The sequence below is a fragment of the Pan paniscus genome, chromosome 7, assembly GCF_029289425.2.
Source record: "Pan paniscus chromosome 7, NHGRI_mPanPan1-v2.0_pri, whole genome shotgun sequence".
NCBI lineage: Eukaryota > Metazoa > Chordata > Mammalia > Primates > Hominidae > Pan > Pan paniscus.
Window position 1 is genome coordinate 141888447 of NC_073256.2, and position 421629 is coordinate 142310075.

General features: G+C 43.6%; 4 protein-coding genes and 1 long non-coding RNA gene across 15 annotated transcripts; 2 read left to right on the forward strand and 3 right to left on the reverse strand.

Moving 5' to 3' along the window:
• The first annotated feature begins 7245 nt into the window (after positions 1–7245).
• Positions 7246–20407, forward strand: RNF139 (ring finger protein 139). Its single transcript, XM_003820471.7, has 2 exons — positions 7246–7926; positions 18417–20407. Exons 1-2 carry the CDS (start codon positions 7746–7748, stop codon positions 20228–20230), a joined length of 1995 nt encoding a protein of 664 aa, XP_003820519.5. The 5' UTR covers positions 7246–7745; the 3' UTR covers positions 20231–20407.
• A 683-nt stretch (positions 20408–21090) lies between these two features.
• On the reverse strand, positions 21091–72326 carry TATDN1 (TatD DNase domain containing 1). Of its 5 annotated transcripts, none has more exons than XM_003820466.5 (13): positions 72211–72326; positions 55420–55485; positions 54620–54669; positions 51281–51344; positions 48662–48805; positions 48521–48563; positions 41385–41470; positions 41256–41296; positions 36929–37001; positions 36493–36604; positions 28083–28153; positions 26437–26563; positions 21091–21279 (listed from the first exon to the last, which is right to left on the reverse strand). In XM_003820466.5, exons 1-13 carry the CDS (start codon positions 72230–72232, stop codon positions 21177–21179), a joined length of 1002 nt encoding a protein of 333 aa, XP_003820514.2. In that variant the 5' UTR covers positions 72233–72326; the 3' UTR covers positions 21091–21176. The 5 variants fall into 5 exon arrangements, with proteins under 5 accessions (XP_003820514.2, XP_034822466.2, XP_003820513.2 ...); XM_034966575.4 differs by lacking the exon at positions 72211–72326 and adding an exon at positions 71520–71646; XM_003820465.6 differs by lacking the exon at positions 36493–36604 and having other exon boundaries at positions 36925–37001; positions 72211–72324.
• On the forward strand, positions 72241–83169 carry NDUFB9 (NADH:ubiquinone oxidoreductase subunit B9). Its single transcript, XM_003820467.5, has 4 exons — positions 72241–72473; positions 76274–76466; positions 80191–80304; positions 82951–83169. Exons 1-4 carry the CDS (start codon positions 72241–72243, stop codon positions 83080–83082), a joined length of 672 nt encoding a protein of 223 aa, XP_003820515.2. The 3' UTR covers positions 83083–83169.
• Positions 83170–83978: 809 nt separating this feature from the next.
• MTSS1 (MTSS I-BAR domain containing 1) lies at positions 83979–264064 on the reverse strand. Of its 7 annotated transcripts, none has more exons than XM_063606890.1 (15): positions 260873–264064; positions 237168–237229; positions 232559–232632; positions 124325–124409; positions 122792–122883; positions 118264–118338; positions 101544–101701; positions 100236–100343; positions 98828–98925; positions 95964–96174; positions 91896–92015; positions 90863–91057; positions 89417–89539; positions 88929–89091; positions 83979–86881 (listed from the first exon to the last, which is right to left on the reverse strand). In XM_063606890.1, the coding sequence occupies exons 1-15, from the start codon at positions 260942–260944 to the stop codon at positions 86181–86183; spliced, it is 2337 nt and encodes a 778-aa protein (XP_063462960.1). In that variant the 5' UTR covers positions 260945–264064; the 3' UTR covers positions 83979–86180. The 7 variants fall into 7 exon arrangements, with proteins under 7 accessions (XP_063462960.1, XP_054972917.1, XP_034822460.1 ...); XM_055116942.2 differs by having other exon boundaries at positions 89417–89590; XM_034966569.3 differs by lacking the exon at positions 91896–92015.
• Positions 264065–366906: 102842 nt separating this feature from the next.
• LOC134731003 (uncharacterized) lies at positions 366907–391974 on the reverse strand. Its single transcript, XR_010113019.1, has 3 exons — positions 391811–391974; positions 374574–374712; positions 366907–369806 (listed from the first exon to the last, which is right to left on the reverse strand). It is a non-coding gene; the product is annotated as an uncharacterized LOC134731003 (long non-coding RNA).
• Between the last annotated feature and the right edge of the window lie 29655 nt (positions 391975–421629).

The window sequence follows — 421629 nt, forward strand, 5'->3', positions numbered from 1 at the left end:
AGAGACACAATAATAGATCCTTTAAACTTTAACTTGCTGAGGTTTCCCAGTTCAGGGTCCTTGTGCTAGGAGACCAGCAGGCAAGGAAGAGTCACCATGTTAGTTGGGGTAAATGAATCCAATCATCAGGAGGAAGTAGCGTTATTGCTACACGATGATGGCAGGAAGGAATATACCTGTATTTTACACTCAAGGTATAGTGGTCTCTTGATATATCCCAATATCAAGTAAAGTGGACAACGGACCAAAACAGCAGGGTAAACATCTCCAAATACTGGCTTCTCTATAAAAGCAATGAGAACACAGGCAAAAATGGTCAGTCAACTTTTTCAGAACTCTAGAAAGTAACTAAAAGCTTGAAATAATCTGAGGTGCCTTTATTTGAGAAAAACAGCTAAATCTTGGTAAACAGGGAAGCATTTTAACTTGCCTTATTCCCAGCCCCCACCTCTTAATACAATGATAAATAGTAATGGTGACAGTGAGCAACCTTCTTACTCTTAACTTTAGGGAGAATGCTTCCAGCATGTTTCACCATTAAGTGATATGCTGTCCTTTGTTAAGCAGTATCCAGAGTCCTATTATATTGTTGGCTTATCATGTTTCCCACTGCACTCTAGTGTCACTTTTCTAATGAATCAAGTGACCCTATATGTGTGGAGTTTTTCTAGACTTTCTGTTCTGTTCTGTTCTGTTCCATGGGTCAGTTTTTCTATCCATGCACCAATACTATCTCGTCTTCATTACTATACCTTAGAATAGGTCCTGATGTCTCACAGTATAAATCCTTCAACTTTGTTTTTTAAGACTGCCTTAGGTATTCTTGACCTTTTCCAGTTTCTTAGGAATTTTAAAATCGGCTTTTTGATTTTTGGAAAAAAGAACCTGCTGAGATTTTTTTTTAATTGAGATTACATAGAATCTATAGGTCAACATCTTTACAATACTGAATCTTCCATCTTGAAGCTTTTATTATATCCAGTTGGGTGTAACTGTGAAATGAGAAGCAATTATCAGAAACCCGGATTACAGGATCCCACCTAAGGTGAAAGGTCCTATACTTCCCATCAGTGGGATACTATAGCCATCTTCTCTGGGCTCTCTGCTTTGACAGATGTTTTCAACTTAAGTATTACCTGTATTCTTCCTCTCAGCAGTATCTCAGTCCTCAGATTATGCTTGACCGTCACCGAAGATGAACATATTTTATCATTCATTCATATTCTAATGTAAATTAAGTCCTACTTATTTCATACAATAATTTGAACTAATATCTTCACAGCACTCCTGAGTCATAAATGGAGTCACTGCAAAGTGCTGTGCACTGCAAAGTGCTGTGTGTAGTAACAGGGGTTCCAATGAGTGTATCTCCTACAATTGGTTTACTACATGCTATACTAGGTATTTAAGATGTATTGCTTTAATTCTTGTAAAAAGCAAGAGAACATACTTGCAGAGGATCAGATCTTAGGCTCTGTAATCAGAAAAATATGAATCAGAAACCTGGCTCTGCCACTACTATTGACTGATTAGTTCTGTGTCCTTGGACAAGTTTGGTGAGGGCTAAATTGGATAGTGCATGTCATGTATTTCATATCTTATCTGGCAATATTCTTTTTCCCAAATGATACTAAAGATTAGACAGCTTAAATACTTTGCCTCGAGACACAGAACTAGAAAGAGGCAGAAGAGGGCTAGCATACTGCCAAGCACATATTCAGTAAATGTCTGCTGAATGAACAAACCACAGTCAGTCAGTATATACTCAACATTTACTTCAAATACCACTATATTCTCTGTTGTTTCCTTTAACTTATGCAACAAACTTAAAATATTTTTTATTTCCATAGGTTTTTGGGGAACAGGTAGTATTTGGTTTCACAGGTAAGTTCTTTAGTGGTGATTTGTGAGATTTTGGTCTACCCATCACCCAAGCAGTATACACTGAACCCAATTTGTAGTCTTTTATCCCTTACCCTCTTCCCACCCTTTCCCCGAGTCCCCAAATTCTATCATGTCATTCTTATGCCTTTGCATTTTCATAGCTTAGCTCCCACTTATGAGTGAGAACATATGATATTTGGTTTTCCATTCCTGAGTTACTTCACCTAGAATAATAGTCTCCTATCTCATTCAGGTCGCTGCAAATGCCATTAATTCATTCCTTTTTATGGCTGAGTAGTATTCTGTCATATATTTATACCACAGTTTCTTTATCCACTCATTGATTGATAGGCATTTGGGTTGGTTCCACATTTTTGCAATTATGAAGTGTGCTGCTATAAACATGCATGTCCAAGTATCTTTTTCATGTAATGACTTCTTTTCCTCTGGGTAGATAACCCAGTAGTGGGAATCCTGGATCAAATGGTAATTCTAGTTTTAGTTCTTTAAGGAGTCTCCACACTGTTTTCCATAGTGGTTGTACTAGTTTACATTCCCACTTCTACATACACAGCAGTGTAGAAGTAGCAAAAACAAACTCTTACTATTTATTTGGCATCTACAGAACCAGAAAATTCAAACAGAATTTTGATGGGCACATCTGAATTTACTTTAATGAGAAGAGAAAAACCATAAAGTAATTTAGGATAAGAGATCAATTACAGTAATTCCCAGGGTCTGAGAAAAAGTTATGGCATATATTTTCACTATCAATCCTACTTGCTTTGGTTGGAATGTGTCCCCCAAATTACATGCATTGGAAACTTAATCCCCAATATGGCAGTACTGAAAGGTGGGGCCTTTAAGAAGTGATTGGGTCATGAGGGCTGGTGATCCATTCATGGACTAATGGGTTAATAGATTAATGGGTTACTATAAGAGTGGGATTGGTGGCTTTTTTTTTTTTTTTTTTTGAGACAGACTCTTGCTCTGTTGCCCAGGCTGGAGTGCAGTGGTGTGATCTCGGCTTACTGCAACCTCTGCCTCCCTGGTTCAAGCGATTCTCCTGCCTCAGCCTCCCACCACGCCAGGCTAATTTTTTGTATTTTTAGTAGAGATGGGGTTTCACCACGTTGGCCAGGCTTGTCTCAAACTCCTGACCTTAGGTGATCCACCCGCCTCGGCCTCCCAAAGTGCTGGGATTACAGGCGTGAGCCACCGTGCCTGGCCTGGGACTGGTGGCTTCATAAAAAGAGGAAGAAAGGCCTGAGTGGGCATGCTCAGCCCCCTTGATTCCCTGCAGTCCCCACCAGCAACAAGATTCTCCCCAGATGTGGTCCCTCCACCTTGAAATTCTCAGCCTCCTCCCTAACTGCCAGAAATGAATTCCTTTTCTTTATAAATTACCCAGTTTCAGGCATTCTGTTATAAACCACAGAATACAGACTAGGACACTACCCTTCCTACCAGTATCCCTATCTTCCACTTGAAGAAAATACATATTAGTAGAAGTGGGGAGTGAAGGGGTTAAATCCAAGTGCATGTTTCCTACTGCCTCCTCCCACTACAGAAGCTAGGGTGCAGATACATGATCCAATAAGCTTGACCAATTGGATGGTGATGTAGTTTGGATCTCCCCTGCAAATCTCATGTTGAGATGTAATTCCCAGTTAGAGGTAGGGCCTGGTGGTGTCTGGGTCATGGGGACTGATCCCTGATGGCTTGGTGTTGTCCTCACCATAGTGAGTTCTCATGAGATCTGATTGTTTAAAAGCGTGTGACACCTACCCCCACCCCCTCGCTCCTGTTTTTGCCATGTGAAGTGTCTGATCCTACTTCACCTTCCACCATGAGCAAAAGCTTCCTGAGGCCTCCCCAGAAGCAGATGCAGGCACTAGGCTTCCTGTACAGCCTGTAGAACCGTGAGCCAATTAAACTTCTTTTCTTATAAATTACTCAGCCTCAGGTACTTATAGCAATGCAAGAGTGGCCTAATATAGGTGGTCTCTCCTGGGACTTGAAATCTTGAGTAATAATGAAAATAACCCCTTAATAAATTCCCTTTTTGCTTAAGATAACCCAGAAGAATCAGTTTCTGTTGTAGGAAACAAAGACTTCATTAATGCAAATGTCAAGAGAAAATTCAAACTAGTTTTTACACATCCTACCTCTAAAAGTTTTGAAAGCTACTAAAAGGCTTTCTGAGCTGTTAAATCTGAAGGATTTATAACAGATTGTTATTTTCAAACACGAGTATTCTATGTATACAGTGTGTGTGTGTGTGTGTATTCACACACACACACACACACACTCATGAACCACACTGTGCAGACTCAATATAAATGTACACCTGAGTTGTGCAACATTCAAATCAATGCAGAAATCAAGCAAAGATTAGATTCAGTGAATTGTAGCTATTTCTTGGAAACATTACCTTTTTTTTGAGACAGGGTCTCACTCTGTCACCCAGGCTACAGTACAGTGGCGTGATCTTGGCTCACTGCAACCTCTGCTACCCAGGCTCAAGGCAGGCTCAAGTGATCCTCCCACCTCAGCCTCCTGAGCAGCTGGTACCACAGGCCTATGCCACCATGCCCAGCTATTTTTTTTTCCCCCAAGACAGAGTCTCACTCTGTCACCCAGGCTGCAGTGCAGTGGCGCCATCTTGGCTCACTGCAACCTCCGCCTCTCGGGTTTAAGCAATTCTCCTGCCTCAGCCTCCCAAGTAGTTGGGATTACAGGTGCCCACCATCACACCCGGCTAATTTTTGTATATTTAATAGACATGGGGGTTTTACCATGTCGGCCAGGCTGATCTTGAACTCCTGACCTTGTGATCCGCCCGCCTCGGCCTCTCAAAGTGCTGGAATTACAGGTGTGAGCCACCGCGCCCAGCCCACATCCAGCTATTTTTACAATTTTTTTGTAAAGATATAGTTTTGCCTTGTTGGCCAGGCTCGTCTTGAACTTCTGGCTCAAGCAATCCACCCTCCTTGGCCTCCCAAAGTGCCGGGATTTCAGGCATAAGCCACCACACCCAGCTGGAAACATCTTTTATCTTAAAAATTCCTAAGCATCCTATAAATTACCTCATTACTATAAATTTAATTTTAACGTAGTATTTTAACACAGTTGCCAGGACCTCATTCAAACCTTCATTTTATAGATGGAGAAAGAGAGCTCACACAGGGGTGTCCAAGGGAGATAATACAGTCATGGGTTCTTAGTTTCCGCTTCTGGTTGGGTCAGTAAATACCTCCTCATCTCTCTTTTCTGCTTATCACTAGAAACAGAAACTAAAAACCATGGCTTCAGGCTGTTAACAGCCTAAAACAAAACAGAACAACAACAGTAACAAAATAAGGTGGGTTGGACAAGTTTGGCAGAGAGCCTGCTTGGAGAAGCTGTGTGAAAAAAAAAAAAGACTGCCACCGCTCCTGAAAGTTCTTGGCCCAAGATGGAATTTAGTCAAAGAAACTCTTACACTAATAAAATTTGTACATCAAATTAAGATCAGGGACAGTTAAAACATTAATAAAGACTGAAGCATTTGTTCATTTAAAAAATTTTATTTAATATTTACATTTATTTTTAAAATAAAAATTAGAGGAAAGCCCATGAACTCATTTTCCATGAACATAATATAATAGTACTCACCTATCTCCTCTACCCAACTTGTGTTTTAGATGAGTCCTTTTGGATCTTTTTCCCCATAATGGCCTCTCTCCTTTTGCTTTACAGTGCAATCAGGGCAGAATAACAGATATGTTGAGTAGCTAATTTATATCTCTGAAGATCTCCATAGAACTCTTAAGTTCTAAGTCTTCATAGTCTTTGCACCTTGCCAAGTTTGCTTTCCTTTGGGAATTTTGTCATAACCACAAGGTTATTCCCCAGACATGCAGTTTGGGGAAATTAACCCGGCAGTAGTAAACAGACTGGATTAGAAAAGGTGGCAATCGTAATAAGGATATTCCAATAACCGGGGAAAGCTACAGAAGGATCTTGAGTTAGGATGGTGACAGTTACAATAGAAAGGAGACCAGTACAAGAGACGGTGAAAACAGAATGGATACAATTTAGTTGAAGAATTGGCTGTGGGTGAAAAGAAGAAATCAAACATGCCTGAAGTTGTGAGTTTCAGGTAGCCCTGAGTTTATAATCCTAGTTCTGACTCGTACTATCTTTGGATATACTAGCTGCTGACTACTAACTGAACAAGGTAGTAACCTTGTCATCTTGTAACTTACCTAAGTCTGTTTCCTCCTCTATAAAACAAACTATCAAAATAAAGCCGATGAAAAGATTGAAGTAAAACATAAAACCCTTAGCACAGTGCCTAGTATCCATTAAGCAGTAGATAAATGATGGCGGTCATTATTAGGGAGTAGGGTAGAGGAAAAGAACAGAAGGTTAAAAACATGAGTAGCAGTAACGACTTTTGGGTGGGGATTCGGTCTTTCTACTACACATTACACATACCTCTAAGCAGAGAAAGGGGTTGGAGGGGAGTTTGATAATGTGACTAATAATCCTCCTCCCCCTGGGGGGGATCTTGATAAAGGATAGCCACCCACATGGAGGCCTAATATAAACTGGATTGCAGAATGCACTTGAGCTGGGAGCCCAAGTGGGCCAGGCTTCTTGATTCCTATTTTATCCCCCTTAACCTAGGATAGCTAGGTCAATAGTGCAGACTCAGACCTAACTTACACTTTCATTTGCAGCTGAAGTTTCGGAACAAAGACAAAGATAGCCAGATCATATTAATTACATGGATAGGCAAGAAAGCATGAGCCCTGAGGAGGAAGGAGGGGACTGTCCAGGTGTACTTACCTCAAAGATGAGAAATATCAAAGACAGGAAACCCTAGGTTCTTGCCCTTCAGTCGCTATCTCCTTGCCATTAGTAAAATGCGGCCGATGAATGTCCTCACTTCTGTCCATCTGGGCAGGAGGTGGGAAGGGTGACGTGCAAATGGATGGGAGGAACCTTTTTTTCGGCAGCACCCACCACACCCAGCCTAGTGCCACGCACCGCAAGCGCTCCATAAACGCACACAGCGTCGCCTCTACCAGGATCCCGGGCGGCCTTCGCGGGATTTCTCCTAGCGTCGGCTTTCAGACTCCCGCGGGTGGGATAAATCGAGAGGGTGGCATCCTTTGGCTTTTCTTCTCCCAGGCAGCTCTGAACCATGTTTATGCAACGTTTAATGGGCTCTAATAAAACGGCTAATAATTTTGATCCGCGGAAGCACCGACTCGCTCGCTAAGCCGAGTCTGCGAGGGTGAAGCTGCAACCCCAACGCCGGAAAGCGCGGCTACCGAAAAGCGCATGCGCCACGGGGTGGCACGAAGCTAGAGTAAGCTGAGGAGGTGGGCGGAAACCATGGCAACCATGGGTGATGACGACGTGGGGAGCGTCCCTAGCGCTGGATTATGACGCTGGATTATGACGCAGGCAGTGGGCGCGGACTCTGCGGTTCGCTTGACTGACGGCGCAGCCTCCGGGCCTAGCCACAGCAGCAACGGCAGAGGCCAGCGGGCGAGGTCAAGATGGTGGCTCCGCGGGCGGGGGAGGCGGTGGAGGGAGGAGGAGTCAGACCTTAGCCAGCCGGAAACACCGAAACCCAGAGACCTCCTGGGGAGCCGCCGCCGCCGCCCTCTCGGCCATCGCTGCCTCCGCCGCCTGCTCCACCTCGAGGGACGCGAGCGGGCGGCGGGGCGGGCCGTGAGAGAGACAGCAGAGGAAGGAGGGCAGGGGCGGAGTTGCCCGCCTTAGCCCCCGCCCCCGGCCGCGGCCCCGGGCCCTGCCCCGCGCGGCCCTGCCCGGCCCACCGAGCCCTGGTGTGGCAGCGGCTCATGGCGGCCGTGGGGCCCCCGCAGCAGCAGGTGCGGATGGCCCATCAGCAGGTCTGGGCGGCGCTCGAAGTGGCGCTCCGGGTGCCCTGCCTTTACATCATCGACGCCATCTTCAACTCCTACCCCGATTCCAGCCAAAGCCGGTTCTGCATCGTGCTCCAGATCTTCCTCCGGCTCCTTGGTAAGGGAACAGGGTACCGTACGTCCCGGGACGGCTATGCGGGCCGAGACGTTCCCCGGGGAGCGGGCAGGCGCGCAGAGGCCATGGGTCGAGTATGTGTCTTTGGGAACTACAGTTTCATCCCTCAAAGGGTCGTCTTTACGGGTTGGGAGGGGGAAGGAGATGATACTTGTCTGAGTTGACAGCGGAGCAGTCCCCCTAGCGAGGATTCAGTGTTGTACCTGAGTGAGGTGGGGAGAAAGTAAGGATGTGTGAGCATGCAGCTCTTTGCCCGTTTGTCTTGGGAAATGAGTACTGGCTTACCGCGTCCTATGCGACAGCCTTCGAAAAACAACTCTGCTATCCCAGTCTCGTCGTGTGTGACCTTGGACTTCTGCCAAGGCGTGGGCCTCAGTTTCCCTTTATTACCAAATGCCGAGTACTTGTATGTTGTCACTTCTGCTGCACCCGAGGGTCCACAGGATCGTGAAGTGTCTGCAGTAAATGACATCCAAGCGAAGGAGACAGGGTTTTGAATGTCAGACCTTGAAACCATTACCAAAAATTCTCATGAAAGCGGCGATGCTTAAATCGAGTCCTAAAATTTTCCATGAATAAACGAGAAGGTATTGAAGGTGACTGTAAAAAGTGATGAGACATTTGCCAAAGAGACTTCTGAAAATCATTGTCTTTGTTTCGTATGGATGGAGTGTTAAAAGTATCTTATATTTCATTTCTTCCTTTCCATCTTCACTTACATCATCAGAGGGAGATGCATTTATGCGTAAAATAATTTTTTAAGTAATTGCAACTTGGCAAATTTTGTTGATGAGGTAATTCTGGTGATCGGTCTTAAGTAGGCTAGTGCTTTTGAAGTGTTGCTGAGGGCAGACTGATGGTGAGGTCTTTACCAGGCCTTTCTGAATTACAAGCCATCTGTTGCTTTATTCCTTCAAAAGAGGAGTGGCAATAAAGGCCGAATTTTGTTCTTAGCAATAAATAGCCATATTTTACATTTATCTGGTATTTTCCTTTTGCAAAGCATTTTCACTGGTAGGTATTATCTAACCTAACCTTCAAACATCCCCCAGAGGTGGGTGGTGGTATTCTCATTTTACAAACCAGGAAACAGGGTCATAGAGGTTAAGTGTTTTGCTCTTGGTAGGCTGCCGCTAAGAGCCTGAGCTTAAAAATCTTTTGACATTAAATATGGTTTACTTTCCTCCCTAACAGCTGCAATCCAGATACAGAATGCAGTAGTAATGATCATATGCTAGATCTTAAAACTAAAGATGTAAACGTGATGTTCAGCCCAAGCTGCTTCAGTAACCCACCTGCTACCTAATTCCAGCCTTTCCTACTTGCCACTGCTAACGTATGCCACCACCATAATTTGTGTTAAAAACTGGGCTCTGTTTGAGAGGATTCTGCATGTTCATCCCAGAAACAGTGTAGTGACTGCTTTGAATATTCTTACAGCACGATAACTGCAGATTCTGTGAGAATCCCTTTGGGACCTGGTGCTTTAATGCAGTACTCTGTTGAGCTTCAGGTTAGGCAGCTTCAAGGAAAAGAAGTATTTTCTTTAATTAAATAATTTGTAGTGTAAGAACATTGAACAAAGCAATCTGATATTTTCCTTGTACTAGGCATGTTTCTTTTGTAATAAATCTTGGAAGTTTGTGTTTGACAAAGAACAACATGACTTAAGGCAACTGCTCAGTGCTTTGGTTTCTTATTTTTACCTTTTAAAAGATGGAGAGTGAGGTTATCTGTTTCATAGGGTGTTAAAGACAATAAATCTATTTTAATGCTTCATTTAATACCATATTTTGTTAGATATTTTGGTCTTTTGAAATCATCGGCAAAATATTGGTGTTGTTTATTTGAAAATTTTGATCCCTGGAATCTCTGGATCAGACTTTGAGAAATACGAAATACTCTTCAAATCTATCATCCGACTCTTCTTACTGTGTCATGTAATTATGCTAATTTTTCACATTTGTAAGGATGATAAGAATGAAAAAAACTGATTTCGGTGCTAAAAAATTATATGTTACTAAGACACAGGTTTGTGTGTAAATATGCCAATGGATAGTTGAAATTAATCGTTCTGCCTTGTTAGTTTTTTTGTAGTTGTAGACTTCTCAGTACTACTGTGTATAAGTCTTACCACTTGTCAACCTCACTTTTTTCTTTAAAATTAATGTGTAAAAATGGAAATCTCTAAGTAAAAAGCATTACCAGTTTTATGTGTGGTGGTAGAAGTATTTACTCCCCTCTACCTACAAAATGGTGCTACAACTGTACCTTCATTTGATATCAAACTAATTTGAGATTTCAACCGGTTAGAAAATAAAGCAACTCATTTTGGAGATCCAAATAAAATTCTATGACAATATATGGAATATTGAAGAACATAAAGCTGTGTTTTAAGGGATGTTAAATACTAAATGAAACTCAACCCAGAGCAGCATAATGCTGAGTTAGCAAATTTAAATCCAAGGCAGAAAATGCAAGCCTAGGAGTTTGTTTTAATAGTATTACTAATATGGTGATAATTCATTGAGGTGGGAAAAGGCTTTAAACATAACAGAAGACCCAGAAGTTCCAAGGAAAAATCTGACAAATTTCAGTACATAAAAATAAAAAGCTTTTTTATGGCAAAGCTTAAAAAAGAATCCTTAAATGACTAACTGAGATTAAATACTTCTATCATAAGTGATTCACGTTCCAGTAAGAGTTTTACCCTGCCAGGGAAGCTGAGGCAGGAGAATCGCTTGAACCAGGGAGTTGCAGGTTGCAGTGAGCCGAGATCGCTCCACTGCACTCCAGCCTGGGGATAGAGTGAGACTCTGTCTAAAAAAAAACAAAACAAAACAAGAAAAAACTTATACTCCCTTAGGAAAATGCCTAAGACAAGCAATTCACAATAAACAAAATGCAGATGTTCAATAAGCAAGAGAAAAAGTATTTAGCCCTTCCTGCAGTAGCTTGATTTTATGGGGGGAAAAAAAAGTACCTAGCCTTGTTTATAATTAAATACTGTCAAGACCGCTTACGGTGGCTCACGCCTATAATCCCAGCACTTTGGGAGGCTGAGGCAGGCAGATTGCTTGAGGCCAGGAGTTTGACACCAGCTTGGCCAAATGGCACAACCCGTGTCTACCAAAAAATTAGCCGGGTGCAGTGACTCCTGCCCATAGTCCCAGCTACTGCGGAGGCTGAGGCACGAGAATCTCTTGAACCGGGGAGGTGGAGGTTTCAGTGAGCCAAGATCGCGCCACTGCACTCCAGCCTGGGCGATAGAGCGAGACTGTCTCAAAAAAAAAAAAAAAAAAAAGTCAAAAAAAATTTATCAGATTGGTGAAGAGTTCAAAGTTTTATTAGTTTTGCAAAGGTATTTACCTTTTTGAAATAGGTAAATTTATACAATTTTGGAAGACTTTTTTTTTTTTTTTTGAGACGGAGTTTGCTCTTGTTGCCCAGGCCGGAGTGCAATGGCGTGATCTCGGCTCACCACAACTTCCACCTCCCAGGTTCGGGCGATTCTCCGGCCTCAGCCTCCCGAGTAGCTAGGATGATTACAGGCAAGCGCCACCACCCCCGGCAAATTTTTTTCTATTTTTAGTAGAGACAGGTTTTCTCCATGTTGGTCAGGCTGGTCTCCAACTCCCGACCTCAGGTGATCTGCCCACCTCGTCCTCCCAGAGTGCTGGGATTACAGGCGTGAGCCACCGTGCCTGGCCCGGAAGACTCTTAATTTCAGTGTAAAACCATTTGGCAGTATCAACTGTCATTTACAACTGACTTCTCAGTGTTTTGTTTTGTTTTTGAGACAGTCTCACTCTGTCACCAAGGCTGGAGTGCAGTGGCGTGATCTCAGCACACTGCAACCTCCACCTCCCAGGTTCAAGCGATTCTCCTGCCTCAGCCTCCCAAGTAGCTGGGATGCCTGGCTCGTACAACTTTTGACTCACAATTTCAATTCTAGGGAATTGGCCTAGAGAGATAGTTTGCTTAAGGACTATGGGCAAGCATTACTGGAAATAACAAAGCAACAAACTTAATCTAAATATGTATTGATACAAATCTGTTCATTGTATTAGGTCTAGCCATGCAATAAAGTTCTTGAAAGAAATGAGATAGCTATTTTTGGTGCCGAAAAAGACTTCAGAAAACCTCTGAAGTGAAAAAACAAAGCCGAAGTAATTATCACTGGCAGAGGAATAGACACAGATTTCTCAACAGTGGCAGTATTGACATTTTGGACAGGATAATTCTTTGTTTGCGGATGGGAGCTCTCCTGTGCACTGTAAGATTTTTAGCAGCATCACTATCCCCTGCCCATTAGATGCCAGTAGCACCTTGCACCTCCACACCCCAGTGTGACAGCCAGAACTGTCCCTGGATATTGCCAAATCATGGTTGAGAACCATTGGGATAGACAAATAGATTAGTACTTAGCCTTATTTATAATTACATAGCCCAGAAACAGACACCAATGTATATATAGAAATAATGTGTTTCAGAGATAGAATTGAAGTACATTGAGGTAAATATGGACTGTTGAATTAATGATCATTTTGTTACACCTTTGGAAATAAATTATACTAGATGTCTACCTTATGTCAATATATAGACAGTCATTTCTAGGCTGAGCAGTGTAGTGAGACCCTGTCTCTGCAAAAATAAATATTTAAAATAATAGCCATACTTGGTGGTGGGTGCCTGTAGTCCTATCTTACTCAGGAGGCTGGGGTGAGAAGATCGCTTGGGCCTAGGAGTTCAAGGCTGCAGTGAGCTATGATTGCATAACTGCACTCCAGCCTGGCTGGGTGACAGAGCAAGACCCTGTCTCTTAAAAAAAAAAAAAAAAACAGTCATTTCTAAGTGTATTCTTACCTAGATGTATATGTAAATATGAAATGCAGAACTTTAAATTTTTAGAAAAAAAATGGAATATTTTATTTTTCCAATCTTAGATTAAGGAAGAAATCCTTAAAAATATATAAAAGCAAATACATAATGAAGATTGATAAACCGAATGATATTGAGGTTAAAAACCTATGTTAATCAAAAGATCGCGCCACTGCACTCCAGCCTGGGCAACAGAGTGAGACTCCATCACTAAAAAAAAAAAAAAGAAAGGAAGTCAAATCTTGGGTAAGGGGGAACTACTGTACTTACATTTACCCATTTATTATAAAGGCAATTACAAAGGACACAGATGAATTAACCCGATGGAAGGAGATGTACAAGGTGAGACAAAGAAGGAGAGAAGAGGAGAAGGGGCGTGGAGCTTCAGTGTTCAGCTATCTGAGAGCTCACAGAACTCAGTCCTTTTGGGCTTCTATGGAAGTTCATTAAATCGGCAAGATTGATTAGATCACTAGTCATTGGTTTATGGACTCAAGCTTCAGCTTCTTTCTTCTCCCCAGAAGTGGGGGCTGGGGGTAGGAATCAAAGTTATAACCCTTAATCACTGGGCTGATTCCCCTGGCTACCTAGCCCCCATCCTGAAGCTATCTAGGGGCCCCCAGGCACCAGTCATCTGATTATTGTACAAAACAGTCATCACTCCAGAGATTCCAAGGATTTTAGAAGCTATGTCAGAAAATGGGACAAAGACCAAATATTAATATTTTTTTTATGATATCACAGATGGGAAAGACAAACTAGAAAAACTTGCTTTAACTCTTCATTTAACACCTCTCTGTAGGGTTTGGCTTTTTAAAATCCATGTTCATATATTTTTGATAAAAGCATACTTGTTATAAGTTTAGTTTAAAAGCAAAAGTTTAATTTTGTGTTAATACTTAGAATACCAGGTTTTTTTTCAACCTAAAATGAGAATCCAATAGAAATGTTTTCTTTATAATTTATCAAGTATACCAACAGATTAACAACATTTCAAGACACTTTGTTGTAAACTTCATTGTGGAAGGCTCCCTTGGGAGTAAGGTAGTAGTAACATTTATTTCTGTGCTTTTCCATATTTATTCTGTCAGGTATTGAAATGTTTTTCCACAGGTTGCTTTTTGTTTTAGAGGTATTTCGGGTACTTGGAGAATTGTAAATATTATGTTTTGTACCCTGATTTTTAGTCATAAGTTTCCAAAAGAGGGTAAGGGTATGAATAGACTTTACACATAAAAGAGTGAAACACTTTGTTATATAACATGTATAGTAAGTTTTTATTTTTTCTTTTGTTTTTATTTGCCTGTTTTTGGTAATCCAAATTGAAAAGGCCTGAACTCTTTCATGAGTTGAGTTCATATATAGTTTCAAAGTTCCTGAATTGATTTGGATACCTGCCTCTTTTTGGCTACCTTGAAAACTCTAGTGAACTCTCTTAATCACTGGAGAATTGGACTGAGATCTCTGAGTTGTGATTTCAGTAAATTATGTTCTCAAAATTTTTTATAAAGCAGCATTTATATACAGTCTTGATTACTTGTGCAAGTCACTTCCAAATCCTAATGAGAAACTGTCTCTGGACTTTTATATTTTCTTAGACCTACAGTTTAAATACTAAGAAAGGGTTTCATGTCTAATGTAAAAATGCAGTGAAACTTTGATATTATTCTGCAAAGGCCATGAGAAAGATGATTACTTTGGAGACTTGTTACTTGGGATATTGGTTTTTAAAATGAGAGAAGATTCTTCCCAAATTCCATAGGTAGGAACGTGAATATAAAAGGAAAATCTATGAACCCCATATACCTACAAACTTTGGGTAGGAGTTAAAACAAACATATACTATTCTTGAAATTGTTAACTCACTATTACATCTTGGGGGGTGTGATTTTAATCAGGATAGAGTATTGTCAGATTGTTACTTGCTGGGATACATCCAAATTTTGAGGTTGTAGTCTTACTACATTATTTGTCTATCTGATGCCTTTCCCTTTTTTTCTTTGATACATTTGCATAAAGCAAAATGGCACTTTTTCACTAGAAATGTTTCTAAAACCCAAATAATTTCTTCATTTGTGTGTAGTAAAAACAAGCTTCAGGAAAAAAGTTATTAGAATTTTAAAAATTAGTTATAAAATTATGGCAGAGCTCATGAATAGTTACTGAAGATTAATTTACTACTTTGTGAATAGCAAGTTGACAAAAATAATTTACAGTTCCTGCTTGACTTTCTCCCCTCTAAGTGGCATAAAGTAGAACTAGAGTTATTTTGTTTTGGTTTTGACCCAACTTAGAAGATTTGTTTTAAAGTTTCTAAAGTTTTGTCTCAGGAAAATAAGGTTGTTTTCCATGTAGAGAATGTAAGATTACATATGGCATCTGGTAGGCTGAATTAATTCCATTTTCTTGTTACCTTCCATGGAAGAAGTTTCTAATAAAAAAATCTTTTTAGGGCCGAGTGCAGTGGCTCACGCCTATAATCACAGTACTTTGGGAGGCCGAAGCGGGCGGATCACCTGAGGTCAGGAGTTTGAGACCAGCCTGACCAACGTGGAAAAACCCTGTCTCTACTGAAAATGCAAAATTAGCTGGGAGTGGTGGTACATACCTGTAATCCCAGCTTCTTGGGAGGCTGAAGCAGAAGAATCGCTTGAACCTGGGAGGCAGAGGTTGCAGTGAGCCAAGATCACGCCATTGCACTCCAGCCTGGGCAACAAGAGCGAAACTCCATTAAAAAAAATATATAAATATATATATATATATATTTTAAATATATATATTTTTAAATATATATATTTTAAATATATATATTAAATATATATATTTAATATATATATTTAAAATATATATTTAATATATATATTAAATGTATATATATTTAAAAGAGCCTGTTCTGAGCTCACAACTCTTTGGGAGATTATTAGTGGCCCATTTTCTTGGGGAATCAGGTGGTTTGTATTTAGAGGTTTATATGTCTTCTACTTTATTGTGTCCTTTTGTTTTCCTTTTCACAGATGACTTGACATTTTGGCACAGAATACACTTTAAATCCCTGGACAGAGTCATCACTTAAATGAACTAGCCCTTGCTTATATGTGCAATGGATTGTGAAATGCGTCTACTGTAATAATATGCAATGTCTTGATTACCTGCTGAAATAAGGTGGATAGATGGATTTTTATTTTATTTAATATTTATTTATTTATTTATTTTGAGACAGGGTCTCAACTGTCACCCAGGCTGGCATGCAGTGGTGCGATCTCAGCTAACTGCAATGCCTCCCGGGTTCAAGCGATTCTCCCACCTCAACCCCCTGAGTAGCTGGGAGTACAGGCACGTGCTACCACGCCTGGCATATTTTTATATTTTTGGTAGAGACAGGGTTTCACCATGTTGACATGGTCTTGAACTCCTGGCCTCAAGTGATCCACCCGCCTCAGCCTCCCAAAGTGCTGGGATTACCATTGTGAGCCACTGCACCCAGCCAAGATGGATTTTTAATTTGGAGTTTGTCACTTTTTCTGTACTCCAGGGTATGGTTTCTCATTGTCTGAAACATAGATTTTATTTTTCAAGCAGGCTATATTTTGTGGTTGCCTTTAAAAACATCCAGATGTGACAGACATTTCCTAATGAATACTAATTGTACTTATTTTATACAAAATATTGTAGAATCCATAGATGGACAGGGTAGGATCCTTGCTTTCTGTTATAGATACATGTGTAATAGGGTAGATTATACTTAGATAACTGCAGACTACAATATCAGGTGATATATGAGTGTTAAATGTTTCACTAAGTTCTGCAGGTATGCTGAAAGAACAGTTTCTATCAAAGAAAGTAGGTTTCTAGGATAGGTAGGATTTGAATAGTCAGGGATTGGGAGGTTGATGGGGACATCATTCCAAGCAAAAAGAATGTAAACACTGCTGTAGCTATAGTGGAGAAAGGAATGTGTTTGGGGAATCCAAGTCTGGAGCACTGATGTGTGTGTGTTAGGAGGAATATTACTGTAAAGCAAATTGGATTCTTGAATGCCAGGAGCAAGAATGTAGATTTTAGTTGATAGTAATTTCAGAGCCGCTGAAGTATTTTGAGCAGGGAATGAAGAAAGGCAATTTGATGATGGCTTGTAAATGCATTTGGACAAGATGAGGGTTTTTTGAGACAGACTGATTGATTGGTGTCACAGAAAAGGGAGATAGAGGTGTTAGAAGAATTTGGCAACTAATTGGCAAAGTTTGAGCATGTGGGGCTGGGTTGGGAGTATCTCTAAAAGAACAATAATGGTACCTTCAACTGAAATAGCAAATCACAAGGAAAAGCTGATTCTAGTTTAAGGCAAGTCGAGTTTCAGAACTTTGGAGATTTGCAGTTGTAGGCGTGAAAGTAGGTGAGTATTCAGATGTCATTCCCATTGTTGAAACCTTGGATAATAATGTGTTTATTGTAATCCTACTTAAAATACGCATTTCTGTCAGAGTACAAAGAAAGATGGTGTCTATGGAGTGGGGGAAGGAGAATTACCATTTTCTAAAAACATGTCTTGGTTTTCTGAGTGTTACTTTTGTAATGTGAAGAACAATAAAAAGAGTTGACTATTTTAAGAAACAGATTCAGCATTATACAGGAAAAAGGGAACTTGGAAGATGTTTCTAAGTCCGAAGGAAACTAGGAGGAAAAAAAATGGAATTTTGGACCCTTTGGAGAATGCTCAGAGTTAAGGAGTAGGAAATAAGAGCTGGCATGAGTTCACAGTTTGAAGAAAAGGAGGAATTAAGTGGAAGTATAAAACTTGAACTTGATTTCCTAAAGAATCCTTAAAAAAAAAAATCTAAAACTTGGCTGGGTGCGGTGGCTCACGCCTGTAATCCCAGCACCTTGGGAGGCAAGGCGGGCAGATCACTTGACGTCAGGAGTTAGAGACCAGTCTGGCCAACATGGTGAAACCCCGTCTCTACTAAAAATACAAAAATTAGCTGGGCATGGTGGCAGGTGCCTGTAATCCCAGTTACTTGGGAGGCTGAGGCAGGAGATTTGCTTGAGCCTGGGAGGCAGAATTTGCAGTGAGCTGAGATTGCACCAGTGCACTCCATCCTGGGCAACAGAGTGAGACTCTTGTCTCAGTCAGTCAATAATAAATGAATCTAAAACTTAATAGGAATAAATGTTTTCCATTTGGGTTATTTTTAACCCAATTTTTAAAATTAATTTTAATGATTATGAAATGATAAAAGACATATTCTTTTGAGTTTTAAAACTTGTTAAAATGTATGTACCACTACAAATTCATCTTGAAAATAATTTAGTAATTTGGTGCCTTGGACAGATACAGTGTTACTTGAAATACTCTGGAAATTAGAAAGTAAGGAATGAAATTTTAAAGAATAATTTAGTATGTTTGGTCTGTTCTCCTGAACTCTGACTTTACAAAACCTTTATTACCCTTTAAGCCTTAATTGCCTTGAGGCTTAATGTTCATAACTGAAAATATTCATATTTCCTAATTAAAGGAAGAATATCATAACTCTTAGTGGGGAAACATTCTTACAAATACTTCATTCAAATGACTTTTTCTTTCTTTCTTTTAGGTGTATTTGCATCCAGTATTGTTCTGATCTTGTCACAACGATCACTTTTCAAGTTTTACATGTACAGCTCAGCCTTTCTGTTAGCTGCAACTTCAGTGTTGGTGAATTATTATGCTTCTTTGCACATTGACTTCTATGGTGCCTACAACACGTCAGCTTTTGGAATTGAGCTGCTTCCTCGAAAAGGTCCCTCGCTGTGGATGGCACTTATCGTTCTACAGCTAACATTTGGAATTGGATACGTTACACTACTCCAGATTCATTCCATCTATTCACAATTAATTATTTTGGATCTCTTGGTTCCTGTAATAGGCTTAATCACAGAGCTACCATTACACATCAGAGAGACTTTAGTGTTTACTTCTTCCTTGATTCTCACATTAAATACAGTGCTTGTCCTGGCAGTGAAACTGAAGTGGTTTTATTATTCCACACGATATGTTTATCTTTTGGTGAGGCACATGTATCGAATTTATGGATTACAGTTATTGATGGAGGACACATGGAAGAGGATTCGTTTCCCAGACATACTACGAGTCTTTTGGCTAACAAGAGTTACAGCTCAGGCTACAGTGTTAATGTACATCTTAAGGATGGCAAATGAAACTGATTCCTTCTTTATTTCTTGGGATGATTTTTGGGACCTCATTTGCAATCTTATAATTAGCGGGTGTGATTCTACACTAACTGTACTGGGCATGAGTGCTGTAATTTCCTCAGTAGCCCATTATTTGGGGCTTGGAATATTGGCCTTTATTGGATCAACTGAGGAAGATGACAGGCGTCTTGGCTTTGTTGCACCTGTTTTATTTTTTATTTTGGCTCTTCAGACTGGGTTAAGTGGGCTAAGACCAGAAGAGAGACTTATTCGCTTAAGTAGAAACATGTGCCTTTTATTAACTGCAGTCCTGCATTTTATCCATGGAATGACAGACCCTGTATTAATGTCTCTCAGTGCCTCTCATGTGTCATCTTTTCGTAGACATTTTCCTGTGCTGTTTGTCTCTGCTTGCCTGTTTATTCTTCCTGTCTTACTCAGTTATGTTCTTTGGCATCACTATGCACTAAATACATGGTTGTTTGCAGTTACAGCATTTTGTGTGGAACTGTGCTTAAAAGTAATTGTTTCTCTCACTGTTTATACGTTATTCATGATTGATGGCTACTATAATGTCCTCTGGGAAAAGCTTGACGATTATGTCTACTACGTTCGTTCAACAGGCAGTATTATTGAATTTATATTTGGAGTTGTAATGTTTGGAAATGGGGCTTACACTATGATGTTTGAGTCGGGAAGTAAAATTCGGGCTTTTATGATGTGCCTACATGCATATTTTAACATCTACTTACAAGCCAAAAATGGCTGGAAGACATTTATGAATCGTAGGACTGCTGTGAAGAAAATTAATTCACTTCCTGAAATAAAAGGGAGCCGCTTACAAGAAATAAATGATGTATGTGCAATCTGCTATCATGAGTTTACAACATCTGCTCGTATTACACCGTGTAATCATTATTTCCATGCACTTTGCCTTCGGAAATGGCTGTACATTCAAGATACTTGTCCAATGTGCCATCAGAAAGTATACATCGAAGATGATATCAAGGATAATTCAAATGTATCTAACAACAATGGATTTATTCCACCCAATGAAACTCCAGAGGAAGCTGTAAGAGAAGCTGCTGCTGAATCTGACAGGGAATTGAATGAAGATGACAGTACAGATTGTGATGATGATGTTCAAAGAGAAAGAAATGGAGTGATTCAGCACACAGGCGCAGCAGCCGAAGAATTTAATGATGATACTGACTGATGAAAATAGCATTTATTAATGATTGAGGTATTTGTTTAAAATTCAGTTCATCCAAAATGGAGTAATATCCTTCACCTTCAGTGTGTAACCAAGCACAAAAACAGTATCAATGTTGAATCTGTGAATGGTTTTCCGTTTACTGTGATGTGCTACTGTAAATATACCTCTTTAATTACTTCTGGTCTCTTTGGTGACCTGTTTAAATTTGTGTACATTATTGTACATAGAATAAAATGTTTTCACATTTTTATGACAAAATTTGAACAAATAGCTTTTTAATAGATGTAATGATCATATGGTGCGTCACCTGTGCCAAATATTCTTCAATGAAATGATATAATGTAACTTTGGACCTCAGTTTTTCTTTAGAAATGGGTGGGAGAATGAAAATGCAAATCAGGAAACCACATTAAAGTCAAGGAAATAAAATAATTTGACCAGAGGATAAAGGACATGAGAGAGTATTTTTAAAACTAAAGAAAAAATTAGCTGCCAGAAGCAACTGAGGACCTTTTTTGAAACTTGAGTAGCAGTGTAATTGAGCTGAGTTTGAAAGTCCTGATTCAGAGAGAGACTGAGGGTTGACAAACTGTATCAACTAAACTTTGATATAAACCAGAATGTGCTAAATGTTTTTTATGTAAAATTGTATATTTGTTAGCCATTCTGTGTCTGCAGTATTGTCATAAAATTGTCCTTTCATTCTTTTGAAGATATTACAAAACAAAAATAGTTTTTTTTAAATTGTTTTAAACTAAGATACTCAATGATATAAAAACATCCTGATCTGATTTTACGAGAAAAAGAAGGGGAATGGTGGGGAATGGTGTGTACCGATATATAGTATTTCTTTAGACAACTTGCAGATAATTTCTTTATTGAAACTATCAGGAAGTTTTACTATGAAATTTTACATACATGATGGAAAGTGGAAGACATATACCAATTATATTCCAGGAAAAAATACTTTAATAGTATTGTTATATAGTGTATTGGCTAATTCCAGTGGATCCTCATCTCTCACTGCTGACATTATCTCCAATATTTGACTAAAACAAAACAAAAACAAAAATGGTTAAATCTCCAAGTATACATTTAGTTCTAAAGCTATATAATATTTTTCCACACAAAGGAAAATATTGGAGCACCTTTAATATAATAAAGCTTAACAGTTATTAAGTTTTTCAGCAATATCAATAGAAAAACTTACTGCCAGTAACTGGAAACAGATTTATGGACTGTCTTGCATATAACTAGAGCTAAGAACCAGGTTCAAGTAAATTATTAAAGCAGCCATCTGTATTATGTTCACCAATTATAGCATTAACCGAGTGGAAATGAAGAGTCCTTTTCAATTGTGAGTCATAGCATGTTCATTAGTGGGTCACGATGAGCATTTTAAACATTGACAAGTACATTGTACTCAGTAAGGGTAAGTACTGTTCCATTTTTTGTTAGGTTTTATTATGTATGTGTGTCCTAAGTCACAACGTAATTTGTACTGTGGGACAGCGGCCACAGTTGGAAATCTACTGCTAGAGAACTAGTCCTTGAGAGACAGCAAATGAAGGTATTAGGTTGCTGCAAAAGTACTATTTACTTGGAAAAATGTGTGGTTATTGAGGGCGAGGGCTTTCTGTACCTCTACCTTTGCGAGAGAAATAAGCCCAGGTGTCCATCCTTCAGTTTCTTTCTCTCTCTCTCTCTCTCTCTCTTCCTTCCCTTCCCTCCCTTCCTTTCCTTTCTTTTTCTTTCCTTTCTTTTTTTTTTTCTTTTTTCTTTCTTTTTTGAGACGGCGTCTTACTCTGTTGCTCAGGCTGGAGTGCAGTGGCACGATCTCGGCTCACTGCAACCTCTGCCGCCCGGGTTCAAGTGATTCTCCTGCCTCAGCCTCCTGAGTAGCTGGGATTACAGGCACCTGCCATCACACCCAGCTAATTTTTGTATTTTTAGTAGAGACGGGGTTTCACTATGTTGGCTGGCGTGGTCTTGAACTCCTGACCTCGTGATCCACCCGCCTGGGCCTCCCAAAGTGCTGGGATTACAGGTGTGAGCCACCGCGCCTGGCCACATCTTTCAGTTTCTGTGCTTACAGTAATGATGATCTGTAGTGTCTCCATACTTATTATATATAAGTGGAAGATTTTTAATACATGAATTAGAAAGTTCCAAAGTCCAAATTGAACATTTAAATATTCTTTGCCTAAGCTTTTTGTTCCCTTAGTGAGTATCTTAAATGTTAACACCTAAAGGAATTAAGGATGGAGATCTAAGATTAATGGGAATTTAAAAAATTGTTTTGTAATGTGACACAAAAGCCTTGCTTGATGTTTATACTAAGCAAACACTACACTAAAATTTTATCTGACAGTCAAGATACGCTAAAAGCAAATCTATTAACATTTAAATTAAGACAGTGAAAATCCATTTTTCTTAGGAAACTACTGAATGTCCCTCTGTATGCACTTCTCAGAATTGGAACTCTTGATTAATGCTGCTGATGACACAGTTTTGAAGGTCACAGCAGCTTTGCTAAGATTATATTGCATAGCAAGTTCATTTTATTGAAATCGCTTATAAGAAATCTATTGGGCTGGGCCCAGTGGCTCATGCCTGTAATCACAGCACTTTGGGAGGCTGAGGCAGGCAGATTGAACTCAAGAGTTCGAGACCAGTGTGGGCAATATGGTGAAACCCTATTTCTAGTAAAACAAAAAAAATTAGCCGGGCATGGTGGTGGACGCCTGTAGTCCCAGCTACTCGGGAGGCTGAGGCAGGAGAATTGCTTGAACCTGGGAGGTGGAGGTTGCAGTGAGCTGAGATTGTGCCACTGCGCTCCAGCCTGGGCAACAGAGCGAGACTCTCTCTCCAAAAAAAAAGAAAAAAGAAAAAAAAAATCTGTTGGAGCTTAGGACATCCTATTTTACTGTTTGATAATGCAGTTTATGGAAATCTTTCTTTGAATAACCCTTCTGTAGCCAAGCCATGCTATTTCCATACATCTTCAGTGGTCAAAGCTGCAGTTATTCCAAAATGAATATAAAGTTGTTTAATGTCCCTGAGAATTTAGTGGCTTTTGTTTAATGTGGCACTTTTACAGTAAGCACAGGTTTTTTTTTTTTTTTTTTTGAGAGAGTCTTACACTGTGGCCCAAGCTGGAGTGCAGTGGTGTGATCTTGGCTCACTGTGTGTGATCACACAGTGGTGTGATCTTGGCTCACTACAACCTCTGCCTCTCAGATTCAAGTGATTCTCCTGCCTCAGCCTCCCAAGTAGCTGGGATTACAGGCGCCCACCACCATGCCCGGCTATTTTTTTGTATTTTTAGTAGAGACAGGGTTTCTCCACGTTGGCCAGGCTGGTTTTGAACTCCTGACCTCAACTGATCTGCCTGCCTCGGCCTCCCAAAATGTAGGATTACAGGTGTGAGCCACTGTGCCCAGCCAGGCAAAGGTTTTTAAAGTCTTGCAAGATCTGCATGATTCCTGCCCTATCTCCTTTCCAGCCCTTCCCCATACTGATACAAGTTATAGCTTTAAAAAAAATAATTGCCACTCTCCTGCTTAAAATCCTTTGGGTAGTGATAAAATCTAAGCAAAATGCTGGCATATAAGAGCCCTCACAATCTGGGCTCACTCTACCTTCCCAGACTTGACTTCTGCTTACACTGTGCATCCTACTTTCTGCCACACTTGTTCCGCTGGATTAGCCAGGCCCTTCTGCAGTCTGCCTTTGCTTAAGGTGTTTGTTTGTCTTTCTCTGGCCTAACTCCCAGTCATGGGTAAACAACTGAAATGTCACCTTGGTATAACTCTCTCCTGTTTCCCCTCAAAGCAGACAGTTGATGTGCCCCATGGTCCTGGTCATAGAGTCCTACTTGTATAACAGCACTACTATCTTGGACTCTGTCTGCTTATGTGCTCCAGGAGGGCAGGGGTCCTCACCTGACTCACTGAATGCCTTATCTAAAGTGCCAGGCACAGTGTACCTATTCATCTGGTGGATGGATAAAGACAGGGACTGTCTTGGTTCTTCTGTGTAGCCTTAGTAACTTGTACCTTTCCTGACATGGCAGGGGCTCCAAAACATCTGTTGCAAACAATGTATATCTAAAAGACCTCTATAAAAATAATTAGAATGTAAAACTGTTAACAGAATGGAGGTTGAGAAAATGACTTTGCAAGTAGCAATTAACTTGCCAACTCATAATTAGCAGTAGATTAGAGGATTGTGTATTTTTTAAATGTGGTTTAAATCTTTTCAGCTTGCAGATGCTAGATTTTCCTAAGCTCTGCAACTAACTGAAGAACAAGTATTGATGAAGCCTTCGCAGTTCTTTTTTTTTTTTTTGAGATGTATTTTCACTTTTGTCGCCCAGGCTAGAGTGCAATGGTGTGGTCTCTGCTCACTGCAACCTCCGCCTCCCAGGTTCAAGCGATTCTCCTGCCTCAGCCTCCTGAGTAGCTGGCATTACGGGCATCCGCCATGACGCCTGGCTAATTTTTGTATTTTTAGTAGAGACAGGATTTCACCATGTTGGCCAGGCTGGTCTCGAGCTCCTGACCTCAGGTGATCCGCCTGCCTTGGCCTCCCAAAGTGCTGGGATTACAGATGTGAGCCACCATGCCTGGCCAGCCTTCATAGTTCTTAAACAGTCTACATTTAAAAACACCTTGAAATTTTGTCTTGCAAATATATAGCTAAAGTCAACAGCTAAAGTCAACAGCTATAATCTTACATAAGATTAAGGAAATATAAAAAACTTACTTGGATACACTGTTGGCAACTACTTCCTTAAGCTGGCTGCTGTCAAAATACCAGTTTCTTTTCTCTAGTGTCCTTTTAGTTCCCCCAAAAATTGGCTGGGTGTGGTAGCTCACGCCTGTAATCCTATCACTTTGGGAGGCTGAGGTCAGGAGTTTGAGACCAGCCTGGCCAACATGGCAAAACCCCATCTCTACTAAAAATACAAAAATTAACTGAGTGTGGTGGCATGTGCCTATAGTTCCAGCTACTTGGGAGGCTGAGGCAGAAGAATTGCTTGAACCCAGGAGGCGGAGATTGCAGTGAGCCAAGATCACTCCACTGCACTCCAGCCTGGGCAACAGAGCAAGATGGTCTCAAAAAAAAAAAAAAAAAAAAAAAAAAGATTTAGAAATACTGTCTCATCACTGAATTTGCAAGTACTTACATTTCTTTATTTTTTAAAATTTTCTTTATTTCTTTAGAGACAGGGGTCTCCCTATGTTGCCTGAGCTGATCTTGAACTCCTGAGCTCAAGCAGTCTTCCCAAGTAGCTGGGATACAGGCGCAGGCCACCATGCCTGGCTGCTTCAGTTTTAAAGACTTTGTCAGCTCAAGCATGTTAATAAAGGAAAAGAACCTTTCAAACATATTTTTATAGAATAATTCTTCACTGTTCTTATCTGGCTTATCTTCTAATACTCTTTTCCTGTTAAAAACTACTGAAAAAAAAGATGGTGCATATGCAATGAATAGTCTTAAAAGCAACAACCTATTTTGTTTTCTTTTTTACCCCTCATGAAGACACAGTACCAATTAGTTTTTGTGAATGTGTTATAAGTATGCCCAATTGTCTGAATTGGTAAATCATATAAGACTGATATAATCTAGATTAATTTAAATTATCTGTTTGTGCAAACAAAAGAAATTGGATTATGTACCCATTAAAATGATATAACCACCTTCTCCTGTTTGTTACCTTTACAGCTCTTTGACAGATGGGTAATAGCCCCTCTTTTCACTTGTGCTATATATATCACCATTTAAAAGATGATTCTGATCTGCTGCTTTTTTAGGAAATAAAACGCGTTAAAGTCCCACCCCCTTTGATTGGAAAAAGGGGGTAGGAAAAAAGGGGTTTGTCCTTAAGATCACTTATCCTTTTGTTCTGAGGCTTAAAGAAATGTGTTATTTCTTAGATTTATAGAGGCTGTCAAATCATTTAAATCCAAAATATTCTGCTAAGGCTTTCTTGTTACCAAAGAGTAGCAGGAAGCTGCAGTGAGAATGGAACTTAAACCAGGTATGCAAATTCCTCCAAATCACTGCATTAATATGGTGGTCTTGAACCTGAACTTCACTTGGATTTTGCAAAATTTTAATTCTGTCCCTTGCGTTAATTTTATAAGTGGCATCTGGTGGTTAACTAATGATTTTGAAGACCATGAAAGCAAAATACTCACATTATATGGCAGGGTTCATTTCTGTCTTTTAAGCAGTGCCCACTTTCCCACTTCTTTTTGGTAGGAAATGCAGTTCTTATATATTTTGATCCAGCATGTGTACTTTTGACTCCACACCAAGGTGCATCTAGTTAAGCAAAGAAAGTGTCTCGTAAGGGGTTTACATTTTTAAAAATTTTTTATGACCATTATCTAATATATAACCTCTAAATGATAAACCATGATTCAGCTTCCAAAATGGCACAGTTATTGCAACAGAAAACAGTTCTAAGAAAAGCACAAGATAAAATCTTGAATTGCATCTTAAATACCTTCTAAGACTCACTTCTATTCCTTTTTTCTGCTAACATTGTTGGTGTGCAGCATGCTTTAAAAAAAAGACCTAAACCTTAAATACAATTGTATAACAACATGAAAACATTTAAGTTAAACAGTTTTTTTTTCAGTTTTCAAAATCTTTTTCGCTATGCATGTAGTGAGGTTTGCATAAGTTAAACAAATTTCTATCTCTACTGAATGTGAAACTGGTTTTGAATATTTTTTAATAAAGAATTACACATTTTGCAAGCATTGTACTTTTAATCAAATATTTTGTTTTCCTGACTGCCCAAGGAAATGAATGTGATTTCTCCAGAATGGCTCAGTCTTGACTTTCCTAAAGTCCATGGTATAAGGAGAGCCTTGACAGGGTTTAGATAAAAGTTTTAGCTTTTCACCTTATTATTTTTTTGAGACGGAGTCTCACTCTGTCTCCAAGGCTGGAGTACAGTAGCACAATCTCGGCTCACTGCAACCTCTGCCTCCCGGGTTCAAACAATTCTCGTGCCTCAGGCTCCTGAGTAGCTGGGACTACAGGCAAGTGCCACCACACCCAGCTAATTTTTTGTATTTTTTGTTTGTTTGTTTGTTTTTTTGAGACTGAGTTTCGCCCTTGTTGCCCAGGCTGGAGTGCAATGGCGTGATCTTGGCTCACCGCAACCTCTGCCTCCTGGGTTCAAGCAATTCTCCTGCCACAGCCTCCTAAGTAGCTAGGATTACAGGCATGTGCCACCATGCCTAGATAACTTTGTATTTTTAGTAGAGATGTGGTTTCTCCATGTTGGTCAGGTTGGTCTTGAACTTCTGACCTCAGGTGATCCGCCCACCTCGGCCTCCCAAAGTGCTGGGAATACAGGCGTGAGCCACCGCGCCCGGCCTCACCTTGTTTTAAGAGGCAACGGATTCTAAAATTCTTATACTAAACCAATATAAATTGTTGCACTGTACAAAGTGCTGTAGAATTAAGCCATTATAAAGACACTGTGTAAACAAAATTCTGAACAGATTTTGAAACTTGGAAGTGTGATGTGCTTAGTCAAGACCCCTTGTTTAGCTAAGTACTCGTAACTACAACCTCCTGAGTTATATTCTGGCATCTCATTTTCTAAGTGCTTAGACATAGTAAACTTCTAAATTGAAAAAAGTCATTTGCATATGTTTTTCCATTAATAACCCCCAAAGATCTTCTGGAAAACATAATTGTTGAGGTTGAGCATGCTGTTTTAAAATACTTGTTCACTTAAAGTTTGAAGTCAAATTTCTTTCTCCAGCTTTCCTTTTTGTTTGGTATGGTTTAATATGAAACAAAGTTCTGAAAACAAACTTACCTGTCTCAATCATTAATTTTTCACTAGGAATTGACTTCAAAACTTCCAAATTAGCTTCAGTTTTCAGTGAGCTTAAAAAAAGTGTATACATATATTTATTTTAAAAGGCAGCAATTAACGAATACCTTTTTTCATATCACAACTTGTCCAAAATGCTACAAAACCAACCCAAAACCCCATAACATTTTGTTTTCAGTATACTTTGGAAAGTATTTGCACACCTCCATGCTTCAACAATCCAGATTAACATCTATTTTAACCCAATCTGCCTTCCGGGAATGCAATTTTCCATGCTTATTAGTTGGTTTCCAATAGCGTTCTGTATCAGTCTAAGTAAAATTTAACTTTTTAAAAGAATTCATCTGCTTCTGAGTAATTTGCGTAACTTAGAGGTGCTTCTAAGGCTGTAAACGTTCATTTCCTCAATTTTCCATTTTTAGCCCAAGACAGATTCTTCACTCTACTTTAGCAGAATTATGTATCTGCACCCTTGCCATGGTTTCTTTGTAGGATGAACTCTATTCCTTGAATCTGGCGTTGGCCTCAAGACTTGCTATGGCTGCCTGTGGCAGCCTCTATCAGCCAAAACCCAGCTGACTCAAAGATCCATGAATGCAAACATAAATGCTTCCTGTAATGTGGCAGTGAGGTTTGGGATGGTGTAGCATATAATGTGATGACAACTAATACTGTTCTTATATTACTTTAAAAACACAATTTCTCTAATCACAAATTTATTTTAAATTAATTTTTAGAGCAGTTTTAGGTTTACAGCAATAAAAAGTACAGAGATTCCCCAACCATATGCTCCCACTCTCAAAATTCTACACCATAGTGGTAGGTACGTTTGTCATTGATGAACCTACCTTGACACAAAACTGTCACCCAAAACCCACAGTTTACATCAGGGTTCACTTGGTGTCATGTGTTCTGTGGGTCTGGACAAATATGCAATGACACGTATCTACCATTGTGGTATCATACTGAATAGTTTCACGGTCTTAAAAATCTGTGGTCTGCCTATTCATCCCTCCTTCCCTCTAACCCCTTATCTTTCGACAGTCTCCATAGTTTTGCCTTTTCCAGACTGTCACATAGTTTGAATTACACAGTATGTAGTCTTTTTCAGGCTGCCTTCTTTCACTTGTAAATACACATTAAAATCCCATGTTTTTCATGCTTGATAGTTCATTTATTTTGGCACTGAATAATATTCCACTGGACATACCACAGTTTATCCATTCACCTACTGAGGAACATCTTGGTTGCTTCCTTATGTAGCATTTTTAATTTCAGCATTACAAAGAATTTAAGATACACATTAAATTAGGTAATATGGACCTCTCATATAGTTATCACCCAGCCCCATCAATCAATACATGGCCAATCCAGTTCCATCCACTTACCCCTATCCTCTCCTGTATTATCTTAAAAGGAAATTCCAGATGGACAGTTTTAATATTTATTTCAGCATTTAATTCAGGATGTTTCAGCATGTATCTCTGAGCATAAGGATTCTCTTTAAAAAATGCAACCACAATACTACTATCTTGTTTAAGAAAAACCCAAATCTTCTAGTATTCAAATTTCCAGTTGTCTCAGTGGCATACATTCTAAGTTTGATTAAATTAGGACACAAATGAGAGGCCCACACATTGCAATTGGTCATTGTCTTCTGAAGTCTCAACTTATTAAAATCTCCTGCATCTTTTCCCCCTTCAGATTTATCTGTTGAAGAAACCAAGCTGTTCACACTGTGGAGTGCCCTAGTCTTGATTTTGCTGATTTCATCTGCGTTGCAGTTTCACAGGTTCCTCTGCCCTCTGTATTTCCTTCTTCTTCTTCTTTTTTTTTTTTTTGAGATGGAGTCTCACTCTGTTGCCCAGGCTGGAGTGCGTTGGCAAAATCCCAGCTCGCTGCAACATCCACCTCCCAGGTTCAAGCAATTCTCCTGCCTCAGCCTCCCAAGTAGCTGGGACTACAGGTGCCTGCCACCACGCCCGGCTCATTTTTGTATTTTTAGTAGAGAGGGGGGTTTCACCATGTTGGCCAGGCTGGTCTCGAACTCCTTACCTCAGGTGATCCACCTGCCTTGGCCTCCCAAAGTGCTGGGATTACAGGCACAAGCCACCGTGACCAGCCTGCTCTCTGTATTTCTTATAGAAGATCTAGAGTACCATCTACAGGCTGGATAGGATTTGGGTTGGATTTTTTGTGGGGAAGACTATTTCACAGGTGGTGGTGTGATCTTTCATCCACAGGCGTATATCTGGTGGTATTTTTGTGATCTAAGGCAGCCATGGATGCCCAATGCATAATTCACCAGGAGCTAGAAAATGCTGATATAATTCTATCAGCCCTTTACTTATTAGAGTACTTCCATAAAAAGAAAATTCTCTATGTCTACTACTTGATTGCTCAAATATATGTAGTTTGTATAAAAAAAATATGTATCTTTCTGTCAAGTGTTGATTCCCTAGCTTCGTCCAATGGTGCTATTACTTTAACATCACCATTTATTTATAATCTTTAAGGAGCTCTTATTCTTTTGTGTTCTTTTAGCATTCTGTTCATATTTCATGTCTGTAACATCTCAAATCCCACTATGTTGGGTCTCACTGGGGTTAGTTTTTCTATTTATCTTGGCCTTTTTTCTTTCATGCTTCTGGTTCACCTCATTTGTCTGGTGGTCCTTGGATATCCATTTATATTTTGGGAGGTTGCTAGTGTTGCATTTCCTTTGCTTTTGTGAAAGCAGGCCTGTTTTACTGCCAGTTCTCTTCTCCTAGTGGGGATTCTTAGTGGGACCTTCTTGTGGGAGTGGGTATATTATGAAACTTCATTTAAAGCTAACAGTATAGGGAGCTAATTGTTAGGCTCATGGTTCTCTAAATGCTTTTCTTTGGGGACTGATGTAAGCACTCCAAGCACTAGTCCTCACCATACAGTTTTTTCAATTTTCTTAAGAAAACCCCCACCCCCGGCCCCTGTGTAAATGTTTACTGCTTTTGTCCTCTATGCGCAGGAGTGGATATGGGAGTGAGATCTTTTCTCTATATAGGCCCTCAATTAATCATCATTTCTAGTCCGATTTCACACTAATTCTAGGCCCAAAGCCCCCCTATTGGATTTTGCTAGACTTGCTCCCATCTCTTCTGAGGCCCCTTAGTGGTATAATCTAAGCTTTCTCTTTCAGTTTCACCTGTCTTCAGAAATCTACAGAACAGACGGAGTCTCTCACTATCACCTGGGCTGGAGTGCAATGGTGCAATCTCGGCTCACTGCATCCTCTGCCTCCCGGGTTCACACAATTCTCCTGCCTCAGCCTCCCAAGTAGCTGAGATTACAGGCGCACACCACCACACCCAGCTAATTTTTTTTATTTTTAGTAGAGACAGGGCTTCACTATGTTGGCCAGACTGGTCTCGAACTCCTGACCTCGTCATCTGCTGCCTCAGCCTCCTGAAGTGCTGGGATTACAGGCATGAGCCACTGTGCCTGGCCTCTTTTTTTTTTTTAAATTTAAGAGATGGGGGTCTCATTATGTTGCCCAGACTGGTTACGCCTACAGCTCTAGCTACTGAGGATGCTGTGGCAGGACCATCACTTGAACTCCTGAGCTCACCCAACTACAGAACATTTCTTAGCAAAACTCTGGCCCTTTTTCTTTGCTATTATAGATTCTTTCCTTTTTCAATATCTATAATTTTATTTTAGTAGGATTTTAGGAGGGGTGGGTGAGATGTCATTAGTTTGACATTAAGTAGCAATTAGTGCTCTCTAGAAAAACAAAATTCTTATTTTCAGCCAGCTTGGTCAATACAGATATTTTCTAAAATATATTGATGTGCTTGGTATGGATAGTATATTTAGAACTTTTCACTAAATTTTCAGATTATTTGTATTTTTGATCTCACTAAATCATGTCTGATTAACTTAATATTCTTCTGTGTCTATTCTATGACTGTAAAATTTGCCCAAATATATATACTAATAAACATTTTAAATACAAGCCAGTATTTCTATTTAATAAGGCTTCCCATTTAGTGATGAGCAACTACACGATTCTGAAGTCAAGTTTGAAATACATCTTCCCATTTTCTTTTTTTTTGAGATGGAGTCTCACTCTGTTGCCCAGGCTGGAGTTCAGTGGGTGATCTCAGCTCACTGCAAGCTCCGCCTCCCGGGTTCACGCCATTCTCCTGCTTCAGCCTCCCGAGTAGCTGGGACTACAGGCGCCCGCCACCACACCCGGCTAATTTTTTTGTATTTTTAGTAGAGACAGGGTTTCACTTTGTCAGCCAGGATGGTCTCGATCTCTTGACATTGTGATCCGCCCGCCTCAGCCTCCCAAAGTGCTGGGATTACAGGTGTGAGTCACTGCGCCCGGCCCCCATGTTCTTTTTTTTTTTTGAGACACAGTCTGCTCTGTCGCCCAGGCTGGAGTGCAGTGCCATGATTTCGGCTCACTGAAACCTCCGCCTCCCGGGTTCAAGTGATTCTCCTGCCTCAGCCTCCCGAGTAGCTGGGACTACAGGTGCCCGCCACCATGCCCAGCTAATTTTTGTATTTTTAGTAGAGATGGGGTTTCACCATATTGGCCAGGCTGGTCTTGAACTCCTGACCTTGTGAACCACCCACCTTAGCCTCCCAAAGTGCTGGGATTACAGGCGTGAGCCACAATGCCTGGCCATCTTCCCATTTTCTTGGGGGAAAAATTCTAATTTAACTTTTAGGAACCAAAGACTTTATGTAATATGCTACTATAAGTGGATTAAGTTATCATACCTCAGAGACTCAGATTAAGATGATAATGAATTAGATTTGAAAATAAGAATATAAACATCCACTTTAATGACTAACCTATTAATTCTGAAGCTAATATTAATGTAGGAGAAAAGAATCTTTTGTGATTAGCTTAAAGTAACATCATAATGAACTCAAGATCATTTAGAAATATCTAAGACAGGAGCCAGGTACAGTGGCTCATGCCTGTAATCCAAGCACTCTGGGAGGCAGAGGCAGGTGGATAGCTTGAGCTCAGAAGTTTGAGACCAGCCTGGGCAACATGGTGAAACCCCATCTCTACAAAAAGTACAGACATTAGCCAAGCATGGTGATAGGAGCTTGTGGTCTCAGCTATTATACTTGGGAGGATCGCTTGAGCCCAGGAGGTCAGGGCTACAGTAAGTCGTCCAGCCTGAGAGGCAGACTGAGCCCTGTCTCAAAAAAAAAAAAAAAACAAAAAAAAAAAACTAAGAATTATGGTTTTAAGTTGGTAAAATAAAGATCTTCTACCTCCTTCTCTTAAAAAAAAAAAAAAAAAAACCAAACTTACAAGGAGAAAACCAGGATTTTTTAAAATGAAACTAGGAGACATATGTTACCCCAAATCACAACATATAAAGCTGAAAGTGGACAGAGAAATGATAAAAGACCAGTGTTTAAGTGCCAAGTAACTTAAATGCTATGTGCCTGGAAAGAAAGACAAACAAACCTAGAAGTAGATACGGTCCCTAGAAAGTGGAGTAAGGCAGGGACTGAAATGGAGATTGTTTGAGAAAACTCCAAGAGAAGATGGTGTTCCTAGGTTATGTATCTGTGACTTGGTGCAGAGAAAGAGGTGCTGGGTCTCAAGAGAACCCACATCAGAAACAGCTGGAGAACAACAAGCACAGAGGAGTACAGGCGTCAGGCACAGGCCTGAGCATGGAGACTGGGGCAGCCCACTAAACAGTGAGATCCTCTAACCCATCCTGCTCCAAAACACTGTCAGGGACATTTACAAACCCCTTCCCTCCACTGTTCCCCACTTTTCCAGCAGAGAACACAGGATCCCTTTCTGGAGAAACTGAACCAACCCAGAAAAAGATCTCTACAAACTGACATTTGGGAATCCCTAGCAAAAAGTCAGTTGGCCATCTGAGCCTGCCAGTTGCTGGAATGCCTTCTAGAGAGCTTCCAAATGGCTTTTTTTTTTTTTCTTTTTTTAAATAGACAGTGAAGGACTGCCTGACATTTGAAGAAAGTTTCCATCATCACAGAGACCAAAGGAAAGAAGAAAAGGTGACTGTGAGGAAACAAATGCAGGAAGACAAGCAGAAAGTAACTTTAAACTATAATTCATGTCTTTAGAGAGATGAGAAGACACTGCAGTATAAAAATAGAGTATTCAGAAATTGAAAACAAAAGTTGAAGTAAATTTCATAAAAAGGGTTACAAAATATAGCACTTTTTTTGGAAGGAGGGAAACAATGGAAATAGAATAAAAAGAATACGAGTTATCAGTCTAGTATGCCCAAGAAAAGAACAGAAGAGAAAAATCAAATTCCAAGGACGGGTAAAGATGTGCCCCCCACTGGAAGGGCTAATGAAAAAGCAACACCAGGAGTGATGAAAACCATCAACACACATCTTTGTGAAATTTCACATCAGAGATGAAAAACTAAAACCTTTCACAAGAGAAGAAAACTAGGTCACAGGTAAAGGATTAGGAATCAGAGTAGCAACTTTTCATCAACACTGGAACCTACTGATGGGACGGTATAAATTCTCAATGAAAATGATTTCTGATCTTGAATTTTATTCAAGAGAACTATCCATTGAAAGTGGGGGGCTGGGTGTGGTGGCTCACACCTGTAATCCCAGCACTTTGGGAGGCCGAGACAGGCAGATCACGAGGTCAGGAGGTCGAGACCATCCCGGCTAACACAGTGAATCCCTGTCTCTACTAAAAATACAAAAACAAAAAAACTAGCCAGGCGTAGTGGCGGGCACCTGTAATCCCAGCTACTCGGGAAGCTGAGGCAGGAGAATGGCGTGAACCCGGGAGGCGGAGCCTGCAGTGAGCCAAGATCGTGCCACTGCACTCCAGCCTGGGCGACTGAGTGAGAGTCCCTCTCAAAAAAAAAAAAAAAAAAAAAAAAAAAGTGGGGTTCTCTCCCCTTTCATTAACTATCCAGGCTAACTTGTAAGAGGAAGAGCAGAAAAAAAATTCATTTTCAAAATGGGAAGATGTATTTCAAACTTGACTTCAGAATCGTGTAGTTGCTCATCACTAAATGGGAAACCTTATTAAATAGAAATACTGGCTTGTATTTAAAAGAAACTTAATTCCCATGAAAACATCCTCAGAGGATGTTATAGAATGTGTTCCACTAAAACAAACACGCAAGGAATACATGGGATCTAAAAATAGGAACTAATCCAAATTGAAACACATGGAAGAGTCTGCAACTGACGGAACTATTAGATTATCTACATAGGTTTGCTCATGTGGTATACTGTGCTTAACATTTCTTTTCTTGTACTACTTTTTGTTTTCCTGGATTAACCTCCCTCATATTTTTATTTACTTGGCTTTCTTAAACTTGAAGCCCAGCCTAGGCACATAGCAAGACCCTGTCTCAACTAAAAATTTAAAAAATAGCCAGGTGTGGTGGCATGCACCAGTAATACCAGCTACTCAGGAGGCTGAGGTGGGAGGGTTGCTTGAGCCTGGGAGGTCAAGGCTGCAGAGTTGTGATCACGCCACTGCATTCCAGCTTGGGCTACAGAGCAAGCAAGTCCCTATCTTTAAAAAGAAACCAAAAAACAAAAAACTTGAAACCCTCTCATACTTGGCATAGCACTGTGAAATTATATACTTATATAGGCATAATAAGGAAACAACATTTATATAGACATAATAATGAAAACATTGAGTATGCATATAACCAAAAATTCTGAAATAACGACATTGAGAGTGATATGCAGAGAATGGAGGTAGGGGATTAGTACGGGATGTAAGAACTAATGTGCTCATATACCCCAATGAGAATAGACAAAGGGGATGAATCAAGAGACAATAGTATATGGATATTATTTAGAAATATGGTGACAAATAGCAAAATTGTTGCTGCTACAAAAGCTGACTTGGGGTAAGGTCATGCTGGGGGGACTCTGATATTTGTTCATATCTGTTAGTACTACTTGACTTTTTAATCTCTATGCATATATTCCCTTGCATATTAATTAATTTTAAAGTTAATTAAACCATTAATTTAAATATGAAAGCATCTTAGACATTTAAACTCTGAACTCTAGAGCAAATACATAATTCCATGATTCTATTTCCCTAGATTTTAGTCAAAAATAATGCAATTGGAAACATAATAATTTTAAGGGTATGAGACAATGAAGAAGGACAGAAACTCCTATACTATTTTGCAACTGATTTAATGGGCTACACTGACATCCTGTGAAAAGTCACTGGTAGAAGCTCTTACATATGTGACAAAACCAACCCAGAGACCTAGCTGTGCTAGCTGACTGTACTGAGTGTGTGAAGTTTAGTGTGGTATAACAGCAGAAAGATCACAGAGTGAGAAGCCAGAGGACATGGGTTCTCATACTTGGAGAAACTCTATACCTGTTTCCTAATTTCTTTGAGCCTCGGTTTCTTTGCCTGCAGAGATGTATGACTGTCACAGAATAAACCGTTCGTCCATAGTCAGATATGACGTGTATATGTATACATAATGCTGTGAACACATGTTTTCAAGGGATCAAATGACCTGAGAATAAATTGGATTACCAGAGAAAGCCAGCTGCAGATCTCAACACAAAATTGTTTTCCATTATTAGAACATAATGTAGTAGTCTATAACTTTCGAGCTTTAACTTTTAATAGTAATGTACTGTTTAATTTCTTACATAAATAATTACTGAAATTCCCAGCAAAGATCAATGCAAACACACACAAACTTTAATGAAAATAAATCTTCATCAGCAATTCACTGTAAGACAATTTAAGAAATCTGCTTAAATAAAAGTTAAAAACCAAAGCAACCTAAGAACGTACCAACCATTAAATCCTATATAAAGATCCAAGTCAATCAAAGCAGCTGCTGCTTCCTTGGTACCATCAAATGAATGCACCTGGGGACATACAGTTATAAGTTTATTATAATAATTACTCTTTAAAATTCTAAGTAACATTAATAAGACTTTGTAGGCAAAAACATAGATCCCTGTAAGTTTTTGGACCTCAGGGTTTCAAAGGTGGTAGTCGCTATAATTTTTATTTTCATATTATTTTTCACAATTATAACCTGTCATCATCTCCAGTGACATGATGCAAAATGTTAGCTGCCGAGAATTTCTCTCTTTAGAGTGGCAGTGTTGCTGTCTCTGCACTAGCATTAGTGCAGAAGCTCCAGGAAGGGGTTTAGGAATAGACATATTCTTAGGCAAAAACATGAGGAAAGCTTAGTAATTTTATGGCACTATTTAAAAGAATTTTTAAAATACTGATGAATTTTCTGTTAGAGGATACTTTTTTTTTTTTTTTTGAGATGGAGTTTTGCTCTTGTTGCCCAGGCTGGGGTGCAATGGCGCGATCTTGGCTCACTGCAACCTCCAACTCCCTGCTTCAAGAGATTCTCCTGCCTCAGCCTCCTGAGTAGCTGGGATTACAAGCATGCGCCACCACGCCCGGCTAATTTTGTATTTTTTTTTTTTAGTAGAGATGGGGTTTCTCCATGTTGGTCAGGCTGGTCTTGAACTCCCGACCTCAGGTGATTCGCCCGCCTCGGCCTCCCAAAATGCTGGGATTACAGAGGTGAGCCACCGCGCCTGGCCGAGGATAATTTTTGTGGAAGAGAAATTACTTTTAAGAGGCAAGGCTGGGCCAGGCGCAATGGCTCACGCCTGTAACCCCAGCACTTTGGGAGGCTGAGGCTGGTGGATCACCTGAGGTTGGGAGTTCGAGACCAGCCTGACCAACGTGGAGAAAACCCATCTCTACTAAAAACACAAAATTAGCTGGGCATGGTGGCGCATGCTTGTAATCCCAACTACTCGGGAGGCTGAGGCAGGAGAATTGCTTGAACCTGGAAGGCGGAGGTTGCGTTGAGCTGAGATCACATCATTACCCTCCAGCCTGGGCAACAAGAGTAAAACTCTGTCTCAAAAACAAAAACAAAACAAAAAAAGAGACAAGGCTGAAGAAATTCTTATAAATGGGTGAGACTGTTGCTTAAAAAGCATAAACCGTAATCTCAGCAATTTGGGAGGCCGAGGTAGGCAGATCACAAGGTCAGATCAGCGAAACTGTCTCAAAAAAAAAAAAAAAGCATAAACCATTATATAATCAATAATATCAGCTTAGCAAGCAGAAGGGATTGAGATGCTATTTCTCTCCTTCAAAGATATAGGGGTCAAGACATAGTTTTCATAGTTTGGATGTATTTATATAATCAAAAACAACATATAACAACAGCCCTCCTTTAAAAAGTAGGGTCACCTAAACAAGTGACATCACATTACTACTGAGTCCAGAGAGCCTGAATACACTATGGATAACATATTTCTCAACAATAAAGAAGCCTGCATTACACAGCTGCCTGCATTATTCTTTCCTTCACCATTTCCAGCTGACTAGAAAAGATGCCCTCCATTAATATCGAAATCATTTTAAAAGTGACTCCTCATAAACCATTTCAGAAAACTAGTTATTAATTATTTGGCAATTTCTTTTTTGGTAAAAGTCAAACATTTAGGTTGGATTTGTTGTTGCTTTTGTTAATTTTAAAAACTATTAATAGAACCCAAGTAAATTCTTATTTAGAAATAGGCTGGGCATAGTGGCTCACATCTGTAATCCCAGCACTTTGGGAGGCCGAGGCAGGTGGATCACTTGAGGTCAGGAGTTCAAGACCCACCTGGCCAACATGATGAAACCCTGTCTCTACTGAAAATACAAAAATTAGCCAGGTGTGGTGGTGCGTGCCTGTAGCCCCAGCTACTCGGGAGGCTGAGGCAAAAGAATTGCTTGAACTTGGAAGACAGAAGTTGTGGTGAGCCAAGATTGTGCTATTGCACTCCAGCCTGGGTGACAGAGCAAGGCTCTGTCTCAAAAAAAAAAAAAAGAAAGAAAAGAAATAAAGCAAATGGGCTGAGAGGTAGAGTCTGAAGGTTAGGATAAATACTACTAATAATCCCAACAGCATTAGTTAAAACTAAAACCCCTCTCAATTCTTAAGTACAGTTCCTACAGGATAAATTACAGAGTAAGTAAAAACAGGAAAAAATTACAGAGTTAGTACAAACAGGAAAAAAGTGCACAGTAATATTAACATTACAGCAATGCAGGATGCATACATATTACTAGTAGTATAAATGAGGCAGAGGTTGAACTTAGAGAATATGCATAAAACTGTCAACGTCAGGCCGCATGGGAATGCAAGTGCTTGGTGCTATTTCCTCTTTCCTTAGCAGGCATAGTGTAACTGTGATTTAATCTACCTGGATTACAGTTCTTTTGCTAGACACAGTCACTCACTGAGTCACTCTCCTGAAATTGCATATGAATATATGTATATCTGAGCATTTTTCTAAGGCAGGTTTCCAAAGGAGTCCATGATCAAAGAGACTAAAAATCATGGCTGGGCAAGGTGGCTCATGCCTGTAATCCTAGCACTTTGGGAGGCTGAGGGGGGAGGATCATGAGGTCAAGAGATCGAGACCATCCTGGCCAACATGGTGAAACCCCGTCTCTACTAAAAATACAAAAATTAGCTGGACGTGGTGGTGTGCACCTGTAGTCCCAGGTACTTGGGAGGCTGAGGCAGGAGAATCGCTTGAACCCAGGTGACGGAGGTTGCAGTGAGCTGAGATTGTGCCACTCCACTCCAGCCTGGTGACAGAGCGAGACTCCATCTCAAAAAAAAAAAAAAATCACTGCCATAGATATCGGAGGTATGTGGTTAGCAGATAGTATTTATGGGAAATGTCTCCAGAATAATGACTAAAATGGCTATATCAGAGAAGTGTTTAGTGCAGAATGCAAATTACAGAAAGGAGAATGACTCTCTAGATCAGAATAGTAGGTGAATACAGCGGACAAGAAATGAGAAAGGCAAACCTAAAACAAATGGTAAAATATTTCAAAACATAAAAATTAGTTTATATTTGCTCAAAATTTGGATGGAAGAACATTAAAGAATAGCTGACAGAAGAGACGAAGAATATCATGCACAGCATTAGGATGTGTAGAAGTGAATTCAAGGGCCAGGCACAGTGGCTCACACCTGTAATCCCAACACTTTGGGAAGCCAGGGTGGGCAGATTGCTTGAGTTTAGGAGTTCGAGATCAGCCTAGGCAACATAGTAAAACTTCATCTCTACAAAATATACAAAAAAATTAGCTGGCCATGGTGGCACATGCCTGTAGTCCCAGCTACTTGGGAGGCTGAGGATGGCTTGATCCCGGGGAAGCAGAGGTTGCAGTGAGCTGAGATTGTGCCACTGCACTTCAGCCTGGATGACAGAGCCAGACCCTTTCTTAATAACCAAAAAAAAAAAAAAAACACACACACACACACACAAAACAAAAAACAAATTTCACAGGGTTTTCTTGTGAATGGAATTCTGTACGCATTCTTGTACTTTGAACAAAGGAACTGTAATTAAAACTGATTTGTGTTTATGCCACACCTGGTCCATAAATTCAACAGTAAATTTACATGTCTTTCAAAGGATGGGAAAAGAAGCTCCTAATTCTATTGAATGGAATTCTGTACGCATTCTTGTACTTTGAACAAAGGAACTGTAATTAAAACTGATTTGTGTTTATGCCACACCTGGTCCATAAATTCAACAGTAAATTTACATGTCTTTCAAAGGATGGGAAAAGAAGCTCCTAATTCTATTGAATTCTATCTAATTCCTATGTTTTTCTTTGTTATTCCTTTTTAAAAAAAATTTAAATGTTGACATCTGAATTAGGGGCCATCCTTAATAACCAAGATGCTTTGTGTGTCACATAAATGTTAAGTATCCCTTATCCCAAGTGTGTGGGACCAAAAGTGTTTCATATTTCAGATTTTTTCAGATTTTGGAATATCTGCATATACATAAAAAGAAATCTTTGGGAAGGGACTCAAGTCTAAACATGAAATTCATTTATGTTTCACATACACCTTATACCACACCCTGAAGGTAAATATTTTAAATAATTTTGTGCGTGAAACAAAATTTGTGTACAATGAATAATCAGAAAGCAAAGGTGCCATTATCTCATGCCAGTGCTTAAAAAGGTTCAGATTTTGGAGCATTTTGTACTTGGGAGTATTTTGGATTTTTGGATTAGAGATGTTCAACCTGTATTAAAAATGACTATTTTATACTTACCACTCCCCCTACACACCGATCTCTATTTCTTTTCATTATGTCTGTGAATTAAAAACAAAGAACTTTTAGCAAATAGCTTGATTTCTACAAAATTCTTAAGTTCTGAATGAGACTTTGGTTTTAACTCACCCAAAAATTCAGCATGTGAGTTTCGACAATGAAGAAACATTGGTAATTTTGTTTGTTCTGACAGTTCAAACTGTTTTTCAAAATATCTGCATAATGCAAAAAAAAATTCTCATTACAAATTGTATTTTAGCATGAGGAAGGTAATGATGTCAAAAGAGCTTTTAAATTAAAGGTATTTAATTCTCTAGAAATTACAGGACAAAAATCATGAATATTTAAAGCACATCAGGCTTATCAAAGGGCTTTTATAACTTACAACTTCTGGAAAGAAATACTTCATTTTCTGGGCTTACAAAATTATCTGGGCCCTTTAATTTTCAGAAAGTAACACCACTGGCCCCTTGCCACTGGGAGCACCATCAGTGGGAGTCAACTCACCAAGCGAGAAGCCCAGGAGAGCTTCATACTGCATGCTAATCTATTCCATTTTGCAACCAGTTTTTTATGTGCTGTTGTAAAAGAAGTTATTGCCACTGGGCAAAATGAACAAGGTTTCCCTCAAAAATGAAATCTAAGTATTTGCTAAACAGCAAATAACTCAATTATGCTGTTAAAAAAAGAAAATTACATGATAAAGTGGTAGCCCTGAATATCTTAAAGAGTACTTGATAAGAAGGTTTTTCCAAGTACCAGATACCATTGTCTCATTTGATCCTCAAAATAACCTGAGTATAAAAGCTGGTGTCAGAGAGGTGTAGTACTTTGTCCAAGATAACAATACCTGGCATGGCCAACTTGGAACCAGAACTTCACTGCTCTAATTCCAAGTCCCAGCCTAAACGACAAAAACCTGTTACGTTTTCGAGAAGCTTCCTTCTGGTCCCGGAGTATAATGACAATATTCAGAGGATACAATGAATGTTCATTCTGTTTGTCTTTTCACTTCAACACAGTGCTCCCCCTTGTTCTCACAAATGTTAGGTTCAACTGAATCAGGATAACAGGTGGCTTATTATTTTCTTAAATGGGCTTACCTCTTCTAAGCACTTTAATTTGGGGAAACAATTTCTCTGTTTAACTTAAGCCTCTCTTGCTATATTTTTCTATATCATATTTCCTGATGTGCAGGACTATTTTACCCCCTTTGCTCTCTTGAAAATGCTAAATTTTAAAATTAGAAATAGAAATGTACTTCTTAAGAAGCAGTCTTCAGGCCGGGCGTGGTGGCTCACACCTGTAATGCCAGCACTTTGGGAGGCCAAGGCGGGTGGATCACTCAAGGGCAGGAGTTCAAGACCAGCCTGGCCAGCATGGTGAAACCTCGTCTCTACTAAATATACAAAAATTAGCCGGCGTGTTGGCACATGCCTGTAATCCCAGCTATTTGGCAGGCATGAGAATCTCTTGAACCCAGGGTCAGAGGTTGCAGTGAGCTGAGATTGTACCACTGCACTCCAGCCTGGGTGAGAGAGCAACACTCTGTCTCAAAAAAAAAAAAAAATTAAAAATTAAAGAAATAGAAATAGTCTTCCTAAAATAGGTGGTCTATGTCTGTATTACCAAATGTTTGGGTTTTAAAATCTCCTTTTCAGATTCTGCTGGGTTAGAATAAGCAAAAATATTTTCCTTTCATTAACAAAGTGCTGAAATTTTGCAGTGTAGGAAATATTAACGACAACTTGGACAAAAAGAGATTTTAATAATATAACCAGTCACTATTTCCATAACCTCTAAAGTAAACCAAATGTCAGCAGTTAAGTGTGCGCTAGTCATTATGTCAACTTTACTAATATATTTGGCTCTGACTACACACAGCAGGCGGTACTCTTCATTGTGTGCACTGCTCCACGCTGTACTGGTTATTTTTTCCACACACAATTCCATGGACCAAACCACATGACCAAGCTACAAATTCACAATATCTAACGGCCGGATGGAAAATTAGCTTCCTATAGGAATGTAGGCAAAAGTACAGTTTATGAAAATAACAGAGGCCAGCTGGGTGTGTGGTTCAAGCCTGTAATCCCAGCACTTTGGGAGGCTGAGGTGGGCGGATTGCTTGAGCTCAGGAGTTCGAGACCAACCTGGGCAACATGGTGAAACCCCATCTCTACAAAAAATACAAGAATTAGCCAGGTGTGGTAGCATATGCCTATAGTCTCAGTTCTTGGGAGGCTGAGGTGGGAGGATTGCTTGAGCCTGGCGAGGTCAAGGCTGCGGTGAGCCATGATCACACCACTGCACTCCAGCTTGGATGACAGAGTGAGACCCTGTCTCAAAGAAAAAAGAAAAAGAAAATAACAGAAGCCCAAGCAATGGGCCCACAGAATTTTACATAATTCAAGAAAAGAAAGGTCCCTGAAGCCATGCTAGCTACGTATCATAAAGAAGCCATGTGGTAAAAAAAATTATTCCTAATGATACAAATTGAGGATAACTACTACTGAACATCAAACGACTATTATCTTTAGAGAAGAAAAACCCGCCATGGTAACTAGAAATAACTGTATAAGTTACAGGGTAGGAATTGGCATCTATTAAGAGACTTCTCTGCCTGTTTTACTCATTTATTATTTTTTTAAAGTTCATAAATGAAAATAATTTTCCACTTGAGTTATTTGCTCATCTTAGTGAAGCTTCTGATTTTATTACTGCTTCTTACAGTTGAGGTTTAACTATCTAACGACAAGAGCTGGAAAAGTTCAGCTTCAGGAGCAGTTGTTATTAATTAGGATCAAGGCAAATCCAAAAAGCCCAGTGAGTTTCATGGGTATACCTCAACACAAGTAGTAATCCCTCCTCTGTAAGCTGCTTGATGGCAACATGGCCTCAATTGCTCATCTCTAGGGTCCCCTAAATCCCCAAAGGATTGTTTTAAAATCTTCTTGTTGTAGTTTTTAAGACCTGCACAGTGTTAACATTTTAAAGCCCCAAGAAAAATGCCCAAAGCAAATTCCTCCTACCCAAGAGAACAGAGCTCTAAATTGCAACAAGGAAAGGAGTGTAGCATAAGGCCAGGAAATTGAAAATACAGGGTATGGCTTAAAGGATAAATTTTCCATAAGTAGATCAGGCCTTTCCTTGTTTTCACTCTTTGTTTCTCTTTCTTAGTCTTTAAAAAATACTTTTTCCAGAAAAGGTCTAGGTACTAAAACAAGAAAAAAGTATTAAAAAAAAAAAACTTTTAAAAGTTCCAAACAAAAACAATAGCTAGCATCTTCCTTTAGGGTGGTAATTATTTCTAGTATGAGGAATGTAACAACAGCCATGATTGTGCACATACTCTGCATGATTCATGTCACTATGGGCTTTATGCGCCTTATGTTAAGAAAGGTAGGCAGCAATCTCCCCATTTTAAAGGGGATGCACAAAGGGATGAAGTGACACCAAAGGCAGTTGTAAATCTCACCCAAAGATCTGCTGATTCCAAAGCTCATCCTTTTAACATAGTCATACACCGTCTTCACTTACCATTATTTTTCAGACACTACATCTATTGTATATTAATTTTTCTGTCTTGCCCCCTAATTTTCTATTATTCTTTTCTCATACCTCTCCTTTTTCCTGACTACATATTTACTTAAAAACAAATCATGGCCGGGTGCAGTGGCTCATGCCTGTAACCCTAGCACTTTGGGAGGCCGTGGTGGGCGGATCACTTGAGGTCTGGAGTTCGAAACCAGCCTGGCCAACATGGTGAAACTCTGTCTCTACTAAAAATACAAAAAAATTAGCCAGGCATGCTGATGGGCACCTGTAATCCCAGCTACTTGGGAGGCTGAGGCAGGAGAATTGCTTGAACCTGGGAGGTGGAGGTTGCAGTGATCTGAGATTGCACCACTGCACTCCAGCCTGGGGGACAGAGTGAGACTCCATCTCAAAAAACAAACAAACAAACACAATCATACACTGGTTGTTCCAGATGGTAGAAAAGTGCAGACCAAAATCTGAAGTCTTCCAAAAATAAACCCAATAGTGAAAGCTGAATTATAGGCTTTTTATCCATGCTGCTCAAAGGGAATAAAAAAGAAAAGAACCTTCCCTCTGTATTAAATATTCAACAGACATTTACTAAGTGCCTACCATGTGCTGAGAGTACTGTGCTAAGTGCTATGGAACTGTCACATGGGTAAGACTTGGTGTGTGCCTTTGAGGAACTCAAAGACACCTGTCTGTTGTGGGGAGGAAGGGATAATGAAAACCCATTTCTGTACAACATGGTAAGTGCTGAAACAAGTAGAGTGCTGTGTATACAAAACAGATTGCATGCTGTGAGTATATGATAGGGGAAAAGGAGTGAGGGGCAGAGAATGTGGGTATTTGTTTCCTTAACAACAATCAAAATGTGATTGTTACTAGTGTGTCTTTTTTTTTTTTTTTGAGACGGAATCTTTCTCTGTTGCCCAGGCTGGAGTCCAATGTCACGATCTCGGCTCACTGCAACCTCCTCCTCCCCAGTTCAAGCAATTCTCCTGCCTCAGCCTCCCAAGTAGCTGGGATTACAGGTGCTCGCCACCACGCCTGGCTAGTTTTTGTTTTTAGTAGAGACGGGGTTTCACCATGTTGGCAAGGCTGGTCTTGAACTCCTGATCTCAGGTGATCGGCCTGCCTTGGCCTCCCAAAGTGCTGGAATTATAGGCATGAACCACCGCACCCGGCTGTTTTTTTAACCAAGTCATTTGATGTTTTATTATTAAAATTTTAAAAATCTCAAGTAGAACTGCCTATCTTATCAAAATTTCCTCCTACTTTAGTTTGTCATTAGCTTATCCACTCTGGAAGAAGCCAGTGTCATATGCTGTCACCTTAGAGCATCCCCCAGAAAGTCAGTCCTTCCCTCTGCTGTTCACACACTTTAGTGACAGCACTTCCAACCTATTTTAATTATTTATGTCCTCTCTTGGAAAAAGTCTTATTCTTCTTTGTATCATGCTGAGGAGGCACTTGGTAATCATTTACTGAATGTAGTTTGAACCTCTCTGTTAGCAATTAACGCTTGGCATGTGAGTTCAAGCACAAGCTGTGATATGCATATTCTAAGATCAGACGCTATTCTGATGATGGTGAAGAATCTTCAGAACAGTTAAATTAAACTGATACTGTCAATGTTTTCGATTAACCCCAAAAGTGAGTTTAAAGTATTGAGGTTGCATTTTAGAATCAGTTCTAACTCATTTTGGATGAAAAGTCATATGGGCAAAAAAACACGGGGGCTCTGCCATTGCCCTTGCTTGTCATAACACAGTCTATTAGACTTACAAGGCTTATCCTGACCAAAACCAGACATGAAAGTTGAGGAATATGATATCTGGGCTTAACCTAAAGAACTATTAAAGAGAACTGTTTTTCTATTTCAATGTGAACATGAGAACTTTTAAGGTTAAGTGAGCTGGCCTACATAATATTCGACAGAGGTATAGGGCTTTAGTAACCCTGCTAGTAACCACATGAATGTCCCTGAAAGGCACAGCAAATAATATACCACAAACTAAACAGTTCTACAAGGGATGTACAAATGAGCGACCTAAAAGAGAGAGTAGGTATCCACAGAGCATTACGTTAACCCATCCTATTCTACTTGGTTATAGATCTTCACACTTCAGAACTTTGGAGCTTGAGGTCTAGGGTATGACAGACTCCACTAGTAGATCTGCTCCTCCCCAAAGTGATTTTCAACCAGGGGGTACATATCAGAATCCCATTTGTGGGGAGCAGGGAGGGAAGGGGGAGGAAGTACACTTTCCTCATGTGTAATTTAAAAAAATCCCTTCAGGCCATCAAGTCACTGGCTTAATCATATGATCATATCACCATATGACAAAATTATTAATTGTTAAATATTATGATATAGCTGGATGGTATCTTAAGAGAGAATCTGATCCTAATTCTTCTTTGTGTATAAGAAACTAAGGAGGACAGAGGATTGTTTATTCTTAAAGGTCTCTAGGGACAGATACTCTACCTTATTCATATTTCTGCATAATATGAGTTCTCGGCAGTGGCTGGCACACAGTGCTCCATAAATATTTGTTGAATGGATGAATAAATTAACCCCCTTTAGAAGCTCAGTCTAATGTTTTATCATTTTCATAATTAAGATGTTTTTGAAATTCAACAAAATGCTTACGTTTTAAATTCAGACTGTGACCTAAATTTTCTTTTCAATCTATAACACTCACCCACCAGTATGATGACAGGAGCTCCAAATTTAGCTCCAGGCAATGGGTTACAGGAAGTCCTGCAGGGTCGTGAGCTTTGGAGTTTTCTCAGCAGCCACCATTCAACATGGCTCCTATTAAAGGAATCTCACAGTTCCAAACTAGCAATATCCAATGCCCAGCAAGAGTAAAATAAGCTTTTCTAGCTTTGGTGATTGATCCTATAATACTTTTGTGGGTTTTTTGTTGCTGGTTTTTTTTTCAGAGACGGAGTCTCCTTATGTTGCTCAGGCTGGTCTGGAACTCCTGAGCTCAAGCAATTCTCCTGCCTCCGCCTCTCAAACAGCTGCGACTACAGACGCACGCTGCTGTGCCTGGCTTGTAATACACTTTTAATATCCTTTGCTCTTAAATTATATCTCCCAATTTGGGAGGCCGAGGCGGGTGGATCATTTGAGGTCAGGAGTTTGAGACCAGCTTGACCAATATGGTGAAACCCAATTTTTACTAAAAACATAAAAATTAGCCAGGCATGATGGCATATGCCTGTAATCCCAGCTACTCGGGAGGCTGAGGCAGGAGACTCATTTGAACCCAGGAGGTGAAGGTTGCGGTGAGCTGAGATCACACCACTACACTCCAGCCTGGGCGACAGAGAGAGACTCTGTCTCAAAAAACAAAACAAAACAATCACATTCCCCAAAATAATTTAATTCATTCCATTGGAACTGTTCACGTATGAATGCGTCTGTTAAACAAGCAAACAGAAAATGTAAAATCTCTATCATGCAAAACTCATCCCTAATTTCTACCATTACAATAAAATTAAATGGTTAATCAACCAGGGAACTATGTGCTTCCATTCCTTATGAATTACATGCAAGTATGCATGGAATTTGTTTCACTTACTTTTGATATACAAAGGGAAAAACAAAAATATCCTCATGCTTAATCCAACTATACTCTCACCTGATACAAGATATTTTAAAAATCACTCATGATTTTACAATAATTTGTAAAGTCAACAAATTTCCTTACTTGAGTTGAGTATCTTTGGGACAAAACTGCAGTCGGTCAAAATCTTTAAAAAGATAAAGAAGAATAATTACTCCTAACTTATACAGAACAAATTACTTATTTTCAAACAATGTCATTCTAAGAGGCGAGGCTGGCACTCACCAAGTCCACATTCTCCTATTGCCACAACTTTCCCTTTATTGTTTTCAGCAAGATTTAGCAACTCCTTTAAGTAAAGATCAGGGTTATTCTTTTCAAATTCACCACATCTTGTAGGATGACATCCAACTGTAGTGAAAAACATATCTAACAGAAAATAATGTCTTAGGATTATTTTCAAAGTATTTTCTCATATTTATATTAATTATGATATTTAGAGGATATCAAGTAATTTCAACTGGTTTTCAACAATGGCAATAAATTACTCAAATTATAAGAACTGCATTATGTTAATCATATGACAATTTTTAGAATACCTAAACAAAGTAGGATATGAATATGAAAATTGCTTTAATGTATTAATAAAATAATTCAACTTTTTCTAAAGCTTGGCATTTAGGGCTGTAGAATGCAAAGTGAAATTTTTTTTTTTTTTTGAGACAGGGTGCCACTGTGTCACCCAGGCTGGAGTGCAGTGGTGCTATCACAGCTTACTGCAGACTTGACCTCCTGGGCTCAAGTGATCCTCCCACCTCAGCCTCCCACGTAGCTGGGGCTACATACGCATGCCACCACACCTGGCTAATTTTTAATTTTTTTTTTTTGGTAGAGACAGGGTTTCGCTATGTTGCCCAGGCTGGTCTCGAACTCCTGAGCTCAAGCGATCCACCTGCCTAGGCCTCCCAAAGTGCTGGGATTACAGGCCTGAGCCACCATGACCAGCACTGATTTTATCTTTTATATTCACCATTCATGTGACTAACTTGATTGGTATATTTTTGTTTGTTTAACACCTATTCCTCCATTATTGATTCATGTATTTAATATAGCAATAAAAATGTATTCCCTTAAACAGGTTAATAGTGGGGGCGATTTAAAGTGGTGGAAAGGGATTTGTTTTTCTAGCAAGTAAATGAGGTTCACTTATTTGGAGGAGACTCTGACAGCTTGACTTGCATAGAATACAAATGAGAAGTCAAAAACACTTTTTGAATGGCTTAGCTGGGCCTGAACCATGGGAAAGGTATCAAGCTTTCCTCAGGCTCTCATGCAGATGTTTAGAAACAAAGGAAGCAGCACTTTTAAAGCTGTAAGAACAGAAGTTACATGGAGAGGAGTGGAAGAGGGCTGGTAATGGATGTGGGAGAACTTTAAAAAGCATAGCTGTTTGGGGATGAAAAGTAAGGATAAAATGTTCTCATATATCTCAAAAACTCCCTGGAAGATAGTCTATCTTTAATCACCAACAAAAAGTGTCAATGGGGTGGGTGAGGTGGCTTACGCCTGTAATCCCAGCACTTTGGGAGGGCAAGCCGGGCAGATCATGAGGTCAGGAGTTCAAGACCAGCCTGACCAACATGGTGAAACCCCGTCTCTACTAAAGATACAAAAATTAGCTGGGTGTGGTGGCACACGCCTGTAATCCCAGCTACTCAGGAGGCTGAGGCAGGAGAATCACTTGTACCCAGGAGGCAGAGGTTGCCGTGAGCCGAGATCGTGCCATTGCACTCCAGCCTGGGTGATAGAACAAGACTGTCTCAAAAAAAAAAAAAAAAAAAAAAAAAGAAAAAGTGTGAATGGATCCTAAAAGACAAGTGTGGATTTTAGAGAGATTTCCATAAAAATATAGCTTTTAGTAAGTTTTCATACATAAAGGAAACACATCAGTATTTTAAAATACAAAATTTAAAAATTATGTGGAATGTTTAATTCCTCAGTGTCTAGCACATAAGATATGCAAAAAAAAGTTAAATTCGTGAATGCCAGATAAATGAGGTTTTATCTAACTAGGATTCCTTTAATAATCAGTCCTAAAACTTTTAAGATTTTAAACAAATGCAAAATGTATGAACATAAAGCAAGCATATGAGAGATTATATAGTGTTATTATTTGCATTCCTGGTACCTTGCACAGTATCTGGTCCATCTAGTAAAAATTTAATAAAATGGCCCTGCACAGCTTAAGTTAAAAAAGAGTAAATAAAAAGCAACTTGTATCTTAAACAGGTTAAAACACACACATGAATTCCACATCAAAAACACCTGAGGTTGGCTGGGCACGGTGGCTCACGCCTGTAATCCCAGCACTTTGGGAGGCTGAGGCGGGTGGTTCACGAGGTCAGGAGATCGAGACCATCCTGGCTAACATGGTGAAACCCCATCTCTACTAAAAATACAAAAAATTAGCCGGACATGGTGGCGGGCGCCTGTAGTCCCAGCTACCCAGGAGGCTGAGGCAGGAGAATGGTGTGAACCTGGGAGGCGGAGTTTGCAGTGAGCAGAGATCGCACCACTGCACTTCAGCCTGGATGACAGAGTGAGACTCCGTCTCAAAAAAAAAAACATACCTGAGGTTAAACTGTGTACCTGGAGAACTTTATTCTCATTAGCTGAAATCTTAAAATAATCTTCATTGAGCAGTATGAAACAGTTTTATAAACATCTGATATACCAATGAGTACTTTGAATTTTGTCATCTTAATCATGTCCCATTTAAATGAGTCCATTTTCCTATTGTTTCCAGTCATGATCCATTGTATTGTACCTGAAGCAGTTTTCAGAAAGACTTCTTCAAAATTACTTAATTCATTTTTTTTTTTGGTAAAAGAAATATGAGGATACCATTTGTTTGTGCCAAATGCAGTGCATCTTTACTGTCTTGTAGATTTCCACCTGTAATCATAAACTGAAATAGAAAGAAAATAAAATAAGCTGACTTTAATAGGGCAGCAATAACAGTTTCCTAAACATGCCTTCCTACCACTTCCTTATTCCAGAATGCTCTCTGCTCTGTGACTGCCACACACCTACCCTTTAAAATTCAGCTGGGAGATTACCTCCCATGCAGAGTAGTACCTGACTACACCTCAGGGATGTATGTATGTATGTGTGTGTGCATGTAGAGGTGCAGAATTCATCACTAGACTCTGTTAAAATGTATTTATATACCCACCTTTCCTATTAGACAATGCGTTCCTTGAGGACAGAGATCAGGTGTTATGAAAGCGTGAATAACAAAATCAATGATTCAATAGTGTTGATTGATTCAACAGTTCTCCAAGTGTAGTCCAGTAACTCCCAGTAGGTATGTGAAGTCAAAACTATTTTCCTAACAATAATAAGACACTTTCCGTCTTTTTCACTCTCACTCTACTGCAAGTGTCCACAAGGTATTCAAGAAGCTACATGATGTTTGATACCACCAGAGACTGACTACAGAAAAAGATATGAAAATTCAGCAGGCTTCTAGTAATACAGTCATTAGAGATTTGAAAAAACATACAACTGTACTCATGTTGCTAATTTTTTTGTTCTGGAATATACTTATTTTTCATAAAAATATGCTATTTATGTTATCCAGTAGTTTCTTATTTTAAAAGGAATATTTAAAATTTTTTGTTTTAATTTTTAATATAGTATATATCAGTAGGTAAGACTCACACAAACAAAAGCTCTTTGGGGGTCCTCAATAATAAAGAATGTGAAGGGGTTGTGAGAGCCAAAGGTTTGAGAATCAGTGAGTTAATGCATGCTAATGAATTCTCTGTAGGAAAACGTATGGCTTTTGGCAAATAAGCATACTTCTACATAGACCCATTAGAGTCCGCTCAGTAATTAGAATGCCATCTTTCCTAATCTGTTAAAATGAAAATGTCACTAAAGAGTTATGTGTTGATAGTGAGAGCACTGAAGCAGTGCTGCGTAAGGGGCGCCTTCTTCTGAAGACGTGATTCAAGTGCAATGATGTATATTTTTGTAAAGCATACTTCAAAAGTCTCACTAAAATGAATTCATTCTAGGTACAACTTAGGGAGAAAACACAAAACGAAGGTAGAATTGCAAATGATAAATAGATATTTTCATATAGCTATTTAAATCTTTAATATGATTAGATATTGCGTATCCATTCAGGAAACATAGCCATAATTAAATCCTTGACTATCTGTAAAGCAGAAGATGTAAGGCAGGGCGCAGTGGCTCACGCCTATAATCCCAGCACTTTGGGAGGCTGAGGCAGACGGATCACCCGTGGTCAGGAGTTTGAGACCATCCTGGCCAACATGGCGAAATCCCGTCTCTACTGAAAATACAAAAATTAGCCAGGCGTGGTGGCAGGCCCCTGTAGTCCCAGCTACTTGGGAGGCTGAGGCAGGAGAATCACTTGAACCCGGGAGGCAGAGGTTGCAGTGAGCCGAGATCGTGCCACTGCACTCCAGCCTGGGGGACAGAGCGAGACTCTGCCTCCAGAAAAAAAAAAAAAAGACATTAATAAAAATATTGGGAAAACTTTCTTGTTACTAACATACCTAAAACTTTAATACTAGAACAGATGCCTACATCCAGTATTTAAATTACGTAAAATACTAACCAAGTATACTTTTTATTTTACCTACAACTTTACTAAATAGTTGAAAAAAACGGCAAGACAAGAGGGCATCGTCTCCTCTCCCAGTGTATAAAATAACGATGATGGGCCTGGCGCGGTGGCTCAAGCCTGTAATCCCAGCACTTTGGGAAGCCGAGGCTGGTGGATCACGAGGTCAGGAGTTCGAGACCATCCTGGCCAACATGGTGAAACCCCGTCTCTACTAAAAATACAAAAAAATTAGCCGGGCTTGGTGGCGGGCACCTGTAGTCCCAGCTACTCGGGAGGCTGAGGCAGGAGAATGGCGTGAACCCAGGAGGTGGAGCTTGCAGTGAGCCGAGATCATGCCACTGCACTCCAGTCTGGGTGACAGAGCGAGACGCCGTCTCAAAAAAAAAAAAAAAAATAACGATGATGATGATCTCATGGTGGTGGCTTCCATCATACACATAACGAAGGTTGTTTATGCCAGGTATAATACCAAATGCTTTACACTCAATATTTTATTTAGCCTTCATAACAACTCTATTAATTAAGTACTATTATCATTCTCATTTTACAGATGAGAAAACTGAAGTCTAGTGAGATAAAAGACTCTAGGTTATAAAGCTATGAAAAATGAAGTAGGGGCTGGATACCACTTTTGTTATGCCCTAACTATGCTTTTAACTACTACAATATAAATGCAAGGTATTGAATTAAATTTCAGTTTGGAACCATGTCCAAGTAAAAATCACTTCAGTTCTGTCATTCCTAAGTGTGTGTGTGTGAATAAACATTAAGATTAAATTACTCATGGCTAACACATGAAAATTTAGGAGCTTAGTATTTCAGAGTCTGCAGAAAAGCATTGTTTAAAGTGATTTACCAAGCAGAGTGACTATAATGAGAAATTAATGTAACTTTTATCTTTTCATATTATTTGTGAATAATAACAAATAAAAGTTTAGAGTTGGAGACTGCAAAACTCATTTAGTCAGCAGTGTCACTTTCCAAAACAAGTTATTCATCTTGGAGGTAGCAGCTACCAAGTGTCCTGGTAGCATACTACGGAATTTAACCTTATTTCTTAGTGTATGTGTGGGCTAGCTCTCTGTTTTAAAGCTAATTTAAAGAAATATCTATTCATTTGCTTAGTAGAACTCTCTAAAAAGCCATAGACATTTTATCACTGTAAAAATGAAAGTATTACTCCGTTATTTAAATGGTATGCCCAAACTATAAATAGCTACACTTGGTGTCAGGTACATGTATTTTTGATATTGCTTAATTCTGACAAATGCTAAATTATATTATAAAATTGATTAAAAGTTGCCTCTTAAGCCTGGTAATTCACATAGGTTTAAAAAATTTTTTTTCAAAGAGGTTTTGCCATTTATCATATATAAAAACTATACATGAGATTTGTGTAACTTAAATTGCTATGAACAGAGTATTTTGATATTTTGTTTCAATTAACTTTCTAATATCACAAGTAGACAATATGTACCCCAACTGTGGCATTGGTTTGTTCCTTTCTATTCTGCAAAATTTTAACTAAAATTTAGTTAAAAAATGAATTTTAAAAATCTCAAGAATAACAAAACGGATGTTACCTTTTTAACACCAATCTCGACAGCTCTCCCTATTACATCCTGTAAGTCATCTGTAAAAGATAAACTCTGCATTATGAAAACCTGGCAGACAAAAATTTGACTTTTTTTTTTAGCTTCTGTGCAAATGGCTATTTGAAGTTTTATATTTGAAATTATAGACTTCTACAGGTAAGAAGACCTTAATTAAACTTTATTATAAATGTTCATGATCATGGTTTATCAATAAATGTTTCACTTTGTTTACAGTTTTATCCAAAATGCATAATGAGTTCTTTTTTTTTGAGACGGAGTTTTGTTCTTGTTGCCCAGGCTGGAGTGCAATGGTGTGGTCTCGGCTCACTGCAACTTCCACCTCCTGGGTTCAAGCGATTCTCGTGCCTCAGCCTCCCAAGTAGCTGGGATTACAGGTGCTTGCCTGTAATCAGGGCAAGCACCATGCCCGGCTAATTTTATTGTATTTTTAGTAGAGATGGGGTTTCACCATGTTGGCCAGGCTGGTCTCGAACTCCTGACCTCAGGTGATCCGCTTGCCTCAGCCTCCCAAAGTGCTGGGATTACAGGCGTGAGCCACTGCGCCCAGCCAGGAGTTCTTTATTATTTGAATTTTAAGAGCGGATTATGTTGCCCGGGCTGGTCTTGAACTCCTGAGCTCAGGCAATCCTCCTGCCTCAGACTCCCAAAGTGCTGAGATTACAGGTGTGAGCCACAAGACTCAGCATGAATTATGCTTTTCAAGATCTCCTGAGGCAGAAAATTTGTCTTCATAGGAAAGTATTCGCCTTAATAAAGGAAATATTTACCTTGATGCTTTTGAACCCCCCTATAAATTCCTCTGAACATAGGGTCAGTCAAGTTGATACCAATATCTGTAGAAAGCAAAAGTCACTGATTAATTATTGAGTCTCTACATGAAACTTGTACTTAAATAAAAAGCTTTGGTTACTAAACTTTTTGTTCACACACTCATCTACTCAAACAATATCCAAGTGCCTACCACTTGTCAACTACTGTGCTGGAAACACGGGATACAAAGATGAATAGGATATAATTCCTGCTTTCAAGAAACTCACCGCAGAACTGGTAAGGCAGATCCATTATCAGACAATTCTGAAATATTAGAAGTAAACACTGGTACTATGGGACACAGAAGAGGAACACCCAACCTAGTCTGGTGGCTGGCTCAGAAGAGGCTTCCAGAAAGAAGTCATCATTGAACTGAATCTTAAAGAATGAGTGACTGTTATCCAGTGGAAGAGAGGTAACTGCACAAAGAGGAAGCAGTGGGAGCAAAGCCTTCAAGATGGGAAAGAGCACAGTGCTTGTAAAGAGCTACAGGCTGTTCCGGCTGCTGGAGAGAAGAACAATTGGCCCTCTGTATCTCTGGGATCTGGATCTGCAGATTCAGCCAACCACAGGTCGATTGAAAATATTAGAAAATAAAAATAACAACACAACAATAAAAAATAATATAAATAAAAGCACAGTAAGGTATAAAAACCATTTACATAGCATTTACATCAAATTAGGTATTTTAAGTAATCTAGACATGATTTAAAGCATACATGAGGATATGCACAGGTTATAGGCAAACACCATGCCATTTTTATTATTATTATTTTTTTTTTATTGATGATTCTTGGGTGTTTCTCGCAGAGGGGGATTTGGCAGGGTCATAGGACAATAGTGGAGGGAAGGTCAGCAGATAAACAAGTGAACAAAGGTCTCTGGTTTTCCTAGGCAGAGGACCCTGCGGCCTTCCGCAGTGTTTGTGGCCCTGGGTACTTGAGATTAGGGAGTGGTGATGACTCTTAACGACCATGCTGCCTTCAAGCATCTGTTTAACAAAGCACATCTTGCACCGCCCTTAATCCATTTAACCCTGAGTGGACACAGCACATGTTTCAGAGAGCACAGGGTTGGGGGTAAGGTCACAGATCAACAGGATCCCAAGGCAGAAGAATTTTTCTTAGTACAGAACAAAATGAAAAGTCTCCCATGTCTACTTCTTTCTACACAGACATGGCAACCATCCGATTTCTCAATCTTTTCCCCACCTTTCCCCCCTTTCTATTCCACAAAACCGCCATTGTCATCATGGCCCGTTCTCAATGAGCTGTTGGGTACACCTCCCAGACGGGGTGGTGGCCGGGCAGAGGGGCTCCTCACTTCCCAGTAGGGGCGGCCGGGCAGAGGCGCCCCTCACCTCCCGGACGGGGCGGCTGGCCGGGCGGGGGGCTGACCCCCCCACCTCCCTCCCAGACAGGGCGGCTGGCCGGGTGGGGGGCTGACCCCCCCCACCTCCCTCCCGGACGGGGCGCACCATGCCATTTTATGTAAGGGTTTTGGTATCTGCAGGAGGTTCTGGAACCAGTCTCCTGCCGATACTGAGGGAAAACAGTGTAAGGAAGGGAGGGGTCAGAAGACACCAGACTCAGCTATGGTACAGACACTTGTTTTTAAAATACTGGATGCAACAGAAAGCTCTGTTCTGCTGTAGAATATAAGGGAACATGGGGAACAACAAGATATGAAGTCAGACTGTGACTGGTCACAGGCAAGAAGAAAAATGCCTCCCTTATTGAAAATACACATCTTTTAGCAGGAGGAGAATCTCAAAATTTGCAGTGGTGGTAGGCAGCTGACTACCAACAGACTCCCTACATTATTTCTGCCAAGTTTCAGCTTCTTGGTATGTTCTCATTCTAATTTCTGCCAAGTTGGTCCCCAGGAGTGTCTGCTCCACCAATAAGACACACCTTGAAATTGAATGGGAGTTTAGAAAATTTAAGAGGCAGTGAAGAGAGTATTCCAGGCATTTGAAACAATAGGGGAAAAAGTAAAATGCAGAAAACTACAAAGATATTTGGGCACTAACATGTCAACAAAGATGGGTGGGATGTGGTACCCTTTAAAAGGGCTATTAACATATAAACATCATCTAATACTATACATACAATATAGAAGTTTGGTGGAATGGCCCAATCCAAAGAATTACTATCTAGTTTCTTTATAAGTAAGTAAAGGAAATTAGATAAATGGGGCAGACTGAGAAAGGAAACCCAGGGAAGAGAGGAGAGGCCTTTCTGCCTAAAATAATCCTTCAGAGAGGTTTAGTCTAGGGTCACCGATCATCACTGATAATTAGGAAAACAGAAATGGTCTGTATCTCTTTAGACCATTTCCCCTTTGTGCAGTGTTAAGCAAACAATTATTCATAATACTTGTCAAAGACTCTGAGGAAGCCTTTATTCAAGAGAGACTACTGACAGAAGGGAAGGTTTTGCAGAAGGGGGAGGGACTGGGCTCAATTTTGAATACAAGGACAAGTGAGGATTTATTGCCACCAAGTAGAATGGGGATCAACAGATGAAAAATTACTAAGAGGAAACATCAAAGGTGAGGGAAGATTCTGGGTTTACTCAACTTGATGGATTTTTGCTGAAGGCAGGCCAGAGTGTCAGGATATTCTGCTTGAGGATTTGAGATTTGGGATGGGGGAAATGAGGGATGAGAAAGGTCTATAGGTCCTGGCTGATGAGGAAAGCAGGTCCTACGTCCCAGTATAGTCTCTGGGTTTATCTGGGCAGACAGAAATGCAGGAAGACTCCTTCAAAAGTCCCTTGACCCAAGTGCAGTGAGAAGCACTTAAAGGCCATGCAGATGTAGACAGTGGTAATAGCAGCTGACCACCCACCATCCTTCCACACTTTAGCATCATCCTAATCTTTTTTTTATTTTTCTTTTTAAGACAGAGTCTCACCCTATCGCCCAGGCTACAGTGCAGTGGCACAATCTCGGCTCACTGCAACCTCCACCTCCCGGGTTCAAGCAATTCTCCTGTCTCAGCCTCCCAAGTAGCTGGGATTATAGGCGCCCACCACCACACCCAGCTAATTTTTTGTATTTTTAGTAGAGACAGGGTTTCGCCATGTTGGACAGGCTGGTCTCGAACTCCTGACCTCAGGAGCTCCACCCACCTTGGCCTCCCAAAATGCTGGGACTACAGGCATGAGGCACCACGCCCAGCCAGTCTTAGTAAATTCTTGTACCCTCGCACTGCTGGCCCAGATAGTCACAGCTCACCCGCAACAAATAAGTGAGTCTTTCTGAGCCTCAGTTTTCTCACTAGTAGGGTGGACATAAACTTTCTCCTTCTAGCAACAAAATGTGGCTCAAAACCAAAAACAAATATGAAAGCATTTTGCAAATTAAAAGTCTTATTAACATGTAATTATTGGGAACACTGTTATTACAAACACTGTAACATGCCAACAACAAATGGAATTTGAATCAGCTTTAGCCATACTGTTATACCACCTTAAGGGGTTAAGGCTCCCGATCCAAGAATGCATTATCAAATAGCCAAATGTGAGTCAATATGTTTTGAACATTAAGACTCATGATGTAATCATGAAAACAAAGCCACTCAAAATCCTATTTATTTAATTTGTTCAAAATGTTCTTATCTATGTTAAGGGATAGTGAGAAACAAAAACCTTGTATCTGAGAAATGCAAGCACCTTTAAATGATCAGGCCCAGAAAGGCATTTAAAATGTTCACAGCAGTCCAAGCTCACTCCCCTTTGAGCTACATAATTACTTCTTGAAGCCGCTTGCTATGTGGGCTCTAGACTGACGCCAAGTGGCCCTAAAATGCCATACACCCTATAGTTCAACAATACATAGCCAATCACTAACCAATGTTATTTCTGTAAACCAATGAGAATCCCTGATTAACAATTTTTGTAACCGCGCCCCACCTTTTGATTTGTCCTTTAAAAATTTGAGCCTCTCTTTTGTTCTCTGGAGCACTCCCCAACGCAACTTGGAAGTGTGTCCTGGGCTGCAGTCCTCAACTGTTGTGCTTGAATAAACTCTGTAAACTAGATTCTGACCTTTTTGGTTATTTGAGGTTGACAATAGTATCTTTTAAATTAAAAGTCTCTATTAGACGTATGCCTACTGGCATGTAAACTCAAACAAACTAGACAAATACTGTATGAAAACCAATGTCTAGCCAGATCCAGCTAAAGATAGTAAGTAGCTTGAAAAGCTAAGAAAGTAAGAGATACGGGTGGGAGGGAATGATAGGAAGAAAAACAAGGCAAAGTGGAAAATTGCTACTTCCCATTAGGGGAGAAAACTGAAGGATTCATACATTCAGTAGCATGTCACCCTATATAGATCAGTAATGTTTCTTTTTCATTAATTTTCTTCAAATAGCTGGCTTGAAAAGCAGCACCTACTTTATTGTTTAAGAGTTCTTCAAATATTGACTTTTCGTTTTCAAAACAAGGTAAGAGTAGAAAACGGCACTGTTTGTAACCAGGAGAAAACCACAACTCTTAAGTTGAAGCCTCAGTTATTGGGCTCACTGAATCGTGTCACATCACTGTCACCTATGATCTAGGGATACAAAGGGACAGCAAATAAGGCACAATTTGTTTTTTCGATATTGCTCGTCTTTAGATATAACCCCGAGTTTATAGTAAATACAGGGGATTAGAGAACAAGCTCAATGACACTACTATTTAGCAAACAGACAAAGCCAGGAGATAGACTTTCTGTAGGGTGTTGACTTAAAATCACGAGATCTATACATTAAGGAAGAACTTTATTTCTTATATTGACGTGCAACCTGCAGGCTGGGAAGCAGAGCCTTTGGCTGAGAAAAAAAGCAACCATTTCAAAGGAAGAAGTGGGGAACAGGAGTTTTACACTAAATGGGCTGGCTAACGTACATATTTAACAGGTTATAGGAGGAGCTATGGATATTCATGAAAGGTGGACTCATGCATGTATGATAAGCAAACATACATGTTACACAAACCCCATGTTCACTTTGGGGTGGAGACTTAACATTAAAATGCAGTAAAATTAAGCTTTATATGTCAAAAGGTGCACAGCCTGAGTAAACCAGCCAGAACTAGTCTGTGACTGGTGGTCACTTGTCAGGAAGGAATGCGCGGTGAAACTGGTCAGCTGTCATGTCAAAACCACAAAAAAGGAGGGGAGTCTGGCTGTGGTGTCAGGTGGTTGGCTGAAGTCAGCAGAGGAGTGAGTCTTGTTTCTGTTCCAGGGCTGGTTTCTATTTAACGCTTACAAAAAAAGTCTGGTATCGGTTAGTGAGGAAGGGGGTGTACTGAGGTGTGACCAAACTCTCATCTAATCATGGCTGGAAAACTTAGCTTTCAAAGTTTTTCTGGGGTCTCCTTGGCCAAGGTAGTGTCCATTCAGTCAGTCGGGTGGGGCGGGGGGGTGCTTAGAAATTTACTTTTATTTTATGTTTCCCCATTTTAGCCACGATCTGCTGCCAGCAGCACCAATAGCCAAATCTTTATTTTGTCCCATGTCATTGCCAGGGTGGTGTGGCTATCTGTCCCAGATCCATCCCTACGATAGCCAATTGGACATCCTAGAACAACCAGGAATAGAGAGATGGCAGGCCCTCATTAACCCGTAAGGTATAAGAGATATAAGAGCCAAAAGGAATGGCTACAAAATTAACTTGCCTGTAAGTTCTACGCACTGAGCCATCATAATTCTGGTTTTAACAGGGGACTTCTTGCAGTCCTATTATAAGTAATTTAAATGTTAAGAAAGAAAGTATGATGGAGACTATGAATATGACAAACACTTAGCAGTTTGAAAGGGATTTCCCAGGCCAGTTGGAAGCCAACTAAATAGATCATTGAGAGGATTAGTAGTTCATAGCTCTTGTAACCATTTAAGGTTGTTTGGATAGTCTTTCTCTAACAGTGTCTTTTTTTTTTGAGATGGAGTCTCGCTCTGTCACCCAGGCTGGAGTACAGTGGTGCCATCTCGGCTCACTGCAAGCTCCGCCTCCCAGGTTCACGCCATTCCCCTGCCTCGGCCTCCCAAGTAGCTGAGACTACAGGCGCCTGCCGCCACACCTGGCTAATTTTTTGTATTTTAAGTAGAGACGGGGTTTCACCATGTTAGCCAGGATGGTCTCGATCTCCTGACCTTGTGATCCTCCCGCCTCGGCCTCCCAGAGTGCTGGGATCACAGGCGTGAGCCACTGCGCCCGGCCTCTAACAGTTTCTATTTCACCTGAAGTACTTATGTAACAGGAGGTATGGGCCAAACAACTCCTTGTTTGGCTAGGAGAAAATCTACGGCAACTTTATTATCTAGTACTACTTAAGCAAGGAGTTTAGAGACTTTTGTTGAGCTACAAGGCTTTTTGCAGTGTCTGCAGCTATCTTGAGGTGGGAAATTAAAGAAAAATAAAATTAAAAAGATAGAGAAATAAGTTTTCCTGTATTAGACTGACTTGTCCCAGAGGCGGCAACAGGCATACCCCAGACCCAGGAAAAGTCTTGATAATGGTATCTAATGTGCTGTGGAGACTCTCCCAGCACTCCCTCAACATAAGGAGAAGAAAAACAAATTTTCCTTTGCTTTATGGTATGAGTTTATAGATTCTTGTTCTCTGTAACTAGTAACTTCAAGTATTCTGTTTTATCTAAGAAGTACAATAAAGGTCACGAGAAGCCTGTGTAGGCCTGAACTACAGCTGCCTGGGTCCCACAGTGAAGGTTATGGGATAAGCCCATGCCTAGGCAAACCTAGATAACGGACACCTGGGTTGCTTGGCAATGGTCATGAGCAATCCTGAGTTTGTCCTGCCTCTGTATCCCTGCTTTCACACCACTGTAAGCTTGCTTCAAGCTAGCCCACACCCTTTTGTGAAGTGTGTATAAAAGTCAAGTGCTGTCTTTGTTTCGGGCTCAGTCTTTGGACCTGAGTCTGCTGGGCCTGAGTGCACTCAATAAAAGATTCTCCTGTTTCAACCCGAGGTCTCTCTCATACTCCTAAATCCCGCAACAATCTGACTAATAGTGGCAGAGACTTTTCAAATCATATCCTTATTGACATAAATCCCAACACTCGGAATTAATATTCCCAGGATGCTTTGATCTGTATCACCTTCACACCCTGCCAACATAGACCTTTTAGTTTAATAATGGAGAGAAAGGGGGTCCTTCTGTAAGTTTGTGTAAGGATACAGGGGGTTACAAAATATCTCAGCAAGCATGAACCTTCTAACTGTAGGCTGCCGAGCCAACAGTGTGCCCAAAGCTGTGCAGGTGGATCAGACCTTATGCCACATACAAACACACAGCCTGAATGGGGGGCACAAGTGATACTCCTGAGGATGTCTTAATTAGCAGATGCATTCATGAGGAGTGCTGACATCACCAAACTAAACCATGGGCCATTTCTCTTGCAAGCTTTCCAGAATCCACTCACTTATTTTAAATGTAAATATTGTGGGCACTGTAGGGATATATTTTTAACTTTATTTATCTGATGTAGATGACACTTGTCTATCCAGTAGTTCATAGGTCAAGAAGGTCCCATGGTAGGCCGGGTGCAGTGGCTCACGTCTGTAATCCCAGCACTCTGGGAGGCCAAGGCAGGTGGATTACTTGAGGTCAGGAGTTTAAGACCAGCCTGGCCAACACAGTGAAATCCAGTCTCTACTAAAAATACAAAAATTAGCTGGGCATGGTGGCAGGTGCCTGTAATCCCAGCTCTTGGGATGCTGAGGCAGGAGAATCGCTTGAACCCGGGAGGCGGAGGTTATAGTGAGCTGAGATCTCACCACTGCACTCCAGCCTGGGTAACAGACCAAGACTCAGTCTCAAAAAAAAAACATAAAAAACCCAAAGAACAACAACAACAAAGAAGGTCCCATGGTAAAGAATGGGTTTCCAATGTTAAAAACACGGGACAAATCAGAACAAGGGGTGACAATATCTGGGCTTTGAAGCAATTGGACCTGGAAAATCAACAGGAAAAGGGGTTGGTCTGGGTAAGTGGTGACATTAGGGACATCTGAGCAGTCAGTGACAGATATTACCAATGGCACATATCTATTATGAATGGATCAAGGAAGTTGTTGGCAAATCCAGCAATCCAATAGGTTTCCTTCTACTAGCAACATGTGGGACAGCTTAACTAAAGTGTTATCATGCCATTCTCTGCATTGAGACAAGACAGAGGGACAATTGCACAGAGAGGGAAAGGCGACAGTGCAGGTATGAGTAAAAGGAATGGAGGGAACAGCCATTTAACAATTCAGAAAACTGAACCAAGGGAAAAACCATAAATCCCATACAAATCCAAGGGGATTATCTGACAAACTTAAGGGACTGTCCTTAAGTAAGAGAACATCTCACTACAGGAACAAAGCAATGATGTCCTCAGGAGTGGGGGTCATAAGCCCTGCTCAGTTCTGATAAAGACAAGAAGACGAAGCACACAGGTAGCTAAACGTCGAAGTTATCTAGCAGAAAGGCATGGAACAAATTCTATTAGTTTAGATAGAGGCAAATTATTAAATGAGACCCAGTGTCTTTGAATACAGTCCTGGCCCTGGGTCTCACGAAAGCAGTTTATGTTGACTATTGCCTTTTTCTGGGTCTAAAGATGAGGCTCTGGTTAACTGAAGTCTCGTGGAGAGACTGGCACCAACTTCCAAGATTCAGCAAGGGTTGTTGTTTTCAGATGAGACATGTGCGACCAGGAGTCAATCTCTATAACTTAGCAGCACAAGGATTAATTAATAGCATCCATCCAGTAGGCTGGAGGAAGTATTTTAACTGATGTCTCTTCCACTACTTGTCATCACCAAGCTGGAGGTGGTAATACTGGAGTTTATGGCCTGTTGGGAAGCTGTAAAAAGATTCTACAACTTGCAGTGATTGATCTTTATAGCTTTAACAAGCCCCTGGCAATAAGCCTAAAGTTCCCTCCTGTCATTTGGCAGGAGAAAATATTTCCTGGTCTAAGTGCACAGACCAACCAGTAACAATTTCAAAAGGGGAGAGCTGACATTTACTGGTGAGAATGGACTGCAGAATCAGTAATGCTAATGGGAGAGCTTTAGGCAAGGACAGATTAAGTTTCTGTAACTTTTGCCAGCTCGCTTTCAATGATCCCATTAGACTGTTCAACTAGCCCAGAGGACTGGGGGTAATAGGCACAGTGAAAGTGCTGTAAAAGGGCAGATTTAAAAAACTTGTTCTAGTATTTGGCAGGTAAAATGAGTGCCTCTGTCGCTGTGGAATTCAGTGGGAACACCCTAGATAGGAACGGTTTTTCTCAAGCAGCATTTTGGCCACCACCATAGCTGTTGCTTGTTTACAGGTGAAAGACCTACCTCAATGAGAATACATCATCAACCATTAGAAGAACAAAATTTAATCTGTGGGATGGTGGTAACTAAACGAAATCAAGTTGTCACATGGTTAAGGGACCCTAGGGGAGAGGAAATTGTCCTGGAGGGAGCTTCAGGAGTTCACCTGGGTTATACTGAGGGTAGATATTGCAAAGTTTATAGAGCAGTGGGGCAAGAGCTGGAGAGAGCCACCATACAGTAGTACTGTCTACCCCGCTGAATCATTTTGTCTGGATTCCAATGGGTTAGATTATGTATGAAGGTTGTTTGTCTTTGCAGGGTGCTGGGTAGGACTGAATGTCCATTTGGACCTTCCTGTAATTTTGTCTGCAGATTGCAAGCGCAATTTTGTTTCATCCATTTCCCTCTTCCAGACTCCAAGACTGTCTTTTGTGAAAATGAGTCTGGAAAGGTCTTCAGATGGGGAGGGGAGCAAGGAAGAAGGAAGAGCAAGGGGGGGGGGAGGAAGAGGAGGAGGAGTGGGTTGAGTACAACTCGGGAAGGAGCCACATGCTGGGCGGCAGCTTTAGCTGCTGCATCCACTAGGTGGTTGCCTTCGCTGTCTTCTGTCTTGTCAGAGAAATGTCCCTCGACTATGATAACGGCTAGGGCTCAATGAGCCTGAATGGCATCTAAGAGAAACAAAACAGTCTTTGTTTTTGTTTTTTTCTGAGACAGAGTCTCACTCTGTCGCCCGGGCTGGAGTGCAGTGGTGCAATCTCAGCTCACTGCAGCCTCCACCTCCCAGGCTCAAGTGATTCTCCTGCCTCAGCCTCCCACATAGCTGGGATTACAGGTGCGTGCCACCACGTCTGGCTAATTTTTGTGTTTTTTATAGAGACGAGGTTTCACCATGTTGGTCAGGCTGGTCTCAAACTCCTGACCTCAAGTGATCCACCTGCCTCGGCTTCCCAAAGTGCTAGGATTACAGGCGTGAGCCACTGCACCTGGCCTAGTCTTTGTTCTTAATAGGTTGTCCAGAGGAAGTAAAAAATCCTCTGTTTCTACAGCATGCCAAAATCATGGGCAACTCCAAAGACATACGTGCTGTCTGCATAAATATTAACCGTTTCACCCCTGGCCAGTAGGCAGGCCCAAGTGAGGGGATGCTAATTCTGCTTGTTGGGCAGATCGGGCAGTTGGCTGGGGGCCTGATTCAATGATTCCCATCACAGAGACCACCACATAGGCTGCATAATGGAAGCCAGCAGAATTTTTGAGAAAGGATCCATTAGTGGGTAAGGGGGTCTCCCTTAAGTCTATATGAGGTGAGAGAAAAGTGTCTGTAAAGACAACGCAGTCTTTGGGTGCGTTAATCTCCTATTAAAGGCAAAACGGGGCCAGGTGTAGTGGCTCATGCCTGTAATCCCAGCACTTTAACAGGCCGAGGTGGGCAGATCACGAGGTCAGGAGATCGAGACCGTCCTGGCTAACACGGTAAAACCCTGTCTCTACTAAAAATACAAAACATTAGCCGGGCGTGGTGGCGGGCGCCTGTAGTCCCAGCTACTCGGGAGGCTGAGGCAGGAGAATGGCGTGAATCCGGGAGGTGGAGCTTGCAGTGAGCCGAGATGGCACCACTGCACTACAGTCTGGGCGACAGAGTGAGACTCTGTCTCAAAAAAAAAAAAAAAACGCAAAATGGTAGCTACATTAAGGAGGTTACAGTAAATTATGGTTAGGTTAGAAGAGGAGAAAAGTATCTCATAGGAGGTCAATCAACTGGCTTAAAGATGCTGAGTGAGGGGACAGGTGCAAAGGGCCTAAATTGAATGAGAAACATATACAATGAGAGGGGATCCCAGGAGTAACTTTTTGGTAGCCTTGATGAGGCCTGAGGGGGTGGCAACTGCCCTCAGTACAGGAAGGAATGCCTTGTGAAACTGGTCAGCTGTCATGGTGAAACTGCAAAAAAGGAGGGGAGCTGGTCCCAATGTCAGGCAGTTGGCTGAAGTCAGCAGAGGAGCAAGTCTTCCAATCTTTGTTTTTCAGGGCTGGTTTCTGTTCAACTTTTAGGAAAAAAGTCTGGTATTGGTTAGTAAGGAAGGAGACCAGGACCGACCCCTCATCTTGTTATGTTTGGGAATCTTAGTTTTTCATGTTTTTCTGGGGTCTACTTGGTCGAGGCGGGTTCTGTTCAGCCAGTTTAGGGGGCTTAGAATTTTATTTTTATTTCACAGGGACAACCAGCCCAGCTGCTCTGGTAAGTCAGTGACATTAAAAAAAGAAATGCGTGGCAGGGCGCGATGGCTCACGCCTATAATCCCAGCACTTTGGGAGGCTGAGGCAGGAGGATCACGAGGTCAGGAGATCGAGACCATCCTGGCTAACACGGTGAAACCCCGTCTCTACTAAAAATACAAAAAATTAGCCGGGCGTGGTGGTGGGCACCTGTAGTCCCAGCTACTCAGGAGGCTGAGGCAGGAGAATGGTGTGAACCCGGGAGGCGGAGCTTGCAGTGAGCCCAGATTGCACCACTACACTCCAGCCTGGGTGACAGAGCGGGACTCCGTCTCAAAAAAAAAAAAAAGAAATGCGCTAGAGCAAGGGGTTGGTAAACTAAGGCCCACAAGCCACTGCCTACTTTTGTTTGCCTCTAAGCTAAGAATGACTTTACATTTTTAAATAGCTGAAGAAAATCAAAAGAATATTTTGTGACACATCAAAATTATAAGAACTTCAAGTTTCAGTGACCGTAAGTTTTACTGGAACATGGCCACACCTATTTACATACTGTCTATCACCTGCTTTTGAATGACAAGGTGTGAGATAGGAAAAAATGCAAACTGCTTTCTCCTACAGTATTCTCATACTCACAATACTCTGAATTTTTTGTTTGTTTGTTTTAAGTAGAGATGGGGTCTCACTTTGTTGCCCAGGCTGGTCTTGAACTCCCGGGCTCAAGCAGTCCTCCCGCCTTGGCCTCCCAAAGTGCTTGGATTACAGGCGTGAGGATTCACTTCTGACGTCAGGTATGTGTGGGGTTTCCTCTCCCAACAACCAATTCTCTGACACCAGCTGGGTGACCTATAATTTAACTCAATTCTCACACTATCTACCTGGATATAACATCAGACCGCAGAGGTCAAGGGCTCAGTCCCACAAGACTCTCCCCATTTCAGATACCAATTACAAGCAGTAGGTTCCCAGGTTACCCACAACTTGTCTAACTTGGCTACAATAAGAGGTTCCCACAACCCCCTTCTCAGGTTTGATCATTTGCTAGAGCAGCTCACGGAACTCAGGAAAGCACTTCACTTATTACCCATTCATTGTAAAAGGATGCAATTCAAAAACGGCCAGGTGGAAGAGACACATAGAGACATATATGGGTTTTTATAGAGGCTTCACCATGTAGGTATGATTGATTAAATCACTGGCCATTAGTGAACAACTCAACCTTCAGTTTCTCTCCCCTTCCCCAGAAGTGGGAGTGGGTGGGAGGGACTGAAACTTCCAACTCTCTAATCACATGATTGGTTTTCCTAGGCAAACCCCCATCCTGAGGCTATCCAGGAGCCCCCAGCCATCAGTCATCTTAGCAGCATACAAAAAGACACTTAGCACTTAGGAGATTCCAAGGGTTTCAGGAGTTGTGCACAAAGAAATGGGAGCAGAGAACACATACGTATTTACTATTACATCACAGTACACACAAGGGCAGAGTTGAATAGCTGCAATAGAGATCACGTGGCCCTCAAAGTCTAAAATATGTACTATATGGCCCTTTAAGGAAAAAGTTTGCAAACCTCTGCACTTGATTTAAAAATTTAAGGAACAACCAAATGTGTGGCTCTAAATGGGATACCATTTTGGACATGACCACCAAGGGACATTTTTGGAACAACAGGAAAAATTTGAGTATGATTTTGGTACTAGTTAAGATGAACATTTCCTGAAATGGAAAGGTGGAGACTGTGATTGAAAAAAGCAGAGTACAAAAGAGTAGCCTCAGTATGATCTTATTTTGTTTGGTATGCCTACAGAAGATCTGGAAAGATAGACATGGAGGTGTTATGTGTGATTTGGAGGAACTGTATTAATCTGCTTTTGCATTGCTATAAAGGAATACCTGAGACTGGGTGATTTATAAAGAAAAGAGGTGTATTTGGCTTATGGTTCTGCAGGTTGTACAAGATGCATGACACCAACATCTGCTTTTGGGAGGATCTCAGGAAGCTTCCAATCCTGGAGGAAAGGGAAGGGGAGCCAGTGTGAACTCATTACCACAGGGAGGCCATCAAGCCTTTCATGAGGGATCCACCCCCATGAGATGGATGGTGGGAAGTGACCCAAACACCTCCCACTGGACCACCTCAACGTTGGAGAGCAAATTTTAACATGAGATTTGGAGAGGACAAATATCTAAACTATATCAGGAATGGAATATGATGTTTTTATTTTCACTGTTGTTTGTATTTTGCATTTTCTTCTTGCACAGATATTTCTCATTTTTTGGTGTACTATGTAGTCTAAGATCAATGCAGTAGAGATTCTGGCATATAATAGTTACAGGTAGAAGTATTTTTGAGAGTGGAAGAGTTTGTAAATAACACCCAGGGAATAGAATTCCACTTGTGGAGACAGAAAAGAGAGTATAAGCTGGGCTAAAGAAATTCTCATGCTGGCCAGTGGCTCCACGTGTAATCCCAGAACTTTGGGAGGCGGAGGTGGAAGGACTGCTTAAGGCCAGCAATTCAAGACCAGCCTGAGCAACAAGCAGTACACAGTGGTCTACAAAAAAAAATTAGCCTGGTATGGTGGTGAGCACCTCTAGTCTCAGCTACTTGGGAGGATGAGGCAGGAAGATCACTTGAGCCTAGGAGGTCAATGCTGGAGCCATGATCTAAGCCACTGTACTCCAGCCTAGGTGACAGAGCAAGACCCTGTCTCAAAACAAACAAAAGCCCCCACTGTTGGGGTATAGTTCTAAGGGGCAGCCACTTGTTATGCAAGTAGAAAAGAGAGAAATGTAGAAAGAATTACAATGGTCAGCTGTCTTAAACCAAAATCTAAGGTAATTTTCATAAAATGGGTTTAATTTTTCATGCAATTGTCCCATGTGAAGCTTGTTTGTGGACCAAACTTCCAGGGATTTAATATGATGTTTTTCAAAATATTGTTCAGAACTCTTTAGGCTAAGAAATTAGTCTAGCGATTCATGGGCAGCATTTTTTAAATGACACAAACTGAAAGATTAAATATCAGAGTAAGTCATATACCAAGGATAGAATGCATAATATGATCTCATTTGTTTCAAAAAGGAAAAAAAAAAACCTTGATACGTTGTATTTTTATGAATCTGTATAACAATCTATTAAAAAATTAGGGAAGGCTATACTTCAAACTTTTAATATGGTTACTTTAGGAGAGTGGGGCTAAAGGAGACCATGCAGAAAAAAATTTATTCCAATTATTTATTCCAATAAAGTCACCTTCTTTAAGAAGTCTTTTCTTGCTTATTTTATCTGATGCTAATCCCTTTACTAATTTTCTTATCACCTTAGCACTAAAGCCACTCATTCATACTTTCCCAAACAGTCATTGTACTACGCCCCTAGGAAAAAAATATAAATACCATACCAGTATCTGCCTTAAGAGTTTGATCTAGTGGGAAAGGCATACTCATATTTAATTATAAATAATGTGGTATAAGTTTTAAGGAGTAAGTAGGCAGACAGGCAACAGGGTAGTTGGTAGGCAGAGGAATATTTTGGCCCCAAACTGCCACTCTAAAACCTTGTCAGAGGTAACAAACAGCATGCACAAGTGTTTATAGAGCAGCCCAGGGATGGGCTAGAAAAGTGGGCAGGACTGGACCACAGAAGGGCTTTGTATGGTGTGAAAGCATTTAGGCTATCCTGAGGAGAGTAAATGAAAGATTTGAAGCAAAAGAAACATTTAGCTGATTTGATTTTTAGATACACCAAAATGGAGTCTACATGGAGGATGGATTTAAGACATTAACTTGAGGCAGGGATTTGGTTGTTTAACATAAACACACTTTTAAAAAGTTAAGTGGCCTTTCTTTACGGAATACTTCATGGCTTTTTATTCCATCTCCCTCATCAATTATATCAAAGGTTAGGATGGAAAGGCTAAGACACGGCAATGTCTTATTTGACAACCCCTCCCCAAACCCCTACTCCAGGCTTTCCCACAGCAATTTCAAAACCTTTTTCCTGGCACTTAACATATTCTCCCCTGCATTTGCTTTTGACTGTACAGTACATAGGTCTTAGGTCTCCAGTCTGAAAACTGCACCACTAGATTTTACAGTTCCACAGGACTTAGCACAACGTCTTTGAAAAAAAAAAATACTGCTTAAATAACTCTCAGATCTAAATGTATAATCCTAATCTCTTGATTGCCAGACCACATTCCCAATTGCCCAGATATCTCTACCTGGATGTCCTATAATTATCTCAAACTTAACCTAATCCAAATGGACCTGGGTACCTCTCTTCACTGCCAAACTAGTCATGCTTCCATTTCATATTTAAGTATTTTTCCAAACCCTGAGTCATCTTTGTTCACTCTCTACTACCGGCCATGAACACTCAGCTGCTAAATGCTGCACACATCTCTTCCATTTCTCTCTCTTTTCTATTACCCTAGTTTAAGCTCTTGAAATGCTTCCCTACCTCTCCCTATTTCCCACAAAACCTACATAATAGCTATCAGGATTACCTTGCTAAAGCAGAGGTGTGATCACTGTCATTTCCCACCTTCAAGTAGCTGGAAACCCCACAAAACGAGGATCATGCCCATTTAAATCCCGCAGCATTCTCCCTCTCTTGTTCTACTGATGCTGACTGGATCATTGTACTTGCCAAGTACAGTTTGTTTTTCTCCCCACTACTTGTGTTTTCTAGTTTCTCCACCAGATGGTGATGACAGTACAACTGGGAGCTTTGTGCCCTGTGTTCCTAGGCCAGTGCCAGGCCCACTTGAGGCGCTCACTAACTATGATATGAACGAATGAATGGTTGAGTGAATTGGTCCCCAGAAGCGGTCAGCCTCTCCGCCAAGGCAGAGGGGAAGGGCCGGGAGGTGCACGTGGGATGAATGGAAACATAGTGATTGGCCTTTTTGGAGTTTTCTTCTTAAAAAACTGATTACAGATGTTGAAAACAGCACAAAAATCATAACTGTACGGCTTGTTAATTTTTACAAATAAATACACCCTCGTGAATCCAGAACCTAGATCAAGAACCAGAGCATTACCAGCACCCAGAAACCTCCCCGCGCCCTCCTCCACTGAGCGGCCCTTTCAACCCTTACAAAGCCGGAGGGCGCAATTCCTGGGTCCTGTGACCTTGGTGACCGACGCCCGGGACAAGTCAGAAAGACCCAAGGGCGTGGAAAACGCTCCTCTTACCGATAAACTTGAAGCGACTCATGACTGCGCATGGGGGACCTCCCCGGCGGAAGCGGAAGTGGCCGCCGGCAACTCCGCCCTTCCGGCTGGCACCGCTCTGTCACAAGCAGCAGGCGTGCGGTTTCCCGGCTCTCCGCGCGGCCGGGGAAGGTCAGCGCCGTAATGGCGTTCTTGGCGTCGGGACCCTACCTGACCCATCAGCAAAAGGTGTTGCGGCTTTATAAGCGGGCGCTACGCCACCTCGAGTCGTGGTGCGTCCAGAGGTAAGGGATGGGGACCCAGGACTCGGGGAGGTGACCCTGGGGGCCCCATGGAGGTGGAGAGGCCCCTGGGTACCTGAAGGTTCAAGGACTTCGGGAACGGAATTGGAAGGTGGCCTCTCGCTTCACAGAATCCTATGGTAGACCCGGGTTCAAATCCAGGCTTCGCCACTCATGGCCGGGAGACCTTGTAGAGTTGCTTATCGGGTCTGGGCGTCAGCTTTTTGTTTAGTAAAACGGACGCAGGACCAGCGCAGAGGGTCGCAGGAAAATTAAGTGAAATAAAGGAATGTGCCTAAAATTGTAATTGTCATGGGTCCAGCGGTCGCTAAATCGTTTTCTTCACGATCTTCTCCTTTCCAATATTAACAGCAATAAACAATGCATTATTTTCTTTAGTCTGCAAAACTCTAGGAGTTAGGAATTCTCGTAAGCTTATTTTACAGATAAGGAGATGAGCACAGCTGGTAACTTGCACAAGGTGATAGAGTTTGTAAGTGTCTGAGCCAGGGTTAAAATTTAGGTCTTCCTCCAAAGCATCATCATTCTCCCACCCCTCCCATTAGCTTTTCTCTTTTTAGCTTCATCTAGTCCTTTTCATTACCTTTACATCTTTTTCACCTCTTACATAATTCTCTTTCCACCTCTATCCGTCTGCGACTAGTCTGAGAACATAGTGTTAAAATGTGTAGATTTTAATAACCTAAATTCAGTGCAGGGTGGGCTGCACTCACACACAACCCAAGATGTGTGAGTGCCAGGCCTCCACTCCAGTCTTACGACTCCCCAAACGTAGTTTTATAAGAAGGCCTTCTGGGAAAAAAACTCTATGGAAAATGGAGTAGGCCTGGAAGAATTGCAGAGGGTACCCTCGAAGCCCAGATTGCATATATGTGACTATTAGAAAATCACTGACATACTTCTCTTGATTTGGCAGGAAGATGGCCAAGTACAATGTGATGGGATTGTTAGTTTCTTCCTTGAGTTTTCCTTATTTATTTATTTATTTGACAGAATTTGCAATTCAGATTCTATGCTCTATGCTAAATATATAAATGTTAGTAAATCCATTTTTGAGCTGCAGCAGCTCATGGATTAGTGGGGAAAATGGACATGTAAACAAATCGATGATGAAGGAAGTTGAGCCATCAGGGATTCAGGTATCCCAACACAAATGATAAATGTTTGAGGTGATGAATATCCAAATTACCCTGATTTGATCATTATACATTATATGGATGTATTAAAATATCACATGTACCCCATAAATAGGTACAATAATTATGTGTCAAAAAAAGTTAAACATGAAAAAAAGAATTCAAGCAATACTGAACTATAGCTGGGAATACTAAAGTCCATAGTTCTAGAGGAAAATGATATAAACTAGCTACTATGACAGCTATGGCTCAGCATTTTTTAGATCTGACATTCTTTCTCAATCCTTGCCTTAATTTCTTCCTCCATTTGCCCTCATTGTGCTGTTCTCTGTGGTTCCATCCTAGGCATACTGTGTTGCTGTATGTACTCGGGCAGCCTCATTTAGTGCTATCACCACCTGCGCTCATTTGTCTCTAGAGCTGTAGTTAAAATTGCTTGTTAGATCACGACTGTTGGCTGGGCATGATGGCTCACGCCTATAATCCCAGTACTTTGGGAGGCTGAGGTGAGTGGATCACCTGAGGCCAGGAGTTCAACAGCCCGGCCTACATGTGAAACCGCGTCTCTACTAAAAATACAAAAATTAGCCAGGCGTGGTGGTGGGTGCCTGTAATCCCAGCTACTCATGAGGCTGAGGCAGAAGAACCGCTTGAACCTGGGAGGCAGAGGCTGCAGTGAGCCGAGATCGCCCCATTGCACTCCAGCCTGGGCGACAAGAGTGAAACTTTGTCTCAAAAAATAATAATAAAAAAAAAATTGAAAAGATCACCAACCGTTCTCTCAATCTCCATTTATCTAAATTCTTTGAAATCAAACTTGTTTTCCTGTCACTCCCCATTCTGACTCTTTTCCCAAATTCCCTGCCTCCGCTAATGGTATTATTAGTAATTCAGTTACTGAGCTTTAAGTCTCAGAATTGTTCTCAAGTATTTGCTCCTTATTCCTTTGCCAATAACACACATACTCATCACCATGTATAATTAGACACTGGTTTTTATAAATTCTCTTTCCAGTATGATATTAGTAACTGACATTATTTAACACTTGGGATGTACCAGGCACTTTTTAAAGTGTGTGTATCTTATTGACTGTTTATGACAACCTTAAGATATACACACTGTTATTACCACTATTTTACAGAGGAGGAACCTGTGGCCTAGAAGACTTTTTTTGTTTGTTTTTTTGTTAGACGGAGTTTCGCTTATGTTGCCCAGGCTGGAGTGCAATGGCGCGATCTTGGCTCACCGCAAGTTCCGTCTCCCGGATTCAAGCAATTCTCCTGCCTCAGTCTCCCGAGTAGCTGGGATTACAGGCATGCGCCACCACGCCTGGCTAATTTTTGTATTTTTAGTAGAGACGGGATTTTGCCATGTTGGCCAGGCTGGTCTTGAACTCCTGACCTCAGGTGACCTCCACCTCAGCCTCCCAAAGTGCTGGGATTACAGGCGTGAGCCACCGTGCCTGGCCTTTTTGTTGTTGTTGTTGTTGTTGTTTTTTGAGATGAAGTCTCGCTCTTGTCCCCCAGGCTGGAGTGCAAATGGCACAATCTCGACTCACTGCAACCTCTGCCTCCCGGGTTCAAGCTATTCTCCTGCCTTGGCCCCCAGAGTAGCTGGGATTACAGGTGCCTGCCACCACGCCCGGCTAGTTTTTGTATTTTTAGTTGAGACGGGATTTCACCATGTTGGCCAGGCTGGTGTAGAACTCCTCACCTCAGATGATCCACCTGCCTTGGCCTCCCAAAGTGCTGGGATTACTGGCGTGAGCCACCATGCCCGGCCTCATTTTTGTATTTTTAGTAGAGACGGGGTTTCTCCATGTTGATCAGGCTTGTCTTGAACTCCAGACCTCAGGTGATCCACACGCCTTGGCCTCCCAACGTGCTGGGATTACAGGTGTGAGCCACCGCACCTGACCAGAAGACAGTAACTTACCCCAAGTTACACAGCTAGTAGTAGCAGAGCCTAAGATTCAGGCCCATACAGTCTGACTGGAGAGCCTATTCTCATAACTTGGAAGTCTCAATGTCTCTCCTGTCTCCTGTCACCATCACAGCTCCCTACTTTCAGGCCCTCGTCAGCTGTGTCCTAGATTATTGTCAAAACCTCCTAACTGATCTTTGCCCAGTTTCTTTAGAACTTGACTTTAACTTGCCTAAGTTTATGCAGCTAGTGTCAGAGTCAGGATACAAACCTAGCTCTGTATGGGCTAAGCAATACTGTTTCTGCCAAGTAACACCTTTCTTATTCATCTTTGTATCTCCAGAATTTAGCATAGTGACTAGCACAAGATAGAAGGAAATGGAAGTTATCATTCAATGAATGTTGAATGATCCTGCAGAGGTTATAGCTTTTCTCTTGCGAATGCTCTTTTCTTTTTTTTTTTTTGTTTAAATCCTCATTCCATTGTTGGATGTAAGAGGAGAAAAATGGTTAGGGTATATATTTAATACAGTATTTTTTTGCTGCTGCTGTTTGGTGGGCTGTAGAGGAAGCAGCCATGATGATACGGCTGCTCCATTGGGAGGGTTGGGGGAGGTCCACTGCCCATCCAGAAGGTATCAGAAGTGCAGCCTCCTGTCAGACAGCAACACTGACCACGTGAGTAGGTAACATTTCTAATCTTCAAAATCATTTTGGTTTAAGAGACAAATACCGATACTTTGCTTGTTTGATGAGAGCCCGGTTTGAAGAACATAAGAATGAAAAGGATATGGCGAAGGCCACCCAGCTGCTGAAGGAGGCCGAGGAAGAATTCTGGTACCATCAGCATCCACAGCCATACATCTTCCCTGACTCTCCTGGGGGCACCTCCTATGAGAGATACGATTGCTACAAGGTAGGTGAGAATTATAATGATGACTGCCTTCTGAGAAATAGACTTTGTTTCTTCAGTCCCACACCTCAGCCTCAGAAATCACTTGCCCTTCAAGGGGTAGCTAGGAGACTTATTTCCTGACAGTTGTCAGATGCAGGCCTACCTCATTTTATTGCATTTTGTTTTATTGTGCTTGGCAGATATTGTATTTTCACAGATTGAAAGTTTGTGGCAACCCCGTGCTGAGCAAGTCTGTGGGCACCATTTTTCCAACAGCATGTGCTCACTTCCTGTCTCTGTTTCTCAGTTTGGCAATTCTTGCAATATTTCAAACTTTTTTTTATTATTACTCTATCTACACACAGTTGTGGTGAACTGTGATCAGTCACCTTTGATGTTACTATTGTCATTGTTTTGGGGCACAAAAAAACCATGCCCACATAAGACAGCAGACTTAATCGATAAATGTGCGTGTGCTGACTGTTTCACCGACCAATAGTTCCTCCGCCTCTATCCCTCTCCTCAGGGTTCCCTATTCCCTAAGACGCAGCAACAGTGAAATTAGGGCAATTAACGACCATACCATAGCCTCTAAGTGTTCAAGTGAAAGGAAGAGTTACATGTCTCTCACTTTAAATCCGTTACACATCTCTTACTTTAAATCAAAAGCTAGAAATGATTAAGCTTAGTGAGGAAGGCATGTTGAAAGCCAAGGTGGGTGGAAAGCAAGGCCTTTTCCGTTGGTTAGCCAAGTTGTGAATGCAAAGGAAATTAAAGGTTTTTTTAAGGAAATTAAAAGTGCTGCTCCACTAAACACACAAATGATAAGTGAAACTGTCTTATTGCTGATATGGAGAAAATTTTAGTGGTTGGGACAAAAGATCAAACCAGCCACGACATTCCCTTAAGCCAAAGCCTAATCCAGAGCAAGTCTTTAACTCTTCATTTCTATGAAGGCTGAGAGAGATGAGGAAGCTGCAGAAAAAAAGTTGGAAGCTAGTAGAGGTTGGTCCATGAGGTTTAAGGAAAAAAGCCATCTCTGTAACACAGATGTGCAAGGTGAAGCAACAAGTGCTGATGGAAAAGCTGCAGCAAATTATTACACAAAATCTGGCTAAGATAGTTGATGAAGGTGGCTATACTCAACAACAGATTTTCAGTGGAGATGAAGTAGCCTTTTTTTGGAATAAGATACCATCTAGAACTTTCATACCTTGAGAGAAATCAATGCTTGGCTTCAAAACTTCAAGGATAGGCTGACTCTCTTGTTAGGGACTAATGCCGTTGGTGGTTTTAAGTTGAAGCCATTGTTCATTTGCCATTCTGAAAATCCTGAGGCCCTTAAGAATTATGCTAAACCTACTCTGCCTGTGCCCTAGAAATGGAATAAGAAAGCCTGAATTACAGCAAATCTGTATACAACATGGTTTACTGAATCTTTTAAGCCCATTGTTGAGACCTGCTACCATGTCTGCTAACACAACATCCATTCTGCAGCCCATGGATCAAGGAGTAATTTCCACTTGCAAGTTTTATTATTTAAGAAATATATTTTGCATAGTTATAGTTGCCATAGATAGTGATTCCTCTGATGGATTTGGGCAAAGTAAAAATTTTCTGGAAAGAATTCACCATTCTAAATGCCATTGAGGATATTTATGATTCATGGAAAGAGATCAAAATATCAGCTTTAACGGGGTTGGAAGAAGTTGATTCCAACCCTTGTGGATGATTTTGAAGGGCTCAAGACTTCAGCAGAAGAAGTAACTGCAGAAGTTGTGGAAATAGCAAGAGAGCCAGAATAGAAGTTGATCCTGAGAATATGACTGAATTGCTGTAATCTCATGATAAATCTTGAGCAGATGAAGAGTTGCTTCTTAAGGATGAATACGAAAGTGGTTTCTTGAGATGGAGTCTCCTGGTGAAGATTTTGTGAACATTGATGATAACAAAGGACTTCGCATAGCACATCAACTTAGTTGATTAAGCAGTAGCAGGGTTTGAGAGGATTGACTCCAATTTTGCAAGAAGTTCTTCTGTGGGTAAAATGCTATCAAATGGCATCACATGCTATAGAAGTGTTTGGTGTAAGGAAGAGTCAGTTGATGTCGCAAACCTCGTTATTTTAGGAAATTGCCAAAGCCACTCCAGCCTTCGGCAATCATCACCCTGATTAGTCACCAGCCATCAACATTGATATAATACTCTCCACCAGTAAAAAGATTGGTTTTCTGATGGCTCAGATGATTGTTGGCAGTTTTTATCAATAACGTATTTCTTTTGTTTTTGTTTTGGAGATGGTCTCCCTCTGTTGCCCAGGCTGGAGTGCAATAGCATGATCATAGCTCACTGCAGCCTGGACCCCCTGGGCTCAAGCAATCCTCCTGTCCTAGCCAACCAAGTAGCTAAGAAAACAGAGGCACACCACCACACCTAGCTAATTTATTTTATTTTTTGTAGAGATGGAATCTGGCTGTGTTGTCCAGGCTGGTCTGGAACTCCTACCCTCATAGAATCTCCCTACCTCAGCCTTCAAAGGGCTGGGACTAAAGGCAGGAACCACCTCACCCAACCAATAATGTATTTTTAAATTATGTCTTTTTTTTGGTGGAGGGGGACAGAGTTTTGCCCAGGCTGGAGTGCAATGGCACAATCTCGGCTCACCGCAACCTCCACCTCCCAGGTTCAAGCGATTCTCCTACCTCAGCCTCCCAAGTAGCTGGGATTACAGGCATGTACCACTATGCCTGGCTAGTTTTGTATTTTTAGTAGAGACAGGGTTTCTCCATGTTGGTCAGGCTGGTCTCGAACTCCTGACCTCAGGTGATCCGCCTGCCTCAGCTTCCCAAAGTGCTGGGATTACAGGCGTGAGCCACTGCACCTGGCCTCAATTATGTACATTTTTTATGTATATTATGTGAGGTTTGCCACATCAACTGACTTTTCCTTTTGATAGCATTTTACCCACAGAAGAACTTCTTTCAAAATGGGAATCAATCCTCTCAAACCCTGCCACTGCTTTATCAACTAAGTTGATGTACTGTTCAAAGTCCTTTGTTATCATTTAATCAATATTCACAAAATCTTCCCCAGGAGGACTCCATCTCAACAGACATCATAATGCTGTTGGACACTTTATAGTATAGTATAAACAAAACTTTTATATGCACTGGGAAACCAAAAACATTTTGTGACTTGCTTTATTGTGATATTTGCTATATTGCAGCGGTCTGGAACCAAACCCCCAGTATCTCTAAGGTGTGCCTGTACTGTTTCTTAGGTGTCAGTTTTCTCTCTCTGAGACATCATTAAGACTTTTCTTTCTACATTCAGATTTAAGGTCGTACAGTATACTTTTTGCTATAACAAAGTTCATTTTGGACTTTAAAGTTAACCAACTTGGATTGGTGCTTAATATTTCTGAGATACTCTAATTAAGAGTTCCAAGTAAGATAAGACTACTCTGGATATTTAGAGAAGGCAGGTAGGGGAGGAATGAAGCCAGTTCTCCTTGGACTGATGATGGTGCTATTTTTCAGCACAGTCTTTGACTCTAAGGTGTTTTCCTTTATCTTTGGTTCCTACTTATCCTCTGCTGTTACTTGCTTAGAGTTAGAAACAGTCTGGTAGTTGCAGTGGTTATAAAAATATACCTTGATCTTTGTCTTACATCTCCTGAGCAGGCCCGGTCAGGGATAGGTAAATGTGTCCTGTGGATTGATACCATGATTTCCTCTCCTGACAGGTCCCAGAATGGTGCTTAGATGACTGGCATCCTTCTGAGAAGGCAATGTATCCTGATTACTTTGCCAAGAGAGAAAAGTGGAAGAAACTGCGGAGGGAAAGCTGGGAACGAGAGGTGCGTTCTACTTGTACTTCGTTATTCCTTAGCTATGTAGATGGAGTGAAGTTTTGCTCCCCGCATGCAGAGGTCCGGATTCCAGCCATGACAGTTACTCTGGGCCCTTGCTTCTCAGATATACTTTAGTATCTATGTGTATCAATTTAACATTTATAACCACCTTACAAGTAAGTTAAAGTGCATTCCCTGGTCGTTTTGGCTTTGTCTTTGATTTTGCTTCAGATCTCCTTCTCTTTAGTCCTTTGCCTGACTTTTTTGCCTTCTTGCTATACTTTCCCTTAACCTGCCTCTCCACTATTTTCTTAGGCATTTTTCAGTCATGTTAGGATGGTCAGTTATATTTTTAAAAGCTCAATCTTGCTGTAGTGTGAAGAATATATTGGAGAGGGGAAGAGGAGAAGCAGAGAGACCCTTCTAGGATTATTGCAGAAGTTTAGTCAAAAGGTTGTCATGACTAACACTAGGGTGGATGAAGTGGATATGGAAGGAAATTGACTCAGGACATCATTTGGAGGGATGTGACGACTGACTGGATGTTGAGGGTGGGCGAGGGATGGGGAGGAATCAAGAATGGTTTCTGGGGCAGGGTGCGGTGGCTCACACCTATAATCCCAGCACTTTGGGAGGCCAAAGTGGGTGATAGCTTGAGGTCAGGAGTTCATGACGACCAGCCTGACTAACATGGTGAAACCCCATCTCTACTAAAAGTACAAATAATTAGCCGGGCGTGGGGGGTGTGCACCTGTAATCCCAGCTACTTGGGAGGCTAAGGCAGGAGAATTGCTTGAACCCCAGGAGGTGGAGGTTGCAGTGAGCTGACATCGCGCCACTGCATTCCAGCCTGGGCGACAGAGCAAGACTCCATCTCAAAAGAAAAAAAAAGAGAGAATGGTTTCTGAGTTTTAAGCTTTAACATCTGGAGTTTGGTGATGTTTACTGAGATAGGGAAGATTGGGGAAGGGGGCACAGGTGTCAGAGCAGCAATCGAGAATTCATTTTGGAAGTGTGAAGTTTTGAGAATCCTGCGAGACATCAAGTGCAGATGTCAGAAGCCAACTTCAGATGTGGAAATCTGGAACTCCCAGGAGAGATTTGGCCTAGAAACAGAAACGTGGGAGTTTTCAGTTTTAAAAGCCATGGAGAGATGTATGGAATCCTTAGGAGAGAGTATAGAGAAAGAAGAAAAGGAAAAAGGATTCTTTGTGCATGATAATTGGGCAAAAGATTGTATATAAATACATTTGGGTTCAAAGTTTTGAAGATGACAGACTTGTGTGATAGCTTCCTTTTTTTAGTGAAATAAGAGGAAAAGCCCAGAACGAGTGGGTGCAGCATATTTGGAGAATGTGGACAAGGTGTGATAGTCATGAGGCGGGGAAGAGCTTGCTGGAGAGTAGTAGGATGGCCAGGTGGCAAAGGCCCATTTGAGGTTGGGAATAATTAGTGAGTAATGACTCCGATTTGCTCCCATATCTTTTTTCTCTTTAGCAATACTAAGCTGTATGAGCACAGGCCTGAGGGTATATGGTTCGGTTTGTCTGTTGCTCAGAGAGTGACAAGGGACTTGAGGTTATTCGAAAGGAAGCTGTTGTCATGATGGAATCTAAGCTGAATTTTAAAAAAAGCAAAGTCAAGCCAGTGGGGGCAGATGCAGAGAGGGAAGGCCAAGTTGGGAGGATCTGTGAATTGGTAGTCTGAGTTTCAAGGAGGCATTTAAACAAATGAGTGGGAAAGGGAGAGTGTGGTTGGATAGTGGGATATTTGCATTCATGATTTGGAAGTTGTGCTGGTTCTGGTGATAACACTGAGGATATTGACCTTTGGAAGTGTTTGGCCAAGGGGGACCTGAAGGAAGGGCACTGTGGCCAAAGGGGGCAGTGTTTTGTCAGAAATGTCTCACCGTTTAGAAGCTTGAAGTATATGCATGGTGAGCCGCAGGTTCATTCTGCAATTGATCACTGGGATAACATCAAACAATTCCTCCTTTACACATCCCATCACTTCAACACTATTAAGCAGCACGTGTGACTGGAGGCCCAGGGCAGCCACAATCCAGAATGGGTTATCCTCTGTTAGGACATTTATCTTGGCCATAACTAGAACTGGAGGTAGTAGGGCAGCACTTGGCAGGACTGGGCATATTTTTACATGTGATTTTGTGATTTATTTTTGTTCTTGGTTGCTAGGAAGGGGGCTTAGAATTAACATCCCCAACATATTATGAACTGAGGTTTCTTAATGGTGCTTTTGGAGAACACTTAGCTGAAACACAACAATAAATGTTTTTCTGGTCAGTGGGTAGGGGCTGTGACAAGGAGAATTGGAATGATAGTTGTCATGTTTCTGTCTGCAGAATAAGAGGAGGTCCGGATAATGAGGTGATGAAAAGGGGTGGGGGGAAGAATAGGAAGGGTAGGCTTTGCTATTTAAAAGAATGGGAAAACCCTTAAGGAGACTTTTCTAAAAGTGTGGATATGAAAATAAAGCAGGTATATGTAAAAAACACTTTTCAATATTGTGATCAGATAGTGTGTAATGTCAGTGACACACCATAGACATAAAGCTGACCCTTCACTGCAGCAGACAGATTTTTATAGTCAATTAGATTCCTTTGGTAATGATTCCTTCCTTGCCTCCTTCTAGGTTAAGCAGCTGCAGGAGGAAACGCCACCTGGTGGTCCTTTAACTGAAGCTTTGCCCCCTGCCCGAAAGGAAGGTGATTTGCCCCCACTGTGGTGGTATATTGTGACCAGACCCCGGGAGCGGCCCATGTAGAAAGAGAGAGACCTCATCTTTCATGCTTGCAAGTGAAATGTGTTACAGAACATGCACTTGCCCTAATAAAAAATCAGTGAAATGGTCTCTGGTATGACTGACGTTCTTCTAAGAATTACCGTGATGCCAAGTGACTGTGCCACTGTCATTGTTTTATCAATTGTGCGTGTAAAGAAAATGACGGGACATGTAGTCAGTCAGCTGTGTTCTCTGCAATAAATCACTGATAGCATATGTTACCAGTAAGGAAAAACTGAGGCAGAACCAGATTGAGGCGAACAAACTCGCAAGTCAAAGGCCTAATTAGCTGTGGTAACTAGAAGGAATCAACAAAGCCAAGAACAGAAATACTGAGGATTTAAAAATAACCTTTTTGGTTTTCTAAAGATTTCACTAATGGAACTTTAGTTTTTATTAGAAGAACAACTCTCCCTAAGGAGTACATAGTCAACAAATAAGCATGGAATTTGTGGAGTTCTGTCAGGGGTGGAGGTTTGATGGTTGGGGTTAAATGGTCCAATCTGGGATAAAACTTTGTGGCGCTTATTTTAGAAGCAGTTTTCCAGCTTTGCTTCTGCTACCGTAGCTTGGATTGTCTGCGGACTCAAAGGTAAGGGAATAACAGAACTCCTTAAATGTTTCAGAAGCTTTGTTTGTTTTTGTTTTTTAAAGATAAAGCAGTTTTTAAAACTTTCAACCCAAAACAGCTGCTTTTAGTTCTTGATCCCTCATTAGCTAGAACTGTTTTCAAATAGTTTCAGGCAACTAATGATCTTATAGCCATCACAAAAATATTTTGTCACTTTTCTACGTAAGCTCAATTTGAGTCCCAGTCCATCTTCTAACATTTGACTAAGACCTCAAACTGAATTGTAACAAGACTTGAAATACAGGACTTTTTTAATCTAGTGGTTCTTTATTTATAACGTAGGCTGAAGCAATTGTTACAATGTAGGAGGGAGACACATTACACAATTGTTATTTATACAAGTTTAGAACAAAAAACTGCACAGGGAGAGGTCAACTCTCAGTACAAACTAGCAACTAAAGCACAATAATTTACTGTTAGAAACGATTTCTTTATTTTTAGCTGTGACACTGCTTTTACAATATGCAAAAACACAAGCAGAACTACCCAAGGTGTGTTGTCACATTCTTTCTACATTGAATTTGGCAACATTTTATTTATTCAGATTATACTAACGTTTAAAAACTAAACAAGTGAAAAGCTGTACCAAGGTACAGTTACATCCATTTATTTCAAAGGTTTAAAATACCACTTTTATCTATTGTGATTACCTTGCAGCGATTTCTGCTTTTGCAAAAACCATCTCAAGCATCATATGCACAATGCATCAGCTACTTTTAGTCATCAAGATTGGTGGGCTAAACCACAGGCACTACTGTTGTTTATATTCTGTAAAAGGAGCTTGTTTTTCAAAGAAAAAAGCTTAAATAGTTTCTAATAATCATGCCTTTGCTTTAAAGCCGTAACATAAAATGTCCTTGAGCAATTGCAGCAGTGTTCAATGTTAATATATAGAACAATGACCATACGGTACGTTACTCTCACATCCAATGCAGTTATGTGTTAAAGCATAAGATTAGGTAATTGAGGGTTAGAGCCAACAGGAATCTGCAGGGTGTATGAGACCCACCAAACTCCTCCTCTGCCTTGAGAGGGTTCGGTCAGAAATGTGCCCTGTTATGACCTGACTGCTAAGGGACTTGCTTGCTTTCTTAAACACTATTGTCTTCAAATGTGATCCCTTTAAATCTACAAATCTCTGTTGGCTTTAGGGGATGGGCAGTATAACAAATTTAACTTCCACTTAGAAAAGACAAATCCTTTCCAAAAAACATTACCCAGAATACAAAAAAAGGACAGTATAGTGGTCAGATTCCCAGTGACAATAAACAAATCCTCCTCTCTTCAATGTTTACTGTGAAGCCAGTTAACTGCCATTTATTTGAAAGAAGAAAAGAAAAACAAGCCCCCAGATTGGTAAACACATTGGCAAGTTGCTAGACTCCAAGCTGGCTACCCTTGTCAAATCCGTTCGAGTTTTTTCAAAATATTTGGGCTTTTTAACGCACCCAGCCTGCTGGGCACAGTTAAGTAAAAGGCATTTACTATAATGTAAGAATTCCCTGCTATCATTATTTTTAAATGTTTTCACATTTTTAAAACTGCCTTACCCTTTTGGATGTATTTGGATTCCATAAAGGTGAGTACAATCAACGAGAAACTGAAGTGGGAGATTCTACGACTGCCCAGAGGCAGCAGCATGCATGGGGCTGGTTGTGGGTGCTGTGTGCAGTCCAGAGGAATCGTGGGAGAAAGGAAGTCCTTAAACACCCTACAGAAACAAACACTGCAATCCAGTATGGCTTATTCGGATGCATTTACCATGAAGCTACCAGAAGAAATTCAACCTACGAGGCTACTCTTAAATGTAACAGGATCGGCTATGTTGACGATGTACCCCTCCCATGGCCCTCCCCCCAATCCCAACACAGTCTACCATTTCCAGATTTACTTCACTCTGAATATTGCTCATCAATTGTTACTCCTGCTCTTTTCATCCAGAACATAGTATATTTAAATGAAGATTTTACCTCTTACCCATTTAGTTTGTACATTAAAATAACTTGCATTTGCTTCTAAGCTAGACTATTACAATGCATCTACAAAAGCTTGTGGGGAAAAAAAAAGAAGAGTGAAGTATAGTAAATCCTTTTCTAAAATTAACTACTTCGTGGTTCCCCTGCCCCAACCCCCCTTATGCATTTAAAATTTTACAAAGACTTGTAAAAAAGTTAAATGGAATTTGGCACCTTCAGAAAAATCAAAAGGGAAACTAAGATTAAAATGTGCAGAAAGAAAATTGTCAATATTTACAAATTAAAAGATCAAGATTATGTCAGTTACATAGGTTGGTTTTAATTCTTATCTAAAGGTGTCGAGTACTTTCAAAAGAGCTATATTCCGAGTTGCCTACAAAATCTTTTGTTTTATTATAGATTGGAATGGATCAAGACAAATTAGGTTTTATTAATGAAACAGTTCATTCCCCACCGGTGCATTTCTTGTGAGCCTAAGAGAAGCGAGGGGCCGAGCGATCGTTTGTCGTGGTCTTCTTCAGTTTCACGCCCCTTCGGATGGCGTTCAGCATGTCTTCTCCTTGTGGAGTATCCCTTGGGCTCAGGTGTGCAGGGTCACTCTCTGGAATCTGGCCTGGGGAGACAGTGGCACTTGGGGGTTCCCGTTCCTGGTCTTCAGCTTCGCTTTCTGGAATTGCCTGTCTGTGCTCCTCAGGGATACTGGGCTTCGGGCCTGGAAGTGGAGGGTTAACGGAAGCTTGGCCGCTCCACATTGAGGAGGGCATGCTGGTGACACCTTGGGGGCCCTCACCCACAGATGGCGACTCAGGGCTGTGCTCCCCCCGCTCTTCTGGCCCATCTGGAGGGGCTGGCAACACCCCTGGGAGGTCTGGGACGGTTGGGGTCTTGACAGGGATCACGGGTGTCTTGATGGGGATGGGACCAGCTCCAATGGTTCCCCGGCGGACAGAAGGCTTGGTGGAAGGGGTCCGTCGGATAGTTGCAACCCCTGGAGTGACCATAGCAGGTCCCAGGGTGGTGGGGAGGCCAGCAGTTGAGGCTGGACGCTTGGCTTGGAACATCCGTCGGTAGGACTGGCTGATGTCGCTGTTTCTTGGAATGGTGGAGGACTTGTCGAACTCCTGCTGATCTGCCTCCTGGTCACCACTTACAGAGAAATAATCATAATCTGAAACTGATTATAGGATTTGATTAGACATATTCAAGACAGCAGCTGTGCTTCTTTGATTCTTCTGGGCTGGGAGGACAAAAGGCACGCAAGGCAGGGTACACACACAGTCTCATCCCAAGCTTCCCCCAGGCTTCTCTACCATCTTCAGAAAGCCTCACCAACTAAGAACTCCCTGGCAGGGATCTTTGCTTTGTTCACTGATGTGTCCCAAGTACCTAGAACAGTGCTGGACACGGTAGGCACTCAAATATCATCAATGGGGAAGAAGGTAAAGCTGCTAGGCTGCAGCGAAGCTACCTGCAAGCATCTCTGGGAGGAATAAGGGGGATGAAAGAAGACAAATTCTCCAGTCCAGAATTCAACATGAAGATCAAACCTCAAATAGACTAGCCTAGGCTATAACATCTCCCTGATAATTAACTGGAGAGGCAAGGGCTAGACAAAGAACAAAGCTACTGACAGTGAGTCCCTGACAATAAGGGACAAAGACAGTTTCCATCAGTGTCATGTGCTCACTTCCTTGTAAGACCAATCTCAGGATGATGTGGGAGCTTACAGATTAAGCAGCTCACAGCCCTGATTCTGAACCACCGTACTATTGATAATTTGGGCTGGATAGTTCTTTTTATGGAGGACGTGGTGGGGAGGGGCTGTGCTGTGTGTTCTGGGATGTTTAAGCAATATCCCTGCCCTGTGCCCACTAGATGCCAGTAGTACCCCTCCAGTTGTGACAACCAGAAATGTCTACAGACATTGCCAGATGTCCCCTGGGGAATAAAATCACCCTCCAATAAGACTCACTGTCTTAGAGGTTTTGAATGATGAATGGCATAGCTTTTGGTCAATTATCATAGATATATTCTAGCTGTTAGATTTTCATCTTGCCTGACTTGTGTGTGCAGTGGACTTGAGGATGAGGGAGGCAGGTTTGATAGAGGATTTGGCTGGAATAGGTTAAGAACTTGGGCATTACACTCTAACACACTTAGGTTCAAACTCCAGTTCTACTTATTGGTTGTGTGAATATGAGCGAGTTATTGAGCCTTAATTTCCACTTCTGTAAAATAGGGGTGAAAATACCTACCCCATAAGTGGCTGTAAAGATTAAATGAGAAAATAACCATAAAGTGTGTAGTGCAAAGTGCTAAAACAAAAATGAAGCTATTCCTTTGAGACAGGGTCTCGTTTTGTTGCCCAGGCTGGAGTGCAGTGATGCAGTCATGGATCACTGCAGCCTCGACTTCCCAGGCTCAAGCAGTCCTCCCACCTCAGCCTCCAGAGTAGCTGGGACCACACGTGTGTGCTGCTACACCTGGCTAATTTTTGTATTTTCTGTAGAGACAAGAGTTTTGCCATGTTTCCCAGATTGGTCTCGAACTTCTGCAGCTCAAGCAATCTGCTCACCTCCAAGTCCCAAAATATTGAGATTACAGGCGTAAGCCACTGCCCTGGCCTGAAGCTATTCTTATTACAGCACATGTCTCCATTCAAATTGGAGACTGCTGTATATGATGCTACAAAACGCAAAAAGCTGTGAAAGTCCAGATCCCTTTATTTATTATTATTATTTTTTGAGACAGAGTCTTGCTCTGTCGCCCAGGCTGGAGTGCAGTGGCGTGATCTCGGCTCACTGCAAGCTCTGCCTCCTAGGTTCACGCCATTTTCCTGCCTCAGCCTCCTGAGTAGCTGGGACTACAGGTGCCCGCCACCACGCCCGGCTAATTTTTTGTATTTTTAGTAGAGATGGGGTTTCACCATGTTAGCCAGGATGGTCTCGATCTCCTGACCTCGTGATCCACCTGCCTTGGCCTCCCAAAGTGCTGGGATTACAGGCGTGAGCCACCGCGCCCGACCCCAGATCCCTTTCTTATATGGCAGCTACCTGACAACTACAGATGAGCTCCCCAAAGCATTCCCAGATGACGAAAACAATCCTGACACCTGTTAGTTAGCGAGTGGTGGGTTGTGGTTAAAATGGACCAGCAGTTTTCTATCTCCTCATCTGGTGCTGCTCAGAAAGCCTAAGTGCACACCCCAGGCTGCCTCGTACCTTGGGAAGGGATGGTGTCCTCAGAGCAGCAGGGGGTGGTTGTCTGGGTGCTGTAGCCGCTGGAGCACTGAAGCGAGTCCCGGCTGCTCCTCTGGGTGTCCAGCTGCAGGCCCCGAGACAGGGCCAGGGCCAGCTCCTCACAAGCCTCCATCTCCTCACCAGGCTGCAGGTTGGAGGAGAGAAATACACAGGTTGCTTTAGGGGGGGCCTCAACGGCACTTCTGTCCTGCCCCCGTGAGCACTACATGTCTGTGGGGCCAGGGGGCTATTGACTTGCTTGGGTCCCACTCTGACCCTAGAAAGTTCTGCCTCTCTCATTCCCACACAAGGTTTTTTCCCAGGGACTTTGCTGTAGAGCAGGAAGTCAGGGAATGGAGCCCAGGTCCCTCCAGCTGCAAGGCTGCCTTGGCCCCCCAGTTGCTGGCCAGAATGTGATCCCCAGCCAGGCTGAGGTGGCCCCAACCAGCTATTGAGAACAAGAGCATCACCCTGGTGGCAGCCGATACAGTCATGCTCCGTGGTCTCTGAGCCTCCTCAGCTGCTGCAGGTGGGCCGCTGGCGGTAGTGGGTCCTCCCCCGTTGGGGTCTGGTTCTCGCTTCTCTTTGCGGCGCTGCAGGGTGTTCACCAGAGGCTGGTCATAGGGCCCAGGCTTAGCCCAGTCCTATGCAGAACAAGTGCGGTCAGGAGCCAGGGCCTCTGCCTCCACTGGAGGGCTGCGGGGACCCCATAGACAGCTCCCCAGAGAAGGCAGCTGGGCCCCTTAAGGGGAACCTCCGGCTGGGACAAGCCACAGGCCCTCTGCATGCCCTCTCCAGGCTCTAAAGGGCAAGGAATGGAAACCCTTTGGGAGCCCCCTGTGTACCTCCCTTTTCCTCGTCTCTGCCCAAAGATTAAAAACCCTCACCCACCAGGTGGCAGCAGGAGACCCGGCAGCCACCTAACAGGTGACCGGTGTAAGCTAAGGGGACCCGCCAGTGGGCAGCACATCCTGCTTCTCCTGTCTGAAGGGACCAGCGCTCCTTAACAACCCAGATGGCTTCCCGTTAGGGGAATGGCCACCAGCGAGCACTAAAGCAACATCAGCCCTTCTCCCTCCATTCCCAGGAAACCAGCCTCAAAGGGCATGGCAGGCTCCCTGCCCTCTCAAGCCCTCAGAAGGAAACGAAGGCGCCCAGGGGCAGTAGAAAGATTCCGAGGAGCCTTGAGAGGCCCACACCGCCTGTGAGGGCTAAAGTCAAAACCTGCTTAAAATGCTGGCAGCCAAGGGGCCTACTTTTCAAATTAGGGTCCTCCTCTCAAAAGAGAGCAGATTATCCTGGAGGAGCATTGATCGGACTTGCTAGGGGATCATTTTCAAAGTTCGTCTTTATATTAAAGCAAACATGTTTGAACACTCAAGACTAAAACTAAAGTCTGCATGTACTGTTAAGTTCAACATGATCATCCCAAACCTGCTTTGGGTTATGGTTCTGTTACCACAGCCCAGCAGGGAGCTCATTAGGGAAAATGGGAAACATGGCCAGAAGGAAAGTCCCCCCTAGACCCCCTAGAAGCTCTGATCATGCTGACACCCTCAGGTGGCCCCCGGGAGGGACCAACCCACAGATTTCAACTTGATGCAAAACTGGGCCTTTGGACTTGGAACTGCCACTGCCTGCGGTGCACACTGCACTGCCGTCCATCAGGGATTGACCAAAGTCCCCTGAAGGAAGACCCTCAGCCCCAGCTACCTGTGGAAATTGCTGTCTTAGAGCTGCCGGCTGCTTTCTGCTTCTCCCCCAATGGGAGTTTCCTGAGGGAGAGGCATTATGGGGAAGAAGGCAGAGTGTGAAAGGAAGGGGGTGAGGGGATAGTCGGGGTGAGGGGGTTGGAACAGAAGAGGGGTGAGCACAGAGGCAATGACGGGGAGAGGAGGAGGGGGAGAGACACAAACCTTCCAGCTAGGGATCTGAGATGACGGGAACATGCCGGGCCCAATGGTGTAATAATGAGCGTAGTCTGGAAGGTGGACAGAGGTGACCCGAGGGAGCAGGCGGGAGGCAGGCAGGCAATGAGGGAAAAGGCCTGCACCCGTGGGCCCCACGTGGGACTCACTTGATAAACTATAGTGAGAAAACCCGTTAGACAACTGGAAACAAACAAAAAAAGGGGAGGGGAAAGGAAAAAAAATTAATATAACAGGATGAGTGCGGAGATACAAAATGGCATTGACATTCAAGGGAGGGGAAACCTGAATATTTATAAATAAAACAAACATTGGGGCTCTGCTGCTCACGGATGATCTGTGATGCAAGAGAAAAGAGCCGGGGTGCAAAGAATGCACATCAGTTTGACAGCAAATAAGCATCTATGTTTGACCTACGTTTTAGAAGTTTGGAAATTGATCAGTGCCCTCAATTTGTGGCCTTGTCAATGGTTTTTGATAATGTAACTAATGAAGCCTCACTTAATGGTGATAGTGATTTGCTCATTTCATTATGCAAATTTAAAAATTTCAAAGCATCTTCAAATGAATCTGTTCATTCTAGGTTTCCAAAATCATCGCATTGCTCAGGAGCACATTCTCAATCAAGGGCAGGGGGATGGGGGTGCAAACTAAAAAGCGGAAAAGCACACAGCCTCTGACACAGTGACACGGCTCATCCAACGGTCTGGTGGGTGGCTCGGGAAGGGAGGGAGGAGGATGGACAGGCACGCAACACCTGGTCTGGGAGAAAGCCTTCACACCTCCAAATTCCCCATACCCCTTCCTCTCCCTTGAGACAACCATGTGGTCATTGTCCAGCAGCCAGGCACTCATTCTAGAAAATGCCCTCAGCCTTGTCCCACCCTCTGTCCCCAAGAGGAGCCCCACTCTTGGTGTCGATTCTGAGCTTCCAGGTTGCCGCGGCTGTGAGGGCTGTGTGAGCAGCAGGCAGGGGGACCAGGGAGAGTGGGGCCGCTGTGGCTGCCACCCGGGCGGTCACCTTCTCTGTGGACACCCAGGCACCCATGGTAGAGCCCGAGCTGACAGAGGTGGGGGAGCTGCACTCGCTCACTGACTGGCAGGTTTCCGAGGCTTCGGAGGAGGCCGAGCTGGACGAGTTCTGCAGCAAGGGAGGGGCCACACGAGGGGACCAACAGAAACCGAGCCACACACCACCAAAATATAATAAATAAAAAAAGGAATGGGGATGGGAGTGGGGAAGGGCACACACAGAGAGAAAGAGACAGACGTATACACAGAAGAGGGGAGGATGAGAGAAGCAGAGGGTTAGGGTTACTTTTCCCCCAAAGTTGCATCCATGCAGAGGCTTTCGAGCCCTTGAAAAGAAGCGTGCGACCCGGCCAGCCCTAGGTCACTAGACTGTGGGTCCCCAAGGACACGGATTTGTGTGTCTTTTGCTGGGACCCAGAAGCATGCCTGGCACCGAAATATCTGGTCATGGCATTGGGACTTTGTGTTCTCTTGGGTGTTTCTTCACGTGCCACAGGCCCAGGTCCCCAGGGAGGCCCTGCCTGTCACCTCTCTTATGTGCACAGGTGTTATTTATTGCATGAGGGCGGACCCCAGCTCGGGCTTTTGCTACATGTCTGCCTGGAATGGCTCGACTTCCTGGAGTCTCCTTTCATCAAATGCAGCCTGTGGATCCATGAGGGGTGGTTTCCAGCTATGAAGCCTCATCAAGATAGACTTTTAGGTTTCTCATCCTGGAGTGTGATTTTGGGGTTTGGGGCAGTGAAGCCCTCTGGTCAGCACAATGTTTCTGGTGGCCATTGTGGGGTGGAATGAACCATCTCTGGAGAGGTCTCATTTGGGAAACCATCTCTTTACGCTGATCTGAATGGAACCCCAGGTCCCTGCTGGAGTCCTAGTCAGCCACGGCATACGCTCCCAGTCTGGCTTCCTGATGTTCAGCTGGGGCAGGGACTGTTCCTGTGACCTCACCTACACCCGAGTTTCTTCTAGTTCTGGACCTGGCACATGGCTGGTGCTCAAAAAATAATGAATGAGTGACAATGATCATCTCTTTCACGTAAGTTGGGTCTCCTGGGCACTGCTTTGCATCCATCCAGGTACTTGCTTTAAATTTTTTCGCTGTTAACTGCAATCTCTGGCTTAACCTCAGTTTGTTTAAATAAGCTGACTCCTCTCTATTGTAATTTATCTGAAAGTGTTCCTGTATTCACCATCAAGGAGGCCAGAATCATATTTCTGTCCCTTTCACCTACAAAAGAAAGGTCCCTACAAAGGAAGAGAGATTTCGCTTTCCTGTCCTGTAAGGGCAAGAAGCCAATCAGACACTCAACAATGTGTGGGGCTCAGTGGACCCAAAGCAAGGAGAGACTCCACGGTGGACGGACATCCCAGCTGCACTCTGAGCTCGGTGTCTGGTTAGCAGCCCAGGATTTGAAGATGGAAGGTTTGGATTTAAGTCACATTTGTGCCATTTCCCAGTCGAGAAACTGTGAACTTAAAAAATTTGAGGTTTAGAGGGCTTTATCAACAAAAAACAGCCAGATGTGGTGGCTCATGCCTGTAATCCTGGCACTTTGGGAGGCCAAGGCAGGAAGACTGCTTGAGGCTAGGAATTGGAGAACAGCCTGGGCAACATAGCAAGACCTCATCTCTACAAAAAATAAAAAATATAAAAGAGGAAAGGAGTGAGGGTTGAAAAATTGCCTATCAGAGACAATGCTATTTGGGTAATGGAAATAGAAGCCCAATCCTCACCAGTATGCAAGGCACATGTATTCTCAGATCTAAAATAAAATTAGCCAAGCATGGTGGCACATGCCTATAGTCCCAGCTACTTGGTAGGCTGAGGTAGAAGAATGGCCTGAATCCAGGAGTTCAAGGTTACAGCGACCTATGATCCCGCCACTGCACTTCATCCCGGGCAACAGAGTGAGACCCTGTCTCAAAAAAAACGAACAAAAATAAAACAATAAAACAGTAACCCACCGCAGGACTGCAGGTTCAGATTTCTTTGGAATTCTGCTCATTTTTTATAAAGAACCTCTTGACTCAGATGGAATAAATGGCTCTAGGGTGAGACCCTCATTGAAGACATGGCCCCACTCCTGGGCACAGATGGGTGAGGGCACAATTTGAAGAGTGGAGGGAGGTAAACCAGAGAATTCTGAACAAATTCCATCACTCGGCTTTCATCTCAGACCTGTGTTACTCAGTAGAGAAATGAAGGGCTCCTGCGCCTCCTAGATGTATGCCCCCTTTCTCCCTAATAAAGGGGAGGTTACTGCCTTCAGGAGATTGTACCCTCTGGCTAATGTGATCTGTACAATGACCTTCAATTTCCCCTTTACCTTATAATAATAAGCAGTCGTAATGCCTTTCTTAAAAAATAAAAATTCTCTATTAAGTTTTGTAGCATCCCTGAGCTCATTAAAACTACCCTAGTGGCCGGGCGCGGTGGCTCATGCCTGTAATTCCAGAATTTTGGGAGACTGAGGTGGGCGGATCACCTGACCACCTGACCAGCCTGGCAAAAGCCCACCTCTACTAAAAATACAAAAGTTAGCTGGGAATGGTGGCGCGTGCCTGTAATCCCAGCTACTCGGGAGGCTGAGGCAGGAGAATCGCTTGAACCCAGGAGGCGGAGGTTACAGTGAGCCAACATTGCACCACTGCACTCCAGCCTGGGGTGACAAAGCGAGACTCTGTCTTAAAAACATAACACGACAAAACAAAAAACTACCCTAGAGTTGCTAGCCATGCATGTCTTGGGCACAGGTTTTCAGATTTAAGTAAACCCAACATGCCCTCTTCTGCTTCCCTCCATGCCATGGGAAACATTCTGTTCTACCCCATCCACACTCACAGTCTTGGAAGGGAAGGCTGCAGCATGTGGCCTCTCCTTTTCAGAAAGGGGCGTCAGTGCACACTACTATGTTAATTTGTCAATTAAAAACACACACACAATTATGCTGCACACTAGAACAGCCCGGAGGAACTGCACATTCCAGCCCTCCTCCCGACCCTTTGCCCTCTCTGCTTGTGAGCAGCACATATGGTTTAGTGAAGCACACAGCGGGGAAGAGCAGCTCCTTACAGACCGAGCCAAGCACCCCAGGTGGGACACGCACTCTCAAGCACTCTCAAACTATAGCCGTGGCTCTTGGCTCTGAGTGCGTTTAAAATTGAGTGTGTATCCAAGGAAGACAGACAGAGGCCACAGTCCCCCAGGATGGCTGAAAAATGCTAATGGAAGCGCTGAGCTGTGAGGAGAGGAACGCAGAGCTCTGACATGGGTTTCCCAGCAGGTGGGGCTGTGGGGCACCCAGCATTCTGTATGTAGAGCTACTTGCCAAGTTCAAGGCCGACACCAACCCAATGACACTAAGGGAGAGAGGACAGAGAGAGGATCACATACATTGATGATGCACATGAAGGGTGTTCTGATGCCCTGGCCAGCTCCTGCGTTCTGCTCCAGCTGGAACCACTGGGCTGGGCTGGGCCTAGCACCATTAAACCCAGCTGTAGTTGAAGAGATTCTGCCACACCTTCCCTTCCAGAATCTAAGTGCCAACAGAATTATGTGCAGAAGCTCTGATGATTCATTCTCATTCTCAACACAGATTGATAAAAGGAACCTGAGAGCGCCAAGGGATGGTATCGGAAGCGCTATTCAACCATAGAATCTCAGCCATTCAGGGAGAACCTGAGATGTGGGGGAGGAGGTGTCCCCATTGTGCCATGCCCTTTAATTATAGCATTTAATTATGCCAAGCTGGGCACTTACAGGGATGCCTGAGAGTGGTCAAACCTCTTTCAATCCATCTACTTACGTGAGAGCTCCCCAAATCGGTGTGGTAATGCAACCATTACCACCATGGAGACAGGCTTCAAACCCACTTATAGCACCTCTCCCTTTGGGGGAACAATACATCTAAAGATGAGAAATTAAACCAGAGGTTTCTCAAGTCAGTGGGCAGGGGATTGTCTAAGCCAAGGTGCTTCTTTGGTTCTGGCCACTGACGGTGGTCAGGACACCAGGTGTGACAGCTGCTCCTGGAGCCAAGGGCACCCTTACCTGGTTGGGGGCCTCTGGCGGCATGGGGGATGGTGACTTGGACTGGAAGGCATCCTGGGATATGAATCCTGAGTCGTGGGAGGACACGCTGGACAGCCTCACAGGAGCCTGCTGGGCCAGGTTGGAGCTGCGGTAGCGGTAATGTGAGCTGGGGGAATGCGAGTGGGAGCCGCTGGACCGGGAGTCACTGCTGTTGACACTGTTCAGGCTGCTGTGGAGGACAAGCGGGGGTGAGGGGTGGGCACGGAAGGTAAAGAAAGGGGAGCAGTGGTAAGAGGAAGGAGGAAGGAGGGGAACAGACGAGGAAGAGAGAGAAGCACAACATAATGCAATTAGCTCTCTGCCCTGGAGATGCAGTGCAAACCACAAAACACGTTTTCAAAACACCAAATCATGAAGGTAGTCAACAAAATGCTTTTCCAGGTGACCCAGGGGGAAATACAGCTGCCAGGACTCAGGTCTCCGATGGTAACCATGTGGCATTCTTACGAGGGAGGTCTGGGGTTCTAAAACGTCAAGTGCGCCCAACTCTGCTGCTTCGCCTACCACCAAAACGAGGGGAGCTGATGTCAGTAGCAAGAAAAGGGACAGGGCTAATCTGCCTGCAGGAACCATGAGCCTGCAGCAAAAGTCCACTGGGGCTTCAGCATGACTGGAATGTTCTTGGATGGACCATCTGGGTCCACATGACCAAGGCCAACCCAGCTAAGCACTGCCGATGGATTTGCTGAGGTGATTTCATCCTAGCTGAGTCTGGTCAAGCCTGCTGTCAAGAACATCAGCAAATCAACTCACTATGTTGGTGTGCATGTGTTTTACCTTTTAACAAAGTGATGCTTTAATTAATGTTTTTACTCTGACCCCAGCTGTTTCTGTGTTAAAATATCTGTGGGTCTGGCACAATAGCACACTTGGCAAGAGGCAGGCAGCTTTCAGCGACTAAGGGCAATCAATGCTCAGCTGTTTGCTCTTGAAATGGCACAGTAAACAGGATGTCAAATAATGACACACCCGCTCTGGATTTCTGTCTGCCTTCCATCTCCACTCAAAAGAAACATGCTCCTGGCCGGGTGCGGTGGCTTACGCCTGTAATCCCAACACTTCAGAAGGCCAAAGCGGGTGGATCACCTGAAGTCAGGAGTTCGAGACCAGCCTGGCCAATACGGTGAAACCCCGCCTCTGATAAAAATACAAAAATTAGCCAGGCATGGTGGCAGACACCTATAATCGTAGCTACTTGGGAGGCCAAGGCAGGAGAATCACTTGAACCCAGGAGGCAGAAGTTGCAGCGAGCTGAGATTATGCCACTGCACTCCACCTGGACAACAGAACGAGACCCGATCTCAAAAAAAAAAAAAAAAAAAAAAAAAATATGCTCCACATTCTGTATAGTAACTTAGATCATAAAAAGCAGAAAACAGACTCCCATGGTCCAAACAAACGGAGCTGAAATAAAAAGAGCAGTTGTAGAGGCAGCAGCAGGGATGAAGTAAATAACTAGGGCTGAGATAGGAAAAGTCATGGTTTCCGCTCCTAAGTCTGCAAGAGACTCTGGCTTGCAAAATCTGGCAGCTAATAAGGTACTCAAGGGCCGTGTGACTGTTCTACACTAGAATTACTTGGTGCAAATGTTCAGACAGACATAGGGGAGCGTGCTGGAGGAAATCGCTGCAGTGAGGAATAAATATCATGATTTTTGACTTTGCCCTCCAGTCAGCCAGAAGGCGGCAGTTGGGGACCGACAGTAAAGCTCTCAGCAACTCCACCCCGGCAGCCTCAGAGTTGCAGATGTCAGTGCAACATGGTTTTCTACTCAAACTAAAATTATAAGGAAGAAAAAAACAGCCACGCAACTTTGTTTTACACTAATGAGAGATTTTTCTTGGCAACAACAAAAAGGTCTCTCTTTCACTCACACACACACACACATAGTCGACGAAAGATAAGAAACAAACCAATATCTTCAGGGGGCAGAATGTCCAGGATGCAGCGTCTTAGGTCTGAACTTCCTGCTAAGTGTATAGTGTACAAGCTCCGCAGTGGAAGGAAATAGGCATCAGCGTGCACCAAAACATCACCATAGACAGATTGAGCAGATCCATCCTGCCCTTTACTCTCAAAGGAAGTGGAAACTCATTTGGCTTTGAAAGTTAAATTAAAAGAGTAACAGGACTACTATACCAAGAGAGATAGATGGTACATCATGCTTCCATCTTTCAAGGAGAGAAAAAGAACTTTCCTACTCGGCAAGCCAAGAACTGACTTCTAACAGAAAATTGCTAGACAACAGTTTTGCAGATGGCAGAACTATTCCAACAGATTTTGTTCCAATAGGGAACAGTACTAATTAATAGAGGTGTGGTCGTGGTAGCGGTGGTGGTAGTAGCAGTGACTGACAGAGCAAGAACTCTATTTACTTTATGAAACCCTGAAACAAAAATATGGGGTGAAATGAGGGCATAAGCCATTGTTACTTCCTTCGTTTGTTCTGGCAACAGTGAGATCAGCCTGTGTAAGAATCAACCCAGGTTCACCATTTTTTAGGCCTTAGAAGGTTTTCACTCTGCTAAACAGGAAAATCAAATGTGATCTCATAGAATGGGAAAATCCCTACAACATACAAGTGAGAGAGAATAAGCTACATCCACAAGTCAAGGGCTAATGGGGTTTTCTTTCTGATCCAAAATTAATCCAGAGACTAAAGAGCAAGACCAAAATTATGACCATTCTTTCAGCTCATCATCCCCCTATTTCCTGTTTGAGAATGAGCCATTCTAAGAGATAAGGACTGGCTCCATTGCTCACATTAGCATAAAGAAAAACGACCCGTCCTGAAAGCAAGAGTGGACCCCGGCTTCACTTACCTGCAGACACTGGACTTTCTGGACATGGTGGTGCTGGGGGAAGAGGGTGGCGTCTGATACGACCAGCTGTAATCAGAACCTTTCAAGTCCAGAATCACCTAAGGGGACAGAGCCAGCTGGGTGAATGAGGTGCTGAGAAGGGAAGCGTTAGCCATCAAAGCTTAACATCCACCAAAGCATCAAAACGCTGCCATCGTGGGGGTGGGAATGAAAGCAAAACACGTTAAAAATTTTTTTTTAAATTGAAGAGCCACAGTACCAAATCCATCAATGTCATAATCCTTCTACTGAGAAAGTAAAACTATAATTAATAGGGAGAAGGAAAGGCAGGGAAAAGGAAAATCATGAAATATCAGTCGAGAGAGGGAGAAATACAGTGACCAATTAATAATTTATAAGAGCCATTTACACCCAAGGCTAGAATTTACAGGATTTTCCTCTTGTAATGCCATAAAGTTAATCATGGTTCCCAGACTTGTTGGTAGCGCATTTTAACCACTTGATATTCAGTGGTCATTTCTGCCCTATTTGACCAGCACTAGAAATTTTAAAGCCTGACAGAATCAAGAACAAGCCAATTCTTTCACCATTATTTCTATATCTGTCTCCATTGCTTGACAGAGGGCCACATGAGTATAAGGTCCACCTTTCATTCACATAAGAAGCACTCAGTAAATGTTTATTTGTCAAGTGAATGCATGCATGCTCTGGTCTAATAAATATAATTTGATAGAATAGAAAACATGAGCTCCCAAATTTGCCCTCTGAGCCAGCTCTCCAAGGAGACGAAAAGATTGTTACCAAGCACAAAAGCCAGCGTGTGATTCATCAGTTCCCCCAAATATGTCTCTTCCCATAGTGTGCGTGTGATGTGAATTAAATGAATAAAGCATAAAAATGTCATCTTTTTCATAAGATGAGAGAGCTCTCCATGCATTGCTCAATTAGAATGGGAGAAATGGAGAATGGTTGACAGTGTCAACCAAAACACACCAGCGACGTGTTCTTAGGAGAGTTGACTTCTAGAGGGCAGATGAACACAGCAATTAAGTGCATGGGATCTGGAACCTGACCAACTTGGTTCAAATACCAGTTCCACTACCTGCTAGCTAGCTGAACCTGGCTAAGTGACTCCATCTCTCAGTGCCTCCGCATCCTTCTCTATAAAACAAGCATAATCATGAAGATGAATGGAGGAAGTCAGGCTATGTAAAGAGCTTGGGACAGTGCCTGACACACAATAGGTTCTATGTAACAGCTCGCTGTGGTGATTTCATATATTACATCATGAAGGACGTGGTGAATATGACTACAATTTAAGACGTGACACATGCCACAGGAACACTCAGGGCCTTGAGCTTTTACCTCTTTGGTTTGATCCTGTAAGTGCTTAACCCCTGAAGCCTACCTGTTCACTTGAGGAGGGCAGTTTGTGAGGGTCCATGGTCAGGCTTTTTAGATCTTCCGAGATGGTCTGAAGGTGGGTTATTTCCCCTAGCATTGAGATTTCTTCTTCCTGAAGGAAAAGTCATTCATGAAATGTTATTATCATGAGTGATTCCCTTCATCGCTCCAGTCCAATTGTTTTCATTAGGGTCTCTGTATAACCCTTTCAGTTTTTCAGAAAAGGCACTGTTGGGACTGGCAAATCTTTGCTGAAGGCACTACACGCCTTTTCTTTTGGGAAATGAGATGGAAAAAGAAATCTGCCATAATGGAGGAGTGACCTGTGCACAGGGGACAGTGGGGAACACACAGGCCTCCCTCCCAGGGCCTGGGGGACTACCAGGCCTGCTCAGATGGTCTGACTGTGTGTTCCCACGGGATCCTGCAGCACAGCCCTCTTCACACTGTGGCCCTTTTCTGAAGTTGCTTAGCTTCAATGGATGACACGACTTGGATATATTTTGGTCCAGATCTTTGTGACAGTGCCTGTGTGTTCAACAGAGGCTAACTTTTCCCCTTCTTTCTTGTGCTTTTCCACCAACTTAGTAAAAGACAAGTAAGACAGGAGCTGGGGACCATGAAAGAAACATCCCATGTGCTTTATTGAAGTGCCAAGTTGCGACTACGAGCTGGGCTAGAATGATCCATGGAAAAGTTCTATGCTCAGGGGAACAACTCAAATTCAGACATTTTGCTAGGGCTAAGGGAAATGAGCTGGTACCTTCGAATCGGCTTCCAGAACGCCTACAGTGCAAGTTCTCAATTACGGCATGCAAATGATTTCCTTAAAAATTAAGTCTAAATTGATTCATTGAGGCTCTTGGATATTCATCTCATGGTCACCCCTTAGTACTCGGCTGCAACAGTGAGTCTCAAAACCACCTGGAGTGCTCCTTTAAAACACAGATGACTGGGTCCCCACCCCCAGAGGTTTGGACTTGGTGGGTCTGGGTTGGGCCCAAGAACTTGCATTTCTAGCCAGTTCCCATGTGATGCTGCTGACCTGAGGACCTCACTTTGAGAACCACCCTGCTGGGCCTTCTTGACTTGGTGAGACAAAGTAACGCGGAACAAGTGGTGCTAGAACAGTGAATGAGGAGTGAGCTACGTGGCCATCAACTTGCACTGAATCACTGGTCTGTACAAGAGATTCCACCATCGTGATTCCTGACAGTAGATTCTCCAAGACTCAACAGTGGATGGATAAAATTAGAAGGAAGCCACCTCTACACCAGCAGTTTAAACCTTCTGGAGTTTTCCATTAACTTACAATCACTGGCCGCAGCATAGAGATGAAGGTGCAGAATCGGCCACGTTCTTCAATCAAAGCCTTCCGGACAGCCTGCTTTTCTGTTTCTTCCAATAAGAGATACTTATCATTGACATCTTGGAGAGCACTGTCCAACTGAGGCTGGATATCACCTCTCCCTGCAAAAAAGAGAGACCCAAGCACGGCTTGCTGAAATATCAGCTTCTGGAACAAGTGCCCCTCCTCCCTGGGGTCCTTGCTGGAGTCAAAACCACAATTTTCCAGGATGTAAAAAAAGTATTTATTCATGCCCCAAAAGGATTTAAGGTGGCTGTTTTTCTAGGACCAGCCATTTCCAATTTCCAATGCCCAAAGGGCACATTTAGCCTGGCTTATTCCTGACAAGGAAAATGTCCTGGGGCAACTCTTCATGACTTGCCTTCTCACACTGCACAACCTGCACCAACTCTTCTGCCAACACAACCCTGGAACACAGAGCCAGACAGCATTCTTTCCTTTCAGAACATTCTGAAGAGGCTAAGAGATGTGGAAACAAGGTAAGAGCCTGTGGGTGTTTCCAAAAACGGGCACGAGCTGGCTTTGTTGGGTCAATCTCAATGAAAGAGCCTCTGTCTGGATAGAAGGGTCTGCTCCTGAAGACAAAGGTGGCAAGCATCCGCTCTCCTGGCTCTGGGGGCCCATGGGAATCCTTGGCAGTTACTTTGACTCTCTAGTGGAGAGTCTTGAATGCTCTTGCTGTAGAACAAGCCCAGTAACAACAAGACCTCCAGACAGGTCTCTGATGATGAAAAACTGAAAGTGGGGTCTATGCGGAGCCTGGCCCATGTTTAGGAATTATCTGGCCAGGTCCACAGACCCCAGTTAGGTGCAGGCAACCACTTCTGGAGTTTAAGACAGGGTGTTAATCTTTTGAATGACTAACACATGGTCAGCAAACCATCTTTGCAAATAAAGTTTTATTAGAACACAGCCACATCCATTTATTTACCATATTGCCTGTACCAGTTCTCCCTACAATGGCAGAGTAGTGTGACACAGAGTATGGCCCCCAGACCATGGCCTCTTGCAAAAGAAGCCTGCTGCCCTAAAAGATAAACATGGACCAAGAGGCACTGTGTCCAAAGGAGCAGCTACTACAAATCTGATCTGTAGGTGGGAACAGCAGGGTGACAGCAGGGGACACCAGCTCATGAGCTTCCACCTTGGGCTGCCTATGCAGGGGCCTTACCTATCACTCAAACCAGAGAGATAATTTCTAAACTTCTTCAGGGCAGGATTTTGGTCTTTCCCAGCACAGCCCCTAGTACAATGTCATGTGTGTATACAGCAGGTGCTTGATAAATGTCTGTTTAATAGTTTCAACACAAAATGTTAGAGCTGGAAGGGGTTATCCAATTGGGCCAATCTGCTCATGTTTCAATGGAGACCAAGTCCTAGAGAAGTCAAGGGACTCACCTAAGGTCACAGAAAGAATGGTACAGAGGCAGGGTTGAGCCACACTGCCTAATTCCCTTAACACTGAACCTATTCTCTGCCCCACCGCCTCGTAGGAAGGGCCCTACAGTTTCCATCTATCCCTCTTAGTGATGTAGAGAACATTAAATGCAATGAACCATTTGGTCTGAAGAAAGAAAGGGTCAGGGAAAATTGCCCTGGATGTAGGAACATATTCTGTATTTTTCGCTCATAAGCAGAGGAGAAAGTTTAATTTGGAGCAAGAGGCAATCAGGCTTAAAGCACATCCCAATAGAAAAGGTAGTCAGATTTTAGTAAGGAAAAGTCACTTCTCAGACAGGGAATAAGTTCTAAGTTAGCACATTATGAGAAAATTATAGTCAAAGATCACGCTTGAAAATGCCTTAGATGGCCAGTAAATACAGTATGGACAGCTTTGTGTATATAACTCTCATCAGTCAAGTGAGTACAAATGTGTAGATAGTATGTATCTAAGTCCACGGAGGGGTGCTACCCAACGATTGTACTACACTGGCCCCTCCTCTGTGGTTTTGCTTTCCAAAGTTTCAGCTACCCATGGTGTGGTAAAATACGGTATTTTGAAAGAGAGAGACTACATTCGCATGACTTTTATTACAGTATATTGTTATAATTGTTCTATGATTATTGTTGTTAATCTCTTACTGTGCCTAAATTATGTATTAAACTTTACCATAGACATGTATGCATGGGAAAAACCACAGTATATGTAAGGTTCGGGTACTATCTGCAGTTTTAGGCATCCACGGGGGGTCTTGGAACATATCCCCTGAGGAGAAGGGGGAACTACTATATATAAGAAATTTGCTGCTTGAGAAGTCTCTGCATAATTTTCTCCTTTTTGGAGACAGAGTCTTGCTCTGTCACTCAGGCTGGAGTGCAGTGGAATGATCATAGCTCATTGCAGCCTCAGCCTCTTAAGCAGCTGGGACTACCAGCGTGCACCACCATGCCCAGCTAGTTTTTCAATTTTTTTAATAAAGATTGGGTCTTGCTTTATTGGCCAGACGGTCTTGAACTCCTGGCCTCAAGTGATCCTCCCACCTCAGCCTCCCAAAGTGCTGGGATTACAGACATGAGCCACAGCGCCTGGGTGTTTCAGCATATTTTCAAGGTGACCCACTCACCCATTCTTCCATGTAGTCACTACCTCCACCCCTCAGAATAATTCTTTACCATGCCTTCAATTTCTTCCTCAAGGATGTAGGAGTAATCATCACCATACATTAATCTGGCCACCTGAGCCACTGGTTTCATGTGTTTTTAGTAGACAAGAAACCTGTAAAAACATTCTCCCATTCTCTCCTGGGATCTGCCTCAGGGCAGGTGCTCTGTTCACAGAGACCCACCACCTGTGGCCAACGGCTTACAGAGGGAAGGCTGGGTGTCACCAGCACTATGAAAACTGTGAGTTTTCTCTTCTATTTTAAAATGCTGGCTAGTGCAAAATTAATCCAGATATACTTAACGTGTGTATGATACGAGTCCACCAGCAGGGAAGCTCTGGAAAGCTGTAAACCCTTGCTTTTCCTCTGCAAGCAGCCAAACAGCATGGCCAATTGTGGGCCTTGTTGGGCCACATGACTCAGGGCTGGTCTAGAGGGCTACTTCTAGTCTCTCGATCTATTCTATGATGTTCTAATAACATAACACAGAGGGCTGCAGACCACCTCAGAATGTTCTCAACTCTTGTGTAGGATGGTGAACAGAAGTCGGGAGACACCAGATTGAGACACATTGTGTTTGACCAAACTTGCTCGGTGGGCTTTGATTGTGGTAGCAATTTAAAAAAATAACAGCCTATGAGGCCGGGAACGGTGGCTCATGCCTCTAATCCCAGCACTTTGGGAGGCCGTGGTGGGCGGATCATGAGGTCAGGAGTTCAAGACCAGCCTGGCCAATATGGTGAAACCTCGTCTCTACTAAAAGTACAAAAATTAGCTGGGTGTGGTGGCACACGCCTGTAGTCCCAGCCACTGGGGAGGCTGAGGCAGAAGAATTGCTTGAACCTGGGAGGGGGAGGTTGCAGTGAGCTGAGATCATGCCACTGCACTCCAGCCTGGGCGACAGAGCAAGACTCCATCTAAAATAAATAAATAGATAAAATAAAATTTAAAAATAACAGCCTATGATTGTCAGAAATTGGAAAAATGTATGTTTACTTCCTTTCACAAGTTATAAGGCACATGTCTATCCATAATTAATAATGCTGACTTTAAAAGCTGTATCTACATAGGAAAGAAAAAAAGGCCACTGAACCCAGTGTTATCTAATTTGGAAAATATAAATTTAAGTTATCCTATGATTATAGCAAAGTTATTTTAAATGTGTATTATAATTAAAGGACTCTCAAATTGTAGCATTCTAAAATAAGTATACTCTGTAAAGATTGCTATAATTATAGTCAGCACATTTCCATTCAGGATAGATGATAAACTAAAACTACAATGTTTATTTATTAAATTCACTAATATAACATGTAATTATATTTATTTAAAAAACCGTGAAAGAAATTATTTCATGTCCCAGTTGGATATACTGGTTTTAAGATAGAGTGATCTTTTGAGGTCCACAAATTCAGAGAGTTGTGTTGGTACTGATTTAATATATACAAAAGCCCGTCCGCTTCACTCCCATCGGCTAGTGTTAGGAGAGTCACCACTGACTCCTTGAGCGCTGGTCCTGGCTATTCCAGCTCCCACGGACTTGACTCCATCCTCGTCTCACCTCTGCTACCTCTACCCTCACTGGGCCATCACGATCTCTCACCTGAACGGATGCCAACAGCCCCTAATGTCTCACCCCAGACTGCACTTGGACTAGCTCGCCCAGAGCAGCCCTGGGCTACTTTCTTTCTTTTCTTTTTTTTTTTTTTTTGAGACAGAGTCTCGCTCTGTTGCCCAGGCTGGATGGAGTGCAGTGGCATGATCTCAGCTCACTGCAACCTCCGCCTGCCAGGTTCAAGAGATTCTCTTGCCTTAGCCACCCAAGTAGCTGGGATTACAGGCGTGTACCACCATGCCCAGCTAATTTTTGTATTTTTAGTAGAGACAGGATTTCACCAGGCTGGTCTCGAACCCCTGACCTCAAGTGATCCACCTGCCTCGGCCTCCCAAAGTGCTGGGATTACAGGCATGAGCCACCACACCCGGCTGTGGATTACTTTCAAAATGCAAATATTCTCCCTGCTTTTCAACAGCTCCCATTGCTCGCAAGAAAAGAACAATGTCCTTAACATGGCCTGCCCTGCAAGGCATGAAAGGTCATTGCCTGTCTACCTCATAGCCTCAGCCTTTGTGGGCCATTCTCTCCCTCTCTCCTCTCCCTCTCATCCTCCAGGGCCTGGGCCCCTTCCCATCTTCACTCCGCTGTCCCTCTGCTACATTCCTAACACCTTTTATCCTACAGGTCTCGCTTAATTCTCGATCCTTCAGGGAATCCTGCCATGAACGTTCTCCCCAGATTAGGCTTCTCTTACTTGATCTCTGAAATCCCTTATACTTATTCACAGCACTACCCCCGGTTTGAATTTCATCTTTATTTCTCTAGTTATTTGATTGACGTCAGTCTCCCCTAGTCAGGGGGCAGTCCCATGGGGGCAGAACCCATGAATGCTTTTGCTCAGTACTGTATCTCCTCAGTCAGCACACTTGCCTGGAAGGCGGCAGGTGTTCAACTATTTGTAAATGAATCAAGCATTGATACAACGTGACCAAGTTTGCTCACTGGCCTCAACCATCATTCCCTTAAATGGCCTAATACTTCAGAACCACCCAATTCCAGGACCATCAAGCAGCCAAGAGGAGGAGGGAGGGGGTGCCTTCGATGGGCTTCCCAGACAAAATTCTTGAGCAAAGAATTGCTTTCGGCTTTCTTCCGTAATATCTTAGGCATCTTCAGTCTTGAGTTTTTTTTTTTTCCTGGTGCTAGTTTCCAGGTCTTGTGTATTCACGCTGGGGAATTCTGATGAACAGCAGCCAGGAGCCCCTCATTCCCCCACCCCAGGGGAAATCATGATGATTCTCTTTGCAGAAAATGTTCCTGGGGCAAAGCATTGTGAATGCACCATGTCATGGGCCAAGGCAGCACCCCTAAAGAAGGAAGGAATTTTTTTTTTTGAGACAGAGTCTCGCTCTGTTGCCTAGGCTGGAGTGCAGCAGCACAGTCTCAGCTCACTGAAACCTCTGCCTCCTGGGTTCAAGACAGTACGTCCGACTAATTTTTGTATTTTTTGTAGAGACAGGGTTTTACTTTGTTGGCCAGGCTGGTCTCGAACTCCTGACCTTAAGTGATCTGCCTGCCTCGGCCTCCCAAACTGCTGGGATCACAGTGTGAGCCACCACACCCGGCCACAGAAGGAAGGAATTTTTAAATGAGGAAACTTTACAGAGTTTTCTGGAATGAAATAAAGATCCTGTATCAACTTCAACACTTGCATTTTATTTTCCTTAATCATTACATAACACATTCAAGGCAGGAATGAATATCCGTTTTGATAGATGGGGAAACTGAGACTGAGGGAGGCAAAGTGGTCTGCACAGGGTCACAATCACGAGCACTAAGCCAGCCACGGGCACAGCTAGAATCCAGCCCCAAGTCTTGCTCGTTCTGAAGACGAGGTTCTTTGTGTTTCCTACTCACAGCAAACATGAATGCTGGGAACAAGCTGCCAGGAGCTAAACAGCCGATCAAAAAGCCAGTGAAATGTGATTCGTATTATCTGTACTGGCCCAGCCTCTTCAGACACAAGCTGCACTCACATGGTAAGCTTCCTGGCTCAACAAGCCAGCGGCTGTTCTCTGGCAAAGGGCTCTCCAACGGGGAAGAGCAAACCCAGGATACACTGGGCCAAGAATGCTGCCAGGAGTCAGCAAAACACCCCAAGTCCTTTCTTTCTTCGGAGAGAGGTGTATGGAGAAGCCATTAGAATCCTGCAAAATGACTTTCACCTGCCCCTGACTCACACAAATTCATTCTAAGATATTTCATTCTAAGAGAGCCACTTTCCCCCATTTTTACACCTCACCAATCAGGGTGTGTCTTACAATCAATGGTGTGTCTCAGTTTAATTGGTAGGTTTTTTTTTTTTTTCCTTTCTTAGTGGTCTGGAAAATAATGGTGCATCTGACAATTGCTTGTATCCCAGAGTCAAATGAAACATGGGATATAAATACTAAAATACAAAATATAAATCCAGAAATGGACATGCAAGGTGACACTGGAGATTCGAATTTGGATGAAAAATTCTGTCTTCCCAGCCAAAGGAGGCTATCCTCATTATCCCTTTATAAGTCATCTTCTACTTTTAATAACCCACAGTGGGTTTTGACTGATTCCCAAAAGAAAAATCCAACCCGAAATCAAAAGATAGATGTGATTAGATAAGACTGAAGGCTTTTAGCCTTAAAATTTTTCAAACAAACTCAATTTCCGTTATTTTTCAACCTACTGTGCCCCAGTTTCCCTTTACCTGTGGGATGTAAATAATAACAGTATTGAGCTCACAGGGCTGCTGGAAGGGGAAATGAACTAATCCACATGAAGCATTCAGAACAACGCCCGGCACATGCTGAGCACTCACTAAATGTCAGGCACTATCAGCTGCCACCACAGCATCTCTGAAGTTATCCTTCTGACACTGGGTAGTTTAGCAGGTGATAGTATGCAGGGTAGGGTGGGTTTTTTTTGTTGTTGTTTGTTTGTTTATTTTTTAAAGAGAGCTTTCAGTTCAAGGTCCTTTTTGATGTAAGAAAATGCAAAAGATCCCATGATTCTTTCACTACAAGTAAGAGTTTTATCATCAAGATTCTTCACTGGTCCCTGGGCAATCAGTTGTTTATCAAAGCAAAGGATAAAAAGAGACATTTCAGAGAACAACTAGAAAATGTCCCAGGCCAACCTGCAGCTCACCATCCAGAGTGTCTCCAACAGAGCATCCTCACGGCTCCAAAATGCTTCTTCCTTGGTGGTTAAAGAAATACTCCACCATCTGCCAACCTGACTACCGGATCCAGAAATTTACCATCGCCTTCAACTCTTCCTTCTTTCACTTGCATTTCTCCTAAGTAGCTCTTGAATCCACCTGTCTTCCTCTCTATCTCTGTGGTCACTTCCCTGAGCCCAGGCCACCATCATCTGTCACCTAGACAACAACCACCACTTGCTAACTGGATGTCCAGTTAAGCCACAGTCTAATCCAAATACACACTGTCACGGTGGAATTATCTAGAAGCCAAAAAGGCTTCAAGGGCTTCAGCAGAGTCCTGAACATCTTTAATGTAGTAAACAAGGCTACAATCTGCATTCTTTATAAGAAGCCAGTCATTGTAAATATGGTGCTTTCCTGTGTTCTGCAAGTCCTTCTAGAGAATTATTAAACTTGATGGGCGAGGGAGTCATAGAAAACCCCAAATTTGTGGTCGGCTGGGCAGAAGTGTGAGGAATCTGAGGACCCCACTTGTGGCTGGTGACTGAATTTGGGGCAGCCTCATGGGACTGAACTCTTAGCTTGTGGGGTCTACACTAACACTAGGTAGTGTCATAACTGAATAGGACAGCAGCTGCAGTCAGAGAATTGATGTTGGAACATAAATGCATTCTTCGTGCTGGGGAGAGCTTGAGTGTAGATGCTACTTTTACCTCCTTAGCAGCTAACAGAGTCTAGCACAGAGGAGGCTTGTCATACCCCTTTCCTGAATGAATGAATGAAAGAACAAACTAATAAATGGAGGCTGGAGTGTTTTGCAGGACTCATCTGCAGCAGTCAAGGATGTTTATGAATGGAAGAATGGCACCAGGCGTGAATCAATTAGTCCTACAAAAACCATAAATGGCTGATGGGTTGCAACTCAAGAGAGGCAGCAACTGCTTCCCCACCCTGCCATTCCGTCAGGCTTTGCCCATCCCGTTAGTGTTCTCTAGGGAGATGAAAACCATATTATGCAAGGAATAAATATTTCAAGCAAGTTGTCTGTTTCCTTCTCTGCTGTTTTGTATTTGGTCGAAAATTAACGCTAAGAAAAATACTCAGCTCCTGGCGTGCCTCCATACTCTATATACCTCTACCCTGCCCCTGAATGCAGCCACAGGGAAGTCAGGTGCACTGCACCTTTACAGTCCTATTGTGTGCAGGCACACCCAGGGCATTCTGAGACCAGAGTAATGGGCAAGGCACTCAAGGAGTTGTGTCTACGTGAGGTTTTACTGGAGACAAGCTTTGCAAAGGAAGAGTTCACAGCTCTAGGCTTCTGGTGGATCTGTTTGGCTTGTGTTTACCTAGAATCCTCAGTTATAAAATACATCTAATAAATAGCCCGGCCTCTGAAGGCTACATGCATTCACCTGAAATGCAACATCCCTTTGCAGTAAATTTCTTTTATTTTGGAGACAGGGTCTCACTCTGTCACCCAGACTGGAGTGCAGTGGAGCGATCTCGGCTCACTGCAACCTCTGCCTCCCAGGTTTAAGCGATTCTTCTGCCTCAGCATCCCAAGTCGCTGAGAATGCAGGTGCACGCCACCACACCCAGCTAACTTTTGTATTTTTAGTAGAGATAGGGTTTTGCCATGATGGCCAGGCTGGTCTCAGACTCATGACCTCAAGTGATCCTCCCAAAGTGCTGGGATTACAGGCATGAGCCACTGTGCCCGGCCTTGGAGGAGATTTCTGAGTTAAATTCAGACATCTATGGATTCAGGTCAGGGGCAGCTTTCTGATGGTCACAATAGGTCTAAGGGTAAAATTCTAGCATCCCTGCTTCCACCCAGACAGAAGGGGTCTGGCTGTGCCTACATTCTGTATTTCCTCATCAGCCTTCTAAGCCCTGGGCTTGGCCTCGAAGAACTGGCTGGAACCATCCCACCCTCTGCTCCTTGTTCTTCCTCCTCACTCCACTGACACCCCTGTGGGAAGGAGAGCTCCTAGTACTATCCCTCCTCAAAAATCAATGGGGGTGGGGTTGCAGGGAATCTAGACAGATTCAATTTTTACCATAGAGGCAGAGCCATTGATCCATTGACTGCAGGTCTCAGGGTCATTCTGAGAGTGCTTTCTGCTGGTTTTGTAAACACAAGAAACATTCCTGTGGGTGAGTGCGTAGGCTGGATACGACTGGGGGATGAGCAAACCACTGTGCCTAGAGGAAAGGATTCACATTTCACAGGCTTTTTCCAAGAAAGGAAGAATGATGTGGAGAGGCATTTGGGGTCCACTTTGGAATCTGATCAGAATCGAGGCCCAGTGATTGAACCATTCTGGAGGCAGGTCAGTGTGGGGTGGGGAGACGCGGTCCAGGAAGCCAGAGGCTGAGTAGCCAGGGGTCACTATGGTTCTCTATGCACACAGTCCACCCTTGGTGGGACGACAGCCCTGCCTCAAGGCTGTCCCTGGAGCATCACACACACAGTGTGACACGTCTACCCTTCACCACTGTTGCTGGTGCTCCTTTCTAAATGACAAGAGCCATGTGTTGGTGCACGCTGTCCTCTCTACCTTGAATATCCCCTCCTCATTCTTCAACAGCTGACCCCTCATGCTCCTCCTCATTATCACTACCCTACCCCCAGGCTTAGTGAGGCTCCTTCCTCTCTGCCCCCAGGTTACACCTTTTGCTTATATTCATCCCAGCACTGGCTGGCAGGGTGGCTCACACCTGTAATCCCAGCACTTTGGGAGGCCAAGGCAAGAGGATCACCCGAGGTCAGGAGTTCAAGACCATCCTGCCTAACATGGCAAAACCCCGTCTCTACTAAAAATAGAAAAATTTGCCAGGTGTGGTGGCAGGCACTTGTAATCCCAGCTACTTGGGAGGCTGAGGCTGGAGAATTGCTTGAACCCAGGAGACGGAGGTTGCAGTGAGCCGAGATCGTGTCACTGATCGTGATGGGGTTTTGCCATGTTGGCCAGGCTGGTCTCGAACTCCTGACTTCAGGTGATCTGCCCACCTAGGCCTCCCAAAGTGCTGGGATTACAGGCATGAGCCACCACGCCAACGCGCCCAGCCAAGCCAATTCTTAAAAATAATTAAAGAATTATTTTTTTCTCTCTGTATACATATTTTAAACATTTATGAGAGCTACAAATCATATGGCTTTTCTTGTGTATTTATACCCAAATTCACTGTGGCTTTGCCTATGAACCAGCCCCTACAAGAGAAAAAATTAAAGGGGGTTGCAGAGATTTCTCTTTGAAAGATAAGCAGAATCTTTAGAACTTACAAAGTCAAAAGGCTATACAGTTTCTTTATTCATTCCAAACTGACCTCCCATCATTTCAAATAAATAAAATGCTCTATTTACTCCATGAACTGACTCATGTCAGGCTCTCGGCAAAGGTTCCAGTAAAACTCAAGACTCAAGGGACTGTGTCCTCAAAAGGCTGTGTACTATATGATTCCATTTGTATAAAATGTCCAGAATAGGCAAATCCAGAGACAGAAGGCAGATGAGTGGTTGTCAGGGTCAGCGCGGGTGGGGAGACTGTGAAACAGGGAGGGACTGCTTAACGGGCATGAGGTGTCTTTCGGGGATAATGAAAATGTTGTGAAATTAGATAGTGGCGATGGTTGCATAACACCATGAATGTACTAAAAGCCGCTGAAACTTATACTTTAGAACGGCTAAAATGATAAATTCTGTGATGTGAATTTTACTGCAATAAGCAAAACAGTGGCTGTGTCTTACCTTCCTTCCAAAGGTTTACTAGAAACTGTGCAAGCTGTTTCATAATCACAATGTTGAGAACTGGAAAGGATGATCCTTTTTAAAGTTGGGGAACCACTAGCCCAACATCGCCATGAGGGGAAATAGAGGCAGACAAGTGTCCCCTAAGATAGTGGGCCGTGTCAGCCCCAACCATCAAAGGAGACATTTGTGCACTGGGTTTGCTGTAAATGACAGAAGCCACTTCAAAAGCCTCTTTGGAGCTGTTCAGTAAAATGCTCAGGGAACACCTGGGCACACTCAGGCAAGATAAACCACACAGACACCTCGCAGACAGACCTCCCAGGACAGAGGGACAGCGACAAGACTCCAAAAGCAACTTGAAGTTTTGGCAGCATGATCATCCACAGAGTGAAGTTCAACATTCAGTCAAGAAGAATCATTCTGATTACTTAATTGGAAGATCTGATACTTCTGAAATGAAACATTTCACAAACTCTACTGAAATAAGAAATACTGTTGATTTATTTTTTAAAAAATGAATCATTGGTTATGGAAAGAACTATATGGTCTTGCAGACAGGACAAAGTTAAAGATGTTTTGCAAGCTTAACACAACCAAATCTGATTTGAGAATTATTTTGAGGCTTGCAGCTCTGTTTTGTTTATGGCATAAATATATACATACATATATACGCAGGTATATATGTATGCGAAAATGCTTATTGACTGTGGAAATGACAGTTTAAGTCACTCTGTATTTCTTTTTTCCATGAGTCTAATATTGAATTACGATGATTCAAAGGCTCTCAGAGTGTTGTGCTAACATCGTAAATGGCTAAACATCCAAAAAAGAAAACAATTAAAACACAACGCACACACAATTTTCTTAAAGTTGTGGAAAATTAGGTAGGCACAGTTGATTGTTTTGAGCTGGTAGGAAAACCTGGGCAGCTAGCAGAGGTCTGGACAACCACGGAAAGCCCACAGCAAGGACCACACCGTGAGCAGCCACCAGAGATTTGGGATGGTAGACTTACCAAGAGTGTCCACTGGCGGGGGGGCACACGGTGAGAAAGTGCAGGATACACAATTGACACAAAAAGGAAAATAATAAAGTCAAACTGGTATTCAAGCAGCAGCAGTCTTACCTTTGTTTCATGTGTTAAACAGTCCATGGCTCGCCACCAAATTTTCTATTAGGGCTGATTAAACCCACATCCACATTCCCCTTCTCTGCCTTACTAATATCTTCCTTCCTTCTCATCTAAACAAAACCCTCCCAGTTAGTAATGACCACCCCTAGAGAAGACAGCAAGGATTTTTAAAAAGAGAGATGAAGAATATATACCCAGAAGAAGCCAAGCTTTGGCAAGAAAACCTTTCGAGTGTCATTTACCATCACTTGAAAAATATCTAGGAAATTCCTAGGAAACAAAGCTTAGGGTGGGATGAAAATGGAAAAAAAAAATTAAAGAGTTTAAAATTGTAGTATAACAGCAAATACTATGCTCGTATAGAACTCTGTGAGTCTGTTTATTACATTTATAACATTGGCTTTGCAGCCTCTACTGGAAAGTGAGAGAGTCAACTATTTACATGTCAGCTGTGCAGTTAACATATTATAATGTTCCAGTTCTCTCTCTCTCAAGAAAAGTCCCTGCTGGGTGCAGTAGTGTGTGCCTGTAATCCCAGCTACTAGGGAGGCTGAGGCGGGAAGATCCCTGAAGCCCAGGAGTTTGAGGTCAGCCTAGGCCACCTAGTGAGATGCTGACTCAAAAAAAAAAAAAAAAAAAAAAAAAAATCAAGACTTCTTAGATTTAATGACGTCATGGTAATAAGTGGAACAATGACCATAATAAGCACCTAATGAATGCTGGCCATTATTATTTTTAAAAATCCCTTATAAACTTTTTGTAGTTACAGATGGAAACAGAAGGCTTTACCAGAATTTTTTTTTTTTTTTTTTTTTTTGAGACAGAGTCTCCCTCCGTCGCCCAGGCTGGAGTGCAGTGGCGCAATCTTGGCTCATTGCAACCTCCACCTTCCAGGTTCAAGCAATTCTCCTGCCTCAGCCTCCCGAGTAGCTGGGACTACAGGCGCCCGCCACCACGCCTGGCTAATTTTTGTATTTTTAGTAGAGATGGGGTTTCACCATGTTGGCCAGGATGGTCTCGATTTCTTGACCTCATGATGCACCCGCCTCAGCCTCCCAAAGAGCTGGGATTACAGGCGTGAGCCACCGCGCACAGCCCGGAATTAATTTTTAATTCACATTGATAGTAACATGGGAGTTAAATGAGAATAAGGCTGCTGAGTTCGTACGGTTGGGTGGCACACGTAGGTAAATACAATGTAAAACGCCTCTCATTTCTGATGCTCTCTCTTACTTTTCCCCACTGGGTCGTGGTCAACTCCAAGACCTCCAAGGCAATAAGCTGATTATCATGGAGCAGGAAGAGGGCTCAAGAGACACTGTTCAGAGCCTGGGGTTACTGGGTCCGCTCCACACCATCTCCCCAGCATCCTGCCGCCTCCGTCCCTCCACCTGTCGGCAATGCTGGCTCTGCCCCATGCTCTTGACCCTGTGCACGAGCCCAGAATTTCTCTGAGGGTGAGGACTGGCTAACTCCTTGCCTTCGTGTTTACTTCTAGTAGGCATCTGACAAGCTTGCCTTCAAGAAAAACAGGCACACTCATCCACAGCCATAGCATATCCCAAGCTGCTAAAAAATGATTTTGAGATAAAACCTACCAAAGGCAAACCATTGAAAGTTTCTTGAAGGAAATATTTAAACACCTTTAGATTACAAACCACCTCTCTATATAGTAAGAAAGAGTCGAAGAATGTGATAAAAGGTGGTATCTGCAGAGTAAGAAGGAAAGTGAGCCGCTCACAAAAATCACATCCGTGTGTGTCTGCCCACGTCAAGGATGGTGGTAAAACCATGCTTACACGCACAAAGGCACTTGAAATGCTAAAAGGAGAGTCCAGAGAATTTTTAGATCAAAGATCAGAGTTTTTGAAAAAGGCATGGCAGGAAGCTGCTTGAGAATCTCCTGGAAACGTATTAAAAAGGAAGTGATTATCTGGCTGCATACATCAGATTCCGTCTATCAGGACAAAAAAAAAATGTATCCAAAACCTTCATCCATCCGAACACGTGGTGTGTCAAAAAGAACTGCTAACACTTTACAAACCGAGGGTCCGGGAATCTGCCACTTGAAGGAGATGAAACAGATCCCTCGAGGTGTTCTAGTAGAAAGGGAAATGTCAGCTAACCAGACCCCTAAACAACTGAAAGCCTCAAATAACCAGATTTCTTCCAGCCCTTAAGTGAGTTGTGTTTTCTTCAGTCCACTCTCAGCCATACATATGCCTCCTAGGAGAGCTCTCCATAAAAGATTCCAGTTCGAATGTGACTCTAGTACCTTTCAGAAGGCTGCTTTCATCCCAGAAGTATACAAATAGAACACCTGGTCCAAAACTGCACTTACTGATTTTAGAAAAAAATATTTATAAAGGATAGAAATAAAAATTATTTTCTGGTGGTATCTTGAAGTAACTAGAAATTCTCTAGAACATTCCAAGCTATGGATCTGACCGATCTCATGGACCTAAGTCCACCATGTGGAAAAGACACGGTGCCAGAGACTGCCGGTGTGAGGCTGTGGCTGAGAAGACAGATGCTTCAGAAACCCCTGATCCCAGCCTCCATTCTCTCATCCGTCAGGCCAATGTGCCCTAAGAATGAATGCCAATCATTCCCAAGTCCCAGGGCCAGATGCCTCTCTTCATGTTACGCACAGTCCAGCATTCTATGGGTCCCAAATCTTCCTATCCAGCCTTGATAGGGAGCTCATTATCCTGCAGGCAGCCCGAGCCAGTGCTAGGAAGGTCTAATTGCCAGAAACTTCTTTTGATGTTGCATTGCAATCACCCTATCAGGCTTCACCCAGAGGTATAAATTCTGCTAATTGGGCAATGCCAGTGACTTTGAGTGACAGAGGACAGCCTCCATGCAGAACTTAGATAAAAGGATTATCACTGTAGCCAAGAACTTAGGGCCTCTGAAAACTGAGTGGTGGAAGAGCTGAGGGAAAATAGCCACTTTTTCTTCCTTCATCCTTTTCACCAAACTCCCAAACCTTTTCTAAGCCTAAGCGTCTTCCCTGGACCACCTCTCCCAGCCCAGGAATCCTTCCTCTCTCAAAGCTGCCAACCTGTCAGTTATGTGGAGTTCAGCCCCGAACTGTGACCAGCCTGCTCTCCTCCGGGCCTCAGACCTCATGGAATATGGTAGTAATTTTACTTATAAATGCTTACCTCTACAGTCACTAAAATGTTACTATGTCACAAACCCTATTACTTGTCAAACACTAGCTCCCAGGTGCCCTGGTTAGATAGGATACAAATCTGAGAAGCTCCAGACTAAAATAAAACATATGAAAGAAACTGCTGGGGCCAATGCTGATGGAAAATCTGATTGTGGGTGAAAATTCTGCTGCCTTTATCTCAAAATGGGTTTATGGTTGTTGTGAAAATTCAGGGTGGGGGGCTCATTTTATAGAAATGTTCAAGGTTAAAAACTGTGTCCTATCATCACCCCACTACACACCACCCTCCACAATCCCATCTCTACAAATGTGTCTTCTATTTCCAACAGAGAACTGCTGGTTTAGGGGAGAGAAAATTCAGGTTGGGGGATCCCAACTCGAAAAGGTTGTCTCAAATTAATGGTAAACACCACCCACAGAGCAGCCTGACAGAAGAATCCCATCTTATCAGTTGTGAAGCAGCAGATTCAGAAACTTGGTGTCAAAGAAGAATAGACTGGAAGGAATGTCACCTTCTCTAGCTCAGGAGAAAGTCCCTACATTTTTAGGTGGTAGTAAAATGTCACAAGTGCTTGCAAAGTGGATGCTGCTAGATTTTTCTCTTCAAACTCCCAGTCCATTCTGGAGGAACAAAGGTGGGTCAAAGATCTGACGATTCATTGGTTTGTGAAGGAGGATAAACAAGGATGTGGGGGAAAGGCATCTTGCCTCGTTTTGCTCAGTGGTAGATTATCAAGTTCCTCCCTCATGAACACCATGGAAAATCCCCTGTATGGCCATGACTCCCAGCTTCCCCTGCACCCATTCCTAGCATTCTCACAAGACTTAATAAAGGGTTTTGAAGATTATAGGCTGTGAAAGCTGCAGGAGAAAATGACATAATTTCTGTAATAATTACTAGAGAACATTTGCATAAAGGCCTTTCTGCATTATCCCAAGGCTTCTAAGAAATTTATAGGTATCATTACGCAGCACAATAGGCATGGAAACTGTCAAACTTGGAAGACAAAGGTGGGAGAAGGAACACGTCAAGTACCACTTGGCAAAGGCCTCAAATTAATACCTATTCTGCACTTTGAGAATGTGAACTCAGATAGGTCCTATTTGCTCCCATCTGTTTTCCAGGGCCGTCATACTTAAGGAAGTCTCTGAAGTGAACACCTTTCACTTCAAAAACAAATCAAGTACTCCATCAGGAAGTAACATCAGTGGCAGAATTTTAGGAGTTACCTTTTTTTGCTTTCTTCTGCAGTTTCAGCGTATCCGAGGACTTCTTTTTTATCTCTTGGCGGGCTTTCTTATATTCTGAGAGAAAGCAGAATATGGAACAATTTTACCACTTTGCTTAACAGAAAATATGTTAGGTAGGAAACAGCCATTACGTTTATCACAGAAAGCATAAACTGTGACATGCCGTCAATGGCTTTATCAGAATACAATATGATAATCTCATGATGACATTTACAACAAAGGGGCTAGAGACACGAAAACAAAATGCACAGTGGTCTTGCCCTGTCGTATTCACTCATACCAGCTTTGAAGGGAGGCTCCGTTTGGGAATACTTTTTTTTTTTTTAAGACAGAGTCTTGTTCTGTGGCCCAGGCTGGAGTGCAGTGGCATGATCTCGGCTCACTGCCACCTCCACCTCCCGAGTTCAAGCGATTCTCCCGCCTCAGCCTCCTGAGTAGCTGGGATTACAGGTGCCCACCACCACGCCCAGATAATTCTTGTACTTGGTAGAGATGGGGTTTCACCATGTTGGCCAGGCTGGTCTTGAACTCCTGACCTCAAGTGATCCTCGGCTTCCCAAAGTGCTGGGATTACAGGCATGAGCCACCACGCCTGGCCGGGAATACTTTAGTAAAAATGAAAAAAATTCACAATTTCTCAGCTCAAGTATCTGGAAAGATTTTTCAATATTATCTACTTTCCCAAGGCCCAAATCCACAGTGTTTTGCAAAAACAAACAAACAAACAAAAAACAAAAAAACCCTATGTGGAAAAGATGCTGGGCAGATGTTAAAATCCAGAAAAAGTGTCTCATATAGCAGGAGAAGCTAGAACACACAGTGGGGAGACTGGGCAAGAAGAACCAGCTGCCTTACTTTCAGCATGAATCCTGTGGCTAGATACCACAAACACCTCAGAGGGGCAGTCCAAGTGCACCACATCCCCTGCCAAGCACTTCCTCCTCCACCACTGGCCCATTCGTAGACTGCCCCATTTCTGTTGCTGGCATCCTCATCACCCAGACATAGACACCTGGGATGATGGTCACCTGTGACACTTTTCCCTTTGCTGCCCTCACAGTCAATTAATTGCCAGCTGCTGTACATTTCACCTTGGCCAGCTCCCTTGCAGCCAGCTCTGAGGTTTCCCTTCTACTGGCCCTAAGCCTATTTATACACACCTGGAATCACTGTGCAGCGTGGCGGCTCTCCACTCTTTTCTGGCCACTCCCCCATCTTCCCTGCCTATCTGCATGGTTTTCTATCTGGCTAGGGCCCCTTCACTGCTCTAACGTCAGCATGATGAAACCTTGTCCACCTACTGGGATCCCTCCAAATGGTGCCTCATTTTCTAATTCCTCAACCAAACCTCTCCAACCTCTGGGGCTCCCTGTATCTCTCTCCCCCAACGTCCTGTGCTCTGCCCTACAGTCTCTCCTCCCTCCCCCTACAAGCTCCCCAGGGGACGCAGCAGTGCCTGGGTCATGTCTGAGCATCTTGGGCTAGCAGAGTGGGTTGCGTGTGGCTGCTACTCGGGTCGCGCTCCCTGAGTTAAAGGCTGAATCAAAAAGATGAAGGAAGTGCTGTGTCACCGAGGCTGGGAGTTAGGAGCTTTGTACCCCACAACCTCTTGGCCCCTGTGCAGACAGGCCACTTAGCAGGTATGCAGGCCGGACAATGGGTCTCAATTCACATTCAGGCCTAGGCTCTTCATCTCTGTATGTGACTCCAAAGAAGAAAATTGAGACATGCTTCTCTGTATGCAGTGGGAATGGGAAGGAGGGGGAAATATTCCATGAAAATCAAGGGACCTGTGTTTTATTGGATGAGTAGACCTCTCTGCAAGACCTGCTGCCTTCTCCTAATGAGCTCAGCACAACTACTCTTATAAAAGGCCTTACACATCCTATTTGAAGTCTCAGCTTTGCTGTACCAGCAAAGGGGAACATTTAACAGAGAAGAAGGAGGCTCCTGCAGGGTGGTGGGGGCCCAAAAGGCCTCAGAAGTCTGCACTGGCTCCTCACACAGACAGAGGGTGAGGAGAGACCTGCGCAGGAGAGCAGGTTCCCTGAGGGCAGGGGCCTGGCCGGATGGTTGCCTATGCATCCCCAGGGCCTCAACGAGTCCCTGGCATGCAGCAGATGCCTGACAAATACTCAGCCAATGAATGAGCCAAGTCAGCCAACACAAAGTGAATTGGGCCAAACATAAACTATCAACTCTTTTCCATCTGAAAAAAAATTTCAAATGGTTCTATTTTCTTTTACCCAATGAAAAGTACAGATGGATAAATCCCGTGAGCCTAAGAAAATTCATGATGTGATTAACACACAATGGGATCCAGTTAATCCTCTGAATTTGCCTCTCTCCCTAACTTCAAGTTAGGGTAGGGGGGATAAAAGATTATATACTTTTTTTTTTCTTGAGATGGAGTCTTGCTGTGTTGTCCAGGCTGGAGTGCAACAGTGCGATCTCAGCTCACTGCAGCCTCCGCCTCCTGAGTTCAAGTGATTCTTGTGTCTCAGCCTCCCGAGTAGCTGGGATTACAGGCGCATGCCACCACGCCCAGCTAATTGGTTTTTTTTGTATTTTTAGTGGAGATGGGGTTTTGCCATGTTGGCCAGGCTGGTCTTGAACTCCTGACCTCAAGTGATCCACCCGCCTCGGCCTCCCAAAATGCTGGGATTATAGGCATGAGCCACCACGCCTGGCCTATATTAACTTTTTTAATATAACTGCTAAGTATTTGGCTATTGTACCCATACTTCTGAATCTCAACACAAATAAGCCATCACCCTCCCTGGTTCTTTTATCAAAATGGTTTGTTGAAGTTCTACATAAGACTGATTTCCAATAACAATGAAGTCACGACTTCAGGAGTCTATTGTCTGTGATAGACAAAGTTAAAGGACGTGCACCAAAAACCAAGACCAACTTATTTATTTCTGTGGCTCCAGAGCATGCACGGGCATGAAATACGGTAAGTACTCAGTAGCATAGGTGCATGATGAGGGGAGGGGTGAATAATTTGAATGAACCGGCAACTTTCTGGTGGCTACTGATAGTTGCTGGGGACATAGAATGATTTTCATTATATAGCTTGAAGCAGGCAGAATAAACCATCCCCATAGTCACAAAGAGGCCTGTTTTAGGAGCCACCATTCACACTCCCAGAGCACCCGGTTGGGTCTTCATTGCAGTCTTTTACTTTGCTTTGTAACAGGGTTAATTTATTTCTGTTTCAGTAGATACCACACTCATCCTTCTGTAGCCCCCACAGCCCCTAGCATGTAAAAAGCATCAGAATGACCTGAACAGGGGATGAGAAGCTCTTACGAAGGTCTGGTTGGCCCGTGTGAAGGGAACACAAACACCCTCACTTGAAAGCATCAGTGCTATTTGCTCTGCAGATTACACTTAGTTCCTCTCATACCATCAAGGTCCCTGACAACTCACTCAACCAGTTCACAAAGACTTGTCTCACCTACCTGGGACAACGCACAAAGAGAATGGGCAGGAGACCTAGGGTAAGCTTATATCATTAAAAGTCTGGCTTTCAAAATGTGCTGAAATGCCTTAAGTATGAATGTTCGGCATTTAAACCTGCCATGATGATTTTCACTTCTTTGGAGGGTTAGGGGGAGGCAGTGTCTTGCTCTGTCACCCAGGCTGGAGTGCAGTGGTGCAATCTCTGCTTACTGCAACCTCCACCTCCTGGGTTCAAGCAATTCTTGTGTCTCAGCCTCCCGAGTAGTTGGGATTACAGGCATGCACCACCACACCTGGATACTTTTTGTATTTTTAGTAGCCATAGGGTTTCACCAAGTTGGCCAGGCTGGTCTCAGACTCCTGGACTCAAGTGATCTGCCCGCCTGAGCCTCCTGAAGTGCTGGAATTACAGGTGTGAGCCACTGCACCCGGCCTATGATTTCTTCTTTTTCTTTTTTTTTGTTTTTTGAGATGGAGTCTCACCCTGTCGTCCAGGCTGGAGTACAATGGTGCAATCTTGGCTCACTGCAACCTCTGACTCCCGGGTTCAAGCGATTTTTGTGTCTCAGCCTCCCGAGTAGCTGGGATTACAGGCACCCACCACCATGCTTGGCTAATTTTTGTGTTTTCAGTAGACATGGGGTTTCAACATGTTGGCCAGGCTGGTCTCAAACTCCTGACCTCAAGTGATCCGCCCGCCTCGGCCTCCCAAAGTGCCGGGATTACAGGTCTGAGCCACCGCGCCCACCCTGTGATTTATTCTTAATTCAGCTGAATACAATTCATGCCACTGAGGGATCAGACTATCAGCTGCTGAATGTTGTTTCACACCAAAGAAACAGCACTCAGCCTCACAACGGGATCACTTTGTTCTCCTCATCCCCTGACACGGACGTGCCTACAGGAGAGTAGGGACACAGTGGGCCCTTAGCTGTTTTGGTGACACCAATAAACCTAGCAGAGGGGCCAGGCAGCAGCTGGCAACTTCCCACAGCGCCCCCCAGCGTGCAGTGATGCGCTAGACGTCTCGCCCCTGTACCTTTTGCGTGGTCTTTATCCAGCTGGTTGGCCACTTTCTTCCATTCTTCCATCTGTTCTTGAAGTGGGTTTATCAGACAATCAATTAAAGCGCTTTTACCAAGCAGGGGGGGAAAAAGGGAGAAATTAAATAGATACATTCTGTTGTCAGGATTTAAATGTGGTTGTCAAAACATACCTAAATCACAATTACCCGAAACGTTCTCATCTAAACCCCGGGGCTCCAGAACAGCCATGTTCCAAGAATGCTTTTCTTTTAAGACAGAGTCTCGCTCTGTCACCAGGCTGGAGTGCAGTGGCGCAATCTTGGCTCACGGCAACCACCACTTCCCAGGTTCAAGCGATTCCCCTGCCTCAGCCTCCCAGGTAGCTGGGACTACAGGAACACACCACCATGCCCGACTAATTTTTTGTATTTTAGTAGAGATGGGTTTTCACCATGTTGGCCAGGATGGTCTTGATCTCCTGACCTCATGAGCCGCCTGCCTTGGCCTCCCAAAGTGCTGGGATTACAGGCGAGAGCCACCGCGCCTGGCCCCAAGAATGTTTTTCAATGACTACTAAGAAGCTGTCAATGTGACTGGTGGGAGTGACCCTTCTTCCCATTTTCCCTGTGATATTCTAGTGTTTGTATTAACAAGCCAAGTTGCAGAACCACAGGGGTCACCCCTCTGAGAGCTGCACAACAGGGACCCCCAAAATGCAACGACACCTGGGCCTTATCTCACCCCCAATGGAGACTTTGAGGGTGGGGCCCAGCATCACTATTTTTAAAAAAGACCCACAAGATTCTGCTGTGCATGCGGCATGACAGGTCATAAATATACACTAAGTATGCACAGTCTGGAGAAAGAGAAGAGTGACGAGACCCAGAAAATTCTCGAGCTGCACTGCCAGCCTTGGGGTTACTGAGGGGTGAAGGTCTCTGAAGGTGTGCCCCTTCATTTTGTGCAGTCTCCCAAACAGAATCACGTAAAACTGCTGAATGATGCTGATCTGCTTGGAAAGCAATGTCCATTTTCACTTGAACATTTGTAACCCAATTCCGGTGCCAGCTACTACCATTTCTTCCCTATTCTGGATGCCTGGAAGCCAGATGGGAAGCTGGCAGTGTGGAGTGGTCTGTGAGCTGCCACATCCCTCAGTGAGTCTGGAGGATGCACACAGGATACCAAGGCACATCTCACTCTCCAATTTCGCAGCCCCTCTTCTTACGAGGCTCCCGCAGGGCAGTGGGGGCCCAAAAGACCTCAGCAGGCTGCACCGGCTCCTTGCACAGACAAAGGGTAAGGAAAGACCCATGCAGGAGCACAGGCTCTGTGAAGGCAGGGGCCTGGCTGGCTGGTGATCTGCTGCACCCCCAGGGCCTCGACCAGTGCCTGGTATGCAGCAGATGCCTAACAAATACTCAGGCAATGAATGAGCCAAGTCAGACAGATTGTGGGGATTTAAATGCTGTGTGCCACACGTGACTGCTTCCTTAACCTGAAATCTGCAAGGGTGTTGGCCATCGGGGCCGAAACATGCTCCTCACCTCGAAAACTGCCTCAGCTTGGCTTCAATGCTTCTGTGCCTCATGCACATCCTGGTGAGAGCAGATCCAATCTCCCTGGTCCCACCTGAAAAAGCAACAGAGGCAAAGGTGAGGGATAGAAGACTAGCAGGGATCATGGAGGTCTTTAGAGAACCTTACAAACAAGTCAGATTTCACCACATTGTAAAATATAAGCCACCATCTTTAGAAGCTTCTCACCATGCCCATGTGTGCATACACATAGGCACATGTAAACATGTATGTACGTATGGTGACAGATTTCTGTATCACCAAACTATCACCAAAGGCTGCTCCTACTATATACCACACTCTGTGATAGTTTCTATTCCATCTGATTTTTTTTGTAATGCTGATTGTAATCTAAAAATTGACTTTACAACCTATAAATCGACCATGACCTATAGTTTGAAAAATACTTCTCATGAAAGATAATCAAGATAGTATCTGCTGTTTAGGGAAGAGCTGTAGTTTTTCTCAACAATTCTGACAAAATAATCCTGTTAACATTATTTAGAACAGCCAAGGCAGCCATGCTAGCTAATTATTTCAAGACAAATGTTCTAGAATACAAGTAATTCAGAGAATAGCAAGGCTAAAGCAAAATGAGGTAATAGGACTTTTTTTTTTTTGAGATAGAATCTTTCTGTGTTGCCCAGGCTGGAGTGCAGTGGTGCAATCAAGGCTCACTGCAACCTCCACCTCCTGGGTTCAAACAATTCTCCTGCCTCAGCCTCCTAAGTAGCTGGGATTACAGGCATGTGCCACCACACCCAGCTGATTTTTTTATTTTTTTTTAGTAGAGACAGAGTTTCACCATGTTGGCCAGGCTGGTCTCGAACTCCTGACCTCAGGTGATCCACCCGCCTCAGCCTCCCAAAGTGCTAAGATTACAGGCGTGAGCCACCATGCCCAGCCAGTAATAGGACATTTTTTAAATGGGCTTGAGCAACACCAGTCTTCAAGCTCAGCAAATAATGAAGGAAGTTGCAGCCCAGTTTGATTTTCCCGAAATTCTCATCATACTTTTCCCCTTCAGGCACACCTTCTCTAACATTATTTTTAAAGCTCTTCTCTTCCTTCTCCCTCTTAAAAACAATGCTTGAATCAGCATTTACTGGGGCGTGGGAGAGCAAATTATAACCACACATGGTAATTCTGCGCTGAACACTGGAGGGCACAATTATGAACATTACGAAAACACTGGTGTTTGTGAATTTGGGGAAAAGTGTCAAATAAAGCACTATTTTTAACAGACAAGACCTTCAGGGGAAAGCCACAGGGATCTGTGGCAGGTTTAACCATGTTGAATTGGTAGAAGAACATTCCCTCTCTTATTAGTACTCGTGACATTACTATGGGTTGGATTTTCCTGTGCCCTCTCTTCTAGAAATCCCCATTTACTATTTCAGCTCCACATGTTTTCCATTTCATTTTGCAAAACCATCAAGTTTCTACAACCAAATAATAGTAACTGTGACATATAAACCATATATTAATATTTCTATATTTTATTTCAGTCTGAAGAGAGAAATCTTCTTAGGGCAATGCCTCTATTCCTCTAAAAACAGGGTTTTCTCAACCTGGACAATGTTGACATCCTGGGCTGAATGTTGCTTTGTTGCTGGGCTGGACTGGGCTGTGCAGTGTGAGATGTTTAGCAGTATCCTTGGCCTCTACCCACCAGAAGTCAATAGCAGACTTCCTTTAACCCCACCCCCAGACTTGTGATCCTCCAAAATGTCTCCAGAGAGTACCAAGTGTTGGGCAACAAATCACTCCTGTTGAAACCACTGCTGTAAAAGAACCCAAGCGAGGGCCAAGTGTTGCCCGAGTCTGACTTTTATGACCAGAGTCTCTTAAAAATGTACCTGCCTCCAAAGAGCAGGGGATGCCACGGCCATCTCAGCGTTGCCATCTACCACTGTTCACACCAGGGAGAGCCAGCAGAGGGCGCCGTTTCCACACACTCTGCCCTGCCTTCTGCGCTCTCCAAGTTCTGAGCTTTTTACTGCATATAAGCAAAGACGAGGAATGTTTTATTCCCCGGGAAATATTTCCTATTTCTTTCTGGGCCTTCGTTTGATTAAAAGTTAATAACCCGGCCACACAAGGAAACTGGCACACTCACTCACTGATGGTAAGAGTGTAAACTACTACTTTCCTGGAGCAAAATGTGGTAGCGTCTATCAAGAAAAGCCTTGAAATATTTTTCTTTGACCCAGCAATTCTCATTTCAGAAATTTAACCTGCAGAAATGATTAAGAGTGAAAGAGAGTCCTTACCTACAAGGGTAGTCATCGAAATGTTGTTCACAGCGTCAAAAGACTGGAAACAAAATCCCATTACAGGGATCTGGTTAAATCAACCATAGAGCACCACCATGCGATGGAATTGCACGTGGTCATTGAAAACACTGGAGAACAACGTTTAAAGTTGCAGGAAGACGTACAGCACTTAGGATGCGCCAGGCACTGCTGTGAGTCCTCTGCACACTTCAACTCATTTAATCCTCGCAGCACCTCCAGCCGCGTCGGTACTGTGACCATCCCATGTTATAGAAAGGAAAAATGCCCAAGTGATTTGTCCCAGGTTACGTCGCTAGTAAGTGGAACTCAAACCTAGGCTTAAGCTCCAGCGTCTATGCATTTATCCCCTCGGGTATATGGCACTTGTGATGGACAAAGGGAGATGGGACAGAGCAGAGACGAGAGCCTAGAACAATGTACACCAAACCTATTGGTCTACATGCTATTACGGGTGTTGGTGCTTTAAAGCCAGCTCTCACATTTTGCTTCTAGAGCCTGGCCCTGTCTAATCGGTACCACAGGGATTGCGCTCCATCCTTGCTAAGCTACTATAGGGAGTTCAGGGATGGAGAGCTGCTTCATGGATAATTCATGCCTCAGTTTCCTCAAGATAGAATTATGATGTTGGAAAAGATCATCTCAAATGTCAGTGCCCCCACTCCGTTTCTCTGCTTCACTGCTTCTGTCACCTTCCCAGGTATTTCCCATAGATTGCCACTGGTCACTTATTATCCCCAGGAAAGCCCAAGGCTTCTCAGAAACAGATGAACTGGCCGGGCTCAGTGGCTCACGCCTGTAACCCCAGCACTTTGGAAGGCTGAGGCGGGCGGATCACCTGAGGTCAGGAGTTCAAGACCAGCCTGGCCAACATGATGAAACCTCATCTCTACTAAAAATACAAAAATCAGCCAGGTGTGGTGGCGCACACCTGTAATCCCACCTACTTGGGAGGAGTAGCTTGAGAATCGCTTGAACCCGGGAGGTGGAGGTTACAGTGAGCTGAGATTGCGCCACTGCACTTCAACCTGGGCAACAGACTGAGACTCTGTCTCAACAACAACAAAAAAAGAAATAAAGGAAAGGAAAGGAAATAGCTGAACTATGGTACAATAACAACAATTTCTAGACATAATGTATGTGCCTCTGTAGAACAGGAAGCCCTAGAGAGGAGAGGAAATAAAGAACCACAAAGAAAACTTCCAAACAGCAGTGTCTCTGTCCAACTGGCACGAGGACAGGAGGCAGATGACATCCTCTGTGGACCCCAGGACTGAGCTATTAGAATCACTGCTGATCTCGGCAACATGGGGCACCCTAAAAATAGGTCCATCTGTGGAAGTGCTTAACATCTTATGCTCTTCCTAACCCTTGCAAGAACTTAAACAAAAATCAGCAGGTTTGAATAAGCTTCAGAGGAAACTGGCTTGAGCTACAAAGACAGAAGACATCTGGAAGAGCTCCCATTTGCGAGTGGGCATATTTATGGAAACAAATGGCTGGCTGAGGCACACACAGAAGCTTGAGTGAAGACAAGGCCCTACTTCTGTGTTCTTGGTACCTAGCACTGGTGTTGAATAAAGGAACTGACATTTACCATTTTGAGAGCAAACCACAAGGCTGGCCCTATCTGGAGGCAGGACCAGGGACTGGGTTTGTATTTTGTTTAATCCCCACATACTTGTTTAAAAGATATAAAATAAAAACAAGATGTTTAATCTTAGCAAAGTTCTATATTGATTCCTGGTCAGCCTAGAGATACAATGCTGTATTCGTTTCCCTTTGCTGCTGTAATAAATGACCACGAGCTTAGTGGCTTAAAACAACAGAAGTTTATTATCTTATAGTTCTGGAAGTCAGAAGTCCAAAATCAGTTTCACTGGTCTAATATCAGGGTGTCAGGTACCACAGGGCTGGCATTCCTTCTGGAGGCTGCAGGGGAGAATCTATTTCCTTGCCTTTTCCCACTTCTAGAGGCTGCCTGCACTCCTTGGCTCGTGGCCCCTTTGTCCATCTTCAAAGCCAGCGGTGCAATCTACTCCCTTCTCTGACCTCTGCTTCTGTCCTTACATCTTCTCTCTCCACCTCCGATTTTCCTGCCTCCTTCTTATGAGAATCCTTATGATTACGTGGGACCCACCTGGATCATCCAGGATCACCTCCCTGCCTCAAGACCCTTAACCACATCAGCACACATCAGCAGAGACCCCTTTGGCCACGTACAGTAACATTCACAGGTTCTAGGGGTTAGAACGTGGACATCTTTGGGGCATCCTTATCATGGCCATTAAAAAAAGTTAAGAGTTGTGAAGCTGGAGAGTGTGGCAGGGCACTGTGGCTGACTGCAGCACCCATTCGCCCTCACATGATCGGTCTAGGCCCATGATGCTAACTCCATCCCCTTTGGCAGTGGCTGCTTCGGGGATGGGACAAAGACATGGAGAGGAGGCTGCTGGGGAGGCCTCTGGGGAATGTTTTCCTGATCTTAAGAGAAACACACCAAAGGGCTCCACAGGCCACAAACAAGGAAGCAGACTGTGCAGCTGCTGCCATCAGCCATCCTATGGCCATGGGGACACCTGCCTCAGGATGATACTGCTGTGGACAGAAGAGAAAGGGCCTGAGTCTCCAGTGATGTCCCTTAGCCACCAACCCGAACCTGCTCTTCCTCTGGGCCTGGCACCCCTGTTTTGCAAGCATATTCATTTTCTTATTTTTAGAGCCACTTTGATTTGGTTCTGCTTCTTGAAAGGAGAAGAAAGAAAGGAGCAATGGCCTCTCATGCTTCTTCCCAGAACCAGGAACCAACGCGTTGCTAAAAGAAATCTAAGTTGGTCACTTGATGCCACTGCTTAGAGAGGCACAAATACTTTATGGCAAAAACATAACCCGGTTCAACGTGGTACATGTAAAAACTTTCTCCCATAACGAGCAAATGCTTTTCTAATAAAGCAGCACAAAATCAGCCAGTATGATCCGTGGGTGATCTGTGAAGGAATCATCAGTGGAAAGGAAGAAGTGAACCATCCAGGGGCTGGGCTGTCAAAGCATGACTGCTGAGGCCCAGCACCACACATTTTGCATATGAAGACACACGCTCCACAAGCGTCCACTGAGTATTTGTATTGGCTTTTGGGGGCTGCTGTAACAAAGCACCCCAAACTGGCTGGCTTAAAGCAACCGTAGTTCTGGAGGCTAAATATCTGAAATCCAGATGTCGGCAGGGCCGTGCTCCCTCTGAAACCTACAGGGAGAGTCCTTCCTTGCCTTCTCCTTGCTGCTGGTGACTCCAGCATTCCTTGGCTTGCAGCTGCATTGTTCAAATTTCTGCCTCTGTTGTGCTAGGCTCACGGCCTGTGTGTGTCCATCTTCCCATAAGACACGTGTGAAGGCATTCCTGTGTGTGTGTGTCCAAATTTCCCTCTTCCTATAAAGACCCCAGTCCTATTGGATTAGGGCCCACCTTAATGACCTCATCCTAACTGGATTACATCAGCAAAGACCCTGTGTCCAAATGGTCACATTCCCAGGCGCCAGGGATTAGGACATCAACCTATCTTTCTGGGGGTGCGCTGCAGTCCACGGCCCACATCCTACCGTGCAGCAAAAACTAACGTGATTTCAAGGACGGTGAAGACAGGTGCCAGGCCCTTGAGCAGCTTACAAAGATTGGTTGGATGGACACAGATAAAATGGTGCAGGGAACACCGTCCTGACAGCAACCCTCTGTGGTAGGCATTATCAGCCCCATGTTACAAATGAAAACACCTGAGGCTCAGGAGGGTTAACAACCTTGCTGAGGGCCACATTGCTGGTCAGCAGTAGAGCCAAAATCCAAGCCTGCTTCTACGGATACCAAGGGCTCTCTCTCACTACGACAAGCTGGAGACATTCCCAGCTGAGGACAAAGAGGCACATTAAAGTCACAAACAGAATACAAATTGTTTAATGCATATTTGGGGGGGGGTAGGGAGGAAATAAGAAAAGCAAAGTTTCCTTGCCCCCTAAAGTCCGAAGTCAGATTGCCCCTTGCTGCAGAGACCTGGCAGCGACAGGCAGGACAGTGGGTCCTTCGAGTGGCATTGTCCTGTCCCTCCAAGCTGCCTCATTTGCAGGCAGCTGCCATCTCCCTGCATAGCAGGGGACTAATGGCAGGCATTCTTGGGGGCTACAGTGTGGGCAGGTGGCGAGCGAGGACTGAAAAGACGTTTTGTCAGGCCCAGCTTCTGCAGCGTGGAGGGGAAGGGCTGAGGAAACCAGATTGAAGAACTGCTTTGGTGAAAGTGTGCCGCCGTCACAGTAAGTCACTGTGCATCTCTGCTGTTCCCAAGAGCTGACATTGCTCGAAGGCTAATTAGGAGCCAGACAGAACCAGAGGAGAGGCGAACGCTTTCAGGCATCTCTGCAGGAGAGGAGTGCAGGGCAGGAGAGTTCACCTAGAGTGGGGTATCTCGGCCTCAGCCCTGCTGACATTTTGAACCGGATCATTTTTTGTTATCAATAATGACCATTTTGGGCCAGGCATGATGGCCATGCCTATAATCCCAACACTCTGGAAGGCCGAGGCAGGAGGATCACTTAAGTTTGGTCTCAAACTTCTGGCTTTAAGCGATACCAACTAGCAACACAGCAAGACCCCATCTCTACAAATAAATTAATAAATAAATAATTAACTGGGTGTGGCGGTGTATGCCTGCAGTCCCAGCCACTCAGGAGGCTGAGGTGAGAGGATCACTTGAACTCAGGAGCTCAAGGCTACAGTGAGCTATGATCACACCACCACACTCCAGCCTGAGTGACTGAGACCCTGTCTCAAAAGAAAAAAGCAAGAAAAAAAGGAATGATCATTTTTTGTGTCCTGTGTATTGGATGTTTTGCAGTCTCCCTGGCCTCTACCCACTAGATGCCAGTAACACCCCTCAAGTCATGACAACTAGAAATGTCCCCAGGGGGCAAACTCATCCCTGGTGAGCACTGGCGTAGGAACATGCATCCTTTTTCCATAAGGAGGGCTCACTGTTTCCAGTGCTGTTCCAGGGAAGCCACCTGACATGCTCACTGCACCAGTGGCCTCCCCGCAAACCCTCGCTGCAGAAGCTCTGAAAAGCTATTAAGTTCACTGCCTACCCCCATCTTCATAAGCACAGAGGTAATAGGCAACGCATGTTCTCATAATGAAGAAAATGTTCCACTTGCCATTAAAGAAACACTAATTTGAAAACACACAACTGACATTCCCCACAAAGCCAGCAGGCACTAACCCCCTCTCCTATGGCCTTAGGGACGCATTAATTCAACTAGGGGCAGCTTGTGTACGAGCCCAAAATACTGGAAATACCCAAATAACTAGGAGAGGGAGGCTGAGAGGCCGCATCAGCAGGATCTAAGGCCGCAGCCGTCTGGTTAGGAAGAGCTCCTTCACGGGACCCAGCTAGAAAGTGGAGGAAGAATGGGTAGTGGATAAGAAAGCCGCCTCCAACCACTCAATGGCTTGTGACTTCTGTCTGGACACCAACCAGCAATAAACAGCCAGCCCCAAAGTGTCCCTGAAGATGTCTACAAAACAGCAGCTGGAACCCTAACACCAGTGGTTGCTCCCTCCCCATTGCCCTTGCCGCCTGCTGATGGAAGGGACCCTGTGCGCTTGAACAGCAGCTCCCATTCCCCCACAGTGAAATTGATTACTGTACCCACTAGGGTTCAAGTTTAAAAGATCTAAGTAGCCGGGTGCGGTGGCTCACGCCTGTAATCCCAACACTTTGGGAGGCCGAGGCGGGCCGATTGCCTGAGGTCAGGAGTTTGAGACCAGCCTGGCCAACATGGTGAAACCCTGTCTCTACTAAAAATACAAAAATTAGCCAGCATGGTGGTGGGTGCCTGTAATCCCGGCTACTCAGGAGGCTGAGGCAGGAGAATCGCTTGAACCTGGGAGGCAGAGGTTGCAGTGAGCCAAGATCACGCCACTGCACTCCAGCTTGGGGGACAGAGTGAGACTCCGTCTCCAAAAAAAAAAAAAAAAGAGAGAGAGAGAAAGAAAAAGAAAAAAGAAATGAAAGATCTAAGTAAAGTGGAAATCTTTGGTTCCTGGACACATAACTACCACACACACCAAATATAACAAAAGTGAGTGTAGGCTCGCCTGTGATTGTATCAGGAATCTTTTTCTAAAACAGATACACACCAAAAACTTACCTATTGAGGTAAGTGACCCCCTCCTCCCCCAAATGACCTCCAAAAGGGTCTTGGGGCTCCTTGGCAGCTGTATTCTCATCTGTCTCCTCTTTCCCACACACTTGGACGGCAAGCACACCCCACGCAGCCTGCAAGCCATAGAGTTTCAGTAGCAACAGTGTCTCTCACCATGGCTAATCTAGAGTCTTAGCAGAGACTCCTTACTATCGTCTAAATGAGCAGGAGGATAAGCAGAGAACCACAGGGTGAAAGGCTTAGCTCTGAAATTAGCCAATGTGGCTTCAAAGCCCAGCTCCCACATTTGCTGCCTGTGTGGTCTTTGCAAGGGTCTGCCTGGCGTAGGTTCAAACGTAGATGGTTGTACTACAAAAAAAAACAAAAAACAAAAACAAACAAAAAACAAATATGCTGACCAGTGTCTCATGCTATCTTTGTTGCATAAATCACACCCAAAATGCATCATCTGTGATTTCCATGTTGGGCTTCTTGTGAAGCAATCTGAATATCCTAGATTTTTACAAATTTTGTTCCCAAATCTTTTACAGTTGCCTCATCCATACTTAATTCGATGGCATTTTTTTTTTTGCAAAAGTAACTTTTATTAATATCATATCTTTCTAAACATTCTACTTCTTTTGTAGAAATGACAAATCTTGGTTTTCACATTCACACTGCAAACATTTACATAGCTTATAATTAAATTATTTAACAACAGTATGTGCAACTGGCATATAAAGGTTTATAAGCGCACACAGCGGATGCTGGTGAAGCCTACAACCCAGGTGTGAGAAGTGTGTGTGCGCATGCTAGAGAGAGAGTCTGTGAGCTTCCTGAAGGCAGGGGCTGGAATATTTTACAGAGAAAATAAGGAGCACTGGTTACATCAGTGCTCCCATTAGGCAGAGCGGTGATGTAGCTATAAGCTGAGTCCTACAGGAAGGCAGAGGCCGGAGTAAGTAAATGTGGCTGGGCTGGGGCATCTGTCCATAAGGACACACTGGACAACAGATCATGACCCCCACTCCTCCCACATCTAATATCCACTTTCTCTAAGGAGCTGGCAAATCAGTACTTAGAGGGCAAATGAACAGTGCAAAGGGCAGCTTTCAAGAAAGCCAGAATTATGCCTTCTTCCCAAACATCTCAGAAGACCAAAGGCCTAGAAGGAGCGGCCCAGAGGGCTTGCCTGGAAGGTTCTGTTTGTACTTATTAATAGTTATGCATCCACAACGTGGTTATTTAATGGAAGTGAAAGCTGGGGGACCGGGAGGCTCATGAAAACCAACTCCAGTGAGCCTCCATCCTCTGCCCCCACCCCTTCAAAACAGGAAGGCCGTTGCCCTTGGCTGAACAGCTTTTTAAAGTGACCTTGACCCTAGGTTTCCCTTGACTGTAATTTTTTTTTTTTTTTTGAGTCTCACTCTGTTGCCCAGGCTGGAGTGCAGTGGCGTGACCTCCGCTCACTGCAACCTCCACCTCCCGGGTTCAAGCAATTCTCCTGCCTCAGCCTCCCGAGTACCTGAGATTATAGGCGCCCACCACCATGCCTGACTAATTTTTTGTATTTTTAGTAGAGACGGGGTTTCACCATGTTGGCCAAGCTGGTCTCGAACTCCTGACCTCTGGTGATCCACCCGCCTTGACCTCCCAAAGTGCTGGGATTATAGGCATGAGCCACTGTGCCCGGCCCCCTTGACTGTTAATTTTTATATTTCAGAGCTCACAACAGTTGCATCACCAGCTTCCTTCCAGCCAAGAATGAAAAGGAAAGCTCCTACAAAATCCAGGGCTCGGGACTGTGTCATGGGACGCTCAGGGCCACTTAGGGACACTGCTGCAATAGCTCATGGCAGGTTGTAATATTTTAGTTTCACTATATGAGAAAATAGTCTCTCCTTCCTCTCAAGCCCCTGCTCTCAGAGAGCCCAGAAGTCCTGAATTGGCAGGGGTCTTTTCACCTTGACGGCGGGCTGGAGGACTGCCCGGGTGTTGCATCACAGAAGTTGCCTCAGCGTGCATCACTGCCACTCTGGCTGGACCGAGCAGGGCAAGGCTGGGTACACCATCTGCTGCCCCGGGGGATGCCTGGAGGCCAGCACTAGCCACGGCTGACACAGCTTTGCACACACGCACACACGAGCGTCAGACTTGACCATGAAGCTGGGCACTCCTCTTCTGCAATCGCACTGGCGTGTTTCAGAATTTTTTTATTTTATAAGGTGAAGTGACGGAACACAGTCTTCAAAGGAAAGTAAGAGTGTTTCCAAATGGCATCAGAGTGTGAACCTGAATTCTAATAAGAGAAGAGGAAGCTCAGTTCTTAGGCCTGGAAAAGTTCAATCATGATGCCCTAGCTAAGACCATGCTTTACCCAAAGATTTCGACCAGGTGTGTCCAATTTTTTGGCTTCCCTGGGCCACAGTGGAAGAAGAATTGTCTTGGGCCACACATAAAATACACTAACATGAACAACAGCTAATGAGCTAAAAAAAAAAAATCACAAATAAATCTCATATATATATACATATATATATATATATATATATGTATATATATAATTTTTTTTTGAGACACGGTCTCACTCTGTCATCCAGGCTGGAGTGCAGTGGTGTGATCACGGCTCACTGCAACCTCTGCCTCCTGGGTTCAAGCGATCCTCCCACCTCAGCCTCCCAAACAGCTGGGGCTACAAGTGTGCATTACTACACCTGACTAAGTTTTGTATTTTTAGTAGAGATGGGGTTTCGCCATGTTGGCCAGGCTAGTCTTGAACTCCTGGCCTCAAGTGATTCCCCCACCTCGACCTCCCAAAGTGCTAGGATTACAGGTGTGAGCCACCATGCCCGGCCTCATAATGGTTTAAGAAAGCTCACAAATTTGTGTTGGGCTGCATTCAAAGCCATCCTGAGCCACGTGAGGCCTGCAGGTTGAACAAGCTTGATCTAGACCAAGGGGCAAAACCCAAAAGGCTAGTAGGTGGACAACTATAACCCAGACCAACAAAATAACTGATCAGTAAGGAAGCTCCAGGCAAGGGGCTAGCCAGACCTCGGCTAGAGGTGGGTACATCAGCCTGGGGGTCTATAAGGTGGATCTCTTAGGTGATCTCCAGGTTAGACTGGATGACCCCTCTTCCTGGCAACCAAGATGCTGGAGTGGAGAAAGGACAGTGTTCCTGTAGTCAACAAATTTTTAGGAAATGTTACCTTGGTCTAATTATTGTGCTATGAAGTAAAGAGACAGCCCCCTGCCCCCATAGAGTGGGCATCTCCTGTAATTGGAAATGATGGATCGTCATGGTAACCTTAGAGCTGGAAGGTGCCTTAGAAAACTCACAAAGCAACAAACCAGCAGTTCCTTGCTGTTGGGCATCCCACTCTTTTTGTTCTTTCTGAGATGTAGTCTTGCTCTGTTGCCCAGGCTGGAGTGCACCATCTCAGCTCACCACAACCTACACCTCCCGGGTTCAAGCAATTCTCCTGCCTCAGCCTCCCAAGTATCTGGGATTACAGGCGTGCGCCACCACTCCTGGCTAATTTTTGTATTTTTAGTAGAGATGAGGTTTCACCATGTTGGCTAGGCTGGTCTCGAACTCCTGACCTCAAGTGATCTGCCCGCCTCAGCCTCCCAAAGTGCTGGGATTACAGGTGTGAGCCACAGTGCCTGGCCAGGCATCCCACTCTTGCCTTTAATTAGCAGAGTGCTCCTGATGCACGCAGGACTTCCACGCTTGCTGCTGTTTCTCTTGTTCAGGGAAACTCATCCTTGTTCTTTAAGCTGCACATTTATGAGGCAGCTGGCCCCTGCCAAAAGGACCGTCATTTTCATTAAAGGTCAAAGCCAGCACTCAGGATATTAAGAACTTCAAATGAACAAACTGTGTTCCTCTGGCTTCATCAGCATTTTATTTTTACCCTTGGGCATGGAGAGATGGACAACCAGAAGAAAGTGGCATCATTTGATGCCCTACATTTGTTTAACTACAGGGAGGGGAGGCAGAGAGGGAGGAAATGGAGAAGCAACCAGTTTCTGGTATCACAAGTCTTCACAGAGATCAGACTGTTCACACGAGACAAATATCCCCTCTCCAATCATTAGAGACCCTGGTCATACATAAGTCACTGAGCAGCGTCCTGATACCTTAAGTTAGCCTTGGAAATGGCTGCAAAACACAAATTTTTTTGCCTGTGCCATTTACAAGATCATGTCAGTCGGGTGTGTCCAATCTTTTGGCTTCCCTGGGCCACATGGAAGAAATGTCTTGGGACACACTTAAAATACACTAATGATAGCTGATGAGCTAAAAAAACAAACAGGCTGGGCATGGTGGCTCACCTAAGGTTGAGAGTTCAAGACCAGCCTGGCCAGTGTGGTGAAACCCCATCTCTACTAAAAATACAAAAAATTAGCTGGGCGTGGAGGCGGGCGCCTGTAATCCCAGCTACTCAGGAAGCTGAGGCAGGAAAATCGCTTGGACCCGGGAGGCGGAGGTTGCAGTGAGCCGAAATCGAGCCATTGCACTCCAGTCTGGGCAACAGAGTGAGACTCCAACTTAAAAATAAATAAAATAAAATAAAATAAAAGCAAAAAAAATCAGTTTCAAGAAAGTTGATGAATTTGTGTTGGGTCACATTCAAAACCATCCTGGGGCGCATGGGGCCAACAGGCCATGGGTTGGACCAGCTTGATCTAAATGTTCTTGCAACAAACACACAATCTGATTTCAAGGAAACTAAGAGAAGAGAAACATTAGTCCTTTAAGCTGTGAAAATAGGTTCCTTAGGACAAAGGTAAAAGAACTTGAAAAGATATTCAAAAATAAACCCATAAAGCCCCCAACAAAGGAAGTACAACTTCCCTTTTGCTACAATGGCAATCCTAACAACTCATTTCAATCTTCAAGGAAGAGAAAAACATGCAGAAAATTTCCTGTGTGGTTTTTTTTTTAAAAAACCCTGTTTTATTCAGCTACTGTATACAGCTGAGTATGTAATGAATAACCCAGCTGGTGTTTACGGGACAGCTAATACTGCACATTCAGCAAATGCTAGGTAGGGTCAGCATCACATTTTTGGAAGACACCATTGTGCCCACACACAGGGTGGAAGACACTGCAAACTGTTATCAGATGATAATCTTCCAGCCAATCTCCCACTTCTCAGTCTCTCCCACTTCACGACTTTTCAAAAAGCAGAGGAAACAAAACCACACACAATCCTACCACCATCTGGCGGCTTCAGACCAGCAAGCATGAGATTCTGGCATGCACCGTACTGGCAGCCACAAAGACCAATATTCCTCTTTGTTGCTGTTTTAAAAGCAAAGCGAGAATGGTAATACGGAAACACAAAAACACGGACACGCTCACACTATGGGAAAACCATATTAACAGCAAACACATTCCGACAGGGAGGCTTCCCTGTCTACGTTTTGGATGGAATGGTGTCTGGTTGCAACACCCTGTGGGGGTGTCACCTGGGAAATGCCAGCTGTCTCCCTGACATCTGCCACCATGAACCCCCCATTGCCATGGTCTGCCTCTGCTGCATGGGCACAGAAAGATGCTCCTGCTGAAGCCAGGTCTGAGCGACTCGATGACGCCAGCTCCTGCCAGCGAAGCAGCTGTGGCCTGATGCAGAAACCACATGTCATTTTCTTAGTTCACAAAATTTAACTGTCGGGTAGATAAGATGCTCACAGTATCCGGATCAGGGATTATCTCCCAGTCAGCCTTCTTGGGTTGTCAGGTAATTCAGAAGGTGGCCAGATGAATATGGAATCAGAACCAGGGAGTTAGTGTTCTAGGGATCAGAGTAAGAGCCTGCTACATCTATCCCTGACAAAGGGATGGCTCTAAGCTGGGACTCTGCGGAGACAGCCCTCGCGCTGCCTCCCTCCCTGCCCTCTCGCTGGGCTCCCGTTGGAGATCAGAACTCCCTGTGATAAACATCTATCCTTGAACCCGCTAGCACCTAAAATCAGGTTTCATGCATGTGTCACTGGCCTAAGAGCTACTTTATTCCTTTAAGAGGTTTCTGTACATCCCCAAACTATGCCAGAATATAGCGACTTTATCATCTCTTAGGAGGTAATCTTGCAGTTTTTCATATTATTAGGAATAGCTCCCATTTACTGAGTGCTTGCAACATGACAAACCCTTGCAGGAATGTTGTATTCATTTTTTTAAAATCTCATTATACTCCTCTTATAGGTACCATTATAAAGTAGGTATCTCATTTTTTTTTTTTTTTTTTTGAGACAGAGTCTCACTCTGTTGTCCAGGCTAGAGTGCTGGGAGTGCAGTGGTGTGATCTTGGCTCACTGCAACTTCTGCTTCCCAGGTTCAAGAGATTCTTGTGCCTCAGCCTCCCAAGTAGCTGGGACTACAGGCATGTGCCACCATGCCCAGCTAATTTTTGTGTTTTCTGTGTTTGGTTTTTTGTTTTGTTTTTTGTTTTTTTTTGAGATAGAATTTCACTCTTGTCGCCCAGGCTGGAGTACAATGGCATGATCTTGGCTCACTGCAACCTCTGCCTCCTGGGTTCAAGCGATTCTGGGATTACAGGCACCCACAACTACGCCCAGCTAATTTTTGTATTTTTAGTAGAGACGGGGTTTCACCGTGTTGGCCAGGCTGGTCTCAAACTCATGATCTCAAGTGATCCACCTGCCTCAGCCTCCCAAAGTGCCGGGACTACAGGCACAAGCCCCTGCACCCCGCCAAAAGTAGGTATCATTATCCTCATTTTACAGATGAGGCCAAGGGTACTCAGAGAGGTTAAGTAACTTGCCCAAGGTCACACAGAATTCAGAATTTACATCCAGGGCTGAGTCGATAGCTAGAACTTTCAACCACTCCATTCTTGGGGGCATCTCACTGTTGCCAGGACATTACCAACCGAAACATCTGGCAGATAGGGAATTAGGTTTTCTTCCCCCACCCCCGATCCTATAACTGGGAGAAAATAAGAGCCCTTCCCCCGAACATCTGTTTTATCAGCCAGATTCAAACCGTGCTGTCGCCACTTCCTCACTCAACTGTGTACAGTTGGCCACTCTGCATCCAAGGCCATGAGTTCAGGGTGGACATGTACTGTCAGGCTTCAGCAGGAATCACCTCCTGCCAGCTTCCTTTGGCAGGGTACACTGCTTATTCATGCAGAGGACCCCTCCTTATTTGCCAGGACAATCTATCCTGAAATTACCCTTTCAGCTACTGACTCCCCTCCGCAACCCGTCTTAGCAGGAGGCATCTTCAGGACAGCTTCCCAGGGATGGCCCTGGGAATCATGCTTAGCTGAATTCAGGATCCTGTTTTCTAGAAACTGACGTTTTAGAAACAGCTTCAGACATAGAAGGAGCTCAACAAACGTGAGTAAGTGGAACCAGGCAGACATGCCAAGCTTCGCGTTCTACGCTTGTAATATTTGCTCTTCCTCGATTCTCTCCTGGCTCCTCCTCATCCCTCTTCCCCATTTTTACTGCACACCTTTACTGAGTTAAAGTTCTAGAGGAAAAGTGGCTGCAATTAAGCCAAGACTCTATCAAAGGCCCTTGAGGGATACAGGCCAGGGACAGAGGATGCATTCTGCAGTTGATTTCCTGGCCAAACTCATCTGGGGTCATTTAAACTAACTCATATACTATCTTCTTCTCCTCTCTATCTCTTCAATTTCTATCTCAAGTCATACCTTCCCCAGATGGTTTCTGAATGAGTGTCTGGATGGTTTCTGATCTAAACAGAGTTTTAAAAAAAGTAATTGAAATTCTAACCCCGGAATAGCAAACAAGAGGCTGGCTTTTACCATTCAAGAGAGAAAGCAAGTATGAGGCTTGCGCAGGAGAGAAAGCAGCACCGTGACACGACCAAAGTGCCCTTGAGTCCCTACAAGCTAGGCAAGCCTCAGCCTCCCAGCCTCCATCTATTCAATGGAAGGGCATAACTGGTTTTAGTTTCTAGCTCCCAAATCGAGTCTCAGGTCAAGCAGTGGTAATGTGAATCCAAAAACTATTCTCAGTAAGTCTAAAAGCCTCTTTACTGCTCAGGCTAACTTAAGCACTCACAGTCCTTTGCTTTCTGTTGGAATTATATAAAGCCCGATAAAAATGACCCCAGGTTAACAGTTATTATATATCTCTAAAGAAAAGGGGGGGCTTAATTATTACTTAAAAATGTAATTTGTTCGGTAAATAAGATTTTACAAAGCTTGAGGTAGGTCAGTAGAGATTGGTAACGTGGAGAGCCCTCAGTGGTTAGAAGCCACTGCTGGAAGTGGAAGATAAAATGTGTATTCCCAAAACATTTTCCCAGTCTTGCCCAATTACCATGAAAATGGGACACGATTCTAGCATCCTGATGACCTTCTGAGGTTAAACTAAACTGCTCTGTATTAGATGACCCTCTGAGAGCTGCTCACATCATGTAATGAAGACTTTACTAGATAACTCAAGCCACTCTGGTTCCTCTTCCGGTTCTCCTTCTCCTGCATTGTTTTCTTCCCCACACCCACTTTATTAACTGTGTTCTTCTAACAAAATGCAGATAAGAATAACTACCAATGAATGACTGAAACCTGACTGTGGCTCAGTCATCAGTTAGGAAGTTGCCAGAAGGCAATGGGATTGTGGGACACAGGGGCTGACCACATGTCCCATGGATGAGCACTGGAGCCAGGGTAACATCATGGCCTTGCCTCCTCCAGCAATATCATGGCCTCGCCTCCTCCAACAAGGTCATTGCCCAACTGCAGAGAACCAGTAGGGTCTGATTTATCGCCACTGTATTGTGCATGTTCAGGTTGCCGACATCTTTTCATGCAGTGGGCCTGAGTGTTCCTTCCCACTGCCCTGGGGTATGATGGGGGTCCTAATTCCCAACCCTTAAGGCCTATGCAAACAGCTGTTTCCTTGTTTTTTATTTGTTAGTTACTTTTTTAGAATAAGCTCTTCATAGACAAAGGCAAGGATGGTAAATCGGTTTATCTCTTGGGCTAATTCTGATCAGGTGTATGGATGCCTGGGGCACTGTGTGGAGGGTGCTGTGGGCAGCTATGCGCTAGATGGAAAATGGATTGGCTAGATCAGCTAGTAATGTCTGCTACAACTGCAGGACAGTGGAAGGATGCAGACTCTGTATTTGCTACCCTGGGCCTAGGATCTCAAAAGAGAGCTCAAGACACAACTTACTGAACTTCAGTATACACAAGGATCACCAGGAAATTGTGCTAAAATGTAGATTCTGATCCAGAAGGTCTAGAGATTCAGCATATCTGACAAGTTCCCAGAAGATGCTGTCTTGCTGCTAGACTACCAACCACACTTGGAGTGAAAGGGGCTAGAATGTTTCACCAGCCAGAATACTTTCCCCAGCTCCCTGAGAACATCATCACCACACAGAGCCCCTGCCAGGTGAAATCCAGCTGACGGGATGTCCTGAGACAGTAAATATGACTGTTTGCCAGTTGCACCACTAAAGGACACAGGGTCTGCTGCTGGGATAGTCTCCTGCTGATGAAGCTTCTCCACCCCTCGCCTTAGTGTCCCATCCCAAACCACACTCTTCCATTTAACCAGAGGTCCTCCTACCAACGAGTGAAATGGCAACCCCGGTCTAGAGGAAAGAGAGAGCATGGGAGGGCTGACAACGTCTCAGGGCAAAGTGGCTTGACAGCAGAAGAGTTAAGGGTCAGAAAGAGTCCCTCGGTTCCCACCTGCTCCTATCTTTCCCATGTCTAGGACATTCACGTAACCTTCAGAGTGACTTGGTATAAAAAGGTGGGCAAGGAGTAAGCTTTTATCTTCTCCCTTGCAGAGGATTAGAAGTGGTTCAGAGGCCTCCAGTCCTTGCAAATAGGATGGGATGCCTTTGTTCAAAGGCAGGGAAGGAAAGAGAGACTAAGGGGACCAAGTGCATTCTCACACTTAATGCGCTGTCCTGGGCTTACTGCTCCACGGGCCTGTGTCCTCCATTAGACAGCGACCACCTTGGAGGAACAACTACGTGTGAGCCATTCCTGAATTCTCAGTATCTAGCAAAATGCATGACTTAGAATAAAGACTCAATTGATGTTTGTAGATAAAGGGGAAAGAGTTTTAAACTTGGACACTATCCTATTCTGAAGAGCAGCTACTCCTGACATTTTGGCAGCTGAGCTGACTCTGAGCTCCTGGGGTCGGGGGAAATGAGACATTCTTCATACATATCAGACTCACCCATGGATCCCCTCTCCCTGGTGATGTGCAAACAACAGGGACAGGAGATCTGGACCGTAAAGCTGTGAGCTCCGGGAGGCCTGCCTAGTTTGTGATTCAAGGTCATCTAGGGAAAGAACATATGTAACGGCTAATCTAATAAAGGATATTTAGATCAATCCTCAGCTTTTCTGCCTGCCTGTCAAATAAAATTAAGTATATGAGCACCTACTATGTGCAAGGTATTAACAATAGGATCGTGATTCTTCTTCCACATTAGACATGCACAAAAGAAAAAAATGAAAACAAAACAATGAATCAAGTCGTTTTATTTTGTGACATGGGGCTGATACAGACCTCAAAAGTACCCATAAGGCTGGAACTGGGCCCATTAAAATGCTCACAGTACTCAAGACATATTTTTTTAGAAGATAATTACTAACAATCTCGGAAGCTTTAGGTCCCCTTATATGCTACAAGAAAAGCCTTCGCGGGAACAGATCTGTTGCCATGACAACAATCACTTGGCTGTGCATAAAGAAGGGCGGGGAACCTACCAAATGGTATTCTCAACAGTCAGCCCTGGGATTTCGTAAAGCCACTTTCTAAAGAACCGTCAGTATCTAGGAGAATCTAAAAGCTGCATGAGACCTTAGGGGTAACCTAGTTTCACATGACACCACAATTTCTTCTTTATCGTCCCTGCCAAATAGTCATCTGGACTCAGTTGAAACATCTCCAGGACCAGAGAACTTGCTCCCCTTCATGCCAGGAGGAAGAAGGTAGGGAGCTTTCTTCAATCATCCCTGGAGTGAGGTGAACAGAGGTACAAGAAGGGAGGGAGTAATTACCTGAAGAACCTTCCCCTTTCCAAGCAGCAGGTTTAGGCTCTGGCAATGCCTGCCATGAGCTCAAGGAGCCCAAACGAAACAAAAAAATGCCTGGAAGGTAACTTCTCCCAGGTCTCCAATACAGAGCTAGTTTCCAATTCTAGCCATTCAATGCCACCTGGAAATCCATGGTTGTCACTGTTATGCTACATGGAAACAGCACCAAAGACCCTGGTGGTATTCCGTGAACCATGTGGAAGGCTGCATGGGGAAACCCACAGCCAGGTGCCTTGTATCCACATGCTGTAGAAACAGTGCACATGCCTGAGTACACATGTGCACAAACCCACCAGACAGACCCCCCAGCACGTGATTCAACAGTCACCTCTGTAGAGCATCACTAAAGATGGCTTCTCCCAGGGCCCTGCCCATCAATTATCTTTTGAGACAAATGCACGTGGATTCTTAGGTAACTCACAGGGGAATATATTTGTATAGACCAAGATTGGGAGAAAGAGCCAGGGGTGAGCTGGGGGGATTGCTGGGTAAGTGGCGTACATCACAAAAGTGGATACAAGCCCCATTGAAGGAGAAGTAAATACCTTGCCCATGTGTTGCTGCTACAAGGAGCAGCGTGACCTGTGGAGGAGACTTTCAGGCCCAGCCGACCTGAACACACGACCTCCAGCTGTCAGCTGGCATCCCCCCATTACAGTGAGGTTCCACCAAGACAGGTGCCTGGGATACTCTCCTACAGGCCTACTTCCATTCTGTCCATGCAGAACGGACCCTCGGCTCCCTTCAATTCACCACGTCCCTCAGCTCACCACCCACCTCAACACTTTCCAGATGGCCTTTAGATACCATCGGCATCTTTCAGTAATCACTCCAGGCTGACACAGTGAGACCTGGGACCACCATCCTGAACAAGCTTAATGGCCCATTTCATATGAGAAAGAGAATCAGAAATATTAAAAGGAAATACCCTGTTTTTAAAACTCCAGTTTACTTAGTACCTTATCAGTAATGTCTACCATCCCAAAAGAAGACTGGTGAAATAAAAAAGATTTGCATGATGTACAATGATCTTGATCTCAGACACCCAAGCAGACACTCAAGCGTATTTGCACAGAAGCAGATTTGATGTGAAGATGGCACCTGTGAACAGGGACCTCCCCAGAACCAATGCTTACCCCAGGGACAGCTCTGCTGCCTGTGGGGCTCACAGAACGCCAGAATGCAGCCCCTGGGCTTTTCTACCAAGTTTCCCAATCAGGAACCCAGCACTCATTTGGGGAAGAACCTAGCAAATAATCTTAATGGTACTTAATTAGCAAACTTTAAAGTTTCAGGCAGGAATTAGCTGCTGCAGGAATTAGTATCGATTTGGTGAGCATCCTACAGGGGTGACATTGGACCACTCCAAACAGTTTCCCCCAGCAGTAACAACTGGGGAAAAAAGAAAGCACAAACAGCAGCTCCTGACCACAAGGCAGAGGACAAAGAGTGGGGCAATGGCAGGAGCAGACACATCCTCATTACAGAAAAGAAGCCAGGGTCGTTCCCAGCTGTGGAACTGGCAGCCGCCATTTCCAGATGACTGCACATGCCCACAGGAAACGGCACAGGCAGGGTAGTCATTAGGAGAGAAGAGATTTGCATTCACATAACTGAGAAGACAAGCTTGCAGTCCCCGAGATGCTGGTTTATTTTAGGAGACAATTACCCAGTTGTTACAAAGCTGAAACTGACCTTTCAGGTAGAAATCTTGGCATCAGAGATCTTCTTGTCTTAAGCAAGAAAAACTGAGATTTAAAGACCCAGTTTAAAATGTGTCTGTGTGTGTGTGTGTGTGTGTGTGTGTGTACGAGAGAGAAAGAGAGAGAGAGAGAGAGAAACACAAAGAAACACAAGTGAACCTAACGGCAGGGACAGATTTCATCACCAGGCAATACTAGGTCACTAGATTAACACTGAATTGTATTCAGCCCACAAACAAACATTCGAAAGCAGATTAAGAACTGTTGTGTTGGAAAACGAGATTAAACAAATCCAATTTTCTTATTTTTTTTAAGTTCAAAAGACTGAAACCTATCAAGTGAATTAAGTGAATAGGACAACCACCATCCAGCCCCACTAAACAAGTGGACAAATTCCGTAGGCAGGCTATCCCTGCAAATTTCAGTTCTCAGAAAGCAGAGCACGGTGCTATGACAGGAAAAAAGGTCTCAGGGGCATTTCTGTGGCCCTAGAGGGATGGCCTATTTCCTGAAGGTATGCTGGAGGTATGCATCTATACCTAGGCTGTCTCTCAATACACTCAGCCGCCCGAGGACCATCTTACAGATGAGGAGCAAGACTCAGAGAGCAGAACAATTGGCTCAGGGCAACCCACTGAGCAGGAGTATACCACAGAGGTTAAGATTCAGGGTTCTGGAGCTGGATATCCCTGGTCACCGTTCCAGCTCTCCCTCCAACCAATGGTATAACCTTGGGTGACATCTACTCTGCATCTTTGTTTCTTCATCCAACAGGAGCTGTTCCACAGTGTTATCAAGGATTGAATGAGATAATCCAAGTAGGATGCTGAGCACCAGGCCCTGTGCACACATAGTCAGATCATCATGCAATTAACATGCAAACCTACAGCTGTCTTATTCTAGACCTCTTCACTGCCTTTGTGTGCACAGCTTCATGCAACAAAAGACTCTCAGCTAAATCTGGTTTTGGATTTACTTCTCAACTCATCGCAAAATGTATTGGAGTTTCCTGTTTCATGTATCAACTCCTATGCAGAAATGTGTGTAACAATTGGGAGGAGAGTATCACTGCCTCCAAAGACAGCTACAGAAAGGTCCTTCAAGCCTATGGGGGCTGCTACGTACAGCTCCACAGGTAGCTGACTGCACAAGTCTAAGAGAATGCTATTTCCATAGACGATGAGTCATGGGCATCCTAAAGTCTGGTTTCTACCCCAGTCAAATCCAGAATGAGATCTGAGTGGAAATGAGTCATGGCACTGCCTGCTCTGCTGCCCCATCCCTTTCTTTCCTTTTGTTTTCCCTGTTGGTAAACTTCAAACTACATTAATTTGTTCTCAGCCACAGCAAGGTTTAAAAGTTAGGGATATGGTTGGGCACAGCGGCTGTCATCCTAGCACTTTGGGAGGCTGAGGCAGGAGGATGGTTTGAGCTCAGGAGTTCAAGACCAGCTTGGACAACACAGTGAGACCTCATTTCCACAAAACATTTTTAAGAACTAGCCAGGCGTGGTGGTCTGCATCTGTAGTCCCAGCTACTTGGGTGGCTGAGGTGGGAGGATGGTTTAAGCCCAATAGGCTGAGGCTGTAATGAGCCGTGATCATGCCACTGCACTCCAGCCTGGGCGACAGAGCAAATACCTGCCTCAAAAAAAAAAAAAAAAATGGTAGGAATATAGCAAGAGGTGGTAGCAAAGACATGGGTCCCGCCCCACACAGCTAGGGGAAAGAACAGGGGGATTACCTGCTACTGAAACCTTGCTCAATTGGAGGCCAGGAGCTAACACCAGGACTTGCCACATTTATAAAAACAATCACACATTAAATTCTCAGGAGGTTTTACTCATCTGAGAGTGAGGCCGCAATACCATTTCCCTCTCCTTTCTAAGGGATGGGTGTGTTTCTTTTCCCAATGTGGAGACAGAGGACACTCACCTTTGTCCTCATCATGGGCATGGAAAAACCATCTCTGATTTCCAAACCAGTGGCAGAGCCACCAGCAAAGGCCAACTTCACAAAGAGGCGCAGGATCCAGAAGACTATGCTTCAGCTGTTTTGGAAATGGGTATGTTTTTTCCCCAAAGAAACAATGTCATGAATGGTAGTTAAGTTCTCAGGCTGGCCTGCAAACTTAATCCATTATATACCCGCATCAGATGCTACTGAACCTGACCATGTCCCATAACGATGTTTCTATAGGAAAGAAGTACCCAATTTCAACCTGGGACATGGATTTTAGTGACAAGGGGAAAAGGGCAGGGGGAGGAAAGGAAGAGGCTCCTGCCTTTGAAAGAATGACATATTTTATGTGTTTACTAAATCATCCATACCTACCATGCACAGACTCTAGGGTTAGTCAATAAAATAGACCTTGCCCTAAAATAAACACAGGCCCAGTGGTACAAAATGACAGATAAACAGTACTGGATGACACAATGTGATTGGAGGAGATCAAGAAGGGCTTGTCTAAGCCGAGATGGAAGAAAGACAGTGTATGTTGGAGGTTCCAGAAGGTGGAAAGATGCAGCGTTCCAGATGAACAGAAGAGCACGTGCAAAAAAGGCCTGGCAGTACAAGAGAACAGTGCGTGCCTGGAGGGTCTCTAAGGAGTCCAGTGTGGCCAGAGTGCCAGGGATGTGGCATGGCAGTGAGAGGATTAGGCTAGAGCAAGAGAGGCAGGAGGAGGCCAGGCCTGGAAATGGCTTCAGGAAAGCCACGCTGGGGGGGTAGGCAGAGCCCTCACCCCAAGGCAAATGGAGAGCGGTGGAAAGGATTAAAAGTTAGGGATGTGGCCACGAGGTGGAAGCAACCCAAATATCTGCTGGGGATGAATAGATAAACATATACATACAATGGATTATTCAGGCCTAAAAAAGGAAGGAAATGCTGACACAGGCTCCAACAGTGGATGAGCTCTGAGGACATAATGCTAAGTGAAATAAGCCTGCCACTAAAGGACAGATACTGTGATTCCACTTCCACGAGGTGTCTAGCAGAATCACACTCACAGAAACAGAAAGGAGAATGGTGGTTATCAGGCACTGGGGGGAAGGGGAAAAATGCGAGTTGCTGAATGGGTTCAGAGCTTCAGTTTTGCAAGAGGAAAAAGTGCTGGAGATCTGTGGCACAACACTACAGAACTCTACACTTGAAAATGATTAAGACGGTATATGTTATATTATGCACACTCCACCACAACTAAAAATTAAAAATTTTTTAAAAACCAATGATCTCATTATAGCTTTGGTTTCTATTCTAGGGATGATTCTGGAGGGGAAACTGAGGCAAGAACAGGAAGTGCCTCCTTCCCTAACCAGATCAGCCTAGAACTACTGGTGGCCCTAGAACCAGCCATTCAGGATCACAGGAGGAAGGGCTGAGGCCAGCACCCTTCTCCTGGTCAGTGCCCCAGACGCTATGGCTATTATGGCAGCCGGGCCCCATGGCCTTCGACCTTCAGGATTCTCCTGCTTCCTCCTCAGCATCACTCTTTCCTTTGCCACCATCAGTGGTGACACCAGCACAGATCCACACGGCTCTGGGCCACCTCCGCCTCCAACTGAACCAAGAGTGCAAGTTCATGACTCCAAATTCAGGGCACAGATAAACCAAACCAACACATTCAACATGAACATGCAAATGCTCTGCTGTGATGTCAGAAGAGGCCTAAGATCCTAGGCTTCAGCATGCCACAGACAAGATTCCACTGCAACAAACTGCAAAGGAGAGCCTATGTTTATTTGCATTGGATTTGCAGGGAAGCTGCTGGAAGTAAGACCCTTGACCCAGGCATCTTCTCAAGAGGTTTTTGTCATTGCTGTGGCTGTTGTTAAGTGTGCCTGTTTCAGGCAGTAAAAAAAAAAAAAAAAAAAAAAAAAAAAAAATCAGCTTTATTACTTGAGCTCAGCCCACCAATATGCTTCAGTATGTTCCGACATCCTGCCCGTGGCTAGATTATGTGACCCAACCCCCATATGTCAATGCTGGGCAGAGGAAAAATAAAAACAAACAAGACTGTCCCTGCTGTCAGTCCAGGTCTCACCAGAGAGTGAGACACATAAGCAGACGGGCACGGATAGTTCCCAGGTATTAGAGTAGAGGAACACAAAACATAGGAGAGAAAGGGATCCTTTGGACTCCCCCACATTCTTCAGCAACTTCCCTGTCTGATTCTGAAGTGATTTCTGTTGCTACAACTTAGAACCTAGACTGCCAGTATCAGGGACAGAACTAAGCCCTTCTCAGTTCACTCCTTGAGCAATGAGGCACTCACTTGTTGAAATCTTCCGATTATGAGACTGACGTGCTACCTACTGCGCTAAGGAGGCAACTGAGTTGCTGAAATCTTGATTGCTTTTTCATTTCAAATTTGAACCTTTCATTTCAAGTTTACAAAAATAGGGATCGATTAACAATCAGATTAACTGGCATTTCATCTAGAGACTAGCAATTCACCTGACCTTTGGCCTGCCACAAATCCCACTGTTTTTCTCATTAGGATTACATAAGTGGTAAACCAACAGATGGAAATGCTGTCTGGTCAGAGAACGAGGGCAGTGTCTACCACTACCACACATGAGTGTGTCAGACTTCGAGTCCATGCCTAATGTTTTTTCCAGAATCATTCCCAGGATACCAGCGGCAAGAAAAATGATTTTCAGGCAGGCGGGGCATCTCTTTCTTTGCTGTTCTGTGAAGGAAGCCAGGAGCTGCCTCTAAGGGGCAGGGTCTCACCACTTGCTTCCATTTCTAGGAGATCAAGGACCCACCAAAGAGCCCGCTGGGTCCCAGGGGGCTCCCATTCAGACCGCGAGCAGACGTGGTGGCCCAAAGGCCTCTGACTCCTTTAACCCATTTATCCTAATTTTCCTGGTCAATTACAAAGAGCCTGGAATTCAGTTCTTCCGTTTCTTATGAGAGAACCATGAGAGCTGGGAAGGTTCTTAAAAATCATCTTGCACTTCAAAGAGAGATCTCACCTAAACCAGAGATTTTCAAGAGAATAATTTTTTATACAGCAGCAACCCCCTATTTTGATTTGGGATGTTTCACAGGGCGAGAGGGGTGCAGGGGCTCTCCACAGATTGCCATTCTCCAGCCCCACCACAAGCCCCTGGGCACCCTCTGCGAGCTCCCCTACCTGATCATGCCACTCAAAATCAGAGTGGACCTGGAGCTCAGTGACCTCAGAGATCCAAGAAAGTCACTTGGCAAAATTTACCACCATGTTTTATACTCCTCGCTTGAAGTAGTAACCTGGTGCTAAGCAACGTCTAGACTTTATTTCTAAAATCCCTGACAACTCTATGTGGCAGGCATGAATATTCCCATCATAGAAGAGGAAAATGAGACACAAAGGCTATAGCACTTCCAAGAGGTGGCCTGGCACATTAGCCCTCATTACGCCCTGACTCTATTTTTGGGAGATGAATTATTTATGTGGGTTATGCAGGTTTTCTGTCTTGGGTAAAGTATCATGTAAGAGTACTCACCCCTTCTAAATGGACTGCTACCTAAATACTTCGTATAATAACATTCTCAAGATGCCTTTGCACAGAGAGGGTAAGGAACCTGCCTGGGGTCACACAGCTAACATGCAAGTGATCTGGATTTCAAATGAGGTCATGTGCCTCCAAAGCCCATACACCAGACTCCTCAGCCTTTATAACCTAAATCTCTTAGGCTGCTGCTGCCCAGGCCTGTCTACTTCAAAGTCCCAGACCTCAGTGGAAGGCAAACAGGCAGCCACCCTCTACATACCAATTTTTCCCAAGCAAATGGACAAGTACCCAAAACAAACTTTTCTGTTTCACAACATTTCTGGCCTTCATTCATGCCAAGAGTAAGCAACTGTTGCATTGTTCCACATGATCACAAGACAGATTCCCAAAGATGACTTCAACAGGGCAGGGTCTATGTACCAATTTTTTCATTTTTAATCTGCAGTTGACAAAACTAATACTTGGGCAGCTGGCAGAGTAGACTCGGTGAACATGCTGCTGAAACCACACTTGCTCTTTATGACCTGGGACCAGGTTGAAGGACAGCAACTAGGAACAGGAGCTCAGAGTCATTCTTTCCAATCCAAAGGAGACACCAAGTATGAGGTTTCCTGCATTTGCCTTCACACTGGCTCTGCAATGACGCTGGTAGCTGGCAGCTCTCCATAATGTAGCTGTCTGCTCATCCACAGTACAACAAACACCAGACCAGAAGAGGGGCTTTTCCCAGATACTTGGAAAAAAGGAGAAGAAAACAAATACAAAAAGCAGGTTCCAAGGAACACAGGAAAACAGATGCAAAGCAATCTTAGATTCAGTAACTTTTGCACATCCTCAGTGTCATTTTACACTAACACAACAGTGTCATGGCTGGAAGATCTAAGGAGCTAGTGCTTTGCTCCAAATGATTTGGACAGATGTTTACTAAGTTTGCCTTTCTAAAATTTTCTTGTATGTGGTTAACGGCAGGTGATTAATATTCATGCAAGGAAGATTTCACCAGAATTTCATGGAGTTGACATCTATTAAAGTTAACAGACAAAAAGGCAGAACTGTAAGTGTTCTTTTAAACTGGCATCTGAGAGTCTTTGCAGGAAACAAGATCATCACAACCTGCCAACACACGCACTTCAGGTGACAGGCGTCCTGGCAGCTCCCAAATGCTCTGTTCTTGCTCCTGCTTACCTCCCAGCTTCTGTACACACCGTTCAGCTGCTTACCTCCCAGCTTCTGTACACTCCACTGCTGGGATGGTGCCCTTCTCACAGGATTCTGTGCACCTCTAAGACCTCGCCTGGGTATCACCTAGACTGAGCAGCATTTCCCATGCTCTGCCTCCAAGGGACCTGTCTCTCTGCCTAAACCAGACCCCTGTGCCCCGTCACACCCGTCCTGCCATTGTCTCTTTACTTTTTGTCTCCTCTGCCAAGACTAAGCTTCTTGCAGGTGGGGCTCCCCTCTCTTGCATGGTGCATGGCACGGAGCAGCACTCAAAAAATACCGCTGAATGACGTTAAAGAGGAAAGGAACAAATCACTGTGAAATTTGGGAGGGAGGAGGTGTCATTAAAGCCAATGGGAACAGAAATGAACCTGCACAAAATAGATCTGGTTAATCTTTTCAGACTTTTTTTTTAAAGGTTTTCTGCAATCACTAGCTGGCTGGATGTAAGCATCATGGAATTCAGACTCCTGGCACCAGAAGGGCTTCTAGGTCATGTGGTCCAACAGCTCCATAATGCAGGAAACATGTGTCTGCTTTGTGATGAGTCCAACACATTGCTGACGCTCTGTCGTCCTGGCAGATGCGGCTCCCTTTAGGGCCATCAGCGGCAGGCCTGGTTTTCAGCCAGGGAATAACAGTACAAAAATTACAGCACAACTGTTTTTCTATTCTTTTCTTTTCTTTTCTCTTTTCTTTTCTCTTTTCTTTTCTCTTTTCTTTTCTTCTTTTCTTTTCTGAGACAGAGTTTTGCTCTTCTTGGCCGGGCTGGAGTGCAATGGCGCGATCTTGGCTCACTGCAACCTCCACCTCCCGGGTTCAAAGCCTACCTCAGCCTCCTGAGTTGCTGAGATTACAGGCATGCGCCACCATGCCTGGCTAATTTTTTATTTTTAGTAGAGATGGGGTTTCTCCATATTGGTCAGGCTGGTCTCAGAACTCCCAGCCTCAGGTGACCCGCCCGCCTCAGCCTCTCAAAGTGCTGGGATTACAGGAATGAGCCACTGCGCCCAGCCAGCACAACTGTTTTTCTATCCACTGCTTTAACTTTCTCCTGTTCATCAACTTCAACAGATGCAAAGAAAGTTAGCAGTTGGGGCTTCATACCCAAACTTGGGCATTTTTGTCTGTGGGAAAATGCTACACTAAAATCTTCTAAGAGAAATATAGCTTTTGCTCCTCTCTAGAAAATCCAAGGTATTTGTGGAGGGCATCAGACTGGCTCTGCAACTCCCAAGGGTGTCTAGCAAGGTCACGGCATGCATTGGACACTCCAAATATTTCACAGTTGATCTTTTACCAACATAAACCCTGTGTCAGCCACATGTCTTCACGTCCACGGGCCTTAATTCCTTCCTCCTGAAATTCCCATCAAATGGTACAAGCAGCAGCACAGGCTGGAGTCACCTAAAAAGCTAATTAAGTCCACTGATTTTATTGCAAGAATACTCAAGTCAGGACCTGACCACAGGGTGAGCACAGATGTTAGTGGCAGGAATGGCTATCCTGTTAACATAGTAATAACACCGAGAAGAGGAAGAAAAAACCATGAGGATTTTAAAACATCTTTTCATCTTCCTGCACAAAAAATTAAATTAAAAAGAAGAACAATGGAATTTCAACGCCTCATTGAGCTCTGATAGAGCGAATGAAACAGCATCGTGAATGGCTGGACAGGGAATATAGTTTCTTGCATTAAACAGGATCGCCTAGTTCAGAGGCCATCCGCACCCACATTCCAGCCCCTTCCTGGTATCCCTCTGGGGAATCAAGACCAGGGAAGGCCAGAAAAGAAGAAGCATAGCTCCTATGATCCCCTGGAATCCCTCCACTGATAAAGGCAACTTCCAATGACTCCTCTTCCTTCCCACGCATCCCACTCTTCCCCTTTCCTCCACCCAAACCCACAAAGGAAAGAAAACAATGACAATACTGCGATCGCCATGACTCTGACCTTTAAATGTTGAACCAGAGATCTATTAAGGGCCAGATAAAAAAGCAGGTGATTAGTTTTCAACATGAGTCACAATATCCCTGCAGTGAAATAATTCAATTAAATATTTAATGGTCTTAGGTTTTGTTTGAGGCACTGTTAATGACAGTCTCATTAGCCCCAGCCATGGTCTCAGAAGTGAAGTGGAAGGGGCCAGCTCCCCAGGAGGGAGAGGCACTTGGTGGGGGCAGTCTTCCTTAAACAGGGACTGGAAAGCCAGGCCCATGGGCAGAAGGGGTGTCTGCCAGGGGGGCATCAGTACCGTCATTCCAATCATATAGAAGCACCAAGCTTGATGTGATGGAAGGGTTCCTATCACTTTCTGTTTGTGTGTGTTTTTCTTGAGACGGCGTCTCGCCCTATCGCCCAGGCTACAGTGCAGTGGCACCATCTCGGCTCACTGCAACCTCTACCTCCCGTGTTCAAGTGATTCTCCTGCCTCAGCCTCCCGAGTAAGTAGCTGGGATTACAGGTGCACACCACCACACCTAGCTAGTTTTTGTATTTTTAGTAGAGATGGGGTTTCACCACGTTGGCCAGGCTGGTCTTGAACTCCTGACCTCAAGTGATCTGCCCACCTCGGCCTCCCAAGGTGCTGGGATTACAAGTGTGATCCACCGCACCCAGCTCCTATCTCTTTCCCCAGAGAAATCCTTACAAACCCTTAGAGACTCAGAAAGATTCAACCAGAAAGTGGGTTCTGGGCACTTGAACCATCCATTTCAGGTTTGGGTTTGGTTTACTTTCTCTCAGTGATGCACCAGCACGAGGTGGCTTCACTCTCTCAGTTAAGAACCTCCCTGATGAATGAGTAAGGAAAGTGTGAGAGACAGAAAGAGAAAGAGAAAGAGAGAGAGAGAGAGAGAGAGAAAGAACATGAATATATTTTTCAGCCTTAAAAAAGACAGAGATCCTGCCTTCTGCCACAATTCGGATGAACCTGGAGGATGTTATGCTAAGTGAAAGAAACCAGACACAGAAAGACAAACACTGCATGACCTTGCTTGTATGTAATCTTACTTATAGGTGGAATATATTTTTTTAAGTAGAAGACATAGAAAATAAAACAGTGGTTACCAAGGAGCAGGGGTGGGGGAGGTGAAGGAGGAAACAGGAGATGTAGGTGAAAGGACACAGAGAGGCAGATATGCAAGATGCATCGCCCAGAGACCTAATGTGCATGAGGACTCCTAGTCAACAACATTGAATTATACTGGGGATTTCTGCTAAGACAGTAGATTTTAGGAGCTCTTGCCATATTGGAAAAAAAAAAAAAAAAGGTAAATGACTGGGTGCAGTGGCTCATTCCCGTAATCCCAGCACTCTTGGAGGCCAAGGCAGGCGGATCACTTCAGGTCAGGAGTTCGAGACCAGCCTGGCCACCATGGTGAAACCCTGTCTCTACTAAAAACACAACAATTAGCTGGTCTTGGTGGCACACTCTTGTAATCCATTACTCGGGAGGCTGAGGCAGGAGAATCGCTTGAGCCCAGGTGGTGGAGGTTACAATGAGCTGAGATCACACCACCGCACTCTAGCCTGGGCGGCAGAGCAGGGAGTCCATCTCAAAAAAAAAAAAAAAAAGTAATTATGAGAAATGATAGATATGTTAACTTGCTTGACTATAGTAACCATTTCACTAAGTGTATCAAAACTTCATGTTGTACACCTTAAATATACACACAAACACACAAAAGACAATCTTCCCTGACCCGGAAAGTAGGGAGATGGGGCCCAAGGCAAAGTCAGAGCACAGACGAGCCCATCCCTGTATAACAGTAAGAACGATCCAGCCTGCTTGCCTTTCTCACACCTTCCAGGAGGGCAAGTCACTGCGATGAGAGGAAGCACTCAAGTGGTTCCTAATCCAAAGAACTGTCTTGACTGAAGGATTCCATTAAGAAGTCTCCCACAAGCCTTGACTGGCTGTTTCAGAGTACGGTTACCCTACTGAAAATTGTTTAACTTCAACCCTATTTCTTGTCCTCTGAACTCACACACGTTTATCCTTCTTACGAAGACTACACACAACTAAACTGCATGTATCTGTGCTCATATGTCTATAGTGAACCTGTCATATGTCCTCAGACATTTTTTCCAGTAAGGTATTGATCAACCACCTTTGTGAGCAGCAACGGGAAAGGCAAAAATTATTGGAAAATGTGGTTAGGCTCAATTTTGTGAATGCCACATTTTCTTTTACCAAACATAACCAAATCCAGCACCTAAAAGAGTTAGGTGCCCTGGCCCTTCCCCCAAACAACTCATCTGTCCAATAAACACTTGCTGGCTTCACAAATTGGCCCAAAAGAGTGAAATGCATAAAATTAACTGTCCAATTTAAGCATTTGGCCTAAAAAAACCAAACAGCACCTGAAACACTGAAGGATCTTCTGTGGTTTTTTTTTTGTTTGTTTGTTTGTTTGTTTTGAGACAGGGTCTTGCTCTGTCACCCAGGCTGGAGTGAGTGTGCAGTGGCGTGATCTCAGCTCACTGCAACCTCTGCCTCCTGGGTTCAAGCGATTCTCCTGCCTCAGCCTCCTGGGTACCCGGGACTACAGGCCCACACCACCACACCCGACTAATTTTTGTATTTTTAGTAGAGACCGGGTTTCACTATGTTGGCCAGCCAGGCTGGTCTCAAACTCCTGACCTCCGGTGATCCGCCTACCTTGGCCTCCCAAAGCGCTAGGATTACAGGCGGAAGCCACCTTGCGGGGCCCGCGCTAAGCACCTTCTAAAACTCACTGCCATCTTGCCTTTCTCTGGGAAAGTAAGGAAACTGCCTCCTTTCTTGTCAGCTCATCGAAGCTATCAACCATTGCTTCCTGTGGGTGAACTGATATGTGCTGTTACACCAGCTTAAAACAAAGGAGAGAGGCTTACTTTCAACCCCCATTTCACTCACGCTCCTATTTGAAAAGGCTTGTCACTGTGCGAAGACTCATATAGGACAGAAGAAGAAGAAGACAGCCCCTGTCCTCAATGAGTGGACCATAGTCTGGAGGAGAAAGCAGCAAGCCCACAATTTATTATTTTTGCACTATCAGAGAGCTCTAAGCCAAATGGCTCCGCGTTCAGACTGCAAGAGTGCACCCGCTTTCTGAGCAGGGAAGGGACGTTTTCAGAAGATCCTCAGCCCAGGTTGTAAAAAGAGAAACTGGGAGGCATGGACCAGACATTCAGAGAACTGGTGAGCAAAAGCAGCCTAGACTCAGGTTGACGATGTGACACAGAAAAAGAAAAGAAAGGGATGGGTACAGGGGAATCACAGGGGCAGTGTCTATTCAGCCTGGCAGCTCCAGAGTAATGACAGAGGCAGGGCTAAGGATCCCAGGGCAGTCTGACACTTGAAGCCCAGGTACCTCCACCTGGGAGTCCCACCAACAAATAATAGGGAAATCAGGAGAAGGCAGTTTGGTTTGTCTGAGTCTCAGGTGCCAGGGGGAAGGCCAAATATCCCTGCACCATGCCAGCCACGTTGATGGCGCTGAAATAAATGTCTGTTCAGATGAATGGAGACCAACCACCAGACGGCTGGAAATGCGAAACTGAAGCTGACTCAAAGAGGTGGATTTGCGCAGAGCGGGGAGGTGTGGGCACAGGAATGAATGAGGTCTGCACACAAAGCTGTTTGCTACCCTCCACATTAAAATGGCAGATGTCTGGCAAATGCCTGGAAATTTCCTGACACCCATTGTCCTTGTTTCATAGATAAATGCTCTACATGACATGCCCATATTTCCCCAGCCACAGACCTCAGCGGCTGTAACAACACGTGCCCCAAATCTGTCAGGGCCTGGGTGTGTGGATTTCAGATCCAAAAATGCAAATCTTTTCTTTTCAGAGAAATGGTTTTCTGGGCAGGATTCTGGGCTTGGGAGCCAGAAAGGAGACTGAATGAGAAGGCATTGTGCAAATGATTGTCATCCTCATCTGCCAGGATCAGATTCGTGTCCTGCCTCTGCCTCTCTTTAGTTACATGACCTTGGAAAGGACACTTGATCTCTCTGAGCCTTGGTGGGCTCATCTGTAAAATGGAACTCTGTACCTGCTTTGTAAGATTCTTCTAAGGATCATTGAAAACACATGGCAGGAGAATATATAAAATGTAAAGCCCTCCACGTGAGCAAGGGTTTCTTGGCAAGCAGCTGAATCCTTCTAATCTAGGCACTGTACCTATCAAAATAATTCTGGCTCATTCGTGAAGGCAGAATTACAGTCCAGGGAAATGAGTGCATGGTTGGGAACTTAAGGATCGCAAATGCTGAAACTTTAGACAGACCAGCATTTTCGGACACAGACGTTCAGTTCTCCAACACAGGCGGCTTTCATGGCGAAGTTCAGCTGGTATAGACCATCTGCTGGCGAGGCAACTCTACCCCCAGAAGCAGCCAAGTCCCGGCTCTGAGAGAGAAGGCCAGTTAAGGCACTCCCCCTGACCCCACACACAAAAACTGCAGCTTTGAGAATTGTTGTGAAAGAGGCTTAAATGTTCCAGCTGCAAGTGTAGCTATGCTGCCTTCTTTAAATGCATCTAGTTCCTTTTATTTCAAGATGAACAGACTCCCAGGCACTGCTGCAAGACAGGAAGGCCACACATCCATTTTCATGAGCAAAACCTCATCCACAACAGTTTTCATCCAAGAAATCCAGACATCAGGATTATATCCATGCAAGGTCCCCACTGCCTCTCTCCCTCCCCTCTCAGTTGGCTCCAGGGTCAAATTTTCTGTAGGCTGTGACTTTAGTTTAAGCATAATGAACACCTACTATAAGCAGCAGGAAACTGTGCAGAGTCTGATGAAGACTGAAAGGGAGAGGCTGCAAATCAAACCCAAATAGAACTCTAGGGCCAGGTCTTTTAACCATGGCACCATGTTGAAAAGGATGGTCATAATGAGGATAAATGAAAGGACAAGACAAAGTCAACAGCACAGTGAATACAAAGGGCTATGGGACAGGAAGTTGCAGGTATGCAGGTCTTCCAGGAGTGGAATTACTTCTCGCCACACTGAGCCATTCTAGTGTTTCGTCAGTTCTTTTCTTGCGAACATTCTACACACAAAGCACTGGCCTGGGCCAGCCCACCACCAGCTTTTCTGCCAGGATGCTTGAGCTAAAAAATGATCCTATAAGCCAGGTATGGTGGCATGCACCTGTAATCTCAGCTACTCAGGAAGCTGAGGTGGGAGGATAGCTTGAGCCCAGGAGTTCAAGACCAGCCTGGGTAACCTAGAGAGACCCATGCTTCAAAATAAAAATAAAAAAAAAAAAACATGATCCTATAGTCAAAGTAGCTCCAGTCAAAAGGATTTTGAGAAACATTAAATCCAGAAATAGAAATCTTATCCACTGGGCTGGACGGCGGCAGAGTCTGGGATGAGCATCTAGTGAGGTTCCATTCAACAAGGCGGTTTGTGGGGAGGCATTCAACCTGCCCTTGGGAGGAGATAATGAGGTGCACCCGGTCACGGGAATGGGGTGGTTAGAAATGATTATGGTGCAGTGAGGACCAATCAGCAGGCCGCTACAAGTTCTGTCTGGGACTCTGGGTTCCAGGTTTCTTCCTAGGGGCATCACACCAGCCTCTACTGCAACAGACAAGAGGAAAAGGCAACAAGAATCACATCTCCATGGTGACGGTCACAGAGCCTGATATACGCTGCCCCAACACTAGGAAAGGTCTCCCAAGGCAGGTCCTGGTCCCTGCAGCTGGTGAGTCAGCAGCCTGCACCCAGCCCCTGCCCAGCCTGCACACAGGGGTTGGACACGACCTGTCACACAACATTGCTTCATTCCTCGAGTCCTGTGCACATTCCCATTTACCAGGCAGCAGCTGTGTGGCTCACACCAAAGTTTGCACCGAGAAAACCTTCCAAGGCTGCCACCAGGGTCTCAAAAGAGAAGGTAAGGCTGTGCTTATCCTCCCCTGCAACCTGGTACCTCTGGCCTCTGACCCTGGTGTCCCCACGGCCCTCTGAGCTATCTAAAAATCTGGAATCATCTTACAGTGTTTAAAAACCTGGTTCAATTTAGTTATCAAGTTGGTACTCAAAAGATGGGGGCTGGCTATCAGTGAGAAACTGGGGCATAATCGTTACATTAGCTAACACTGACTGAGTGCCACTTCATGCATTAGGTACTCAACATTTCACCTTCTCCACAACCCTCAAGGCAGGCATCTATCCTATAAAGGAGGAGACCAAGGCTCACGTAGGTTAAGTTGCTGATCCACAGTCACAAAGGGAAAATATGTTGAGGCCAGGATTCAAACTAAGGCTATCAGATTTCAAATCCCTTGTTCTCAACTCTTCCTCCACAGCACAGGGCCACAGCCAAGGAGACAGAGACAATATAAGACCGGGAAAGTAGAGGAGGGTGTCAGGAAGAATTCATGGAGCAGACACGATGGGATCATAGACTAAGCAGCCCTGGGAGATGGCCAGGGGTGGCGGGGGGGTCCCCCAGGGATCACTGAAAGGGTAATGTAAGAAGAGGAAGCTCAGGTAGGAGGGTGAAAGGCCTTAAAGGTCAGCCTGAGCTTCCACAGGCCATAGGGAGTCCGGGAGAGAAGCACAGGGAGACAGTGTGAACTGCGCTTTAGAAAGAAAACTGTGGCACTGCTATTTCCCATAAAAACTCTTACAGATAGAAAACTAGCAGTGACTGGTCGCGGTAGCTCACGCCTGTAATCCCAACACTTTGGGAGGCCGAGGCGGGCAGATTACTTGAGGTCAGGAGTTAGAGACCAGCCTGGCCAACAAGGTGAAACCCCGTCTCTACTAAAAATACAAAAGTTAGCCAGGCGTGGTGGCATGTGCCTGTAATCCCAGCTACTCAGGTGGCTGAGGCAGGAGTATCGCTTGAACCCGGGAGATGGAGGTTGCAGTGAGCTGAGATCGTGCCATTGCACTCCAGCCTGGGCGACAGAGGGAGACCCTGTCTCAAAAACAACAACAACAGCAACAAACTAGCAGTGATGAAAAGTACAGAGCAGGTCAGTAATACAAACAGAAACCAAAAGTTTGCTGAGAACGGGTGCTTCCCATCCCAGGCTGCGAGTCTGAGCTCCAAGACATCAGCCGCGTCAGTCTTATCATCCGACTCCCAGATCATACTCCCCAGGACACGGCACCAATTATCTCTTCCAATTAAACCACCGCCACAGGATGCTACATCCAGTGATATGAACCGGCAGCAGGATGCTTGCCCAGCCCAGGGCTGGCATTTATGATCCTTATTAGCAGGAAAGCTCTGTCTTCTGCTCCCCATGGCTCAGCTGTGGAACCTGGAGCTCCCACCAGCCCCCACAGCAGGTGCTCTGGGAAGGGGCAGAAGAAAATGATGGCAGGACTTGGAGAAGCCAGGACAGCAGAGTCAACAGTTCCAACTCCATTGGGGAACTTTCCCCATCGATGACAGCAATTTCCCTAACATCTAATTATAGGCATTTTGTCAGCTAAATAATAACTTGCATGGATTAAATGCCTACAGTGAGCCAGAAACTCCAAGAAGTACTTTGTGTAATTTCATCTAATCCTCGCAACAACCCTCTGAGGCAATTCTTTCATTGCCCATCCTCATTTTAAAGATGGGGAAACTGAGGCTAAGAGAAACCTGCCATAGGTGGGTAGACCTAGGACTCAAAGCCAGGTGGTGTCTAGCTCCGAAGTCTGCACTTCTTCCATTACACCACAGCAGACCCTGAAAGTAACACACATGGATTTTACAGGATCCCAAAGTATCTTCAGGGAGGTTTTATTTCCCAAGAGGGTCCTTGGGGCAGGAGGGAAATGAGTTAATCATGAGAGCTCACAAGTGCTGGGCACTCATGAGCCAGGCCTAGGCCTAAGCTCTGTGTACACATTCATTCATTCATTCATCTTCATTCTTTCAACAGCCCTGTGCATAAGCACTATCATCACCCCCATTTTATAGATGAGAAAACTAAGGCTCGAATTAAGGAGGTTAAGCCACTTAAAGTTACACAGCTAAGAAATTCTGGAGCTAGATGGCCAGGCGCGGTGGCTCACACCTGTAATCCCAGCACTTTGGGAGGCTGAGGCGGGCGGATCACAAGGTCAGGAGATGGAGACCATCCTGGCTAACACGGTGAAACCCAGTCTCTACTAAAAAAAATACAAAAAATTAGCCAGGTGTGGTGGCAGGCACCTGTAGTTCCAGCTACTTGGGAGGCTGAGGCAGGAGAATGGCGTTAACCCACAGGTGGAGCTTGCAGTGAGCCAAGATCACGCCACTGCACTCCAGACTGAATGACAGAGAGAGACTCCGTCTCAAAAAAAAAAAAAAGAAAAGAAAAGAAAAAGAAAAAAGAAATTCTGGAGCTGGATACTTAGCTCTAGCGGTACCTAACTCTGAAGCCCAAGATCTGACCTCTCCCTAAAACAGACCTGAAACACGAGTTCCCACATCCCTGGTTGGTGAGACAGCCAAGTGCCTCCAACGTTAAGTGGCCTCCTGTCCTGCTGGAGGCTGGACAGGTAGTTTCCATCGTAACACACAGAGGCCACAGCCTGCCTGAGGGGAGGGTTCTCTCTCCCAGACACCACACCACAAGGCTGCCCCCCTCCATCTGGGAAGAACCAGGGGCCTTTCCAAAGTGAATCATCCGAATAACCAGTCTTTATCATTTTAACTGTCATCTTTTAAAAACATATCACACACACCGTGCGTTCTTAAATGGAGCTACTGCCCAGTGGCTGCTGACTCATCACCCTGTAAAGAATTGAGTCGCTGAGGACAGATGTGGCAAGGCCAAGCCAGCTGCGTCAGCCCCGCTTGCTTAATCCTGTCTGAAGCTTCTTGAAATACTTCACCTGCTCCATGGAATATAATTCATCTTGTAAAATTGCTTAAAACTTTTAGACCAAAGGCATTTACATTTAATTAAATGACCAGGGAGAGTTAACTTCCCTCTACCTCCCCTGGAAGAGGTCACCTTCAGAAGTGACCTATTTCCTCCCTGAGCCCAAAGAGGTTGTGGACCCTAAAAGGCCCCAGTCTAAGCCCACCCCATGCCACTGGGCTGAATGGGGGCCACCACATCTTTTGGCAAGCCATCCATCAACAGAGTCACCAACAGGCAAGCAGCCTGGGCTACCCGAGCAGACTGTCAGCCACATGGGAGGAAAGGTGGGGGTGGGGTGGGAGCAGGAACAGAGGGGAGGACCTGAAAGAGGAGGTGGAGAAAGGCTGGGAGGAAGAAGAGGATGAAAAAGGCCACTTGTGACTCAGGGGGCCTATGGGCCAGCAGCAAGATCATGGAGCCCCAGCACTGCCTGACCCACTGCATCACCGCCCACATTTTTAACAAGGCTCCAGGCCATTCACAGGCACTGGACAGTTTGAGAAGCACTGGTCTACAGCACAGGCTTTGGAGTCAGAAACATCCGGGTACCAGCCCCAGCCACACTACTCACTTTCTATGTGACCTACAATGAGCTACATAGCCCCAACCTGCCTCCACTGTCTCATTTGTAGGGCAGTACCTACTTACAAGGTGGTTTTAAGAGGAAATTAAAATAATGCAAATAAAGTACTTAGCACAAAATCTAATACAAAAAAAATGACCAGCTGGCTCTGCTATCAACACATAAAGCTTAGAACCCAAGTCACCAGATTCTGCCTCTCATTACTTCTCATCATTATGGAAACCTTTGGAGGCCTTTGGCCATGGCGTTCTGAACCTGCTTGGTATATTGCAATGCTGTGCCACCTACCAGCATGTTCTTAAATACACATGTATTTAAGGCAGCATCATCACTGAGATAAAAAGTTACCAACTACACCTGGAGCCAGAAACATGTGTATAAGAAAGGGAAAATAAGGAGGACTGGGAGCACTTGAGCATTTCATTAGCCTGCACCCTGAGGATTCGCCCTTGAGCCTGAAACATACACGCAGCACAGAGGTCAAAGGCAAAGAGTAAGGAATCAGCAGCTTTGGGAAGGCGGGGCACGGGGACAGGCCAGGTCTCCTGGACTCGGATTCCAGGCACGCTGCCACAGCTGGGTGCTCCCGAGGACAGCACAGACAAAGGTCACTACCTTGACCCACCAATCTCCCTAATGACACAAAACGCCCTTTACTTCCAGAGCCAGCAAACACAGCAACCTGATTTCACAAGACATGAGCCCTTCTGGACCCTAAAGAGTACGTCCACGTGCTAGGAAAAGACGAGCGCTACACGACAGTCCCGACACTGCTGCACAGCTCAGACCCTGTCCTGGCCCGCAGGCCACTGCCTCCTCAGAACTCTCCTTTTCCTCCATGCTCCCAGGCTTTGTTGGTGACCTCACCGTGCACCAGGCCTTAACTCCTGGTCAACGGCACCAGGCCTTAACTCCTGGTCAATGCCACCCTGCCCCTCATCTCATCCTGAGTCTGAGCATCTCTGGCACTAAAATTTCTCTGATCCCCTCCACAGTCCACTCACTTCACTCCCAAAGCCACCATTCAGGTTCTGACTATGAAAGCCCTCGGGCCTGCCAGCCTCTGTCTCTCCAATTCAAACTGCTTTTAGCACCACTGCTTAGCCAACCTCCTACAGCGGGTCTGATCCCATTGTGCCTTGGGTGGCTCTCCACTGCTTACAGAATCACACCCGCGGCCTTCCAAAGGCAGAGGCAGCAAAGCTCAGGCTTCCCCCATTGCCTGTCCACCCACTCGGCTCTTCCACTGCAGCTACTGGAATAACAGATCTGAGCTTTGGGCCTGCTGCTGATGATGGTGGTTGTGTCATTTGGTTTTTAACAGAAAGCAAAGAGAAAGAGGAGAAAAGTTAAGGAGCATCCGGGTGCAGTGGCTCATTCCTGTAAGCCCAACACTTTGGGAGGCCAAGACAGGAGAATCGCTTGAGCCCAGCAGTTTGAGACCAGCCTGGGCAACATAGCGAGACTCCATCCCTTCAAAAAAATTTAAATAATTAGCCAGGTGTGGTGGTGCACGCCTGTAGTCCCAGCTACTTGGGAGGCTGAAGCAGGAGGATCCCTTGAGCTTAGGAGTTCAAGGATTCAGTGAACTATGACCATAACCACTGCACTCTAGCCTAGGAAGCAGAGTGAGACTCTGTCTCAAAAAAAAAAAAAAAAAAAAAAAGGTAAGGAACAAGTTTCTCAATCCTGCCTTTTATTAACACATACATAGGTCAGTAAAAAATAAGATGAGGCTGGGCATGGTGGCTCACACCTATAATTCCAGTGCTTTGGGAGGCCAAAGCAGGAGAAATACTTGCGGCCAGGAGTTCGAGACAAGCCTGGGCAACATAGTAAGACCCCATCTCTACAAAAAATTAAAATAAAAAACTCAAAAAAAAATTTAAAGATAGATTTTGCTATAACCTGGAAATTTCTCCAGCCAAAGAGTTGTTGTCATCTCAGGCATCAACGGCCTCAATAATTGTATTGTTGGTCAAAACCTCTTGGGAACTCATCTTTAAGAACAGCATTCAGAATTAGGTTTTGTTTGTTTGTTTGTTTGTTTGTTTTTTGAGATGGAGTCTTTCTCTGTTGCCCAGGCTGGAGTGCAGTTGCACGATCTCAGCTCACTGCAACCTCTGCCTCCTGAGTTCAAGCGATTCTTCTGCCTCAGCCTTCCAAGTAGCTGGGACTACAGGTGTATGCTACCACATCCAGCTAATTTTTGTATTTTTAGTAGAGATGGGGTTTTGCCATGTTAACCAGGCTGGTCTCGAACTCCTGACCTCAGGTGATCCATCTGCCTTGGCCTCCCAAAGTGGTGGGATTACAGGCATGAGCCACCACACCCGGCCTCAATCCTGCCTTTCATTAACCCATACATATCATACATAAGGTCAGTAAAAAATAAGGTGGCGCGGGGCATGGTAGCTCACATCTACAATTCCAGTGTTTTGGGAGGCCAAAGCAGGAGGAATGCTTGAGGCCAGAGGTTCGAGACCAGCCTGGGCAACACAGTGAGACCCCATCTGTATAAGAAATTAAAATTACAAAATTAAAAAAAAATTTTTAAAGATGGATTTTGCCACAACCTGGAAATTTCTCCAGCCAAAGGGTTGTTGTCATTTTAGGCATCAAAGGCCTTAATAATTTTATGTTTGGTCAAAACTTCTTGGGAACTGATCTTTAAGAACAGCATTCAGAATTAGGTTTCTAAGTGACTCAATAAAAGGAGTCCTTGTCCTTCACAAACTCTCCTGATCACATATAGTATTGAATGGCTTTGTCACTTGCCTTAGTCTTGGGACTTAGCTCTGACTCTTATTTCTAAAAGGAAAAATTAAGTCCATTCTCAGTAGGTGAAAACCTATCATAGGCTGGGCACAGTGGGTTTACACTTGTAATCCCCGCACTTTGGGAGGTCGAGGCGGGTGAGTCACCTGAGGTCAGGAGTGCGAGACCAGCCTGGCCAACATGGTGAAATCCCGTCACTACTAAAAATACAAAATTATCTGGGTGTGGTAGCACGCGCCTGTAATCCCAGCTACTCGAGGGGCTGAGGGAGGAGAATCACTTGAACCCAGGAGGCGGAGGTTGCAGTGAGCTGAGATCACACCACTGCACACTCCAGCCTGGGCAACAGAGCAAGATCCTGTCTCAAAAAAAAAAAACCAACAACAACAAAAAAACCCTTCAGTGCCTTCTAAAGTGATGTTTGTTGATCCTAATACCGCCTAAATTTCTGACGGTGGTTCTAGAAGTGCTTTCCCAAAAGGTTTGAGTAATGGCCACACTGAGAGAACAGGCAGAATTAGCCTCCAAAAGCAATTCATATAATTACTTCTCTCACACTTCAAGATATGGTCTGGTTCAAAATTTATGTATCAAAGTATAAATTCATCAAAATGTCAAACAATGACCCACTCTAGGTGGCTTCCTTTGAGACCAGTAGGAAGGATAAAATATAGACGAGTCCTTATTTATTTATTTATTTTTAATTTTTTTTTTTTTGAGACAGGGTCTCACTCTGTTGCCCCAGCTGGAGGACAGTGACGTAATCATGGCTGTCACTGCAGCCACAACCTCCTGGGCTCAAGCTATCCTCCCACCTGAACCTTGCAAGTAGCTGGGACTACAGGTGCACACCATCATGCCTGGCTAGTTTTTTTTTTTTTTTTTTTTTGTAGTTTTTTTTGTAGAAATGACATTTCACCACATTGCCCAGGCTGGTCTCAAACTCCTCCCACTCAAGTGATCCTCCTGCCTTGGCCTTTCAAAGTGCTGGGATTATGGGCGTGAGCTGCCCAGCCAACAAGTCTTTATTTAAATGAGAGATATAAAAAGTCCCAATTTGCCCCATGTTTCCACATGCTTTTCTTCTTCATCCTCTCAAACCATACTCCATAAATATTTGTAAAAATGATTTGATTTTGGTCTGTCACCAAGGATACACTCCTCACCTAAGGGGCTATGACAACAGGGAAATACTCATCTCATTTTTGTGATGGGCTGATTAGAGCCAGAAACCTTCTGATTTCCTTGATCTAAATATTTTTCCCTCTTGTAGCTTCAAAAAAAAAAAATGCTAGCAAATGCACAGTCCATGTCCTTGGTATTCAAAGTGTGCTTCCTGAATCAGCAGCAGCAGAATCACCTGGGAGTGTGACGGAAATGCAGTGTCCTGGGGACCCATCTGTGCTGGACTTGCTGAATCAGAACCTACATTTGACAGGATCCCAAGCAATTCCCATGCACATTGGAGTTTGGGAAGTGCCGTTCTATGATGTGAGTTTAAAAGACAGCAAATGATTTTTTAAAACATTACTAGTCTTAATGCACATTTTGTTTTGTACGAAATAATGAACTGTCCTCTGATTCTCTGTTCTTATCTACAAAAAGAAATGACTGTCTATTCTCCCCAGGTTATTGTAAGAGTTAACGCTCAATGCCTAGCTCAAAGCCTGGAACGTTAAAGCTGCCCAAACTTCCATTTATTTACCCTCCAAACATCACTTCCTTCCTCTAGCTCTTTCTTCCTATAAGTAAAGTTCTTTCTTGCTTTTAGGGTTTAAAAAGGTAAGAGAAGGTAAAGGAATAGCATTTCAGAGAAAAGGAAGAAAGCAATAAATACAGGGAACAGAGTCAAATGACAGGAAACTCTAGATCACCTTAGAGAATAAACTCTTAAAGTCAGCAGTCTGTACACAGAGAAGCTCTGGTTTGGTCATCCTTCAGGTAGCAGGTGCAACAGTTAGTTGTAGAAACATGGATGTGGTTATCTAATTCTGAGAAGACTCAGGACTTCTTCACTGCAAAGCTCAGCAGAGAAATCTATGTCAACAGAGACATCTGTAATGCTTGACACAACCCAGGCAAATGCCGGAACGCCTCTGTTCCTATAAGATCTCCCATGCCTCCCTACCCAGAGCACAGAAGGTCCTTATCACTCTTGGTCTATTCTAATCAGCAGCTTTCAGGTTATCTCCCATCTGCCATGCTAAGTTGCCTGAGGCTAAGGAGAGTAGCTTAATCATCTTTACGCTCTCCATAGCACTGCAAGATCTAGTAGACAACGGGAGCTCAATCACTGGTTGTGTGAGTGTCCTGAGCTGTTATTCTCTCTGAAGCAATTGCCCTATTTGTAGATGGAATCAACTATATTTTATGGCTCCCGGATTCCCAATTTTATTGGATTGCTATCATGCCTTCCATCTAGTTGCTAAACAAAACAACAAGGCTACCTGCCTCAATATTCTCATTTAGGCCAAATAAACTGCCCTGTTACATACACCAAGCACCTGAACGAGTCTTTAAGGAAGAACACTCAGCTCTCTAACATTAAAAGACACAAAGGCAGGAAAACCAATACCTTCACACTGGAGGGTGGAGGGTGCAGGGTGCATTCGACAGGCTCCTTAGGCTAGGAGCGCAGAGTCCAAAGAGCGCAGCCCTGCCTCAGATATGGGTTCCTGTGCTGGAACCTCAGCTACTAACTTTCTCCTTCTTCTTTGAGATGGAGTCTCCCTCTGTCGCCCAGGCTGGAGTGCAGTGGCACGATCTCGGCTCACTGCAACCTCTGACTCCTAGGTTCAAGCGATTCTCCTGTCTCAGCCTCTGGAGTAGCTCGGACTACACTTGTGTGCCACCATGCTCAGCTAATTTTTTGTATTTTTAGTTGAGATGGGGTTTCACCATGTTGGCCAGGCTGGCCTCGAACTCCTGACCTCAAGTGATCCACCTGCCTCGGCCTCCCAAAGTGCTGGGATTACAGCTGTGAGTCACTACACCCCGCCAAAGTTTGGTGGCCTTTCTCTATTTTCTAAATGTGTTTCAGACTCTAAATACTAGGAAAATGTAACAGAGGTCATTAACTGAGGGAGCTTACCTCCAAAACATTTTCCAAAGGGCAGAGAACATAACATGATCATTCTGACAGCTGTGACAAATGTGGGTTTATTTGCCTGACTGCCTCTGTGTCCATTTATCTACGATCACTGAGGCCTCATACTCCTGCTCAGGAAATGTACCCAGCTGTCCACTTAGAGGCACAGCTGACCAAGAGTCTCAAAGTCTTCCTTGACAATCCGAAAGTACCTAAGCACCCATCGCCATTGGAGAGGGTGCCCTTGAAGGGTAACCACTTTACATTTTGCACAAGGACTTCTTGGCCCCATCGGGACCTTGCACAATGGCCTTTGATCCTCTGCAGAGGAACCAACAGTCAGCATTTGCTGCGGGCAAGGAGCCAATAGCAACTGACTCTGCCGAAATTATCCTCTCCCAAGTCTTACTTATTAAATTCAGAAGTGTCCAGCTCTGAACTAAGAGGGGATTTTCCTCTGGCATCCATAAAGATGGCTACGGAAGGAATTAATTTTCAATCTTTTGCTGTGTGCCCTATATCTTACATGTTCCCTTATTTAATAGCATGATCACCCAGGGAGTTGGACATGTACCCTAAAAGATGAGGAAACGCAGCCCTGCCTAAGACCACAAAAGAAGCACCTGGCTCCAGAACTGTCAGATCCTGAAGCATCCGTGTTGGTTCATGCTTTTCTAGAGCCATCCTACTCCCTCAATATGAAGAGCTCAAATAAGATGGCTAGACTTTAAAGTGAACTTATTTATTCATTCAACGTTATTCGGTGAAAGGGACCAGGAAAATGGAGTGGTAACTAGAGAGGGAGACAGAGTCAGGGGAGTTTTGGGATGGTGACATTAAAGTGATGCACACTCATGGCCAATCTAGAGTGAGGAATATACAGGAGAGAAACCTGAGCAGCATGGGGTGGGGGCTGAGACCCCAGAAGGCTCTTCTCCCACAGGAAAGGGGAAGCCAGACCCACGGCTCCAACATGGGCAGGCTGGTGGTAAGCTGGGTATCTGGTGTTGGGAAGATGGGCGCTGAACACTTGCAGAAAGCAGGAGGGAGGGGGTTAGATCACTCGCAAAACCTTGGCCTTGGCCCAGCTGCTGTTTCATGCTGGGGCCTACAGGAAACAGGTGGTCACCTCCTCCGTTCACACCCTAGAAGGGGTGGAATTTATGTGTCACATTTGGGTCTCAGATTCTCCCCCCAAAGCAGCATGCTTCCGATGGGTGTCTAAGTGAGGGGGGGTAATCTTCCCCCACAAGCTAAACAGCTGTTTTTTGTGGTTATATTTTGGATGTACACACTTGCTCATTCGTTCATTCTGTGCAAACGTTTACTGAGCCCAGGTGTAAAAGTTGCTATGGGAACATGAAAATAAATCAGGCTGAACTTGCCCTCAAAGAACATATCCTCTTATAGAAGACTTACACACAAGTTAGATAAATTAAGGAGGTTAAGCAGGGTTTGGCAGTTTAGGGGGAGTAGATTAATTCCAGCTGGGAGCAGTGTAGTACTTCCCAAACTTTAATGTATAGAAGAATCACCTGAGACATTTCCCCTACGGGGTCTCTTTCTCCCCATAAAATTCTGTTATTCCTGGATCTTTTTAGAGCAGAAGACAATGACTTTGCTGATGGTATAGTCCTATGAGTTGAAGAATGTGGCCTTTAACAATAAATCTAACAAAGATGTTAATCAGAATTATTTCACCTTATCACAGAGATCCAAGGAAATTTCAAATTTCACAACTACAAAAGGCTTAAAGTCAGGAAACTGCAGTTCAATTGTTAAGCGTCTCTCTCTTCAACCCATGGAGCTAAGAAGGTACACATCAGTGTTTGTGATCAAATCCACTACCCCAAACTGGGCCTATCTTAGAGTTTAGTAATGTTGATAAGTGGCGCTTCAAAGGAAGCCCACATCATCCTAAAATAAGCTGGGAATGAGAAAAGTCCCAGCTGAAACAGGAAGGGGATCACACACAGACATTCCATTTCCAAATTTCCTTCCCCGGCGGAGATCCGTGCCCTTCGGTACAGTGTCAGGAAACCGGAGGGTCTGTGATGGGATAAGCAGACACCTGCTCTCCCCACATTCTTGGAGCTACTCAGTTCTCCCCGGAGAATAGAAATGGGCCACAGAGCTCATTACCACCATTCAAGCATGAAGCTGAAATATCTCCCATTTAATAACCTAGGGGTCTTCAGAGTAACACCCATCACAGACGCATTTCCCACCTCTTTGTCCAGGATGCAGGAGGGTTACAAGGGCCCTGAGGCCACAAAAGAATGAGGAGCAGAGGAGGAGGCTTTTCTTAATCACTAGTAATTATCACTATCATGTTACAAGCAAACAAATATCATTTTGGAAATCCAGAACAATCCCCATGAGGTAAAGAATTTTAACTAACTGGGCGGGCCAGTTTGAATTCATCAAAAGGCTGAACTGGCAAGCACTTACTACACATTGTCACAACAAAAAAGTAATTTTATTTTTTCAAATGCGTATATAGCAAGGGGCTAAATTAAAAAGGTATTGGCGGCCTGGCCCAGGTGGTGGCTCATGCCTGTAATCTCAGCACTTTGGGAGGCCGAGGCAGGCGGATCACTAGAGGTCAGGAGTTCCAGACCAGCCTGGCCAACATGGTGAAACCCCATCTCTACTAAAAATACAAAAATTAGCCGGGCTTTGGTGGCGCACACCTGTAGTCTGAGTTACTCGGGAGGCTGCGGCAGGAGAATCGCTTGAACCCGGGAGGCAGAGGTTGCAGTGAGCCAAGATCACGCCACTGCACTCTAGCCTGCGCCACAAAGCAAGACTCCATCTCCAAAAAACAAAAGTGTTGCCTTAATAAGATGTAAAATTATCACAACAAAACAAAAATGTAAGTGGTTCCTATAAAGTGCTATAAGAATATATTCTATTAAATACACTATTATATCTTTCTGATGGTATTACCTTACTTAGATTTTTTTTTTCCCTGAGACAGGGTCTTGTTCTGTGTCGCTCAGGCTGGAGTGCAGTAGCACCATCTTGGCTCACTCCAACCTCCAACTCCCGTATTCAAGTGATTCTCGTGCCTCAGCCTCCGGAGTAGCTGGGATTACAGGCTGTGCCACCATGCCCAGCTAATTTTTTGTATTTTTAGTAGAGATGGGGTTTTTCCATGTTGCCCAGGCTGGTTTTGAACTCCTGACCTCAAGTGATCTGCCTGCTTCGACCTCCCAAAGTGCTGGGATTACAGGCGTGAGCCACCGCGCCCAGCCCCAGATTTCTTTTCTGTGTAGTGCTATGACTATTACTAACTAAATGTTCATCATCTGCAAAGCCTAACCTTTCGTTCAATTTCTTGCCCCAATAGCTAATAATCATAATAGTGAATAAGGTAAACATTATAAGTAGGCAGAACAATATAAACAGTTTATGACATTTGGCTGACATTGTAAGTAGGCAGAACAATATAAACAGTTTATGACTTGTGGCTGACATTTAATGAGCACCTACTATGTGAAAGGTGCTTTCACCCAGACTATAGGTTCCCTGGATCCTCCCCAGCTGCAGTGCTGGACAGTTGTCCATCTCATTTTACATTTTACAGAGGAGGAAACTGAATGTCTGGCCTCCCCTAGGCCTCACAGCTGGTAGGTGGGTCAAGCTGGGATACAAACCCAGCCTTCTTGATTACCCTACCCACTGTTATTTCACTGAGCCAAGGCTGAGAAACGCAGTCACTCTGGTTCTATAGAAGAGCTGCCTTCTCTGATGTGATGGTTGTTCGATTATTTTAAAAAGTCGGAGTAGGAAAGGACTAAAAAATTATACGCACACACCTTAAACAATTTACTGGAATGGAAAACATTCATTCCTCAATCTTGTGAAGGGCCAAGGCCTCCTCTTTAGAGTGGGGATCTGCTGACTAGAGTTCTGTGGTCTTTCCGGCAACAACCACACCCCATCCACACACCCTGCAATGTCAGGTTTCAGGTTCCTTCAAGGAGAGTTTCACTACTTACAAAGTAGAAAATCCTTCTAGATTTTTTTTTTTTTTTGAGATGGAGACTCGCTCTGTCACCCAGGCTGGAGTGCAATGGCGTGATCTCAGCTCACTGCAACCTCCGCCTTCCGGGTTCAAGCTATTCTCCTGCCTCAGCCTCCTGAGTAGCTGGGACTACAGGTGCCCGCCCCCATGCCCGGCTAATTTTTGTATTTTTAGTAGAGACAGGGTTTCACCATGTTGGCCAGGTTGGTCTCGATCTCTTGACCTCGTGATCCACCCTCCTCGGCCTCCCAAAGTACTGAGATAACAGGCGTGAGCCACTGTGCCTGGCCTCAATCCTTCTAGATTTTAACTACACAATCCCCTCTTTATTTATACTGATTGTCTCAACCACACCTTAAACAACAGGAATTTCTTTATAAGTTGTTTTGCAACTCTTTCCAAAACACATAACTTAGTTTTCAAAAAAACAAGTTCTCTTTTCACACTAATATGTCATCCGTGCATGTACTATTTTGGTTACATAATTACAAAAGCAAGTACATGTGGCAAAAAAAACAAGTCTGGGGGAAAACCCGCAACTGATCAGTAAGCACAGAGCTCATCTGGGGGAGGGGACATGGCAGGGGACAAGGAAGAGAACCATCACAGCCCCCAGCGCCCTGATGGGTCAAATGGACCAGGGGAATGGAAGACCACAGTCACTTTGGCCAGCAGGCCCAGTGCAGGCTGGTTAAGAGAGCTCCCTCCAGACCCCCCAATCCCCATATACCTGTGAGCAACTTGGGAAAACAGTGAACATTCCTATCAGAAAATAAAGCCGTGTTAGAGAAAAGAATAAAAGGATTGAGACACAATAAAGATGGGTTCAAATAACCACAAATCTTTTCTAGTCCCAGGGTCTCTCTGAGCCTCAATTCCTTTGTTTGAAACCTACAGTTAAAACAAGATTCCTTGTGCAGTTGCTGCAGGAATTAAATAAGAACATACGGAAAGCGCCCAGCCCAGGCCTTGGAACACAGAAATTACTCAATAAACGGGCTCTTTGCCTGATTTATCATGGTATCTCTCTCCCACAGTGCCTAGCAACATGCTGTGAAGTAAGAAGCTCTGGTGGCTGGACAGAAAGATGGACAGATGGTCTGGTGTCAGAACTGTAAAAATCCTTCAGTTTATCACCTTGCTTGGCTCAAACGGCCCCCCTAAAACAAATCAAGTATCTGTAGCTGGAGTCAGAGTGTTCCCCACCTGAAGATAAATTCTAATTTTACCAATAAGCATGGAGAGACCAGAGTCGGAATAAAAGGAAGAGATAAACAGAAGAGAATTTAAAAAGTATCAGACCCAGAGGTTAAACAAAAAACTGGCTCACCGGCAGATAAATCTTTTTTCCCCTCTTCCCGCCAATTGTGTTTATTAAGAATGACGACACATTAGAATAAGTGTGATTTTTTTTTCAAGGCACAGAGAAATTTATAGACAGCTAAATCCAGCAAAAAGATAAATCATTTACCCTTAGTTTTCAGTAAATAGAAAGTCTCCAAAAGTTGAAAGGAAAACAGTTCCAGAATAACCACCATGTGGTTTTGGTTTCAAGTACTTAGCATTTCATAACAGGCGCAGTTCACTGAGAAGATATTTAAACTCTGAAACGAGGCAGGTGCAGAATACATGCTTTCAATTGTGGATGTGATAGGAATGGAAAGTAGGCAGAAATGGAAGGCTTTTTTTAATTTAATGAATCAATCAGCAGATAAAGCTTTCACTCACTGTAAATTTTCTGTTTACAAAAGCTCCACATGCTAAGATGACACACCCAAAGACTAGGGAGGGGATACTATACTGTGGAAAGAAAAACATCTCCATTTTCAGCAGAAGGAGCCCAAAGTCAGCCTACCCTTTGAAGTTTCAGTTAGCTCCCATCTTCCTGCCAATCACCCACCTTAAGTCCAAGGAGGCTTTACAACTATTAGATCTCTAGGCATCTCCTTAGCTAGTAACATATTTATACTGATCCACCTAAGTTGGAAATATGAGTCGTTAAGACAGCCCCATGTTTCTTCTGGGTTTTTTCTTTTTCTTTTTTTTTTTTTTTTTGGAGATGAGTTTCATTTCACTCTGGTTGCCCAGTCTGGATTGCAATGGCATGATCTCGGCTCACTGCAACCTCTGCCTCCCGGGTTCAAGCGATTCTCAGGGCTCAGACTCTCAAGTAGCTGAGATTACAGGTGCATGCCACCACGCCTGGCTAATTTTTGTGTTTTTAGTAGAGACAGGGTTTAGTCATATTGGTCAGTCTGGTCTCGAACTCCTGACCTCAGGTGACCTGCCTGCCTCAGCCTCCCAAAGTGCTGAGATTACAGGCATGAGCCACCGCGCCCGGCTCTTCTGGGTTCTTAAGCACGATGTTAAGCCTCAGTTTTCTCATCTGTGAAACAGGAGCAATGAAACCTACTTGAGCCAGCCGTTGTGAGAACTAACAACAACAGACTTAGCATATACAATAAGTCCTCAATCCATGGTAGCTGCTATTCTTCTTTTTCTCTGCATAATTAAGGGGGAAAACTGAGTATCTTTGATCAATAAAATTTGGCAGAGAGAAAAAAATTGGTAACCCCTAGTGTTAATAAGACTTCCAAAGAAGCATTTGGCAATACAACAGAAGCCTACAAACGCTTACGGCCCTCACTTGGCAATCCCACATGAGGACTCCATCCTAGGGAAATAAGATATGCAAAAAGATGCACAGGAATGCCTTCTGCAGCATCATTTAGAATACTGGAACTCTACAGGCAAAAAGATAACCAACAGTGGGGGAAATGGCCAAATAAACAGTTGTGTGTTCATAGGAGTTGTTTCTGCAGCCATGGAAAAATGATTACAATATGATCATTTAAAAACAAAAATCTAAACCGGCGCGGTGGCTCATGCCTGTAATCCCAGCACTTTGGGAGGCCGAGGCAGGCGGATCACCTGAGGTCAGGAGTTCGAAACCAGCCTGACCAACATGGAGAAACCCCATCTCTACCAAAAATAAAAAAAATTAGCCAGGTGTGGTGGCACATACCTGTAATCCCAGCTACTCGGGAGGCTGCGGCAGGAGAATCGCTTGAACTGGGGAGGCAGAGGCTGTGGTGAGCCAAGATCGCACCATTGCACTCCACCCTGGGCAACAAGAGCGAAATTCCGTCTCAAAAAAAAAAAAAAAAAAAAAAACACGAAAATCTGTACTCAAAACTTTGGGATTTCATGTTATAAATATATCTAAAATAGTATGTACCCATTGTGTCTATAAATATTAGGAGAAGTACAACAAAATACTACATTAGGTATTTCCAAATGGCAAAATTACAGGTAACTTTTATATGTTGTCAGAGAATTGTTTGTATTTTTGAAATTCTGTGCAAGTAATTTATTTAAAGTCAGGAAAAAGTTATTAAAAAGTTTGTGGGTGTGGGTATGTGTCTGTGATGGAGAGGGACAAAGCACACTAAAGAGAAGCCAACTGGAAGCACGCCATTAATTGCTGATGCTTGAGTACGGAAAGAAGAGAAAGAATAGGATTCCCTTTAGGCCCACGGTTTGAGTTACATTAAGCCTGTGGTCATTTCCTTTAAGACCTGGGCACACGGGCATTGCTCATTTTCATGTACTATTATTTGTGCCAAAAGAAAAAAAAGAAAGCCTCCCAAACCTCAAACCACATTGAAATGCATGAGCAGCACATAATTCTGTAGCATTTTGGTTTCCTTGGCAACCTTATCTCTGTCTTCTTTGATCTCAACCACAGATGAAAAAGTCTTGGTTCTCCAAAGTCCCTGAGATCAATTGCCAGCTAGACAGTAGCAGAACATGGTAGAATGCTCATTCTCTAAGAAAGAATTTCTAATTAATGAGTTTCTTCACACCAAGCTCATTCCACAATGGATTTTAGAGAACAGATTCTTGATGCATTTACCATTTGAGTTCTGAGCTGTCTGATTTTCATATTACCACAATTTAATTTTAGCATCATGTAAACATAATTAATCTTTTCACCAAGTGAATGAAACAAGGAAATTACATTTAAGCCTCCAATTTTGCTAAATAGTACTGGTGTCTAAATATTTACCTGCTCTCTCCACTTCAGGTCCCTTGAGCAAGACGTGGGGGGGTTTCCAGGCCTAAATCTAACCTGCAAATGTCAAACTGGAAAACACTGCTACAGAGGCTGTGAGCAAAGCCCTGAGGTCTGAATACTATTGGCAGAATGTTACGAAGAAATCAGGAGATAATTCCAAATGGACATGGAGAAACCTAAGTCATCCGATTATGATTCAGTAAGTATAAGAGGGCTTAAAACATTTTATGGAATTTGTGTCCACCCCTTAAGTCATTTTTCTAAGAAAATGTCTAGCTGGATAAACTGAATGAAATTAGTTATGTCATACACAGATTCACTGAGCCATAAATGTTTACTGGGGGCCTACTATATATGTGGCATTGATAGGTCTTGAGGCCCAAATGTAGAGAAGGACATTTCTGTTCAAACACCTGAACCAGAGACCCTCTCAAAATAGTGCATCGAAAATGCATTTTTCAGCCAGGTGCAGTGGCTCACACCTATAATCCCAGCACTTTGGGAGGCTGAGGTGAGAGGATCACTTGAGGCCAAGAGGTTGAGACCAGCCTGGAAAACATGGAGAGACCCTAGTCTCTACAAAAAACAAAAACAAAAACAAAAACAAAAAAACGAAAAACAATTAGCCAGCATGGTGGCGTGCACCTGTAGTCCTAGTAGCTACTCGGGAGGCTGAGGCGGGAGGACTGTTTGAGCCCAAGAGGTTGCAGTGAGCTATGATTGCCCTACTCATTCCAGCCTGGGTGACAGAGCAAGACCTTGTCACCAATTTTTAAAAGAAAATACAATTTTCAATGTGTAGAAGAAAATATAAGGCTCCAATGAATGTTGGGTGGCTAGTCCCATCTTCGCGATCGCTATCAATGGCAAAAATCTTAGGATAAACTCAAATTATTCTTCCCACGAGAATCCAAAGGACGCTGATCTGAGAACAGCTATGCGGATATGTTTCCGCTGGGGTATCACAAGCTTAAAGCACACCAGTTTACCAAGCTTTTCTCTTTTTTCTGTTCTTTGAACTACTGTCCCCAAATCTCATTTTCTCAGTTGACGCTCAGCATGATTTTCAATTTTAAGCTCCAACCTTTGACTTAAACCCTTTATCATGAGTATCCAGAAAGCAAAAAGGATCATAAGCATCTTACTATTTTGAGTACTCTAAGCTCTTAATGAAAGTATTTGCCCATGTTCCCAAAGAGACAAAACCCTCGCCCAGCTTCCTCGGCTTAAGTGGTGACAGCAACAATCTTTGCTCTTTCAGGGCAAGAAGGTCTCTCACCCGATTTCAAAGAAACTATGATATCTTCCTTCAGAAGCTGCTCATGCAAATGAATTCTAGTTATTCCTGCTGTATTTCTCCCCTCCTTTCCACTGTGAATGTCTATTTAGAAAAAAGTATGTAAAATAAAACACACTTTAAAAACACTTAATGGACAGTGAGGGTTTTAAAAAATTGTATTCAACTCATTTTTTAAAGGCATTCCTGGGCCACGCTGAAACCTCAACTTGTCTAGGCTCCTTTGGGAAACCAGGAATCAAATTCCTTTGTGTTTTCTTCTGTCCATCTCATTGGAATATTATCAAGGCTGGGATTATAAATGGGATTATAAGCCTTAGTCTTTTATTTCAATGGCTGTGCCATCTCATCTTTAGCCAGTTACATACTGAACACTTCACAATCGGGAGAACATGTAATAATGAATATAACTGCCATCTAATCAGCATTTCTTGGTAAATAAATGACTCTATGGTCATTTCTTTACCATTCATTCATTAAAAAAAATCTAAAAATATTTTCCTGGGTCACAAAGAATAACTGAGTCTTGCGGCTTCTCAAATTATCTTTAGATAAGGCATCTCTTACACTTCTACTGACTTTTAAAAGCAAGTTACATCCACAGTTTCATAATTTAGACAACTTGTAAGAAATGCAATAGCTAGATCCCTAGAAACTTAAACTATTACTGAGAAGACAGAAGAATTTGGATGTGATGAAAACCGGGTTTCTCAAGTGCTTTAAAAGACAAAATGCCCGTGAGTTTTAAACCATCCACAGAGAACAGAGCCATTAGAAAGCTATTGCTTAATATCTTGAAGGAAAATTTGTATCACCTATTTTTCACTAAATAAACATGTTGTATAACTGCAGCTAAAAGCTATTTTCCTCATGGTTAAAAAAAAAAAAAAAAAACTGCACCATTACATCTTTCTCTCTCTCTCTCTCTGACAGTCTTCCTCTGTCACCCAGGCTGGAGTACACTGGCTCTACCATGGCTCACTGCAGCCTTGAACTCTGGCCTCAAATGGTCCTCCCACCTCAGCCTCTTGAGTAGCTGGGACTACAGGCATGTGCCACCATACCCAGCTAATTTTTAAATTTTCCTTTTGTAGAGATGGGGTCTCACTATGTTGACCAGGCTGCTTTCAAACTCCTAGGCTCAAGTGATCCTCCCGCCTCAGCTTCCCAAAGTTCTGGGATTAGAAGCATGAGCCACCACGCAGCCATTCCTCTTTAAATAAAAGGAATTTACCCACATTTTCAAAAACTACTTCAAAGTACATTTTCATACTATTTATGTCTTATGTATGTGCTGAGTAATTCATGTTTGGATACATCTAGGTTTAGAGTTTTTTTATGAAATATGATTCTTTTGGGTGGAATTTGTTAGATATCAAAGTTTCTTTTTTCCCCTTAGCTTTATTAAGGGTATAACTGAGAAATTAAAATTGTTATGTGTTAACAGTATACATGCTATGTTTTGATACATGTATATGCTGTAAAACGACTAAGATATTTTTTGTAGTGAGAGCATTTAAGATCTAATCTCTTAGAGATTTTCAAGTCCTTATTAACCATAGCCACCATGCTATACAATAGATCTCCACAACTTATTCATCCTAAAACTTTGTACTTTTAGCTAACAACAGTATTTATCCTCAATAAAGCATGTTCTAATATAAAAAAAAAAGATGTGTGGCATGTTGAAATATTACTACTTCTTCCATCATGTTTTAGCTCATTTCAAAAGAATTAAATCATTTCTCACTTCTTCAACTGTTACAGCTCGTAAGCTATAAAAATAAGCAAGGCAATTCAAGTTCTTTGAAATACCTGAATGACTATATAGACGTATCTTTGATAACAGGACACAGGATCAAGGTATAAGTCATGTGCATTAAAATCCAGAACTCTCTAAAATCAGAGGCCGAACAAGAGCTTCTGGAGCCACCTACAGGTCCCCATGGGCTGTGTGATCCAACCCATCACCAACAGTGGGGTCGTGTCCTGAGAGAACTCAATCTTAAAAACAAATGTCTCCAATCAACCTAGCGTTTCAAGAGTAGCAAGGGGAATACAGTTTACCAGCAGGCCTAAAGCAGATTTAGCCTCTATAGCCTCTGCAATCCTATTTATGGTGTGCATGGACCATCAGCTTCTTTATTAATGTCTGAAATCAAGAGGTGGCAAGACTCACCCCAACCCAGCATTTCAAAGCCTTTTATTAACAGAGGAAAAAACTGGGGCAAAAGAATACCAAGGAGCTACCAGAGTTGCTCCAAAGATTATGAGTTGATGTTCAGAAGCAGATGAGTGATCCGGTGAAAGGGTTTGTTGTTACTATTACCTAGTGTTTTTGAATTTTTTTTTAAGTATTTCAACACACCAACAATGGACTCTTTGGGTGCAGTTTAACTTTAGCTCTCTTCTGTTACAAAAGTTTTGGGTGGGCTACAAAATAAGGAGTTGCTTAAGAAAACCTCACATCCTCCAAGCAGCACCACATCAACAATGAATTTCGTCTCACTGGAAGCTCACTTTGCCCTCTCTCCCTCAACTCCTCAGGCCCCCAAAGCAGCCCATCACAGCTCCTTAGTAGAGGGACAAAGCCAGCATTTGTAAAAGGGAGCCCCATTTCCCAGAGATATATTACCTTGGAAAGGCTTGGGGGTCTCCACACCAAAGTTGGTGGGAAGCACAGTGACTCCAAGAAAGTCCAGCCGTTTCCCTACTCTCTCCTCTCAGGCTCAGGATTATAGGAAGCGTCTTCATCCCAAATAGCAGCCCCCCCCCAGATACTGACCAGGCAGTGTTCCAAGGAAAGCTAAGTGAGAAAATGTGAGAATCCAAGGCCATGGGGACTGCTGTGAGATGGACACCACAAGGCCATCAGTACGCCATGATGAAAATGCCATCTTTATCCAATGCCCACTGGGCCCAGGTCTGCACTCATCGAGTACTATGGGGTCCACCCAGGACTACCCTCAAGGAGCTCTACAACATCCAGCCTCTATGAGACATACTCCAAGTAGGAATGGATCCAGATTAATCTTCTCCAAAACAGAGAGTTTCCCTTTCTATCTGTTGTGGGCAACCTGCCATCCTTCATAAACTTTCCAAAAATAATAGTATTAACAATAACCATTTCCATTTAGACCAAACCCTAAATCAAGAGCTGGCAAACTATGGCAGCAGGCCAAATCTGGCCCACTGCCTGTTTCTGTAAGTAAAGTTTTATTGAAACACAGCCAGGGCCATCTGTTTATCTATTATCTAGGGCTGCTTTTGCTCTACAATGGGAGTGTTGAGTAGTTGTGAGAGAGACGGTAGTCTGCAAAGCCTAAAATATTTACTGTGTGGCCTTTCACAGTAAAAGTTTTCCCTGTGTGGTACAAAGCATGGAAACCTCTAAGGAGAGGTGTCCATCATTATCAGCAGGAAGCAGCCCTTCCCTGAACAAACCCCCAGCACAGAGCAGCGATGGAGTCGGGGGCGCTGAGATGGGAGCTATGCTTCCTGACCAGCTTTCGTGACAATCACATGACCCTGGCGAGCCTTGGCACCTCTGGCTATACAATTCAGGCATCATACCTACTTCACAAGGCTGTCTTGAGGGTCAGCCAAGACAGAGTACACAAAAAGCTCCCGGCACAGGCAAATTACTCCTCAAGGTGCTGCATTAATGGTAATGACCCTACTGACCATTGTTACTCAAGAAAGAACACAGGACTAATGTGAATCCCTGCAATACTCATCTTCAGTCATTAAGGTTCCTACTGCCATGACCTCGAAAAGATCATAGACTCAGCACGACAACCAAAAGAAAGGACGCAAGGCTCTCTCTGTGTTGAGTCATAGAAAGGCGCAAGGTCAGGACTTAATGTTCTTGTGCTTGGGGAAAAACACTGAGCTGTTTCAGGTTGGAATCTTTCAATTATCAAACTTACGGCAGCCTCCTAGATATGGAAAAGACTAAGGGCATTGTCACCCAGGGTCTGTCTCCGAACATTATATCTTTCATCCTTTTAACAGACAGCAATTGGTACAAGGTATTCCCAGACAGTAGCCAAACTACACACAGGCCAACAGAAGCGCTGAAGAGCCTTTTTTTTTTTTTTCCCTCGAGATGGAGTCTTGCTCTGTCACCCAGGCTGGAGTGCAGTGGTGCAATTTCGGTTCACCGCAACCTCCGCCTCCCAGATTCAAGCAATTCTCCTGCCTCAGCCTCCCGAGTACCTGGGATTACAGGTATGCACCACCACGCCCAGCTAATTTTTGTATTTTTAGTAGAGATGGGGTTTCACCATGTTGGCCAGATTGGTCTCGAATTCCTGACCTCATGATCCGCTTGCCTCGGCCTCCCAAAGTGCTGGGATTACAGGCGTGAGCCACCGCGCCCAGCCAAAGAGCTTATGTTTTAAAGGGCTGTGAAACCACACTCTTGTTGCTTCAACTGACTTGACACCCACATATGCTAGGTGTGACTTCAGTCAGAACACACAGCATGGACAAGAATGAGATCATCCATATATGGCGCAGGGCAGGGACCTGACACAACCAAATCCTGAGAACATGCTAAGATAGAGAAGCCGCGTTTCCTCGCCCTTCTCTCCGGTCATTCCATTTTCACCCCATCTTCCCTGACATTTGCAAATGGAAGCCATGCATAGCCTTTGATCAACCCAGCCTTCTGCCATGCATGAACATCACATTTTCTTGCATTAACGCAACTGATCCTAACAAACAAATCTTAGCAGGTGTGCAGGGCAGGGTTTGGGTGCTGGTTTTACGGTTGGGGAAACTGAAGCTGAGAATGATGGTATGACTTGGCAAGCAAGGATCGGAGCTATCTGACTTATCCACTGCTCCAGAGCCATCCCCAGGGCCCAGTAAGTACTTGGTAGTTAACACAAATGCTCGATTAACAATGGTGTATGGCCCGGATTCAAATTTCAACTCCTCCACCTAGTAGCTGTTGACCTTGAGGACATCAGTTTACCTCTCTGTGCCCAAGCTCATTTATCTGTGAAATGGAAATAATAAACTATCATATAAAGTTGTGAGACCTAAATAACTTAATATATTTAAAGTGCTTACAACAGTGTGCTTGGCACAAAGCAAGTGTTCATTAAATGTTGACTTCTATTACTTGCTGAATCAAATCTACCTGACTTCCACCCAAAGCTTCAGGCCACTTTTTGTCTTCTCGTGTGTACTGTCATTCTTTAAACATGCATTACAGCAATTTAAAAAATTATGACCTAAGAAAGGCCACCTCCTAGGATTTCAGTATTAAAGCCCCATGCAACAATGACATTTTTCAAAAAGACATCTGGTTTCAGCTGATAACATACCACAAAGTAAGCTGATAGCACCAGGCAGTCACGTGTGGCAGTTCAAGAACTTGAGCGTGACATGCCGTGTGAAGAGCATGCTTTGACATACACAGCACATACATCACAATCATATAAATTATATTTTACTGCTCTACCTACCTATGGCTACCAAATACAGTCCACATGGTCTTTTTTTTTTTTTTTGGTGGGGGGAAGGGGCATAGATTACTACAGTTAGAAACATGTTACATTCAGAACCATTTCCCTAGCTTAGCCCTCTAAATAAAGGCTGGGGACAATTCCTGACTGCAGAAGGGCCCTTCCCCGAAACCACAGACCAGATAAAGAGCTATGTGAAAGCATTTGCAAGAAAAGCAGTTATTTCGGTTTTCCTGGGACATAAGTCTCCACCCAGTCACACAGTACCAGCCATGGAGAAAAAGACCCTCCCTGAAGAACTCGCTAATTCATCTGAGGGGCTCAGAGACAGAAAAATTCACTGAGCCTGGGTTACCCTGATCCCCAGACTCGAGGACCCAGTGACATCCTGTTTTTGCTGGGTTCTCTCTTTCATATCTCAGAGCTGCCAGGCGTGCTCCCCTAGAAGAAGGCTTTTGGGTCCTCTCCCAGACCCCAGGGTTCCTTAGAGGCAGGGGTGGGCCAGTCCTTGTCTGTCAGAAAGCCCGGTTGTGTCAATTTTCTTCTCCCTAAAGGATTTTCAGTCTCCAACTTCAAAACTCAGTTCCAAGGCCACCTCTCCCCTCGGAAACCTTCTCCTGGCTAGATTCACCCATTTCAACCACCCCAGGGGTTCCCTTCTCCTAATCCTCCCCGTTTAGTAAGAATCATAAACTGTTTAATAATTGGATGGGACTCGGTAAACATTTATTCCAACTTCTTAGCCAGTAGAGAAATGTCTTCTTTATTTATTTTGAGAGGGAGTCTCGCTCTGTTGCCCAGGCTGGAGTGCAATGGCACAATCTTGGCTCACTGCAACCTCTGCCTCCCAGGTTCAAGTGATTCTCCTGCCTCAGCCTCCCGAGTAGCTGGGACTACAGGTGCATGCCACCATGCCTGGCTAATTTTTTGTAGAGACAGAGTTTCACCATATTGGCCAGGCTGGTCTCAAACTCCTGACCTCAGGTGAGCCATCTGCCTCAGCCTCCCAAAGTGCTAGGACTACAGGAATGAGCCACCATGCCCAGCCGAGGAATGTCTTCTATACATTAACAATACCCAACAGAAATACAAAACAAGCCACAATGTAAGCCACATGAGTCGTTTAAAAATTTCTAAAGGCCACAGTCACATAAAAAGAAACAGGTGAAGATTTGGAGACCAGCCTGACCGACCTGGTGAAACCCCGTCTCTACTAAAAATACAAAAATTATCTGGGCATGGTGGCAGGTGCCTATAATCCCAGTTACTTGGGAGGCTGAGGCAGGAGAATCACTTGAACCCGGGAAGCGGAGGTTGAAGTGAGCCGAGATCGTGCCATTGCACTCCAGCCTGGGCGACAGAGCGAGACTCCGTCTCAAAAACAAAACAAAACAAAACAAAAAAAAACAGCCATCAAGAGCAATTCTAAAGAGTGATCCCACTGAGTCTGCTTTAACAAATATCCACCTAAAATGCTCTGAAGTTCTTTTTTCATTAACCTATCATCAACCCGCGAAAGGATATCATCACCTCTGTGATCTTATTTACACTGCGACTTGATGGCAGTGAATTCTCTGCCTCACCTGCATTCCAAGTTATCTGTCTATTGCAGGGTGACTTTCAAAGGCAACTGATGATTTAAATCCCAAACATATTCACTTCCATGGCCAGACACTTGGGGGTTGGCCTGGAATGCCCGGATGGGGCACAGGAGCTAGGCAGATGGGAAAGAAACTGAGGAAGGAATTCAGAAAGATGAATCTGATTTTAAAAGCCCAGACCAACCAATTCCTGTGCCAACAAGAGGGTAGTGTGGCAGCCCTCTGAGGGGTGACAATTGGTTGGGGACAGTACAGGAAGTCATCAGCTCAAAGTTATGCCTAAATGCAGTGTGTGGTTTAGTCCATCACATTGAAATAAAATAGTTAGCTAATAACTTTTCATATGTTATGTCTTCTGTAACATTTTATTCATTACAACTATGTTGGCACATCACCAGAGAAAAGATCATATTTGCTAACTTATAAAAAACAAGCCGGGCATGGTGGCTCACACCTGTAATCCTAGCACTTTGGGAGGCCAAGGCGGGTGGATCACCTGAAGCCAGGAATTCGAGACCAGCCTGACCAACATGGTGAAACCCCATCTCTACGAAAAATACAAAAATTAGCTGGGCACAGTGGCATGTGTCTGTAATCCCAGCTACTTGGGAGGCTGAGGCAGGAGAATCGCTTGAACCTGGGAGGCTGAGGTTGCAGTGAGCCGAGATTGCGCCAGTGCACTCCAGCCTGGGCAACAGAGCAAGACTCCATCTCAAAACAAAACAAAACAAAACAAACACAAAAAAATAAAACAGGGCTTCATAACATTTACTTTGCATAAAAATATCTCCCTTTTCCCCCTAGGATATACAAGTATGTGTGACTTTCTTTGAGGCTGCTGGGAGATGCCTATAATCAACAGAACTACTAGACACAAATCGCATTCAACAGATGCTGGAAACTTTAACTCACTGATCCCCTCCATGCCCATCAGGAAGCGGTTAGACATCCTGGTTGCAGGAAAAGGCCTCCTTCCTATCACAGACTCCCATCACAGAGAAGTTACAGAACAGCCACTTCTTGGGTTACTTACATTCCAGAGCTCCTGCTAGACGGATGCTTCTGGAAACGTCTTACTGCTACCCCACACGAGGGTAATGAGGTGTATCATCGTCGCTGACCTGTAGCTGTGGGAGGAGCAAGTTCCTCAAGCCTCAACTCCAAAGAAAGGAGGGACAGGCCTGAAGCGCTCCTGATGGTAGTTGCTGATACAATCCTGAAGGTTAGAATCTTTGCTAAATGAATTATTAACCTACAGTTAAATGTTTCACCGTCTTCGTTCATCCAGTGTTCATTTTAATGAAACAGATCATTAGCAAAGAAGCAATTCCCTGGCACGCAAAGCATCACAGAAGCACATGTTCCCATCCACTCTCTCCACCTCTGCCACTTTCCACGGTGAGAGGACTTTCTGAAAATGTGAGGCATATTAACGAGTTCTATAGCAGAGAAGTTCTTCCTCCCTCCTCAAAGATCAGGAGAAATGATCAATCAAAATTCTGGAGAATTTTAAGACAAACAAGAGTTTCATGAAGTATAAACTTTGAAAGGTTCATACTAGACCACATGAAGTATGAAGTATATCCTTATGCCAAGAACACCAGGAAGTCACCAACACTGATCCTAACCCAGCGTAATTGCTACTAGAAGGTGACCTTGGCCAGCTGCGTACATTTCCAGGTCTCAACCATGTTACCAACAAGGGAGGGTGTAACTCACATGACTATCTGACAAGCATAATGTAATGTACCCATTAGTAAACGTTACAAGCAACGTGCACAGCCCTTTAGAGTTTCCTTACATTCCTCATCAGCCCTATGAAGTATCTTCTGTCTACTTTAGCAAAGAACCACCTGAGGTTCAGATAATTTCAATAACTTGCCCAAGGCCACAAAGTTAGAAAGTAACACAATAGGGTACTGGGCTCTAGTTTTCCAATGCCGAAACTTCTAACTAATTTAATAATTTAATAATACTGCTTTAATATCAAAGGCACTCTATTCTTAATCATAAAACCGCTGCCCAAATGAAGCACTTCTCCACCCTCTCTTTTCTGCTCTCTAGCCCCCTAAACAGCAGAGCAGAACACGGATTGGAAAATGATGTACAGATGAGAGTTTTGATAACTGCAGCTGCCCTGTGGCTGCAACTGCTGTCGGGGCTCAGGCCCAGGCTTGGGGACCTGCTGGGCAGGCCTGCCAGGAGCCCTGCCTGGTGCACACACCAAGTCTGCTGACCCTCCCAGGGGAGCTTTTGTTCTCAAAGTCATTGCAAATAACTCTAAGAAACAACACATTAGATGCTGACTCTGTTGCAACAGTTAGTGGTCAAAGACAATGTACTTCTGGCATCTTTGGTTTAGACTTCCCCTTGCTAGGCCTGGAGGTACACGGGGTTCCCAAGAGCACAGAGAGTCAGATACGCCCTTCCTCATCCCAGCAGAGCAGGGAGGGGTTGCCACAGTGGCCTCCACACAGGTGAGAGTGATCAGAATCCATACGACTCAACAAATAGTCATCTGGCACCACGCCATGCGCAGGAGCCCAGACTTGCTCTGCAAAAGTCAAAGATAAAGATGAAAGCTTTCTGTCTTTTTACCACTAGCTGCCTGGGAGATAAATACTCTTACAGCCACACCCATAATACAAGTTGGAGAGAGATGTGTGCAATGACAGTGGCACATATAAAGCACTGTGGAACTACTGAACCCAAGCAATAGGCTACTTACTGATTGGGGAGAGAAAGAGGGATGGGAGGATGTGGGAGAAAGGGTAGCATCTCAGCTGGTCCTTGAAGCATCAGACAGAGATCAGAGGGAACCACATTCCAAGAGGGAAACTGTAGACAAAGGCCACAGTAAAGTAAAGAGTGTGTTCCCAGGATAGTGTGTCCAGAGTTCAGGGGAACAGAAGCTGGAAAGATGTGTGTATAACAAATGCTGAAATGCTCAAAGAAGAAAACCTACTTAGGAGGTTGAACTTTGGTAGGCAGAAGAAAATAAAATCTTTGAACTTGGAATGATATAATCAGAAGGAGAAAAAAACCTAATGTGTCTTGAGCATTGAATCTGACTGTGTTAAGTCCTTTTCATGCACTATTGAATTTCCTATCTCCTTTATCTTAAGAGATAGATCCCCGTTTTTCAGGAGAAGAAACTGAGACTCACTAACTTGTCCAACATTACACAGCTTAAGTAGTGGGGCTAGCATACTTGAACTCAAAACCAACTCTTTCCTTTAGGAAGAGAAAATCAGCTATGGAATAAAGGCTGAACTGGCAAGGAGGACAGGTGTAGAGCTAGGGAGACCAGCTTGCAAAATAAAGTTCTTAAGAGAGCTAAATGAGCCTGAATACCATTCATAGGAGGAAAACAAGCACACAAAAGTGTCAAGGCATTTGAGTAAAAAGTACGATCTCTCTAAATTGCTACCAAAAGGACAATGAGCCAGGACCTTTTTTTTTTTTTTTAAATGAAAATGAAGGCTGCGTACAGTGGCTCATGCCTGTAATCCCAGCACTTTGGGAAGCTATGACAGGCAGATCACTTGAGGTCAGGAGTTCAAGACCAGCCTGGCTAACATGGTGAAACCCTGTCTCTATTAAAAATATTAATACAAAAATTAGCCAGGTGTGGTGGTGAATGCCTGCAGTCCCAGCTACTCAGGAGGCTGAGGCAGGAGAATTGCTTGAACCCAGGTGGTAGAGGTTGCAGTGAGCCAAGGTCACACCACTGCATTCCAGGCTGGGCAAAAGAGTGAGTGAGACTCCATCTCAAAAAAAAAGAAAAAAGAAAAAAAGGAAAAAAAAATGGAGTTGCTCCTTCAGAGCCACCCCTGAAGTATTCCAACTGCGGGCAACATGGGGACAGAGGAAGCTGTTAAGTGATACTATGAGAGTACAACCAACCAAGTCCAGACTGCAGAAAATTCTACAGGACAAAGGACCAGTAAATGGCATTTTTACGAAAACAGGAAGGCTGTAATAAGTTAGACTAAATTAAAGGAACATATGAACTAAATGCAAGACATTTGAGTCAACTGGGAAAATGGAATCTAGACTAATGATGTGAATGAATGATTGTTAATTTTGTTAGAAGTGGTAATGGTATTGTGGTTACGGGTTGGTCTTGTTGTTGTTTTTAGGCCTAATCTATTAGCAGAGTCCATGCATCCACGTATATGGGTGAAATACTAAATGCCTGCACTTTGCTTTACAATACTGCAGGACACAAAAAGGGGTTGGGCTGGGGGGCAACATGTCTGAAAATAAGAACAGCAGAAAGTTGACGGTTACTGAAGCTGCGTAATGGGGTAAGTGGGGGTTCATCATAGTATTGTCTTTTTTGTGTGTGTGTTTAAAACTTCCCATAATAAAGTTTTGAAAATGAAGCCACAAAAAATGGAATGGAAATTTTTTTTTCCTTTTTTCTCAACACATGTGTTATTAAAGGCAGAGTCAGCAAAAAAAAAAAAAAAAAAAAAAGAGGACACACACTACTTAGTCACAGATGGGTGTGAACAGAAGTTACTTTCCTCTGCACTGAGCAGAAACAGAGGGCATGACATGAAGACTCAGCAGCAACACTGTGACAGAGACGGTTCTGGGGTCAGCTCCAAGCCCACTGCGCATACATCATGGACAAGAGCACATTCACACGGTCCTTACCAAGTCCAAATTTAACCAGGATACAGGGATCTTCTGATGATACACAGTGACCCCAGGCACCTACCTCCCTACAAAAAGCATGAGGCTCTCAGCTCACATACCCATTATTGGCCCATTTCAAGCTGTTAAATTACAGCAAGCTTTATAAAATGAAGTCCCATTCCATCTGCTGTGGACTAAGTGTTTGTGTCGTCCCCCAAAATTCTCATGTTGAAATCCTAATCTCCACTGTGATGGTATTTAGAGGTGAGCCTTTGGGAGGTAATTAGGTCATGAGAGTGGAACCTTCACAAATGGGATTAGTGCACTTATAAGAAAAGACATGAGAATGATGATCTCTCCCTCCACCACGTGAGGATATAGCAAGAAAGCAGCTGTCTACAAACCAGGAAGAGGGCCCTCACCAGGAGCCAAATGAAACAGTGTATTAGTCTGTTCTCACACTGCTATAAAGAAATACTTGAGACTGGGTGATATGATTTGGCTCCATCCCCGCCCAAATCTCATCTTGAATTGTAGCTCTCATAATTCCCATGTATTGTGGGAAGGACCAGGTGGGAGGTAACTGAATCATGGGGGTGGTTTCCCCTATACTGTTATCATGATAGTGAATAAGACTCATGAGATCTGATGTTTTGATATGGGGTTTCCGTTCTCGCTTGGCTCTCATTCTCTCTTGCCTGCCACCATGTAAGAAGTGCCTTTCATCTTCTACCATGATTGTGAGGCCTCCCCAGCCACGTGGAACTGTGAGTCCATTAAACCTCTTTTTCTTTATAAATTACCCAATCTCGGGTATGTCTTTTATCAGCAGCATGAAAATGGACCAACACATTGGATAATTTATAAAGAAAAGAAGTTTAATTGTGCAGTTCCACAGGCTGTACAGGAAGCATGGCAGCTTCTGCTTCTGGGGAGGTCTCAGGGAATGTTTACTCATGGCAGAATGCAAAGAGGGAGCTAGGAGCTTCACATGGCTGAAGCAGGAGGGAGAGACAGAAGGGGGAGGTGCCACACACTTCTAAACAACCAGAGCTCCTGAGAACTCTCTCACCATCAACCAGAACAGCAGCAAAGCGCCAAGGGGGAAATCCACCCCCACGGTCCAATCACCTCTCACCAGGCCCCATCTCCAACACTGGGGATTACAATTCAACATGAGATTTGGGCAGGGACACAGATCCAGATCATATTAGCCAGCACCTCGATCTTGGACTTCCCAGCCTCCAAAGTTGTGAGAAATAAATTTCTGTTGTTTGCACCATCCAGGCTACGGGCTTTTCTTTTAGGAGCCTGAACTAATTTTCATTTTATAAAGCTTGCTGTAATCTTTGCATTATTTCAAATGAATCTGAACAAACCCCAGCAATTTTGAACTTTGTTTTAGAGGATACCTCTTAATATTAACCTGCCAACTGAACTCAGTAAGCAATTCCTTTACAAGAACTTAACACTAGTTAAGAACCTGAGATATAACTAGAATCATGGATGATTCAATGAAATGAATAATGCACAATAAAAAGTGCATTATTAAAGTACCCTTCTGCCCTGTTCAGAAGAATGAGGGGACTTTAAATAATTAAATAATAATAGCTAAATGGTATCAATTACCATGGTAATTTAAGAGTTCACATTCTGTGTATCTGAGAATTTATAGTTTATTAAGTTTTTCTCCATGACACTCAATCTATTTCTGTGACTTGCATCTCGGGAATCATGTGTATATAGGGTATGCCTTTAGCTGATAATATTTAGGAAGGTCCCCCTTTAAATAAAGTGAAACACTTAGATTGAAACACATGAATGGCCACTCTAGTCTAATTCCAGAAAAGCTACCTAAAAATCACATGGCGCTGCTCAGCTCATTTCTCAGGAGATTAAAGGCTAAGAATTATGATTTGGCTCCTACTGGCAAGCAGCTAATACATTTAAACTGTACTGGTCCCACTGGTTAAATTTTAAAGTCCTCAGAAATTCTTAGGAGGAAACAGACCAGATATGATTGTTGTCACATCCAAGGGGACCATGTAATGTGCCTAGCATTCATCCTGGATTCTCTACTCAAGTGCATTGATGGGACAACACCTGGGCTGCTCCGCTCCCACCTGGGTAACATGAAGATAGCAACAAATGCAGTGGCTATTTCTAAGAAGCAATTACTTCAGGCAGTGAGGGCTATCCCAACCCAGAATTAGAGTCCAAATACAACAACTAAATAGAAATAAATACATGCACACAAAATGGTAAGGAATCATCTCTTCCTGACTCTCTCTCTTACTCCTAAAACCAGACCTTGTGATTCAGTTCCCATGGAACTTGAACTTGAATAAGAGCCATAGAGTATTAGAAGCAGTCTCTCTTTTCACATACCGAAAAGTACCACCCCCCAGAAACATGGCAGGTAGGATGGCCACTCCGAGTAGATCTCAAAGCCACAAAGCTGTCCCGAGGATATGCTTGGACTTCAAGACAGTACACATGTGTACATTTCAGAAATGAACCTTCAAAAGCCCTTCTCTGGCTCTGAGCTCAATTGTAGGAGATGAAAAAGCATTCGGCAGCCCAGAGTTAGGAATCAGAAAAGCACAAACAACCGTTTGAGTGATCTGGAATAGGCTGTGCCACAGAAACAGGGGCCCTTCGAAAGAAGCAGCACTTTAACCAAAAGAAAGTAAACAAGGGAGGGTGGGGGCAAGGAACGAATGGCACTAGTTTATAATTAGAATGTATACTTTGGTATTTAGAAAGTTGCCCATGTGCATGCACACACACACACACACACCCTCAAGCTGAAGGGTGGAGGCAAGATCAAGGGGATAAATCAACAAGGCTTCCCACACAACAGCACAGATCACTAACCCACGCCTCCAACAGAAGAGGAAGTTCCTTGTTTAGAGCATTAACCCTCCCTCCCACTTGCTGGGGCTGAGATGCCTCCCACTACACACCAAATATGAGGCTCTGGCTTAGTGGAGGAATCAGAGCAGCCACAATATTTCTACGAAGCTTGTTCTAAATGCACATGATATCAGTGTTCTAAAATTCTGAATGTGGTACAGCTTTCATGCTAGTGCAGTATGGAAATGCCCCTCAACTCTCCCATGCCTCTCTTCCTCCTGGGTGCCCTGTGATACTCTGGTTCTCCTCTATACTAAGCAGCCTGGTCCAGTGTCTTCCCACAAGAGCAAAGGATGAGGGACTTGTGCCCCAAGGTCCGAGTGGAACACACATACACACCCTCCCACGCACACGTACACACAAGCACAATTTGGTTCACACTGTATCCTCTGACAGTAGTCACCTCTTGGCCCTGAGGCCATCGTCAATCGTCAGAGAAAATGGAACATTCAGTGAAAAGTAAAACCAGACCCAGCCACCAATAAGATGCCAGAGGGCAGTGGGATGAGTTTGATCATTAAAAAGTTTATCATTCAGAACCTTCATCCTTGGAGGAAAGGGTTTCAGTAACAACAGCTCACCAACACATGTAGGTTTTAAGAAATAATATTTATCGTCTTTTTCCAAAATGAAAGGATAACCTGAAAAGTAAAAAGCTTAGGAAAATGGTCCCCATACACGCACTACCCAGAAACAACACCAATGTTAGACACGTCCCCTTATTTCCTTCTAGGTTTTTTTTTTTTTCTGTAAACTGATGAATTTTTACTAACAATTCATGCCTGCACAACCTGATTATTACAGGATCTAGACAAAGAGCAAGTTCATGAACCATGTTTTTCATCAAAGCACTAGCTCTTAGAAACAGAAGCTACGATTGTCTCAGGCGAACACAAAAGGAGCCCCGCAGCTGGGAAGATACGTGTGACCATCAGCTTGAAAACTGGACAGGCCACAGGGTCAGGTAGTGGAGTCCTAGCCACGCCAAAGGTGCAGACACTGCTGGGAGAGGCACGAAGCAGAGCCTCCCCAGCCCAGGTGAGGGGTGGCAAGGCTTCCTTCCTGGTCAGCCACCCCCTACAAACACCACCCCTCAGGGGCCGGGGCTAGGGAGGAACCTGGGAAGTCTAATCAGCACTGTCCCATAAAGGATTCCCCTCTTTCCCACAACTCACCATAGCTGCGACAGCCTGTTCACAGTTTGCTCAGCATACATTCAGGACCTGTCACACTGTACGGCCCACAACTGTCTGCATTTCTGACTCCCCTTAGACTATATTTGTAAAGTATGAGGGCCATGCTCCATTCATCTTCATGTCCTTTGTGTCTAGCAGATAGGAGAGGCTCAAGATGGCTCACACCCATCCATGAACACCAAGGAAGTAGCCAGCTTCAGGTTCTTTTTAGATTAAAGAGAAAGGGAAATGATCCAGCCCAGTCTTGTCCCAAGCTCAGCTCTTTAGCCTGAAAGTTAATGGGAAAGGCAGGGGTGGCATGTTAGATCTATTGATCACATGTGCTACAACGTTCCAGGGGCCCCTGCTTGGTGAGCTATGTTCAATTTTTGGGAAAGAGGACAACGTCAACGCTATAATTCCGGGTGCCTACCTCACACCACTCAGGAAGACCATAATCCAATGACAACTGAGAATGAATAGAAGCCGCCTATCTGGTTTCTTGGCATCCAACACAATTAGGGCCCCTCCGCCAGGGCTCTAGGAGCACCAAGAACAGTGATACGAATGTATTCCAGGGCCCGGCACATAGTAGATGTTCAATAAATACTTCTGAATAAAAAAAATACTGTATGCCAGACACAGCACAGGACACCAAGAGAGGCCTCAGTCTCTGCCACCAGGAAGCTTTTCCATCTAACACAGTGGTTCTCTGTCTAGGGCGTCCATCACAATTACCTGGAGAGCCTTTCCCCAATACTCAGGATCCAGGCTCTGCCCCAGGCCTCCTGACGCACCCTCTGAAGACAGGGTCTAGACATACGTACTGTCAAACAGCTACCCAAGTGATTCTGAGGTAAACTCCCACATTGAAGAGCCCCTGCTCTAGAGAGTAAACGAAAGCTATTATTTATTATATTTGTAAATATTGGGGGGGGGGTGGGAGAATAAGGCAGTAATGCTTTTTTATTTGTAAGTACCAAGACTTCCCTCCCTGCCCTCCCACAGGTTAAATTTTAAAGTCCTCCAAAATTCTTGGGAGGAAACAGACCAGGTACAATTGTCGTGGTATCCAAGGGGACCGTGTAATGTACCCTTGCAGTCAGATAAAGCTCACGGAAATCAAGGGCAACTACCTAATGGTCCAAGGGACCGAGACGTGACCACAAGCCTTTCCTGATTGTTTTCTCCAGGTAACCAAGGGGCAGCTGCTCTCCTTTAGCCAGGTGAGAACACTGGATATCAGTATCTGGGCCCCACTCCCCACCCAACACTGAAACCTCCCTCAGGGATGCTATGCCAACAGCTGCCTGGCTGGGTTCTGGAGCCAAAATGGGCAAACTGTACTTAGCCTGCACTCAGACACCTGCACATGTGTCTCTAGGAAAAGAGGGAGTGCCAGCAGCATGGCCAGACACTCCCTTTCGGGCTGTAAGTTTTTCCTGAGGCTGCCTGCTAAACCTCATGCTAAGACAGACAGACAGACAGACTGACAGACACACACGTCCACAGCCTTGGAGCCCCTTTGCTCAAGGAGGCTTCCCATAGACACCTTGGCAAAGACCTACAAATGAAGCCAAGGACACGTGTCCTCTGAAGGGGAGGAAAACCACCAACCCCTGTGCTCACTCGGCCCTCCCATCCCCCTTCCTCAAACCGGAAGCCTCTGAGGCCAGTTAGGAAACCCAGCTTCGGCATGCATCATCAGCCCAGAACCCCCACCTGCCCAATCCATGCTCCCACCAAGGTCAAGAGTAGAACCGTCCCACCTCCCCTTTCTCCCCACACTCTTTAAAGCAATAGATTCTGTAAATTTTCCTTTTCCCTTTTTTGGCTCCCCTGCATATGTGGCTCCTTATTCCTGAGGATACTTAGAAAAGCCATCCTCCTCCCACCTCCTCTGCAGACCCTCCAAATATCAGCTTTCGATATTTTGCCCCTCTGTCCTTTCCCGTGTCCTTTTGTAAATGGCCTCCTACAGGAAAAGCACAGTGAATACGAAGATGAGTAAGACCTGGTCCCATCCTCAAGGAGGGCAGAGACACAGACACAGACAGAAAGTTAGGACAGGAAACGCCATGACAGAGAGAAGCCTAGGGCATCACGGAGCACAGAGAGGAAGCGCAGATCACAGGGGCTCCTCAGGAGATGACACCCCAGTTCGAGTCTAAAAACCCGGGATGGACTGGTGCTGGCCCAGTGGTGTCTGCAGACAAAGGAGAAATAAAGCAAAGCACAGCACAGAAGTAACCTGTGCCCAGGTCGGTGAGAAGACACTTCAGCAGGAGAAGCAGGTGAGGTACAGGTGGGGAACCCCAGGAGGGAGCAGCTGGAAGCCAGCAGGCAGAAGCCAGCGCCTGCAGGGCTACCCCCTCTCCAGTCCTTGGAGGTGCCACCCATGGTTCTGCTGGGCTGTTCCCAGGGGTGGTTTCATGACTTAGAACCACAGGCGTAAGTTCAACCTGTCATCATGGGGCAGCCAAGCCAATGGCCCTAATTAAAGTCTCCTGAGACACAGGCGTGGCTATCTCCTTCCAGCGAGGCCCGTCTCTAGATAAATGCTCCTCTACCACAGTGCCAGAGGCTGCTTCTCCAAGTAGCTTCCTACTGGCCTTTAATTTGGTAGCACCCAAGCATTCTAGTCTGAACCCAACCATTTCAGGTTACAAAATGTCTCTCTAATTGTTGGGAGTATGTAGACCAGAGTTTAGGAGCACACAAGATTAGAAGCCACACTCTAAAATTGAGCCCTTCATTTCCCCTTAGGTTTTAAATAGGCATATGACCACTTGGTCATATTATACGTAAAAGCATACACACTCACAGCCTCTGGTAACATAGAATTGCAAGCAACAGGGCTCTTGTGTGTCAGGAGACCCCTCTACTCTAAAATAGCAAAATCTGCAACGAGAGCATTTGACTAGTAGCTTTTGCTTACATCAAGTCATAGTTGCTTCAGCCTCCAGGCCTGTTTCCTTCTACATAAACACTACCATCGTCACCACCACCATCCTCATCATCAAATACAGTGAGCAACTGCTACACATCTGGCACTGTTCACAGTAACACTAGGAAGTAGGCTATTCTATTTCATTGATTCTAAGACCAATCCTAGAATCCATTTTACAGTTAATTCTTTCCCCCCGCCATGTTAACAGCTCTGAAAGGCATTTCATATTTTAGTTGGCAGGATTTTTTTTTCCTTAGTGCTACATAAACTAAAGGTACAACTAAATGGATAGTTCTTGGATTTGAGGAAATAAGCATTTTTTTTATCCCCATCTTATTCATATGAACACTAAGCTTGGAGAGGGTAAATAACTTGCTGTAATATAAATGTTTGTACCAGATAATCTGATCAGTAACCAGCACTTAAACTATTTGAACATGTCTATAATAAGAAGCAGGGCTGCCTTCCAATGTTGAAACAAAAATTAGTCCTGCTGTGTCCAAGACATTTCTATCTTTGGAATTCTTTAAAGATTTGCTCAATTCGATAATCTGTTCAGTGACTAATTCTGTTTTTCTCCTCGATTCATTCCATGGGCACTGCCTTCTCTCCTTTTTCCATCTCCGCAGACCTGAGTTCGTAATATTTCATCCACAGTTCACCCACTCGCTCAGTCTCACCTTTGGGCCCCTGGTTACTTTGTCTTCATCCCAATTCTTCATACTCTTCCAGGAAGACTTTGGTGATTTCCACCTGGCTTTTCTCCTCTCTTCTTTCTCCTGGCCTCTCACAGGGCCCTGGCTTGGCCAGGCTGATCTCAGACAGCCTAGCTATAAAAAAATCTGGCCCCCAAGGCCGGGCACAGTGGCTCATGCCTATAATCCCAGCACTTTGGAAGGCCGAGGCGGGTGGATCACCTGAGGTTGGGAGTTCGAGACCATCCTGACCAACATGGAGAAACCCCGTCTCTACTAAAAATACAAAATTAGCCAGGCGTGGTGGCGCATGCCTGTAATCCAAGCTACTCAGGAGGCTGAGGCAGGAGAATCGCTTGAACCCCGGAGGCGGAGGTTTTGGTGAGCTGAGATTGTGCCATTGTACTCCAGCCTGGGCAATATGAGTGAAACTCCTTCTCAAAAAAAAAAAAAAAAAAATCTGGCCCCCAGAGACAGTCTACAGTGTTGAAGTTCCACTCTACTGCTGATGAGTCTCATGATTTTGGGCAAGTTACTTAACCTAGCTGTGGTCTCCATTGTTTCATCCATAAAATGTTAGACCCTATTTCACAAAGCTGTTGTGAGAATTCAGAGACAACACACATATTAATACAATGTGCTCATTAGCACCCAGCACACAGTAAATGTTCAATAGTCTCACTGCATGATAACATTCTGCTTATCTGTTTACAGTCTCCATTAAACTGATCTCCCTGGGGTGGGGACTGGATCATATTTCCTAGCACTGCCCCAGGACAAGCACTGTGGCTAGCTCACAAGAGCTTAAGAAACTGTTGAATCAATGAATAAATGGACACATGACTGTGTGTATAACACATGCAAGGCACTGTGCTCAGGAACACAAGGGCAAGGCAGCCATGCAAACTATCAACTCTAATACAAATGCTAAATAGATGTTCTGGTAATGTGCTGTACAAGCACGATAGAGGGAAAAATTAACACTGACAGGAAAGTGCACTGAAGAAAAATACTGATGGAAACACAGGAACAAAGACAAAGGAACAAAGATATAAGAGAAAATGGCACAAGCCACGACAAAGAGGCTTAGAATGCATGGTCTAGCATGGGCATCCGGCTAAGTTCGCCACCGGGATCCACAGACCCCTTGAAACTGAATGGAAAACTGAGTGACTATGTACCTTTCTAGGGAGGCAGTCCATAGCTGTCTGTTCCCTGAAGGGGTCTGAGGTCCAAAAAGATGAAGGGCCCCTGTGACAGGGTGTTGGTCATGGGATAGGGAGGGTGGAGGGAGAATGAGGAGGGGTCATCAGTGCAGAGTGAGCCCAGCCGGCCGAGGGTTAGAATACCAGTTGACAGATAGTGAGCTTTATCATGTGACCATTAATGGGGGTCCTGGGGAGTTTTCAAAGAGGGAAGAGGGGTGATCAGATCTGAACTAAGGAAAGAAAATCCATCAGCAGTAGGGAGAGGAGGAGGTCAATGGAGGAGTTTAGGGGGAGAGTTGAAGAAGCCAGTGGGAATAAGGACAGAAATTAAAATTCCCATTTAAGAAGCAGGGAAAAGTCCAAATGAACCCAAGACAAATCTAGTCTCGCTAGCTATATAAAAAGAAAAGAAGAACAGATCTAAGAAGCAGGCTGGGATTCAGGTGGAGGGGAAAGGAGATGGCCACGCCCTGGGTTTCCCCCTATCTTAGGATTTGATTTGAGATGGTGAGTTTGAGGAGAAGGCATGACCCTCATGGGGAGGCGCTCTCCCCAGAGGATGCAGAGCTCACCAGGGGACCAGGCCTGGGGCTGTGCATGGATTCTGGCACCCTCTCAGGGCAACTGTGAAAGGGCGACATGTTTCTGAGAGAAGGCCAAGACAGAAATGGTTAAAATGGTAACTTTGATGTTACATATATTTTACCACAAAAAAAAAATAACAATAGGCCGGGTGTGGTGGCTCATGCCTGTAATCCCAGCACTTTGGGAGGCCGAGGCAGGTGGATCACCTGAGGTTGGGAGTTTGAGACCATCCTGACCACCATGGATAAACCCCATCTCTACTAAAAATACAAAATTAGCCGGGCATGGTGGTGCATGCCTGTAATCCCAGCTACTCAGGAGGCTGAGGCAGGAGAATTGCTTGAACCTGGGAAGCAAAGGCTGTGGTGAGCTGAGATCACACCATTGCACTCCAGCCTGGGCAACGGAAGCGAAACTCCGTCTCAAAAAATAAAACATAAATAAATAACAACAACTCCGGGAGGAGGTATTATTACCATTTCAGACATGTGAGGAAACTGGGACTTAAAAAGGATCTGTAGTTGGCAAGGTCACACAGCTACTGCACTCCGAGCTAAGATTCAAAGTCTCCAAGCGGCCAGGCACAGTGGCTCACACCTGTAATCCCAACACTTTGGGAGGCCAGGGTGGGAGGATTGCTTGAGCCCAGGAGTTCAAGACCAGCCTGGACAATATGGCGAGACCCTTTCTCTATAAAAAAAATTAGCCAGACATGGTGGTGTGGGCCTGTAGTCCCAGCTACTAGGGCAGGGGTCTGGGGGACCCCTGAGGTGGGAAGATCACCTGAGTTCAGAGGGTCAAGGCTGCAGTGAGCCATGATCGCGCCACTGCACTCCAGCCTGGGGGATACCACCCTGTCTCAAAACAAAAACAAAAAAAGTCTCCAAGGCTTTCACCTCCACCGCTGGGCTCTGAAACCAAGATGCCAACAGGCCCGGCCAGCAACTGAGGAGGACACAGCGCAAGCGGCCACAGGTGTGGGCTGTAGGAAGGTGGTGATTCGCTTTTTGTTTTCTCACAGGCACAATCAGTTCCACGTGCCCTGTCTTGTTAGGCATGTTTTGTTCAGGCCCTAACCCTACCAATGTGTGTTCATGGAGAGTGATGCTGTGGACAGGAGGTGTCACCAGATCTGCTTCATCCAACAGATACACAAAGCCAGGTTTCCATACCTCAGCTCACATCTACGGCAGGAATTCATCCTGTCCTAGCTCCGTTTGAAAACCCGCCTTTCTCGTTCATGCCCCTACCAGGTCCACAAGTGAACTCCTCCCTCCCTGTCATCATAGCTGGCTAAAAACTTCCCAGTAGCCCCTTTGTGTCAGGATGGAAAACAGACCTACAAGGTCAACTTAGCACATACCCCTGACACTCTTCGACAGCATGCCAGACTCGGTTATTAGGAAGGGAAAATTCGTACCTCTGAACGGGACCAGAAAAGAAAGATGAAACGGCATCAGCAGTTAGCCACAATGAAGACCTCAGTGTGTTTGGTCACCCATCAAAAAGCTGACCTATACCCCGAACCCAAACTCCATTCTTAGCTATATTGACAGGATGTCACCCCAAACAAGCTTTTGCCCAGCAAATTCCACAAAGCTTGTCAAGGTTTGACTCCCTTTGTTCCCGTGAAGTGCAAACCACCACTACCACCTTCTTGTACACAGGGGCCCTTTCCCACACATTAGTTTACCTTCAATGATGTCCTACATGTAGCAGGTCCCCAAAGCTATTGAATGAATACAAACCTCACTGTTTAGACAGATATTCTGATTGTACCTGGCTTTTAAACTTTTTTACAAAGCAGGTTGATTGCCACTGACTTCATTTTGTTCCACTTGAGGTGCTGAGCAGAAGATGGATCTCTCAGTAAACACCAGCCACAAAATAAGACTCCCCTACCACCTACACACACCAAAAATACAATCCTCAGAAAAGCATGATCACATGGTGCAATTAGAGAAGATTTCAGCCCCACGGTTTTGGATTCTATTTTCTGGATAAATAATTACTCATTTTCTAATTAAACAAACAATTAGTAGAAAGCACAGCCTGAGAAACCGTGTAGGTGTCCACCGTCTTGCTCCGCTGAGATAGTGTGACAAATGATGCTAACTCAGGGGTGAATAAAACGTCCTTGGCTCCTACTGTTTGCACAAACTGATACAACCACACAGCCCAGCGTTTACAGTACAGCTTACTCCAAACATGAACACTTTTAATGAATGACATCCTAAGTAAGAAAACAGTTCCTTTAGATGAAGGCCAGATTTCTTGGACTTGGGGCAAACAAGAGAGCTGGCTAGTGAATATATTGAAGGTAGTTTTGTTTATTTTTGGGTTTGTTTTGTAGGACCACTGCAGAAGGTTCCAGCCAAAAACGAGTCAAAGACAGTGACCTACATATTTCTGGCTGCTTTCTACTAACATTCAGTGTCTTTGTCTATATACATTCAGGGACACAAAGCAAAGCAATGACCTTTACAGATCATGTGCTAAAATCTGCTGGTTTCATTTGGCTAAGCAAAGTTAATGTTTACTCTTTTGAGTTTAGTACTGGTAAAAGAAAGTGGATAGCTACAGAACACTAGAGGAATCTCCCTACACTAGATAAAGGCAGATGGTACGCGCGTCTTGCTCCTGCTCTACTAATAGCATCCAAATATCTCTGCAGTAGGATGTGTCTGCAAGCACAGGCTATTTTAACATTCATTCATGTAAACTTCTTATTCATTTCATTCACTCAATAAATATTTACTGAGCGCCAGGTACTGTGGATACAGAGAACACAAGACAAAGTGCTGTCCTCATGGAGCCTACATGCTAGTGGGAGGGTGGAAACAGGCAAAACAGGTCATGAAAACAAATAAGAATTTCATAGAATTCTAAGTGCCATAAAACACTGCCAAGGAACAGAAAGGATAAATGGGGTGTGCAGTGGGAGGAGGATGGGGTATTTTTGCTGGGCGGTCAGAAAAGGCCCTCCTGAGGTTATATTTGAGCTGAAACCACACAAAGATCTGCAGAAGAGCAACCAAACAGAGGGAACAGCAAATACTGTGATCCTGGGATGGAAAGGAATTTGGCCAATATGGTTGAACAAACAAAAGGGACTAGTGGTGGCAAAGGAGATGAGACTCAGGCGGGCGGCACCCCACACAGCCTGGCAGGTATGGTTAGGGACTCCTGACGTCATTGTACTTGCAAAGGAGTCTCGAAAATCAATAAAAAGCTACAAATTTAAATACAAATGTATGTATGAGCTCAGCAAACATGATACACTTAGGATTGATCATTTCAGCAACATGACTAAAAGCAAGGAAGTGAGCTTCAGATAAACACCATTTGTACAGCACCCTAGGGCTTACCAAGAGCTTTCACAACATCATCTCATTTGGATGTTTAGACTGGGGCAGTGAAGTCAGAGGTTAAGGACAAGCAATAAAAAGAGCTCCTGGCTCTTAATTACTAAGAAACCAATTCATCCCGTCTCCAAAGTGGTTAAAGAGGAAAACTCCAGAGACCGCAGATTAAAAGAGGTGGTTTTAGCATTCTTCTCCCTCTGAGGACATCAAATAATCTCTCTAAAATGGCTTAAGATACAGAGCCCAGGAGTGCCAAAAGGCCAGGTCAACCAAAAGAAAACACAGCTACCACATTAAATATAAGAAATGGGCATCCTTAATTTTCCACAGTGATTAGTCCTGATGAAGCCATCAAGATCATGGCTATGATCTTCTAGAACATTTTTCTTTTTTCTTTTTTTTTTTTTTTCCTGAAAAGCCTTTGCATGCCAATGCCAATAAGCTCATTGGGGTAGATTGCTCCAACCACTGCCTTTCTAAACTGACCTCCCTTCCACATCCACCATGACAGGCTAGGCTCCCGCAAATACTTTTCTCCCCATAAGATTTCTGACCTCCAAACTTTTCCCACTGAGCCCTCCTCCAGAATCAAATCCTCACCTGACCTCATGACCCGCACCAACCTTCTTTCTCCCATTGCTTCTACCCCCGTTCTCCACTCCAGAGACCTGCCTCCTCACAGTCGTGCATGGGTACCAAGCTGGACACCATACCTCGAATGATGGGGCCCCTCTTGCTAGGCTGTGCTCCCTCTTTCCACCCACTTGCCAAGTCCTCAAGGGCCAGGAAAGTCACGACTTTCTCACGAAGCCCCCTTCACTAGTCTCGCCCTCCTGGCTGCCTTCTACTCTAAAATTGCATGGCGTGCACAGCAACCCCCAAAGTTTCTCTAAAGGAAAGATAACTTTTCTGAAGATGACCAAAGTGGAGACAGAGTGTTCCAGGACATTCGTATTCCCACTGGGTGGCTCAAACATTGGAGAAGGATTCATGGCAACAGCAAATTAGTTCAAGATGTCCTGATACAAGTTTGCAAACAGTGGTTACTGGACACCTGACTTCATCTTGACAACAGAACAACACCAGACGCCTCTTATATAAGAGGTGTCTTCATTAAGAACACAGCATTCTGCTCCAGGAAACACATACCGTGATCAACATCCATTTCCTTTATCAAAACAGGGAGAAGAGATTGAGAGTCTCTGTCCATAAACACACTATGATCAATACTATTTGTGTAGGCAAGGCAAAAGCTCAATTTTTGCCATATTCAGTGACCATCAGGAAATTTCCCAACCAATGCAACTCACAAACTCACACAAAGGGTGCATGTTTCCATGCATAGCAAGTAATACTCTGTGAAAGTTTTCAGAAAAATCCAGCAGCTACATCCACAGAGATATCAGTTGGAATGCAGCTTCATAATTTCTGAAGGAATACTAATTAAGAATGTAATTTTTTCAGCATTTATGAAGTAATAAGATACATCCAGACTATAAAACATACAAAGACAGTGTTAACACATTAATATTATTTTTGTTCACTTAAAAATATGGAGAAGGGGCCAGGCGCAGTGGCTCACGCCTGTAATCCCAACACTTTGGGAGGCCAAGGCGGGCGGATGACTTGAGGTCAGGAGTTCAAGACCAGCCTGCCCAACATTGTGAAACCCCATCTCTACCAAAAATACAAAAATTAGCTGGGTGTGGTGGCATGTGCCTACAATCCCAGGTACTTGGGAGGCTGAAGCAGGAGAATCGCTTGAACCCGGGAGATGGAGGTTGCAGTGAGCCAAGATCATACCACTGCACTCCAGCCTGGGCAACAGAGCAAGACTCTGCCTCAAAAAAAAAAAAAAAGAAAAATGGGAGGGAAAGGGCTGGGCATGGTGGCTCATGCATGTAATCCCAGCACTCTGAGAGGCCAAGGTGGGAGGATTGCTTGAACCCAGGAATTTGAGACCACCCTGGATAACATGATGAAACCTCATCTCTACAAAATAATTTTTAAAAAAATAGCTGGGTGTGGTGGCATGCACCCATAGTCCCAGCTCCTTGGGAAGCTGAGGTGGGAGGATCTGTTGAGCCAGGAAAGGCGAGGCTGCAGTGAGCTGAGATTGTGCCACTGCATTTCAGCCTGGGAAACACAGCAACACCCCATCCTAAAATAAATACACACATGCACATACACACATGCATGCACACACACACATGCATACACACACATATGCACACACACATGCATACACACACATGCACACACACACATGCACACACACACATGCACACATATATATGGAGAAAGAAAAAGGGCATGATGAAGAAGAAATCAGACCTCTCATTTATTGTCCAGGAAAGAGAGCCAAGCCCCAGGAACTGAATCTTGCAAGCCATGAGGATCTCCTTCAGGGTAACCCCAAGCTTGCAAATGAAGTTTCTGGATGTTCTCGCTGGACTAGTGCACTATGTTAGGAAGGTGAGCTGTGTTTTAAAGTGGCCCTGAAACACATAATGACAGCACAGGAGATATGAAGAAGGGAAAGCCACATAACATTAAATAAGAGACCACACTCACTTTCACAGCAAATGTCCCTCTCAGAGAAAATCACTCCTTAGCTGGGAATGGTAGCAGGCGCCTGTAATCCCAGCTACTCGGGAAGCTAAGGCAGGAGAATCGCTTGAACCCGGGAGGTGGAGGTTGCAGTGAGCCCAGATCGCACCACTGTACTCCAGCCTGGGTGACAGAGCAAGACTCTGTCTCACAAAAAAAAAAAAAAAAATCACTCTTTAAGAGTACTGCCTGCACGTGGAGTAAAAGCTGGTCACAAGCACATGCATGACCCAGATGTGGTGCCAAGGGAACCAAACCCACAGCCACCATTCCAAAACCCTGTGTGAAAGTCCCCAGGGGAGGTGGAAGAGTGAGAGTTGCTCTCAGCCACTCCACCCTGTGCTATTTTAAGCACCATGACTTCATTCTTGTTTGTTCTGAAGCAGCACAGATGGGCCGCGTCAATTTATGTTACTACAAGAAGAGAAGGAGACCCAGATTCAAAGCTGCACGTTTCTCTTGCCTTGTGTTAGGACATCCTGAAGCTGGAACTGTGGTGTGTCGAGCAGAGGAAAGCACTATTTCTTTTTTTTCCTCTCTCTTTTTTAGAAGCCTAAGAGTATTTCACCAACGTGGCCATGTTTCATGGAACCAACAGCCAGATCTACCTGAAAAATGGCACAAGGTAAGTTGCTAATAAAGCCATCGAGCCTTTGCAGCTTTGTCAGTGCCACCCAACTGTGAAATCCATGGCCCTTGCTCCAGACACAGGAAGGGTCCTCTTCCTCAGAGAGCAGGAGACAGGGTCAATGATCCAAGCTGCAGCATGATTCAGGGTGCAAGGGGCTCCAAACCACATCTCACCTGGTCACCTCGGAGGGCACAAGGCTCTTCTCTGAACCTTTCCAAGAAACTTAATGAACCAGACTGTCTAAGGGGCAGGCACAGAATATATTATTTTATTTTTTTATTTTTTGAGATGGAGCCTCACTCTGTTGCCCAGGCTGGAGTGCAGTGCCACAATCTCGGCTCACTGCAACTAGGTTTTGAATTGGTAGAGGTGGTCATTACCCCACATTATGAATGCACTAAATGTCACTGAATTACTCACTTTAAAATGATTAATTTTGTCTTATGTCAATTCCACTTCAATTATAAAAAACACTTCAATTATAAAATATGCATAATCTGCATCAGCGTCACTATATATGGTACACCCCACGCATCGCCAGGAGCTGTCAGCCTTGATGTACTTGGTCTGCCTCCTGGTGCAAGCAATTCTCCTGTCTCAGCCTCCCAAGTACCTGGGATTATAGGCATACATCACCATACCTGGTTATTCTTATATTTTTAGTAAAGACAGGGTTTTGCCATGTTGGCTAGGCTGGTCTCAAACTCCTGGCCGCAGGGATCCGCCCCCCTCGGCCTCCCAAAGTGCTGGAATTATAGGCAGAAGCCACCATGCCCGGCCAGATTACATTTATTAAACCTCTCCCAGGCACTGCACAATCTGGTTAAAAACTCCCAACAATCCTATGAGGTAAGTCCTCTTATCATTCTTTTTTTTTTGAGTCAGAGTCTTGCTCTGCCACCTGAGTTGGAGTGCAGTGGCACTCTCAACGCACTGCAACCTCTGCCTCCCAGGTTCAATCAATTCTCCTGCCTCAGCCTCCCAGGTAGCTGGGATTACAGGTGCATGCCACCATGCCTGGCTAATTTTTGTATTTCTAGTAGAGACGGGGTTTTACCATGTTGGCCTGGCTGGTCTCAAACTCTGGACATCAGGTGATCCACCCACCTCAACCTCCCAAAATGCTTGGATTACAGGCATGAGCCACCATGTCCGGCCCATTTAACATTCTTGCTCTTTCTGTTTTCAAACAGAGAAAGCCAGCTCCAAGAAGTCAGGAAACAACAAGGCTGAGCTAGCCTCCGCTTCACAGCAGGTATGTGGAGGAGCTTTGACTGCCCTCCAAGGGGCAGAATAGAAGCTTCCTGAGGAACACTGATCTTTCACTAGTCTACCCAATGTGTCAGCCTCCCCTGCCAGCAAACACCATGTAGAAATAATGAATAAAGATGCATAGAAAACAGGAAAACCCAAGAGCCAGTCCTACAACTGTCACTTCCCAATGACTTGGCCTTGAGCAAGTTCCATTGCCCTTGAGCTCTGTTCGGGTCCCCTATGTGTAAAGGTGTGTTTGGTTCTCCCTCTAACACAGGGCTGGGGACCAAGTACATCCAGGCTGACAGGTCCTGGTGATGAATAGGGTGTACCATATATAGTGACATTGATGCAGATTATGCATGTGTGTGTTTTATATTTTGAAGTGAAATTGACATAAGACAAAATCACTTTGAAGTGAACGATTCAGAAGCATTCAGTGCATTCACAATGTGAGTAATGACCACCTCTACCTAGTTCAAAAACATTTTCAGTACCCCAAAATAAACCCCCATGGCCACTAAGCAGTCATTCCCCATTCCCTACTCTCACCAACCTCTGGCAACCTGGAAACTGCTTCCTATCTCTATGGATTTACCTATCCTGAGCATTCCCCATAAGTGGAATTATATGATATGAGACCTCTTGTCTCTTGACTTTCACTAACACGTTTGAGGTTCATCCAAGTTGTAGCATCTGCACTTCATCCCTTTTTACGGTTGAATAATATTCCATTATGTACATACCACAATTTGTTTATCCATTCATCCAGTAATGGGCAGCTGAGATGTTTCCGCCTTTTGGTTATCACGAATAATGTTGCTGTAGACATTCATGTAGCAGGTGACGTCTTTTAAGGCACTTTCACATTTCATTCTAACAAGTATGTGAGGTAGACCCTGGTCATATGAATGGCATTTGAGCTGTGCTTCCTTCCTCATTAAGCCATCACTTTCTAATCCCACCCCACTTTTATAATAAGAAAAACAATGAAGAACTTCTAAGGCTAAGTCAGGCACATGAAGAGTTTGTGAAGGAATAAAAAGGTGTTGATTAATAATTTGATTTTTAAAAATTAATCATAACTCAGAATGTGTAACAGGACTGTCTCAAAACTGGACATTATTCCTAACATGCATGGAAAATGCAAAGATGGTATTAAAGATTAAATTCTTTAAAAAGTAAAGACACTGCAGGGACATGGAAAGAAAAATGATACAGGAAAGACCAAAGCAAAGCTCTTCATCTCCAAATCTTTGCCATCTAATTTAGTGACCAGAACACTCAGACCTTTCTTTGAACAGAGCCATTTTTATCAAGTCAAGATCTCACGACCATCCAAAGACTTTGAGCTCAAAACTTCATGTGGACAGACGCAAATGTGAGGCAACCTGGCCAGCCTTCTGCTGCTCTGCTACAGGTCTGGGCAAATGAAAGAACGTGCTCAAATCTAAACTCAGGCAATGGAGAGGCTAATGTTGTCAACATCAATATTGTCACTGTTTGCTTCCAAGACAACTCCTCAGCAAAACAAAGAGTCTCAACTCCCTCTAGGTGTTAAGAATCTTCAAGTATCAAGTGAAAAGTTCTCCGTTCCCTTGAATTCTTTTTTAATCCAAGGTTTGGGGCTTCAAATTCAGTATAAAGTGAGTGCAATCACAGTAGGCTACTTGAAGGGGCAAAATGCAATCTCACCTTAGGAGCCAGGCCTGCCAGACCCAGTCCCATCAATCAGCCAGCCACGGGCACAAAACACACGCTGATGAAAAGGACTTGGCACTGTGCATTGTGTCATGTCCAATACTCGTCATTGTATACATAATAAAGTCAGTCAGATGAACATTCTCATACTGTGTTCCCCATGTGATGCAAAAAATAACAAAATTGGACTATTGAGAATTTTAAAGGCACACAGAAAAAAAAGGGAGTGCTAAGCCTACGAATTCTCTGGCTGGAATGATACCAAAGTCCTCCTTCTCATGGTCTCCATGATCACCAATTGTTCATTTCTCTCTTTTGTCTTCCCCAATCAAGACTCTCAGTTCAGGGGTACACAAATCAGGAGGAGGCAGGGAGAAAAATTTTTTTAAGATTCATCTTGAACACTTAAATTTTACCAAAGGCAAGGAAAAGGTAAGAGGAAATATATTTTCTACCTCTACCTCCACATCCCTAGCCCTTCCCTCCCAAGGTACTTTGCTTTAAAGTGAAATCAGGGACATTCTGCCAGGAAAGGTCATTTAGTAAACATGTCAGGCTTTGAGGGCCCTTTGGTCTCTGCTGTGACTACTCACCTATGCCACTGTAGCATAAAAGTAACCACAGACAAAACCCAAATGAATGGGCTGTGTTCCCATAAAACTTTAGGGATGCACTCTTACATTTGAAATTCATACCATTTTTGCATGTCACAAAACATTACTGTTTTCATTTTTTTCCCCAACTCTTTAATAGTCATTCTTAGCTCATGGGCCAATAGCAGGCTGCATTTGGCCCAGAGGCTGTAGTCTGCCTACCCCTTCTTTAAATCATGGATGCTAACTTTTTAGGATATGGTGTATCTGGTTTTTTTCTTTATTTATAGGGGAGGGAGGTTTAAAGTTCTGCATAAACCGGAAAAGAACAAGGCAAGGACATTACAACAGCATATTTCAGAAAGAAAATACCTACCCCTGTTCTGTGAATCTCAAGAAAATTTAAAGACTCCTTTAGTCACCTGTTGGCAGAGGACCACAAATTTTAAAATATGCTTGCTTACTGCTAAAAGTTAAATGTTTCATTCCTTTCTCTTTGATAAAAGAAATTCAAGCATAGTTACTCCTATTTTCTGAATCAAATCAGTAAGTACTCACTAGACGCCTCTAACGTGTCTAGTACTGGTCAAGCTGCCAGAAAGAAAGGACATCAAAATATATCTTTTCCCCCAAACATTTTGATCCCCAAGAGATTTTAGTGTTATAGCTTCAGTATGAAGGTGACAAATTGAGACTGATCCCTCCCAAACCATGATCTCAGCTGATCCCCTTTCATCCACTGAATGCATTTTAGAGATGAGTTTGGCCAGTGGATAGTATACATATTTATGGCAAGGAAGCTGGCATAGTATCACAGGAATAATTCCAGACTTAAGATCCTGGTTCTGCTCTCTAGCTCTGAGACCTGGGGAACACTAATCAGCCTCTCCAAATTCTCTATCCAGTTAAGAGGAGACCTAAAAACATCCTTCTCAAATAGCCCCACCACTTTAGTGCAGGGTCTGTGTATTAGTCCATTTTCATACTGCTATGAAGAAATACCTGAGACTGGGTAATTTATAAAGAAAAAGAGATTTAATGGACTCACAGTTCCACATGGCTGGGGAGGCCTTGCAATCATGGCAGAAGGCAAAGGAAGAGCAAAGGTACGTCTTACATGGCGGCAGGCAAAAGAGCGTGTACAGAGGAACTGCCTTTATCAAACCATCAGATCTTGTGAGACTTATTCACTATCACAAGAACAGCACAGGAAAACCCACCCTTGTGATTCAATTACCTCCCACCAGGTCCCTCCCACAACTAGTAAGGATTATGGGAGCTACAGTTCAAGATGAGATTTGGGTGGGGACACAGCCAAGCCCTATCAGCCCGGTAGGCCCTAATTCATCCTCTCATTCAACAAAGGTTTTACTACTACAGTGTACTGGGCTGCAAGAGCACAAAGATGAACAAGGTAGACCCAGTCTCTACCATCACGGAACCTGCAGACCAATTCGTTAGCTATTTTCAGCAGAAACACACAGGATGCCTAACACACTCCTCCGACTATAAAACACCTATCCCTTCTTTACTTTCCCCACTACCAGTTCCACTTTAACCTGTGAGTCTGGGAGTAGCTCTGGAGCATGAATTCAGGAGATCCTTGACATTCAAAGGCTTAAACTCTCATGGTTGGCGCTATTCAGAAGTTCTCTGGTCCACAGCAAGTGCTAATTTACGGTTTGGCCAAGACAAGGTCCGAATCCTAGAGGAGGCAAGGTTGTTTTGTGAGGGCAAGTCCTTTAGCTAAGAAGTAAGCCAAGCCTAGTGCTGGCATCTCAACTTGGGTTTGTTCTCTTCATTTAACCAAAGGTTTTATTTAATCCTTGCAAGTGCTCTAATAGGTAGGTATGACCATCCTCACTGCAGTCGCACACTGTAGTGGCTGCTTAGCATTTGAAAATTCACAAGGGTCTTGTGTTATCACCCTCCAATGCTCATGGTCTAGGCAGTGGTATCTAATTCTGGCTATACTTAGACTCAACTTGGAAGCTTTAGAACATACTGATGCCCAAGTCCCATCTCAGATCAGTAAAACAGTCTACCTGGGAGTGAGGCTCAAGTATTAGGACTTTTAGAAAGTTATACATATTAAGGTGCATGCACTGTCTTCCATTCTGGACAGTTGGCCCCACTGGGCCAAAATCCTTGCCTGATCTGCTTCTAGCGCCCTTCTAAGAAGCCAGCCCAGTCCTCTGTGGAACATGTTCAGAGCATGTTGGCTAGACCAAGGAACAAACTGCCATATGGTCACAATGAAAAATGTGGATGTGGTATGGAAACTCCTGTCACCTGACTCATAACCTTCCCTATCCATGCCCAAAATGAACTTCAGAAAATGCCAACACAAGACTTACAGTATATGGGAATCTCAAAATTTCGCATGCATTTGCAACAAGGTCTAGGAGAAACAGCATAGAAAGCTGCCTAACTCTTCAACAGGAGAAAATTCATACGATGCATTGTATAGGCTTTAACGAGGACACCCAACAGTTACCCTCAAATGGAATTATTCTCATGTACCCACTATTTTGGGATTTAATTAAAATTTCCTTTAACAACTGCCAAGACATTCTTTAAACTTAGTCTTTATTACCTTCTCCAGAATTTTTTTTTTTAATACTAGGGTAAGCAAAATGTTAAATCAGGTTCTCTTGATCATTATGTATGTATTAAACCCTTGGAAACACACAGGGAAAGCTAAGACTCCTATCAGTTTCAGTGTTCAATACATGAAGCATGAAAGGCAGAATGGTTCTTCAAGATGAGATGTTTAAATGGCAACTTCTTTGTCACTGGATCAGACCACACATGTGGAACACAAGGGCTTTGTCCAAGCAGGACAACTCAATCGCAGGCTCAGGAATTAGATATTGGGAAAAAGTACTAGGCGAGATCAAGAGTCAAACAGCCTGGGTAGGGAAGGGCAGGAGTCATCCGAACGGGGTCCTCATCCCCTCCAGATGTCAAAGCGCCAGGGGCCACTGCCAGCCAGAGCTGCTGCCTCTGCTCTCAGCTAATAGTGGCTAAGAAGGAAGGCCTAGGCAGCTGAGTCCCAGGGGAGAGCACATTTGGAGGGGCATTACCCCAAGGAAAAGGTGGAAAGGATTATAGGAAAAAACAAAGGTTATCTATGTGCCACAAGGAGGGGCTTCAGGTTCCCGTCTCTAACATAACATTTCTACAGCATTAATAGCATATCATGTACCTGCTATACCAATAGTATAGTATTAAATACTTCCATGATAGTCATCTCTTGCAAACAGCACCCAGGTGGCCTTGACTACCAATGGACTCTAAATAGAGAAACTTAACAACCTATTACATGTGTCAGAGAACATTCACTGTTGCCAAGTAGTGTTTCTATAGGTATGAATGAAGGACACTCCTCTTAGGCAAAACAGGTAAGGCTTTGAGGAGCTGTCACATCTACCCAGCTGCTTTGAGGTCATTGCTTCTCTGCATTTTATGTTACCCCAGTCTCTACTCCTAGGGGAGGATGGTTCGGCAAGGTCACCAAGACCCTCCTGGCCAGAGTGGGGATTTCTTTAGACCGCAGGAGAGGAGCAACTTAACTACCTTTAAGCAAGTTAATAATCTGTTCAGGGCCACCTGAGGATTAAGTGGTATAGCCCAGAGTAGAGGGTCCCCCAGCATGAAAGAGACTCCAATGTCCTAGTGTCAGAGGCAAAAAGGAAAATTACAGAGCTCAGCTTCCTCCTAAGTGAAAAGCTGAGCTTTTAAAACCTTAGACAAATGTGTCTATGGAGTCAAAAACAACACAGAGAAGCTGTGACATTTAAAAAAAAAAAAAAAGCAAATGATGAACTCAAGTAACAAATCTTCCACTCAGCATCCCAGCGGCAGAGAGAAATGCCAACCTCAGGACTCCTACATGTGTTTTATGCTGAAGGAGCTATTTCAAGCAGCAAAGGTTCTGCTTCTATGCCATTCCCAGCTTCTGTTTTGTTTTGTTTTGAGGTATGTCTTTTTAAATATCCACGATAAAAATGTAACCATCCCAAATATATTTCAATGATAGAAATACATGACCACTGTTTAGTTTAAATCAACACTATCTCTCTCAAAACTGCCTCCTGGCTGGGCGCAGTGGCTCATGCCTGTAATCCCAGCACTTTGGGAGGCCAAGGCGGGTGGATAACTTGAGGTCAGGAGTTCAAGACCAGCCTGGCCAACATGGTGAAACCCCATCTCTACCAAAAATACAAAAATTAGCTGGGTGTGGTGGCAGGTGCCTGTAATCTCAGCTACTCAGGAGGCTGAGGCAGGAGAATTGCTTGAACCTGGGAGGCGGAGGTTGCAGTGAGCCGAGATCATGCCATTGCACTCCAGCCTCAGTGACAAGAGCAAAAAAAACGCCGCCTCAACAAAACAAAACAAAACTGCTTTCTATAAAGATTACTATAATTGATACGAAGCCCAGAGCATAGTGCCTGACACATTTGTATGTGCTGATAAATACTAGCTTTCCTGATTCATATAAGCTAACGATTGAAGGCTACTATGAACCAGGCACTGAAAGCTCTTTATACACCTTCTCAAAGACTCCACACACAGCCTACAAAGGTGCTGTTATCACATCCAATTTACAGATGAGAAAACAGGTACACAGAGGTTAAGGCAACTTCCTAAAGGTCACACTGCAAAAAAGAGTGCAGGCTGGGATTCAACTCAAATCTAAGGTTCTTAAACAGCAGCCATGCACTTTCTTAACTCTAACAACAGGGTAGCCCTCACGCCAGAATAATTTACCATCTTTTCCATTTTATGCTAAAGCCATTTTGGGGGTTGTCTTTAAGTGAAGTCAGAGCAGGGTGGGGACACTAGTCATCAACTTGTGCCCACCCCCATCTTCGGCAGCCTCCCCCAGGCTGTGCTCAGCCGTATTTGCTAAAGAGCAGGTCCCTGGAGGTTGCACAACCATCAGCAGCAAAGTAGCTGGAATCCAAAACTAACATGGCTATCCCTTCAACGCTTCCTCTTCACCTCGGGCAAATAATCCATCAGTGCATAAGGCCACAGGTGTGAGGGGCGGCACAGAGACAGGAGAGAGGCCCCATTCCAGGAGAGTAAGCCTTTGGATCTGAGCTTCACGGAACAGGCAGGTTCTAGCCTACAGCCTCCATTCCTGCAGGGTGAGAATACAGTAGACAGGAGGCTAAAGTGGCCGGTTTGGCTCTTGTGATGCAGAAGGAAGCCTGGAGTCAGCAAGGGGAGACCAGGCTGCTGAATGGGCCAGTGGCTAACAGCAAGCCCAGCTCAGGGCAGCTAACTGAAACAGCAGCTCCTACTTCAACGAAGGGGAACTGGGTGGGGAGGGAAATGACCCAGTGTAGACATTGTCCTTACAGCACACACAAAAAGCACATGCCTACATATGACGATGATGTAATATGGCATTTCAAGCCAAATTTATACTAAACATCAAAGAAAACCAGGGCTTTTCTGAAACCAAAACACATTTCTAACCACTTTCTTGAAGAAAACAAAAATGGCTGGGATCTGAACCAGGCACAACCATTTTGCCTTGCTTTTTGAACGCTGACAAATGGTCATCCCAGCCCTTCCTTCCCCAATCTATGACCTTTTCAGACCATCTTGGTTCCTCTCCTGATGTTTCCTAAAGTAGTGAAATGACAGTACATTCAACTATGTGGCCCCATTTTATTTCCATGTGATTTAAACCTGATGTTTAATGTGACAGCACTTCCATTTAAAGTAAGCAAAAAAAAAGAAAAAAAGTTTCTTATACACAAATGTTTTAACGTTTAATGTGTAATGTTTAACATGTGGTTAAAAAGGAAGCAGCCCACAATTTTAAAAAAATGAAATTTAAAAAATGGAAGAAAAACAATGACCCCAAAATCCTCATTCAAGGAATTGTGAACAGAAACAAAGTCTTACAATAGCCTGCAGTACACTATCAAATACTAGCTTTATGTATATATAGATATATACGTATATACACATATAGATATGTACACACATACACAGATATATGTACATGCAAGGATCCAAACCTAGTAGGGAATTTCCAAGAGTGCCAGCTTCTCTGACACCCTGGAAAGGAACTCAGAAACACAGGTCTCTCTCCAGACTAGAAAACCTCAACTGGAGGCCAGAGGTGGGACACGCCCTAGGAAGCATCCAGACAGACGGAGTGGAACTACACAACCTTTCCAACACGAAGGAGCCCACGGCCATATCTGAATCTGGCTGCAAATCTGTCAAGACACAGGGCGGGTGGAAACATCAGAAACCATCTTACTGAGATGGTCAACCAATGGCTGAGCAGACACACTCAGGACCAAGACCCCATAATACAGCAGTTAAAAGCCTCCAGGCTCTGGAATCGGAGCCCAGTTGCAGCCTCTTCCAGTGTCAATAAGAGAAGTTACCAAGTGGATGGTGGTGAGGCCATAACAAGCCGGTACCCACATGCGGTGGGGGCTCTGACACCACTCCCATTTCCATTATCAAACCAAGGAGACCGAAAAAGTGACCTGGGCCATAGGATTCTCAAATACTGATCATCTGAACAAATAGAATCTTGTATCTGACAACAGCAGAGCAGCACAACCATTTGGTTTGCAGCCACGGCCAAAACTTGGAGATTGCAAATGTACAATCAGAGTAAAGACAGCCACAGGATAGCAAAAACCTTTCTTTATTTCTTTTTTTCTAGACGAATGAACTGTAAGCTACTTTGCATTCCTTTTAGCTTCTTATTTTTTAGTGTCTGATACCACAGCCATTAAAAACAATCTCTAAAAAGTCTTTGTTGCACATCAGAATGAGACAGCTGGGTTACTGGCATGAGGAAATGTTCAATCTTGTCATTTTGCAAAGGAATTCATATTCATAATTAATGACGCTTTTGTCCATGCCAGAAGGAAAATCTAAAGGCTCAACTATGCCTAAGTAAATTCTATCCAAGCCAACTGCAACACGGTTTTATAAATTATAGAGCAACAGAAAAGAACAAGATTTTGTGAGTTGCAAGCATAAAGAAAAGAACGAACGACAAGGCGGCCATGTTTCAAGGAAGCAATGAGATTAGTAACATTCATTTCTAAAAGGATGGGTAGATTTTCCTTCTCCCTCATAAAAGCAGCAGTAATTGAAAACTTCAACATCATAAGAAAAGGCATATATTTGACCTGCTACATGTATTTGAGAGATTTAATAACACTTTGTTTGTGAGTGTGCCAGACAGATACCACCGGGTTCCATCACTGGCCCCAAATGTCAACTAAAGATAATGAAGCGGGGGCAGATAAGCTACAAAGTTAGGTTTGGTTTAAGAGGTATGTCTATGGAGATGCTGGTAGATAAGTAGAAAACCCCTTGAATAAACGCTAGTGAAACATTTCAAAGAAATGTTCTTAAAGATAACTTTGCTTGTCACATAGCCATTAGATAGATAAACAAATGTGTGTTCAAGTAGAAACTCATTCCATTCATTCAAAGAAGATTTATTTGGCCCCTACTATGTTAGGGGCTGAGGCTATAATGATAAAACACAAAACACTGCCAGAGGCTGGGAAGGGTGGGGACAGGGAGTAACTGCTTAATGAGTATGGGATTTTTGTGTGTTTTTCTCATGATAAATAAATAAATAAATATAAAACAAGAAATTCACTATTTTAATTAACCGTTTCTAAATATACAATCCTGTGACATTAAGTATATTCACATTGTTAATGTAACCATCACCACCTCCATCTCCAGAACCTTTTCATCATCCCGGTACAGGGCTTTCTTTCATGGTAATGAAAATGTTTTGGAATTAGATGAGGTGGTGTCACACAGCATTGCAAAAATGTCCAAACTGTCACTAAACTGTTTACTTAAAAATGATTAGTTTTATGTTATATGAATTTCACCTCAATGAGAAAAAAATAAAAGAAAGGAGCCTGGATGCAGTGACCCATGCCTGTAATCCCAGCACTTTGGGAGGCCAAGGTGGGAGAATCTCCAGACCAGGGAACAGGTAACGTACAGTACAGTGCTACGACAGCGAAGCCCAGATTCTGGGCAGAGCTCTCAGCGGGGATCCTAAGCCCCTCAAGGAGGAAAGGTGTCCTGGAGGAGAGACCGCCTGAGATAACCTTGGAAGGTAAGTCAGAGTCTGCAGGTGAGGGAAGGGAGAGGGCATTCCGAGTGTGTGTGATGCAGGAGAGAATGACATATTCAACACACCTGGGGCATGTACTGGGGAGACAGCCAAAAACCCCACATTCATTCAAGACACCATTCATCCCCCAAATCTAATCACAAAACATACAATAATGGGGTGAACATTATAATTATACATCATACTTAAAATATTTGTTTAAAATAATAATTATAAAAAATACTTTTAAAATGCCAGAAGAAGACATTCAGGAGAAAACAAGGACTGAAATGGATCCCAAACAGCGGCAGAAGTTGGAGACAGACAAGTGGGAGGGGACAGGCCACGCGGGGTGAAGGCGGAACGCAAGTGAGCACCATGTCTCTAAGTGACCAAGGAGCCAGCAGTCAGAAGGTGGCCAGGGACCCCCGAAGTCCCAAGTCACAGGAGCACCACGACCTCTCATTACAGCTGCCTGGGTTTACAATTTATAAAATGCTTTCACAACTATGACCTCATTTGACTTCCACCGTCACCCTGACAGGCAGGTATGGCAGACCTAACTGTCATCTCACAGACAACAAAACTCAGGTGTGTCTAGCTGTACTGACCCACCGAGGGCCACACAGCTGTGAGCAGGCAGAGGGGGCCTGCAGCCGCCTCCCGTTCTGGCTCCGCCTCCCTGAGCCCTCTCTCCATCACGCAGGCAGCGCAACATGAACGGGAACTCAAGCGCTCTGTTCACCCCATTCCTATTCTCATTTGACTTAATCTTCTGAAAAAAAAAAAAACTTGCATATTTTCACTCTGGGAAATGACCCTTTGGTAAAAAGGAAGCAGTCTTTTTTTAGTAAGATGTGGACTCTTTACAGAGTTGTATACGTGCAACTTGGCAGAGTAGTTGTTTTTCAGATGAAACAATGCATGGACTGTCGAATTCCTAACATCGTAACTTAGTTATGAATGATTTCGAACCTAGCTTCAATGAACCAAGCTAGCTACAACTGCCTCAAAAAAGGCATAGCCATAGTTCCATTAAACTGCCCAACAAAACCCAAAGAGGTCTAGCTTGGTGGTTCTCAACCAGGGCTGATCTCAATACACATTTTTGGTTTTCACAACTGAGAGGGTGTAGAGGCCGAGAACGCTGCTAACCAACCTACGATGCACAGCACGCCCCTCACAACTAATATTTATCCAGCCCCAAATCACAGATTGAGAAGCCCTGGTCTCAATTCTGAGGTGTTTCCATAAACTGATCCGTGAGGTGGGAAGAACCTGGTACTGGAGTGTCACATAGACGAGATACACACTCCAGAAACTTATGTCTGGCACACTTGGTTAAAATGGCAGGCAGATTCAAAGTTGTGTGCCATTTTAACCAGGTGACTTCAAGTCACCAAGAGTTTCCCCATTTGCAAAATGGGGTTCCCACTACCTTTCTCAACCTGAGATAAGGCAGCTGGTGGGCGAGTCGAGAACCCCAACAGCAGAGGACCCACAGTCAATGCTCAAGACCGAGGCTGGACTGAGCTCACTAAATAGCACACTCTCCCGGCACTCGCTTTTTCCAAAACATTTGAAAACACAAACGCCAGAGCGATGGGCATCATCTAAATAAGGGTGGAGGCAATTACTATCCTTCAATCTCATTAAGCAGGAGTCCATATGCCTGCATGGAAACCAGGGCTTGGGATCACTGTCATCTCCCACACAGACATACTGTAGTCAGTGACCGGTAGGACCACCTGGACCACTGCAGGAGGTTGGGTGGTGCGTTTACATGGCTCATATTTCCTGCAGTTCCAGCACAAGCAACACCTCTTGCACTTGGGCTTAAATCGTATTATCCAAATGAAGTATCACTCTCCTAATCAGCATCCCCTTTAAGCAAGCACAGATGGCAATCACGTGCTTAAGTGGCAAATCAAGGGCTGAAATCCGGGCAAGCTCTCCCAGGCTCTCGGATCTGGTTCTGTGAGTGGGTTCTGAGAGAGACAGGGGTCAGGAAACACAGGATGACTGGCACACGCAGAGAGCTCAAGGTCTTTTGTCTGCCCTCAAGCCCTTCTGGTGAACCAAATGGACTCCACCAGAGTCAGCGGGTAAACACCCTTGTCAGCCTTGCAGGCCAGTCATTCTCAAAGAGAAGCCTGTGGATCAGCAGCACAGGAAGAAGAATGTTTACTATCGCCTCCACAATTCTTTTGTATTTTATCAGATCCTTTGGCCATCTTTGAGAAACTGTGCACCGTCCTACTTCTGACAATCACATTAAAAGGGCGCATATTAAAGGTCCCTTTCTGTCTTAGCAGAAACAGTATTTTTTCATTTTACTTGTAATCAATCAGCTTTGCCCCCTTTCCTGATTTTAAAGGCAGGAAGAAGCAGCATTGTATTGAACTGTGAAATGCGCTCAAATGCGGCTCTAAAGGGAAGTACCACCCGGGCGGCTGGATATTAGTTTCCATGGTAACCGAGGTCCCTGGGCCCTAGCACACACAGCAGGAAATGCTGCAGATAACCACAGCAGTGTCTTTTACTAGAAATAAGAGTTCCATGGCAATTGTAAACATTTGGGAATCAAAAAACGTGTATTTGTGTGTATGTGCGTACGTGTGCGTGTGTGTATGTATGTGCATATGTGTATGTTGTGTGTATATATGTGTGTATGTGTATGTTGTGTATGTTGTGCGTATGTGTGTGTACGTGTGTGTGTATATATGTGTGTACGTATATGTTGTGAACGTAAGTGTATGTGTGTACATGTGTACGTCTGTGTGTATGTGTGTTGTGTGTTGTATGTGTGTACGTGTATGTTGTGTGTATGTGTATATGTGTATGTGTGTGTACGTGTGTATGTGTGCATGTAGATGAATTGAAGGCAATGTAAATGAATTGAAGCCTCATTATTCTTACAGTTAAGAAGCTTATGTCAAATGAAACAAATGATTAAAATGTAAGCAAAAATAGCCTCCCCCCTTCCAAAGAGCTAAAAGAAAACAAAAATATCTTCTGCAGAAAAAGGAAGAACCAGAATGGAAGCAGAGAGCTGCTTTGGAAACCAGATGACCACGGGTTTCTTATTAACAAACAAGCAAACCAAAATGTCTGTAAACAATCACCGGCTGAGAGACAGAGCAGAGATTTTTTTCACAACCTATGCCATGTCCTCCTTGAACTCCCTCACCATGAAACCAAGAAGACAGAGCCAACAACTGCTTAAGTGGTTTTTAAGGGAAATCACGCAATAGAAAACCCAACGCTAGAATCCCCACTCTCCTTCCTAGCTGTGTGACCTCGGACAAGTGACTTCACTGAGATTCAGTGTCTCCAGTAAAAATGAAAAGGTTGCACTAGATACTAGGTGAGCAGAAGAAAAAAAAAATCCTGTATCTTCTCAAAAATGAAAGACCAGATAGTTCCTTTAAAAAAAAAAAACTTCCAAGTAGTTCTCACTTTAAGCTTTCTTGAAGTAGTGTATACAAATCTAATTTCTTTAAAATGAGTCAGAAGAATTCACTGCCAAATTCTCAGTGACAGAAGACCTTTTTAGTATTCTATAACTATTCCTTGAGTTATTTTCCGGTAACAGCACTTTTCCTACAGCAGAGGACACAAGCGCAGGTTAAAGTGAAAATTTTAGTTCCAACTAGCTTTCACATTTTGTGCATGTTTTCTAGCTGATACTTTTTCAAAGGGAGCACAGAGGAGGCATCTATGTGGTCTGACCAAACAGACCCGTCCTAGAAAAATACTAGTTCGACAACTTCAAGTATCTTCAAGTTCACATTTACATTCCAGATGGTTATTTTTATCTAAGATGGGCAGAGCAGACCAAACCAAGTTCATAGCTCTATGGCAAATGATTCTTCACAAGAGAACATTAAAAAAAAAAAAAATTCTTGGCTGGGCGTGGTGGCTCACACCTGTAATCCCAGCACTTTGGGAGGCTGAGGCAGGCGGATCACCTGAGGTCGGGAGTTTGAGACCAGCCTGACCAACATGGAGAAACCCCATCTCTACTAAAAATACAAAAATTAGCTGGGCATGGTGGCGCATGCCTGTAATCCTAGCTACTCGGGAGGATGAGGCAGGACAGTCGCTTGAACCCGGGAGATGGAGGTTCCAGTGAGCCAAGATCGCACCATTGCACTCCAGCCTGGGCAACGAGAGTGAAACTCCATCTCAAAAAAAAAAAAAAAATTCTTTGCTTCATCTGCATGAACTAAAATAACTGCATTCTTTCATGAATGTTAATATTTTACCAAAAGTGACTACAAGGTGTGTGTGTGTGGCAGTGGGGATGGGGTGGGGTATTAGTTATTAAGCCAAAACAAAAAGCCAATCTATGGGAAGCAAAGGCAAGAACTAGGATGGAAAGAGGTGGGGGAGGAGAAGAGGGGAGAATTGTCAGTGCTTGTATACAAAATGCACGGTGGCTCTGTTAGCTGGAAGTGGGGAACTGCTGAGTAAACCACTTTATTATGTAAACTGCCTAACAACACAAATAACCACGCTGCACACAAATCAACTCAGTCACCCATAAAAACACACATCCTCTCCAAGCTTGGACCTTCCTCCCCACTGCTGCTGTTCCCGCCGCCGCCACCACCACCGCATAATTCACCGGCATTGATGAAGGCTGCCGAGGTTAGACAGGGAACAGCACACACACATTCAGATGTAATTCAAGTATCATCTGGGGAAATACACTAAAGCCTAATGGGGAAACCCCATTGAATGGAGCAAGAATTTCTCTCTGTTAGGGGTAAGACAATCCTGAGCAGGACAGACACACATGCTTGGGTGTGGAATTCTGATATCCCTCACTATCCCTGCTGGAGGATTATAGAATTCTGGTGACATCCTGCCCTGAGGATCCAGGATATGTTTTGGTAAATGTGGGATTCCGGTGAGTTCATTGGGGCTAACACATGATGACTGCCCTTTCAAGTGTCATTCCAGGAAGACACGGTTAAAAGCAAAACACGACTGAGGCAGGAGCACTGGTTGACCACAATGAACAATTCTCTCTGGCAACTGTTGCTACCCAACCAAAGATCAATAATAAAAGGCCACTTGTCAAATGGGGAACAGTGCTGTCATCAGGCATCAGTTTTTACATCAAGAAAAGAGCAATGGGATTAGAAAGGAGGGATTCGTTTTATCAGCAGTAATGCTAGGCTCATGGTTACAAATCTCCTAAATATACGTACTTGCCCATCAAAATAATCAAACACATAAGCAACCATAACTCCATCAACTGAAAAACATCAAAAACAAGGTATTTTTTTAAATTTATAAAATAAAAACACTCTTTAAAAATATACAGATTCGTTTGTTATTTCTAGTTCTTATGTATAGTATGAGTTGTAAAAATGCTAAAAATGCATGACACCCTACTGTCCTGGGCTCAACACAAAGTCTGAAGTTTCATAGAAAGCACACCCCAAACAATGACAGCTTTAAAAAAAATGGAGAATCGTAAGACAAACTTCACATGCCCGGGCCATTTTTAAAAAGATGTTTTATTCATAGCAGACGTATATGACTAAATACATTGTGCTAACAAATTAAAATGACGCAAGACAAATTGAAGTGGAAAAACACCAAAATGATGAGACCAAAAGCAGACTGTACACTTACAAACCCATTTAAAACAATACTTTTTACATCACCTCCCATTAGGGCAATGGCAGCTCTAAAATCTGTGTATAGGAGGACTTAGGAGCTGGAAAATTTATCTTGAAGCTATGCTTACATAATAACCACAGTTTTTAGCTATGTTGCCTATTATTATAAATAGCAATCATTTATAGATTTTATTTGTACTTTATGTAAGATTGAGATTATAAAAAGTGCTCAATATAAAAAGTATATGGATACACATACATACATACATGTACACAAACACATGTACATATATACAGTTTAGATGGTTTCAAGAGTTTTTTATTTTTTTTTGAGACCAAGTCTTGCTCTGTTGCCCAGGCTGGAGTACAATGGTACGATCTTGGTTCACTGCAACCTCCGCCTCCCAGGTTCAAGTGATTCTCCTGCCTCAGCCTCCCAAGTAACTGGGACTACAGATGCCCGCCACCACACCCAGCTAATTTTTGTATTTTTAGTAGAGATGGGGTTTCACCATATTGGCCAGGCTGGTCTCGAACTGCTGACCTCAAGTGATCCACCGGCCCCTGCCTCCCAAAGCACTGGGATTACAGGCGTGAGCCACCGCATCCGGCTGATATACCTCTTTATTTTTAATCAAATGAAGAAATTTGACTACACTCCTTTATGGTAATATTCAAAGAATTTTCAGTTCCAGACCTAAAAGAAGGGCCTTTTATATGACGTTTTTAATTTGAAAAAAAAATTGTTTTCAGTTTGAGGCTAAAGAGTTTGGTAAGTAGTAATAAGAAGACAAATATTTCAGGTGATAGATATCCCAATTACCCTGATTTTTTTTTTTTTTTTTTTTTTTTGAGACAGAGTCTCACTCCATTACCCAGGCTGGAGTGCAGTGGCATGATCTTGGCTCATTGCAACCTCCGCCTCCTGAGTTCAAGTGATTGTCATGCCTCAGCCTCCCGAGTAGCTGGAATTAGAGGCCCGCCACCAAGCTCAGCTAATTTTTTTGTATTTTTAGTAGAGCCAGGATCTCGCCATGTTGACCAGGCTGGTCTCAAACTCCTGACATCAAGTGATCCACCCACCTCGGCCTCTCAAATGATTCGAACTTTACACATTATATCAATTTATCAAAGTATCATATGTGCCCCCATAACATGTGGATGCATCAATCTTTTTAAAAAGAAAAAAAAAAGTTTGCTAGGTAGAAATAGTAAGACTCTAATTACACAAAAGAGTTCTGGGCTTGAACACCAAAGGCAATCCAGAAGTTAAAGGCTAGTGAAGTCTCAATTAAACAATCTGGTTAAAATAAAACTCAGGAGCAAACAAGAGCAGTCTGGCTGGAGCCAGGAAACAACCCAGCTGGGAACCCAAACAACCCAGCACCTTCTCCCCTCAGAGGAAAGATTCCCTCCCCTCCTCCACTCCATCCATGAAGCAGGGTGAGTGCCTTCTACCCAGTTGTCCTTTGCACCAGAGACTTGACCTCAGGGAGGGGTCACCAAGATTCAAATTCTGAACTCCAGGGAGGAATCCTGCCAAGACCCCATTCCAACAGCCCCTTGCTCGAGAACTGACGGGCTTCCCACCAGGATCCATGAGGGCTGCATAAAAGTGGAAGCTACTGTTTGCACGCAGTCGTTCATTCAGCAGATGGGTCTGCACCCTGCTGAAGGCCAGATACTCAGCATCTGGGAAAGTGAGTTCCTCAGGAAGGAGCAGGTCCTGTCAGAGGTGTCTGCAATCTGGTGGGGAAGATAGTGACAGCACAGCTAGGGGAATCCTCTGACCCCAGCATGTCCCCCGAGGCCCTGAGCAAGGACCCAGTTTACTTCCTGAGGGAAGACAAAGGTCTCACAAGTGATACAGCTCTTAAACCCCTGGGAGACAAGCAGCAGATCCTCAAGCATACAAACAGGGTGAAGAAGGGGAGGGCTGGAAAGAACATTCTGGGCCTGGAATGCACATGTGCCAGCAGATAGGGATCAAGGGTTTTAAGGGTTTCAGAAAACAGTGAGCAGTTCTTTGTGGGTGCAGCTGCCGGCCATGGGCGGGGAGATGTCATCGGACAGGTGGGTTATGGCAAGATGGCAAGAGGCTTTACGGGACAGCACAAACATACCTCAATGGAGAGCAACATCTCCTGGAAAGCTTTTCAGAATTGGAGATTCCTGGGTCTCACCCAGTTATTCTGATTCCATGGGAGTGGCAGGGCCTTGAAATCTGTCCCTTAAAGTGAACTTCTTGAGTGACTGTGATGCCTAATGCCAGTTCTGGAGACCATGGCATTTACCAAAATCTGTACTGCAAACGTGTAACACATTTGTAAGAACTAAGCCATCAGCAATTTTCTTCACCAACATGCTTCACCAACCTCGGCGATCCAGACTCACTGATTAAAGCGCACGTCTGATGGACCAGCCTTCGATGCCTGTCCTAGAAGGTCCGGCGTCCACCTGCCTTCCTCCTACACACACTCCAAGTCTGAGAGGGGGCCTCAACCCAAATGCCCATCTGTAATTTTCCCTTTTCTCTTCTAACCTTCTCTCTCCATTATCTTTGGCTTAATCTTGCTTCCTCCACTTCCTTTGTACTCAGAGCAAAAATTGGAAGCTCTAAAGATAATATAGAAAAGGAAATTTACACTGTCCAACTTCATTCATAGTTAATGAGAACCAAGGCAAGATTTTAAATCATAGAATATTAGAGCCAAAAAAAAATTACTTGTGATCATCTAGGCTCCTAGGCCCTTTATAGGTGGGAAAATGGAAGCCCAGAGAAGGGAAATATTTACTCAAGGTCACATAGCTGCAAAGGCACGAAGTCAAACCTACGCATCCCAGATCCCAAGCTAGTTGTTATTCTAACTACCGCATATAGACTTTTGTTATTTCAACAACATAGCTTATTTTTTGTGCTACACAGACTTTTTTTAATGCATTCAGGATCAAAATGGGATCAAAATGGGGAATAAAATTCGTACGCCTGTAAGCCTGTGCCCTTACACATCAGGGACTTGCGCGGAGTACGGAGCGGACGACACACTCCCTCTTAGTCAGCACTGGCCCATCCCGGCCACTGTGCCATCTGCTTGTGTCAGCAAGGGCCTTTGAAGAGCAGTGTTGTGTGACTCTCATTTTCATCTGCCTCTGTAATTACTTTTATGGTTTTGAACAACCATCTCAGGGAAGTTTAGATGATAATACATCCAATGCCTGAGGAAGGCATTTCAGATTCTCAGAAGGAAGGAAATGGATCCCAGGCAGACTAGATCATCTTTAATGTCCAGAATCTTAAATTTGTTACCCTAAAAAGTAGGCATGATTTTAAGACTGAAAATCAGGATAGCTAGGCTTTATTGAATGTGTACCATGGGCTGGGCTCTGTTCTGAGTGGTTTATGTGTATTAAGTCTTTTTGTTCTCACCACAGCCTGTGTGGTAGGTACTTATCATCTTTTTCTTAATTTCCTTAATTTTCCTTTTCTTATTTTTTTAAGTAGCCCAGACAAATGCATGCCACTCAGTTCAAATATTTCTCAGCTCCTGTAATAGCCACGTGCTGGTCCATTATGGATGTGAAGGAAGCAGAGACCCTGCTCCACAAAGCCTCGGGTTCCAAGTCTACCAGATACCTAGAAACCAATTCTTTGTGTTCAATAATACAGAAAATGGTACTTTCATATTTAAAACAAATTGTATATTCATCCAGAGTCTAAAATCAACAAAATATGGAACTGCGCCTAGTGCTAATAAACTGAAATTCCATTATAGTTTAATTATTAACCCAAATATACACATTATAATATCCACTTATACACTTTCATTTAAAAAAAAATGAAAGCAATTAAGTTCTAACATATTTCCACATTCTGTTTAACAATAGGTACATAACAACTAGATTGATTTTGCTCTTATAGTGACTAGTATTCAAAGTTTTTCCTAAGTAAATTTTATTAATAGCTAGTGCAAAAGATTTCCTATAAAGGACAAAGACCACTCAGAGCTGTTCCCTTTTGGAAACAATATGAGATGCTAATATTTTGGAAACCAGAGCGACCTGCTAGCTTGAAATGCTGGGCACTTGCCCAGAAGAGATGCACTTAATAATAACTGCAATTCCCTCCTACCACTTCCATCACGAGGGACTAAAAAAAAAAAAATACATGTAAAGGCTGTAAGCAAGGGAGTAACCAAGGATATTCTTTCTGGAGAAGGTAGATATCAAACCACAAACTCTGTTAGAGTCACGGCCTACACCAACCCTAAGCCCAAATCTATTTGCTGCTGACCAAAACAGCTTGAAGCACTTTTTACAGATTATCACTTCCTTGGTGATCCATACATCATTAAAAATAGATCACTTGTAGGACTCCAAAAGGATATATACATGGGCATTAATTGCAGCAGAGCTTGTAGTAGCAAATACCTGGAGATAACCTAAATATCTATCAAGAGAATAATGACTCAGTTGTGCTATATTCAGACAGTGCTACATTCAGAAATTCCATTTGGCCGCTAGAAAGAATAAGGTGGACTTATAGGTACTGGAAAGATAACTATAATATACTATGCAGTAAAAAGCACAGAACAATGTTTCTTAGGGGCTACCTTCTGAAAAAGGTCACACAGGTATATTTTATTCCATGTGTCATTCCACATATTGTGGAAAACTAGTGTTTTTTTTTTTTTCCTCCCAGCATGTTTGTTTATATATGCAAAAACATCTGTAAATGACACTAAACCCAATTCCCGGGAGGGGCGGGGAAGTGGGGAGGATAAATTTTAGTTTATATATTTATTTCAATTTTTTTTTTTGGACACAGAGTCTTGCTCTGTCGCCCAGGCTGGAGTGCAGTGGCGCAATCTCAGCTCACTGCAACCTCCACCTCCCGAGTTCAAGCGATACTCCTGCCTCAGCCTCCCAAGTAGCTGGGATTACAGGTGCCCACTCCTATGCCTGGCTAATTTTTATACTTTTAGTAGAGACAGGATTTCAACATGTTGGTCAGGGTAGTCTTGAACTTCTGATCTCAGGTAATCCACCCGCCTCGGCCTCCCAAATGCTGGGATTACAGGTGTGAGCCACCGCGCCCAGCCTACTTATTTCAATTTTTTAAACTAAAGAGCATGTCCTATTTTTTAAATTTTTAAGTAAAAATTAATAAAAGTCACTTCTGACACTTACTAAGAAGGACATTCGAGTTTCTCTTATCTCTGTAAAATATACCTTCTTTCTATCACCCATATACTTTTAGGTTATTTGAGAGTTCTCACACTCCCACATTCAATGAAAATAGTAGCACATATGGATTTTAAACAGAAAGTATCCTGGCATCACTAAAAATGATCTGAAATCCCATGGTCTAAAAATACGTCAAAGCAGCCAGATGCGATGGCTCACGCCTGTAATCCCAGTACTTTGGAAGGCCGAGGCAGGTAGATCATGAGGTCAGGAGTTCGAGACCAGTCTGGCCAACATGACGAAACCCTGTCTCTACTAAAATTAGCTGGGCGTGATGGTGGGCGCCTGTAATCCCAGCTACTTGGGAGGCTGAGGCAGGAGAATCACTTGAACCCTAGAGGGGAAGGTTGCAGTGAGCTGAGATTGTGCCACTGCATTCCAGCCTGGGTGACAAGAGCAAGAGTCCGTCTCAAAAAAAAAAGAAAAAAAAAATGTCAAAGCAGGAGTTTGTTCACTATGAGATTATTTGCCTTTGGTGAAATACATCACCTCCAAACTCCTACTCTACCCCCATCACTTCTGCAGTGAGGCTCTTTGGTTTCTTTTTGCACAAATAATGGCTGTTTTTCTTCCCTTCAAAGATGACAATTTCCAGGCCCTGCAGTGTCCCGCCAAGAACCATTCTGGGAGCAGCATCTTCAGAATCCCAGGTTCCCACTACAGGAACTTATGGACAATCTGGGAATCTCTTTCCAGTCCATCTATAGGATCCATCCAAGAATTAAACATTAAAATATAAAAACATTATTATCACAGAGCCTCAAACATGCAATGCCAGATATCTAAGTTCCTTAAAACAGTAGAGCAGCTTTAAAAAAAAAAAAAAAGACATTCTGGGCCAGGCACGGTGGCTCACGCCTGTAATCCCAGCACTATGGGAGGCTGAGGCGGGCAGATCACCTGAGGTAAGGAGTTGGAGACTAGCCTGGCTAACATGGTGAAACCCCATCTCTACTAAAAATACAAAAATTAGTCAGGCGTGGTGGCACATGCCTGTAATCCCAGCTACACGGGAGGCTGAGGCAGGAGAATTGCTTGAATGTGGGGAGGCAGAGGTTGCAGTGAGCCAAGATTGCGCCATTGCACTCCAGTCTGAGAGACAGAGCGAGATTCTGTCTCAAAAAAAACAAAACAAAAACAAAAAAACCCTATACTAATGTCTATTACAGAAAGATAAAAATATGGCTGCCAAGTCCAGTTCCAGATACTGCTGAAGTAGAAGAAAATATAAAATGCAATACTATAGGCCCTGCAATGGTTTGCATATTAAGTTCTTCTTTACGGTTGTATTTTCTCAAGTTTCTATAACAGACACACATAAGCTATGGAGTAATTTTTTTAAAGGACTTTTAAAAAGATACTGGTTAAGATCCACACCAAGCTGACATATTGGATGAAGAAACCATGCTTCTAATTTCTGTGTCACATTCTCCAAGGGAATGCTGTAAAACCCTGTTGGCATCCTGGAAATGAGGAGAAATATTACCTCCCCTAGGAAAAACTCCTTCACTCCCTGAGTTAATGCTCACTTTTCTATATTCCCCTAGCACTTTGTTCTACAACTATTACCATACCAAACATATAATTTCTATGTTGAAATTCTTTATTTATACTTCTCATTTTCCCCACTCAATTGTAAGCCCCTCCAGGACAAGGAGGGTCATATTGCTTTTTGTGGTCCCATGATAGTGCCTGAAATAAAAGGAGTTTGTTCAATGAATGAGAAGGGTTCTTGCTGCAAATTCATTCAAATACTTAATTAAGCACCTGTGATGAATGAGTATCATTGCACTGAAGGTACCCATCAGGTGGTTCGGAGAAACTTTCATGTGCCTGGGAGCAGTCCCCAACACTTGCCCTACAACACAAATTTTCCAATGTCACCACGACAATGAAAAGAACAGGCCTATAGCTGCCAGTACAACAAGAAGACCCAGAAAGACAAGGCAAAGTAAGAGGCAGAAGAGAGTAGCTGCATTGCAATGAAAAGGAAATCACCCTCCTCCCTTTGAATAGGGTAATTGTCTGTTACTGGTAATGTTGCATGTGTTGCTTTTCTTTTTTTTTTTTTTTTGAGACAGAGTCTCACTCACCGTTGCCCAGGCTGGAGTGCAGTGGCGCGATCTGGGCTCACTGCAACCTCTGCCTCCCGGATTCAAGCAACTGTCATGCCTCAGCCTCCCAAATAGCTGGAATTACAGGCACGTGCCACCACGCCTGGCTAATTTTTGTATTTTTAGTAGACATGGGGTTTCGCCATGTTGGCCAGGCTGGTCTCAAACTCCTGACCTCAAGTGATCCACCTCGGATCTCTTGCCTTGGCCTCCCAAAGTGCTGGGATTACAGGCATGACCCACCGCGCCTGACCATAATGTTGCATTTCTAAAGACGGTCAGGCATACGGGGGTATTCATTTTCTTTTTATACTTTTCACATGTTATGAATAACTTTTATATGATTCAGTACTTGCTGAAGCCATTAAATTTTTTTCATTGATTTAATAAACATACTTTAAACATCTCCTATGTTCTAGGCACTACGTTTTGGGGCTTCAGACATGAATAAGTCATAGTCTGTATCTCAACAGGTTTGCAGTCAAATATGAGGGACGCATAAATAGATACAACCCAATGAGATCCTTATTTTAAAAGGGTTCTTCATTTTATGGAAACTCAGAAAAATGGTCTATCCAATCATCCCTACTGCTTCCCATTCCACGAGGAAACAAGGAAAACCCACGTAAGGAGGAAAACGCAAATTGCAACCAAAGGCACAGCTCAAGGTTCAACAACCAGCACGTCATTAAAGTGATCAAAGAACCCATCAAGCCAACTCGTGCAGAAACAGTGGTTCATTTTCTTCCTTTTTCATTCTTCTTCACATGTGCTTTATTATCCGGAAAACTAGTTGCAACTTCTAATATGTGGAATCCCACAGAGTTTTAAAAAATGGGAAAATACGAGTCAGCTCAGCTCTGATAACTTAAGCTGCATCTTCTTGTGCAGCCACCCAAGGGGAAGAGTCCACGTGCAGAATGCAGTTAACGCTGGGAGTCAGCCTCCATCTGCTTACCACGTGTGTTGGTGGCCATGTCAGCCACTTTCTGAAAGGCGTCCAAGAAGGCAGCTGCTGCTACTACTGTTGTCCTAAAATGCAAACAGATAACAAAAGCATGAGGAATGTCTCTCTCTAGCAAATTCATTACAGCTCAAGGCCTAAAACCTCTGCTAAGGAGTACATGTAACCTTCCTCCAGAAATAACTCAACTGAGCATGGACAACCATTGTCTTGCTGAACCCACTTTTTTCCAAGTACTCCACCCGAATAATATCCAGCTCATTCGGTGCTAATCAATAAATACTAGTAGCCCTTCCCATTCCATTTCATCTGACCGTATAAAACCATTACCAGGGCCAGGCATGGTGGCTCACGCCTGTATTCCCGGCACTTTGGGAGGCTGAGGTGGGTGGATCACTTGAGATCAAGAGTTCGAGACCAACCTGGCCAAGATGGTGAAACCCCATGTCTACAAAAAATTAGCCAGGCGTGGTGGTATGCACCTATAATCCCAGCTACTTGGGAGGCTGAGGCAGAAGAATCGCTTGAGACCAGGAGGCAGAGGTTGCAGTGAGCCAAGATCGCGCCACTGCACTCCAGCCTAGGTGACAGAGCAAGACTCTGCCTCAAAAAAACAAAAAACAAAAAAAAAACACCTATTACCAGGCAAAATTTTATACAGGAGGAAAACAGAGGCATTTCTACCTAAAAGGAAAAATAAAACATTAAAAAATATAAGTGGTAGAGGTGAAATTAATTTTGGAGTAGGAAAGCAATATATATATATGCACATCAGTTGGGGGAAGTAATCTGGTAGAAAGATCATGTAGTTCAAACAATTCATTTTAGGAATAGGAGAACTGAGGCCACAAATACAAGGCCACAAACATAGCCCTAGTTCATACTAGAGCTGGGACAAGTATCCCAGCCTCATGACTCACAGGCTTGGGCTTGACCCACTATAAGACAAGATCCTGGCAGTGTGACTTTTCTCCCTAGATCCTAGTTATAATGAAACTGAGATACTACTGTTTCAACCTTAGGACACTATTTCAACCGAATCTTCCAAATTCCTACAAGCTGAGAATGGGGAGAAGGTACTATAGTCATTTATGTCCTAGAAATTATTCTGGGTTCTTAATATTTTTTTGGACACCATAGGATGCCTTGAGCCCTCTGTGGTCTACTGGTTCCAAGAGTCATGACCTAAGGCATCATTCATCGTAGTCAACACTCCAAGCCAGGGCCATGGATTCCACACAAACAAGCCCCAGAACTAGAATTCAAGGACTTTACAATCAAACTTGTAACTAAATGTTAATTTTCAAGTATTTCTTACATAACTCCAGCCTTTACTGAGCGTTCCTAAGGATGCAAAGTTGCTGAAGAAGAATAACAATAAGGACTAGAAAGGGAAGATTTCAAAATAGAGAAAAATGAAACCAGCTGTAGTGGTTCATCCTGTAATCCCAGCACTTTGGAAAGCTGAGGTGGGAGGATCACTTGAGCTCAGGAGTTTGAGACCAGCCTGGGCAACATACTAAGACTCCATTCTCTACACACACAAAAATTGTTTTTAAATTAGCCGGGCACAGTGGTGCATGCCTGTAGTCCCAGCTACTCAGGAGGCTGAGACGGGATGACCACTTGAGCCCAGGAGGTCAAGGGTGCAGTGAGCCATGGCTGCACTACTGTACTCCAGCCTAGGTGACAGAGCAATACCCTCTCTCAAAAAGAAAGAGAAAAGAAAAAAGAAAGAAAAAGGGAAAGGAATGGCCTTTAAACATCAGCAACAGTAGTTTTGAAACAAAAGGTTCCTGAAAGGTGCTGGAAGTAGTTCCTGGGAAAATCTAGGCAACAGTCCCTTAGAGCCAAACTTCAAAATGAGGCCTGTTATTTTCCAGTAGAGCAAGAAAATATTCTGCTCAAAATTTTTAAAAATAATGACATACACGTACACAAAACCACTTTGAAGCATATTTTTTTAAAGAGTTGACATCAAACACAAACCCTGGAAAAATTAGCTTTATCAAACATCTTGGGATTTATAAATAGCTTGTTCTGATTTACAATTAATATCTGACATAATGGCTGGATTTATTCTCATCCAACTCAATGCCAATCATCCAAATTTAATGAACCAGCTGCAGAGGTGTCTTGCATATTACACGGTCACCAGGGCTCCACTGAAAATTAGGCAGGTGATCAAGTTTGAGGCTTTTAAATGGCAGTCATATTTCACTATCCGGCGTAGTCACAAGACATCTTGGCCCTCTTTGATGGGGCAGAGCAAACTTGTAACCAACAGAAACACAGAGGAGTGATTCAGCTTAAATATACTAAGGCTTCTATGCCTCTTCTGCAATCTAAACTTCATCCTTTCTCTAACACACAAAATTAAACTATGTGCATGAGGCCCCTATATTGCTCTCAGCCCTGTACTATTAGTTTAACAAAATAATAAAGAAATGGTCTCTGCCTTTGGGACAAAACATTGTTTAATAATATAAAATGTATCCTGTACCAGTAAGGACAGGTTAAGATTACTTTAAATTTTACTTTATATGTTTAAGACAGCTGATCCGTTCATTACTTTAAGCTTCAAGATCCTCACTGATAAAAGTGGAAGATAACAATTTTCTTGGTCTACCCTGAAAGACTGCCAGACAGTTAAATGAGGCTGAATCTTAAAAAAGTAGGGGAAATGTATTTAAATGTTTTACTGTATTACTACAGGAGGAGACCTCCCACAGGATAGAGATGAAGCTACCTAAAATAAATGGTAATCATGGCAGACATGGAGGTGGGAGTAGATATGGCTAAATAAGGTGAGGCTGGTGAAGGACTCAGGTGAGGAGCCCTGAATCCTGAGCAGGGGAGGTGGGATCTGATCCAGTAGAAAGTAATTACAAGAGCTTAAGCAGGGCTTAAGTACAGGACTTGACAACTGGGGAAGGTGCAGTATTCCAAGTTCACTGTCCATCTGAGGCTGCAGTTCATGGATGGAAATCCCAGGCCCCAAACAAAGCTGAAGGAATGAAAGAAAAAAGGCCCACCTTTCCCGAGTTCTTTAGTCTATAGGGCACCATGGACCCTCTAGTCCTATGGCTAACACTCTGGGCAGTGACCCCTGGTGTCCACAGGCAAAGGCCCGAGAGCATCACATCATCCCTCTCCCAACTCTCTGTCATCCACATGGCTCTTTATCCTGGAAAACCCCTGCCTACCCTGCTCTCTGAACCATCTTCCTCCATCCAAACCAACCAATGACATCCCCTACATGCCATGAACCACGGCCATCAAAATAATTCCTTTTTAAAATGTCCTATCCTTCATGAAGCACCCACTAAGTGAAATTGTATCCCTTCACCACAATGATTTAAAAGGGTAGAGCTTTAATAAGAAGATGCCAACATATTTTCTATTTCATATCACATGATATATGAACAAGCACGAGACTAGGCAATCACAGCCCCTTAGAGCTCAGCACTGGATCTTGTTTAGGCAGCTTTACGGAGGCATAATTTACATACCATAAAATACACCCTTTTTCAGGGTATGAGTCAATGATTTTTAGTAAATTTGGAGTTGTACAATCATCACCACAATCCAATTTTAGAACATTTCCACCACCCCAAAAGATCTGTCTTACTCACTTCTCACTCTCCTTTTTTACCCTATCCCCAAGCAACCAATGATCAACATCTCTCTAAAGATATGCTTTTGCTAGATAGTTCATGTAAATGGAATTATACAATAGTCAACACAAGGTTTTATTTTATTTTATTATTATTATTTTCTTTTGAGGTGGACTCTTGCTCTTGTCGCCCAGGCTAGAGTGCAATGGCACAATCTCGGCTCACTGCAACCTCTACCTCCTGGATTCAAGCGATTCTCCGGCCTCAGCCTCCCAAGTAGCTGGGATTACAGGCATTCGTCACCATGCCCAGCTAATTTTTGTATTTTTAGTAGAGATGGGATTTCGCCATGTTGGCCAGACTGGTCTCGAACTCCTGACCTTGTGATCTGCCGGCCTGGGCCTCCCAAAGTACTGGGATTACAGGTGTGAGCCACCACACCCGGCCAACACGAGGTTTTAAACTCTATTTGTGGAGAGGTAGTAAGCAGAATGGAGGAGAACATGGACTCTGGAGCCAGAGAGCCTAAGTTCAAATCCTTGCTCTGCCATTTAGTAGTGATGTGACTATGGATAAGTTATTTAACTTTGCTGTGCCTTAGTTTCCTCATCAGTAAAATGGGGATAATAATGGTATGTACCTTGTGGGGTTATGAGATTTAAACAAGTTAACAAATGCCTGGCACATAGTGAGCAATACATAAATGTTACCCGTTGCTACCTTACATACAGTACCTACCTCATTTGACTCTCAAAATTCCTATGGAAGGAGGAAAGCAGACATGAATGAGTCCCATTTTACATATGGCAATCAGGGCCCAGGATATATGGCTACAGGTGATCATGCTCCAATCAGAACCCAGCACAGGCTTCCCTATCTGTAGCACTTCCTGAATCAACCCTAATCAATCTGCATTTTGGTCTGTCCCACTCCATCCTTGTCTGAGGATGTTGTCCTTTTCCTGTAGAACACGTGCTTCTACTTACCGAAGCTGGGACTGCAGCTTTCCTGCTTTGTTTATGAAATCTTCCCAAACTGGATAGCTCCCCTGCAACACATCAAAGACATCAGTAAGTCACACTGCAATAGACATCTGATTACTACATTAACAGAGCACCCAATTCCAATCATGCAGGGAACAATCTGTGTATGTTCTCTTCTTTTGCAGGTCTGCAATACGTTTCCTGGATTCTATATACATGTATTGGCTCAGGAATCAGTTTAGAATGTGCTCAGTTCCTATAATCTTGTAAATACTACAAACATCAACTGAACTAGTTTGGCAGAATCTGACACATACACTTTTGAGTTGGTAGATGGTGGGTCCAAATTTAAGGTGTACAGAACATTTAAAGCTCCACCCTGAACCACTTGTTCATGAAACATGGCCCTGGCTGTTCTCCCACTTGCCCCAAACAACACCAAGCAGGGAACCAGAGTGATTGGGGCTCTTCCCCAGGACAGGTGGTTACAGAAAGCATTAATTAGACTATCAGAATCTCAAGATTGAAAAATTACCTAATGCAGCAGCTCAGCTGATGGCTTAAGCCCAACACCTAGGGACAGTATAGCAACAGGTGGTTCCCCAACACACTTCAGCTAACAGGGAACTCATCACCTTCCCAGCCTATTATCAGCCACCCTGTCCTTGATGTTCATGTAGTTCTAGTTCTAACCTCTGGGAGCCCTCAGTTAAGATCAATAATCCTGCTTCCACATGGAAGTCTTTTCAAAATCCAGTTTCACATCCAACCCCACTTCTCCCCGGGACCCTGCTTCACACCCCGACTGCATCCCAGAGACACTCAGCGTGTCTCTCTACTCTCCCTCTAAGTGTGGTGCATAGACACAAACTCAAATCTGCAGGTGCAAGTCTGACAGGGCAAAGCAGGCAGGGACCGACGTCTCCCTTCCTACATATGTTAAATTTATATTAAGATCACACAGCCCACCAACCAAGAGGTGACTCAAAATCAACACAGAAAGGGGAAAACAATGGGCTGAGAAGTGGTATTTGGCATTGATCATTTAAGTACAGAACTAAGGGCCGGGCGCCATGGCTCACAGCTGTAATTCCAGCACTTTGGGAGGCCAAGGTGGGCGGACCGCTTGAGGCCAGGAGATCAAGATCAGCCTGGCCAACGTGGTGAATCCCCATCTCTACTAAAAATACAAAAATTAGCCAGGCATGGTGGCGCATGCTTGTAGTCCCAGCTACTCAGGAGGCTGAGGCATGAGAATCACTTGAGCCTGGGAGATGGAGGTTACGGTGAGCTGAGATCGCACCACTGCACTCCAGCCTGGGCAACAGAGCAACACTCTGTCTCAAAAAATAAAATAATATAAAACAAAACAAAACTAAGACTAAACACCTGGGGATTATTTTTGCAGAACAGAGTGTAAATGTTATGAACCCTGACAAGGTAAAAACAACATATGCTACCTCTTCATTTTCTTGTTCAGGAAAGGAGGAAAAAATTATAATGAGGTTAATCAACTCATCTTTCATTACAGAAGCCCAATTAAAACTATCTAAAACTGCAACCCAGCTAAAACATTAACAGTTTTACCTTCCTAATGGTATTAAACATCATTTTTTCTTACCCTTAGAGCAGGTTCTCAGCCTCAACACTATGGACATTTGAGGCCAGATAATTCTTTGTCGTGGGGGGCTGTCCTGCACATTTAAGATGTTTAGCAGTATCCCTATCTTCCATTCACTAGATGCCAGCATTCCCCCACCCCCTATTTGGGACAACCAAAAATGGGACATTGCCAGATGGCCCCTAGGGGACAAAATCACGCCCAGTCAAGAACCACTGCCTTAAAGGCACATCTGAGAAATCAATTTAAAGAAAGTGGTGAAGAAACAATTACAGTATTACTTCAGTTTCATTTTCTTCTGTTAAATCAAAGTACAATTAAGTATATTTTTTCAAAAGATCATGCATAGCACTCATTATAACAAGGAGCACTCATTATAACAAGGAACACCTTGTTATAGAATCGCCTATTTATATACTTCCCTAGCTGTCAATTCTGTCTGAAAATGTACATAAGAGATATCTGGAAAATTGTCTATAAAATATTAATACGGGTTACGTCTGGGAGTTAAAATCTGGACCAATGTGTTGCTTTCTCCTTTGTACTTTCCTTTATGGCTGGAGTCTTGTGAGTTTTCTTTATAAGGGTCATGTATCATTTTAATGAAAACAATAAAGTCATTACATTTTTTAAAACGTAAGATCAAATTAGAGGTTCTGGCAACAACAGCACCATGAATTTACAATCCACCCGAACTCTAAAGTCTGTTTCACACATGCTGCTACACCACATTCATCAGTTCTGCCTTCATGCATTGGAGACCTGCTTGGCTCAAGCGCAGGTTTCTGGATTTATTCCTCTAAGTGGCAATTTGCCCCTATGGGAAACTAAGCAACAGCCGGGCAAGAATCGTGTCTGGCTGGCTCCTGGCAGAGGCCCTTTGGCAGCTACACCTGAGCTACTGTCAACCAACACCTGTGTGAGGGTCTTGTCACGACATGACCTCCAATCCAAGTGTGTGCCCTGGGGGTTACTTCCACCCAAGAGCAGAACTGTATATTAATTTATGTCAAATGAAAACTTGTGAGAGCTCAGGCTATCATTCAAGGCCCATCAAGACATAGTGGGGACTCCAATTATGACACCCAACATACATACCATTTTTTTAATCCAGTCCAGATAAGAACACCCCTTGTACACCTACATCCAATTAAAGAGATGAGGGCCAAGATCAGAGTCCTCAGGATGGCCACTGGAGATCTCTGTCCAGAGGGACAGCAGTTGGCACCTCTAAGAACACAAAGGCTCAACCAACCAATAGCAGCTTCGTCTGACCATTCCTTCTCTTTCTGAGCCACAAGACACGATGAAAAGCTTTCTGAGAAATCTGAGCATTCAGAAACACTGCTCACCTACTTCTAGGCAAAGGTGCCACCATCTCTCGGCTACACAAGGAAGAAGGACCAAAGAGCCAGACCCTCCTTTCCCAAACACCAACCACTCCCATCCAGGGAGCCCTGGAGAAATATTATTAAGACGATCAAAGTATTTCTTAAGAAAAAGGTGGGCCAGGGGCAGTGGCTCACACCTGTAATCCTAGCACTTTGGGAAGCTGAGGCAGGAGGATCACTTGAGCCCAGGAGTTCAAGACCAGCCCAGACAACATGGCGAGACCCCATTTCTACTAAAAATACAAAAAAACAAACAAACAAACAAACAAAAAAAACACCAGGCCAGGCACGGTAGCTCACGCCTGTAATCCCAGCATTTTAGGAGGCAGGTGGATGAGGAGGTCAGGAGTTCAAGACCAGCCTGGCCAAGATGGTGAAACCCATCTCTACTAAAAATACAAAAATTAGCTGGGCGTGGTAGCAGGCACCTGTAATCCCAGCTACTCGGGAGGCTGAAGCAGAGAATTGCTTGAACCCGGGAAGTGGAGGTTGCATTGAGCCGAGATCGCACCACTGCACTCCAGCCTAGGCGAAAGAGCGAGACTCCATCTCAAAAGAAAAAAAAAAAACCTAGCTGGGTGCTGTGGCACATGCCTGTAGTCCCAGCTACTCAGGAGGCTGAGGTGGGAGAATCCCTTGAGCCCGGGAGATCGAAGCTGCAGTGAGCTGTGATTGTGCCGCCGCACTCCAGCCTGGGCAACAGAGCAAGACCCTGTCTCAAAGAAACAAAGCCAAAGGAAAAGGTGAGGCATGTTCATCGAGAACATGCAGAACTGGCCAGTGGCCTGGGCAGGGAGCACTGGGTCCTGAGGTCTAGTCACAGCCCTGCCAGTCATGGACTAGGGGAAATCATTTCACTTCTCAGGGATCATTCCCTTATAATGATGATAACCAAAACAAATAATTCCATCACCATTACCAATACCACCAATTATTGAACATTGAAAGAATGAAGGAGATGAATAAAGATTGCAAGTACAGAAACCCAATCTCTTGGATTGAACCTTAGCTCTCCCATTTGCTATGCGACATTGGGCAAGTTATTTGACCTCTGCATGGGCTTAAGTCACGTCTTCACAGGGCTGAGAGGAGGAACGAATGAGGTCATATACAGAAAGTGCTCGGTGCAGTGCCCAGCACACTGGAAGTGCTCAACAAACATTTGATATGAGGGATCCAAGTGGCCACAGGCTCTCAGTAATCTCCTTTAGGATGTGTGGGGGACAGACTGTAAAGTCTAAGTCAGACTGTCCATCCAGACTGGAACCCCCCTTTTAGAGTACCTGGTGTGGAACCAGCCAATGTGGGAAGCATCTGCATCTCCCTATTAGTAAACCAGGGTTAGGCAGAAACAGACCAACGCAAAGGCAGCTGGGTGTTCAGTGCCAGACAATTTCTCTGCTGCTGCTAAGCAAATGGCAGGGTGGAGTACTCAACCCTGAGATGAGTGTGCCTGAAAAAGACGACTACTCAAACCACTGAAGAAACTTCTTATCTGCCCCCACTTGGAGCCTCATTTCAGTCTTTACCAAATTAGCAACAAAAAGAGGGGTCCCTTTTCTAGTCAAGGGGTACAGCTAACAGCTCCCCACCTACGAACATCCACCCAGCCAGAAGGTTGCCCAAAGTAGCTTGCTGCTGACTTAATGACACTTGACAGTCTATCAGAGAGAGTCAGGCCCACCTGTTTTAGGCAATATATAATTTAATAGATTCTTAAAAAAGAAAAAAAATCAACTTCTAAGAACAGAAGACAAAAACCTCCTTGTTGAGAAATGAAAAAAAAAAAAGTGAGTAAATGTCATTAAAATTTAAAGGCAAGGTGATGTTGGGTTGTTCCAGATATTTTTGTAAGTTTCTTTCAAGGAAAAAAGAAGTTTCTACCCACCTGAGAGCAGTTTTACTATAATAATTCAAGCTTAGAGGAAGTAAGAAAGGAGGAAGAAGGTAACTGTAGAAAGATTGAAAGGCAGCAGAGAAGAAGTCCTGCCTTTTGGACAGCAAGACTACATAAAGGAGACCACACTCAAGTTTCAAAAGAAACCCGCAACCCGAGACACTGGAAGCTCTTAGGGCCCTTTAGAAAGCAATTCCCTGACTGTCCTTGGTTTTTGCATCTGCATCCACCAACCAAGAAGTCCCCAGAAAGTTCATTCCTGAGGTTGCTGGCTGAGCTCTGTCCCCATTTGAGGAAATCCCTCGGAATGCACTCCCAGTGCCGTGAAAACAATTCAACACAGACCCCACTGTGGATTTCACCTGAGAACACATAAAGGCTTCACAACGTTCCAGACAGACCCAAATCAAAGAAAACAAAACTCCCGCCACGCCCCGGCTTCTGCCAAGTCCAAAGTCACCAGGCAAAATGAGAAGGCGCTCCTCCTCCAGGAGCCCCCTGAATTTCTTCAGAGAGGAGAGCCGGGGGTTTCTGGAGCCCTTGGCAGTGCGTTGGTTGAAAATACAACTCAGATTACACTCGGTTCTAAGAAAGGAAAAGGTCCCTATTAAAGAAACGGGAAGAGAAAGCCAGTTTGTTTACAAGCGTGTAAAGAGGACTCCCTCCATCACTTCCTTGGGTGAGAGATGGGGCTTCCCTGAACACGTGATCTCACCCACACTCCCCACACACACCACACCCTGTGGCTGCTTCTCTTCAAATCTCCAGGAGGATTCAGCAATATTGAAAACTCCTATTCAGCTGTCACTACCCAGCTGTGACACTTCTTCCGGAACATTCTCTGACACACCCCATTCCCACCTACCCTCTGGGTTAGCTGCGCCTACTCCCCAACTTATCACATCATACAGTTTGCTGTCTATAAGCCTGAGGGCTTCCCCTCTGGACTGTGGAACAAGGACCGAGAAATGAAGGGAGGAAGGAAGAGTACTTCTGGTAGGGGGTGCAGCTGACACAAAAGGAGGCAGGGAACACTGACCAGCTCTCTCCAAGGGACACTGGAGTGGCACATTTATGCTGGCCACTCCTCCAGGCAGGACATGGGCGAAGTGGCTCAGGTGGGCAAGAGCAGCCTTCCAGGGCAAGACCCAGGGTGGGGACTTGGGACAGGTGAGGAAGACCGGGGTGGCCTTCATTCGGACAGTGAGTGACATAAATTCTAGACCAGACAGGTGATGGGAGAACCTGGCTAATGGTCACATACCTGGCATCACTCTGGTTCCTGGGAGAGAGAGGAAAATAATGAAGTCATTTTCTTAGTTTTTAGGAAAAAGACCTCCTAAATCTCCTTCAACTGAAGAGTTTGGTGGCCACCTAAACAAATCCACAAGTTGGTCTCCCCACCCCACCCTCAAAGTGGAGCTTAGGAGACACCGCCGAGTGCCTCTCCTCATCTTCCTCCTCTTCCTCCACTTTCCCTAGAGCCAGGACCCACGGCAGGCCATTTGCCTAACACAAAGCAAGGCACAGCAATCGGCCAACAGCCATTCTGGCTTAGGGTTGTTTGGCTTCGTTTTGTTTTCTATTAAACAGAGGCCCAGGACGGCATCCCACACATGGTACAGAGAATAACTGTGTATAACTCATCAGCACGGCTGGTGACCAGTGCTCCATAAATAATGCAGCAACTGCCTCTCCCAGCCCAGCCCCACTGGGACAGCTGAGGGAATTCGACACCACGCTGCCACACAAGGAACACAGGGGCCGGGAACTGCCAGAGAAAGGGCAACTTGGGAGGAGCCACAGAGCTGGGGAGGACTTACATGAGGAGGAAGAATTCAGTTCAGGGGAGAATCAAGTAGGAACCAGGAGGGCAGAGGCTCTAGAGAGTGGGGTTCCAGCTCAAAGGCCTTTGTTCTGCCCAAAAGGTGCCAGACAGAGGCTGGCTCACCAGTGGATCTGGCTGAGAAATCAAGCCGTGGGGTATATGACCAGCCAGGTAACTTCCCAAGTATCTCTGTTCACCTTGACAAGCATCACTGTCATCACCATCATCATGAAGCATCACCACTTTCTAAAGAGTTGCCAGGCGCCAGGTATATATACTGGCCCTTCCCAAGCTGTAATTTACATATCCATCATCTGGGGAGCTTGCAGACAGGCAGGTTCTGATTTGCTTGGTGGAGGTGGGGCCGTTTAATCTGAGGTGCTGCTGCTCCTGGTCCACAGACCACTCTCTAAGGAGCCCAGCTTGATCCTGCATTCTCACTGCATGCTCCCAGCAGCCCAGGCAGGCAGGTGCTGCTGTTATTTTAGAGCTGAGGAAACTGATGCCCAGAGAGGTTGGAGCAGAGAGCTCCAGGTTGCAATAGGATGCCAGATCTGACTTTGCAGCCCAAGTGTTCCCTGATTCTGGGAAGTGCAAGTAACCACATGAACAGAGCCAGCTTCCAGCCCAGCCCAGCCCCAGGGCTGCAAAGAGTGGCTTAGACAGCAGGTTGGGTCGCGCTTTACATGTGGGTCCTATAAGAGCCCAGACAAGGTAGAGCAGAAGAGGACAAGGGTGCCCTGCACACATGGCACCTGATTACAACTGCAGATGGCCCAGAGGGATTGTAATACCACCCTGGAAATGGTCAGGACCCCCAACCACATGAAAAAGAAAGCACGAGGCTGGGCGCAGTGCCTCACTCCTGTAATCCTAGCACTTTGGAAGGCTGAGGCAGATGGATCACCTGAGCTCAGGAGTTCGAGACCAGCCTGGGGAACATGTCTCTACTAAACCCTGTCTCTACTAAAAATGCAAAAAATTAGTGCAGCATGGTAGCACACGTCTGCAATCCCAGTTACTCAGGAGGCTAAGGCATGAAAATCGCTAAAGCCCAGGAGGCAGAGGTTACAATGAGCCAAGATCACGCCACTGCACTCCAGCCTAGGTGACAGAGCAAGACTGTCTCAGGAAAAAAAAAAAAAAAAAAAAGGAAGAAAACATGAAACACACAACAAAGAGTGGGTAGAAAAATGCCTGGTAGAAATGCACCAAGAGGTTCATAGCTGTTGGCACTTGTGGTATGATTATGGATAATTTTATCTCATCTTGGTTTTCTGTGAACACACAAACTGATCTTCTTCTACCAGGAGATCAGTACAGTCAATCTGGGAGGGGCTTTTAAATCTCCAGCTGCCACAGCCACCCCTGCCACCATGACCCCTTCCCAGGTCTGCGGAGACCTCAGCAGGGCGAGTGTGAGGAACACAGCCAACAGCATCCTTCCTCTTCTTCCGCTGGGTATACCCTGGATGAGCTCAGCCTTCAGGTTACCCTGAAGCTGCTTTACGCAGCTTCCAGAGGAGGCTGGCACCTTCTGACCTACGCTGGAGTGGCTCTGGCCTCCCTGCTTCTTCAAGCATGAGGCAAGAATCCGCTCAGCTTCCAGAAGTGGGCGTGTGGGATGACAGACAGGGCCCGTGAATGCCTGTCATAGCTTTGTCCCCAAAACCACCCTTCCCCACCCAATCCTGCGAGATGAAGGGCTCCTAAGATCCTCAGATGAAAGGCACTGGGTAAGCCCATCCATCATAAATACCATTCCTGGGCTTTTATTCTCTGATTGGGGGTTGCCTAATCCACTAATTATCCCTGTCCATCAAGCGGATGACAGCCTTGGGGATAATCAATGGTTGCTTCCTCGCCCGCCCACCCTCACCCACTTGCCCAAGCACACCAGCAATAAATATGCCTATGAAAAGGAAGACTGAACCACAAAAGGTGCTCCCTCTGTCCATCCGTCCATCTCCCCTTGCAAACTGCTCCATTTGTAACTATTAACACCCTAACCAAACAAATCAAGGATATCAAGCTTTTCCTCCTCCCGCATTACTAGGTTGGATGCCCGGGCTGTTTTCTGACATCTGGGTGTCTCCACTTAAAATAAAAAGAACCAAACAAATATGTCAACCATATCTTCCAAGTCATTTTCTTAAGTTTTCCACCAGGAAGTATTCCTTTGTCTATCCTGAGCTGTCCAACAGGGGAGCCCCACATGAGGTTATTTAAAGTATGACTAAATAAAATTTAAAATTCAGTTTTTCAGCCCACTAGCCACACCTCAAGTGCTCTGCAGTGGCTAGTGGCTACCGTACTGGACAGCATGGACACAGAACATCTCTACCACTGCAGAAAGTTCTATTGGACAGCAATGGCCACCCCACCACAACGGCACCCCTAAGGGCGTCACTATCTTAGGGTGCTCTACAACCACAGCTAGGTTTTTGGTTCTATTTTTTAACCACTGTAAAATGTATGTATGTGTTCCATGCTCCACATTTCTTGAAAAATAGAATCCCTCTCCTTTTTCATCCCCTAAATTCAACTCATTCCCCAATTTTGGGTTTGTTTTGAGACAGTCTTGCTCTGTCACTCAGGCTGGAGGTGCAGTGATGTGATCTTGGCTCACTGCAACCTCCGACTATGAGGTTCAAGAGATTCTCCTGCCTCAGCCTCCCAAGTAGCTGGGATTATAGGCATGCACCACCACGTCTGGCTATTTTTTGTATTTTTAGTAGAGACAGGGTTTTGCCACGTTGGCCAGGCTGGTTTCGAACTCCTGACCTCAGATGATCTGCCCGCCTCAGCCTCCCAAAGAGCTGGGATTACAGGCATGAGCCACTGCGCCCTGCCTGTTTTCTTGTTTTGAGACAGGGTCTCACTTTGTCACCAAGGCTGGAGTGCAGTGGCACAATATCAGCTCACTGCAGCCTCGACTTCCCAGGCCCCTCATTGCTGCCTCGACTTCCCAGGCCCAAGCGATCCTCCTGCCTCAGTCCCCCAAGTAGCTGGGACAACAGGGAAACACTACCACACCCGACTAATTTTTGTATTTTTAGTAGAGATGGGTTTTGCCATGTTGCCCAGGCTGGTCTCGAACTCCTGGATTCAAGTCATCTGCCTGCCTTGGCCTCCCAATGTGCTGGGATTACAAGCAAGAGCCATGGCCATTACTGCCATGACATTTCCTTTATGATTTCAGATAGTTCCTCCCATCAAAAGAGAGAGGAAGAGGTTTATGGTTAGTCACTGCCTGCATCAGCAGCCACTTGACATTTGTATGGCCAAGTTTTCAAAGGTGAAAACCTGCCATGTGGGAATCTAAACTGACGTCATGATGGGCACTGAAGGCACCGCCTCACATGTATGCTGTATTCGAGTGTACAGAGGTCTTTCAAAACACCACTGAAAGGGCAGCTGGTAGAACAGGCATTTAACACTTCCCTACTAACCATAGGAAAATCGGGCACAGAAAGAGTAATTTGCCCAAAGTCAGGGAAGGGTTTGCCCTCATGCCCGGTTAACTGCATTAACTGTTATTTGCTCCTAAGCAATGGTTAACTGCTCCTGAGTTTGCTCAGTTGTTTTTGTTTTTGTTTTTGTTTTGAGATGGAGTCTTGCCGTGTTGCCCAGGCTGGAGTGCAGTGGTGCTGTCTTGGCTCACTGCAACCTCCGCCTCCAGGGTTCAAGTGATCTTCCTGCCCCAGCCTCTGTGTAGCTGGGACTACAGGAGTGTGCCATCATGTTCAGCTAATTTTTTGTATTTTTAGTAGAGATGGGGTTTCACCATGTTGGACAGGCTGGCCTTGAACTCCTGACCTCAAGTGATCCACCTACCTCAGCCTCCTAAAGTGCTGGGATTGATTACAGGCATGAGCCACCACTCCCAGCCTGCCCAGTTCTTTTTAAAATAAAATTGTATAATGGGTTCACCTAAGACTGACTGATTCTCCACATCTGGAAACCTGGGAACTCAATATTTAACCACCTAATACAGGGGCTGGCTGCTTTTGCCTAGCATTTGTATACGCTTAATCCTCCCCAGAATAATACACATCTACCCTCTAACCTTTGTCCTCCTATCCAGAGGCCAAAGCTATTGCTCCATGTGTTTATTCCTGTCTATAAATGTCCACATTAGATATTGAACCTGAGCAAAACACCTAGTGGCTTGCACACCCTATGAAATGTTAGACCTTCTAAGCGTGACTTCACGTTGGTCCATTTACACTCACCCATTTCTTTTCCCTGGAAGTGTCCGCTCTGACCTGCCTCTACCCAACTCCAAAACTGCTTCTGCATTTTAGGGATTAGTTCCTCTTGGGGCCAATCTCTCCAATACCCTGAACAGACACACAAACACCATCTACCCTAGAGAGGATCATGTTTGAGGTTTTGCTCCCCTAAATACACACATACCTCTGTATTCATTCCATATTCCCTTTTTTATGTTCTTTTCTTTTTCTCTTTCTTCTTTTTTTTTAATTTTTGTTGTTTAATTTGTTTTCTTTTCCTTACTTTTTTTTATCCATATTCCCTTTTAAACTGAGACCTCTCCGCAGCCAAGGGCAGCATGATGAACTTGTCACATCCACCCTGGGGCAGGCACTGGCCTTGCTGCGCTATACACGATTAGTGTGCTCTGCCGTCTTCCACGAAGCAGATTTCCCCTTTGGAACAGAGACAGATAGCACCTCCTCTGTGACCTCAACTCCCACCCCAGGCTGCTAGGAACGATGCCCTGGTAGCCAGTAAAGAGTCAAAGGCCACCAGTGTCACAGTGATAACTGTGTTTGTCATTTCCATAGCCATTTTTTTTTAAGTGTCTTTCCATTGAATGTCATTTTTCTTGCCTGGCGAGAGGGCGCTGAGGTGTAGCCATATTCCAGAGCCTGAAAAGCCTTGTGTGGCCTGGTGGTTAAGAGCATGACTCTAGAGTCAGCCTGCCAATTCCAGATGTGCTCACTGGGTGACCCTGGGCAAGTAATTTAATCACCTGGTGCTGCCCTGTCTTCATCTGTAAAGGACACTGATGGCAGTCCCTGCCTCAAATGATGGTTGTAGGATGATGGGGAAAACGACAAGTGTTTAGAAGGGTGACTAGCAAGTAGAATTCAACTCTGCTTTGATGACTCAATGTACGATGCCAATCACCCTGACTGGGTCACGAATGGGCACCTACTATGCGCAGGCACTGAGTGAGGGGTGGGCCATAGACAGAAAGAGACCAAAGCGTTGAGGAACGCAGTCTAGCAGTAAAGCTGATGTGGAACTGCAGATCCCAAAGCCCCAAGGGCAGCATACTCGAGATATAAAGGGCTGGACAGTGCGGTTCCCAGAATGAGGCAATGCCTCACCTCGGTCTCAAAGGATAAATGGGAATTTTCTTGGCAAAGAGAAATGAAACAAAGAGGGAGGAAGCGTTCCCTGCAAAAGACAAAATTAGCAAATGAAAGGAAGTCAAGATCATGCTCTGTCTAGGCACAGAACTCATTTCATCTGCCTGATCGCATTCCAAGTATATCTGTGGTGGAGTCGGGGATGGGGACACATGGGCGGGAGATAGCTCCCTACATACTTCAGGAGCTGCAGAGGAAGCTCTCAGTGGCTTAGGTGGCCCAGGGGGCACTCCCACTTCCACCTACTCCTGGTGGAATCCCAGCAAGACCTATCAGAGAATGACCTGAAGTGTTTGCTAACACTACAGATTCTAAGCCCCACCCCAGATCAACAAAAAGTCTCCTGGGATGGAGCCAGGGAATCTGCATTTTAACCCATTCTCCAGGGACTCTTTTGCTCATTAAAAATTACACACAGCAAGATTTGAGAATCACTGCACTAGATAAGATGCCACATGTCCCTTTGCGCCCTTGGAAGCAGGGGTGCCAGCTAGGTCCCAGTGTCCACATCTAGCTCCTTTAGATGTAATCCACGGTGGTGAGCCCTCAAACATGGGAATTGGGAACTGAGACATGTTTTTTGGTAGGCTTTGGGTAATGGGTTTCAAAAGCCTTGAAAAAAACACACATTTTGACCAAGGATAAAAAGTCCTTCAGGGGAAATCACTGATGTAAATCAATGTCTAGTCACAAGGATGTACTTGTAGGGTTGCTTATAATTAGTAAAAAAAAAAAAAAAAAACAAAACTGGACGCAACCTAAACACAAATGAGGGAGGTACTGGCTTCTGCCTCAGGGCTTCTGCGCATGCTCTCTTCCCTTGCACTGAACACTGCCCCCACCCCCTGCCCACATCTTCACAGTTCTTAAGTTGTTGCTCTAACGTCACCTTCTCTGCGAGTCCCGCCCTAACCACTCTACTTAAAAACAGCACCAGACCGGGCATGGTGGCTCATGCCTGTAATCCCAGCACTTTGGGAGGCCAAGGCGGGCAGATCACTTGAGATTAGGAGTTCGAGACCAGCCTGGCCAACATGACGAAACCCCATCTTTACTAAAGATACAAAAAAAAAATAGCCAGGTGTGGTGGTGCATGTCTATAGTCCTAGCTACTTGGGAGGCTGAGGCAGGAGAATCTCTTGAACCTGGGAGGCAGAGGTTGCAGTGAGCCAAGATTGCACCACTGCACACTCCGGCCTGGGGGACAGATACTCGGGAGGCTGAGGCAGGAGAATCACTTGAACCTGGGAGGCAGAGGTTGCAGTGAGCTGAGATCGCGCCACTGCATACTCCAGCAGTTTGGGGTACAGAGCAAGACTCCATCTCAAAATATATATATATAAATAAAAATTAAAAAGAAAAACAGCAACAGTGCTTTTTCCCCATTGCACATAATCCTACTATACAAGAGAATTGACTTATTCCATGTGTCTCCTTCACCTGCACCTCACTCCACTAGAATGTAAGTTCCAGGAGGGCAGGGATTTGTGTCCACTGTGTTCGCTGCTAGAGCCCAGCACTTAGAACCTGGTACTAGTAGCTTCTCAAATATGTTTTGACCAAATGAATTAATCAGAGAAATACAAAGCAGTGCAACACCACACAGCCATTAACAATGGCCCTGCTAACAACTACACACACGGAAAGGCAAGGACGCCAGGCCACTAAGTGAAGAAAGAAGTTTCTGACACAGTCTTGGCTCCCTGACCCTTTGCTGAAAATGTGGGAGCTCTTGTAAGTGTGAACATAACCCACTTTCTCATCAAGCGCTTGTGGGTGACTTATTTTTTACTTAACTGAAGTTTCTAGTTTTTCTTCCATTAACTTTACGTTACTTACATAATCTTTGAGAAGTAATCCCTCATGAAATGCTCTCAAAACATCTGCTAATTTTTTTTTTTTTTTTTTTAAGAAAAAAGCTTCCTCCTCAGTGACTTAATTAGGGTGTTCCTAATTAAGGCCAGCACAACATCAAAGAGGCCAGGTTCCAGGGGACCCCCGCTCCAGGTCAACTTCTGGTTGCAGGATGACCTCAGTCCCTCCAGCGGAGGCTCAGACAGAGGGCTTGGCTGTCGGCTAGTCCTGGCTCTGCTCCCCGCTCCCTGCTTCCTATTGGGGTGCCTCATCCAATTATTCAGGCCCTCGATCACATCCTGCTGCCGAGCGGGCTTTGAAGGTTCAGTAAACAGCCACTTCAAAACAAAGAGGGGCCATTAAACCAAACTCAAAGACTTCCTTAATGGCTGCGTGCTCGGCTGCAGGAGAGGAGTCCGGCCTCAAAAGGGAGGTCTCCCTGGGAACTAATCCCTGAGCTCTCCCAGCCTCCTACTGCAAATATCTGCCCGCTTCCTGCTCTGCACTCAATCACTCGGGGTGCAGAGTGGTTACTGGAGCGACCCTTGACAGAGGGGCTCCTCCAGCAAAACAAACGTGTGTCGTGTGGCTGCCACCTTAGACAACCCTATTGCACACTTCTATCTCACAGCTCAGCTGCTCCCAAAAACTGCACTGGCCTGGCCCAACAACTTCATGTCCGTGGCCAGGGCATATTCCTCTTAATTAGAGGGAGACCCCTTGAGCTTCTGGAAGAAACTCAGAGGTGAGTCTAGATTTTTGTGTGTTTTTATCTGTCTCATCCTGAGTCCTAATGGTATAAATAGAGCGATCAAGGAGATGAATGAAATACACCTGTTACAGAATCTAAAATGCTAGGCTGCAAAAGCGAGAGAGAGCCCAGTCCTGTGGAGAGGCGCACAGACCCTGGAGCCAGACTGCCTGGACTCAACTAACTCCCAGCTATGCTTCTCACTAGCTGTATGACATGGGCAAATGGCTTAACCGCTCAGCACCTCAGTTTCCCCATCTGTAAAATGGGAATTATAATAGTTACTAAGACTACCTCGCTAGGTGGTTGGAAGATTAAATAAGTTTGTGTCAAGCACTTAGCATAGTGCCTGGTTTGCATATAAATGCTTTTTTAAAATAAGCAAAATAAAACTCAGTTCCGAGCGAGGGTGTCACCCAGATCAAAAGCCTTCCTGGACTCTGTACTCCCACCCTAAATGGGAATCAGAGGCCCTCCCCAGAGCCCCCACACAATCTTGGGCTGATCTCTATGGTGGTGTGGATTACACTGAACTCTAATTACCTGCCTGCCTGTCTCCTAGACTGAGCACTTCAGGGCAATGACTGTCTATACTGTCCACAGGTGTTCCTCCACCCCCCAGCAGCACCTGACACGCAGTAGACATGCCATCGTATTTGATGAATACATGTACTGTGTCCTCTCAAATTACTTATATGTTGAATGTTGAAAAGCACTGCACTTGTCTCTACTGCATTATCAAACTGAAGACATAGGTTGCTTCTATTCTTTGAAACATCTGAGTGCCACTATCAGCAGGAGGCTCTGCCAGGAATTACTACGGTGGCTCAAATAGATACGAGCATTTATTTAGCACTTATTTCATGCTAAGCCCTCGACTTTTACTTTATTTAATACTCAACAACTTTAAGAGGGAAGGATTATTCACCTCTTCTCCCGTTTTACAGGTAAGAAAATCAAGGCTCAGTAAACTTGAGTAACTTGCTCTGAGCAATAGAGCTAGGAAACGCTAGAGCCGGGCTTCAAGGCCCAAGGATAACCACTTTTTAAGGTAGGATATAATCAATACTAGGTAGAACGTCACAAAGAATGTGAAAAATGGCTTTAGGGTTATCGAGCTTTGAGGGAAAAGGAGGCACCAGAGAATAAGGTCACTGTCTGATGGGGCCTAAGGATGAGAAAGATTTCAGTAGGCAGCAATGGCAGAGACAGGACAGGACAAACAACAAAAGTGAGGAGCACAGGCTGTGTTCAAGGAAGCCTGGGAGTCCGAGTTAGGGAGCACTGGACACATAGCGGGCCACTTAGCTGGGGCCAAATCACAGGGGTCCTCACACAGAAGGTTAAGGCAGGACTGCCACATTCGGCCCATGGGAAGAACCCAGATGTGGACAAGACTTGGGAAGCTGCTGCTACAGGGCAGACTAGAGGCACAGGATGGCCACTTTTGGTGGTTGCCCCAGAAAAAGGAGGAAACTCAAAGGATGTAGATGGGAAAAGATGACCCTAATAAAGCAACTTTCCCTCCCCCAGGCCTCAATGTATCTGACTTACAAATGTCCTAGCCAAGAACCCCACCCTCTCCTTCCCTAATAAACAAACAGTAGGGTTTGCAAATACAGAATGCAAATAGGTCCTGCTGGGCCAGCTGACCTTCGTAATGAACTCAGGGGCGATTTACTTAGCAAGAAAAAAACTCAACTTCTCCATTTCCTGCAACTTCACTGCAAGCTCTAAATACAGCTCCATAAGGGTGGGGCAGTGTCTGCCTAAGAAGTGGTGGAGATAATTACTCCACTGATTTTAAGACTTCAAAATACCTCATTCCCAAATCTACAAGACAGAATAGTAACCGCTTCTAACATCTGAGTGGACATTCGCCAGGCAATGTGTGAAAACCTTCACAAGCAATGTTTCACTTCAGAATCCTCCAACAACTCTATCAGGTTCATCAGACCCATTTTACGGAAGAGGAAACCAAGACTTACAGAGATTAAATAACTCGCCCATGGGATTTGAGTCAGATTCCTTTAACTTCAAGGTCAACTCTAGCTCCAGAATTTCTATGGAGGGGTTTAGGGGCAGTGTTGTAGCCAGTAGAAGGTAGAAGGTAGTCAGAAAGCTGTGTTGCAACGCAGGCACACTCTAATTCTCTAGATGATATGTTACAGATCTGCAACTGTTCCGTACGGTAGCCACTAGCCATACACGGCTATTTAAATTTAAACAAATGAAAAATGACTAAAAATAAAGTCAATTCCTTGACTGCACTAGCCACACTTCACGTACTCAATAGTCACACGTGGCTAGTGGCTCACGTATTTAACAGTTTCCATCATCGCAAAAAAAAAAATCACAACGGACAGAATCAATAAATCATGGCAAAGTATTCTAAAATCCTTTGTTGCTGTTTATTTTTATGTTTCAGTTTATTTACTTTAACATTTAACTCTAATGTTTTTTTTTTTTTTTTTTTTTTTAATTTTTATTTTTGAGACAGAGTCTCATTCTGTCGCCAGGCTGGAGTGCAGTGGCGTGATCTCAGCTCATTGCAACCTCTGCCTCCAGGGTTCAAGCAATTCTCCTGCCTCAGCCTACTGAGTAGCTGGGACTAGAGGCGTGCGTGATCACGCTGGGCTAAATTTTGTATTTTTTGCAGAGATGGGGTTTCACCATGTTGGCCAGGCTCGTCTCAAACTCCTGACATCAGGTGATCCACCCATCTTGGCCTCCCAGAGTGATGGGATTACAGGTGTGAGGCACCTCGCCCGACCAGAAAAGGCTTTGAGGGAAGACTTACACAGCTCAGTGATTCTCAGCCTTGGACATCACTAGAATTACCTGGGGTGCTTTTCAAAATCTTAATGCCATGAATGTACCCCAAGGCACTAATCAGAGCCCTGGCCCAGGCAGCAGCATCTCCAAGCTCCCAGGGAACCCAATGGACCCTGCTCTGTAACCACACGCATGCAGCCAAATGAGGTACACCTGCCTAGAACCTCGTCTTCTGGTGACACCCACTCCCATGGCCCTTGGAGCCCCTGTCGCATAGTAGGCAGCAGAGGGGACCCAGGCAAAACCTGCTGCCCACCTCCATGCCCAGGAAGCTGCTGGTGCTGAGTGAGCTGAAACTTTCTACTGCTTTGAGAGAAAGCAAGCAAATAAAAAGACACACAGTTCAAAAGGCACTCAACTCAATTGAGTTTTTTTTTTTTTCACCCACTTACATTAGACAGGAAAAGAAAAACCACTTAGAACCTATGACCAAGGCCAGATACGCCAAGAGGCAGCACAGGAAGGAGTTTTGTTGGTGAGCCCATCCACTTCTTCAAACACAGACTTACAAGGGCCCTTGTCCAGCCCCCAGAGAATCTTAAAAAACCCAAATCCTCCCATTTGCTCAGTAGGTAAAAACACTGTCGCCCCCAAACAAATCGGGAAGCAGGCGAGATGAGAGAACCCCAAGCCTAGGACTTCCAGGCGTTGAGACGGGGACTGCTCTGGAGTGGATTCTGCGCTGGGAATTGCTACTTTTAAGTTTTTGGTTGTTCGGTTGTTTCTGATTTGCCTTGGTGGCTCATACTCAGATGAAACCTGCAGGTTACTGCTAATTCAAGGGAGAACCTCAGCAATCGTGACAATGGGCTTCCTTAATGCTCAGCCAATTAATTTACTCCTCAATTTCATTTTCCTCTCCTGTTTGCTACTTAATAAGGCCATATCAGCAGTGCTATCTCCAAATCTGAGTTAAACGGCTCACGGCATCAGTTAGTTCCCTTTAAATGGCCCCCAAATTTCTTGTCTGACATCCTAGGCAGCTAAATCTGTCCTCTGGCTTTTGTTTGGTCTGGAGTGAGGTATTTCTTTGTTTTTGCAGAGGTGTGGGTTTTTGGGGTAAGTGTCCTGAAGGCAGTTCCGAGAAGTAATGGGGAACTCAAAGTGACCTCATTTGTCCATACCCAATTCGAACATCTAAATGGTCTCACTACAGAAGGAATCTTGCCAGCTATTGCCACCCATGCCTGTGAAGATGGAAAAAGCCGAGATGCAAATTGGAGATAAAGCATCTAATGAATCAATAGTTTCAACCTTTTCACCCTCCAAGCATTTTAACAGCCTTAAGTAAGCCAGCCAAATTGACAGACATCATTTTAGCTTTTTTCCTTTTCCCTGTGGCTGAGGTGCAAAAGAAGAGTTCAAAGGGCAAGAGGTCAGCAACTGAGAACACATAGCACACAGGGAACAAACTTAAATAGTGAACAATTTTTTAGTATATCTGAAATGCAAATTTAAGGGGAAACCCTACGTTTTTACTTGCTGAAATCATTATGCCACGTTTGGTGCCTGAAACACCACTGATGCTCAATAAATACTACGGAATGAGTATATGTTACTCTAGTAAGAACTGGGCAATGGCTGAACCAGGCAAAATCCAAACTCAGCTTACCTTCTATGCAAACCAGGACCTAGGAATGACCTCTCTTCATTTGGAGCATTACAAACTGCGGAATTTCAGAACATAAAGGTTCACAGCATCAAGCTAGAAGTTCCAAAAAATTTGACTAAATAGTAAAGGGTTTTCACAAAAACTAAATAGGGAGGGGTTTTCACAAAGAAACACTCAAACCAGTACAGAAACGATTTCCAAACAACAAAATTGGCACCCAAAAAACCAAAAAGATGACTCTACATAGAAGAGGTCCTAAATCTCTGGGCACCCATCCCAGGCAGTTCCTGCTGTCGATTTTATGACATCTTTACTTCACCTTCTTCTCCCATGGGCCCAAAACGAGGAAGCTGTAAAACCCTGGCCAAATACAACCATTTGCTAAGAGAAAAGCCAACATGGGGCCCATCTGTCCTTTACAAGTGCTCTGCTTGTCCTGCCTTTGTGTGGCTGTCACCATTTACAGGGAGCAGCCCACCTCCCTCAGAGCACCTGGCTGAGGCCTTGGCTGGGTTTTCAGTGCTGTCCTGGAGAAAACTCTTTTTCTGAGGCCTCCAAGGGAACTCCTGCAGAGACTGATGCTCTGCTCTAGGCTGAACCACAGCCCTTCCTTCATGACCACCATATTGGATTCACATTACCTGTTTACAGCCCACAGGACAAGGAGCTCTCCAAGGGCAGAGCCTAGCAAAAGGCCTTCCACACAATTGCCCTCCATAAACAGCAAGGAAGTGTACCTCTGTTCTGATGGGAACCCCAAAACAAAGCAGTGAGGGGTAAAAAAAAAATCCTGAAATCACTATCCAGTGTTGGACCCACTACCCACATTCTCCATCTTATGATATGGGAGGGAAAATATCACGACATGGCTTCGAACCACAAAAAGATTTCCACGGAATTCAAGAAGTCCCTTTAGCAGTTCTAATTTTAGGCAGAACTTAGGAAAGAGGATAGTGATGGCAAACACAGGTGGGGGGCGGTGGGGAGGAACTGAACAAGGCCTCTATTCTGCTCAGCACAGGTGCTGGTAACAGGACACCCCTGTCTAAAGTGACACATGGGGTGGAGGAACCAGGTGTGATTGGGGTTGTCTTGCGCCAGTCACATTCTGTACTCCTAACCTCGTACAAAGTTCTCCCCGCAGCAGGCCCAGTTCAGCTCTCGACATGCTGATTCTTGAGCAACAAGGGTGAAGAAAATATTTGATTTCAGACATCCAACTTTGGTTTTTTAACCCAAGTTAATTATTAAAAGAAGAAAGACATCCACAGAGTGAGCTGTCCTCAATTTTGGCCAGCAAAGTCTCCTGGTCTTAAGAACTCCCCAGACATCACCAAAATCGATGCCGGTTCAATGACTCAAAAGCAAAGGCACAAAGCTGCTGTTTGAGACATGGAGCCCTCCCTTCCCAGAGCTTGGATAGAAACTCCAAAAAGATTCCAGGACCTCCTTGATGCAGTCAAGATCGTCTACAAATCGGAAGGCAGTCAACATCACTTCCAGACTACTGTTCCCCAGACAAACCAGCTATGGGCCCTTCCCTCCAGCCACATGAATATCTTGTCTCCCCTTTCCTCTGGAACCAACTCACACCAGCCAATTTGATCAGCGATTTACTAATTTGCATGGATGGGAGGAAAGGCAGCCAGTAGGTGATTTTGCACACACCGTTCATTAGCGACCACCACCACAGCAGGGTAGAATAAACGGGAAACAAACCACCAGGCTTCCTCTCGTCAAGGAATCGATATGTTGTTTACTAGCTGCTGCTTGCTTTACATGGTGCTGTTCCCCAGTGGAGAAAAAGTCAGGATTTCTTCCACATCTTACCGCCTGAAAAGGATTAAACCCATGCCCTGACAGCCAGCCGAGGACTTAGATGAAGCATCTTTAGAGGAAAGCACAAAGAATCCTCTCTCTCTTGCTTTTCCATGTCTTGAGGTTCTCTCGTTTCAGAAGATGGAGGGTGCCAGGCCTTGAAATTATTCCCTTTTTTTATTGTTTTCTTTTTTTCTCCAAAGAGGAAATTGACTCCCTTCCTGTGCTGCTGTACATTTTGAAGAATCAAATGCTACTAATAAAACCATTTTCCTTATCCTTTTCTCACCCAGCCTAACATCACTTCTGAGAAAATAACCTAAAAATTTTTATCAAGATGGCATTCCAAATGGGTTTCCGACATTTACGCTTTTCCCTCAGAGCAAACAGATAGGAGACCAAAGGCATTATAAACCCATTATGGGAGTTTAAAGAAGAGAACAAGAGGATAAGCAGGTCATTAGAAAGTCAGTTGATTTCAGATATTAAAAACTGACTTTTGTTGCTGGTGACTTCATGCATCTGCACACTATATACTGCTTATCAGATCTGTTCAAATTTAAAATTTTTTAATTTCCATTTAAAATGTCACTGTCATCTAATCCATGATGAAGTCTTTTAAGAAGCAAAGTCCAAGAAAATATTCAAGAATTGTCTTATGCATAAACAATCTTGGAAATCAGACACTCCCTCTCTCTTCATCTCTCGAGTCTCCAAAAGTCTAAAACTCTGCAGAACCCAAGGCATGTTTTAGTCTTCCATTCCATCTTGCTTTTAAAATTTTACTGCCAAAACAAACAAACCAAAAAAAAAAACTTTAAAATAAATGATTTCCCATAGGATACTGAACAAACCTACTAAACTCAAACCGAAAGAAGTCAGGATACACAAACTCTAGATTCCGCCGTGACTGGGCATTAAAGAAAATGTCTTTATTTTTAACTGGAACCATGCAGGGGAAAAAACACCACCTTGGCACCCGTGAGTCCCCAGCCAGGGCATACAGCCACGCAGCCACAGGATGGCAGGTGGAAAGCAGGACAGCCCACCCTTTGGGCAGGTCACCTTCTGAACGGCTTTCGATTCAAACAGTGAATGGGAGGAACCGAGCCTGGATTCTGGATTAAAGAACAAAGAGAAAAAACTCCAGATGTGATCACTCCAGGACTGCAGTGGACAGATCCGTCAGTGTGCACTGGGGGCAACAGAATGAAAGGGGCTGTCTTTCAACAGGGAATAATCCATCTAATTCCAAGTGCCTGGACTATAAGCATTCCTGGGCAAGCAGAGTCTGGCTGCAGATTATGCTATGCTAAGGACAATTTGTGACAAAAGGCACGAGAGCTGTAGAAAGATTTCAAAATGGACAAAACCAGGACAGAGGCAGCTTGATAAAGTTCACCCTGGGTGAGGTGGCAGTTGGTTCTGAAAGGTGGAAGCAGGCCATGACAGCTGAGCTTTCCTTCCCAAAGACCATTTCCGAGGCACGAAGCCTCTCTAAACCTTACACTTCATCAGACAAAAGCTCCTCCAGGCGCCCAGGCAGCGGCTGAAGAGGGGCTGTCCACACCCACTCGGTGCACAGCTTTCCAAACCTGCCCACTCGTTTTGGAAGCGAGCTTTTAATTAAACACCACCTCCCCGGATCTGGATCTGTTGAGGCAAACTGGGGCTGGGCCAGAGCCAAAGAGAAGCTCCCTAAATACACATTAAAAAAATAATTTCCCCCACCGCTCCCAATTCCCACCTCCAGCCAGCTCGCGCGGCTGGTTTTATTTCCTCTGGATGAATAACACGGGACCCTGGTCTATCTCTAGGCACCAGAAAATCCACATCCGAGGATCAGGTTATCCCCAGTCCCACCCTTTGCTGGAAAAAGCCAGGGTGTTGTTCCCCGCCCCCACACGCGCGCGCGCGCACACACATGCACGCGCGCACACACACACCATCTTCACAACCCTTCCAAGAGAAAACCTAGAGTGTGTGTCCGTTTGGGTCTGGGAGGGTAGGATACAGTTATTTCGGGGGCCCCAATCTTGCCTTTAGGCTCAGCTGGGAGAAGGCGGGGCCCCTGCAAGGCTGCCCGGGAACTTCGGCCCCGCGCCCCGCGGGAGGGCTAAGAGAGGGCACGCACACCTTTACCAGCTTCGGAACGGCCCAATTAATAACTAATTTGCTCAGATACCCCACTCCAAGTAGAACTGACAGCCAAGGAGGGACTGGCTTTCCCTCTCAGTCTCCTAGGCTAGGGGACTCCTTCCTGCGCGCGGGCAGAGCCCCCACTTCCTCCCCACCACCGCGCCAGGCGCCCCCACCCCGTGCCCGGGGGAATCAGGTGTCCTCCCGGGCATCCAGCCCCCGCGGGTCCCAGACACTTACTTCAGGGACAGACAATGGGAAAACTTGCAGCCAGTGCCTTGAGCCCCCGAGGGAAAGAAATGGTGCCGCCCCCTGGGACAATAAGCGGGGGAGATGGCGTGGGACAGCAGACACCCCCCAGAAAAGCCACCCGCCCAGTGACCCCGCAGAGCCCGGAGCAGCGCCCCGGGTGAGCAGGTGACACTCCGGCCGGGAGCTCCCGCAGGTGGCCGGTGGCCACACTGCAGGGAAGGGCCGGGTGCCCGGCCCGAGGTGGAGGCGAAGCGCGGCGGCGAAGTCAGAGCGCGGCGGCCGGCGCCGCAGCCGCACCCCCGGCGTCCTACCTTCATGTCGCTGATGATGGTCTGGAAGAGGCCTCCGAGCGCGCTGCATTCCTTCTCAATCACAGCCTCCATTTTCCCGGCTCCGGCAGGGCGAGGGCACACACGCGGGGCCGCTGGACTGCGCGCGGGGCCGGGGCTCGCTCACCCCAGAAGGAATTTCACCTTCCGAGAGACCCACCTCGGACTCGCAGCCTCTTCTGCAGCGAGGACGGGGTGCACCAGACCGACTGTTCTCTGTCCAAAATAATAACAGTAATTTAAAAAGCCAAACCGCTCTGTAGGGTATTCGCCTACAAGCAGCGCTCGGCTCCTGGCCTTAAAAATGCCGGGAGAAGACTGACAATCAGGCCACCACTGGTGCCCACTACGGAAACGGCAAAGCCCATCTTGATGCAGAGAAAATCGCCCGCTGACCCGGGGCCAGCGCCATTGAAAAACGCAAGATTTTCCAATTTAATAAATTTTTCTGCAATTAAAAAAAAAATCGCCCAACAGCAGAGCGGGTCAGCTCGCGGCGTCCGGATCTGTTGCTCGCAGCTGCGGCCGCCGCCTCCTTTTCACTCCTGCGCGCCCGGCCCCGGCGCTCGCTCTGGCTGGGCTCCCGGGGACGTTCGGAGGGGCGCACGCGCGCTCGCGGCCGTGCGTCCGCCAAGCGGGGGCGCGCTCTCGCGGCCGTGCGGCCGCCGCGCGCGGGCGGGGCTGGGAGCGCGCGCCCGGGAGGCGCGTGGGGCACCCGCCGCAAAGAGGAGCCTGCTGGTGTGCTGGCGGGCAGGCGGCGCTGGGCCGGAGCCTCTCCCTCCGGTGCGCACAGCGCACCCTCTCCTCCCCCGGCCGCCCGTCGCAGCGCGGAGAGGGCGTGTCGGCACCCTGCCTGGCGAGCGCCCACCCTACAATGGCTGCGAGCGCGCGGGACGGAGGGTGCACCGCTGCTCCCCGGGGACTTGCACGGGTGGCGCGCCTAGCCCAGAGCCCGCTTGTAGTGAGCGCTCAGTAGGGCGGGAAAGCTGCTGCCGCTACTGCGGCCTTCTGAGAAGACGCCCATTTTCTGATGTCAGGACTGCATCGCCGAGTCCTGATTGCAAATAGCGAAATATATAATTAAGGAGAGTTCGGGGGCGTATCCTGCAATGGGATGCCGAGTTCGATAAAGTTGCAGGATGCTGGAAAAGTGGATTGATTTGCTGTTGCTAAATGAATGGAAACAGCGTTAGAGCTTCTGTCCACGATCCATCAGTCTATCGAGATTGCTGATTGCCTATGACTTGGACGGTTGATGGTTTTCAGGCCCACTGAGAGCAGCCAGCGTTGGTATAACCGCAGGGAGCCCTCCTGGGAGGTTGAACCTGCAGAGCGCAAATGTGCCCAGGTTGATTTGGGGCCTAGTGGTCCATTTTCACAGCTCCACTGCCTATCTGCATAACCAGGAGCCCTCATTCAGATGAACGCCAAATGGGCCAGAGGGAGGAGAATCAAATGAGCAACTTTTAAAAGATATTAAGACATAAGCACCTAACTCCGGACAGTTCCTTTAACCCTTGAGCTAACCATTTGAAGCACAAAACATAACAAAAGAAAAGACTGGGGGGAGTGGGGCCAAAAGAAACCAAGTGCAAAATTCTGTACACTTGTGTCAGATTCACTCCGTAATGGGAAAAGGTCTGGCTTTGAAAACTTTATGGATCAAAGGGATGCAAGGAGTTACACAGCACAGCTGCAGAAGATAATGTTCCCCTGGATCACTCTGCCCAACTCTTAACTGCAACCCACCTTCCCCATCCGTCTCCCCGAAATCACCCGGAAGGGTGTTACCTTCAGGAAGTAACTGATCTCTTGATCACCCCTGCTGGATCCTGTCCCCAAGGGCATTCGAATGCATCCGACTCATCTTCACCTTGCCAATAACGGGTGCTTGACACATCGTTTGCTGCCAATCATTATTGTGATTTTAATACTATTGGTATTCTAACTATCAAGATGACTGCTTGTAGAGCCAGATTGCCTGGATTCAAACTCCAGTTCACAACCTACTAACTGTATGCCTTTGGGTATGTTACTTAACCTTTCTGGGCCTCAGTTTCCTCATCCATCTGTAAATGGGGATAATGATGGCTTCTACCTGATAGGGCTGTTCTGAACATTACATGAGCTGATCGATGAAAGCACTTAAAGTGGTACCTGGCATCTCGTAAATAATCATTCGATAAATCTTATCAACAGAAGAAGCAGGGATGAGGCCAAGGCTCAGGTCCAGCCCTGGCCCCATTTCACTTCTGTAACATTGGTGTGCTGTACCAGGCACATTGCTGAGGGTCTACTGTGTGCATTCTGGGCATTTTATACGTATTATGTCTACTTGAAGGAAATTATCATTCTGGTCCTTGTTGCACTGTTGGAAGGAATCCAACCCTGGTTTTCTGACTTCCATGCCCCAGGTCTCTCTTTTACCCAGCCTCCTGAACTCCTGGGATAAGGGGCCTTAGCCCAGTGGACACTTGGTCTAGCTTTCCTGCCACATGCTTAAATTTCAATGCCCCAAATACCCCAACTTTAGCAATGTTTGCCAAAGCACACCTCTCTTGTGGCCTTTTTCCCTGGGCCTGACCACCAGGCCCTTGTCTCTCATGAGAACTCCTTGAAAGGGAGGCTGGAAAAGTGTTCCCAGATGCAGGAAAGTGGGAGTGACACCTGGCACTTTTTTTTTTTTTTTTTTTGAGATAGGGCCTCACTCTGTCACCCAGGCTGGAGAGCAGTAGCGCGATCTCGGCTCACTGCAACCTCCACCTCTCAGGTTCAAGCGATTCTCCTGCCTCAGCCTCCATGTTGGCCAGGCTGGTCTCGAACTCCTGACCTCAGATGATCTACCCGCCTCGGCCTCCCAAAGTACTGGGATTACAGGCGTGAGCCATTGTGCCTGGCCAGCTGTCATACATTCTTTCCTTGTTTTCAGATTCTCCTTCGTTTCTGGCTGTTGGGGACTTCCCTTCTTTTAGACTGGCTCTGCATATATTTAAAGAGATTCTGATTACATTTTACCAACTGTGTCTACGTGGCTATGGCAGGAGGGGTTTCAGGTTATAGAATCTGCCTCTGCGACAATAGGGTGTCCCGTTTTTGTTGTTTACATGATGAAATGTTGGGTTTTGTGTAATGTATAATATTTTACACTTTTAGGTAAACTCAGATGCCTCTGATGGATTCGAAATAACCAGATATATTTCTGAATTGCTTCGTATGGTATGTAAACTTAAGGTTTTCTAAACTAATATCTTTTTCATGCTCTTTTATTGCTACTCTGACTAGACCCTTATCTTACTTATAAAATATATATTTTTCTCATCATGCTTATATGGTACAGAAAGAGCCCCAGAAATACTGTTAATGAGAGGGAGATCAGGTCCTGGACAGTCTTGGTTTATAACTTGCAGCAGGGATATCTGCTCCCCTGAGAGCCCAGTTCTCCATATCAAGGCACTGCAGAAGTCAAATTAGTAGTCAGCAGGCAGCTTGGGAGCACATAAACAAAGCAAAGGAGATTGGATGCTCCTGGGAGGACAGGCGTGGTTTGGTACAAAGCAGGTGCTCAAGAAATGTCTCAGGAATGGAACCCAACCAGGTTCCTACCCCACTAGAGAGCAGACACAATGTCTTGGCGACCTAGAACCATCAGATACAGCCTCTCTTCCTCAAACAGTCCTGGAGAAATACAAAATATTATGACTTCTTTCCCCTTTTGGATCTTCCAACCCCGCTATTTGACTCCCATGATTGGAAGCTACAAACTGGCCTGCAGAGGAGTTTTTAAAATTGGAAAATCTAAAAAAAAAAAAAAAAAAAAAAAAAAAATTGTGAAATCTAAAAATATTTAGAAATTGGGAAACTTCACCTCAAGGAACAAAGTTTCAGCACTTCCAGGAAGATAGGAACATGTGGCAATTCAGGGCTCACATTCCCACCTGGCCTAGGCCTGGGGGACAGCTGGTCCTTGGGGGAAGAACTTGCTCTTTACGCTCCCCGCCACCCCCCTTCAGCCTTGCTACTAATCAGTTCATCACCTTTCATTGGTTTCCTGCCCCAGTGACACATTCTGGACATTAGGGTTATATTTGGGCATTTTTCAGCCTGCCATCCACAAAACACATACAAAACATCTCTTAGGGTGAGTCAATGTGACAGATATTTTTAATTGATCCTCGCTAATTTCATTTTCAAAAGGGGCCTGTTTCTAAATGGGAACTTTTCTATGCTGATAACTCCCGAATTTGTCTAAAGAATTTAATGACTCGATCAGAAAGAATTCTGTTTATAGGTGACCAGGGCAAGCTTAAGCCAATTTTGTTTCATAGATGAGCTATGGTAATGATAAATATACAAATAACTCACCTTTAGTGTATACTTACTGTGTGCCAAGTACTATCTTAAGTAATCTCACTCAATCCTCACAAAGCCTTAGGAGTTAGCACTTTGATTATCCTTATTTTACAGATGAAGAAACTGAGGCACAGAAGGTAGGTCAGGAGGGAGGAAGCAAAAGAGCTAGAATTCAAACATAGCAGCATGACTTCGAGCCCACTGTCTTAACCACTTCACATAACTGCCTCTAATACAAAGACCCCTCTCGAAGGTCAGAAGTTTCACAAACACTGCCTTAAGTCTCATGGCTAACTGGGAGGCTCCATAGAGCAACGTGGCTGTGCATTAGACTCACCTGAGGAGCTTTTAAAACATACCCAAGCTTGGCTAGGCACGGTGGCTCACATGTATAATCCAAGCACTTTGGGAAGCTGAGGTGGGAGGATCACCTGAGCCTAGGAGCTCAAGACCAGCCTGGGCAACATAGTGGGACCACATCTGTACAAAAAATTAGACGGCTGTGATGGCATGTGCCTACAGTCCCAGCTACTCAGGAGGCTGAGGTGAGAGGATCGCTTGAGCGCAGGATGTCAAGTCTGCAGTGAGATGTGTTCACACCATTGCACTCCAGCCTGGATGACAGAGCGAGAACTTGTCTCAATTAAAAAACAAAACAAAACAAACAAACAAAAAAACAAAACCCAAGCTTGAAGCAAATACCATAATGGGGTAACATTTGGGAAATCTAATGAAGGGGAAATGAGATATCTTTGTACTATTCTTGCAACATTTCTCTAAGTCTGAAATTATGTCAAAATAAAAAATTAAAAGAAAAAAGAATGAATTAGAATAATATTCATTGACCTGGAGGGATTTCTGCAGAAATTATTGTGTTCATAGTAAGGTCCAGAAAAGTATGTGTTATGTGATCCTGCTTCTGTAAAACAAACACTAACAAAATCCATCCTCACACACCCATTCACATATGCACGTGCATCTGTATGTCTTTATGTGATAATGGAATAAAACATGCATGATACATTTTTAAAAATTCCATAGCCAACCCCCGCCAGAGGTTCTTCTTGAATTGTTTAGGAGTAGAACCTGGTCCTGGGTACTTTCTTTCAAAGTTTCTTAGATCAGTGTTCTTAATGTTGCCACACATTTGAATCACCTGGGAAGCTCTGAAACAGCCTGATGGCCAGGTGACAGCCCAGGACAATTAAATCAGATTCACTGGGAATGGAGCCCAGGTATGGATGTTTTAAAATTCCCAAGGGGATTCCGATGTACAGCCAATTTGAGGACGAGGCAAGGTCCTTTGAGCAGCCAGAGTTGAGAATCACTCCTGAGGAACAAGGGAACTCATGTGTGTAGCCCTACTATGTGATAGGCCTTTGACATCCACTTTAATCCTAGGAATAGCCAGTGAGGTAGGAACTCCCAAGGAAATAGAGGCTGGCTCCAGAGATCAGATAGCCTGCCAGAGGTCACAGAGCTACGAGAAGGCAGTGCACACTCTAACCCCATCATCCACTGGGCAGTTTGGCAGGAAGCGGGGAGGGGAGTTGTTTTGGGAAGACTTCACTGACTCTCAGTCTCTCTTCTCCAAGACCACAGGGGTTGAAATTCGTCTAATAGAGATTCTTTCCTTTGGGTTCCTCCTCATAGGAGCTATTAAAAACAATAACAAGCCTGGCGCGGTGGCTCACACCTGTAATCCCAGCACTTTGGGAAGCCGAGGCGGGTGGGTAACGAGGTCAGGAGTTCGAGACCAGCCTGGCTAACGTGGTGAAACCCCATCTCTACTGAAAATACAAAAATTAGCTGAGCATGGTGGCGGATGCCTGTAATCCCAGCTACTCAGGAGGCCGAGGCAGAGAATTGCTTGAACCCGGGAGGCAGAGGTTGCAGTGAGCCAAGATCATACCACTGCACTTCAGCCTGGGCAACAGAGTGAGACTCCATCTCAAAAAAATGAAAATAAAAAATATAACAACAAATAGTCATGAAAGGAGTTGCATGTTAACAGGATCTTGATGTCTGCCCAGTGAGTGCTTCATGTTTTGAAAGGAGGGGAATGTCAGAAAGATGCTCAAATGTGAGACAAGAATCTAATTTAAAGGGGTAGGTCTGATCTTTTGTCATTTTTGTGCTCAAAATCCCTTCCTTCACCAGCCTCATCCCAGGCCTTATTGAAAGTTCCAGGTGTGGCCGGGCACGGTGGCTCATGCCTGTAATCCCAGCACTTTGGGAGGCCGAGATGGTCACATCACTTGAGGTCACGAGTTTGAGAACAGTCTGGCCAACATGATGAAACCTCATCTTTACTAAAAATACAAAAATTAGCTGGGCGAGGTGGTGGGCAGCTGTAATCCCAGCTACTCGGGAGGCTGAGGCAGGAGAATTGCTTGAACTCAGGAGGCAGAGGTTGCCATGAGCAGAGATCACGCCACTGCACTCCAGCCTGGGCAATAGAGTGAGACTCAGCCTCAAAAACAAACAAACAAAAAAACACACACAAAAAAGAATGTATGACAGCTGATGCTTTAATTGCCCCAGGAGGAGTCCTTGGTTTCAATAATCCAAGGGCTTGGCCTGCGTGTTCACCCCCAAGGAGGACCAGAAAAAGAGTCCCTAGTCCCATGCAAGTCAGGGATGTGCCACTGAGAGCCACCGACAGAGCTGGACACCCCATAACTGCTGCACTTCAAGGGCAAGTGGACGAGAAACAATCTGCCCACCAGGACAGGTGGCCGACACAGCAGCCTGGCAGTCTTAGTCTGGGATCTGGGTAGAAGTGAAAAGCATTCAGTGAAAAATTTGTGACAGAGGCCTGCACCACAGCTGCATTTGGGGGTTTCAGTTTGCCATATCTTAAATGGATCCAAAATACTTAAAATGAAAATTACTGTGAAAAATTGTTACTGGTCTAAAATAATCCTGGGTAACCCAGAAGCGAATGAGAAATGGCTCTGAGGGGATCCACCCTCAATCAAGTCCTCACAAGATTCCCGCAGAAAGCCTCCTGGAATGAGCTTGGGATTCAAAACTATAAAGAACTGATCAATACAAGGCCACAGTGCACTCATCACACTCAAGAATCAGCAAACTCCCAGCAGGGCTGAACCCACAAGAACTGAAGCTAATCCATCAATCTGATAGAGGTAAGCAAATTTAAAATAATTCAAATATAAAAGAAGGACACGAAAACTGGCACTATGAAAAGAGAAAAGCATCGTGAAAAAGGAATCAAAGAAAGCCTAGAAACGAAAATTACAGTCACTGGAATTACCATGTATATTTGAACTATATATGGACAAGTTAGAGAACTGAATAGACATGGAGCTGAAAAGGGAATTTTTTAAATCAGAAAGTTCAGAAGGAAGCCCAGAAATAAAGAAATATTAATAGAAAATAGACAAAAGAGGTTAGGAGACATGGAGGACATGAGAATACAGCATATTGCTAGTTCAAGAGAAAATGGGGAAGGGGAACAGATAGTCCAAGAGATATTGCCTGAGAATTTTGTAGAGTTGAAATGCATCAATCCTCAGTTTTAGGGAGCACAGCAAGTTCTGAACAAGATAAGCCAAATGAATTGATTTTTTTTCATACTGAATTATCATACTGCAAATTCTAATTTGCCGTATATACTTATTTCTTTCAGAGTGTCAGAGAAAACTCCTTATAATAAAAAAAAATAAAATTATATTTGTTGTAACATCCTTGTTGCTGGGAGGTGTGGTAAAATCATTTATTTGCAGGATTTGGCATAACAGAAATCTGCAGAAACAGGAGAGTCGGCGCAACGGCCCTTTGGAAGATATCTAGCAGGATCACTGTGCCGACCACACCCTTCCTTTCAAATTTATCTTTCATGCTGCTTTTCTGGAGTTTTGTGTCTATAGGGTACAGGCAGGAAACAGATGGCCCACTCAAACTGGGTAAGAAGGAAGTTTAAGAAAGAGACTGTTTGCACAGACATGGGCAGGGTGTAGGGAACACCATGGATGGTGCAGCTCTGGGGTCCAGCAATGGTGAGAAGCCATCACCACCCCTGCCAGGAGAGGGCAAGAAGAGGGGGTAAGCTGGAACCCAGAGAGCCAGCTGCGTGGAGGGGGCTGAGTGTGGCAAGAGCTGTGGCCCTCTGAAGGGCCCTGCAATCAACCTGCACGGCAAGAATCAAACTCCAACAGACATTTGTCCACAGAGTCCTGGTTTGCTCCCATCGCTCTTTCTCAAAAGTACCACAGTTTGGACAATAAATGGGTTGATCACTTGTACAAAGGTGCCTGTTGGTACAGTCCATACAGAACAGCTTTCTGACAAAGCGAAGCAGGGGAGGTTGGAGAGTGAATTGGGGCTCAGGGGAGCAATGGAAAATATTCAGCATGAACATCTACTGCTCAGTAGTAAATGTCTTTTTGTTTTTTTGTTTTTTTGTTTTTTTGAGACAAGATCTAGCTCTGTCACCCAGGCTGGAGTGCAGTGGCACGATCTCGGCTCAGGCCCAAGACAGCCTCCCACCTCAGCCTCCTGAGTAGCTGGGACTACAGGCATGCACCACTGTGCACAGCTAGTTTTTGTATTTTTTGTAGAGATGTGGTTTTGCCATTTGCCCAGGCTGGTCTTGAACTACTGAGCTCAACTTAACTGAGCCTGCAGCAGTTACTGAATGCCCAAGAGAACAATGGCGGTAGTGGGGGGTGGCAGGGGCACAGAGGGGCAGGGGGATTCTTCTTGACAAGAAACTGTTAGATTCCCTCTTTAGATTTTCACTAAGGAAGACTTGGCTTGTGGTCACAGGGGTGAATTTAGGCTTCTGAGCCAGGAGACATTTAATCTGCCTGCCTCCCAAAGTGCTAGGATTACAGGCATGAGTGCTAGGGTTAAAAAAAGACTGGCTATGTTGTTTTAATTAAACCAGCTTTATTGAGATATAATTCACATACCATAAAATGCACCCTTTTAAAGTGCAAAATTCAGTGATTTTTAATATATTCACAGTTGTGCAAATATCACCACAATCAATTTTAGAACACTTTTATCACCCCTCAAACCAGCCCCCTACCTATTAGCAGTCACTCTCCATTTCCCCACAACCTCCCTTTTCCCTAACCCTACATAACCACTAATCTACTCTGTCTCTATGGATTTGCCTATTCTGGACATTTCATATAAATGAATCATACAATATGTGGCATTTTTTATCTGGTTCGTTTCACTTAGCATACTGTTCTCAAGGTTTATCCATGCAGTAGTGTGGATCGATACTTTTTTTTTATGGCTGAATAATATTTCATTGTATGGTTATATCACATCTTGTTTATTCGTCAGTTGATGGATATTTGAGTTGTTTCTACTTCTTGGCTGTTACTGATAAAGATGCTATGAACCCTTGGGTGAGTTTCTGTGTGGGTATGTTTTCAATTCTCTTGGATATATACCTATAGTGGAATTGCTGGGTTATGTGGAAAATCTATGTGTATCCTTTTGAGAAACTTCCAGAGTGTTTTCCCATAAGTGGTTTTTTATTTCTTATAATTCATAAGGTTTTTTACAGCATGAAATAACTGGTGGAGTCATTAATTCATAAGGTTTTTTACAGCATGAAATAACTGGTAGAGTCATTGTCCATCTGTTTGTAACAGTTGACACCATCCATCCACATAAAAAGATTTGGCTGCTGTGACTGGGCATGGTGGCTCATGCCTGTAATCCCAGCACTTTGGGAGGCCGAGGCAGGCGGATCGTGAGGTCAGGAGATCAAGACCATCCTGGCTAACACAGTGAAACCCTATCTCTACTAAAAATACAAAAAATTAGCCAGGTGTGGTGGCGGGTGCCTATAGTCCCTGCTACTCGGGAGGCTGAGGTCGGAGAATGGCATGAACCTGGGAGGCGGAGCTTGCAGTGAGCCAAGATCGTGCCACTGTACTCCAGCCTGGGCGACAGAGCAAGACTCTGTCTCAAAAAAAAAAAAAAAAAAAAAAAAAAAAAAAAAAAAATTGGCTGCTGTGAGGTCCCCAAATAGTCATTGGTGGTGTGTTAAATCTCTCCATTTCCTAGCTTTGTAATCACAGCAGATTGTTTGAGTCTTCAAATAGCATGATTTTAAAGATTTTAACATTCATTTTGGAATAAACCATTGTTTAGATGTTTCTAGCATTAAGACACTCAGGCAAACAAAATCGTATTGTAGTCAATTAATGGTCTGACTATATGTCAGTCTCTTGTAAGTTTGGCTAGTAGGAGTCTGTCACTGAGAGCTTAACTCTGGATTTACTGGCAAGGCCAAGATTCTGTACCTTGCACTGCAAGCTTTGTGTGTATTCTGGTTTGTTTGGACAACAGAGTATATTAAATGGCACTGGAATTAGGCAGACATTGGGGAAAGATGTTGAATACCAGCAGTTTAGCATCTATCATCTTTGCTCTGTCCACTTTATATATTTAAGTAACCAGGGTGGCTCAGAGCTTCCTCCCCAGAGCAACTCTATCAGAATGCCTGCAATTGCAAGAGGTTTTACCTGAGCAGACAGCAGACTTTCTTCTCCTAGGTCTTGAGCTTTTCTTTGAAATCAACAACAGAAACATCGACTTGGGAGACTATTTTTAATGGGGGCAGTTTGTAAGATGGGATGGGCATGGGGTTTGAAGTCGCAGAGACTCAAGTTCGAATTCTGGTGTTTCAGTGTTTCAGCTGTGTCCGTGAGCAAATTACTTGACTGGTCCATCCCATTGCATAACATACAAAATGTAATGCTCATTTCAAAATCTTGAGAATTAAAGATAATATGGTTAATGGGCTTAGCCTGCAGCAGTTACTGAATGCCCAAGAGAATGGTGGTGTTGGGGGCAGGGGGAAAGGGGGGCAGGGGGATTCTTTTTAACAAGAAACTGTTAGGTTTCCTCTCTAGATTCTCACTAAGGAAGGCTTGGTTTGGGCTAATAGGGGTGAATTTAGGCTTCTGAGCCAGGAGACATTTAGTCAATTGTTTCAAAGCAGTTCTGTCTTGTTTACTTTTAATAATGGGTTTGTTTGCTTTTAATAATGAGAACCAGACCCAGCCCTCCTATTTTCTGAAGGTTGTGAGCAGATGGAGGCTTATGACCTGGAGTTCAGTAGTAATCTTTCCAGCCACAAGTGGCCAGCGGCCACAGGCAACAAGTGAAAACAGGTTGTGTACAGGGAACCATTTCATTTGCAGGGGGTAATTCTATTTACCTGGGATCCTATCCAGCAGCTTCAAAGGTGGTGGCAGCCATTACCCGACTAATGAGCACAACACCCCCTGGCTCCCTGTCTTCAAGGCAGGAAGATGCTGTGATGCACATCAGGAGATGGAGGGAAAAGAAATGACTTGCCCACCTGAGTGGCAGGTGAGTTACATAGCCTCTCTGTGCCTCGCTTTCCTCATTTGTAAAATGAGAGGGTTGGTCCCTTCCAGGTGATGTCTTCCATATGAGTCTGGCTGACCTGCAGACCTGATTTTAAGCTCTCTCTGGGTTCTTTGTCTGTTTTAGATATCTAGACATATATGTCTGTCTCTGTGTGTATGTGCATGTTTATGTGTTGCAGAAACAGTTGGGAAAAGAGATTAAGGAAGGGATGGTGCTGTTGGCTCCAGGCAGTGACTCAAGGAGGCATTCATGGTGAAAGAAGAAAGGCCTTTCTCAGGTGATGCTTCATCTTCCCCCATGTGCTCTGATACCCTGTCCCTGCCTTGATGTGTCTATAAATACAAATAGCAGGAGACCCGCATCAATAGACAAAGCAGGTGGCTGCAACCTATTCTTCTTCCCAATGGCCACTGGGACAGTTCCTCTCCCCCAGAACTTGTTGTTTATATTTATTTTACACTAAAGCTATTTTAACATAAACCTGTTGAAATAGGAGAGGGCTTCCCATCTCACACCTCCACAGACGTGTATTTTCTAGAACAAATTCAAGACTAATCATAAAATGAAAACAGATTTCCACAAAGTTGTTCTTTATAATGTAAATTTTTTTCTGACAGGCAGCTTAATACTTCAAAGGGCAACCCATTCCTTTATTGGTTATAACTAACTGTTTGAGATTTTCTTTAGCATGAGTTGAAATTTTTCTTCCTTTGTCAAAGTGAAGGAAGGGGCTTGTATACAAGGAAGGTCCTTGTATAAAGGACCTATCATCAAGGTACCATCTCTCTTTAACCTTTAACTCCCAGAGGAGAAATACCTATAGCCACACAATTCATGTACTTTTTAGTCATTGGATCTCTATGACTATTATCATTATAGAAACTGTTTTAATATAATAATAATTTGAAAACTGGATTTTAAGAATACAAATTTAGAAATAGCAGTTCTCTCAAGAGACTCATTCATGAATATGGAAAGATCTTTTATCAAGTAATTCCCCCCGGGTGTCCTTTAAATAGCAATCTCCTTTGTTTTGATTCAATTTGTAGGAATCCCATCTAGATGCATTACTGGACCACACATTGTGTAAAGGAAGGTACATTATGTGTTGGGTAACCATTTGGCTCTCTCTTTCGTCCCAACTTGTGACTAATTGATTTTGCCATTAATTGGGATTTCCCCTGGAGGCCATTTGATCTATTTGCAGGATGAGCAGGGAGTTAGGGCAGTCCCTCCAGATGGGACGGCTTTCAATAAGCAGACAGTCCAAAGGGGCATCAGAGTGATACAGAAACGATTAATTGAATAACTCACTTGAAAATCATGTGCTGCTTTAAAGACCTAAAAGCTAAGTAAACACCTAAGTAAAGGCCATACTGATCAAGTAAGACTCCTTGTTGTAGCCTGGCTGAGAATAATGCCAGGAAAAAAAAAAATTTAAGAGCATCCCATTAATGGATTCTTTAAAATACTGGAAGCATGATTCCAGGCAATAACATACTGTAATCCCCATAATACTCACATTTGCATAACTCTAGATAATTTATGAAGCATTTTTGCAGATACTGTGCAGATCTCACACTGACACGGGGGTGGATTGGCTGTGAAAGGGCTAAACTGGACTTACATTCCAGGAGCAGAAACAGGCTTGGAGCTGTGGACTTCTCAGAGGCATACAACTAGTAAGTGGCAGAAATATCACCAGAACCCAAAACTTCTAATTCTAAATTTCTTAACAACACACAGCACCATCTCCCCAGTGCATCACAGCTAAAACCACCTTACTGGACTCTGTTTTACCCTGGAGAAGAAATGCATACTGACTGAGGACTCTGCTCCATGCCTGGCAAAATATCTGACATTTGAGGACACAGAGGTCCAAGCAAGATTGCTACCTGCCCAAAGTGTCTAAGTCCCAGGATACAAGCCTGCATCATTTTCTGATATTTTAAAGCAGTGGATTCCTTTCTATGGGCTGTGAAGAGAGGGTCCTCCATGGAATGTGCTGAAGGGGTTCATACATCCTTATGAACCACCAAGCCTTGCATATTGAGAGACTGAATATACAAATGGACAACGGCCAGACCATATATAAAAGTAGAACTTGAACCAAAAACCTGCAGCAGCCTGGCCAGGAAACCAACCCACTTATCTACAATAATCAGCCTGGAAAGCCAGCTTACTATAAGTCAGACTTGCAGGAAGCCAGAATTGCTATCCCTAGTAACAAACCACGAAGCTAAACGATAACTTCTGTAACAATTGACCCAAAATGGCTAGGATTTGATTAATAGCTGAAAGGCTTTCTGATTTTTGTCCCTGCTTCCAATTTAGGACCAACCAGAGAAAGCGAGATATGCACCCTAATCAATCACATAGGATGCCCCACTTCTCATTAGCTGCCTCCAGCTTCTCCAGCACAACAGCTTCCAATCAGGGCACACTGAAGCCTTCCTTTTTCCCATCTGATAAGTTTTCCCACTCCTCTTCCTGCTTTTGAGTCTCTTTCAGAACAAGGAGTTGGTGGTTGAGTCCCTTGCTATAGCAAGCTCAGAATAGCTTTTGCTTTTCTCATTTGGTTTGTCTTTCTTCATTTCCACAGTATAAATCCAAGAAATAATATGTCTCATTCATACATATACCCTTCTCTTCAAATATTTGTAGCTACTGTTGTGATGTGCAAAACACAAATTCAGTTAGAATGCACAATGCCTATTCTGTGGAATCACTAACACTTTACCTTATGGTACAATGCATCAACCCCTTGCATTAGAAAGAAAAAAGTGCATTTCTAAGTACTAGTTTTTAAAAATACTAAGTGTAAAAGCAAGTTGCAAACCAGCATTTATATTATTATCCCAAATTGTAGATACAATAACAAATATCATGGTGGCAAAGAAAGTAAGTTCTGGAGCTTGGTTGCTGAGATTTAAACCCTGCTCCACCCCTTGCTTAATTGGACCATGTGTAAGTTTATTTACTGCTCTGTGAGCCTCAGTTTTCTCTTTTGTCAAATGAAATCTAATAATCCTATATCAGGAATGTGATGTGAGGATTAAAAATAATATAGGCAAAATGTAAAGTGCGTGGCAAGTGCTTTGCTCATTGCAATATTAGCTACTAACACTACTGTTATTATACAATATGCAGAAAATGATCCAGAAAATACACAAAAGCAGTTGTCAGTGACAGTTATCTCAATGGATGTCATAATGAGGGACTCCAACATTCTACATAATACATTTCTGTATTATTTGTATTATTTTTACAAGTATGTTTTAGTTTTATACAGATAAATACAATTTTAAATGGTTAAAGATGGCCTCATGTTTAAAAAGCACATTGGGAGCCACTGTGTTAGATTATGCAGTGCAGACACAGAGAACCAAAAGGCTATGTGTGGTGGGAATAGTGAGGCAGAACAAGAACTTTCTAGAAAAGGAGAGAAAGGAGAGAACCTGTGGAGCCGAGCTGGGAACCAGGCTGGAGAGGAGAGGGAATAGCTGTCCAGGAGCAGCTATGCATGTAAACTAAACATGAGGCTCTATCGAGAATTTTCCTTCTCTTATCTCTACATGCCCTTTCCCACTACCACCTAGCAGTCAGCTTTATCCCCTGAGAGGCCTTAGGGAAATGGAAGGAGGAGAGGAGCTGACTTTGTCTACCTAATAAGAGGAGGACAAGGGGAAGCCATTATCCTGACCTTTCTGTCTCCCCGGGAAATGGGTATCTACCTCTTTGCATTTGTTTACTAAGAAGGGCTATTCAAGTGATTTTTCCTAGAATAATGAAAGATGTTTCTAGAAGGTTTGCTTTCTCCCCAATACAAAGAAGCAGCCAGGAATTCCTAAATATCAAGCTTTTTAAAAAAAATTCCATTTCACCAGGCAATCCACTATGCACGTGAGAACAGCACCTACTTCATATGCTTGTTTTAAGATGTAATCAAGACCACGTACCTAAGCTGTTTACACAGGGGCAGGCACAAGTTAGGCATACCATGAACATTTGTGTCTTAGTCTGTTTTCTGCTGCTATAACAGAATACCTGAGATGGATTAATTTATAAACAATAGAAGTTTATTTGGCTCACCGTTCAGGAGATTGGAAAGTCTAAGAGCATGGTGCCTGCATCTGGTGAAGGCCTTCATGTTGTGTCATCCCATGGCAGAAGGTGGAAGGCAACAAAGGGCAACAGTGAGCAAGCAAGAGGAGGCTGGACTCGCTTTTATAACAAAGGTACTCTGGAGATAAATTACCCACTCCTGTGATAACAACATTAATCCATTCATGAGGGCAGAGCCCTCTGACCTAATCACCTTTTATTAGGCCCCACCTCCCAAAAACTGTTGCATGGGATTAAGTTTCCAACACATGAACTTTGGGGGACACATGCAAACAATAGCAATTTATAAATAAGGACCAAAATTTGTTGAGGACTTAACAGGTGAACCCAAGAGCTACAATGGGGCTCCAGGCACAATCTTTGTCTTCAAGGGGTATATTAGTCTGTTCTCATGCTGCTAATAAAGACATACCAAAGACTGAGTAATTTATAAAGAAAAAGAGATTTAACGGACTCACAGTTCCACATGGCTGGGGAGGCCTCACAATCATGGTGGAAGGTGAAGGAGGAGCAAAGACATGTCTCACATGGTGGCAGGCAATAGAACATGTGCAGGGGAACTGCCCTTTATCAAACCATCAGATCTCATGAGACTTATTCACTATCATGAGAACAGCATGGGAAAAACCTGTCCCTGTGATTCAATTACCTCCCACCAGGTCCCTTCCACGACACATGGGGATTACGGGAGCTACAATTCAAGATGAGATTTGGGTGGGGACACAGCCAAACTATATCAAGGGCATACAGATTGAAGGTGGAAAACTCAGGATAAGGCAATGACAGTATAATGAGGAAGACAGAAATGCTCATCAAAACCCTACTGGCTTGGAATCTACTGTCCTAATAATGAAGCTAATGTTCTTCATTTTGCAGCCACTTCTACTCTTCTCTCTTTATTCTATTTTGCCTTTGTTTAAGCAATGAAGCTTAGAAGGCAGGGTTCATACGTGGGTCAGACTCTTAGGTAATTTTTCCATGTACAACAACACAGGAAACCAAAGCAGGACCTTGGAATCCATTCAGGATTGTGATGATTAACTTTGTGTCAACTTAGAGGGTGTTTCTGGATGAGATTAACATTTAAGTTGGTGAACTTTGAGTAAAGGAGATTTCTCTTCATAATATGGGTGGGCCTCATCCAATGAGTTGAAGATCTGAATAGAAAAAAAAGACCAACTTCCCTGAGCAGGAAGGAATTCTCCAGTAGACTGCCTTTGAACTTCATTGGCACCACTGGCTCTGCTGAATCTCCAGCCTGTGGGCCCATGCTGCAGAATCGGACTTGCTAGCCTCTAGCCTCCATAATCACATGAGCTAATTTTTTATAATGAAGCTCTATATTTATTACTAGAATAAGTCTCTTTATATTTATGTAAATCTCTCTCTCTTGCTCTCTCTCTCTCTCTATATATATAGATACACACACATATACATACATATTTACAGAGGTCAATAACTGTGGCCCACAGGCCAAATCTGGCCTACTGCATGCTTTTATAAATAAAGTTTTATTGGTAGGGTACACAACAAAGCACATTTATTTACATATTTTCTATGGATATTTTTGAGTTATAAGGACAGCTGAGTATTTGTGATATATGGCCTGCAAAGCCCTAGCAAGCCTAAAATACCTATATGTGTGTGTGTGTGTATATATATATAAAATATAGATGTATATATGAAATAATGTCTACAAATATTTGTACATTGTATGTTGAATAATAACCTAAAATACTTATGTGTGTATATATATATAAAATATATACTTATGTATGAAATAATGTATAAATATATTTATACATTGTGTGTATATATATACATGAAAGAGAAAGAGAGCGGGATTTACATATATATTTATATGTGTGTGTATATATATGTGTATGTATGTATGCATATATATGTGTGTGTATATATATATATACATATATACACACACATATCCATTATTAGTTTTCTTTCTCTGGAGAGCCCTGATGAATACAGGTATTTTTCTGTCTGCTCTCTTCAGCCATCACATTGTCATCTGGAAAAGACTGCCAAATAGGCAACTTTCTCCTTCACTTGCAACTTGCTAAAAAGTCAGTATTGAAAAATCACATACGCACTATCTAATGGTTTAGTCCACTGCACTGCATCCAATAAATGAACTATTAGGCAGCCAATACAATAATAATTATGAAGGCTGTGTGGAAACATAAGGATATTTTAAAGTTTAATGTGAGGTGAAAGAAAGCAGGAAGAATTGCAAATATAGGCATAACTATGTGAAATGTGTATCGTGTAGATAGGTTAGACAGGAATAAAACAAAATGGAAATAGTCCCATTGAGATGACAAAATGACTTATTTATTTAACAAGTATATGTTGAGTGTTGTCTGCTACATGCCAGGCACAGTTCTAAGCCTTCAACTTTCTGTCTCTATGGATTTGCCTACTCCTGACATTGCACAGAAATAGAATAATAAAAGCTGGGTGCAGTGGCTTCCAGCACTTTAGGAGGCTGAGTGAAGATATGTGAAGAAACAATTGTGAGATTTTTTTCTCTTTAAACACTGGTAGTGTTTTCATTGTTATTTAATTTTGTGTTTTTTAACTTCTTTCTTGATTTCCTTTTAACCGAAGGGTTTCTTAGATATTTACTTTGCTGGTATATTCTTTCAAAATTATCTCATTGCTTTCTTTCTAAATTGGATTATTGTCAGAGAACATGATTTGCATGATGTTAACTTTTTGGAGTATATTGTTGCATCTTTGTGGCCTAGTACATGGTTAATTTAGTGAATGCTTCCATTTGTACTTGAAAAGAATGTATATTTTCTGATTATTGAGGGTAAATTTCTCTCTATATGTTTTCCTGTTTAATAAATATATAGGTATAAAAAAACCTAACTAATACCAACTAGGATAGTCATAATCTTAAAAATGGACAATTATAAGTGCTAATGAGGATGTAGAGAAATTGGAACTCTCAGACATTACTGGTAGGAATAAAAATGGTACAGTGTCTTTGGAAAATAACATAGCAGCTCCTCAAAGGGTTAAGCATAGAGTTACTATATGATCCAGCAATTCCAATTCCAGGTATATACCCAAGAAAATTAAAAACATATGTCCACACTAAAACTTATACACAAATGGTCATATCAGTAGTATTTATAATAGCCAAACATATCCATCAACTGATGAATGAATAAACAAAGTGTTATACCATACAACGGGATATTATTCAACCATAAAAAGGAATAAAGTAGTAACCCAGGCTACAACATGGATAAACCTTGAAAACATTATGCTAAGTGAAAGGAAAAGGCCAAATATTCTATTCTATTCTCTTCCTTTCTTCCTTCCTTCCTTCCTTCCCTCCCTCCCTTCCTTCCTTCCTTATTTCCCTCTTTTCCTCTCTCTCTCTCTCTCTATATATATATATATAGATACACACAAATATACATATATATTTACAGAGGTCAATAACTGTGGCCCACAGGCCAAATCTGGCCTACCGCATGCTTTTGTAAATAAAGTTTTATTGGTAGGGTACACAACAAAGCACATTTATTTACATATTTTCTACGGATATTTTTGAGTTATAACAACAGTTGAGTATTTGTGATATATGGCCTGCAAAGCCCTAGCAAGCCTAAAATACCTATATGTGTGTGTGTGTATATATATATAAAAAATATATATGTATATATGAAATAATGTATAAATATATTTGCACATTGTGTGTTGAATAATAGCCTAAAATACCTATATGTGTGTGTATATATATAAAATATATATGTATATATGAAGTAATGTATAAATATATTTATACTGTGTGTGTGTGTGTGTGTGTGTGTGTGTGTATACATGAAAGAGAAAGAGAGAGGGATTTACATATATATTTATGTGTGTATATATACATATATATATATCTCCCCTATTAGTTTTCTTTCTCTGGAGAGCCCTGATGAATACAGGTATTTTTCTGTCTGCTCTCTTCAGCCATCACATTGTCATCTGGAAAAGGCTGCCAAATAGGCAACTTTCTCCTTCACTTCCAACTTGCTAAAAAGTCAGTATTAAAAAATCAGGTGCACACTATCTAATGGTTTAGTCCATTACACTGCATCCAATAAATGAACTATTAGGCAGCCAATACAATAATAATGAAGGCTGTGTGGAAACATAAGGATATTTTAAAGTTTAATGTGAGGTGAAAGAAAGCAGGAAGAATTGCAAATATGGGCATAACTGTGAAATGTGTATTGTGTAGATAGATTAGACAGGAATAAAACAAAATGGAAATAGTCCCATTGAGATGACAAAATGACTTATTTATTTAACAAGTATATGTTGAGTGTTGTCTGCTACATGCCAGGCACAGTTCTAAGCCTTCAACTTTCTGTCTCTATGGATTTGCCTACTCCTGACATTGCATAGAAATAGAATAATAAAAGCCGGGAGTAGTGACTCCCAGCACTTTGGGAGGCCGAGTGAAATATGTGAAGAAACAATTGTAAGATTTTTTTCTCTTTAGAAACTTGCCTAATACCAGCTAGGATAGTCATAATCTTAAAAATGGACAATTATAAGTGCTAATGAGGATGTAGAGAAATTGGAACTCTCAGACATTACTGGTAGGAATAAAAATGGTACAATCTCTTTGGAAAATAACTTAGCAGCTTCTCAAAGAGTTAAGCATAGAGTTACTATGTGATCCAGCAATTCCAATTCCAGGTATATACCCAAGAAAATTAAAAACATATGTCCACACTAAAACTTATACACAAATGGTCATAGCAGTAGTATTTATAATAGCCAAACATATCCATCAACTGATGAATGAATAAACAAAGTGTTATACCATACAACGGAATATAATTCAACCATAAAAATGAATAAAGTAGTAACCCATGCTACAACATGGATAAACCTCGAAAACATTATGCTAAGTGAAAGGAAAAGGCCAAATATTCCCTCCCTCCTTTCCTTCCTTCCTTCCCTCCCTCCTTTTCTTTCTTTTCTGTCTTTCCCTGTTTCTTTTTCTTTCTTTCTTTCTTTCTTTTTCTTTCTTTCTCTTTCCTTCCTTCCTTCCTTCCTTCTTTCCTTCCTTCTTTTCTTCCTTTCTCTCTTTCTCTCTCTCCTCTCTCTCTTTCTTCTTTCTTGTTTCACAGGGTCTCACTCCCCCAGGCTAGAGTGCAGTGGTGTGGTCTCGGCATACTGCAGCCTTGACCTCCCAGGCTCAAGTGATCCTTCCACCTCAGCCTCCCGAGTAGCGGGGACCACAGGTGTGCACCACCACACCCGGCTGATTTTTTTGTATTTTTTGTAGAGCTGGGGTTTTGCCATGTTGCCCAAGCTGGTCTTGAACTCCTAAGCTCAAGCAATCCACCTGCCTTAGATTCCCAAAGTGCTGGGAACCACTGCTCCAGGCCTCTATTATTCTATTTCTATGCAATGTCCAGAGTAGGATTCATAGTTGCCAGGAGCTGGAGAAGGGAGGAGGAGAGACTAGGGAGTGCCTGCTAAAGGGCATGGGGTTCTTCTTGGAGGTGATGAAAATATTCTGGAATGAGTGGTGATACTTGTACAACTCTGTGGCTAATTGTACACTGTGAAAGGGTGAATTTTATGGTAGTGAATCATATGACAATAAAGCCGTTATTAAAAATGGCCTAATGGTGTTGTTGTTATGTTGCTTTTACAAATAAAATGTGTAATTAATGTTTTTTTAAAAAATAGCCTGCCTGTTTGTTAAGAAGTTTATGTCTGGTTCTTTAATAACAGTGACATGGCCTCAACTTACTTCAGCCAAATTCTAAGGAAACCATCCAGGCAGGTTCCTGGTGTGGGCCAGGAACAATCAAAAGAAGGGGGACAACAGCTTTATTAGTTTGTTCTTGCACTGTTATAAACACCTGAGGCTGGGTAATTTATAAGGAAAAGAGGTTTCATTAGTTCACAGTTCTGCAGGCTGTACAGGAAGCATGGCGACATCTACTTCTGAGGAGGCGTCAGGGAGCTTCCAACCATGGCAGAAGGCAAAGGGGAAGCCAGCACCTCACATGGCAAGAGCAGGAGGAAGGTGGGTGGCATGTACCACACACTTTTAAACAACCAGATCTCATGAGAAGTCACTCACTATCATGAGAACGGCACCAAGGGGGAGATCAACCCCCATGATCCAATCACCTCCCACCAGGCCCCACCTCCATCCAACATTGGGCCTTCCAATTCAAAATGAGTTTTGGGGAGGAACACAGATCCAAACCACAGCACCAGCTATCACTCCCAAGCCAGGATTTCAGAACCATGTAAACCTTTGATTACTTAGGTCAACCCTGAACAGCTTCACACAGAGGGCACAAGTTTCAGAACTGAATGATTAATACACTCTCACAGTAAACTGGGCCTGAGATTTAACAATAAAAACAACAACAACAAAGGCTGCTAGTTTTAGAATATTTGGTCATCACAGTAACCCTGTAAGATAGGTTCTATCATTAGCCTCATTTAACAGGGAGAGGAACCGAGGCCGGGAAAAAGCCAAGTAATTTGCTAAAGGTAGCAAAACTAGCAAGGGGTGGAGTTAGGGTGTGTCCTGGTCCATTCCACTAGAGCTTAACTTTTTACCCTCATTGCCATCTGCCTCTGTAAACCCTTGTTCTGCTTGGCCATGATACAGGTGATACTAATGTGTGTGTTGCAGTGGCTCTTTGGTTTTCTATTTTACTCTGTGGGCCATAGTCCCATGCAGTTCGTTGTGTTTTGAGGAGGTCTCCAGCAGCCTGAGGAAAGAAGCTAGGTCAGAACCCAGGAGGCTGGGTCCCAGCCCAGATTCTGCCACCAAATGCACATCTAGCTCTCAGATGAGCTCCTCTTAAGTGTTGCCATAATACACAGCTCTGCTCATTCTCAGCGCATTTGTCATTACTTGCTCCAGGCTGGCCTTCTCAGCCCCTCTGGCCTATGCTGATAATAATGACAACAGCCACCACAACTAGAACTCACAGAATGGCACTCTGTTCTGAGTGTTTCATGTGCATTATCTCATGCAAGTCTCACTCTGACCCCACAAGGGGGATGCTATTAGTATTCGCTTTTTGCAGTGGGGAAACTGAGGTATGACAGGGGTAAGTAACTTGGCCAACATCATCATGCAGATAGTATGATGGAACCAGGATTCTACAGAGGCAATTTGATGCCAGGTCCAGAATGTGGAGGCTCATGGCTATCACTCTACCTCCTGCAATGTCAACTGTATATGGGCAGAGGTATGGCTGCCTGGTCACCACTGAATCCCCAGCAATTACCTACCTCAAGGCCTACTACATGACACAGGCCTAACAGGTATTATGGAATGACTGAATGAATGAATGAATGGCTTCTATCTAATCTGCACAGGGTCTAACATAACCTCCCATACACACTGGAAGTTAATACTATGTAGTCTCCCTGATTCATTTACTGTTTTCTCCCTAGGCCATGGTTATTGTCAACAACCAAAGAGAAAGCCTTCACTATACACAAACAGTCATTCATTTACTCTGCCCCATCAAGCTTTTGTTTGTATATTCCTGATGTCTAATTGTTTCTCTTGTGAGGTTTGGATGCCCTGTTGAATGAAAAGAAACATTTACACAGGGTACAGTGGCTCATACCTGTAATCCCAGCACTTTGGGAGGCCGAGGTGGGAGGATCGCTAGAGCCCTGGTGTTCAAGACCAGCCTGGGCAATGTGGTGAAAACCCCGTCCCTACAAAATATGGAAAAAATTAGCTGGACATGGTGGCACTTGCCTGGAGTCCCAGATACATAGGAGGCTAAGGTGAGAGGATTACTTGAGCCCATGAAGTCAAGGCTGCAGTGACCCATAATTGTGCCACCACACACCAGCCTGATGACAGAGCAAGCCCTTGTCTCAAAAAAAAAAAAAAAAAAAAAAAAGCAAAACATTTATTTCACCAGATGCTAGGGAAAACGAGAGATCATTTGCTTGTTGCCCACCCAGATCTATGCCACAATTTGCTCTTCTTTCCCTTTGAGGGGGTTGTTTTTTATTGATATACTCAATCAATCAATTGATATACTCAAATGCTTCCAAAGAGCCATCACCTGCAGGTCCCCTTCACTTGCCCTCTCTCTGGGGCTTGCTCACTTCTTCTCCTTGACACCATTTACGGGAAGCAGTGCTGCGTTTACAGCCGTGTGGACCGCCGCTCTATGGAACCCAGCTCCCATACTGGATGCCATGGGGTCCTGTTCATTGCTGGCAGCTTTTTTTGGGTTGTTCATTTCCACTGCATAGCACTAATAGCTTTTTCAGACCTCTCCTGGGATGTGGACTATTTTGTATCTGTAAGACACCTTTATGGAAATGGCCTCCAGGTTTAAAGTGTCATGTGACCACTTGTTCAGTTGGAGATGACCGTGCCAAGGCCTTATTCATCGGAAAGTGAAAGTGCGTGGCCAGTAACTGTGACATTGAGAATGTCCTTGTGGCACTGGATGTCTCTGCAGGACTCAAGTGAGGCTGGTTGTATGAAATAATGTCAGGGAAAAAAATAGGGTTTTTTTTTTTTTTTTTTTTACTGATTCTAATGATTGTTCTGCTAGCACTTTAAAGTCGAGTGAAAGAATACAAAGGAAGTTCAATTGTGTGGGGACAGACTAAGAAAAGAGGAAAGGAAGGAAGTGTTAAGTTTGAAAGCTGGGAGGTTTTGCCCTTCCAAAGCAGTGGCATGGGATCCACCCAAATGCCAAGTTCTCATCCTCATCGTCAGGGTAGCAGGCAGAGAGGGGTTTCCAGAACCATCATTTGAACCCTCACTCTGTGCCGGCCACCCTTTCACTGTCTAATTCTTATAACAGTGCTATGAGAAAGTGATGATTGACTTATTTTGTAGTTTGAAAAACTGACTCTCTTGGCCGGGCACAGTGGCTCACACCTGTAATCCCAGCACTTTGGGAGGCCAAGGTGGGTGGATCACAAGATCAGGAGATCAAGACCATCCTGGCTAACATGGTGAAACCCCGTCTCTACTGAAAATACAAAAAATTAGCCGGGCGTGGTGGCGGGCGCCTGTAGCCCCAGCTACTCCGGAGGCTGAGGCAGGAGAATGGCGTGAACCTGGAAGGCGGAGTTTGCAGTGAGCCAAGATGGCGCCATTGCACCCAGCCTGGGCGACAGAGCAAGACTCCATCTCAAAAAAAAAAAAAAAAAAAAAAGAAAGAAAGAAAAACTGACTCTTAGGGAAATGACATGACTTGGCCAATGCCACACTGCCCAGAGACTGAGTCATTATTTAAACTCAGGGTTGTCTGATGCTAGAGCCAGGCTTTCCCCTTTCTGCCACCCACCTGCTGGCAACAGAAGGCAATCACATCAGTGACCATGGCAAGAAGGACCTGTTCCGTGTCCTCACTCTGGTAGGCACTGCTCTTTTGTCACTTAGGAGATTCTTCCAGCTGCTCTTCCTTGGTGTCCAGTAAGTAAAACTGACAAGAAACAGAACAATCGCTTGTAGCAAACTGAATTCTCTATGACATACAAACTTGAAGAAGGATGCCTCCAAAGATAGAGTAGCTGATGGAAGACACTATAAAAAGAAAGTCCCCTGTAGGGAGGAAGAAAGAGGCCGGAAGGAACTGGCCAGAGATGTGAATCACCCTGGGTGCTTAACCACGAAGAGCCTGAGGAGGCCCCTGTGTTTGTTTCCATGGTTCCCTACCCACCCAGCAGAACTCATTTCCTCTGTGGCTCTCCCTGATGCTTTGAGCGTTCCTCTCACTGCTCTGATATTTGTTGAGTGTTTCCACGCGATGGTATATAGTTAAGATTACATTCTCATGCCAATAATAACACAAACACATGCAGTGGCTTAAACAAGACAGGGTTCATTTTTCTCTCATGTGAAGTCTACAGGTTGGCCATGCAGGAAAAGCATGGCGGCTCCCTGGTGTTGTCAGGGACTCTGGCTCCTACATTCTGCTCTCCTTTCCTTGCTTGCGGTTTCTTTATTCAAAGTCACCTCACGGCCTGAGATGATACCTGGAGCCCTTCATAGGTTGGAAGAAGGAGGAAAAACAGAAGGGAGGAAAGGGGCCTTTCCCAAATGAATCACCTGCTTTTAAACAGCCTTCCAAGGAGTCCCAAATAATGCTTCTCCAAATACATTGGCTAGAATTTATTCACGTGTCCATATTTGGCTGGAAAATATAACTGTATTTTGGAGGTTGTTTGGCAGCAATGTGCACATCTAAAATTTTATGGGGACATACTGATGGAAGAATGGTTATTTTAATAGACAAAAGTCAGCAAACTGTGGCCCACAGGCCAAATCTGGCCCACCGCCTGCTTTTGTAAATAAACTTTTATTGGTACACAGCCAAGCTCATTCATTTTCATATTTTCTATGGATATTTTTGTGTTATAACAACAATTAAGTATTTATGATGATAGATGGCTTGCAAAGCCTAAAATATTTATTATCTAACACTTCACAGCAAAAGTTTGCTGACTCCTAGAATAGACAAACAGCAAATAGTAATTTGTGGCAAATACCCCACCACCAGGCACTGGGCTGGGCACAAAGGTTCATGGCTGTGGGTTCCATTCTTAGGTGGCTGATAGTCCAGGGGATGAGACAGCCAAGTCAAATTCTAACTACAGTATTGTGTGACGAGTGGAACTGTTCCATTCTGTTTAGTATGTTATGGGACCACAGAAGACACCTGAAACAGACTGTAGAGAGGGAGGGTAGGCAAGCTTTCTAGATGAGCTTAAAGGTTGAGAAGTTAGAAAAGAGAAGAGCAAAAAGAATTCCAAGCAGAGGAGAAAGCATGTACGAAGATTGGAGGTGTGAAATGGCAGTCATTATGCTTTCATCCCACTGTGTGTCATAGCAGCCCATGAACCTGTCTCCTCGAGAGACCACACATCTTTGCCTCCCCCAGGCCTGGCACCAATGTGTGCAGGGCCTCTTCCTTGCAGGGGCTCCAAACACTTGTCAGCTGCTTACATTGACATCATCCGCAATCCTGTTACAGTAACGCCTATGGGTACCAATCCACTGACCCAGAATTTAGAGTGGGTGGGGATAGAGTGGAGGGACACTGAGTTCCAATTCCAAGCTTAATTATCAACAGATAAAAGCAAGGGCTTTGGATGAAAATCTCAACCACTACTACTTCGTACCTTGCATAAGCTTGGACAAGTTGCTTAACTTTTCTAAGCTTCATTTTTCTTCATCTATAGAAGTGAAGATAGTGTCACGAGCACGTATAAGTTTTCTCAATCTCCATGCTATCGGCACTGGGGGCTGGATAATTCTTTTCTGTGGAGGGCTGTCCTGTGCATTGCAGGATGTTCAGCAGCATTCAAGGCCTCTACTCACTAGATGCCAGTAGCAGCCCTGGAGCTATGATAATCAAAACTGTCTCCAGACATTGCCAAATGTCCTTGGGGGAGCAAAATCACCCCTGCTTGAGAACTTATCAGCTAGTAGTAGAATTAAATGAGATAATGTTTTATATGTGTGTTTAGTAAGTGTGAAAACTATTTTTATTGTCTTCATTAGTACTCAGAAAATATTTGAAAGGACAAATGAACTCGTGGAAGAAGAATGAAAACCTCATAGAAACTATTTCTGGTTTAGGCTGGCAAACACAGGAAAGGAATTCTTAGCTGTGATAAACAAAATTTGCTGTTAAACCCACCTGTTGCAAATCCACATTATGTTAGGAATGTTGGCTGAATTACTTTCAAATGAGCTGCAGGGGACATCTGTTATATTTTTATTTTTTATTTTTTTGAGATGGAGTTTTGCTCTTGTTGCCCAGGCTGGAGAGCAATGGCACAATCTCGGCTCACCGCAACCTCCACCTCCCGGGTTTAAGCGATTCTCCTACCTCAGCCTCCTTGAGTAGCTGGAACTACAGGTGTGTGCCACCACGCCTGGCTAACTTTTGCATTTTTAGTAGAGATGGGGTTTCTCCATGCTGGTCCGGCTGGTCTCGAACTCTCGACCTCAGGTGATCTGCCCGCCTCGGCCTCCCAAAGTGCTGGGATTACAGGTGTGAGCCACCACACCTGGCTGGACATCTGTTATTTTGTTGCCTATTTCTACCTTGCTTGATTTAGGTTTGGGGAAAACACCTACCCCCACTTTCAGCCATGTGCTTTGCGTGAAGCTGACCTCTACATTGGTTCCAGTGGTGAATCATTGGAGTAAGGTCCAAGTCACCCAGGGAAGTCCTTTCTCCGGCTCACAGTGGTTAGTCTGAGAGAGGGAACAGGCTTGAGCCAAGGCCCAGTCAGAAAACCAGAGGGGGTTTTCTTGGTTAACATGAAAATGGAGCTACTCTTTCCCATTGGACTTGAACGTGAGAGGTCTTAAGATCTAGACTGCACCTGGGAAGTGAGGTCATGTCTGAGAATAAGGCCGACACATGAAGGAGGACAGAATTGAGCAGAGACATGGAAAAAAACTGAATTCTGGTGATTTTGTCTGCATTCTTGCAGTCAACTACGCCTGCAGCCCACCTTACTCCCTAACTGTTCATGTTCTTCAGCTGATACGTTTTATTTTTGCTTAAGTTAGTTTGGGCTGGTTTTTCTGTCTCTTGAAACCAGAAGACCACGATACTTGATCCTGATGACATCAAGAGTAAAACACTTTATGGCTATCTTCACACATTTCTAAAAATAGACTTTGGATCAGTTGGGATGCTTTGGGTGACAAATAATGGAAAAACCTAACTCCAAATGGCTAAAGCAATATATGAATTCATTAGCTCATTCTTGAAAAAGTCCAAAGTAGTGTAGGCCTCAGGCCTGGGTTCCAGATCTATTCCAGATCAAAGTAGTGTAGGCCTCGGGCCTGGGTTCCAGATCTATTCCAGATCAAAGTAGTGTAGGCCTCGGGCCTGGGTTCCAGATCTATTCCAGATCAAAGTAGTGTAGGCCTCGGGCCTGGGTTCCAGATCTATTCCAGATCAAAGTAGTGTAGGCCTCGGGCCTGGGTTCCAGATCTATTCCAGATCAAAGTAGTGTAGGCCTCGGGCCTGGGTTCCAGATCTATTCCAGATCAAAGTAGCGTAGGCCTCGGGCCTGGGTTCCAGATCTATTTCTCTGTAGCTCTTTTGGCCAAACTGTTCTCACTGTTTTGGCTTTGCCTTTAGCCTGGCTTCCCTGGTAGCACGAATGTGGTAGTGGTCCAGAAGACCACATGGGAATGTGCCACCCGGGAAAGGAAGAGGAAGAAGACTCTTCTTAACTGAAAACCATCAAGCAGACGTCCCGGCCTTCACTTTGGTTAGAAGAACTTAGATCACATGTCATCCTTACACCAAGGCAAGCAGGAGGGGGTCTCCCTGGTTTGTAGCCAGGGCCCGAAGCTGGACCTGGGGATTGGATCTGTGCCACCCCAAGCTGGGAACTGCATCATGGTGGGGAAGGGCATGGGCACTGGGAAGCATGTTCACTGCTCACTTTAAAACAAGAAAATTAGAGTAAATGTCAACTGAAATGTCACCTTTAGTGACATCTTTCAGTTTCTTCCATTGCATATCAGCACTCCTGGGCTCGTTCAGGATTTGCTTGTTTATATAATAGCAATTATATCACAGTTGCTAGAGTTATATTTTTGTTTAACATCTATTCTCTTTACTAGACAATCTGGGCAGAGCCCAAGTCCAACATCTTTTATTTCCTTTAGTATAGCCTCATACTCAGTAGGGGCTCACTCTTTCTCTCCATTTTTTTATCCAATAAACTTTGTGCCCCCACAAAGCAAGGACAGAGTTTCAAGCCCAGCTGACCGAAAGAGTCTAAATAGAGTGTCTGAACTGTATATTCCTGACCAAAGCTTGACTCTCTCCTCCAGACTTACTGGCTATGTGACCCAGGACAAGCTACTTACCTCTCTAAATCTCAGTTTCCTCAATTATAGAATGGGGATAACAGTAGTATTCACCTTATAGAGTTGTTCAGAAAAGTAAGTGAAATAATGTCTATAAAAGTGCTTAGCACAGGGCTAACTCATGGGAAGTGCCCACCAACGTTAGCAATGGCTCTTTTTTTTGGTCACTGGGTGTGTGTTTGGGCACGTTGGATGAATCTACCAAGGCTGCAATTTCTTTATCTGTGAATGGCGGAAAACAATCTCTACTTTGTGAGGCTGGTGTGAAGAACAAAAAGGAAGATCTTGGCATACAGTAGGTGTCGACTAAATGTTAACTCCAAGTCACTTTCCCCATGCCCATCCCAGCATGGAATAAGAGGGAGACATCCCTTTCATTCCTTCTGTACCTCCCACAGATGGAAAAGGAGTTTGAGAACCTAAAGGTTTGTTTTATAAATAAGGATGAAGGATCCCTTATTCGAAATGCTTGGGACCAAAAGTTTTTCAGATTTTAGATTTTAGAATATTTGCATATACATAATGAGGTATCTTGGGGATGGGACCCAAGTCTAAACATGAAATTCATTTCTATTTTGTATATACCTTATACACATAGCCTGAAGGTAAATTTATATAATACTTTAATAATTCTGTGCATGAAACAAAGTTTGTGTACACAGAACCATCAGAAAGCAAAGATGTCACTATCTCAGCCACCCACATGGACAATCTGTGGTTGTTTGGCATCACCACCATTCCTGACTCTGAATTTATATGCTACTGAGAAACAATCATTTTCTCATATTTACTCACACATGAGGACCTAGCAATACAAAATGGACATACCATGAATACAGTAAAAAATCGTGTGTTCAGGGTAAAGAAGCAGCACAGTGCATCACCAAAATACCTGGATCACCTGCTAAACAACAGCAGCAACAAACAGTGGCTGGCTTTTAGTCTCCACCTGCGATGCTGTGTTTTGACTAAAAGGTTACTGTACAGTGTATTTTATTTTATTTTTTTGCAGTGAGAAGAAACATCAGAAGCACTTGAGGGACCAAAAGTGGGTCCTCCAGGGAGGAGGAGGCGGCATTCTGTTGGATGTTTTAAAAAATCTTTCCTCCAGAGTCATCTGCCTCATCAACAACAGTTCTGTCTTAGAAGTCTTCTTTGCATCATGGGGAACCTGCCACTGGCGGGTCCAGCCTGCACACGTAGCATTTATTACCCTTTGTGAGTATGCTCAGAAAAGATACATCACAGCTGGGAGGGTCTCTTTTCCCTTGGGGATGCTGAATAAACTGTCATGCATCTGTTTTAACTGTGACCATCACATGAGGTCAGGTGTAAAATTTTCCTCTGTGGCATTATGTCCAAAAGGAGACTCAAACAGTTTCAGATTTTGGATTTCAGGTTTTGCATTAGGAATGCTCAAACTGTATTTAGAAATCAGGGGCAAAGAAACCCTTCCCTATGCTTAGAGTGACATTGTGGTTGAGATCTGATAGTTGCAGACCATGCGATCCAGTTCTGTGGTTCTTGTTCCGACCACTGTCAACCACATTGGGCTTTCAGACAAACCTGCAGACAGCGAGGTTGAAACTTGGGTTGGAACAGAAGAGTGATACTTACGTGAGCAGCTGCAAAATGTTCTCACTTACGTTTGTGAAAGACAATGCTGGCCAAGGCAGGGGAACTCTTGCATTTTTGTTAAGTTACTGACTTTTTTCCCCGTTTGGATGTTTCCAGTTACCTTAGTGGACTTGTTTGTCCTGAGTCCCAGGACATTGTTTAAAATGCCAGTTGGCTCAGGTGGAAGCTGCTAGACAAAAACAGCTTTACAGCATGAAACATCTTCTGGATTTCAGACAGTGATTTATGCATTAGTGGCTGTGATGGGGGGCAGGAGGAGTTCAGCTATCTCTAGCCCATTATTCATTTCTGTATCGCAACCCCTCTCACATTACCTGATGTAGTGTCAGGGCTTAGCAGATAGTTGAGGACTGCATGAAGGGAGGAGGAATCACTACTAAATAGGCCAAAGCACAAATTCCAACCAATGATGTTTATAGCTTATTGATGGCAGAATTTTCAGGCTGGCCAGAGGCTTGTTTTGACATTTACTGACTTGTACTTTCAGAAAGATCAAGAGGAGCCAGGCGTAGTGGCTCACGCCTGTAATCCTAGCACTTTGGGAGGATGAGGTGGGTGGGTCACCTTAGATCAGGAGTTCCAGCCCAGCCTGGTCAACATGTTGAAACCCCATCCCTACTAAAAATACAAAAATTAACTGGGCATGGTAGCAGGTGCGTCTAATCCCAGCTACTTGGGAGGCCGAGGCAAGAGAATGGCTTGAGCCCGAGAAGCACTGGTTGCAGTAAGCCGAGATCGTGCCAGTATACTCCAGCCTGGGTGATGGAGCAAGACTCCATCTCAAAAAAACAAAGACCAAGGGAGAATTTGTTAGGGCCAATTGGCCCTGATTTTCAGTTAGGATAATGAGTGGTGTGAGCCCAGGCAAAGTGACCATATCCCTGAGTGTGTAATTGATGAGTGTCCAGGGCCTGCCAGTTCAACTTGGGGATGGGGGGCAGAAAGTTCCTGCTGCTAAGCCCCTCTGGAAGGTCATTACGTTCAGGTTAGGGATCATGATGTTATTCTCTATTTTTCCTGTCACCTCACTCTTATCAAGACTTCTGTGTGCGGTAACACAGGGGAACACAGGCTTAGAGAAGTTGGATCTGGAAGGGGCCTGTGTTTATCCATTGGGCCTGCCAACCATAGGCATCAGAATTATCTGGCCTACTGGCTCAAAATACAGATTCTTGATTCCAACTCTTGACCTGCTCAATTGGCTTCTCTGAACCAAGCTATTCCTCAAGTTATTCTTACGTACACTAAAATTCGATATCCACTCTTTTCATCCAGCTTATTTATTTTCTATAGGAAGAAAATGAAACCCAGAGAAGTAAAGTGACTTCCCTAACATCACACAGCTAGTTTGCAAGAGGAGATGATTCCACTGTGCTGTCAGGAGTGCTGAATTCTCTTTTATGTGTTGTTGTAAAGTGTTTTCATCTGTATTCTCCCATTTGGTTTTCTCAACCACTCTTTACATGAGAAAAAATATATTATTTGTTTTCATGTCATGAAGAAAAGCAGTTTTTATTTCTGTTTCTGTGTTAGCAGCCAGACATGACCTTCTCAAGAAAGTTACCACTGGCCCATCTAGCACCTTTGTGCAAATTAGTAGAAGGCACTTTTTCTTCCAGGAAAATAAAAGTCTGTCCCATGTGACCAGCATGCGGGCTGGATGTGAGCCCCTCCTCTCATTCTTGGTTGAATGGGCTTGGGCAGTTTCCAACCTGTACAACTATGCATGACAACCTTGCTCTTAAGGATGAAGATCATGTCTTGTACTTTTGTTTTTATTTCCCGGTGCCTAGCCCAGAGCTAGACTTATACATGTTCAAGAAAAGTGGTTGAAATAAATTGCCCAAGGCTACCTGATTTATCAGTAGCAGGACTGGAACCTCTGATTCTAAGGCATGGCTCCCAGATACCTTACACAGGAGACGGCAAACTGAAATCTGAAATGGTGTCTATACTCCATCTCTTGGGAAATTGACCAGTATAATTTATTTTTATTTATTTATTTATTTTGAGACAGGGTCTCACACTGTCACCCAGGCTGGAGGGCAGTGTCATGATCTCGACTCACTGCAATCTCTGCCTGCTGGGTTCAAGCCATTCTCTTGCCTCAGCCTCCCAAGTAGCTGTGATTACAGGCACCTGCCACCATGCCCAGCTGATTTTTGTATTTTTAGTAGAGACGGGGTTTCACCATGTTGGCCACGCTGATCTAGAACTCCTGACCTCAGGCGATCCACCAGCCTTGTCCTCCCAAAGTGCTGGGATTACAGGTGTGAGCCACCATGTCCAGCCAAGACCAGTATAATTTAGTTCTCCAGAAATAAATTACTTTGGAGTGACCCCTGAAAACCAGTCTTCAAAGTCAAGGCTGGATTTGTGGAAATTCCCAACCCCGATGTCAGCACCAAAAAATGTAGCTGAGAATAGCCTGATTCCCCCAACCCCCTTCAACAATTCAAATTTTATCCTCTGCGTTTGGCAGAAGTTAAATAACAGTTTGCCATTGCAGAGCAAAAAGTTCACTATCAACCCATCTCTGCAACCCCTTGAAAGGTATAAACACCTGAACACTGGCAGTCCCACCTGGCCCATAATCACGGTAGTAGCACTTTGGCCTAGTAATAAACAACCAACTCTTAGCCTTTTTATTACACTGCTCTTTCAAAGAAGCATTTAGCTAATGTTATCACAGAGAGGGGCCTGTTTCCCCTCAGAATGCCTCTGAGGAGTACCTTTTTATTGCCCAGGGGTGGAACATTCTCAGCTTCAGCTGTAAATCATAGAGTTGCCAACTTTTATTGAGCTCTTTGCAGGGACCAGGCCATGGGCTCAGGGCTCAGGGCTTTCCTGATTCTCTCATTTCATCCCCACAGTCACCCTATGAAGTAGGTGTTATTATTCTCATTTTACAGATAAGGAAACTGAGTCAGAGCTGTTAAGTAACTTGCCCAAGATTACATAACTAGTAAGTGGCAAAGCCAGGACTCGAACTCACACCCCAGGGTATCTGACTACTAACCTGTTGTATTAGTCCATTCTCATGCAACTAATGAAGACATACTTGAGACTGGGTAATGTATAAAGGAGAGAGGTTTAATTGACTTACAGTTCCACATGGCTGGGGAGGCCTCACAATCATGGTGGAAGGTGAAACGAACGTCTTACATGGCAGCAGGCAAGAGGGCATGTGTAGGGGAACTCCCCTTTATAAAACCATCAGATCTCTTGAGACTTATTCACTATCATGTGAACAGCATGGGAAGAACCCGCCTCCATGATTCTGTTACCTCCTACCTGGTCCCTCCCACAACACTTGGGGATTATACAATTCAAGGTGAGATTTGGGTGGGGACCCAGAGCCAAACCATATCACCCATGTTGCTAACTCTCACACTATACTCCCTTAGCCTTGTGTGATGAGCTCTGGACTAGGTGCTGGGCACAAAGACCTGGGGACCGAGCCTCGTCTTTTTTGTGGGCGTTTATGCTTTTCTATGTTCACTGAGTGCTTACTGTGTGCTCAACACCATGCCCAACAGTTTTTATTGATTTATATGCATTTTCTAATTTAATCCTTAAAGCAAACCTATGAGGAAGTACTATTGCCCCTACTGTCTTTGTGAGAAGGTCAAGCTACTCACTCAAGGAGAAGGTAGGATTCCAAGTGCAAGTTTGCATGACTCTGAAGCTTGTTCTCACCCAATGGACCACCCTTACTGGAATCTAGCAGTGTAGACAGAAATGCAGATTCCTGGGTCAAACGCTGGACCTACTGAATTACAGTCTCTCGCAGTGGGGCCAAGAAATCTGCTTTTCTGCCAAATATCCCAGATGGGCGTAGTGTGTGTTATGTTTAGAACTCACTTCTCTATCTTGATGCTGGCAATGTAGACATTCCATGTTTTGAAAATTCATGGATTGTACGTTTCTGATTTATGTACTTTCCTTTATCAATCTTATATCTTAAAAAGTTTGCTTAAAAAGTCCCCTCCCATGTAGGACACAGTCTCTTCACTATGAACACTTTGCTTCTTTGCTAGTTTATCTCACACCTCATCACACTGTTAAATTTCCAACTGTAATTCGCATGGGACACCACGGCGCACTGGGCCTGAAAAACCAGGCTATGAGAATGTCCTGGAATCACCTCCTTCCTACCTTAACGCAATCACACAAAGATTACCGGCAGTTCTCATTTTCTTTTCTCCAGATAATTCCTCCAAAATAGATTACCCAAGTGCCTCACTCTGAAAACTTCCATCGTGTTCTCTCAACCCTGAAACCCAAATCAGTACAAAACGGTCCCTTGGGGCCATCCCTCTTGACTAATTCTCAAAGTTTCCACCACCAAGTTGTGGGGTGGTACCGGGAACTTCTCCTTTTGGGCTTATTTGGCCCATGAATCACTCTTTGACTAACCTCGTCAGCTGTTGTTTTCCCCGCAACACTCGGTGAGGGTTTTTCCTCCTCTTCCACCTTCCTTGTCTTCTTTTGGAACCTCTGTAGAACCTTACAACAGAAATATCTCTTAATCTTCAACCTCTATTGATTCATCCACTCATTTATTCTTTCACTTACTTATTTACAGACATTTATTAAGCATCCACATGTACCAGGAACTGTGCTAGGGGCAAGAATTTAGAAAATAAACAAGAATGTGGGCCCTTTCCTCATGGAACACAAAGTGTTTCCAAGTCACTTTTGACAAATACTTCTGGAGCTGACTCTTTTAATAATAATGGTCTTGCTGTTGATGATATTTTTGAGCCTTTTCTTCATGGCAGAACCTCTAATAGTTATTTTAGATGTATTGCTTAATATTCTCAACAACTTCATGAGGTAGGTACCACTATTGTCTCCAAATAATACAGATGAGGGAATCGAGGCCCAGAGTAGTCGTATCACTTTCCCAAGATCACACAGTTCATAAGGGCTGAATTCTAGAGCTAATCTGCAGTCTGACCCCAGAGACAGGCCTTTTTAATTACCACAGGCTCTCTGAGCCCTACAAACCATCCAATGAGAAGTGTCAGAAGTGCAAGGAAAATAGACAAAAGAGAGAGGAAGAAAGATGTTAAACAAGACTCTGGTGAGAACATAATTTTACCCTGGTTGACTCTGGATATAAGGGCATCTGAAAAGTACATTGGCTATAAAAGTGTGTTTCCAACTGTCCTAGAGCCATCCTTTCTAAAAGATAACATGTTCCCCAAACCATAGAACCATAAAATCTCAGTGTTGGGCAGGATCTTGATGTGGTATAATCCAAATCCCACTAGATGCTGAATCTCTTTACAATCTCATCATCAAATCTGAAACCTGTCAGCCCTTGGCTTCCATTCATCTGCGTAAGTTCTGAGTTGTGGGAAAGTAATGGCAAAAACTGCAATCACTTTTGCACCAACCTAATAGCTTGATAGTGGTAATCATTTCCCAATGTATATGTGGGATATGATGAGGTTTCTCTTCAAATAATCTAATCAATCTTTTATTCTTTAATTTATAATAACGCCCCCCCACCTTTTTTTCCTTTTTCTCCTTTTTTTCCTTTTTGCCTTTGTTAGATGCCCAGGCACGCCACAGGACAGGCGTTATCAGTACCAGCTCACATTCCTTTCCTTATTTAAAAAGAAGACTAACTTTCTAGCTCATTACACACACCCCTTCCCCTTCCTCTCCACTTTCTTTTACGTGCCCACCTTACCTAAAAAATTCAAATGTTTAGCCAACTGGGATTAGTTTAAATTATACAGCCTGACCCCAGCCAATGGGGAAAGAGTGCAGGGGCAAGACTTGCGTCAAAAATAAAGGCTCTTGTGCCCTTTGTTCAGGTGTGCTCTTGTGGCGACTAGCCAAGGAGGCACCCCTCTGCCCAAAAATAAAATTGCTTTGCTAAAAATCCTTTGTTCAAGTGTTCAATTTCCTTAAAATTTTTAGTGTTATTCCTAACACATACATATTTCAAAAATCACATTCCACAACTTGAATATATACAGTTTTTGCTGTTTAGATTTCAGTAAAGCTAGGAACAAATGTTATGCTCTTTGGGATTTCTCACGTTCTTTGATTCGTATGTCCATACCTGAGTCAAATTCACTTGTTCATCAGTTAAATCACAAAATACTATGTCATGGATCTTCCACGTCCTCAGAAATACCACAAGTGGCAGGGGCTTCAATTCACACAGGCCAACAGTTGTCTCCTTCAAGGATCTCAGGTGCAAATGTCTTTGGGGTCAGTCAAGTTACATGAATGAATGAAGTAGGCAGGGGGTAAGAACCGTGATGAACCAAACAGCACGCCTTCTGGACAATGATTGCCATGTGGTACTATAGGCTCTGTATTGCCAGATCTTTCAATTTGTCAAGAGAAGCCAGAAATCTAATTTTTTTAAATGTAAACTTTTCTAATTTTTAAGTGTTGAAAACCAATTCCAATTTTTTTTTTTTTTTGAGATGAAGTCTTGCTTGGTTGCCCAGGCTGGAGTACAGTGGCGCAATCTCGGCTCACTGCAACCTCCTGAGTTCAAGCAATTCTCCTGCCTCAGCCTCCCAAGTACTTGGGATTATAGGTGCCTGCCACCACGCCCAGCTAATTTTTCAATTCCAAATTTTAAAATCTGGTGTAGGCCACCATGACGTGGGCCACATTGGATCCCCAGTTGGCCGGTGTGACCTCTCATCTGTGGCACTTAGCTGATGTGAAGCCTTGGGAAGGGACAGTTGGTGGAAAACATGCAGAAGTGAGAATTGATGCTGAGGTGGCAAGCAAGAAGCAGAGTTGGGATTGACAGTTAGGGGAAGTATCCTGAAAGGAGGAAAGCCAGAGGGAAGAAGGGAGTTTCCGGGATCCTTGAATTATATGGAATCGTTACACAGAATTGTTCAGAGACAGTCTGAATTATGTTCCAAGTTTGCAGAAGTCTCAGAGATAGAAGGAGACCACCACCAGGAAAGAATTTAGATTCCCCCTTTTTAACTTCTTTGATTACATGACAATATTGCTCATTTGTGCCATGTATAATATAGTGTGTATATACAGATATGTACGCACACATGGTAGTGAACATATATGTATATAAATTCAAGTTTGTAGACATTAAATAAACTTTAGAGCAATATGAAATAAATTTCATGAAAAAATGGCTCCTACACAGCAGTTATTTTCTTTGTATACCCTACTGATAATTGTTTTTTCTTTTTTAGAGATAGGGTCTCACTCTGTCACCCAGGCTGGGGTGGCACGATCATAGCTCACTGCAACCTCAAACTCCTAGGCTCAAGCCACCCTCCTGCCTTGGCCTCCCTGGAATTACAGGCATGAGCAAGGACATGGGGCCCCTATCCATAATTTTATTCTCAGCTGTAGTCTAATTGTGCATAGAATGGTAAGTGTACCTTTAGGGTTGTTGTAGAAAGGCTGGGGCCTGTTTTCAGTAGGCATGGGTTTTATACTCAGCTCTGTCACTTTTAAGCTGTGCGATCTTGAGAAGTTACTTAACCTTTGTGGGCCTCACTTGGTATTTCTCATTTGTAAAATGAGAGCATCTGGAAGATTCTATCAGGAATGAACAGAGAATATCTCTTTAAGCCCAAGGCTTCATTACTCTCCGGGCTACAGTTAAGAATGGGCTGTTGCCCAAGGGAGTCATTCTGGTCCTGTTGTTTAAGGGCCCGTGGAATAGTTAATGCTCTGGATTGGATAATGGCTTCAACATGTCCTGAGAAAGGAGAACAAAACATAAAAGTATTTTTCCTTAAAAATTTGCTTTTATTTAGATGGGATTTAGAGACATGACCTGTCAAACCTTCCTCAGAAACATTCCTCAAATATTCTTCACCTCCATCCCCATAGCTCAGCCTAAGCCTTCTCTCTGATCTTCTTGCCTTAGTCTCTCCTTTCTTGGCAGAACTTTTTTCCTAAAAAAAAATTCAACATCCCATTCTCCTAATGCAAAACCAGCGGATGACCTGGTGCCTGTGGGATCAGGTCAAACTTCTTGGCCTGGCATTCATCCAGGGCGCCTCCACCTTACCCTCAGCTCCTGTCTTTCCTCAGCCTCCCAGTCCCTTTAGTGCCTGTGTTCCCATCAAAGTGAACTTCTCACCATCATGCAGGCAAACCATACCCTTTCACGACACCACGCATTTTTTTTTTTTTTTTTTTTTTTTTGAGACGGAGTCTTGCTCTGTCACCCAGGCTGGAGTGCAGTGGCGTGATCTCGGCTCACTGCAAGCTCCGCCTCCCGGGTTCATGCCATTCTCCTGCCTCAGCCTCCTGAGTAGCTGGGACTACAGGCGCCCACCACCACGCCCAGCTAATTTTTTTTTTTTTTTTTTTTGTATTTTTAGTAGAGACGGGGTTTCACCATGTTAGCCAGGATGGTCTCGATCTCCTGACCTTGTGATCTGCCTGCCTCAGCCTCCCAATGTGCTGGGATTACAGGCATGGGCACCGCGCTCGGCGACACCATGCATTTTTAAATCACGCTCCCTCTGCATGGATTGTTTATTTGCTTCTTGACAAACCCCTAATTCTCTTTCTAGGTATTGGGTATTCTGCAGGATATATGTGGTGATGTTATTCCTTTCCACACACAGCTGCACTGTGCCTGACACAGGATAGTAAGAAGGTACTCAATGAATGCTATTTTGATGGGTGAATGAATGGAGGGATGAATCCTTGAATAAGTGAGTGAACCAGTGAGCAAATGAATGATGAATGGATCAGTCAATGGAGAGTTGGAAGGATGAATGAAAGAGTGAATGGACAAATGGAGAAGTGAATCGTGGAATAAATGAGACACATGAATGCAGGCAATTAATTCATGGTTTTTAGAAAGCCAGACTATGTGGCCAGAAAGGAAAACAGAAATGGCAGAAGAGAGACAAATGAAAGCCCCCTTTTGTTTCTCTGCAGCTACCAGCAGAAGGGCTAGTGCTGCTCTCTCTTCTTTCTGACTCCAACCTCGACTGTTCTTTTGCCCTGGGTTACCTTGACCTTGGCATTTCCAAGGAGAAGTTGACTCCTTGCCTGGACACAGTCTGCTCTCTCTTCCCCTGTGTTTTCAGAACAGGCCACTCACTCTGCACAATTAGAGAACGTGCACCTGAGAAGGCTCGCAAGCTGTGACTCTTGGGGAGAGAGCAAGGAGGAGGATGCTGGGAAGGTGGGTTCTGTGGTCTCACACTGATGGAAAAAAAAAAAAAAAAAAAAAAAAGCAGACAAGGCCGGGCGCGGTGGCTGACGCATGTAATCCCAGCACTTTGGGAGGCCGAGGTGGGCGGATCACGAGGTCAGGAGATCGAGACCATCCTGGCTAACACGGTGAAACTCCATCTGTACTAAAAATACAAAAAATTAGCCAGGCATCATGGCGGGTGCCTGTAGTCTCAGCTACTTGGGAGGCTGAGGCAAGAGAATGGTGTGAACCCGGGAGGCGGAGCTTGCAGTGAACCGAGATCACACCACTGCACTCCAGCCTGGGTGAAAGAGCGAGACTCTATCCCAAAAAACTAAAAAATAAAAATAAAAATAAAGAGACAAATGGTTTTCTTTCCTGCTATTATTTTGAAAGTCTTTCAGCAGTTCCAAGGGAGCCGGGGAAGTTTTGGGATACCGTCCTGCTGGGTCCCTGGAAGGGTTTTCTTCATTGATAGCCTAGTCCTCAACACAGGAGGCACCAGGGTACATGGGTCTTCACACTTCCCTGTTTCTGTTGCTTAACTTGTCCCCATTCCCCACTCCGCAATTAGGATACCTGTGAGAGCTGCCATTGATTGAGTACTTAGCATTTCCCATATATGATCTTATTCCTTCTTTATAACACTTATGCAGTAAGTATTCTTATCCTCATTATATAAATGTGGAAATTGTGTCTCAGTGAGGTTAGGTAAGTGGCCCTAGTCCACATAGGGATCTGTATGTAGTGAAACTGGGATTCAAATACAGAGTTGTTTGACTCCAAAGTCCATATTCATAAACAGTACAGGGTGTAGCTATTAGGATTTCCCTAAGAGTGTATCCTAGGATCCCCACAGGAGACAGATGGCCCATTCTAAAGGCATTATTGTGGGGAGTTTAATAAGGGATCAGTTCAAATGTGTGGGAGATTTTCAGGTAAACTGAGGAAGGCTGGCGAAACCCTGGGGGCTAGCAACAGCAGGGAGCTGCTTCCACTCTTAGGTCTGAAGACTTCAGGGTAAGCAGCGCTTTCCTGAACTGGAGAGAAGGAGCCACCTGACAAGAATTTTGCCCCTGGCAGAGGACTCCAGACAATGGCCATTCTCTCCCCAGGTGTTAACATAGAGCTTGGCACTTTGTGGGCCTTCAGAATGATTAGTTAAATTTGCTGAGTGCTAGTATCACACAAGGGTAGTTTGTTCAAGTGTTGTTTATTGTGCCAAGTTAATAGGTTTGCATTCCATGCTTCCTGCTTTTGTAAATTTTTAAAGCATGCAAGCCAGATCTAATAGTTCTAATTACTTAAAGGCCTCAGTTCTTTTTAGAATTCTATGGAGCCTCTATCTCTGAGTTTCCATACTCCTTGTTTACTTATTAATGTCAGATTTTGGACTACCTTCATACTTGTTATGTACTTTGATTCTTCCCCAACAAGACTAGAAACATCAGGGAATAGATTGTACACAAAGTGATATGACAGTTGGAGTATCAGAAGAGGTGTCAGAATACTCTTCCACTGCCTACTGTTTGGCAAGTGGCCAAACCTCTTTGAACCTCAGTTTTCTCATTTGCAAAATAGGGATAACAAGTAAGAACATGCGTGTGAGGGTTCTGAAGCTAATACACGCAAAAGTGTTCATGATTTTAACAGTGGAGCAAGATAGGGGATTTTAGTGACTCTCAGACAATTCTTCCATTGTGATTTTTAGAGCTATCACAGTAAAAGGCTACAAAGAAAGTCAGAGGGCTTTGGGGGTAGAATATCAGAGAGCAAGTGTAGATTGCAATCGTCTCCTAGTGAATATCTTAATCCTGAGTATTTGGGGGTTATAAATAGATTAATCTAAAGTGAAACAAATGAAATTAAAAGTATTAATGCAAAAAGTTGGCATAAAAAGCTTCAAAAATAGAAACTAGGCTGGAAGTTTGGAAGTAAAATTCCATCATGTTCTAGAACAAGGCGGGAAAACTTTTTCTACAAAGGGCCAGATAGTGAATATTTTAGGCTTTATGAACTGGTCTCTGCCCCGTCTTACACAAAAGTAGCCATACACAAATCATAAATGGATGGATGTAGCTGTGTGCCAATGAAGCTTAATTGCAAAAGTTGGTGGCAGTCTAGATTTTGTCTGTCAACATAATTTATCAACTCCTCTTTTAAATGAGCTCAGCTTTTCTATGCCAATACAAGCTAGAGAAATTGCCCACTGTCTCCTTTATTATGTTAGATTATAAGAGAGAGGATTGATATTTACTGAGCACTTGACATCAGTCACTATACAAAGCATATGACACAGATAATCTCATTTAATCCCATGAAGGCAGTGCTATTACCTGTATCTCCATTGTACATTTTTAGTGATTGAGCTGGGATCCAAATATGGTCCCGTCTTACTCTAAAGCTCAAACTCAGTCCACTTCACATTACTTACAGGTGTGTCAAGCCTTTTAGCATTATGATTAATCCACTAATGTTTAATGTAATTATCTATACATCAAATTTGAAATTAGGCCTACTATTTTAATATTTGTTTTCTGTTTTTCTCATCTGTTTTTAATTTTTATGTTCTACCTTCCTACCGTCTCTTGCTTTAAATTCAATGTTTCTTAATCTTTTTCATTATCACCTCCTGATGAGTCTTTCAGACATTTTTTCCTAATCACATTCCCCTGAATTTTAATACCACAAATATACTGTATATCTGTTTATATACTCTATGTATATCAGTGCTTTACGTGTTAAAAATAGGTAAGATTAGTTTATTTCCAAGAACCAGTTTTCAACTCCTTTGGTGCAATATTGCCCTGTTTGAGAATGCATGGCTTGAATAATTCATGGAACTTCATTTCAACTTATATATTGGCTTCTTAGCTATACTTTTTTGTATTTTTTTTACTAGTTGCTCTAAAGATTAAAATAAACATCTTTAACTTTTCCCAGTGTATTTAGAGTTAATGTTGTGCCACTTCATGTAAAATGTAAGAACTTTATAATACAGGTCCATTTTACACACCCACTTTCATTCTTTATGCTAAGTTGTCACAGGTGTTACATCTATTTAAGCTATAAACCTCTAAGACAGTGCTATAATTTTTGTTTAAACAGGTATATGGATTATGGATTTTAAATAAATAAAACAAATTTACTTTTTCTGATACACTTTTTTCTTTCCTAAAGATATGTTTCCATTTTGTATAATTTCCCTTTGGCTCTAATAACCTTCTTTACTGTTTCTCTTTTTTTTTTTTTTTTTTTTCTTTGAGACAGAGTCTCAATCTGTCACCGAGGCTGGAGTGCAGTAGTGTGATCTCAGCTCACTGCAACCTCTGCCTCCCAGGTTCAAGCAATTCTTGTGCCTCAGCCTCCCAAGTAGCTGGGACTATAGGCGCAGGCTGCCATGCCCGGCTAATTTTTGTATTTTTAGTAGAGACGGGGTTTCACCAGGTTGGCAGGCTGGTCTTCAACTCCTGACCTCAGGTGATCCACCTGCCTCAGCCTCCCATAGTACTGGGATTCCAGGTGTGAGCCAGTGTGCCTGGCCACTGCTTCTTTACAATGCTGATCTTCTGGCAACAAATTCACTCAGTTGCATTAAAGGATATTTTCATTCAATATAGGATTCTGGATTGACAGATTTTTTCCTTCAGCAGTTTCAAGATTATATTCTGCTATCTTCTCTATAATTTCTAATGAAAAGTTAGGAATTATTCAAATTATTATTACTCAGTTATTAGTTTTCTCTGCATTCAAGATTTTTTTCTGTCTTTGATTTTTAGCAGTTTGACTATGATTTCACTAGATGAAGTTTTCTTCAATGGTATTCACTGAGTTTCTTGAATCTGTAAGTTTACATCTTCCACCAAATTTGGGAACACTTGGTCATTATTTCATGTTCAAATATTTTTTCTGCCCCACTTCCTGTCCCTCAGGGATGTCAATTACATGTATATTAGACTGTTTGGTATTTTCCCACAGGTCTTTAAAACTGTGTTCATTTTTTTCAAGCTTTTCTCTTTCTCTCCTTCAAATTGGATGATTTTAATGATCTATCTTCAAATTTACTGGCTCTTTCTCCTGTGAATTCTCATTCTGCTATTAAGCCATTCAGTGACTTTAAAATTTCAGATATTGTGTTTTTTTTCAGTTTTAGGATTTCCATTTGGGTTTTTTTGTTGTTGTTGTTGTTGTTGTTGTTGCTATTTTTATTTTTCTTCTGAGATTTCCTATCATTTCATTCATTACAAGTATATTTCCTTTATATCCTTGAACATAGTTATGATAGTTTCCTTAAAATTCTTGTCTGTTAAATTCGAACGTATGGGCTATCTCTGCCATTTTTCTCTTTAAACAATTTTTAGACATAGTAAAGTTTTCCTGTTGATTTGTATATAAATTAATTTTGGATAGTATACTGAACATTGTGAGTGATCTGTTGTAGAAACTCTGTATTCTGTTGTGTTACTACAGGCAATATTAATTTCTTAAAGTAGGCAATTAACTTGGCTGAACTTGAAGTGCAAACTGTCTTCCCTGTGGTTTGCAGCAGCTGAAATATCTTTTAATGTTAACTGTGCTGTTTGGCATCCTTGTTTTACATCAGCTATGATTACCCTGAACTCTATTGTCTGATTATTCAAGTCAAAAACGCTGCAGGTTTTCTCTTGGAGATTTAACTGCTGTGTATGGCACAGACTAGGACCTATCCTCAGACAAAAAGCCAAAAAATATGAAATTTATCCTGTACTGTTTCTTTCTTCCAAATATTATATGTCTTCCAGGAATTACTTGTTTTTGTTCACTCTGCAGTGTCTCCAGGTAGTGTGTGTAGTTATATATGCTTTTACCATTCTTTCAGTGGTTACACTTGAGATTTTTATGTGCTTCCTTGACATGTTATTGTTAATATAAAGTGCACTTTCATAGAGAGTACTTTTACTACTTCCCAGAAAATGCAAGGACCTACGAGAGTACTTGAACTCCATTTGCCTCTCCTGCTTTTTGTGTTCATGACACATTACATGTATATTATACATATATATCTCACAGGGAGTATATACCACAATGTTAAGATTATTACTTCTGGATGGTGGGGGTTAGGATGATATATTTTTATCTGTGCATTTTGCTTTTTCAACAATAATCATGTGCTTTGCCAAAAAAATTTTTAAAGAAGACAGAAGGGAGAAGAACACTTGCCATGCAGACTCTTTAAGCCAGAGCACTTCCTCCCTGCTCAGCTGCTCTGCACAGACAGACTCTTGTCTCCCCACGGACAACAAGGGTGAATCAGAATGTGGGCCAGGCTGTGAGTGAGCAGGAAACCCTTCAGGCCAGTGAGGGATGCAGAGTCACAGTTCAAGCAGAATGAGGAGAAATGCAGCCCAGTTGCTGCTTGCTTACCAGCTCATCTGTCCCCAGAGCCAAAGGCCACTCTATTCAGGATGATCAGCAATATCTGGTTGTGGACGTGTTTGAGCCCAGAGCAGCTGAGAACAGGATGTTGTGCAATGCCTGGGTAAATCCAGAGCCTTCCTTTCTCAGAGCCAGTGGATGCTGCCAGCAGGCCTAAGCCCATACGAAAGATAATTAGGCACAAATTCACAGTAGCCTTTTATTCCTCACACTGCCTTCTCAGGCGTGGCTTTTGTCCAAATTATGGGGCAGGTCGAGCTCAATGCTTCATCCCTTCTCTGCCTGCCTCTGACTTCCTGAGTCTAGGCCTATCAAAACCCAACTGTCCTGGGGTCTAATTTCTGCAAAACTCTACTCTCTGCTAGGTGATAAGGGGGGTGATTAAGTGAAAATACTGCTCTGTATTTCTCTAATGCTTTTAAACTATTTCCATCTAGATTTTTTTTCTGAGTCCTACAACAAGAGAATACAGGAACCACTGAAGTGAAGTTTTCTACCAGTTTTCTTTTTTTTTTTTTCATTTTTAAAAAGTTATACTTTAAGTTCTAGGGTACATGTGCACAATGTGCAGGTTTATTACATATGTATACATGTGCCATGTTGGTGTGCTGCACCCATTAACTTGTCATTTACATTAGGTATATCTCCTAATGCTATCCCTCCCCCATCTCCCCACCCCACGACAGGCCCTGGTGTGTGATGTTCCCCTTTCTACCATCGATCTTACAAAAGGACCTATGTATGTGTCAATTCTCTTCTGTTTTTTTTCTTGTTTTACAGTTTTAGTACAAAAAGGAGTAATTTGGTAGGAATCTTTTTAATGTATTGCCCTTGTACTTTGAGAGCACCAAATCCTGACCACTAGACTACTAGGGATGCTCCTTGACTTTGAGTATGTTTTGTCAAGTGCTTGGCATATGGTAGGCGTTCAATAAATGAATGACGACAATAAAATTGCGGCACGGTCTCGCCATCCTAGTAGCTAGATACAGACTTTCCACAGAACTTAAGATGATGGTGTGATGGCATTCTTAGCAATTCCGGACAACTCATATTAATTAAAACATTTCACTCCACGTTTATAAAATATTTCTCTTTATAAAAACATTAAACAAGTAAATATTAAACAAATGTTATAATTAAAGAACACACTTAGGGACTTCGAAAAATTAATTAGATTTATATTTCAGTCTCTTCTCAGTAACTTTAATTCTCATGATACTTCATCTTTGTCTTCTTTATAATCCCCATAGAAATGACCCTAGTTTTGATTTGATTGAGTGCTACCTAGGTACCTGGTCCTGTCCACTCAATGTATGATCTCATTTACTTTTCCCCGGGAACTCTATGAGGTAAGTTCTATTAATATCTCCCTTCAAAGACACAGGAACTAAGGCTTTTTTTATAAAGTAAATGGCTTTTCCGGCGTCTCACAGCCAGATAATGTAAAATCCAGTCTTGGAGCCCGAGGTCATGTTCTATCATTTCTCTCTGCTTCCTAGGTTAGTTTATTACAGAAACTCTGTACATTTCTTTCAGATATTAAATTTTAGTTAAAAGTAAATTCTTACTGATTTTCCCTACTCTTACCCAAATTCAACACATACTGATTGCATATTTACTGTGTGCAAGGCATTGTGCTAGCGATAGTGTGGAGGACATTTAAATGTGCAAGAACTGGGGAACTTCCTGCCAGGATTTTCTGCTCTAGCAATGAGCTGGGGATGGTAGAAACATTATTTACCTCACTGTAATACAAGACAAGACCAACTAAGGTGAAAACAAACATTCGCTGATATTCTATTATGTGTCACGAACCTTGGATACTTTATGTGCATGATCTCAGTTGATTTTCTGGTTTTATGGAGAAGGCATCAGAGGCCCAGGTTTCTTAATCATTTGCTCAAGGTACACATGTAGGAAATGGGAGAATCCTACTGTATTACTCAGGGTTCTCTAGAGAAACAGAACCAATAGAAGAAGTAGAGATATATAGAAAGAGATTTATTATGAGGGATTGACTCACATGATTATGGAGTCTGAGAAGTCCCCTAATTAGCCACTGTAAAGATGAAGGCACAGGACAGTTGATGGTATAGTTCCAGTCCAGGCCTGAAGGCCTAAGTACTGCAGAAGCCAATAGTCTAAGTCTCAGTCTGAGTCCAAAGGTCTGAGAACCAGGAGAACTGATGTCTGAGTGCAGAAGATGGATATCCCAGCTCAAGCAGAAAAGAATGTGTCCTTCCTCCACCTTTTGGCTCCATTCGGGTGCTCAATGAATTGGCTGATGCCTGTACACACTGGTGAAAGTGAATCTTCTTCACTCAGTCTCCTGATTCAAATGCTAATCTCTTCCAGAAATACCCTCACGGACACACCCCAAAATAATATATTACCAGCTATCTGGGCATCCCTTAGCCCAGTCAAGTTGACACATAAAATTAACCACCATACCAACACACCAGGATTTGAACCTTGGCCTTTAATGCCTACCTCAGAGATAAACACAAGTTCAAAGGGATGAAACATCACTTGAGTTTTAGGGGATGAGCAAAAGCATGATTGAAGGAGAGATGGCATTTGGAATCACTGAAAGATGGAAAGACTGAATCAGGGATCAAGTAGAGAGGGCATTCCAGTGGAGGAATAGCAATGTGAACAAAGGGTAGAAGCTGCACTTGAGCTGTATGTTGGAAGAAGAGTAAAGAGTGTATCGAATGGAGGGTAGGACGTATGCAAAATATGCAGGAAATATGCTTGGGGGGTGGCAGTTGGGCTTCCACCAAGGAAGACTTTCTCTTGATAGGTGATGGGAAGATATTAAAGGTGTGGGGCAGACCAGTGATGTAACTAGGGCTGCTTCTTAGGAAAATTAACTTTATGAGCTTCAGGCTGACTCATAACAGATGTCACTCCTGCTGTCCTGGACTCCAAGCTGTCTTTTCTTTTTTTTTTGAGATGGAGTCTTGCTGTCGCCCAGGCTGGAGTGCAGCGGCCTGATCTCGGCTCACTACAAGCTCTGCCTCCCGGGTTCACGCCATTCTCCCTCCTCAGCCTCCCAAGTAGCTGGGACTATAGGCACCTGCCATCACACCCGGCTAATTTGTTTTTATTTTTAGTAGAGACGAGGTTTTGCCATCATGGCCAGGCTAATCTTGAACCCCTGACTTCAGATGATCCATCAGCCTCAGGCTCCCAAAGTGCTGGGATTACAGGAGTGAGCCACCGTGCCCAGCTAGCTGAGGGTGGTTTAGACTAGGAGGTCAGCCACTCAGCTTTGTCTCAGAACAAATCACTGAATCCCGATATCCTGTCCTGACTCTGTTGGCCTCCGTCAGCCTGAGTTGTACTGCCCCAGCTTATCTCATCTATTCATTAATTCCAGTGTTTATTGAACTCCATGTGCTGTCAGACATTGTGCTTGGTGCTGAGACTACAGGAATGATACGCCACAGCCTCTCCCCTCCTGAGCTCACAGAGAAGCAGGGTGACACTTGATGGCAAAGTGATGAGATCAGTGCTGGAAAAAGCCCAGCAAAGTGCTGTGGAGACCGCGGCCCTGGGAAGTCTACAGGGAAGGCTTTCATGGCAGGAAATGTAGGCCTTAGCGTAAGAGTTCAGTTTTCCATAAGAAAAAAAAATGGAGTGTCCAAGATTTACACCCTTTCTTGAAGGAACTAGAAAGGGATGCAGTGGCCCAGAGAGGAGGCAGTCTTCCCTTCATGACTCTCTGCAGGCTGAGGATAGCTGCTGAGGCAGCCTTGATTCTAACAGGATGCCAGCTAAGGACCGTACCAAAGTGGAGCAGTCACTCAGGGCCACAGCTGGGCCACAGGCCGAGGGGTCCCTACTGGGAGGGGAAGGGAAGGGTCCCAGCCAGTTGCCCTTGGCAAAAGGCAGGGGTCAGTCATGTTGGCAGCACATCAGAAATTCATTAAAATAGTTAAATGGACATAAGCATTCACAGTCTCTTGGCAACAAGTCCTTCCTTCTTCCAGTTCTAGTCTGTGCCCAGAGCTGGGATGGACGGATGTGTGTGGCGTGGGTCGGGAGGTGGGGTGGTAGATGTACCCATCTTTTGGCCTGGTTTTGGTAGAAATTCAGTGGCTGGGGTGGGGAAAAGGCTTTTCTCCTGCTGGCAGCGAGTTGGGTGACCGCTCCTCTCTGTTGGATTCCTATTCTCCTTGCTGCCTGGGGTACCACTCCGGGTCTTCGGGCTGGTCCTGCAGCTCTCACTCGGCAGACAGACTCTGTGTGCCTTCTGCACTCTGAAGACAGAGGACAGCCCTCCACAGTGACTTCTGACAGACATTTCTGTTTTGGAGCTACTTCTTTTGGCATTTGACAAAGTCAGCAGATGAACACTGTTTTCATGGGTCCAAGGAATTTTGGCTCCCAAGGGGATTTTATAACAGTCCACTATCTTTTGGTTGTTTTCCTTATTTTTAAGAATAATATGGGCCGGGCACGGTTGCTCACACCTGTGATCCCAGCACTTTGGGAGGCCGAGGCGGGAAGATCACGGGGTCAAGAGCTCGAGATCAGCCTGGCCAACATGGTGAAAACCCATCTCTACTAAGAATACAAAAATTAGCCGGGCATGGTGCTGTGGGCCTGTAATCCTAGTTACTCGGGAGGCTGAGGCAGGAGAATTGCTTGAACCCAGGAGGCAGATGTTGCAGTGAGCCGAGATCGCACCACTGCACTCCAGCCTGGGTGACAGAGCAAGACTCTGTCTCGGAAAATAATAATAATAATAATAATATAAAAATAATTTTAATTTTTTCTATAAGGGCATGCATACTTGATTTTTTTTTTTTAATAGAAGATACAGATAACTGAAAAGAAGAAAAGTAAAACACGGATAGGTGCCCAGGTCTTTGCTTGGAAATGCCATTATCCACTAAAAGCAACCAGGCCCCTTGGAGAAATGGCTGATTTCAAGGCTTAGAAAGTACAAGATAAATCTGGAACATCATGTTGTGTCAGAAAGACAGGGAGTGCTCAAAATATATTATGGAGCCTGTCAAAAAGATACAGGAGCCAACTTGAAGGGCTCCTACTGGCCAAATTGAGGACAATTTGGAGCATCAAAATAAATATGGACAGTAATGGATTATAATCCATTGATGAAAATAAGACTATGAGCCCATTTCGATAATAAATAAATAAATGATAATTAATTCCTCATAATTAATAAACATAGAATGATTACATTAAAAATCATTTGGCAAGTTTCATCAGTGAATTCTAAATTGAAGATGGGGAAGAAGTCAGATAAGGGATTGAAAATGTACAATAGTCTCAAAGTATCTTCCCTCAAATTATCTATTAGGTACATAAGGAGAAACAGAAGGCATACTATGGAAAAAGCACAAATGTTAGCTAGATGATAAAAGTTAATATCACTCCTAAGGGACAAAAAGACATCACATATCTCTAGATGTGATACCTTCAGAAGGATACAACAGCATTTATGTAATATTTCAGACAAAAATACATAATGTGATTCCAATTATGAGGAAGTGTCAGACAATCTAAATTGTCTATAAAGTAATAGTCCTGTGTTTTTAAAAACTGTGGCTGTCATAAATGACTAAGAAAAACCAATGGACTCTTGCAGATTGAGAAGACAAAAAGATGTGACAACTAAATGGGATGCGCTGTGCTGAACTGGATTCTGGACAAGGAAAAAATAAATTCCTATAGAGGACAAATGGGGACAATTGATTAAGTTGGAATATAGACTGTAGCTTAGATAAAAGCATTGTATCAATATTATATTTCTGGAATTTGCTAATGGTTCTGTAGTTATGTAAGGGAGTATTTTTGTTCTTAAGAAACGCATATTGAAATATTAAGAGATAAAAGGCATGATATTTGTAACCTACTCTCAAATGTTTCATAAAAAAAGACTTATGCAAGCATAAATGTAGGTAGAACGTGGAGCCTGTGCTAGACAGAAATAATAACAAATAAAACAGTGTGTTAACAACTGGTGGGTCTGGGGGAAGGGGATACAGAGTTGTTTGCAGTATTGTACTATTCTTGAAACTTTTCAGTAGGTTAGAAATTATTCCAAAATAATACATTCTAAAAAGAACAAAAACAACATTGGAGTTACCAATTTTTTTTTTTTTTTTTTTTTTTTTTTGAGATGAAGTCTTGCTCTGTCGCCCAGGCTGGAGTGTAGTAGTGTGATCTTGGCTCACAGCAACCTCCGCCTCCTGGGTTCAAGCAGTTCTCCTGCCTCAGCCTCCTGAGTAACTGGGGTTACAGGCGCAAGCCACCATGCCTAGCTAATTTTTTTTTTTTTTTTGTATTTTTAGTAGAGACAGGGTTTCACCATGTTGGCCAGGCTGCTCTCAAACTCCTGACCTCAGGTGATGTTCCTTCCTTGGCCTCCCAAAGTGTTGGGATTACAGGCATGAGCTACTGCGCCCGGCCTGGAGTTACCTATTTTTTAAACACTCAGCTGTGACAAAAAGAACACCTGTAATTTTATTAACATCAGGTGATCCTTGTTTACACCATGGTGGCGCTCAATCCAGAATTGCTTTTCAAACAAAACTGGAATTAGAATGATGCCAAAGTTTTGCTAGTAAAGCAAATTATTGCCCATGGCTTTTCTCTGTACACACACATACATACACGTGGTTTATAATTCATCATAATTATTAACACAAAGGCCAGGCGCAGTGACTCACGCCTATAATCCTACCACCTTGGGAGGCCGAGGCGGGTGGATCACTTGGAGCTCAGGAGTTGGAGACCAGCCTGGGCAACATGGTGAAACCCAGTCTCTACTAAAAATACAAAAATGAGCCATGCCTGTGGTTCCAGCTGCTCGGGAGGCTGAGGCAAGAGAATCGCTTGAGCCGGGAAGTAGAGGTTGCTGTGAGCTGAGATTGCACCACTGTACTCCAGCCTGGGGAAAAGAGTGAGACCCTATCTCAAAAAAAACAAAAAACAGTGTCTATCATTATTTGTATTATTCAATTTCATTGAATTGCCTTTATTTATCTAATCAATAGTTGCCAAATGTAGGTTTTTTTTAATCCCAGTTTTCTCCCCTTCTTCTTCTTTTTTTTTTTTTTTTTTTTTTGAGACAGGGTCTTGCTCTGTCACCTAGGCTGGAGAGCAGTAGAGATCACGGCCCACAGCAGCCTCGACCTCCTGGGCTCAGGCGATTCTCTCACCTCAGCCTCTAAAGTAGCTGGGACCACAGACACATACCACCATGCCCAGCTAATTTTTTAAAATTTATTTTTGTAGAGATGGGGTCTCCCTATGTTGCCCAGGGCTGGTCTCAAACTCCTGGGTTAAAGTGGTCCTCCTGCCTCAGCCTCCCATAGTGTTGAGATTACTGGTGTGAGCCACTACGCCTGGCCTTTTCTCACTATTAACAAGGCTTCTGAGAATATGCTTGTAGATAAATCTCTGAGCACAGCTATGAACTTGTCCTTAGGATAAATTACTAGACATGAAATACCTAGGTCAAAGGGCTAACATATTTTTTAAGCTTTTGACATGAGTAAAAAATTTTCAAACTTCCTTCCCAAAAGTTTATACCAATGCATTGCCTCACCAGTTTTTTATGAGATTATCTATTTTCAATTCCCTTACCTCCAATCATATTGATTTTTCACCTTTCATCTTTGCCAAATGCAATGAAGGGAATGGTCTCCACTTTGCGGTTCTAACCTGTAGTTCTTTGATTATTCCTGAGAGTGAACCTGAGCACTTGTGTTTCTTCTTTTTCCAATGATAGCTACTAATGTATTTCATCAAATCGAAGGACACACTGGTTGTAAGACATATCACCATTATTTTATGTGCCATTAAAGAAAGAAGAGTGCACCTCAATTTCTGAAATGTTGAAACATGTGCACTTAGAATTTGTAAAATAAGTACTTTAAAAAGTACCTCTGAGATCTGTGGTCTGACAGCTCAGATTCAGGTCAAGAAATGAGGCTGCCTGGGGCCCTGTGCGATTGGGCAAGTTGCTTAACCTTCAGGAGGATTCACAAAGTCTTTTGGGATTTTTCAGAACCTAAGAGGCATTATTAAAACAAAGATAATAATACCTTTCCCGACCAACTTGTTTTTCACTTTTCCTAATGTTTACTAAACACCGATGTTCTGTGTCATTCCCAGTGTCTGCACATGAGGAGTTTGCGATTTAATGGGGAGACAAACAGATAATTGTTCTGCCTGGGGAAGTCATGTAAGGCTAAGAGAAGGAAGTGAAGAGGCAGAGGGAGAGCTTGATCTTGTGGGATTTATTCATTCGGCAAATATTTATTCATCCTTTACCATATGCCCAGGACTATGCCAGGTGCTGAGGTTGAGTGGGTATTTTTTTTTTTTTTCCTTCAGAGCGAGTCTCATTCTGTCACCCAGGCTGGAGTGCAGTGGCGCGATCTCGGCTCACTGCAACTTCCACCTCCTAGGTTCAAGCGATTTTCCTGCCTCAGTCTCCTGAGTAGCTGGGATTACAGGCATGCGACCCCAAGACTGGCAAATGTTCATATTTTTAGTAGAGATGGTGTTTCACCATGTTGGCCAGGCTGGTCTCGAACTCCTGACCTCACGTGATCCACCAGCCTTGGCCTCCTAAAGTGCAGGGATTACAGACTTGAGCCACTGCGCCCGGTCCAGGTGGGTATTTTTAAGACGTGCATAGGGGATGGGCAGAGGGAAGAGTAGGGACAGTGAGGTAAAGGAAGCTTAAGTGTTTCCTGGGAAACAGGGAGTGGTTCCCAGGAGGTGGGAAGCTGCAGAAGATGGGGCAAAAGATGAGATGGGACATTATCAACCCCATTTGGTTGATGTAGAAACTGAGGCTCAGACAGACAAGGTATGCAATGTTCTAGGGCCCCATAGAAAAGGAGTACTGCATGGTGTTGGATTTATCTGTTTGTGCATCTGGCTCTCCACTCCTGCCCAATGATGAGATCTTTAAGAGAAGAAGGCACCATCTTTTATTCTACGTACCTAGCACAGTCAGGTCCCATTATGGATATTGCCATACCTACTTGTTGAATGAATGAATGAGTCAACTATTACAGAAGTGACGAACGTCGAGTCCCCTTCCTGCAGCCCACAGGTCTGAATGAGTTCAGCGTCAAAGAACTGTTTATATCATTTCTGTCCAGGTATTTCCTAGAGGCCTACACTGCCCAGTCCCTGGTCCTATCTTGCCTGGATTGTGCAAGGAAGTAGCTTCACTGGTTTAACCACTCTAAATTGAAACCCTGCTCAGCCTCTGAGAAGGCAACCTGAGTTGGAAGGACAGGCAGTAGTACCTTTTAGGGCCTCAGGGTGAGCACAGGTAGGCCTTTTCCTAGAACCACCTCTTCCTGCTGAGACTTCCCTAGAACAGTGACTCAAGGCATTTAGGCAAATCTTGTTTCCAAGGTAATTTGCCTAATGAAAAGGATGAGTAAGGGCTTTATGAACTGTAAAAGGCTGTGCAAACAGGAGAGATTACCATTTGGTATTGCTACTAATCTCACGGAAAGAGAGTTCTAACAGGGACCTTAGTAATCACTTTGTCCGTTCTCTATCTCCATTTTGGAGATGAGGACAGTGAAGCCAAAGAGGAGAAGGGGCTCGGCTAAAGTTATCCAACAGGCAAGGAGACCCAGGAAGTAGAGCACACTGGTAAAAAGCTGGCGCATCTGGGTAGAGAAATGGGTCACATCTCAGCTTCACCCATTATTAGCTGCGGGGAGCCTGGGAAGGTGAATAAGTTCTCTAAGCATCAGCTTCTTCATTTATAAAATGGAATAATGATAATTAATTTAGGGGTTGTTGTAAGGATTGAATAAGGTAGCAAATGAATGGAAAGACCTTTATATGTACCTGGAATGTAGAAGGTGATGAATAAATGTTAGGTGTTATGACTTTGCTACTATTATTATTTATTATTATATATATTGGCAGAGGTGGGCTGGGATACATGACCTCCTGACTCCCACTCTGTTTTCTGCAGTCACCAGACTCCTGGAGTTCAGCATATCAGACTAAGTTTACTACGGCTTCATTCATTCATCACATATTCAATGAGTGCCCTTTATGTATTAAGCAAAATGCTAGTTACTGTATGTGTTGGGGTGGTGACAGGGAGTGGGCAGGTGATAAGCAAGAGGTATAAACATGAAACCAACATGGTCCATGCGGTCAAGATGAGTATAGCCTGGAGGGATTAGAAGTGGAAGGGAAAGGAGGAGCTACCCCTATGTACAAGAGGCAAATCACCTTACAAGGTAAAATTGATTCTGGAAGTCATTTTGGGAGATCAAGGAGCCATTTAGAAACCTGAGTAGGTCCAAGCCAGTTCAACATCTTCTGGGATCAAAACAAAACCCCCCACACAGGACAAAACCTCCACACGCAACACTCCTGGTTCTGATGGCAGATTTTCATTCCCCAACCCAGAGGCTAGAGGACCTAAATGGCCCTGTCTGGGGAATTGAAGGAAACCAGGACTCTCCCTTTTGGGGAACCCATCTCCACACTGTCAGCAGTTCTCCTTTTTGAAACAGAAATGTGCTTCTCTGTGCAGAGCAGCAGGCATCCATGGAAGAATCAGATCGGGACAACATCTGTCTCTGCCCTTGGGAGAGGTGAGATCATGTTTGTGTGAGGATTGGAGATAAGGCTTTAAACAAGGGGCCTGGGGCGGCTGTCCATCAGCCACCACGTCAAGGTCAGACAGCATCAAAGTCAGGGAGGCATCTAGAAATGAACATGCAGCAGGTTCTCTAAAAGCAGCAATGAAAATGGCTCAAAATCAAGAGAGGAAAGAGAGGGGGAAAAAAAACAGGCTATGAGCCAAACACTTTCATAGACACCATCTAATTTAGTCTTTACCACAATCACCTTTTACAGATGAAGACACCAAAACTTAGAAAGAGGAAGAAACCTGCCCCAGCTAATTGATGGTGGAACCCAAACTTAAACCAATACCTTGAAATTAACACCTGAGAAAAGAGCAAGGGATCTCTGGACTGGTTCTTATGCCCCACCAAACCAGAATAATGAGAAGCAAAAAGCACAGTGTCCAGTGGAACACGATTTCTTCTTCCAAATCCAGCTTAAATAGCACTTCTGCTGCCTGATCACTCTCATCAGAACAACCACTCCCTATTCCGAATTTCTTTAATCAAGTTTTTTTTGTTGTTGTTAAATATTTTTACTATGTTTATGGCACCTACATCCAGACCTAACTGCTTGCCTTTTTAGCAAAGGTTCTCAGACAGGAGAAGGGCTGTGCGGAAGTGGACGTGCTTCTAAAGTGGAAGGACAGTGCATCCTGCTAGAAAGAGCAAGAGATAGCAATTCAGAAAGACATGCATGCAAATCCCAGCTCCACCACCTGCCAGCTGTATGATGCTGTGCCCTTATTAACTCTTCTCAGGTTCCTCATCTTTGTTTTGCTTTAAATTTTTAATTTTTGTGGGTACATAGTAGGTATATATATTTATGACATAGATCGGATATTTTGATACAGGCATGCAATGTACAATAATCCCATCAGAGTTAATGGGGTATCCATCCCCTCAAGCATTTATCCTTTGTGTTACAAACAATCCAATTTTACTATTTTAGTTATTTTTAAATGTACAATTAAATTATTGTTGACTATAGTCACCCTGTAGTGCTGTCAAATACTAGGTCTCTTGCTTCTTTCCTTCTTCCCTCCCTCCTATTCCCCATACCCCCTTTCTCTCTTTCTTTGTTGACAGGGTCTTGCTCTGTCACCCAGGCTGGAGTGCAGCAGCACAAACTCAGCTCACTGTAACCTCTGCCTTCCAGGCTCAAATGATCCTCCCACCTCAGCTTCCCAAGTAGCTGAGACTATAGGCGCACACCATTATATCTTCCTTTTTTTTGTAGAGATGAAGTCTCACTATGTTGCCCAGGGTGGTCTCAAACTCCTGGGCTCAAGCAATCCTCCTGCCTTGGCCTCCTAAAATGTTGGGATTACAGGCATGAGCCATTGTGTCTGGCCCTTATTCATGCTTTCTAGCTATTTTTCTGTACCTAGTAACCATCTCCACTTCCTGCTAGCATTTCCCCCTCTACCCTTCTCAGCCTCTGGTAGCCACCCTTCTAGTCTCTATCTCCATGAGTTCAAATGTTATAATTGTTAGCTCTCGCAAACAAGTGAGAATATGTGAAGTTTGTCTTTCTGTGCCTGACTTATCCCCTTAATAACTTCCAGTTCCGTCCATGTTGTTGCAAATTACAGGATCTCGTTAGTTTCTACATCTTAAAATGGAGATCTGAATATCCTCTTTACAGGTTGTTCTGAAGTATTTTAGAGATAAAACACTTAACACTCCTAGGACAGTACCTCTTATGTGGAACCTCCTTTCCCCTTGCTGTGTGTTTCCATGTGGAGGGACATCGATGCATATAACACTCCTGGCTCCTTTCTGGTCCTGTGCTCAGGATTCCGCAAGGAGGAATTACCTCCTTGGCAAATTTGGGAGTAGGAAATGGGCATAGGTACACCTGCCTCCTATCTACGTTTCCTTTGGAATTCAGCTGCCACCAGAAGCACACATTCTGCCCTGCTCCTCCATACGTTATGTGTTTCTGGGGAGGCACACTACATGGGAAGGTCAGCATTTTTCCACTACTGCCCAGTACCAGGTGCAAGTCAGGCTGATTCTGGTCAGCAGAAGCCTGTTGTTGCCTTAAACCTCACCTGAGCTCTCCAATGCTGTCTCTCCCATTTTGTTCTCCACCTGCCAGACTCCTCTCTTATTTTAAATGGTTCGGAACAGGGTGGGGACTACAAGAAGGTGGTGATGGGTATCCTTTAGAAACCTGCTCTAATCTCAACATGTTCCACATCAGGCTTTCAATAAATAGGAGCTGTCATTTGCACCAAAAGTAAACTTCTTGTATTTGTAGTGCTGACTCTGCCCCTTCTATGTCCTCTCTTAGGCAACTCCCTCAGCGCTCCCCACCCCGAGTTGATGTTCTTTCCCACCACTCCCAAGACACTTCCTAGCAGTGTTGACCGGAGCTCAGTCATCAGCAAGTGTCTTGCTGGGACACTTCCTTAAGCCCTGCCCCAGAAAAGTAAACTTCCCTTTCCAAGAAGCAAGATACATATTCCTTTTGATGTAAGTTTTTTATGGTAGGTTCTCAGCTCCTTGTTCTTTGTAGACGTAGGCACTCTGGTGCATCTATAAGGCGCTCTGCTTGCTTTCCTGTTAATATGAGAACATGGAGGTGATAGAAGTGTTAATTTTCAGAATTCAAAGGGGCTTCCCTGCTAATCTCCACTGTTTGTAAAAATGTGAGATTTAGCCAAAGCAGTAGTGCTAATAGTTAATTAACTAGCAGGAGAACCATGGAGCAGTGGGATTTAAATACCCATGTGCACACCTGCACTCCCCTTTTAAATTCCCCAAGATCCTGCATTTGGAAAATGACATGGAGGAAACCCATAGCAACCTTTATGTGGATTGAGGTATTATAAGTGATTTTGAACTTCTTCAGATATCTCAATGTTTTAAAATAAATTTTCTACGATGAGTATGTTTTAATTTTAAAATCAAAAGAAAAAGGGATTAAACATAAAACTCACCTGAAAAAACATATGATTTGGAGAGATGCAAAATAATTCCAGAGCCTTTAATAATGCTTATGGGGTACCTAGTATGTACGAGGCACTGTGCCATTTGCTGTGGAGAGTGCAAAGTGTGTAAAACACGGTCCTTGCCCTGAAAGGGATGAGGCAACATGAACAACTACCTCCTGAATTTGTAAGTTGCAGTGGTTGAGCTAGGGTGATCTGCAAGGATGCGGGTGTGACTTATAGGTAGTGTCTGTTTAGCTCAACAAATTTTTACGGAGGATCTACGTGGCAGGTCCTGTCTTAGATGTTGAGATATGTTAATCCATAGAAACAGAAAGAAAATTGGTGGTTACCAGGAGCTGGGGGGAGGGGGAAATGGAGACTGACTGCTTAATGGGTACGGAGGTTATTTGGGTGGGGGGTGATGGAAAGAGGTGGTGGTTGCACAACACTGTGAATGTACTAAACGCCACTGAATTGAACACTTTGCAATGGTTAATTTGATGTGTTAGAAGGGGGGAAACTTGATCCTATGTGAACCCCCCTAGTTATCATCTGTCTCCTGAATGACCCACGTGTCCTGAATGTCAGTCCATATTCACTGTTTGTGTTCCTTTGCTCCTCTTCACTCTGAACTTACTGTAATCTGGCTTCTTTGTCCCCATCACTTCCCTGAAGCCACTACTAACTACATAATTATCAAATCCAATGACCATTTTTAAATTCTTTTAATAGTCCTTATCGGACTAATACACCCAAGTAAGCTTTGGGCATCTCCACTTAGATGTCCAATTCCAGAGGCCTCACTTTTTCATCTGTAAAATAAAAAAGGACCCATCTCATAGGGCTGTTGTGAGGATTGAGCACAGTGGTATGCTGGTCAGTGTTTAACAACCAGCTCTGAGGACAGAGGACTCCTGATTCATAGCATTTGCTGATTTCTGTGGTGCAAATTCTCCCACTAAGGCTGATTTCAAGGAACCAATGTAACACTATTGCATGTGGAATTAGATATGGGAGCCATTATACCTTACTTGCACCGTGCAGATACAGTGGACATTATCTGAGCCTGGATAACAGTGGAGGATAGTAAAATAATTAGGAACTGCCAGGCGCAGTGGCTTATGCCTGTAATCCCAGCACTTTGGGAGGCTCAGGCAGGCGGATCACCTGAGGTCAGGAGTTCAAGACCAGGCTGACCAACATGGAGAAACCCCATCTCTACTAAAAATACAAAATTAGCTGGGTGTGGTGACGCACACCTGTAATCTCAGCTACTCAGGAGGCAGGAGAATCACTTGAACCCGGGAGGCGGAGAATGCGGTGAGCTGAGATCATGCCATTGCACTCCAGCCTGGTCAACAAGAGCGAAATTCTGTCTCAAAAAATAATAATAATAATAATTAGGAAGTGATGAGTTTCTATTATATTTGTTTATAATCCAACATGTTTAATTGTGAGTATATATAATTTGATTTTTAATAATTGCTGTGTTTAGTGATTTTTAATAATTGCTGTGTTTAGTGACTGGCTTGCAACATTCTTGAAAATTTAATAATCGGCTCTTGCAAGTCAGTCCAAGCTGGCTCCAGGTACTGTTGAATGAACTACAGCTTGTACCTGGCTTAAGAGAGAACTCAGCATATGTAAAGTGCTCTCTAAATGGTAGCCAATGTGATTCTTGTCATTTATTTTATTACACAATTTGTGACTGTTTTAGAAAAGTCAGGAAAGACACATTTTAAATGCACCTTTGTATGATTTTTAGGGTCGCATTATTTAACCGAGGAACATGGACTTGAGGGATGCCCGTGCAACATGGTTTACTCATAAAATTACTGTGTTTGGCATAAATTCAGAACTGAGAGCTGGAAAAGAACTAAAAAACTTTGAGTTAAAAAGTATAAAAATTTCGACTTACTGTAGTATTGCAGGTGAGCGCAGGAAGTTGGAGGCAGCTCTTCACCAGGGGCTGGAGAAGTAACAGGAAGGATCACAGTGGGTGGTGCTGTGCGGTGGTCAGAAACAGCAACCTGGAGTGCTGTCATGCACTGCAAAACGACGTGCTGGGTCAGCAACAGACCCGTGTGCCACGGTGGTCCCATTAGATTACGATGGAGCTGAAAAAGTCCACCTAGTGACGTAGCCACAGTACATAGTACAAGACATTACTTGTGCGTGGTGATGCTGGTGTAAACAAACCTACTGTGCTGCCAGTGGTATACAACAGAGCAATACAATCATGTACAGTACAGAATACTTGATCATGATAGTAAACAACTATGTTACTGGTTTGTGTATTTACTATACTTATTATTGTTATTTTAGGGAGCACTCCTTCTACTTATACAAAAAAGGTAATGGTAAAACATCTTCAGACAGGTTCTTCAGGAGGTGTCCTGAAGAAGGTGTTGTTATTACAAATGACAGCTCCATGCGTGTTATTGTCCCTGAAGCCCTTCCAGTGGGACAAGTTGTGGGGGCGGAAGACAGTGATATAGATGGCTCTGACCCCATGTAGGTCTAGGCTAACATGTGTGTTTGTCTCTTAGTCTTTAACAAAAAGTTTTAAAAAGTAAAACAATTTTTAGAAGTAGGGAAAATCTTATAAAATAAAAATATAAAGAAAGGAAATATTTTTGTACAGCTCTTCAATGTGTTTGTGTTTTAAGCTAAGTGTTAATACAAGAGTCAAAAGGTCTACAGTAGTGGACAGTAATGTCCTAGACCTTCACATTCATTCACCACTCACTTGCTGACTCACCCAGAGCAGCTTCCAGTCTTGCCTGCTCCATTCATGGTAAGTGCCCTATGTAGGTGTACCATTTTTTGTTATTTTTATACTGTATTTTTACTGTAGCTTTTCTGTGGTTAGATACACAATAGTTACCATTGTGTTACAATTGTCTATGTTATTCAGTACAGTAAACTGCTGTACAGATTTGTAGCCTGGGACCAATAGGCTAGACTATATAGCCTAGGTGTATAGTAGGCTAGACAATCTAGGTTTGTGTAAGTACACACTATGGTGTTCACACAAGGATGAAATTGCCTAATGATGCATTTCTCAGAGCAGATCCCCGTTGTTAAGCAACACTTGACTATATGTATATTCCCGTATTTGTCTGTTCTCACACAGCTAATAAAGACATACCCGAGACTGGGTAATTTATAAAGAAAAGAGGTTTAATGGACTCACAGTTCCACATGGCTGGGGAGGGCTCACAATCACGGCGGAAGGAAAGGGAAAGCAAGACATGCCTTTCATGGTGGCAGGCAAGAGGGTGTGTGCAGGGAAACTCCCCTTTATAAAACTACCAGATCTCCTGAGACTTATTCACTATCCCAAGAACAGCATGGGAAAAACCCGCCCCCATGATTCAATTACCTCCCACCAGGTACCTCCCACAACACGTAGGAATCATGGGAGCTGCAATTCAAGATGAGATTTGGGTGGGGACACGGCCAAACCGTGTCAGTACCCTCGTAAGATATAGAATATTCTGTCATGTGTATGTGTGTGTATGCATGTATTTAATGAATAGAATATTACTGTCCTCCAGATCCCATCCTGTTTCTTTTTCATTTCCCAAAGCGCTATTTCCGTGATCTGCATTACTACACATATGTATTTGTATCTGTCATGGTCCAGGCAGGGAAAAGATGGACACACACATGTTGCATAGTTGGAGAATTAGTGAAAGGACTATTTACAGAGGTGTGGTCAGGGTTAGGAAAAGCACCCAATGACGGTGAGGTGCCCTGGAGCTAGGAACATCCATGGGACCTAACCGTGTCCTGGTCTGTAAAGGCCAACTCCATTGAGAGAGCCACCTGGAAAGGGCCACCTCATAGGAGCTGTGGGGATACAGCCATCAGCTGCCCCCAGGGGAGGACCTTGCTCCCTGGCAGGGAGGGAGGGAGGGGTGTAAATACTCTGGTTTCCCTTTCCTGCCACCTTCTGGATCTCCTGACGGTGCTTCCCATTGCCCAAACCCAATCAGAAGGCAAGGAGCTAACAAGCGCATTGATGCACACCCTGCATATGAGCCTCCAGGGACCAGACCTGGGCTGAGATAAACAGAGAGCCCATCTAGAGTTGCAAATGGAAGCCATCCAGCACAATATTGCAGGACATAAATCAACCATATTAGGATAAACGTTAATGGGGCGGGGGTGGGGGAGTGGAAAGGGAGTGGGAACTTGGAATGTAAAAGAGCATAGAAAACAAGAAGCTGTTTGCACGAATGTTGAGGATAATCGTGTCTTAAATGGAGGAGTCTAATTAACTCAGCTCTCAACTCTGAGGTTGAAAAGAGAAAGCAAATCTGATGTTTGCTAGAAAGGCAGCAACCATACTAAAGAAGTCTTTGGAAAACATCTTTTTCCCCCATACTGTTTGTGTTGCAATTCAGACCTTCCCATCTGAACCCCGGGCTGGAGAGAGAATTGAGTCCTTGTGTGAAAGAATGGGTTGGCCACAGGAAGGGGCCCAGGGTGAGGTCCGTTAGATGAAAAACAAAAGCAGAAATGTGTGTGTGGGCAGGAGAATGGGTCTCAGGAGTATATTTAAAAATTTGTATTTATCAAGAAAGAGGAAGAGAAGGCATGTAGGCAATTAGGAAGGGATGATGCTTTTCTTATAAAAAAGAAGGGGTGTGTGTGTGTGTGTGTGTATATATACATATGCAAAGAAAAATGTCTGGCAGGCAAAACTTCAAAATATGAATGGTTTTGGATTATGAAGAGTTGTGTTTATTTTATCTGCTTTCCTGCATTTTCTACTTTTTATAAAGTAAACCTGAGTTATTATATATTTTATCTGCTTTCCTGCATTTCCTACTTTTTATAAAGTAAACCTGAGTTATTTATGCAATAAGAAAGGATTTAAGCAAAAAAGGTAGTAATATCTATGCAAAACACTCATAGCCAAGAAGACCAATGTTGTCTTAAAGCTGTGCCACATTTCTTCCCTCTGCTCACCTTTTCCTCCTCATCTCTCCTCCCTCTTCTGCCTCCAGGTTCTGTATATGACTTATTAGCTCACAGTGAGTTGATTGACTGAGTCATTTGCAGTGGAAAGTCACAGACATGACTTGGGCTCAGCTGAAAACAAGAAGGTCATCAAAATGATTTCATTATAACTGCCACTTGGGAACATTCTCTACTTTCCACCAAGAGGCTGAATGGGGGTTAAAAAGTAATCCTTCCTGGAATTTGGTACTTATATCAGTTTCTCAGGGCTGCCATAACAAATTACCACAAACTGAGTGGCTTGAAACAACAAATATTTATTGTCTCAGAGTTCAGGAGTCAGAAATCAAGACGTTGTCAGAGTTCGCTTCTTCTGGAGGTGCTGAGGAAGGATCTGTTCCATGCCATTCTCCCAGCTTCTGGTGGCTGTGGCCAATTCTTGTCATCCTTGGCTTGTAGCTGCATCACTCTAACCCAGGAGTCCCCAACCTCTGGCCACAGAAGGCCTATGGCCTGTTAGGAATCAGGCCACTCAGCAGGAGGTGAGGGCTGGTGAGTGAGCATTACCAGTTGAGCTCTGCCTCCTGTCAGATCAGTAGCAGCATAAGATCCTCATAGGAGCTCAAATCCTATTGTGAACTGCATACGTGAAGGATTAGTTGTGCGCTTCTTATGAGAATCTAATGCCTGATGATCTGTCACTGTCTCCCATCATCCCCAGATGGGACCATCTAGTTGCAGGAAAGAAAACAAGCTCAGGGCTCCCACTACTTCTACATTATGGTGAGTTGTATAATTATTTTACTATATATTATTACATGATTATTTCTGGTCCGTGGAAAAATTGTCTGCCATGAAACTGGTCCCTGGTGATGAAAAGATTGGGCACTGCTGCCCTAACCTCTGTCCCTCTGTGTCATATGGCTTTCTTCCCTGTGTGTCTGTGTGCCTCCAAACCTCCCTCTCTGTATAAGGATACTAGTCATTGGATTTAGGGCCCATTCCAATCCAGTATGGCCTTATTTAATTTGATTACATCTGCAAAGGCCATATTCTCAAATAAAGTCATATTTGTAGGTAATGAGGAGTAGGGCTTTGACATCTCTCACTGGGGGACACAACTCAACCCACAACAGTGCTATTTGCTAAAAACTTAGAATTTTTTAACATTAACATAGGGAAATACATACTTAGGAATATTTATGAAATAATCATTAATATTTTAAAAATTCTTATTAAAGTATAACATAACACAAGGAAGTACAAACTCGTAAGCGTTTATCTCCATGAATTGTCACAAAGTGACACAGCCATGTCGTCAGCACCTGGACCGAGAATCAGAACATTACCTTTCCTGCAGAGGCCTTCCTCTGTCCCTTCCCTGGTCCTTACCCTTAACATCATAGGTGTGGTTTGTCTACTACTGAGCTTTGTACATATGGAATAATACAGAATCCACCTTTGTGGCTGGTTTCTTTTGCTCAACATTATATTTTTGAGATTCATTCATGTCGTGTGGAGCTACAGTTTGTTTACTTTTAATTGCCATGTGGATTTCATTCTATGACTATTCCACCATTACTCTACTGTTGATGGATATTTGGGTTGTTTCTGTTTTGTTTTTTGCAACTACAAATAGTGCTGCTGTTAATATTTTTGTACACATCTTTTGATGGATATATTTACATACCTCTGTTGAGTATATATCCAGGAGTAGAACTGCTGAATCACAGGGTAAGCGTATGCTCAGCTGTAGTAGATATTGCCAAGGAGTTTTTCAGAGTAGTTGTATCAATTTATACTTTCACCACCAGTGCACAAGTGTTCCAGTTGCTCTATATCATCAGCAATCCTTTGTAATGTCTTTTTTAGTATAACCATTCTAGTGGATGGATATCTTTGCAAACAAGGTATTCAATTCACCATTGTTCATAACAGCAAACAAAATGAAACAAACCTGGAAGTGTTTAATGACATGAAAAGATGCTTATGACATACTAAGTTAAAATAAATGTATAAAACTCTATAAACCCATTTAAAAAAAAGCAACAGAAAGAAATCTATACATCGCTCTCTTCTTTACCTTCTATCTGTATATATCCTTAGGATGCTCTGTTTCTTCTGCTTGAAATGCTTCTCCCCCAATTATTTTCATAGATGCTCATTCCTATATTTCAGGTCTGGTGTATCATATACCTGTTGACCATTTGTATGTCTTCTTTTGAGAAATGTCTATTCAGATGTTTTACCCATTTTTAGATCTGATTATTTGGGGTTTTTGCTATTGAGTTGTTTGAACTCCTTATATATTCTGATTGTTAATCCTTTGTCAGATGGGTGGTGTGCAAATATTTTCTCCCATTCTGTAGGTCATCTCTTAACTTTGTTTTGCTGTGCAGAAGGTTTTAGCTTGATGTAATTCCACTTGTCTGTTTTTGCTTTGGTTGCCTGTGCTTTTGAGGTCTTACACAAAAAAATCCCAGACCAGGCCAGGCGCAGTGGCTCACACCTGTAATCCCATTACTTAAGGAGGCCGAGGTGGGCCATTCACTTGAGATCAGGAGTTCAAGATCAGCCTGGCCAACATGGTGAAACTCTGCCTCTAATAAAAATACAAAAATTAGCCAGGCATGGTGGTGGGTGCCTGTAATCCTAGCTACTTGAGAGGCTGAGGCAGGAGAATCGCTTGAACTCGGGAGGCAGAGGTTGCAGTGAGCTGAGATCGTGCCACTGCACTCCAGCCTGGGGGAGAGAGTAAGACTTTGTCACAAAAAAAAGAAAAAAAAAATCCGAGACCAATGTCCTGGAGCATTTCTTCACTATTTTCTTCTAGTAGTTTTATAGTTTCAGGTATTAGACTGAAGTCTTTAATCCATTTTGATTTTATTTTTGTATATGATGAGAGATGGGGGTCTAGCATCATTCTTCTGCATATGGATATCCAGTCTTCTCAGCAACATTTATTGAAGAGACTGTCCTTTCCCCATTACATGTCTTTGACACCTTTATTGAAGATGAATTGGCTGTAAATGCATGTATTTATATCTGGGTTCTCTATTCTATTCCATTGGTCTATATGTCTGTTTTTATGCCAGTACCATGCTGATTTGGTTACTATAGCTTTGTAGTAAACTTTGAAGTCAGGTAGTGTGATGCCCCCACTTTGTTCATTTTGCTCAGGATTGCTTTGGCTATTCAGAGTCTTTTGTGGTTCCATATAAATTTTAGTATTTTTTTCTATTTCTGTGACAACTGTCATTGGTATTTTGATATGGATTGCATTGAATCTGTAAATTGCTTTGTGTAATATTGTCATTTTAACGATATTAATTCTTCCAATCCATGAGCATGGAATATCTTTCCATTTTTTTGTATTCTCTTCAATTTCTTTAATCAGCATTTTATAGTTTTCTTTGTATAGATCTTTCACTTTTTTGGTTACATTGATTCCTACATATTTTATATTCTTTGTAGCTATTGTAAATGGAATTGATTTCTTTTTCAGATTGTTCACTGTTTATGTATATAAGTGCTACTGATTTTTGTATGTTGATTTTGTATTCTACAACTTTACTGAATTTGCTTATCAGTTCTAACAATTTTTTGGTGGAGTCTTTAGATTTTTCTAAGTATGAGATCATGTCATCTATAAACAAGGCTAATTTGACTTATTTCTTTCCAATTTGGATGCCCTCTATTTCTTTCTTTTGCCTAATTGCTTTGGCCAGGACTTCTAGGACTATATTGAATAAAAGTGGTGAAAGTGTACATCCTTGTCTTGTTCTAGATCTTAGAGGACAAGTCTTTAATTTTTCCCTATTCAGTGTGATGTTAGCTGTGGATTTGTTGTATATGGCCTTTATTATTTTGAGATATGGTCCTTCTATACTCAGTTTGATGAGGGTTTTTACCATAAAGGGATGTTGAATTTTATCAAATGCTTTTTTGGCGTCTATTGAAATAATCATATGGTTTTTGTTCTTGATTCTCTTTATGTGTTGCATCACATTTATTGATTTATGTATGTTGAATCATCCTTGAATCCCTGGGATAAATCTCACTTGCTCATGGTGAATGATCTTTTTAATATGTTGTTGAATTTGGTCTGCTAGTATTTCATCGAGAATTTTTGCATCTATGTTCATCAATAATAATGGCCTGTATTTTTCTTTTTTTGTCGTGCCTTTATTTGGTTTTGGTATCAGGGAGACGCTGGCCTTATAGGATGAGTTTAGAAGTATTCTTTCCTTTTCAAATTTTTTGAAGCATTTGAATAGAATTGGTATTAGTTCTTTAAATGTAAGGTTGAATTCAGTAGTGAAGCCATCAGATCCTGGGCTTTTCTTTGATGGGAAACTTTTTATTATGGCTTCAATCTCATTACTCATTATTGGTTTATTGAGGTTTTCTATTTCTTTTCTTTTTTTTTTGAGACACAGTCTCACTCTGTCACCCAGGCTAGAGTGCAGTGGCGCAATCTCGGCTCACTGCAACTTCCACCTCCCAGGTTCACCAATTCTCCTGCCTCAGCCTCCCGATTAGCTAGGATTGCAGGCGCCTGCTGCCACAACTAGCCAATTTTTCTATTTTTTCAGTAGAGACAAGGTTTCACCGTGTTGGTTAGGCTGGTCTCAAACCCCTGACCTCAAGTGATCGGCCCACCTTGGCCTCCCAAAGTGCTGGGATTTTCTATTTCTTCATGGTTCAATCTTGGTAGGTTGTATGCATGTCCAGGAATTTATCCATTTCTTCTGGGTTTTCCAATTTTTTGGTGTATAGTTGTTTATTTTTTAATATTTATTTATTTATTTATTTTTGAGATGGAGTTTCGCTCTTGTTGCCCAGGCTGGAGTGCAGTGGTGCAATCTCGTCTCACTGCAACCTCCGCCTCCCAGGTTCAAGTGATTCTCCTGCCTCAGCCTCCTGAGTACCTGGGATTACAGGCGCCTGCCACCACACTCAGCTAATTTTTTGTGTTTTCAGTAGAGATGGGGTTTCATCATGTTGGCCAGGCTGGTCTTGAACTCCTGACCTCAGGTGATCCACCCACCTCAGCCTCCTGGTGGTTTATAATAGTCTCTAATAATTCTTTGTATTTCTATGCTCTCAGTTGTAAAATAATATATATAGCTTTAGGCATACCCCTTAAGCTCTTATTGTTTCTCTCATCTGTTAAATCGGCAAATTGCAAAATAAGGAGAACAATATTAGCCTAACAATGTTATTGTGAAGATAGAATGAAATACCGAATGTGAAAGTACAGCGCTTTGAAAACTGTGGCTCACCATACAAACGTGAGTTAGGGTTCTTGTGAGCAGATGACAGAGAATCCACCAGACTCCAGCTCTCTGAGACACCTGGCACATTGTCCCCTGAAATTTTACTTGCAAAATCAATTCAAATTGGCTTCAATACAGACTCTTCCTCATGAACTGAAAGTCAGCCAAAAGACACTGAACAAAGAGCCGCAGTGATTATTACCATCTCAAACAACAAGCCGTGTTTACCAGAGATGCTGGCTTTAGGATCAACCTTCTTGAAGGAGGTCTTTATGTATTGATTGCAAAGTTTTACCAGGCAGAATATTAATAACATTTCCCAGGGAAATGAAATTGAAGGGCTTTGCCAACATCCATTACAACCAGAAATTTACAAATGGACTTAAAGGGCTGAAGTCTGTTAATCTGATTTCCCCTTCCAGTCCTACCTGCGGGGAGGCTGCACAGTCAGAGGTAGGCAGTGGAGGTCTGCACAGACATTTGGTAGCTTTTACTCTCTGAGCGGGCATCACCTTCATGCTCATCATCACCATTATCAGAGCAGCATCAATTTATTCAAATCTAGGTATTTCCTTTGGGCTAGATGCTTTACAGATAGTATCTGGTTTACTTTTCATCACTATCCCAATGACACAGGGTCATTTTACAAAAAATAGAAATGAAGTCTCAGAGCAGTTATGTCTTGCCCATGTGCCTACAGCTGGGAAATGGCAGAGTAGGGATTTATGCTCAGGGCTTTGTGTTCCAAAGCCTGAACGCCTAACCACTCATCTATACCACCTCCCAGGGGAGGTTGGTTGAGCTCCTTAAGGCTGCAAGGGGCAGATATCTGCAGGCAATGTTCAGTTACAGCAGTTGTTGCAACACTGCCTCTTGGCTGACTCTTCTGAGGGGGATAGTGATTCCGAGTCCTCTGGCTTCACACACACACACAAAACACACACACACACGCACACACATGCACACACCTCATTGTTTAAGACCTGGCTTGGCCTTGTTGGGTCTACAGCTTGAGCTTGAGCATCCTTTTTCCTGCACAAGCACCCAAAAGTCCTGCTTCCCAAAGTAATGTCCCAACTGAGGGCTTGGTGGCCATCCAATGCGGAGCATTTGATTGGGCAGAGAGTATTCCCTAGCAAGTCATAGAATCACCTAGCACAACACTCTTGGGGCCATTTCTTGAGAGGAAGTCTCCGAATGAAGCTGGCACTTAGAACTTTATGGCCCTCTCTCCAGTACAGAATCCTGGAACCAAAACCTTCAGACAGACCTGTATTCAAATGGTGCCTCTGTCACTTACAACCATGTGATCTTGGGCAATGGTGACAAGACTATCACCATTTTTCAGGTACCCATGCAGTTTTTCAACTCTTGCCCCTCTTTTTCCCCAACCACACCCCGGCTCTTGTATTTCCAGTGTCTATTGTTCCAATCTTTGTGTCCATGTGTACTCGATGTTTAGCTCCCACTTATAAGTGAGAACATGCAGTATTTGTTCCTGTATTAGTTCACTTAGGATAATGGCCTCCATCTGCATCCATGTTGCTGCAAAGGACGTGATTTCATTCTTTTCACGGCTGCATAGTATTCCATGGTGTATATGTACCACATTTTCTTTATCCAATCCACTGCTGATGGGCACCTGGGTTGATTCCATGCCTTAGCTACTGGAAATTAGCTCCATACTTTTAATACATAATCCTAATTGTATTTTTTGTGATTATTTAGTATTTGTCTTCTCCCACCATCCCATAAGCTCACTGAGGGAAAAGTAAGTTTATTTGGTTCACTGCTGTGTTCTCTGCACATACAACCATATCTAGAACATGGGAAATGCTCAATAATTGCTCACTAGAGTGAATTACTGAAAAAAGGGAGTCTGAGGTCAGGTTTTCTAGAAGTAGAGCCTAATATGGGCACCCTTGCACAAGAAACTTATCAAAGAAGGGCTTTCAGAAGAAAGAGAGTGAGAGCAAGTCCTAAGGAAGGATGTGGTCTCAGTCAGAGGCCAGTCTCAGCCTGACCCCCAGGGGGCTCTAGGGTGGGGATTCTCCACAGGCTTGCTGCCTCCTTGAGGCCCCTCTGTTACTCATTGGCTCCAAGTGGTTGGGACGGACGGGAGTGTGTAACCTCCCAGGAGGATGTCTCCTGATGACTGAGGGCAATTCTCCAGAGAAAGGGGCAGTTGTGAGCATCATTCACAGCATTCAGGCATGTGTGCACCCATCTGCACAGGAGATCTGGATGGGGCACCAACAGCATGCATGACAAATAGAGACATACTTGGTGTGCACAAGTTATAACCAGATGCTGCCAATGCCCCTTCCACTGGAAAGTTCTGTGATCTTAGGATGTCTATAGGAAACAAGTCCAAGAAGGAGCACAATTCTTTCATCTTGTGGGATTTTTATTAGACAACACAGAAGCTGGAAAGTTAATAGCCCGCATCTCTGAGTAGCCTGGGCCTTGGCATGTCTTCTCAAGCCTGAAGTGCCTGCTGGTGTGGCCTTAGCACCCTGGGGGCCCCCAAACAGCAGATTACACCCTCCAGGCTCCCTCTTCTCTGGAAGAAAGATAGACCTCTCACTCTGTTTCCCTCCCTGTCCCGCAGGTGCCTCTCTCAGCGGTGGCCTGGCAGCCTCCACCAAAGAATGTCACTGGCCTGAGGCCCGGCCTCAGACAAAAGCCCTTTGGAGCTAAGCCTACATCCTCTGTCTGACAGGACCCTGCCCGCCTCCCTCACCACCAACTAGGGAGGGCAGCTAAATTCATCCTCCTCGAAAGGATGGATTCCACAGAGCAAGGCCGCCTCCCTACTCAGGAAGTAAAACCACTCCAAACCCTTGATCTCTGCCCTTGGCTCCTGGACAAATAACTGACTGTCCTCACACAGAGGGCCCCATGGCCCCGAGAGCAGAGGCAGAGAGGCCTGCAGACACGTGTGCACTGGGGGCTGCAAGGAGGGAGCCCAATGCCAAAAACAAAACACAAAGCCCTGAGTCCCAAACAAATCTTCACACCCAGCTCAACTCTGATCAGGGCTGGGAATGAAACTGACTCGAGTTTGAATTCCTGGCTCTGCTATTTACTAACAGTGCACCCCCACGCCAGTCATTCCCTGAAACTCAGTTTTCACAATTTTCAAATAGAGAGAATAGTATTTACTCTATAATTACGTGTTTTGAGGGTTAAATGAGATAACATAAAATCTTGGTACAAAGGCTGGTACTTTTTCAGCAAACCAGTCTTCTAATACCATCCTATTCCTTTGAGCACTTAAAGCCCCTTGATGGGAGATCCAACATTTAACCTGCTTGGAATCTTGCAGATGTGTCCAAATGCCCTCCTTACTCAAGCTCACTGATGCTGTTCTTTCTTACCCTGCCTCCTCAGGCCAAGTCTCAACCTCTTTGTGATTCTACCTGTTCCTTCTGGAGCTCTGCATGGCTGGCTTCTGGAAGGCCATCAGCTGTGATCTCACCTGGACCCAAAACTACAGCTCCCACTCACTGCCCATCATATGAGCCACTGAAAGTCCTGGCGTGGTGTTGGAGGAGCTGTTTCCTGATTGCAGAGTATCTAGAATGGAAGGCCTGTCGTGATGGGATTTTGTTGGCAGGTTGTCTTCCAGATGGCTATGAAGACAATTTTGCTTTATGCTGCCCAATTCTGGTTGCTTCCTCTCCTAGGAAATGAGAGCCTTCATGGTGGACATGGCCTTAAAGACCAACACTGTTTTTTTATGGCTAAAAAGATGGACATACAGATCGGTGAAATGCCTACAAAACTAGAATGCTACCCAGGCCCAGAGGCAGCTGTCTGAACATAACCATGGAGAAGAGAGTTTCCCCTTCCTGGAGCACCCTCTTCCCTTCCCTTCCCAGCACCCTCCTTCCCTGCTTCTCCATCTGTTGTCACCTTTCCCCTCTGTACTGGATTGAACAGTGTGCCCCAAAAATTCATGTTCACCTGGAACCTCAGCATTTGACCTTATCTGGAAATAGGATCTCTGCAGATGTAACTCAGTTAACGTGAGGTCATACTGGATTAAGATGAACCATAATCCAGGCCGGGTGCAGTGGCTTATGCCTGTAATCCCAGCACTTTGGGAGGCTGAGGCGGGAGGATCACTTGAGGTTGGGAGTTTGAGACCAGCCTGACCAACATGGAGAAACCCCGTCTCTACTGAAAATACAAAATTAGCCGGGCATGGTGGTGCATGCCAGTAGTCCCAGCTACTTGGGAGGCTGAGGCAGGGGAATCACTTGAACTTGGGAGGTGGAGTTTGCGGTAAGCCAAGATTGTGACATTGTGCTCCAGCCTGGGCAACAAGAGCAAAACTCCATCTCAAAAAAAAAAAAGATGAACCATAATCCAATAGCTGGCATCTTTACAAGAAGAGAGAAATTCAGACACAAACACACAGTGGCAAGTAGTCACATGAAGACAGAGGCAGAGATTAGAGTTCTACGCCACAAACCAAGGAATGCCAAACGTTGACATCAACCGTTAAAGGCAAAGAAGAGACAAGGAAAAATTCTTCTCTAGAGCCTTTGGAGAGAGCATGGCCCTGCCGAAACCTTGATTCCGGACCCCAACCTCCAGAACAGTGAGAGAATACATTTCTGTCGTTTTAAGCCGTTCAGTTAGTGGTGCTTTGTTACAACAGCCACAGGAAACCTGCACCCTCTTGTCTCGTGCTCTCCTCCATCCCTCCCTTGGTGGAGGAAGAACAGACTCCTAACACACACGAATTTACACAAACACGTTAGGATCGAGGGCCCACAGCTTCAGTATTTGCATTTTATAGGATGACTTCCACTAAAGGTAATGAAGTGGAAGCAGGACTGGGGATTCTCACAAATGGAGGCCTAGTTACAGCTCTGCAACTCACCCTTATAAAAAAAATATATCATCACCTCCATTTGATAGATGCAAAAGCCAGGGCTTAAAGAGGCATGAGCGAGGGGGGCAGGGTTGTGTGGTGGCTAAGAGTGTAGCCTGTGGCCTCACAGTCAGCCTGTGTCCAGATCCTGGGTACTCTACTTCATAACTGGCCATATGAACTTAGGCAAGTCAATTTAACTTCTCTGGGCCTTGGTTGCCTCGTCTGTAGAATGAGGATGATAATAATAAAATCTATCTCTAAGATAGATGGGAGGTAAAACCTATCTCTAAGATAGATGGGTACCATGGGTACCATGCTCACTACCTGAATGAAAGGATTAATGGTACCCCCAAACCTCAGTATCACACAATATACCATTGTAACAAACCTGCACCTATACCCCCAAATCTAAAATAGAAACTGAAAAGAAGTTTTAAAAAAGTAAAAACAGAAAAAAAAATGGAGCTATGTGTATTACTGGAAGGTTCTGGTAATTTACCTATTGTGGCTCAGCTGCACATCTCTTTGCTCTTTCAACCCTGCAATATTTCTGTAACCACCCCACTGTATTAAATTCCTTCTGGCTGAAATACCTAGTGTAGTTTCTATAGTCCTGCCTGGAGCCTGACCCATCCATGGGGTACTCAACCTGGACCAGCAGGTCAGCAAAGGCATCTCTGAAGAAATATATTTAAGAGCTCAGACCTGAAGGATCAGTAAGAGTTATTCAGGGGATATAACTCTGTCTGTTTGGAAGACAGGAAATAAAGGAACTTATAAATACAAAGTCTCTGAAGCAGAAACAGAGAAGTCCTATATGGCAAAAGTAAGTGCTCTAGAAGAATGGAGGGGGGTAAGTAAGGGTCAATCATGCAGGGCCTTGGAAAGACACAAAGCATTAAAGAATACTAGGTTGGAGAATGACACAAATAACTGTATTATAATAAGGATAAGAGGCAGTTATCTTCCCAAGTCTATAAAATCTTTCTGGGGTTGAACTGTTCTCATCGTATGTGGCAGTTCACTCCACGGCTGGAATTCTTTCTATCAGAAGGAGTGTAAACCCAGAGACAGTTATCGAACATGGGGTTTTTGTGTAAATAATAATAACAAAAAAAGGTGCTTTTTCAAGGTAGATATAACCCCACTGCATGGTTTGGCTAAAGGAAAGCATCTTTCTAAAAAGACTAAATTATGCTTCCTTCTGGCAAAAGCAGCCCAAATGTCTTTGTGCAATGCATAAAATGCACAGCCACAGTGGCAGCCTTTGGAGTCAGGCAGACTCGAATTTAAATGTCATCTCTACTTGCCATCTTGAGCATTCACCCTAACGTCTTCAAGTTTCTATTGCCTCATCTGAAAATTGAGGCCTAACAATGTGTGTCTTATACAGCTCTGGCAAGAGTTAAATTAGGTGTTACTTGCAAAACATCCAGTTCAGTTCCTGGTGCCTAATAGGTTTTTAAAAGTGATCATTTTAATTGCTAGCAAGTCTTGTTATTTTGAGTCAAAATCAACCTCCTTGTAACTTCCACTTCAGTAGAGTTGCCCCCAAATTACTTGAGTTCCTCTTCCACATGAGAATATTTCTGCCATTTGAAAAGAGCTCTCATACCCTTTCTTTGGGATGATTTTATGCTCTTGTCGGTGCCCGGATCAGTTCCTAAGCTGTCCTCCCCATCCTGCCCACCAAGGCTCAAGCCTCAACTTTTCTCCTAGCTAGGTCCTCTTTTTGACTCACCAACAATCAAACTAATTGGCTCTCTGGGTTTGTTACATTGACTACACTGGTTTCAAATGTTAATATTTATTATCTTATCTCCTTGATGGTTTTCTTGACATGGCAGGTGCTTCAGATGGAAGTTCGATGTGGTTGTCAGGCTTGAAAGAGCATGTGTTTCCAAGAGTTGGCTTGAATAGGGACACAGGAAGCAAATTTCCATGTTGTGTCATATTCTGTCATCCTGTGATTACTCACCAGGGCCTCTTCCCTTCTCCATCTCCTCTGGAACCACACAACACATGAAGAGAGAAATGGACAGTGACTTAGATCATAAACAGCATTCTCCAGCTCCTGGCTGGGCTTAGCAATGGAAATTAGTTGCCAACCATTTGTTGAATTTGCATATTTTGTGATGTACAGCCCATGACCCTCCTGGTCATCACTCATTCAGGTCATCCTTTTGCTTACTCATTCATTTATTCATTCAACATTTACCTATTTTGTGCCAATCCTGTGCTGAGCACTATGCATGTATGATCTTCTGCTCTCTGAACATCCATGAGGCGGGTGCTATTACTGTCTCCATTGCCATAAATGAGTGATTAGGAGTATAGCTTACCTAAATATCTTGTCTGTTTTTGCACAAGCAGAGTCGAGATTCAAAACCAAAGGTCTGACTTCCAAACCAGTGTTTTTAACCACAATGCCACATGGCTCTTCTTTTTCTACAGAAGAGTGTGTATTGGAGAGTGGTTCCCACCTGTTTGTTTCTTCTTTCCCACCAGCAATTTTTATGTGTGCTTGGCGGTGGAGAGGATTAAGTGTGAAGTGGATGTAGGTAGATGGTAAGAAACCTGCCTGCAGTCACACAGCTATGAAGAGCCAAGGCTCAGCCCAGGGTGGAGCTCATTATAAAGAACCTAAAGCCTGGCTGGGCACTGTGGCTCATGCCTGTAATCCCAGCACTTTGGGAGGCTGAGGCGGGCAGATCACCTCAGGTCGGGAGTTTGAGACCAGTCTGACCAACATGGAGAAACCCTGTCTCTACTAAAAATACAAAATTACAGGCATGGTGGTGCATGCCTGTAATCCCAGCTACTCGGGAGGTTGAGGCAGGAGAATTGCTTGAATCCGGGAGGTAGAGGATGCAGTGAGCCAAGATTGCACAATTGCACTCCAGCCTGGGCAACAAGAGTGAAACTCTGTCTCGGAAAAAACAAAACAAAACAAAACAAAACTAAACTAAAGCCTGTGCCTTTTCTTCACTGCATCATGCTGTACCATTCAGCTGCAGATGTACTCATCCAAGCAACTGATCTTTTAAGACAGCCGCTATATACCAGGCATTGTGTGGGAGAACAAAAGTCCATCTCCTTTGCCTCAAGGCTGTTAGATCTAGTGCTACAAATTTATGTTCCAGAACTCCTTGGGGGATCAAGTGGAACTGTTTAGAGAGAGGACACTCCAGATTCAGGATTGAGCATGTTGAACACCACACAGCTCTGGACTATCCATTTTGCAGGGTGTGTGAACAGCATCCACGTAACTGAAAATGGCAGCCCTATATATGTTCTTTACAGAAACATTGAGGCAGGAAAAGCATTGCTTGGTCAGTCATTCATCCACCAAAATGTGTGTTTTGAGAGTCTGGACCTAGGCACTATGGGGTTAGGGTTGCGGTTAAGGTAAGCGTGAGGGTTAGGCTTGTCTCCACTCTCAAGGAGGCTTGCATCTCACTTATAAGGGGAATCAGGTGAAAAGAGAGTTAATGAAACAAGATGACAGAAGAGCGAGCAGATGGGCATGTGAGAAAGGGCACTGAGGCCGGGCGCAGTGGCTCAAGCCTGTAATCCCAGCACTTTGGGAGGCCAAGGCAGATCACTTGAGGTCTGGGGTTCAAGACCAGCCTGGCCAACATGGCGAAAACCCATCTCTACTAAAAATACAAAAATTATCCAGGCATGGGGGCGGGTGTCTTTAGTTCCAGCTACTCGGGAGGCTGAGATGGGAGGATTGCTTGAACCCAGGAAGTGAAGGTTGCAGTGAACTGAGGTTGCATCACTGCACTCCAGCTGGGGTGACAGAGCAAGACTCTGTCTCAAAAAAAAAAAGAAAAAAGAAAAACATCATTGAACTTGGAGTAAGAAGACTAGGCTTCCAGGCCAGCTCTGCCACTAAGTAGACTTCTCAATTTGAGTTGAAGCTTAAGGCTTTCCTTGGCTCCTGCCCTTATGCCTCAGGTCCCTGGTCTCAGGATGGTTTTCCTCTCTCAGCATGCATTGTAGACTGAACTCCAGGTGATGAGGTTCTCCAGATTGACCTCAGGCCCCTCCTCTGGGCAGCCATTTTGGATCTGACACAGGCACCTTCTATGGCTCTGGCTCTAATAGTGAGTATCTAAAAAATGGGTAGTGTAGGGGGGATATTTTAAAATCTTAAGGTCTCACTGATGCCCTTGAAATTAAGCCATGTCTTCTGGGTTTGGTGTGTGGACATGCACAGGCCACATTTCACTCATGGTCCTGTGGGGAAAAGGAAATGTTTTAGGCCAGTTTTTTCCCAGAAGCCGGCCCTCAGCGGAGGATTCAAATGTATCCTTCTGGAAGTGCTCCCAGGAGAAGCGAGTAAGGAAGCGGAGGAAGCAGGAGAGGGAAGGGGAAGTTGGGAGGCAAGGGTGTGATTCCAGGTGACGCCCACCCCTCATCCTGATCCCCATGGGGACACTGAGTATAAATTGCACCTCCAAGCTTGTCCCACCTGGAGTCAAAAGAACCGTGACCCCACACAGTTTGTACCCTACACCTGCCTATTCTGGAGGGCAACACTGTGAAGAAAGTAGCATCACCGTCTTTAGAAGTAGGGGACAGGGACAGTCAGATAGCTGGTCAAAAGGTGGTCCTGAGTGGGGAGACCAACAGGGGCCCCCACAGAGTTTCTACTCTGTTAGTCTTCTTTATTACAAGAAGTGATCACCAAGAAGGTTTCCAAAAGTAGAAGAGGGGAGACTTTAGTTCACTACTGTGTCTGTGGTCAAATCCAAATTGTTGACCTCCTGCCTTCCTTCTGAATTCCAGCTTCTCACCAGCCCAGATGGTGTCCTTTTCCACTTCAATATCAGCCCAAACAAGACCCATTTAGATTGATCTCCAGCAAAAACAAAGCAACACAAAAACACAGCCACATTCAAATGAATTTTGCAGAATCTGGTTTTTTTTTTCCCCCCTAGATATGAGCACATCTGCTTCTCTCCAGACCTTGGCAATCAGTGTTGATTCTATGGCAGTGCCTTCAATGGGTCCTTGTGGCATATTCTGAAAGGGGCTCCTCATTTCCTCCTCACAGAGATAGCTTCCCTCCACTTACTGTCGATGGCTGATGTAAGATGCTCATGTCTGGATAATAAACAAGCCACAGCAGTTGAGGAACAGACACCTTTTAAGTTAAAAAATTAAAAATGCCATATACATAGCCCATTGGAATTTAACTTTTAAATATGAAAGTATAATACGTAATTTGTTTATCAAATGTAAGTAAAATAGCCAAACATTAATGTGCTAAATTATATACCAACAGTTGTCAACCAGGGACAATTTTCCGGCCCCTGCCCCAGGGGGCATTTGGCAATTTGGCAACATCTGGAGAACTTTTTGGTCGCCATAAGAGGAGAGAAGGATGTGCTACTGGCATACTATGGGTAGGGGCCAAGGGCACTGCTAAACATCCTACAATGCATAGGACAATTAGCACAACAGAGAATTACCTGGCCCAAAATGTCAACAGTGGTGAGGCTGAGAAACCCTGATCTAGACTGTTTTATTTTGGTGTAAATTTTGCATTGGTTCTCTATATTAAGGCCTATTGTCAACAGTTTTGAACTTTCGAAATCCCAGTGTCGAAATATTTTTGAGCACCAATTTGGAGTAAGATGCTGTTGGAGGTGCTCTAGTATTAACCCTTTGGTATGACTCAATCAGTAACCTCATGGTTCACTCAGCAGTGAATTTCCTCCATCTGAGTTTTCAGAGTTCCAGCATCAGGGTGGGTTACCAAGGTGGGACACAGGGTCCTGCACTCAGAAGGAGGCCCCAGGCTTGGGGTTTAAGGCTGTGCGATGGCCATTCTGAAGTTCTTAGTCTTTGAATTTGTGTTTTGATAGTGAAGTTTGAGGGGACAGTGAAGTATGCAGCATGCTTGATGCCTCAACTCATATGGGTCCCACTTCCTGCTGCCTCCCCGCCTGGCTGGAGTGGGTTCTCGGCTGCCCGTTCCTCTACCCACATCCAGTGACTGCTGCTTCCCTCTGCCCCTGGACAGGTCTGAGAGCAGGTTTGGGGAGGGTTGAGTAGGGTATGCGCACCCCATGGACCAAGTCACGGGACAGGCCCCAGGTGCCTGTGAGGGGCTGCCCTCACCCCAGAAGCATCCCTATGCCTGAGGGAGAATGATGTTAAATAGTGAACAAAAAACACTATGATGGGTTGAGAGAGAGAGAGATGATGGAAGAAAAGAAAAAGCGTTTTTTTTTTCTCTGCTTTTTGAACAAGAAGCCTCATGTTTCATTTAGCACTAGGTCCCACACATCATGCGGCTGGCCCTGTCAAGAATCGATAGCTACTGCTCATCAACGCTCTTTTTTTCTAAGCAAAACCTTCCTGGTGGAGTTTTGGGGTTGCCTTTTATTTGGGAGTCATGAAGTCTTCCACAGCAGTGTACAACAAAACCTATTTGGAGAAGGCTTTAGACCCAACCAGTGATACATCTAACATATTGCTAGAGACTGAATGTATGTGTCTCTCCACGCTGAAAGGTGGGGCCTTTGGGAGGTGATCAGGTTATGAAGGTGAAACCCTCATGAGTGGAATGAATGCCCTTATAAAAGAAACTCCAGAGAGCCCCTTTACCTCTTCCACCATGTGAGGACACAGTGACAAGGTGGCCATCTGTGAGCCGGGAAACGGGCCCTCCCCAGACACCAAATCTGCTGACCACTTGATCTTGGACTTCCAGCCTACAGAAGGGTGAGAAATAAAATTCTGTGGTTTATAAGCCACACGTCTATGGTATTCTGTGACTGCCGCCTGAATGGACTAAGACAACGATCATTGAATTACTAAATACCAACGTTACCAGAGAAAAATGAAAAGCTGTAGCAAGAACAATAGATTCTCTTTTACCTAGTTGTGTATAACCAGGCCACTCATTTTAAGCCTACTAGGATTCTGGCTCTCTTTCTTTCATTGCCTTTTGCACGTCTGGACCAGGTTTTATGTGCTTTATGGACTTTCTTACAAGGCACTTGGTGGCATGCCTAAGGATTGACAGCAGAGACTTCGCCACGCGTAGAGAACAGCTGTGTTTTGTGCCTATCTACTAATTATGTTTGTAAGTGGGAGAATGTCGTCTTGTGTGTGGTTTCATTATGACAGTCCTCCTGGTGATGAGGTTGTGGGAGGAAAGACAACTCTTCTGTAGTCGTTGGAGGCTACTAATGTTTGCCAGCGTTCCTGACAAGTGCCGAATGGCTGCTTGGCTTTGATCATGCCTCACTGACAGGCCATAGTATTCTGTATTTTATGGATTAAGTTCCAGAGCCTTGGTAAAAGGTCAGGAAGTTTATTCCTGGTCACACGACCAGGAAATAGAAGAGCCAAAACTTGAACTCAGTCCAGACTGACTCCAGAACATGAATTCTTGCCTCTATGCTTCTGCACTCCTACCAGCATTCCCCATCGGCCTCCAGTGCTCCTGTGTGCACTGTCAGTGACCAGGAGGACCTCAAACGGTAATCCCAGCTCCTCTCTCTCAGTTTCTATGAGGCCGCCAAGCCAAGCAGACAGGGGAGACTGAAACCCATCCTGTCCTCTGCTCCTCAAGCGTTGATCTGACTTCTCCACCCAGAGGAATGGGTGCCTTTATCAAATTCATCTGTTCACAAGGATCACTTTTTTTTGAATTCACACAAAGGCACTGGATAGATAAGCAGCTGTCAAGGGTACATAAGGGCTGTTTCTTCATTTCACCTTCTTTGTCTTCCTACTGGTTATTATCTACCCTTGGGTGCTCAGGACCATGAGCATCAGCAGGACCTTCCTACAAAGTGGCCACACCCTTGATCCTTAGGCCAATAGACTAAGGGTTTCTTAAAGTGTGTGGCCCAAGAACCATGTCAGAATAATCTGGGTGGTGGTTAAAAATGCAGAATTTTATACTCCATTCAGATTGCCATATGCAGGCTTTCTGGGGTTTGGGCCTGATAATCTGCATTTTATCAAGTTCAAGTTCTTATGCCCTCTAAAGTTTCAGCAAATCTCCTCTGTTTCTGCTGACCACTTTGTTTTGGCTTTGAATCCACCTCTGTCCAATCCTAAACAAACTCTTGACTCTGTGACTGACCCTCCTGTGTCCCTCTTCAATCCACCATGCTCTGTGGGTGTTCAGTCTGCCAGTATCTGCTTTTCCCTCTGGACTCTCCAGGCAGCTGGCACCTTTGCAACTCTGTGGTGCTTCAGGTAGGGACCCTCATTCTGGAGACATTCTGATTCCTCTGCACCTCAGGCCTTCTCTGCTCTGAACCCTTGCACTTGCTTGCCTAACCCTCGGATCTTGCTAACTCCTCTGCAACTTCACTTCCCAGTCCCCTCTGGCCTAGCAGATCAAAATCCTTGTCACAGAGACTCATTCTCATGGTACCTAATGGTACCACTGTGGTCCTGAGCAGAGGTCCCTGACACAAGGCAGAAGGGCCAAGCCCTGTCTGGAGGCCTCTGCTCTCTGCCTAGTAGATTCCTTTCCTGTGTCTGTCTCAGGTCTGCCCACAGCCTGTGGTTGGGGAAACATGGAAGGCTCTGAGTTTCTGGTTTATAGATTTTAGGAACTACAGGGAAAACCTCAGTTCTCATATATGAGTCATTCAGAGTAAACGTTAGAGCTGGAAGCACCTTTTTAAAAGAGTAAGTTAAAGAAGCCAGCAGTAAAAGGATGGATGTTCATATTTTAGTGTTAGATATGTCATTTGGTAGCACCCACAGAAGCCTCATGGTTGAGCTACTCTTCTCTAGGGGAAATGATTTAATTATAATGATACTAAATCATCATGGTACTAACTCACGTGGTATTTTATAGATTTCTTATATTGTATTTTATTTGATCCTCATAAAATACTAATGGCTAATAGTTACTCTGCTATTAGGCACTGCTCTAAGACTTTTATATATGTTAATTTCTTACTCTCACAGAGAGGCTAAATAACTTGCTCACAGTCACACAGCTGTGAGAAGCTTAGCTAGGATCTGTACGTAGACAGTTTAGCTTCAAAGTATGTGTGTTTAAGATAAAGTTATGGCCGGGCACGGTGGCTCACACCTGTAATCCCAGCACTTTCAGAGGCTGAAGCAGGTGGATCACGAGGTCAGGAGTTAAAGACCAGCCTGGCCAAGATGGTGAAACCCCGTTTCTACTAAAAATACAAAAATTAGCCGTGTGTAGTGGCAGACACCTGTAATCCCAGCTATTTGGGAGGCTGAGGCAGGAGAATCGCTTGAACCTGGGAGGCAGAGGTTGCAGTGAGCCGAGATTGTGCCATTGCACCCTAGCTTGGGCAACAAGAGCAAAACTCCACCTCAAAAAATATATATATATATACAACTGACTCACGTACTCCCATTTCACATACGAGAGACATGAAGATGAAATAGGTGAAATGGGAGAATCACTGCCGACTTTTAAAGGCGGTGGGATACATAGGGCACATTACTTGATTTTAGCAGTCATGTTTTTAAGGCCAGTAGGAGAACACCTAAGAGGTGGAAGAGGATCACAAAAGTAGGTCTGGCAATCCTGGTAGTAACTTCTATGGTTAGAAAAAAAAAAACCATGTATTGATTTGGTTGACATTTTGATACTTTTTTGAGCATTTTTTAAGAACTAATTGGGTTCACATTAATGCATATGTTTATTTAGCTGGGCACAGCAGTAATGGCTTTAATAAAATAAAGCAAAATGGAACTTCTAAAGCAAAAAAAAAAGCATCTGAAATACAAAACACATTGAATGGTATTAACAGCAGATTAGACACTGAAAAAGAAAAGACTAGTAAACTTGAAGACATACCAATAGAAATTAATCAAATGAAAGCAAAAACAAAAACAAAGAAAACAAGATAACAAAAAGAATAACAAAGACTCAATGACCTCTGTAACTATATTAAATGGCCTAACACAAACTTAATTGGAATTTTAAAAGGAGAGGAAAAAGAGGAAGGAGAAGAAAAAAAAAGACTTAACATTTTAAAAGTTCGAAATTTAATGAAAACTTAAACCCCAAAATTTAAGAACTTAAACAAAATCAAAGCAGGATTAACATAAAGAAAACTACTCAAAAGCTATCATAATTAAATTACTAAAAATTAATGATAAAGAGAAAAATTAAAAAGCAGCACAATAAAAAATATATTACACACAGAGGAATAAGTATAAGAATTTTCCAAACTTCTTTTAAAAACAATGCAAGCCAGAGGACAATAGAACTGTATATTTAAAGTGATACATAGTTTAAAATGAACATTTAAAAATTTTTTTAATTTTTCAACTTTATTATTATTACTATCATTGCAATTAAAAGTAACAGAATCAAGACATGCTGCTGATTTTTAATTTACAATTTCATATATTACCTAGTGATTTTTAAACTTTTCCTTCCTATGAGATTTAATTCTTACACCATCATCTGCACCTCCCCACATCATCCTCTTAATATTTTTAAAGCACTATTGTTGGCTACATAAATAGTGTTCTTTGAAGTGTTTAAATGCTCCAGCAGTAAGCCATCTTCTTATTTTCTTCTTCCCTGGGCAGTTATCATATCAGAAATACTTTGCCATGCTCTCCCCTTTATTTGTTCCCTGGATACCTCCCTCAGAGACACTTTCATACTTGTTCTCAAGTACGTATACAGCAGTTGATCTCCAGACCTGAACCAGGGCTGTCATCCTGGAAATTCTCTTTGTCACACTCTTGGGTTGAAAACACTTTTTCATGGATCCTGGGTTACCTCTTATTTTGCTGGAGCACATCTTCAAATAACTTCCTAAGGAAGCATGACAGATGTAAATTTTCTGAAAAAATATTTTTTAAACTTTCAGTTTCAGGAGTATATGTGCAGGTTGTTAAATAGGTAAATTGCATGTCATGGGGGTTTCATGTACAGAGTATTTCATCATGTGGGCAATAAGCATAGTACCTGATAGGTAGTTTTTCAGTCCTCACCCTCCTCCCACTCTCCAGCCTCAAGTTGGCCCCAGTTTCCATTGTTACCTTCTTTGTGTCCATGCATACTCAATGTTTAGCCCTCACTTATCCAGTATTTGGTTTTCTGTTGTTGTGTTAGTTTGCTTAGGATAATGGCCTCCAGCTCCATCCACGTTGCTGCAAAGGACATGATTTTATTGTTTTTATAGCTGCATAGTATTCCATGGCATATATGTACATTTTCTTTATCCAGTCTACTGTTGATGGGCATTTAGATGGATTCCATGTCTTTGCTATTGTGAATAGTGCTGCAATAAACATGTGTGTGCATGTGTCTTTATGGTAGAATGATTTATATTCCTTTGGGTATATACCCAATAATGGGATTGCTGGGTCAAATGGTAGTTCTGTTTTAAGTTCTTTGAGAAATCAACAAACTGCTTTCCACAGTGGCTGAACTAATTTACATTCCCACCAGCAGTGTATAAGCATTCCCTTTTCTCCAACAAGATCACCAGCATGTTACTTTTTGGCTTTTTAATAGTAGCCATTCTGACTTACACACTGATGGTATCTCACTGTGGTTTTGATTTGCATTTCTGTAATGACTAGTAATGTGTGCATTTTTTCATATGCTTCTTGGCTGTGCATATGTTTTCTTTTGAAAAATGTCTGTTCATGTCCTTTGCCCACTTTTTAATGACGTTGTTTTCTTTTGTTTGTTGATTTGCTTAAGAAAATGAATTTTTTTTGAGATGAGGTCTCGCTATGTTGCACAGGATGGAGTGCAGTGGCTATTCACAAATGTGATTAAAGCACACTGTAGCTTTGAACTCCTGGGCTTAATCCTCTTGCCTCCGAGGCAGCCTCCTGAGTAGCCGGGACTACAAGTGTGTCCCACTGCACTCAGCTGAACAGTGAACTATATTTTTGAAGAAAATAAAGTCAACCAAAAATCCATATCTACCTAAAATATTTTTCAAAAATAAAGGTGAAATAAACAATTTTTAGATAAACAGAAGGTAAGAGAATTCATCACCAGGCTACCCACAGAAAAATGAATATTAAAGAAGTCTTTGGGCTGAAAGAAAATGATAACTTGAAACTGGTTATACAAAGCAATAAAGAGCTTTACAGATGGTATATATGTGAGTAAACATAGACAAATTTTCTTATTTTTAATTTTTAAAAAAGAGAATTAACTGTTTAAGGCAAAAAAAGTAGTGTAGATTTTATAATGTATGTTCAAGTATGACAACAATAAAATCACCAAAAACAGAAGGAAAATAAATTAAATATACTCATAAGCTCTTTACACTATACATTAAGTTTTATAAGATGATGAAAGATGGAATGTATTGATTCAAAGATGCATAATATAAACCTAGGGCAGTCACTAAAATATACTCAATAATCCAAAAGAAGGCAAGAAAAGAAAAAAAAGGAACAATGTTAAGCGGAATAAATTAAATTCAAATAGCAAGATGGTTGACTTAAACCCAGCTATATCAATAATTACATAAATGTAAATGGTCTATACCCTCCAATTAAAAGTCAGATGTTATCAGACATAGTTTTTAAAATCCAGCAAAATGGCTTACAGTTTTAAAAACTGACAATCTCAAGTTTTGGCAAAAATGTGGTGCAACTAGAACTCTCGTATATTATTAGTGGGAATGTAAAGTGGCATAATCACTTTGGAAAACTATTTGGCAATCCATATTAAAGTTTTGTGTGTGTGTATATATATGTATATATATATATATGCTCTAGCAATTCTACTCAACAGAAATGCATACATATATTCACAAAAAGAACACATAAGAATGTTCATGGCAGCACTTTTGTAATAGCTAAAACCTGGACACCACTCATATTTTCATCAACACTAGACTAGATAAATAAATTGTGGTATATTTATACAATGGAATATTATAAGACAACAAAACAAGCAAACCACTGCCATATGCCATAGCATGGGTGAATTCTACAAAATAATATTTAGTGAAAGAAGCCAGATAAGAAAGCATATACTGTATGATGTTATTTAAGTAACATTTAAATAAAGTCCAAAATCAGGCAAATGTAATCAATTTGGAATGAAGTCAGAACATTGGCTACTTTTTAGGGGGTGGTGTCTAGGAGAAGGCAGAAGGAAAAGTTCTGGAGTGCTGGCAATTTTCTAATCTTTGATTTGTATGGTGGTTACTTGAATGTGTCATTTTTTGTAAAATTACATCAAGCTATACAAGTAGGACTTACACACTTTGCTCTGTTCATGTTATACGTCACTAAAATGTTTGTTTGTTTGTTTGTTTTTTAAATACAGATGAATGGCGTTCCAGGCAGGGAGCTAGCATAAGACATGGAGAGGGAAATAATATGATACGTGGAAAATGACAAGTAGCTCAATGTTGCTGGAATATAAAACCAGAAGTGGGTTATAGAAGGGCTAAGGCTGAGGCCGGGCGCCGTGGCTCACGCCTGTAATCCCAGCACTTTGGGAGGCCGAGGCGGGCGGATCACGAGGTCAGGAGATCGAGGCCATCTTGGCTAACACGGTGAAACCCCGTCTCTACTAAAAATACAAAAAATTAGCTGGGCGTGGTGGTGGGCTCCTGTAGTCCCAGCTACTCGGGAGGCTGAGGCAGGAGAATGGCGTGAACCCGGGAGGCGGAGCTTGCAGTGAGCCGAGATAGCGCCACTGCAGTCCGGCCTGGGCAAAAAAGCGAGACTCCGTCTCAAAAAAAAAAAAGAAAAAAAAAAAAGAAAAAAAGGCTGAAGAGGTGTCAGTTACAGGTGATGGAGGTGTCACACTAAAGAGCCTGGACTGTCTGCTGAGGGCAATTAGGAAACACCAGAGGAGCCCAAGCAAGAGCTACATAATAAGATTTAAAATTAAAAAAAAAAAATTGTGTCAATCCTTGTGACGGGGATCCAAAATAGACACAGGGAGATTGGTTTAGATGCTCTTGCAAAAATCCAGATGAGGGATGATGAAACACTGAGTCAGGGCAGTGGTTGTGGGGCTATTAAAAGAGCATGATCTGAGAAATAGGAGACAATATTAGTAAGACTTTATAGGATGTGGGAGGTGAAGAAAGCAGAGTTGGGATGATTCTTAGATTTGTAACACAAATGACTGCATGACTGGTCGTTCTGTCAAATGAGGCAGTGAAATCTAGATGGAGTTCAGGAAAGGGGCAAAAGACAAGTTCAGTTTAGACAGTTTGGACAGGTTTACCAGATAAGGCAGCACTCTTCAAGTCAAGGGGGATTCTTTGGGAGCTATTTTGGGGTCTCCTGTTTCCTGGAATCAATGACCAATTTAAATGCCAGGTCTCTGATGTTCTTTACAATTACTGTTTGGTTTTCTTGCCTTTTCTGGTCACAGTGCACATTCAAGACACAAAGCCACGGTTGTCAGCAGCAGATCCAGCAGCACCACGGTCCTGGGGTCTGAAAGACTTCATCTTGCTTTCCTCTGCTACTCCAGACAAAGGCCGTCTTGTACACTATCTATTTCAGTCATTTGTATGAGCGCCGTGGAATATTTTCAAGCTATCCCTTTTAAGCATTATCTCTTGGCAGTTAAGAAAATAGATCCATCGCAAGCACTGGAATTTCTGAAAAGGAGTTTAAAAATAGCTCCGGGTGCTAGACAGCTGCAGCTATTGGGAAACTGAACCCTTGGCTTGCACTTTTGCTGGTTTTCATTTCAACCTTGCAGCTGGAAATCAGTAGCTCTTCCTCTGTTGGGAACAGATGCAAAAGGAAGAAGGCACGAATCAGTACCCTCTTTTGACTTGGGGTCACACTTGGCAATCTGAATGCTGAGAGGCACCAGGGCAATGGAGAGTGAGCATGTAAAACTCTTGAGTTTCAAACAGCCTATCCAATATTATCTTTATATTTATTTGGAAATGAAAATAAAGCTTGTTGGTTTTGTCATGCAAATTATAGGAAGCAAATCAGATAAAACCCTCTTGGCTGGTAAGAATAGGCAGAAAACACATCAACTGGTAACAACACAATGCTTTACATGCATTCTTTGACAACGCTATGAAGTGACTGCTATTGCCATTTCCATCTTACGAGTGAATGAGAAAGGAAATTGTGGAAGAAAGTGCCTGGCCACAGAGCCAGGGAGTTGGGGAGGTGGGGTTGTCACACAGTCAGGCTCCAAAGCCCCTGCTCCCAGCCATTGCACTCTATCACCTTTCAACTGGGGATGCATGCAATGTTCATGTTTCTCAAAAGGGAGCATGGGTGTTTAAAAGTAGAAAACTCCAGGAATAGACATGAACAAATCTCTGTTTTAAGCCTAGCTATACCATGATGCCACTCAATACATTTTTGCTGAGTAAATGAAGGACTGCATTTTAAATAAATAAAGGAGGACCCTTAGCCTTTTTCTGTTTGTTTTTGTGATTTTTTTTTGAGATGGGGTCTTGCTCTGTTGCCCAAGCTGGAGTGCAGTGGTGTAAACACGGCTTACTACAGCCTTGACCTCCCAGGCTCAAGTGATCCTCCCACTTCAGCCCCCCAAGTAGCTGGGACTACAGGCATGCACTACCACACCTGGCTAATTTTTGTATTTTTTGTGAAGATGAGGTTTCATCATGTTGCCAAGGCTGGTCTCGAACTCCTGAGCTCAATTGATCCACCTGCCTTGGCCTCCCAAAGTGCTGGGATTACAGGCATGAGCCACTGGATCTGGCCCCCTTAGTCTGTTTGAGATTCCGTTTCTTTATCTGTAAAATGAATATAATGATATATTTTGGTAGGTTTCACAAAACTTCCAAGGATCAAATGAAATAATGAGCTTTTTACGGTAGTGAAATAGCCTGGAAATTCATTCCTAGTTAATTCAACCAGTGGTTATTGAACACCTACCATGTGCTTGGAGCTGCATCTATATCGGTGAATTAAGAAAATAGAGTCCCCGCTTATGTTCTATCAGGAGGAGATAAAAAATAAACAGACCTACTAAGTAGGTAAAAATTCTAAATTGTGTTATGATGTATCCCTTAAATGATGAGGGAATATGGAAAAACAAAAAAATAAAGTGGTGTAAGCATGATTGACATGGGGATGGGCTGGAATCTAAAACCAGGTGCTCACAATAGGCCTCACAGAAAAGGTGACATTGCATTGACATTTTAAGGTGAAGGAGTTAGCTCTGCGGACATCTGTGAAGAGTGTGACAGATAATGAGGTGGAAAGATGCCTGCTGTGTAAGGGGAAGTCATTGCGGAGTTCAGGGCTTTGTATGGACTTGAACTCTGTTCAGAAAGAGACAAGGCCCACCAGAGGGCTTGGCATGACCTGGCACGTTTTAAGGGGATCATGCCAGCTGCTGTGTTGAGAATGGATGTAGGTGGTAACGGCAGGAACAGGGGATGAGACCAGTTCCAGAAGACAGGTAGGAAGTGTCACCTTCTGTATACACTTCAAAGAAAGAGCCAGTGGATTATGATGAAACTGGAGGAAAAGCTAGAGAATGAGCTCCAGAATCCAAGGAAGGAAGTGGACCAGGGCAGAGGGCACATTAGATCATATTGACAGGTCTGGCCAATGAGGGCTGGGGCTACCTGGGAGATTTGATGTGGTCACTGTTGACCGTGACAAGAGCCATCTTGCTGGGGGGCGGGAGTGGACACTGACTGGAGTGGGTTGAAGGAAGAATGGAAGGAGAGAAACTGGAGGCAGAGAAAAATAGGAGTGTGTTTTTTAAATTTTTATTTTTAATTGTGGTAAAATACACATGAAAGCGACCATTTTAACCATTTTTTAACCATACAATTCAGTGGTGTTAAGTACATTCACATTGTCGTGCGACCACCCTCCAGAAATTTTTCATCTCTTGAAAAATGGAAATTCTACACTCATCAAACAAGAACCCTCATTTCCCACCAGCCCTGGGCAAAACGTCATCCTACTTTCTTTTGCTATGAATTTGACTACTCTAGGTACCTCTTGTAAGTGGAATAGTATATCTTTGTCGTTTTGTTTTTGGCTTATTTCACTTAGCATAATATGTTCGAGGTTCAACCATGTGTTAGAATTTCCTTCCTTTTCAAGGCTCAATGATATTCCATTGTGTGGATTATACTGCCTCTTATTTATCCATTCATCTATTGATGGGTGACACTTGAGTTGCTTCTGCCTTTTGGCTATTGTGAATAATGCTGCTATGAACATGGTGCACAAATATCTCTTTGAGACCCTGCTTTCAATTCTCTTGGGTATATACCTAGGAGTGGAATTGCTGGATGAGGCAGAGAAAAGTTTTACTGCAAAGGGAAGAAATTAAATGGGGTGTAGTCTGCAGAGGAAGGGAGAGACACAAGAGGACTTCTGTTTTTTTCTTTTAAAAGATGTGAAAATTGGAGAAATAGCCTGTTTTCATTTGATAAGACTGATCTGGGCCGGACGTGGTGGCTCACACCTATAATCCCAATACTTTGGGAGGCCAAGGCGGGTGTATTACCTGAGGTCAGGAGTTCGAGACCAGCCTGGCCAACATGGCAAAACCCCATCTCTACTGAAAATACAAAAATTAGCCTGGCATGTCCTCCCAGCAAAGCTAGAAGAAAGTGAGTTTCTCCTTTCCAAAGGTCTGTTACAGTGATCAGTTATCTGTGACTTCAACTACCAGTATCTGTGATACTTGGTCCAAGTCCTCCTCCATGAAGCCAGGGGCGGGGGCAGCCCTACCCAAACCTTACAACTACGAACAGAGGAGGGATAGTTCCCCAAGGAAAGTTAGAGTTTGTTACAGAAGAATGGAAAATGAATGTGGACAGACAAAAAAAAAAATAGAAGATATTTATTAGTTTTTTATCTTTGTTACAATAATGAAGATAGAGACTCAGAGAAGTCACTCAACTTATAACTAGAGTGGTAGAGCTGGGTTTTGAATTCAATGGCTATAATTTTTTAAACTTTTTATTTTGAAATAACTATAGATTGACAGGAAGTTGCAAATATATATATGTGTGTGTGTATGTGTGTGAGAGAGAGTGTGTGTGTATGTGTGGGTGTGTATATGTATATACGAGGAGGGTCTATGTACCCTTCACCCAGTTTCCCACTGAGTATCCCAATGTGTGATTATAGTACAACATCAAAACCAGAAAATTAACATTGGTGCAATCCACAGAGTTTATTCAGATTTCACAGGTTTTACATGCACTTATTCTATGCGTGTGTGTGCCCATCTGTGTGTATAGTTATATGAAATTTTATCACGTGTATGAGATTCATGTAACCATTACCATAATCAAGATAGAGAACTGTTTCATCACAACAAGCCTCCCTCATTCTACCTCTTATAGACTTATCTCCTCTCCTTCTTTATCCCTAGCCCTGGAAACCACTGATCAATTATTCTCTATCTCTATAATATTGTCATTTCAAGAATACTATAAAAATTCAAAAGGTTACAATATGTAACTTTTGAAATTGGCTTTTTTCACCCAGTGTAATTCTCTTGAGATTCATCCATGTTGGCTGTATTAAGAGTTTATTCCTGTTTATTGCTGCATAGTATTCCATGGTATGGATGTTTAACCATTCAACCATTGAAGGACATTTGGGTTGTTTCTAGGTTTTAGATATTTCCAATAAAGCTTCTAAGAACACTCATGTACAGGTTTTCGTGTGAACTTAAGTTTTCATTTCTCTGAGATAAATGCACAAATGTGCAAATGGTAAGTGCATGCTTAGTTTTATAAGAAACTGGCAAGCTATTTTCCAGGGTGATGCTACCATTTGACATTTCCATCAGCAGTGTGTAAGTGATCCAGTTTCTTTACATCCTCACTAGCATTTGGTGTTATTGCTTTTTTAAATTTTAGCCATTCTAATAGTTACATTGTAACAACTCATTGTAGTTTTAATTTGAATTTTTCTAATGGCTAATGGTGTTGAACATATTTTCATATGCTTATTTGCCATCTGTACATTTTCTTCTATGAGCCATTTATTTGTGGTTTTTGGCCCATTTTGTAATTAGATTGTTTTGTCTTCTACAGTTATGTTTTGAGAGTTCTTTATATAGTCTAGATACAAGTCTGTTAGATGAATATGTGGTTTGCCAATATTTTCTCCCAGTCTCTGGTTTATTTTTTCATTCTGTTTTTTTGTTTTTTGTTTTTTTTTGAGATGGAGTTTCGCTCTTGTTGCCCAGGCTGGAGTGCAATGGCGCATCTCGGCTCACCGCAACCTCCACCTCCTGGGTTCAGGCAATTCTCCTGCCTCAGCCTCCCGAGTAGCTGGGATTACAGGCATCTGCCACCAAGCCTGGCTAATTTTTTGTATTTTCGTAGAGACGGGGTTTCTCCATGTTGGTCAGGCTGGTCTCAAACTCCCGACCTCTCGTGATCCTCCCAAAATGCTGGGATTACAGGTGTGAGCCACTGTGCCCGGCCTTTTCATTCTCTTAATAGGGTGTTTTTCAGAGCAAACATTTTTAATTTTGATGAAGTACCAAGATGCCTCAATTTTTTCTTTTATAAATTGTGCTTTTGATTTTAAGTCTAAGACCTCCTTAACTTAGCTGTAAGTGCTAAAGATTTTCTCCCATATTTTTCTCTAAAAATGTTGAAGTTTTATGTTTACATCTAAGTCTGTGATCTATGTTAATTTTTGTATAAAGTTTTAAAGTATGAGACTTAAGTTAAAACAAGAGATTTTGTTTTGTTTTGTTTTTTGCTCCAACACCAGTTGTTGAAAAGAGTTTCCTTCCTTCATTCACTTGCTTTTGCACTTTTGGTATTTTTGGTAAAAAATCAGTTGAGTATATTTGTGTGGGTCTATTTCTGAGTCCGCTATTCTGTTTCATTGATTTGTGGGTTTATCTCTCCACCAATATCATACTACCCTGGCAACTGTAGCTACATAGTGAGACTTAACACAAGGTAGAGTGCTTCCTCCTACTTTTTAAAATAGTTATCACAGCTATTTTATTTTCAAAATTTTTGCCTCCCATACAAATTTTAGAATAAGCTTGGCTTTGTCTACAAAATCTTTTTGGGATTTTGATAAGAATTGTGTTAAACTATTGATAATTTGGGAAGAATTGACATCTCCACTATGATGAGTCTTCCAGTCTATGAACATGGTATTTCTCCTCATTTATGTAGGTCTTTATTTTTTCATCAGCATTTTGTAATTTTCATCAGAGACATAGTATATGTATTTATACCTAAGTATTTTATTTTCTTTGAAGTGATTGTAAATGGTATTGTTTTTAATTTCAGTTTCCCCATGTTCATTGACAGGATAAACAAATGCATTTGATTTTTGAGTGTTGATCATGTATTCTGTGACCTTACTTAATTCACTTATTAATTCTAGGAGGTTTATTTTAGTTTATGTTTTTTAGATTCTTTAGGATTGTATAAATAGACAATCATGTTATCTGCAAATAGAGATGATTTTATTTCTTTCTTTTCAATCTGTATGTCTTGTATTTCTTTTTCTTGCTATATTGCACTGGCTAGAACTTCTACTACCCTGTTGAAGAAGATGTTGAAAGCAGACATCTTTGTCTTATTCCCAATCTCAGTGGGAAAATGTTCAGTTGGCACCATTAAGTATGATGTTAGATGTTTTTTTTTTTTGTAAATGCCTTTTCACAAAGTTGAGATATTTTTCCTCTGTTCCTACTTTAGTGAGTTTTTTTGAAAAATAGGGATCATACTTTGCTTTCACAGGATTGCTGTGATGATTCTAGGTGAAACATAAGTAAAAGTTTATGGCTGTTGTGGGCCCTCAAATAAGGTTTAGAAAAAGAACCTTTGGACAACATTAAGGTGAGTCATTACAACTTAAAGTGAAACCTTCTGTAGACAAATGATCTCACATTTTCACTTCTAGATATCTCTTCTGAAGAAACATTGGCTCATGTCCCAGAGATTTATATACAAGGAAGTTTACTGCAACCATGGCTGCAACAGAAAAAGCCATTGTGTACCACAGTGTCTATTTAGCCAATTGTCCATCTTTAGATATTCTGAATGCCTAAAGATAGACAATTGGCTAAATAGAAATTGTGGTACATCCATACAATGGAATACCATGAAGCCATTGACAAAACATCAAGATTCTATGGACCAACATGGAAAGAGTGCCAAGGATGGGAACGGTGGCTCACACCTGTAATCCCAGCACTTTGGGAGGCCAAGACGGTTATATCACCTGAGGTCACGAGTTTGAGACTAGCCTGGCCAACATGGCGAAACCCTGTCTCTACTAAAAATACAAAAATTAGGTGGGCATGGAGGCAGGCACCTGTAATCCCAGCTACTCAGGAGGCTGAGGCAGGAGAATCGCTTGAATCTGGGAGGTGGAGGTTGCAGTGAGCTGAGATTGTGCCATTGCACTCCAGCCTGGGCAACAAGAGCAAATTCTGTCTCAAAAAGAAAAAAAAAAAAGAGAGAAAAAGTGCCAAGACACAAGGTTAGGTGAACAAAGGAAGTCTCAAAACAGAACAATTTGATTTTTTATTTATAAATGGCATAATATATAAATTGGGCTTACAAATTTCTACTTATATTTACATACATATAGTATATAAGTATATATTTTTAAAACCCAGTCATATATTGTAAACACATTCCTAAGTGCATGGAAAAAGGCCTAGAAGGACTTGACACTCATTTGCTAACATCGGACATCCTTCGGGGAATGAATGGGATTGGGTAGAGTACAAAGGGGTACAAAAGATCACTTTAAAAAACTTTATAAATATATTTGGTCTTTAAAACATTTTTTCACAATGATAATGTTTATATTTACTATCTGTTTACCTAAATAAGACTCAGGTAGTGTGGGGCGGGGAGTAGCAATTTCTAATGGTAAAATTTCAGACAATTGTTGTCCATAGTCACTGGGACCCAGAATTCCCGAGCTCTCTTTGTTCTATTGCTGGCTGCAATATTAGTTGTATGATTTTGGACAAGTCACTTTCTCTCTCTGGGCCTCAGATTCCTCTTGTAATGAGGAGATTAAACTAGAGTACCCATGGATAAGCATTTTTATTATTCACATTTAAGCATCTGACCTCTCTTTGCAAATAGGTTTTTGTATGTGGAAGCTTTATGTATACAACAGAAGAAAGCATGTCAACAACCCAGCCATTTGTACCCCGGATCCATTTTAGCACTAACGTTTTCTGACTGGAGTTGAAGGCAGTGAACCCAAAGCCACCCGTCAGAAGTATACTGCCCCTCAGCTGAGTGAAAAATAACTGGGTGATTTCAAGTGACCCACAGAAGCTCAGGAGTGACAGTTGCTCTCATAAAATGTGTTCCCTGAGCATTAAGCCCTGGTGTTGGCAGGGTCTGATAGCTCAGGGACTGTTTGAGCTCCAAGGAGATCATTACTGTTTCTAGAGAGTTCTATGAGGACCCTGGGTCTTTGGAAGAACTATCCATTTGTGGTTTTTAGGAGAATCAGGTCCTAGATCACTGAAGCCACAGCCCATGGCCCAGAGCTGTAGCTTTACTGCTTTGGGGCTGCAGCAGGGAGGCGAGGCCACCTGGGGAAGCTGAGGGCAAGAGTAGAGGTCAAGTGCAACACACAGCATGCTGTGAAATATGAGAAAGGCTCATAGTGTCTTTTCTTTGAAATGAAAAGCGCCATCTCGACTTCTGTGGAATTGGGTCCAGCCTTCCTTGGCTATAACAGGCATGATAAGGATCATTTTGCCTCCTTTAGGAGCAGGGCTAGATGTCCTACAATTCTCTGCATTAGTTGAGCCCATGGATGGTAACAGCCATGGTCTGAGTTATAAAAAAAAAAAAAAGCACATCACCCAGAAAAAAGCCTGGGCCCTGTGCTTTTGGGATTCTATTCGCATGTGGTTCGGACTGGCAAGACTCAAACCCAGAAAGAGGGACTCCCTGAGAGGGGAAAGGCAGATGTGCAGGGCCACTCTGGCCCAAGTCTTCTCTGTGGATCAAAGCAGAAGGTAGGAAGCCGGTGTTTTATACCTCCCTGCCTTTCCCTGCCCATTTGTGGGATGGAGAGCTGGGGGCCTGGGTGAATGACTTGTTGTAGGTCCACACTCCTACCAAGGCACACCAGCCTGGAGGGCGGGAGACCTGGGCTCAAGCCCCAGTTGGGCCGCTTTCTCATCGAGGCTAGTCACATGCCTTTGCGGGTTCTCAGTTTCATTGTTTTTAAAAAGACCATTAGATTAGATACCTTTAAATGTCCCTGCCAGTAACACTCAGTGATTCTAGAACTAGATTGTAAGAGCCTGGCAGGGTTCCACTTATTTGGTAAGAGGAAAGTAATAAGCTATAATGGTTAAGTGTGTGGAAGCTGGAATTAGATTTCCTGAGTTCAACTCCTGACTCTCCTTTACTTACTGTGACTTTTGGAGAAGGTTTTTAATCTCTCTGAGCCTCAGTTTCTACATTGGCAAAATGAAAATAAGAGCTGTAGTTGATGTTGTTGTTTTAAGGGATGCAAATGATAATCTGAATGAAGCTTCAGGATCCAACAGAGTAAATGTTCAATAAGCCTTATCTTATTGTTTTGTATTTCCCCAGTTTAAGATCATAACAGGAACTGGCTAAAATTACTTCTTGATAAAACAATGCCCCTTACCATAGATTCAATTATCCTACAGGCCAAATCATGTGCCCCATGAGGTTAATTTGTTTATTCAATACTAATTAATCAATATTTATTGAACATCTTAAGTGTGGCAGACACTGTGACAGGACTGAGGATGCAAAAGCATCAAGACCTTATTATAGGGCTGGGCGCGGTGGCTCACGCCTGTAATCCCAGAACTTTGGGAGGCCGAGGCGGGCAGATCACTTGAGGTCAGGAGTTCAAGACCAGCCTGGCCAACATGGTCTTGTTGGCCATGACCAGCCTGGCCAATATGGCCAACATAGAAACCTCGTCTGTACTAAAAATACAAAAAAAAAAAAAAAAATTGGCTAGGCATGGTGGTATATGCCTGTAGTCCCAGCTACTTGGAAGGCTGAGTCAGGAGAATCGCTTGAACCCAGGAGGTGGAGGTTGCAGTGAGATGAGATTGAGCCACTGCACTCCAGCCTGGGCGACAGAGCGAGACTCTATCTCAAAAAAAAAAAAAAAAAAAAAAAAGCTCTTATTATAGAACTTACTCTAATAAATACTCTAATAAAATCCTAATTTGGAACACACCTCACTAAGCAACATTTATTAAGCATTTATGGAGTTCAGAGAACTGTTCTGGTGTTGTTGGAGATTCAGTATGATGAATCATTTCCTCCACAAAGATTTTAGAATTTTGAAGGGGAAACAAACACATACTTATGAAGCAACTTAACATGAATTTCATGGCCTTCTCTTATGATCTCCAGTGGTGACTAATTTGGACATTTGTGATATGCTGAGCATTTGTGTCATAAGCATCTCACTGAACTTCCTGTGGTAGTCACTAGTATTAACTCCATTGCAGCCTGGGTAACATGACGAAACCCTGTCTCTACAAACAAAACAAAACAAAACAAACAAACAAACAAACAAAAAACACCACAAAATTAGCCAGGCATGGTGGTGGGTGATGTAGTCCCAGCTACTCGGGAGGCTGAGGTGGGACAATCGCTTGAGCCCAGGAGCTTGAGGTTGCAGTGAGCCGTGATCACGCCACTGCACTCCAGCTTGGATGACAGAGTGAGACCCTGTCTTGAAAACAAAAGCAAAAACTCCATTACACAGAAAAAAGGAATTCACCCCTGAGAGGGTAGGTAACTTATCAAGGGTCACACAGTTGGCAAGAAGGAGAGGGTTGTCCTGTCTTTAGTATACCCCGCTGTATTAGTTAACTTGAGCTGCCATAAGAAAGCACCACCAACTGGGTAACTTAAACAACAGAAATGTGTTGTCCCTTCTAGTCCTGGAGGCTAGAAGTCCAGATCAAGGTGTCGGTAGGGCTGTTTCCTTCTGAGGGCTGCAAAAGAGAATCCGCCCCATGCCTCTCTCCTAGCCCCTGGTGGTTTGCTGGCAATCTTTGGTGGTGTTGGGCTTGTAGATGCATCACACTGATCTCTGCTTTCACCTTCACGTGGCATTCTCCCCATGTGCATGTCTGTCTCTGTGTCCAAATTTCCCCTTGTTATATGGACACAGTCATACTGGTATAGAGATCACCCTTATGGCCTCATCTTAACTTGATCGTCTGCAAAGCCACTATTTTCAAATAGGGTCACATGCGCAGGTATCGAGGATTAGGACTTGAACATTTTTTGGTGGGGAGACACAATTTAACCCATTCGAGGCTTTGGTGTCTCTCACTTGCAGTTCTTTCACTTCCTCCCTAAGACAGCTTCAGGCAGCTTAGAGTTGGATCTCCTTCTTGACATTCTAATCAGCTGACGGCCAACTGCTTGTCAGGGGTCCTATGCTTGCTGATGAAGTTCCCGGTGGTGCCAGGCACTCTCCCCATTGAAACAGTCCAGCTGGCATGATGAGAGGGCAGGTAAAGAAGGCACGTCACCTTCTACAAACCAAAGTGTAACAGCAACAAGATTAATATAGCAATGTCTATTTATTGATCAGTTATTATCTGCTAGGCACTGAGTTAAGTATTTTTCATGCACAATCTATTTATTCCACACAGCAATCCTAAAAGATAGGAATCACTATCTCATTTCACATATGAAAAAAACCTGAAGCTCAGAGAGATTAGGTCCAAAGCCATTGACTGTTTGTGGCCAGGAGTTCAAGACCAGCCTGGGCCAAATAGCAAGATCCCGTCTTTACAAAAACATTTAAAAAATATTAACTGAGTATGATGGTGCATGCCTGTAGTCCCAGCTACTTAGGAGGCTGAGGCAAGAGGATCGCTTGAGCCCAGGAGGTCAAGGCTGCTGTGAGCTATGATCACACCACTGTATTCCAACCTGGGCGACAGAGTGAGATCCTGTCTCTAAATAATTGATAATAATAATAATAATAATAACAGATGTTAGCAAATACTGCTTTACTATGTTGTCTCTTTTCCATGGAGCTTCTGGGTTAAATAACACCCTTTCCCCCTCCCCTTAGTATGGTTGATTTGAGACTCTGCCCAAGCCTTGTTAGTTCATATCCTGGGGCTGTGAATGAAGTCAGTGAGTTCTAAGAGTGGTTAGTGCAGTAGCCACAGGCAATGTGACCTTGAAACAAAGATGGGCAAGGCCCAGAAGAGGACGCCTGTCACTAAGGTCTGCCCAGTGCTGTTTTCCCTGAGCTGTAGCAGCATCACACCGTCACTCCCTTGTGCAGGGACTGAAGTAAGCCCATGGTTTATTCTGGAGGTTGCTCTTGACGCTGCTGTAGAAAATACCATTGTTTCCATTGTTCTAGAAAGTGGGCTGGGCTGGGCACAGTGGCTCACGCCTGTAATCCCAGCACTTTGGGAGGCCGAGGTGGGTGGATCTCCTGAGGTCAGGAGTTCGAGACCAGCCTGACCAAAATGGAGGAACCCTGTCTCTACTAAAAATACAAAATTAGCCGGGCGTGGTGGCCCATGCCTGTAGTCCCAGCTACTCGGGAGGCTGAGGCAGAAGAATCACTTGAACCCAGGAGGCGGAGGTTGCGGTGAGCTGAGATCGCGCCTTTGCACTCCAGCCTGGGCAACAAGAGTGAAACTCTGTCTCAAAAAAAATAAAAGAAAAGAAAGGAAAAGAAAAGAAAAAAAGTGGGCTGGGGCAGCCTTTCCCAGGGAGTGAGGACTTGGGCGGTGACTGAGCAGAGGCCAGGAGCAGGGAAAACAGAAACAGGGCTGCTGAGACCCAAACCAAGACCCTCTGCTGTCTCTATCATGTATTTCCCTGATGATAAAAGTAATCACTGATTATTTATTTAAAAACACAAAAGTGTTTCTTCCTTTCACAATCTTAACCATGTTGGTGCATAGAATTCCATACTGCTTCCATTCACATATAAAAATTATTAATCATATATCAAAAAGATCATATGATTTGTCATCTGCTTTGGTCACTTAATGATATGGAGTATCATGTCCTGTCTGTGCAGAAAGCCCTCCCTCATTCTTTTGAATGGTCGTACAGGATTTGATTGTTTCATTGTGCGGATAAAGCATAAATTGTTTAGAGTGTTAATGATAGACATACTATTTCCTACTTTTTGTTCTTAGAAACAAGGTTTTTTTTTTTTTAGAGACAGGGTCTCACTCTGTCACCCAGGCTGGAGTGCAATGGTGCAATCATAGCTCACTGCAACCTCAACCTCCCAGGCTCAAGGGATCCTCTCACCCCAGCCTCCCAAGCATCGGAATTACAGGCATGTGCCATCGTCATGCCTGGTTGATTTTTTAGTTTTTGTAGAGATGGGTGGGGGAGGGGTCTCACTATGTTGCCCAGGCTGGTCTCAAACTCCTGACATCAAGACTCTACCCTCCTCAGCTTCCCAAAATGTGGGGATTACAGATATGAGCCACCACACTCAGCCAAAATTCTTGTACATACATCTTTGTCTTCTTGCCCAATTATTTCTTTAAGATTCATTGTTAAAATGAAATTGCTAGGTCAAAGGGCACACCTATTTGCAAGTTAAAAATTTGAAAGTTCATTTCCAGGTTGACTTCCACAAATGTTAGATATGGTAATGTTCCCACCAATAGTACTGGGGACTACCTGTTTCCCCTCCTCTGCCAATTAAGCATTACACATGTAACAGAAGAACAAAACCATGTCTCATTGTAAATTATGTTTTAAAAATTATAAGTGAAAGTGACTGTATGTTTATGTTTGTTTGGCCATCTATATGTCTCTTCTGTGGCTACTGTTTATGTTGTTTCTCGACTGGGATGTCCTCATGGAATCTCCAGAAAGTTGCAAACTTAGTGTGTATCTGGACTTTCTTTACCACAACAGGGACCCGTGCATGGTTGGCTTTCAATTATCTGGGGAAAAAGGAACCAGTGACCCTGAGACTCCAAGGTCAGCTTTAATCATTCCTTCACGAATTCAGGCCAATTCATTCATTTACTCTTGCAGTCATTTGGAAATTATTCCTGTAGTAATCCATTGCTCTGGTTTACTCATTAATCATTTTTCAAGTCATTATTGAGCATCTGCTGCCTGGGAAATGCCAGGTCCCAGGGGCGGGGGAGACTGGAAGGGAAACCCTCTGTGGTGATTACTCTCCCTGCCTAAAGGCAGAGATCAGTCCCATAAATGGCAGAATTCCGAGCCACTGGGTAGGAGGAATGGAGGGAAAGACTGTGACTAAGGAAGGCTTCCTGGAGGTCACCTGTGAGAGGATCAGTAGGATTTGGGTATAAAAAGATGGAAAAGGGTCCCAGCAGAAAAGCAGATCCAGGGAAGAATCCCCTTTGCAGGTGGAGGAGAAAAAAGTATAAACAAAGGCAAAGGTGAGAGCTGTTATGTAGCAGGGAACCCAGCTCTGTGACATGGGTTTGCCAGGCATGGGGGTGGCTGGAGCAAAGGCTCTTCTCTTTTTTTTTGTTTTGGAGAAGGAGTCTTGCTCTGTCACCCAGGCTGGAGTGCAGTGGGGTGAGCTCGGCTTACTGCAACCTCCGCCTCCCAGGTTCAAGCGATTCTCATGCCTTAACCTCCTAAGAAGCTGGAATTAACAGGCTCGTGCCACCACGCCCAGCTAATTTTTGTATTTTTAGTAGAGATGAGGTTTCACCATGTTGGCCAGGCTATTCTTGAGCTCCTGACCTCAGATGATCGGAACACCTCGGCCTCCCAAAGTGCTGGGATTACAGACATGAGCCACCGGGCCCAGTCAAAGGCTCTTCTTAAAAGGGGTTAATGGAAGATAATGTGAGATTGGCCAGTGGGGTGGGACTTCATTTGTGACCACCCAGAAACTAGACTAAGGCAGAGCTGTGCTTTAAGAGATATTCTGGCAACAATGTAGAGGACAGACTGGCAGAAAGACATCTTAGCTAAGGCTGTGGCAACAGCCAAGGACAGTGATGAGGAGACCCTGAGTTTGGACGCTAATGGGAAAGGCTTGAGGGCTTGGGGAAGTGCAAGAGCCCTGGGCTAAGAAGTGGGAGGCCTGGGTTCCACTGCCATGTTGCCACTGCCTGTCTGTAAAGGGAGGTGGTTTCAGGAGGGTCAGAAGATCAGCTGTTACGTAGCAGGGAACCCAGCTCCGTGGCATTCCACTACTCACCAGCTCCTGTGGACCCTCCACTGGTTTCAAGGTGCTCCTCTAGGTGTGGGGCCAAATACAGTGAGAAGACATGGTCACAGGCAACAAGGAAGACAACCGGGGTAAGGCAGGACTGTACGTGAAACCACTGGAGGAGAAGAAAGGGCTGTTGACATATTCCCTTTTCCTACTTCATTTTTTTGACAACTGCAAAACAATTTCATCTTATGGATGCTCCATAATTCATTTCCCAATTTCCCGATGGTGAAAATTAACAAATTTTTGTTGTCATGGAACTATTTGTGCACTGAATTTCGATCATAGGCAAGAGTTATTTCTGTAGGGCGGTTTCTTGGTGGTGGAAGAGTGCGTGCATTTTATTTATTTATTTATTTTTGAGACAGAGTCTCGCTCTGTTGCCCAGGCTGGAGTGCAGTGGCGTGACTCACTGCAACCTCCGCTTCCCAGGTTCAAGTGATTCTCCTGCCTCGGCCTCCCAAGTAGCTGGGACTACAGATTAGCGCCACCACCCCCGGCTGATTTTTTTGTATTTTTAGTAGATATGGGGTTTCACCATGTTGGCCAGGCTGGTCTCAAACTCCCGATGCCAGGTGATCCGCCTGCTTTGGCCTCCCAAAGTGCTAGGATTACAGGAGTGAGCCACCGTGCCTGGCCGAGTGTGTGCATTTTAGATTTTGAGAGCTTTTGCTGAATCACCCTCTGTAAAGGATTATCTTTATTATTCGGATGACTAAACTGAGGCTCCGGGAAGTTGTGTCATTTGACCTCGGCCATATCAGTGATATAATTTTATCACAGTTTGAGTCTAGGTGGGTCTATCTTCAAACCCCTATTCTTCCCATTACTCCACTCTATCAGGCTATCAGTTCTTAAAGCTCTTTCCATTGTCTATTATATTTTCCTTCTCCACCCTGTAACAATCACCAGGAAAAACCCTACAATGAAAGAGGCTTAGGTACAGGCCTCTTTCTTTTCTGGGAGACAGAAAAGAAGTGGGGAGGGGAGGCTAGATTCCACTCCACAGGTAGCTCTGGGATGGGGACAGGGCAGCTCCCCAAGATGAGAGCCAGTGGTGGCAGCTTTAAAGTGGTAAAGAAACAAGCTGAGTTTCTGCATGGAGGAAACAGCTCAGCCTGAGAGGGAGCCCTGGGGCCTTCCTTGGAGAAAAACTGGTAGTTTCCCAGACAGCCTGCAACCTTAATCCAGAAAAATCTTTGATAAGGAGTTGTCAGCTTCCAATGCTTCCCATTAGCCAAATTGCCTTGGATTCTCAGGACACCTCTGCCCAAAGGGCTGAGTGCTGATGTCAAAAGCCCTATTCCTGGGATTCATTACAATTCTGGGCTTCTCTCCCTTTCTGCTTCTTCTCATCCTCCAGCTTCTCCATACCATCCTCATGGAGACTTGAAGTGACAATTGACAAAGCTTGGAGCTTCCCACAGAAAATTCCAGCCCGTTCTTGGTGCCTGTTGTACATGGGACAGAATTGGATGGTGGGTTGGAGTCAGGCTGGGGCTCAAATCCTGGACCTTTCTTTCTGGAACCCAAGGCAAGTGACTCAACCTCTCAGGATTTGTAAAAAGATACTAGTGTGCCCAGTCATAGAGTTGCTGGGAGGATTAAGGGCAATCATCACTATTTTTCATTTTCCAGACTCCCCAGGTTGCAGAGGTGACAGCTTCTGATGTTTGACACAGAGGCCAGTGAAGATAAAAATAATGACAGGATTTATGGGAGGCCAAGGCGGGCAGATCACGAGGTCAGGAGATCAAGACCATCCTGATCAACATGGTGAAACCCTGTCTCTACTAAAAATAAAGAAACTTAGCTGGGCGTGGCAGCACACGCCTGTGTAGTCCCAGCTACTCGGGAGGCTGAGGCAGGAGAATTGCTTGAACCTGGGAGGCAGAAGCTGCAGTGAGCCAAGATCATGCCACTGCACTCCAGCCTGGGTGACAGAGTGAGACTCTGTCTCAAAAATAAAATAAAATATATAAAATAAAATAAAATAAATAATTACAGCATTTAAGGACTGCTGACCCTGAGCTAGGCAGTGTTCTAAGTCTTTACATGTGTTATATATTTGTTATCTATTGCTCCATAACAAATTCTCCCAAAATGTAAGCAAAAAATGTTAAAATGTATTTTATTTTATTATCTCACAAAGTTTTTGTGGATCAGGTGTCTGGGAGCAGCTTGGCTGGGTGGTGCTGGCCCAGGGTCCCTCATGAGGTTGCAGCCAAGATGTCAGCTGGAGCTGCATCATCTGAAGGCTCAACTGAGGCTCAGGATCCCTTTCCAAGATGATGTCTTGCACGCCTGGCTCATTTGTGCTGGGGGTTGGCAGGAGGCCTCAGTTCTTTGCCATGTAGATCTCTCCAGAGCGTTGCTTAAGTGTCCTTATGACATGGCAGCTGGTTTTCCCTACAACAAGTGCTCCAAAAGAGCAAGGCAGAAGTTTCAATGTCTTATATGACTTAGTGTTGAAGTCGCACTATGTCATTTCTGCAACATCATGTTGGTTACACAGGTCAGCCCTATCCATTGTGGGAGGGGCCTATACAAAGACACAATACCAGGAGGTGAGAATTACTGGAACCATGTTGGAGGCTGACTATACATCTATTAACTCATTTAATCCCTGAAATGCACCCACGGAGGCTTAGAAGAGACCAAGGTGAAGAAGGAGGTACTGAGTGTGGGAGACCAAGAGGAGCAGAGGCAGAGGTTCTAGCGACAGTGCTACACCAGCATCAGCAAGGTGTGCAGGTTCCTTCTTGTCTAATGGCAATGGTGTCTCCAGTGGAGAAGCCGGGTCAGGAGTGGTTGGTGAGTTGTTCCTGGGTGTGTCTCTTCCATGCCTGACTCTTCAGCCCTGCTGGAGATTCTGTGAGCCACCAAATATATAAAAGCCTTGACTGCTTAAACTAGTTGAAGAAGGTTCTATTACCTGCAATGAAGATCTGCAATGACTGCTACGAGCTGTTCAGAGCACAAAGGCTCTTGTTACTCTTGTAGACTGAAGATCATTAAGTATGAGAGAGTCATCAGCATAATGTGAATGGTCCAAGGGCCACATCATCTTAGGTGTTATTAGCAAAAACAGAGCCCCTAGAATAAAGGAGGTGAGAGTGCATTCCTATTCTGCGCTGGTCAGAAGACAGCTGGAATAAGCCTGCAAGCATTTATTTAAGAGAGACAGTAACAAATTAGAGCCTGTCAAGAGGATAGGGGCCAGGATGGTGGCAGAACACAAAACGAAACCCCGAGGCCTAGGAGATGTTTTCTGTGGGGAAGAGAAGACACTGAGGGGGCCGTGGAGCTGTTTTCACATATATAAAGTGTTCCCTTACGGCATCATGGTGCAGAAGGCTGGAAAGACTCAGGCTCAAATCCTGGTCACTTCCTCTGTGTGGCCCTGGACAGGCCCTGCTATGGTTTGGATATTTGACCCCTCCAACCCTCATGTTGAAATGTGATCCCCAATACTGGAGGTGGGGCCTCATGGGAGGTGTTTGTGTCATGGTGGCTGATCCCTCATGAATTGCTTGGTGCCATTCTTGCATTGTAATAAATGAGCTCTCACTCTATTAGTTTTCATGAGAGCTGGCTGCTAAAAATCCTGGCACCTCTGCACCACCCCCTCCCCATTCCTCTCTTGGCATGTGATCTCTGCACACTAGCTCCCCTTCCCCCTTCCATGAATGGAAGCTTCCTGAGGCCCTCACCAGACCAGATGCTGGCTCCATGCTTCTTGTACAGCCTGCAGAACCATGAGCCAAATAAACCTCTTGTCTTTATAAATTACCCAGCCTCAGGTATTCCTTTATAGCAACACAAATAGACTAAGACAGGCCCTTAAGTTCTGTGAGTAATTTATGGCAACAGTAACATGTAGGAAATGTTTAATGTATGTAGGCCCTCTCCCCTTTACCCTCAGCACCCATGAGGGTATAAGAGACAGATTTGAACTTGGTCTGAAAATGGAATGCAAGCAGTGATTGCCTGCCCTTAGAGGAAATCAAGTACAGGCTGGGTGACCTACTGGACTGTCTACCCTTATTGAGCGCTTCTGGAGGCTGTGTCCACGTTAAGCATGGTACATGCATTTTCTCACTTATTCCTATTGACAATCTTATGAGTAGGTGCTGTTATGTCCATTTTGCAGGTGGAGAAACTGAAGCCCATAGAGATGAAATAGCTTGTGAGTGGCATTGTCAGCATTTGAACTCAGCCCTCTCTGACTCCAAAGCCTGTGTTTGTAACCATTCTTGGCTGCTGAAGGCAGGGGAGTGGGGAGTGGTAGGCAGAGAAGGTAGGGGGTGGGACAAGTATTAGGAAGAGCTGGCATGGATGCTCTCTAAGACTTTCTAATTCAGAGCTTCAAGATGCTTTGGTTTCCTCGAGGCTGTGAAACAAAGCTCCTGGCACAGGCTGTGCCTCAGCCCAGCCTCCCAACCCCCTGCAGAATGTCTGGGACGGCAGCCTGACTTTCCGCTTCTGCACGCCTGGAAGGAACGAGACAGAGAAGGGGCCTCACTGCTCCCCGAATGCCATGGCAGGCCCTCGCAGTGGGGCCCCAGGCGGCCAGCATTGTGCAAGCCGGAGAAGCAGGCCCTGGAATCCTTTCTTTTCCGGAGAATTTACACGCAGGACAAAGAGAGCCATTATCCCCTTGGCTGCCGCGGCTGCTGCCCAGGCCTGTGGCCCAGGTGTCACATGCTGCCGCCATCTCTCAGCCTGCTTTCTCTCTTTGTCTGAGGAAACACAGAGCTTGGCCTCTGATCCCTTCCCTGACACCTCCCCAGCCCCCTCCAGGCCTTGGTTTCTGGCCACTGCTTTTCTGAAATGAACTTGAATCCTGGTAGACTTGGACAAACCAGAGGCAGTTTTGAGGGTGATGGACCAGGCTCGGGCTTTGGGATGCTGCCGCTGTATCCCTGTGACCACATGTGGACACCAGCGCTGTCAGTGGGGGCTCTGGCACCCTGCATAGTTTACACCGGGCTCCATCAAGGCTTTCCATTGCCTACAAAATAAAGCAGATTTCCTTTGCTGGGCTTTGCACCCTGCACCCCCTCTCGTTTCCACATTCCGATTACACAGCAACATGGAAGCAGCTTCGGGAGCTTCCTGTCACTCTGCATGAACCTCCCACCTTGGTACATTTGCTTATGCTTTCCTCTTCACTTAGGGGGTCTCTTCCCACCTTCTTCACTGGCTAAGTCTTCCTAATCCTTCAAACCCAAGCTCGGGTGTCATCTCCAAGGCCTCAGCTCCCCTCCACTGGGCTCCCTTAGAACCTTCAGTTGTTACCTGCCATGGGCCAAGTGGTGTGCTGGTTATGGGAGGGGCCTCTTGAGCGAGACTGCCTGGGTTCAAGTCCTGACCCTGCCATCTACCCACCATGTAACCCTGGGCTTCAACTTGTTTGCCTATAAAATGGAGATGATTGGCTGCTTGTCAGGATTATGTGAAATCACACCTGTGGTTAGTAAAGCCCCTGGCACAGAGTGAGTGCTCAACAGAGGTGGCGTTATCATCATTTAACAAAGCATTTATCAAATGCCCTCGGTGTGTTGTATCTCAACAAGGCTGGGAAACACAAAGAACAAGATCGATGCAGCCTTGCTGCTCAGGGAAGCACGCAAACGGAAGCCCAAGAGACCTCACAGCCCCTGGGATACAGGTTATGGAAAGGATGGGTCAAGGGGCTACAGAATCAAACCTGGAGAGGGGAGTGGCTCCAGGTGGGATTCCTGTGTCCCCACTGTTTGGGACAGATCCTCATCTTCCAGGAAGGCTGGGCTGAGGCATTGGTCTTCTGCCTATCTTCCACCTGTGTTCCTGGCTGCAGAGCACTCACGGGTGGGGTAGAGGACTTCCAGAGAGATCTCAGACCATCTTGCTCATCACATTTGTGCCTCTCTCCTGGGTCATCCCTACCAGCATACAAGCATGCAGCACTGTCTCCTCTCTTAAGAAATAAGAGCAGACTCCCCTGAGCCCACACCCACCTCTGCTCCTCCCCTCCACATACACACTTCTTGGCTTTCTTTCCTAACAAATTTCCTCTAAGGATGGGCCTATTCCCAGACTTTACTCCCCACCCTCTCAGGTTCTCCTCAGTCTACTCCAATCTGCTTTCATCCTCATTGAACTACTATTTAATACCATGAAGGTCTCCAAGGATCTCCATCCTGCCCAAACCACTGGAGAATTTTCATTCTCCTTTTGCTGGGATTGGATGGTGATTTGACCAGCTCATCATTGCCTCGTTGTATTGGTTTTCCATTCCTGCAGCAGCAGATTGCCACAAAGTTAATGGCTTAAAACAATACACATTCGGCCAGGTGCAGTGGCTCACACCTAGCACCTTGGGAGGCCGAGGTAATCCCAGCACTTTGGGAGGCCGAGGCGGGTGGATCAGCTGAGGTCAGGAGTGTGAGACCAGCCTGATCAACATGGAGAAACCCTGTCTCTACTAAAAATACAAAATTAGCCGGGCTTGGTGGCACACGCCTGTAATCCCAGCTACTCAGGAGGCTGAGGCAGAAGAATCGCTTGAACCCGGGAGGTGGGTGTTGCAGTGAGCCGAGATCATGCCATTGCACTCCAGCCTGGGCAACAACAGCGAAGCTCCATCTCAAAAACAACAACAACAACAACAACAACAAAACCCACACACATTTATCATTTTACAGTTCTGTGGGTGAAGTCAGAGATGGGTCGCACTAGGCTAAAATGCAGGCAGGGCTGCATTCCTCTCTGGAGGCTCTAGAGAAGAATCTGTTTCCTTGCCTTTTCCAGATTCTAGAGACTTCTAGAGGCTGCTCATATTTCTTGGTTTGTAGCTCTCTTCTTCCATCTTCAAAGCCAGAAACACCAAATATCTCTGTCCATTCTTCAGTAGTCATCTCTCTCTCTGATCTTAACCAGGCAATATTCTCTGCTTTTAAGTCCTACCCAAATAATGCAGGACAGTCTCCCCATTCCAAGGTCCCTAACCTTAATCACATCTGCAATGCCTCTTTGCCATCTAAGGTCACATATTCACAGGGTCAGGGAATTAGGACCTGACATCTTTCAGGGGTCATTACTCTGCCTACTCCACTGATTCTATAAAAACTTTCTTTCCTTTGTTTCTGGAATGCCATTCTTTAATTGCTTTCCTCCTGCTGAACTGGTTTTAGACTTCTTTACTGGTCTTCCTTCTCATTGTAATTTATAAATGCCAGAGGGCCTTAGAGCTCAGTCCTCAAGGGTTCTATATTTACCGTGTAGGAATCGCACTCAGGCCGTTGGACCTATACTTATTCTTAGCTCCTTATCTTCAGTCTCAATCTCTCCCCTAGCTCCAGATTCAAAGACTATCAAAACATCTACTTGACATTTTCTTTAGGAGACACCTCAAAATGTGCATTTTCTCATTTAACACCTCAAATTTAACATGTCCAAAGATGAACTCTGTATTGTTTCCAAATATTTTCTTCTTCCTTCTCTTCCTCATCTCAGGAAAAAGCACCACCATCTGGCTGGGACCAAAAGTCTAGGAGTCATTCTTTTTTCTTTCTTTCTTTCTTTTCTTTTCTTTTCTTTTCTTTTCTTTTTTTTTTAAAAAAGGAGTCTCATAATCCCAGCACTTTGGGAGGCCAAGGCGGGTGGATCACGAGGTCAAGAGGTCGAGACCATCCTGGCCAACATGGTGAAACCCTGTCTCTACTAAAAATACAAAAATCAGCCAGGTATGGTAACAGGTGCCCGTAATCCCAGCTACTCAGGAGGCTGAGGCAGGAGAACCACTTGAACCCAGGGGGTGGAGGTTGCAGTGAACCGAGATTGCGCCACTGCACTCCAGCCTGGCGACAGAGTGAGACTCTGTCAAAACAAAACAAAACAAACAAAACAAAACAAAACAAAACAAAAAAAGGAGTCTCACTCTGTCACCCAGGCTGCAGTGGCACAATCTCAGCTCACTGCAACCTCTGCCCCCTGGGTTCAAGCCGTTCTCCTGCCTCACCCTCCCAAGTAGCTGGGATTACAGTTGCCTGCAACCATGCTCAGCAAACTTTCATATTTTTAGTAGAGACAGGGTTTCACCATTTTGGCCAGGCTGGTCTTGAACTCCTGACCTCGGGTGATCCGCCTGCCTCGGCCTCCCAAAGTGCTGATTACAGTCATGAGCCACCGTGGCTGGCCTAGGAGTCATTCTTGACAACATTTTCTTGCACTCCACTTCCTGGTGAGCAGCGTGTTGACTGTACATTCAAAGTAGGTCTTGAGTCCACCCGTTTGTCATCACTGGCCATGAGCATCTTGGTCCAAGCCACCACCTTATCTCACCAGGATTACTACAACAATCTTCTAAGATCCCGGCTTCCACCTGTGCTGGGCATGGTGGTGCATGCCTGTAGTCCCAGCTACTTGAGAGGCTGCGGTGGGAGGACTGCTTGAGCCTGGGAGGTCAAGGCTGCAGTGAGTCGTGATTGCACTACTGCACTCCAGGCCGGGTGACAAAGCGAGATCTTGTCTCAAATTAAAAAAAAAGAAAAAAGAAAAGAAAAGAAAAGAAGATGGGAGGCAAAGCCTCTGAGGGAAACTGTCTCCATGGCAACCGAGGCCCAGTGGCTGCTCTTGAGGGAAGGCCAGAGGGGGCGGTGGGCTGATGGAGCCTGTGGGGACACCATGGGAAGCAGCAAGTCAGTGCCCAGCCTGGCACACAGCTCAGGCCCCGAGACCCCCTCCCTGACTTCCATCTCATCGCTCTGGCCTTGGCAGACCCAGCAGATGGGCTCTCAGCAGAGCCCTGGAACTCAGCCGAGCTGGGCTCTGCTGGCACAGGACAGCTCTCCACTCTTGAGCCCAACAGAGCTCCCAAGACCAGGAAATTCTGGATCATGAAGCTCAAAGGAACCTTACCGGGTAAAGAGCTATCCTGCAGCAGGACTGCAGATGAGAGCCCCAGGATGGTGCTGCCTAGTGCAGTAAGAATACTACAACCCTAGCAGCCAGCCTGCCTCTCCCTGGGCACCTGGAGCATGCCTCACCTTCCCCCTCTGCACCCTCACAGTAACTATGGGAACTGGGCTATTTATCCCCATTTCAAAAATGTGACCTGAAGGCCAGACAGGGTAAGGGTCTTGTTTAAAGTCACACAGCGAAGAAGCACTGGATCTGGGGCTGGGAATGGTGGCTCATGACTGTAATCCCAACACTTTGGGAGGTCGAGGTGGGCAGATCACCTGAGATCACGAGTTTGAGACTGGCCTGGCCAACATGGTGAAACCCTGTCTCTACTAAAAATACAAAAATTAGCCAGGTGTGGTGGCTCACGCCCGTAATCCCAGCTATTCGAGAGACTGAGGCAGGAGAATTGCTTGAACCTGGGAGGTAGAGGTTGCAGTGAGCCAAGATCATGCCATTGCACTCCAGCCAGGGTGAAAGAGTGAGACTTTGTCTCAAAAAAAAAAAAAGAAGAAGTGCTGGATCTGGGACTGCATAGCCCCCTTCTCTGTTTCTGCTTTATGTCCCGTGCATTAACCCCTCCTGGGTATTGGGCTCAGGCCCACCTGCACCTCCTCATTAGGCTGCTTGTCACAGAAACCTTTCTTTTGCAGCATGCTACATGGCATGTCTTGTCCTTTGTGTGCTGTTGATTTTGGGCCATTTTGGAATCACATTTTATCCTACTATTTTGGTAATGAATACACATCATTAACTCTTCTGCCAAACGTCCACTGCGCCCATGCTCCGTGCCAGGTGGGCCATGATGAATAATAACAACGCAAATACTTACTGGGAAGCGTTTTCTTTGTGCCAGGCTCTGTCCCACGTGCTTCGCATGGATAGACGCTTTCGGCTCTCACAGCAACCCTCTAGGGTAGGATATTTTGCTCTTCCCATTTTTCAGGTGAGGAGACTGGCTTGGCTTCTAGCTTTTGGGCAAGAAAGGAAGAAACACGCATTTGTTGAGCACCTGTGAAGTGCCAGGCCTGCACGGGAGGGAGCATCCCCTCCATTTTTCAGGCGAGCAACCTCAGGTGCAAACAGGAAGTGCATGGGAGAGGCAGAGGCTGCCACTCTCTGCCCCTCACACTCACTTCCCTCCCCCTGACCTTCAAGGCCATTTCCTCCCCCTTTTTTCACCGTAAGTCCTCGGGAGCTGTGTCCACCTCTTAGGTGACAGCAGCAAAGACAGCAAAAGTATGTCCTGTGACATCGTTTCCTCTTTGCCCAGCGCACTTCCTCTCTTCCCCTCCTGAAGTTCACTGTGGTGTCTTCCCTGTCTGGGACAGTGCCGTAAGCCCCAACCTGACTCTCCTCAGTCCCTGCCCCCGGACTCAGCACACCCCATATCCCCCATGACCCACCGAGGCCCTGCTCTGAATGAATGAATGAAAGAGGAGGCTGCCCTTGGGGAGGAGTGACTACCCAGTCCCCTCCCTTTCAGAGCCATGCGGGTGATAGGACTTTCAAGGGAAGAAGCATCCTTTTTTGTTAATTTTTAATTTTTGTGGGTACACAGTAGGGTATATATATTCATGGGGTACATTTTAAAGCTAAAAATTTATTATTCCTTTTTCTACTACAGAAGTACTCCATGTTCATTGTTGAAAAAATGAGAAGATTTTTTTCAACAATGTGACTAGGGTGAATCTCTTCAGTTCTGAGCCTTAGTTTCTAAAAAAAAATCTAGGAGGAAACAAAAGTAAGTATCCTAAGCATACAAAGGCTTTGTACTTACAGATCTGCTCATTGCAGTATCGTCTGTGCCCTTGAGAAATTAGAAACTTGCTGGAGATCCATCAATAACGGATCAGTTAAAAAACTATAGCACATTCAACTGGGCACTGGGGCTCAAGCCTGTGATCCCAGCACTTTGGGAGGCAGAGGTGGGCAGATCACCTGAGGTCAGGAGTTCGAAACCAGCCTGGCCAACATGGTGAAACCTCATCTCTACTAAATACACACACACACACACACACACACACACACACACAAATTAGCTGGGCGTGGTGGTGGGCACCTGTAATCCCAGGTACTTGGGAGGCTGAGGCAGGAGACTGTCTTGAGCCTAGGAGGTGGAGGTTGCAGTGAGCCGAGATCAAGCCATTGCACTCCAGCCTGGGTGACAAAGCGAGACTCCGTCTCAAAAAGAAAAACAAAAGCAAAAACAAAAAACGATGGCACACTCATATAAGGTCCAGAAAAAAGTATGATATGAATCCATATTCATTGAGTTAGAAACTTCTCCTGGACTTTCCATTGAATGATAAAAGCAGCATTACAGTGGATGTCATGGGTATTTTCTACTTGCCTCTCCTATCCACTCTGTGTACTGTTGCCAATGGGCTTCCATACCCTCTAACTCTGGTTGGGTTGGCCAATGGGAGACATCAGCTTGTTAGAGGTTGGGAGAAGAGTGAGGTGAGAGTGTTTATTCCTCTGACTCCATCTCTGCTGGTTTTCTAGGGCTGGTTGTGACTGCACTGAAGGCTACACTTTCTGACAGGCTCTGATTTGCAGTAACCACTCCTTCTAATTGCCTTTCAGCCCTAAGGGTGTTAATGGTTCTCCCCCATTGCTAGCCCTGATGTACTACACTATTCCTTGCTAGTTTTCCTAACCTCTGCCCACATCTATGTAAATAGTTCCTTTATTAAACTCTCCTCAGTTACCCAGTTGAGTATTCCATCTCTTTCTGCCAAGAGCCTAACCAATACAATAACACAGTGCCATGTAGGTAAATTCATAATTCATATCCATTCATATATCCAATAAGAGAGGTCTGGAAGGATATTCATGAAAATATTACTGTTTCAGTGTGTTGGGATTTGGGTGGGGTTTTTTTTCTTCTTTTTGTTTTTTCTGAAATGCCTAACCTTTTCTACAATAAGCAAGGATTATCTTTGAGTTCAGAAAACTAAACAAAACAAGCAAAACAGTCGTTGTAGAGGTCAGAGGAAAGCAGGACACGACAAGTGCTTTATACATTAGGACTTGCCATTCAAACTTAAGGTCCCAGTGAGTGAGCCAGCTGGTCCAAAAATCTCTAGGACATTTGCATTGAGATCCAATTCCTGATTTCAAGATAAAGGCTGATTTCCCTCCAGAGAGAATAAGTCAAATGTGAACAAACCAGTCCCGTGTCCCTGGTTTTTTCATTCCAGAGCATCTCAGCGAATAGTCAAGTTCAGACCAGTTCTTCTCCAGTAGTCTGCCCCCACCTGCCCTCCAGGTCAGTGAGCCACCTGCCATTCCCAAGCCCCTTAATGTGCAAGGGCAGAGAGGGCCTGATGAAACCCAGAGTGATGAACTTGCGGTGCAACTGCCCCTCTGGTCTCATGGGTCAGCATGTCTGTGCCAAAGTGAAAGAGATGACTTCCAAAGGAATGCCTTCTTTTTCATGGAACTTGGCAATGAATTAATCATTGTTTATCGGGGCTATGTGATCCTTGGTCCCAGTAATGGTGCTAAGACATAAATCACAGCTCTTTGGGGGTGGGGTTGAGAAGGGGGCCCAGGATAGCTCTAAAGCCCCGTTCTTCTAACATGAAAAAAATATCCTTGTTTTCAGGCGGCTGGGAGTGGACTCTGGGCTATTTATAATCTGCTGCCGCCGAGCTAAGGCATTTCTGCAGCTGGGGCTGGGAGATAATCAGCACAGTTTTTTTTTTTTCCTCGAGCCAGGTCTGCAGAACAGACCCATCTCCCCTGGCAGTCCACCCTAGCTCACTCCAGCCCAGCCCAAGTGCTTTGCCCCAGGTCCTCTGAGCCTGGCCTCCCTCGCTTTGCTTTAGCTTCCAAGAAAGCAAAGGGTTCATTTAACAGCAGAAAGGACAAAATATCTCAGCTCAGAGTTGAAGGCTAGGATTGTGACCTGCTGGCAGATGGATTTGCCTAGAACTAGCCTGTGGAATGTCCAAGGAACTTGGCACAAAGCGTCTTTCAGAGCTATGGGGAAGGGGCACATGCCAAGGACTCCATTCTCTTCTCTCAGAAGTTGCTCCAGATAGAAAAACAGGGTTCCAGGGGAGGGCAAACACCAAATTACTCCCATTGTATATCTCAGCAGGAGAGCAAGCATAAAGGCAAAACTTCTGGAATAAGGCTCAGAAGACCTGAGTCTTAGCCCTGCTTCCACCATGACAGACTGGTGACACACTGGTGATGAGGGGCAGGCATCTTCAGGTCTTTGGATCTTAGTTTCCTCATCTATAAAATAGGCAGCTAGGCTCAGGGGTTTCCTCACTTTTTTCTTTTTCTTTCTTTCTTTTTTTTTTTTTTTTTTTTGTAGACAGAACGTCTTTCTGTCGCTCAGGCTGGAGTGCAGTGGCCTAATCTCAGCTCACTACAAATTTTGCCTCCCAGGCTCAAGGGATTCTCCTGCCTCAGTAGCTAGGAATACAGGCACCTGCCACCACACTGGCTAATTTTTTGTATTTTTGGTAGAGACGGGGTTTCACCATGTTGGCCAGGCTGGTCTTGAACTCCTGACTTCAGGTGATCTCTCTGCCTTGGCCTCCCAAAGTGCTGAGATTACAGGCGTGAGCTACCCTGCCCGGCCAACACTTTTAAAACCCTTTAAGGTACTTTTATAAAAACAATATTGCCTAGAAGCAGGATATATAAAACAGATACAGCAGGGTAACTGGTTGAAATGGAGTAGGGAGGGAGCTGAGGCAGCAAGCCCACCCACTTGGCCTCTTTCTCAGTCTGACCTGATAGATCAGAAGCCTAGGGTTCTGGGAGAGTTGGATCACTGCTGGTTCGAGAATCTCTAACATTCTAATGAATTTTGAAATTCACTCTTTGGTTCATCCATTTTTCCTCACCAAGTATTTACTGAGCTCCTACCATGTATCAGGTTGGCCTTTGTATTGTGGATAAAAGGATGCTAAGAAAGCCATTGTTTTCATCTCATGGAGCTTGCTCTCTGGTTGGGGAAAAATATATGAATTAAATAAACACTATGTGTTCATGAATGTGTATTACTGGATTGAATACGGTCCTCTTCCCAAATGTATGTCCTTCTAGGAACTTCAGAATGTGATCATATTTGGAAATAGGGTCTTCACAGATGTAATTGGTTAAGATGAGGCCATACCAGAGTAGGGTGGGCCCTAAATCCAGTATGGCTGGTATCCTTACAAGAAAAGGAGAAGGGACATGAAGACAGACACACACAGGGAGAATGACAGGTGATGGCCAAGGCAGAGATGTAGCTACAGGCCAAGGAAAGCCAAGGATTGTCAGCAAACCACTAAAAACTAGGATGAAGCAAGAAAGGATTTTTCTCTATGGAGGCAGCCTGGCCCTGCTGCTAACACCTCGATATCAGACTTCTGGCCTCCAGAACTAGAAAAGAAGACATTTCTGTTGCTGTAAGCCAAGTGTGTGGCATTTACTACAGCAGCCCTAAGAAACTTACAAAAATATAGATGGGCTGGGCATGGTGGCTCACACCTGTAATCCCAGCACTTTGGAATGTCGAGGTGGGCAGATCACGAGGTCAGGAAATCGAGACCATACTGGCCAACAAGGTAAAACCCTGTCTCTACTAAAAATACAAAAATCAGATGTGCGGTGCACGCCTGTAATCCCAGCTACCCAGGAGGCTGAGGCAGGAGAATTGCTTGAACCCAGGAGGCGGAGGTTGCAGTGAGCCGAGATCGCACCACTGAACTCCAGCCTGGCAACAGAGCTAGACTCTGTCTCAAAAAAATAAAGAAATAAATAAAAATAAAAATACAGATGGTTCTCATTTTTCACAATAGCTATGTTTTTTTTTTTAAATTATACTTTAAGTTCTAGGGTACATGTGCACAACGTGCAGGTTTGTTACATATGTATACATGTGCCATGTTGGTGTGCTGCACCCATTAACTCGTCATTTACATTAGGTATATCTCCTAATGCTATCCCTCCCCCTTCCCCCCACCCCATGATAGGCCCCAGTGTGTGATGTTCCCCTTCCTGTGTCTAAGTGTTCTCGTTGTTCAATTCCCACCTATGAGTGAGAACATGCGGTGTTTGGTTTTTTGTCCTTGCGATAGTTTGCTGAGAATGATGGTTTCCAGCTTCATCCATGTCCCTACAAAGGACATGAACTCACCCTTTTTTATGGCTGCATAGTATTCCATAGTGTATACGTGCCCCATTTCCTTAATCCAGTCTATCATTGATGGACATTTGGGTTGGTTCCAAGTCTTTGCTCTTGTGAATAGTGCCACAGTGCACATACGTGTGCATGTGTCTTTATAGCAGCATGATTTATAATCCTTTGGGTATATACCCAGTAATGGGATGGCTGGGTCAAGTGGTATTTCTACTTCTCACAGTAGCTATGTTTTATAAAGTCACTACAAGCACTGAATTAGTGAATACTGAACCATTGATCCTACAGTAAATATAGGGTGAGGTTCCTGTGAGCCTCTAGTTTCACCAATCAATACGTAGCCTTGTTTTATGTGTGTTCTTGTTTAAAGACACCTTACTTAATACACATTGTTGATTCATTGACATTGAATTCAATACCAATAGCAATACAAGATGCTTGAGTGAATATGACCTAATACTCACATTTCCTCTGTGAGGCACAACACAGCCTTCTCATGCTCATGAATGCTAGGCAGCACTTAAGCACTATGCTTGGGGCCATTTGAAACAAGCAGTGACACCATCAACAAAAATCTTGAAAATGTGGGCCAGGCACAGTGGCTCATGCCTGTAATCCCCCAGCACTTTGGGAGGCTGAGGTGGGTGGATCCCTTGAGGTCAGGAGTTTGAGACCAGCCTGGCCAACATGGTGAAACCCCATCTCTACTAAAAACACAAAAATCAGCCAGATGTGGTGGCACATCCCTGTGGTCCCAACTATTCGGGAGGCTGAGACGAGAGAATCTCTTGAACCCGGCAGGCGGAAGCTGCAGTGAGCTGAGAAAAAAACATTTTCTAAATGTTTTTCTCTTCTTTCTTTCTTTCTTTTTTTTTTTTTTTTTTTTTGAGTCTCTCTCCCTGTTGCCCAGGCTGGAGTGCAATGTGTGATCTTGGCTCACTGTGACCTCCACCTCCCAGGTTCAAATGATTCTCCTGCCTCAGCCTCCCCAGTAGCTGGGACTACAGGTGCATGCCACCACACCAGGCTAATTTTTGTATTTTTAGTAGAGACGGTTTTTCATCATGTTGGTCAGGCTGGTCTCAAACTTCTGATCTTGTGATCCACCTGCCTCAGCCTCCCAAAGTGCTGGGATTACAGGCGTGAGCCACCATGCCCAACCTAAATGTTTTTCACCAAATTGTTTTATAAATGTTTGGCACTAAACTGACCATGAAAAGGACACTTGTTTGAGTATGAGAGCATGAGAGCAGAAACAGGAAGGCAAAGTGTCTCCTTGTTGGATCTCAGCTGGGGATGGGTGCATTGGGTGACTCAAATCTTTTGCAGCTCTGCATGTATCTGCAAATGACCTTGACAGTGGTTTAAGTGATGATTTTGGAGTTATAAATACATTTTAGGGATTAGACAAATTCACACATACAGAACCTGCAAATAATGAGGATAGACTGTGCCCACATACACGCACGTTCAAATTATATGAAATGCTGTGGAGGAAAATAGCAGCGTATTTTCAAAGACAACAGAGAACCCCTTCCTTAGGTGGCACGGTCAGGGAGGCCACAAAAACGGTGGCATTTCAAGTCAAGGCTTAAGGGATAGAGAGGAACCAGGAGCGCAGGGGAGAGGTTTACCAGCAGAAGGGGCAGCTTGTACAGTCCCAGTGGGAGGAAGGACAGCTGCACTTGCGTGGTGAAGTGGGAGTGTGAAGAACAAGACGGGAGAACAAATATGGAATGCAAGAGGCAAGTCAGGCAAGGGCCTGAGTGGGTCAGGGAGAGCCTGGAAAGATCCTGGGTTTGGATTCCATTCAAGGTGCAACGGGAAGCTTTGGCATGTGTTGGGCAGGAGAGTGAAATGTCCTAGGTAGAGTTAAGGTTTTCTCTAGCTGCCCCATGGATTTGCCAGGGCAGGGTCTGTTTCCCTCAGCTGGCTCATCTAAGAAATAAATGTGTGATACTCTCAAATCCTTCTTTGGATTTAGAGAGGGGTATAAGTAAATGCCAAGTCCCATGTTACGGTATGGTAATACTTGTTTGTTCCACTCATAATGGCATTTATTTTTTAAATCAGATCTACTAGGACTATAATGCTTCAAACCACGGGAGTAAGCCTTGCATGTGACCACTTCAGCTTCCACAGCAGGAAAAGGGAGGGAGATATTTTTAGAAGGGAGACCTCTCAGTGCCCCCTAAACCAGGCCGGAGGCACTGCCTGGCCCCAGAGGACCGTTGGCCTTGCCTATCAGCTTTCATCGTGGAGGAGGCGTGGGTGGACCGAGGTACCACAAGTTGCCAGGAATGCCTGACCAGAAACTGCTCTTGGGTGGGTCCCAGAGCTGCCTCCCCTTCACTTGACCCTAGGGCTGCTGGCTTCCTGGCCTTGTGAAATCTTCTAGAGGCAGGAAGAAGCCTGAGCACTCCCTGACGCCACTTGAGTTTGACTTCATGGGTTTGCCGTGTGCCCCTGAACAAACCAGTTATCCTCTCTATGCCTTATTTCGGTATGCCCATCTAACACTAATTACCACCCCTCCCTGACTGCCCCCAAACCTTACCAGAAGAAATGGCATGAAGTTACGGAGACACTTTGAACTCATTGGCAAATTGTGCACTGTGAGGGGAAAGCACTGTGGCGGCCATTTTCTTTTCTTCCTTGAGAAAGTCCCTTGCTAATCATTAAGACTGGCTGAGTAAGCTTGTTCCTTTACATTTGGTGAGTAAGAAAGCCCCTCATGCTACCTCATCATATGTTCTTCCTCTTTTTCATGGCTTATCAACACTCCCTTCTGTAGGACATGCTGAGGAATTAGTATGAGTCAAAAGGAAGAATGACAAATAGGTGGTATTTCTGGTCTGGAGTTTGGAGGGCAAGTTCAGTCCAAAAGTTAGCTGCTTCAACCATCATGAAAGGTACAGAAACTCTAGGATGAATACACTTAGTATTTTTTATTATTTATTTATTTTTTAGACGTAGTCTCACTCTGTCTGTCCCCCAGGCTGGAGTGCAGTGGTGCAATCTCGGCTCACTGCAACCCTCGCCTCCCGGGTTGAAGCAATTCTCCTGCTTCAGCCTCTCAAGTAGCTGGGATTACAGTACACTTTGTACTTTAATATGCAAACTGCCTACCTGCTCCAGAGAAGCAGCCTTTGTTCCTCAGTTCTTCGCAACACTCAGCCTGTCAGTCAGGTTGTGGGATCCCTCCTATCCAGGAACTGTATGCTGTTGTCCCCGTTCTGACACTTTCCCTCTGAGTCCTTGGACACCTTACCTAACCTCTCGGAAGCTCCTGTCTGTGAAGGGTGTGCACAGAGAGCTTCGGTAGCCTGCGAAGCAGCCATCTTCACTTCCACGGAGCAGGTATTTTATTGCATTATTTCGAGCTCAAGGACTCCAGAATTAGATCCCCAAAATATGCCTGAGAAACATTTACTCCCCAGGAGCTCAAACTAAATAATGAAAACCATTGAAAACAACCAGGCAGCCAATGTCCTGAAGTCACCTTTTCCTGGGAGGTCCAGGAGAGTTTTTCCCACTTTCCCTGAGTTATCCCTCCCTTTCCTTCCCTTCCCTTTCTTCCCCAGAGGGCGATGCATGTTAATCAAGGAGCCTGCATTTGCGCAGGTATAGACAATTACACATTTACTGGGTCAATTGCACCTGGGGGGACGCCAATCTGTAAAGCAGAACCAAACCTCTTGCCTTCAGTCCTCAGAAGTTCTTCTGGTTAAAATCATCTAAAAAGTAGTTTCAAGTCTGCAGAACAGCTGAGATCAGCAAAAATAAATGAAGCTTCTTCTGTGTGGGTGCAGATGCTGGCCTGGGTGCTGGAATGTGGAAATGAGGAAGATCCTGCCTGAGGATTTCATGACAGGTGAGGGGGAGAGAGGCCTGAGGAAGTTACCCCCGGGGAAGGTGACAAGTGCAGTGATAGGATAAATACGAAGTGCAAAGAGAAGACAGACAAGAAGTTCAGCTAGCTAAGAAATGTGTTAATAACACCTTGATCAATCATTCCTCCACTTTTTTTTTCTTTTGAGAGTCTCATTCTGTCACCCCACCCAGAGTGCAGTGGCAGGAACACAACTCATTGCTACTTCAACTTTCTGGGCTCAAGCGATCCTCCTGCCTCAGCCTCCTGTGTAGCTGGGGCCACGTGTATTGCACCACCAAGCCTGGCTTATTTTTAAATTTCTTTTGTAAAGACAGGGTCTCACTATGTTGCCCAGACTGGTTTCAAACTCTTGGACTTAAGCAATCCTCTCATCTTTGCCTCCCAAAGTGCTGCGATTACAGACATGAGCCACTGTGCCCAGCCTCACTTTAAAAAAAAAAAAAAAAGGTTATGAAGCATCTCAACACAAGACCTCCTTTGCTCATCACAACCACCCAGTGAAGCAGGCAAGACAACAGAAACTCCCCACCTGTGATAGATGTGAGGCCTGAAGTCTCCCACGTACCCACGGCAGATGCAACGCACAGCGGTGACCAATGGTAGGGATAACAAGTATTGCTTCCGCCCATTCAGTACTTCTTGTGTGTCAGATCTGTGCTAAGTGCTAGATGAACACAGTCTCTTTTCATTCTCATAGCTCTTTAAAACAGGTATTGTTTTCTTTTAAAAAATTGTTTTGTCAAATATAAGTATCATGTACCATATATATATTATATATAAAAATACATGTAATTTACCATTTTAACCATTTCAAAATGTCCAGTTCAGGAGCATTAAGTACAGTCACATTGTTGTGCTACTGTCACTACACCATCCACAGAATTCTTCCTCTTTCCAAACTGAAATTCTACGCACTTTAAACAATAACTCCCTATTCCCCCCTCCCTCCAGTCTCTGGCACCCACCATTTTGCTTTCTGTCTTTGTGAAGTTGACCACTCCAGCTATATCATATAGTATTTGTCTTTTTGTGACTGCTTTATTTCAATTAGCATAATATCCTCAAGGTTCTTCTATGTTGTAGCATATACTGGAATTTCCTTGTGTGTGTGTGTATGAACCTCTATAAAGGATCCTTCCTTTTTAAGGTTGAACAATATTCCATGTATGTATATATCCAGTTTTGCTTATCTGTTCATCTGTCAATGAACACTTGGGTTGTTGCCACATTTTAGTTATTGGGAATAATTTTGGCTATTGTGAATAATCTGTACACATGAGTGTACAGATATTTCTTTGATAAAATAGGTAAATAAAATTGCTTTATAAAGAAAAGCAATTTATTTCTCACAGTTCTGGAAGCTGGGAAATCCAAGATCAAGGTGCTGGCATCTGGTGAGGGCCTTCTTGCTGCATTATTCCACAGTGGAAGGCAGAGGATTACAAGAGCGAGCAAGAGAGGACTGGCCTCACCTTTATAACAACTCACTCTTGCAATAACCCATTCCTTCTACAACAACAATATTAATCTCCTTTTTACAGTGAGGGAAACTGAAGTGCAGACATATTAATTTCTCCCAGTTTGTCGAATAATTCGTGGGAGAACCAGTCTCTGTGACTCCAAAGATAGGGTTCCCAACCATTGCACTATCCTACCACTAAAAACCATGGGTTTTAACATCAAAAATATCTGAGTTCAGGTTTCCAGCTGTGCCACTAACTGACTGTGACACTGAGCAAGTCACTTAATCTCTCTGAGCTGAAGGCTATTGTGAGAATTAGGTGAAGCAATGTGCTTAATTATAGTGCCTGGCACATAGTAAATGTTGAATACATATTGGCCTTTGTTATAATTGTATTAAGTGGTAGCAAGTGTGTAGAACTGACATGAGAAGCCAGGGTCTTTGATTCCTTGGCTGGAACCTGCCAGGTGGGCTACAGGGCTCCTGGCCAGACACTGGTTCTTACCAGCTGTGTTGTGAGCTGTGCCTATGCTACCTTTGTTTGTATCTCACTGGACAGGCAGGTCTGAAGCCTGGACCTGCCACCTACACTTCTGTACCAACCCAGGGCTAAGAATGTCACAGGCATTGTGTGACTGCAAGGTGTAAAGAAAAAAGCACTGTCAGGGAGTCAAGAGTAGGGTGTCCTAACCCAGCATAGCCACTAAACAGGCCCCTTCTCCTCTCCTCTGGGCCTCAGTTTCCCCACCTGTAGATGAAGGGTTTTACAGGTGCTGATTGCCAAGATCTGCATGTTCTGGAAAGTCCTAAGCTATGATCTCCATTTAGTGTTGCCCAAGGCTTGGGCTGTGCAGTCAGACTGCCTGGGCTCAAACTCTGAGACTGAGGCCTGCTTGCTGTGTAACCTTGAGCCAAGGGCTTGTTATCTCTGCAGCCTTTGGTTTTTTTCATGATCAAAAATGGAGGATAATAACAGAGCTTGTGTTATGGGGCTTGTCTTTGTTGTGTGTTGCTGTAACAGAACACCACAGGCTGGGTAATTTATAAAGAAAAGCAATTTATTTCTCACAGTTCTGGAAGCTGAGAAGTCCAAGATCAAGGTGCTGGCATCTGGTGAGGGCCTTCATGCTGCATTATTCCACGATGGAAGGCAGAGGATTACAAGAGTGAGCAAGAGAGGACTGGCCTCACCTTTATAACAACTCACTCTTGCAATAACCCACTCCTTCTGCAACAACATTAACCCATTCACGAGGGCACACCCCTCACGGCCTAATCACTTCTTAAAGGTTCCACATCCAAGTACAATAATAATGGCAATTAAATTTCAACATGAGTTTTGGAGGAGACATTCAAACCATAGCAAGGCTACTGTAGGGATTAAGCAAGATAATGTACCTGACATAATTCAGTGCTTGGTAAATGCTGGCTGTTAGTATTCTTCTTGTGATGATCATAGTGGATACTTGTTGACTTATTGACTTCTAGACAAGAGACCAAGAGTAGTACAAAAGGGTATAGTAGAGTCAAATATTATTTACTATCAATGATTCTTGGATTGCCCCTCTGATAATAACAAAAATAACCTACCTTGAAAGTTGTGGTGGAGATTAAGATAAAAATGTAACACCACCACTGTGCTAGCTTAATACATGAAAATTGGTAGTAGAATAATTTCTTTTTCTTTTTTGTGTTTTGAGATGGGGTCTTGCTCTGTCACCCAAGCTGGAATGTAGTAGAGCAATCATAGCTCACTGCAGCCTCGACCTCCCAGGCTCAAGCAATCCTCCCACCTCAGCCTCCTGAGTAGCTGGCACTACAGGTGTGTGCTACATGCTCGCTAATTTTTTAATTTTTTTGTATAGACATGGCTCTCGCTGGGTTGCCCAGGCTGGTCTGGAACTCCTGGTCTCAAGTGATTCTCCTGCCTTGGGCTCCCTAAGTGCTGGGGTTATAGGCATGAGCCACTGCACCTAGCTGAATTATTTCTATTTTAACGTTTTAGAAATTTGTTTTTCTTATACATTATTGGTGAAAGTGTATGTTGGTGCAATTCTATAACAGGCAGTTTGGCGATAGTTATCAAAACTGTAAACATATCTGCACTTAGACCCAACAATTCCACTTCTAATTACAGATATACAGTTGAAAAGTTATTTGTTGCAACATTCATTGTAGATGTCCAGCAGTTCAGGACTGATTAAATGAGTTATGAATTAGAAAACTACACAGTTATAGGCCAGGCGCAGTGGCTCACGCCTGTAATTCTAGCACTTTGGGAAGCTGAGGCGGGAGGATCACTTGAGGTCAGGAGTTCGAGACCAGCCTGGCCAACATGGTGAAACCCCATCTCTACTAAAAATACAAAAATTAACCAGGCGTGGTGGCATGCACCTGTAAGCCCAGCTCCTCAGGAGGCTGAGGCAGGAAAATTGCTTGAACCCAGGTGGTGGAGTTGCAGCGAGCCGAAATCGTGCCACTGTACTCCAGCCTGGGTGACAGAGTGAGGCTCTGTCTCAAAAAGAAAACTATACAGTTCTAAAAAAAGATAAAGCTCCTCATAGTCTCATGTAGAAACATCTCTAAGATATATCATTTACTGAGAAAATTAAGAAGCAGAACACTATGTATCACTCTACAAATATTTACCTTTGTTTAAAAAGGACTCCAGGAGTCTGGGATATATAATCCTATCAGCATGTAAATATGTTTGTACGCACAGTTTTTAAAAATCTCTGCAAGGATACACAGTGGGCACCGAGGTTTCTAGGTGACAATCAAAAGAGGGAGACTTTCCACTTTGTCTTTTCATAATTATTTCTTGCAACCTTGAGAACGTATTATCTATTCAAAAAATTAAATAAAGTTTTATTAAGAAATAAAAAAGAAGGCAGGAAAGCAGGAAGGAAGGAAGGAAAAATGGAAGGAAGGAAAGGAAGGAGGGAGGGAGAGAGGGAAGAAAATGACAGAAGGAGGGATCTGTTTCTAGCAGTCCTTCTGGACAGAGTAAGGGTGATCTGATGTGTCTGAAGGACAGCAGGCCTGTCCTGGCTGAGGAGGTGAGAGACGTGCCAAGCATCACTGTGCACTGGATTTGGCTGGCCTTGAGTGTTTGTTATGATAAGGAAGGAGACACTTATTTACCAGACAGAATTTCACACCAGGAGAAGTGGTAGCTCTACCTGGCAGGCTGACTTTTGACGGGGGTGTGACAGTGAGCTTGGGCTGCCCTCATGATCAGCAGCCACCCCTACTCTCATGACCCCCTCCTCAGGCACCCCACCCTCCCAGCAGGGAGGACACAGGTTTAGCCTGTTGACACTGCCTGTCCTAAGAAAAGAGAATAAACATAAAGGGAAGGGCCTATGGCATTTTGTTTCCTTCCATTGGCTGATTTCTTAGATGAATTTATTATGGCAAATATAAGAACCAATGGTCCAAAGTTCTCAACACATGCAAGGCAGAGATGGTGATATTCATTCCCTAGGCCAGCACCCCTCCACCTCACTGGACAAATAATTTACAGAACTGTCATCTTTGACCTAGGAGTTTTAATAAGTTCCTGTCATTCATGATATGAATTTAGAGATGGATAAACAGTTATATAGAGAGATGTGTGTTTCTGATCATTATCTCAACATTTAACTTTGAACAAATCTCTCTTCCCAGACTTTGGCACATATTACTATTATGATAATATTATTAATACATATGATAATGTTCGTCTGTACAACATAAAAATATACATGGAAAACAGTATAAATGTAATAGCAATTTACAGTTTGTTTTCACATCTATTATCTTGTTTAATCTTCAAACACCCCTCCAAGGTGGGTGTTTATTCAACAAATATTTAGTGAGTGCTCATCATGTCCAAGATACTGTGGTAGGTCCTGGAGTTTCGGAGATGCAGTAACATGACCATGGTGTGCAAGGTCTAATCTAGTCACAGTGATCCACAGTCAAAGGGGTACAGGCTGAGTACCCCTTATCTGAAATACTTGAGACCAGAGATGTTTCAGATTTTGGATGATTTAAAATTTTTGAATACTTGCATATACATAATGAGATATCTTGGGGAGGGGACCTAAGTTTAAATACGAAATTTACTTGTGTTTGATATATATCTTGTACACATGGTCTGCAGGTAATTTTACACAACATTTTTATAATTTTGTGCATGAAACAAAGTTTTGACTGCCTTTTGCCTACAGCTTGTCCCATGAGGTCAGTTGTGGAATTTTTCCCTTATGGCATCATGTTGGCACTCAGAAAGTCTTGGATTTTGGGGCATTTCAGATTTCTGATTTTCGGATCAGAGATACTCAACCTGTAATGCAACTACAGAGAAATTTGAGGTGATGAAGGAGGGCAGAGAGAAGGGCACCAACCTAACTGAGCAGTGGGGAAAAGATCAAAAAGGCTTCCCAGGGAAGATGTGGCCTGAGTTGAGCCTTCGAAGATGAATAGGAAGTGACCAGGCAAAATGAATGAGTGAGCTGAGATTGGACAGTCAAAAGGACTCCTCATGCTCTGAGATGGAGGAGGGAGGGCTTGGGAAAGATGAAGAAGGTGCTAAAGGAAAAGATGAATGGAAATGGAGAGAAGCTTTGGAGGGTGGCAAAAAGCTGAGGGATGGAGAGAGAGGCCCACTTCATAGAGCAGGAGCTGAGGCTCACAGAGATGGATCCTGACCACTCTTTAGATCTCAGGTCAAGTTGCCCTTCCCCTCCCCTTCCTTTTTGTGTTGTAAGAAGGTCAGGTCGATGTAAACAGACAACCTACAGAATGAGAGAAAATTTTTGCAAACTGTGCATCTGACAAAGGTCTAATATCCAGCATCTATAAGGAACTTAAACAAATTTTCAAGAGAAAAACAATCCCCTTAAAAAGTGGGCAAAGGACATGAACAAACACTTTTCAAAAGAAGACATACACACAACCAAGAAGCATATGAAAAAAATCTCAACATCACTGGTCATTAGAGAAACGCAAATCAAACCACAAGGAGATACCATCTCACCCCAGTCAGAATGGCTATGATTAAAAAGAAAAAAGATGCTGGCAATCTATTATTTTTCTGTTGCAGAGAAAAGGGAACATTTATGCACTGTTGATAGGAGTGGTAGTTAGTTCATCCATTGTGGAAAGCAGTATGGCAATTTATCAAAGGGCTAAAAGCAGAACTACCATTTGACTTAGCAATCACATTACTAGGTCTATACCCAGAGGAATAGAAATCATTCTGCCATAAAGACATGCACACAAATGTTCATTGCAGCATTATTCACAATAGCAAAGACATAGAATCAACCTAAATGCCCATCAATTACAGATTGGATAAAGAAAATGTGGTACACATACACCGTGGAATACCATGCAGCCATAAAAAAGAATGAGATCATGTCTTTTGTGGGAACATGGATGGAGCTGGAGGCTGTTATTCTTAGCAAACTAATGCAGGAACAGAAAACCAAATACCACATATTCTTACTTAGAAGCGGGAGATAAATGATGAGAATTTATGAATGCAAAGAAGGAAACAATAGACAACGGGGCCTACTTGAGGGTGGAGGGTGGGAGAAGGGAGAGGAGCGGAAAAGATAACTATGGGCTACTGAGTTTAATATCTGGGTGATGAAATAATCCGTACAATCAACCCTTATGAAACGAATTTACCTATGTAACAAACCTTCACATGTACCCCTGAACCTAAAATAAAAGTTAAAAAAAGAGTGGAGGTGGCAAACAATGAGTCCTGAGTCTTGAGTCCACGTAGACCCAGATAGGGGAATCATTGAGTCAGCATCTAAAAGGGATCACTGGGTTTAGCATCTTTCTCCAGTGAGCTGCAGCCAAATGATGGGAGAAATTGGACTCAATGCACCTTAGGTGGCTGTTTCTCACTCTATATTACTCATTCCTCAGGAAACTTGTTAGTCCAAGACCTATTCTTTTGTGCAGAGCCTTTATTTATTGGTTTGGCCTGCTTCCCTGAAGAGTGGTCTGTCTGGTTCTCTCACCCCAGACACACCAGGGCTGATCCAACACATCTGGCTCAACATCACCCACAAGTCTCAACAGGGCCCTGAAAACCGCCTCTGACTCCACAACCCACTGTCCCACGCCCTGGGAGGTAGGCTGTGTCTGGGCTTGCTCACGTCTGGGAACAGCAAAGTCTGGCCCAAGCCTGTTCAGCCTGTACCCTGCTTGGAGGTTGGCACGAGCCTCAGATGTTGGGCTCTGGCTGGGAGCATGGCCCCAGGAATTTGCAGAAGGGAAGTCCAGTGGAGCATCCAGGCAGTGGGAGAGGGTTGGGGGTGGAAATTCACCTCTGCTCCCTGTGGGAGTGTGGAGCAGCTCACAGAACATGAGGCTATGAGCACAGGATGGTGGTTAAGAGGCCAAGGGGTGTCCTGTGTTGGGATCCCCAAAGCAAACACAGTGAAAAGGACAGATGACTCGCTCATTAAGGAGGCACTCCCAGGAAAGCCCAAGATAGGAGTGGGAGACATGGGACAGGGAAGAGGAAGAAACTAAACAAAGGAGCAGCCTGACCTTGAACCATAAAAAGGACTCTTCATCCTTTGGCTGATGAGTGATTCTTGCAATGTCCCAGCAGTAGCCTGACCCTGCAGGGGAGCTCTGCAGCAGAAGTTGTGCCTTCACCAGGAGGAGCAGGGCTCTCACACTCCCACTGGCTCAGGGCTGCCTCGGGCTCTAAGCTCTCAAACACTTCCTGCTCTGAGTGGGCACAGCAGCTCCAGTTGCTCAAGGGCAGATCTTGGAAGAAAGCCTTGGGTACAGGCCATTAGCACAAAAAGGTAGAAGCTAGAGATTGGTGCTCAGAATCATAAAAGGGAGCCAAGGGGATCTGGGACAGGTGGCATCGGACAAAGCTACGTTCCTGTCCCAGCTGTTTCTACCTCTGCAACCAAGGGTAAATTATTTAATCTTACTGCCAAATTGTCTCAGCTATAAAGTGGGGACACTTTTCACAGAATTGTTGTGCAAGGTAAACAAGAGAATACAAGCAACATGCTTAGCATAGGGCCTGGCACATATTGGGAATTATTTAATGATGTCGAGTCTGGCAAATGCTCTTCCAAGTGGACTTAACCTTGGGAATACTGTTGACAGTGAAGCTGAGCTCCAATGCCTTGTTCTGTTCCTTACGTTTCTTTCTCTCTGCTGGTAGTTTTCTTCTTTCCCTTATCAGACACCCAGCCTCACTTGCTCCTTGGCATCAGGTGAAATCTCAGGACCTCATGCTCCATGCCACCCACCTGCCCCGTGGCACCTTCACCCTGGACTTACTCTCCTGATGCATCACAGAGCAGAGTGTCCAAGGGCCCAGGCTTTGGAGCCAGACAATCTGGGTTTGAATCCTTGCTCTTACTCTTACAGTTGTGTGACCTCCTTGGCAAAGGGCTTGGTCTTTCTGTACCTCAGTTTCCTTATCTGCCTAATGGGGATAATAAGCGCTCTATCTCTTAGAGCTGTCATGAGGTTAGTGAATTAATTTATGCAAAGTGCTTAGGATAGGACATAGTGCTCAGTGACTGTTGTCTGGTATGATCGTCAGTATAAAATGATCCTGGGTCAGATCCCCACTTTGTTTACTGCCCCAATTCTTGGGTTTATAATTTTCTGATCAGCCCTTGCTGCTTTCACCCTCCAGCCCTGGCTGGGCTCCCACCCTTGTCCTCCTTTCAGTCCCTGGAGCTGCAATATCACTACCTGTTGGAGCCCCAGATGCTCAGCATGGGAACAATCATGAGCATGCGCACAGCTCTTTCTGGTTTTCTATGCAGCACATGTATACCTTGATCTGTGCCTCCTTTATCACATGAGGAAATTGAGGCCCAAAGCAACTGAGCAACTTGCTCAAGTTCACCCTGCTCCCAAGCAATGGAGCCCTTATTACCACCTCCCCATCGACTCCAAATTCAGTGCTCCCACACACTCCCCACTAGAGACCCAGGCCTGTGACCACAGCACAATTCACCACTTCCTTTCCATCACCTCTGCACAGATCAGCCCTTGTGACAGTGTCTCCCCCACCGCAGAGTTTACTTGTTTGTCTTTCCTACTGGACTAGGAGCCTCTGGATGCAGGGGCTGTGTCTTACTCATCTCTCTGTCCCCAGCCCCTGTCACAGGGCCTGGCATGCAGTAGATGCCAAATATATGTTTGTTAAATGGATGAGTGAATGAGTGATTTGTCCTTGGCATATACCCAGGAGTCATAGTGGTAGAATATGTGGACATTCAATTTTACAAGATAATAACAGGTGATTTTTCTTAGCGGTTGTACCAGTTCACACTTCCCACCAGCAATGTGTAAGGGATGGAGTTGATCCCCATCCTCTCCAGCACTTGGGCACCGTCAGACAATACATTACAGGTGTCAAAAGACAAAATTACACACGTGATCTAATTGGCTTTTATTTGCAACTTATGAATCAGGACAGTGTCTCTTCTACAAATTTAGAAAAGGCACTCTGATGAGCTAAGCAGAGGAGGTAGGCTATATAGGCAAAAAAGGGCTAAAGAAGGCAGAAACCAGGAACAAAAAGCAAATTGGTCATCTCAAAGTTAATTTTCTTATAGGGTTAAAGCAGAGAGGACTTCCTTAGGATTGTAGCTAAAACTGGCCTGTTTGGGGATTTGGCTATTCTCTTTCTCTCCTGATTTTTCATAAGGTCAGATAAACAGCTTAGTTTCAGTTTGGTGACATGGAATTTTAGTGTTTGTGACTTCATTTTGGTTTGGTCTGTTGGGCCTAGTGTAGGAGCTCAGTCCAAATCAATGGCTTCCTATAAACTTTTTTTAACACAGGAGACTGGGCATTTATATATTAGGAGTCACCTCTTCTGAGAAGCCATCTCTGACCCTCTACGTCTGGATTAGCTGTTCTTCTCCCAGAATTCTGTATTTCCCCATCATAACACGTATCATACTCTAGTGCAATTGTCCAATTCTCCTTTCTCTCCTCCTTGAGACTGTGAGCTCCATGAGGCCAGGTTGTCCATTCTCTTAACAAATCTTCACCAATATCTGCTATTGTCAGGCTCTGTGCTAGATCCTACCATGATTTAAAAAGAACAAAAAACCCCATAAAATCCATAAACTAGAGCCAAGTGTGGTGGCTCACGCCTGTACTCCCAGCACTTTGGGAGGCTGAGGCAGGCGGAGCGCCTGAGGTCAGGAGTTCAAGACTAGCCTGGCCAACATAGTGAAACCCTGTCTCTACTAAAAATACAAAAATTAGCTGGGTGTGGTGGTGGGTGCCTGTAATCCCAGCTACTCGGGAGGCTGAGGCAGGAGAATCACTTGAACCCAGGAGGTGGAGGTAGCAGTGAGGCGAGATTGCTCCACTGCATGCCAGCCTAGGGAATGGTGAAATTGTCTCAAAAAAAAAAAAAAAAAATCCATAAACTAGAAGAAACTCCCAGTCAAGAAGGGATGGGGAAGAGTCATTCTTTCAAGTAAATGGTTGCATTAGGATGTGGTAAGTCCTAAAACTGAACTGTATCATTAGTACAAAGCCCCATGGGAAAATGAAGAGATAATTTCAACCAGCTGAAAGGCCTGGGAAAACTTAGCAAAAACATCTTGGCCTTGACGGATGAAGCAAGAGTGCATTACAGGTGGCAGGGTTAGGATATGGAAAGGCATGGAGGTGTAGAAGGCATTGAAGTTGTGTAAATAAGTGACACTGCTATCATGTAGCATAGAGTACTGAATAGAACAAGTACTTGGAAATGTGTGTTAAATGAATCTATAAATGAATGAATGACCTCTATGGCAGGAAAAAATTTGTCAGATCTTACCCCAAAAGATCAAGACTAACTACATGCAGGTCTCATGAGCAGGATGTTAGTGACGTTAATGCTTGAGTCTCCCCCTTTGCTGACTGCCTCAGTGATTCCAATATGGTGCTTCATTGATGCAATCATAATGTAAGTTTCTGCCATTATGTCAAGCTGTTGCTGAAAACATTACAGGGCTCTCTCAATGCTATTACGTGGCATTGGCATAATCTTGTCTGGAGATGGGTCGCTAACTAGATGACAAGTCAAGGACATTGATTCCTCCATAGTCAGAGACTAAGTCCACTCTATACTTCTCTATACAAGTTAAGCCACACATGCAGATTGTTCTCAGTTCTAGGTCCCCAGTTTTAAGATGGACTATTTAACCAACATCATGGTGTGTTATGGGTTGAATTGTGTCCTCCATGAAAAAGATGTGTTGGAGTCCTAACCCCCAGTAGCTCAGAATGTGCCTTTATTTGGAAACAGAGTTGTTGCAACTGTGATAAGTTAAGATGGGGTCATGGTGGAAAAGGGTTGGCCCTTGATCCACTGTGGCTGATATCCTTATAAAATAAAGCCATATGAGAGAAAGAGACACACGTAGAGAGAAGATGATGTGAAGAGACACAGGCAGAAGATGGAGATGGCCACTGGTAAGCCAAGCAGGAAGGACTGGAACAGATCCTTTCCTCCCAGCCCTCAGGAGAAACCAATCCTGCTGACACCTTGACCTTGGGTTTTTGGCCTCCAAAACTGGGAGATAACACATGTCTGTTCTGTAAACCACCCATTCTGTGGTACCTTATTTCAGCAGCCCTAGCAAATGAATCCACCTCCCAAGGTCCCTTCTACCCCTTTGCTGTGGTCATGCAGTAGGAGAGAGTAGACAATTTGGGCATGTGACCTAAGAGATACCAAACAGGGAGAAGCCCAGGATTGTTTTGTTCCTTGGTTAAAGAGGAAATATCCTCTCCTCCTGAGAGGAGAATGAGAAACAAGAAGACCAAAAAGCTCTGGCTGCCATCTTGCTACCCAAAGGAAAGTCATTCTGAAGATGAAGCCAAGAAAAAAGCTGAGAAAATTGCAGAGAAATGGAAACACATCCCTAATACCATCATGAACCTCTGGATCAAAGGCCTTGCCTGAAACCAACCAACACCAATAAACCTTATTTACTGGTTAAGCCATTTTGAGTAAATTTCCTGTGATAGGCAACTTGAAAGCATTATAAGTGATACAGATATTGTCAGTTGAAACACGTTTCTTCAGGGAAGGATAATCAGGATGATAAAGGCATATTAGGAAAAACTAGATAAAAGAAAAATGTAGAGGTGGGCCACATGGGCCGCTTTCAACATAGAAAGAGCTATCATGAGGAAGGACTTATACTGTGTGGCCCCAGAAGAAGGATTAGGACCATCGAGTCCTGCTGGGAGAATTCCTCCCCAGCACAGGCAATGAGGCAGTGTATTGTCAGTGGAGAATTTGAAAACAGTGATAAAACTCACAAAAAGTCTATGTTCTTTTATTAGCATTGCATACTGGAAATTCTAAAAAACTTTAGTGATAAAATGTTCCCTCCTGCTGGAACAGACAGCTCCCACTGCCCCTCCACCGCTTGTTACACCATTGCCAATGAGGAAAAATTATAGGGAGTTAAGTTTCAGCTTTGGTAAAGAAAGATCTTTCCAACAGGAAATAATGGAATGTACTATCTTGAGGTTGATGAATTATCCATCACTGGCAGTGTTCAGATAGAGGCTGGAAAGCCACTCTATTGGAATGTTATTCAGTAGATTACTGAATTCAGTGGGGGAATTACCTTAAATGACCTTGAGACACCAGATGATTTCATGAGCCTCTACAAAGAATGGCAAGTAAACAATTGAGACAAATCGGTTCAAGTTAGAAAAGAATCTTTGAGTGAAAGGAGGGTATTTGGGTCTTCCCCATTAGGATGTGAGTAGCAATAAAATAAATAGAAATATTCGAAGGTTACCTGCTTGAGTGCAAATGCTTTCATGGGCATTGGTAATCAAACTACATGGAGAAAAGTAAGAGGTAAAGTCTGTATTTACTAATGGTTAGAGACATGGTCGTTTGGGATCCAGGGGATGAGCTAAGGTATTCAACTATCCAGAATCTAGAAGGTCATGAAGAAGAAGCCCCAAATACTAGTAATGAGATGCCAAAGTGAACATGACCCCATCACACTAACCTAGGGCAGATCATTTAACCCCTCTGCATAGCTCCAACCTCGTTGTGTTGTAGAAACATTAAATGTGTTAATATGCACGAAGTCTTTATCTGTAAAGTCAGCCTGGCATAATGTAAGTGCTACATGAATATTAGTCATTATTATCTTAAAGCTGCTACTTTAGTGAGCTGTAAGTCTTTTCTGCTCTTCCACGTTTCTTCAAACTTTCTTGCTCAGAATGTCAGGACAAAGTTATTTCCCATTCAGATCCCATGCCAGCCACTTAGTAACTATTATACTAATTGGTTTCTTGGAGGCTGAAATTTTAATTGGTGTCATTAGAATATGTTTAATATGACAAGTTGTGTATTTGTTCATTTACTTATTTATTAATTTAAATACTTACTGGGTGCCTACTTTGTTTTAGAAACTGTTTGAGATCCAAGGGTTAGAACCATCAGTAAAAATAGACCCAATCTTTGTCCTGAGAAGGCTGATTGGAATGGGGCAGTGGGAAGTGGGTATAAGACAGACATAAATTAAAAATCACGTGAATGATGGTGACATCACAGCTCTGGTGGTGCTATCATGAAGGTAAGCAGCACTATTAAGACTATGAAATTAGGCAATACTCTAATTTCAGGGCGTTGCCCTAAAGTCTGGGATGGGGGCTTCTCTGAGAAAGTGATGCTTAAACCAGGATCTAAAATGCATGTGAGTTAACTAGGCAGTTAGGAAAATTCCAAGCAAAAGCAGCAGTGCATTCAAATGTCCTAATACCTATCAACCACCATTTACAAAGTGCCTACTTTGCATCAGATGCTCGTATGAGAACTTTATATTTATTACTTGATCTAAACGTCACATCAACCCTTTGAGGTAGAAATAAATGGCCCATTTTACGAATAAGGAATTGGGACTCAGAGTGGCCAATAATTGATACAACATCACACATCTTGTAAACAGGTTCTATCTTGGCTCAGTCTAACTCCAACACTGTGCTCTTAACTCTGAGAGCAGAACTGTCATATTTGTCTTTCTAACTAAAGACTAGAACAGTGTCTAGCATGTAGTAGATGTTCAATTAACCCTGTCGTATAGACATTAAGCATAATAAAATTATACTGAGTGGGGAAGAAAACCACTATGTGTAGGGATGAAGGATGACTAGACTGTGTATGGAAGGATAGAAAAGGTAACGTTTTGAGAAGAAGGAACTTCCGTGGCAAAGCCTGCATGTGGAAATATACATGGCCTGAGTGAGGACACTGCTTGAAAGAATACCCTCCTTTGATAGATGGTGAAATATCTTTGTCATTTGAAATATTTAATACAGTCAGGAAGACCACTTTGGCCAGCCCTGAAAATGTCATAGATCTAAATTATCTTTCAGACATCTTCCAACCTGGGACTAAACTAATACAAAGTGTCCTTGCAAACAAGTTCCAGAAATTTACCAGTTTCCAAAGCCATTACCTAAGTGGGGACCTAAGTAGAGCGAGGACAGATGAAGTGAGCTGGCAGTCACTGAAGGAAGCCAGGCAGCATGACAGACACTAGGAAAGGTGGAACCACACCTGGGTATCAGATGACTTTCAAAGCACAGCCTTAGACAAAAGAGATGCATGTGAGCCCCCAACACAGTGCTTGGTGTATAGGTGATAGTGTTTCTTGTAATTAAGCACCCAATTTAAAAAATCATTTTTGCCAAATCACTGCCTTTGTTTTATAAAACAGGGCTTTTGCTCAAACTGCTATCCAAGGGGTTGAGGAATAAGATTATTTTCCTTTCCTACCAAGAGACTGTCCTTGGGCTCTTGCAGGATTGGATCTGGGCAAGCACCGTGATTTCATTCCATCTCTCTCATGAAGGCAAGGGAAAGTATTGCCCGAGGTCTGGATTTCAGAACTTCTGTGGACTGCAGAGTCTGGAGATGTGCGGTTTCTGGGAGTGGATGCCTAAGACTTCATTTCCCTTCTCTGCAATGTGCCTATTGCTGACACCTTAGGGTTCAAAAGGTTAAAAAAAAATGTAAAAGTCACATTTGTAAATTTCGGTCTTCAAAGCACAGAACTGTACACCCTTGTACATTGTAGGCAATATATTATTATATGCACAATATTGCATAAGGGGGTACTATTATATCCCCATCTTACAGATGAGTGAACTGTAGGTTAATTTTGCCCTAGGTTATACAGCTAGAAAGTGGTAGAGTCTATAGTTTCCTTTTTCTCATAAGGAAGCATAATCTTTCAATTAAGAGCATAGCTCTCTGTGCCATTAGGAACTGGACTCAAAATCTAGTTCTGCCGCATTTTAATTGTGTGACTGTGGGCAAATATTTAATCTTACTAAGGTTCTCCCTCTGGAAAAAGTGTCTGTCTTAGTTCTTGGGATACTGTGTACCGTGTTCTCCCTTCTGAGTGTATAACTGTTTATTTTCTTCCTCTTCCTCTTTCTTCTTCTTCTCCTTCTTCTTCTTCTTCTTCCTCCTCCTCCTCTTCCTCCTCTTCTTTTTCTTCTTCTTCCTCCTCCTCTTCTTCTTCTTTTTTTTTTTTTTGAGATAGAGTCTAGCTTTGTCACCCAGGCTGGAGTGCAATGGCACGATCTCGGCTCACAGCAACCTCTGCCTCCTGGGTTCAAGCAATTCTCCTGCCTCAGCCTCCTGAGTAGCTGGGATTACAGGTGCCCACCACTTTGCCTGGCTAATTTTTGTGTTTTTAGTAGAGACGGGGTTTCACCATGTTGGTCAGACTGGTCTCTAACTCCTGACCTCATGATCTACCCACCTCAGCCTCCCAAAGTGCTGGGATTACAGGCGTGAGCTACCGCGCCCAGCCCTGTTCTTCTGTTTTTTTGTCAGCTTCTCTTTCTGCCATAAATCAGATGTTGCCAAACCATCTGTTCTCCTTCATCTTTTCTTCCCTCACTTCTCTATATTCTTTTCTTTTTGGCAGTCTCAGGCAAATGGCAGAAGGAAGGGTAAATGGAGAATTGCACACTGGCTCTTTAATCCTTCATTTGGAAATAAGACCTTTCGCTGGACAGAAAAAAAATCACATTCCTGCCTTTAAGTTCAAGATGGCATGTGCTCTTGAATGTGGTGAGCATCAGGCATCTCTTTCGGAGCCGTCTCATACACATCAGCATCCTCATCTCTTGCCTCGTCTGGAAGACTTCCAAAAATGTATTTCTCATCCATTAGAAATCTCACAACTGATCATGATTCCCTGTTTGCTTTGGCTGCTAGGAAACCCAAAGCCAAATTTACTATCCACCTCTAGCATTTTACAGGACCTATGGAATGAAGATTATGTGTTAACCTTATGGATTAAATTTAATTCAATTCTCCTTCATTTTTCCTTTATCTAATTTCTCTGTGTTTAAAATTCTGTTATGCATATTTGTATATGCCGCTCAAATTATTTTTTAATGCATCATGTAAATAAATGCATGCATATATATATATATGTACCAAACATTCATATGATATATTTGGCCCTTAAATTTCATAATAAATACACATGAGAATTTGTCACTGCCCACTGGGAATCTCCACTGGGTTGTCCTACAGTTGCCTCAAATGCAATATGTTCCAAACAAAACATATCTTTCCCTTGAGTGGTCTTCTTTACTTAAACTCCTCTTTCCACTAATAGCTTAGACATGTGAGGAAGATTGCAAAAAAAGATCCTCCACCCCTCCCTGTGTCCACATCTCATTGGTTTATCTTTTGCAATTTCCTAACATCCAGTCAAATGAGTCACTGCATGCTTTTCAAATATGTCATGTGCTTCCCCATTACCATAACTTTGCTCATGCTATTTTCTCTTTCTGGAATATCCCCTACCAACTCTGTACCTGTAAGAATCCTTCTCATTCTTGAAAATCTATCTCAACTGTTTTCTTGTATAATACCCAGCCTCATTAGCCAACAAATAGGAGCATTGTTTCCTTCCAATTTTACTTATTTCGTTTGACTTAGTTGACTTTACACTAACATTTCTCATATACTTTTCTTAGCTTCCTAACATTTAGGGAGCTCCTTGAGGGCAAGGATCGTGCCTTACTTTGCTTTGTATTTGCAGCACCCTGCTTTTTCTGGCATAACTTTGAATTGCCTTGAGCCTAAAGTTCATTATAGGTGAATTTTAATATCTATCAAATGGGAACATGTGTATGCCTGACTCTCCCTCTCCTTCTCGCTCATCCATTGCATCTTTGAGCTCTTTAAGCATGTCCCCCTAACATATTTTAAATCTATCTTCTCTTCATGATTTCTACTTTCTTGGTTCAGACCCCCATCATCTCTCACATAGATAATTTCAAAATCTCCCTAACCCCTCTTCCTGCCTTCAAAGCTGGTGACTGTAAAATGCATATCTCTCCTCTGCTTAAAAACTTTTCAATGGCTTATCAAGGGCAATGAAATGAAGTCCCAGTTTATTTTATGGCATAAGAGGCTCTACATAATCTAGCTTGGCTCATTTTTCCTGTCTTAATCTCTCTCAGAATCGACACTTTTTCTGGTCATGCATTCCTTCCCAACCCTAACCAAGAAAATTAGGATTGGACATGTGTTGGGCATTTATTGTTTTTGTCTGCTTATGTCTCCTCTTATTCTAGAATCCTGCACTTCTAACAACATAGTTGACCAGTTAGCATACTTCATTTCTGGCCGGGCACAGTGGCTCACACCTGTAATCCCAGCACTTTGGGAGGCCGAGGCAGGCGGATCACCTGAGGTCAGGAGTTCAAGACCAGCCTGGCCAACGTGGTCAAACCCTGTCTCTAATAAAAATACAAAAATTAGCTGGGTGTGGTGGTGGGTGCCTCAGGAGGCTAAGGCAGGAGAATCGCTTCAGGCTGGGAGGCGGAGGTTGCAGTGAGCCAAGACCGTGCCTCCACACTCCAGCCTGGCGACAGAGCGAGACTCCGTCTCAAAAACAAACAAAAAAAGAATACTTCATTTCCTTCCCCAGGACATGGTCCAAGCAGACCCTTTCCTGAGACTTTCTAAATGGAGCTGTGTGAGAAGAGTTTCTTTCTGTTTCGCCTCTGGAGCTGAAGGTTGAGAACTCAGAGCTGCCCATGTTCTACCCTGTGAAAATAAAGGCAATCAATTCACGGAGACAAGCAGAAACAAGGCGTCCAGAGCAAGTCCTTCACATCACCCTGGACACCCTGGCCCTGATTTCCACTCCCTGCCAGGCTTGTTTGTCCAATTCTTCTTTTTGTTCCAGGCACCATCCCAGCAGGCTTAGTTACCTGTAAGCATTTGGTTAATCTCTCTTCTCAGCTAGACCGTAGGCTCCCCAAGTGCAGAAACTATGTTTATTTTGTTCTCTGCTGGATCTCCAGCACCTAAATAAATGTTTATGGTTGACTGCAAGGCAGATCTCTGTGGGGAATGAAGAAGAGTATTAAGACCTCCCAGATGGGCTGCTGGAGGCCTGTCCAAGGTGGAACTTTGCATGGTGAGAAATGCAATTCAGTAGGAAAACAAAGAACTCCTTCATCCTCCTCTAGACTCTGCAGGCAAGTGATCAGCTCAAAGTAAGATTTTCTTTCTATTAAGGGTCTGGAACTTCATACTTCCATAATAATGGGCAGACATTATTTTGGATATACTTTCTGATGGGACAATATCATATTATTTATGAGACCTCAGTTTAGTTCCTCAGAATCCTTCTTCCCCAACTAGACACAAACTTCTTATGAGTGGGTATACGCCCAAGAGAATTGAAAACATGGCCACACAGAAACTTGCACACAAATATTCATGGCACCTCCATTCATAATACTTAAAAAGTAAAGCAACTAAAATGTCCATCAACTGATGAATAGATAAAATGGTGTATCCATATCATGAAATATTTGGCCATAAAAAGGAATGAAGTTTTGATGAATGCTACAACATGGATGAACCTTGAAAACATTATGCTAAGTGAAAGAAACTGGTCATGAGGAACTGCATATTGTATGATTCCATTTTTATAAAATGTCCATCTCTGGTTTCCCTTCAGAATGAGTAAATCTTTTGCCTTTTACTAAAATGTCCAGAATAGGCAAATCCACAGAGGCAGAATATAGATTACTAGTTATAAGGGCTAAGAGGAAGAGGATGGGGAGAGACTGATAATGGGTATGTAGTTTCTTTTTGGGCATGAAAATGTTCTGCAATTGGATAGTGGTGACGATTGCACAACCTTGTAAATATACTAACACTTACTGAATTATACACTTTCAAAGGGTGAAGTTTATGGCATGTGAATTCTACCTCTGTTAAAAAAACAACTTCTTAAGGGTAAAAAACCAAACTTTCTATATTTTATATCTAAATAAATTCTCATATTTCCTATTTTTATTTTGTTATCTTGATTTTCTTTTTTTTTTTAACTCTGCTCCTGTGACAGATTACATTTCCTGTGTTGACCAGAGCTTGATTCTAAGGTTTTATTTTTGGTCAAGATATTCTGCTGCAGCCTTGCCAAAGTGAAGATGTGTTAGGCCTAGAGAAATTATTTTGGAGGAGAAAACTGGAACAGGGGCTGACCGAGTAACCGGTAAGCAAGAATAATCAGACACCTTCATTGGAAGGCGTGAAAAGGAGACCCAGAACACCCATTCTCCTTCCCTGGCAAAACTCACAGCCTCAACTCTATGCTCTGTCTTGGGATCATCAGGCCATGCTCTTTATCCCTGTCTTTCTGACAGCTCCTACAAGAAGGTCCCAACTACCAAGCTCCACAATTCCTTGATTTTGCCTCATCTCCCATCTTCTCATTTGCCAGTGTGTCTTCCAAAATCCATTGATCATTATCAGCAAAATCCTATATAAGGTCAAAATCTTTCCTCTAGTTTCTCTAGTTTCCTTCACCCTCTTGCTCTAACCAAGACATGGCATTATTGAGGGCCACCAGCATTGAAGGTCATGTGACAGATGATACCACCCATTACCTCTTCTGGTTCCAGTCTTTACCAGACCCCTGAGTGACTTCCTATTATATCCTACAGATTCTAGTTCCTGGCCCACTTCCAATCTCTCCATCACTACTCCTGAACTAGTTCCTGATGATTTCAATGTCCACATAGGTAAACTTTGCAGTGTCCTTGCTTCTCAGTTCCTTGATCTCCTCGCCTCCAAGGATCTTATATCTCGGCTACCCACCACCATGGTTATACCCTAGGTCTTATTATTCTCAATATCTGCACCACCTTCTATAATCTTAATTTTATCCATCTCTCTCTCCCTGATCACCGTCTTCTTTTTCACTCCTTCTGGTGTTCAATGTCAAAGATTCTCTAGCTCCATCAGGATCCTCAACCCATTGATCTTACCAGCTTCCAACAATAGGGACTGGTCAAGTAAACCATGGTCTATCCAGGAACATATAACACTTGCAAGTATTGACTCTGGAGTCAAACAGCTTGGGCTCTCCCACGACTCCCTCTGTGACCTTGGGAAACTATTTAACCTTGCTAGGGATATTTGACCATTATTATGTGAGATACTGCAAGGTAACGAGCATGGTGCCAGATCTATTTGGGATTCTTTTTTTTTTTTTTTTAAGACAGAGTCTTGCTCAGCTGCCTAGGCTGGAGTGCAGTGGTGAGATGTTAGCTCACTGCAACTACCGTCTCCCAGGTTCAAGCAATTCTCCCGTCTCAGCCTCCCAAGTAGCTGGGATTACAGGCACCCGCCATCATGCCCGGCTAATTTTTATATTTTAGTAGAGATGGGGTTTCATCATGTTGGCCAGGCTGGTCTTGAACTCCTGACCTCAGCTGATCCACCCACCTCAGCATCCCAAAGTGCCGGGATTACAGGTGTGAGCCACCATGCCTGGCCTATTTGGGATTCTTAATAAAGGAGAATTATTAGTATGTTCAATAAACACTGTATGTTTTGCTCAGTCTCACAACTGTCTGTTTCCTTCCAGTAATAGCACCCCAACTTTACTTGAGAAACACCTATTTTCCTGGTGCAGGAAAGGGCTAATCTCCAACCCAGCCCCATGAAATGGCAGGTGAACCCCTGCCTGGTTGGTGGGAGCATTCTAAGCCTTGGAAATAGTGACTGATTCAATGTAAGCCAAGCCAGTGGAAATCTACATAGGCACTTTGTGTTAGAACAACTGAGACAGAGGGGTTCTCTACTGGATGTGGGGCTGGTAGGACATAAGCATGCAGGAAAGTAAGCCCACTTGAGAGCAGCCAACACCAAGAAAAAGGAAGGAAAGAGTTAAAGGGAGGCTGGTTCTCAGGGGGTTGTCTGAGTCCTTGGGTCCAGCCATGCTTAAAGTCTACCTCTAGACTTTTTAGCTTCATGGGCCAATATATTTCCTCAATGGTGCTTGAACCAGTTTGAGTTGGGCTCCTATCTCCCTCAGAGTTCCCACTATTCCATTATTATACAGTTGAATATCCTTTATTTGAGCTTATTTGAGAAGTCCGGGATCAGAAGTGTAGATTTCAGATTTTTTAAAAGATTTTTAGAATATTTGCATTTATATAATGAGATATCTTGGGTATGAGACCCAAGTCTAAATACGAAATTTATCTATGTTTCATATACACCTTATACGCATAGCCTGCAGGTAATTTTGCACAATGTTGTATTTAGTTATTTATTTATTTTGAGACAGGGTCTCGCCCTATCACTCAGGCTGGAGTGCAGTGACACGATCACGGCTCACTGCAGCCTTGACTTCCCAGGCTCAAGCAATCCTCATGCCTCAGCCTCCTGAGTAGCTAGGTCCATAGGTGCATGCCACCTCACCTGGCTAATATTTTTAAAAAATTTTTTATAGTGATGGGTTCTCACTATGTTGCCCAGCCTTGAACTTCTGGGCTCAAGCAATCCTCCCATCTCAGCCTCCCAAAGTGCTGGGATTACAGGTGTGAGTCACTGCACCTGGCCATAGAATATTTTACATAATTTTGTGCACAAAACAAAGTTTGTGTATATTGAACCCAGGCACCTCCCGGGTTCAAGTGATTCTCCTGCCTCAGCCTCCCAAGTAGCTGGGATTACAGCTGCCCACCACCACGCCTGGCTAATTTTTGTATTTTTAGTAGAGAGGGGGTTTCACCATGTTGGCCAGGCTGGTCTTGAACTCCTGACCTCAAGTGATCCGCCCGCCTCGGCCTCCCAAAATGTGGGGATTACAGGTGTGAGCCACTGTGCCTGGGCATTTGCACAATTTTTTAAAAAGAAGTTTCCTACATGAGAAAACGCAGCCATTCCTTGCCACACCTGTGATCACAGCATGACATTCCACCTGTCTCAGTTGCCCCTCTCATGATCCTGCAGAGTGTCTGGGACTGGGTGGACCTGTTCTCCATCTGTTCTGTGGGTTTGTGGCTCCTTGGTGTGCCAGACCTTACAACCCTGCACCAGTTCAAATCACAGAACCACCATTTGCAAGTTTAAACAGTCCTAGGACAATTGAGAAGTTCAGAATGGATTAACCATGCCCTCTTGGGAGAGGGGCAGGGAGAGTGATATGTGTATAGAGCTTTCAGAAGGGATTAATCACAGCTGTGGGAATTGTGTGGTGGTGGGAAGAGCTATGGGAATATTTACATGCGGTATTATTTTCTAGCTTGTACACAGCACCCTCTTTATTGCTAAGGGTTTTATGTAATCAATTTCCCAGCAGAGAAAGGTGCTTTTGCCCACATTGTGAGGGTGGAGAAGCTGGGGATCCGGAAATCTTAAGTGACTCATTGAGGGGTGCACAGCAAGCACTGAGTGGCGATTTAGGGTTCTTGATTCTGTGCCCTGTCTTCATGCCAACTTTTTCTACAAGGGCTGCTGCAGACATGGGCAGGCTGCCTGGAAGAGAGCAAAGCCTCCCTCTCCTTCTGTGAGTGCGTTGTGAAAATTTATGTCAAAATTATTTTCTCCAGGTTTTTACTTTTAGAAACACTCAGCTCTCTCCTACCGTCTATTACCACCTATTTGGTGGTAGGAGCCAGAACCATGGTGTGCCTGGCTACCGTCTCTGGCTCCAGATAGGAGTTACTGCTTGGGAAACTTGCTATTTTGCATACATGGGATCATTTGCATTTTGGGATGGCTTAGCTCATCTCCATTCTAGACATCCTCCTCAATCCCCATCTTGTGTACGTGCAATGCTGCAGCCTCCTGGACAGTGATCTGGTCTCCATTTGCCATGCAAACCTCCTAGCTTTGAGCTGTGGTCTCATGGCTGGAACACCTTTCTGCACCTTTCTCTGCCTGTTCATCCTACACTTGTGATTGATAGTTTATCAGTCACTTATAGGGTGCTCACTTGGTGTCAGGTTGCTATTCTAAGACTTTACAAATAATAACTCATCTCATCTCACAAGACCCTAATTAGGAAGCTACCATGATTATTATCCTATTTTACAGGTAGAGAAACAGAGGAACAGACACTTGCTCAAGATCCCAGAGCTAGCAACCACTGAAGGCAGGATTCAAATCCAGCCAGCTGGCTCCAAAATCCATACTCTCTTTTTTTTTTTTTTTTTTTTTTAAGATTCAAGGGGTACATGTGCAGGTTTGTTACATGAGTATATTATGTGATGCTGGGATTTGGGCTTCTAATGGTCCTGGCATCCAAATAGTGAACATAGTACCCATTAGGTAGTTTTTCAACCCTTGCCCCCCTACCTTTGGATGCCCCAGTGCCTATTATTGCCATCTTCATGTCAATGAGTACACAATGTTTAGCCCCACTTATAAGTGAGAACATGTGGTATTAAGTTTTTTGTTTCTGCATTAATTCACTTAGGATAATGGCCTCCAGCTGCATCCATGTTGTGCAAGGACAAGATTTTGTTCTTTTTTATGGTTGCATAGTATTCCATGGTGTACATGTACCATGTTTTCTTTATCCAGTCCTCTGTTGATGGGCACCTGGGCTGATACCATGTCTTTGTTATTGTGAATAGTGCTGTGATAAACATATGAGTGCAGGTGTCTTTTTGGTAGAAGGGTTTACTTTCCTTTGGGTATATATAGTGAGATTGCTAGGTCTAATGGTACTTTCCAAAGGGGCTAAACTAATTTACATTCCAACCAAAATAGTATAAGTATTCCCTTTTCTCCACAACCTTGCCAACATCTGTTATTTTTTGACTTTTTAATCATAGCCATTCTGCCTGGTGTGAGATGGTATCTCAGTGTGTTTTTGATTTGCATTTCTCTGATGACTAGTGATACTGAGCATTTTTTCATGTTTCTTGGCCACTGGTTTGTCTTCTTTTGAGAAGTGTCTGATAACGTCCTTTGCCCACCTTTTTTTTTTTTTTTTTTTTTTTTTTGAGACGGAGTCTTGCTCTGTCGCTTAGGCTGGAGTGCAGTGGCGCAATATCACTGCAACCTCCACCTCCCGTGTTCAAGCGATTCTCTGCCCCAACCTCCCGAGTAGCTGGGATTACAGGTGCCTGCCACCACGCCTGGCTAATTTTTGTATTTTTAGTAGAGATGGGGTTTCATCATCTTGGCCAGGCTTGTCTTAAACTGCTGACCTCATGATACACCTGCCTTGGCCTCCCAAAGTGCTGGGATTACAGGTGTGAGCCACCACACCCGGCCACTCACTTTTTAATAGGGTTTTTTTTTTTTTCTTGTTAAGTTCTTTCTAGATGCTGGATTAGTTCTTTGTCAGATGCATACTTTGCAAATATTTTCTCCCATTCTGTAGGTTGTCTGTTTACTCTATTCATGGTTTCTTTTTCCATGCAGAAGTGCTTTAGTTTAATTAGGTCCAAATCGTCAATTTCTGTTTTTGTGCCATTTGCTTTTGAGGACTTAGTCACATGTGTTTCACCTACGCCAGTGTCCAGGAGAGTATTTCCTAGGTTTTCTTCTAGGATTTTTGTAGTTTGAGGTCTTACATTTAAATCTTTAGTCCATCTTGAGTCAATATTTGTATATGGTGAGAGGTAGGGATCCAGTTTCATTCTTCTGCATATGGTTAGCCAGCTTTCCCAGCACCATTTATTGAATAGGGTATCCTTTCCTCATTGTCTATTTTTGTTGACTTTGTTGAAGACCAGTTAGTTGCATGTGTGCAGCTTTATTTCTGGGCTCTCTATTCTTTTCCATTGGTCTATGTGTCTATTTTTGTACTAATATCATGTTGTTTTGGTTACTGTAGACTTGTAGTATAGTTTGAAGTCAGGCAGTGTGATGCCTCCAGCTTTATTCTTTTTGCTTAGGATTGCCTTGACTATTTAAGCTCTTTTGTGTTTCCATATGAATTTTTGAATAGTTTTTCTAATTCTGTGAAAAATGACATTGGTAGTTTGTTAGGAATAGTGTTGACTGTAGATTGCTTTGGGCAATGTGGACATTTTAAAGATATTGATTCTTTTAACTCATGAGCATGGAATGCTTTTCCATTTGTTTGTGTCATCTATGATTTCTTTCAGCAGTGTTTTGTAGTTGTCCTCGTTAAGATCTTTCATCTCCTTGGTTGGGTGTATGCCTAGGTTTGTTTTATTTTTATTTTTTTGCAGCTATTATAAATGGAATTGCATTCTTGATTTGGTTCTTGGATTGAACCTTATTGGTGTATGGAAATGCAACTGATAATTAACTGTACATTGATTTTGTATTCTGAAACTTTGCTAAATTACTTTATCAGGTCTAGGAGTCTTTTGGCAGAACCTTTAGGGTTTTCTAGGTATAGAATCATATTGTCAGTAAACAGAGATAATTTGACTTTCTCTTTTTTTATTGGGATACCTTTTATTTCTTTCTCTTGCCTGATTGCTCTGGCTAGGACTTCCAGTACTATGTTGAATAGAAGTGGTGAGATTGAATATCTTTGTTTTGTTCCAGTTCTTAGGGGGAATGCTTTCTTTTATTATTATTATTATTCTTATACTTTAAGTTTTAGGGTACGTGTGCACAATGTGCCGGTTAGTTACATATGTATACATGTGCCATGCTGGTGTGCTGCACCCATTAACTTGTCATTTAGCATTAGGTATATCTCCTAATGCTATCCCTCCCCCCTCCCCCCACCCCACAACAGTCCCCAGAGTGTGATGTTCCCCTTCCTGTGTCCATGTGTTCTCATTGTTCAATTCCCATCTATGAGTGAGAACATGTGGTGTTTGGTTTTTTATCCTTGCGATAGTTTACTGAGAATGATGATTTCCAATTTCATCCATGTCCCTACAAAGGACATGAACTCATCATTTTTTATGGCTGCATAGTATTCCATGGTGTATATGTGCCACATTTTCTTAATCCAGTCTATCATTGTTGGACATTTGGGTTGCTTCCAAGTCTTTGCTATTGTGAATAGTGCTGCAATAAACATACGTGTGCATGTGTCTTTATAGCAGCATGATTCATAGTCCTTTGGGTATATACCCAGTAATGGGATGGCTGGGTCAAATGGTATTTCTAGTTCTAGATCCCTGAGGAATCGCCACATTGACTTCCACAAATGGTTGAACTAGTTTACAGTCCCACCAACAGTGTAAAAGTGTTCCTATTTCTCCACATCCTCTCCAGCACGTGTTGTTTCCTGACTTTTTAATGATTGCCATTCTAACTGGTGTGAGATGGTATCTCATTGTGGTTTTGATTTGCATTTCTCTGATGGCCAGTGATGATGAGCATTTTTTCATGTGTCTTTTGGCTGCATAAATGTCTTCTTTTGAGAAGTGTCTGTTCATATCCTTTGCCCACTTTTTGATGGGGTTGTTTGTTTTTTTCTTGTAAATGTGTTTGAGTTCATTGTAGATTCTGGATACTAGCCCTTTGTCAGATGAGTAGGTTGCGACCAAATCCAGCAGCACATCAAAAAGCTTGTCCACCATGATCAGGTGGGCTTCATCCCTGGGATGCAAGGCTGGTTCAATATACGCAAATCAATAAATGTAATCCAGCATATAAACAGAACCAAAGACAAAAACCACATGATTATCTCAATAGATGCAGAAAAGGCCTTTGACAAAATTCAACAACCCTTCATGCTAAAAGCTCTCAATAAATTAGGTATTGATGGGACGTATCTCACAATAATAAGAGCTATCTATGACAAACCCACAGCGAATATCCTACTGAATGGGCAAAAACTGGAAGCATTCCCTTTGAAAACTGGCACAAGACAGGGATGCCCTCTCTCACCACTCCTATTCAACATAGTTTTGGAAGTTCTGGCCAGGGCAATTAGGCAGAAGAAGGAAATAAAGGGTATTCAATTAGGAAAAGAGGAAGTCAAATTGTCCCTGTTTGCAGATGACATGATTGTATATCTAGAAAACCCCATTGTCTCAGCCCAAAATCTCCTTAAACTGATAAGCAACTTCAGCAAAGTCTCAGGATACAAAATCAATGTACAAAAATCACAAGCATTCTTATACACCAATAACAGACAAACAGAGAGCCCAATCATGAGTGAACTCCAATTCACAATTGCTTCAAAGAGAATAAAATACTTAGGAATCCAACTTACAAGGGACGTGAAGGACCTCTTCAAGGAGAACTACAAACCACTGCTCAATGAAATAAAAGAGGATACAAACAAATGGAAGAACATTCCATGCTCATGGGTAGGAAGAATCAATATCGTGAAAATGGCCATACTGCCCAAGGTAATTTATAGATTCAATGCCATCCCCATCAAGCTACCAATGACTTTCTTCACAGAATTGGAAAAAACTACTTAGGGGGAATGCTTTCAACTTTTGCCCATTCAGTATGATGTTGGCTGTGAGTTTGTCCTACATGGTTCTTATTATTTTCAGATATGTTCTTTTGATGTTCTTTTGATAGTTTGTTGAGGGTTTTCATCATGAAAGGATGTTGGATTTTATCAAATGCTTCTATGTCTATTGAGATAATCACACGGTTTTGTTTTTAATTCTGTTCATGTAGTGAGTCATATTCATTGATTTGTGTATGTTGAACCATCCTTGTATCCCAGGAATAAAGCCCAATTGATTGTAGTGAATTAACTTTTTGATGTGTTGCTGGATTTGGTTTGCTAGTATTTTGCTAAGGACAAAATCCACGTTCTTCAACACCACCCTGCTTTGCTCCTCCCCTACTCATCCTTTTTGTCTCTTGCCCTGTGAGCATGCTCCCCTGATACGTATTTTGGAAATCATCCTGTTTCTGTGGTGTGCTCTCAGAGCACTATCCTGGCCCCACTAGGATTTCTTTGTCTAGTGGTGGGATATGAATAGTCTTGGCCCCCCACCATGTGGGAGTTCTGTACAGACTGATATTTAAAGCATTCATCTTTATGTCCACAGCATTCTCACTTCTGGATCCTCACCTGGTGTTTTAAACACTGGGGATGTGAAATCTATGTCAGCAAAAATGAACTGAAATCTAATGAATTAGAAGACTCCATAATGAATAAACTCTAATGACACTCTTGGTGAGATGCTTCTAGAGAGAGTTTAAAAAGTATAAAAACATGCAGATAGTTCTCATCCATCTAAGAGTTAATTATCTTCTTTTGAGGATTATTCAGCCTCCTGCTTCTCCTTCCATTTCTTCTGATCTTATAGACATTTCATAGCTTGAGAGAATCATTTAAGAGGAAAGGAAGCAATGAAATGTACACGGATCACAGCAGCTCCATGTCTCACCAGTTCTGTGACTTTGGGAAAACCACTTGAGCTTCCCGAATCTTGGTTTCCTCAGCCATAAAATGGGATCATAATCATACTTAGCTACCTTATTGGGGAGAATTAAATGAGATACTACACATAGAACAGCTGGTCCAGGGCATGGTTGATGGTGAAAGCTGCATAAGTGTGATTGCTGTTATTGTCTCTAAGGCCCTGCTGGCAGGATGAGAAGAAAGAAAATGAGACTGACAAATCTCTAATGTATGCTTCTTAATGCCTAGAAAAAGGTAGAAGAGTAAAAGGTTAGCCAGACTGATCAAAATGAGACATAAAGTAATAATGAATTTTTTTCCCATGCAGTCTTCAGTTCCTTCTTAAACAAATATATTTATTTTATATAAATATCTGCAGCAGTGCAATTTCCTGAAAGAATCAATTGCCGTAATTCAGCTGAACCCATATTTACTCATTCAACACACAATTATTAAGTACCTACTGTATGCCGGTCCCTGTCCTCAAGGAACTCACAGTCTAATGTGAGGGATAGACTTGTAAGTGGATAACTCAAAATAAGAGTTGATTCCAATGATTTGCTTTTTCAATGATTAGAGAATTTACAGGAATGTAGAAAAGGGGATAGATCAAAGGAAAGTTTTATATGGGCAGTAAGATATGAGCTGGGCCTTAAAGCAGGGGTATGTCACTCAGAGCTCTTGGTGGCAAGCAACAGAAAGCTTCTCTCTGGCTAGTATAAACAAAAAAGGTGAATGTGTGGGAAGGGGATCAGAAATGCCAGAAGGCAGAAATGACCAGATTTGGAAAATGGGCAGAACCAAGAGCCATGGAAAATGAATACAAATCCAAGCAGAGAGAGGCAGAAATAAGAGGCCTATTCATCCTCACTGCTGCCTAAATGTCCTTGTATCACTCTCTAAAAACCAAAGTCCTACAACAGAGTGAATGACAGGCTGAGCAAAGTCAGACAACCAGATGCTGGGTGAGCCATGGTGGGGATAGAAGGATCTTGCCTTTGACTTCTTTAGTGAACTCAGGATGGGCCACTTTTCTTAGTCCATTGGGACTGCTATAACTAAATACTGTAAACTGGAAAGCTTATAAAAAAACCAGAAATCTAATTTTCATTGTTCTGAAGGCTGGGCAGTCCTAGATCAAGGCAGCAGTATAGTAGATTTGATGTCTGGTGAGGGCACCCTTTCTGGTTCATAGATGATGACTTCTCACTGTGTCCTTACATGGTGGAAGAAGCAAGGACCCTCTCTAGGGCCTCTCTGATGAGGGCACTAGTCCTGTTCATGAGGGTTCTGCCCTTGTAAACTAATCAGTTACCAGAGGTTCCACCTCCTCATACCATCACATTGGGGGTTAGGATTTCAACGCGTGAATTTGGGGGGAGATGCAAGCATTCGGACTGCATCACTCCTTTCTATCAGAATCAAAGACATGGGGAAGTCCCTGAGGGGAGATCAGCATTCTAATAGGAGGGAAATGATGTTGGGTACCAAACAGCAAAAAAACAAAGATCCTTCATAGGTAGGTAGGATTTCAATAGTAGGCAGCTGGAAGGAAAAGCATGCCAGGGATGGAACAGAATCTGTAAAGGGGAGGAGAAGAAAAGTTTGGGGTTGTAGCCAGAATGGTGGTGTAATGCAGAGAGAAGTGCTATTGAAAAACAGACATAGGCAGGCTGGGCCCAGATCACAGAGGGTCTTACAGAGGCCACAGTAAGAAGTCTGAGCCCTAGTCTATAGCCAAGACCAGCCAGGAAGTTCTTTAAGAAAGTAAATAGTCAGGTCTGCAAGGGAAAACTAGACTGTGGAGCTGTGTTTTGAACCTGTTTTCTCCGCATGCTCACAAGGGTGCTGGCTGAACAGTAACAATAGCAGTGAAAACTTCAGGGGTAGCACTTTGAAGAAAATGAAGCAGCTCTGTCCGTGGAAGACATTTCATTGCCCCTGAAAGATTGGCTTCAGCACCACAGCCTGAGTCTGAGGGCCCTGCAGGAGTTCAGGGACAGAGGCCGGGACTCTGAGCAGGACTGGAACTCATGAGATCAGCTTCACAGGGAAGAAAATCTCTTAAATTGCTTCATTTGCCACTGGATTCACATATCCTTGTTCGTCAAGATGCAATGAGACTGAGTAACTGTCCAGGTCTCCCTTGGATAAAATCTGGGGTAGTGTTTCACCTGCCCAATATCCATTTGTGATAACAGCCCCTCAATATTTTTATTTTGAAGCTTGTCTACCCATTGGATCGTGAGTCCATGAATTTTTAGAAAGTGTTGACCCTATATTCTGGCTTCTGGAAAAGTGGGGAGATGACCCGTACCTAGGTTTGGCCAATATGAGTACTCCATCCTCTACCTACCATAGTGATGGGTTCAGAAATGGACAGGTGGCCCCAGGCAGTCCAGAATGTCAGCTCTGGGATTCTGCTGGGGCCATTGGGAAGTGTTGGGGGGAGTGCTTCTGCATGGTTGCCAAGTGGGTACAAGGTAAAACAAGAGCTGTGCTGGCCACTCTGGTCACCTAATTGGGAGACCCGGCCTCACAATGAAGCCAGCGCAGAGAAACGGGGTGCTGAGAGAGGGAGAGACACACGGAGTCCCGGGTCCAGCCCCATCTGGCCTAGATTTCCTAGAGATCCGTTTTTAGTTTCTAGAGCCAATACATTCTCTCTCTCTCCCCTTCTCACTCTCACTCTTGCTCTGTTTTGCTTAGGCCACTTTGAGTTGTTTTTGTTACTCACAACTAAAGGTATCCTAATTCATAAAATCCAGTGGGGTCCAGTGCAGTGAAGGAGAGGGGCTTGAGGCCTGGGCAGGCTCAGTGTGGTGTCTTCTAAGGGAAGTCCGAGGCACCGGGGCCAAAGACAGAATCTGGTTCTATTGGGCTCCCGATTCCAACTGATTTAGATGGTTTTGACAGTGTCTCCATTTGGCTGGAGGGTTTGGAGTGTCTGATCACTTTTTTTCTTAATATGTTGATGGATTTTGGTGGGTTATCTCTCCCTGCCATATTTTCTTTATGAACATGGAGAACTCAATTTTTTAACTCAGAGGACAAATTAAAAAGAGTGGAGAGTCAGGCCACACAGGGGAAGATATTTTGGGGAATGAGGCCACTTTCCCAATGCTTCTCAATTCATAGCATTTGGGAGACCACCCTCTTAATCTTCATTCTGGTCAGAAGTTCAGAATGGTGGCTCAAGGACCAGAACTGGACTCCAGGTGTATTCTGTTTAGCTTGCAGAGTATTGCCATTTTTTAAAGTCACTAATGTTTAAAAATCAAGAGATTTCATCTATATTTCTGAGTTCTTCTGAAAAAAAAAAAAAAAGGAAGGAAGTTCTGTCTACATGGGAGCCATTTTCCTACTGGTAGCTCCAGCTTGAGTTGGGCAGCAGCTGCCTCTGTTAGACAGGTGTAAGCGCCACCACCCGCCACAGGTGTGGGCACTCTCGCCTGCTTCATTCATGTAGGTCATCTTCATGACACGTAAGCACATGATTCACTGGAAATGTCTCAAATCCCTCTGGACATGTACATGTAGACGTGGCTGAACAGTTGTTTGTGGGTTTATGCCACTACTATGGATAAAATAATTCCCTTGTGCTATGAATAGAAAATTCAAAATCCCTTGGGGTTCATCTTATAACACGCAAACTAATAAACCCCTTTGGGTTGGAAGAAAAGTGGTTAGGTCCATGAGGAGAAGAACTAGGAGCAAACTTGGTGCGCTTTCCTCTTTTGGTTGATTTAATCCTACACCAAGAGTATAGACCCCTGGATCCACAGTGCCTGAGTTAGCAACCCACCTCTGCCAGTTATTGTCTATGTGCTCTTGGTCAAGTTCATTAAATTTACTGTGACTCAGTGTTCTTATCTGTACGAAGCACTGTATTCTCTTCATCTATAAAATGTAGTAAATTCTCGTCTTGTAGGATTATTGTGAGGATTAAGTTAGTTAATACAAATTAGCAAAGTGTGGTAGCACATGCCTGGGAAGCTGAGGCAGGAGGATTCCTTGAGCCCAGTAGGTCGAGGCTGCAGTGAGCCATGATTGTGCCACTACTCTCCAGCCTGTGTGACGGAGCGAGACATCGTCTCTAAGAAAAGGAAAAAAAAATCAGTTAATACACTTATAACAATGCCTTGCACACAGTTAATACTCAATAAGTGTTAAACTCTATGTATATACTATGTAATGTTTACATAATTATTTGTAAGTTACATATACATTTATAATGCCATATTTATAGAAATATTATGGACTGGGCACTGTGGCTTACGCTTGTAATCCCAGCACTTTGGGAGGCTGAGGCGGGCGGATCACGAGGTCAGGAGATTGAGACCATCCTGGCTAACACAGTGAAACCCCATCTCTATTAAAAATACAAAAAATTAGCCGGGCGTGGTGGCGGGTGTCTGTAGTCCCAGCTACTCGGGAGGCTGAGGCAGGAGAATGGCGTGAACCTGGGAGGCAGAGCTTGCGGTGAGCCAAGATCGTGCCACTGCACTCTAGCCTGGGCAACAGTGGGAGACTCCGTCTCAAAAAAAAAAAAAAAAAAGAAAAAGAAATATTATGTATCAGGCAAAACTTATATGTTCCGCATTTGTACAAAGCACATTTCTAGAAAGCAAATCCATTAAGTTTTTATCAGCTTCCATTATAAACAACATGGTGCATGTTTTTAAGATGTAAATAATCTGGCAGAAAACTTTTGCTTAGAAAGCAAATAAACAATGACGAATCTCATGTGGCTCTGATCGTTGCTATTCTATTTATATATTTTTTCCTTTAATAATTATAATTATCATAAACACATACTTTCGATGACAGTGTAAACTGCTACAAACTTTTAGAAACCCGAAACATTTTTCTTTAAACTGTCAGTTGCTTGCTAATAGCTTCTGAGCACCGTATTTTCACCAAACTGGGAGTTATTGAGAGGAGACATGTCAAAGCCCAACACAGTTGTCACCTCTTTACGAAGCTAGAGTTCAAGCAGTTGAAACAGATTTATAGAAATATCCTTTATTCTACTGATTTATTATGTCCCAGCAAATACAAGTGCAAAGTAAATGTCCCAAGCGACTCATCTTTTGCTATTAATGGCTTTCAATAAAAATAAGGTATGTGTTCTCAGGGTATGAATAATTCAGGCAGAGGATTTTTGCTTGGAACGGAATGAGACAAGGTAATGCTTAGTTTCCAGATATCCCAGTATTTTTCTGTAAGAAGGAAGGAGAACATGATCTTGAAGCCCTGAGGCTTCAGAAATCAGACATCTTTGGTTTAAACCCAGCTTCACCATTTATTGGTTGTATGAGCTTGAACAAATGGCTTAACCTTGCTAGGCCTCAATTTCCTCATCTACAAAGTGACAGTGATCACCTTACCCATCTCCAAAGATTAAGTGAGATGATATGGGAAAGAACCTTGGCCAGGGCCTAGCACTTAGTAACCGGCTTTTATCCACATAGAGCCTGCATTGCTGTAATTTTCCTCTGAAGCACTTTTACGACTCCAGGATCATATCAATCATCTGCATTCCTTTCCCTGTTTTTTTTGGATGACAGAAAATCCCATGCCTGGAGACACTCTGGTATAACAAAACTCCCTATACTCCCCCTGCCCCTACCCCTCCGACTTTTTTTTTTTTTTTTTTTTTTTGAGACGGAGTCTCACTCTGTCGCCAGGCTGGAGTGCAGTGGTGCAATCTCGGCTCACTGAAACCTCCATCTCCTGGGTTCAAGTGAATCTTGTGCCTCAGCCTCCTGAGTAGCTGGGACTACAGGTACCTGCCACCACGCCTGGCTAATTTTTGTATTTTTAGTAGAGATGGGGTTTCACCATGTTGGCCAGGATGGCCTCCATCTCTTGACCTCGTGATCCATTCGCTTCAGCCTCCCAAAGTGCTGGGATTACAGGTGTGAGCCATCGCACCCAGACTTCCCCGCTTTTTCCTTTGTTTTTTTATGCACTAGTAATGGTGGGCCATGTTACCACATGACGGCTTCTCTTTCATATATAATACATTAAATATATATATAATACATACATATAATACATATATAATATATATATAATACATATATAATACATCAATACATTAAAGGCTTCTCTTTCATATATAATACATTCATATATAATGTTTGGAGTTCTGAAAATGCTGAAGTTTCAGACATTTCAAAAATAGCTCTTTTCTTAAAAAAAATTAGATATACAAGGTTGTGTGTTGGAGTTGGGTTCCATGGGAAGGTGACTCTGAGATGGAGATTTGCACAAGGAGTACTTTGGGGATCAATGCCTGTGAGACAGCAGGAAGCAGAATTGGGCCAAAGGAGAAGCTAAGCTATGATACAGTTGCAACAAAGGCCTCAGCCCATCCAGGCCAACTTTGGAGCAGGGATGGCACTAAAGAGTTGTTCTCAATTGTCATAAAGGGTCCAGGCATTTATAGCCTGACCTTAAGCAGTCATTGGATGCAGGTTGCCAAGGGGAGGGGCTATCACCAGGTTGGCGGGTGGGGGGCAGGCGGGGGGCACAGTGAGGAACCCTTTCAACTGAGGACAATTGTGGCAGTGGAGGGTGGGGAGTGGTATTGAAGAAAAACACAGAGCTGTTAAAGCACTAAAAACAGATTTTATTCAAGACTATTACCAGTTCTATGGGGTCCAGAAGTAGCAGAGAGTGATTAAAAGAGGAGGCAGAACAGGAAGAAACAACAACCCTCCTGCTTTCCCTGCTGGGGTTAGGTCTGAGCTCACTCAATTCAAACTTGGAATTGAATGAGAAGCTGAAGTTTTGATATTATGTTACACTGGACACTTGGATACCTGGAAATCACATTGTTAATACCTGTAATACCCGAATGTTCCTGGAGAAGCCATGGGATCTTCCCTGGATATTAACCTGGGGTAGGGAAGAAAAATATAACAGAATTTAAAGAAAACAATGGGGAAAAGGAATTTGCTTCCTTTCCTACTTTATCGAATCCAACTCATTTCATTAGCCAGTTTCTCCCAATAAACCTTCATTATTGTGCAAACTGCATCTCAGTTATATACAACCTGAGATAACTTGATTGACAGTGATTCTGTGTGACTTAATTAGAAAGCCAATGAAGATTCTTTAAAAAAAAAAAAAAAAAGTCTACTGCAATAAGGGAAAAGAGACTAGGATAGAACTGGGCTCAATTCCAAATGCAGCCTGGGCAAGTGGGAATGTATAGCCAAGACGCAGGGTGAAGGTCGGTGGATGGGAATTACTAAGAGGAAACATCAGGGGTAAGGGGAATTCTGGCTGAACCAACTGAGCAGACACCACCTGGGAGGTGGGGAGGCTAAGGAACCTGATCAGATATCAAGGATGGGGGACTCTTATTAATGGACTTAGCAGTGTTCTTGCGAAAACTGGATTTTATAAGGAAGTGCACAGATGGGCCTAGGAAGGTTCAGGAGCCTGACTAAAGTTTGGTCTAGCAAGGAATCTTCAGTAGGGAATCCAGCTGAGCTGTCAGTTTTCAACACTTGCAGTGGCTGGTGGAATGATGCTTGGGCCCTGAAGGAGAGGATCTGGATGGTGTACCTCAGGCCCCACTGCAGTCCACCCCTGTACCACTTGGACTCTTCTGCTTTGTATGTAGAAGTGAATGAGGTGAACTACAGCCATGCCACTGTAGCTGGTCCCAAGTAACTGATCCTGATGGCCTCCTTTCCCTGCTATTCCTTCTAGATTTCCCTTGCCCTCAGCTAACATCTCGGCTGATCTGGGTGGCTTACCTGCGGGTGTGACCAGACCCTCATCTGAGTGGTTTGAGCTCCTAGAGACGCTGCCCTTTGTCTAGTCTGTTGCCTTTGTCTATTTACCTTAAAAACTGGGCAAATGTCACTGCTGTGGTGGGTCTTAGACTCTCAGCATTTATTTCCTGCCCTCTCGAGCATGTGTGTCTTACCAAGACCTCCCCCATCCTTGCCACTTCTTGTTCATCTGGTCTGATTAACATAATGCCATCAATACAATGAACCAACGTGATGTCCTTTGGAATGTCTGGACAGTCCAGATCACTTTGACAAATATGTGCTAGCTCCTGATACTCGTTTGGCATATCATTTCATTCCTCTTTATGGGACAAGACCATAAATGTATATACTGGTATCTATTTCCAATGAATGCAAATTGCTTCTCATTCTTCTTTCTTATAGAGACCAAAAAGATGTATTTGGGCCAGGCGTGGTGGCTCACACCTGTAATCCAAGCACTTTGAGAGGCCAGGGTTGGCGGATCACTTGAGGCCAAGAGTTCGAGACCAGCCTGGCCAACATAGCAAAACCCCGTCTCTACTAAAAATACAAAAAATTAGCTGGGTGTGGTGGTACATGCCTGTAACCCCAGCTACTTGGGAGGCTGAGGCAGAAGAATCACTTGAATCCAGGAGGCAGCTGAGGTTGCAGTGAGCTGAGATCGCTCCACCGCACTCCAGCCTAGGTGACAGAGCAATACTTTGTCTCCAAAAAAAAAAGACCCATTTGCCAAATCAGTGGCAGCCTCCAGTGTGCCTGAGACCAAGCTAGCTGGCTCTAATTCAGATCCAACTTCTGACCCAGCAGCTACAATTGAAATAACACCTTTGCAGGAGTCCACTATCATCCTGCAGGATGCATCTAGCCTTTGGAGGAGGCAGATGAGAGAATTAAGTGGAGTCATGGTCAAGAATCGTGCTTTTAGGCCTTTAAG

What these genes read in the sequence shown, in the direction of transcription:
- RNF139 (XM_003820471.7), top strand. Translation starts at nt 7,746, where the DNA reads ATGGCGGCCGTGGGGCCCCCGCAGCAGCAGGTGCGGATGGCCCATCAG. An exon ending in GATCTTCCTCCGGCTCCTTG is followed by an intron (nt 7,927 to 18,416) that starts GTAAGGGAACAG and finishes TCTTTCTTTTAG; the next exon opens with GTGTATTTGCATCCAGTATT.
- TATDN1 (XM_003820466.5), bottom strand. Translation starts at nt 72,232, where the DNA reads ATGAGTCGCTTCAAGTTTATCG. An exon ending in GAGTCGCTTCAAGTTTATCG is followed by an intron (nt 55,486 to 72,210) that starts GTAAGAGGAGCG and finishes TGCTTTCTACAG; the next exon opens with ATATTGGTATCAACTTGACT. An exon ending in AATGAACCCTGCCATATAAT is followed by an intron (nt 21,280 to 26,436) that starts GTGAGTATTTTG and finishes GTTTTGTTTTAG; the next exon opens with TCAAATATTGGAGATAATGT.
- NDUFB9 (XM_003820467.5), top strand. Translation starts at nt 72,241, where the DNA reads ATGGGGGACCTCCCCGGCGGAAGCGGAAGTGGCCGCCGGCAACTCCGC. An exon ending in AGAGATACGATTGCTACAAG is followed by an intron (nt 76,467 to 80,190) that starts GTAGGTGAGAAT and finishes CTCTCCTGACAG; the next exon opens with GTCCCAGAATGGTGCTTAGA. An exon ending in GGGAAAGCTGGGAACGAGAG is followed by an intron (nt 80,305 to 82,950) that starts GTGCGTTCTACT and finishes GCCTCCTTCTAG; the next exon opens with GTTAAGCAGCTGCAGGAGGA.
- MTSS1 (XM_055116942.2), bottom strand. Translation starts at nt 260,944, where the DNA reads ATGGAGGCTGTGATTGAGAAGGAATGCAGCGCGCTCGGAGGCCTCTTC. An exon ending in CCTGGGTGTCCACAGAGAAG is followed by an intron (nt 91,058 to 91,895) that starts GTGACCGCCCGG and finishes GTTTGTTTCCAG; the next exon opens with TTGTCTAACGGGTTTTCTCA. An exon ending in CTGTATCGGCTGCCACCAGG is followed by an intron (nt 89,092 to 89,416) that starts GTGATGCTCTTG and finishes TCCAACCTGCAG; the next exon opens with CCTGGTGAGGAGATGGAGGC.